Source organism: Mustela erminea, chromosome 4 (genome assembly GCF_009829155.1).
Source record: "Mustela erminea isolate mMusErm1 chromosome 4, mMusErm1.Pri, whole genome shotgun sequence".
NCBI lineage: Eukaryota > Metazoa > Chordata > Mammalia > Carnivora > Mustelidae > Mustela > Mustela erminea.
Window position 1 is genome coordinate 64,893,287 of NC_045617.1, and position 514,651 is coordinate 65,407,937.

Genomic DNA, 514,651 nt, shown 5'->3' on the forward strand with positions numbered 1-514,651 from the left:
ATATTGGTTTCTGGAATAGAATTCATTGCTTATGTACAACACCCAGTGCTCATCAGAACAAACCCCCTCCTTAATACCCATCACCCATCTAGCCCACCCCCCACCCACCTCCTTCCATCAACACTTAATTCTCTATCATTGAGAGTCTGTTTTCTTTCTTAAATGCCACATATGAGTGAGATCATATGGTATTTGTCTTTCTCTGACTGACTTACTTCACTTGGTATAATATACTCTAGCTCTATCTGTGTCATTGCAAATGGCAAGATTTCACTCCTTTTGAAGGCTGAATAATATTCCTTTGTTTTATATATATTATATATGTAAGAATAATATTCTTAATATTAATATTATTAATATATGTAAGAATAATATATATATAATTATATATAAATAAATATATATATATATTTATAAACACACACACACACACACACACACACACACACCCCACATCTTCTTTATCCATTCATTGGTTGATGGACATGTGGGCTCTCTCCATGGCTTGGCTATTGTTGATAATGCTGCTATGAACATCCGAGTATAATGACATTGTCTTTCTCATGGGATTATGATGCTTGAGTACTTACAAAGCATTCTTAGTGTCACAGAGCTAAGAATGGGGGAAGAACTGATAGGAATAGTGCTATGGAATTCCTGCAAAAGCAGTTGAGGTAATTCCTTTCAGTCTTCAAATGAGAACTTTAAAGCCCTGCAATCACTGATTCTGTCTGTCCAACATTCCTTCCTCCCTTCCTCATATTCAACTTCTGATCTCTCTTCCTCTCGCTTGGCAGTCATGGGTTTAAGAGCAAGGCTGAGCCTCCCACAGTCCCCCTATCTAGATGTAGTGTGGTTCCAGAACTACACAAATGGCTATAAAGCAATTATCTCCCCTCTTCTTGGGTAGAAGAATGATTTATAAATTTCTAGGTTCTTAACATTCCAAATTTGGGTATTTTGTATTAAAAATACTTTAAATATCTAAAAGGACAGGAGTGCCTGGGTGACTCAGTTGGTTAAGCATCTGCCTTTCGCTCTGGTCATGTTCTCAGCATCCTGGGATCATGCCCTGCATCATGCTTCCTGCTCGGTGGGGAGCGTGCTTCTCCCTCTTTTTCTACCTCTCTCCCCTGCTTGTGCTCTCTCTCTCCCTCCCTCTGAAAAAAAAATAAATAAAACTTTAAATATCGAAAAGGAGGGATGCCTGGGTGGTTTAGTCAGTTAAGTGTCTGCCTTCGGCTCAGGTCATGATCCCAAGGTGCTGGAATCAAGTCCCACATTGGGCTCCTTGCTCCTCCCACTGCCTGCTGCTCCTCCAGCTTGTGCTCCCTTGCTCTCTCTCTTTGACAAATAAATAAATAAAGTCTTTAAAAAATAAAAATCTAAAAGGTTAAATATTCTACAATGACTCTGGGAGATTTAATTTCTTGCCTTAATTTTTAAAGAATATAGCTTTATTGGTTTTCTCAATAGTGATAAGTACAGTTACTAAATACCAAATTGGGAACTGGGATACGGCATGTTTGGTTGCATGCACAAATGTACAAATTTAGAATTGTTTTCCAACATTAAATAGTTATATTTATGTAAATTTAATGTAAGTATAGGGTTTCAAATGTATTTTTATACATTTATACAGTTTGCAGGGTTTCAAATGTATAGAGCAGAAATGTATGATGCCTGGAATGTGTAAACATTTGTACATTTTGTGAGTTACTTCTAGCATGAATTAGGAAAATTGAAAAATTCCAGAACCTATAGAGAAGTTTCTGCTATGAAATTCTAGGTAAAGTTTAAATGTTCTGCATTTGACACTTTTTTTTTTATTAGTCATTATATCAGTCAGGTATGTGTGTATGTGTGTGTATGGCAGGGGCAGAGAAAGAGACAAAGAGACACAGAAAGAGCAAGAGTCAGGGAGATATTTTAAAGAACTGGTTCATGGGATTATAGGGGCTGGCAAATCCAAAGTACATAGGCAGGATAGTGACTCAGAGAGGATTTCTCTATTACAGTCTTGAGGCAGAATTCCTTTTCTAGGAAACCTCAACATCTTTGCTCTTAAAGCCTTCAGCTGATTGGATGAGGCCCACACATACTATGGAGGGTAATCAACTTTCCTTAAAGACAGTTGTAGTAAATGTTACTCATTCTACAAAATACCTTCATAGCAACATCTGGACTAGGGTTTGTACAAACTGGAAAATCTAACCAAGTTGACAGACAAAATTAACCATCACATGGCCAATGTACACATGAAAAGATGCTCAATATCACTAATCATCAGGGAAATGCAAATTAGAAACACAGTGAGAGGGCGCCTGGGTGGCTCAGTGGGTTAAGCCGCTACCTTCGGCTCAGGTCATGATCTCAGGGTCCTGGGATCGAGTCCCGCATCGGGCTCTCTGCTCAGCAGGGAGCCTGCTTCCTCCTCTCTCTCTCTCTGCCTGCCTCTCTGCCTACTTGTGATGTCTCTCTGTCAAATAAATAAATAAATAATCTTTAAAAAAAAAAAAGAAACACAGTGAGAGACCACCTCATACCTGTCAGAATTGCTAAAATCAAAAACATAGGAAATAACAAGTGCTGGTAAGGATGTGGAGAAAAAGGAACCCTCATGCACTGTTGGTGGGAATGAAAAGTGGTGTAGCTACTGTGGAAGACAGTATGACGGTCCCTCAAAAAATTAAAAATAGAACTACCATGTAACCCTGTAATTCCTATTGCTGAGTGTTTACCCAACAAAAATAACAACACTAATCTGAAAAGATATATGCACCCCTATGTTTATTGTAGCATTATTTACAATAGTGAAACTATCAAAACAGCCCTAGTGTCCATCAATAGATGAATAGATAAATATGTGGTATATATACACAATGGAATATTACTCAGCCATAAAAAAGAATGAAATCTTTCTATTTGCAACAACATGGAAGGCTCTAGAGTATTGTGTCAGTCAGAGAAAGACAAATACCATTTGATTTAACTCCTATGTGGAATTTGAGACACAAAACAAAGAAAAAAGAGACAAAGCAAAAAATAAACTCTTACCTATAGAGAACAAACTGATGGCTATCAGAATGAAGGTGGGTGGGGGGGGATGGGTGAAATAGGTAAGGATTAAGAGTACACTTGTGATGAGGACTGAGTAATGTGTGGAACTATTGAATCATTATATTGTACACGTGAAACTAATATAACATTGTATGGTAACTACACTGGAGTTAAAATATTAAAAAATTAACCAGTAATCAATTTAATTAATTGATATTATCCAGATAAAATATGATTTTTAAACATTTTCTTTGTTGGCTTTTGGAGATTTTAGTTCCCAAACTAGTTCTCAAACTAGTAAGATAACAAATATTTCTATTTGACCAAATGTCTCTTCTAAACTGGAATTGTATATTAGAGATAAGAGATATTTGTAATTAAAATAAAGGAGAAATAAATGTGACATTTTGGCCCATACATCAAAAGAGGATATCACACAATCTCAAGAGTAGCCTATATTTATATGTATCAATCTTAGCTATTCTTATGGAATTCTAAGATGTCAAGATTATCTTTGATCATCCCGCTGGAAAATGAAAGACTGTAACTGATACTGGGCCAAGATATTTATTAACTGGAAGAATCATTTGAGTTCATACAAACATCCCCTTTTAATATAATAATGATACATAACATGATATAAAGTTGGTGGGGGAGAGGTTTATCTTCTTAAAGAAGAAAAACTTCGGCCCCGGCAGAGAAGCTGAGGTCATCACTGAATTTTGAAGTATTTTAAGTGGATACAAAACTGTTTCAGCAATGCAGACAATTAAGTGTGTTGTTGTGGGCGATGGTGCCGTTGGTAAAACATGTCTCCTGATATTCTACACAACAAACAAATTTCCATCTGAGTATGTACCGACTGTTTTTGACAACTATGCAGTCACAGTTATGATTGGTGGAGAGCCATATACTCTTGGACTTTTTGATACTGCAGGGCAAGAGGATTATGACAGATTACGACCGCTGAGTTATCCACAAACAGATGTATTTCTAGTCTGTTTTTCAGTCGTCTCTCCATCCTCATTTGAAAATGTGAAGGAAAAGTGTGTTCCTGAGATAACTCACCATTGTCCAAAGACTCCTTTCTTGCTTGTTGGGACCCAAATTGATCTCCGAGATGACCCCTCTACGATTGAGAAACTTGCCAAGAACAAACAGAAGCCTATCACTCCAGAGACTGCTGAAAAGCTGGCCTGTGACCTGAAGGCGGTCAAGTATGTGGAGTGTTCTGCACTCACACAGAAAGGCCTAAAGAATGTATTTGACGAAGCAATATTGGCTGCCCTGGAGCCTCCCGAACCGAAGAAGAGCCGCAGGTGTGTGCTGCTATGAACATGTCTCCAGAGCCCTTTCCGCACAGCTGGTGTCAGCATCATACTAAAAGCAATGTTAAATCAAACTAAAGATTAAAGATTAAAATTCATTTTTGCAAAAAAAAAAAAAAAAAAAAAAAAGAAGAAAAACTTCCAGCTGAGGAAAGGGAGCAATGTAAATTTAAAAGTTTCACCTGAAGAATCTCCTTTAACTTAGAATTCTGAGACTCGAATTACATGTATTTTAGATCACTTGATATTATCCCACAGATCACTAGGCTCTCTCATTTTTTCATCAGTGGTTTTTTTTTTTTTTTTCTGTGTGTTTTTATTATATCAGGTTCCTTGGTCATTTCTTCCATGGTGTCTAATTTGTTATTAACCCCATCCAAGTAAACTTTAAACTACTGTTTAAAGTAGTTGGCTGGATGGCTCTTCAGTTAAGCATCCAACTCTTGATTTCAGTTCAGGTCATGATCTCAGGGTCATGAGATTGAGCCCTACGTGGGGCTCTGCTCTAGGCATGGAACCCACTTGAGATTCTCTCTCTCTCTCCCTCTGACTCTCCTACTCACGTGCTCTCACCCTCTCTCTCTCTCCCCTCTTAAATAAACTACTATATTTTTCATATCTAGAAATGCCTTTTGGTTCTTTGCTACATCTTCCATTTCTTTTCTCATTATGGCCTTGTGTGATTTTGCATTCTTGAGAAGTCGTGAATAGGTATAATATCTGTTATAATGTTCCCAATCTACTAATTGCATCATCCCTGTCATTTCTGAGACTGTTTCTACAACTGATTTCTGTCCTTGTTAAAAGTCCCATTTTTCTCTCTTCTTTGTTGTCTGGTAAGTTTTGCTAGGATGGGAGGTGTTCTGTGTTTTACTTTATTAAATGTTATATTTATGTTATTTTTCTTTAAAGGGTATCTGATTTCTTCTGGCAAGCAATTACTTATTTATGAGTGAACTTGCTTGTTCCTAAGTTCATTCACGGCAGGGCTAAATCACCTTTATGCAAGAGGTAATCTAGCTCACTTCTCCGGTGTGGATCTTCTGGAATCTCTTATAAATGTTCCATTACTAGGTGAGTTCTCTCCACTCTGTCGGGAGAAGATCCAAATTATTCTCAGCTCTGTGTGATGCTAGAGTTCTCTGATACTCTACTCTTTCCTCAGAGGGTGTTGTTTTCTGGCCCTATGAGGTTTTATCCTGTGCACATGAAGTCTGGTATCAAAGACTTGAAGGTCTTGTGTGCAGATTTCTGGAATTCTCTCTCTTCATAGCTTCCTCCTCTTGGACACTCTGTACTTCACATTCTAATGGCTTAGCCTCCCCCATTCCAAATTTTTATCTTCAACCAAAGATATCTGGCTTCTGTTACAGTTTTCTTTCCCTGCACAACTATCCAGAAATTCCCTCCTGATAGAACAATCACCTCAATTGTATATCTTTTTTCAAGGTTCACAGCCATGTACTGCCTGTTGTCTGGTATCTGAAAATATAAGAAGTAGAAAGTTGTAGATAATGTGCTATCATTTTATTAAGAAAGTGACACATACTGTGTGTGTGTGTGTGTGTGTGTGTGTGTGCTTTTGTATTACAAAATTTAGTGAAAATATAACATTTTACTTTTTAAAAAGTTATCTGGATCTCTGATTCCAGCCATAAAAGAGAAATAGGACCTAGAATTATCCTCTCAGTATAAATCACTAGAAAACTAGAATAAAAAATGGTCACGTAGAATAGTCTACTGTCCTTTTTATGGCTGCATGGTAGGTACTCTATTTAGTGGATATATCAGAGTTTATTAAACCAGTTCCTGATAGATGAATGCTTGAGTGGTTTTTAATTTTTTTTTTGCTATTGTAAATATTACCAAAATGAACAACCTTGTAAAGATGTCTTTCACAATTTTACCAGTGTATATTTGAAATATGGTTTTAGAAGTGGGATTGCTGGCTTGAAGGCTACGTGCATATATAATTTTGCTAGTTATTGACAACTTTTCCTCTGCAGGTATTTTATCATTTTTTTATTCCCACCAGAAATGAACAAATGTCCATTTTCTTATAGTGTGTTGTCAGACTTCTGGCTTTTTGCCAACATCTTAGGTGAAAAGTGGACTATTAGTGTAATTTTAATTTGTATTTCTCATTATGAATTATTTCTCACTGAACATCTTTTTATATGAGTTAAGGACACCTGTACTTCCATCTTTATGAATCACCTATGACTTCCCATAGCTCATTTTTTATAGGTTTATCTCTTCTTTATTTTTAGAAATTCATTTTATGAGATCTGAATCAGCTGTAGATATTTTTCTCAGTTTGTTATTTGTCTGTCTAGTTTGCTTGTGATATCTTTTCCCATGTAAATATTTTTTATTTCTATATTATCAAGTTTATCTATTTTTTCCTTTCTTGCTTTTGGATTTTGAGTCATGGTCCTGAGAGTTTTTCTTGCTCCTAGGTTGAAAAGAATGTACCCACAAATTTACTGAGTACTCATATAGCTTCGTTTTTTATAATTAAATCTCATCGCCATTTGGAATTTTTCTTGGTGTATGGTGTGGAGAATGAATCCAATTTTATCTTTTCCATATGGCTTTGCAGTTATTCCAACATGACTTTTTAAAGTCCTTCTTTTGCAATCGTCTAAAAGGCTGTTTTTATCTTATGTTAAATTTTCATATGTAATTGAATCTATTTCAGATTTTCTATTCTGTCTCATTGATTTATTTATTCATGAACCAGCACTATTAATTTTAGAGATCTTACATCTTTAATGATTACAGTGTTCAAAAAAAAAAAAGTTGTGACAAAGTCACAGGTACCGTTGCAGTGGAGTGACTTAGACTGTAACTCCTGGCCTTTGAGGCCTATTGGTTTCTGTATTTTTGAGCCTGGGCCCCAGCCTTGCTATGATGCCTTTGAGCCCTAATATCTTTGCAAAAAAATTTATTTTTAGTTTTGGTAGTCAAAACTGGTTTCTGTTGCTGATACAAAAACTCTTACTGTGGCCCTGTATATCTATTTTTCATGAGTTATTTATCTAAATTAAAGGGATGCCTTTAAGAGTAAGAATTTTAGTCAAAGTTGGGAGTGGGGAGAAGAAGGTAAGATTCTGACACTCTGGAGATGGGTGGATCAGGGCAGCATGGGGCAATTTTAAATAGAGGAGGCTTTGGTGTTCCTTTCACAAAATGTAGCAAGAACCATTTCTTTATATTAAAATCACCTTAACTTCCTAGGGCATAAAGAGAAATGAAAATGTTGGGAAGGATGCTTTTAGAAGAAGTGTATCAAAGAAAAAAATCATTCCCACTAGAGGAGACGTGAGAAGCATCAAGATCACTGCTCCTTCTCTAGTCAAGGGCTGGACTATTGTAGAAGTGTCTCCACTTCCTTTTGTGGTTAGCTGCAGGCCCAGATGTCGACATCAGAGAGTTTTCTTTTTAAAATATAGATTGGATCCTATTACTCCTCTGCTCTAAATCCTTGAATGTCTCTTTTTCTTAGAGGATGAAGTTAAATTTATCTTTCATCAAGATGCTTCAAAATCTGGCCTCAGCCTTGGTTTCCAAACTTGTTTTTTAACAACCACCGCATCAAACATGCACTATAGTAGTAGTAATAAGAGTAATTTTAGGGGCGCCTGGGTGGCTCAGTGGGTTAAAGCCTCTGCCTACGGCTCAGGTCATGGTCCCAGAGTTCGAGCCCCTCAACGGGCTCTCTGCTCAGCAGGGAGCCTGCTTCCTCCCCTCTCTCTGCCTGCCTCTCTGCCTATTTGTATTCTCTGTCTGTGAAATTAATGAATAAAATCTTAAAAAGAAAAAAGAGTAATTTTAAAGTAACAAGAGGTAGTAATGTTGGTGATTGTCTAGCTATCAACACAAGCAGCATTCACCCCTGTTGGCTTTAGCCTCAGATCATTCCCCAGGATTTCACTCTCCCTGGCTTCTGGTGAAAGAGCTTGAACACATAACTACTATGCACAACTTCCAGAATAACAAGTAAAAATGGTCTTTTGACATGATATTTTAACTTCAAATTAGACAAATAGACTGCTTCAACTTCTCATTGCCCTTCCTCTAAACTTTTTGCAGCTATGAAATGAAATGGTTGCATGTCTTCACACCAGAGCCAAAAAAAAAAAAAAAAAAAGGCAAGCTGTTTGGTATTTTCTGAAGTGATGATCTTATGCCTTCATTAATAAGGAGCTGTGGGTAATAGCATAGGCTCTGGATTGAAACCCTGGTTTGTTACTCACTCCTTGTTTGACATTCAGTAACCTTTTCCCTCTGGGCTTCTGCTGCATGGGAGACTGGAGATATGCATATAAAGCAGTCAGTGTGGTGTTGGGCACTTACTTTTTCAACTAGAAAAGTCCCTAAGACACATTTGACCATGTTATGACTAGACAATGAACTTAGCATCTGTTACAGTGGTAGTAACTGACTTGTGTAAGAAAATGAGCCAATCAATTTACAGAGTTTGCCACAGTTTCAATTCTATAAGTTGCATCTCCAAAATGTTTTAACCTGTTTTGATCCTTCATATTTCTGGGAATTACTTGTCGAATCTCAGCCTTGGAGTCTGGGGCTTCAGTTGAGATTCATACCCACTATTTTTAGTATGATTACCTTATAATTGGTGGTGTGTTTTTCCTGGTTCTCTCTTTTTTTGTGATGTTAGTGCCACCATCACTGATGATCCATACCTGGATCCAAACTCGTTAAAAGTTACAAAATGGGGGGCACCTGGGTGGCTCAGTGACTTAAGCCTCCGCCTTCAGCCCGGGTCATGATCTCAGGGTCCTGGGATCGAGCTCCCGCCATCTGGTTCTCTGCTCAGCCGGGAGCCTGCTTCTGCCTCTCTCTCTGCCTGCCTCTCTGCCTACTTGTGATCTCTCTCTTTCTGTGTCAAATAAATAAACAAAATCTTTAAAAAAGAAAAAAAGAGAAAAGTTGCAAAATGGTGATATTGTAACTACCTCAGACTTTTCTTATGTATGTTTGCTAGAATATTTCTATAAAGAGAAAGTTCCCCCATGTACTATTTTGTTACCCGGTGGTATTTTTGTTCTTTACACATTTCAATTTAGTATAGGAACTGGTATTTTGACTGAATACTTAAAAACAACACATTAGAGCTTCAAAGGATTTTCAGTTTAATCTAATTCAACACTTGATTTTATGGGTGAGGAAACAGACCCAAAGAGGTTAAATTAGTTTTCCAATTTCTAAAAGCTCATTAGTAGTTATCAGAGTCAATAGGAAACAAGATAATTTGAGGTGGATTTATTTGCAAAAAGACTAATGACAAAGGTGTGGAAGAGGTATAAAGGAAGTTTCAAAGGATTGTGCTGAAATTTGGGGCTGAAGTCTTCAGAGTTATCATCATTTCTACGTACCAGAGGACAAGGTGAGGGACAGTTTTAAGGCCCTGTAGGAAAGTGGATCCTGTAGGATCTGCCCCTTGAGAAGAGCAGTGACTTCCTGTTGAGGAACAAAGTTAGCCTGAGATGACTCATAAAGTCCCAATCCCCTTCCTCCCTCACATCCCCTACCTGGCCATTGATCAACCCTGAGTGATAAAAAGAAAGCAAGGAAGCCCATTGATTTAATTCATACAGATTAGCCTCCCAAAGCAGAGACTAGGGGGATATGAATGGAGAGAGATCTGGAAGAGAGACTCAGGAACAGATGGCAAAGTCAGGATTCGGTTCATATTCTTTTCCTCCTCTACCATTATACCATGCATTCAAATATTTGACTACATGCACACGTCTTATATTTGTAGAAATAATCCATGGTCCAGGATCATGTTATCTTCCTGTAGAATAACTTTTGTTGGTTGAAGGTCTGGAATTACCTTAAGCCTATTTCAGGGTTTGAGAATTTTTTTCTGGGTTACTCAGATACCTGGAGAAAGGGCGCTATCCATGTAAGGGTCATTTCACTTTTATTTCGCTCCTACTTTTTGATTATATCTTCCTCACTTTTGTCCTTCCAGGTGTTATCAAAAATGTAGCTTAGCCTTTCAGCTGTGTAATTCAGACTCTCAGAAACTGCCAGGCCCAAAGCAGCTCCAACTGTGAAAACACCCTCCAGATCCCTGGCCTCTCTTCCAAAATCTGGTCAGCTAGTTCCTCATTATCTCATTAGTGCCTCAATGCCTTTTTTTTTTTTTTTTTAAGATTTTATTCATTTGACAGAGATTTTTTTAAAAAATATATATCTTTTTTTTTTTTTAAGATTTTATTCATTAGACAGTAGGCAGAGAGGCAGGCAGAGAGAGAGAGCGAGCTGAGTGAAGAGCCCGATGCGGGGCTTGATCCCAAGATCCTAAGATCATGACCTGAGCCAAAGGCAGAGGCTTTAATCCACTGAGCCACCCAGGCACCCCTCAATGCCTTTATTTTAAATTTCAAATTTTGTCTAGCATTCTTAGGCTTATTCAGGGAGAAGGAAAGACCTAATCTGTCATAATCAGAAGCAGAAATCTCTCCCTTGTATTTCTCTAGCTCTTTATTAGGAAAATTCTTTACTCTATCTGTAGGTGTTCTCAAAGGTGTCCCAAGACCTGTCTCTGAGTGGAAGAGGACTAGACTCTGAGTGAGAATATGATTCTGACCAGTACACTTCAGTTTTGCTGCCATGCCTTTTAAAAGTGGAAAGAGGTCATAGTCTTCATGATATTATGCTGCTATTATTCAGTGACTGTGATTTAATTCTTGTCAAAGGCTTCTAGGGAAGCCTGCTGTTTATGATAGGATCTAAGCAGTATGTTACCTATTTCCTTGGGTTCCTTCTTTCCTCCATGCAGAATACTAAGTTATGAGCTTACAGTGAATTACATAATACCCTCAATTCCCTGCATTATTAAGGTAATATAACCAGAATGTATTGCATCTGATTTATATTATTTTAGATTCCTCTGAAATGCTTTCATTGAACTAATATTCAATATTATGTTCTTAGTGTCTAAAAATTTTAAATATAAACTTGAAAAACATAATATTTTACAAATCCACATTCAATTCTAATGTATTGCTTAATGTATTCTATATCAGATTCTATAATAAAGTCTTTATAGAATTCCATGCCAGGACAAGACTTGACTCTTTGTATGAATATATGTACTCTTATGTATTTTCTTTTTATTTTGGCAGCCAAAATACATGGAACTAAATTTAGCAATAATTAAACTATTAATTCATCCCAGGCACTTGATACTTCTTTACTGGTTTCCTTATTGATTTCTGATAATTTGAATGATATTTACATTACTACATATAAAACATTATGTTGTTTTGTCTGTAGCCTTAAATACTTTTTGGAATTAAGAATATATTGTATTCCCATTTATCTTATCTGAGGAGACAGAGAAAGGCAGACTTGTCACCTAAAGCAAAAGCAGGAGATCCTTGTCCATTTCAGGCTTAAAATTCACCATTTTACCTTTTCAAGAACAAACAATGCCCCAAGATAGGCAATGATTTTTCCCTGTTGACCACTACCATATTAGATGTCCTTTTGGATTAGAAAAATTGCTCCTTCTTTACAGACAAATTGCAAAGGCATAACTTCTAAGCAGGTCAATTAGAAAAAGGCTTTCATTCCTCTAGGACACACTAAGCCAGGTTTGGCAAGCTAAGACAGGCTGGGTCTCAGCTCTCCACCTGTCCTCTGCCTCCACAGAGGCCCCACATCTGAGCTGAGCCATCTGAATTTAGGTGTATGTGAGTGTTGATCAGCTGTAAAAATGGAAATTTCACATGGCTCAATCTAATACATGGCATTTAAGTTTCATTAGCTAAACCAGCCATTCAGGTAGTAAGAAAGCCTTAGCACCATCTAGAATCCATCATATTGCACTGGGGGTTTGGGTGATCTTTAAAGTTACTACCCCAATTCAAAGTGAAACAAAGCAAACAAAATAAAACAAAAATAAAAATTGTGTGTATGAAAAAATGGCTCTGAAAAGATCTGGAAGGGGTCAAAGTTGAAATGATCTAAAAAGTTATAGGTTTTAGAAAATAGTTTTATATATAATCTCATATCTTATTTGTGTAGCAAAATGCAATTTGAGAGTTTAGGCATTTTAGTTTTCCACACCTGGTCCTAATGAATTTCCAGAATGTATTGTTTGGGGCCAGGATGGGGCAGAGGCTTATGGACTGCCACAAGAGTTTGGAGGTTTGACAAGTTGTTGGAAATAATAGTGTGTATCTATTAGGAGCCTGTCAATATTTCACTCCAGTATGATAGCTGATTCACTAAATATCTACTTTCCTAACGAGATCAAGTCCTAAAGCAGACAGAGAGCATATAGATCCCAGCTGACATAATTTCCTTACGATAAATTTACTTCTATCATTTTACACGCCTTTAGAAAAAGCTAATGTCACTTGCTTCGTTGAGGATATGGTTGTGTAGCTACTAGGTGTTTTTCTCACTATTATTTCCTTCCTTCTTTTAACTCTACTATTCAACTGCTTTATCCTTCCTCTTCTTCCAAACTTGAATTTGCATTAATAATTTGCATTATTCTGCTTTATTTACAGAATTCATTAATCTCGGTTCCCATCTCTGAGATAGGAAGTCCAAAGCCGTTACCTTACTTCGCTGCAATTTTCACCGGTTTTCCCAATTAGAGCATGTTGAAGAAGTTCTGCGAGAACTTACACATGTTTTTGCTCCCCAAAGAAGTAGATCTCTTCCTTTTCATCGCTCTTAAGCAATCCAGGTATTCCCCCCTCCCCCAACGTAGTGCATTTTGAAAGAATCCAATGTCTCTTAATTTCCTCCTTTCATCCGGTGGATGATGCTTTGCGGAGTGGGGTATAGACCCCTTATTCTGTGTCCAGAAAGCATATTGAGCGTGGGGAGGGGTACTTTATAAGAACCTAAGTGAGAATGCGAAGTCATTCAGAAGTTGCAACCAATCAATTACTCATTAATGTTAACATAGCCACTGGAATTTTCTAAATGGAAAGTAGCAGAGGCCGCCCTGATAAATGACGCCAGCCACTTCCCGAGCGCCGCGGTCGGGAATCGATCGTGGTTCAGTTCGGTCCCCAGCTGCGGCGCGCTAGTGGAAGTCCTTTGGCTTTGCGCAATGCTTGCGTCCCCGCTCAGCCGCAGCGCCTCCGCGCTGCTCCGTACCAGACTGCGCGCAAGGCTAGCCCGGCAGGCGACGGAGGGGGGCGCCCTGGCCACGGGTACCGCAGCAAAAGCTCCCAAAGCCCAGAGCGTTCTCAGAAGAGACTTTTTCTCTTTCATTCTTTTTTTTTTTTTTTTTTTTTGCGCCAAGCCGCCCTCGTTTGCGCTCCGGGCTTTGGCTGACTCCGAGTCGTCTTAGGTGGAGCCCGGTGGGTGACGGCGGAGAACCCCGGCCCGGCGCCGCGCTCTGGGCCCAGCCGACGTCCCGGAGCCGCGGCGCCGTCGGTTTCGTCCCGGCTGGAGCTTCCCAGCAGGCCCTCCTCCGGGGCGGGCCCTGACTCTCGTGGCCGCGACGAGTGGGCGGCCGAAGCCAGTGGCCCACCGAGCGAGCGGCTGCGGGGAGCGGCGAGACTGCAGCGGCGAGGCCGGCGCTGGGACTAAGCCGCCGCGGCGCGCTCTGGCGAGAAACGAGGCCAGGGGAGGAGGAGGAGGAGGAAATAGAGCAGATGAAGGGGAGCTGCCGCCGAGGAGGGAGGCGGGTCCTTTCGGCTGCTGCTGTTCCGGGACGCAGCCCGGGGAGCCTGCCCGCCCGAGAGGTGCTGGCCAGGTAGCTGCCAACCCAGCGGGCACCCTCCCCGTCCCCTCCCAGCGCCCGGCACGGAAGACTCCGGGGCCGTGCTCCGGTGGTCAGGGCGCACCGCACCCCGAGCGCGGCGCCCTTGAGCTGCACGGCGGCGCACGTTTGCGAGGCGACTTGTCTGCGGGCCAAGAGAAGGAAGCGCTGTCCCTTCCCGCGCAACCTGGCGTCCCCACCCCTTGTACTCTACACCCTGCCTCGGACAAGCGGCGCGGCCACGGAGACGCAGAGGAGGGGTGAGCCGCCGCCGGGCAGCGGCGTCCCTTCGGGGGAGAGGGCGCCTGACAGGAGGCGGCGGCGCGGCGCAGAGGGCGCGACGCGCGATGGCAGCTGCTTAGCCCGGCGCGCGCGGAGCAGCCCGGAGCTGTGGCTGGCCAGACGGTGCGGCTGGGCGGGGGACGTCGCCGCAGCCCGGCCGGGAGAGATGAGCGCCGAAGCGGGCGAGGGCATCACTTTCTCGGTGCCACCCTTCGCCGAGGGTGGAAGCTGCCGGAGGGGAGGAGCGGCGGTGGCAGCCGAGGACGAAGAGAGCCAGCTACCGCCGCCGGGCAGCTTCTGGAACGTAGAGACTGCCGCCGCCCCTGGCACCGGTTGTCCCGCCGCCACCTCTGGGAGCAGCGCCACCCGGTGCCGGGGCAACTCTAGTAGCGGAGGCGGCCGACGGACCACGGTGGCATATGTTATCAACGAAGCGAGCCAGGGGCAGCTGGTGGTGGCCGAGAGCGAGGCCCTGCAGAGCCTGCGGGAGGCGTGTGAGACGGTGGGCGCCACCCTGGAGACCCTGCATTTTGGTAAACTGGACTTTGGAGAAACCACCGTGCTGGACCGTTTTTACAATGCAGGTGCGTGTGCAACCCCTTCCCCATCCTCCACGGTCAGGGGCCACGTTTTCCCTGGACGCCGCAGGGGGGGCAGATGTTTTTCTAGGCAGCAAGCGTGCTTCCTACTTCTTTACTTCTTGCCCCCACCTTAGGGGCAGCGAGCGGCGCTGCGTGACTGCTCCTGGCGCTCGCTGCTCCTGGGAAAGAGTGGGTGCTGGTGCAAGATCCTATGTGTATTTGTGCTAGACCGACTGACTCACCCACACCCACCGGCCGCGCTGGAGCCATGGGTCTGTGTGGTCCTCATAAAGAACTTTTCAGATGAGCAGTGCGAGATAGTGCCCCAATCAGCCTTTGTCCATTTGGTGTCTTGGTTTCTCTTCTGTTAGGTTTGGCGCATGTTTTCCTTCTATATATACCTGTGACTGTGTTAGATGACGCTTTCATTTTTTTCTCCGTGTAGTTTTGGGAGTACCAGAACCACGCAGCCGGTCCCTCGCGGAGTAGATCTATATGAATTTGCATGCTATGTCGTGATCTTACTTGAACATGTTTAGTGGCTTGGATGTCCCAGTCTTACCGTTTTGAACTTCCACCTAATTACTTCTGAAAGCAATAACCTTGTCGCTTGCACTAGACTTAGGTGGTATCTTTGTAAGGATTTTGGTGGGAGAACCAGGGTCTGTTTTTTATTGCCCTGTATACCATCATGGGCTGGAAAGTACATAATTTAGCATTGTTTAAAATGCTACTGGCTATTTTAATAACTAAGATTGGTTTGGCTATTTAAAGTGATTGCTAGCATAATCCATAAAAAATGTATCTTTTCATCCTATCACAGATTCCAGAAAGTGTCATTGCAGTTCCAGTGACTGATGCAATTAGCTCTCTGTGCCAATGTCAGGAATAGTAACATGCTATTGAAATTAACATTTGGTATCCTGTACAACCAAATATGAGAATATATACATATTTTTGTAAGTGTGGGTGAAAATTTTGATTTAATGGTGGTTTTAGACAATTAGGTTCTTGCATTTGTGATCACATAAAAGGTTTTATATTCCAGTCTTGCTCTCAGTTCTGATTTTCTTCATTCTCTTCAAAACACCTGAAGTAGGCTTATGTCAGCTTTGGAATTCAGCCAAAGCTGAATATTTTAAGACCAAGAAGAACTTCATGTTAAGGAAGCCAGACTAAATAAACTAGGGCTTTCTGGTCCTGGTATTTTTTACAGTCTCGGTCTTCATAACTGAACATGAGTATGATGTAGCCTAGTTTTTTGTGTGGCTTGCTATAAAAATTGCATAAACGTAACTTTTCTAAAAATTATAGTGCTCTTATTTTTGGATTGTGATTTGGAAGAAACTTCAGAGGACTGAAAGATATGTAAGGAAAACACCCAAGCAAATACTGAGCCTATTTTTATTGCTCTGATAGATTCCATATCTTTTATAGGACTCTGTAAAAAACGTCTTAAACTCTAAGCTAATTTGAAAGAAAGTTTCCTAACAAGGCTCACTTACTGTTTATTCTCCAAATAACTATCTCTGGGAAAGGGAGAGAGGAAGAAGACAGGCAACTGACATTTGAACGGTATCTTTAACCCCCAAAACAAGCCCGTGGAGGAAGTGCTTAACTATTCTTAGATGAGAAAACCAAGGGCTCCATAACTGACCTGGACTTATAGGTAGTAACTGGTCAGTACAGGGTTTATCTTCAGGTGGCTGACCCTAAAAGGTCATCTTTGCCCCTGCCGCCTGCATTCAGCTGGGTTGATTTATTCTGAGTTGAGGGAAGCTCTCTATCTTGGAGTCATGTGATGGAGAACTGGCAGGGACCTCGGGAGCCATGGAGGTGCAATGTGGAAGAGTGGGGAGGACACTCTGGGAAGACCTGCGTTTCTCAGCCAGCTCTGTCCTATCTGCTGCCTCATTCAACTCGGGGAAGGCCCCAGTTTAACCGCTGCTTGTGCGTGTGATGTGAACTTGGAGCCTTGTCATTCAACATGAAGGTGTGACTGAGTGAAGAGGGTATCAGTTTTGTCGAAATCCTCTGTTTTTCCCCACCAAGGGTTGCTGAGTTTGATGGTAGTATAACTTTTTTTTCTGATTTCTGAGAGAGCGCTTGCTCCTCCTCCACCAGGGATGGATTTTTCTGGGAAAGGCCAGATGGTAAATATTTTAGACTTTGCAGGAGATCCCTCTCACAGCTCATCAGCTCTGTGGTTGTTGCGACAGCAGTCACAACAGTCCCTAAACAAGCGACTGTGGCTGTATTCCAGTAAAACTTTATTAATGGGCACTGAAATTTGCATTTCAAATTCTTTCGAATATTTTTCTACCATTTAAAAATGTACGAGACTATTTGCAAGGGACATAAAACTGGCCCTGTGAGATTTTTGGCCCCTGGGCCATGCTATCTTTTGTTCTACTTTCACTCCCTCCACGGGAAAGTTGAAATCACTGTGATATACTGGGAAGAACATTGTCCTGCAAGTTAGATCTGAGTTTCCATCCAGGCTCTGCTCTGAACCACGTCATTGTGAGCAAAATCCTTCATCTCCTCCAAAGGCCTATAAACTTGACCAGGAGCCGAAGTGGAGGGGGAAATGGAGTTAATTTCTAAGCCTCCCTCATTTAATTCTGTGCATTTGCAAAGGGAGGGCAGCATGGTATCCTGGGACAGAGCATCAGAACAAGAGTGTCATGGTCTGCATTCTGGTTTTTGGTTCTTGTCTAATTTGGAGCAAGTCATTTTAAAAAATCTCAGGAAAGAAGGAAAGCTTGGAATAATTGGTTTGTGAAATTTTCTCCAGCTCACAAATTCTGTACTTTGAAATTACATGAATACAAAATGAATTATTTCCATCCCCAGAGGTGAATGAGGTGCTTTTTTATTTCATGTTCTTGGCCCCTCAAGCAGTTCAGGGTTAGTGGGTAGGGCACGTACAAAGCCTGGTTGTGTGGTGCAGCCTCTGTGAAGGTCCACACAGAACGTCTGCATTCCCAGGAAACAGATTCTAGAATCAGACTGGGGGTAGGGCAGGTTCAGAGGTGACAGCTGAACCGGGGTGGACAGGTGAGCAAGGACTACTTGAAATAGCTCGGTTTATGGAGTGGACAAGGACTTGTTCATTGGTTCCATTTTTAAAAGCTTCCCCTATATTTCCTGGAGCCTTTCTAAAGAACAGACTGCAGTTCAAGGTTTCCCTATTTGATTATTGTTTAACTGTAATCTAGTTTGTTCTTCGACTACACTTGTCATTCTCTCTTTCATTTCTGTTCTGAGGGGAAACTAATGTTCTATCAAAGCTTTTGTGAAAATTCATCGTGTTTACGTGTGTAAGACTGTCACTCTGAGATGGCAAATGGCAAGCTAACAATGTGCCTTCCCAGCCCCCTGCATGGTAGGCAGGAGATTTCTATAAAAGCAGAGATATCAGTGATAATAGATGTTAGTGATACAGAGCTATTCTATTCAGGCAGACAGATCCAACTGTAGCATCTTAAAAAAAAAAAAAACACAGATCTTTTTTAATGAATATCAGTTCTGTGATGTCTAGCTAGAGTAGAATTTATTGCCCCCCCCCCACTTTGCTTATAAGGAAACTGAACCATAAAGTGATTATATTCATTCATTCAGGTGAAATGACTTAAGGTAGTAGCCTTGGGTCCATGTGGTCCTTTTCTTTTCTTTTGTTTTCTTTTCTTCAAAAGCATACTTTTCTTCAGAAGCAGTATTATAGATGATGATGCGAATCTGAGACTAGCCTGTGAGAAGCCTTGTTAACTCTGGGTACTTGAAGTACGGAGCCCACTCACCACTTTTAAACATTCAGGAAAGTTGTGTTTCCAAGACCAAAAACTGGGGCTTTGTACACAGCTCTCCTTATGTTCGAATCTATAACTTCTGCTTTCATCCAGTTTCTGATAATATTGGGCCAGATGTTACCTCAGCATCACTTTGGGGGGATGGGGATGACAGGAGGTGACGTGGTAAGGTAAGGGACACAGGAAGGATAGGAAAGGCTGCATGGGGAGGAGGGAGGCTGGGCAGGGGAGAAGAAGGATGCTTGGTGATGCTCAGTGCTGGTACATGGTGATGCCCAGTGCTCAGTACTTGATGATGTTCAGTGCTCGGTGCTTGGTGACTGGACCTGGAGGAAGTGGTGCCAGCTGGGGATCCATTCATGCTTTCACCTCTTTCAGCTTCTTCCCCTCTTGACTTTCTATTTATGGCCCTCCACTTCCTGTTGATGTAAGAGCCAGGGATATCGCTCTGCTCAAGGCCACTCTTCGTCCTCAGTGGGCATAAGATTAGATGGGCTGTCTGCTCCCCCCCCACCCCCCACCCAGCCATTACATGCACCAGGGTCTTTCTCCTCACCAGGCTCCCTGCAGATTGCAGCCTAGTCCTCAGCCTTTTCCTCTGTAGCAACAGTGGGTAATAGGAAGGAAACACACGCTGGTTGAAATGGTAAGAATTTAGCTTTTATCCTCTTATCTCTATTATCTTCCTGCTTGATTTGGGCTTGGAATGAAAGTCACCCATGTAGGCCTTGTCACTGGAGAGTTTTCTGAACTTTCTGATGGCATCTAAACTTTCTTTTGTTCCACTGGCTCCCAGCATAGCTCCTTGGGACTTCCAATCTTAATTGATAAAAAGCAAAACAAACGCAACCTTTGTCTCCTGTCTATCTCAGACTGACATGTTCTTGAAAGTCTTCAGCCCATTTCTTCATTTTTCTACCTTTAAATCCAGGGAGGCTATATATATATATATATATATTCTCATATACTTTGAGGGAGAGGGTGAAGTCTGTATTTCTTAAATAGTGGTTCCTATGAACAAGTTAAAAAACAATTGGAAGATTGACATATGTTTGTCAACCTTTCATTTTTCCAAGTAAGCCTACTGAATAGAAGAAAGAGAGAACTCAACAACCAGCCATCTACTGCCATGAGCTCTTAAAAAGAAAAGCCATTTCGGGTGCCTAGGTAGCTCAGTCAATTGAGCGTCTGCCTTCAGCTTGGGTCATGATTTCAGGGTCCTGGGATCAAGCCCCACGTTGGACTCCCTGCTCGCGGGGATCCTGCTTCTCCCTTTCCTCCCCGCTTATGCTTTTTCTTGCTATCTCCCTCTGTCTCTCTCAAATAAAGAAAAGAATAGAAAAGAAAAGAAAAGAAAAGCCATTTTTACATTCAGTTAGGGAAGACATAAGCTTAAAGAGTCGCTCTTCACATGCAGTAAATGTACAAGAAGACTCGGTATTACTCTTTTATCCCCCATTTTACTAAAGGTTGAGTGAAACCTTATGTCACCAATCAACAGAGCAGTGAAGCAGTGTGTTGAGAACCTCTGATGTAAACCATCTTGTAGTCCCATCATATCTTTCATCGCTGCTTCCTTAACAAAATTATCCAAAGAGTAAACAGAGACAAACTTACACAGAAAACTCTGGTAAGGATGGTATTTAAAAACATCCCAGTGGTGTCCCACACATGGTTGTTCTCCCGGGTTTTAACTTTTTGCTGGCAAACCGTTGGGGGCAATTGCCACTTACCCCCTGTGAACACAGAGCACTGGGCTTGGCTTCCTCTTGGGTTTTGTTTTTTGTTTTTGTTGTTGTTGTTGTTTTTGGATAACTGGCCAATCGAAGCAAAATTATAATGTTCCAAAAAGAGCTTTATTAGAAACTTGGAAAATAGTAAAACTAAAAAGAAAATTCCAAAGCATACAAATGCGTTTGTTCTTAGAGCACCCACTTCTTACCCCAAATCGTCAACTACAGATCGTCATGACTGCCCCTGCTTTCCAGATTCTCGGGATCCTGATTTCTTTCCTCAACTTGGTCACCTCTGGTCAGCTTGAGACATCCATCAGTTGGTAGTTGGAGTGGGTTCCACCTCCTGGTGAAGCCTAATTATAAGTGCACTGTTGTGGCCTTGGCTCACCCATGGCCTTGGTTGGTGCCAGCCTTCTGGGAGTTTTCTGCTACAGCTCAGTTCCCCTCTGGTGGCTACAGGGACTGTCCCCTGCTTCCTGTTTCAGAGGCCTTGTTAGAGGCCTGTTCAGTTCCTCTTTCTGATTGCAGGATAAAATTGGTTCACAGCTTCTTTGTGGAGCAATGGGGGATTGACAAGTGCAAAGCCCAATGAATACACAGATCTCCACCAATAGGCACCAACTGTTTCTGCCTTCCACGTCATTGCCCCTAGTGGTCTTCTAAAATACCACCCTCCTCTGTGTGGGGCAAGATGAAAGTTGAGAATGTGGTAAATAAATGAGCGGTGTGGGCAGTGTTGTAGGAACCCACCACTCTGGATTGCAGGGAGAAACCCAGAACCCACAGCCTTGAGAAGGTCTTAAAAACAGCCTCACCCTCCCATAGTTTGAATATAGGTAAATGGGGACACTGACTATAGTTAAGAAAGATACCATTATTTTCAGGGAGCCAAATTAAATTAGCCAACTTTATGGTGGCATATAAAACAAAAAAAGGAAAGCAAAACAAAATTATAAAAATTTTTAAAAATCCACTGGTGATGAATACATTGGTTTCCTTAGCTGCTTTAATATATTAGCTTTTCTCTCTGGCTGGAGATATTGGTTAAAGAAACTAATCCAAATCTGTGCCAGATCATTGGAAAAGGAGGAAGGGTATGAGAGAAGGCTGATTTTTAAGGTCTTACCTAATCCAAAAATTTTAAAAAGTGAGTACTTATATCTTGTTTTATTTTATAGTGTTCCCCCCGAAAAGAAAACAAAAACTCAGAGACTCATAAACCAGGCTATGTCTTGGTAATTTTCTTAGGGGAGATAGAAAGGAGGAGAGAACATTTAAATGTTAACAGCATCTCCTACTGAAAATCCCAGCCGAGGAGATCTGTGTAACTTAAATGCCACAGGTTGCAAAAGGAACAGTAAACATTCCATTACAAGCAAATATTTTCTATTACAGTAGGTAATCAACAATGGGGAGAGCAGTTGCCTTTGGTAAATGATTCAAACAGGAAGGAAGTTATATTCCTTTGTATAGCAAGTCTCTTAAAATGGTTGTGACCAATTACATCAGTATTCTCTACCACTTTTAGTGGCTTCTAAGAACTCTTAAGAAACATGGGGAAGGACTACCCTAGGGAATGTCCGTGAACTTCAAGCCATGTGTTCATTGACTCTAAGTCATGTCAAACCAATTATTTGCCTAAGCCAAAGAATTCATTCTCCTTAAAAAAATCTTGGTTACCCCTATTTCTTATGAAAAAAATCATCCCAGGAGAAGGAGTCAACGGAGACTATTGGGTGTCAAGTACCTCTTCATGTCACATTTAATTTTTCTAATATGTTGATTGTGACAGCTATCAACTTGTAACCCAGGCAGCCAGCACAAGCACTGTGATTCCTAACACACAGGGCCCATGCGTTCATAACTTCATAATTTCCACTTCATAGTTTGGCTATGTTGGGGTGCAGGTGATTTTATTTGGCTAGATCAGAATGATAATATAAACATATGTTGTCCTGTGCAATGTCATCCTCTTTTGATCATCTTATCAGCTCTATAGAATAAATCAATGTGTCCAAGTAAGTACCTGGATTTTGCAGTTGAGGAAATGCCTCCTTGGAGAAGGTGTGTCATTTGGTTAGAACAAATCACATGGTGGAGTAGGAGTCAAAGTCGGGTCTTCTGACTTCCAAATCGGGGCGGTTCCTGCAGTGAAGGGCATTTCCAAGCACATTTGCTCTTGGAAAGGATCTGTGCTAACCTCTTGGTCCATGGTGGTAGGATTATTATGAAGAAGAGGCATGGGAGTAAGACGTAACTCCTGGACTCTTCTTGCTCACAAATTTCAGTGACTTCTTTTTTTTTTTTAATATTTTATTTATTTACTTGTCAGAGAGAAGGAGAGAGAGAGAGAGAGAGCACACAAGCAGGAAGGGAGGCAGGCAGAGGCAGAGAGAGAAGCAGGCTTTCTGCCGAGCAAGGAGCCCATGCGGGACTCGATCCCAGGACCCTGGGATCATGACCTGAGCCAAAGGCAGTGGCTTAACCCACTAAGCCACCCAGGCGTCCCAAGTTTCAGTGACTTCTTATTAATAATCTGGTAAAAATAACCCATCAGAAGGCTGGGACCATCCACTGGGCTTCCTCCAGGTAAATGTTAGGCTATTTTCTGGACATGGTTCATCAGAGGGACTTGCCAAGTGTAAACCAAAACAAGCCTTTCTCTAGAAGGAACACAAGAGCTGCATTTACAACGTATTCCTGGGGACTGTTTCTTTCCTTAGGTCCCTGAGAAATTCGCCTTCCTGTGCCTGAGTCACTTTCCTCTAATGTTAGAGTAGATATTCTCAGTAATTCAATTCCATGAGCATTTATTATTTGCCCTTAATGTGCCTCTTACTCTGATGGATGCGCTGAAGAATCAGAACGGAAGTAGGTGTGCACCTGCAGGGGAATGGAATTATTACATGTGTTTGTTTTCATGGGAAAAAGTGATGCTGAGGAAGAAGTAGGAGGAGCTACCTGTACTCCCTTTTCTTCCCGCCCAGCTAGTTCTTTCTAAAAATCCTCTGTACCTTGTTATCTGGCTTTTCATTTGTATCTTTTACAATAAATGTGTAATAGTAAAAAAAAGTTACTTCTAAAAATGAAGCAATGAAACAGTTCAGTCATGAAGAAAGTATATATTTTATGACACTCATTCATTCACTACCTAGATACAGTAGCTGTTGAACATTTTGACATTTGTTTCACTTCTCCATCCCTTTTAGAGAAATTAATTGGTCTGGACAAAACTAAAAGTCCCTTTGTGCCACCTCAGTTTCCCTTTCTGGGAAAAATGCTTCCTTTACCAGAAGTGCTAAATTATAATTTTCCAAAAATCCAAAATCATCGCTTTCTGCAAATATATGTCCAAAATTTAATTAACTCATTATTTAATAAGAAAACCAGTAAGATACTAGAATCAGTTAAAGGAAAATTTGAAGAGCAGATATTATCTACACATACAGGCAGGAATGCAGAAATGAATTTGCTGGTAGATATGAAACTGACTAATGTTCCTTAAGGCAAATCTGTGAGTGTAAATGTTGGAGTGATCTTCATTATGGAATGGAAATGAGTTGTATCTCTACCAAACAATAATCACTTGTGTTGCTGGAGACAAGAATTATTTGCATTACTGTCGGTTCTTCACAACTTAATGTTTATCCCAATAGCCTTGTGAAATGGACTCATGCCTAGCAGGACAAATCAGGGGCACATCCTTTAAAAAACTCAGGTAGTTCCCAGAGGAATGCACTGCCCAAAGCCAACCCTCCACTGAAATGATACCCAGTGTTCTCTTTTACCCATTTCCAAGTCTTCGACAACTTCTCTTCACAGAAGGCTGGTTGTTCTCAGCAGGCTGTATGCCCATGGTTTCCTCAGGTACTCTGACCCAACCTGATTTAGAGGGGCCCACTGTTTTCTTTCCTGAGCTGCTCTGCTCTCTGAAGCAGTGCGTGCCCTGAGAAGGTCCCAGAATCCCCCTGTTTAAGCCAGGGCTCCTGATCATAGTTGTTTCAAGTCAGGAAACACGTAAAAATTGGATATTAAGGTATCAGTCACCTAAGTTTGGGATGTGATAAGCAGTCCAAACCCTGTGGCCAGAACCGTCAGAAATATACCTGCATGATGCCTGCAGTGTCTACAAATCTGGTTTCCTTCTTCTATTAGGAAATCATCATCATTACTCATGGGAACTTCAGTAATCCAGGCTGCTCCAAGTAGGTTTAGTTTTTGGAGGACAGAAAGTCCTTGCAATATTTTAGAGGACTGGCAAATGGCTGTAAAATTCCACATGCCAAATATCTTACTCTGTTCTGTAATTTAAGGTGTCATACCCAAATGGGCCTCATGCCTTACCATGCCCTGAGTGCTGTGCCAGTCGCTACATTCCTGATCATTTCCAATCTCTATACCCGCCTAACGAGGCAAATAGCATATGGGGATCAGTTTTATATATGGAGAAGTTGAGACCCTGCAAGGATTATCAACTTTCCCCGTGTCACATACCACTGAGGGGCAGAGCCAAGTTTTGAACCCAAGACTGATTCCAGAGTCTGTTCATTTATAACTATGCTCTCCTGTCCCTCCGAAACAATTTGAAGACATTTAAATTATTATTAATCCCATAATTACAGTCTTCTCATCAGTAATCATTTGTTGACTACTTAAAATCTACAAGATTTCTTTCTAAGGTCTACACAAAATTAGGTTAAAAAAGTGCAATCTCTGCCTTCTATGATCTTACAGCTTACCCACTGAGTTCAACAATGTAATAAATAATTATTGGGAGGCCACCAGATGCACAGCGGTGCTCTAAGTAGCAAATAAGTGAAAAATCCAAGGGGACCTTTTTGAAGACTTTATAATATGAGTGATTTAATTGAACACTACACAGGAGAACAATGTTTATTACTACTATAATATGTGTGGGAATGCATTGAAAATAAAAATCTTACACAGTTGTAAACTGAATTAGACTCCCTACCTTATTTTTATATGAAATTAGTATCATACTGAAAATTATTTAAGTAAATTCCCAGATTTTATTAAACAACTTTAAGATCTTTTGTAGCTATTGATAAAATCTCATTAATTTGAATTACAAGGGAATATTAGAATTCTTTAAGTAGAAGAATTTTTTTACACTGACTTTTATGGAAGCAAGTAGACTTATCGCCTGAGACTCAGAGCCTTTTTTCTTACATGCTGTTTTTCTAGTCATAGAATTTGATCTGTATTTTAATTTTCCTTGTAATTGTCTCTTCATTTTGCAAAAAAAAAATAGGCTGTTCTACATAACTGAAATACCCCCAAAACATAATTCTAATATACATACGAATGACTAAGTTTGAAATCTGGGCTACCTTTAGAAGTTCTAAACAATATTTTTGAATGAATACTTTATATAACATCTCTAATTATTTGCGAGTCACATTCATACAGTTGATATATGTTAGTTCTACCAAGACAAGAGTTCTTAGATTTTTAAGAATTGGGTCTTGGGAATCTAGCTTTCGTTGATTGAGTGAAAATTTAGCTATTCAGGACTGGACAGTAGGATTTTAGTTCTTCAAAGGGAACTTCTGGACAGTTTCCCAGATAAACTGGCCAAGTGCTTACTGTTTATATACAATCAGAATTAAGAAAAGTTTGTAGACAATCAGTAGAGGTAGGGAGTCTAGCTTTAATTCTTTATGTATATGTATGCACTTATTATTAATTGGAAAGCATGATTGGGGTACAAGTTGCTTGGCCTGACCCAGTGAAATCAGAGAACAATGTGGTAGCTTACACAGGAGTTATAAGAATAGTTGGCTTGGCCTTCCTTGCCAAGCAACTTAGTGCTGCCAGTATTTTATGTGCTTAAAGTATACTTGGCAGTTTGTTAAATCTGAAATAAAATTGGAAAGGAAATGTTAGCTTAGACTTTTAACAAAATGTTAGGCTCTTCTTCTCCTTTATAAAATCAGTAGTGTAGAAAATTCATTTAATCGTTGAATATGACATATGAGTGGGTTACCTGAGGACTGATACTGCTGTGTTTATTAGAATGTCAACCAGGAAATCTGCATTGTTCCTAAAGTCTGAAATTAAGGGTTGTCAGCATTGCAAAATCTTTGCATTCATTTATGCTTTTAACTTAACATTTAATTTTCAGGAATATTTTGTTAGTGTTTACTAGTCCACTTAACATGTATTCAAATGAGTGGCACAGTGCTAAGTGTTAATTTTGATTAGTTTGTGTCACACTAAAGTGACAAAAACTCATACTTACCATAAACATAGTATATTGACAATGTTCACTTTTTAGGATTCTGTGTAAGAAATGAGTTAGATGCAAAGATACTTAGTTAAGAAGACAAATTGCAGGAGCATTTAAAAACTGATAACATATAAATATTCATCAGGGTTTATTAAGGACAGGGCTAGGGAATGGGTTTATGGGAAGTTTTAAAGTTCAGGCAGGATCCTTCTGTTCTTGACTCTTTTGTTGAAGGCAACATTAAGGGAAGAAAAATGCAGACAACTCCCAACAAGAATTTGTAGGTGACTGAGCTTAAGTAACCTTCGTGGGTTTTATGACTACATTTATAATGATCATCATTACCTCTGGCTCATTGTGCCATTTATGAAATCTTTGAAAAGGTAAAACCTTGTGTCCTAAGAGTGGCACTTTTCTACTTCAGCCAAATCTCTTACACACTTAGAACTAAGATAAAGATATTGCTCTATGTACCTGGTTTGCCTCCAGCATTGACCCATGTTTTCACTGTTTGGTGAGATGTAAGCAAGCAGTGGGAAAGCACAGCCTCACACTTTCCAAAGCTGCATGGAACTCAGGACTCTGCATTTAGTCAGATATTAGTAAAGAAGCAGGTTTCCTCTCGTTGACTGTGTAGTGAAAATTCTTTTTGATAGGGATGCCTGGGTGGCTCAGTTGGTTGGACTACTGCCTTTGGCCCAGGTCATGATCCCAGAGTCCCAGGATCGAGTCCCACGTCAGGCTCCCTGCTCCATGAGGAGTCTGCTTCTCCCTCTGACCTTCTCCTCGCTCGTGCTCTCTCTCACTGTCTCTCTCTCAAATAAATAAATAAAAATCTTAAAAAAAAATTCTTTTTGATGGATAATCTTTTGATTATCCAGTCTTATAACTCATGTGCATGACATATTTCCATGCATTTTTGGAGAAGGCCAAGAAGGGCCAGAGGCCATTCTCAAGTGGTACCAGAAGCAAGAGAGTGGTTGCCTCTGTGTTGTGACACTGGGAATTTTGAAGCAAAATTGTGCTGTGATACTTATGTTGTCATGCCTTGATTTTTCCCAAGATCACTGCTATGTAATAGATGTGGGCTTTCCTCTAAAAAATATAATTAGGTATATTGGAATAGCTTTGCAGAGGAAGATATATGAGGCAGACATATGAGGCGACCATTATTTTTCTATCTTCAAATTTCACTTTTTTTTGTTTGTTTGTTCTCCTTAGTTTATTTCTCAGGGGAATAAGAACATGTTACCCAAACAGACGGCTATGCCAGAGGATAAGCCACACTTAATTTGAGAAGATTTTCTGAGCGCATTAAAGGAGAAAAAGGCTATGATTGGAGAATCCAAGGCTCTAATCTGCTTTCAGTTTTCAGTTACCTGATCTAAATGCTGGAAGCTCAATTTAAAATCTGGACTGGCTTAGAAGCTTCTGATGACTTTATGGCGAGTCTATGAGATTTACCTTTTCAAGACTTTAGCCTTGAGCAATAGAAGGAAGTATTGCTCAAATTTAAGGCCAAAATGTATACCTGATTCCCAGTTACCAGGGAAATTCCTTCATCCAGTATATTGCGTGGTTATTGATGAGTTTAATAAGCTTAACATTCTTACTCATTTAAGCTAAGAATAACCATGGAACTATTACCCTTTTATTTGTTATTCTTCCTTTAAGATCTGCATAATTTTTTATTGCATATGTGTCAATAGCACCTATTCTCTCCTAAAATAATCTCTTAAAAGGTATTAAATAAACCTCAATTTGCTTTCAGATGCAGTATTCAATGCATACTTGGTTCTTTGGGGGATATTAAAAAAAGGGTATTTCTCCATAAATCTTGCATCATATGTGAAATAACTAAGATGGAACAACTGAAAAAGTCAAGTCCAGTGTTGTAGGATAATAAGAAATCCTTCATTTGAAAGGTCTGATGTCGTAGAAGCAGTTCCAGGATATTTCGGGGATTGTTAAAATGTAATTCCACATCTCTTTTCCTTGTCTGTCTTGTTTATCCTGTATCTCTAGTACCTAATACCGTACTTGGCACGTAATAGGCACTTAATACATATTGATGGGTTGAACTAAGGAATATTGCACTTTCCCCTCCAGTGTTTACTAATTGGTTTTGCTGTCTGTCTTTCCTACTTAAGTGTGAGTTAAGCTCCTAAATGGCAGGGATCACCTTTTATAGCTCTTGACATCCCCTAGGTCTTGTGTGTCTGTGCTTGACCTGTAGATGTGTTCTTGATCACACTGAATGCTGCTATAGAATAGAATTCAATGATATCAACCCTTCCCTTGGGGAGCTCACAGTCTAGTGCAGGAGACCCGCCTATAACCATAGAGTAGGTTGTGCTGATTGTGATACTGGAGGTTTATACGATGTGCTTGGAGAGCACAGATGACAGATTCTTCTCTGGGAGGAAGGGAGTGTGGAAGAGGTTGGCTAAAGCTTTGGACAAGAGGTGACATTTGAATCAGGTCTGAAGGGTAACAGTGAAACCACTTATTATGTGCCAGGCATTTTAAATTACAGGACTAAGTGAGTCTTCCCTTAAGAAAGAGGTAGAATAAAAAAGAGCCTATTATGGAACAAAAAAACCCCACCAGCATTAAAGATGGACAGAAGCATCGACTAGTGAAAAAGAGAAATGGTCAGGAGGTTGAGCAACAGATTGGGTAGAGTTCTGAGAGAGAGAGAGAGAAAAGGAGAGTGAGCTCCCTGAAGGTGGCCTAAAGAGGCCTTCAGGTCAGTAAAGCAAACTGTTTCAGAGAAATAACTGAGGTGGTTAGAAGGCCCCTGATGACTTTTGGCAGAGTAGTTTCAAGAAAGCAGGAGCTAGCAGCTGTCAGGATAGCGTCTGCTGTTATGTGCAGGAGGCACATAATGAAGAGTACTATTTGAAGAAATGCATTGGTCAGAAAAGTGGAAAGAGAAGGCAGTCCTGCTCCCGGAAGTCACCTGGCCCGGTCCTGCTGTACATATCTGTGCCTCAGGGATAGGCTGCCATGAGGAAGCCTTTGTGTTCTCAGGTATTATCGCTTCTGTGGGAACATGGAATACAAATTCCAAACCCCTTTGTTCCAGAAAGAACTTTCGGAGCATTGCCTTTTTGTAAAGGTCCTTGTTTTCTTCCTAGTTGGAATTAGCTTTTCCTTATTCTGTGACTTAGACCAGTTTGAAATCACAGCGATAGCACTTGCATGAGGGGTTCTTCACTGGTTGAACTCCGTTTACAGAAGTGTAGGACTTGTTCAGGAAGTGCAGGTGTTCCCTAAGCCAGTGGCTAGGTCAGGCTAGGGAAGTGTCTCATTCGTCTGTCTCCAGGGGCCGGATTGCTTGGGCTTTTGAAACTAAAGAATAAGAACTGGGACCAACAATGCTTTTATAGTTTTGTCAGCCACTTGAAACACTTCATTGCTTGTAACACTGGCCACTTAGGAGTTCAAATGATTCCTTTTTTTTTTTTTTAAAGATTTTATTTATTTATTTAAGATTTTATTTATTTATTTGACAGACAGAGATCACAAGTAGGCAGAGAGGCAAGGCAGAGAGAGAGGAGGAAGCAGGCTCCCCATGGAGCAGAGAGCCCGATGCGGGGCTCGATCCCAGGACCCCGGGATCAGGACCCAAGCTGAAGGCAGAGGCCTTAACCCACTGAGCCACCCAGGTGCCCCTCAAATGATTCCTTTTTTAAAGGAGACGTTTTTGCTGAGTGCCATCTCACTTTGTAAACTTCCAGTGAAAACACTTGTAAAAACAAACAAACAAACAAAGAAAAAAACCTCTTGGTTCCTTTTTAGGCTTTCCTCACCTTGGGTTCCAAACCTCTCCCTAGAGGAGGACTGCTCTGAGTAGGTCACTAGAACAAATCTTGTGTTCTGAAGTTACTCTCACTACCGTATGTGTGCTTCCATTTGTACTCATTGTCTGTCCAAAGAAGCTCCCTCCTCCTCCTCAAAAAAATCAGATTATCTGAGTAGTTACTGTTGTTTTACTGGCTTCGTTTGGAACCACCTCCCTTGGTCCTTATCTTTTATATGTCCTGCACACAGAGGAGCTGATATTCCTGATGACACCCCCCCCCCTTTCAGAGGGAGTCTGAAGTGCCACACTTAACCAAAATGGGAGAGGGAAGGGACATATTGGCCTAGAAGACTTTTGTATATTCAAGGATGACTTTGAGAACTGAGGTCTCCCCACCCCCTTTTTTATAATAGGAGACTATTACTTAGCCAAACCTCCAATAACATATCTTGAAAATCAGTTCTTGGAGTGAAACTTGAATTTTCTAAAAGAGCATTTCCAGAGAAAACCTATTTTTAAATATTGAGATGTTGAGATAGTACAGAATCTTTTTTGATCATAGTAATAATAAGGGTAAATATATTAATAAAAAGATTAGGGTACATGGGTTAATTGTATGGTTTTCTAGCAACCAGCCAACTAGGTTTCTTTCCTTTGTTCATGTGGAATGAACAGAAATACCCTCTTCTGGTGTCAGATGTCTTCTGAGTTTGTGTTTTTAGCCCAGGCCCTACTCCCTACTCCCTGCAAAGCTGTAGGCTTAGCCATCTGATTACACACCTGCCATCACACAGGTACCTCCAACTCGTTTCCCTAGAGAAACTGGTCTCCTCGCCTTGAACATCTCATTACATGGCTCTCAGTTTTCAAAACCCCAAACCTGCTCTAGATTCCTTTCAAAGAATCAGAAATTGTGTATATATTAGGAATTAGGGTTGTGTGGTGACAGATGGTAGCAACATTTGTGGGGAGCATAGCATAACTTGGAGAAAAGTCGATTCACCATGTTCTGCATCTGAAACTAATGTAACAATGTGTGTCAACTATATTCAAATAAAAAAATTAACGAAAAATTTTCCAAATGTATGACCTAATTTCCTTAATTTGAGGCTTATTATAGCATTTTAATTCTTTACCCAAATCTTTTTATTAGTTAAAACTGATCATTTACAAATTGAGATCTTGCTTTTAAATGCAGATTCTCGCTCCATACATAGATCTGAGAATTATTCTTTTGGATTTAGAAAGTTTAATAGATTTTTCTTCTTCTACATTTGATTCTTTCATCCGTCTTGAATTTATTTTGTTTTATGATGTAGGAGAAGTAATGTATCTGTATTCCAGTGTACTGTGATTGGTGAAAGGAAATAACATGTAAGCTACGTGAAATTGACAACTGTAACATTTCTTTAAATATCATTTAATATTTGTTCATGGCATGTTCCGAACTACATCAGGTTTTTTTTTTTTTTTTTTTTTTTTTTTTTTTTTTTTTTAAGATTTCTTTACTGGAGAGAGAGAGATAGCATGCAGGGTTTGGGAGCAGACAGAGAGGGAGAGGAGAATCTCAAGCAGACTTGTGCTGAGCTTGGAGCATGGGGCACCTGTCTTGTCGGAACTCCATCTCTGGACCCTGAGACCATGACGGGAGCCGATATCAAGAGTTGGACCTTTGACAGACTGAGCCACCCAGGTGCCCCTACCTCAGTTATTTTTATAAATGATCTTCTCCCTCGCTCTTAAGAATTCTACCAAAGATAATTTAACCCTTTACACTTTGCTCAGAGTTGCTGTTACAAACATCAGTTGTTGTACTGAACTGCTAAGTTGTAATAAAATTCTGTGAGAGGGGCTGAGCTTTTTTTTTTTTTTTTTCTTTTTAAAAAGATTTATTTATTTATTTGCCAGAGAGCAAGAGGAAGAGAGAGCATGAGCAGGGGGTACTGTAGGCAGAGGGAGAAGCAGGCTCTGGGTGGAGCAAGGAGCCCCAATGTGGGACTCAGTCCCAGGACTCTGGGATCAAGGCAGATGCTTAACCAACTGAGCACCCAGGTCCCCCTGAGCTGCTGCTTTTACTAATGTGGCAAGCCCATTTCTTGTCGGGGGTGGGGGGAGGTGCAGAGGTAGCCCCACATGGCCTCCCTTTCCCTTGAAGAAAGAGGCGAGCTTAGTAACAGCCATTTGGTTACTTTTGTTAGTGCAGAGCAACTATATGCTTGGGAGCTCCATATGTGTGTAGTAGCTCCATACACCAAACCTTCCTTCCCCCTCCTTCTCTCCCATCCCGGTCCCTCCCTCCCTTCCTCCCTTCTTCCTTCAGTGAACGTTGGTTGGATCTACATCCTGAGCCACACATTGGGAATAGAAAGGCTGTGACATGAGCTGAGCCCACAGAATAGTCAGGTGTTTATCTTCCTCTTGCATCTCCTCACTATTTGTTTTTCTCTTTACTCTTACCCCATCCCACTTCTGGGTACTTTTTTCTTTTTTTTTTTTTTACATCACTTCTTCAGATTGAGAGATAACTCACATATCGTAAAATTTACCCTCTTAAGGTGTATTAATTCAGTGTTTTTAGTAGATTTACCAACTAAGCAACCATCACCAATATTTAATTCCAGAACATTTTCAACAACCTCACATATAAACTCTCTACCCATTAGTAGTCACTCCCCACATTCTCTGTCATAGCAATTACTGTTCTGCTTTCTCTCTCTGAGTTTGCCTATGCTAGATATTTCATAGAAGAAGAATCATACAATACGTGGTATTTTGTGACTGGCTTCTTTCACTTGGCATAATGTTTTCAAATGACATTCATGTTGTAACAAGTGTCAGTCCTTCCTTTTTTCTGGCTGAATACTATCTCATTCTATAGGTATATGACACATTTGGTTTACCCATTTATCAATTGACAGACATTTGGATTATTTCTGCTTTGGGGCTATTCTGAATAAAGTTATAATATACATGTTTTGGGGTAGATACATATTTTCTATTCTCTTGATTTTATATCTAGGAGTGAAGTTGCTGATTCACATGGTATCTCTGCTTACCTTTTGAAGAACCATTAATCCATTTTCTGAAGTGTGTGTGCCATGTTCTGGTACCACCAATAATGTACGAGGGCTCCATTTATCCACATCCTTACTAATGTTTGTTATTGTCTTTTTGATTCTAGATATCCTAGTGGGAATTAAGTGGTATGTCATTGTGGTTTTCGTTTTCCTTTCCCCAATGACTAATGATATCGAGCGTCTTTTCATGGACTTACCAGCCATTTGTATGACTTCTTTGGAGAGCTATATATTAAGATCTTTTGCCCATTAAAAAATTTTCTTTTATTGTTGAGTTGTAATCATTTTTTACATATTGTACATATTCCACATGTAAGTCCCATATTAGACATGTGATTTGTAAATATTCCTTCTATTTGGTGGTTTTTTTTTTTTCATTTTCCTTGCTAGTTTGCTAGTGTCCTTTGAAATGCAAACAGTTTTAATTCTGATGAAATTCACCTTATGTTTTCTTTGGTTGCTTATACTTTTGATGTCTTATATAAGAAACCACTACCCAATGGTGAGGTCATGAAGATTTTCACCCATGCTCTCTTCTAAGAATTTTATAGTTTTCACTCTTGAATATAGGACATGGATCCATGTCGAGTTTATTTTTATGTATCAGGTGAGGCAGGGGTCCATCTTCAGTTCTTTTGCATGTGGATGTGCAGTTGTCTCAGCACCATTTGTTGAAAAGACTGTTTCTTCTTTCACTCCTGAATTCTCTTCGGCACCCTTGTCAAAAATCAATTGACTACAAGTGTATGAGTTTATTTCTCAATTCTGTTCCATTGATCTACATATATTTATCCTTATGCCAGAACCACATAGTCTTGATTACTTCAACTTTGTATTAAGTTTTGGAAAGGAAGTAAAGGAAACATGAGACCTCCAACTTTGTTCTTTTTAAAGACTGCTTTGGCTGTTTTGTTTACCTTGTATTTCCGTATGAATTGTAGGCTTATAATTTCTGCAAAAAAGATGGTTGGGTCTTCTTCTTATTTTTAACTGTCCCTCATACTCTTTCCTTTCTCATTAATTTTTTGCTTCTATTTCTTTTGCATTTCTTGGCTTTCATGACAACTGGCCTCGACTTTTGCTTCTTATTTTTTTGGCTGTTGAACTGCTCAGTGAACCATGACTACAGAGTTTCCAGGTTTGGGACATTTATTGTCATTTATCACACTTAGGAATGGGTAGGTTTCACTTCCTCCTTCCATCCTGCCTGTCTCCCCTCCCTTCCTTCCTTCCTTTCTTTCTCTCTTTCCACTTTTCCTTCCTCCCTTTCTTCCTTCCTTCCAGTGGGTTTGATGCTTACCAGAATTATCAATGCTAGCAGAGTCTGACTTAAGAATTAATAAGAATCACTGCTTTGTCTGCTTATTACCTATAATTTAAGTGTTTAAATATGAAAAGTCAAAATGTTTCTTGAAGGGTTATTATGGTGATAAACTTGTCCCTTGTGATTTGGTTTCTTATACAAAGCATAGAAAATCTGGGGCGCCTGGGTGGCTCAGTGGGTTAAGCTTCTGCCTTCAGCTCTGTTCATGATCTCAGGGTCCTGGGATTCCCCGCATCGGGCTCTCTGCTCGGCAGGAGGCCTGCTTCCCCCTCTCTCTCTGCCTGCCTCTCTGCCTACTTGTGATCTCTTTCTCTCTCTCTCTCTGGCAAATAAATAAATAAATAAATAAATAAAATCTTTTTAAAAAATAGAAAATCTGATTTTTATAAGAAAAAAAATTTACTAGAAAGTTAATTTGCCTGTGGCATACTTAGCTATTGAAGCTCTTTCTGAAAGTAGGCCCAGTCTGTAAATATTTCCAGGCAAGAGTAGTTTAGCATTCTGTATTTTGCAGGTTCAGCATCTCAGTGTTAAGATAGTAGATGAGGAAATGGAGTTTATTATAGATTTAAATTTTCTGGCATGGTCTTGATTTGCTTTGAAACCTCAGAAATGTTACCTTTACTTGGGTCATCCCATTGACTTGCTCTTTCTTTTATAGATATTTCAATGACTCTGTCCCCAAGCACAAAGTCTGACCTGTCCAGTTTTGTTGAATCAGATATCCTAAAACCTCCTGCCCTAAAACCCAGTTGTTGGCTGCCATGTCTGGTAATGAAGGAAACCAATCCAAACCCCCCAGATAACTCACCAGTCTGTCCCTTACCACAGGTGAGTTGAAGGAAAGCACGTTTGAAAGGGCACAGCAGTGACCCACTTGGCGATGAGATCCGCAGTGCTCAGCTATTTTTGCTTTTAAATTGTGAAGTGATCCCAGAGGTCCTCCTTATGGGCTGCTTTTTGCCAAGTGATGACTTGGCCTTGTTCTGAAAGGTAAACCAGCACTTTGACTCAGAAACCTATCTCGCACAACAGTGGGTATGGATTTGCAGTGAGGTGATCCTGCGGCCAGTCTCCGACGGCCCTCACTCCCCAGTGTGGGGAGCTGGGGTAGGAGCTGCCTTGGGTCCTGGCCTCACCTGCAGCTTCCATGGTTTGTTTGCCGCTGGCCCAGACAGATTCTTGTCCACCTCATGACTGGGGGTACAACCAGGATAGCTCTGCGGGGAAGGGACTATTCTTGGCATATGGAGAATCTGACTGTGTTCACCTTGGGGATTTATATCTCCACTGATCAGAGAACCAGAAAAAACAAAATCATGTCTTCTTAGGGAAGGGAGGGAAGCCATGTGATGCGATGATCAAAACACGGACGGTGGCTCCGACAGACCTCTCTGTTTGAGTCTTGGCCCTTGCCACTTCCTGAATCTGTGCTCTTCTTTGGCCATCATTTTCCCAAGTCAAAAACAGCAAAGCAGCCTCTGCTTTCTGGGCCTATCGAGGGGGTTAAATGGCGTGGTGCACCTAAGGAGCTTTGCACGGTGCCTGGCAGGTCAGAGACTGTTGGAATACAAAGGACTGTGGAGGCTCTTTAATCCAGCACTTTATCTGATGCATCAGTCTATCAGGAGGCACTTATGTGCTTTTGTTATGTTGCCAAATGGCAACATACATTTGATTTTTGAAGGGGGGAATCAAATGATGAATTCTGGGGAAAAAAAAAAAAAAGAAGAAGCTTGACTTTTTCGTTAAGAGACCATTTCAGAACCTCCCCACTGCCTGGCTATTTGGTGGCAGGATGATAGAACCCCTCGAGCCTAGAAGCAGGTGCATGGCGAGAGTGGGCCCCACCGAGACAGATTTGCAGAGAGCTGACCCCAAAGAGTGCACACGGCTCTGCTCCTGAGCTGAGCTGTGGAGGGAAGCTCATGTGCTTCAGAGTTGGGAGGCTCCTTTGTGTTTCAGTCCTGTCTCACCCAGCCTCTCTGCAGCGGGAAAGCCTGTATTTTACCACAGGTGGGGTTTTTTTTTTTCTTTTTTTAAGATTTTTATTTATTTATTTGACAGACATCACAAGTGGGCAGAGAGGCAGGTAGAGAGAGAGGGGGCAGCAGGCTCCCTACTGAGCAGAGAGCCCAATGCAGGGCTTGATCCCAGAACCCTGAGACCATGAACTGAGCTGAAGGCAGAGGCTTAACCCACTGAGCCACCCCAGGTGCCCCATATTTTACCACAGTTTTGAGGATTCGAGGAGAAAAAGAAATCTGAAAGGAGCAGGCACACAGTCAGTGCTCAGCCTACATACATTTATTCATCGTATTGACTTCCTATTTTGAGAGGTCCGTGTTTCATTTCCCTGCTGCTGCTTAACTAACTCTATAAAACCCAGGAGCTTGAAACAACAACCTGTTACTATCTCTTGCAGCTCAGGGGTATGACTAGATCCAGCTGGGGGGTTCTTTCATTTCATAAGTAGTTGGTAGGGTCTGCAGTCATCCAGGCTCTGGACCTGTTTGGAATGTCCCGGAAGGTTCATTCCCATCAGCAGATGCTGGTGTGGGCGATGTGTGGGAGCCTCAGTTCTCCTCCTGTGGCCTCTTCACATGGCCAGGTTGGATTTCTCAGTTTGCATTCTGAGAGAAAATTTCTATGCGTAAGTGTTCCAGGAAGACTGAAGGGAAAGCTCTCAGTTCTCATGGGTTTGCTTTCAAAATCCTCAGAATAATATGTTTGCACCATTCAACTGGTCAAAGCAGTCCCAGTGCCAACTTAAGACTCCAGGGGAGGTGGAGAATTCAGTGGGGGAAGAAGTAGGCAAGTGCCTCCAGAGGGGTAGGAATACAAGTCAGAAGCTCTGTGCCTGCTTCACTCCCATGTCGTAGCTAAGTCATGGAGAGAAACTGAGGCCTGGACCCTGAAGAGAGTCCTTTGATTTTGAGAAAGAAAGATTTAAAACTCAAACCTGCAAGTATGTGAATAGATTCAGCGAGAGTACACTTTACATGGAAAAAAGTTTTTCCTCTCTAAATTTTCCATTTCCACAGATAAGGTGGTAGAAATTTACTGTCAAAATACTGTCCTGACACTTTCTGCTGTCTATCAGAAGAACATCAGCTTGAAAGCTGACCTGCTTCCCCACACATTGGGACCCATTGGGATTAGATGGTTAAACAGAGACAGGACAGCTAAATGTTTGCTTGAAGTGGAGAAGAAAATGAACAATTTTGTGAAAATTTTGTTTAGACTTCTAAGACTTCATCTTCACTGGCTAGTTATACAAGGAAGTGAAGATTGTGACCTTTTTAAAAGCTATACAAATTAGCATGCATCTAAGACTCACTACTCCATCTCAGCCTTGGGAATGGACAAGATTTTTGACATTTTTTACCCTCTCCAGCTATGTAGAGAGTGAAACAGTACAGGAATAGGTCTGCAGAGAAGCCCAGACAGGAGCAATGGCATTTAGCCACGAGACCTCAGGAGGTTGGGAGGGGGAGGGGGCAGTGGCCTCTCCCAAGGCCAAGTGAAAATAGGAGCATGTGGTTCATGGGTTGGTTTAATCTGCAGGCAACCTGCCTATCCCTAGAGGGGTTTGCAGCCAGTGTTCAAATTTCCAGAAAGATAAAGATAGAATACAGGATGTACTTTCTCTTGTACAATTCCCTTGTCCCACCCCCCCCACCCCGCTTTAATTCTACTTGACTTTAGAAACTCTAATGGGAAGTTTACTCTTCTTTTTGTATTTTTCCTAATCTAAGCCCTCCTTGCACCTTACCCACATATACTCTGTGTCTTATTTCTGGTACTGTCTGTGGACGGCTGAACCCATGAGGAATGTGAGCCAGCCTCTCTCCCGAAACTTTGCCCAGAGAACACCTGAGAGTCATGTGCAAACATCGGCAGACAGTTCTTGGCTGGGCATCCCATCAAATGTACTGTTTATCTTTGGAAAAAGTATTGGTTCTTCTACTTGGCAAACAAAAAGTTTCCAGCTTTAAATGCATAAAGTCAGGAGCTCTGTTGATCTGTTTGCTTATGCCCATACCCATTCCCTTCTCCATCGACTGCTCTGTTTCTTTCTTCTAACTCCCTGGTTGCACTGTCAGGATAGATTTTTCTTTCCTATTTTTGTCCCTTGCTGCAAACTGACACATTGTTGTCTACTAACATTGGAAACAAAAAGTATTTGTGTGACTATCTTTAAGCCTCATGGATTTTAAATTTAAAGAGCCATAAGTTAATTTTCAAATTCTTTTGTTTCCTTTTCTAACATTTTATTGGGCAATGAAGACATCCTATTAATCTTTTGGTTTGGGCTGGATTGATGTGGACTGAGTCAGTCTTTCTGCAAAGCATGCATTGTATCTGCCTTTGCTCTCCAGAGGGCCATTTGGTGCCTCACCTCTCTCACCTCCTTTTCCATTTCTTTGTGCTGAATAGTTGCTACAAAATGACTCTCTAATCAGTATAGTTTTCCAGGATTTCTGACCAACTCAAGGAGGAAACTCAACTTGTTAGCACAGCATGCGAAGTCACTCTCCACAAGCCCTATGTTTGGACCCAGATCCCTTTTTCCCCAATAAACTCAGCCCAGGGATCTCACCATTCTTGCGTGTAGATATCATTCTACTTTTATTTTCCCATTTTCCCCTTGTAAGTTCTATAGTTTTACTGTGATGAGAGTTGTAGGACCCAAGGATTTGGGAAAATGAATTGATAGAATGTTCTGAGCTCCTTCCCCCTTCCTGCCTGGAATTCTCTTCTCACATTTCCTAGGGAATTCCTTTGCATCTTCTAGGTCAGCTCTGTGTACCTTCTCTTCTCAAAGAGTCCCCACGCAGGCATCTAGTTGTTCCCTGTTCTGTCTCCCCACAGTGCCAGCTGCTCGCTTCTGCATTTTTATGTTTGACTCCCTGTAAGGTGGTGAGTATTTTTAGTTTGATTAAGGTCTGGTTTTCTTTCATTTTTGTGTCCCTAGGGCTCACATATAATAAATGTTCAGTAAGTGTTTCTTGAACAAATAAATTAATAAATAATGCCGTTCTTTAAATTCATTGAACATGTGGTTATTGACGATTTGATCATTTTCATAAGCAAAACTTCATGCCAGAGCTTCATGCAGAAAATCTTTTGCCTTTTATTCTAGTCGTTGCTCCTGGTTAAAAAGGAAAGCTAATCCATATGTAAAGTGACACGTGCCATGAAATTTGGTGTAAGATTTACTAATCTTGGGTGCCTGGGTGGCTCAGTGGGTTAAGGCCTCTGCTTTTGGCTCAGGTCATGATCTCAGAGCCTGGGATGGAGCCCCACATCAGGAGGCTCTCTGCTCAGCGGGAAGCCTGCTTCCCACTCTCTCTTCCTGCCTCTCTGCTACTTGTTATCTCTCTCTCTGTCAAATAAATAAATAAAATCTTAAAAAAAAAAAAAGATTTACTAGCCTTAACTACCTTTAAGTCTTTTATTATTTTGGGGGGGAAAATAGTCTGGTAACAATCATATATATGATTGGCTGCTGACTATGCTTTGCTGTTTCGGTGTAAGTTTGCATGTTTGTGTCATCATATAGCAATTGAAATACCCTGATGGCTGAGCTTTTATTAAAGATACTATCTTGCTTTACCACAAGATGACAGAGGACCATTTGAATAGTCCCATGTGCATTCTATCCTACTTGCCTTGGTGTCTGTCCGTCAGAAGAGGCTCAAAAGATAGGCAGTGACTGGCATCCCCTGTCCTTGCTGATTGCATTTGTTGGGCAGTTTTCAGATAATAAAACATTAGCTGAAGACTGTAAATGTGTTCCCTGCCTCCAAAATTTAAAACATGTAAAAATATTATTTTAGCTTATTTTTACTTCTTCTTCAAAGTTGTGTAGACTTTTCCTATTATAATAGTAGGTGGAACCTGTTCTTTGAAAATAGGGGATAGTTTGTCTAGGAATAGTTTTTTATGTTCCAGACTTCTACTTTAAGTGTAGTTTCAGTTAAAGTTTACTTTAAGAAATTTTTTCTTGAAAGATCTATTCAGGACTATGTTTTCTTAAATTACAGTAGGGACTCTTGTTACTGATTCCTGCTTATTTTCGACAGTGGGAAATATGACACAATCAGGAACCAACTTCTTATTCATCTTTGTCCCTATTGTTCGGCCTAATGCCTGCTGCATAATACCTATTCAATAAATATTTATTGAGTGAACGAGTAAATAAGGTTGTGTAGAGAACAATTTATTTTCAAAAGGCTGTACTTCATAGAAACATAGGTAAGAACAGGATTCCACTGTGAATGTAAGATATGCAGAAACAAAACGTTTACATTTTTTTCCTCAAAAGGATGAACAGTTTTAATCAAGACAGAAGAATGTACTTAAGCCTATTGATTGATTCTTTATACATTATTAAACTATAAACAAATCCTTAATTTATGAATTTGCCGATTGCTTCCTGCTAGTCTGTCTTTATTTTATTGACTTTTCTAAAGCTTGGGTAAGGGAGGGGTAAAAAGTGGTGCTTCTAAAATCTGAGGATCTGGACTGTGAAAATTATGTGCTATGCCAATTGAAACTAATTGGGAGGATGGGCAGAGCCCATGGATTTTTAAATGAAAAGCAAATAGGTACTCTTGTTTATAGGAGCTTAGAGTCCTAAACGCATGTATCAGAGAGCTATAAATGCAGAATAAAATCAAAGAATTTCCATTTTGGTTCAGTTTTCATGAAATGTAAAGTTATACCTTTTTAAAAAACACAATGGGAATAGCATGAATGATAAAAATTAAAATAATAAAAATGAAAAATTACAAGTCTTCATTATGTAATGATTTTCTTAGTAGGGCTTTCAAATGTTATGTAAGAATAAACTTTTCGGGGCAAAGAAGCTTACTTTTAAAATGCAGGGAGATTATTAAATTATTTAAATTTTATTTAATTAAGTTTTATTTTTAAATTAAATTTTAAATTACATTTTATTTTATTAAAACTATATTATGATTTAAAGTTATTAATTATTTAAATTTTAGTGTGATAAAAGGACACTCAGTTATGGAATATGTAAGTGAAAATCAAATCAAAATAGTATTTGCATTATGAGGAAGTGGTGATGCAACATGGGGGTTTAAGTGGGTAGGAGAAGAATCAATGAAACAAGATGGGATTGGGAGGGAGACAAACCATAAGCGACTCTTAGACTCTTAATCTCACAAAACAAACTGAGGGTTGCTGCGGGGAGGGGGTTTGGGAGAAGGGGGTGGGATTATGGACATTGGGGAGGGTATGTGCTTTGGTGAGTGCTGTGAAGTGTGTAAACCTGGTGATTCACAGACCTGTACCCCTGGGGATAAAAATATATGTTTATAAAAAAAAAAAAAACCTTTTTCTACATCCCCCCCCCCAAAAAAAAAAAATAGTATTTGCTCCTAAACTACAAAAGAACCTAATGTATTAAAATTGACTACTTAAAATAGAAATTTTACATTGGCACCCATATTAAAATAGGCTTCAATTATTGGTACAAAGACTATTACTTTACTATTACTTTCATTGTAATACTTTTCTGTAGTACTTATTACTACTTTACCACTTCAGATAGTTTCATTTTTACGTTCTTGATTTTATATCTAAAGTATATTCAGCTATTTCAAGTATAAAAAGGTGATCTATGAAAGGAGTTCTCTAATATGCCTAATGAAGTTTTAATTAATAGGCAAAAGTGAATCTTGTTAATAGTTAATATATGAAAATTACACAGATCTGTGGTGCTGACTAGATGGACAGGTCTTGTATAAATTCTTGCCTCCTAATATTAAAACAGCTCCCTTGGCCTTAATTCTCCATACACCAATCCCTGACACTCTCCTGTAAGTTGTACTGAAACTGAAATTCTGTTATGACTGTATTTGGCTCTGTTCCTAAGGAATACCACAATCCTGCCCTGCAACTTACTTCCTTGAGAGGTCCCAGAGGTAGGTAGTCAGAAAATGAAGTAGGGCAAGGCGTCTCTTGATTATTAGATGGAGCTCTGATACCAGACCCCAGTGGAAAACTCTGGTGAATTAGGCTGGAGCCCTCAACGATCCCCTTCTCTGGGGAAGGGAGCTTTAATGGTCTAGAGCAAGTCTAAGTGCCTTCCTACCAATTTCTGCTGCAGCACTGAGATCTGAGTTTCCTCTAGTTCTAACACTATTTCAAAAGAGGACCATGAAGGTGCTGGAGAAGCTGAAGGGAGCTTTGCTTCAAAGCCTAGAATGGATCTGAAGGGAAAGCCCATGTATATACTTAGGAAAGAGTCTTTTGGAGGACGCTTGGGGTAACTCTTCTGACATAGTGGAATAAGAAAGGGAAATCTTATCCGTGTCCTGGACCTTCAGCTCCCTCTGATAAAATTCTCCAAATGTAGTCTTTGTTCTCTCACTCACGTTCTTCACCTACCTCTTAGCAGTTGGCTTTTTCCCTGTCACTTGATAGAAACGGTGTTCTGATGAATCAGCAGGGACTTCAAGCATCAAATAATATGGCCTTTGGTTTTCATTCCCCTTAACAGGAAAGTGGATAGGACTGACAACTCCCCTTTTCTTGAAATACCATTCTCTCATTATGTAGGTTACCTGGGATAAAAAGGTGGGACCTTAGCCAGTTCTGGCTGTTGTCACAGAGTACCATGAACCCGGTAGCTTAAACACAAACATTTATTACAGTTCTGGAGGCTGGGAAGCCCATGATCAAGGTGCTAGGAGATACGGCATCTGGTAACAGCCTGCTTCCCGGTTCAAGGATGGCTTTTTGCTTGCCATGTCCTCACATGGTGGAAGGGGTGAGGGAGCTTTTTGAGGTCTCTTTTGTAAGAGTTCTAATTCCATTCGTGTGGGCTCCACCCTTGTGACCTAATCACCCCCCAAAGTCCCCATCTCCAAATACTATCTCAATGAGGATTAGGTTTCAACATATGAATTTAGGGGGGATACAGACATTCAGTCTACAGCAGATGGGTACACCATAGGTAGTACCCTTAAGGAGCTCACTGTTTAAGCTCCATTTGTTTCTAGCCCATTCTTCCCTCCTTAGCTTTATTTCTAGGTATCCAACAATCTACTGAATGAATATCTCTTTCAGCCTCAAATTTAATGTCCTCATCTTCCCTGTGACACCCATGTTACTTTGTTTATCATTGGCAGTATTTTCTCCCCAGTCACTAGATGCAAACATCAGTGTCATTTTTGATTCTTTGTTCCTTATTCATCCATTCATCTAAAGATGAATCCTAGCCTCTATGGATACAGTAAACCATGCAGTCTCAGCTTTGGAGTGGGAGTGGGAGATAGGAGGGTTTTTCCAAGAAGACAGTCATTTAAGAAATGTCTTTTCTGCTATTACAAGTGTTCCAAGGAAAGTGTAAAGGACTATGAGAGGAGGCTGCCCTCATCTGAGAAGCCAGGGAACAGGCATTTCTCCTGTGGAGGCTTCGAGAGAGTAAAGAGCAGAGCTGAGCCTGAGGATCTAGAAGGAAGCCGGGGTGGAGAGGAGCTAGATGAGGCCGGTGAAGGAGGCAGGAGCTTATCAGGGGCTAAGAGAATAAAGTGAGGAGTTTCAAGCTTTTCCATTAAACCATTAAATGTTTTTCTGTGCAAGAGAATGCCATTATCAGCCTAGCCTTTTTTTTTTAAAGATCAAGGATCAAGATGACTATCTTGTGGCAAAGGGAGTGCCTAAGAATGCCTTAGGAGGCCAGATAGGCAACATGGATGGAAAGAAGTAAATTGACTCATCAGAAGTATAATTGGCAGGATTTCATGACTGAGTAGATGAGGAAGAAAGGGAGATTATAAGGATAACCCTCAGATTTCGGGCAAGAGGAACTGAATGAATTAAATAATAATTTTCCCAACATCCTGAGAATTCCAGGTCTTGTAAGTGGACCTCAGGAATTGTCCCAACCTAGTTCCCTTCTTCACATCTGCACTGCATTATCCATCTTTCTTTCCTGTGCCATGGAAGACTGTCCTGGAAATTTCCCCACCTGTTAACTTGTTCCCCTCTGGGCTGGTGCCTGGATATTCTTCCTGAAGCGCTCCTCTGGACATAATCCTCTGCTGATGAAATAACTTTAGTGGCTGCCCATTTTCTGCAGATTAAGCATGGGGCAGTGGAGCACTGAGATCAAACTAAACCTTCTAGCATCCTTTCTCTTCCACCAGGTGGATCTCCTTGCAGCTCCTGATAAGCACCATCCCCTTCCCTCTGCCCCTTCAGTCCCAGCTGCCTGAAACGCCCCTCCACCTCCACGGGGCCACATTCTCCCTTGGCTTCAGAGCCTGCTCCAGTATCCCTGCTCTATCTCATCTGCCTGCAAATGCATGGTTGCCTAAAACAAAACCTAGCAGGTTATTTGTGGAAGACTGAAGATGCATTCAGTGGGTACTTTTTCCCGTGACCCAGGAATAACGAATGTTCACGCAATTTACTGTACATCATTATTGAATACAGTGCCTTGCTTCCTATAGTATTTTCCCAAGATGATCAAAATGTTTTTTCTTTCAAAGTGATTTTAAATTCTTCTAGATTCATGGGGGAAAATAAATCTGTAGTGATATTCACTTGTTGCCACAGAATTTTCCTTTCTACAAGTTATAACCTCTGGAGGCCAAGAAGGAGCCTTGCCCCCTGTCCTTACCATCCTTCATGCAGTACACAAGATGTTTCCACGGACAGGATAGTGACCCATGTGCCCAGAGTAAGCTCTGTGGCTGCTTAACACTGGGTTCATATGGTTTCATGGGAAGAGAAGGTGGGGAATTCAGTGTTTACAGGGGGAAAAAAAAGAGCAGTAAAGCCCTCTGTCATTTGTTTTAATGGGTTGATGACTCAGATTTATTTAAATACAGGCCTCCCACAGTCAGCAAAAATACTTAACATGTGGACATTCTTTTGCATAGCATCCGTTGGTCATATGGGGTGTCTTTAAAGAATGTCACTCAATAAACAAACACAAATAAACAAATGTTGACTCCCTATTAGGATAAGCACTATGAATTAAAAACAAAACGTCACAGAGCAGAGGTGGGCTAGAGCCAGGATGCAGAGAATTAGGAGGAGGTGGTGTTGGAACAAAGCCTGAATGATGTGAAGGAACCACTCAGAGCCCTGAGAGGGACATGTTCAAGGCAGAGGAAGCAGAGCCGACTTTCTAGAACCTTACATTGGGACTGGACCCTAGATCCTTGAGCCCTTGAGCCCTGGCTTGACCTCTCCTTTCCTTCCAGCCCACTGTTGCAGCCTCTGTTCTTTTATAGCCTTATTTCTGTGCATGATTTCCTCTGTCTAGAGTGCCCTTCCTCTACTTCCTTGGGTGAAATCATACTTCAGAACACAGCTGAAATGCAGTGTGTAACCCACGTACCCACAAGTCTCCTAGCCTCACACCTTCCTATGCCTCGTCCGAAGAGCTGGTCTCGCTCACCTTTTTTAAAAAATTTATGTATTTGTTTATTTATTTGGTCTCTCATCTTAATGCTTCCTCTGCTCCTCCCCCCTCTCCCCTAGACTATAAACCTTTAAAAACACAGATCATGACTTAACCATCTCAGTAACACCAGTTCCTAGAACCATGCCTGGAATGTGGCAGGTGCTAAATCATTGGGGAATACATGAATGAATCGGGGAGAGAGGGAAGGGGAGAAGAGGGGAGGGGTGGAGTGAGGGAATGCATGTAAAAATCTTTCCTTGAAGGTATTATCTCACTGAAAAAGATGAACTAAAATTAAATGAACATGACTTCAAGATCGGAAAACAGAGGTGTTCTCATGAATTGAGTTAGAGCCCAAGTGTTTGCCATGATCATTGGGATTCCAGTCAAGGCATAACCAAACTAAAGGTTCACGTCTATTTCTAGGGTGGTAACCTTCTGAAAGTAGGAGTGGCTTAGTTTTTTTCTTTTAAGTCAGTGTGTTTTTGAGACTTCACATGTTTGGTGGGTGGGATTACAAGAATACAAGCCAAAATCTACTTTCTGTATAACCACATCCCTTCTTGAGCAGCTTGGGTTGGGAAATAATACTCGGTGCCCGAAAACAAGAAACATCAACATGTTGCCTTCTTCCCAAGCAGCACTCACGGCCTTTTTCGGCTGAGGTCACGTTTTAAACTTCATAGAGCATTGCTGATGGTTGAGCGGAGTGAGGAAGGTGGGTTTAATTCAGCACCTGTGGGCTGTGACTGCCAGCTGATTTCTACATTAGAGGCATTTGGGTATTTTTATGTTCGTTGGATAGAAAGATGAAATAAGCAGGTCTTTATTTATTGGTATGTTCCTTTGTGAAAATCATTACTATATTTGGCCAAAGTCCTCATAACTATATTTAACATTCTGTTAATGTTTGCCCTCATGTTTCTTTAATACTGGTAAACTCCACCTCTCACAAATTCCCATGGGCTATAGTAATGCAATCTGGATTCAGTTCCTCTTACTAATCTGTGATTTAAACTTCAGGAAGATAGTGCTGTAATCCCCAAATAAACACTTAGCATGTGGGAAGATTCAGGATGACAGATCTTTTGGTGACCTAATCCGAAACGCAGGTGATAAAATCATAAGCCAAAAGAGCAGCTGGGGCCCAAGGAGAAGCAAATATGATTAGCAGATTTTTGCACAGCTCTTGACTTAGAGCAAAGAAATGCTGTTCTGGAAGGACTAAAGCAGTGAGGAAGAGGCAGGGGGTGGGGTGGGGGGGCGGGTGGGTAGCAAAAAGAATGAAATGCACTCACCAGGGCTAGAAGTCATGAGAAGATTGGGCTGAACAAAGGTCCCCAAAGAGAGGAACAAATTCTCTGTTCAGTTATTCTGAGAAGCAAAGTTGTAAAGTGACATCAGAAATTCCTGAACTTTTAACATCCCTGAAAGACTCGGTAAGAACATTAGTGGAAAGTTTTACATTTGCTAGTTGCTTCTCAGAAGCAGGAGACAATTGGGTAAACACATTGCAGGAATGGGACTTTGAACTGCCTTCTTTAGAAAGTGGGAAAAAATGAAATGTGTGAGAATGACAGATTTTGACAAGCTCAAGACTTTTTTTTTAATCCATCAATTGAAACCAATGATAAATCGGGGAAAAGAAACCTTTTTTAAAAAACAAACAAAAAAATCTAGACTCTGAAATACGTATTAAGAGCAATGTATTCTAAATCTATCTAAAGATGACACATGTTCTTGTTGAAGAAGTAATTTGACAAGTTGTTTTTAATAACAAAAATACTTAAATGCATCATGGACCTTCATCACTGAGAACTAGTTCTTTGCAGCACCTAACTGGCACGTAATTACTGTGCTGCAGAGGTCCGTAGGGAATGTTTCAGAGCCATTCTGTATTGGCTAATGAAAAACTGGAAGGACAGTGGGCTGCAACTTTCCTGAATCAGTAGGGTTTGGAAAGGGAACCACATTTTGTCTCTACTTCCAGTTTCGATGAGTATGTTGGGGCCCGTGTGTTCATATATTGACTGGTTGTTTGCGTGTTTATAGTTGGAAGAGGATGAATTTGAAAGGAGCATCAGTGCATGGTTCACCAACACAGTTGCTCATCCACAGCATTCTCGGGTACTTCCGTAAACACCAGATGGAGGGGTGCTGCAGAGCACAGCCTGCCCTGGGGCCCTCTGTGAGCCTCCTTCTTCCCTGACCTCTGACTTCTGGCCTTCTTCACCCTGTCACCTGGACAAGATGGACATAAGTGAACAGATTCTAAATTCAATTCATGATAATCGAAACCAGACTTCATGTGGTAGGCAGGTCTTATAGGAGGTCATGTAAAAGCTCAGCCTTTTGGAAGACGAGTGAGCATACTGTAGGTGCTGCAGAGGGTCGTCTGGCTACATGACAATGGTCCTGAGACCCCAAAGTTGAGATTCACATTAGAGAGTACCCCCTGCCAACCTGAAGTCATGGAATGATATTTTTTCTGGTGACCTTAACATATACCTTAGTGGGGCCCCCATAATTAAGTCAATTTTAGTATTTTATAACTTTTTAACTACATTATATGGTTTGCTTTATATTCTATTTTTATTTCCTAAGATCAATAATTTGCCTGTGACTGTATCTGGAAGATATTAAGTAAAACCTCTTCCATGGCTGTAGCTTTCCTCCTTAATTATAAATAAGTATGTATATAGGTGTCCAAGAGCCTTCATTGGTATTGATCTATTTAAAGCTGTTCTACAGTATTCTGTACCTTTTCCTTGGAAGTTCCCTCATTTTTGACCACAGCTTTTTCTTTAAAGAGTTTATTTATTTATTTGAGAGAGAGGGAGAGACAGAAGTGCAAGCTATGGGCAAGAACAGAAGGAGAGGGACAAGCAGATTCCATGCTCAGCAGGGAGCTTGAAGTAGAGGCTCAACCCCACAACCCTGAGATCAGGACCCTGAGATCACAACCTGAGGCGAAATCAAGAGTGGGACGCTTAACTGACTAGCCACCCAGGTGCCCTTGACCATAGTTTCTACAAATACCTACTTCAGTCTTTAACTTCCTTAAATTTGCCTTCAACTTTAAGCTCTTAATATCAAGTATTTTTATTGCTATATGCCAAGTGTTAAATTCTCTAACTTCACTTTCATTTTTGAAAAAAGGCATGTTGATATCAGGTAGTCTTTTATATATTTTCCCAGGTTTTGTTTGCCCTATGCCTTTTCTTTGCATACAGTTTATAAAGAATCCCACCCTACTTTTTTCTTTTTTCCCAAAGAAAATTTTCAACGGCAGCTTTCTCTAAGTAAACATTTGTGTGAACGCACGTAAATTCCCATACTTGGGATTCGTGATGGATAGTCGCAGGGTCTAGGTGTGGATATTTAGCGGTAAATATTAACATTTTTGCAAGTGTCTCCTTTTTTTGGACTACACGTCAGGAAGCTTATCAGCTAAGATCTTCATGCCTAATGCAGAAAGGGGGGCGAAGCTGGGGAGGGCCGTGAAATGGGTAGCAGCATTGCGCGCACAGTACTGACACGTCCGCGCTCGCAACTCTATGCATGCTTCAGGGAATACAGCTTTATTTGGGATTTCTCCGTCGGGACAGAAAATGGAAATGTGTTTCTTTCAGAAACTTGGCATTTTGAAATCTCTTAGATCATGGTGAGAGATGTGATTGCCTGAAAAGATATATTTGATAGATCTGGGTGTTTTGTTTTGGTTTTTTAATGTAACAGTATGTGCCATGCTGGCTAAAGTTTATTTTCATTGTGGGCTTAAAACATTTCTTTTATCCTGTTTATGGGTTTACAGTCTGGCTGTGCTTCAAAATTTGGTCCCTGTGCCAGCAATATGGGTGTCATGGGTGCATGTGGGAAAGGCGGTCTCATCATTCCCTCCTTCCACAACAGCATCAAAATCTGTTGTTTTACACGATTTCCTGGTGATTCGTGTACACAGTAAATTTGAGAACACTGGTCTGCACTCTTCAACAGTGATTATAGGTAGATTTTTTTCTCCCTTTCTTGGGGACTAGAACCCTATATGGTTTTCTGTAGGAATGGGCCACTCCTTTCTATTAGGGTAGTTAGGAGAATGCATACCTCTTTCAATTTTATATGTAGGATTCTTTCAGTGCTTCACTGGACAGTTTGTTCTAAGGAGACCATTGAGCCAATATCTTTAGGGAATAGTGTTTGGGAACTCCTAAATTTCTAACTAGATTGCAATTAAAGTTGTAACTAACAACTCACAGTCAGATGTCTTATTACAGTTTAGATTATCTTCTCCTATGTGTATCATTTTTCATAGACCTGTAAATGAACATATTTGTATTTTTCGGCTTACCCAAAATTTTATGCTTTTACATTTGATTCCCTTATACATGTTTTTTTATAATAAAGACCTAGGCCATAAATGTGCTTGTATTTACCATGGAAGGTACTTGTTCTATTGGGGAAGTCAAGAATTTAAATCTAAATTTTATTGGAGTTTTATTGGGATACTAGCTGAGCCTTAGCAGAGGTGTAGAAAATGCCTACAGATGAGGCTTTATGAAATTGATGACATTTCACTATTCATTTCCTCTTCTAAAAATTTTTATTTTTTTGAGTAGGTAATAATATATTTATAAGATTGAGAGTTTAAAAGTTACAAGAATATACAGTCACCCTCTTACCCTTGTCTTATTACCACCTGATTATTCTCTCTAGACTCAGTCTATGATACTAACTTCTGTATGCTTTAGATAAATTCTTTAATGCATAAGCAGTTCTCTGGAATGCATGTCTTTTTACAGTTGATGATAGCAGACTTTACTTTTCTGCGTGTCTTTTTTTGTTGTTTTTTCACTTACTGTATTTTGGAGAGAGAAAAGGGAATTTAAATACTAAATCATTTTAAGTAGCTGATGATCTTCCAAAGTGTGTCTAGAACCTATTTATACCTTACCATCATTACGTTGTCTCCCAGCTGAAACTTCATCTCACACCTGCACCTCTGCAGTTACCACCCAATCTGTTTCTCTGCTTCTACCCTCCCCTGCATCCAGGCTCTGCTCCCCATGCAGCTGGCATGATTCACAACAAACTCGAGTCCCACCAGCAGACTACCCAGGATCAGCCCAGGTTTAGCAAGAAGAAATGTTAGTGGTCAACCCAATTTTGTTATTAACTTGGAATCTGACTAAGAACTTACTGGACTGTCCTTGAAATTACCTAGATTAAATAACCTCCTATAAAAAAAGGACGGATTATACACGTCTTTATTGAAAATACCATTGCAAAACAGCACACGCAGATTTGACCTCTTTCTCAAGGGCGGGTGTGCTCTTTTTCTCTGCGTGTAGCTGGAAAGCATGGAGCAAAGAAGCCATAGAAACACGGAGAACACCTGCAGGAAAACTGAGACCTTGGCAAGAGCCAAGCTCATGAATAAAGGGATTTTATCTTCAAAGTCCTCCTTGTGTATAGGGTGTTGTGATTTTCACGGACAGGATTGTAGGTATTCTGGGAGTCAGGGCACCTCTATACTCCTAGATCAGAGACCAGGGTTGGGGGAGACATGCAGGAGGAGAATTCCCACCACCCTCCCTTTCTCCCTACATTGCTCACAATCAGAGAGCTGGCTGACCTTTCATTTAACTGTGTGCCTGGATAAAACCTCTTTTTTTAGGCCACATAAGTGTTATTTCATTATTGAAAAGTGTGTTCATGAGTTGCGTGTGGGAAGTCGAAACCACAAGGAAACCAGTTTTCTGCCCCCAACTGTGTGTGTGTTGGTGAAATACACGATTATAACTAACTGTAATGAGTCCTTTTTTAAAAAAAAAATAATTTGACATAAGAAAAAGGAAAAGGAGTCACTATTCAACCAATTTAAAGAAACTTTTCTAACAGATGCAAAAGCTCCAATTAAATTGCTCAAAAAATAAAAATATTTAATAACTGCCAAGTGTATGGCAGCTGCTGCCCCGTCAGCATTCTGAACAGGAAAAATTGGGTTCCAACCAAACACTGCTTACACTGGTCTTCATTATAAGAATCATTTATTTCCACTATTATGCAAATTAGTGTTTCTTGCCAGAATTTGTAAGGAGCACAATAATGGGTCAAAATGCTGAAAGAAGCAGTCTGTGCTTTGTTTCTGGACAAGTTGCAGGGTTGATGAATGAGTGAACATCTTTGAATCAGCTGCCAAATTAGCAATTCTCAGCCCTATTGAAAATTAGAACCACCTGATTCTAAAAATCCTAATGCCCACACCACACCCCCTACCCAGTAAATCAGGATCTCTGCAATGGATTTGCAGGTTCAGTTTGGTTTAGGAGCTCCTAGGTGATTACAACCTGTAGCCAAGGCTGTGAGTCATCCTTTCAATGACTAGACCTGGGAGCTGTACTTCATCCAACCAGGCTCCAGGTGTGGGCTTGGTTAGTGCTGTGCAGGGTGTGGATTGCCAAGCACACTGGGGCCGATGGGATTGAAGGGATCTGTTTTCTGCTCCCAGAGTGGAGCTGCCAAGTTCCAGACGTGGTGGCATGGACCAGCTCCTTCTTCCAGCACAATCTCAGGATGTCCAGGAGAGCACGATGGCTTCTGCCCAAAGACCCTCTTTATAAACTCTGACATCATGAACACAGCCTTTTTGGAGGGAGGGACATCCAGGATTCTTTTTTTTTTTTTTTAATTGACTTTAGTTTTTAGAGCAGTTTTAGGTTCACAGCAAAATAGAGAAGGTACAGAGGTGTCCCATATGCCCCCTGCTTCCACGCAAGCACAGCCTCCCCTATAATCAGAATCCCCTACCAGAGTGGCACGTTTGTTCAATTGATGAACCTACATTGACCCATCATCACTCAAAATCTGTAGTCAATCCATAGTTAACATTAGAGCTCAGATATTGTACATTCTGAGAGTTTTGAGAAAAGTATAATGACACATATCCGCAATTACATTATTGTGCAAAGTATTTTCAGTGCCCCCCCAAATCCTCTGTGCTCTGCCTGTTCCTCCCTCTCCTCCCAAACTCCTGACAACCACTGATCTGTTAACTGTCTCCGTAATTTTGTCATATAGCTGGAATCATACAGTATGCATTTTTTTTCCCAAACTGGCTTCTTTCACTAGTAATATGCATTTAAGGTCCCTGCATGTCTTCTTATGGCCTGCCAGCTCATTTCTTTTTAGTGCCAAATAGTATTCAGTTGTCTGGATGTACCACAATTTATTTATGCATTTACCTGCTGAAAACATCTTGGTTGGTTCCAAGATTTTGACAATTATTAATAAAGTTGCTGCAGACATTTGTGTACAGGTTGTTGTGTAGACACAAGTTTCAGGTTCTTTGGTTAAATACCAGGGAGCATGATTGCTGGATCATAGGGTAAGAGTATCTTTAGTTTCCCTCAGCACAATCTCTTCCAGTCCCGTCCATGTTGCTACAAAAGTTGGGTATTCATCCATTGGAGGACATGGGGACTTAGAGTGGAGAAGGGAGTTGGGGGAAATTGGAAGGGGAGGTGAACCATGAGAGACTATGGACTCTGAAAAACAATCTGAGGGTTTTGAAGGGACGGGGGGTGGGAGGTTGGGGTACCAGGTGGTGGGTATTATAGAGGGCACGGATTGCATGGAGCACGGGGTGTGGTGCAAAAATAATGAATACTGTTATGCTGGAAATAAAAAAAAAAAATTAATAATAAAAAAAAAATTAAAAAAAAAAAAAGAGTATCTTTAGTTTTCTATGAAACTGCCAAAATTCTTCCAAAGTGGCTGTACTTCCAAACCGTGAAAGTTTGCATTTCTGCAGCAGTGAATGAGAGTTACTGTTGCCCTGCATCCTCGCCAGCATTTCGTGTTGTCTGTGTTTTGAATTTTAGCCATTCTAATGGGTAGGTAGTGATATCTCACTGCTGTAGTGTGCAATTCCCTAATGACATATGGTTTTAAGCATCTTTTCATATGCTTACTTGCCATCTGTTCATCTTTTTTGGTGAGGTGCCTATTCGGATTTTTTGCCCATTTTTTAGACTGGCTGTGTATTTCCTCATTTTTGAGCTTGCAGTCTTTGTATATTTGGGGAAACCATCCTTCATCAGGTATGCCTTTTACAAATATTTTCTGTGGGACTGTGGCTTATCTTCTCATTCTCTTAGCAGTGTCTTTCACAGAGCAGAAGTTTTTAATTTTAATGAAGTCCAGCTTATCAATTATTTCTTTCACGTTATATCTAAAAAGTCATTGCTATATCCAAGGTCATCCAGATTTTCCCCTGTGTTACCTTTTAGTAGTTTTATAATGTTGCATTTTACATTTAGGTCTGTGATCCATTTTGAGTTAGTTTTTGTGAAGGACATAAGGTCTATATCTAGATGCCTTTTTTTTTTTTTTTTTTTTTTTTTTTTGCATGTGAACATGCAGTTTGTTCTAGCACTGTTTGGTGAAAAGGCTATCTTTGCATTGTATTGCCTTTGCTCCTTTGTCATAGATCCATGACTGTATTCATGTGGGTCTGTTTCTGGGTCCTCCATCCGTTCCATCAGTCTATTTGTTCTTTCACCAATATCACATTGTCTTGGTTGCTGTTCCTTTACGGTAGGTCTTAAAGTCGGGTATTTTCAGACCTCCAACTTTGCTTTTCTTTAATATTGTTTGGATATCCTTGGTCTTTTTGCCTCTCATGCAAACTTTGGAATCAGTTTTTCTCCATGAAATAACTTTCCAGGATCTTAATTGGGATTCCATTAAGTCTGTAGGTCAAGTTAGAAAGAACTGATACCTTGACAATAGTGAGTCTTCCTATTCATGAACATGGACGATCTCTCTATTTACTTCTTTGACTTTCATCAGTTTTATACTTTTCCTCATATAGATCTTATACACATTTTGTTATATTTATACCTACGTGTTTCATTTTGGGGATCCTAATGTAGGTGGTAATAATGTGTTTTTAATTATACATCCCACTTGTTCACTGCTGGTGTATAGGAAAGCAGTTGATGTTTGTATGTTAACCCTGAATCCTATAACCTTGCTGTCACCCCTTATAAGTTCTAAGGATTGTTTTGTTGATTCTTTCAAGTTTTCTGTGTAGACAATCATGTCATCTGTGAACAAAGACAATTTTATTTCTTCCTTCCCAATCAGTATACCTCTTATTTCCTTTTCTTATTCTGTTAGTTAGGACTTCTAGTATCATTTTGAAAAGAGTGATGAAGATGCCCTGTTTCTGATCTTAGCAGGAAAGATTTTTGTTTGTCACCACTAAGTATGATGCTAGCTATAGGTGTAGGGATTTTGTGAATGTTTGAGCACTGATTTTTAGTATCTTGATTCAACAGCAAATTGTGAACATTGTATTTGAGCTTCACCGCATGCAAAGTTAGAAATTAGAAGTGGATATGATAGGAACATTATATATAAATTGCTGTTTTGCCTGCATATCATATAAGTGTGTGCATGCATGTAGGTTTGTGTATATATGATAATTGTATAGGGAAAAGCTTTGAAGTAAATAAACCAGGTGAGAAATATTAATAAAAGATCATTTAAATTTGTATAACAATTTACTGCACTGATACTGAGGGGTAGATACACTGTTTGTTTTAAGAATTGACAACACTGAAATTTTTATCACTTACCTGGGTGTAGTCTTATAGTCTATAAGTTGAGTAAAGAGGGTGATGTTGCTGGATTTCTGTTGATTGTCCATTTGGCTTTAACCAAGACAGCCTTATTTATAGAAAGGCAAGTGTACATTTTATAATGAGTTGTGATGAAAAATCATGGGATGGGAATTCAACATGATAAAGTAAATAGCAGTTCTAGGAATGAAAAAAAAACACTATTTTATTATTTATGGTAGAGAATAAATACAGAGCAAGAGAGGGAACACAAGCATGGGGAGCTGAAGCGGAAGAAGCAGTTTCCCTGCTGAGCAGGCAGCCCAACATGGGGCTCAATCCCAGGGTGCTGGGATCATGACCTGAGCCGAAGGCAGCTGCCCAACAATTGAGCCACTCAGGCAACCCAAAAACCACATTTTAATTTAACTCTTCCCTTCTTTCCTTTTTTTTTTTTCCCTTCTTTAAAGATTTCATTTATTTGAGAGAGAGAGAATGAGCAGTGGGGAGGGTAAAGGCAGAGAGAGAGAGAGAAGCAGACTCCATGCTGAGCAGGGTTCCCAATGTGGGGCTCAGGCCCAGGACCTGGAGATAATGACCTGAGCCAAAGGCAGACATTTAACCAACTGAGCCACCCAGGCACCCCAATTTAATTCTTATTTCTAAGAAAAGTGCAAAGTGTGGCTCTTTTTCAGAGTGCTAAGAACTAAATAAATGGCAAAAAGTTGTTGCATTCTTCTGCAGCACTCAGGCTCCTTCTCACACGTCTGGGAGGTTTAAGAAAACCCATATTCTAAAATATTCTAACATAAAAATGAATTCAGAAACTGTAGTAAAAATGGCATCTGGGTTCATAGTGGTGAGAGTATGGATGATGGAATTTCAGGTAATTTTTCTATTCTATTGTTTGTTGGGGGGGGTCTCAATCTTGCTCTTTTTTTTTTTTTAAAGATTTTATTTATTTATTAGAGAGTGAGTATGTGTGTGTGTGTGTGTGAGAGAGAGAGAGAGAGAAGGAGTTGGTGGAGAGGGAGAAGCAAACTTCCTGTTATGCTGGGAGACCCAGGACTCTGGATCATGACCTGAGCCGAAGGCAAATGCTTAATCCACTGAGCCAGAGACGCTCCTCAATCTCCTAAAACAAAAAACAAAAAACAAAAAGCACATGGGAGAAGCAGTGGCTGGGGAGAATAATCTTTAGATTTGGCTGCCTGGTTTCAACCAGTTCCCAAAGAGTATTTGGGACTTTCAGTCTAAGACCCAGGAGTCACATGGTCTCCTGCAAAACCAGCTCTGGCTAGTTGATGTCTGAAAGAAACTTGATCCTGGCATGGGTATTTTCAGTCAGAAATGGTGAGTAAACAGCAGAAACACAGAGGACAAACATAAGCCCTTGGAGGAAGATGTAGATTCCAAAAAAGGGAAACCAGGATTGAAGGTAAAGGAGGGGCCAGGTAAAAAGAGGGAAATGCTTACACACACACACATATACACACAGAAAATGACTGTGGAAAAGGTGAAAACTCCCAGCAAAAATGAAATGCATTTTACTGGGAGGGGCAAGGGGTTAGAGTCTACCCCATGCCATTTGTAAAATGTCCCTCATCGCCTTGGCCTGGGATACTTGGAAAAAAGGAGCTCTGTATCAGAAAGCAATCTGGGGAATGCCGAGGGCTGAGGTCTTCATCTGGTGAGAGTCCCAGGGCCGAGCAGCGGAGGGGGATTCTTAGTGAGATTTTTGGCAGCTGCAGTCCCCTTGCTGCCACTGCCCCATGGAAGGTGACAGAAGACTGCCCTTCCTGTTGCTCACGATGACAGGGTGAAGGGGTCTCTATCAGAAATGACAGTGGGACGGTAGGCGGACTCTAGGACTATTGGATGCCATCCAGGGCATATGTTGAGCTGGCTATTCTAGCACCTTCCGAGAGAGGGGCTTGTAGGTATTTACTCTGATCTTTCCCCTGTAGACTCCAAAAGAGTAACTCTAGATATGGGTTGTTTCCATGTCGCCTAAGCCTTCTCTCAAAGATGCTCTTCAGCTAGAGATTTTGTCAAAGCAGCAGGAGGGTCTGTTGAGAAGAGTGAATTGTATGGATTGTATGAATTGTATGGATTTCATTGTCTCCTGGTTACTAAACCAGAAAAGAACAGAAACCTACCTCTAAATTATTGACAGTTCTTTGTGGTGGGAATAAGGTGTGAGGGTAACTTCTAGTCCACAGTCCACTCTCTAATGATGGCTAATATTTATTAAGTGCTCGTTGTTCAATCCTTTATGTGACAGTGTCTATTATTATTGTCATTTGACAGAAATGGGCTTGGGGTGGGGGGTTTCAGGCCCTGGGCCCCCAGGAATGCTTGCTGCACAGCTGAAATGCAGACCTGGGCAGCCTACTTCAAGCAGCCACACCGATATATAACCAGCCGAGGAACACCCGGCTATTTGTAGTGCTGGTCAGTACTGACTACGGATGGGCCACATTTATCTCGATCTCCCTTTATCTGTGTGCCTCCCCCAGAGCCCATCACTTTGCCAGGGAGGCCCCACCAACAATCCGTTCTCACTGTCCCTGTCCAGATGCCCTGGATTTTGTCATCTCTCCTGGAGGTTTGATTTTCCTTTTTGTCTCTCCTGCTTCAGCAACATGAATTAAAAGCTGTCTTCTTACTCTCAAATGCCTCCTCAGCAGGGTCTTCTGTTCAGCTATTAAGCACCTCCTGGCTTCTGGTGAACAGACTGACATATCCTTAGCTGTGGGCTTGGGAGAGGAGCTAGGGAAGGGATGTGTAAAACTCCCCTGGGACCCAGGAGTAGGGGAGATAGTAACGGGGCAGCCCGGTGGTACCTGAGGGAAGGGGGTGTGTTTAGTAATACAATTTAGAATGTGTGAAAGCACAAGCAAAATGAAATATCTCCCTTCCTAGTAAGAAAAATGTTTTTTACTGAAAAGCATTCCAAAGAAATGATTGTGCAATTTATTTCACTACTTGTAAACTTCCTGCAGGAAGCCTGGATAGACAGAGTGATAAGCCTTTCCTTACTCTCAGGGAGACTGTACACATGTCCAATCTTAGGTGGTGGAACAGTTTTTCTGGTGGAGAGAAACTCCTCTATTATGCAGTGTCTGGCAGCCAGAAATGCCCTTCCTTCCCTGTCTGTGACCAGAAAGATAGCCTTTCTCAAGGCTTCCTTTGAAACTGTTGTTCCTGCAGGGCCTTCTCTGAGACCCCCATCGGAATTAATAACTCCTGGTTCTGTGCCCCTGTCAAAGATGTACATATATTTCATTTGACCTTGGACTTCTGCAGCTCACAGGCACTTAGAGATTATAAGCTCATCATGGGGTTGGTGCTGATTTCTTTGACCCATTCACAGTACCCTGTGTGGAACAGATAATAAATGCTTGTTAAACAAATGTGAGAGCCAAGGAAGCATTTCCAGAATGCCTGATGGCTGGGATTGAAGCAAGGTTAAGAAACCCAAGCCTCCAGTGTGGTGTGATGAGAAGCTGTTGAAAGGCTCTAAGGAGGGCATAACTTCGTGGGGAGTATGTGGGGGAGGGGCTCCGCCACGTCCATTCCTCTCTGGTCTGTTGCTGTCTGTGGACCAGAATTGTCCCATTTTCGCCATTGGAGGGCTGCCGAGGGGGGTCTGTTCTTCCCCATCTTCATCTCCATGTGACTGTCCTTTGAGGTGTACTGCCAGCTCCCGTTTTAAGTGATGGTTTTTATAATCACATGAATCTGTCACACTTAAACAAACCTTAACTTCCCTAAAAAAAAAAAAAAAGGGATCCAGACTATTCCATTACAGTCAGTTAAGGTCAGCCACCCAAGTCAGCAATAAAAAGCTCCTTTTACAATGAATTGTTCTAACTCCAGTAGGTCATCCTCAAGAAGGAAGCTTTAAAAACCCCCAAAATGAATTGTTGAACTCCAAGGCCATGTCAACATGTAAGCCGTGTAGGGAAATCATTCCCGGCAGAGAATGATTTACACATCTGGTGTGCGAACAGCATCACAGATCCCCTTCAAAGAAGTTGTAGGAATCTGAACACATTTTGACTAGATGCTGATTGTTTAAGTGTTGAACATAACTTTGAGGGAGTACAAAGGTCGGGAAAGCAGAACATTCTGACTCAGATGCCTGGGCCTGCTGACCCTGAGAACCCAGGAGCACAGCGCAGCTCCCGGGCACTCACCCAAGCTTCTTAGATCCTGTTGGGTTTTTCAGTATTGGGGCTGACAGCCATCAACGCAAGGAAAAAAAAAAACCTTTTCAAACTGGCCTGCTCACTAGGGCGAGTAACTATTTCGGCCTAGCAAGTAGTGTGCAAGCCAGGTTTCTTTCATTTTACTACCTATATCCTTCCTGCAGCAGGAACAAGTTCAGTGTTTATTGCTTGCAAGTAAATTGACTATTAACATGAGGAGTAACACTCTTTGATAAAGAATGAATGTTTTGTGGGGCACCGTATGAAGAATTCACTTGTTAATTTTTATTTATTTTTTAAAAAGATTTTATTTATTTATCTGAGAGATAGAAAACGAGAGATCTTGAACAGGGGGCAGGCAGAAGCAGATGGGCTCAGTCCCAGGACTCTGGGATCATGACCTGAGCCAAAGGCAGACGCTTAACCTACCAAACCACCCAGGCACCCGATGGTTCATTTTTAACTTTCTAAACCATAAGGGTTCCTGCCACAGTCTCTTATCACACACTTCAAGTAATTTCTTTCATATCATCAAAAATCTTGTCAGTTGTCAAATATTCTCATGAATGTTGTGGGTTTTTTTAAGTTTGTTTTAGTCAGAACCCAAATAAGGTATATACATGGTCACTGACAGTGTTCCTAAAGTCTTTACTATCTCTTTTCTCCTTCTTTTTTGCTCTCCCATTCCCAGCGGTTTTGTGAGGAAATCTGATTATCTTTCCTGTAGACTTCTTCGTAATTCGAATTGTGTTGATTGTATCCCTGTGTCACACTATTTTAGTAACTCCTATTGTTTATGTAGATATAACACATACACTGTAACTCTTTCCCTAGAATGCAAAAAATCTCAGAACAACCTCAGACATGAATAAAATTGCCACGGTTTATGGCCATTTTTGCCAGAGAACACGGTCAGATCATGTTTCCAGTGTTCCCTGGCTACTCTCTGCTGTCTCTCTGTGGAAAAGTTGTAAATGTATAAAACAATTAGGAATAATAGGTCACTCAGGAAGCACATCTGTGAAACACAGTCAGATTCTCTTCAAAAATTACCGCAAATCAACTCTTGCAACCATATACAACCTGACACAACTTAACACAAGTGCCAATTAAAAGAGGCAGGTTATTGGGTCCAGTTGGCAAGGGGGACTCTTGTGCAAGATTCTGGTACAAAGGGCTATGCTGTGTGCTTGGGAATTTCACTGAGGCAAGAATGAAGACTGCTTTGCTGATTGAGAGATGCTTCTCCCCTGAAATGGCATTTATCCTTAACCACAGTAAAAGCTATATTAAAGTCTAAAAGAGCCTGTCCCAAATTTCAGGAATAGCTTTCTCAGCATCTGAGAAAATAGATTGATTAGTTAAGAACTGAAATTTGTTACATAAAATGAGCTTATACAGATCTAAATTTATGATTATAGACTCTTCAACCCAGTATACCTTTAGGAAATGTAATAATTTCAGAGAGAAAAATAGTTTTTAGTGGGGATAAAGAAATTTTTACCGTCAAAGCCACTTCGTATCCTATTTTGGCATATAATGGGCAGCGTGGTCCTGTCACATAATAACCTGAGAGTTAAGTTTGACTTACCCTTTTTCTTATATTCCCTACTCTTTACAGATCAGTGACCAGGTCTAGTGTTATTGCCCTTACGTTAAAAAAATAAATTCTTAAGGTAGAATCTGGACCCTATTTTAACTTGGAAAGGGAATAACACTCTTTGATTTAGGGCCTGCTTCTATCTGTTTAATAAGCAAAATGATGTTGAAGACTGGGTTGCCCACAGCCGAGGAAGGATCCCTTTATGAAGCACTTGCTGTGCACCAAAGACCTAAATTGTGATTTATCTGCTTTCCTTGTGTGTTGAAAGGAAGGATTCACTCGAAGACTGCATCTAATTAGAACATTTTTACAGGGCTCTCTTAATAATACTTCGTAAAACAACATCAAAGTGCTGAGTGCTGGGAATTCTTTAAGAATAGGACAGAAGGATCCTTTATTACCCCAGTCTTCCTTGTGGCCAAGAATATTCATTGGTGATACCGAAATCTTAATATCTGGTTAAGACCCATCTATGGCCAGTAAGAAGAAGAAAACCGAAATCTATTCTGTCTTCCCTCTTTTCGTCACATGCTCCTTTATTTTCATCTTAGGCCTATAGAAGTAAGGGGGGGGAAATAGAGTTTTGGTTCTTTTAGGGCTTGGCTCACATCTTGCTTCTGTTGGCTGTAGTAGTTAGCATTCATACTATAGCAAGCAATAGACATGTTGACATTAATTCCTTTAAAAAAAAAAAAAAAGGAATGGTTCATTAGTTGCATATAACACCCAGTGCTCATCACATCACTACATCAAAACTGATGATGTTGGCTAATTGAACATAATAAAGAAAAGAAAAGAAAAAAGAAAAGAAAAGAGAAAAGAAAAGGGACCACAACCTCCCAGAGGAGAGATGGTGCTACCTTCAGGTGTATTTCTGGTGATGTCCACAGGACACAGGACGCGGGCTCATCCCTGCTATTTCCTGGGCTGGGCTTTGCTTTCTGTTGGCAACCTGTACCCCAGCTTTATTGCATGGAGTCACTACCTAAATGAAAGAATCTCATCATTCTTCCTTTTACTTCATTATTTCTTGGCCTTTGCCTTTCATTAGCTCCCTTCTTCTTGCCCTTCAAGGATCCCTTCTTTTTTCCAAGACTGAATTTTCTCCCCAACTTAAATCTTTCTATCTTATCTGAGAATATAGAGATTGTCTCTATTAATCACCTACCCACCCCCCTTTAAAATCTTCTCTTTCTACTAATGTTCAGATCCTCCACCTGGCAACTAAAGTATTAAAGTATTGTCTGACCTCTTGGTTTCCATATTGAATGTAAAAATCTCTACTGTGGATCTTAGTAAATGTTAATCTTCTTCCTTTCTCTTCCTCTTTTGGAGACTTGTCTATGCTACTTAATCTCCATTCCCTCACCTCAAATTCAACCCTTTTAGTTCTGCTGTACTCACCTTCTAAACCCTCGTGGTAGGCTGAGAAATGCTTACCCCTATGCTCCAGTGTCTATGCCAAAACCCTGAGATGGGGGAATGCAACCGTATTTGGAAAAAGAGTCTTTGCAGACATGATTAAATTAAGAGTCTTGATAATTGGGTGATCTTGAATTACTGGAGTGGGCCCTCTCTGCCATCAGAAGGGTCTTTCTAAGAGAGAGGCAGGGGCAGTTGTAGACCACATGTATACACACAAGCCAAGGAATGCCCCAAGAGGTAGCACAGCCCTGGCCCTGCTTACCCTTTGATTTGGAGATGCCATGGAGCCTCTGAAAGTGTGACAGAGGAACTTTGTGTTGTTTCAGGGACCAGGTTTATGGGACTTTGTTATAGTGTCTACAGGAAACTAAATACAGCCCTCTTTTAACACTCTTGGCAAAATTATTAACCAGAGATGCATTGATTTTCACAAAGTGAGCATGCCTGAATCGCCAGCACCCAGATCAAGAGGCAGAACCTTACCAGCTCTCCATAAGAACTCCCCAAGTCCCCTTTCAGCCATTGTGCTCCACCAAAGTGTCTGCTATTTTGACTTTTAATACCAAATTTTTGAACCCCATGTAAACAGAATCATAAGGTATCTACTCTTTTTTATTCGGGTTCTTTTAACAGTCTGTGAGATTCATTCAGATTTTTAATTCTCACTGCTGTATGGCATCCATTATCTCTGTATAACATACTTTATTTCTTCTACTATTGAAGGTTTGCAAACAGTACTGTTATGAACATTTATTACATGTATTTTGATGAACTGTGTTTCTGTTGGGTATATGATGAGGAAGGGATTTCCTGAATCATAGATGTCTTTTCATTTTTCTCTATATTGTCTGCGTTGTCAATCTCATCTACACATGCTACTTCAACTGTTACGTCATCATGACTCTTAACTCTGATTCTGATCTCTGCTGAGATTCAAAATAACAGCTGTCAGTTAGATACACATGCATACACACACACAGGTTTAATGTGTCTCAATCCAATTTCAAGTTCCTACCAAAAAAGATTTTTTTTCTTGTGTCACTTGTGTTAATGGCAAGCCATAAATGTTAACCATTCAAGTTTGAAATCACCTTTAATTTTTTCTTTATCCTGCATCCACCAAATCCCTAAAGCCTCTTGAACTCCTTGCCATATATTCTCTGTATTAGTTTAGGAGCACACTCTCCTTTAAAGGACTCCTCACTGATCTCCCAGCTTCTAGTCTGTTTCATCTGTCAGTCCGTCCACAAAATCTAGATTTATCTTCCATAAATTTGATCCTGCCATACCCCTTCTCAAAACTCATAGATATGGATGGATCACTACTGATTATAGAATCAAGTCAAAATTCTTTATGTGGGCTTTGTGTGTTTTCATAATTGGACTTCAAACTCATTTCTTTTTTTTTTTAAAGATTTTATTTATTTATTTGACAGAGAGAGAGATCACAAGTAGGCAGAGGCAGGTAGAGATGGGGGGGGGAAGCAGGCTCCCTGCTGAGCAGAAAGCCCGATGGGGGCTTGATCCCAGGACCCTGGGATCATGACCTGAGCCGAAGGCAGAGGCTTTAACCCACTGAGCCACCCAGGCGCCCCTTCAAACTCATTTCTATGAGTAATTATTCATATAAGGCTTCACAGGGAATATTATATTTTAACACTGTCTTCAATAACATTTTTATGTTAAATTGTTCAAAGGGCTTCCTATTAACATTTCTTTCTTCATTTATTTGAAAGAGAGAATGTGTGTGTGAACATGAGCAGAGGGAAGGGCCGAGAGATAAGGAGATTTCCCGCTAGCAGGGAGCTTGACATGGGGCTTGATCCCAGGACTCTGGGATCATGACCTGAGCTAAACCCAGATGCTTTATTGTCTGAGACACCCAGGTGCCTCCCCCAATTAATATTTCTTATAATAGCTCCTTATAATAGCCATATATTGAGAGTTTGCTGTGCCTAGTGCACATGTAATCCTAACAACAGCTTTGTACAGTGAATACCTGTTCTTAGTCTCCATTGACAGCTGAGGAAACCATAGTTCAGTGAACTTAAGATCTTGTCCAAGGTCATCCATTCAGAAACTTAATTAGGATTCAAGCACTGGAAATCATGAAACAGCTTGTCTGCAATTTGCATGTTCATCACTCCTCTCAAGGCCCCTGGAGATGTTCTCCTAGCTTTTCACCTCTGTGGTGTGCTTTCCTGAGGCTGCATCTCTTCCTGGCAGAGAGCTCTGGTTCTGGGTCCTGCCACTCTGGGATGGGTGCCTTCTATGGACATGTGCTAATTTGCCCCTCACCTTCTCTAAAGCTGGAGCATCACGAACTGGATTCTTGTGGCTATTGTCTGGACAAGGGGACTTCCATTCTTATAATACCAATCTTGTTTGGTTTTGCTCCTTCCTTCTCTCCTGCCCCCTCTTCCCCCTTTTTCTTTCCCTTTGTCTCTTTCTTTCTTTCTCTGGGCTTCTCCTTCTTCTTCCCCTCTTCCTTTTATAGGAGCCACGGCGCTCAACATTTTTAAAAGCCAACTTCTGGAGGTTGATCACCTCTGATCACCTATCTCCCAGTCCTCACTTTCTAGATTAAAAAAAAAAAAAACAACCAACATCTCTGTGTAATAGAACATTACAAGCAAATTAAACAAGCAAATTAGGCTGGGGTGGGGACATTATGTATACATTTGTTTTAGCAATATAAGAATGAATCATGTTTGAATCATTATGCATACATGTATTTATGGACCAAAATATTTATTGTTGACACAAATATGTATCATTATACATGATAGGGTTAACTAAATAATGTACAGGGAAATAAAATACTGATGAAGCTACAGGAGTAGTAATTCACAGCAGGAATTGCTAAACCATGATTAATTTGAGACAGCAGAGATGGTAGATAATTCTCCTGTCCTTCATGAAAATCACAACAGTTTTACCTCTGTAATAGGAGGTTTGCAATTTCCCAACATTGTATATCTGCCAAATTTTAGTAAACTGACACTGAGTCTCTAGGGAACTCTACCGGGGCACTAGGTCATGAATAACATTTTAGTAATTTGCATACAGTAGATTCATTGTAATTAGCCCTTATTTATTCATAATATAGAAGAATCAATGGAGGGGCACCTGGGTTGCTCAGTCAGTTAAGCATCTGCCCTTGGCTTAGGTCATGATCTGAGGGTCCTGGGATCGAGTGCCGCATCAGGCTCCCTGCCCAGTGGAGAGTCTGCTTCTCCCTCTGCTCTCCCCCCTGCTCATTCTCTCTCTCCTTCTCTAGTAAATAAAGAATCTTAAAGAAAAAAGAAAAATCAATAAAAGTCAAGATACACTTCCCTTAAGAATCTAAGATGGGATAAGCATTTGGGGGTTAGTATCTGTTCTTGAGGGGATCTCTGTTGGTTTACCAGTTCAGAATACCCTGGACACTGACTCAGTTCCCTACTGAGTTTCCTCCATTGCTCTGACCAAGCCCCAGGCATCTTGCCTCTTTCCTTTTCCTATGGTGCCTTTGATATGCAGTGCTTTTTTTTTTTTTTCAGCATAACAGTATTCCTTGTTTTTGCACCACACCCAGTGCTCCATGCAATCCAGTGCCCTCTCCAATACCCACCACCTGGTTCCCCCAGCCTCCCACCCCCTGCTGCTTCAAACTCCTCAGATTGTTTTTCAGAGTCCATACTCTCTCATGGTTCACCTCCCCTTCCAATTTCCCCCAGCTCCAATTTGAGCTTCATAGCCTGATGATGCCTCTTTAATGTTGGCTTCCGTCATCCCTTCCACCAGGCTTGGCCTCCCTGGTCCTTGAGTGTCACCCTCTGTATGTCCCCAGTGTTGGCCACATTCTGCCCTATGTCAGTATCTGCCAACTCGTGATTCTGTCCCACAAGAGATAGCAAAAACCACATCTAGTTAATTTTTTCTTTTAACCTTCATAACAGCAAATAACAAAACTTTTTATATAATAAGTGGCCAAGACATTTGTAGAATTAAATTGGTACTGGTGGGTCATCCTGGGGGATTGACCTATCATGACTGAATGGCTAGTTCTGTGTGATAACTTGGGAAGTACATGTATGTATGTATATGTATATACATACATATATATACACACACATATACCTATGTAAAACTTGGGAAGTTGACAATGGAGTTTGGGAGTGCTTTGTAGACTATAGTACAGTCCAAATCACTACTGGGCTCTTGTTGTCATCAGTGATCTAATGCCTAAGGAAAACATTGAATAGATAAAAAGTAACTGAACATTAATGTTCTGCTTTAACTCTACTTTTTACAAGCAACAGAAGCCCATGTGAGATATTTAACTAACAGATACAGTATTATAAAGGAAAAATGAGATAAAAAAAGAAAAACAGACCATGAACCACTGCCATTTAATGTCCAAAATGTAATTAGGCACAACAGTTTTATGTTATTGCCCTAAAAATTTGTTATGCTTTTATAAACCCTTGGTAAACCTAATTTTGTGCTCCATTTAACATTAACCCATTTGGAAGAAAGGAAAGAAACAATACCTCGGGTAAAAAATGGAAGAGATTTTTGTACCTTTCTGTATATTTTTAAACAGACTTAGTCTTCAGTTTGTTAATTATAGCTGTTTTACTCACAATATTACCATAAAAACTCAATCAGAAAATTATTAAGTTCATTTGGTCACAAAATACATAACAGAAATATATGCTTTGGTCCCCAAATCTTTTTTGTACCTCCAAATTTATGTTGTGATCTTGAGAACCTCTATATCCTGTAAATATAGGGTGTGGCTCAGTGAAGATTTAAGAGTATGGATCTCCAGCTAGATTGCTTGGGGTCAGATCCCTCAAAGGATAGAAGTGGTACCACCACTTCCTAGCTGATTTTGGACCGATTATTTATAAATTCTCTGCCTCTGTGTCCTGAAATAGTAATATTACCTACCACAAAGGAGTATTATGAAGATCGAGTTAATATTTGATAAGCATACAGTTCCTGGCACATGGTAATTATTAAATACATGTTTGTGAAATAAAGTGGATAAATGGTAACCCATATGAATGAGTTTCAAGAATTGTGGAATATCAGGTGTTTATAATTACATCCTTTTTTTTTTTCATTTTAGACATGATTTAATATCGTTTCACAAGGAAGATAATTTTCACCTGTTTGTTTTACTATTTTTGAGAAGATAGTCATCAGAGTCAGGAGGTAAACATGATAAGATGATATTTTTGTTAAATAATGAAGTATTCCTATTTTTAAAATGCTGTGTTACTGGAAGCCCCAGCCATTATATCCAGGTAAAACAAGACACACAACAACAAAAACCCCAAACCATAGAAGACATACAGATTAGAAAGGAAAAAAAATAAAACCATTTCTAGTTTCAAATGACATGATTGTTCATGTAGAAAATTCCAGACATGTGCAAATAAAAAAAATAAGGTCTGGAACAAATAAGTGAGCTTAGCAAAGTCTCAGGACAGAAAATCAATATATAAAAATCAACTGTATTTTTACATACTAACAATGAACAACTGGGATTTGAAATTTGAAAGGATTCCATCTATAATAACATCAAAAACAAATGAAATATTTAGGTGTAAATCTAGCAAAATACATGCAGAAACTGTGTATTGAAAATTATAAAATAGGAAAGAATCAAAGAAGACCTAAATAAATGGAGAGATATACTATTTTCATGGATAGAAAGACGCAATCCATGAAGATGTTAGTTCTCCCCCAAATGATCTATACATTTAATATACAATATCAGTCAAAATCCCTAGAAGATTTTTTTATAGCTATCAACTGATAGCTCTAATCACAATGATTCTAAAATTTACACGGGAAATCAAATAAAACTAAACACTTTTGAAAATAGCAGAATCGAGTTGGAAGACTTGCAGGGCTTAATTTTAATACCTACTATAAATCCACAATTATCAAAACAGTGTAGTGTTGGCAAGAGATAGACACATAGATCAATGGAACAGAATCACCCAACAACAGACCCATATAAATGTAGCTAATTGGTGTTTGTTGAAGAAGCAGAAGCAATCTACAGAGAAAGGTAAGTCTTTACAACAAATATGAACCTTGACCCACACCCCACATCATTTACAAAAATTATTTTAACATGGATCATAGACCAAAATGTAAAATGTAAACTACAAAACTTCTAGAGAAAACTTTCTCTAGAGAGAAAACTTTCGTGACCTGGATTAGGCAAAGATTTTTTTTTAAGATACTGCACCTAAACCACAATCACAAAAGAAAAAAACTGATGCTTTGGACTTAAAGTTAGAAATTTCTGCTCTTCTAAATATCTGTTAGCAGTTTGGAAAGACAGGTCACAAACCCAGAGAAAGTATTTGCAAGTCCCCTTATTTGACCAAGGAAAAATATCTAGATAATGTAAAGGACCCACAAACCTCGACAATAAGAAAATAGATTCAACAATTTAAGAAATGGGGCATAGACTTTGATCACTTCACCAGAGAGATAGAAAAGTACATTTTACTCCATGGATATTAAAAAATACATTTAGAAAAGAATATACATCTATCAGAACCCATCAGTCACCTGAACCTGAAGTAGAAAAAAAGTCAGTCTTTTTCTGAGTTATTGTATCATATTCAGTATTTTAAAATTATACAAACAAGCATTTTTAATGTTCTAGATAGCATCCCGAAATGGACCTGTTCCTGCCCAGTCATTCAGACCTGAGGACTATACCTTATTTTGCCTGTACCATTTATTTTGAATGTCTAGTTTCTCTCTTAATCTGAGTGCATTCTCTAGTGCCTTTATTAATTTTAGCATCAAATCCCAGGAGCCCATTCTCTCGAAATCACCCATTTCCCCTCTTCTTGTGACAACTTCAACTTCACTAGTATTTTCCTTTGTGTGGCTCTCATTTATTTCTTGTCAGCTACTGTTTGGTTTGGTTTCTTTCAGCCCCATTTTACGCTCTCTCTTGATTTTCAAGCGCTGTGACTGACGGCGAGTGGCTGGCATCTGTGGGAAGAGGAAACAGTGGGCGCAGGAGGCAGATGGGGTGTGTAGGTGGAATGGGATGACTCATTTTCTCATGTGTTGGTTTTTGGTGTAGAAATGTTAAGGACCCCAAAAGAAAACCCTTTAGAAAGCCCGTACGTCCTTTTAGCCTTGGAAAAATATCTTTTGAAGCTCCTTTGACTTGGCTGCCTCTTTCGTAACCTCACTAAAGTCTCTGTGTCTTCAGCCTCCATTTGATCTGATCTAGTTCTCTTTCACAGAATGTGAATTCTAATCTCACATTCACTAGACAAGGCCAACTCCCCAAACAGTTTCTCGAGAGTCTGCGTTATTTTTTTTTGTGTGTGCTGCTGTTTGGTTTTATATCCACTTGGGTTTTTAGTGTTGTTTTTCTTTTATTTTGGTGGGTTCCTAAATTACAAAAGTAATCAATGTTCGTAAGAGAAATTGTTAAAAATAATATAGAAGGAATAAAGAAAAAATGCACAATCCCATTACATAGCTATTATCATGGTTTATATTTCGGTGTACAACTTTGAAGAATTTTTAAATTTCTAAATACACAGGGAGCCTGGGTGGCTCTGTGGGTTAAGCCTCTGCTTTCGGCTCAGGTCATGGTCTCAGGGTCCTGGGATCGAGCCCCACACCAGGCTCTCCACTCAGAGGGGAGCCTGCTTCCCCCTCTCGCTCTGCCTGCCTCTCTGCCTACTTGTGATCTCTCTCTGTCAAATAAATGAATAAAATCTTTAAAAAATAAAATTTCTAAATACACATATGTATATTCACATAGAATATATACATTATAATGTATTATATCTTAATTTTTTTACTTAATATACCTTGAGTTTACCTCCATTGCTAAATATTCTTCTACAATATAGTTTTCTTTTTAAAATTATTTTAATTCCAGAGTAGTTAACTTATAGTGTTATGTTAGTTTCAGGTGTACAATATAGTGACTCAACAATTTGGTTCTCAATGATACATAATAAACCACTATTTGGGGGTGCCTGCATGGCTCAGAGGGTTAAGCCTCTGCCTTTGGCTCAGGTTATGATGATCTCAGAGTCATGGGATCAAGCCTTGCATCGGGCTCTCTGCTTGGCAGGGAGATGCTTCCCCCTGTCTCTCTGCCTGCCTGCTTGTGATCTCTCTCTCTCTCTCTGTCAAATAAATAAATGAAATCTAAAAACAAATACAAAACAAAACCACTATTTGAATCTATCTATGTACCTCTGTACCTATCTGGCTACCTACCTATCTAATCATTTTCCTGTTAATGGATATTTAGGTATTTTCCGTTTTTGTTGTAAAAAATATATTTCATTCGACATACTTACAAGTAAACCTGACACATTTATGGGGATTTTCTCAGGGTAAATTCTCGGGAGTTAGAGCTATTGGGCCAAAAAGTGTACATAGCTTTAAGGATTACTGAGGTCTCCTGGGAAGTTTAAAATTCTCCTTGGGTTGTCAGAATGTCATTTCTCTGCATCTCCACTGGGAATTCTTTAATTTTTTTGACTACTTGTTAGACAAGAAAATTGGCACTTTAGAGTTTGCTTAACGTGCATTTGTTCATAGTAAGGTGTAGATTTCTTTGTGTATTTATTTATCATTTTAGTTATTCTCTTGTGAATTTGCCCGCCCGTGCCCATAGCCTAATTTTCTATTGTGATGTCTTTATGGCTGCTTCTTTGCTCTAAACTGACCGATAAGAGGTAATTTATAGTGATATTAACCTTTCATCTCTCACACATTGCAAATATGTTTAACAAATTATCATCTGTTAAATTTGTGGTAAGGTATGTCAACATTTTCATCGTAATTGTGATTTGGAATTGTTTTGCCATCATATTTTCTAGATACTATGATTACAAAGGGAGCTCTTGGTTTTCATAATGATTTTGCATCTCAACACCTTATTAAATTATATTATTGCTTATAATAGTTATTTAGTTGATTCTACTGGGTTTTCTTTGTTGACAACCAAAACATCTGCAAGTAATGATAATTGTGTGTTTTATTTTATAGTATTACATCTCCTTACTTTGTGACATTAGCTGGGATTTTCAGAAAGCCAACTAATAGTAGGAATAATTGACTGTTTTGTCTTTTTCCTGATTCTTACAGAATACTTATAAACACAAAGTTGGTAGTTGCTGTGCATATATAATTTTTTTAGAGAGGGAGACTGAGAGCAGGGTGTGTAGGGGCAGAGGGAGAGAGAGAGAGAGAATCCCAAGCAGGCTCCACACCCAGCCTAGAGCCTGGTGTGGGCCTGGATCTCGTAACCCTGAGATCATGACCTGAACCTGTAATCAGGAGTCAGATGCTCAACTCATGAGCTACCCAGGTGCCCCAGAATATATATATTATTTTTCATGTTAAAAGAGTGTTCTTCTATTTTTGTTTTGCTGTTATTTTTAATAAGAAATGCATTTTGAATCTTAATTAAAGCACTTGGGGCATCTGTGGAGATGCAGATGAATTTTTTTTTTCCCCATTGAGATATTCCTGCATTCCCAAAATAAATTTTAAGCCCATGATCTAGTTTCCTTATCGTATAATGCTTGGTGCGTTTTTTTTTTTTCCCATTTTTCTTTCATATTTTTGTCCCTGTATAAAGTGAGTTTGAGACTAACCTATATTTCATTCTTTTGACATTAGTATCAGATATTGCTATCAGGTTTATACTACCTTGGTATAGTCATCTCTGAGCTTTGGTAGAATTTTTATCTGTGTTTGTATTTTCCTTCTCAGTCATAATTTTCTATACTTTTGCTTTCTTTCTTTCTCGAGTACATTTTCTAGGGACTTGCTATATATTAATAATGATAATTAATTAGTTATAAAGTAACAGCTCTGGGGACGCCTGGGTGGCTCAGTCGGTTAAGCTGCTGCCTTCAGCTCAGGTCATGATCCCAGGGTCCTGGGATGGAGTCCCACATCTGGCTCCTTGCTCAGCAGCGAGCCTGCTTCTCTCTCCACCTCTGCCTGCCACTCTGCCTGCTTGTGCACTTGCTCTCTCTCTCTGACAAATAAATAAAATCTTAAAAATAAAATACAGCTCTGGATTAATTTATAATCTTACCTATTTCCTTTTTAAAAAAATTATTTAATTGGGGGAGGAAGGGCAGAGGCAGAGGGAGAAAATCTTCAGGAGACTCCACACGGAGTGTGGAACAGGCCGTGAGGCTCTGTCACTTGGCCCTGAGATCATGACCTAAGCTGAAACCAAGAATCAGCCATTTAACTGACTGAGCCATCCAGATACTCCCCTGCTTGCTTTCTTAAATCTCATTTTACATTTACTGCTTATTGCAATAAATGGATCTGCTTCTGGAAATTATTTTAATGTTGAAATTCAACAGAGAGCATTAGCCCCAGCATCCCACCATTGTAGATTTTGCTCAGTTTCTGTAATTAGAGGATCACCTTCGTGTTAAAAAAAAAAAAAAATACAATGGGGGTGCCTGGGTGGCTCAGTGGGTTAAATCCTCTGCCTTTGGCTCAGGTCATGATCCCGGGGTCCTGGGATTGAGCACCGCATAGGGCTCTCTGCTCAGCGGGGAGCCTGCTTCCACCACCCCCTCTGCCTACTTGTGATCTCTGTCTGTCAAGTAAATAAATTTAAAAAGAAAAGAAATGTTCAAAAAAAAGATGCAGGTTTGCTGCATTTTCTAAAAACCACTTCCGTCTGGGTAGAGCCACAAATTCAAAATTCAGGGGTAAGCAAGGAGGGAAAATCCCTATCCTTTCCTCATTTCCTCTTTGAATACTCAGTCGTTGAAACCAGAATGTGCTTACTGGGCATTATTCAGGTGTCATCTCCTGGGGGGGGCTTTGTTCTCTGTTTGCAGATATCGCAGTGGTCGAGATGAGTGATGCCTTCAGACAGCCGTCCTTGTTTTACCACCTTGGAGTGAGAGAAAGCTTCAGCATGGCCAACAACATCATCCTCTACTGTGATAACAACTCAGACTCTCTGCAGTCCCTGAAGGTACCTGACCTGTTTGCTAAGTATTCACTCAGAGCACCAGGGTCCTAGCGATACCTCTCTGTCCCTATGATAACCAAGGCAATGGAAGCAGCTTACATATGCGAAAGCTTGTTTTTGCTAGTCCAATAGTTATGCAATTCCTCATGACATTTATCTAGAATTCAATGTAGAAATTTGATGATACACAGGTAGGAGAATCTTGGTGTTGAGTTCTGAGCTGGAGTTTGAGTTGATGTTGAGGAAACTGCATTACTAGAAGTCATCCATTCCCACTGCGTGCTGGAGAAAGACCTGGAAGTTGCATAAGCATGGTCAGGCCCTGAGCTGTATCACCATTGGGGATTTTTCATTGGGCACACCTGTCTTCAACTGGAAATCCGCCTCCTACTAGAAGGACTCTAAAAAGACCTTCTCTCACTGATTATCACCAGAAAACTGCCATCCTCTTGACTGGGAAATGCTTTCAATAACTTAATAACTTAGGGAAAGGGGAGATAAGAACCTACTATATTTGTCTACAAATTCAGCGGACCCCATGTCATTCTCTCCAGGATAGGAACATAATGATATGAAGGCATTTCTTCCGTCCAGAAAGATTGTCTAAAATGCTTTTGCAATACAGTCATTGTGCGATTCTTTGAAAAGCATTTAACAATTCAGTGAAACTCATGCTAAACCTGATATCATCCATTTCCTTTGTGAAACTTCCAGCTAGCTTTATGTGGCTTTTTCTCATCTATATCTTCCAGTTTTCAAATCGAAGCCAACCTTGAGACATGGAGTCCTAAAACCCAGAGCCATATTTCTAGTGGCTTAGTAATTGCTATATGAAGATCTTTAACTCCACAACCGTGAAAAAAAAAAAAAGACAAAAAAAAAAGTAATATTTTGCTTTTATCTGAGTGTCTAAAGCTTATATGGCTTTTTCTGAGAAATCTGCAGTTACTTCTAGCAAATACATTTACTGCATGCCAGGCAATGATAGGCTAACCTTTCCAGAATACTCAGAAATTCAAGTCCCAGGATGTTTGCCCTCTCTGTCTGCATCTGTGTTTTTTTTTTTTTTTTTTAAACCTAGGGCAATTCTTTAAGCTGCCCTACTTTATTTTACCTTAGATTTACCACTTTAAGTAAAGCATCATAAAATTTTGTGTGTTGTATTTTAATTAAATATTTTGATTTGCTACTATTTACATTAACAATGATAAAGGAATGAGATAGCTTTATTTATTCTTTTTATTGTACTATTCTATTTTCTTTACATTAAGTATTCTAAGCAAGCAGTATAGTGTTAGACATTTTTCACTCTACCCTCTTTTTATTCTTGCCCTACTGGTAGCTGGTGATTTCATTTAGTACTACTCTTTCCTGGGGAAATTTTTAAAAGCTGAATTAAAATTACATTAGAGAGAAAGAATTGAAGCTAATATTATCAGAAATTTGTATGGGACAAATACACTGATTTATTTAATTGCTTTTTACCAGCCTTTGTTTAAAAGTGTTATTGGTATGTGAATACAATAGTTCTTTAAAAAGGCTAGTCTAGCTAAAACACACTCATTTATCTTGTACATAATAGCTGCTAGTAACTGAGCATTTACTCTGTGCTTTCCCCACTTATATTTTCACATTTAATTCTAAAAGCATCCCTGTGGGATATATTATATCCTATTATATCACTGTTTTGTAGAACAGCAAACTAAGTCTCAAATAAATTTAGTCATTTGCCCTAGATCAAGTAACTAGTAAAGTAAAGCCTAGGTCTGCCTAACTCCCAAGACCAACCTCCAAACCACTAAACTTTATTGCAATTTCTTCTAGTTAGAAGGATATCCAACTTTCTCTGCTTAGTGTGTTCCTTTAGAAAATCCATCAACTATGTCTGCCCCCACCCCCGCCCCGGAGTTGTTCCATGAGACACCTATCCTTTCTTTTCTGTCCTTCTTTCCATTAACTTAAGCTTTTGCCATTGTTGTTGTTGTTTTTAGTTTATTCCTAGCCCAAATAAGTGTCTGGTTGGAGAGGACAAAGGCCTCTGGGATAGAAAATTTTTTTTTCAATCTAATAATTTCCCGAGCCCTAGAAATTTTTCTGGTCCTCTGCTGTTGAGGAAAGTCTGTGTATGTGTGTGTGTGTGTTTAATTTTATTAATTTCTGTTACAGTTAATTATAGGTGTAATCCCTGCCTTCTACCAATAGAAAAGAAAATTGCTATGAAATAAGGCAGAACAAGAGTTATTATACATAAGCTGTTCTGTATAGATCAGTCTAATAAAATAAAAATGAAGCTTGTCCCTGTTTTTGCAGAACAAATACAGAATGAGAATACTATTCTTGTCACATAGCTAGCTTGCCTTACGTTGATTCTTTGGACATCTAGAAAGTACAGCTACACCAGTTTAATTTTCATTTGCTGTTCTTTGTTGAAGACAGCAGTTTCTCTTTGACAGTAAATTCTCTGGATGAAATCATAGGGAAAAACCTTTAAGGTTCAGCTCCTAAAAAATAATTGATAGGAATCCATAAAAGTACCTGAAAGCTACATCTGAGTTTTCATATGAAAGGATATTGAGAATTTAATCAAATCACATACTTGCAGTAAGCTTTGCATCCGTGGGAAATCACAAGTACTCTTCTAGAAGAATGAAATAGTTAATTTTTTTCCAAAAAAAAAAAAAAAAAAGATCATTGCGCGTTGAGAAAGAGAAGTTGATATTTTTCCCCTTAGCATTTTAACAACACAGTTTTCACAGTTTTCTTTAAATACCGTGACAACTTCTTAGGTGTCTGCCAGTGAGACTCTATGCTAAGACTTCTATTTGCTTGAAAATAAGAAATGGTTGAAATGGTATTTTTCGGATTACCTTCATGCATTACAGAAATGATCCAACACCCCCTTGGGGTCTCTCAGTAAATGGGAGCGTTAGGTCTGGACACTACTGACCAATGAGCTGTGAGGCGGCAATGAACGGCCACTGTGTAGAGTGTGGAAATTATTTTAATGAGCCATTTCTTCTAGCATCAGAAATTCCTGTTTAGGGGCGCCTGGGTGGCTCAGTGGGTTAAGCCGCTGCCTTCGGCTCAGGTCACGATCTCAGGGTCCTGGGATCGAGTCCCTCATCGGGCTCTCTGCTCAGCAGGGAGCCTGCTTCCTCCTCTCTCTCTGCCTGCCTCTCTGCCTACTTGTGATCTCTGTCAAATAAATAAAATCTTTAAAAAAAAAAAAAAGAAAAGAAATTCCTGTTTAATGACAGCTCTCAGCTCCACTCCTTGAGATTCTTCCCCCTTTTCCCTTCTTCAGCTCCCTCTCTTCCTTGTAGGCCACTCCCGGCTCACTTCAGACAATGCTGCTTAGAAAAGCAAAGCAAAACAAAACAAGGAAGTACCACTGCGCACCATCAGATAGTCAACAGTTAAAAGCCCTTATGATGCCCAGGCCGAGGCTGTGGAGAGTGGGAAGCAGGCCCAGCTGATGGGAGGGGATGTTGGCACTACTTCCAAAGAGCAGTTTGGCAACACCTACTATTATCAGATGAGCGTGGCACCAAGACTCAGCAACTCTTGTCTCTCGATTTGCACCGCAGAACGAGTCTGTGGCATGCAGAAGGAGATCTAATCAACAATATTATATTGACATTGTAATAACCCCTCCCCCAAAGGAATTGGTAAATACCTATCAAGGAGAGAATGAACAAACACCTTCTGGTGTAGTCAGTTAGTGGACCATTACAGAGCACTTAATATGAGTTAACTAGAGCTTTCGTGTCACTATCCATACAGCTCAAGAACAGTGTTGGGAGCAAAAACAAATTACAGAAGCATGTGTGTGGTATGATGCCATCCATACCAAATCGAATCCATGCAAGACAGTGCTTTTATACCTACTTGGGTTACAAAGGACTGACGTTTGTGTGGAAATCACAAACAACAAATTCAGAATAGTTATCTCTTTTGGGGGTAGGAGTAGAACAGAACCATGGGGAAAGATAAGCATCTTCAAGCTTACCTATAATATTAGATTTCTAAGTCAAGGTGGTATATACATGGGTGTGTACTAATTTCTGTACCTTTTATATAGTTGAAATATTTCACAATTAATTCTTTTTTTAAGGAAGAAGTCTATGATACTTTGTTATTGTATCTACCAGGATAGTTATTTTGGTCATTTGAATCCCCAAATCACTTATAATTTCTTTTTCCTAATGTTCTAACTGTGATTAAAAAGGCTCAGATGCATTTGGGTCTTTCTGCACCAAGATGGGCTTTATTCCCATTTTATCTACTACAGAGTAAAAATATCTTAGAGACTGATATGCATGTCAGTTAGTGGGGACAGAGCTTGTGTTGAAAAGTAATGATAATGTGAGAGTATTCCCTTTTCAAGAAATTTAGTTGGATTTTTCTCTTTACTCATTGCTGGAAAAGTTGTTTTACAGAAGGGATTCTCTTTAGTAGATTGTTCTCTGCAACAATCTATCTATGTGCTTAATCCTTCACAATCCCACTGAGGAGATCCACACATATGTGATAGCTGAACCTCTTCCTCTGCCTCAGTGCATCTAGTATTTTCTAGATTGGGATCTGACTAGCATGAAATCATGGGTGCACAAACCAGAATTTGTATACCATCACTAAAATAGCCCTTTAAGAATCATCCATTTTTAACCGTATGGCAGAACCTCAAAAAATTAAAATTAGAAATAGAATTACCACATGATCCAGGATTTTCGCCTATGGACATACACCCGAAAGAGTTGAAAGCAGGCTCTCAAAGAGATATCTGTGCACCCGTGTCCCTAGCAGCATTAATTCGCAGTAGCCAGAAGGTAGAAGTGACCTAAATGTCCATCAGTAAATGAATGGATAAAACAAAATGGTATATGCACACAATAAAGTATTATTTAGTCTTAAAAAGGAAGGAACTTCTGACACATGCTACAACAGGGGTGAAACTTGAGAATGGTCACGGTTGCTCGTTCAGACAGTTCTGTGGTACTTATGCTCCTTTCTCTACAGGTACAGGGGTATCCAATCTCTTTTAGAACTTGTTGTGAGAAATTGCATATTAAGTCTGTTTTTCTGATACTTATTCATTTCCACTTAAAGCAAATTGTGATAGTTTGAAAAGAGTTGTGATGTTCTTATCGTCCATTTCAGTGATTATGCCAGTTTCCAATAAATTGATGAAGGCGTGGGGTCATTTTTGGTACAAAGACCTCAAACCTAAATTGAATTACTTGTGTCTGGTGAATCCACTCAGATTCCATAATGTTCTCAAACCCATCAGTTTTTCCCCTCTCATACCCCCAATTCCTCTTCTTAAAGTTTTACCTCCCCTATCGAAGTTAATTATTAAGAGGGATTTAGTTTTTGTTCTAATTGTGTATGAAATCAACATTCGTATTTCTCCAATGGTTTATGACTTTTTTCTTAGTTTAACAGTGAATTTTATTGGATTCTTTTCAACACTTTTTAATAGCACCTAACTTGGCCAGTAGTATAAATTACACACTCAGTAAATGTTAGGGAAAGAGTCATTTGAAAATATGATCCTATAAAGTAGCTTAACAGTTTAATAGTGAACTGGAAGCAATGAACCTGTGCCCTTTTACTAGGAAATGCTGCCTCTTGACATTCCTGCAAGCATCTTGCTTACTTGATAACCGACCCTGATTGGTAAATCATGGCACTCTGTCCTGTCTTTGGTGCAACATAGCCCTCACAGACACTTCATATTATGTCATGGCGAGATCTTTCTTTCTGTTGAGAGAGGAGACCATCTTGTTTCTTTATTTTACTTCTAGGAATGATCTACCTTTTCTCTGAGCTATAGTCATTCCATGTCAAATTAGCGGTGGGGGCAGTAATTTGGGGGAGGGGCGGACGAGCAGTACATGTGAGCACTGCTTTCTCAAGACTTGAATTGACAAACTAGACGCATGGTTTATTTAGCGCAAGTTGATTCCCAGTTGTAGAATCCATCCCTGAGGTTTGGGAAAGGGCTGGAGACTGGAGAATCCAGTTTTCTTTCATGTCAGTTAGCAGTATCACCTCTACTGAGGAATTTTCTGTATACTGGATAGAGTATACATTGCTTTCTTTTTTAGTACCTCCTTTATCCTCCCCACCCCTGCCCACCATTTCTAGTGTCTAATTATCATTTTGTCAGAGAGAAGGAAGTCGGTGCTGCAGTGTGAATGGAAGATGTCATCATATCACTGGCTTGGCCCTAGATATTTTTCATTGGTGGAGACTTTCATCATAGGCCCATGAGTTTGAATACCTTAAAGAGCAAGAAGGAGTGCTTCTGCATGCAGAAGACAGATGTCTGGGGGCGCCTGGGTGGCTCAGTGGGTTAAACCACTGCCTTCGGCTCAGGTCATGATCTCAGGGTCCTGGGATCGAGTCCCGCATCGGGCTATCTGCTCAGAAGGGAGCCTGCTTCCCTCTCTCTCTCTCTCTCTCTGCCTGCCTCTCCGTCTACTTGTGGTTTCTCTCTGTCAAATAAATAAATAAAATCTTAAAAAAAAAAAAAAAAAAGAAGATAGATGTCTGAAAGCCTCCTGACTCCCTCCCAAAGGGGGCAAAGCTTGTCTGAATTCTGTTCCCTTTTGCTCAGTATAAATAAATGACCCTTCTAGGCAGGTTGATCTCTGTGGCACTCCCACCCCTCATCCGATTCTCCAACTCATCATCTGATTTAGGTCTTTTAGAATATATCCTTGACATTTTTACTGAAATTTATGTGAAAAATGTGATTTAGTGTACAGAAATTTGTGATACCTCTAGCTATACAACAATAGGGGTTTTTGTTTTATGCTTTTTGTTTTTTGAGAAGAAATACCTGCATTTGAATAATTTGGTCCAATTAGGTGTTGCTGAAAGAAACAGCTGGTGTCAAAGAAGAGGAAGTTAATTATAATAGCAACACATTATAAGGAGAAGTTTGTGTTAAAAAGCTGTTTCCAATTCTCTATGTGTAAAATGTTACTCGTCAGCATCCCTGCCCCATTTAAAGACCCGTATCTATTTACACCAAGACATTTTTATTTAAATATAAAATAAAATTCAGAGGGAAGGAGAAGAGAGTCTAGAATTTCTTTTAAGATTTCTTTCCAGCTTTGGTATAATTTAACTTGACTTTTGGTACAGGTTGTTTTAATTGACAGTTGCTTATATCAAGAGAAGGTTGTTCTCACTATAGATCACAGAACAATACAGGTATACAGTGTCTCTAGATCTGGTAAAATAGGAACCAATTTGGGGTTGTTTGACCTCATAATAGTAATACTCATACTGTGTATGTCCTTAAAATGCTTAAAGTACTTTCATAAGCTTATTTCAGATGTTCTTCAAAAGCAATCCAAGGAGATAAGACTTGTTAGGTACGTGCTACATAGATTAGGCAGATGAAAGATACTTTCTTTCCAGATAAGAAATAAACCCAGAGAGACATAGTGACTTAGAGACACACACAGTGTCAGATCAGGGGGAGCCCGAGATTGTCTGACTTATCATTGTATATACTTCTAAGTCTGCACACAGATTTTGTATGTCCTGTAAAAATAGGATTTTCTGGATTCTTTTTAGATTATCGAGGTTGGGTTTTTTTTTTTTTCTTTTTTAACTTGAGCTTTTATACAAGCATAATGTGTAAGCACAAGTCTAATGTGTTTCCTAACTTTAGAGATGGGCCAATTCTGTGACACCTGTGTTGGAGTGCTCTTCCTAACCTGGCTCAGCTTTATTTTAGCAGCATGCTTGAGGGGAAGGACGAGACCCACCTCCTCAGTGAGGGCTAGGGTGTTCACAACAGCCCATCTAATATTTCCTAGTCTTGTTTTGAAGTTTTGAAATTAGGTAAGAGGATGGAGCTGGGGAGCATAAGAAATATTCCTCTTTTACCCAACTTTAGTGGAAAACTTGCCCAGTTCCTTTTGGACAGGAAGAGGGATCTGAAGGGAGGACTCAGAAGGTCACCAGCTGGGGACCATGTTCTTTCCTGGCCAGGAACTCCCAGCCTGCTCCTTTTCTTTCAGGAAACTAAGATCCTGCTTGCTAGTTCTGCTTCTCCCACCCTGAGTCAATTTAACTTGGCAACCCCACACCAGCTGTTCCCATTTCCTTCCCCTGGCTGTAATTACCTAAATTCTAGGCACAAACACTTTCCAATTTTGGAGATACTCCATTTATTTCTCCTTAAAATGACCTCTTCGAAGTTAGGTTGTCCCAAATAGCTATCAAAAGTTGTCTTTGTCTTTCCTCGCAAAGAGACGTTTGATTAGATTGTCTCTTTTGTCTTCCTTCCTTCTTTGGTTATCAAAGGGTACCGGAGAATGGGGTAAAAATTTTTTGCGGGGTGGGGGGTGTGTTTCTGGTACAGGCAGGAGTTACAGTGACTAGAAGGCCCCTAAAAACTTCAGACAAGTCTGAAGTTGTAGTGAGGCAATGCACCCTCAAAACATTTCACTGGGAATGTTTATTTTACTGTCCTATTTCTAGGCACTTTAGACGAGAAGCTTCCATGCTGTGATGTGAAATACAGCAATTGTGTCTTAAATTGATTCCCCTTCCTCCTTTTCTTCCTCCTTTGATGGGTTTAGTACACATTAAACGTTCACTAGTCTGCCTAGGTAGGGAGATACCTTGCAAGGTCTTGTTTGCTATTTATTTGTACCAAGTTAAAATGCACAGATTGTCTTTTTTTCTTCATAGTGGATGCGTCATGTAAGGTTACATCATAAACTGTGAGTAAACTCTGTCTCCTTCAAGAGAATAACTTATATTCATTTAGCTTCTACAAAACATAAGCATTAGTTAATAAGAATTTAGTAGATCCTAGGATTTTTTGTTTGTTTGTTTCATGGTGAATTTTTATTGGATTCTTTTCAGTACTTCTAAATAGCAGCTAACTTAGTAGTATAAATTACACAATCAGTAAATGTTAAAGAAACAATCATTTGAAAATAGGACCCTACAAAGTAGTTTAGCAATTTAGTAGTGAACTGGGAAGAATGAACCTGTGCCCTTTTAATAGAAGTGCTGCCTCTGGACATTCCCGCAAGCGTCTTGCTTACTTGATAACTGACCACTGATTTGTAAATCATGCCACTGTGTCCTGTCCTGTCTCTGGTACAACATAGCCCTCACACACACTTCGTATTATTTCTTGGGGAGATTTTTTATGGGAATGATTTTAATATAGTTTCTTAATTTGTTATATTGTAAAATGAAATGAAAACAAAGAAGACTTTTAAGAGGCTTGTTTTTCCAATGAGCCATTCTTCAGGAAGATGTAGCATATTGGTTCTAAGCCAACAGCAGCCTATTTTCTGTGGGGGCAAGCAGAGGGAGCCTTCGTCCTGCTCAGTGTTCCCCACTGCACTGCCACTCCTTTCATTACAACTTCCATTTCTGGGCCCAGTGCACCAAAAGAGAGATGCTGGTAGGCGAGCTCCTGTGCTGGGCATGAGGACTTCTCTCCTTCCTTTGGCACAAAGGACAGTGCTCGCTGTGATAGGCCTTTAGCCAAAAGCAAATGCTAGAACACAGAGTTGGAAGAGATGGGCAATCGCTCAACCCAGCTCTTAGTGTGTTCCGTTAGAGGGAGGGGAAATGACAGATGGCTAGTCAGGAGCAGAGCCAGGACTTACACATTTCTACTGTGATTTCAGAGCCCAGTATTTTGTACTTTCATTGACTTATTCATTTTCTCATGCTTTTATTGAGTACCTACTATATGCCATTCAATTTACTAAGCAACCATTGGGGTATGAAGATGAACAAAACATCCAAGTTGCTAATGACATAGGATGGGAGAATCATACGATGACTCATTTGCAATTGGTACATGTGTTGTTGTCATAGAGGGCTGTACGAGGGGTAATCGGGGCAGAAATAAGGACATCATCTGCTTCTGTTGGGAAAATTGGCATCATTGAAGGCACCTTCACAAAGAACAGACTTCTTATGCAGTCAGTGCATGAGGATATGGTGTGGTAGAGGAAGAAGAGAAGGTGTTCCCTTGTTACTTGGAGGGAGGAGAGGAGCGTGTGATGGTCACAAGAAAGCAGCATCCCAAAGACTGTGGTTTGCTTCTCTGAAGAGATGCTCCCTAAATCAAGTCTGGAAAATTCTGCATACTGTGTTCCTGATTTTGTGATTATCCAGCATTTTTGTATTTATTTTTTTGTGAACAGTTGTGTGTGTAGTGTGTGTGAGAGAGAGAGTGTGTGCACAGGGGGAGGGAATGAAGAAAGAGAGATGGACTATCTATCTATGAAACACCCATAGGAAAAGCCACCTTGAATTTTCCTCCACAATGTCACTCATCCATCTCTTGATTTCTGTCCCCCAGGCACCACTGTCATCCAAGGCCTTTATTTGATGTCCCTGAACTTTTGCAACGTCACCTAAGTGCTCCTTTCCCTCCAATACTAAATACCACCATTGAATTAGTATTTTTTAGACTTTAATAAGGTTTACATTTTACGTATTTGTCTTTCTTGGGTAGCACACTCACCTGATACAAAACTTTAAAAGTGGAAAGGATATATAGTGAAATGTCATTCTCTCATCTTTGTTCTGCACCCAGCCAGCTCCCCCTCCACTGGCAACCACTATGACTAGATTCTTGTCTATTCCTCTAGATAGATGTTCTGAATGTACAAATTAGAATTTTCTTTTTCTCTTTGATACATAAATAGGAGCATGTGTTTGAAAACTGTTCTGTACTTTGCTTTTTTTCACTTATCAGTGTATCTTGGAAATCTTTCCATATTGCTGCATGAGGAACTTCCTCGTTCTTGGTTCAGCTGCGTTGTATTCCACTGAATGGACATACCATGGTTTATTCAACCAGTTTCTAGCTGATAGACATTGATGATGTTCCCAGCCTTTGCTTTTATAGTGTCCCATGTGCTGATTCTTCTTTATGTATAGCTCACCTTAAAAAAACATTTTGACCGCCAGTTGCTCACAAAACAAAATACTTTATTTTGGCATTCAGGGCCTTCTCTAATAAGGTCCCAAATAACTTTCTAATATTATTGGTACATGCCAAAATGAACTTCCTTCTTAGTTTAATGATTCAATTCAAGATCTTTTTCATAGGCCTCTTTTATTTTCTCCTTTTTACTTCCCCAAATGAACTGTCTTCTCTAGTCCCTGGTAATTATGTTATTCTCCAAAGGGACCTTTGGTGTTCCTGGTCCTCTAACTTGTATCTCCACCTTCCTGCTTTGTCTTTGGAAGTTGTCCGTCCTCCTTGGCTCATCTTGAGTTCCACCTTCTCTGCTGATCTTCCCAAACTTCCTTACTGCTTAGTAAAATCCTCCTTCTCTCAGAAACACAAGGCCTTACTGGAGTCTTACTCTTTTGATTTAGCATTTGTGTATATACATGCATGTAGACCTAGGCATGTAATGTTTCTTTTTAAATGTGTACGTGTCTTTTTTTTTTCTTTTCTGTGTGTGAAGTATTGAAGGGCCTCTTGTACTGTTTTATATATATCATTATGACTTTCAAAATTACCCAGCACCATTCCTTCTTCTACAGCTTTTTATTTACTCATCCGTTACCCTTAAACATTCAAAACTCCTACGTACTGCCCTAAGCCAAAGAACTTCTCAGTTCCCCTTTGCCCCCATGTTGATCTTGAATGAAGTGATGGCCAGTTGGCTGAACCTTGAATTGCTCCTCTGCTCATTCCTTACCTCACCAGATCTGGCTCTTCTTCTTAGCCAGATGGCCCTACCCTTGAGGCACCACAAAAGTCTCACAGTCCCTGTTTCCATGACAACATACATGCCATCATTTCCAAAATTCTGTCCTATTTCTCTTTCTAAATCATGATTCCTCAGCCTCGGTGAAGCCTTTATGCCACAGGGTTTTCCAGATTGTCTCTTCCATGCCTCTACTCACTTAAACATCCAGAAATCATGATGATGACAGCAAGCTTTATCACGATTTGTATGCACCTGACACAGTATAGCTACATTATTTTCACAATCTCTCTCCTCACAACCTAGAAGATAGGGAAACTGCTTTCAGTGTATTTCTCACATTTCACTTTTTATTGAACAATATGTAAATTATATTTGTGACTGTTTATTGTCAGATGATCTTACATAGGTGTGGATTTGCCCACTCTGATAAGTAGCCAATACCCTTTATTTCCCAGGAGACAGTATTTGCATGGTCCCATGGTCCACCTCCACGCAGAGTGTGACTGATGTTGTACATTGGAAAACTGAACTCATTTTAGCCTTTTCCTAAAAAGGTTGTGGCTAATAATTCTGTGCTTACATATTCTACAAGAATGGTTTTTAAATTATTCAGCTTTTGGATTTTATATGTTTGTACAATTTCCTTTAAACCATTGAGAATCCTTTTATTTTCTCTCATTTTCATGAGATTGTAAATTTCTCTGATACAGGAACTGATGGTACACTCCCTAAAATTTCAGATTGCTAAGACTTTTTCCCACATCAAATAGTTAAATTAATTATTGAATTAATTTTATATTAGCTTTAACTTAATTTTTTTTCTTTTCTCATTTTTCAGGAAATCATTTGCCAGAAGAATACCGTGAGTATTTTCTTTAACTCTTCCAGAAATTTTTTATCTTTCCTGTTTCATCAACTAATCTCTGGCCTTTTTTTTATCTCCACAGATTATTAATTTCTCTGTTTTCCCTCTTTAGAGTTTCTGATATATCAATATAAATTTGGTTATTTTATCAAAACATTTCTTTAAAAGCAAAACTTTACTGGGAGAGGACACTGATGCCTGTTTATTGCATGTATACTTATATTTTTGAAAAAAAAAGTTTCCATAGTGTATCCAATTTTGTGTAATTCTGAGTGGTACTCAGGCATCATATATATACATACTGCATATATGTATATGTGTGTATATATGTTTATACACATGTATTTATGTTTATATACACACACATATAGATATCTGTACCTATATATATGCTATGTAGCAAATTATAGGTACAAATGTGCCCATATATGCACATACATATATAGGTACATGTATATCTATTATCTAACTATCTATACAGTTTGATCTAAGTTCCAGAGTCTTGTAGTCTGCCTTTGAGACCACATCACAGAATTCTTACCTTACACACAGTATTAAATAAAAGCTAAAAAGTGATAAAAATAAATTTCAAATTTTAAAAATGCATGAAGTAAAATTACACAATTTAATATCTAAGGACATCAGCCTTCTTATGCTAGTGGTTATACTTTTCATTTGGAAAATAAAACCAGTATTTAAAAACCACAGAGTGCATCTTTGCAACTTACAGCGAAAATAATATCCTACCTAAAGATCTGCACCTGATTTGATTTATGATGATAAGATTAAAAATACAATTGTAATTTTTCCTTAGACCAGAAAGATTTAAAACTTATGGTTAAGATTGTAACAAGTCAGAGACTCATGGCAACATAAATAAAGTTGTCATTATTTACTTTTATTCTGCCCATCTCCACAGGAAATGAGCAGTTATTGCTTCAGGCATCTATTTCGTGTAACATTTTTATTAAACATATAGTGACTGAACACGTACCGTGTGCCAGGCTTTGGGCTTGGTGCCATAGGGATTCACTATGGTGGCTGAAAATCGAGGCAGTCAGATTCTTAACTGCTCCGGGAGATGGCCAGTGACTAGGTCCAGAGTCTAGGTCGGGGAGAAGATTGGTAAACAAATCAGCAAAGACACAGATTAGAAAATTAACGCAAGGCAGTGTGCTGAAGAGTGGGTGGCCATATACCAAATGGTCACGGTTCTTTGAGAGGAGGTGGTCTTTACCAGAAACTTGGAGGAAAGAGTTAATCATACCCACTGGCAGGTCAGACCTGTGGAGAAACGGGGTTATAAGGTTTCCAAATACTGCACATGATGAACAGGTCACATCTTGGCTTGAGTAATTTGCTGGGTTTCAGGGGCTGGGTGTTCTTCTCAAAAGTTAAGGATTTTGAGCCAGTATTTCAATATGTTTGAATGCTGAGAGCATTTCTTCCCAGAAACTTAATTCATTTCCCACACATATATACGTATGTTCATCTTTATGTAGCTTTTAAAAATTGAAAAACAGAGCCAGTGTTATTTTTTTAACTAAAGATCATAGAATAGGACTAGATTTTGAATTGCAGGTTTTTATAGCCGTGAACACAGGCGTGGGCCAGAGAGATCGCTGTTGTTATTTTATGAGCACACCTCGGGTGTTTTGAAATTTAAGGAGATGTGGGCTTTCTTTTTCAAGAAGCAAGCTTAAATATTTTAGAATTAGTACCTTATTAATAAAAGGCAGTTGCTATGCCCAAGGTGTCTATTCTTGATCATACAGTGTTTTATTTTTTAATTTGCTTTGAATGATCAGTTATTTCAAACTAGGGATGCAACAGCCATCTGTAAACAGAAATTGCAATAATAAGATTCCTGAGGTAGAGGTGAGCCTACCCGGGGAAAAAAGATTCCCATAGTATTAGTTTTTCATTGTTCTGAAAAATGTGCTTTTCTCGGCAGCAAAAAAAAAAAAAAAAAAAAAAAAAAAAAATAGTGTCACAAGCAACCCTCACACTTTCCCCCACCACACGCTCACAGGGGTCTCAGCCCAGGTCTGCGAGCATCCCTGTGACTCCTGAAGCTTCATCACCACCCCTGTGTTTCCCCAACAATGGTGGATTGGCCAAAAATACATTTATTGCCTTAGAAACATAAGGAAGAGACTCCAGAAAGTATAGTGAGGCCAGGAACTTAGAAATACCTTAGCATGTTCGTTATTTTCTGTGAGGGCTCTGAAGCCTTATTCCATGGGGTTTGAAGGAGACAGTTGCAAGAATCCGTTTTTCTCTGCTGTTTGCATGACTCGTTTTTCTGTCTCTACCCCTCTGCTGCTGCTACGCACCCAGACGTCCGAGAGTCATTCTTTCCCAGAATTAGTTTTACACGGATGCATTATTCCCTGATGCCCAGTATTTGAGTAATGATGTATCTTATTTCATGTCTTAGGCATAACGACATGTGGTATTAAGGCTTCTGAGGATACAGAACTTTATCCGGCAGCAGAATACTATTTTGAAACACTAATAGTGCTTTTCTGGAAGATTCAGAGCATTTTCTTTTTGAATTGTATGTTATAGTACTTATCTAAGGAGTATTTGGTTCTGTTGCTCTTTTGTAACCTGCTCATAGTTAAAGCTCTAGAAGCTTTGGGAGGCAACCTCTTGATACACTTGTCTTTCTTTTCTGCTCAGGCTATGGATCAGGTCAAAGGATTAAATTGGTGGCTATGCTGAGGGATGTCAGAAACATTTTAGAAGCAGGATATGTTTATTTTTCCTCTTCCTGACTAGCCTTCCAAATTATTTGTCCATGGAGGAGAGCTTAAGAAAGGAAGTTTCTGGGGCACCTTGGTGGCTCAGTGGGTTAAAGCCTCTGCCTTCGGCTCAGGTCATGATCTCGGGGTCCTGGGATTGAGCCCCACATCGGGCTTTCTGCTCGGTGGGGAGCCTACTTCCTCCTCTATCTCTGCCTGCCTCTTTGCCTACTTGTGATCTCTGTCTGCCAAATAAATAAATAAATAATCTTTAAAAAAAAAAAAAAGAAAGAAAGAAAGAACAGTTTCATGTGTTTGATTGAAAAATCAAATCTCAACCTCTGGAAGTTCCTCTCATACTTTAAATGGAAGTCAGGTCCAGTTTCTGCTTCGCAACCTGACATACAACAAGTGCCTCAGAGACCATGTTCATAAATAATTCAGTCTGGCCATAAAGGCATTTATCAGTTCTTGTCTGTTTGCTGTGAAGCAGTAGCTTGGCTCATACAGGGTTCCACGAAAGTGACCTGAGGTGAAGTGTTGGCGTGTCAGCCTGTAGAGGCCCTTTGGAAGGGTACTGACCCCTCTAATGGATAATGGGATACCCTCTAGAGAAGAGCCCTGGGCTAGAGTCCCAAACACATCACAGACCAGATGCATGACCTTATCTGAGCCTTGTCTGAATTCTCGCCTATAAAACAGAAAGTAGTCCTCCCTGCTTGGTGGAGAATCTTTCTCCCTCTGCCCCTGCTCCTCCCCCTGTTCCTACTCTCTCTCTCTCTCTCTCAAATAAATAAATAAATAAATAAATACAATCTTTGAAAAAAAAAAACAAAAAACAAAACAGAGTCAATAGTACCTTCTTTGGTGGGGTATTGGGAACTCATGACCGTTCATTCTTGACACATGGCAAGTGTGAGTCAACGTTTGCTCTGATTGGTTTGTTTCTAAGGGGCAGCGAAGTGATGTATTGTTCCCCGTAATGCTGATATGCCTAGGATCTGATTATCTGGGCTCGCTGTGCTCCCCAGAACAGCGATGGGGTTTCCCACATAACTCCTTTTACTTGTCAACCTTCTGCCTTTTTTTTTTTTTTCCTCTCCTCTCTGTGGTTTTTCTCTTAGAGGTCCCTCATGTTTCCTTAGATTCAGCCACACCAAATGCTTCCCAGGTCTGTACTTTTGTTGGAAACTCTTTTATGTTCCAATCACATATTTCTGACTTTCTTCTAGACATTCTGACTCTTGGTGTCCTGCCCTCCTTAAATCTCAGCCTTTTTAATCGTGAACATTTTACGCTTCCTACCCCAGCTCAGGTTTCAACCTCTTGAAGTTCCTGTCATATATTAACGGGCAGTCAGGTTCTGTTTGTGATTTATTACTTGATATATAACAAGTGCCCTCAACTGTAATATGTTCATAAATAATGAAGTCTGCTTCTGCTGAGTTTTTGTTTTGCTAATGATACCACTCATTTTAGGTAGCCCCATTTAAGACTGTGCTCATGTGTTCTTTACTGCTCTGAATTCTTCCATGATTCCCATGCCCAGGACACACAGTTTAAGGTCCTGAGCTTTGCATCCACATCCCTTCCCCGAGCTCTTAGATTGAGGCAGGCTGACTTACTTAGGGATGTCCAGTCCAGTTTCCTTTTTCTTCCTCCCAGCTCACCCTTTGTTTGCACTAATGTTCCCTCACCTGACATCATTGGGAATCTAGAGAAGCTCGGGAGGAGTGAGTGGAGAGTGGTGTGGGCTGAGGGCAGAGAGAGAAGTAGGATTTGGGTGGTCAGTCCCTTGTAGTCCCCCAGGATGTGTCTTATTTTCATCCCAGGGGCAAGGGAGGGGGCCTTAGGCAGCTAAGGGAAGCAATATGATATAGGTTGTTAAGAGGTTGAGGTAAGTGATGAATCACTAAATTCTACACCTGAAACCAAGTTTACCATGTATCTTAACTAACTAGAATTTAAATTAAAACTTGAAATCGGGGGCGCCTGGGTGGCTCAGTGGTTTAAGCCTCTGCCTTCAGCTCAGGTCATGGTCTCAGGGTCCTGGGATCGAGCCCCGCATCGGGCTCTCTGCTCGGCGGGGGACCTGCTTCCCCCCTCTCTCTGCCTGCCTCTCCGCCTACTTGTGATCTCTCTCTGTCTATCAAATAAATAAATAAATAAAAATCTTTAAAACTTGAAATCAGAAGGGAAAAAAAGATCACTTTGACTAGTAGGTAGAGAACACGTTGAGGGGGGAGAATGGAAGCAGGAAGGCCAACTGAAGGCCAGTGATGGTAGCTCAGGCTGGGTATGTTGGCCTTGTCTTCCATGTGGGCAGAGAAGATGGAAGGAAATGATCAAATAGGAAATCGGTTTTGGAGGTAGAATAGACTGGATTTCAATAGGATGTGGGTGGTGAAGGAAATGGGAGCATCAGGGAAAACTCCTGGGTCTCTAGTTTTAGTAGCTAGGAGGCTAATGGAGCCGTGACCATGACAGAGCAGCCTGGAGAGAGCAGCTTTGTTTCCGCATCACTCACAGCATAGCCTGTCAGGTGCGGAGCCCTTAAGTGTTAGCTCTAATTCTTATCATGTATTTATGCTGTGTCTCTGTGATTAAATTTTAAATTCCCCAGAAGGCTAAAGGCTGTGTTTAAACTCCTCTGCTTTTCCTGCAGCATGCATATATCATAATACCTTAGCCATCAGAGATGGTGAATAAATATTTAATTGACTGATGTAAACTGTCCTACTGGGGGTTTTTGTTTTGTTTTGTTTTGTTGCTTTTTTGGTTTTTTTGTTTGTTTGTTTGTTTTTTACATCATCTGTAAGTCCTAATTATTTGCAATCAGCAATTAAAGAAATTGGAGGAAATTTCCACTTTCATAGGTCATAAATAAGAAATGAGGTTTTTCAATTTTGCTTCACATTCAGGATGACTATTTAAAATGACTCAGTGCAGTAGGACTTGGGATTTTGTTAGTGTGGAGTCTCCAGGCTAGCTCACCCACTCCTGGCACCTCTTCTTTATACAGATGTGCACTGGGAACTATACATTCGTCCCTTACATGATCACTCCACACAACAAGGTCTACTGCTGTGATAGCAGCTTCATGAAGGGGTTGACGGAGCTCATGCAACCGAACTTCGAGCTGCTTCTTGGACCCATTTGCTTACCTCTTGTGGATCGTTTCATTCAGCTTCTGAAGGTGGCACAAGCAAGTTCTAGGTAAAGTTGAATAATGCCGTTTGATGCTGATAACAGAGCTATGTCCTACTTCCTTTATTTGTGCATCTTATCGGATATTTCTCAGATATAGCACACAGCCAACAACCAGGAAAATGAAAGTATGATATCTTCTAAGTAGATAAAAGAGATGCCTGATAGTTTACTGTATTCAGAAGAGAACCATTAAGATCAGAAAGGGAAAAAAAAAGACTGCTAAATACATTATGGTAATGGTAGGGATATATATATATATATATATACATATATATATACACATATATATGTGTATATATATATATATATATATATTCTCAAAGTACAGAAACACTGTCAGAATTAATGTCCACAGACTTTTACTAAAAGAACAGGAACTTTCCCAGAATTACTGATGACATTATTATATTTTAGTTAAGAAAAACCAGTTAGGGTAATCTGTGATGAGGCTGAGTCAGAAAGTGAGGGCTATATTGTGTTCAAATCATAGGCACACCTGATTTATTTGGAACAATTTCTACTCAAAACAGTGCAATGAAAAATAAAGTTTTGGTGTTTCAAGTGGCACATGGCAGGTTCTTGGAAAAGTCATTAAGACGCAGTGTATTTACCTAAGTTTTTCTAAAGCAAAGCAAAGTATTAAAAAATACATATAGGACTCCCAAAATTCTTTATAATGCAAAATCCATGAGGTGTTCCATCTATGCATCCTGTGAATTAAAAGTTACAAATGCCGCAGATGTCATTCATTTCCTTATACAATCATTGCTTTTCATTGAAATCCCTTCTAGTATTAACTCTTTGAAATGTGTTCTCCCACCAGCCAGTATTTCCGGGAATCTATTCTCAATGATATCAGGAAAGCTCGAAATTTATACACTGGTAAAGAATTGGCAGCTGAATTGGCAAGAATTCGGCAACGAGTAGATAATATCGAAGTCTTGACAGCAGATATTGTCATAAACCTCTTACTTTCCTACAGAGATATCCAGGTGAGAAGATGCTTACAGGAAATTCTTCGTCATGTAGCATGTTGAAGGAATAAGGGAGAGTTAGCATCACATTTCAGTTAGTTGAGAGGTCATCCAGGTCACTACATGTAATTTTTTATTGCCTTTTCTAAGCTCTCTATCCTGAGAATTTATGATGAATGAAAAAGACTCATATGAGTTAGCCATCCTTGATTACGTAACGAAGCACTTTCATGGTAAAGGTCCGAGTTTTTCCTCCAGAAGAACAAAAAGAAAAATCTGTGTACATTGCTAACCTGTGGACAACCTATACTAATTTGTTAGCCTCAGACACACCTGTCAGACAATAAGTGAAAGTTTTGTTGTGGCAAATAGCAGAAGTGGGAGGGGGAGCTTTCTGGACATAGCTCTTACTCCTGGGAATTCTGTTGCTTGAAACTGATAGTGCTAGATCTGACTAGCCAGGGCCAAGAAATATGCAACTGATTAATTATAAAAATAACTTAAAAAAATTTTCTCATGTAAAACACACCAATGTGCCATTTAATTTTATTGACATGTCTTAAAATTTTTTAAATATGGTAAATAGAAGGCAATCTTCTCTGAGTTGGGAATTTTGTTTTTAGATTTTTATATAGTAAAATCTAAGTGACTTCTAGTTTCTTATTCCCACACAGCCTTTCAGGCCCAAGTAAAGCTTTATGAGAACAACAGAAATTAGCATTCATGTAGAGGTGTGGTATTTCAGATCCCAAAACTAGGGGAACTTGAAATGACATCATCTTGTTACTTATAAGAGAGGTTCAATCATTTGCTCCATGTCCTTGATATTTTGAAAATTCTTTCTTTGAAAATAATTGATAGGACACCATCCCAGGAATCTGGCTCCATGGGAGAGGCAAACCACCCATAGTTAGACAATAGAGTGTTATCATGCTAATGGAGGCCGGTTGTGGTAACTCTATATTTTAAGGTTTTTACCTATATAATCCAAATTTCTTATTTAAGAAGTCAATTTCTTTTTGGTTCTAGATTCTTCAAAGTAGTTCATGGATCCTAGTTCTCTTTTTAACACCCTTCTCGGATTTAGATATATGCTTGTCAAAAGTCCTCTCATTGTCAGAACTTTCTCCTAGGGGTTTAATTCTGTCTTATTCTCCTTTTGTTTGAAAGGACTATGATTCTATAGTGAAGCTGGTAGAGACCTTAGAAAAGCTGCCAACCTTTGATTTGGCTTCCCATCACCATGTGAAGTTTCATTATGCATTTGCACTGAATAGGTAAGAAGAAAAGGTTCTGTTCGTACTATGCTAACATACTATTTTATAACCTGCATTTTCTTCCTAGGATATGTTTTTGCTGTAGCATTGCAGCCACTCCCTATTGGAATGTAATATTACTATTTCTGCTTCAACCATATGAAATGTAAGAAGCATATGCATTCTGTTTTTTTATTTTTTTGACAATAAAAAAAAGTCCCTTCAGTTTATATATTTAAATTCTTTATTTTTTTTGTTTTGTTTAATTTATTTTTTATCATGTTCTGTTAGACACCATACAGTACATCATTAGTTTTTTGATGTGTTCCATGATTCATTTTTTGTGTATAACATGCAGTGTTCATTACAACCTGTGACCTCCTTAATTCCCATTTCCCCGCACCTGGGTGCCTCCCCTCTGAAACCCTCAGTTTGTTTCCCAGAGTCTATAGTCTCTCATGGTTTGTCTCCCTGACTGATCCCTCCTGCTTCAGTTTTCCCCTCCTTCCCCTAATATCCTCCATGCTATTCCTTAAATTCTTAAAATTCTTTTTTCTCAGGGCGCCTGGGTGATTCAGTGGGTTAAAGCCTCTGCCTTCAGCTCAGGTCATGATCCCAGGGTCGTAGGATCAAGCCCCACATCGGGCTCTCTGCTCAGCAGGGAGCCTGCTTCTTCCTCTCTCTCTGCCTGCCTCTCTGCCTACTTGTGATCTCTGTCTGTCAAATAAATATATAAAATCTTTTTAAAAAATTCTTTTTTCTCTGAGTTCGTATTTGCTATTTATACTTGCTTAGAATTTTTTTAATTGCACAAATATAATGTTATTTTTAGGCAAATATGCTCAACCCCAAATGGTTCTTTACCTAAAAATTTACAAAGTAGGGGGGCATCTGGGTCGCTCAGTTCGTTAAGTGTTGGACTCTTGGTTTCGGCTGCAGTTATGATCTCAGGGTCATGGGGTCAATTTCAGCATCAGGCTCTGTGCTGAGTGCAGAGTCTGCTTAAGACTCCCCCTCTCTCCCTCTGCCCCTTCCCCTCTGCCCCAACTCTTTCTCTCTCTCTCCCATAAATAAATAAATCTTTAAAAAAATTTGCTAAGTAGGGTAATGGTAGTTATGTCTAGGTGAACATATTCCTAACCAGAGAATATTTTCATTTTCACTGCCCTGAACATATCTAATTACAATCAGATCTCCGTTGGCCACATTTTAGGGCATGTATCCAGAAATCTGCTAAGACCCACATGAAGGCTGCTACTTCCAGTCCTGCTTGTCGGCCTTCTGTCCACATCATGGCACATACCTCGGTGCCACATCCTACCCGGAGTTACCAAGGAAGCCGGCCATGCTCGGAGAGGCATGGAGAGGCCCAAAGCACTGAGCTGTCCAAAGCTTGTTAGTTGTGCTGCTGTCTTCCCTGGTGGCGAGTTAAATATGTATACAGTTGCTACAACTAAAGAGAAGGAGCGAAAAAGAAAGGGAGGGGCATCATGTCTCTGGGCCACTTGCTGTGTGTCACTTAAGGCTTGATTATTTTACAGAGGAGGAAGCTGAAGCTTGGAGACCTTGAATCGCTTTTCTTCAGAACCCATAGTTAGCAAGTTATAAAACTGAGGCTCAAACCTGGATCTGTCCCATACTGATGTCTTTGCTCTTCATCACTAGGTCCTCCTGCCTCCGTCTGCAATGAAAGAAGTCAGCACACTATTCAACCAGAGATTCTTTCTTTCCTCCTTTATCCTTGCTAATGTTATCAATAAGTGTAGAATGGACGTATATTTCATTTCCCCATTTATTAAACATCTTTTTCTTCAGATTTGACAGAGTGAGATGAGACCTCCAGAGATTACCAGCCCCAGCTGGCTCTCAAATCTTTCTTGAAAGACAGAATGGAATATGTTCTTTTTTTATGAAATGAAAAATCAAAGTCCATAGAGCCTCTTAGATTTTTCTTTGTGTTTTATCCTTACCTTTCCTAAAATACAGTATGATGAATTGATAAACATATTTGTATGAAAGGTTATTATAAGCTCAAGGTATTTAGGACAAAGTGTAAAAGGGTATTTCATAGACCAGATATATTTGAAGTCATAGTGGAGAAGAGAAATAACTCTATGTAACAGTTTTATTGAAATATAATTCATATATCATACCATTCACCCATTTTAGGTATACAATTTAATGTTTTTTCAATATAGTAACAGAATTGTATGACCATCAACACAATATAACATTTTCATCTCTCTAAAAGGAAACCCATTAGTAGTCACTCTCCCCTTGCCCCACAAATCTCCCAGACCTAGGCAACCACTAATCTATTTTTGGTCTCTAGATTTGCCTATTCTGGACATTTCATATAAATGGAATCATATTATATGTAATCTTTTGTGACTGTCTTCTTTTACTTAGCATAATATTCTTAAGGTCCAAGAAATAATTTTTAAGAGATTTTTTTTAAAGATTTTATTTATGGGGCACCAGGGTGGCTCAGTGGGTTAAGCCTCTACCTTCAGCTCAGGTCATGATCCCAGGGTCCTGGGATCAAGCCCCACATCGGGCTCTCTGCTCAGCAGGGAGCCTGCTTCCTCCTCTTGCTCTGCCTGCCTCTCTACCTGCTTGTGATCTCTCTCTGTCAAATAAGCAAAAATTAAAAAAATCTTTAAAAAAAAGATTTTACTTATTTATTCGTCAGAGACTATGCACATGTGCACATGTGAGCAAGCAGAAATAGGGGAGCAGCAGGCAGAGGGAGAAACATGTTCCCTGCTGAGCAAAGCACCTGATGCACGACTTGCACCTGATGCACGACTCAGTCCCAGAACCGTGGCATCATGACCCGAGCTGAAGGCAGACACTTAACCAACTGAGCCACCGAGGCTTCCCTTTAAGAGAATTTTTATCTGATTTTGAGAATGAACTACACATATTTGCTATTTTAAAATGACCTACCTAAAGCATCTTCCTTAGATCATCATCTGATCACACATGGACATTAGGCAACTCTTGGCTTAAAGTTGGTTTGTTGGTATTGTCTGTGAATAAGTTTGTACAGTGTTTTAGAGCAAAAGCCATTGAAACCTAAAGTCAGGGTTTGGTCCTTGTCTGGATTGGTCAGCTTCTCCATGTAAGGCCACAGACGGCATTCCTAATTGTACTTCATGCCCTTGAAACTATGAACCATGAACCTATGGATTGCGAAATTAGAAGGACTATATAGATGGGTAATGCAAACCTATCACTGTCCTCAGGAAAGCAGCTCAAAAGTGATCCTTGTTAAATCCAGTAGACATGCAGTAGGATGAAAAGACAAAAAGGCTTAGGCAGAGCTTTACAGGGAACTCTCAAAATCTATGGTTGTCTTTATCCTGCCAGACTTCACTAGTGTGAATCAAAATATCAAGCAGAGTTCTTAAAAGGCCTACATTGCTTCTGTGATCTATATTGAAACAGTGATATTTTTTCTCCCCCTACCTTAGGAGAAATCTCCCTGGAGATAGAGCCAAAGCTCTTGATGTTATGATCCCGCTGGTGCAAAGTGAAGGGCAGGTTGCCTCCGATATGTATTGCCTAGTTGGTCGAATCTACAAAGATATGTTTTTGGACTCTAATTTCCTGGACACTGAAAGTAGAGACCATGGAGCTTCTTGGTGAGTATATCGGATAAGATACTTGATAAATCCATGACATGAAAAAAATGGTTTACAGATGGGAGTGCTAAATTACTGTTATCCTGTAGATTGTGTATTACAAGTAAATCTTAGAGTTTATAGCTTCAGTAAACAACTTTGATGAAATTCATTTGATATGGTAGAGTGCACTGGGGTAAGTTGGATGAAAAGATACTTTGAGAAAATAACATTTTAAAAAGATATTCTAAAATATAGAGTATAGCAACAAAAATATCATTTTTGGGGAATTTATAGAAGTTGATAGAAAGACATGAAGGAATTCCAGAATGTATGAAAAAATATACCAAATTTGTGGATGAGAAGATTTAATATTTTAAAGATGTTAGTTCTCCCCAACAGGGCTTTCATGTGACATGACAAATTGATTCTAAAATTTATTTGAAAAATACAAAGGGCCAAGAAAAGGCAAAACAATCTTGGAGAACAAAGTGGAAGGACTTGCTCTACCAGATAACAAGACCTACTATAAAGATGTAATAATTAAGATATTGCACTATAAGTGTAGGCGTAGACGAACACTGGAACAGAAGAGAGAGCCTGGAACAGACTGAGATGTTTATGAGACTAGATTTATGACAGTGCACTTCATGGATCAGAGTGGAAAGGGTGGACTCTTCAGGAATGGGACTGGGAAAATTTGTTCATCTGCTCACAAAAATAAAATGAAATTGTATTTCTACTTTAAGCCATGTTTAAGAAGTGAATTAAAGACCAAAATATTTTTTTAAATACTTCAGAAAAAAAATCTTTTAGAATAAAATATACAAGTTGACCTTGGGATAGGAAAGAATTTCTTAAATAAGGCTTAAAAATACCATGAATCATAGAAAGAACAGATTGGGAAATGAGAGTGCATTGAGATTTGCTTCTGTTCATCAAGGTTCTGCCTTTTGGAAATGGCAGAGTGGGTTCTATTGCCTGCTAATCCTACCAATTTTAACAATTATAAACTTTGAAAAAACACTTAAGAAGGAAAATAGTTTGAAAGCACTGGAGAGTGACTATAAGTGCCCAGAAACTGGAGAAATTTTGGTTCTTGGATGAAGGGTACCACATTGGGTAAGATCCACATTTTTATCTTGTGGGCATTCTCCAATCTGCAAGCCCAAGGACAGATAGAACTCGAGAAGAAAATCAGAGTCTTAATAGTCAGAGGGTTTAGTTTGAGGCAGCCAGAGTGCCTAGAGATTGAGGGAGATACCACCTACATGGAGGAGCCACAAATAGCCCCAAAATCTGTGTATAAACTCTTGTTCAATTCTCAGCTGTCCCTGGCATGTGTGAGTTTTACCCTAGGAGCCCAGGTGGAACACAGGAGCTAGAAGTCTTTGAGAGCTGAACAGAAATTTCAGCAGCTGCCCTGTGTAGAGGAGACAGACTTTGGAGTTTGAACCTGACATTAGAAGGGCTTCATGAGCAATCTGAGCTTTCCACTGAAAGTCCCAAAGGGTCACAGCATAGGAATAAAAAATTACATCCCAGGACTAAAGAAGTGCACTCAAAATTAAGAGCAAAATGATACAGAACCACTCTAATAAAACTTAAGACCAAGCCCCCACATGATCAGGGTAAACTACCAACAATTTATTTGCCTGTTAGAATAAGACCAAATACTCTTAAGAGGAGTATAACAGAATCCAAACTCTACAACGTAGCATCCAAAATGTCTAGTACACCATTAGAAACTATTAGATTTATAAAGAAATAGTTAAGTGTGACAATATCAATTGTTGGCAAGGATGTTAGAGGAAAGGTAGTCTCTCCTGGCTGTGGCAGAAATTTTTATGACCACTTAAAGACTTTGATAATATCAAGGCAAGTTGACAGCTAGCCTATCCTAGATCCAGCAGATCTACTTATATACTCTAGAGAAATTCTTAAAGTTCTTCTGTATAAAACTTCTGACATGCAAAAAAAAAAAAAAATCTTTAAAAAAAAGTTGAGCAAGGGGCACCTGGGTGGCTCAGTGGGTTAAAGCCTCTGCCTTTGGTTCAGGTCGTGGTCTCAGGGTCCTGGAATCGAGCCTAGCAACAGGCTCTTTGCTCAGCGGGGAACCTGCTTCCCCCTCTCTCTAGTTCTGCCTATCTGCCTAGTTGTGATCTCTCTCTCTGTCAAATAAATAAATAAATAAAATCTTAAAAAAAAATAGTTGAGCAAAATCAGCAAATGGCAGAAGATCCATGGAGTACAATATCATTTATGGGAACTTTAAAAGCAGTCATACACACCTAGTGAAGGTATATACGCATGAGTGCACATCATAAATTCTCAATTCAGTATACTGGTTACCAGTGAGGATAAAGGAGTAGAAGGGAGGGATTCACATTCAGCTGTAAGAACAGTGGGTATGTGGGAGTGCTGCTTATATTGTTTTTCTGTATTTCTTAATATTCCTAAACTATTCTCTAATTTAAATGTATACATTAAAAGAGGTTGGCTTACCTCAGGAATTCTTCAGTGATAGCCATAAAATCTTTTTAAGTTTTGAAAGGGAAATCTTAATTTTCAAGATCTTGTATCATTTTAGCCACTGAATGAGGGACTGAAATTGGGATAATGGGTTACAACAGGGAGGAGAACTTGGGGACAGTGATTTTCTGGATCCTCATGGAAAATTTTGGTTTAGACTTAAATTTGTATTACACATTTTTAGTATAATCCAGAGAGTTTTATGGTTTCTCTTAACCAAGTTTTTTTTTTTTCCTGCCGTTACAAAAGAGGAATGCAACTATGTAGCCTTTTTATTACCAGATTTATACTTTAAGACAATTCTAAATTGTAGGAGAATTAGAATCTGGTATTTGGAAGCATTGTGTCAGTAGAAGTGCTCTGATATCATTGTGATAATGATATGCATGGGTCATCTTCACAAACCTAAGTTTCATGGTCAGTGAAATCAAATGGAAAACACCTCCTATGAAGTTAGCACATGTCGTGCACAGGAATAAAATAAAGCATTTCCCTATTTGAAAATCAAACAGTTTAGACTACTGTGAGCTTTCAAGGTCACATAAAGTTCAGTTAAGGAGCAGAGTTTTTTCCAGTTGTATATTGTTTTAATTTTCTGTACTTCCAGATTCTGACTCCTTTTTTATGGTTCCCCTTTAGCTGAGGACTATTAACAGTTTCTCAAAAGAGCTTTGTGTCAAGGTCTTTGGGTCAAATTGAAGATGTCAGAATTTTTATGATTTCATTTTAAGCTGTCCATTAATTTTCTAGTAAGAACAAGGAAGGCTGTTAGAGATCAAAGCCTTTTAACGGTAGGGCGCCTAGGAGTTGATCTTGTGTCACTCACAAACTAATTTGGTATTAAAAGAATGTCACTTTTACTGTAGATTAGCTACTGTAGGTAGCTAACCTACCATTACTGTCGTGTATATCCATATATATCCGTTTGTCCCAAGGGTTGCTAAGATATTACCCCCCACCTCCCTTTTTAAATACAGTTGTTGTTTTTTTGTGTTTTTTTTTCCCCCACACCCTCACACTTGTAAAGCTTCTTCGGTATATCTTAATGTTTTGATCCAACTCCCACAGTGCTGCAAACACACTCATTCATATTGGTGTGTTGGCACTGTCCCTAACCTCCCTTCCTGTTCGAGTGGAGCTGTGAAAGCACATTGTCAAGGTGCTGACACAAGAGGGTGTCCCTGAGGTTATGAGACATCCTGCCAGATTTACCCAGGATTATATATGTCCTGAGTCATGGGTCCCACAGGGATGTTTCCACTGACTTTGTCTGAGCCGTCATCTCTCTGAGTTTTCACTTGTCAGATGCCGGTGCGAAGCCAAGGAGAGAGATGTCATGGCAGGTAAGTCAGTCCCTTAAGGCCTCTTCCCATGGACATTTTCCATGGCCTGAATCATTTCTTGCTGGGTTGCAGAGACAGTGATGTACTGACCACGGAAAATTTAAGGACAGGAACTTTCACTCAATAGTATAAGAGCCCCAAGCAATTGTGATTCGAGTGGCTCATCAAGCTCTTTCTTCCGGTTTCCCATTTTAACACCTTTGATGAGTTTAGGGTTCTGCTCCGTACCAGAGGGAGAACATGTTGCCCCCCTCTGAGCATGGAACCAGGAGCTGTGGCGAGGCGCTGTTTTACACCTGGGCACATCTATTTTTCTGAGATCCTTTCCTGGGGGTTCAGAGTACAAAAGAAGGAAATGAGAAAAAAGTTTATGGTTTCAATTTTTTTTTTTAAGTTTGCAGAATTGTGATACGTTGTTCGAATAATTTTTTTCTCTCTCTCTTCTGCTAGAACAAACTTTGGTTGTTGAATCTTATCTGGGACAGAGGCCGAGTGGTTTGAATGAACACATCCTGCTGATTTAAGTATAAAAAAAGACTAGTTCTCTGACATTTGATGTTTTTCATTGTCACTTCCTTTGTTATTTTTGTCCACTGAAGCTCTTGAGGCTGGCTAAAATAATGCTGTTTTTTTCTATACTTAAATTTCTATAACCCAACTTAGGGTAGGAAAAACGCCTTTTTGACCTTTCCATAATTAAACTGAGTTTAGCTCTTAGTCATGAAGAGGTTGTCACTTTTTATCATCGCTGTGCAACATACAGGTAAATCTAAGTTGGAGAAGGCAGTGATTGTGTGGGTCACAGGCTCTGGTAGAGGATGTTTGGGGCTGCGAGAGGTTATCACATAAGTTGAGACAGTGACACCGGGCGGGGGGGATACTCAGCTTTCAAAGTAGGAAATATTGTGACCCCAAAGCCTAGACTCACATCCTAAAAAGATGCCACAGAGTTTCTGAAGTGGCAGACTTAACTAGAATGGCCCCAGGAAATACTGTGTACTGTGACTTGGAGAGCCATGGAAAATTCATTGCAAAGATTATCTCCACCATTCCTTTGTTAACCTAATCTAACAAAGAAGTAACCACGAAACAGTCATGCTGAATTCCCGTGGAGAGTGGCTTACTGAGAACATTTTGTTATGTGCAGTATTTGTTCAGTCGGTGGAAATAATTATCAGTCCCTTCAACTTTGGAGTTGACACAAGGTTTCTGTATATGCTGTTAGCTATTGCAGACTTAGAAGCACCTTATACAGAAAACAATGCTGACATTTTTTCCTCCCACTTTACAACCAACGCCATTGAAACTGGGAGAACTTAAATGAATTTTTTGATGTGCAGTTACTAATAAAATCTCAAATCTAATTTTTTCAGATTCAGTGTTGTTTTTACTACATCCCAGGCTCTCTTTCCTAGAATTTTCAGGAACAAATATTTCCGGGAATGTCTATACTGTTTTGTGGAAGAGGACTTTTGGGAGACTGATGTGAGATAAACACTGAGTCAACACTTAGAAACAGTGTAATCTTAGAAAAGATACCCTTTAGAAAATTCCATTTTATTTAAAAATAAGGATAATATTTACCTGCAGGAATTGGAATGCTCTTAGCATCTTATAAGTAGCAAAAGACCTTACTCCGATGGGCTTCAACAATAAGACAGTGTATTGAATTCCAAAAGTGAGGCTGGGTCTGAGTAGGTTGAGTCAAAAGCTTAAAAGTATCAGCCAAGATCTGTTGCCTCATTATTGCTGTCGGTGGCTCTGCCCTTGGGCTGGCTTTCTTAGGCTTGCAAAGTGGCCATGGTCATTCCAGGCATGAATCTAGTTTAGCTACACCACGGTCTAGAAAGGAAATGGAAGCCATCTTTTTCTTAGAACTGGGAAAGCATGCTCACAAAAACCTACCCCAGACTTTCCTTACTTCTTCTTCATGCTTCTGGTATTCCATCATCAGCCCAATATTGCACAAGTCACTGGGAAGGAGGACAGGATTGTTACAACTGCAACTGGCTTAAACTTACTGTTTTGGGAGGAATAAATGCTCTATTGTGAGAACTAAAAGAAGCAGCATATGTTAAAGTCCTAGAATTTAGTAGGCACCTAGTACTATAGTTTTGGTGTAGAATATGTGAAAATATTTTGTATTTCTTTATATATTGTTACGTTTATCCACATTCAACATGAACACTAACTAGATGAAGTTTCCCTTTTCCTAAAATATTCCCATGTTTTCTTTCTGTTCTTCCTGCATCTAGCTGAACATGTAGTTGATGAGGGAAAAATTAGAGTTTGTGTACTTTTTACATGGGCCTTATTTAAATTTCACGTACCAGAGCTGTCGTGGGGTACCGTGGATAGGCCATGCATGTTTGCAATTGTATTTGGTTTTAGACATGATGGCATTCTCATTCTTAAGGGGAGATACAAAGTCATTTGCAGCAATTTGAAAGGAAATTAGGTGCTTGTACAATATTAATATAATCATGTCTCTCTTGTTGTAATGCCAAAAAAGGTCCATAACCAGGAAATTGAAAGCATTCAGCCTGTTTTTAGCATTAATATGTTCGTTTTTCCATAGTAACTTGTGAGAGGACAGACAGCTTTGCCTTATCAACTAATTTTCTTTGACGTCACTGACAGTGCTATTCAAACAGTAATGTGTGCCTAATAACTACTTAGTTTTTACATTATTAATAGGGTTGGCTTTACTTTGGGAGAGTTATGTAACAGGCCAATCGACCTACAAATAGAGACCAGTGCCTATTTTCCATTTGCCAGATTAGACTTTTTTTTCTTTTTCTTGGCTTCGAGATATCTTTCTCTGTGTTATCTCCATTTCCACTACCCTCTGTGTCCCTCAGAGTTTTATCTCACCATTCCCCTGACATCATTTTTGATCTGTCCTTTATTGTGTCTGTTAGGTGAGTTTCCGAATTTCAGATGATTTTTTAAAAAAATTTTATTTATTTATTTGAGAGAGAGAGAGAGAGAGAGCACAGCAGTGGGAGGAGAAACCAGCTCCCCACTGAGCAAGGAGCCTGATGTAGGGCTCAATCCCAGGAGTCTGGGACCATGACCTGAGCTGAAGGCAGACATTTAATTGACTGAGCCACCCAGACACACCCCCCCACTATTTTTTTTTATTTTTAAGAACTCAAAGCCTGAAAAGTTTGTAGTAACTCAGCATGACCCCTAGCTCATTGATGTTCAGATGTAGAGGGCTCCTAAGGGACCAGCAGCTCCAGGATGACCTGGAGATCCAGGAAGAACATACACTGTACCCACAGCTGCTTTATTTATTTATTTATTTAATTTTTAAAGAAGATTTTATTTATTTATTTGACACAGAGAGAGAGATCACAAGTAGGCAGAGCAGCAGGCAGAGAGAGATGGGGGAAGTAGGCTTCCTCCTGAGCAGAGAGCCCGATGAGGGGCTCAATCCCAGGACCTTAAGATCAAGACCTGAGCTGAAGGCAGAGACTTTAACCCACTGAGCCACCCAGGTGCCCTCACAGTTGCTTTATAAGCTAGCACCCTGGTAAATTGGTTGCATGTCTTGGCCTTGTGACACACCCAGCAAACGATAGATTGGATGAAGCTCTGTTATGGCCTAACCAGTTGAAATCCAGGAATGGTAGTATTCAGGATGTCGCTGTGGAGGTTCCTAATTGCAGCTAACAAGTACTCAGCACCTAAGGAGGGCAACTAAGGCTTGCTTTATGTAACTCAGTTGTCAGAGGGTTGAGTGAGAAAGCTAGATGTTTGCCAAGCATTATGCTGAAAAGGAAGGAGAAAGTGGAAGAATAGGGCTGATTTCACTCAGTGAATTAAAGTGATCATTTCCAAGCCTGGCTGAACATCACAGTCGTTTGTGGAGTTTTTCAGCTATGTGGATGGAGTTCTTTGCCCCTGGAGATTCTGGTTTGGGAGATTCTGAGTCCATGTTATTGAATAGATTAACCACAATTGATAATATGCTGCTTTTTTTTTTAGTAAAGATTAGGTTTTCTCCATATTTTGCTGTCACTCCCTTCCTCCTAAATCTTCACTGTTCTTCACGTCTTTAAAGATTAAGTTTAAAACCCGGGTCCCACTTTTATCTGCCCTTCAGAGCTTTCCTAGGGTATCTCCTCCCATCTTCCCAGTCTTCTTAGAATATGGGGTTTACATTTTAATTTGAGAGAATTGGCAGTTATTGGAAGGGTAAGTTTAGATTGGTCACAAACATGTGAAAACAGTTCATTCTCAAGAGCAGTCGAATAAGTACATGTTAAAATTCCAAGCTAGGCTTTCTTGTTATCAATTGGCAAAGATGAAAAGAGATGAGGGTATTCTATTTCGGCATGAATGCGATGGAACGGTCTCTCTCCTACACTGCTCCTAGGAAAGTGAATTGGTGAGATCTTTGTGGAAAGCAATTTGGCATTATGCATCAAAAACCTTGACATACTTCATGTTCTTTAATCCAGTTATGTCGTTTGGAAACTATCCTGAAGAAACAGCAGATACAGAAACAAAGATGTGTTTGCAGCAGTGTTTATGACACTGAATTTTATGGTAACAAAAAATTGGAAGAAACCTAAATGTCCAACCGTTGGCGAAAATGTTAAACAAAGGGTAGCCTCCCCATCTGATGGACTATCACTCATTCAAAATTGTGGTGCTGGGGTTTGGTGATAAAAATATAGGTACCATAAAACTTACCATTTTAACTGTTTGAAGTCTAGTTCAATAGCATTAAGTACATTTTTTGCAACCATCGCCACTCTCCATCCACAATACTTCTCATCTTACAGAACTCGAACTCTATACCCATTAGACAACTTCCCATTTTCCTCTCTTCCCAGCCCCTGGCAACCAACATTCTACTTTCTGTCTCTATGAATTTGACTAGTCTAGGTATTTCATATAGGTAGAATCATATGGCATTTAAGGCTGATTAATACTCTATTTTATGTATACACTGTATTATATTTATCCATTCATCCATTGATGGACATCTGTCTTGTTGTCACCCTCTGGGCTGTTGTGAATAATGCTGCTATGAACACTGGTGTACAGATATCTGAGTTTCCTCCTTTCAGTTCTTTTGGGTATATACCCAGAAGAAAATGGTGGTTTAAAAAAAAAATTGATAGTAACACACATCATGCCATTCAACCAAAATTTTAAAGCAGATTATAAAAATAACATGATTCTCTTTTATTTTTTTGGAAAAAAAAAGTCTGTGAAGGGGAAAAGGACTGGAAGAAGATAGTTAGAATTTGGGGTTGTTTTATTTTCTTCCAACTTTTCTTTATAATAAGGATCATAAACAAATAAGTAGTTTGAAATGAAGAGAAGGTCTCCCCCCCTATTTAAATTGATGGAGTGATTTGGCACTAGTTTTCTTCTTACGCTGTCCTGCTTTGTCTGTGAGTTATTTTATGAGTGATAATTTAAGAAATATCCCTAGAGATGCAAAGCATCATGAAATTCTAATTTAATTACTTTTATGTCTCCCAGAAAGAATCACAGCTGTTATATCACAAAGCAAGAAAAATGACAGCTAAATAGAGAGAACTTGACTTGAGCTCAGTTTCCTCTTTGATGGAAAGTAGATGCTCTCTAGCTAGAAATAATCAACTCAAGAATATTTCCTTTATTCTTGACTTTGTTGAACATCTCAGTGCAGATGCAAAAAATGAGCTGTCTTTGTTCTAAAGACTTCGTCACTCACTTCATAATCAAGTACTTGCCTCTTTTAGAGCTAGTTTGCAATCAGGTGACAAATACAGTTGCTAATAATAAGGCAGCCTTGAACAAAAATCTCTTGCTTTGGAAGCTCAACTAAGAAGTTTGCATCTTTTCAATGTAATAATGAATTGAAGAGTGCAAAGTACTTACTTTTTCCAGTAAATATTTAGGATTAAAATGGGGAAAAAATCAACAGTAGTGGACATATCTTCATTCAGTTACTCAAATGTAGTCACTAGAATCCTCTTAAGATGTGAATATCTAATTTCATCCTCGAGATTTATTTCATGAAGTCATCTTTAGTTTAGCTTACTCACCTCTGGTGATTTTATTTCTCTATAGATAGGTTTACGCTATTAATCATTGTTGATAGATTTCTTTATGTAAGAACTTACATTCACATTAATTTATCCTCTTGCTAGTTAAATGGTGAAGTTTTCAACAACATAAAACTTCTTTGGGGGAATTTTATGGGCACATTCAGCAGTATTGCTATATTATTCTTTTAAAAATATTAGTCTCTAGGGGCGCCTGGGTGGCTCAGTGGGTTAAAGCCTCTGCCTTCAGCTCAGGTTATGATCCCAAGGTCCTGGGATTGAGCCCCGCATTGGGCTCTCTGCTCAGCAGGGAACCTGCTTCCTCCTCTCTCTCTGCCTGCTTCTCTGCCTACTTGTGATCTCTGTCTGTCAAATAAATAAATAAAATCTTTAAAAAAAATTAGTCTCTAATAAGATCAATCAAATATATTTTGTGACAAAATATATATAAAGAATATATCAATAGCTGTTTCTGTTGTATATGGAATATAAACTTTATCCTTGATGTAAAAGCAGTTCTTCCTGCTTTTATTTGTCATAATTTTTCCCGTTTCACCCAACTCCCTTTAACTAAAACACAAAAACAAAACAAAGCAAAAAAATCCAGAAAGTAATGAAAAAGGACTAAAATTTTTTTGAATATACACCAAAGGATAAAGCAGGGTGATACCAAGAGCTCAGCTTTGGAATTGAGCAGAATTGGGTCAAGTTCCTACTGTACCATTTGTAATGTGCATGACTTAATATGTCCAGTCTTTAGTGTCCTGATCAGTAATCTTGAGAGAATCCTCTCTGCCTTAAAGAACTGTCAGAATTAGAAATACTATGCTTGAAGCGTCTAATGCAATTCTTTGTACCTAGTAGGTGCTCAGTAATGAGAGGCAGCTGTTACTAGTGTGTCTGTTTGGTATTGTTACTATTTGGTATTAATCACAGCTTTCTTGGGTGGAGAACATCATCTGTGCTATGTCATACTATTGTTAGAAATATCCTATCCCTGTTCATAGGTAGGTGATCTGTCCCACCCATGACACCAGGTTTGGGTATATGTCTTGCTTGTTGCTCCTTATCAGCAGAAGCTGTGGTTGTGCCGTGTATATTTTTCCTTGGTCATTTTTCCTGGGGAAAACGACTCCTGCATACTGAGTCCCAGAAGGAAAACAATGTGGAGCAAAGCTGAGCCACCTAATGTAGAAATGTGGCATGAACAGGCATTGCTAGTTCCTAGGATTTGCAGTTGTTTGATACTGTGACACACTTACCCTAAAATGACTGCTACATCACCTTCAGCTAAAATGGATGCTTTTGTTCTTTCAACATCTATATGTTAACATCTATATTTTAACATTATTTTAGCATCTTCATTTTAACAGTAATTTATCAATTTGAGTCTTAAAAAAAAAAGCCAATGAAATGATAAAATATGTTTGGAAAATTAGCATTAAGGAAGTAGAGAATACAAATATGCACATCGTAAGGATCAACATGCTTGGTATAACTGACTTCCAAGTCAATAGGCATTTTAGTAGAGCATGAAAAAACAATCATATGCTACTTCTTCAGAAGAAACTGTGCACTCCCTAGGAATAAATTAAAGGAATGTCTTATAAAAGATACTCAGTAGACAACAGTGCAAGCTATATAAACAGTATCCTCAATATTTTATGAAACAGTGAATTTCAGCAACTTTAAAATGTAATCTGGTGAAGGGGATATGCAATGCATTAATTTAATGTGGTCAAAGGATGTAGCTTTCTGGGTGTATGGTTTTTATCAGTCAGATTTTAGACTACTGAAGAAAGTAAATAGATACTTGAGTCTTCTATGAACCACTGTATTTATCACTTGTCTCAGCTTGGTTCTTGGTAAGAAATGGATGCAGACTTTCTTCATTCAGCAAGTATTTCATATTCACCTGCAACGTGTCAGGCATCCTGATGATTTAGGCATTGGAGATTCAGTGGCCAACGGGACTGACAAGGTCCCTGCTCTCATGGAGTTTGCAGTCTGTTGGGGGAGACAGATGATAGAATAAAAAGTAATTTCAGATTGTTATAAATTCTATAACAGATATAGAATTACACAATTTTCTTTTTTCTCTCTTAAATCATGTTACTATGTGGTTTTCAAGAAAATTTTCCATTTTACCTAAGTTGCCATAGTTATTGGCATTAAGTTATTCTGAATATCATTTTACTTTTAGGGATTTTGTTCTTGGGGCATCTGGGTGGCTCAGTCAGTTAAGAGTCTGCCTTAGGCTCAGATCATGATCCTAGAGTTTTGGGATGGAACCTAGCATCTGGCTTCCTGCTCAGCAGGGAGTCGCCTTCTCCATCTGCCCCTCCCGCCTGCTCATGTTTGCACTCTCTCTCTCTCTCTGAAATAAATCTTTACAAAATAAAATTTAAAAATATTTTAAAACTTTATAAAAATATAATCTATTTTTAAGTAATCTCTGCACCCAGTGTCGGAGCTTGAACTCACAACCCCCAGATCAAGAGTCACATGCTCTCCCAACTAAGCCAGCTGGGCACCCCTCCTTTTCATTTCTTCTTAATACTAACAGTACCTGAACTAATGTCCTCCTTTTTGTTCCCAGTAGTGTAGCATAAGAGTAGCTTATATTCTCTCTCTCTCTCTCCTCTCTCTCTTGTTGTGTGATGAGCGGTTTGCCTTGGAGTTTATCATTTTATTAATCTTCTCATACAGAACGAACTTTTGGCACTGCTGATTTTTTTATTACACTTTTTATTTCATTAATTTCTGCTCTTTCCTTTATTATATCTTTCCTTCTACTTTGGGGATAATATGCTGTAATTTTTCTAGATTGGAGCTTATGGCATTGATTTTTCAACCCTGCTCTTTTTCCAACATATGCATTTAAAGGTATAAATTATTCTACATCCCAGAAATTTTGATATATTGAACTTTCAGTATTGTTCAGCTCAAATATCTTTTCATTGTCAGCATGACTTTTCTGAAGTCATAACCCCTGGGTTATTCAGAAGAAGGTTGCTCAATGTCCAAACATATCTTTTTTCTTATTCTTTAGTTTAATTCTATTGCAATGAGAGAACACACTCTGCATTATTTTAGTTTTTTTGAAATTTGTTGATAAGTGCCTTGTGACCCAAGAGATGGTGCACTGTTGTTGGACGTAGTGTTCCACATAAGTCAGTGAGATTACCTTGGTTAATCTTGTTGTTCTAATCTTCCATATCCTCATTAATATTTTTTGTCTGCTTGTTTGATCATCACTGAGAGAAGTGTTTTAAAATCTCCAGGTATGAATATAATTTTATCTAATTTTTAGTCCTATCAATTTTTGCTTTTATGAATCCATGTTAATTGGTAAGTTTAAGATCATAAATTTTTTCATTTCATTTTATTATTATGAAATGTCCCTCCTATGTCTTGTAATATCTTTTGCCTTAAAGTCTTTTATCTGATATTAATAGATAATCACAACAAACTTCTTTCAGTTAATATTTGAGCAGTATGTCTTCTTGCATCATTTTACCTTCAAATTAACTGTGTCCTTGTATTTAAAGTGTGTCTCTTAAATGTGTATAATTGAAATTGCCCTTTCCTTCCTTCTTCCCTCCCTTCCTTCCTTCCTTTGCTGTTGTTGTTCAGTCTAACTTGACAAAACTCTCTTATTTGTAGTGTTTGGGTCATTTATATTTGTTGTGATAACTGGTATTTGCAGTTATGTTTATCATCTTGCTATTTTTTTCTATTTGTTTCATTGTTCTATTTTCTTTTAGTCTTCCATCCCCCCCATTTTCTATTAATTTAATATTATGTTTTATCTTCTATTAGCCCTTTACTAATACTTTTTATATTATTAGGTAAGTAGTTCCCTAGAGATTGCCATCTGCATCCTTGACTTTTATAGTGTACCTTAAATTTGTACTTTACCAACTCCTGAACAAGGAAAGAAACGTAGGGGAGTTTAAATAATCACGTTTTTGAAGTGTTAATATCTTTTATGTACAGTCACCTATTTACCCTTTCTGATGTTCTTTCTTTCTGCAGTTCAGTGTTTCAACTGGTATTATTTTTCTTTAGTCTGAAGAAGTACTTTTAGGTATTTTGTGTAGTGTGGATCTGTTGGCAATTAATCCTTGCAGGTTTTGCTTGCTTGAAAGCATCTTTCTTATACTTTTTTCTTTTTTCCTTTTTTCACTCTAAAAATGTCATTGCATTATCTTTTGGCTTCCCTAATTTGTATTGCTAAATCTCTTTTATTTTTCCTTTATAGGAATGTATCTTTTTCACTCTGGCTCATTTTAGGATTTTTCTGTGTCTTTGGTTTTGGCATTTAGACTGTGATTATTTCATTTTATCCTAACTTGAAGTTTGCTGAGTTTCTTGAATCTGTGGGTTAATGTTTTCAACAGTTTGGTAGTATTTTTGGCCATTATGTCTTCAGATATTTCTTGTGTTCTGTATTCTCCCTTCTTTCTGGAGTAACAATAATACATATGTTGGATAGCTTAACTGTGTCCCATATGTCTCATGCTTTCTTGTGTTTTCCCCCTCACTTTTTCTGTCTGCTTCCATTTAGGTATGCTATATTGACCTATTCATTTCACCAGCTCTGTCCTTTGCTCTGTCTAGTCTATTAAACCCATCCAAAGATTCCTTTTGATTCTTTTTTCTTAAGATTCCAACCCTCTATTGAAATTGTTTATCTTTTTATTCCTTTGTCCATCTTTTTCTTGATTTTTGTCATATTTGTAATAATTAGTTTAAACTCCTTGTTTATAAACTCCAGCATCTGAATTATCTCTAAGTCAACTACTCTTGTCTGTTTTTGCTCTTTTGTTTATTGGTCACATTTTTCTGGCTCTTTGCATGTCTCATAGTTATTATATCCCATATATTTTCTATTTAAGAATTTTTAAGACTGAAGATGGTTTATTTTCTCTCACAGGAAGTTCTTACTTTCCTTTTTAGCCAGATAGGATAAGAAGATGATTACTTCAAAGAATGCAATTGAGTTGGGGCACCTGGGTAACACAGTTAATTAAGCTAAGACTCTTGGTCTTAAGACTTTGGCTCAGGTCATAATCTCAGGGCCCTTAGATTGAGCCCACACAGGGTTCTGCATTCAGTATGGAGTCTGCTTATGATTCTTTCTCCCTTGGAGCATCTGAGTGGTTCAGATGGTTACACCTCTGCCTTTGGCTCAGGTCATGATCTCAGAGTCCTGGGATGAAGCCTCACATCTGGCTCCCAGCTGCCCCAGTGGGAATTCTGCTTCTCCCTCTCCCTGTGCCTCTCTCCCTGCTTGTGTGCTCTGTCTCTCTCTCAAATGAATAAATAAAATATTTTTTTAAAAAAGGATTCCTTCTCCCTTGCCCTCTGCCCCTCTCACCCCTCCTCAAATAAATAAAGAAGTCTTTATGGAAAAATGCAATTTAATTGAGTTGGTCTGGGTTTCAGTTTTGGTTGACCCAGTCTATCTTGATTTTGTCTCAACTTTTGACTGAGAGCCAAACAGATCTCTATCTCCTTATCCCTGAGTGCTGTGAGTGATTTCATGTCTACCCTTTGAAGTTTTGAGTTTAACTCTTTGTTCTTTCACATCATACAGCTCTAAAATTTGGCAATTTTTTTAGGGAGGAGACTGTCATATCTTTGTTGCCAGCTCCTCTTGCTAGTGGCACTTTACTTCTAAGTCCTGCCAGACTTGAGGAAATTTCACTCTGCCATCCCAGCCCTGCCTCATCTCCCAGCTGCCTGTACAACCCAGCATTCAACAAATGCCCCGTGGAGAGGTTCCTCCAGGTTTCATTCCCTCATGCCAACCCATGCAACTATCAGGAAATCCACTAGTTTCTCTTTTCCCTGGAAGAGTTTCAAATAGGAAGTTCCTCTGCCTATGCCAAGCCCAACCCTCATCTTATGATCAGAATGAGCAAATGCCCCTGTAGAAGACAAAGCAATTCAGCTCATCTTGCAAGGGCACTTTCCCTCTCTGAAGCTTTATTTGAATGATGTTTTTAATTGTTGTTGCCATAGATCTCCAGTGTCTATAAAAATATATTTTTGAGTATGTATCCTTTTCCACATAGTTGTTACAGCAGAAGTGATGGCTTCTAGCTAGACTACTACATCTACTTTGAAGCTTAAGTTTTCCCCCAGGCATTAAATAGTCTTCTATAATTTAAATGGTATATATCTTTCAAACATTTAGAATACATTTTATTCCCTATTAAACTTTATAATATTGGAAATTTAGAGTAGTTTTTCAACTCACAACAAATATCCTTATAACTGAATTTTTTATTACATATTTAATGCTTTTCCTTAGGAAAAATTCATTGATGTATAATTATTGTGTCAATAGGTATGCTTAATTTTTTAAAATTTTACAATTTTGGTATATACTGACAAATTTTAGGCAAGAAATGCTATACTAATTTACTTTGACAGTGTGTGAGAATTTTTAATTTCCTATGGGTGGTATATTAATAATATATGACAGGGTTTTATTTCTCTTGTAACACAGCCTGCATGTTATCTTAATCTCCAGGAGAATCCAGAAAATGTTAAAACTTTCTCCTAAGGACTAAAGTCATTCTTTTTTTTTTTTTTTAAATATTTTATTTATTTAACAGAGAGAGATCACAAGTAGGCAGAGAGGCAGGCAGAGAGAGAGGAAGGGAAGCAGGCTCCCTGCTGAGCAGAGAGTCCGACGCGGGACTCGATCCCAGGACCCTGAGATCATGACCTGAGCCGAAGGCAGCGGCTTAACCCACTGAGCTACCCAGGCGCCCAGGACTAAAGTCATTCTCATGGAATGCAATGAATCCTAGAAAAACAAATTATTAATTTTATTGGCATTCATATTTTGGTTAAAAACATATAAAAAATATATATGTATACTATATATTGTAACATACAAACACATGTAAGCCAAACTTTTCATTTTGGTTGATTTTGGAACATAGGAAGTCCTTAGTCAATTTTTATTGATTGGTTTGGGCATGTCTTGTTTTTTGCATTTAAACTTTAATATCTTTAAGAGAAATTTCATGTTCTTTGGTTTTAGGAAAAAGGAAAGAATTTATTTGTTGGAAAATATTGCATATCTTGATATGAATTGAGAGAAAATAGAATATACAACTTCTTTCTTCTTCTGTGCTCTTTGTAGTGGGATATTCTACTTGTCTCTGAACAAACACAAAAACTTCTGAGACTTAAATGAGTCTAAGATTTAAAAATCATGTCTTTCCTTTATATGACTAGTTTTAAATATCAGCAGTCTGGTTGCATGTTTTTTCCATCTTAAACTGGGAAACACCTGTACTTCTAGACAGGTAAAAATGCTTTTTGATCACCAGCAGTGGTATACTTGGAAATTTTCTGTTCTTCCTCTCATGTTGTAATTATTTAAGCCAACTAGTTAAGATTAATACTTGCTTAACCTTTGTTTCCATTCAGAGATACTTACTCTATTTAAAAAGTAAGACCCGGGATGCCTGGGTGACTCAAGTAGGTTAAGCATCTGACTCTTGGTTTTGACACAGGTCATGAAGTCATGAGTAGTGAGATGAGGCGCTGTGTCAGGCTCTGCGCTACGCATGGAGTCTGCTTGAGGTTCTCTCCCTTGCCCCTCTCCCCACTCACACATATGCACATGCTCTCTCAAATAAATAAATAAATCTTAAAAAAATAAAAACCTATTGTGAATTAAAAGTGACTGTTGTGCATTAAAAAAAGAAAAAGACCCTTAAACAGGTCACATAATCCTTAATATCCAGAAAAATGTACTTTTTCTTTCCTTTTGAAGCTTAACTTGTCATTTTAAGTTATGGAAAATTTCAAGCATGTATAAAAGCCAAGAAGAGTATACTATAATGCGTACAGCTGTGTCTGCCACCACTTTTGCTATTCTTGTCTTTTAACAGTTAATAATTTAAGTGGGAATGTCTTTATCTTGGAATTGTAGTGTTTTTTTTTTCTGTATAACCTTTTTTTTTGTATCATCAAATCATCATTCATTCAGTATGTAGCCCTTAAATTTTGCTTAATTTGATTTTTTAAAGTAAAGATTTCATTTTTCATGTTTGTGTCAAGCAATTTCTAGCAGTCACCAGGGTGTTTATTTTCATTTTTTTCTTCATGCTCCAAAATGTGATAATATTGAATATTGTTGCCTGTTGAGCAATTCGATGTAAGGAAATCCTTGGACAGAATCTAAAGTATCACCTTGAAAATACAGGGATTTGCAAACGCTGAAGTCTTTTCAGATGTCGAAGTGTTTTTCAAAGGTTGATATTTAGTTTCATGCATATTCAGAAAAGTGTTCTTATTCTCTTTGAGCCAGCATTAGCATGCACAGCCACAGTCTCTGTTTTTCTTAATGTCTTAGTGCAATTGACATTCTTTACTTCATTTCTGCATCACTCTTGTGAAACTCACTGTTTCAGTGTTTACCTAGATGGTCTCCTCTTTGCTTTGTATATTTTTCAGGCTTTTAAAAACCACTTTGAAAAATAGGTACAGGGCTTTTATGTTTTTTTTTTAATTTTTTATTTTTTATAAACATGTATTTTTATCCCCAGGGGTACAGGGCTTTTATGTTTTAATTACCACTGCTTACACATGTGAACGAACACAAGCGCACACACACACTCTCTCACATTTCTGGTAGATTGTTGAAAAGAGGGCACAGATTGCATGGAGCACTGGGTGTGGTGAAAAAATAATGAATACTGTTTTTCTGAAAATAAATAAATTGAAAAAATTAAAAAAAAAACCTAATACCACTAACAAAAATTAGGTAGTTATTAGGTGATTATATTGCTATGATAATTGCAGGAAAATGTATCCAGAATTTCAGTACTATTTCTTTGAAAGGACGCAAGATGCGAAATGCACTGTGAAAGATAAAGTCAGAATTCAGTTAAAAAATGAATGAATAAATAAATAAAGAAAGAAAGAAAGAAAAAAGAAAAGAGGATTTTTTTAAAAAGACAAAGGCTACTATGGTAAAGGTAAGCTAAGCAAGGGAATGCAGTGGAGGGAGGGCAAAGAAAGGCAGAGTTACTTAAGCATTAAATCCTAATAACACAGCACGCTACATTCTGGGGTGAAGGCCAGTGGAATATTTTTGCTTGCTCAGGCATCAGGGTTATGCAAACAGAAGCTGTTGCACACCCAGAGTTTCATGATTGAGGAAGTAAACTTGTACATTTGTTTGTTTTTTTGGTTTTTTTTAAATTAGGTTCAAAAAGGCGTTTGAATCTGAGCCATCGTTACAGTCGGGAATTAATTATGCGGTCCTTCTCCTGGCAGCTGGGCATCAGTTTGAATCTTCCTTTGAGCTCCGGAAAGTTGGTAATTGCTGCTTGATATTTTACATGGAAGTCAAGAAACTGGACCCAACTTGGTACAAAAAAAGAGAATCATTGACAGATAGACCCTTTGCTTTTTAGTTCTATAGGTTTTCTGTTACGGTATCTCCTTGTTTAGTGTTTCATATTATTGCGCAGAATCCTGATATTGGGATGTAATTTGGTTTTTCATTTATTTTGCCTGTTTCTAAAAACACCTTGGTTAATATTTATTGTTCCAGCACAAACTAATATTGAAAATATGGGCTCTGCATTCAGCCTCAACTCCCAAATAAGGTAATATTTGGAACATCAGAAACATTTCCTGTTTTAGATTTAGAGGACGAGGAGGAGGAGGAAAAAAAGGAGAAGTAGGAGAAGATGAAGAAAAGACCTCTGATATTTTCTATTTCTGATTCTCTTACATACCTTCAAGCACTGTGATTTCAGTGGTATTGGAGGTGAGACTCCAAAGCCCCCAAAACAGTAGGTCAAGCAGATGGCAGTTTGGCAGTGATGAGTCTTCTGAGAGATCATCTCTGAATTGTAGCCATTGATAGAATGTGCTTTTTTTTTTTTTTTTTATAAACATATATTTTTATCCCCAGGGGTACAGGTCTGTGAATCACCAGGTTTACACACTTCACAGCACTCACCAAAGCACATACCCTCCCCAATGTCCATAATCCCACCCCCTTCTCCCAAACCCCCTCCCCCCAGCAACCCTCAGTTTGTTTTGTGAGATTAAGAGTCACTTATGGTTTGTCTCCCTCCCAATCCCATCTTGTTTCATTTATTCTTCTCCTACCCACTTAAGCCCCCATGTTGCATCACCACTTCCTCATATCAGGGAGATCATATGATAGTTGTCTTTCTCTGCTTGACTTATTTCGCTAAGCATGATACGCTCTAGTTCCATCCATGTTGTCGCAAATGGCAAGATTTCATTTCTTTTGATGGCTGCATAGTATTCCATTGTGTATATATGCCACATCTTCTTGATCCATTCATCTGTTGATGGACATCTAGGTTCTTTCCATAGTTTGGCTATTGTGGACATTGCTGCTATAAACATTCGGGCCTCTGGAAAACAGCATGGAGGTTCCTCAAAATATTGAAAATAGAACTGCCCTATGACCCAGCAATTGCACTATTGGGTATTTACCCTAAAGATACAAACGTAGAATGTGCTTTTATCCCTTTTATCTGTGGACATTATCTGATCTGCTCACCCCTCTTTGGAATTTTAAGATAGACTGCATCTTAGTGAATAAACTTTGTGGCTTTTTGTTTTTTGTTTTTGTTTTTGTGTTTTGCTTTTAGCTTTAATAACATTTTTTAAAGTTTTGCATATTGAAAAACTGTCTATGGTAGTGAGATTTTGCTGTCTTTCAGAGAATCTTTCCAACACTTTTGGAGTCATTACTACAGACCTAGAAATATTATGCCATATTTTTCATAAAGGAAAAAAAGCGGTCTTAGCGAATCTATAAATTGTAGAAGAACCTTTTCCTTCTGTTAAGATTTTTAACTGGAGACTGTTTCTGTTTAATTTTTCTTCCAGAAAAATGAGTCCTGGACTTTTTTTTACATCATTTGGGAAGGGCTTATAAATGTGTAATGTTCTGGGAAATCCTTTACAGCAAAGTTTGAGTATTAAATAATTTTTGAAAGGGCCCCAACTAAAAGAATGATAAAATACTGGTTGCTACTGGATTGCACTGTTATTTAATGCACAGAGATTTATTTGCAATAATTTTTTCAGTTGGTAAATGAAATCAGAGAAAATACGTGGCAACTTATACTCAGGACCAGTGATTATAAAAAAAAAAAAATTGTATCTGAGTTTGATTTTCAAACTCTACATAAGCCAAAATTCTTCAAGTACTAGTGAGCTAAAAATAATTTGTGCTGCTATGTTCTTGAACTTAAGGTCAAATTTTCTTAAGGCCTCCAGATCATTATAGGAATTGACACTGATTTGCATGCGTTGATGGAACAGTAACACAGTGGCTTGAAAATGTACCTCCTCTGAATTGTCATTTTTAAGTTAAGTACAGATTAAAATGATCAGCACTCAGCTAAGAGAGTAGATCTCATTGCAAAAAAGAAATGATAATTATGTGATGTGATGAAAGTATTAGCTAACACCATGGTGGTAACCATTTTACAGTATGTAAGTATATCAAAGAAACACATTTTACACCTTAAACTTTCAAGAGGTTATAATTAAATGTATATTACAATAAAGCTGAGGGAAAAGAATGGTCAGCACTCTGAGATTTGAGGCACTATGAATAATACAACTTTGTAAGAAAATGTACCTTACTTTTTTTTTTCCAAAAAGAACTCATTCATAATATATGTTAAGCAAGCATTTGGAAACACATAAGTTGAATTTTAAATTTTGGAAAATGCAAAAACATACACAGACTGAAAATGTGACTTTTTAGGTTTCTGAAACACTGTGACATGCACTCCAAATTATATGTCCTTTATAACTAAAATGCAATTAAAACTCACTACTTTAGATTCTACTCTATAATAAATTATGCTCATCATCATAGGCTGACCTTAAGTTCATTTTTTATGGCAAAATAGAATTAAAATGATTTACAAGGAAAAACAGATTAAATAAATTAACTAATGTAATATTAGTTAATAGTATATAATAAAAAGATTAATAAATAACACATTTTCCATGTTTTATTTATTTTTTTAAGATTTATTTTATTTATTTATTTGACAGAGAGAGAGATCACAAGTAGGCAGAGAGGCAGGCAGAGAGAGAGGAGGAAGCAGGCTCTCGGCCAAGCAGTGAGCCCGACACAGGGCTCGATCCCAACAACCTGGGATCATGACCCCTGCAGAGGCTTAACCCACTGAGCCACCCAGGCACCCCACATTTTGCATATTTTAAAGATATACTTTTAAAAAGTATTTCAAATTTCAAATTTCTCAGTAATTGTATCTTCTTCTATTCTTTCTCTTGGCCCCCTGCAAATGTACAAATTAGCTTGAACTGCGAGTTCCCTTTAGTAATCAGACTTTTTAAAAAATAAGATCCCTTCTTCTGGTGCATTTTGAAATTTTGATTTATTTATAAAAAGTAAGCAATTAAAAATTAAGATACCAAAAGATAACCACTAAATTGAAGCATCTAAACATACCATCTTAAGTTTAAGACCTCTATGGTAAGACCTGATTCTTAGTTCTCCTTGCCTACGCCCAAAGACTCTCAATTCTAGTTGTGTGAGTGTCTGAGATTAAGACTCTTTCATGATCTATGTTTCACTTTCCCAGCTTTTGGAAAAGCATTAATGTTTAGACTACTTAAAACACAGAACCACATCTTACATGTTCTTCCTCTTTTCAGCTTCACAAGACTTAAAATTAATATTCAGATGTTAGCCTAATAACAGATGATTTTCCCATCTTCTGGGGACTTTTTCAACTATGAGACATTTTATGGGAGAGAGTCAGAATTATAGGTTTGGGTCCCCAACAATAATGATGGTGTAATGAAAGAACATTTTGCTTGGGATTGAGACAAACCACTATTTGAATCTCATTTTCAGGGAGCAATAAAAATGAAATCTGTATTACTGAATATGAAAGTCCATGATTCTATAAAGATAATTTTAAAAAGGAAATCAAAACAAAAACAAAATCCATCACCAACTACAGAACAAATCATTTGTCCTGTATGGAGGTGACCAATTGCTCAGATACTTGGAAATTATAGGGAAGAAATTTGGTACCTTCCCTTCTTTTTCAAGAGCTATTATAGCTTGTCTAGTTAATGAGGTAGACACTCTTCTTAAAGTATGCTTCATACTAAATGTATTATTCCAAAAGAGAACATATCTTCAAGAGAATTCTAGTTAATGAAGTAGAACCATAAGGCTCACAATGATAGTGATGTTGAAATAATGATTCTGGCAAGGGTCATCAATCAGAACTAATATCATTAAGTGAAAATGTTAATTTCTTTAAATTTCATTTTACCATATTTACCTGATACCAAAGCTCCCTCACAGGTTGCTTGTTAGTTGCAAAGGACAAATGTACCTGCACAGTCCATTCTATATATGCCCTCCAGAGATCTGGCCCTCAGTGATCCAGCCAGCATCCCTAACAGTGAGATGGCCCAGTGGTGCCTCTTCCTGCGATGAACAGGGGGTAAAGCAACATCTCCAGTAAAACAGTCTCACCAAAAATGTTTAACCCAAATTGTAAGCTCTAATATCCAGCTGATAGGAATTGCAGTGGATATAAAAATAAGTGAAACAACACAAACATGTGACACATTCACGCCAAGGTCAAAGCTAAATGTCACCCTTTTAATACGAACTTCCGGCATGCAAGAGTAAGTAAACCTGAAATTTTCTTTTAAACTTTTACTGTAATTTTCTGATCATACATTTTCATAGCCCCTATTTAAATGTTTGACGTGATTTGCTACTAGAGCAATCCTTGGTTCATTTCCTGCAAGCATGACACATAAAAATAGCTCATTTTCAGATGAAGTTAGTAGAAATACCCATTTTTACTATCTCATTTTCCCTCTACACTTTCTTCTTTCCCTTGTATTTGTTGGATTTTTTTTTTAATTATTATACTCAGATAGGAGCTCATGGACGTTGTTGTATACCTGGGTATAATTTTTTCATCTTACGAAATTTTTAGGAACAAAGCCATTCTCTTTCTAACTTATCACAAAATGTGAAGGATTCCCAAATGGACTTTTTCTTGAAATACTCAGGGCTTAAATGTATTATATCATAAAAAGTAGCGTTAAGTTTTTAAGGCTTATTTTGTTTTGTTTAAGTATAATTTTCCAAAAATTTTTACAGTTCTCAGGAAATATAAAATATTACACCTGGAAAGATTTTTAGGGGTGCCTGGGTAGCTCAGCTGACTGAGTATCTGACTCTTAATTTTGGCTCAGGTCATATCTCAGGGTTGTGAGATCGAGAGATCGAGCCCCCCATGGGGCTCCACACTTAGATGGGAGTCTGCTTGGTATTCTCTCTCTCCCTCTGCCCCACCCTCTGTGCTCTCTCTCTCTGTGTCTAAAAAATAAATAACATAAATCTTTTTAAAAATTTTTTTATGTAACTCTGTTAATATGGAAAACAGTAAGAGGATATGTGTAGTTCAAAGTGCATTTTAGAAGCTGAGGTATTCATAGACAATTTAACAAACATTTCTGAGTTTGATTGGAAAAAAAGCAGAACTAGTTCAGGCCCAATAGGTCATAAATCTTAGGGATTATCTGTTTTACTAGACAGAAAGTATTTGAATCTCTACTAAACCAAAACATGCAAGTTAATAAGTAAACTTCTCTACATCTGAGATCTTTAATGAATAGTAAACAGTGAAATTAACTTGTTACACTTTCCGCAGACAGTCCTTAAGTGTGGCCTGATGCCCCTGTGAAGTATTGAGATGACATGGCCCATCTATTTTACCTTGGCCTCAAATCTCAGATAATTTTCCTGATTCTTTAATGTTGTAAAAGCTAGAGGCACTTAACAATTCTACAAGGATATATTCTCTTTAAGCAAACAAAGGATTACAAATGCAAAAATAAGACAGGGCAGAGTAGAGACAAAACTTTATAATGAAATGCAGAACACCAGGAAGAATCAAAACCATCTTGAAGAATGAAATTGGGAGGATTTACATTCCCTAACTTTCAAGTCCCGTTATAAAGCAACAGTAATCAAACAGTACTGTCAGTTTCCTTATTTCCTTAACTTTAAAGTGTCTAATTATTCTTGCATATTTGTAGCATTTTACTCTTGCAAAATATATATACTATATACTTTTATACTGCAAATGAGTGATAGATCGTGTTGCATGTTTCCGTTTCAAGCAACTAAAGAATTCATGCTATTATCAGGGAAGCAAGGTGCTTTCATAACAAGATATTACCACCTTTTGATTTATGCATATGAAATGCAAGCATACATCAAAATTCAGGAATGATGGACAGCAAAGTGGCATTTATCTTTGGATCTTCAAAATAAAGGGAATTTTTTTTTCCACAATGAAAGTAAGCCACTGTTATAATTCAAACTTAAAGCTATTTGAATCTAAAAGGAGGAATGAAAACTTAATTTTGTTTTTTAATGAAAAGTCTGCTCTGCCTTGGTGCTGTGTGTTTGTAACGTTATGCTTCCTGATGATCTTCTAGGGGTGAAGCTGAGTAGCCTCCTTGGCAAAAAAGGAAACTTAGAAAAACTTCAGAGCTACTGGGAAGTTGGATTTTTTCTGGGTGCCAGTGTCCTGGCCAATGACCACATGAGAGTCATCCAAGCATCTGAAAAGCTTTTTAAACTGAAGACACCAGCATGGTAATAGTAAACTCTTAGGTGTTTGAGCAAGTACTTTTAATAAACAACACTTACCACTTATTTCCAAATTGTTATATTTGTTGAACTGACAATTAGATGATTTTGTTTGCTTACAGAATGAAATGCAGAATTTAGAGGGAAAACTGTGTTTATAAATGTGTTGCGTCTAGGTTCTGATGACTTTGGATGCAGGTGATGTTCTCTGGCCTTCGGCTTAGCCTTGTCATGACACTGACCCACCACGAGCCCAGGTTGGCCAGTGGTCCCCACAGGAAGCCAAATTTGACAGCTGTGCATTGATTCGGTATTTTGACAATTTTCCATGTCAGCCTCCCACGTTTCTGCCCCAAACACACACCCTTTGTTCTCTTTATGGCCCTGTCTCAGTTCCAGGGTTCTTATTCTTGATTTTCACTTCTCTTGCTTAAGGCTTATTCCCGCCATTGAATGTTTCATCTATGTGTGTTTTTCTAATTTCATCTTGTTCTTGGAGTGCCCCCAAGTCTCATCCTTCTGTCTGTGGTAATTGAAGAGATGAAAGCACTTAGGAGTGCCTTTAGGACTACTTTGGAAAACAATGCTGATTTTATTATGCATCCCAGGTAATGATTACTAGCTGTAAAGGCTTTAAAAGGTTTACCATGGTATCAAGAAAGGCTCAGGTTGGCTCAGAGCCTGTGCTACTGACTTGTTTTCATCAGACAAACTACTTCAGGACATGCTTCCCCAAGTAGGTTCCCATGGCTCCCCATAGAATTTCCTCACATTCAGGTCTTCTCATTGGCAAACCCTCCCCAGTGTCACACCCATAGGGATCCTTCTAAAATTCATGTCTGACCCTTCCCCCTTGCCACAGAAATCCTTATTACATTAAAGGAGTTTAACGGCTCTTCACAGTCTACGGTATAAAGTCCACCTTCTTGGCTTAGGGAACAATGTTTGTCTTTAGTCACTCCAGACTCAGATCATGTCACATGCCCCCAGTTACGTGGCTCTCTAGTCACACAGAACGGGCCAGACTGTGGCTTCGTGCGCACACTGCACGTGCCTCTTCTGGCCTTCTTCCCCACTTGTGGACGCTCCTAGATCACCTCCACACGCAAACCAGACCCTGACCTAAAACCCTTTCCTGCCTGCATCCAGATAGAAGCACGCATGTGATTAGATTAGTTCATCTTATGAAATCTGCTTTTGTGTTTCTCTCATTTTTAAATCATATTTCTCTAGAGAGTGACTAGTCGTATCTCTGCATAGTTGTAGCCCGATTGAGATGTAGGTCGCTTTGCTGTGTACCTTTCACATCTCTATCTCGTCAGCAGTCTGTGCTACATAGGAACAAAGCTGTGCTCCCTGTCGGGTGTCTACAGTCGGTGTTTGACAAGGAATGAAATAAATGAATCAGTCAATGCGTGTGTTGCATGCAGCCTCTTTTGTCATTGCTTTACAATGATCATCATGATGGTATAGAAGGGGATGGAAAGAGCTCTGGTTTGAGGTGTCCCAGCTTCTGTTGACAACAGAGAGAACATTATTTTATGCAATAGTAATAACAACCGCAAAACCTTGCCTTAAGTTCCCATTCACTTACTGTTAATTTCCATGTTTATAGTTTACAACCCAGTATCTCATATAATTATCATGCTTCCTCATTTTTTCTTAGCTTTTTCCTTTGAGGCACCATCTGTCTTGTTAGGTTGGAGGATATTTGTATAACATATAAGCTAAGTTGCTTCACAGCAAAATAATGATCTCTTATGAAGGGTCTATTTAGAAAAGCTTTCTCAAGGAAGCATATTTTAAAACAAGTGTGTTAACCACTCCCTTGAAGAGGATAGGCATTATTTTAAAAGGCATGTTTTCAGTTGATGTACCATCCAGCCCAAGCAATTTGAGCTCTATACCCCTCAACGGACTGATCTTTAAAATGGGGATAAAACAGTTTACTTTATTGGGACACCTGGGTGGCTCAGTCAGTTAAGCAGCCGACTCTGGATTTCAGCTCAAGTTGTGGTCTCAGGGCACTAACTTGGAGCCCGGCATCCAGCTCTGCACTCAGTATAGGGTCTGCTTGCCTCTCCCCCTACCCCTCCCACTCAGGCTCTCTCTCTTTTCTCTCTCAAATAAGCAAAACTTTTTTTTTTAAAGCCCACTTTATTGAATTTCTGTAAGATTTAAATGAGAGAATGTGTATGAAAGTGCATGACATGTCACAAATAGTGAATAATGTTTGGTGAAATCTGGATGCGTAAATACTAAAATCATATTTAGATCTGCCTGTTATGTGTCTTATATCTTTTCATTTTTAGGTACCTCAAGTCGATTGTAGAGACAATTTTGATATATAAGCATTTTGTGAAACTAACTACAGAGCAGCCTGTGGCCAAGCAGGAGCTCGTGGACTTCTGGATGGACTTCTTGGTCGAGGCCACAAAGACCAATGTTACTGTCGTTAGGTTTCCAGTGAGTACTCTTCGTTTAGCTTAACTTTAGCTGCACTTCTTGTTTGCTTCTTTTATTTAAAGAACATTTTTGCACGTGATTCTAACAGTACAAGTGTTACTTTTTTTTTAAATAATTTCTCAAACTCGGGGACGTGAGATACATTTTTATGTTTTTGCCGTGGAATTTGGTGATTTCTTTCAATAAGTTGTGAAGCATGCTTTCCAAGAAGAGATTGTCTCTTGCTTAGCCTCAGTCAGTCAACACATCGCTTCAGACCAGAGCCAAGGTTGCTGTTAATTCCTACGACAGTTGTGTGAACATTGTCATCAGTGTTGACACCATTACTGTGGTGAGAAGTGTTGTTACTCACCTCGGTCATTATTCCCTCTCTACTGCTCATTACCCACATGGGTCAGAGTTAGATGGAGTGTCCTCAGTTCCCAGTCACATTTTACAATCCCTTAGATCGTGAGAAATGATGACTCATAGGTTCCGATTTGCTGCGCACTTTGGCTAGATATAGATACAGATATATGTATAGTAGACACACACACACTTTCAAAAATACATTGCTCATCTTCTCAGCTGGTGCCTTTCCCATCCTGATCATTCTCAGAATACCGCCCAAAGCAGTATACACTTTAGCATCCAATTCAAGAGCCACTGACAAGTCACTGTGTGCCCTCAGCTCTTCCCACGTCCAAGTGATGCCATCAGTCTCTCTGTGTGAGCTCTCGGGTCCAATCCTCCATACTCAGGTGGTGACAACCCTCAGTTCTTTTTCTAAGATCTTGTTCCCTAATTCTTGTTTATAGGATCATCTGTTTCATTTAATTAAATCCATTGCTGGCATTAACAGGCTTTCTTTACTCTCCCTTCCCGATGAAGCCTTCAGCTCAGCAGGATCTTCAGCTGAAAAGCCTTTCAAACTAAAAACACTTTGTTTTCCAGCCTAGAGAATGTGTAGCCTAGGAAAATACTTGTCTCCCAGTGAGCTGGCAGCGTGCCCGCAGCTGGGGCTCTGATGGGAGCAAATGCCGTGAAAGAAGACAGCGCAGAACTGTCTGTATTGAGTTGACTGTTGACTTGATCGACTAGAAAATTGGCAATGAAAGGAAACCACTCCTCTTAGCTATTCTGAGCTCATTTAAATTAGTTTAGTATGAATTTGTCTGTCATACTATGAATGTCAAAAAATAAAACCAGCAGATATTAAGAAGTTAGGAGAATATAGGAATATACTCCAGATAAGAGAGGCTTTCTTAGAAAGGGACCTGTAAGCCCTAAAGGCAAATATTGACCAATTTGAGTCATTAAAAATCCTAATTTTTGTTCAATAAAGAGCATCACGGACATGGCAAATTCTAGAGAGGGAGAAGGTATTTAATACGAATGCAGCAAAGTTATCGATTTGCCTCATAGGCAAAAAGAAAAAAAAACAACTACTAATTGGTAAGGAAAAAAATGGGCAAATCATATGAAAAGATAATTAACCTCATTAGGTAGTCAAAACATGCAAATTAAAATTAGACATCATTGTAACTGTGCCATTTTGCACACATGTGCATAAATCTGTATCGGTTCCCTGAAGTAGAATTGATTGAGATTGCCATGTTGCCCTCCATAGGGATTGTATCAGTTGGCATCCTCACTGGCAACATATGAGACTTAGCACTTTCCTAAAGTCTCTCCCCAAAAAGTATGTTTATCATATTTGTACTTTAGCTAAACTTACAGATGAAAAAATGGTAAATTGGGATCATTTTAATTAGTATTTCTATGATTATGTGTGGGGTTGTGCATATGATTGTGTTTGTGTTTAAAAGACCACTTGGTGCTTAAAAAAATAATAATAATTTGTTGCCTACATTTAAAAAATAAGAGTTAGATCATCAGTGCTGGCTATAAATGGTATTGGTATTGGTACTGGTATAAATAACTATAAAATTTGAATAGATATATATAAAATACTGTTTCTAGACATTAAATAGCGATTAACACAGGGTTGTGATCCGTGGGCAGGGAGGCACTTGAGGTGAGTCCCGCCTCACCTACTTTTTTTTCCCTTAAGGCCTTTTTCTGGCTGCCACACCAGGAAGTAGAGCCCCAGCAGGGTGCGGCTCTCTCTCTGGGCAGAGCAGGCTGGAGGAGTGTTTGGGACTGTAAGACAGGTGGAATATGAGAAGCAGGGTGTTGGAGAAGGGGGAGTCTTAAAGAGTGAATCCCAAAATTCTGCCTGGGAATTTCCCTTGAGCCACAGAGCAACTCCTAGACAGTGTGAGCAAGGGGTAAGCACAGCATGAATAAACACAACCAACTACTGGTTCCAGTATTTGACCAAAATTGGGTTTTAGATGAAACCTATGTGGCTTATGTAAACCTTATCAAGGTAAATCCCCTTGCTAGTTAGAAGATCAGGACCAGAAGTGGTAGAGAGCATTCTCTGGAAGGTCAAGAGCTGCGCAGATATCCCATAACTTAAACAATGCAGGAGGAGTAAGATGTTGGACTTTGGGTCTAGCCAGAATGATGAGATCTTGATGAATACCCCAAGGATTTAGAGGAGACAGAGAAAATCCATGCCCTAGGAGTAAAGGCAAAAATAAAAGACCCATCCTAACAACGCTGTGATACAACTAAGCCTCCATAGAATGAAGTTGATGCATTAAAAATTTGACTGCTAGCTAGGGGGCAGGGGTAGGGAAACCTCTGGAAAGATGCGGTTCAGAGCCTCTGCATTGGGTCAGACACAATCAAAGATTACTGGACATTCTAAGAAGCAGAAAAAAAAAAAAAGTGACCGACAACAAAGAGCTTAAAGAGCCCATAGAGGCGGGCCCAGAAGTGATTCACATATTGAAGTTACCTGATGAGAACTTCAAATAACTGTAATTACCAGGTTAAAGAAGACAGAGGAAAAGATAGACAAAATACATGCAAAGATAGAGTATTTCAACTGAAAATAAAGTTTATTTAAAAAGTCAGATGAAAAATAAGGAGAGTTCACATAAAAATCTAGATTTTCATCTATTGGAAAATTAAAGGGACTGGCAGTTGGACTGCCTTTTTCAGAAGCAACAACCTACTAAGTCATCTATCTGTATGCTGCCATTCTAGACATTGATTACAGTCCCACCCTTCTTGCTTCACTCATCTGCCTTTCTCACTGGGCCCGCTTCCTGCATTTGGGGAGCAATTTGCTCCCCGTGTTCTACTGCATAGAGAAAGGCAGGTGTCTAGTACCTGTGGTGCCATGTCAGTCACTAACCCATTGCATCCTCAGAGTGCATCCTTAGCTCATACTTACAAAGGCCACAGTAGGTCTTGATTGGGGATGATAACATTTTCCTTCTTTTAAAGTAGATCTGGTTAAAACCAAGATTACTTATATTAGAAAATATTTTATTTGATTGCTTCTATTTATTTCACTACCATATCCATTCTCATTCCTCAAAGAAATAACAGTGACACTGGGTAAAAGAAGACAGACCAGAGTTTCTTTGCAAAATGATTTAAATAATCCCCTCACTTATTATTCTTATTTGGGTTTAGTTCCATTGATTCTTTTTTCTCACCTCTCTTCTCTGTGTATTTTCTTTCCTTCCTACATTGAAAAGTTAGGGGACCATCAGCCACTCACCCCAGGTGAGGTGAGAGGAAGTGGAGTGTGATGTTTCTGCGGACTCTTGTAGAAGCTGAGACATGTAACTATTTAATTTCTACCCTGTATAGTTTATAGGTCTTATTGCCCTCCTTCCTACTTCAGATACAAGGTATTAGATGTTCATTTTTTTAAAATTTTTAGCCACCGATTTTAATGTTACCAGTAGAAAAGTTTAGGAACTAAAAGCAAGAACGTTCATACTTTCAGGTGAGTTTTATCTGTTTTTGTCAAATTACCTCCTCTTCCACCCCCTTCTCTCGGTCTTTCTGTGACCTCTGTAATGTATGCGATGAATTCCTCCCATTTTTGTGATTTCAAGGGCAGCTCAAAGGGCTGAACAAAGGTTAATGATAATTACAACCAATCTTGACATAGGAAAACATAGGTCAGATTTTATCTGTGAGAAACATGGAAACAATGCTAAAGACATAAATTTTAGAAGAGGAGATAACCTGGTCCTATGCTTTTCTAGTGTTAAATTCTGTGCCCACATGATTAGGGAACAAGGTATATTCTCATTTGTGGGTACAGTGACTTGGTGCTATTTTGGAAGACCTGCCTTTTATTCCCTATTATTCATCTTGTTTCACCAACCCTGGGATACTCAGATTTGAGAGCACCAGTTCTGCCGAGATTTTTTGAAAATTTGTTTCCATTATTAATCAGCACCACTTCACTGTCTGTTGATTGGAATTTGGGCCTTGATTCTCCTGGTATGTTCCTAAATCAGAATGTGTTCCCCAATGGGCTCTTCTTGTGCTTTATTTGTGGTCTCTTCTATCTTATTTTCATAACTGGAGCCTGACTGAGAATTAAACCCTTATGTTTGTTTGTTTTTTAATAATCAAAAGTGAAGAAAATTTTGTTTTCTTAATCCCCTTTCTGTAGTTCTCTGTACCCTAATTTAAATAAATTTTACTCTTGTGGTAAATATAGCATAAAGTCAGTACACTGTGTTTGCCGCAGATGGCCGAGAGTCGGGTGGCCAGTCCACATACCTTCTCACTCAGATTGTGTGTTAGCTTACTCTGTATTGTGAGTTCATAATCCCTTGCTGATGAAGTCTTCTGAAGAGTTTTCCTCCACTTTTATTTGGTCAACTTGCTTCATGTAAGATTCTTTCTAAAAGCCAATTTTCTTGCGTTTTAAGCAGTAGGGTAGAAAGAACTAGTCTAGGTTCTCTGATAATTTAGTATTGACTTTTCTTTCCTTTTTTAAAGGCTTAAGACTTAAGACTGCGGAGGAAATTTGAGCTAGGTGGGCGCTTTTAAGCATCTGTGTAAAAAGACAATAGTTGCCTCACTTAAGACTGCGGAGGAAATTTGAGCTAGGTGGGCGCTTTTAAGCATCTGTGTAAAAAGACAATAGTTGCCTCACCTTTAAAATCAGTGCATGTGTGGTATCTTAATGTTATTTGCACCTAGTATCAGATATTAGTAATACTGCACTACATCCTTTGAGAGAGATTGTCAACTCAATTGTTATGTACACCTCATACATCTCCAAAACAGGAGTAAGTTTTACTTCCCTTTTTTTCTATCATAAGACTAAATATACCATTATTGAAGAGCCCAGTTTTATCTTGAAAGCAACACAAAAACATTTTTATTGTTTCATAGAGCTGCGTCCATTCCTTTAGCTTGTATATAAAAGTCTTTCAGTAATAACCAAAATCATTTTTCAATCCATTCACGTAGGGAGGAGAACATCCTGCCACATCTTGTCGATAAGGTGTGGCAGGAGAAAACTGAAAATAGTATATGATGCTCTATATGTGGAATCCTTTCTATGTACAGAATTATTTGCTTTACCACATTTCTTCCCGTTTTGGACACATTTAGATTTATAGAAATAGATTTTGCCCTTACAGCAAGATAAAATAAAAGACCTTAAAAATATCTTTAGAGTAAATTCCCTGGGGATAGTCAAACCAATATATGGACTTCAAAAATTTATTTCTAATTTCTTTAGCAGAAAAAGTGACGTGTTACTGGAACTTAGGATAATTGTGTAATACCAAAAGTGCTCAAAGGACTCATAGGGAAGGCAACAGTTAGGAGTTAAAATGGTTTTCCTGCAGTTGTGGACCCAGAGCCTCATCCAATAATCTCCCACATCAGTTCAGTATTGCTCTAACAGCTCTAAATGGCTTAAATCTGTGTGTTTCTTTGCCTTATGTTTTCAAGGTACTAATATTGGAACCAACCAAAATCTATCAACCTTCATATTTGTCTATCAACAATGAAGTTGAGGAAAAGACAATATCTATTTGGCATGTGCTTCCTGATGACAAGGTAAGTTATGTAATTATAAAGACAAGAGCATTAATAGTGAAGGACTTTACTCCCTTCCAGCACTTATGTATTCCAGCAAATATCTGCATTACTCAAGAAGAAATAGCTTCACTCTGTGTTTATCTCGGCATAGATACATCTTGTAGTATAAATTTGTTAAAGTTGGGTTACGAATTTCACTCATTTAGTAAAACATAACTGAACTTATTTGGACTTTTAATAACCATCCAAAGTACGCTTATAATGAGATGGTTTCTCTGTTTTATAAATTCATGCTATAAATTATGTGTGGGAGACCTGAGACTTAAAAGATGCGTATCTTAATAATTGGAAGCCTATCAGAATAAGACCACTCTAGTCTTATCCGAGTATGATTATAGTTATCATTTCATGACACTGTTTGGTTATCTAAGCAGCTGTTCGATTTCAGATTAGCCCCTGGCTCCGTGAGCTGGCACAGCCTCAGGGGGGCTGTGCTGCCCTGGTTTGCAGACGGGTCTGAAATGCTCTCATTTCTCCCTACAGCAGTCATTTTAGTAACTCCTTCCACTTCTGGATTTTATCAGTTTTGATGCATGTGTAAATCTTACTATTTTTTTAAGTTATAAAAATTGCAAGAACTGATTCCAATCCATTGGATCAACCACAGAAATGAGAGAAGTCTTGTGGCAAAGTAGTTTTGTGGGGTTTTTGGTGATTGTTTTCCAAAATACCCTTAAATTTTCCTTAACAGTCATCCTTAACAACTCAACAAATATTTCTGGAGCACTTACTCTGTGATAGGAGATCCCAGGCACTGTGTTAGGAACGAAGGAAACAGATGTATGCGAAATAAGCAAAATTCCTGCTGTCTACTCAGGCAATAAGTAAATACAATATAGAAGTATATTAAAGGGGAAAATATGGCAGAAAGGGGGAGTTAAGGAGTACATTTGGAAGCATGAGGTTGCAATTTTTAAAAATATCCATGTCAGCTTTAAAAATGTCTTTGAGTCAACAGTCTTGTGTTCAAATTCCATCTCTGGCCTTGGCAGCATGGCTTCTCCACATCCCAGTGTCCTCATCTGAAGAATGGGATGATAACAATATCCACCTCAAAAGGTTGTTGTTAAAAGTAAATGAAATATTATTAGTAGGGTATATTGCACAGATCCTAACATGTAATATATGCTTACTGTATTGTAACAACAATAATCCACATATGAACTGAGCCCTAACATTGAAACCCCAGAACTTAACCTGGCTTGGCTCTTTAGCAATCATTTGGGAGGTCATTGGTATTATATTTGGACACTGTGGTATTGTAATTTATAGTAAGAAATAAGGATTTGGTCTTCATCCGCTTCTGGCACAGATTTCCTAAAGCCCTTAGAATTTCCAAAGCGCTCAAAGCCATAAAAGTGTTTTTCTATTATGTTAATAAGATGACTTTTGGACCCACCTAAGGATGAGGCCTGCCTGCCAAAAGAACCAACTATGGGTCCTACCCCTTACGTCTAGGGGAGGGGGGAGGGGATAAATTGAATGGATCTCCCATGGTTGGTGGAGTTAATCAATCATACCTACGTCATGAAGGCCCCCCTCCCCCGGCCAAAACCCAAAAAGGATGGGTTCAAAGAGCTTCCAGGTGGGTGAACAAGTGGAGCTTTGGAGACGATGGCAGCCCTAGAGAGTTCAGGGAAGTTCTTAGCCTTTCTTATCCATCTTGCCCTATGCATCTTATCCATATGGCTATTTCTTGGGTCATATCCTTTCATAATAAACAAGTAATCTAGTAACTAAAATGTGAGTTCTATGAGCCACTGTAGCAAATTAGTCAAACACAAGAAGGGGGTCCTTGGAGCCCCCCATCTATGGCCAGGATGATGGCATAACTCCAGGTGGAATTGTCTAGAGACAAAACCAAGAATAACTAATGTAACTATATACATGTTGTTCACATTGTTTAAAGTACACAGTGTTTTATTTACCTTATTTTAAAGTATATGCCTGTATGTTCTCACAAGCAGAAGTAATCATCCATAGAAAGTACAAAATCTAAGAGGTTAGGAAACAGGAACATTATCTGGGAGAGGCGATTTTCAAAGGCTTGATTGGAAAGAGCAAGGTTATCCAAGGACACTTGGAAACAGAATGGAACTAAAGGAATTAGCAATTAGCAGGGCCAGGAGAATGAGTGGACAGCCAGAAGACAGAAAAAGAACAGAAAGTAAGCCAGAGATTTTTGGAAAATGAATACTATTTCCAGCTAGTTGTCTGGAAGTTCTTTGTTGAATAAAGTTAGCCTTGTATTGACTCTCACGTTTTGTGACAACTGTAGGGACAATTTTTATATTATACTGAGAAATAAATAAATGAAGATGTAAAAGAGTTCATTAAGAAGGGTAATGGAATTGGGCCATGAGTTGTCCAGTTTCCACTTTTACCATCTTTTGATCAAGAAGAATTACATTTGCATTGTCCCCCTGTGCTAAAAATTCTCCTTGTTCAAAAATTTAAGCTTTCTTAAATCAGTTTCCATTTTCAAAGTTATGTCAGTTTCTTCGCAAACCCTGGTTCTATCCATAGCATGTTCATTACCACTATCTTTGTCTGTGCTGTTTGAAATAGAAGTGATACCATTGGAATGAGGACAAGTAATAAAAATAAGATAACTCTGCTAATATTATGTTAGTTTAAAGCAACTGGAATAACTATAACTAATAACAGACAAATAGCAGGGGTATAGATCTGATGTTAAACTAAAAATGGATTCTTTTTGTCATAGGATGGGTTTTTTTTTTTTTTAAGATTTTATTTTTGAGAGAGAGAGAGAGAGAGAGCGCAAGTGCAAGCTGTGGAATGGAAGTTGGGTGGAGAGGTAGAGGGAGAGGGAGAATCCCAAGCAATCTCCCCACAGAGCTCACAATCCTGACCCTCCCCCAACAGACCATGACCTGGGCCAAAATCAAGAGTCAGAGGCCCAATCAACCGAGCCACCCAGGCATCCCTTGTCATAAAAAGTTTTAAATTTTGGGGCGCCTGGGTGGCTCAGTGGGTTAAGCTGCTGCCTTCGGCTCAGGTCATGATCTCAGAGTCCTGGGATCGAGTCCCGCATCGGGCTCTCTGCTCAGCGGAGAGCCTGCTTCCCTCTCTCTCTCTCTCTGCCTGCCTCTCCATCTACTTGTGATTTCTCTCTGTCAAATGGATAAATAAAATCTTTAAAAAAAAAAAAAAAGTTTTAAATTTTTTTCTAAGAATAGAGCAGAGCGTGTTGCTTTTCATTTATCACTTATTTCTTTACTCCTTCTCTCAGGATTTTCATTCTAAAATGTGGAATGAACAGTTAGTATATACTTTATATTGCAGCGGTCAAAACGTTAATATCATTATACCAATTCCTAAGAGTCTCAGGACTCTTATTAGGGAGTTACTCTAAGTCAAGGACAAAATAAATTGAAATCCGGGGTGCCTGGGTGGCTCAGTGGGTTAAAGCCTCTGCCTTCGGCTCGGGTCGTGATCCCAGGGTCCTGGGATCAAGCCCCGCATCGGACTCTCTGCTCAGCGGGGAGCCTGCTTCCTCCTCTCTCTCTGCCTGCCTCTCTCACTTGTGATCTCTGCCTGTCAAATAAATAAATAAAATCTTTTAAAAAATAAAATAAAATAAAAATAAATTGAAATCCTAATCTTTAAACAGTTCTCCCTTTGTTCAATGGTTGGTAGTTGTTTGAAGTCAAGTTAGTACTTGAAAAAATGTCTGCATGTGCACAGGAAAGAAAAACTTAGACTGAGGAAGAGAAACATTTCTAAGATATTTTAAATGGTTGTTATTTAGAATCCCTTCCTTTTGTGGAGTCTGAGTACTCCTGTCCTGTCTGGTGGTCTCTCAGGGAAAGGTAGCAGGCAGCAGGGTCCCAGTGGAATATGAGGTGCTGACGTCACACCGGCTCCAGCCATGGCCCCTCTGCGAAGACCCAGGAAATTTATGAGTGGAATATGATTACCTCAGATTCTAGATTTTGATGATATGATCATCTCATCCATCAAGGATGCTTTTAGATACAAAACTCCCACCTAAAAGTGGCTTCACAGATAAGGAAATGTTACGTCACATTACAGGAACTTCTCAGGGGCAGAGGATCATGCTGGCGGTACGTCAGTGGTTGAACAGTATCAGAATTCTCAGGTGGCTTCTCTATATGCTCTTGATTTTTCTCTCCTTGTCTTAAATAGCAGCTCAAAGCATCAGTTCACACACAGCTTCCCAAGGAAAGGGTCCGGCCCTCCATCTGTATCATAAATTGTGCCATGTGTTCATGCCTAAACCAATCACTAGCAAGGACAATGGACTTACATCGCCGATTTAGACCAATCATTACACCTCAGTGCTAAACATGGCCACCTGAATGCCGACGACATTCAGCTCTCCTTAGCAAAGAAGGAAGAGTGTGTTTGTTGTCTAACAGTATCTGCCAATGGAGAACTCCCGCCATTTTAGCTCAATGTTAACTCCTAGTCCCAACTCTAGGGACGAGGGCATAGGATCTGACACTAACCAGTTACTACAGTATGGTGCTTGTGCTGTCAGTTAGCTTGAGTGTCCATCTGGGGCTTGTTGAAGCTAATTATTCTAGCTCTGCCTCTGGCAATCCCTTTCCCCAGATTCCCAGACAGGCCCCAGGAACTTTTTAACCGCACCTGTTGGCCTTGTAGCTCACTAGCGCCTCCATGTGGTGAGTCCAGTAGCAAAGGCGCTGGGGAACTGGGCCTCCTTATTCCAGATCTCCATCGCAGGCCCTGGGATTCACACCAGTAAGATAGAACATTCACTGGCAGCACTTGCAACCTTTCAGTAACCTAACATTCTGGAAATGCTGTTCTCCTTTCCTACAAACCCAGCCTAATCTATCTGGGAAATCTCTCCTTCCCTGTTCCCAGAACAGGGCTGATATGAGATAGATTTTACCAGCGTTGTCCTGTGGGTGTTTCCCAGTTTCCCTGTTCAGTTGCATGTTTGCCTAAGCGCCCTACTAGCTGTGCCTTCTGCCACCACCTCCTGATCCTGGACGCAGGCTCTGAGGATAAGGCTGAACTGTACACAAGTAGCATGCGGGTAACAGATGCAGCTCCAGGGTCCCATCTATTTAGAAGGTCACCTGAGGCCACCAGGATTTAGAACCAACTTTCCATATTACCAGCTGAAGCTGCAGGGTGCTATTTTAATTTAACTCCCTCTGTACTCTGGTGAAAGAGAGCCACATTCCAAGAGCACCTTTCCATGGTCCCTTCCTTTCCTGGGCGCGAGCACAACATTTGCTCTGTGTTAATTCAGGTCACATACCCGTGACCTGACTGGTGTGCATTGAAACTAGTTTTTTCGTACATCTCCTTTGGGCTTGGGAGGTTCTATTTTTATTTTAAGTTGCATGGTCCTAGCAAAGAACTAGGTGCTATGGATATAAATTGTGGCTTTTTGATTTGCTTCAGCCAAAAGGAGAGTTCTGGTCCACCTCAGAGCCACAGGCTTCCTTACCCATTTCACAAGTCCAGCCAAGACCTCAAGCTCCTGGCAGTATTTTAAGTGGGTGGGTAAGAGCTTGTTTTCCTGGTTGTTTCCCATTTACAAAGTTTAATTGGCCATCTGAATGGACTATTGTAGAGCACTTGCTAAACTTGGACATGTGTATCGACTACTTTATTTCTACTAAAATATTTATGTTGTCAATTCTGTGCTGTTACCAGACATATTTTTATAGGGAATGTGATCCAATTCGTAATTTGTTTAATTTAAAGACATGAATGTAATAATTTAAACTTAGCTTGAGTAATAAACTCAAAAAATAAATTTTCACACTTTTTTCATCTTGGCCCTGCAATCACCCATGTTTATCATATGATAATCAAATTTTTATGTTCAGAATTTATTACTATATTGAATTTTGCATAAATTAGGTCATAATGCTTTGTAGCTATGACAGACACTATCTGCATGCATGTACTACAGACATACTTGGTGTATTATTTTCTGGAGAAATAGAACTACCATTTCAGTTGAAAATTTAACTAAAGATAATTCAGAAATAATCATCTCTAAAGCCTTGCAGAGGCTTTATTCAAATTAATGTTTTTCTTTCTCAGGAAAGAAATATTACTCAGCTATAATAATTGAATTACCTTGATCACTGGGTTTTTATTTAAAAAATTAAGACATGACAGTTATTAGGTTAATTTGCTAAAGATCAAGTTTTTTAGGATTTAGTGAGAGTAATTCCCCTAGATTCTCTTGGAAGTGGTTTTATTGAAGTACAGAAATTATTAAGCAGTGTAAACATCACCCTTGTGGCTTGGAAATGAATTACAATTTCCATCCAGATTATTAAAGAATTATGCACTCGGAAAAATTATTCTGTGTATATTATTTTAAAATAATAAAACAAAATTATGTTATTTTCATTCGGATGACTCAATGTTTGTTGTTCTTGTCGTTCTTCCCCTGTGTTCTAGAAAGGTATACATGAGTGGAATTTCAGTGCTGCTTCTATCAGGGGAGTGAGGTAAGTTTACTTGCTACTTTTTTTTTTTTTTAACTTAGAAGACAATAGAACTTTTAGTCAGGATTTAAAAATGCAGAGAACTGGGCGCCTGGGTGGCTCAGTGGGTTAAGCTGCTGCCTTCGGCTCAGGTCATGATCTCAGGATCCTGGGATCGAGTCCCACATTGGGTTCTCTGCTCAGCAGGGAGCCTGCTTCCCTCTCTCTCTCTCTGCCTGCTTCTCTGCCACCTTGTGATCTCTGCCTGTCAAATAAATAAATAAATAATATTTTTTTAAAAATGCAGAGAACTTGAAGAACCCTTCTCTTGATGAAAATGCTCAGCCTCCTTTTCTGTCTTTGTTATGAAAACATCTATAACAAAGCTTTGTTAGTCGAACTGACTCTGTGCCTGTCACCTGCTTCAGACGTGGAGAATGAGGGGTAAATGTGGACTGTGGACCAGAATCACGGTGTCCATAAAAGTGAGCTATCCGGGTCCTCTCTAGCTGGTTGATCTGTGGGTTTATGTGCTAGGATGGGTTTCTAGTCGTTTGAGATGCCAGGAACTAATCTCTTCTTAGGTGTAACCAAAAAGTCCACATGCCATCGATCACATTGTGTCCTAGAGTTAACATAACCTATTAGTGAGACTATGAGAAATTCATTTTTTAAAAATTTTTCCTCGGCTTACATCTAATGACGTGTTCTTGAGATTATAGTGGCTCGCTTCAGTTTAGTTCTGTTCTGACGTTGCCATCATAAAGCCAGTAGGTCAGGAAATGCCATTTCCTGGGATTTAGAAATGAGATTTTTTCCAGAACCAAGAGCCACTGGTTAAACATTTAAATACTTACTTTATAGAAGCTCAGGCTAAACCAACTCTTGGAAATTTCAAACCAAATTACTTGTGTTTACTACTATTTATCTCCACATAATAAAGAGAAATGAGAAAAAACAGATTTCTGGAGGCTGGTTACACAATACCCTGTTGCTTTTGGCATAATAATAATTGGTTTTGTTGGAGCATGAACTGGTAGAGCCGTCTGAGTCACTGATAATTGGAGTTTGCCTGGTAAAACCACCTGTTACCTCTTGAGGGATCTGCAGAGAAACAAGCAAGATAATGGACTGACTCATTTGCTCTCTTTCTAACCAATGCCTTCTCAAATAAAGTTTTACTCTCTTAATATTTAATTTTTAAAACCAGTCATTAGCAAGGCAATTGTTATTTATTACTGCATTTCTAAACAGTTTAGGAAAGTACAGTAATAGAAATTCCACCTTATCATATCTATTTTCCAATGAAATTTTTTAAATTAAATATGGCAACACTCCATAAACTTCTGTTGTGACTTGCAGCATATACATAGAATCCTTCCAGATGGCTTCCTGCTGGTTTATATGTTGAGAAACTTAAGCTGTAGTGTGTGTCTTCAGAGGGAGCTAACTTTTCTTGGCTTCCTCCTTTATAAAGAGATAACCACAAAAGAAAAACACACCAAAAACCTGAGTCAGCAGTTTGTCTTGCATCATCTCAGAACTTGCTTGCTCAGCTCAGTCAACAGGCATGTATTGAGCACCAGCTGTATGTCAAATGTTGAGTCCTATTCTGCTAATACAACAATGACTAAGACTCGCACTCTCAAAGAGCTCACAACCCATCAGTGGAACATTTAACAAGGAAGGACCGTATAGTCATTATTGAGCTGACAGTGAGCCAAGAAATGACAGATCTATGTTTAAGGAACAGAGGCACAAGAGAAAGTCTTTCTGTTTAAGGTAGAAGTAGGGAAGGGAGAGGGTAGAATCTAAGCTGGGGCTTGAATGAGGAATAGAATTTCTTTAAAAAGTCAAAAATGATGTGCATTCCAAATTGAAGGAACAGCAGATGCAAAGGCATAAAATAGGAATTGACAAAAGAGGGTCCACAGGCCAAATCTGGCCACTGCCTGTTTTTGTAAATAAAGTTTTATTGGAACTCAGCCATGTTCATTCATTTGTGTATTGCCTAAGACTGCTCCAACACCCAAACTTGAAATATTTACTCTCTGGCCCATTACAGAAAATATTTGCTAACCTTTGGCATAAAACAGCATGGCCTGAATGGTAGACTCAAAATTATTTCAGTTGCTATAAAATTGCATGCTGAGTCAAACCAAGTGCCGTTTCACATTTCCTCACACCTCTAAAATCTCTACAATCCATGAGGTGCTTTGACTGCCTCCCCGCATTGCCTTCCTGGCTTTGGAAACATTTCGCTGCTCTGTAGATGCCAAAGAACTAGAATCGCGGAGCTCAGTCAGCCACTCCATACTTCTGCCTTTTCTCCCGTATTGCAGTGTGGTGCTGTAGCAGGCAGGACAATTTCCTGTGCTCAGTTGGAGGGATACATAACGGAGGTGTACTTACAGCCCCCCGGAGCGACCCCACCCACAGATATGAGTAGGAGCACAATTCTTAGACTCTTAAGTAATTTTAGTATTGTGGTATGGGGGGAACGTCACTTTTTCAAGTGCTATTTATTATATCTTTTTGTTATAAACAACATTGATATCATCATAATGGGGATTGGATATAAAAGGTATTTATTTTGCACTGCACATTCATAGAAGTATTGCTGTTTCCCTGAATAATTCTTTTTGTTTCTTTCAGTATTTCTAAATTTGAAGAGCGATGCTGTTTTCTTTACGTGCTTCATAATTCTGACGATTTCCAAATCTATTTCTGTACAGAACTGCATTGTAAAAAGTACGTATTCATCATTGTTTAGGTATAAAAAATACTGTTCGTACCTGATCATTACTTTTAATTAATGAGTGAACATGTAGCTCCTATAAGGAATTTGTGTCTGTGTGGTTGTATAAATATTTCATTTGGCCTAATAGTTTATAATTATGGGATATGTTTAACAATCAGAGAAGGGGGGGAGAGCTCTCTTTAATAAACCATGATTTTTCTTAGTCATAATTTATTTTTCCACAGATAAAACATTAACCAAGACCTGCCAGTTAATGACCAACTGTTAATGTCTCATTTTTAAAGTGCTCACTTATTGCAATAGATGATTACCAAAATTTTCATTCTTGAATTCTTTGAACAGGGACTCTTAACTCTGGTTCAGATTAGAATCAGCTGGTACATTTTAGCAAGTGCCTGGGCCCTACCCTTGACAAATTATGTTGGATTTCCTGGTGGGGGTACAGCTCGAGTTAAGAGCCAGTGATCTGATCTATACCCATAAAAGACAGTCCAAAAATCCATGCATTGCACTGTATGCTTGTGTTAACCTCCCTGGGTGTATTTCTCTTGAGCTGATAATTAAGTACTTCATGCTCCCTTAGGACATAGTGACTGACTATGGATACCCAGGCAAGTGAGTAACAATTTAGAAACCAAAGTGCAGGTAAAAGCCAGCTTAGACTTAAAATTTTCCTGAGTATTGTTCTTATTCGAATAATCACCATCTGAGCCCATGGTAAATGACTAATATACTAGTTACAGTATATAGTTTTTTTTATCTTGGTACCAAAAAAGAAATTTATAAATCCATAATTCTATAGTCAGCTATAGAACTATATGGTTATAGTTTTATCTTTATTATTATAAAATATATAGAAAAAGATTTGGAAATAAGAAATAATTCTTAGCACACATATGGTCTGCTTTTCTACTTAAATTCCCAAGGATACTGATTTGTTTTTATGATAATGATAGCCAAGATTTATGGAGTACATAACCCAGATCTAATATCTGCTTTAATCTTCAAATAAAAACTGTTAGGTAGCTAATATTAACATCTTCATTGAAAAGAGTCTTAAACAGTTCAATGAACTTAAAATCATATATAGTAAAAAATGAGCATCTGGGATTTGTACCAAGTACATGTAACTCTAGAATCCAGGCTCCAAAAAATTACAGTGTTCCCATCCCACTGTATTATATTCTGCTTAGAGATGTTCATAAAAACTTTGTGTGAATAGCTGATGGAAGTCTTTACCCCAGATCTTTAAGTCTGTCTTTAAAGTCAGATTTTTTTTTTAAGGTTTTCACTTTCTTCTTCCTCTTGGTTGAATTTGCCTTTGTCTCTAATTCATCAGGATATTTAACCTTCCCTAGGGCATACTATTACTCTGATTAGACTTGGGAACTTCTTTTTCTTGTCAGTGACCTCCAAGAAATGTATACAGAGAAAGGAAAAGTAGGGAAGTAGATACCACATGCAAACTCCATAGATCGGTTCCAAATTCCCAAATGGGCTTTGTCTATTTTGTTCCTTGTCACAGTTCCAAAGGCCGAATAGTTTTTTTATCCTAGTAGACACTCGATGAGTATTTGTTGGATGGATGAATGGATGGGGGGGATGGCTGGATGGATGGATGGATGGATGAATGGATTAAAAAGAGGTACAGAAAAAAAAAAGAGGTACAGGAAAAAAAAAGAGGTACAGAAATAGAAAAAAAAGTTCTGAGTTATAGAAGGTAGATTTTTCTTATCCCACATAACCTGCTCTTCCCTTGGGCTGGCAAAGCAGTGTGTGACCTACATGTGAGATCATCAGCCTCTAGTCATAGTGCCTCCCATGCTTTAAGTTTGTGAACTGTTAGGAACCCCTCTGCATAGACTAGACACAGCTAGTGTTACAGGGAGCAAATCTGTTTCTTGTTGTGACTATTTTTCTTGGCTCTTAAATGGTCTACAGAAAAAAAAAAGAAGAAGAAGAACAACAACAACAAAATAAAAAACTTCACAAGAAGAGTTCCTGAAGAGAATGTCACCAAAAAAGAGGTGGCTTCTTTCACAAACATACAAGCCAGCTGTTCCTAATTCATATTGGTGTTTTGCAGATTGTGTTTACAGAGCACCATATTTATGATAGTAAAGGCAAAATATTTAATGACTGACGTCAGATGTTGTAGTGGCCCACTCTATATCAAATAATCACCTCAGAATTTAGAGACATTATTCCAGATTATGGGTATTTTTGTTAATTCCCATTTTAAATAATAATATGACTATCAGCAAAACAATAGTAGCTTATTTTAATAAATGCACTCTGTTAATCACTTTACAAGTATTAGGTCAAGTAGTCTTCCTAACAACCTTTAAGTTAGATACTACTATAAACTCTGTTGTGATGAAGGGGTGAGGCTCAGAGTGGTGGAGGAGCTTGCCCCAAGTCACACAAATACTAACAATCCTGGCCTGACATCCGAGTCCCAGAATCTTCACATCTCTATGAATTTGTCTAGCTTAATTGTTCTAAATCTATATTACATTATTGTTATTTGAGGTGAGGCATTAGGTTGGACAATTCTACCAGCCTGTCTTTTTCTTTTTAAAAAATCCTATTTTTTGTGTTGATATTGATAGTTTATTGTCTGATTTTTTTAGAAAGTCTCTTCGTTCCCATTTTTGGCTCTGAAGTCACGTTGGAACATACTTGCTTGTATTTAATATCAGATGTATTCTGAGTGACCACATACCAACTGTCCTTGTAGGTTTTTTGAAATGGTGAACACCATCACTGAGGAGAAGGGGAGAAGCACGGAGGAAGGTGATTGTGAAGGTGACTCCTTGGAGGTAATGACTCTGGTTGCATGTTCATTTTACAAAGTTTCTCTGTGTTTTTTTGGTTTTTGTTTGTTTGTTTGTTTGTTTTAAGATTTTATTTATTGATTTTATTTATTGAGTCATAGGGTGTCTCAGTGGGTTAAGCCGCTGCCTTCGGCTCAGGTCATGGTCTCGGGGTCCCAGGATCAAGTCCTGCATCGGGCTCTCTGCTCAGCAGGGAGCCTGCTTCCTCCTCTCTCTCTCTGCCTGCCTCTCTGCCAACTTGTGATCTCTCTCTCTGTCAAATAAATAAATAAAATCTATAAAAAAAAAAAGATTTTATTTATTGAACACCTGGGTGGCTTGGTTGGTTGAGCGTCTGCCTACAGCTCAGATCATGATCCCAGGGTCCTGGGATAGAATCCCACATTGGGCTCCCTGCTCGGCAAGGAGTCTTAATTTTTTTAAAGATTTTATTTACGTATTTGAGAGAGTGTGAAAGACAGACCACAAGCAGGGGGACAGACAGAGTGAGAAGTAGGTTTCCCGCTGAGCAGGGAGCCTGACACAGGGCTCAATCCCAGCACGCTTGGATCATGATGTGAGCCAGAAGCAGACACTTAACTGACTGAGCCACCAAGGCAAGCCTTCTCTATGGCTTAAAAAAAAAAAAAAAAAGAACATTTAAAGTCTTACTGGAGGACGCATTGGGGGAGGACATGTAAGTGGTGATGATGGGTGAGGAGCTAGAGCCTGTGAGCTTTCCCTTAATGCTGAAAGCAACTTACGGAATTCCTTGTTTTAAAAAAGAGCTGAAAAGGGCACCTGGAAGGCTCAGTAGGTTGAGCGCCCAACTCTTGATTTGGGCTCTGGTCATGGTCTCAGGGTCCTAGGATGGAGCCCCATGTCTGGCTCCCCACTCAGCAGGGAATCTGCTTGTCTCCCTCTCTCTCTGCCCCTCCCCCTGCTCATAGAGGCAGGCTTGTCCACGTGCTCTCTCTCTCTCAAATAAATAAATCTTTAAAAAAAAAAAAAGCTAAAAAGCAAACATTGGACAACTCTTACTTAGGAATACTGAGTTTTTATGTTTTGTTTACCTGATAGTAACTGTGCTTTATCTCTGAGGATGCTGATTTACCCTCCACACACAGGCCACAGTGCCCTCGCGTTTTTTTATGCTCCTCTGAGATATGTGCAATTCAGACAAGCAAAATACAGTGAAAATTCTGAATGGCATGACTGGCCATGGCCTTCCTCTGTGTGCTACACAGAGGACCTGGACCAACAGAAGATTAATTGAATACGGAAAGAAAGTAATAACAGTCACCTGAAATGCTGTTCCCCTCTGACTTCTGCCTCAGGGACACAGGACACTGCAGACACCTATTCCTGCTTTTTTTGTCATGACTCCTCGGTGATAAAGAGCCTTTCATCTCTGTAAAGACCGTGTGGAGTGTCCCAAGAGGGCTGACCCCCGTGCTTGACCCTCCTCCAGGAGTGACAGTAGGCCAGCTTCTTCTCTAAGCCCTGCCCAGTGCTGGACTTGAGAAAAAATTCAGAATCCAAACAATGCTGAAAATGTCATTTCTAATGTTAAAGTGAAACTGAGGAAGCTAGAGCACCAGCCTGTCTGGCATTCTTATTTATTAGGTCACTTGGATAATGTCATCCCACATACTAGAATCTTTATAAAAACACTGAAGTCGTAGGGTAGCAGTTGAAGGAGAATTTAAATATAATAACCAAGTGTTAACTCTGTCCAGAGTTAAGTTCTATAATTATCTAGCAGTTCTCTAGCTTTGATGTTCCTAGGTAAGCCTAAGGCTCTTTCATTAAAGTTATAAAAAAAATGATAGGACCTAATTTGGGGGGGAAATTTTTTTCCCCATGCATTAGCTTGTTGCCTATAGGAGGAATAGATAATATTTACTTGTATATGTTTTGTATTTTACAACTTTAATTTCTTATTCAAGTGATTTTATTAGGAATTAGATCTCTTGGTTCCTACATCAGTGGTCCTTGGTTAGACCTCATTATCTTTGTGTTTATTTGGTTTAAATTTAGTCACTTGATACACAGCAATGACCAAGGTAAAAGGTAGCAAAGACAATGAAAATGAAATACTTTTATTAGTAAATATAAAATGTTGAAGTGGGTGGACTGGAAAGTCCATAAAGTTCTCCTGCAATGTCATAAAATGCTGGCTTTTTTAAACCAGTGAGAGCCATCCTGTGTTTTCTGCCCTTTTTTAAGGAACTAAATCCATCTTACCAAAAATACACAGAGCATAGCCAGGTTGTGGTCACCATATAAGACAACGTGGTCTTCTTAATTGATTAAATTCACAGTTTGGACTCTACTCCAGAAACCACTTTAACCATATTCATAGCATAACACAGGCCTAACAGCCTTAGAATTTGTGATAAATTTTGCCAGCTGATTTTTCTAAGACTTGGTTTCCTATAATGTAAAAAAAAAAAAAAAAAAAAAAAAAAAGTAGGTAGATCACTTTTTTTTTTTAAAGATTTTATTTATTTATTTGAGAGAGAGACAGTGAGAGAGAGCATGAGCGAGGAGAAGGTCAGAGGGAGAAACAGACTCCCCGTGGAGCTGGGAGCCTGATGCGGGACTTGATCCCAGGACTCCGGGATCATGACCTGAACCGAAGGCAGTCGTCCAACCAACTGAGTCACCCAGGCGTCCCAGTAGATCACATTTTTAAAGAGCTTCCACAAAGATACAGAACCAAGATCCTTTGATCTGGATACAGTAATAAATAGGGTGGCTGTGTGGGGCTTTTTCTGGTCAGGCAGTCCATCTGCAGGCACTGAGAACAGTCACCAACCAAATAAGGAAGGGAATGTTCCGGATTCTCCATAGGAAGAGCCAGAGGGTTTTATAGTTGCTGCGCGGACCTCACAGAAACCAGCTTACACAGTATTGCTGATGCATCAAAGTGCTCCTACTCACCCCTCTCAAGGAAGTACAGGGATTCTATTCTTTTAATGTTAGAAAAACACTCTTCCACTCTGTCCTTTGCATGCTCTCAGAATAATTTAAAATCTTGGACACAGAATGGCTTCTACAGTATTCCCAGTGTACTGTATAGCATATATAGTGAATTCCAGCATATTTAAAATAAGTATGTTTAAATAAGTTGTGGGTAGTTTTCCATTAAACCCCAAAAAGTGACCTTGCTGGCATTTATGTGTTGGGTGGAGTATGGGGTGGCAATGTTCTGTGGGCACAATGGTCATGAACAGAGATTGCGGTGATGATCCGGGCTGTGAACATTGGGACGTCTGTCTTCACTCTCCCTCTCACTGAGTGTCCCTTTGTAGCCAGAGCACCTTGGGGAGATGAGTCACTAAATAGTCTGAAGTTACATTTTTGCCTAACTTTTGATAACCACATGATTACATTTCTTATATATCTTCAACATTCTTAATTTAAAACGATCTTATTGGTGTTCTAAATATTTGATGAAAATGAATTCTTTCGGGCGCCTGGGTGGCTCAGTGGGTTAAGCCGCTGCCTTCGGCTCAGGTCATGATCCCAGGGTGCTGGGATCGAGTCCCGCATCGGGCTCTCTGCTCAGCAGGAAGCCTGCTTCCCTCTCTCTCTCTCTGCCTGGCTCTCCATCTACTTGTGATTTCTCTCTGTCAAATAAATAAATAAAATCTTTAAAAAAAAAAAAAAAGAAAAAGAAAATGAATTCTTTAGGGGTGCCTGGGTGGCTCAGTGGGTTAAGCCTCTGCCTTCAGCTCAGTTCAGGATCTCAGAGTCCTGGAATTGAGCCGCGCATCGGGCTCTCTGCTCAGCAGAGAGCCTGCTTCTCCCACTCTCTCTGCCTGCCACTGTGCCTACTTGTGATCTCTCTCTGTCAAATCAATAAATAAAATCTTTAAAAAAAAAAAAAAAAGAAAATTCTTTAATTTCATTACCACAAACTAGACTCAACCATCAGCCCCTAAATGACACACAAAACATAATTCCTCTACTTCCTATTCGTGATAGTGTAAACTTAGAGACCATCTTTACATGGCGATTAAGATTTATATGCAGAATAGTTGCTTTCTTATCATCACCTCAGCTGGGGATAGAACTAAAGTTGTTTCAATGCATGTGTCAATTATTCTGAAGCCTTTGGGAAGCCAGGGCCACAGCAAAATTAAAATGTTGGAAAGGTGAAACATTCTTTAATGTTGACTTCACTTAGGGTGTTGTCAACATTGGCAAACTTCAACTATCAACGTAGTTCTATAAACTACAAATTTGAAGCTAATCCCTAGACTTCTGGATGTTTGACAGACTTCTAATCTGAAGCCCGTATTAAGATCTACTTTTCTTTTTTATTTGACTCATAAGGTTTCTTTGAAGCAGTACAGTTGTGGGAGGAATTCAGCCTCCTTCAGGTCATGGTCTGCCGCCTTCTTCAACTGATCAAGCCTGACTCTACTAAAATTGCTGTGTGGGGGTCAAGAGCCGTGGGCTCTCGTTCTAACTTTGCTAATGGCCAGTTTTATAACTTTGGACAAAATTCATAGTCTTGGCTAGGCTAAAATGATTGGATTCCTCAAGTGCGAGTGGACCAAGAACACCTTAAATATGTTTTCCTAGCTCAAATTCGTGTAGTTTTTCAAGCTTAGTACAAACTATGTGAGGTTATTTCAAATACAGATCAGTCCCACTTTCAAAGGACTTTCCTCTGACATGGAAAGGCAAGGAATCTGTATCTTAAATAATTTAATGGTTCGGTAAAGTTATATTGAAATCATTGAACACTGGATTGCCGTTAACTCTAAGAGTTCGAATACGTATCAGCTGTGGTCCCTATTTTGTTCTCAGCCTTCCATAATTTCGCTAGTACCTTGGGCATCTACCCAGCAGCCTCCTGGGAGAAACTCCTGTTCTACCTCTCATCTTCCTCACACCACAACGTGTCTCCAGCCCAGTTACCTAATCCGTTCTGTCATTCCCCGTCTCAGGTTTTTACCATCTCTCCTGTGGCCTCATCTCTCTCCTGGCCATCAGTATGCATCTCTGTAATCATCAGAAAGATCTCTCACACGATTTTATCCTGCGACTCCCCTCATTAAAAACCTTTGATGCTACTCTCTGTAGAAGTTTTCCTCAGATACAGTGTTCTCAGCCCTCTGGCTGGAACATAGCCTTGTCTTTCCACCTTGTGGGCTGGGATGGCCAGACTCTTCCATTTTGCAGAGGACTAAGCTTTTCTGCCCCTGGGCTTGATCCGCAGATGCCCAACTCCACATGCCTTTTCTTCTTTGTCTCACCTGGTGACTGCATCCTCATTTTTTGAGATGCAAGTCAAGTGTCATTTCTCAACACCGCGTTTCACTTTCCTCTGCTCTCCTAGCATTTCGGACCCCCTCCTCTGCCTCACTTCTTCTCACTGCATTGTAATTTTGTAGCCCACTCCAGACTATGGACATCCCAGGACAGGGCTGTGGCTCTGTTTCCTTTCTAATCATGTAGTCTCACATGGTATGAGGCATCCAAGCAGAAGTAGTTCAGTTAGATCTGAAGGCTTGGAAGGGCTCGAAGGTGGTGTGTGATAAAGCTCAAACTGGGGGAAAGAGCTATGGATTGGAAGGGACAGAGTAGGTGCTGTGACACTGTCCTGGAAGTTGTTCAGTGTTAAGTAAGTGAAAGAATGAACACCATAATCCAGCTGCATATCATAACCAAGGCATTATTGACTCATTCTCTTTTCATCTCTTTCTGTTTTTATCTCCTTGGAGGAAAAAATGCTAGACACAAACTACCAAGGTCCTTCTGGCCCTCAATACAAAATATGGTGTGTCTCCCGCCTCGCTCCTCTCCCAAATACATACATATACTCCACCTCTCCGAACCTCTGCCTCTCTCTCTCTCTTTCCCTCCCTCCTGCCATCCCTTTTCCTCTTTATCTCTCTTTCTCATATATTCATGTGTACCTCACTGTTTCATCAAAATGGGCACATGGCTGACCTGAACCTGAAGCAATCATAGTGCCGGGCCCTGTGCACCCGTGTGCACCATGTACTTTCTAGTGTGCAGAAAGAGAAAGTTGACCCCTTGAGGCGTGGAGACAAGCAAGATAAAAGGAACATTTTGACGTAAACACCTGCAGAATGATGGAATACCTTACCATTTCCTTTTCTGATGATTTGCTTTACAAACATTAACAGTGAATTATGGTTTAGAATTCATTGAAATCAATTTGGAATCATCACGTTGGTTTGTTTGTCTTTAACATCCCATTTCTATTTTTGCACATATCTGAAGCTCAACGCCCACATTTACTGCACTAAGAAAATATATCCCTTACGGTGCTGTATGATATGAGTACCAATTTGTCACTCATTCTTTCCTTCTGTTGGGAAGGAAAAAAAAAACAAAAAAACACAACTTTTTCCTCTATCAACTGTCCAGTGATTGGGGGCCTGCAAGTTAACTGACAAAAGACAGATTAACAAGAGAAAAGGCAAGGTTTATTCAGATACATGCGAGCACTTAAAGTGGCTTCTGATTAGCTTGAGTTACCTTTGCTTATCCTCCTGAGAAAAGTCCTTCATAGGACTTTAAGGAAAAGCATGCAGTGGGAAACTAATGAGGGAAAAGTGGAAGGCACAGAACGTTTTGGCAAGGTTTTGTTTATGTAATATCTCATCTAGGTACGAATGGTCCTAACCTCCCAGAGAGGGGATTTTGGCAGCTGTATTTTCAGGAGGCTTTCTTTAAGCCAGCCAAAAAGGTTTTAGATAAAGGTTTTTAATGCAGCCGCTATTGATTCACATGTTTTCAGCTTAAACTCATCTTTATACCACATTGATAGTTATAAATTCACTTCACTCAATGAATATTTATTCACACCTATTATGTGGTAGTCATTATCCTAGCTGCTGGGGATACAACAGAAAAAAATTTGAGAAAAATCCCTGCCTTCACTGAGCTTACATCCTAGTGAAAGACCAGCAATAAACAACATAAATAAGTAAAATGCATAACATGTTTGATAATGATCAGTGTTAGGAGAAAAATTTAGTAGGAAAGGGGTCAGAAAGTTACAGTATAACAGAGCATGCAAGTTTGGACCAATAAGCAGGGGAAGGCTCATTGAGAAGGTGATATTTGAGTAAACTGGAAGAAGAGATCTATCAAACTGGTTATTTGAACCTAAGCATTTTTAGCATTTTATTAATGTTACTAATCATTATTAATGTTTTTGACATTTACATATTAAGAAGGCAATACAGACTGAAAATTGATGAAGTTATCCTTTGGGTCTTTGAGGTGACCATTCACCTAATGTAATTAAGCCCCAGAGGGAAGTGTATGGCCTTTGGAAGTTGGCTGTGTTACTGTACGTCCCTCGACAGCGCGGGAACTAAGTGAATCACCACTTTGTTGTTTGGCCTTGTCAATATTGTCTTCCTACGCTGATTCCCTTTCCAGTACCAGACTTAGATTGTTCTGGGCAGGCAACAATAGAGGGATGATTCTAGAAGTATTCCCATCATTGCTTCAAAATGCAGTTGTTTCCCTTAGCAACAATCTAATTCACTAACTTATTTCTATGGCAATAGAAATAGAATGCAGAGCATATAAGCAGTGTATTCTTACCTTTTATTTTTTTTTTAAACACTTTCCTCCACCCCGTATGTTTTCCATGTTTCCAATTTAACACACCTTTTCTTTCCAGGGCCAGCTCTGTTCTACTTTTTTTGACTTATAGACCAGGCTAGTCTCCTCAAACCTGCCTTTCCAATTTATATGTCTATATGGTCAGAATAGAAAGAAGAAATTTTTAAAATGAAGTAGAAATTACTCCCTGGAATGGTTGTCAGTCACTTTGGTTTTATGAAAAGCCCTTTCAATTCTTACTGTGACTACTTTGTTCAACAGGAATCATCTGCCATACCTAACAAATAATCTTTTAAAAAGAGAAAAGTCTTTTGATGCTTTGGATTCCAGAGGGGAGCTAAAACTGGGGCAGCCTCATGGAGGTTTATATATTCTTCACCATACTGTATAAATATCCGTGTGGCAAAACTCCTTTCAACTAAGAATAAACTGATGCTGATTTTCAATGTTTTGTTTTGGAACCCGGTTTATTAAAAAAAGAAAGTGATTCTGTTCAAGTTTTCTATATCCTGATTAATCAGTTAAGTAAATAATTACTGAGCATCTGCAAACCAGATACTGCCAAGACTAGAGGTAGAGCAATTAAAGATAAATCATAGCTCTCACAAAGCTCAGAGTCCAGACAGGGATGCAGACTAAGCAAGAGAAGGAAGGGTTACCAAAGTAATGAGTAAGGACAGAAAGCCTTGGAAGCACATCAGACCAGAAAGTAACCCAGCTCTTGAGGGTCAGGGGGGCAGTTGGGGAAAGCCTCTTCCAGCTTGGTTTTGAAAGACGAGGCAGAATTACCTAGGTAGAAAACACAGCCTGTGGAAAGGCACAAAGATCTCAGGAACGTCCCTGAGAGATTTTGAAGGAGGTTGTTGAGAAAGAAGGTTGGGCACAGAGGCAGCACAAAGAAGCCAAAGGGCATTTATCCCGTGCTGAGGAGTTTGGCTTTGATTCTGAAAGTAATGAGAAACCTTTTAGTAAAGCAGAGGCCGTGGTACAGACATGGACAGCTCACTTTGGAAGTTTGGACTTTGGAAAATTCACTGCCATCTTAAAGATCGGGGAACAGCCAACAGGAGAGGAGGGGAAAAGGGAAAGCCAGTTAAGAGTCTGTAGAATTAGTATAGCAGATATGGGGAGTAAGGGAAAGGCAAGAATGGAGTCTCAGACGGGCACCAGCTGTCTCCCAGATATCTGTTTAAATAAGAGAATGAATGTTCCCGTGAATATTCATGACACACTAGAATGCTTTTATCGTAATGGTGTTTGGAAACAAAGTAAAAATATCCCTACAACAATGGTAGTTTTAAGAACACTGAATCAGGAATCATGAGCTGGGTGTAAACGACAGCTCTGATTGATTCACTGGAAAAGATATTTCTGATCATTTGTAAGTTGAAGCTAATCATAGACCTTCCCTACTATGACACAGGTTTATTGTGACCATCAAATGAGATAGGTTATGGACAGTTTTTTTTTTCTTTTAAATTATAAAGCATTATAATAATGTAAGGTATACTAGGTTTCAGTGTGCAGGTTTCTCTACTCTTGGTAAGGCACACTAGCAAAGATAAGCACCTTTGGTGATGGTCCCTGCCCTGCCTTCTGCTGACCTGGGTCCTGTCTGGTAGATTTCCAGCATGTGTGGCACAGCACGGTGGAAGTCTGGGCCACAGGAATTGGGTATGGAGTCTTAGGCTCTTTCTGGTGGAATTTTTTGACAATTTTTGCTGCCACTTTACTGGAGCCCCATGTTATCTTCTAGTCTGAGGAAATGGCTAAATGATTCCTGATCCCTATTCCCTCACCCTGAAAATATGCCTGATGTTCTGCTCTGGACTAGGACAGTCTTCGGCCTTACATGAGACATCCAGAACAGGACTATTCTTTTATGTACATTGGGTACGGTGTTGCCAGTGGAAAGGTAAGATGTGTCCTTTCCAGAGCATGGCGTCTGTCCTTAGCCAGAGAAGGGTCCATGATAAGGAGGCCATTGCTCACCCAGTCCTGGTTGGCTATTGGGCATAGTTTTCCCCAGGGGAATACAACTAATTGCCTTCTGTCAGTGCTTAGAAACCTGTTGGAAACAAATAAACTGAAGCTGGTAATGACAAAACCACATTTTCCTCATCTTCCTTGGCTATGGTCCCTCAAGTCGAGTGTGTGTACCCTGGAGAGTTTACAGAGTGATCTGATTACTACCTTTGTAGGTAATTTGTCCTTTTTAATGTCTGCTTCCTTTTTGATCTTCTGTTTACTTCTCGTTTTTTAATTTCCCTCTACTATGTCTGCTTGTGAATATATTTTTTATTTTTCCTACTTAGGGCTCACTTTCTGGAAGTTAACTTTGGTTCTGTCTCAGATCTGCCTGGCCTTTTTTAGAATGTCTTATCCTTTTTTCCTGCTTTTTGATTTCTTGTTTTATATCTCTATGTTAAGTGTACTTATTTTGAAGTTTTTGTGTCATTTACTTTATGAAGTTTAGGAAGACTGATATTTGTCAAATCTGCTAACTCACGGGCAGTGAATTATTTCCTTATATGTTTTAAAATTTGGGGTTGTGAGCTCAGTTTCAATGATGTATTATGAGTGCAAATCCTTTATAGTCCATCTTAAGGGAATCTCCCTTTAAAATGTTTTTGCTTTGTTTTTGCTAGCACTCCAGGGATGCCAAAGCTCAAGACCAATTATGGTATCCTAATAAGTGTAAATTTTAACTAAACCAGCATGAGAATCAGCCTGTGGTTGAAAATATTCAGAAAGTATTGTTTTTGTCCACCTAGAGCTTAGTTTAAGACAGATGAGCTGTATTTTTGTTTCCCACTGCAGTGGGCAAGTGGGCAAGTGAACAAGTGGGCTGACTTTATTCTAATCTACCCTTTCATCAAGTTACAGTCCTTCAAGAACCCTTGATTTCAAGGGCCCAGCTCTTCACCTGGTATAGGCACAAGGCCCTGTTTCATATCCCTTCATGGGCATTAAGACAAAAGCACTAGAAAAGGGGTTGACAGACTATAGCCCAAAGGTCAAATCCAGCCTGCCACTACCTTTAGTAAATGAAGTTTTACTGGATATAAACATATCCAGTAAACATATAAACATAAAAACATACTGGATATAAACATAAACATATATAAACATGCCCGTCTGTTTATATATGTTTGACTGAGCTCGTGCTGCATGGCAGAGTTGGGAAGTTGCCACAGAGATCATATGGCTCACAAATCTTAAAGTATTCAATATCTGACTCTTTGGAGACAGCATTTGCCAATCCCTGCCCAAGATTAATGAGACTGAAAGCCCAGCCTTCATCCCCACACCTTGGGCTGCAGGAACATCAGTTATGATTCCTCTCAAGTGGTCCACTTTCTCTTTATTTCTAGATCCTGGCAGCCTTTACTTTTTTGTAAGCCCTGCTGGGCATTTAAAAGTGTGTCTGTTTGGGGGTGTCTGGGTGCCTCAGTTGGTCAAGTGTCCAACTCGTGATTTTAACTCAGGTCATGATCTCAGGCTCCTGAGATCAAGCCCTGAATCAGGCTTCACGCTAAGCATGGAGCCTGCTTAAGATTCTCTCTCTCCCACTCCCCGTGCCATTCCCTTGCCACTTGAGTGCTTGCTGTCTCTCTCAGTCCCTCTAAAAAAAAAAGAAAGAAAGAAAGAAAGAAAGAAAGAAAGAAAGGGTGTGTCTGTTTTATTTTACAGAGGGGTTTTTAGCAGGAAGTCTTCTAAATACCAAGTCTGCCATATTGCCAGTACCAGAACCCACTTTCTGTTTTCGTGGATAATATAGATTGCTATGTGCATAAGACGGTATGTATGAACTTAATGGCAACCACAAATCAAAAACCTGCTGTAGATACACAAACAATATAGAGAAAGAAACCCAAGCATATCGCTAAAGAAGGCTATCAAACCACAGGGGAAGAGTACAAACGAAGAAAGGGACACCGAACTACAAAAACAACCATAAAACAAGTAACAAAATGGCAGTAATTACATAGCTCAAAAATTACTTTGAATATAAATGGACTAAATGCTCCAAGCAAAAGACATAGGGTGACTGTATAAAAAAGCAAGACCCGTCTGCGTGCTGCTTACCAGAGATTCACTTCAGACCTAAAGACACCTGCAGATTGAAAATGAGGGGATAGAAAACCACATCCACTATGCAAATTGAACCAAAGAGAAACCTGGGATAGCAATATTTATATTGAACAAAAGAGACTAAAATAAAGACTAAGGAGACAAAAAAAGGATACTACATAATGATAAAGGCAGCAGTCCAACAAGAGGTTGTAAAATTGCATATATTTATGAACCCAATACTGGAGCACCTGAATACATAAAGCAGCTAATAACAGACATAAAGGAAGAACTTGATACAATAATAGTAGGGAACTTTAATCCCCCACTTACTTCAGTGGATAGATCATCAAGACAGAAAATCAACAGGGGCCCAGTGGCTTTGCATGAGACATCGGACCAAATGGACCTAACATATATTTAGAACATCCCATCGCAAAAATGTGGAATTCTTATTTTTTGAAGTGCGTATAGAACATTCTCCAGAATAGATCACATTAAGCCACAAAACAAGTCTCAATCAATTCAAAAAGATTGAAATCATATCATGCATCTTTTCTGACCACAATGTTTTGAAGCTAGAAATTAATCACATGAGAAATTCTGGAAAGAACACAAGTACATGGAAGTTAAATAACATGCCACTGAACAATACGGGCTCAATCAAGAAATTGAAGAGACTGCTGGGGAGTGGTGGGGGAAGGATAGGGTGGCTGGGTTATGGACATTGGGGAGGGTGTGTGCTATGGTGAGTGCTGTGAAGTATGTAAACCCAGGGATTCACAGACCTGTACCTCTGGGGCTAATAATACATGACATATTAATAAAAATTTTTTTAAAAAATTGGAGAGACAATTTAAAAATGCATGGAGACAAATGAAAATGAAAATACAACAGTCCAAAATCTTTGTGATGCAGCAAAAGCTGTTCTGGGAGGGAAGATTGTAGCAATCCAGGCCTACCTCAAGAAGCAAGAATATCTCAAATAAACAACCTACCCTTATACTTAAAAGAACTAGAAAAAAGAAATCAAGCCCAATACCAGTAGAAAGAGGAAATAATAAATATTAGAACAGAAAGAAATTAAATGGACACTAAAAAAAAAAAAGATAGGAAAAATCAGTAAAACCAGGAGCTGATTCTTTGAAAAGATCAAGAAAATTGATAAATTTTTAGCAAGACTCATTAAAGAAAGAAAGAGAAAAGAAAAGGGGAAAAAAAGAACAAAGAAAAAGGAATAGAATAAATCAGAAATTAAGGAGGAGAAATAACTGATACCACAGAACTACGAAAGATTATAAGAGAATATTATGAACAACTATATGCCAACAAATTGGACAACCTCGGAAAAAATGAGTAAGTTCCTAGAAACAGAAAACCTTTCAAAACTGAATCAGGAAGAAATAGGAAATTTAAACAGACCAATTACTAGCAATGAAATTGAGTCAGTAATCAAAAAGTCTCAAAAAAATTTAAAAAGCCCACCACCAAACCATTTCACAGGTGAGTTCTGCCAAGCATTAAAGAGAAGGTATTACCTGTTCTTCTCAAATTATTGTCCAAAAAAGGACGGGTTGGCGAGGGGAAGGAAAGTTTCCAATTCATTCTATGAGGTAAGCATTACCCTGATACCAGAACCAGATAAAGACACTTGAAAGAAAGAGGGAAGAAAGGAAGGAAAGAAGGAAGGGGAGAGGAGAGGTGGAGAGGGAAGGGACGAAGGAAGGGAGGGAGGGAACGGAACTTAAGGCAAATATCTGATGAACATAGATGCAGCAATCCTCAATAAAACATTAGCAAGGAGCAGCTGGGTGGCTCAGTCGGTTAAGCAGCTGCCTTCGGCTCAGGTCATGATCCCAGGTTCCTGGGATAGAGCCATGCATCAGGCTTCCTGCTCAGCTGGAAGCCTGCTGCTCTCTCTCCCACTCCCCCTGTCTCCCACTCTCGCTGTCTCTTTCTGTCAAATAAATAAAATCTTTTTTTAAATTCTTAAAAAAAATTTTTTAATGCAACTCAAACCCTCCTGTGAGTTAAATCCAGCAATGGACTGCCTGCTTTGCGCTACAGAAAAATGTAGGCAGTAGAAAGAGCTCATCTCCTGTTGTGTGTAGTTTTACACTCGGTTTCTGCAGAGACATGGGCTTGACCTGGTAGTTCCAGTCTGACATCAAAAATTGGTCTTTTTGGATTACTCCTGCACATCCCAGGAGGTCTCTGCCAAATACTCTCTAAACCCCTTTTATTTTGATCAGTTTTCCATATTTGACTGAGACGCTTGACAGCTTGGGGTTTAGGTCTGTAGATATTTCCTTTTACATCAAAGATTAAAATTTTCCTCCTATTTTCATTTTTTTTAAATTACATTTTAGTTAACATGTAGAGCAATATTTGTTTCAGGAGTACAATTTAGTGGTTCGTCATTTAAATACAACCCCCATTTGTCCATCACAAGTACCCTCTTTAATACCCATCACCCATATAGCCCATCCCCCACTCACCTCCTTCCATCAACCCTCCATTTGTTCTCCATCATTAAGAGTCTCTTATGGTTTGTTTCCCTCTCTTCCCCCCCCTTTCCCATAAGTTTATATGTTTTCTTTCTTAAATTATACATCTGAGTGAGATCATATGTATTTGTCTTTCACTGGCTGGCTTATTTTACTTAGCATAGTATACTCTAGCTTCATCCGCATCATTGCAAATGGCAAGATTTCATTTATGATGGCTGAGTAATATTCCATTCGCACAAACATGTACCACACCTTCTTTACCCATTAAATAGTCGATGGACATTTTGGCTCTCTCCATAGTTTGGCTATTATTGATAATGCTGCTGTAAACATCAGGGTGCATGTACCCCTTTGAATCTTTTTTGTGTATCCTTTGGGTAAATACCTGTAGTGCAATTGCTGGATCATAGGGAAGTTCTGTTTTTGACTTCTGAGGACCCTCCATACTGTTCTCCGGAGTGGCTACATGAGTTTACATTCCCACCAATAGTGCAAGAGTATTCCCCTTTCTTTGCACCCTTGCCACCTGTTGTTTCTTACATTGTTAATTTTAGCTGTTCTAAGAAGTGTGAAGTGGTGTCTCATTGTGGTTTTGATTTGCATTTCCCTGATGATGAGTGATGTTGAGCATATTTTCACGTGTCTGTTAGCCATCTGGATGTCTTTTTTGGAAAAGTGTCTATTCATGTCTTCTGCCCATTTTTTAACTGAATTATTTGTTTTGGGGGGTTGAGTTGTGTAAGTTCTTTATATATTTTAGATACTAATCCTTTATCAGATATGTCATTTGCAAATATCTTCTCTTATTCTGTAGACTGCCATTTAGTTTTGTTGATTGTTTCCTTCACTATACAGAAGGTTTTTCTCTCTTTTATTATTATTATTTGACAGAGAGAGAGAGAGATCACAAGTAGGCAGAGAGGCAGGCAGAGAGAGAGAGGGGAAGCAGGCTCCCTGCTAAGCAGAGAGCCCAATGTGGGGCTCAATCCCAGGACCCTGAGATCATGACCTGAGCCAAAGGCAGAGGCTTAACCCACTGAGCCACCCAGGCACCCACAGAAGCTTTTTATCATGAGGAAGTCCCAGTAGTTCATTTTTGCTTTTGTTTCCCTTGCCTCCTAGCAATATATCTAGAAAGAAGTTACTCCGGTCTGTCAAAGAGGTTTCTCATATTCTTCTCTACAATTTTAAGTTTCCTGTTTCACGTTTAGGTCTTTCATTTATTTTGAATTTATTTTTGTGTTTGGTGTTAGAAAGTGGTCCAGTTTCATTCTTCTGCATGTGGCTGTCCATTTTTCTTATCACCATTTGTTGAAGAGACTTTTTCCCACTGGACATTCTTTCCTGCTCTGTTGCAGATCAATTGACCATATAGTTGTGGGTCCATTACTGGGTTCTCTATTCTGTTCCACTGACCTATGTGTCTGTTTTTGTTCCAGTACCATTCTGTCTTCATGACTACAGCTTTCTTATATAGCTTAAAACCTGGAATTGTAATGCCTCCGGTATTGTTCTAAGAGAGAAGTGTGTTGCAATACAGGCCTACCTCAAGAATCAAGAAAATCTCAAATATATAACCTAACCTTATACTGAAAGGAGCTTGAAAAGGCACAACAGGGGCAACTGGGTGGCTCAGTGGGTTAAAGCCTCTGCCTTCGGCTCAGGTCATGATCCCAGGGTCCTGGGATCAAGCCCTCCATCAGGCTCTCTGCTCAGCAGGGAGTCTGCTTCCTCTTTCTCTCTCTGCCTACCTCTCTGACTACTTGTGATCTCTTTCTGTCAAATAAATAAATAAAATCTTTAAAAAAAAAAAAAAAAAGAAAGAAAGAAAGAAAGAAAAGGAAAGGCATGGGTGCCTGGGTGGCTCAGTGGGTTAAAGCCTCTGCCTTCAGCTCAGGTCATGATCCCAGGGTCCTGGGATCGAACCCCGCATCGGGCTCTCTGCTCAGCGGGGAGCCTGCTTCCTCCTCTCTCTCTGCCTGCATCTCTGCCTACTTGGGATATCTGCCTGTCAAATAAATAAATAAAATCTTTTAAAAAAAAAAAAGAAAGAAAGAAAGAAAAGGAAAGGCATAGCAAATAAAGCCTAAAGCCACCAGAAAAGGGGAAACAATAAAGATTAGAGAAGAAATAATAATATAGAAACAAAAAACACATGAGTGGATTAATGAAACTGGTATCATTTTCAAAATGTATTTTGGTCTTGGGAATGGAGGGTGAAGGGAAAATAATCCCTATTTTATCATTGTCAAAGAGGAAGACCTCAAAAATTTTCTTCTTACCCAAAGCCTTTTTTTTTCAGTGGCTTTATTCTCTTGGCAGAGTATGAAATACTTGGACAGTATCAAAAGCTGAGAAATAAAAGAAAGATCAGTTAGCTGTTATAGATCTTGATAGACATTATTGCTAATCACACTCATCGCCTAGATCTATGAAAAACAGGAGTTCGTGGATAAAAGAATACAAGTGGGCTTTGGAGGAAGCACTTTTCTGGATTTGATACATAGTCCCTACTGTGTTCGTAGCGACTGTGAGAACGTGAACACACGCTCTGCTCTGTGTTGAGACGGTCCAGTGTTTGGCTCTTGGAGCTGCAGCTCAGAGCTTCATCATGTTTTGCTTGCTAAAGCCATTTGATAAAATAAGGGAAAATGCTCTTGGAAAAGGTTGATGTTGAAAATGTGGAATGCGGCTCATGTTTTAACTTATGTTCCCCCCATTTTTTTCTTTTTTTTTTTTTGAAGTATGACTACGAATATGACGAGAATGGTGACAGAGTTGTTTTAGGGAAAGGCACTTACGGGATTGTCTACGCTGGCCGAGACCTGAGCAACCAAGTCAGGATCGCTATAAAGGAAATTCCAGAGAGAGACAGCAGGTACAGTAACTGTGGCTAATAAATGCAGTTTTCAAAGTACTTTGGATTGTTTATAGAATTTTAGACAATGTTTTGATGATATTTTAATTAATGAAATGAATTTATTTCTGCCTAAAAACTCCAGTGTCTTAATCAGCCCCCTCTGAGGGTTAGCTGCTGCATCAGTCAGTGACTTAAGCACAGCCCTCTGGTATCACCTCTCAGAGGTGACAAGGACAGGACTTCTAAAGAGTAGAAAAGACAATGGCCTGGGCGTGTTGGGCTCAGATGTGTCAAAGAATGGTTGATGTATTAGATGGATAGATGGGGAGTGAGCAGGATCAGAAATGGTTTGAACCACAGGTTCCAGTGTTCAGTTTTGCACCTAAGGAGCTTGGAAGTCATCCCTCCATCTTAACAACGGGGAAACTGACCAAACTAAGACCAAACTAAAAATTTTGGAATCCACTGGAGAAGGGAGGTCACAGGACCCCAAGTCTGGAGAAACAGTCATGGGAGGTGGGGGACACTTTTGTGAGTTTTGCCTCCAGAAGCCCTACCAAACCCTCACAGTGACATTGGAGAAAAATTCCCTTATGCTTCCAGCAGGGGAGAAGGGGGAGAGGAACCATTTTGAAATATGCCACAGCTCTGTTCTTCCTAACGAGGTCTGACCTCAAAGAGGCTATTTTTACCAGGCCCTACCCTATGAGAGTGTTATCAGAGCCTAACCAGCTGGGGAAAAGGAAATACCCAACTCTTGTCCACTGTAGCCGTCCTGTCCTAGCTGAGGGCAGCAGGGGACAGAGGAGAAGGGAGACTGCAAAGCATTTGTGAGGCTCCCAGCCCAGTGGCACAGGCTCCTGAAGAGGCTGAGACCTAAGCATAAGACTATAGAATGCTTCCCCATAAGACTATAGAATGGTTCCTTTTGCCTAATACATCACGTTTGAGTTTCAACAAAAATTACAGAGCATACCAAAAGACAAAAAACACAGTTTGTTTATTTATTTATTTATTTTTTAATGTGACAGAGAGGTAGAAGATCACAAGTAGGCAGAAAGGCAGAAACGCTCTGCTCTCTGCAGGGAGCCCAATTCAGGGCTCGATCTCAGGACCCTGAGATCATGACCTGAGCCAAAGGCAGAGGCTTAACCCACTGAGCATCCCAGGTGCCCCCACAGTTTGAAGAGACAGAGCAAGCATCAGAACCAGACTCAGATATGGCAGGGATGTTGGAACAATCAGACCAGGAATTTTAAAAACAACTTTAATATGCTGCAGGCTCTAATGCGTAAAGTAGACAGTGTACAGAAACAGAGGGAGTATAAGCTGAGATGGAAATCCTAAGTAAGGATCAAAGAAATGCTAGAGATCAAAATCACTAACAAATGAAGAAGGCCTTTGCTGGGCTGGACACAGTTCCCTTTTTGAGCTCAAGGATATGTCCTCAGGAAGTTCCACAACTGGGGTGCCTCAGTGACTCAGTTGGCTAAGCATCTCAGTTTGGGCTCAGGTCATGATCTCAGGGTTGTGAGATCGAGTCCCATGTCAGGCTTCACGCTCAGCAAGGAGTCTGCTTAAGATTCTCTCCCTCTTCCTCTCCTTCTGCTCCTCCCCCACTCTCTGTCAAATAAATAAATCTTTTAAAAAGGAAGGGAGAGAAGAAAGGAAGGAAGGAAGGAAGAAAGGAAGGAGGGGAGGAAAAGAAAGAGAGAGAAAGAGAAAGAAAGAAAGAAAGAAAGAAAGAAAGAAAGAAAGAAAGAAAGAAAGAAAGAAAGAAAGAAAGAAAAAAAAAAAAGAAATTATAAAACTGAAAAATAAGAAGACTGGAAAGAACAGAACAGTATATCCAATGCCTAGGGCAATAGCAGAAGGAAAAGAAAGAGAAAAGAACAGAACTATTAGAAGAAATGGTGTGAACCACACATAGTTTGGCTGTGTAGAAAATGGCAGGGTTTTTAGAACAAGAAGGTTGTTGAGGGCATGGAACCGCTCTGCTCACAGAATTTCCTGTTGCTCCCTGCTCTGGTCCTCTGTTCTGTGGTTTGTTTCTCTAACCAGTAATTCTCTGTTGTCCAGTCTCATGATTCCTGCTGCCCCGTGGCTTCCCTTGTATCTTCTCTCCATAAGATAGAGCTCCTCCAATCAACTACATGAATTCTTTATGGGTTGTGTATTCAAACTCTGAAAGAGTGGGGAGTGGATTGAGTCCATTGTTACTATTGGCCTCTTTGAGCCAGACTTTAATGCTGGGCTACATCCTGGCTTTGAGGATCTTCCAGAACTGGGGCATCTGGGTGACTCAGTTGGTTAAGCATCTGGTTCTCAATTTCAGCCCAGGTCATGATCTCAGGGTCATAAGATCAAGTCCACTCAAGTCCACTTGTCTCTGGCAATGGTGACTGGGTTACATGACCAACTTTCTTCAGAAGCTCTCTGGGTCATCTGTCTACCCAGCCTCACCACTTGTAAGTTTCCAGGGTAACATGGCCAAAACAGAACTGTACATTTTTACCCCTAGATGTACTCACCTGAAATATTCCCTGCCTCAGTGAAGGTTATCCTGTCCATCAGCTGCTCAGGCCAAAATCTAGGATTCCTTTAGATCCCTCTTCTTCTCTCGATGTCTCCTCCATCAGTAAGTCGTACTGTGGTCTCGGCTTCTGTAACATTCTCGGTCTACCCACTCCTACCGGTCGCTACAGCCACAAGTCCAGTCTTCAGGTCTCTCACACAGGATCCTTACTGCAGCCTTCTCGTAAGGAGTCTCTGCCTTCACTCTTCCTTTCCCCCTACTCAGGCCTTCCTCGGAGAAGCCACAGACATCTCTCTGAAGTGAAAAATCACATCATGTCACTGCTGCTTGAAACCCTTCAGTGGATCCTTATTGTAACCAGCATGAAACCCCCAACCCTTAGCATAGACCTTGGCTTCCCTTGGTGGCCCCCACTTCCTCTCTGGCAGCCACGCCGACCCCAGGAACACAGGGGCTCATTCCAAAGGACTCAGCAGCAATGCCTCATTTCCTTCAGTTCTCAATTCAGACTTTAAACCAGCAGACAGGCCTTCCTTACCTCCCCCAAGCTGAAAAACACATCCTCCCAAAGCGGCCAGTGTCCCAGGTCCCAGCTCTTTTTGCCTTTCCATCCTTAGTGCGTGACTTTCCTCCATGGCTGCTTTGCCTCCAGCCTCTATATTAGCATTCGAGGTAGGAAAAAGAAAAAAGACAATTTTCCCAGAAATGTCCAGCATATTTTCACCTCTGTTCCATTCACTGAAAGTGATCACCCTGACCCCCAATAGCATTTTTAGCTGACCCTACAAAAAAAATCCTACAAATGGAAAGACAAATGTGAGGTAGGCAAACAGCTGTTGCTGTGTGCCCCATGTATGGTTTTCATTTTATTTTCTTTGATACTGTTGCAGAGTTTCCTCGGTTAATCCATGAGACATATTTATGAATCCCCTCTTATGAGATGATGATAGAAATTGTTAATGAAATACCTAGGGTAATATATACAAACTTGTCATCTTAAAAATGTTAACTATTCCTATAGGTTCTTTTATTATTATTGTTAATATATAATGTATTATTTGCCCTAGGGGTACAGGTCTGTGAATCATCAGTCTTATACAATTCACAGGACTCACCATAGCACACACCCTCCCCAGTGTCATTAACCCAGCCACCCTATCCCTAACCCCTCTCACCCCCCAGCAACCCTGAGTTTGTTTCCTGAGATTAAGAGTCTCTTATGGTTTGTCCTCCTCCCGATCCCATCTTGTTTCATTTTTCCCTCCCTATCTACCACGACCCCTCTGCCCTGCCTCTCAAATTCCTCATATCAGAGAGATCATATGATAATTGTCTTTCTCTGATTGACTTACTTCGCTCAGCATAATACCCTCTAGTTCCATCCACATCTTTCAGTAACATATATACAGATTTTGAAACAATATAAAATTTAACAGGTTTATCACTATCCAATGACTGCAGCAAACCGACCAACCTTTAGCAACAGCCCTTCCCCTCCCACCAGCAAATGAATTTAAGTAGGTAGTTGGAAGCAAACCACTTTTAGAATCCCCTTTGTAACTTGTTTATTCAGCTGCCATTGAGCATTCACAAAGCACACCGACACCAACAAAGGTCCTGTTTGGTAGCGATGCATTTGGCAGAACATTGGTTGTTTGAAAACCCTCGAATGACGAGTGCTTCTCTTGAACAGCTGGAGCCCGGCATCTCCTTATTACCTGTAGAAGCAAAAGTGATGTCTCTCGTGTTATCGTGAGAGACAACACACAAAGCTGTTTCCATCTATATGCCCTGGAAAAAATAGCAGTTAGAAAGGACAATTGCTAAGGTAATAGGATGCATGTGAATAATGCATGATCCAGCATCTACCACGTGTGGCCATCTGGAATGAACAATCATAACAACAAAGACAGTTGCTTCTTTGTTTCCTTCACACTTTAAAAGCACTTTGTAGAGAATCGGAGGAGTTGTAGGAGAGAAGGGGTGGTGGGTTCCTAATATGTCCCAACTAGTGGTTAACCTCAGGTTGGCTTCCTCTTCCAACATTCTACACACAACTGAACTATTTACTTAGATCAGTTATTCTCTACCCTGCTGCATATTAGAGCCAACTGGGGCACTTTAAGAATTACTGATGCTAAGGCCTTATCCCCCGAAATTCTGGAGTGAGTTTTTCAGGCATTGGTTATTTTTACAAAACCCTTTCAGGAGGTAAGATGTCCAGCCAAGGCTGGGAACCACTGGTGTGGATCGACGTAGTGGGGATTTGACTCAGAACGTGCTCTGGAAATATGTATGGGTTAATAGTTTTTCAAAGCTACATATGTAAGTAACTCTGATTATCTGTACCATTTCTTCTTTCCACTGTCACGGCTAGTAGAGAAGAAATAAGATTTCTTGTAATTTCCATAGATACACATTGCTGATTGACATGAACAAATTAACATTTCATGCTTATTCGGTGCTTGACACTTACCCTTTCACTTAGTGAGACTTTCTGAGTGTTACTAATCAATTTCATATTGGAGAAGAGTTCTTATTCTTAGCTAGGTTGAATCCAGACTATTATTGTAACTTTTAAGCTATCCTTTGGTTACATATTGGGGGAGGAGGGCAGGAGAGTGACATGTTTCCTTTTCCAGGATCTTATATTTAAACATTCATAATTGATTTTCAGTAGAGGCTCAGGAGGTGACAACGCTTTGGCTTATCATAAACTGAACTAATCACTTGCTTTGGATTTTTAGTCATTTTTAATACCCTAAATCTATAGAACAGACCCCGTATTGCTACTAATTTATCTCATGCATATCGAGAGCAATCTTCTGCTGAGTGTTTTCTTATTAACTAGTGTTTTATTTTTTTTTAAGATTTTATTTATTTATTTGACAGAGAGAGATCACAAGTAGGCAGAGAGGCAGGCAGAGAGAGGAGAAAGCAGGCTCCCTGCCGAGCAGAGAGCCTGATGTGGGACTCGATCCCAGGACCCTGAGATCATGACCCGAGCCAAAGGCAGCGGCTTAACCCACTGAGCCACCCAGGCGCCCCTTAACTAGTGTTTTAAACTGTTTTAAACACCATGGAAGAAGGAACTTGCAAATGTCCTGAGAATCACAATCTAAGTATCTTATTGGTAACACTACATATCTGTGTTTCTCAAGTTGTCTAAGTTATCGAATGGAGTTGTCTCTAACTGATATCCTGTTGAGGGGTTCAGGTTAATACCTACTTTATCGTTCCTAGAGCAGTTCTACAGAAAAATAAAATGAGCAAAAGATTTTAAATACAAGTTAATTTTTCTGTGGTTGTTGGAAGCATTCTGAGTAATATTTTACAGATTATAAAAGTTTGCTTAAAGGAATTTGGGTTTTTGTAACTTCCTAATTGCTTTAGCTTTATAGCTTATCCTGAAAAACTCCATGACAATAGAATTGTTCCATACTAGCCAATTCTAGTATATGTTATTTAAAAAAATAAGCCATTCTGTTTATATGGATTTACCATCATAAGATCTAAGCATTTCTTGTATGTAGCAGCAAAGGAAATAATGAGGCATCAGGTTTGTAGTTTATGGGCTGGTGGTTAGTGCCTTTCATACCTGTAACCTTCATTGTACAACAGAAAAAATATTAGAGAATAGCTTTGGGTCTCTAACACGCTACCATATAATAATCATGTTAGTATAAGTATATAATATTAATCTTCAAGATTGATAAGAGTCTAGAAGCTTTAGAGTACTTCAGATAATCATCAAAAGGGTTGTTCTGTCTGTTCCAGAAATATAAAACACTTTCACTGTATAATCTGATAAAGCAACGTATATCAAGTAAGTGATTTTTAAAGCAACCAGATGGTTTAATGCTGGTCTTTCAGTGTGGAGGCCTGCATAGGATGGGGTAAAAAAAAAAAATCATGATGTATTAGAACTGATGGACCCAGTAAGATGAGGATTTGCCATGAGCTCAAAGAGGCTTGGGATATAAATGGTTTTATGTTTCCTACAGAAGAGTTGCTGGGCCTTTCGGTAAGTTCTGGAATGAAAATGAAAGTGATTTATAATTTTTATCTCCCAGGGCAAGAGTCTCCTGGAGTAGTAGAGTTATGTTATGAGGCCAGTGAAATAAAAAGTCATGTTAATGTAGACAGTGAGCTATGTGGGTGCATTCAGTTTTCCTGGACTAATATCTTAGCTCTGTCACTTACTAGCTTTAAGATCTTGGACAGATTAGTTATCATCCTGGTCAATCAATTCCTCATCTATAAAATGGGCACCTTAAAAGTACCTTCTCCTGGGGTTGTCATGCGAAATGAGTTAGTGTATACAAGAGGCTCAGATCAATGCCTGACACATTTCTCTTCAGGCCCTACCTACCACTGCTTCAACTTCACAGAATTTACATTAGAGAAATAAATACTTTAGATAGTCATATTTTATTTTATGTATGGACATATAGCTGACGTTTTCAATTTGTATTGTTAGGGTACGGAGTCGACCACCCCTCAATTAGAGAACACTCTCAATAATGCAAGTCACACAGCGAGGTTTATTTCCAGCTAGCTGGGGTCCAAGTATCTGCCCGGCACAGCGGGTTTCAACAAGGACCCTGAGCACTCAAAGCCAAGGGTTTATATTAGCATTTTCAAGGCACTTTTTCATGGCTACATACATATCTTGCACCCCACTTTGACAGTTTAACTTTGTTTAACCTTTTGCCACCCCGGCATCACCCTGGCGCCATCTTGGCGGTTAAGTGAGATTTAGGTTTAGAAGAAATTTAACTTTATTTACATTTCCTTCTGCCTCAGCCTCCCGCAGTTTTATGGTGGGGAGAGCGACCTTAGGCCTTGAGGAACTGAGCCGTTTGTCTCTTGAAATTGGGCTATTGAAGAGATAGCCTTTTTGTTGTAAATCACCAGGACATTTGCAAACCAAGGGAGACTCCTGTATTGCAGGATTGTGATCTCCGCAAGTTAACTATTTGTTTTCTTTAACATCTGGTCCCTGTGGTGCCATCACCTAACCGCCCTGGTGGTATGTGATTAAGTTGTTTCTTAGGTTTTAGCTACTTTCTCTTATCTCAAGTTGCGTGCGCTTGTCTTGTCCGCTGGTTAGGGACGCTCAGTAAAATGGCTTCCGGGCCTTCAGGATGGCCATTCTTATGCTAAACCCACTCTCACAGTGCAAGGTGCCGGCTTTTGCTTTGCCAAGATGGCTGTGCTTATGTCAGGGCTAGACTCGAGGTGGGTATCGCCTTGTTTTTCTTGGCCTCCACACCTGGAGCTGGTTTCTGGGACTTGTTTTTAAGTCCCCTGGGGGAAGGGGAGCAGGGACAATTTAAGAGTTAAACAACAAACTCATGGTTAACCTCATTGGAAGCCTCTGACTAAAATAAAAATATAAAATAGGTCCTTACAGTATTGCTTTCATCTATACACTAAAATCTGGCTACACGATTAGCTCATCAACACTGGCATGTCTTTTAGATACTCCCAGCCCCTGCATGAAGAAATAGCATTGCATAAGCATCTGAAGCACAAAAATATTGTCCAGTATCTGGGCTCTTTCAGTGAGAATGGCTTTATCAAAATCTTCATGGAGCAGGTCCCAGGAGGTAAGAGAGGTTTTTCTTTCTTTAAAAAGTATAAATTTTTATGGGCTTAAAGAGAAGCACGATTGAATGGGATTTACCAGTTTACAGGTCTTAATTTGTCTAAGCTAAAAGATAAATCAGATTATGTTCATTGCAGCATTATTTACAATAGCCAAGATATGGAAACAAGCTAAGTGTCCATCATTGGATGAATGGATAAAGATGATGTGTTTCATATACACAGTGAAATATTATTCATCCATATAAAAGAGTGACATCTTGCCATTTCGACAACACAGATAACTATGAGGGCATTATGCTAAGTGAAATAAGTTTTACAGCGAAAGACAAATACTCTGTGATCTCACTTACATGTAGAATATTAAAAAAAAAAAAAATACCAAGCAGACAAACCAAAAAAACCAAGCTCCTAAATAACAGAGAAACAAATAGGTGGTTGCCAGAGCAGGGGGGTGGAGGGTAGGGATGGGCAAAATGGGGGGAAAGAGTCAAAAGGTACAAACTTCCAGTTATAGAATAAGTCCCAGGGATGTGATGTTTAGCCTCGTGACTAGAGTTACCACTACTGCATTGTGTATTTGAAAGTTGCTATAGAGTGTAGAACTTAAACTTTCTCATCACAAGAAAAGAATGTTTTTGTAACTGTGCATGGTGACAGGTGTTAACTAGACTTATTGTGGTGATCACAACCCGGTGTATCTAAATATTCCATCATTGTGTAGTACACCTGAAACTACATAAAGTTTGTCAATTATACCTCAATAAAATTTTTTTTCAAATTAGACCTGTGACATCAGCTTGCTGTTTATTAGGAGACAATAAAAGTATGCTGAACCATTTTAGTACCAATCATCGTGACTTGGATTAAAGTTAGGGACGGAGTGGCCTTTTATTTTGACTGTAATAATGAGCATCTTCAGGGCCTATGAGAGCCCAAGCATCTAATACTCACTCTACTTCCTGGGCCCCCAGGAATAAACAATCAATGATAGTTTAAGTTACTGTTCCACTATTAACATGCTTTGAAGAACTGATTTGATAAGATTCTATCCACTGTTTCTCCCTACTTTACAGGAAGTCTTTCGGCTCTCCTTCGTTCCAAATGGGGCCCATTGAAGGACAATGAGCAAACAATCGGCTTTTATACAAAGCAGATACTTGAAGGATTAAAATACCTCCATGACAATCAGATAGTCCACCGGGATATAAAGGTAGGATGCACTAGGATTCACACTTACAAGCTCCTTGGTAGGTCACTGTTTGCTTTGCAAAAGTCATAGCGTGTTACGAGTATTAATTGAGAATTGTGAATAAATCAACCTTAGAAAGAGCAAAAATGTAAGGCACTACCTCTTCTGCTCCAAGTCAGTTATTGATAAACCTTATCTCTTCTCCTCAAGGAATAAATCTCTCAGCCATGTTCATCCAGAAACGATTGACCTTCCACTGCATGCCTGACACTGTTTCAGGTGCTCTGGGGAGGGAGTAACACAGCAGGACAAAACTGGGCATCTTAGGGTCCGGATGCCTGAGGTGCTTACAAGCTGCTTAGTCTTTGTATCCTTGCCCGGACTGGCTACTCAGTAGATATTGACTACATCAATGGATGAATGATTAGGAGGGGAAAGGAAAAAAAAAAAAAAAGATTCCCTCTTCTCACAAGTACGATATAGTTGTTAGAACTAAAATTAAGTAATTATTTGCTTCTCTTTTAAAAGAGAAAATTCAGAGCTAATAAATTTCGACATAGGGGGACTGTGGAAGGGAAGTTACTATTACTATCCCCAGAATCAACCCAGATCTCATTTCTTTGCCATATCCCTAAATATTCCAGGAAAAGAAGCAAAACAACAGAAAAAGTAAAATGACTAGGGAATCATGAATATCTTGGCTGAACACAGATAGCCCCGACAATTTGCAAACTACAGCAGGCCCAAACGAGGCACCTGTTTGACCCTGTGGCCTGAGTAGAAGGTTGTGAATTGATAATATGTAAACAAAAATGGTGTCAGGAATTCACTCTGAAGGTTAACTATTAATGAAGAGCACAGACTGAATCCTTATTTGCTCTGAGGACACCTTTTCTTGTTGGACTTACAAGCCAACAACAAACAGTAATGGAAGAAAGAACATTTTTGACTCAAGTCTTTTGTTCTCCAGGGCGACAATGTGTTGATTAATACTTATAGTGGTGTTCTCAAGATCTCGGACTTCGGGACATCAAAGAGGCTAGCTGGCATAAATCCATGTACCGAAACTTTTACTGGTATGTTTTTGCAGTGATGATACAGATCTTATGTAATTAAAGAAATAATTGCTGCATTAGAGCCTAATGTGAGAGATAAAGTCAGTCTGGGTTCTCACAGACATTCCCGTGTGTATATTTTGGTGCTCACTGAAAAATGTTACGCAGAATTTGATCTGACTCTTTTCTCATCTTGTATTTCTAGGATTTGCTCAGTCTCCTATTTAATGCCACGGAAATGTTTGTTTTTTGCTTTTTGTTCTTTTTTTTTTTTTTAAGTCCATTTGTTATTTGTTTTCCCCTTTATGTCATTACTTCTCTCCTGGTTGGCTAAAGCCACTATAACCCTAACAAGATTTTTTTTTTAACTTTTTTTTAGCCCAACCTCTCTGTGATTCTTACTCATATCTTAATCACTTCCCATTTGAACTATAAGTTCCTAATCTGTTTACTCCCTGTGGCCTATTTCCTACTCACAATATAAATAACCCTTAGCATTTCAATTCAGAAAGAGGAAATGACTCACCAACTCGGAATTGGGGTGGGGAGAGAGCTTGCCTGAGAAATTAGGCAATCCAGCCACTAAGCTACCTCTGAACAAAGTCCTGGGAGAATGGAGAGAAAGTGATTGCCAAAAAGGTACCAAGAGGAAACCAAGGCTCAGAGAGATGAATGCCAGCCACCACCCCCCACCCCCCCACCCCCCCGCCGCGCCCCGCCCCACCACCAGGTACAGGAGGCCATCTGGAACTTAGACTCTGGTCTCCACTTGAAGTTCTTACTGCCCCACTCCGCTGAGTCTCATGAAGCGCTAAGTCCTTGTTATAATCATCAGAGAAAGACTAATTTAACCAAAAACTGTAATGAACAATCTGTGATCTAAGATAAAGCAAAATGGCCAGGTCCCCCCATTTCTGAATTCTGTGTGGTAGGTGATGGTACCTCAGTTTTGCAGGTGAGGAGACTGAGGGAGCAAAGAGAGATCACAGATAGAAGACGCAACAGCTTGTAAATGGTAGAACTTGGGTTTTTCATCTACCCTTTGCTCTTTCCTTTGACCTTCTGGCTCTAGTCCATCTTCCTCTGCACTGTGCTGATGTATCTGTTCCGGTAGCCTGGGAAGGGAAAAGGAGAGAGAGAATTTCTGTATATTTTCTCCTCAGAACATTCCGTCAATAGCACCTTTGACCCAGTTCCTACCCTCACAGCAATGGGTATTTAGGGCACAGCATTAAGCATATTTAAGATGTATTTTTTTTTAACAAAATTAATTCCAGCCTACTAGTAACTTGAGATGTCTTTCCATTTCTTTCTCATACCCTCTCAACTTGGCAAGAGACATTTTAGATGCCGCCAAGACTCAGTAACTCCTGATGGGAGAATCCCTACTTTCAGACTTTTTATTTGAGTAAGATGTTAATGTAATGTCTTCTGCTAATCTTGAAGACATGTTTTTTAATCCCCAAAGGAGTTGTAGTAAAGCAGCCCTTCCGGAATCCTTTGCACTTCTCACACTGGCCTCACATGCGTGACACAGGTCACTAATGTGCCTGGTCTGTCTCCAGGGCTGATCGAGAGGACTTGGAGAGGCATACCTTGATCTGCTCACGGCCATAGCCCTCACAAGTGCTCAGTCAATTTCTGATGAACTGACTGCAAAGACATTGACCTATTTGGTGATTTGGTGAGAGGGAAGGCAGCATCAACCGCCATTTATAGAGTGCTTACTCTCTATCTGACTGTGTTAAGTGCTTTACGTATTTCACTGAAATTCATACATCAGCTCTAATTATTTGGAATCAGTATCCCAATTTATGATGCAAAATTAAGGTTCAAAGAGGTTGAATAACTTGCCTGAAGCCACAGTGCTAGTAATAGAGCTATGATTCAAACTAGATTTAACATGCCAAGTGGAATTAATTATCTTCTCCCCAAACCCATTCCACCCACACGCTTCTCCATCTCAGTTGATGGCCACCCAAAACTTAGAGGGATCCATGGTGCCTCTCTTTTCTCACACCCCAGCCCAATCCGCAAGGAAGCCTACAGGCTCTACCTTCCAGAAGGTGTCCAAAATTGGACCACTCCTCTCTGCCTCCACTGTTGCCACCCTCAGCTCTCAACTGCATTACCTCCAAAGCCTGTTCTCCCTCCTTTGGCTTTTGTCTCCTACTGTCTGCTCTTAACACTGCGACCAGAGTGATCCTTTGAAACATAAATCAAGCCCTGTTACTAAGAGACTTCGGTTGCTTTCTGTTTCTTTCAGAGCAAACAAATGCCGAAGTCCTAATACGGTGGACGAGGCTCTGACCTGATTCGGAGTCCATTACCTTTTAGACTTCATTTTCTACTCTTCCCCTTGCTCCCTCTGTGCCAGAAACCCTGGCCTTCCTGCATTTCCTTCATATACCATGTGGCAAGGCCTTTGCTCCTGCTTTTTGTTCTGCTAGTAACACTTTTCTCCCAGCTATGTATGGCTAAGTCCCTTTCCTTCAAATTTTATCCCAGATACCATCTCAGCGACCTACCATGATTACCCTATTGATGTGGCAGCCCTCCCTGTGCACTCTTGATCCCCCTTCCCTACTTTTTTTGGTCATTGACATATCACTTTCTAACATACTATATAATTTGCTGATTTATTATGCTATACTTTAATGTCTGCCTCCCACTGCAAAAAATACAAGCCCCATGAGCCAAGGATTTCTGCTAACTCCACTGCTATATTCTAAGCGCCTGGCCCACATTTTAGGCCCTTGACCTAAATCTGCTGAAGGAATGAGTGGATTAAGTGGGATGTCAAAGTTCACACTTTGAGCCACTAAGTTGTAGTAGTTTCATGAGTGATTGCAATGTCAAAGAAATACTAAAAGAGATTATTTTAAAGTAATTTTTTAAATCTTTGGAATGAAGCTATATAAGGTATGGATTTTAGAGTCCGTACTCTTAACTAGAGTCAATACATTCCTTAGACTAATGTACAGATTGGCTTGTGTCTTCATTGTCTTGCTCTGTAAATCTCGTTATATAAAATATTATGTGTCATATGATTATGGAATATAGAGAGCAGATATGCATACATAATTAAACCTGGTTTTTGGCACTTGCTCTATGGGGGATAATTAAGCATGACTAGCAGATAGAACCTCTCGAAATATCTGATAAATAAAAACATTGCATACTGTGTTAAGATATTACTTGAATTGTCCAATTTTTAAAGTCCACTGTATTTTAATCAGTTGTGATTTCTACTCAAGATATTAGTACAACTTAAATTCTCTCATCACTTCTGTTTTAGACTCAGATACAGGAAAAACCAACTGGTAGACTTAAACACATAAACTTTTTCTAAAAGACCATTTGATTTTATTTACATCATTAAAAAAAAAAACAATCACCCTTGTTCATCATCTATAAATAGAGAAATCATAGCAGTTTTCTCCTAAGGGTAGGTGATTTGAAGAATGTAGTTACCTTTCCCTTGGCCAGATGAAATGCTTCCCTCCAATAATGTTGCTGATTTAAGCAGACAGCAGACATGTATAGTCATATGTGAACTTGAACATGAGCTATTGCCACATAATAATGAGAGCTGGAAGATAACCTGGCAAAATGACAATACTTGACAAAAATAATATACTTTTATTTGGTTTTATGAACAACAAACAGCCAGTTTCTAGCATATGTTGCTGGATTTCCTAGGAACAATTTAGAGGAATGGTGCATAGCAGTTTCACCTATAAATCATGCATGAGGTGTTCATAAAAGGTGTCTGTATTTATCAAAATGTCTGTCAGTTTGGTTATGAATCAGAAAATACTGAAGTAGCTCTTTTAGCAAATGCCTCAGTATTTGAAATAATTGAATATGGCATCTTGGATGAGTTCCTGTTTGCTGATTATATCATTTGTATCAGTCTATCAGTAGCAGGGGATATGGCAATAATCTGTTCCTGTTCACACTTCTGACTCATTGTTGGATTTGGAGGAATCACTCTAGGGGGTAGTAGAAGCCAATTCAGCCCTCTTGTTCCATCCACTGAGACAACTGCAGTTGAGTGTTTATCTGATAAACCAGACCAGAGCCAGAACCAAGCATAGTTGGCTCTCCGTTTAGTGTTCTATCATACCAAACTCTTCCACTGTCTGATTCCACGTGGCCTTTTAAATCTCCTATGTTTCATTGTATTCTTCTGCACTCTGTGTCTCGTGATTTGTCTGTACTGATGGCTCCTGACCCATCTTTAATCTGTTAAACCTGTTATGCCATGGACCGCAGCACAGCAGAAGCCATATATATTTGACTTACAGAATGAAATACACCAAAAATGATTTACATTACTTTTAACAATGGCTTTCAGAAACTTCATGCTTTTGTGGTTTAGAAATAAGAATCAAAACAAAGAATTAAGCATTCAATTTAGAAATTGAGAAATAGAGATCTAGGAAAAATGGATGATTGACCTAGGCTTTTCTTGGAAAGATTAGACATATACATAATAGGAATCTTCATGTATTTGAAAAACTAATTGCAAAATATGTGTGTTGATATATTCTCTGTTGTTCTCAAATGACTCATTCTTTGAAGTTTCTAAGCGGTCCCAATAAAATCATACCTCACTTATACTCTACCATCTAGGAGATGAGAAAGTATCTCTTCACGACCAGATGATGTTGGTGAGCTATTCTTATATCCCTGATAAAATCCACTATAACAACTGCTATTTCTACTTTTCTTAATGACAGAAAACTGGAACTCAAGAAAGATGAGATATTAAGACCTGAATCATACTTTTAAAATTGTCTTATTTATGTGAAAAATTAAAGCTGTTGGTAGATATTCATCTGTTTTCTCTCCTTTAAAGTAGAAGTGTGTTTGAATTATCCCCAGGTACCCTTCAGTATATGGCACCGGAAATCATAGACAAAGGACCACGAGGCTATGGGAAAGCAGCAGACATCTGGTCTTTGGGCTGCACCATCATCGAAATGGCCACAGGGAAACCACCTTTTTATGAGCTGGGAGAACCACAAGCAGCTATGTTCAAGGTCACATTTCATATATCTTAAATGTCTTAAAAACCATAGGGTAAAGCTCTTGGATGGTCCATTTATATGTATGGTATTTTTTTAGGCAAAAGGAAAAGAGCCTAGGTAGGCACATTAAATGTGCTCTCTGAGCCCAGTAAAGTCAAGAAGATTCACTCCCCTCAAAGTCAGTGCCTGTGCCTCACACTGCGGCTCTTTCCCTGCATTAGATTTCTCAGCTTCAAAGTGAGATTCCGTATAGCTTTGTCTGACCACCTTTCACAATGCAGCATAAATAACATACTACTCCCTGGAAGACGATTTAAGCTCTTTGGGAAATGGTCTGAAATCTTCCATAGAGGGAGATAGGAAGACATTTACTTCATTTGAGTATTAAAGCAATATTTTCCTTCACTATCATAAGAGTTTGGAGGCTCCACTAAGAAAGGGGTGGACAGTAATTGCTATTTTAAGGACGTCAGTTGTATTCTTAGTATAGCTACTCTTCTAGCTCGTTGCCTTGCCCATTCATTCGTAACTCTCCTGGGAGTTACCTCCCAAAACAGGGAGTGCTGAATATGGAAATAGGGCTGACTGAGCCCAGGGGCCACAGCCTGGGAATCCAGGGACTGAGCAAAGCAGTGACCTACTCTAAGCTCCTGCTGTCCCCATCTGTCCTCACTTGCAAAACTGCCAAGCTGGAGGAAGGTTTTTAAACTGAGCACCTGTTTCCCAAGAAGTAAAGTTCACCCATCTGCTATTCTCTAAGGCAGAGCACTTCTGATGAGAATTTGTGATTTCTTTCCTTGCCATTGACTGTGTTTCTAGCACTTATTCCACTGTGAATAGCCTCTCGTGAGGGGCCATGTGTCATATACCTTCTACTTGTGTAGAAGGCTTGGCTTCCTTTCAGCTTGAAGATGATCTGATGGGATACTGCTGATACAGAACCAAAGACTGTACCCAAACCAGAAGGGCGATGAGAGCTGCTAAGAGAGCTGCGATTCTCGACATAAATGATGTCTTTCTTTTCTGGGTCAATGTTTCAACTTTCAACTTTTCACCCATCTCTAGGATTTTGCTCTGAAATGCTGCTCCGTTACCTCCACTACCTCCGTTAGTGCAGGGATTATTATACAGTAGGACTCTCGTACTGATTAACAGTGTTTGAATCTAGGCTCCAACACAGTCAAACTCTTTAATGACTTTGGGAAAATTGCCTAACCCTCTGGTACCACATTTTCCTCATCTATAAAATGAGTATAAAAATAGTACTTATCTAATAAAGGTTTTTTGAGACATATATGAGATAATAAAGTACTTATAAGAGTATCTTACATATAATAAAGTCTATATAATTACCACAAATAACTGTATGTTATTGCTTATATAATAATATGCTTCTGTAAGCTGTGTAATAACAAAAAATATTTCCTTAGAAAAATTTCTCTACTAACTACATGAAAACATTATTAAAAAGAATTTAGAATGGCTAGCAGTGAGAAGAAAATTATAATTGTTACAAAAATTCTATGTTTAATTTTAAGGTATTTTAAAATATCTCTTCATATGGGCAATTTGACAGTGGTAGAGCATTTGACTGCATATGGGCAATTTGAGACAGGAGAAATATTCATGTTTCATGGCATAGAGGAGAGAACACAGGCTAAGCCAAACAAATTAAGGTTTGAATCCCAGACCTGCCTTTCTAGAACGTATCACTCACCCCTCTGAAACTCATTTTTTTCATTGTTGTAACAGGGATAATATTTAATCCAGTGGGTTGTTGGGAGTATTCAATACATTTCATAAATCAAAAAGCCAAGCACAGTTCCTGGCACACAGCTATTATGGTCAACACAACGGTCTGAATTAAAAACCTCTTTCTTGCATGCCAGTGTGCTAACGTGTTCTAAAATGTCAAGGACTAAATTCTTACTTCATAGTGCTGTCTACTGTCTTAACATAATTGCTTGGCCTATGTCACTGACAAAGTTACAAAAACACTCTGGATACTTTCCATAACCTAGAGAAAAAAAAAATACCCTCTGTCACTTCGAGGAAAGGCATGAGTCCGTAGAATACAGTAAAGGATTTTTTTGTGCTAGGGGGCCAAGTTTTCAATCCTGGAGCTCATGTGATGAGATGGTTACTCAGAAGCTACATGTGTTGTGTCTTAGGTGGGAATGTTTAAAGTCCACCCAGAGATCCCAGAGTCCATGTCAGCAGAGGCCAAGGCATTCATACTGAAGTGTTTTGAACCTGACCCTGACAAGAGAGCCTGTGCTAACGACTTGCTTGTTGATGAGTTCTTAAAGGTTTCGAGCAAAAAGAAAAAGACACAACCTAAGCTTTCAGGTATGTGGTTGCATTGAAGAGGATACGGGTCAGAGTCATTATAAACCCTAAGCTTTTAAGGTGGAAGATGTTTCCAGAAGTAATCTGCTTATAGATATCACTGGAATAAACTGGTATAAACATTAGCACAGTGTGCTTAGACATTCAGTTTTGGTTTCAGGAAGCCGCCTTACCATCAATTTCATGAATGCTGGGACCTCATACATAGTAGTGTTTCATCGGCTAGTTAGTAGGTAGGTCATGTATCAGGATCTATAGCAATGTATCAGGATCTATAGCAATCTTGCCTCACTGATACAAGGGATACACAAGGGGTGAAATATAGCCTCTTAGAGCTGAAACTCTAGATCACCAGTGATGGGCTCCAGAGCTCTTATGAAGCTGTTAAAACTTCCAAGCCATCCAGTACTGTGTTCTTTGAATTTTAGGCAAATACCTATTGCCTCTTAGAGGATATCTTTCTGAATCACTAACCCCCTGCAATGTGAAAGAAAGAAAAAAAGAAAAGAAAAGAAAAGAAGATTGCCAGTTACAAATAAAACAGCAAAACTGTCTTTTGCAATAATGCCCAAAACTTAGTTCAGAAAGGAAAAGCAAGTAAATGATCCCTTTGTTGTTGACATTTTTGTGTTTATCGGGGATGAGGGTAGACAGATTGAATGTTTGCAAAGGACATTGATCCCATTTCGAGCATCTGCTTTTTTGTTATCTGTGTTTAGCAACAAACCCAACATGTGCTTATGTTGCTGTTTGCTCTTCTTTCCACAGCCCTTTCAGCTGGATCAAATGGTGAGTTCATTTTTATATTGCCCATTGAGCTGAAGTTTGGTACGTGATCATGTGATAAGCTCTAGATTTCCCATTAAAAAGCCTCTGCGTTTTGCCTCCGTGGGAGGCTCCCAGGTACCAAGTCTGTGTGCAGCTGCAGGCCTGGCTGGGCTCATTCCTTCAGAACCCCCTCTCCTCCTTAGAAAAGCGAAAATCGATGTGCTAACCCAGTTAGCAGCTACAGTCCCATTTATGAGTGTTCTTAGGTGTTACAGTGTGCTTAGACATTCAGTCTAAGCACTTTATGCCTCCTGTTAATTATGACTACAAACTACGGCTTGGCTTTACCTCTCCTCAAAGAATGCAAGCTGCAGGACTCTTCCCTCCCCAGTTCTTTACGGGTCATAAACACTTTCTGTCCCGTAGCAGAGGAGCAGAGGGCACTGCCCTACCTCGAGGGGTGCCCACTTCAACAGGAAGAGTGGGAGGGTGGTGATGAGGAGGACCTCCTTCCACCCTTTGAGAGACATGACTTGTCCAATCTCAGACTGCTCTCCCATTGCCACACAGAGACCCAGAGAATGAAGCAGTTCATTTTAACCTAATAAACACTGTGACTCTGCTGTGTGCGCAAAGAATATGCTAGGCCCTGAGTACATAAGGATGAGAAAAGCATAGTTCCTGTCTTTAAGGAGCCTTTGTTCTTGTAGGGGAGACACACAAGGAAAAAATCTGTGGCTCCATGGTGTAATGTAGTCAGTGCAGAGGGAGTCACGGAGGGTGAGTGGGGAGCCAGGTGAGGTCAGTCCTAGCATGAGCTAATGCTGTAAGCGTAAAACGCCGCTGTATGTGAAGGGGGCAGGAGGTGGCTCAGCATTGCTGGGCTTAAAATACATGGGGAGGAGTTGAACGTGGAGGGGGTAAGCAGGAGCATAACCCAAAAGAGCTCCCTATGAGAATTATCAATCAGGAGGGGAGAGCCAGTGAAAGAGTTTAATCTGGAATTAAAATCACAGGGTCTATAATTCTGTGATAATAGAAACGTCCTCTATCTATACTGTCCAGTCCCTTAGCCACTAAGCATATGTGCTTTGAACAGTTGAAATGGGGCTACATTGACAGAGGCCCTGAATTTTAAATTTAATTTTAATTTCATTGAAATGTTCCTGTAAATAAGCACAGGGGGCTAGCAGCTACCATATTGAACTGTGAAGCTATTGATGGCTCATTCTGAGAGCTGCCTGAAGAATCATTTATTTAATAACATTTACTAGGTAACCTTTTTTTTTTTTTAAATATTTTTATTTATTTATTTGATAGACAGAGAGAAATCACAAGTAGGCAGAGAGGCAGGCAGAGAGAGAGGAGGAAGCAGGCTCCCCGCTGAGCAGAGAGCCCGATGTGGGGCTCGATCCCAGGACCCTGAGATCATGACCCGAGCTGAAGGCAGAGGCTTAAACCACTGAGCCACCCAGGTGCCCCACTAGGCAACCTTTTTAAACCTCTGCTGTGCACTTAGCACTCAGGATCTAGGGCCTAGGGCCTAGGCTCTCAAAATACATAGGCGTGACTCAGGCCCAGATCTGCCTGCATGGGTCACTTGGAATGTTTGTTAAAAATTAAGATTTCTGGCCCTTCCCAGAATCTGTAGCTATAACCTAGAATGCTACACTTTTAAGTAAACAACCTGATGACTTCTTTGCTCACTAAAGTGTGAGAACCTTTGAGATTTGGGCAGTCAGAGACAGGGCAACAATTAGGAATTGGCTCTGACTGAGCTCTGTCCCTAAATTGTCCTGAACTCGGAGAACTTAGAGTCCCTGGTGCTTTTGAATAGCTGTAAGGATCTAAGGCAGCTCTCCCAGTGGTGGGAGGAAGTTAGAACATTCCCCCTTTTCCAGAATGGGCATAGCCAATTTGCTGAAGTTAGAGCCCTCTCTCTCCCCTAGACAGAAAGCTCCCAGCAGTCTGGGGCCCATAGATTGGCCCCATGTGCTCCCTCCCCACGCCAGTCTACCCATAATAAAGCCATCTTTTTAGGGAATTTTTATTGGGATGAGGATAGACATCCTAACGGTTTAGGGAACCCTTACCCACCAGCTCCCACAAAAGAACAACAAGAAATACTCTTCCAGAGGCATACCCTTGACATTTCCCATCCTCAGAGATGTCATCCAGCCTCTTTAAGACTTCCCATGGCCAGCCCTACAGCAAAGGATTTCTTAAGAGTTGACAAAGACATGGGGCGCCTGGGTGCCTCAGTTGGTTAAGCCTCTGCCTTCAGCTCAGGTCATGATCTCAGAGCCATGGGATGGAGCCCAGGGATCGAGCCCTGTGGTGAGCGCCATGTCCTGCTTCTCCTTCTTTCTCTGCCCTTCTCCCGCTGCTCATGCCCATTCTCTCAAATAAGTAAAGAAAATCTTAAAAAAAAAAAAAAATTGAAGAGAGAGTTGCCTACAGGCAAGTGACTTAACTCCTGCCAGACTTCTCTCTGACATCTGGAGGCTCCAGAGCCTCAGTGTATTTGAGCTGATATCAGGGGACTTGTGACCTCCGTGCTCTCCAGAAACTGTGAGCATGCTTCTATGGTAACAGTTATACCTGAGTTTCTCCCCAGAAAGGCACTGTGGTTTCTCATTTACCTGGAAATGTTTTACAACTTGAGAAGCTAGAAATCTCAGGAATGGATTTCATCACGTTTCCGCCAAGAATGTACACACTTGCCTGCCTCGGCATCCCCTTTTCTCCCTCTTCCACCTCACGGAGGACGGAGTATTCATTTTCCTACAGAAGGTGAACCCCCACTTGGCTTCTGCACCCCACACACCCCTAACTTCTTCAGCTTCCCCACTCTCCACATAAATCCCCATCTACCCATGCTCTAGAGTTTTCTGTCCTAAACTAACCTTTCCCCTGACACTACTTACTGCTTCATTGGCTAACACCCCACTTTTCCTGCTCCTCATCCCAGCTTCAGGTCTTGAAGAGCAGTGTCCCCTGATCTTCCCCACCTCTTTCCCACTAATCTAGCGTCTGGCCTACATTGTGTCTGATGTCTGGTGTCATTGACCATTGACCCTGCCTTGTTCAGGGTCACTAATGGGATCCATTTGGCCAAATTCTGAATTTGCTCATCCTCTCAGTGACTTTTGGCCCAGATACGCCTCCTCTTTTCTGTTAGCCCTCTCCTCTGGGGGCTTCCGTGACTCCCCATTCTCCTGATTTCCTCTAGCTTCATGGCTTCTCCAGTCATTCTCCTTTGCTACCTCCTTTTCCTCTAAATAGAGGTGTTCTTAAGGTCCAGGACCTCTGCTTTCTCCTCATCCCTCCCTTAATTATGTCATCCTTTGCTTTAAATACCATCTCTAGGCAGGGGACTGCTAGAATTATGTCCCCAGCTCTGTCTTCTGAGCTCTGGACTCATCCCATGGCCTTAATTTCTTAAACTGAATGCTCAGATCACACCTCTTCCCCACCAAAAATAACTTCCCGTTCAGCCTGGATTCCTTTTCATCTTAGTATATAAGTAGTTCTTTCATTCATTCATTTCTTAAGCCAGACACCTCAGGTCATTTTTGATTCCTCCCTTTCATACCCTCCCTTCAGTCCAGCAGTGAGTCCTGTTGGCTACCCAACAAATATTAGATATCTAGTAGATATATGCTGGATGAATGACTGCATGAGCCCAACAGAGAAGAGTAATCAAATTTAGGATTAAACTTAAATCTGGTAGAAGAGGAATTCAGGGCTGTGTATACAGAACATACAAAATATCTACAAGTCCCTTTTTTTCCTAGATGAGCCATAAAGACCCTGGGCACTGGATTCCATCCTTAAACATAGACAGTGTTACCTCATGAGACTTCCTTTAGGCAGTCGGTATCCATAGCAACCCTAATTCACAAGTACGACACAGGCCTTCTCAGTACTGGGCTATTAAATCACATAATGTGACCAAAAAACCAAAGAGCAAGACAAGTCAAATCCTCACTCCCTCTATTCTTTAGAATGTTTACTTACAGAAACACAGGATAGAAACTCCACGTGGTAGCATTCTAGATAGAATTTAGTCCCAAGGAACAACAATTTTTGTCTTTGGCGTGTAAATGATGCCTGCCTCCATTTCTGCGTGGAACACACGTTGAGAGAGGATCTCCACTCTGTGAGCTGGGAAAGATGCCTTCACCGAGTCCAGGGGGTCCACAGTGAACCCCACTGCAGGGCTCTTGTGCCTTCCTCACAAAGCTGTTGGCCATCCCATCGAGCCAAGAGAAGGGTGAGAGCTTGCTTCAGCTATCTTTTTCTACCAGCCACATTTAGCTTTAAGGACTTGATAGCTAATAGCAATGCAAGCCCTGCTCCTGTTCCTTGAATCCATATTTGGCCAAGCCAGCAGCTGTTTTGTCCATTCAGCAATCTCTCCCCGGAAATGCAGAGTGAAACAAAGTACACTATAGGTCTTGAAAACTCCCAGAAACGCCCTCGCAGAAGCAGTCCTGTTTGGGCCCTCCGACAGACCTGTCTCCTCTTATCCTCCCCCCACCCCACCCCCAACATCTATTCAATGTAGCCGTTTGCACTTAACCTTTAACTAAGGGATAGTGATGTTGACTTGGTAAACCCAGAGCAGCTCTCCTTAGCTTCATCTCAGTTCCTGCCTTCAACTGAGTCAGCAATGCAGCAAATTCAATGACAGAAGGTGGGTCAACCAATTCCTCCTTGGGAGACTTTCTAGTTAACTGATCACTGGGATGATTTCCCCAGAGAGGAACTATCCCAGGAAGCTGTATACATCTCTTCTTCCTCCCCACAGTTGAAACCAAAGCCAAGTATCCCTCTAACACCTGCTTTCTTCATCTGAGCTATAAGTGGGATAGAATAATAGAACAGTAGTACATGACATCTTCGGTACAACCAAGGAGGGTAGGACGTGTCCCACCTGCAAGATTCTGTGATTAAGGAAGCTCCTAGATAGGGCTAGAAAACTTTCTAAGACTCAGCAGCTTCAGAAAGCTTCCCTGATGGGTGTGGTCAGGGCAATCCATTTTCAGTGAAATGTCACTTCCTGCTGTGTAATGGGATTCTTTTTTTTATCTTCTGGATCATCACTAAGTGTGTTATGAAGTAAATCAAGTTCTTGGTAATGTGGTGTGACCACCTATTGAGTATATGCATGTGAAAAATAATTATAGTAACATATATTTTTCTGATTACAAAAATAATACTTGTTTATTGTAGAAGGCTTGGAAATTTTGGAAAAATAAAGTCACAATCACCCCAAATCACATCTTCTAGAAATAACTACCATTCATAATATGGTATATTTTCTTCCAAGTATATATATAGCAGATCATAAGGCATATCTGTATGTGGAATCATAGGGATAGAATCCAGAGATAGTTGGAAGAAAAGGGCAAAGAAAAGAAAGGGAAGTTCTGTTTGGCTTTCATATATTGGTAAATCAGATGAGTGCTTCTCAAACATGTCCATCTGTCTGATCAGTGTGGATGGCCCGCTGCCTCCGCCCCTCGCTGTTAATCATTACTGATTTGCAGTCACCCTGAACAGAGGCAGGAGTTCACAGCTGAATGACCATCCCACATCTTTGAGCTTGGGGCCTCGTTGAAATAGCCCAGCCCAAGAGGGATTAAGTAAAAAAGGATTCTAGGCAACCTTGGATTTCCTTTTTTATAATTTTACGTCTGCCTTCTTTGGTAAGACCTTTTGTAGTATTGGGACACTTGTTTGGTAAGGGATGACTCTGTCAAAAGTTACTTCCTTTAAAATAAGTATTTGATGAAACATTGGTAACTACTGCTGGGCTAACAGAATCTCCATCACAATAAGAGCCCATGTCTGAGGCAGGATCACAGTCTCTGGGAACTGGGAAAGACCTAAGAGATCATGTGGTCTTTTGATTTCCAAAATTTATATTTAGCAAAGGACCCTTTTTTTTTATGACCCCTTAAGCAGAACCCTGATATATAAGACTGACAGATCATATTTCTGTTAGACAAAACAGGGTTGAAACCTATGTTCTAGAATCACAGAATCCTCATTCCCCCTGGCTACGGCAGTCCCAAGATGCTAAGGTGGACCCTTGAGCCTGTGAGGAAGATGGTTTAAAAAAATATGAACCTGATCCTTTATTTTATTTTTAAATTTATTTATTTATTTATTTATTTGAGAGACAGAGAGAGCAAGCACAGCAAGGACAGGGGGAGAGGAAGGAAAAAGACTCTTCACTGAACATGGATCCCAATGCGGGGTTCAATCCCAGGACTCTGAGATCATAACCTGAGCTAAAGGCAGATGCTCAACCAACTGAGCCACCCAGATGCCCCACCTGATCCTTTATTTTATAGATGTGAGAACTGAGACCCATAAATGACCTTCCTAATGTCTGACAGGTGGCCAATAGCAATGGGGGGATTGGAACCCAGGACTACTGGGCCTGGTTCTTCTTCCACAGTTTCATGGCCCTGAGATATTCCTTCCAGGGCCTGGGGGACCCCTACCCTGCCGAACTCCTGCCTGGGTTGTATGTGGAGCACGGGGTCCATGACCAGCCTCTTAGCATAATTTGACTAGTCATTGGAATGAGACACTTGACCACCACTGTTGCTGTCTTTGGGTGCGTGTCTAGTATGTGTATCTTTTTAAAAGCATCCGTGACCATTTCCTCCCCTCTCGTGACAGAGTATCTTCGAAGCATATCCTTGCCTGTGCCTGTCCTGGTCGAGGACACGAGCAGCAGCAGCGAGTACGGCTCAGTTTCTCCTGACACGGAGTTAAAGGTGGACCCCTTCTCTTTCAAAACAAGAGCCAAATCCTGCGGAGAAAGAGATGTAAAAGGAATACGGACGCTCTTTTTGGGGTAAAGACCTGACCAACTTTGGGTGAAAGAACTGTGTTGTGTGTCCTTTTATAAATAACATGGTGATTTATGCTGTCTAAATTCTTCCAGCATTCCGGATGAAAATTTTGAAGATCACAGTGCTCCCCCTTCCCCTGAAGAAAAAGATTCTGGTTTCTTCATGTTGAGGAAGGACAGTGAGAGACGCGCCACCCTTCATAGGATCCTGACGGAAGACCAAGACAAAGTTGTGAGAAACTTAATGGAATCATTGGCTCAGGTAAAACCTCTCATGGATTCTTCGTTTCCCAGAGTTAATGTATCTTAGTATCTATGTATCTAATGTATCTTAGCTGTGTCCTCACTGCTTGGAACTGTCCCAGGCGACGTGGAGCCTTGAGAAAGGTGTAGAGCTCTTGATGATGAATCAGACCTACTCAGGAGAGGTAAAAGGGAAATCCTTGATGTAGAAACTGCATTTTTGAACATAGCTACTTGTAAGTCACTAGCAACTTGCTCATTGCGGCGAAGTTCCAACCAGCCCGCAAGCCCCTGTTACACTCCGTTCATTTGTTTATTGATCGATCCACACGTACGTGTTGAGCCACGTGACTTCCTAATTCCGATGGTAGTACAAGGCTCCCTGCCGGTCTCCTTTGAGCATTTAGGAAATACTGCAGACTCAACAAGGACCCCTGTTCTCATGGGGCTACATCCAGATGGATGGAGGGTAATGGGCCATAATAAGTAAATTATATAGTGTGTTGAAGGCTGTGTGTGCTGTGAAAAAGAAAACTAAGCTGGTCGAACTCTTACTCCCTGATATATTTGTTTGCTGGGGCTGCCGTAACAGAATCTCACCGGCTGAATAGCTGAAACAACAGAAATTTATTTCTCACGGTTCTGGAGGCAGAAGCTCTGAGAGCGAGGTGTCGGCAGGTTTGGTTTCTCATGAGGCCTCTCTCCTTGGCTTGTCTGTGGCACCTTCTTGCCACATCCTTACCCAGCCTTTTATCCCTGTGCACACCGGTGGGTGTCTCTTCCTGTTGGATTAGAGCCCCATTGTTGTGATCTCACTTGACCTTAATTACCTCCTAAGATCCTTTCTCCAACCACAATCACACTGGAGGTTAGGGCTTCTAATTGGGGTTGGGGGACACAGTTCAGTCCATAATACCTGGGAAAATATGTTCCCTAGGATTCTGTTTACAGATAACAAGGAAGAATCCCCTCCCCAGTTTTGTTCCAGTAGAAATGGGGTTTCCCCCAGGCCTCGGGTGCTGCCTCCTGAGTTTGGAGCAGAAGCTCACATCTCTTCAGGATGTCAACCTCCACAGCCATGCTTGGCTTCAGGCTTGATACTTGGTACTTTCTTTCAGTGGCATGGGCATTGGGGACTTGTCTGCCTGCTCGGGCTCCTATGACCACCAGCTGGCTATGGGAAAACCTCTGCAGAAGGTGTGGAGCTAGAGGGGTCGGGTCAAGTTTGTCTCTCAGTCCAACTGTCTCCCTGTTCTCAGCTGTACTGGGATGTAAACAGGGCAAGACTCTCTTCTTGGCTCCTGTCTTTATCTTGAGAATCCCACAAAGTTTCTCTGCTGATTTTTTTCTCCTTAGCAGTTCTCTAATGCCTTTTGATCCCATAGGAAGAGTCAAGGCCACATGTGTGCCAGCAGGGTCTCTGGTATGAGGAGAACTGAGATGAGTACCACCTACACTTTATGGGAAGACCCTGCTTCCTAGAGGAAATCCACCTTGAGCAGTTCCTTGGAGGCCCAGGAAGTGGGGGCTCTGGGCTGAGGGACAGTCGGGGCCCTGAGCTGGAGTAGGGTGAGGGCTGAGGAGGCTGCACAGGAATGTGGGACATGTGGATGAGACAGGAGCCATCTTGAACCTTCAGCTTTCTTCTCTTGACTTCTGCTTACTCTGGTCATTCAAGAATCGGGGATCGGATGGTGTGAAATAAGAAGGGGAATCAAATTTAGATGGAAGGAACAGCTGGGCAGCAGTTGGAGGTCATACACTCATTCAACAAATACTTATTAAACCTCTGCTGAATGCCAGGCACCCGTCTACTTGTTGTGGACATCACAGTGAACAAAACTGGGAAAAAGAAATATCCCATTGAAGCTGGCATTCTAGCAAAGGAAGAAAAACAATAAATATTAGTAAATATTTCATAGTAGTAGTGGCACATCCGGTGACATAGTAATAATAGCAAACCTATATCAATAATAGTGATAACAGGAAACATACTCAACATACACTAATAACAGCAGATGCTTCATAAGGGCCAGTATTATTCTTAGTAGTTCAGGTGTATTTACTAACTGCAGCCTCGTGGCAATAGCACTATAGTAATAGTTTTGTTGTCCTCATCTTGCATACGACTCAGAGACACAGAGGAGCTGAGTAATGGCCATGACCACACAGCCCTAAGCAGCGGAGTCCAGATTTAGACCCACACAGTCTGGCTCCAGGGTCTGTGCTCCTAAGCAACGCCACCTGCCCCCCCCACCCCGGACTTCTCCTCCCTAGGAGACAGCTCCCAGATGCTGACAGGGGCTAGTGAAAATGGGAGGGACTGGTGCTTGGAGTGGGGGAAGGAAAGGAAATCACCCTTCGCTGCTGTAGAGCGAAGCCCTTTCTGAACTGTAGCTGCTCATGTCAGATGCCTGTTTCAGCTCCAAAACATGCAGAACTCAGGGATTGTCTAAATCTCATAATCATCCCTAGGGACGAGCTCTTCCAGTACAGAAAGCATCTGCTTGTTTGGGGTTTTTGAAGGTCCATCGGGCAGGACTGCCTCGGTCGTTGTCATGGTCCCAGCTCTTAGCACAGAGCCTGGCAAGAGACTTCCCTTCATGAGTGTGCTGAAATTCTTAACATTTTGCAGTTTGTTAATCCTATTCAGTCGTCTGTGGCCTCCTGGTTTTTTCAGCATGCCTGAGTGTTCTCTGTAAAAGGAGAAAGAAGAAAAAACTTAGAGGGCATGCCTTGGTGCACCGGCACAAAGGGACCAGTGAGGACCAGAAACTATGGGTCAGAGTCACGTGCTGCATCTCAAATCATCCAGGGATAGCAAGGGTCCTTCTCTAAGGGTGCTCTGAATCCCTTGGTGGTGTGGCAGTAGACAGGTTCTGATTCAGGCTCTCTGCCCGCTCTTCCAGCTAACCGAGGCAAGAGAAGGCAATGATGAGGAGTCTGGGCTCGGCCTCAGCTTTCCTCTGCCAGAGGCCTGGCTTTACTGTTTATTAGCAGGCTGTGCAGTTAGGGCAAGTTATTTAACTTCTCTGAAGCTGATTTTCTAACCTACAAAACAGAGGAAATGCCAGTATCTACCTCATGGAGTTTCTATAAGGAATAGCCAAGATCATGAGCAACTGAGAGACTAAAAGAGTGTTTCACAAATGTTAACTATCATTTTGCTTTTGTGACCATTATCAAGAAGGCTAATCATAGTTGTCTAATCTCTTTACGTTTTTTCTACAACCAGATATAAATAATTCTTTTTGTAGTGTTAAATATCTCTGGATACATCTTTACCTTTAAGCCCACCCTCCATTTTTTAAAATTTTTTTGAACTTTTTTTTTAAATTTTTTAAAATTTATTTATTTTCAGCATAACAGTATCATTATTTTTTCACCACACCCAGTGCTCCATGCAATCTGTGCCCTCTATAATACCCACCACCTGGTACCCCGACTCCCACCCCCCCGCCACTTCAAACCCCTCAGATTGTTTTTCAGAGTCCATAGTCTCTCATGGTTCACCTCCCCTTCCAATTTACCCCAACTCCCTTCTCCTCTGCATCTCCCCTTGTCCTTCATGCTATTTGTTATGCTCCACAAATAAGTGAAACCATATGATAATTGACTCTCTCTGCTTGACTTATTTCACTCAGCATAATCTCTTCCAGTCCCATCCATGTTGCTACCAAAGTTGGGTATTCGTCCTTTCTGATGGAGGCATAATACTTCATAGTGTATATGGACCACATTCCATGCTCTTGGATCGGAAGAATAAACATTGTTAAAATGTCTATACTGCCTAGAGCAATCTATACTTTTAATGCTATTCCGATCAAAATTCCACCGGTATTCTTCAAAGAGCTGGAGCAAATAATCCTAAAATTTGAACTTTTTTTTTTAAAGATTTTATTTATTTATTTGACAGAGAGAGATCACAAGTAGGCAGAGAGGCAGGCAGAGAGAGAGGGGGGAGCAGGCTCCCTGTTGAGCAGAGTGCCTGATGCACAACTCGATTCCAGGACCCTGAGATCATGACCTGAGCCGAAGGCAGAGGCTTTAACCCACTGAGCCACCCAGGCGCCCAAGCCCACCCCTTTTTTAAGGGGGGAGGGGCAAAGAGAGAGGGAGAGAGAGAATCTCGACCAGGCTCCACACCCCTGTTGAGGGACTCGATCTCATGACCCTGAGATCATGCCTGAGCTGAAATCAAGAGTCAGGCACTTAACCGACTGAGCCACCCAGGTGCCCAAGCCTAACCTTTTTTAATAAGACCAAAAGTACTGCTGTCCCAAAGCAGCCCACAAAAGCCCTTTGGACTCATAACATTCTTCTGAAATTCACTCACCATTTTTGAGGAGGTTTAAAGGATAAAGAATAGAGCGCGCCTTCACAGCAGAACCTGGACAGTGCTGTGCTCAGGAAAGGCACACTGTCAAGGGCAACCTTAGGATGCCAAATCTGCATCCTTGATACGGGAGATGCTCGTCTGCGTAAGCACGTTCAGGAGTGCGCGTGAAACACAGGAGTTAGAACAGAAGCCACAATCATGTAAGTGGATGAACCACTCCAGACAGAAAACATTTCCCAGAGCAGACAGTGTTCCTTTGTAGGACAGTGGCACACACATCAGAAAACCAGAAGCAACATGTTCGTCTGTTGTGAAAACAAAGCTAATGTCAAAAAAATGTTTGCTATTTCAACTGCTGGCAAACAGGGAGCTGATTCTTCACTAAGATAAGCTTCCAATTTCTGAATAACTCACATTTTTCTTCTTGAACATATTTTCATGTTATTATGATATTGCCTGTGAGTCTTTACTTTGGGTGTAATTTAGTTGGTGGTAAGAAAAGAAAGTTGATAATTGTTCCCAGTCTCGTTCTAATTCCCTTAATGACAGCTTTCAAGCTTTTCAATATAATCTTGTCTCATGAAAACATAAACATGAGAGGGAGCTCCCAAATGAAACCATACTGAGGGAGAGAACTTGATGGTACATTGATTGTAATAGAATCCTAGAAATTGTAATTATCACAGCCTGATTGAGGAATTTAATTTTAATGACGTGGTAACAAAATTGTATAATAAGAGATAGAAATGAGCATAATAAAAATCTTGTTTCTTAAAGTTAAATGAGGATAAATAATACCCTACCATGTTTCCTTTGAGAAAAGGAACCTGTTTAAATATCATATTATATTTTTAATATATAAACGTGTCCATTGGTTCAGTCTTACAACCAATTACCTCATTGGTGGGTAAGGAATTGTTTTGAGTGAAAGGCATCAACACATTTTAAGGGCAGTTAAAGTTCTGGGGGGCACATTGTAGGCGGCCTCTCATACCTGAAGGAGGTGGGGTCTTAAGGAATTCCAACCCTAGTGCCTAGCTGAGCCCCACAGAGATTGAAACTTGTGTATGATTCTGATTACTTCATGTTCCGAGAGTTTGTACATCTCTTCTCAGCTTTGGCTGCTGTTGGCCTCCTTAGCATGCCATTTCTATTTCTGTCCCTTCCCTTCTCCTGTCCATGTAGACAGTCACTCTCAATCCCATTGATTGTACTCTCCCTTCCTTACAACTAGAGGTACTCTTGCTGCTATCTTTTGACTTGTCTCTCTGGGACAACTTTGAGCTTAAGATCCTATGGCTCATTGCCTGTTCTCTCTTCAGTTCCCCATTAAAATTTCTGAGAGGCCTTACCTCAGCCTGTCCCTATTTGGGGAAAGCTCTGTATATCTAACTAAATCATAGCTGTTGGCTAAGCTGTTGCAGTAGGTACTCTTCCTCCCGAAGTCTGATTATTTCTTGGGTGGTTGGTGGGGCTGGTGGGGCATAGAGTTCCAATATGGCCTCTTCCCTTTAGTGGGGGCGTTTTGAAGCCCAGGTCCCAACAGGGGCTGTGGGAATGGCCGGCTTATGATGACTGTGTCTAGCACAGATCAACTGACAGGTTTTATTCACAGGGGGCTGAAGAACCTAAACTAAAATGGGAACATATCACAACCCTCATCGCAAGCCTCAGAGAATTTGTGAGATCCACGGACCGAAAAATCATCGCCACCACACTGTCCAAGCTGAAGCTGGAACTTGACTTCGACAGCCACGGCATTAGCCAGGTTCAGGTGGTGCTCTTCGGTTTTCAGGATGCTGTAAGTATGATATTTTGCCTATGTCCTTCCACAGATTCCCAACAAAAATTAGAAAAATAGGTTAAAACGTTAAGTTCTGTTACCTTTTCTTTCTTTACTAACTCTGATGACCTCTTCTTTTTCGATGGTGAGTAAGTGTGAGCTGGTTCCTCTCTGTGTGCTTCTAAGGAGCGGATCTGTTGTTATGTGTTTGTATCCCACAAAGTTGGATAACCATGAAATCGAACTCCGTGGGAAAGAGCAAAAACTAACAAACATTTCCCGTGGCTGAACTCTGTTCTTATGAGATCTTGTAGCGGCGGGTCACTGTTTTGGTGAGTTGCCACGGAACTCATTTTCCTCATGGACTTTTAAATTCTGTACGAGAACTGCCACCTAGTGGTCACCGAAGAAAATGCAACCATGCGGATTGGAATAATCGCCCCTGAGTAAATCCAGTGCTTCCCCCCAACCCCGGCCCCGACTTTTTCTCTGGTTTCCATACCCAACACTTTAAACACGTTTGTTTAGTACACATTAATTCCTCACTGAATGAAAATTAATCCACGAGAGATTGCTGAAGGCTCCAGCCTCTCAAGTAGAGTTGCTACGCAACATCAACTAGATGCCAGTCTTTCTAAAGCCTGATTCAGCACCGGAGGTGCTCTTTTTGAGTGAGACCGATCTGTGGAACTCTGTACCAGAGAAGCCTGAAGCCACTCCTAGGCCTTCGAGGCCTTCGCGGCCTTCGCAGAGTGCAGGAGACTGAAATAAGAGAGTTCCTGGCAGCGTCTGCTGTAAATACAAAAGCACTTTTTACGAAGGGATTTAAATTCCCCAAATTAACTCACTGCTAACGTATGTATTTCTCCTGCGTAGATGTCTTGGCAGTTGTATTTGGTGCATCAAATGATCCCTCATTTAAAACCAAAGTAAATCCTTCAACAGCCACTCACGTTCTCTGAAACTCTATGTAAGCCCCTTGGTCTTTGTGCCGTGCTGTGGTCAGGGACAACACTCCTGACTTGACTGAGGTCATGGGTGATGAAAGCAACGGGCGGCGCCTATCACTAATAGTTAAATGCTAAAGGCACACTTCACTGCAACTAGGGAAACCTAACCATCTGCAAATAGAAGGAATTAATTTATTGATTTTGCACTTGCCTGCACATTTGGCTTCCAGCCTAGAGGCTGGAAAACAAATTGACCAGTAGAATTCAGATTGAGTGGTGTAGTTTTAATTGTGGGCCTTGAGCCCAGGTCACTCTCTCTGTCTCTGTCTGTGTCTTGCTCTCTCTCTCTCTCTCTCTCTCTCTCTCACACACACACACACACACACACACACCTGCTATTGCTCACTCACTATCCAGGATGGGAGTGAACCCAAAGAATGTACCCCGTTTAATGAAGAACTATGGGGAGTGGGTCATAGTTATGGAGGATCCCCTTCCATCTAGAGAAATTTCTAGTTTACTAAATGCTATACCTTACATTATTCAAATAAGCAGGCAGATCCTTTAAAAAATGAAGGTCTGAGAACAAACTCATTCTGAAAGGATGTCCTAGAACAAGTGTGAGCCTACCAGTGGTTCACTTCCTTTTGAGAGCAACTACTATGGGGATTTTGATGAAGACAGACCAAGGGCCGGAGTAAGCAACTGGAACTCCAGCTTTTGGCATGGGATCGCAGCTGGGGCATCTTCTCCATCGATTCTTCTCAATTCTCTGATCAGAGCCCAGACTTTTTCATAGAGGGTCGTATCAACCAGCAGTTAGTGCAGTTAACCCCAGTTTTAAATAAGCTTCTCTTATATTTTTATATTAATGGTTATTTTTAAAAAGATAACACATATGGCTTACACATGGAAAGGGATATTATTCATTCTTGAAAAAGAAGAAAATTCTAGCACATTATACTGCGTGAAATAAGCCCATCTCAAAATTACCATATGATTCCACTTACGTGACAGACCTAGAGAAGTCAAATTCATGGAGGTGGGAAGTAGAATGGTGTTCACCAGGGGCTGGGGGGGAAGGCAGTGGGGAGTTATTGTTTAACAGGTGTAGAGTTTCAGTTTTGGGAGGTGCATGCAAGGAATTGTAGAGATGGATGGTGTGATGGTTACACAACAGTGTGAATGTACTTAACGCCACTGAACTATATGCTTAAAAGTGGTTAAGGTGGCAAATTATATGGCATGTGTATTTGATGACAGTTTAAAAAAAGGTAATGCATGTATCTATTTCAGTGTCTATTTAAATATGTGAACTAGTACTCGTCACTAAAAAAAGATACCCTTACACCACAGACATTCAATGTGAACAGCCTTTCTGGAATATTCTAGCAGGTTCCTCCCCTGTTTGCTGAGATATAGACAACTGTGGGAAGGAAGATAAGGCAAGCACTGTGGCAAATCTGTAGGTAGCAACACACATGCTCATTTCCTCCCTTACCTGCTCTTCCAAGTCACCAGACTAGGCTGAAGCATGTGGTTATATTAAGCCTCAGAGTCACAACACTAGAGACCAGTGTTTGTTTTTATTTCAAACCCATTAGATTCTTTTTTCCTCCTTTACCACCTCCACCATCCATTTTGCAGACGCCATGAAAAGCTGAAGTAGCTTGTTCTGAGTTCCAAAGAAGTCACATTTTATTTAACCAGACTGCCTTTGATTTACTCCCCTGGGGATCACCAGACTCTGATTCAAAGTGGCCATTTTTCATTGTTTCCCAGTGACATAAAGAAATTATGCACGATTCAAGGTGAAGAAACCTTTTAGTTGTTGTTGCTAGAATGTCATCCTGATGCTTGTGTCATCTAGGTTATTTGCAGTTAAAAATTAAAGCAGATTAAATGTCACCCTCTTTCTCCAGGTCAATAAAGTTCTTCGGAATCATAATATCAAGCCACACTGGATGTTTGCCTTAGACAGTATCATCCGAAAGGCGGTGCAGACGGCCATCACCATTCTGGTGCCAGGTCAGGAATATTCAGTTACTTGGCAAATATTTAGTGTGTGACATTTTAAATTACTATTGATCTGTCATTTATGGTGTCTTCCTTACTGCCTTTCAGGCCAAGTTAGCCTTTTTGTTTAATCTTTTTAAAACCACCGAATAATGTTTATCTAGTGACTCCAGTCTAAGCCATGAACACCAAGCCGAATGTATACAGTGAGTGAAGAAGATAGCTTCCTTGTCTTTAAAGAGTGTGTCTGGGTATGGCGAGAAAGAGAAGGTTATGTGGGATACCCAAACACATATGCACTTCAATATGCCGATACTTGTGCCCACAAAGCACACCCTTGTGTCATCCTTTACTGGTGGTTCCCAAACCAGCTGGTGCACTGAGGGATGTCAGGAGCTCTTTAAAATTACAGCTCTCCAAGCCCCATCCCAGACTGAGTGAGTAAGAATCGGCTGGGAAAAAAGCCCAGGAATCTGATTTTAATCCAGTTCCCAGGTCATTTTGATACACAGCCAGGTTTGGAAATCACTGGTCTAGACAGATCCCAGCTATGCTTGCAATGAGGTACAAAAGGGGTAGTGTTGATGAAACCGAGTTTTATGGAGTGAGAGGCACATTCATACTCCAAGGCAAACTTCCAAGTACTTTTGATAGTGTATGCACTAGTAAAACATCTTAAGCAGAGCTCTTCCATCCTATATGGGTGTGTGGGAGGGTGTGTGTGTGTGTGTGTGTGTGTGTGTGTACAGATGATAAGTAGATAGATAAACAGATTTAGATACATAAATTAGAAATATGTTGCACTAATTTATGCATGTATTATAAAGCAATCTAAAATAGAAGTTTAAAAGGATTAATTAAAATTTAGGTTATTTATTTACATGGCACCACAAACTTAAGTCATCGCCAATCCTTCTGTGTTGTGGAATTCCCTCTCTTCTCTCAAAATACCTTGTTTGAGAGTGAGGGCACATGTGTCAAAGTTTATATGAAACCTCAGTAAAGATAAATTTATTTCCTTCTTCTGTAAGTAAGAAATATGGGAAGCTCCAATATCCCCAAACACGTTGATCCTCTACTCAGGCCACACCTCCACCCCTCATTGCTCTTGCCGTGTTCCTTCTCATTCTTCAGGTCTCCGTTTAAAAGGTGCCTCCTCAGACAGTCCTGACCCACCACACAGTCTAAAGTAGGCTCCACTGCTATTCTGTCTCCTTGGAAGTGCTTTTCCCCATTTGCGATGCCTTGCCAGTTTGAAACCGCCGTTATTTTCCTGTCTCCTGGCTGTTACCCTCACCGAGGGTAACCGTGTCCTCTTTATTCTGTGCAGAGCATATTGTCCAGCACGGTGCCTATAAATCAGTGGACCCCTGATAAATACGAGTTGAAATAATACATAAGTGAGTTTCACCTGATTATAACAAATGAAGGTAGAAAATTTGCATAACTTAAAAAAATTCTAGAGGCATAGAAACACGTAATTAACAATTGGATGTGAACCTAGGAAAGGTAATGCTAGTGTAGACCTAAAGTAATGCTCTAACCAAGTAAATAGATTCTTGTATTTCGGGAATATGTTGTTGGGATAAACCTAGATGTGAGGAATATACCCTAGAGGGGTCATATATTCAGAATATAGGAGGGGTGAAAGGAACTAGGTGCGTATTAGTGAAAGGGATAGGTGTAGGCATAAGTTAAACACAGTAGCGATCTAAATGAGCAAAGGAGAGAGGAAGTATACCTTGAAATACTTAAATAACATATAAATGATATGTTGATCTAATTTTTTTAAACTTCCCTCTAAAAATGGATTACCTAAATGCAATAGATTATATCCTGGCATAGAAAAAAAAATCAGTGAAAAACTTGTATGATCTGAATAAAGTCTGTAGTTTAGTTAATAGTATTGTACCAGTGTTAATTTCTTGGTTTTGATGAGTATACCAGTTATATAAGATGTATTAGGGGAACTGGAAGGTGTATGGGAATTCTCTGTATGACCTTTGCAATGTTTCTGTAAATGTAATACTCTTCCCCAAATCGGAAGTTTAAAAGGCACAATGATCATCATACAGTAGTTGAAACACTGGTAAGTTTAGGGAGAGTGAAGAGAGGCACATCTTCTGCTCACATGGGTGTCTTGGGGGTACAAGGGTGGGGCACATTGGTGAGCACTGCTTCTACCCAACATGTGTATGGAACAAGCCATGTTCTTTAAGAAGAGGGTTTGCTAAGGAAAGCTATTTGTCCTTCCACTGTGAAATTGTTTGAGGACGTTAGGAGTCTCAGATGAAAACCCAAATTACTGTTCACAAGCATTTTTAAGTAGAAATTTTGGAGAATTACTGGAGGGAGTATTTTTTATATTCTTCCTAGGAAAGGGGAAGATCATATACATTTGTATACCAATATATAAATAATGAAATGTGTGACCAAGAGGAATTGATTTCAAGCACTTGAGAGTTCCATCTAATTTCTGAATGTCCCTGAAGATTTTGTTATGCAATTGAGATTCAAAGACACTTAAACATTCAAACAAATGTTAAAAATGCTTGTTTTCATCTTCCCCTGATAAAAATTCCTTCTAGGTGACAAAACAGTATAATTGGCCTACAAAATTTTGAAACACATACTAAATAAAACCACAGATTTAAAAGTATGTCATCATCAGTGCATGCATGTCCTAGGTCTCTCCTCAGAGAGGACCCAGATCTTAATATCTAAACACCATTCCTCCAATAAAAGCAATCAGTGCTCCCTGGAGTGACAGTTGATTCCAGACCTGGGGCAGGGAAAATATTCATGAGCCTAGAACATCCTGTGATGCCAAAAAGGATGGAGCCTTTTTGAAAGGACACTGGAGACCACACCCATTTGGAGGAGTTCCCGAAAATCTAAGCCAGAACAATTTGAACAATAAAATAAAATAATAATAGTCTTGGGTTATAGTATATAGAATAAACTAAGTATCTGTAAGTCTATACTGAAATAATTGAATAAATAAGTATATGAAGGAGAAGAGCCAGGTCTTTGTTGTAGTATTCCAGTTAATAAATGGAGAAAGTATGAGGAAAATAGACAATCACCATTAGGCAAACAGTACATTAATAATTATTGCAGGCAAGAAGCATCAATGGATGCTAAAATTAGTAGGCAAAAGAGTAATGAGAAACAGGGATTTGAATGGCCACACAGTGTCTGCCCACAAGATATTTACTAACTTCAAAGGGAAAACAGTGATTTTACAGTGGAGGAAACTGACAGACATGTCGTGTACTAAATGATCAAGGTCAGCATCACTAGAAATAAGACATCAGGATCCTGTACGCCCTGACATGACTCATTTAGCAGTGCACAACATCACCTTTGTGCTATTCTTGCCAAAAATGCATAGTATCAACTTCATCATGACAAGACATTGGTGAACCCCAAACAAGGGTCATAGTACCAAAATAACTGACCAGTACTCCTCAGAAGTGTGGAGGAGGTCATAGGAAACAAAGAAATACCTGGGTACTGTCTCAGACTGGAAGAGACTGAGGAGACATGATGACCAGATGCAGTATGGGATTCTGCTTCAGAAGAAGGGCAGTCAGTTAAGCATCTCCCTTCAGCTCAGGTCACGATCCCAGGGTCCTAGATCCAGCCCAGCGTCTGGCTCCCTGCTCATCAGGGAGCCAGCTTCTCTCTGTGCATCCCTCTGCCGCACCCCCTGTTTACATGCTCTCTCTGTCTGTCAAAATAAATAAATAAAATCTTAAAAAAAAAGAAGAAGAGGGCATCATCGGGAAACCTGGTGAAATTCAACAAGGTCTGTAGATGATGTAGTGTATGGTAGCAATGTCAGTTTCCTGGGTTTGGTCCTAGTGCCACAGTTGCATAAGATGTCAAGTTTAGGGCAAGCTGAAGGGTATACAGGAACGCTCTGCACCATTTTTGCAACTTTTTTGTTATTCTGCCATTCTTTCAAAATTGAAAAGTAAAAAAATTTAAAAGTATTCAATCTTTCTCCTAAAAGAGCACACAGAACAGAGAGTACAGTGCAAGCCCCTTAAGAGTTGTTTTTTTGTTTTTTTTTTTTTTACTCAGGCTCTTTTCTCACTTGCCATCAGGAATCAGCCTGGCTGTGGGTGACCAGATGGAGAAATGCTGAGCATAGAGACCATGTTGGCAATGCCAAGAGAGAATTGATAATGGAGGCATACTAACTACATTAATAATAATTCTTAATGCTAAAGTACTTGATACTATTACCAGTTCAGCTAAACTACTCATGTGCCCTGTGTCCACATGAAAGTAAAATGACCAGCATTCTGTACCATCTGAACTTATGGTGGGAGTCATACTCTGCACTGACAAGGACTGTAATCTTCTTCGGTGTCAGATATACCCTGTGTTAAAGAAGCTGGGTCTGGTTATGTTCCTCTGGGAAAAGAACCAATTGGAGTGGTGTCTGGGGGCAGGGAAGTGGGAAGAGTACTGCGATTTGAGTCCATCTTGCTGTATTGGAAACAGGCACCAGCTCTAGATTCCCACACATGAGCTTACATACCACCTCCTCATTAAAGGCCCCCGTTCCAAACCCCAGGTCCCTGCTTTTCTCCTCACACTTCTCTCTCTCTCTCTCTCTCTTTTTTTTTTTTAAAGATTTTATTTATTTATTTGACAGAGAGAGATCAGAAGCAGGCAGAGAGGCAGGCAGAGAGAGAGAGAAGGAAGCAGGCTCCCGGCTGAGCAGAGAGTCCGATGTGGGGCTCGATTCCAGGACCCTGCGATCATGACCCAAGCTGAAGGCAGTGGCTTAACTCACTGAGCCACCCAGGCGCCCCCTTCTCTCTCTCTTGACAGCCCATTCTGCCTTCCATTCTTCTCAGGGGGCTCTGGATCACCATTTGGACTTCCTTCTCTCAAATGCCACTGCCCCTTTCCCCTCCAAGGAAGGCTTTCCCCTCCTCCAGAATCCTGCTTAAGCTCTTCTGCTTCCATGATTCAATCCATGAGCAAACCACCACTGAATTTGGTTATTGCAAATGTTTTTTATTTACCTCTTATAATTCTTAATATATGCACATGTGAATTATATGTGTAGCTAGGTCTATAACTGAGATCATCTAAGAAGTTTTTAGCTGCTTTAATTTGAGCTTATAATTCCATGACATCTTTTGCCTGCTCTTACGGCTCTTCTGTATATTCCTTCTGGCTCTCCTTTAGGTTGTTATTTCTTTGAGGACAAAGACCAGTTGCTCCATCCACTTGCATATTTTACAGTGTGGAATTTGGTGATGTGTAATCAGGGAGCTGCTACAAAAGACCAAAATAACAAAGTATTGCATTTGCTTACAATTTTCTACTTTCTTCAAGTTATTTAAGAGAATTTTTCAATCATTTGTACATACATAAAATAACAAAATGTAGAGTTAGGGCTATATGAGGGGATATTTAAATATAATAATAAATATCAGAACATTTTCCTCCCCAAACGTGAGATAATAGTCAACAGCACAACAAAACTTTTTAATTGTTTTTAAAATTTCAGTTTGGATACCATAAAAGAAATTTAAGAATAATTTTAGAAAATTTTAAAAGGCCTAATCTTATGTTCTAACTTAAGTTAGAATTGCACTTTCTTATTTTTTCTTTTTTTTTAAGATTTTAAAATTTATTTTATAGAGAGAGAGGTGGGGTGGGAAGAGGGAGGGCAGAGGAGAATCTCAAGCAGACTCCTGGCTGAGCACAGAGCCAGATGCAGGCGGTGCCATCTCAGGACCCTGAGATCATGACCTGAGCCAAAATCAAGAGTTGGATGCTTAACTGACTAAGCCATTCAGGTTCCCTAAGTTATTTGTAAAGTGAAATTTTTAAAAATCATTTGGTTCCCTTATAAATACAAATAATCCTAGTATTATAACTCTTCCATTTTGTCAACATTTCTTAGACCAATATGTCCTAATCCCTGTACTGGGTTCTGGGTTTGCAGCACTAAAACCCCTGATTTTGAGCCCTTTCCCCTTCTGTAGATGAGTTAGGAAATGGAATTTTGGAAAGAGATAATGTAGAAAGCAGAGTAGAGGTGGGACTTTGTTAACCTTAAGAGATAAAGGACAAGGATGTAGGGAGATTAGAACCCTTGTACTCTCTTGGTGAAATTATCAAACAGTGCAGCTACCATGGAAAATAGCATAATGGCTCCTCAAAAAATTTAAAACTAGAATTGTCATACGAGGGTGCCTGGGTGGCTCAATCGGTTAGGCATCTGCCTTCAGCTCAGGTCATGATTTGAGGGTGCTAGGATCAAGCCCCGCATCGGGCTTCCTGCTCAACCGGGAGTCTGCTTCTCCCTCTCTCTCCCCTTCTGTGTTCTTTCTTTCTCAAATAAATAAATAAATAAAATCTTTAAAAAAACAAAAACAAGGGCGCCTGGGTGGCTCAGTGGGTTAAGCCGCTGCCTTCGGCTCAGGTCATGATCTCAGGTCCTGGGATCGAGTCCCACATCAGGCTCTCTGCTCGGCAGGGAGCCTGCTTCCTCCTCTCTCTCTGCCTACTTGTGATCTCTCTCTGTCAAATAAATAAATAAATAAATAAATAAATCTTTAAAAATTTAAAAAAAAAAAAAAGAAAAAACAAAAACAAAAGCCAAGAATTGTCATATGATCCAGCAGTTCCTCCTCTGGGTATATATCCAAAGAAAGAATTAAAAGCAGGATCTCAAAGAGATATTTGCATACTCACATTCATAACAGCATTAGTTACAATAAACCAAGAGGTGGAACCAACACAAGTATCCACTGACAAATGAAAGGATAAACAAAATGTGGTCTATACATGCAATGGAATATTATTCAGCCTTAAAAAGGAAGGAAATTCAGATACATGCTACAACATGGATGAATTTTTTTTTTTAAGATTTTATTTATTTATTTGACAGACAGAGATCACAAGCAGGCAGAGAGGCAGGCAGAGAGAGAGGGGAGGAAGCAGGCTCCCTGCGGAGCAGAGAGCCCGATGCAGGGTTCGATCCCAGGACCCTGGGATTATGACCTGAGCCGAAGGCAGAGGCTTTAACCCACTGAGCCACCCAGGCGCCCCAACATGGATGAATCTTAAGGACATTATGCTGAGTGAAGTAATAAGCTTGTCTCAAAAAAGACAAACACTGAATGATTCTCCTTTTATGAGGTATCATAGTAGGCAGACTCACAGAAACAGAAAGTAGAATGGGGCTTGCCAAGGACAGGGGGTAGGGGGAAATCGGGAGTTGGTATTTCATGGGTATAGAGTTTCAGTTTTGCAAGATGAAACTTACAAAAAGTTGGCAACTTTAAAACTAGCTCTAGAAAGTGAGTTACACTACTGAATTGGATACTTAAAAACAGTAACAGTGGTAAATTTTATGTCATGCATTTTTTGCTACAATAAGAAGTGAGAAAACTAATAAAGAGAGATGAAGGAAGTCAGAGCTGCATAAACCTGGCCCCTGAAGAAGGACACCCTGACTTTTGTTATGAGCAAGAGATGAGGGTTTTTTTTTCAGATGGTTGAATCTAAAATGCCTGCCCAGCAAGAATATCTAGGAGGTATTGGATGTAACCAGATCAAGTCTTGAAATATAGTTGGTCATTCACAGGTTATAAGTACTTAACTTGATAGATTTCAATGAGCTTAGCTATAGTAAATAGAAATATAAAAAAGTGAAGGATAGAATTCCAGGTTCCAGCTTTTAAGGGGCAGATGGTAGATTTTAAAAAAAGAAAAAAACGATCTGAAGAGAAGTATTAGCCAGAGATTTAGAGGAAAATAACATACACAGATCTAGTAAGGTGAGGAAAGAAAAGAGAATTTGTTAATTAGTCAGCCTTTGGTTGCCATGCCCTGGTGGCTAGATTGGGGGTGTGATTGGGTCTTCTATCACTACCCCTGGAGCCATCTCCCCACTCAGGGGCTCTTAACCTGTGGGTTCATGGACTCTCTGAACAAGCTTCAGGGAGTCTGTGAGCCCTCAGGATATCAAGGCAAAATGTTGTATGACTGTACCTTTCTTTGACAGAGACTCTCCATGGTTTTCATCGTGTGTCATAGCATCTGGAGTCAAGATCCAGTATTTCTGCTACCCTGACTTCACTTAGTTTATGAGTGTAATTCCTTTTCCTAGTTCATTTTGAGACCATAATCACAATTTATAGTATTGTTTTCTCTGGGAAGATATCATCCAAGTTGTTAAGTGACATGCAGATGAACTCATGCAACATATTTAAGTTGGAGACTTATAACATTTGCACTGTTAATTTCAGTGATTAGTCAACAGGGTAGAGAAGGACTCACACTAAGAATCCAGTAGTCAGGGCGCCTGGGTGGCTCAGTGGGTTAAGCCGCTGCCTTCGGCTCAGGTCATGATCTCAGGGTCCTGGGATCGAGTCCCGCATCGGGTTCTCTGCTCCGCGGGGAGCCTGCTTCCTCCTCTCTCTCTCTGCCTGCCTCTCTGCCTACTTGTGATCTCTCTGTGTCAAATGAATAAATAAAATCTTTAAAAAAAAAAAAAAGCTCTTTAAAAAAAAAAAAAAGAATCCAGTAGTCAAAAACAGTCTTATTAGAGTAAATATAAGCACATGTGGCATTTTCAGGACCTCCTCCATCCCCTTACACTTTGACCATTACAGGCAAAAAGTATTCTGTGAATTTTCTTTTATCTAGGTAATCTCACTATATCTCATTTTCCTCATTCTAAGTGAGTTAATGGCTGCCTGATATTATATAATATTAAAAAATGAATTTTACTTGTATAAACAAATGCTTATATTAAGAGGTTTTTACATAATTGCCTTTCTGATTTTAGCATTTTCCCACATATCTTTTTTTCCCCCCTTAATTTTTCAGAGAGAGAGAGAGAGAGCACAAGCAGCGGGAGCAGCAGGCAAAGGGAAAAGCAGGCTTCCTGCTGATCAAGGAGCCTGATGCAGGGCTTGATCCCAAGCCCCTGAGATCATGACCTAAGCCCAAGGCCATTGCTTAACCCACTGAGCCCCCAGGCATCCCCCCCACATATCTTTTTTATTTTATTTTGTTTACTTGAGAGAGAAAGAGAGAGCGTGCACAAGCAAAGGGAGAGGCAGAGAGAGAAGCAGACTCCCCAGTGAGCAGGGAGACTGACATGGGGCCCAATCCCAGGACTCTGGGATCACAACCTGAGCCAAGTAGACGTTTAATCAACTGAGCACCTGGGCACTCTTTCCCACGTCTTCTGTGTGGTATAGCCATTTTCCTCTTGTTTGAATTAGGTCATTCTGAGTCAAGAGAGCCTGTGAATTTTTAGATTCACTGGAAGAAAAACTGTAAATTAGTGCCCAGAAATCTATGCCTACATTTGGAAAACCAGTTTGGAATACATATCTTACTAATAGCAGGGATGTCAGAAGAAATTAAAGCAGTCAGTCATATTTTATTAACACTGTTGTTGATGTTATGCCTCACAGAACTGAGGCCACACTTTAGCCTCGCATCTGAGAGCGATACCGCTGATCAAGAAGACTTGGAGGCAGAAGATGACCATGAGGAACGGCCTTCGAACCAAACTATCCGAAGACCTCATGCCGTCATTGAAGATGCTGTAGCTACCTCAGGGGTGAGCACGCTCAGTTCTACTGTATCCCACGACTCCCAAAATGCCCACCGGTCCCTCAATGTGCAACTTGGAAGGATGAAAATAGAAACTAATAGGTAAGTCCTATTCTGACATGGGTGGGCTTTCTTTCCCTTACTTTTACATAAGTGCATGTGTTTGGGGTCTCTTTTAAAGTTTGGTCCACAGATGGGGCACCTGGGTGGCCAGTCAGTTAAGCATCCAACTCTTGATTTTGGCTCAGGTCATGATCCCAGGGTGGTGAGGTCCAGCACACTGGACATGGAACCTGCTTAAGATTTTCTCTCTTCCTCTGCCTCTCGCTCTCCCCTGACCTTCAATAATAATAATAAAGTTTGATCCAGAGAATACAAAATGTTTCATCACTTTATCCTATTCACATAAACTTGGTTTGATAAATTTCTTTATCAAACAAGAGAGATTTGTCTTAGTCTCTTTAGTCAAAATCATTTTCTGTTTCTACAAATTCAAGCCTTGTTTGGCAGCATTCTTTGATCCCTGCTTTTTCTCCAAGTACAGTGAGATTTTCGAAGTAGCTGTAACTTCAGAGACTGTCTTGGACACAGACTCAGAGCAGTGTGTACCATCCCAGAAAACAGCTGGGATGAAAGAAAGACAGAAAATCCATGTTCTTAAAAGCCCATGATTTGGAATATCAAGTTCTCTTAGAAGAGGAAGATCTCTGCTCTTGAGAGTAAACTTAGTGATGCTAAAGCTTTACTTTTCTTAAATAAACAAACAAACAAACAAAAACCTTGAAAGGATGATAAGTTGACTGCATTTATGATCCTATTTTATTTTTAATATGTTCTGTCATATCTGGACTTTAATTTTCCTTTGAGAATTTGGTGACATAAAATCCACATGATCAGGTTATTAAGTGAAGAGTAAATATTTCCTGTTCTTTACAGATGTTGGCACATTTCAGGTTCTGAGTCTATGATTTATAGCTTCCTGTGCTGGCTGCAGTTGACATGTGATCAACTGACTTTACAACTCTGGGCTTATAGTGAAAACCTTTTTTTTTTTTTGAGTGAATCAATACCAGTTGTGCAAATATTTACTTAAAAATCTTGCTCATCAGGAAGATAGAACATATTTTACTTCTTGTCATAAGTTTAAGTTTTTAAAGTTAAGCTTGAATACCAAGCTTAGTACAAGTAGTACAAAGTTCATCTTATATTCAGAAACATGAATTTTGTTTGCATGATTGAGTAAATCCATTCATATCATCTTCCTTTTGCATAGAGAAATCTTCCTGAGTAAGGGGAAAATGGCTTTTGGACTTCCAGATCCTAATCTTGTCCTGGTAAAACCAGCTCTTAGTTGGCGTCTCTACTACTTAGTGGAAGACTTTGTGTCTTTCCTCCTCTGAGACTTCCATGGAAATCCTCATTGCCTCCTCTTCTCAAGCAATACACCAACCTTGGTAGTAGGTGTTAACTTTAGTTGTTTTTTAGTTTACTGTCACCCAGCTCTAGATGGAGTTGTTTTTTATACCCCTCTCTGATCTCTGGAGGATGAATGTTCACTCGATTTGGTTTTGTCGCCAACTCCTCCTCCTCCGTGGTCAGATTTATAAAGGCAATAAAGCTACTTTATTTACCAATGAGCTGGTATATTTGTTTCTCTGGCCTTCAAACCTTCTGTCTATAGACCCTGGCTTGTGTCAATAGAACCTGCTTTGCTGCCTGCAGCCTCTCCCTTTTCCCCTTAGACCATTGGAGTTAGCCCCATTTCCATGCTGTCCCGCCCTCTGCCGCGCTTGCGCCCTCTGCAGGCCGGGAGGGCTGCTCTTCTGCGCAGCCGCGGGCGGAGGGCCTGCTTCCCACATCACTGTTGGAAGGGCTTCGACTGGCCGTGTTTCTTTATTGTGTTCCTCTATTTTTCACAACAGCCCATATTCGTGTGTTTTTTCTCTACATATTTACCCTTACATCTGTGACGTCTACGGGATTATGAGCCTCCTTTTTCTGTTTCTAGTAATATCTTCCACAGCTCCTCCCTGTCGCCCCCAGAGAAGGGAGGCGAGGCACAGCACTCACCTCATGGCGAGATGTTAGAAAAGGGCAGCTGCCTTAGTACTGGTACTAAGCAACGGAAATGAGAGGCGAATCATGTCCGTATCACTTTCAGTTATTACTTGATATACAGAAATTCATACATTGCAGGGACCGCCTGCGTAGTTCAGTCAGTTGAGTGTCCCACTCTGGGTTTCAGCTCAGGTCATGATCTCAGGGTCCCGAGATCCAGCTCCCCGTCAGACCCCCTGCTCAGCGGGGAGTCGGCTTGAAGGTTCTCTCCCTGTGCCCCTCTCCCCACTCATATTCTCTCTCTCCCCCTCTTGCTCTCTAAAATAAATAAATAAATCTTTTTTTTTTTAAGTTCATACATTGCAAAATAAACTTAAAGGAAATGTTAGTATGTTTTTCAGAAGGCTGTAGCTCTCCTGTTAGAAATCTTAAGCTTGTGTTTAGGTAATCACTGATGAAGGTCAATCAGGTTTATCCAGCTCTTGATTATTAGATCACCAATAAGAATACCAGATAGAGAAAATAACACGGTGGCTTTAGAATGTATGTTTTACTTTTATTGCGGGGTATGTTTACATAACATGTTCTGGAAATAATTCACCTCACACCAGTGGTTGAGACAGTACTGGAGGATAGTAATAGAGTTAGCTAAAAATCTAACTCTCGCAGAGCTGACTGCTTATCTATCAAACGATTCTGGAATTACCTACCTCCACTCACCTAAGTTAAAAAAAATTAACTTCAGAGCAGATGCTTGCCAAATTTTTCTGGAAAAGAGAGGCAGGCAATTACCTTAATTTTGAAGAACTTCCCTCTTAACTGCAAGACAAAGTAAAAATAAAGCTGAACTTTATTTTTCATTTTGGACTGGGTACATAAATAATTTTTGAGAGCTGGATTTGGGACAAATGAAGTGGCCTGTCAGAGCTCTGCTTCTAAGGATAAGTCTGGCTTTTAAAGATAAAAAGAAAATATGTCGTCTAGATACACATAGGTTAAGTTCTAGAAAAAGTCACTGTGTTCTTTGAAAAAAATAATAAATATTCCATACATGTAAATCATCAAGGAAGACAAAAATACATACTAGACCGAGAAATTGCCAACTTAAAAATTCATGCTGAGCTTGCTGTCCATTTCCTGGAATATCATTCTTGCTGGAGTGATAAACATCTCCTTTGATCTTCTAGTTTCCTCTGGCCCTCAGTTCCTGCAGCTCAATCCACCAGATTGTGTGCTGCTTAACTCTGCTTATCTTTAAATAATCTTTCTCAAACCACCTTCTCTGGCTGCCTCTCAAGAGTCTTCCTTTTTGTCCTGCTTCTACTACCCACTCTACACAGCCCTTTCTCCTAAGGGCTCCCCATCTCTGCCCTGTGGGAAAGGAGCAGCCTCCTGAGCCCTGGGCCCAAATCTGTGGCTGGGGACAGGATGGCCTTCCCTGATGGTCTGGCACTGTCCTTGGCATGTTAGTTATAGCTGTCTCATTGAACATTCACAGTCATTATTTTGGGAAGTTTTACTTTTCCTTTCCATAGATGAGAAAATTGAAGGCTAAAAGTGTTAAGTGATTTGTCGAAGTTAACACAGGAAGTGTGGGGCTGAACTAAGGTTCAAGCCCAGGGCTATCTTTCAGTTGGGCCTGTGCTGCCTTCAAACATGCCAACTGAAACAGAAACAAACTTTTGGAATGGAATCTGGTCCCAAGTTAAATCTATCCACACTGAAAAAATGAAACAAATACAGTTGGCTAAGAACTGCAGAGCATGCAACAATTTTTCCTGATGACCTTATGAATAATTCTGTACCTTAACTTTAAATTCTGAATCCAAGTTACCCAATGATCATTTTCTATAAAAATCAGAGCATTTCCCTTTCTATTTGGAAATATTTTTTCAGAGAGTAGTGTTAGAAATGGTGAGTAGGACATCAATTGGCTCTTAGTTGTATAGTGAATCTTTCATGAATGAGAATTCTGATATAAATGATATGTTAGTTTCTCTTTGTTTCTTTGAAGAATACAGAAGATGCCAACAAAGAACTGAATGTACCAGGAATGCAGCTATCCTTTTACTCACTTCACCAGTCCCCTTAGAAGGGAGAGGAATAATAGTAACATCCTCAACAATCCTAGCAACAACCATTACCATTTACTGAGTACTATAGGGGACCTCACCTATCAAATTTTCAGTTAAAAAAAAGATGATTGCCTTTCTGCTTTGCATTGATTATTATATCATATCATCAACTTTTTTGATGAAGAGTCACACATGTAAAATATAGCTTTCTTAATATCATATATTTTATTTTACTTTATTTATTTGCCATTTACAGTGATAAAAAGAAACAAAATATCTCTGAAGATTTGGGCAGATAATTGAGGTGGTAGTTTTGAATTCTTGTCTGGAAGTACAAGTCTTCAAGTGTTTTGCTACTCAACATGGGGTGGAGGGGGGGTGTCTGTGGACCAGCAACATGAGTATCACCTGGGGGAGCTCATTAGAAATTCAGAATCGTGGGGCGCCTGACTGGCTCAGTTGGAAGAGTGTGTGACTCTTGATCTCTGGGTTGTGAGTCCGAACACCACATTGGGTATAGAGATAACTAAAAAAATAAATAAATAATATACTTCTAAAAAAAAAAAAAAGGAATGTAGAATCTCAAACTTATCAACAAAATTACTGGATGAGAATCTGCATTTCAATAAAATCCCAGGGATGTCTGTGTTCCCTGTAACTTGAGAAGTTCAGATCTAGAAGGTCACTCCAGCTGCTCCAGCTTTATTATCCTGTCAACCAATATAATTTTCTTCTACAGATTACTGGAAGAATTGGTTCGGAAAGAAAAAGAATTACAAGCACTCCTTCATCAAGCTATTGAAGAAAAAGACCAAGAAATTAAACACCTGAAGCTTAAGTCCCAACCAATAGGTGAATAGCAGAAATTTTTTAAGTGATACTATTAAATGAGGCTCCCACAGAAAGGGGAGAAAGCTAACGGAAAGTTTTATTTCATGGCTTAATTGACACCCATCACTTGTACCATGACTACAAGCAGAAATTGCTTTTAAGAAATATCCAATTCTTGGGTGCCTAGGTGGCTCAGTTTGTTGGGCGACTGCCTTTGGCTTAGGTCATGATCCTGGAGTCCTGGGATTGAGTCCTTCATGGGCCACCCTGCTCAGCAGGGAGTCTGCTTCTCAGTCTGATCTTTTCCCTCTCATGTGCTCTCTCAAATAAATAAGTAAAAATAATATCTTTTAAAAAAAGAAATATCCAGTTTTTAGTAGCAGCAAAATATAACTTGATTTCATATAAGATGATTCATGGTCATTTTTTCTTGAGATTATTTGAGGTGAATATGGCTCTAACACTTTTTTGGTCTTTATTTTAATTTTCAAATGAGATTACTACAATAAAAGACTATTTTTGGTCATTTTTGCATTTGTATTCTTTATCTTCTGGGTTTTTTCTATTTTATTGCAAATAGTGAAAAAAGAGATTATTATATGATTATATGGTTTTCTGCTAATTATGCTCATGTTTGTCACATGAAAAACCCACAGTATGATTTTGGTGAAACCATAGAATTGTTTCAAAGAAACTATATTTCTTTGAATTCAGAGCAACTATAGATTTGATATAAAAGTATGAGGTGGGGATATCATTACATTATTACTTCTGCCCCTCCATTTATTAGTAGTCTTTAAGCATTTTGTTTATATTTATACTGCCAATCTCAATTGTTTGTTATTTTCTGATAGAGCAAAATCTTTTAAAATATTAATAAATGTCTGTGGCCTCGGAGGGTCCCAGATGGCCTCTGTGAAGAGAAGCTAAGAATGTCCCTCCCTCCCCAATTCTGTCCCAGATATTCCTGGATTGCCCGCATGCCCCCGGGATTCTCCTGGCACAAATACTGAAGAGTCTGAGCTTACTGAGTGGCTGAGAAATAAGGGAGCTGATGAAGACACTATAAGTCGGGTAAAGAAAACTATCCGTGTCCAGCTTTTCTTTCACTCCATAATGTTGAGTGCCCACGGTGTGTGAGGCACGGGGCTTACACACTGGTGAGCCCTCCTGCGGCCTGCAGACTGGGGCCTGCAGGTGGTCGTCAAATAATTCCACAGATAAAGTGTAATGATACCCTGATAAGCTCTATGAAGGAGAGGTTATCAGGTGTTTGGAGACAGAGAGAGGAAGAGGTTGGTGAATGAGCTGGAGTCTAAAGGCATATGTAGGAATAAACCATGCCATCTGTATGTATATGGGGGAGGGGCAGGTGAGGAGGGAAAAATCATTCGGGGGCTGGGATGCTGTATGTGCAAAACAGTGAAGCAGGCAAAAGTTCTGTGGTCCAGGACTCCTCTAAGGAGTTTTTATATTTTTGAACTGAAAATAAGGAAGAGTGGAAAAACCAAGACAAAACCAAAAATTGTAAAGTTTCTAATTCTCTCTTTTATTTAACTCTTTAGTTCTCTCACAACATTAGACTCTACTGGGCAGTGGCTATTTATTAATATTTAATAAAATAGACCTAGTCAGTCAACTTGTGTCAGGAACACTTTCTAGATCTATAATGACCTGATTCCTCTCTGCTCCTTACCGACTTTGGGAAATTGGCGGGAGGAGTAGCACTTATGTTTGAAGATTACATACATGTATACACACATACACACAAGAAGAGGTTATATTTTTTATTATTTTATAGAAAGGGCCCCAATACAATATTACATTAATTTTAGATTTATGTTTAAATTTTTTAAATAACAAAGAATAAAGGTTTTTTCCTCTTTACTTGATAATTCATTGGGCTACTAAATAGAATTTAGGGTTTCCTTAGAAATCTGCTTTGAACAAGTTACTGCTACCTAAACCACTCTCTTGCTTATGGAGAATGATGTGTCCATTCAAGTTCTCTGAAATATTTATTTCTCAAACTAAGACTCAAGTCACAATTAAAGAGTAGTAATTGATGATCCAATAAAAAAATTGATTTTTTTATTTAAAATTAAAGCTTCAGTTTAAATTCAGGACTCTGATTTTATAGTAATTATTTTAAAAATACCTTTTATCAGCTGTGAAAAACAAATTCAGAAATTAAGTGTAAACAATACCTTTTCAGGAACACTTTTTATCCACGTTTTGTGATGAGCACTAGGTGTTAAATGCAACTGATGAATTACAGAGCTCTACATCTGACACTAATGATAAGTTCTATGTTAACTAACTGAGTTTCAATAAGTTAAAAAAATATACAAACGTTATCTTACAAACAGCAGATGTAATTACAAATGAGTTTTATCTGTTCATTAGAAGGCCATTCAGAAATTGTGTTGCTTGTGATCTTTATGCATTTGGAAGTCATATGGATGTATTCTTTGTTTTGTAATGGGGGGACTTTTTCCTAATCACTCCAGAAGATTGTTTTTAGTAGATTTCCTTTTAGATTCATTTTTAAATTATTGCCATTTATATTGTGAATAGGGTTTACTATTTATCAAAGGTGTATATAAAATGTCTTACTTTTGTGCATGTTTTACTTTCTCCACAGTTTTTGGCTGAGGATTATTCACTAGAGGATGTTCTCTACTATGTTACACGTGATGATTTAAAATGCCTCAGACTAAGGTACCACTCTTTTCTTTATGTCCCTTTTTCTTGGTGGAAAGAGCGCTGGGCTGAGAAGTCTGGGCTCCTGCCCTGGCTGGGCCCCTCCCCAGCCCTTACCATCTCAGCAGTCCTGGGGCCCATTCTGCCTAAACGGAGTTTGTTTCCCCCAGGCTATTACTGGGTACTCTTATAACCAAAATTTCTATATTAGCAAATGCAAATCAACTCAAAGAATTTCTTGATAATAAAGTAGACTGAGGCTATGCAGTTATTTTTAAGCTGCCTTAAGCAACTGCTCTCATTTAGTTCATGATTATACCATAATTATTAGAAATAATAGGACAGGTTCCCATTTGCCATCCTGTAACATGTATCATGTGATACAGTTTCTTATCATAGTTTTCTCTATCAGGCCAATCACATGCATAAGTGACTCACACAGAATTCTGTAAAGACCCATTTCAAATGTGTTAAAAACCTGAAATGATGCTTTGGGAACTGATAGTCTGGGGGAAAGGAAAGGAACGGCAGGGAGGGATAATGACAAAACACAGAAAGAATTACATGAGGCCCGATAAGACTTTGGGATCTCCGTGTTCTGATCAGAGCGGCGCCAGGCGAAGGTCACTTGTATATGTCAAGAGCAATGTTTCAAATGAGGTGTTCTCTTCCCCGTGTTCTTGTGTCTTAAACAGGGGAGGGATGCTCTGCGCGCTGTGGAAGGCCATCACCGACTTTCGAGATACACAGACTTGACTGTGGCTCTGTTTGTGTCCGCCTCCTGTGGAGAGTCTAACAGAACTGGTCTTCGCAGGGGAGGGAGAATCTAAGGGAGAGGAGAAAGAAGCTGCACTTTAAATCCAGTATTTGTTTACTTGTGTTAAAAGAAAAAAAAAAAAAAGACAAAATACACTGAAATTTCCTAACTGCTTCTATTTCTACTGTTCATAAGAACTCTTTGTAATGACTCTCAAAAATAATCCTAAACATCAGGATGCTTGGGATTATTTTCGTCTAAACATTTTTATGGAAATATTTTTAACTTAGCAGCTGTTGCACTTCGGCCATATGTCTCTTTTACACAAAATGGATAGAACATTTCATGTGATTGTGCATCACTGGAACAAAACCAAAATGTGACCATAACTTTTTAGACTTCTGTGTGTATGTAGGATACTCAGAGTAGAAATGCATAATTTCGGTTATTGTGTAAAGGTTATGTTTGTTTGGCTTTTTTTTTTAAAGTGTGCAGAATCTGAGAAGCAGCGGTTTTTACTTACTGATCTGTATTAATTGTAATATTGACTCTATTTTGTAACTTAAGTTTCTGGCCCATAGTACGTTCATTTGAGTCGTGTATGCACTACTGAACTGTACCAGTTGCTCATGTCTGAATCCTAGTAATGTTAGCTTGTTCTAAAGCTATCCATTGTGTCATATTTACTCTAAAAAGTAAAGACTCTTAACATACTCTTCGATAAATTCTGAAGAGTTCTTATTTTGTTTTGGCAAATGAGATAAACCACTGTGTCAAATTTCTAGTTGTTTCTTTTGTTCTTCAATAGAATCTATTCAAGTAATCAAAGAACAATTGATCTGCAGGCTGTCCCTCAGGGCACCTGAGTGGTAAGAGAGAGGGTGAAGAAAAAAAAAAAAGAAGAATTTATGTAAAAGAAAGTCCCTGTGTTTTTTCTCAAGGCCACAAGTTATCTTGAGTGGCTACTGTATATCTCAAAGGGTCTGCAAATAGCATCCCAGTAGAGAACACTGCATTTTCTGTCTCCTTAATTGTTTAGTTCTCATATTTGAGGGAAACGTTTTTATTTGAAGCTGAATATTATAGTTTATAAACCTGTCCGTGTTAATAGGGTGAAGTCTGCAGCTCCTAGATAGATGGATAAGATAAACACAAAATTCTAACACACAGAGGAACTTGCTTGTTATGCAAGACAGATATAACGTATGTATCATAACTTGACCCATACGTAACAGTCTTTGAAAGAATAAGAGTCATCTTTATTTCTATGTGAAAATCAAGGTCTGATATTTCTTGTATTGCATTAGACTGCACCTTATTTTCTCATTTGATACTTGGAACAACATGGCTGCATCTTTTTTTACATCCTTATCTCAAGGACAGATGATTGCTTCTTGTAGCCTATGGGTATATTTCGAACGAGGGGAGGTATAAATTAAATGAGATGTCATTTCACTCATACTGACACAGCGTAATTCTCTTTTTTTAAGGATTTATTTACTTATTTTAGAGAGAGAGAGAGAGAGAGAGCATGTGCAGGAGGAGACCACAACTTGAGCCAAAACCAAGAGTCAGTTGCTTAACTGACTGTACCACCCAGGCACCCCAACACAGGATAGTTCTTAATTAAGCCACAGTTCATCTCCCCAGTTCTAATGGTAGCTGCTTCTTTTAGATTGTGCATAAGGATCAAGCTACCCATCTTCAGCCAATTCTTTAATGATGGGGTTTTCCTTGGGATCTTCCTCCTACCTTATCTTTGTGGGCTTTGTACGTTCCTCTGTCCCTGCATGGTTCATAATATATTCCCAGGCCAGCATCATTAGGTTTTTTTGTCAGAACATTGGGCCTCAGTCACAAAAAGTAGCCGTTCCATTATCATCCAAGTTCCGTTAAAAGTTTCACTTTGAAGGCGTTTGGCGTTAGTCTAGACCAGTGACTCTCAACCCAGCTTCACATTAAAATTACTGGGATACTTTTTAAAATGTACTAATGAGGGCACTTGGGTGGCTCAGTTGGTTAAGCATCTGACTTCAGCTCAGGTCATGATCCCAGTGTCCTGGGATCAAGACTCGCATGGGGCTCCCTGCTTAACAGGGGGTCTGTTTGTCCCCCTGCCCTTCCCCCTGCTCATACTGTCTCTCAAATAAATAAGTAAAATCTTTAAAAAAATAATAAAAATAAAATATACAGATGCCAACACCTTAGAGAAACTGTGTTTATTGGTCTGGGGTAATGCCCATAGGTCCTATTTTAAAAAAGCTCTGCAGATGATTTAACAGTATCAAGTCCCATCTTCTTATTTCAAGAGACACCTGGACAGAGAAATAAAGAGTCCCTTTCCATAGAGCTGGTGGTAAGATGGTTAGTGTTCATTTTCCATTTGGTGTAGCATGAATCTAGACACCTAGGCCTGGAGCAAAACCATCACTTCCCTTTTGACCTTGGGCAGATTAATTAACCTCTCCAGGTCTCAGGTTCCTCATCTGAAATGAGAGAAATCATGTACCTTCCTCATGGGGTTGTTGTCAGATTTAAATAAAACCATGCAGATAAGAAGCTTAGTGCAATGCTCGGCAGATGGTAAGCAATCAGACGCTGCCTGCCACTGTTACCTCTTTCCATTCAGAAGTGTTTATGAAATACTTACTGGGTACTACCTACTGTGGTGCAGGAACAAGACACAGTTCTTGCCCCCTGAAGTTCACTGTCAGAGGAGGAATCAAGGCAAAGCAGAAACAACAGAACAAGCAGTAAGTGCTACAGTTCCATCTGACTGCTAAGGGGTGGGAGGGTCAAGAAAAGCTTTCTGGAGGAGTGAGGTTCCAGAGGAGTGAGGTTCAGAGCTGTGCCTGGAAAGATGATTTGTAACAGAACAGTTATGCATGGGTGGTGGAAGCAGCCTAAGAGAAACAAAACCGGAATTTGCTGGAAAAGGAGAATTCATGTTTCTTTTTAACCCTATTTTTATTTTTCTCCAAATTCTGTCATTGCATATTTTGTTTCATTCATTCCTAAGGCATCACATAGAACAGTTTGGCGATGAGGAATTATTGTGAAGCCTCTGGAATGCCTACGTGTGAAGCAATGTGGCAGCAGAAGAGATAAGCATGATGCCTATCGAGTTCAGAAGGCTCACACATTAGGTCATCAAGAACATCTGCAATTTGTAAACAAGGAAGATAATCAATGGTCAGACTTTATAGATACCCTATAGAGAAGGAGAAAACAAGTAATTGATATCAGATTGAAGAGACAAATTTGCAAAAACAAATAACACCCACTCTATGTTAAAGGCCAGATGAATGCAAACCCAGAAGCCCTGGAGAGCTTCAGAGGACAAGCTGGCTGGGAGCCAGGGCCATGGAACCGGCTGTACTGAGGAGGCAGACCTCAACTGGGGCATCAGAAAGAAGAAATTCAACAACTCAGGACCAGGGAAGTCAATCAGCATATAGAGTTCCAAGAACAAAGGCAGAAAGTGGGGATCTGCAAGATGTTCTGGAGAAAGTGAACAACTTTTATATTAGAGCATACACAAATTTTAGCTTGACTCATATTTGGCTGGAAATAGGAGTTCTAGAAATAAAAAGTGGAAAGTGGGATAGGAGAGAGAGCTCAGGGTGTGATGGGGATGGTGGTTAGGGAAGGAAGTGGTATTGGCATTTCATGTAGAAATGGGGAATCTGCTAAAGGTTTTTGAGCAAGGGAGGGGTGGGTGTGAAGCAGTGTAAGGGAAGATTAATCCAGTGAAGTGGAGAAATTAGAACAGAACTAGGACAGAGTGGTTCAGAGACTGATTCAGATGTGAATGAGAGTCCGGTAGCAGAGCAGTAGGAATTGAGAGGGTGGAATTAAAACCATGAGTTGACAAGACTGAGGAACTATGATTTGGGCAGTGATGACAGGGACAGGAAAGAATAGATGTTGAAGCTATGCAAGTAGGAGAAGAATTTGAGAACACGCAACTTTGAAAGGAAGCTTGTTTGACATGATGATCTAATACAGAGCATTCCGAAAGAAATGTGCATTGGACTGGTGGAAGTTAGGCAGAGGTCAAGGGCATATATTCCTGATCACCTTGTTGGATATGACAATAAATGAGGGCTATGAGAGCTGGAAAGGTCGTGGCCTAAAATTTTGGGAAAAGAAAAGTTTGAGGATGGTTTGGGAGGAAGGAAGAATTTAAATCAGCCAAAGACAAAAGAACTGGTCACAGGGGAATGAGAAAAACCAGGTCAGCGGGTAAGCCAAGAGGAAAATTATCAGATGTGCAGAACAACAGATTAAAAAATAATAACAGGTAAATTTGATTTTGTGACCTAGAAAGTTTATTTATAGACAGGCAACAAAGACTAATAAAGCTGGTTAAACAAAGATTTAAAAAAAAAAAAAGGCACATTTATTATCTTTGGTGAACAATAGGTGTGACAATAGATTTGGGAGGGTGAGATGTCAAGGGAAGATGTTTTCAGAATCAGCCCTGAGTGTCCTTGTTGGAGTAGAGGCCCTGAATGGAGATGGTTTTAGAAGAGAGGGTTGAGTTTTCAAAGAAGGCAGGAACAGACGGGGTAATGGCATCAGGAGGCCCCCTGGAAAAGGGAACCGTGATTATTTGGAGAGATTCTGAGATGGGTGTGGGAACTCCAGACAGATGGCTTCTCTGTGCTAAGTACAGCACAAAGTGCAACATGGTGGTGTGTGACATTTAACAGATGTTGTCCCCCACCACATTTTCATGCAACATCTCACCCTGTTCCAGACACTGCATTAAGTTTGAAACACATAGCCAATTCAGGGCTAAGTGCAGGATTTTGATGTGTTTCTTATAGCACTTATTTTTGTGTAACTTGTGACAGACTAAAACATAAGTTAGCGAAAAAATGCAAGAAGAGATAAGCACATATCCAAACCAAACCACAAAAGACACACACAAACAACAGTAAGTCTTGACTTGGGAGGGGGGGTGCTGGTAATGTATCACAGAAAGAATCCACTGGCTTACTGAAGTAGGTAGTAAATCAATGTTCTTCCAGAGTTCAGCTCTTTAAATTCAAGTAAGAGAATCTTTCTGATGTTCACAGGAGTGTCTCAAACTGATGACTTCATGTAGTAAAAGATGTCTTTGGGATGCCTGGGTGGCTCAGTGGCTCAGTGGATTAAGCCTCTGCCTTCAGCTCAGGTCATGATCTCAGGGTCCTGGGATTAAGCCCTGCATGGAGCCCTGCATGAAGCCCCCCATGGAGCTCAGCAGGGAACCTGCTTCCCCCCACTCTCTCTGCCTGCCTCTCTGCCTGCTTGTGATCTCTCTCTCTGTTGAATAAATAAAATCTTAAAAAAAAAAAAAAGTCTTTGCTGAGACCCAAGCTCAGGTCTACAACCACCTCCACCCACCTGGTACTTTATTTTTATTGATTAGGCACCTGAGATGAGTGATGTGAATGTGATTTAGGAAGATGGAACAGCTAAATGATCAGTTTGCCTACTGTAGAAATGGCACTAAGGGAAAAATCCATTACTATACATCATGGCATCATTGCCCCCCAGTCAAAACCCCTACCAGGTCAGCCAGGGAACAAGTAAACCAAATAAAAACAGTCCACTCCTGAGCTGAGTGGCCCGGTTTATACGCAAGGATGGTGAGAATGAATTGTCACTTTAACAAGAACTCCAACATTGTTCCCAGGCACTCATGGGCCTGCAACAGATTCTGCTGAAGTCCTTGAAAGGGTGTTAAATTGTTGGGAACCTCCTGGTTATGTTCTGCCAACCGAGACTGTGGGAGCGCATTTCTGTGTAACCAGGCGGAACTGGTTGCTGCTCTGTTTTGTTCCTTATGTTTCCATTTATGCAAGCTACTTTTTCCCCCTCGGCGTTTTGTTGCTTTTTGCTTATTTGCGTAAAAGGTCAGAAATTGGTTTCTCCTCAGCTAATAATCTGTTATACATGTATTGTTACTATTGCTTTTTCCCCTTGTCTTCCTGAGCAAGCCAGAAATCGCCAGGTAGTTACTAATCGGAAAGCAAGAATAAGAAGCTACATCACTGGGCAGAAGTTTCACTGACTTGTGTGCCCCGGGGCTCATCAGATACAAAAGCTGCTGAAAAGATAATGGCGCCCTAAAACGCAGATGGAAACCGGAACCCAGCGTGGAATCCAGGCGGTGTACTTCAGCTTCCCACGTGGCATCATGCACTTGGAGCTGTCACCCTGAACTCCAGCCCTGGCGAAGTCGAAAGTGACCCGGCTGCTTCAGAGTTCAGAGGCGAACAGAGCGTCCCGAAGCCCTCGCGTCCTTCGGGCTGATTCTCAGACCGCCCTCTCGCAAGCGGCACTAAGTGTCGTCGCCCCACCTCCAGACCTCGAGGGGCCCACAGCGGTCTCAGGGGCGCGCAGGAGCTCCCGACCAGGTGCCTGACTCCGCCCGCCGCTCTCGCAGCCCACACCCCGCGGCGTCAGTCGGAGCGGCTGCCACGCCGCACCTGCCCGCGAGGGGGCGCGCCCGCACGCCGGTCTCCAGCGACTTCCCGCGGGCCGGCTCGCGCTCCCTCTTCCCTCCGCCCTCCGCCGTCCCTCCCCATACTGCGCTCACCTGTCTGGGCCGCGGGCCCTGGAGGCGGGGGGCCGGCGGGAACGAGGCCCGGGAAGAGGGCGGAGCGGCTCTCCGGGCGCGTCATCGGAGCACCATGGCGGAGCAAGGAGCTGGCGGCGACGGCCACAGGGGCGGCGACGGCGCTGTGCGAAGCGAAACAGGTGACTGCACGGCTGGGGCGGGCGGGGGTCCCGCGGGCGGGGAGGCGGGGGCGGTGAGCCGGAGGGGTGGGCTCGCGCCGGGCACCGGCGGTCCCCTCGTCCGCCGGACCGCGGCCCGGAACGGACGGCCCCGCGCGCCGCGCACCCGGGCTCGGAGCGCGCCTGTCCTCCGCCCTCCGCCGTCCGCTGTGCGTCGGCCGCCCGGGTCGGCCGTGCCCCAGTCCAGCGGGCGGCCGGCCGGCCCCAGTTCCGGTCGCCCCTCTTACGCTCCACCTCGACTTTCCCACAACAGGTGGAAACTCGCCAGCGAGCGCGGGCGGGAGGAGGAACTGGAAAACGCCGGCCGCTCCCCTCTCACCTGCCGACCCGGCTCTAATTCAGTTGAATGGGGAAACCGTATCCCCCAAACCAAACAACCAGCCGGAAAATCCTCGGCCAGGTGCGACCGACAGGATTATCCGTTTCTGGCTCCCTCGCGCCTTCCCCGGTCGAACCCGGTGCCGGGGTCGCAGGCGCCGGTGGCGCAGTGAGTGCCGGCGCGAGGGTTCAGACCCTTTCCCGGGCGGACTGAGATCGCGGAGTGGGGTGGCGGCGGCGGGGGTGGGGTGGTGGTGGTTGCAGGACAGTGGGCCTGAGCGTGCGGGCTCGTCGGACTCGTAGATTCGTTGACTTGAAAGGGTCCTCTGAGTTCATGTTTTTAGTCCTTGCGCCTACCCGAGGTAGGAGGGAGTGTCGGCTCAGGTGGTAACACCGCCCCCCCGATCCCCGCCTTAACATTCGGGGACCGGGGCTCACATCTCCTAGCGAGCACCAAGTCTCTCTTCCCAGCCCCGTTTTGTAGGAGGACGATGTTTCCCCTCGTGATAGTTTTTTTCTTAAGAAACTGTCTTGCAAATCCCCTCCTCTCTCCTAGTTTCTTCAGTTCTTACCGGTAAACTGTTTCTGGTACCTTTCCACACCAGGGATGAGGACGGGGAGGTAGTTTCTTATTTTAAAAAGAATTCAAATTGCAGGTTCCCCAGTTGCGCTGCGTTTTCTGGTTACACACACATAAAATCGGGAACCATTGTTTCCCTAAATGTAAGAACCTCCTGATTCTCCTACCCACCCTCCCCCACCCAAAGACCTTTTGATTTAGATGGTATGCTTATTTTAATGCGGAAGTTCCAGAAAACCTGTAACCGTTTTTGGAAATATATCTGCTCTGCTAGGGAGAGTCTGGACACCTAAGGTCTAATGACTTAATCTCTTCAGCCAAATACCCGAGGTTAAGTCTGACAAGATGCCTTGAACTTGTTTACTTTGAAGTCATGCTACTTCCTGTAGAGTGGTTTATTTTGTCTTAATGTGTTTGGAAGATTAGGCCGTCGTTATTTTGACTAGGGGTGGGGAAGGGGTGGCTTTATCGAACTTGACGGGCTGGGTGTTGGGAGGGGGGTGCGGGGAGGCCCCTCTCCAAGCCGGGGCAGCCGAAGAGCAGCATCCTTACTGTGAATATAAATGGTTTGGTACCTAATCTCCCACTAAGTGACTGGTTCTGAAAAACATCGTTCCAGAAAGTTAATTCACACCAGTTTATGCTCAACAAAACGAAAAAACCGTCTTCTAGAACCTGCACATGGACAACTTGTTCAGATATAAATGAACTACAAACTAGCATTTCAGTGTCTGAGCATGTTAACTAATGAACTGGTCATGTTTCTAACAATTAATACACAAATCATGTGACTATCAGTGAAATCTTTTCTTTTATGAAGGGGGAACTTAATTGGCTGCCATCTCCTTCATAGAAAAAATTCTTTCACACCTTTGCTTAGAAACTCTGATTTCCAAGGGACACATATTATGTATGGTCTTTTGAATGCTTTTACTTATGATTTAAGTAAAACTTATTTCTGGCCCACATCTTTTTCCTATTTTTTGTAGCTCTAAATTAATGTTTTTGGTGTTCAGAAGTGCATATGTGAGCAAGTACCAAAAATAGAAGAAAGGTAAAAATAGATTTTTAAAATCTAGATCGAAATATTTTGAGTGAACAACTAAGGACTCCTTGAATTTTAATAACTTAAATGTTTTCCATATATTTAGAACATGTTATCTATATCTGAATATAGGACTCCAGTGTTAGTGCTTTATTCTTATGGACATATTTCACCTCATACACATCCAAATGCTGCAGTTCATTATTTTTTAACAATCACAAGTTTGTATACAGGTGGGTGTTCAGGGAGGAAGTAGGGACTTACGTCTTTTACCATCAAGAGGTGATTTGTTGAGGGATTAATTTTCTTTCTCTCTTTCTTTCAATTAGATTATTTTAAGGTAATGGACATTCTTAGGTGTCTCTTAGTTTTTTGTTTACCTGTGCAAAAACTGGTGTAATTTTAAGACAAATTTTTTTTTAATTTGTAATCGCTTCACAGTGTTTCATTAGGTTCAGGTGTAGAACAGTGATTCAGCATCTCTATACATTATGCTGTGCTCACCGCAAGTGTAGCTACCATCTGTCACCATGCAGTGCTAGTACAGTATCATTGCTTATACTCCCTGGGCTGTGTCTTTTATTCCTGTGATTTATTCATTCCATAACTGGAGGCTTTTATCTCCCACTCCCTTTCCCCTCCGGCAACAATCAGTTCCTTCTCCATATTTATAGGTTTGATTCTGCTTTTTGTTTATTCATTTGCTTTTTAGATTCCACATATGAGCAAAATTGTATGGTATTTTTCTTTCTTGGTCTGACATTTCACTTAGCATAATATCCTCTAGGTCCTAGGACAATTTAGGTTAGAATTTCAGGTGATTGTAAAAATAAGACCTGTAATTATTCATAATTATACGGTTGTATAATATGTACATATGTACACATATGTATATGTGTACATATCAAAGATGGGTTGAAAATTGGGGGTATACCATCTATAGAACAAAACACTTAAGGATATTGAAAGGTACTATATTAATCCGACATTTAAAAACCATATTTCTGTCAGCACATATTTATCTTCTGTTTCAAAGGTAGTCAAGCTACATTCCTCGTGGTAATATTTTTTATTTTTCTTGAGGATGAACTGTTCTTTCAACATTATTTTTCAAAAACCAAATTGACTTGGAAGCAAGTTTTTGATGTCACCACTAGAGGACATCAAGCCCTTTTTCAGGCTGTTATTTTGAGTCCTCACATAGATGAATATTCACAAACTGCCTCTGTCCAAGCTTTCTGTGTTTAATTTTTTAGTGCTCATGCTTAAGAGCTGTGGAAAGTGAGCATGCACAGCTTATTTCCCAACTTGATGCCTTCTTTTTAAAAAGTCGACTGAGTTAAGACCACATTTAAAGCTGCATCTGACTAATTCATGAGACAACACTTTTCATGCGCAGGAAATAAATTAATACCTATAATCTGAATTCTGTTAATACTCTTTTGGGGGAAATGACTTGGAACCTGGATTTGGGTTTTTCTCTCCTCAGCAGGCTGTCTGGCAGAAGAATATGGGCTTTGTTTGTGATCTTGGTCATAACTTTCACAGCATTAAAGTGATCTTCATGGTTTCACTTGGCTTGAAACTTCTGCAGATACCTGCAAATCAACCCTGTAAGATAGGGGCTCAGGCCACAATTTGATATTAAATCTATCCTTTCTGAAATTCAAGTCCTAAAGTTCATAAGCTTCATTCAGGCAGCTACATAACTTTCTTCCCCATTATATTATAACTAGCTCTTATTTTATATCTTGCTAAAGAGGGAAGTATTATTAGACCAGAGCTGTGCGCAGGAACATGGACTTTTTAATATCATTATTTAGGCACATGTATGAAACACTAATTTACATTGGCATATTCTCTAAAAAAATTTCTAACATCTTTGTTTCCTGGTGCAGGAAAATAATCCTTTGTTGAAAGGGTTTTTTTTTTTTTAAACTCAGGTCTCATTATATTGATGTTAAAACTGAAAATATTGAGGCTTAGGATAATTTGACCAAAAAATATGTACCTTGCATATAGTAAGCAATATGGTAGCTAGAAGGTTGACAAAGACATGCTTCTTGGATTTAGCAAGCGAAACAAAACTCATAAATAATTGTGGGTCATGAAGACTTCAGTGAAGAAAGAGCTGCTTCTGGCCATGGTCATCGGGGAGATTATACACTTTAAAAAGTATGGGTAAATTATACATAAAGTTAGGTGGAGGAAAGAGGGGAAAAGGTGCAAACATGGAAAAGAGCAAAATTTTGGTGCCTCAGAATGAAAGAGTCAAAGAAGATCAATTAGGAATCATAATACATGGAGGCCAAATTGTGGAGTGGTTGCCGGTCAAGCTGAGAGGCTGGTATGTTATTCTGTAAACAGTGGCAAACTGTTGATGATTCTTGAGAATAACGTATCTTGATCAAAACATGCTTATTTAGTAATTCTGCACCCACGAATTTGCAAGCTTGATTGCAAAGTTTGGTAGAAAAGTTCAGCTGTGCCTTCTAACAAATGCATAGTTCCTCCATCTAGGAAAATCATTCTCTTCAGTTGACTTTGGCCAACTTTAAGAATGGTAACAATAATGTATGGGGAACATCGTGGAGCCAGACAGATCAGCCAAACCTCTGAAGATTAGTGAAATCTGGAAATTACCTGTCTGGTTCTCATTTTGAAGTAGGTGTGTAGACTAGAGGATGGATTAAAGAAGGAAGAGTTCAGGAATGTGTAGATCAACTCTGAGGTTCTTGCAGAAATCCAGGCGGGCTGTTGGAAGTGGGGACAGAATGATGAATTCAAGATTCTACAGAGATGTGTGAAAGGATATGGGTACAAAGTTGCATTTAAGATTATACTCCTGGTTGGAGTTTGGTTTATTGGTTTAAGGATGGCATGAAAGTAATCAAGGGGAGGACCTGGTTTTGGTGGGAGAAGTAGAAAATTTTCTGTTTTAAACATGGTGTAAGAGAGATGTGCAGGTAGAAATGTCTAATGGGCAGCAAGAAGTATGGGGATAGGGAGAAAAGTGGAAGCTGGAATTCTGGGATTCATTCCATATGAGAATAATAATTGAAGCCAGGAGAGTAAGGAGAGCCTAGAAGGAAAAACTGAAAAAGGGGCAGGACAATATTCCAAGCATAGGAGGGCGAAGAGCCAGAAAAGAAGACAGACGGAGAAGCCAAAAAGATAGGAAACACATAATCTAGCAGTGCACACCTGCCAAGGGAGAGGGACAAAGAGGTCAAGGATTCAAAGAGTGAAAGAGAAGTCATCACTGTGGTTCCCAGTTGGTCACTGACTGCCCCTAGAAGAATTTCACTTGGCCCAAGAGTAGGGGATGAACCAGATTGTAAGTGATTAATGGATGGGCAGTTGGAAAGACAGCCGACTTTGGAGACTGTAAAATTGACTGGTGAAAGGGAAAACACATCCTTAAGTAGGCAGGGGACTTTTTCTCTTTCTTTAAAATTTACTTTTGCCTACGAGAAATTGACTGATATTTTGGGTGTACAATTCGTTGAATTTTGCCAAATATGCAGTCATGTAACCACCACTGTAATCATAGACTAGAAGAGTTCTCTCGCCCCAGAGAATTCTGTCGTGTTGCCCCTCTAATCAGGCTCTCCTTGTTCCCTTAATCCCTGCCAGACACTGATCTGTTCACCATGTGTCTAGTTTTGCCTTTTCTAGAATGTCAAAAGGGGAAGCATATACCATGTAACCTTTTGAATCTGAATGTTTTCACCTAGCATAATGCATTTGAGATTCTAATATGTTGTATGTCTCACTAGTCACTTATCGATGAGTAGTTTGCTGTTATAAGGAAGTACCATAGATTAGTAATCCATCCACCCATTGAGGAGCATTGGGTTATTTCCAGGTCTTGGCGATTATGAATATTGCTGCTGTAAACACTGACACACAGGCTTTTCTCATTTATCTAAGGGAGCTAGATACCTAGGAGTGGGGTTGTTAACTCCTGTGAAAGCGTATGTTTATAGGAACCTGCTAAACCATTTTCCAGAGACCCTATAATTTTGCATCCCTTCCAGCAATGTCTGAGTTCAAGTTGCTTGGCATCCTTGTCAGCACTTGATATTGTTAGGTTTTGTTTTCAGTTTTTTAGCCAATGCCCAAATTCTTTGAGTAAAAGAATCTAATTGCCTTCAAGTAAAATAGTGCCCTTCTGGATGCTAAATGATGCTCACTGGACTTTGAACAGCTGTGGAGATGGTGTTGCCCAGAGCGGAGGTATAATGAGGAGAATTTTTTTGGCTTTAACATCACCATCTTCTTTATTCTTCCATAGTGTTGATTTCCTGTGGAGTCTTCATTCTGGAGTTGATTATGAACAGAAGTGCCATTAGGCAGCACATCCCATACCAGTCCAAGTTCTCTTCCCACCCTAATGTCTGTCTTCCAATTCCCTGAAAGATGGCTTTCCAGAATTTGGAAAGAATGTTGTTTCAGTTATAAAGCTAGACATATTGGTCATATAACTTGTTTTATGGTCCTGGTTATTGCTTGTTTGCAGAATTTATATTGCCAAATCAACTAAGGGGTCAGCTCTCAATTTCTGAAGTGTACTTACAGTGTTTTGTAAAGGTCTCGATAGTCACTGGACTTTTAATAACTGAGCATGATCTAAGGTTCTATATGCTAAATATGTATGGTATTTTGGCTTATTTCTTTTATATAAAATCCAGCTTTAAATGTTGTAGCTATTCAACAGGTCACTGCCTTTTTCCTTTTTAATTTTAAGTCCAGTATAGTTAACATAATGTTACTAGTTTCAATTATATAATATAGTGATTCAGCATTTCTATACATTACTCAGTGCTCATCATAATAAGTGTACTCTTTAACTCTTTAAACCCCATCACCCACCCACCCACCCATCTCCCCCTCTGGTAACCATCAGTTTTCTGTAGTTAAGAGTCTGTTTTTTGGTTTGTCTTTTTTTTTTTTTTTTTTTTTTTTTTGGTCCATTTGGTTCTTAAATTCCACATATAAGTGAAATCATATGACATTTGTCTTTCTCTGATCAGCTTATTTTGCTTAGCATTATTCTCTCCATATCCATCCATGTTGGGCCTTTTGCCTCTGTAACATCTGTTTTTGCAATGTTCTGAATTATAGTTTACAAATTTAATGGCATCAGGTGGTTTTTCTGTTCATTAAATACTAGTCTCCCTAGTATCTTGGAGAAAGAGCCAGTTAAAGAATCTATAAAATTTTCTAGATGCCACTTTAAATTTTGATTTGAGGATTAATATATTTCGACAACAAGAATTCACTGCACTCAACAATTCCTCATCTTTGAAGCTCCTACAGAAACAGTTGTGAAAGAATTGTGAGAAATGCCTGGGAGAATGAACACTCCTGACCAAACATTGCAGATGAACATAGGAATGCAAAACTGAGCAGAAAGGAAGTTAAGCCATGCATTTGGGATATGTGAACTGGACTTTGTAAGCATCGTTAGTAAAATGATGTATATTTAAATTTTAGAGAATTGAGATCTGATCGCCTCTTGGCCTTTTGGCTAAGATCAAGTGGAGAATTGAGATCTGGAGTTTTAAACTTAGGTAACTTAAAGCTTCCCCTTGGAGTTGGCTTTCCTATAAAAGGAACCATCATTTACTATGGCATAACCTCTCACATATCCCTGACACTATGTTGAAAGTAGAAAATAGCCATATTCTAGAATAACTTTAAACTCCAGGCTGAAATTCCAGAAGAGACCCCTTCTTTCAGTGTCCGCACTCACCGACACAAGGCCTGCTTGAGTAACATGCATAATAATAGGCTACAGCAAAAATGTGGGGCTGCTTATCAAGGTCTTAACCCAGGCTTTTGGTTCTCAGAAGTCTTGACCTAACACATGCAACAGGACCTGGTTCCTTGCTACCCACATTCAGCTGGATTGGTTTCAATTCAGGGCTGATGCTCTGTATGTTGACCCCCTTAACCACAGCACTCGTCAGTTCATTTAAATACAGCTCATTCCTTGGGCATAGGGTTATGTTGTTGAAATGATTATTGATTAATGATTAGCATCGTCAGTTCTCAATCTTGACAGTGACTTAAAATCACATGGGGACCTCTTAAATCTCACTGTGCCCAAGCCCCACCCTAGGCAATTATCGGAGAATCTCTAGGGGTGGAAACCAGGTGGCTGTATGTTCTAAGACTCCCCCAGTGATTCCAGTGTGCATTCAAGACTAGTTTGGATTGATTTCCTACCCACTGCTCTTCAGTGTGACCTTGGTAGGTTTAATTTGGATGTGTCAGGTGTACCCTACTCATGGAAACCGCCTGGAAAATCCTAATAGCCATTTCCCTCAACCTAGTGAATTTATTGTGTTTGTCTCTTATTTGGCTTCAGCAATTTTGTGAAGGAAATATAGATGTGAATATGAGTACACTTGAGTAGCAAAATATGTGCACACTGGTATGTGTATTTATGCCCTTTTATGTATAAATATGTGCAGTTAGACGAGAGGTTAGGTAATGAACTTTCTCTCTGGTTCTGCCACCTTCTTCCTCCCTGCCCTCAAAATCAGAAACTTCAATTTCAGGTAAATAAAGTTTTTCATAGCAAATTTATACTCTTCTCAGAGACTTTCATAGTGACCCATGACCTCTCATCATCACACCCCTGGCTCTGGAGACCACTCTTGTCTTTTCTGTCTGCCAGTAAATATTTGACATAAGAATGACCTCGCCATTCTCGCCTTCCACCCTACTGCACAACCTATGCTAATAGCCTGTGGACTAATCGTTCTTTGCTTTATTTACCTCTCTTCATTCTCCTCATTAGATGTTACTTGACAGAAGGCTCAGTCTGGTGACCTCTGCTCTTTTTGCTTTTTCTTAAAAGTATTATTCACACTCGTGACTTTGAACATCATGACAAATTAATATCTCTAGCTCTACATGTCAGAACCTCTAGAGGCACGTCTGAGGTCTGTGTGTGTGCTTGAGGTTTTATGGTGCTCTCAGTTGTGACATGAAGCTTTTTAAGATTTTCTTTTTTGTTTTTTTCAGATTTTCTTTCTTTTCCTTTTTTTTTTTTTTTTCCTCTTCATTGCTGTTGATGTGTGCATAGCTATACAAACCGGGACCACAGTGAAACGTGGAATAGGGGATACTGGATGGGACTGATCCCTAAGGAAAAGATGGTCTTTGATTTCCTCTCTGCCCCTTCAAGGTTATACTGAAGCCATATGGTTTTGCACTCAATCTATTACTTTGTGCAGGACTCTGAGTCCTGTTCTCACCTCTGTCACTTGCTACTTGAGGGATTCGGGGCAAGTCATTTGACCAGGCTTTTCCTTGATTGATTGATTGATTGATTGATTTTAATAAAGATTTTATTTATTTAGTTGATAAAGATCCCAAGTAGGCAGAGAGAGAGAGGAGGAAGCAGGCTCCCCGCCAAGCAGAGAGCCCAACTCGGGGCTTGATCCCAGGACCCAGGGATCATGACATGAGCCGAAGGCAGAGGCCTTAACCCACTGAGCCACCCAGGCATCCCTCTTCCTTGATTTGCTTGCTTTTTGAAACCAGGATACCAGCCATACCTTCATTAGGCTACGGTGAGGATGAAGTGAGTTGATGCATGTCAAGGATATAAAACCATGCCTGACACAGCACAGAGTGTGGTTATAATTAATGTGCTCATAGTAGTTAAGGACTGGTACTGCATCACTGTGAAAATATGGGCTTCCCCTGGCATTCTGAAGTGTTCCCTCAAACAAATTTTTATTTTTACTTGTGAAGTCTCAGAGAATCAGAGTGTCATGCTGATTCAAACCTGATTGCAGCTGTGTGATCATGTCGCCATGGGCTTGGCACACTGGATGGTGTTTCTCACCTGTCAAAATGTTGCATGGAATGTTCCAGTAGAAGGTTGCTGCACACAAACCTGGGAGATGCTCAGATTGTGTTGTTACTGAGTTAAAGGCCATGCCAGCCTTTCTTGACTTATTTTTCATTTCTATGATATTCAGAAGTATTTTTTTGACTGTGTCATAGTTCTCCATTTTACGTTCTTTCCTAAAATACTGGCCACAGAATTATTGCACTTTAAATCATAAAGATGGATTTGTACCCTTTAAACCACAAAGATGGACTTCCCAGACTTACTTTGACTTGAAACAAGCCACTTCATTGAATATGTTTCTCTAAAAGGAAAATCTGGGAAGTGTGTACAACCTGCCTCCCACAAGGCTTTCAAGAGAAGTCTGTAGTTTGTGTTTCTTGAAACAAGTACTTTTGTAGGGGATGGACGAAGTAGGTGAAGAAAATTAAGAGGCCCAAACTTCCAGTTACAGGTTGTGGAGGTGAAAAGTACAGCATAGGAAATGTAGTTAATAATGTTAATAATAACTTGGTATGGCAACTACACTTGTCATGGTGAGTATTTCATGATATATATAAATGTCCTATTACTAAGTCATATACCTGAAACTAATGTAAAATTGTATGTCAACTATAACTAAGAGGTTTTTAATTCTACATACATTGAAATAGAAAAAAATCAGAAAATTGTTTCTCTTACTAAAAATTTTTGTATGTTAAATTTTAGAAGAGACTTTCTTAAATTGCAGAGGCTTTTTTTTTTTTTTTTTAAGACTTTATTTAGGGGCACCTGGGTGGCTCAGTGGGTTAAGTCTCTGCCTTCAGCTCAGGTCATGGTCCCAGGGCCCTGGGATCAAGCCCTGCATTGTCTGCTTGGCAGGGAGCCTGTTTCTCTCTCTCTCTCTCTGCCTGTCTGCCTCTCTGCCTACATGTGATCTCTCTCTCTGTGTCAAATAAATAAAATCTTTGAAGAGAAAAAACAAAATAAAGACTTTATTATTTGACAGAGAGAGACACAGCGAGAGAGGGAACACAAGCAGAGGGAGAGGGAGAAGCAGGCTTCCTACCAAGCAAGGAGCCCAGTGCAGGGCTTGGTCCCAGGACCCCAGGATCATGACCTGAGCCAAAGGCAGACCCTTAATGACTGAGCCACCCAGGCACCCTACAGAGGCTTATTTGTAAGACCCATAGGATATTGGGGCAGAGATGTATGAGTCAGACCTTTGTCCCTAAGAAAATAACTCATTCAACTTGTAATTTCAATTTTTATCTTTTTAAAAATTTAACTCCTAAATGTTTAAATATCACTTCCTCAGATGGGTCCTAGGTTTAGATGCTCTGAATAATGCCTTCAGATTTTGTATATAATATAGTGGACACTATGGTGATTAAACCAACATAACTTAAACCACCCTTAAAATATTAAGGTTTATATTATTCTTCAGTAAGAAAAATTATTAAAAATAAGAAATATTCAACATGAGAATAAACCCAGAAACTTCTTTTGCAACAATGGCTTCCTACCTCCTACCATCCCTGGGAGGATGTCCTTGTTGTGTATGTAAAAGGGTATATCCCTATGCTTCATTAAAGTGACATCGTGGGGCACCTGAGTGGCTCAGTGGGTTAAAGTCTCTGCCTTCGGCTCAGGTCATGATCCCAGGGTCCTGGGATCGAGTCCCACATTGGGCTCCCTGCTTAGCGGGGAGCCTGCTTCCTCCTCTCTCTCTGCCTGCCTCTCTGCCTACTTGTGATCTCTGTCAAATAAGTAAATAAAATCTTTTTTAAAAAAATGTAAAAACATATATGAACATTTAAAAAAATAAAATAAAGTGACATCGTATAAGTCCCAGGTAGATTATCAGGAACTAAAATACAAGTAGAAGAAATGGCTCCACAGTAGAAAGCATTATAATAGAGAAATGGGGGATGGAGCTATTTTTAGTCTGTAAGACCTATGAGAGGGCAAATGTCTTTGAATAGAAAACCCCCCATAATCTTTTAATCCAGTGAACCTCAAGGAAACACTACTTTGGCATATTAGATTCAGTCTTTGGTAGTCCAGCCATACCCAGAGTGCATCCACAATAGAGTTTAAGGTCTTCAAGGAGGTTTTGGAAGAGAGGAGTACAGAATGGCACACGGAAGGAGAAGAAGGCTTTACTGAATCCAGTGTCTGGGAGCTCAGACCCAGTGGTGAAGTGCACAAAGATGAGGTTTTGCTTTACGGTACACATGCTATCTGTTGTCAGTGTCCCTATCTCGAAACCCGTTTATGGAACAGTTTGCAATATGTTAATTCTTTTTAAAACAAACAGCTTTTGGTTTCATAAACTTCCCTTCTTTTGTTTGTAAACCGCAAGAACCAGGTGTTTTTTCATTGAGTCCACGAAAGCCTGGCTCTGGGCTGCAAAGGGACTTGGGTGTTTCTTATAATAAGGGTTGTGGGGGGGGGTGTCTCCCCCACCATGCCAAGATGGAAACAGGAACCAAGTAGGACCGTCTCGACAAAAAAAATTATGAGAGTAGAAAGAATGTTGTTATAACTGTGATTGCTTCTCTACAACATTGTTTGTCTCTGGAACAAGTCTTTATTTTTGTTTTTTTAAATGTATCAGTGGTTTTAGTGCCTTTAACAATGGGAGTGTGGCCACTTTGCCCAATAATAAAAAGGCAAAACGGTCCATTTGTGGTGTTTTAGGAAGTTTGCCAAAAGGTTCCTTTTATCATTATAATCCTTCCTCAGTTGCCTGTCTAAAATTAAGAGGAGTTTCGGGGCACCCGGGTAGCTCAGTTGGTTGAGCGTCTGACTCAGTTTCAGCTCAGGTCATGATGGAGCCCTATGTTGTGTTGGGCTCCAAGATCATCAGGGAGGCTGGTTGAAGAGTCTCTCCTTCTTGCCCCTCCCCCAAACTTATTCAAATACACACACTCTCTCTCTCAAATAAAATAAATAAATCTTAAAATTCACAGAAGTTTTAAGGCAGGAGCTTGGAAAGGGATATGAAAGGTAAAGGGGTTTTGGAAATGAGGTTTGGGGCACTCCAAGTATGTTTCTCAACCTGTTCATCCTTCAGAGCTATTGTTTCTTTCTGTGTCTTTCTGTGTTGTGCCCACTAAAATCTCAGTGGCTATAGATCAGACAAGACTAAAAGGGGATGATATTTCTCAAAAAATGTACTGGGTCGCTAGTAGTATCTATTTCTTGGAAATTAATGCTTCCTATCTTTTTTAAAGCAATTACTGATGCATTAGGAATCTTTTTTGTTTAGCAGTTCCAAATTTGAAAAGCGTCTGGCTTGCTTTTAATTCTAAATATACTTGTCTCTTATCTGTATAATTTAGCTACAGGCTTTCAGTGTTCTGGTTGGTTGCTGACAATTACACTGGATATGCTTATCTTTTTCAGCATGGACCTTAGCTGAGTGAAAACAACCAAACCTCAAACTTACCCACCATGATTATATAATTTGTGCTTCCTTCCCCTAGGTTGATTTCAGAACTATGCCTCAGAATTGTAATCATTTTTTCCTTTGTCAGAGTTGGTTCTATTTAACGAATAACTGTAAAGTTTAGTACCTCAAACCTTCATACACACTTTATGTTCTCATGAGAAACATGTATTATTCAGTGCCCTCCCTGTCCACGTATTTATATATGTTTCTTCTGATTGAGACAGTGGGGTTACTTTATGACAATAGGGAGTAATTTTTTTAACTTGCATATCTGCACTTTCCAATTCATTTAATGTTGAGGTAACCAGTTGTTATAATGATTAAAAGGATTTATTTGATAATGCTTTGATGCTGACCTGCACTGGATGCTCAAGGAGAGATCATTAGTGAAAGGTAAGAGGATTTAATAGTTCTACTCTGAGATTGCCTGAGCCCGATTGTATGAATACAATACAATTAATAGAGCATTGCAATATTGGAAATGACTTTAGTAAATAGTGTCCAGCCTCTACAGTGAAAATTATGATCCCTGACACATAGACCTTTGACTTTTGAGTGGCATGCTTTCATCTACAGCATGTTGATTTCAATGTGGGAATGGAGTGTCTTAATCTCTGTGATTATGTTGGTGTATTTTAGCTTTACGTCTAATCTCATGATGGCTCATTTTATCTATCAATTTAGCAAGTCTACAGTACCCGGTTATTTGGTCAGACACTAGTCTAAATATTGCTGTGATGATATTTTATAGATGTTATTAACATTTACAGTCACTTGACTTTAAGAAGACTACCCTCGATAATATAGGGGGCTTGATCCACTCCATTGAAGGCCTTCAGAGCAAAAACTGAGGTTTCCCAGAGAAGAGGAAATTCTGTCTTATAGATTTTGGACTTGCCAGCTTCTACGATCACAGCTGCCATTATTCCTTAAAATAAGTCTTTTTTTTTTAAAAAAATTGTCTCTTTGTATGACTTATGTATTTTTCTCCAGAGAACTAGTAGTATGTAGTATCAATAGTAGTCCAGTAGTAGTTTGGGTTCTGAATCTTTGGAGAAGAAGCCTGACCGGATACCCTGACCCTCAGAAAGAAAATCAGAGTTTTCCCCCAGGATTATGTAACACATTTCAATTACTTTTTAAGAGAAACTTTTAAATTAACTTTTAAGGTAAAAACAGGATATTAAACCTCTTAAAATTTCTTAATTGATGTCAGTTTTAATTTCGGTAGGGCATTTTAGGATAAAGAATTGGAAAGAGTAGCAAAGCCACAAAAGATGGGATTGGGACAAGTCTCAAGAAATTCTGTAATGAACGTTGAACCCTTTGCTCTGGGCTGGGTCACTTCTTCATTGACCTGAAGACTTAAGACAATCACTCTCCGTAAAATGCCCATAAAGTAATAAACTGAATTGCTTTACTATTCTTCAATACTGCTCTTCTCTCACAAACGTTTAGATCTCTCTGAAGTTACAGAGCCATGGTGTTCCATTCAAAGTAAATGGTGTCATTGATCTGGTGTCATTTATCTTCTTCATTTTCAGTCCCCATCTTCCCTAGAATTTCTCATCTTCTAGAGTTCCCTGAAGTTGCCCGTCGGGGAGAGTGCGGGAAGTCTGGGAGCTGCAGGTGTAGCAATCCTGAGCACCAGCCTGTGGTAACCGCACCACTGAGGGAAGCGTCCATTGTTGGTGTATTTTAGCTTTACGTCTAAAACCTCTGGGGGGCATCAGCTGAACGAGTAAAACAGTACAACTGTAGAGCTGCCGGCAAAAAACAGAGCTCTGTGAAGTGTAAATACTGGCGGGGGAGGGGTGAGGGGAGGGCCTTCTGAAGCTCTCTCAGGCCTTTTCTTTCTGCCAGAGTGTTTCTCCCTGGGCATCTAACTGCCCTTAGGTTCTCATCCGGTTGTGGAATCAGTTGTGGGATCAGTAGAGACTCTAAAGACCTAAGAATCCAACCTGGACACAACACGTTCATTCAGCACTGTCATCCCAGGTCCGTGTTTCTGCATGGCCATCTTCAGTGACGGAAGGCACAGCTTGTTACCTTCTGGTAGCTTCCAGTCACCCAGCCTCATTCTGCCTTCCAGCACTACACTAAAAGTAGAAATGCCTCCACATGTTAACCTTTAATACAGTTACCTTGTTTCTCCAGATCTTGCCCTGTTTTCTCCAAAGGAAAATGTACCTTCTTTCCAATGATCTCCTGTATTATAGCCTAGAATTTTGGCAGGTCCTAGGCTGCTCTCTTTCGAGTGTGTTCTAATTTATCATCCTAGTGAAATACCTAGTTCAGGCAATGTGATCCGAGGACCCCCAAGCAGAGAAGGCTCTTCCGCTTACTCAGCGAGCTGGACATCTGCTGATACCACCTGTGATACTGTTAGGACTTTCACTGACTCATCACGCTGATCGTATGTCGAGAGCTCGCTGTCCGCGCACCCTCCTTCTGCGCAGCTCCTGAAGCTTGGCTGGGTTGTCTTGTTGTCTTCTCTGCCCGTGCAGCTGGACTTAAAAAGAGGGGTTCGTATTTATCGTTACTAAGTCTTTTTTTAGCGATAGCCCATTATTTTGATCTGTTGATGATTTTGGCCCTGAGTCTAGCCATCTCTCTGTTTTATCTACAGATATACAACCCTCGTTCTCCTCTAAATCTTTAATAAAACACCACCTTTCCTCCCCGTTGCCCACTTGTCCACACTCATCTGGGCTTTGGCAGCAACTCGGTATTCATGCTCATCCCCCTGAAATAAGTCTTCCACGCTGCCAGGGCCTGCCTGTTTGAAAAACAAACACAAGTGAGTGCTCATTTTCCTTTTTTGGCCTTCTATCCCCACAGTCACTGCGTGAGATGCTTTTCTCCACCTGGGCAGAGAACTTAGGGAACTGGTTTTTCATAAGTATCACTCCTCCTTTTCAACCCATCCTCCACCAGACTGGCCGGTCTGGATCAAACATTTCATTATCACCACTCCTGAATGCCCCCTCCCTTGCCTCGGTTACATGGGAGAACCTTGTATGATTTGCCTACTGCCTCCCCTCTGATGTCATTGCCCAAACCACCCCCTGCCCTTGCACCTTTGACATGATTTCTGCCTCCTAAAGCAAGACGGGGGCCACAATTGCTCAGTTTCCTTACCTTTCTAGTGGTGTGGCTCAAAAAATAAAACTTAATCTGTAACTGCTCACAGACCAATGATAGGTCAGGTAACGGAGAAACACAGGCCTGGCTGTCCATCTGATTCTTCTGTTGAACCCAGCAATTGATTTCTTTGCCTCCTTTTGAATCTGTAAAATTGGATTTATAACCTCCCAAGGGTGTCACTATTAGAGGAGATGATGTGTACCCATCTTAACTCGTGTCCAGGAATTCAGAAGTTCATGCAGTGTATATTAGGTATCATCAGTGGGAATAATGAACATTAGAACAGCCCGAGGACATTCTAACCTAGGTTCCTGGGTTCCAAGTTTAATGTGGCATTTTATAATATTAGCAACTTAGCTAGCGATCCCTAATGTTTAGGAAAGAGTTTTAAAGCTTGGTTATCCATACCTTATGTTCAGATAAGTGAATCCTCAGGGTTTAAAATTTCTTTACAGAGGGGCAGACATGGGAAAGTGGGCTCTGCTGGCACCACAAAGTGCTCACCACACAGCAGAGATTTATGGAAATGTTATAAAAGGCACGGCAGGGACCTTGGACTTCTTGGTTCCTGGCACGCCACTGCTAGAGTAGTATTTACTGTTTTTCTTAGTGCCTGTTAACAAAAGGTGGTAAAATAAAGATCAAAGCAAACCTGCCTTTTTATTTTCCTTTCAAAGGGTCAGTCTTTCTTTGTGCTGTACTTCTTTGTCCAGCAGCTTATTGGAAGCTCTGTATAAGGCTGCAAGATGGCGGGACATTATGCCTTTATTGCCAAAGATGCCGTGAGGAAGTGTCCTCATTCTAGGAAACTGTAAGGGAGCCCTCTAACTTCAAGAAGGCCATGGCAGAGAACCAGCTGGGACCCTTTGTTCTCAGGGGCTGTTTGATTCCACAGTCAACCTGTGCTGGCTTTGTGTTTTCAAACCTATGAAGGTTTTCTTTTCTTTTAAATACTGCATTAAAATGTAGATTTCCAAAACTGCTACTAGAAGTAAATTGCAGCTTACCTTGGTGGGGGCAGCGGGGGTTAATGCATTAAATATTTAAAAGATTACTGAAGTCCAGTAGTTTTGAGGAATTAATCAGCTCCTGTGTGTTAATCATAATGTAGAAATAAGAAAAGTCTTTTTAGCACTTCTGGGCCCTGCTGAAAAGTAACTAACTTATATGTGTATAGAACTGTAATTTACCAGTGACTGTCCATTCAATTCCAGCAGTAGTGATTTCTGTTCTCAGCTACAGTCCTTAATGAGTGCCAGTCAGGCTCTTTTCCATTTCAGGGCTGTTTTCGTAAAGCTCCCTAGGCTTTTAGAAGGGAGGGTCTAGGTATGCTTCTCACTGCTTAAACAGATTGCTCTTTGCAGGAGGATAGTCTTAGATTCATTCATGGACTGTATGCTATTTTCTAGTCTTACAGTCATAAAGACAGACATAAAATAAAGGAGGGATACGTGTGAGCAGAAGCCAGCCTGAAGCGTATGTGTGTATACATGCGCCTGCCTGTGTGTAGTCTCCTAGAACATTGTGACAGGTAGGTCCAAATCACGAGATGATTTGGTAGGGGACTTGGTAGGGGACTACCAAGCAGTTAGTTTGACTGTTACATATTCACTTGCCTCATGCCTGGAGGCAGGCCAGAGGGACCCAGCAGCCAGGATAAGAAGGACAGATACAAATTAATTGTGTACTAAGGGAGTGGGGCTGGGGGTGGGAATTGGTGAGGACAGCAGTTGCTCAACAGCCTAGTGGCCTGTTTCATTAATAATGGACGAGTGGTATCATTTCCACTTACAGTTGTCACTATATTTAATGATTATATTGGGAACATTTTTCTCTCTATAAAGTGAGTTTAGTTTAAAAATCTACCTTTTCTCACTAGGTAGTATCTCATTTCTTCCAATTTTGTACCAAGTCCATTAAAAATCATTAAAATAATAATTATTATTTTATTATTAAAAATAATTATAACAATTGAAACCATTGCAAAACCTCATTGACTCTTGGAAGTCTACATACCCCGGTTCCCATGGGGACTGTACCCGAAAGTGATGCTCAAGGCCACATCCAATTGAAAGCACTTACTAGTTCTGAGGAAGAGCTTAGGAATTCGGAATAGGATTCCTTTTACTTTAAGGCTTTGCCATCCCCTTTCCACATCAGCTTTTGTTTGGGGTCTGAGTATAAAAGGGAAAAGACTGAAAGCCCATGCTTCTGCAGGGGTTCAGCCCCAGTATTCCTGAAATTAAATAAGAGTTAAACACCTATATCCATTTAAAGACAGGGTTTGAGCATTTAAGAAACTAATCTAAAATGTATTTATGTCTTAAATGTGTACTTCATGGATAGGGAAAAAAAAAGCCTCCTTTATTATGATTATTTGATCTTGGGGCTGTTTGCTTCTCTGTGACTGGTCACAGCTGTGACTGGGACACAGCTAGTCACTGTTGCAGTCAGGATTTACAAGGCAGCTAGACAAAAGCATCTTAGCCTCAGAGCAGATGGGCCATGGTTTAATCCTGACTCAGTGACTTAACTAGCTGGGGGACTTTAACCTCTGTGAGCCTCTGTTTCCTGACCTGTCAGGTGAGGACTCCTCTCCCCCATGCTGTTATGACTAACACAGGTAACCTATTTAACACACCTCGCACAGCATCTGACAAAGTTGGAGATGTTCCTAGATAATGGAATTCTTGACCCCATACCTGCCCATGGGCTGTAGGATGGTGGTGACTTTTGGCCTCCTTTGATTAGGCTTTCATTTCCCTGTAGATGGTTTAAGCATACTTCTCAAAACAGCCATTTTAGTGACTTCCACATTTTGATACGAATCAAAATTCTCCGTGAGACTTCTTATGCGTGAAGAATGCCATCTTTGCCATTTGAAGGGATAGTCTACTGCGGTTAACAGGAGAACTCGTGATTGCCTAGTGATTTGGTAGTGTTTTGGTCCTGTGTGTCCCAGAGGGCTGTCCTGTGATCTCCGGTTCCACAGACCTCAATGGGGGGCTCCTTTTTGATATCTTACCCAGACAAGGTAAAGGCTATGAAGACTTTGCTTTGCTGCTGCATTTCTCCTATAAAAGCTTTAAAGCCATCCAGGCCATCCTTGAAAGTAAAGGAATGTACATCTTCTGCAGAAGTCATTTGAATTTCAGCTTTCCCTTTGCTTTGCTCTTAGAAAGATGTTTCATTGTCCTCCTAAGATACTTCATAAAATGTTAATCCTCTCATTGTTTTATGTGGACGATGAAGAAGAGATCCCTTTTTCCTTAGCTTTACTTTTGTTAAACTTCTTGGAGATGGTTAGAAGCTATTAGCTTTATTTGGGTAAGGAACATTTTTGAATGAAATTTGTCATTTGAAACGTAGCTTTTTACTTTTTCTGCCAAAAGGTAGTTTCAGCCGTGTGTGTGTGTATGTTGCCATTGTAAGTACTAACCTGATTCTCTGGAAGGTAGAAGAAACAACTAGATTTGAAAAGATTTCCATAAATATGTGTATGGTAATATTGGACTATGTTTCTTGATCACCTGATTAAAGAAATAAGAAATAATAAATCATCTTCAATTTGGAAATAGAATTACCAAATAAAATTACTAAGTAGGATTATGGAACTATGTGGTATCCACCATTTATTTCTTGAACAATAGGATCTTGCATGTTCTAAGCATGGTTTCTCCTTTCCTTCCTTCACATCTTGCCACCTCTGTAGAGGCTGGAGAAAGGGATCTAGGATTCTAAACTGTATAGGCCAAATGTTCATCATAAGCAGAAGCACTGAACTATGGAGGAGGAGATCTAAATGTTCACTCTTGCTGCCAACTAACATTTGACCTGGGCAAGGAATTTTACCTCTCGGGCTTCGGTTTTCCTTGCATGAAAAATGCTGATGTAGATGCTTTCTCAGACCCGCTCAGTTCTTCAACCCCATTCACTTTTATTTCAAATACCAATCACATAGATGACTATGATTTTAAGTAAACTTAATATCTGAAATTTCCAGCATTTCCCCAATCTACACATCTAATAACTGTTAACCTTAATTAAATCCCCTCAGTCTTTGAGCGAAAGATTTCTATAGTTTTGATGTTTTTGTTTTTATTTCCCCAGAGTACATTTGCTAGTATGTCTCCTGCAGTGGCCTGGGTAATATTAGTAGATAAAAAAATAAAATTGTTCTTTGATAAAGTTGATAGTTAAACTGGAAACACCTTAAATATGAAGCAAAAATGGACTACTTAGAACAGATGTATTATAAAAAGTAAAAGCAGGGAGGTATCTGGCTGGCTCAGTTGGAAGAATATGTGACTCTTGATCCTGGGATTGTGAGTTCGAACCCCATGTTGGGAATAGAGATTACTTTTTTAAAAAAAATGATTCTTATACATATCACCTGCTTTTTTTTGCTCTTTATAAGGACTTATTCCAGCTACCACTATGCTCATTTCATCCTTTCCCCAATCCTGGAAGGTAAATGATCACCTCAATTTTACAGCAAAGACTAAGTCACCAAGAAATGTTAAGTGAATTGTCAACAGTTACTCTTCCATTCAAAGGATTTAGACAGAGTACTGGACATAGAATCCTCAGGGTCCTCTCATGGGTGAGTAGAAGTATTGAGAAGTATTGAGAGGAAAAGTAGAGCGGTCTGGAGTGGGAAGATGGCTTTGGACTTTTTAAGCAGACTTGATTTTGATTAAAAAGCAAAAACAAAAACAACAAAAATTAGTTTAATTTGGCAGTTGGCATTGGTCAGTGTCACTATAAACTGAAATTTTTTCCCCACATACAGCATAGTTTCAGGCAGCCTAGAGGTGGAGAGTCTGGAGAGTCTTAAGTGAGAAAGCTCATTTCAGGAGAAAACAATATCACATGATTGTATGCTTTGGAGAAAACAATCTGAAAAAGAACTAAAAGTGGGTCAAGTGTTGAGGATTGCTCAGCCCGGCTGGGAGTGACCGGCCCAGAGCCCGTGGAATTGCCGGGGGAGTAGCGTGGATGTGGTGGGGCGGATTGTTTTTCCCTTGGTGAACTGTAGTTTCTCTCCTTTCGACTCGCACTCGGGATATTCCAGACTGCCGGCTCTGGGAGAAGAGGCCGGGTTCTCCCCCTGCCTGCCCTCCCGGGAAGGTCTCAGGTGCAGGGCAGTGCCGGTCCTCCTGCCAGGTGAGGCCTCGCCTGTGTTCACAGAGACTCTGGGGTCGCAGGGACGCCTGCAGGGCTGGGCTGTGTGACAGAGTGCGGAGTGTGCGTGCGGGTCCAGCGAGGCCTTCCTTCATTCAGGGACTCGCAAACATTGTCCCGATTGAAAACCCGGCCCCCCCAACAAAGAAGAAGTCTTCTTGCCTTGAGTCCCTGGCTCCGTCGCGGGGGGTGGGGTGCCCTGCCCTGCCGCCGGTGCGGGCAGAGCGGGGCGGGGGTAGAGAGGAGAGGAAGAAGGAGCCTGGCGGCGCGCCGGCCACCTCCCTCCCTGGGCTCCCGCCCACTGCGGTGAGTTCTCGACCAGAGCCCGCGGCCGCGGGGCGCTGGTAGAGCCGCTCGTGCTCCTCCTGGATCCGGACAGGTCGGGGTTGTCAGGGCAACTGTGCACAGCGGCATCTCGCCGCTTCCACTCTGTGCCGTGTGCGGAACAGCTTACCGTGCCGCGGCGGGGGACAAGCCTGGGGACAGGTGCCTGAGGGGGAAGAGCCGGGATCTGACTGCACAGGTTAGGCAGCGGACCGAGGCAGCTGACCCTGCGTGCCTTTCCTGGGGCTTTTCCGGAAGGAGAGTGCGCGTGCGTGTGTGGGGAGCGCGTGTGCAAGCAGCGGGCTCTAGCCAGCCACATGCCCGGGGGGAGTAAGTGGGAGGGGGCGCGGAGGGGAGGTGGGGGGGCTGCTGCTAGGTGCGGAGGAACTGCAGGGCCTCAGTTGCCAAGTGGCTGGTAGTATCTGTCAGCTGTTTGCACACTGTTTACCCATAGGGGATCTATTACAAGTGCTCAAATGAACTGGCCGCTTAGAAACTAGCAGCTTTCTGGGAGCTGCAATTACATAAGCATATATTTTTAATATAATAATAATTAAAAGAACTAGTAGCCTCGGTATGCCTGGATCTGCTACAGCTATCCGACAAGAGAGACTGAAGAAGACCAGTGCAAGGCCAGTTCCCCTTGGTTTATTCACCATTAACGAGGAAGAGGAACAGCAAAAGAATGGAAATTCCAGAAGACCAAAAGGTATGCATTAGCTCTACCCTTTGGTTGGAACCGGCCCCTATTTCCCACATCTTTTGTGGCACATTTACAAACTGTGTGCACGCGGTGTGGAGTGCTTGTGACCCCCTAGCAGTTTGCTGGTGGTATTTACACATTCTTCAGAACTATGGATGCCTGAAATGGGGAACAGATTTTGCAGATTTGGTAGCTTTCAGATCAGCTGCCTTTCTGACCTTCACTGCTTTCTTGGCTTAGAGATCTTTAATTTTCTCATGCTCACTTGAACAGTTACCGATGACACTGTCCTAGCAATAGGAATAGGAGTCGTCCAGGTTTAAATGAACACCTCCCCACCTTGCTTAGGTGCCTTGTTGAGTTCTGTTTAATAAGGACAGTTTCTCCTCCGAAGGGGATGAGTTAAAGTGACCAAAGAGTGCATCCTTTTCCAAGGGTAGAGGGTCAAGACGTTCCTTCCTTCCTTTTCTATTCCGAAATACTGAGAGCTTGAAGGAGGAGATAAATAAACACGGAGTGCACCATAGAGGACAAAGCTAGGGAACAGGGAGGGAGGACCATGAGGCTTTCTAACTGGTGATGGTAACTGCTATTGAACATCTCCGGGAGGCTGGCCTGTGCTGGGTGTGGAAAGGAAAGGTCTGGTTCTTGTGCATTTCTGTCATAATGATGACATGGAGCAGCTTTGACTGGCTTCTCAAATCCCTGGGTACTCCATCTTTTAGCATTGTCTCATAGCCACCCCTCCTCCCCAGGGCTATAATTTTCGGGATGGCAACATCATGCCTTTAGAAGGGCTTTAAGGCTTGCATTTTAAGTTTTTTCTTGCAACTCCCTTCCCCAAAATATATAAGCTATTCATTGCTTAAGCTGATAGAGTACCAGTTTTGCTGTTTCCATGTGGGGATTAAATTTTAGCTTGCATGCAAACTGTTCTGTCACGGAGATATCAAATTTTTCTCTGTGTGGTACAGAGCAGTAGCATGGCAAAGTAGCAGGCAAATATTTAAACACTGATAGAATAAGTGTTTGAATAGAATCCAGTGTCTGAAAATGACTGGCTTTCTTTTTCCTGGTTCTTGAGTGAATCTTCATTTGCTTTTCTCAAATATAATTGCAACTGTCTACTCTAAATCCAGAAGTATATTTTACTTCACTTTTAAAATACCATATACAGAGAATTTCTAACAACTGGGATCTAAGTAGCATAGTTGACTTTAATGTCACTGTCAGACATAGCTTCTGTCTTAGAACCAGATGACTTCAGGAATTTACAGAAGCCACAGATGGAAGCTGATGGAGATGATTGGTTTGTTTCTGTTTTTGTTTTTGTTTTTTTGCCCAGGAGTTAGACAATTGAACCAGGGTGTGCTTTTGATGAAAACCCAATACTTTAAATTGTTAGTAGCAGATCATTTGGCCTCTTAGGAAGTGGTAACGTTCTAAATTAATGTGGATCTGTTGAATTGTGCCCACTGTGTATTTTTTTGAAATGTTCTTCATTTGCAGCACTTTTCCCTTAGGCATCTTAGAGCAGTAATTTAGGATAGCTATCTGTTTTGTTCTGAGTAGTTTTCTTGAATTCCTCTCTTTCTCCTGTGTTTTGTTTGTTTGTTTTCATTTGCCTTTAGTGTTTTATTTAAAGGAGGAAGGGAAGGGGAAGTAGGTGCTTCTAAAAATCTGTTTTTGGCAATTCGTGCAACTTTTTGGATAAGAGAGACTTAAGAAGGTTCTGATCCCCTACCATTTTTCTTTTTCTGCTTTTCCCTATATCAAGGGGAAAGAGAAGGAATAGAGAAGGAGGAAAATCTTTTGTTGATCAGGATGTCCAGACTTTCTGTATATCCCCCAAATGTCTCTAATTTATGGACACATCTAATAAAATAAACAGCCCTGGAAATATCAGTGGTTCTTGATGGATAAGACTATTGGCTTGGTTCTGAATTTCTTATGAGGTCTGTCTGAGCAATAGGAATGTCCACTTACAAATCTAACTTTGTCAGTAGAACAGTGATGGAAATATTCTATGTACCCCCTGTCCGATATGATAACCACTAGCCACATGTAGCTGGGAGCACTTGAAATATGGCTACTATAACTAAGAAACTGACTTTTAAATTTTATTTTATTTTATTTTATTTTAAAGATTTTACTTATTTAGTTGACAGAGAACACAAGTAGGCAGAGAGGCAGGCAGAGAGAGAGAGAGAAGCAGGCTCTGCACTGAGCAGAGAGCCGGATGCGGGGCTCGATCCAGGACCTGGGATCATGACCTGGGCCGAAGGCAGAGGCTTTAACCCGCTGAGCCACCCAGGCGCCCCTGACTTTTAAATTTTAATTGATTTTTTAGTTAAAGAGCCACACATGGCAAGTGGTTACCTTCTTAGACAACATAGTTCTAGTCTTATCTCTGTAGACTATCTCTGTAGAGATATCTCTTAGACTATCTCTGTAGCTCTATCTCTATAGAGCTGTGATCTGAATTTTTGTCCTCTCTGTGTTGTCCAACCTTACGTGCTTCCTGGCGCCAGATATGGTCAGGTCCTGAAATGAATGTGGAGCATAGTAAACTGGCTTTATAGATAATTTCAGTTGTCCTTTTCCACATAAATGTTATTTCCTGCTCTGAATATTATACTTGCTACTCCCTGGTTGCCAACATCCTCCTTTGCAACATATAATGGACTTTTATTTATTAAATTATTTCCAAATCATCATGGCAAGATGACATACAGGTTATCATTTATGTGTTGTTATTAAGATAAGCAATCAGAAATTTTGTTTTCTTTTTTGCCTGCTCTGTGGGCTAATCAGCCAACTGTGTGCAACCTGGTTTTCATGCTTAGTATCTTTATTCTGTCACCACCAGGCATAAAGAAGTTTGTTATCTGAATTCAGGAGGTAAATGCTCCTATTCAGGATTACCCTGGGTTAATGACAGGTCGCATCTTTCCAGATACTCTACTCTTGGGTAGCCATCATAACAAACTTTGTAGGAATGAACATAATGATTACTGTCTGGACTCCCTGTGTGGCTTCAAAATTGCCTTGATGGGGTGAGACAGTAGCTCAGTTAGCTGGTAGACTCAATCAGTTCTTGAAGGTGAAATTTCTCTCCCTTGTAATCAGTAGAGATGCAAATGTTTTACATGCCTTGCTCTTATCGACGAATAACATTTAGACAGTAATTGGGGGTGAGCTGGGCTTCTGCTCTTATACCTCTAGAACCTAGGTCTCAGTGTAATGCTGATTTGTGGACTGGTGCAGGAAAGCTTATTTAGGTACTGCAGTGACTCAGTGTCCTTGCTCAGGTTTCAAGGCAAACCCGCCTTATGGTGAGTTTTACTGAGCACAGTGTAATTAATTTGTAAAAACACCTTTTCTCCCTAAACCAACATTTGCTAAATGCTCAGTCTGTACAGATTCCTTTGCTGGGACATTGTGGAGGTGGTACAAAGGTAACTGACACAGTTTCTGCTCTCAGAGGTGTCTACCTCTCTAGTGAAGGAGACCACTATGTACCAATAATGCAAGAATATAAACTGACATTGGGGGAAGGGCTGAGAGTATTATGAAAGTATCTATACCTATGTGCCCTTCTCTAGACAGTAAGCTTCTCAAGGGCCAAGACTGCTCCTCTGTGTATGAAATTGCAGAGTGGATGGAACATTATTGAATGGAGATAAACTCAACATTTAAAAATAATTTGCACAGGCTCTGAAAGTCTTACTAACATAAGAATACTAAGAAATGTTGATCATATTAGGATTGTCCTTCCTAGGCAACCATTTTAATGTTTGGGTGTATCTGATATTTGGGTGTATCTGATAGGTTAATCCTATGACTGTTTACCACGTTGCCTTTACCTTAGAGTGTATCAGGGATTCTACCCTGTTTTGTTGTGTTCCATTATACTGTTTTTCATTTTCTTTGGTGGAAAAATGAAGGCATATGTTTACAAGGTAGTATTAACTGACCAGTTTGTTAGTACTGAGGTTAATGCCTCCTGCTCATTTTGTTAGCAAATTGCAGATTAGATTGTTAAGAATTTTTCTCCTTGAAATCAGGACACAGTAGTTCTGGGAAGCTGTCTTCTCCTTTTCCCTGTTCCCCTCCCCCTGCCTTTTTGTTAGAATGGGTTTTTCTGGAGCCTGCAGTAATTTCTTCTTCTTCTTCTTCTTCTTTTTTTTTTTTTGGCTTATGCACTCTAAAGGTAGAATTTCTGCCAGTGAAGGTTTCCAAATGAAATATGATCTGCCATTTACCACTTGTATTCCTATTAGAGTAGTGATGATCTAGCAATTATAATGTCCTCTTTATAAGTCCTGAGTCTTTTTTTTTCCCCAAAAAGGAGTGTTAATGTCAAGAAATGTGAATGCCATTCTAGAATCATTCTCTCTCTTTTTCTTGTTTCTTTTCTCTTTTGTTCTGTAAGACTTGGACTTTTGTCTGTTCCCACTGTCTTTATTTGTGCCATTTCAGGACTAGGCAAAAACTTTTAGCAGTAGAATTCTACAGCTAGTGAGGCAAAGGTATAGTTCAGAATAGCAAGAGTATCAAAGATCCCTATTATAAGGAGGAAATCTTAAAGTCAAATTGATAGCCATAAATTTTATTTGCTCAAGAAACCCAAAATGTAATGTTTTATTCAAAGCCTTTATATAAAAATAACAACAGGGGTTGTCGAGAACAAGGACCACAACATCTGATTTATGGCTTACACTCATTGGATTCTCTGTGAACACCTGTTGAGTGAGTGGAACTATTTCCCAGGCATCCCGTGTTACAGTAGAAATTACCGTAGATATCGCTATACAAGGGGAACGTGATTTAATCTCTACATAACCAAAATTTTTTTTATGGTGAGGTACTATATTCATGGGAATTTGCTTGCTCTATAAAACTAAAAGGCTTAAAAATTATGTGTGTGTTTCAAGAGACATAATCAGTAGAGCTAAAATAGCTGACTGCTCTAACCTTAGGAGCCAAACACATGTATTTGGTGAAAATCTCTCAGCTGATAAATCTTACATATTATTTATTAGAAGGTGGGATTGAGTATCGTTTTCCACTAACATCAACATATCTCAAGGGGCAACTTTAAATTCCGTTGTTACTAAAAAATTAGCAGATCATTTGGAGGCACATTAACCATGTTTTGAGCAGGAACTAATACCTTCACATCAACAAAGGAAATTTCATTGAGAGAATTCGTTTTAATTCTCAGTTTTTAGCATTTGGAAGAACCCATTTATGTTGGGCCCTCTATGCATTAAGTTTATGTTCTAGATTTGTTAAATTCCAAAGGCAACTCATACCTCATTATACCTCAGATCTGGATACAAAGACCCAAAGGGTACCACAGGCGGCCATAAGACATTGTGTTTGAAATGTGTACTTCAAAGGGCACTGATGAATATTTTTGCTGACTATAAAATGCAAGTTCCATTTTCTTCTTTTTTTTTTTTTTAAAGATTTTATTTATTTATTTGACAGAGATTACAGGTAGGCAGAGAGGCAGGCAGAGAGAGAGGAAGGGAAGCAGGCTCCCTACTGAGCAGAGAGCCTGATGCGGGGCTCAATCCCAGGACCCTAGGATCACGATCTGAGCCCAAGGCAGAGGCTTAACCCACTGAGCCACACACAAGTTCCATTTTCTTAGGCTTTCTTCCCAATGATGATTATTTGAGAATTTTAATAGATTCTGTCCAGATTCCAGAGAATTTACCATTCTGGGTCCAGTGTGGAGTGTGAAATGAGAATAGAGCTTAGGCATATTGACCGAAGAAAATTATGTTCACAGTTTCAGGCCTAATAAAGTAGTAGCAAGATCATCTGTGGATTCAGATGTGGATTCAGAACCAGTCATCCTAAAACCATCATTGAGAATAACATTATGAAGGTTGGTGTGGTGTGGTGCCTCCTCATAGGGTTACTTACAAGGTCAAGCATCAAGTGTATTTGTTGAGGAGTGATTTGGGAGTCCAGGTGGAAGGTTGGAATCTTGTGGACCCCTTTTGAAACCCCTCTGAAACAATGTAGCACAAAAATCTAAGTACAAATGCAAAGTTAAGATTGTGGTTATTGCCTCTGAGCCCCTGTAGAGAACTATAGACGTTCAGAACCTGCTCCTGTCAGCGCTCTTGGTCTATATGGCAGGAACAGTTTAACCAGATGGACTATTAGTGGCTACATCCAAGTTTGCCAAGATTATTAGAAATTCAGTGTAACTGTGGGGTGAGAGAAGACTGTGTGATGTGATAGAAAAGTTGCCACATGTGAAAGTAAGCAAGTTACAGTTCTTAACCTTTCCAAGCTTCAGGCTCTGAGCTGTAAAATGAAATTAATCATACCATGCTCACAGGTGGAGGTGAGGATTAGAGATATGATAAGCATTTAGTGTACTCTCTGGAAAATATTTGGGGCTCATTAAATGATATTTATAAAAGGTGGGACATTTGACTACAAATGGCAAATTTTCTGATAACTCCGACAAACATACTCTTTGTCTGTTCCAGTACATGTCTGTTACAGAAAGTTTCCCTAGTCTAATCTCCTGCCTATTCCCTTAACTAGCTTGTGAGTGAACATTTCCAGAAGGACTGCCAGTTTTCTGAGGCCTTTTTAGTCTCTTGTCCACAATAGGTATATGTGACTGTCTCCCTGTTCTGTGTTTATTTGTGTGGATCAGATGTTAGATGTCAGGTAGATTACTCGTTGCCGTACCCTGTAATTGTGCCGTGCTAAGGGAAGGAAATAAATTACCATTATGTCAGATCACCTCACTTGTTATTTAAAATACGATTAAGGGAGTGTACCTTTTATTCCTTGGGGTTAATGGAAAACTTCTGGCCTGCCTTAATCAGGGAAAAATAGCCATGATCCTCTGCCTTCTTGGAAACCAATCAAAAGGAATTTTTTCTCAAAATTTCGACTTCTGGAGTTTTTTATTTTGTTTTTACTTCCTCTCGCATGCACGAATGGAAATGTCCTAGGCTTGTGGGCAGGTTTGTGCCAGGGGCTTAGGTTATAGGCACTTACATTTGGGGGCTACTAGCTTTCTATGGGCCGTTTTTCTTCTCACGCTGTTTTCAGCACCAAGATTTCTTCTAAATTTGGTCAGTTTCTGTCTTGTCTCTCAATACTTTTATTTCTCTCTGGTGGTCTTGTTTCTCTCGCCATTCAGTCAGCAGTAAGTGCTGTGAACGTTTGATGTAGGCAGCATATTGGATGTTCCGTACTTTGTTACTAAATGTATGTGTTAGCAGGTCTTTTTATTCTGAGGTGGAGCTCTTCTCGCTATCTCGTGTGCGCTGTGGCTGGTTCTCCTCCCTCTGCTGTGCTATACTTGGTCACCATCTACTTCTTCAGTTTAAATGTCCTTTCCTTAAGAGTGTCCGCAGATCAGGCTGGACCCCATGTTCTAGGCTTTTCAGGGATCATGTACTTGTCCTTTGTTACTCCAGCCAAATTTTAGATTGTGTTTGCTGAGTACTGTTAAAAAATCTCTCCAACTCGACTGAACTCTGACAGGGCAGTGAGTGTGACCTTTAGATTCAGCCTGTGTTGCTACACAGGGCCTCACGTATAGTTGAGGCTTCCTAAATACTTATTACACAATGACTAATGAGAGATGACACCCCGACACCGTCAGCCAGGGAAAACGAGGAAGCACAGCCAGTGAGGCTATCTGTCCAAGCCTTGGAACATTCCAGGGTCCAGGACTACATTCTGAATCCATCAAAGGCCTCGAGATACCAGGTCAGCCATTGCCCTGCCAGGCAATAGGACAGTGACTTTTGTGTTACAGACCTTTGCCCTCCAGCCCTCATGCAGACAGGACTTGTAGTTAGTTTTCTGTTCAGGGTATGCAGACTCCACAGTGACCGACTTGGACCACATTCCAGTGCCAGAGTATGCCAGAAGCAGCTTCTACCGTCATCTTTCCTTGAACTACTGGAGCTCATTATTAAGTGTCCATTTAAGTTTGTGGTATGTTACTCATTACAGCCATGATTGAAGTATTACAAGTATTTAACTCCCTTTGAACAACCGAAATTCACTATTATGACAGTAAGGTAGAAGTTCTAAGTTGGGGCAGATTACATAAGAAACGAATCCTTGATGACTTACTCCCTCACAGTGACAGGTAGCGTCTCCCACTGCCGCCTCCTCCTCTCTGGGTGGGGAAAGACCTGCTGTGAGCAGCCGTCCAGTGCTTTTCTGGCCTTGTTCCCTCTGGACCCCCACCCAGCCCAGCCACGCTCAGAATTTTCCTTTCCTGTCTCTCTTTTATACTACCATCTCTGCATCAGTCTTTTTCTTTTTTTCCCCAAGGCCCAGAAAAACAGGTAGACAGTTCCTGGCACTGACCTTTCCGTCAGCACTATGTAAAGATGCAAAGTGGCAACCTCAGTGTTAGGATTCCAGACCTCAGCACTCTGGGTTTTTACCCTGGGCTGACTTTGGGATGATCATATTTTCTTTTTGCGAGTCTCCTACCTCTGATTCTTCTGCACCACTGCAGTAGTAAATCCTTTCCCTAATCTTTACACAGGGCTCGGTTTGCTCTAGCTCTCCCTTATCCATCTAGTGGTTCAGAGTTTTATTATATTCACATTAGCCTGAGTCCTGAATGGAACTCCAAACTGACCACTTGGGTCAACACTTCAATCATCAATCAGCTTGACATTTTATCACAGCCTAAGTGACTTTGAAATCCTCTCCACTGCCACAAGTTGCAGTGACCTTGACATTTATTCTGATGCTACGTGACCTTCACTTTGACTCCATTTAGGTAGTGTAGACCTGTGTTGGGCCTCACTAGCACTCCATCTGCGATCCCATAAACTTGGAAATTCCCCTGGGCACCCACAGACTTCGGATTCAGCAAACACTGATTTTTTTGTGTGTCTGTACCATGCGACAACATGCTAAATCTCACCAACTATGTGAGTTCAACCTCCTGCCTGCACCGTGGACTCACCTCCTCCAAACCCTTCATCTTCTGCATGACCCTTATGCTCCTGAACCCTCTGTTCTCACAGTTATTATTACCCTTCCAGCTCACTTGTCCTCTTTTCAAGCCTGGAACTCATGGGTAAACCTTCTCAACAGTGCACTTGGATCAACGCCTGGTCCTTTGCAGGCTCAGAGTATCCCCACATAGCCTCTTCTTTCTTCCTTATGGTTGCCGAGTGTTGCTGCAAGCGTGCTTGGGTCTGTTCATTCTTTCTTTCTTTCAGATTTTATTTATTTGACAGAGAACAAGACAAAGTACACAAGCAGGGGGAGCAGCAGAGAGAGAGGGAGAAGCAGGCTCCCCACTGAGCAGAGAGCCTTACATGATGCGGAACTTGATCCCAGGACCCCAGGATCATGACCTGAGCTGAAGGCCGATGCTTAACCAACTAAGCCCCTCAGGTGCCCCATCCCTTTCACTCTCTTGCTCTCTCCCCGGCAGATGAGCCCTTCTGCTGATGGCTGGTTGTGTGAGTCAAACACACGGCAGGCAATATTCACCATGAGTTTCATCCCCTCCACCTCACTCTTGACAGCTGACTTTCCTGCCACTTTGCTGTGAACATGAGGATGTATTAAATTAGCACTATTCTCACTAAAGCACTACAATGCAAGAGAGGAATGAGGAACTTCTGTTTTCATTTGATGTGAAGAAGGAAGAAGGTAACATTTAAAAGGACTATTGGCCACCGACACCGGATTTTAACTAAAGCTCAAGTGTTGGGGGATGACTATGGCTATGTGGCCAGTGACATGCTTTTTGGTGAAACATCGTAGATGAAAGCAAAGCAAATGGAATGCTCCAAGCCCCATCTGCGAATTTGCTGTGGATCATTACCCTACTGATGCTTCTTGAGGGGGGTCTATACAATTACTGATCTGTGTTCAGGAGAACAGGGTTAAAGAGGGAGTCCATGCTACTTCAGGTGATGTGTTAAAAAACCACAACTTCCATTCAGGAGTTTTGGTGTTTGTTGAATTCCTTTTTTCTGGCAGTACTGTCACAGTCATTCGAGTGGAGGGCTACTTCATCATTCCCAGTGTCCTGCATTTGACTCCCCAACCCTGCCCCAAGATTAGTGACTTTTTATTTTTTTATTTATTTTAAGATTAATGACTTTTTAATGACTCTAGGTAACAGCAAATTTTTTGACTAAATATGTAGCTATTTATGTTGTCTTCTAGCCTATTTTATCTTAAAACTTGACTGCAACATTTTAGTGTGAAAGTTAAACAGAGGAAAACAGAAAAAAGAAAACCATCCTGGGTGCGATGGGTGGTTCATCCTGGATGAGCTCAGCATGACCTGCTTCCTCCCCGTGGCCCTGAGATGTCAGGTTCACGCCTCTAAGATGATGACGGAAGGAGAGCAGGCATCGCTGAATGAGTTGTCAGCGGCACACTGAATGGCCCCTAGGTTACTTCAGACAGTTAGGGTGGCAGAATGTGTCGGTACCAAAATTCAGAATATACTGGATCTCTTCATTTACAGACTGAGAAAAATAAGTTTCCTTTTCTGGATGCTGATGAAGACCTCCTTCTCAGAATCACAGGGATGCTTCAGGACCTCTAGTGACATGACAAGTCTTTGACAGTGTGGTCCCTGGGGGAGACCAGATTTTCTGGCTGGTAAAACAAGCAAGGCAGGTTTGAATGTCATAGAAGTATCCCTGAAATTTAAAATTGGGGGCTGTATGTGAAAGTAGATGTTGAATCGAGGTTGTTCCCATCTGCACAGGGCTGTGGTCTCTTGGAGACAATGTGTAGAGGGATGAATAACTTGGAACTAGGAGGTGGCGAAACCGACTCCAACTTTATGCTTCAGGCACAGTGCTTGATACTTCGTTCTGTGCCCACTCGGTTCGTCTCTAACCAGGGATGATAGCATCACCTGTCTCAGAGGGCTAAGGATTAGGTGGGGTGGTACATAAAGCGTGCTTCTAACTGCACCGGGCACTAATGAGCTAGTGTGTAAGTGATCCCAAATGTTATTTGGAAAGGTTTTGCAATTTGATAGCTTAATTGTAATAGTTCTAAGAGCCCAGCATTGCTGCTAAGACTTCTAAATTTTAGGAGACTTAAAACCAGTTGAAAGATGCACTTGCTTTATGAGAATGCAATAATTAAAGACTATTTTTCTTCTATTTCTATTTTTTTTTTCCTTTTAAGATTTTATTTATTTGTTTGAGAGAGAGAGCATGAGCAGGGGGAGGAGCAGAGGGAGAAGAAGGGGAGCATAGGGAGAAGCAGGGAGGAGGGGTAGAGGGAGAAGCAGGGGAAGGGAGAAGGGCAGAGGGAGAAGGGGAGAGGTTAGAGGCAGAGGCAGGCTCCCTGCTCAGTAGGGAGCCGGATCAGGCTGAATCCAAGGACCCCTATATCATGACCTGAGCCAAAGGCAGATGCTTAACTGACTGAGCCACCCAGGTACCCCTTAATTCTAACTTTTTTAACCTGAAAATAATCTCAGATGCCTAGTGATTGTATAACTATAGAAAATATTTCTAATGAACTCCTTTTCCTAGACAATTACTTTCATAACAGTATTGCAAGCCACTTTTATATTGGCCACACAAAAATAAAGACAGTAAAGTGTGTTTGAAATGCGTCATTGTGTTCCTAAGTAATATTCAGGAACCTACTACTTCGTGGCTTGATAACCCAGTTCCTTTTCACCTTGCACATTGTTGTAAGGTTGTATAATTTTCTCAGACCACTATTTTTTTCATCCCTTTTGGCTTTTAACAGAAGACTATAATTTATCATGTTTTGAAAGTTGTGATTTTAAGAAAAAAAGTTTAAAAAACAGCTAACATAATAAATCCCTGTATGTCGGATGCCTGCTCTCTTCCGTTCAGGTCAGGATCCTAGGACCCTGGGATTGAGCATTGGGCTCCTTGCTCAACGGGGAGTCTACTTCTCCTTTTCTTGCTTTTGCTCCCTCTGTGTCTCTCCGACAAATAAATAAAATCTTTAAAAAAATAAAATTTAACTTAAAAAAATACCCATATGTCTGGGACCTAGACCAAAAATTTTATATTGAAATACATAATATTTATGGGGAATATAAATAAAAAATATTATGGCTAATGTTGCAGTTTTTATGTATCCTTCCATGGTCTTTCTCCTTCCAGTCCTTTCTGTCGCCCCACCTTTCCTCTTCCCAGGGAGATAACATGTACTCTTCCTGTCTTTTTCTTTATTTTGACTACTTGGAGATATCTTTAAAAAATCTGTGTGTTTAAATTCATATAAATTATGTATTAATATATCAACCTGCCAGTTTGCACTTTTCCCCTCAAGTTTAGCAATACCAATGCAAAGTGATCACCATAGTTTGTTTTAACTGCTATGTACAATGTTATAATAGGACTTGACCACAGTTTAATTCTTCAGTGCGACTTTCCCAGTTTACTTATTACTATTTTCCAGCAGAGGGACAGAGGTATTGATTAGTTTATTTAGTCCTTTTGAGACTACAGATCTTGCTCCAGTAACCATTTGTACGTCTCTTCTTGGACATGTATGCAGGTTTCTCTGGTATATTCCTAGAAGTAGTGTGTGCATTCTCATGTGTTGAGTTGCTTTTCCAAATCATTTTATCAGCATAGTCCCACCTACCCTGTATGAAGGTCCACATTTCCTTATCCTTAGACTGGATTTAGTAAGACACTTTGACTTTTGCTAGTCGGATTGTTATGAATTGGCATTTTAATTAGGGACATCGGACATTAGCTAATGTAGTGTTTTGTTTTGTGTTAATAATGGGAACCCTAGCATTGTTTGGTGTTTTTTTCTCCCCCTAGAGAAGGGGATGAAAACTGCTGCATCGATAATCAGGTTTAAAGTTCATGGTTCTTGGCAGGTATATGGAATCACTGAAGGAAGAAACAGATGGTGCCACTACCATGCAGAACTGAGGGGAAGGCAGTTACCTTCTCCACTGACACAGTGGCCGGGCGTTAGAGCCAGGTTTCAGATTCCCCTTTTCAAATAGTGCATCTAGTTTCTGGGCCTGAGTCTTTTGTTTTTCTCTTATTAGTACTTCTGGTCATTCACCATCATTCCTATTAGGGGACCAGAGAAAAAGCAAAGTATAAAAGTTAGGTTGATCTTCCTGACCAAACTAACTGTAGTAAGGTTTCTTTTAGGTTGAAGAACGCAAGCAGAGAGGAGGGGCGATGTAGTGTTTGGGGGGAGAGCATGTGTTGAAGACATTGCTTAAAATCAGATTTGGTACTTATTTGTGGTTTTCCATTATTCACATAATCCTTGGACCTGATTAGCATTTGCAAAGTATGAACTCTGCAAATGCAAGGCATTAACATGAATAATTGAAAGGTAGAGCTAGCTATAGTGACTGTGTGTTTTCTTTTATTATGGTGGAGGCTATTTTAGTAACAAGAGGAAGCTTAGACTTGTAGCCTGCTAGTCTGAAGACTTCAGTTATGCTCTCGCTCAGCCACACGGCATGATATATTGTACGGTTGCCTTATTTTCCTGGATAAAGAAAATTACTTTGCAGGGGGCAGGGGATGGAAATCTGTATTCTATGCTCTATATCGATCTCAATTATAAGGGTACAATCTGAATTTCTGGGAGGAGAGCTGTGCATAGTATAATCATACCTTGTTCAAAATTATGTTGGTCTTTGCCACAACTCATGGATTTGGGACCTGTAGTCCCCACAAAGCGTTCCTCCCAAAATTTTGGGCATTTTCCCAAGGAATGTCTGGCCACCTGCACTGGCGCCATCTTCCTTGCTAGTGCTCTGCCGGGCAGTGCTGCACCACCGAAGCAGTGGAGTTATGTTTCCCAAACTGGTGTTCCGCACATCCTTCCTCCTGTGGGGTGATTCTAACTCAGATCAGCTTAGGAAATCTATTTCTATACTATAGGACTTGTAAGGACATTTAATATGCTATTATGAGTTAGACTTATTTGACCTGGGATAATTTTGTATGGGGTGTATGTGTGTCTACTTCACAGAGAGCCCAGTCGAGGAAACTCTGTAGTGTTTGTGTGTTTGCATGCATGCAAAGCATCACATAGGAAAGTCTTCATTTGGCACCATATGGTGCCAGAGCCGTGAGCAGGTCTGTTGTAAATGGATGATTTAGATTTTCAAAGAATGGCTTCTGGTCAATTCTTTGACAAGCCCTGGTGTGTATGAATTTCTCTTAAAGTCAAACTTGGACGCTTGCTACATAACAGAAGTCTATAAACCTAGCTTGGCTGCTGGTGACAAAATGCACAAAAAGGCATCTCAACCTTTTCTGGTTCTTGCTGTAGAAGTGGGAGACAGATACTACTTCAGTGAGTGCCAGACTCTGGTCCATGAAGCCATGGCTGCCTCTGAGTTCATGGGAAGGGTCTGTCTTTATTCTGCTGCCTCAGGCAGAGGCTGTGATCCTCCCTTCCTTCTGATGTTCCAGTGAGTAAGGAAGAGAAAACTCGTGATAGAAACTTAACTGTTTCCTCAAGATCCTTATCTGAGAGCTGCATGTGAGCCAGTCATGATGGATCTGTTTATTTTCTGAACTCTGGAAGCACTAAAGTTAAGTCATGCTCTGACTTAACTGTGATTTGATGGCTCTGTAACTTGCTTGACATGTATCTAACATGTTTGGGCAGAGAATTTGTATAAATAACTGGGATAAAATAAATGATATGTAAGATTAAAGAGAAAGGAATGGAAAGGAAGATCTGAAAATATTGCCACTTCCAGCTTTGTGTAGTATTGGGTTAGTAGTAGAAATGCGAACCAGTGCTGTGAATGGAGCATTTACCACATGAGAGGCCCTGCAGGGGCCTTTTCAATGTGTTCCCATTTAACTCTCAATTCCATGTTACACAAATAGAATGCTGAAGTTCCTGGGTGAAGTGACTGGCCCAAAATAACACAGCTAGTAAGTGGTAGCCCAGCATTCAGACCCCTCTGTCAGGCTCCAAGTCACCTGCTTACTCTACTTGCTGTGATCGAACAGAAGGGAGTCCTTCTGACCCCACCATCCTTCAGAGTTCACAGCGAGGAAACTGAGACTTGGAGGAATGGGTTGAAAGTCACTGTTTTCCTTCGGGCACTGAATTCCTGTGACTTCAAAGAAGTGTCAGGTGCAGTAAACTATTTCAACATGCAAAACAATAAAGAAAAATTTTATTTTATCAGGTCTGCCTTGGCTATTTTCCTTACTCAGTATAAAAGTGTGATGATTTTTTAACACGTTTGCAAAATACAAGATATGTATTAATAAGAGATGAAAAATCAGGGTGCCTGGCAGTCTCTCAGTTGGAAGAGCAGGTAACTCTTGATCTCAGGGTTGTGAGGGGTCATGAGTTTGAGCCCCATGTTGGGTGTACAGATTACCAAAAAAAAGTTTAAAAAAGGCTAAAAATCACAATGATCATTCTGAGAAAAATCATTGACATTTGGATGTATTTTTTCCCCATGTCTTTTTTTTTTTTTTTTTCCCTGTTCTTCTCAGTGGTTGGGAAAGTAGATGTTCCACTTAAAAATCTGTCAGTGGTCACACTACATAAGATCTTTTTTCCCTTAAGCTTATTCTTAAGCTACTAGATAGTGCTGGAAATGTTTCTCTTCTAGTATATAAAAAATGAGCTTGTGTTTTTCTTAAAACAATTTAGGGAAATGTTTAAGATTGGAGTATGTGGTTGCTTATAAATCACAACAGATTTTGGAACACCTGCTTTTAAGAATCTGTTAAAATCGGAAGTTTACTTTTTGCCAATTCAGATCCCTCTGAGGCCAGCTAGAAGTACGACTTTGGTGTATAACCAGGAGCACAACACTTTGCTACTTTAGCATTCCTATTCTTAAGGAATGGTAACATCTTTAACATTACTGAAAAACCCAGAAAGAATTTAATTAGTTAGTTCCAAAGTGACCTGGAGATCAGTGAAAGGACTTTTACTAAACTTGGTGGGGCAACTCTAGGCAACAGCGAGACAGATCCTCCTTACATGTGCAAATGCACTTAAATGCTAGGATTAACAGTAGGTTCCACAAAGAAGGAATGGAGAAAATTTCATTGAAGGAAACAATGTAGAGATTGTGAGCAATGGATTTCTTGGCCTAGTATGCCAATGAATCCTGTGGAATTTGGAACTTTTATCAGAATAATTTGTTAATAATAACTGCCAATAAAGTCCACATTCTTTTTTTTTTTTTCTTAAGATTTTATTTATTTATTTGACAGAGAAAGACACAGCGAAAGAGGGATTACAAGCAGAGGGAGTCAGAGAGGGAGAAGCAGACTCCCCGTTGAGCAAGGAGTCCCATGTAGGACTCCATTCCAGGACCCAGGGATAATGACCTGAGCTTAATGACTGAGCCACCCAGGTGCCCTAGAATCCGCATTCTTAAACATTACTCATGGTATTTTGCAACATTAGCCTATTATATAGGTGTTAGGGGTTTAGGGTTGGTTTTTCTTCCCCTTCCCTTTAGGTCAGACTCATGACGTTCTTTCAGCTGCATCTCATGCGCTTCCTTCTTGTAAGCTCTTGGCAAGATCCCTGTCAGAGTTCTTTGGGTAAGACACTGGCTTATAGTGGTCACTGTATGCTTCTGGACTTGGCAGTTTGGCTGTAGGCTACAATTAAAGAACAACAACAACTGAGCCTGTCTTTGGAGGATTCTTTAATCTTTGAATGTTTTACCTTTTAAGCTTCAACCCAGTTTTAACCACTCGCTAGACTGTAGGCCCTGAAAACAGTTCCGTCGGAGTGAATCAGTCCTTTTCCACCACTGCCCTTTCTCTATAGAGCAAAACAAAATCAGTAACTGCAAAGGTAGATATCTTGTGTTCAGTGCACAGAATGACCTCAAGGTTATCTTCCCTTTTCCTACTCATAACAAAGTAGGTCAAGTCTGTCATACAGTTGTTTTTTTTCCCCCTGAGTAGAAGAGCCAAGTTCTTTTTTTTTCCCCCAAACTGGAGGAACCTGTCAGTTTGGGGTGGCCTCTGCTGCCTTGACCTTGCTCTCCCTCCACTTTTTTTGTTGGTAAATTTGAATGGCAGCCTACTGATCATGTCTCGGAATTTTTTGATAAAGGTGAGAGTGTATTTGCTAAATCAAGGAAACCCGCAGCTGGTACTGAGTTCTTCTAAGAAGTGTATCTCAGGGATGCATCAGAGGTTGGCGGACTACAGAGGACAGCCTGCAGGCCGGTCTGACTCTGGGCTGTTTCTGTACCAAGAGTTAAGAACAGTGATTGACTGATTGATTTTGTGGTAAAATATACATGACATAAAATTTGCAATGTTAACCATCAGCTGTACAGTTCAGTGGCACTGAGCACATTCACAGGTTTTTTTTTTTGTTTTTTGTTTTTTGTTTTTTTTAATATCTTAAATAGTTATACAAACAAAACACAAAGAATATGTGACTCAATTCTGTGGCCTGAAAGCCTACATATTTCCTGCTTGGTCTTTTATAGAGAATGTTTTATGGAGAATGTTTTATAGAGAATGTTTGACCCCTGCTGCTTCAGTCTTTCTCTGTAGGGAAAGTGAACATAAGGAAGATCAGGATCAAGGGAGTCCGCTGTGCAATTGGAGAGCCCTGACTTCACTTCCGGCTCTGCCATGATTGTTGGGAGAGGGTGGGGGGCGATGAGGCAGGTCACATGACTCCGGGCCTCGCTTTTCTCAAGCCCTGCAAAGCGATGATGATAACAGTTGCGACATTCTAGGCCGCTCTCCTAATTAAATGGAATACCTGAGAGGCACATGGTCAGTTAGAATACTCAAACAGTAAACGAGGGATCCTGTCCCTGACACGCCCAGAGTAAGCTCGTGGGCTCTTCCTCCCCGGAGCTGAAGGACTCTCTGAGCCTACGAGCTGCTGGCCGTCTTGTTGCCAGTGGGAGGAAGGGCCAGCGTGAGGGCTAAGCCAGCTCAAAGAGGAGACCAGAACTTTAAAAAAAAAAAAAAGAAGAAGAAGATAGTGAGAAATGGAACTACCACCCTATATCCTGGGATCAGACTGATGCCCTTCCATCCCATTCCGAGGCCTGCCTCTCACATAAATCCACCTTGACTGAGTTTGCTCAAGCTCACAGTGCCGCGTGTTAGGTGTTAGTCTTCTGAGTCTGCCATTACAAAACACCACAGACTGGGTGGCTTAAACAACAAATTTGTTTCCTCTCAGTTCTGGAGGCTATGCGTCTAAGATGCCTTCCAAGGCCTCTCTCCTTGACTTGTAGGCAAACCTGCTCTGACCTCACAGGGCCTTCCCTCTGGGCCTTCATCTTAATCTCTTTATAGGAACACCTACCAGTCAGATTAGGGCCCACCCTCATGACCTCACTTTACCTTAATGACTTCTTTAGAGGCTCTGTCTCCAAATATGGTAATGTCCTAAGGTGCTGGGGCTAGGAACCTCAAATACAAATTTGCCCGGGGGCCGGGGGGTGGGCACTTCAGCCCATAGCATGTTTCAGTTTTTATAGTGTTCTCTGTGTATTAACTACTCTTGAAAATATAATGGTAAGGAGAATGGGAGTAACTTGTTTGGCTCATGAGGTAGTCAGAGCCCAAAAGGGCAGGGCTGGTCCCATACATCCAGGGAGGGTTGAAGTGGCTGTGGGGGATGGGGTGGGGCTAGATGGCCACTGCAACCTTCAGCTGAGGAGGCGTTCTTGTCTGCCAGCTTTTTAGCTGCTGCTACTCTCTAGAAGTATAAGCTGTTTTCAGAAGATAACTTTGGACTCTATCTTCATTTTAAGATTCCTGAGTAATTAGCAATATATTTTGAAGTGGTTTTTTTTTTTTTTTTAATCCACAATCTGCTTTGTCATTTTTTTAGTGAATTTTGCTTAGAATTGCAAGTCCAGGAACACTCTCAGAAGTTCCTCTGTATTTCTGGGCCTCCAGTAGATAAAACATTTACCCCAGCCACCAGGGTAGCTTACCACACCCAGAAGTCTCTGGTACCTTCTAGTATAGCATCATCACCATGCAGTCAAGTTGGCATTTCATGTCCAAGAGGCTGAGGGCTGAAGACTTCAGGCCAGGCCTCAAGGAAATACAGCTTCTCAACAGAACACTGGCATTCAAATTCTGCTAAATATTACTACGTCAGTTAACTACTGCCAGGCAACAGACCACTCCAAAACTTACAGCTTAGAACAGCAGTTTACTATTTCTAATCATTCGTGAGTCGGCTTGGTAGTTCTGCTGCTGATTTTGCCTGGGCTCACTTGGTGGGCTACACTGAACTGGAGGGCCGTTTGCAGGGGGAGGTCCTTGATGGCCTCTCACTTGCCTACCAGTTCATGATGGCTGTCCACCGGGGCACCTGAGTTCCCCTGCATGTGGCCTCTCATCCTCTAGTAGGCTTGGCCTGTGCAGTGATCTCAGGGAAGCATCCCAGGCAAGCAGAAGCTGACGTTGCAGGGCCTCTTGTGGCCTCACCTCGGAAGTCAAACAAAGTACATGGTCAAAGCATGTCACGAGGCCAGCTCAGATTCAGGAAGTAGGGAAAAAGCTACTCCCGGTGTGAGGAGCAGCAAGTCAGACTGCAAAGGAGCCTGGACACAGGCATGGCTCACCAGGGGCTGTTGTTATAACCAGCTGCCACAGCTGCTAATGTTCACTGACCACCCCCCCACCCAGAGACATCTGTCTGTGATTTGTATCGAACATTGGTGGGAAAGTAGTTCAGGCTTGTATGCAAATGTATATTCTGTTTTTCCTCTGAATCTATTTGAGTGTGCTTATGGCTTATGTATACATGACGTTTTAAAACATGTACTGAGTGGCAAGTTTGTATTTCCTATTTTGTACCTAGGAGGATGTAATTCAGAAAATTCCATCCTACGTCACTATGGCCGGCTTAGTGAGGTTTTTCAACTGGGCTGTGCAAATAAAGGGAAAGATTAATAGGCCGTTTGCCAGAAATTGCAAAATCTTAAAGTGATTAGAACATCAAAGAACATCAAAGGTAACATTTTAGTTGATTTCAAGCATCTCTTTTCTTTCTTTGGATGCATTTTCATTAACTCATATAATAAATGAGGTTCTTTGATCAAAGTAGGAGTCAAATTCTAGTACAGTCATATATTCATATATAGTATGCACACATGTATTGTATATAAACAGCTCGGGATTTCAAAAGGTATACATGTACCTTATTTATAAAGTATATTTATATATGTATATATATATATGTGTGTATATATAGTATATTTATATATATGTGCTTATATGTATATAATCGCCTTTTAAGTACAATTACCCAAGCCAAGTCACCAGAAGCCTAATGGGATCCCTCTGCTCACAGGATTTTGCCTCTCCATCATCAGTTCATTTTTTCTTAACTGATGCCTGGACTCTACCTTCGTTCTCCTTTTAACCTCCAGCCATTCTCCTCCCATTTCTTTTGCACAAACAAGCATGCTGATGCAGATACAAATACTTGTGAGCACCCTGTGATGCACAGAGCCTTCTGGGTTTCATTTCATTCTGGAACCAATGTATGTACTACTTTGATCAAAATCAGTGAGGGAAAAAAGTACATAAATCCTGTAACGATTTCTCGTTCCCATCTCCCCATCCCCAGAGCAGGCAGGCCCCGGTGTTCCCAGGTGCATCTGTTCCTCATGTACAGACCCTCTATATTCTCTCTATCCTGCCACCATGCTTAGGATGAACTCCCCAGTTTTAGGGTATTCCTCTAAAAGACAGGTGGATTTAGTTTTAGGGCATCAGAATTTAAATGTATAATTTTTTTCTTTGTAATAGAGTTCTTAAGAGGGATTCCCTAAAACTGCTGGGTCTGCAAGACTCATAAATCTGTGAAACCATACATCCTTATGTCCATTTTTTTTTTCCTTTGAGAAAATCTATAGCTTGTGCAGATTCTGAAAAGGACACATGACCTAAGAAAAGGATAAAATCCCTCACCCTGTGGGATCTTGGTGAATAAAGCAAAGGATGAAAAGATTTAGGAGGAAAAAAATGATAACCTATTTTCACTATATTATCTACTGGATTCCCCCCACTGCTAGTACAGGGTGCAAGGGTAGTATGGAGGCTGAGAAGGGAAGAAGTTTTGTAAAGAAGAAGAGAAACAGTGGTACCAGTAGAGAGTGAATCAAGCCAACCAATGCCCAAGAGAAGGGAACATTTACACATTTTGTGTGCCAGAATTTAGGCCACAGACTCTAATTTTTCATTTAATCATCTCCAGCATTTAGCATTGATGGGACCCTTCTCTGGCAGAGAAAGAGATTGAGATTTGAATTTTGGCTCGTCACTTATCTGTGTGACATGTGGCATGTGCTATAACTTCTGAAACCCAGTTTTCTTTTCTTTTCTTTTTTTTTTTTTTAATTTTTAATTTTTTATAAACATATATTTTTATCCCCAGGGGTACAGGTCTGTGAATCACCAGGTGAAACCCAGTTTTCTTGATCTAGCATGAGGTTAAAAGAACTTACTAAATTTACGTGAAGGTGGGGAATATACCTGGAAATTTTAGGTACTTAGTAAATGGTAGCTATTACCATATTTTGGAGAGGTCAAGGTTGACATTGGGGGTTGGTTGCAAGACCAGAAAGGGCCTGGCCCCAGGATAGGTTTCCAGGGGTACTTAGAAGAAGTTTGCCAGTGGTTCTACAACCCCTTCCTTCCAGAAAACAGGCCCTCCCTTCTTACCCATAGGTTCTGACAGCCATCACTATTAATGTGGAATTAGGGCAAGGTCTGTCCTACAGAAGGGGAGAGGCTGTGTTCCTGGCGGCTCAGGTTGAAACTCTGGCCCATGAAAATTTTGCTTCATACCAGCTCTGAAGGTAGTACTCAGCTTTAGGTTATAGGCTAGGTTGTGGGTCAGTGGACTTTTGTGGGTCAGCCTGGGAGCTGTGTTAACATATGTAATGTTTCTGTCGGGAAGCTATTTTCTACATTCCAGTGAGATGCCCTATTCATTTGTTGGAGATTAGACTAGAAAATTGGTCAGGAAGGTCTTAGGGAATCATTCTCAGGCCAAAAAGAGAGAAAGAGAGAGACAGACAGACAGACAAACAGATGCCGAGAAACAAGAAACAAGACATTGACAAATACTTACACTTTTTCCCATTGTTTATTGAATGTTAACTTCATGTAATTTGGTCATCACACCTGTTCCACCCATTTATTAATTGCTTGACATGATGGGATGAGATATGCATGACAGGATACTTACTGTTTTTCCTTTTGAGACAACCCAGCCTCTCTTTTGACCAGAGTGATCAAAGCTACTGCCATGAATGGGCTTAACAGTGTTGCCCCTGCCAAGGCCTGAGTCACGAAATCCATCGCAGACATCTTTTCTTCCTTTGAGGGAAAAAAGACAGCTTTTTCTTGAGCCATTAATTTCCTTTTGGCCCCACTTCTGGAGTAGAGAGAGATGGATCCAGTAGGTTTATGTGACAAAAGAAGTGTATCCATCAACAATACATGATTTGGGGACGTAAGTTATGCCTGATAGTTTGCAGCAGAAGAAACATTTTTTAAACAGGGCACCTGGTTGGCTCAGTTGTTAAGCATCTGCCTTCAGCTCAGGTCATGATTCCAGGGTCCTGGGATCGAATCCTGCATTGGGCTCCCTGCTCAGTGGGAAGCCTGCTTCTCACTCTCTTACTCCCCCTGCCTGTGTTCCCTCTCTCGCTGTTTCTTTCTCTCAAATAGAAAAATTAAATATTAAAAAAAAGAAACATTAAAACAGTATAACTGGAGTATTTTAGTTATTCTTCTGAATGCAACATTCCTTACAAATTCAGCCTTCTATGAGCCAACACTTTTCAAGCTACTTTTATTTTGAGAGGAATTCTAGAAAATTATTTCAGCTTTCTTAGCAATCTTTTCTTTATCTAGTATTTAATTCCTCTTTGTTTTGATCTGAATAAATAAAATTCAAGGGAAAAATCCAAGACTTGTCATCCTTAAGGACTATCATAGTGTAAACTTGAGAAAGTCATTTTCTTATAGATTTTGTAGATATCTGTAGATTATATCCAAATGCCTATCATTCTTCACACTGTTAACATGTGGATCTATAATAATCCCAGTGGAAAAACCCTTTCTAAGAAAGGTTGATATACCATACGTATCAGGAATATATTTTTTAAAAGTAAACATACACATCTGTGTTTGTATTTCTGTGTATAATTTATACCTATGTACATCAGTGTATGTGTTTGTATCTCACATATGCTTCTCACTGGTGGGTCATGAAAATAAGCTCATGTATTTAAACCTAGGATCTGGAGGATGGGAGCTCCAGAATGGTCTCAGGTGGGCTATGACCACATTGGAACAGTCCCCATACAATTGTTAAGGTATGCGTTTTCCGGGAGGATTCAGAGCTCATCCATTCTTTGTGGAGAAAGCTGTGACACAGTTTACAAGCCACTTTTCTGGAGTAGGTTAAGGAGTGGACCTAAATAATATCTTTCTTCCTCTCCTTGGAAGAATCTTGAATTCTCTAAATGTTCAAATTTCTAGGGTCTTAGAGGTTAAGAGAGGGTGGCAGGATCTGGGTATGTGCAGAGGATGAGTAACAATGATAATGAGTCCATGGACTTTTGAGGGCCAAATAGAGCTTTTGCTAGGCTGGTGGCTTTGATTTTTGATCAGGTTGGTGCTGTTGTACATGAGGGTTCACTGATGGTCTTAGTTTTATAAAGTGAGCTGTCATGGTTTATCTCATTTCTCTTTGCTGAGTGTGTGTGTGTGTGTGTGTGTGTGTGTGTGTGTGTGTGTTGACCTTGCATCATGGCTTCTATGCGCACTAGAGCAATACTGATCTGGAGGTTGAGCTCTGTATTACTGAATCCAGCAGCTGTTAAGTGAATGTGCTGTCTACAGCTTTGGCAGAATGAAGTGGTCAGTCATCCCAAGTTTTGTTTCATGGGCTCCCTGTTAAGGATGGAGCCATCCTGTCTCTCAACCACTTTTTCTCTAATTTGTCTCCTGTCAGTATAACTTGTATCTCATGTAAACATGACTCAGTAATGAGGGGACCCTATGGATTAGCTATAGCCTTCATGTCCATGGAAACTGCCAGAGAGAAGAGAGTAACTCTTTAAGTTTTGGTGGGTTTTGGTCTTTTTTTTTTTTAATTGCAGTAAAATACATAAAGCCTAATGTTTTCCATTTTTACTATTTTGAGTGTATAGTTCATGGGCATGAAGTACAGTCACATTGTTGCGCAACCGTAGCCTTTTTTAACAAGGGGTTTTTCTGCGCAGATATCTCCACTGTGCTTAGTCAGAAATTTCTCCCCAGAAAACCACATCTCTTACCCTGAAGACAATATAAGTAAACTGTGTCTGTGAAAATAACTGAGCATATCAGTTCACTTTTTATAATTAAAAAAGACTCAGTTTTACAACTGCCACCAAATCTGTTACTAAATCTGTCGGGATTCTAATTTAGCCTCTGCATATCACACCTTGTAAAGGCAGCCTTTCTTGTGTTAAATCCTCATGTTTCCCTTTTCTGTCTCCTAAGTAACAATCTATTTCGAGGTAGGCTGCAAGACCGAAGGCACCCACTTCAGTGCGCTTGGTTCTGCCAGTTCGGCCCAGTGGATGTTGATTACCTCCTGTGCTAAGATACGCTGCCTTCGCTTACCTTCAACCTGGTGGACCTCAGTCTCTAAAAAAGAGAAGTTTTGTATCTGACAGATAAAATAGAGGGCAGCCGCTGCTTGGCAGGGAGCCTGCTTCTCTTTCTCCCTCTGCCCCTTCCCCCGTCCCCACCCCAACTTGTGTGTGTGCTCTCTCTCTCTTGCTCTGCTGTCCCTCTCAAATAAATAAATAAAATCTTTAGAGTTTTTAATGCCCTCTGGTTTTTTAAAAGATTTTAATTAGTTATAACCTGAGAGATAGGTATGTTATACCATCCCCATTTTATAAACAAGGAATCTGAAGCTCAGAAATTAAATAATAACCTTAGGATTGTTGGGCTGGGATTCAACTTATGTTGCCATTCTATAGAATGCCGTAGAATGCTAGGTGGAGTCCAGTGCCATTCTTACACTTACGGGGACATAAAACCAGGGTTTTATGCACACTTCTGTAGCAAAGCACTGACCTCATGTCTTAGAGTTTTGAAAAATAATCGAATCACAATGAGAAAGATGTGATACTCTCATTATTGGTTTTGAATATGTTTCAGAGAAATAACTGCAAAACTGTGAGATAATTATTGCAGAATTGTGGTAAAGATGAAGCTTTTACTGAGCAAAAAATCTTAGTCCCCTTATTCAAATGTTTATTTTTAAAAGTTAAAGATAGAGCTTACATTCAGAATGCTTCTTAGCACTGTGAAGGATAATAGTCTTCAGCTTTGCATGATTTTACAAAAGATCTTTTTCCAATCTCTCACAGAATTTTTGGTTCTAGAACATAAGGTGCATGAATTTTACATAACAAAATTATGTAAATGTATATACACTACTTTCTGTCCAGTGGCACTTCTTCCTTCTAAGCAAGCAGACAGGAAGTAGTTTATCTGATAGAGCTCTAACTGGTTTTGGTGTGAGCCACTCCCTTTACTCCTATGCGAGAATATTTGAATGAAAACATCATTTGACATTTCTTATTCATCTCTTTGGTTTCCAGGAAAAATTTTTAGGTTCTTCTAGCAAGATTAAGAAGCATACTTTTTAAAATTACTTTTGCTGTATTTTATACTTAATGTATGGAGATAAGTATGTTATACTTATTGTATGGAGATCACGCCCTTTATCCTAAAATTTTGAAATGAGCTAAATCTGTTTTCCATCTTTTATCTTTTCAACCCTACTGAATACAGATGAGTAATCTAAAAGAATCCTCCATTTTTCTAATGAAAAAAATCAGAGAACTGTAAATACCTTTCTCCAAATTCCCCAGACTTAGTAGAGCAAGGATGATATTTATATGTCCTTTAAAATCCTGTGTATGAATTTGCAACAAACCATGCTTATTTGACAGAAAGTTTTTCTTTCTTCTTCATTCATCAGAAGATTTGGATGTGTATGTTTCCAGGAGTTAAGTGAGTTGAAGATAAGTTTTAAATTCAAGAATGCTTAGTATAGTCTAGGTTAAATACACTAGGTGTAACTCCTGACCTAGAACTACTTACTGTGTTTCATATTACTGGATCCAAAAACTGAATGAAATGATTGCACATGTGTTGTATTTACAATCTCTAGTTCATAAATTCCATGCTGTCTTGCATCAGAGCTACTTGTTTATATGTGCTAGCCATCTCCTATTGGAATGTAAGCTTATACGTAGAGGAACAGGATAGGAAAGCTACCTTACGACCCCCCCCCCCCCCGTGTCGCCCCCAATTTCCCTAGCAACTTTGTTGTCTATTGAGAATATAGATCATTAACAATGTAGAAGCTCCCAGTAGTGATTATTGTGTAGAATGAATACATTTGTAGCATGATTATTCAGCTCTTTCCCATTAAAGCTGTTCTTTCAGATCAGAATGTGAAACCAAACAGCCAGCCAATCAGGACTGTTATTTTAATGTATTTGCTTTTTGGGTTTGTTTCTTTTTTTTATTCCCATATTTAAATCTAGGATTTCCATTCAATATAACCCACTAAAAGGATTCAGTTTCATATTATAAACATGACTTTGGAAAGTAAATAGAATGATACTGAAGCTCTGCTTTTATTCTTCAGCTTTATTCTTGCTTTATTGGCGATGCTGACCTTCCACAAGGATACAGTGTCCTCGCCAGCTTGTTTTCCATCATCCGTGCTATTGTATAATGGCTGGCGGTGGTCTGAGGTAGTTGTCGTGATAAACTTGGCCATGTCATTTAATAGACTGGGCTTGGGCAGTACAGGGTGTGAAATCTAGGTCAGTACTCATAAGCAGCCTTGTCCTAGGAACAAGAGACTTGCTGGTTGTTCTATGTCTTGCCCACATGGCTCATCTTTGCATTTGAAATTACTGGCATAATTCGGGTCAGGGATTAATGTGAACTCTGCCATTTTAAGTTGAACTCTAAAATGATCATTTTTTGTTGTTGTTCAGTTTAACACAAAGTACGATGAATAAAATCTATTTAAGTTTTAGACTTGCACTATAATTTCTAAGCCTTTTCATTAAAAAAATACTACCTGTTAAAAACGTGTTCCATAGTCTATGAGAATTTGTACAGGTGATACCTCTCCCTTAAGCAACATCATTGTCAGTGGCAAAGATGACCTAGGAGGGTAGAGGTGGATTCTAGGACTTAGGAGAGAATGAATATAAAACACATGACAAGGTCCTAACTACAGTAATGCCAGAAGTCTTTGCAGCATAAAATGTGCATCAGAAAGAGGAGTGGTTATGGGGAGAAGGGAGGAGGGATGCTTAGAGATAAGGTGAACACTCCAGAGGTCTAGAGAATGAGAGTCTGCAAGCACAGGCCCGTCAGGCAGAGCTACAGTGGGAGAAAATGGGACCCCAGGCCCTGAAAAGCAGTGATAATAGGAACATGCCCATAGCACCACCGTCAGCTCACCTTCCAAGCAGCAGGGATCTGGGGAGCATAAGGCACATTCGTGGTTTCTGCTTCCCACTTACCCTAAAGGACTACATTCAGACTCACAAAGAGCATGTTGTCTGCTGATGCCTGCAACCATCTATGTGAGGGAGGTATTTTTTTCTTAGCTAATTAGAAAAGTAAAACACAAATATCCCAAAGGAACAATCCACACCAGGCTTGATAACATTGACTTGGTATCAACTCAGTAATCCAAAGTGGAAGGAGAAGCCCTCATCCAATCCTTTGGTGGTCAGATGTGGGGGACATAGAAAGGAGAGTGCCAAAAGCCTGAAATTAGGATGATGAGGTATAAGAGTGTGAGAATCCTATAAAGGGTCTTGCATTTTTCTTGGAATTGCCTGTGTTTACCTTTTAGAATATTCAGAGGTAGTGTTTAATTAATTGAGGTCCTACTATATCTTAATGATATCATTTAACATATTTGTATCATTAAAAGCTATATACATAGGGGCGCCTGAGTGGCTCAGTGGGTTAAGCCTCTACCTTCCGCTGAGATCATGATCTCAGGGTCCTGGGATCGAGCCCCGCATTGGGCTCTCTGCTTAGCCGGGATCCTGCTTCCACCCTCTCTCTGCCTGCCTCTCTGCCTACTCATGATCTCTGTCAAATAAATAAATAAAATCTTTAAAAAAAAAAAAAAAAAGCTGTAAGCATAATCAGAGTAGCTTTTCCCTGGGTCTTTCATTTCCCATACAGTGTGTTACTAGAAGTTTATCTTGCTATGTCAGAAAATCTGCTTGAGGGTGTTTACGTGGAATGTTCTTGAATCTTGGTAGTTATTTCCTATTCTTAGCTATTCAGGTTGTTTGTGTCACTTCCGTTTTTGGAAGCAGAACCTAATAACTATGAGATTAATATTACGGTGTGTGATGGTTGAAGACTTAATGGCTAGTGTCCTTTACTGTTTGTGACTTTACATTTAGATAGAGGAGGATTTTTTTTTTTTTTTTTTAATTCCTCACTAGCTCACAAAGTCTTTTCTGGGCCAGCTTATGAGAACAATCCTGTATGGAAGTGGAACGGTATGCCCTTGTTGCCTGTTTCCAGTTCGCAAGTGTCTTGTGGGTCTCTGCAGAAGAACTGATGCTTCCTCATGTCTGGTGTGCTTGCTGTTCTCATACTTCCAACGGGCTGTGTTGTTGCCTTGGCAACTCTGACTAGATTTTCACAACTATAATATAGAAAATAGATTTACGTCTTCAGATGAGAAAACTCCTGGCAAAGGGAACTACACTTTGCCTAGCTTTGAGTTAAGAGCACACCATTTTAGTTGAGGGTAGCATTTCTGTAACTTTAAATGCTGTTAATCTGAAATCAAGGTGAAATTCCTGAGATTTCATGTATGAGTCAGTATTACCGTGTGTTATAATCACAGACAGCTTCTGTATCTTAGTACACGTCGCTCTTTTATTTTTATATTTTTTAAAATATCTTATTTATTCATTTGACAGAGAAAGATCACAAGTAGGCAGAGAAGCAGGCAGAGAGAGAGGAGAAAGCAGGCTCCCTGCTGATCAGAGAGACCGATGTGGGACTCGATCCCAGGACCCTGAGCTGAAGGCTGAAGGCAGAGGCTTTAACCCACTGAGCCACCCAGGTGCCCCTACATAGCTCTTTTATTAAAAAAAAATGCTTTAAATTCATCAATATATTTGGTTTCGATGTTTTAAATTTTTCATGCCTCTGCAGATGATTCTTCCTTTCCTGTGCCCTCCATACCATTTGCTTAATCATAATCTTCAAACCATAGGATGCTCAAAAAGTTCCTCCAGGTTGCCTTCACCACACCTGGCCTGCCTTTGTATTCCCTGGGTGCTGATAGTTTCTAAGTTGACAACCCTAAAGCATTTAACGTTCATCCCTGGTAGAAAGACAAAATGGTATAGGGATCTGCCTGCATGCAGGACGGACCATCAAGCATCAGGGTCCTCTGGAAGAGTAAGAAATCTGACTTTACAGAGCACTGGGATGACACAGGAGTTCTCCAGCACATACTGTTGCCAAATAAAATGAAGAGCATGAAGAGGTAAAGTGAGGTTATAGGCTTCAGCCAGAATGGAAAGGAAAGGGATGGAATCATTAGTGTTGGGGATAAAAGAGCAGATGTTAATTAGGTATTTTCTGGTTAACAGCAACCTTAAAAAAAAAAATGCACCTTTCTCTACTTGAAGATTTAGAAAATTTTTCAGGACATAAATGAATTCACACAATTTCCTACCTCTCAGTACACCAGGGATTGATGATCCCCATTCCCCAACATGGGAGGATGCATTCTGAAATGTCATGAAAAGATAGTCTACCCTTGAAAGGTAGAGAAATGGCCATCATTGGGAACTTCTTCTGATGTTGATCAGGGAGATTAGCACCTACTGGAGCATCTGTTCTTATTAAAATAAAAATTCTGGAAAAAATTACAGTAAGAGAGGAGTGATGAGGGTAAGCACATTCTCGGCGGGGGGGAGGGGGGGCTACAGGTCATGCCTAAAATTTAAAAATCCCTAACTCTATAATGCATGTGTTTTCGGTAATGTATTTCTCATAGCGTATGAATCCTTAATTAAGACAGGCCTAGCATGACCCACAGCAAGAATCAACAAATATTTGTGGTTTACCTAGAAGGGACACTATTATTTTCTGTTTAATAACAAGTAACATTTCAAGTTATTGATAATCTTTTCTTCGAATACATCTTATCCATGAAATAAATGTAGAATCATTATTTGCTTCTGCTACATTTGATGAGACCAAAAAAAAGAGAAAAAAAATCTAAAATACTGCCAAAATGGTGTCACCACCATCTTCAAACTTGAAAAAGTAACTAAAAATGTGAGAAGTTAATACTCAGCATATGGTTTTCGTCAAAAATGGAAAAGCTTGTATAGGAATATTATCTAGCAGCTACTGAAAACTTTAAAAAGGGATTTGAAAATGAAATTCAGTTATAGAAACTTGCCTTTTGTGAAATATGTTATAATTATCTCAATATGAACATAATGTGAAAGTAAACAAAGTATAAGCTGCCCTTTTCCCATAAGGCTTGTCTTTTTTGAGAGATTTTTTTGGGGGAGGCCTGTTCCCAGGATAAGTATGCCTTTAATCGGACTTCTCAGCAGTCCACGTTAGCCTGTGAAATTAGGGCCCATGTTGGTAGTCCAACTTAAAACATCTTTTCTGCTATCACTGACAGCTGGAACACACAGAAAATTATCAATGAAAATAGTCTCCGGGCATCTCTTACTCATTACTGCCTAAATATTATAAATCTACATTTTTCTGATAAGAAAAGAAATAAATATTGGGAGACCCTTTTGCAGAGAAGGGTCGAAATTGTTTTTAAATCATCTGTAATCTACCATTTGCACATAGCTACATTCACATTCTGATAAATATTACTCTGGCCTTTATAAACTGTGTGTGTATGTGCACACACGCATGCATGTAAACTTGTATCATTGCGTATGTGGTTTTACAACCTGTTTTCTTTCCACAGAATGTTAGAAACATTCTTCTAGAGCAGTTATGATATCCTCTTGTTTGGAATTTCTGTCAACTTTATGGGCAAAGAAATGATGGCTTATTGTTCTGATTTGCATTTGTTTGATTACTGATGATATTACACATTTCTTACCTGCTTGTTAGCATTTTTTTTCCCTGTGAATTACGTGTTTATTGTGGCATTTTCTGTTGGGGTGTTTATCTTCTTTTTTAAACAAAGGATACCTATGTTATTCTGGTTACTTATTATAAATATTTTCTCATTTTAGCATTTTCAGTTTAATATTGTTAGGGATTTTTATTGTTCATTTAAATCTTCGTCTTTTCGAGAAGGCTGATTTCAGAGGTCTGTTCAGAGAGCTGATTTGGGAGTGTCAGTAGGCAGTTCAGAAACACACATGTAAGGCATCCACCGTCCACTCCTCCACTGTGAAGACCTGGTGAGTCCCCAGGCCTGAGCCCCAGCGGGAGGTGGGGGGGTGGTAGGGCACGGGGGGGGGGGGGGGGGGGGGCCCGCGAACAGCAGGATTAAGCCAGCTCAGATGCATTCAGCCTGCTGCATCTAACTAGGTCAGTCTGCAACGGCCCTGACAGTCTGCAGGGCTATTTTTACCAGTGTTTCTTCTGCCTACGAGAAATTAGAATTGAGAAAAGCTACAGATGATGATTGCCATATGGTTGCTATTAGTGAAATTATGTACAGAGAATTTAATTTGAAAAAAGCAAAGTCTTAAGTACACTCAAATTCTTCAGAGACCTAAAGGGCTGTCAGGGAGACTTCCCAGCTATCAAACCCGCAGGGCTTCAGTTCCAGGAAGACAGCTTCGTTTTTGTGGTGCCCTCCATCCTGTTCTTGTCACTGCCAAGGAGGGAATCTCTTTTCTGGCGTTCATGATTTTGTCTGTCTCCCAACACAGTACTTTATGAAGGATTTGAATGTAATTTTTACCCTTTTCTCCCCACCACCCAACAGATTTTTTTTTCTTTCCCAAAGAAACATGTAGCCTTTTGCATACTTTGGGGCATTTCCCATTGATCAGTGAACTGAGCAGATAGATGCCCCAGTTTCTCCTACACCCAGAAAGCAGACAGTTTTCATTTGCGATCAGCTGTCCTTGTTCTTAGAATGGCTTCCACAGAGCAGTGAGCGGGCTGTGACGGTTTATCACTCTAATTGGTCCATTAGATGTACTTGATGTTTCACAAGGTTCTAGGGAGAGGAAAAAACGTTCACCCACAATGGACTTGTGGAGCCTACTAATGGAGTTTAATATCTATTTTTGCCATCTGTAAAAATGCATTATGGATTCACATTTTAAGAATTTAAAAAAACTGTAGTGGTATTGATCATTAAGTCATCAAATTTAGTTACCTTCTATTAAGGCAGTCAGGTGACCTCTGAATTTGATTTCCCCTACATTTCCGATCAGTGCGCTTATCCCAGTACATTTGACCAACACAGAGAATTTACTGCTACATTATTTTCATTTTATGAGAAATATTATGTTGAAAAATGTCATTTGTCTTTTAAAGAGAATTATGCAGTCTTATAACTTATAAACATACCATAATGACATTTGTAAAGTATGTCCCAGATGAATAAATACTGCCCCCCCAAAAAAAGTCCTTTGTCAGGTAGGTTTGGGAGACCATTACTCCCAAACTTTACTTGCTTAGTTTACTACAGAGTTCCTCAAAACATTTGCTGTAATTCCATATGTTATAATTCCTCAGGAGACACAATTCCTACCATTTTCCAAATGTATTTACTGTCTGAATCCTACTTTTGGGGAAGCATCACTCAGAGCCCTCTCTTCCTAAACCCTGGGCAATGGAGTAAGCTTTTAAATAAGCAGTTAAGATTATCATTATGAGGGGCACCTGGGTGGCTCAATGGGTTAAAGCCTCTGCCTTCAGCTCAGGTCATGATCTCAGGGTCCTGGGATTGAGCCCCACTTCAGGCTCTCTGCTAAGCAGGGAGCCTGCTTCCCCCTCCCTCTATGCCTGCCTCTCTGCCTACTTGTGCTCTCCGTCTGTCAGATAAATAAATAAAATCTTAAAAAAAAAAAAAAAGATTATCATTATGACTCATAGTTTAAGAAGCATTTAATGTGGTTAAGTTTCTTTATTTCTCGGTATTTATAGGTATAGAAATATCTCTTCAAGTGCACAAAACATGTTTCTTTGTGCAAGATATTGATAAAGCAGAGGAATTTAATCAAAGATTTGATAATTTAGGTAAGAAAGCATTAAATAAATAAACTTAGAGGATACTGGAAAGACCCATTTGGGGAAGAGAAGGAAATGGGGAGAGAGAAATGAGGTTCTTGTCTTCAAGTACAAATGGCTCAGTCCACAGTAACATCAGGTAAGCCATACTAGGGTCCAACTAAAGAAGCTTTTACTCTATTCAAAATCATGGTATTTCACTCTTTAATTGGGTAATATTTAGAAAGTTTTTATTTTACTTGTGGGGGAAAAGTGTGAACCTATTTCTTTTTGTTTTTGTGTTTAACAATAGTGCCAGTTTCTTAATATGGTTTGAGCTACCAAATAACAAGGTTTGCCCTGGTCCAGGGAGAGAAATGCTGAGCCATTAGGGATGACCCTTTCAAGGTGTAGCTTGACCTGAGAATGAGAATCTGACAGATACCTTTTCCACTTGCCACACAGGGCCAACTACTTTCACTCTCAAATTGTTCTTGCTCAATTTTCATATTGACTTGTGGCCATTTGTATTATTTTACTGAAAATATAATATAATATAATATAATATAATATAATATAATATAATATAATGTGACATGCAATGTCACATTAATTTTGACAACTCTCTATATTACGATATGTTCTCAAGTGTGGCCATCATCTGTCACCATACAATGCTATAGCAATACTTTGACTCTCTTCCCTCTACGGTACCTTTCAGCCCTGTGACTTATTCATTCTCTCACTGGAACACTGTTCTTCCCACTCCCCTTCACCCATCTTGCCCAGCCCCCAGCCCTCCCTTCACCCCAGCAATCACCAGTTTGTTCTCTATTTATGGGTCTATTTTGGAGTTTTGGTTTGTTTTGTTTTTTAAATTCTACATATAAGTGAAATCATGTGCTATTTGTCTATGACTTACCTCACTTATCATAATACCTTTGAGGTCCCTCTGTGTTGTCACAAATGGCAAGCTCTCATTCTTTCTATGGCTGAATAATATTCTATTATATGTATATACCACATCTTCTCTATCCATTCATCTGTCAGTGGACACTTAGGTTGCTTCTATATCTTGGCTATTATAAGTAATGTTGCAATAAACAGGGGTGCATATATCTTTTCAAATTAGTGTTTTTATTTTTTTCGAGTAAATAGTAGTGGAATGTGGGGACCATAGAGTATTACTGGTAAGGAAACCGTCAACAAAACAAAAAGCAACCTATTGAATGGAGGAAGGTATTTGTGAATAATATGTCCAATAAGGGATTAATATAAAAAATAAAGAACTTCTACAACTCAACACCCAAAAATAATCTAATTAAGAAATAGTAGAAGACCTGAATAGACCTTTTTTCAAAGACCTGTAAATGTCCAGCAGACACATGAAAAGCTGCTCAGTATCAGTAATCATCAAGTAAAAGTTAAAAAGTCAAAAGTTGTTTTATTAAATTTCAATCATGAATAGGGATTCAGTGGCCTTGGTTAAATTATTTTTCCATGTAAGTGCCTAACCTACAGAAAAGCTGAAGAGTTACAAGACATTACAAAGAACTCCCATGGGCCCTTCACCCAGATTCCCTGAATCTTAACATTTGGGGAGATTTAATTTTAATTCTTTCCCTCCCAAGAAACAAGCACAGTCTTTTATATAACTATAGCACATTTGTCAAAATTAAGAAATTATCACTTACACCATACTGTTGTCTAATCTGTAGACCTTACTCAGCTTTCACCATTCAGCCCAGAGATGTCCTTTATAGCAAAAGACATTCCAAGATCATGCACTGTATTTAGTTGTCGTTTCACTTTACTCTGTAATACTTCCTTGGAGCCCTTCTTTGTAGTTCATAGTGTTGATGTGGCTGAAGCATTTAGTTACTTTGAAGGATCCCCTTCAATCTGGGTTTACCTGACAGGTTTCCTCATGATTAGATTGAGGTTCTATACATCTGACAGGAATGCCATAGAAGCGATATTTTGTCTTCAGTGTATCATGTCAGAAGGTACATGTTGGTTTGTCCCAGTCCTAGGGATATTATCCTCTGTCACTCCGTGAAGGTGGTACCTTCCAGGTTTCTCCACTGTTGCGTTACTGATTTTTGTTATGTAATTAAGTATCTTATGGGACTGTGTAAATATTCTGTTCTTCCTCTTATATTTACCCATTAGTTTCGGTATCAATAATTCTCATCATTTAATATGTTAGTTGCCAAATGATGATTTTCTAATTCATTGTACCCTCTACATTTCTTAGCTGACTTTCTGTGGGAAGGGGGAGCTTTCCTTTCTCTCTTTGTTTATATCCCTGTGGACTCTGTAATATTTAATTTATTCTATGGATTATAATGCTTTTCACTAATTACTTATTTTGATGGTCAAATTGTCCCAGATTTAGTCAGTGGGATCCCGTTCAAGTTGACACTTGTATCCTTTTTTTTCCCCTTTATTCATTCATTTTGAGAGAATAGGGGGAGGGGCAGAGAGAGAGAATCTCAAGCAGACTCCCTGCTGTGGGTGGAGCTCTACATGGGGCTCAATCCCATGATCCTGAGGTCATGATCTGAGCCAACTCAAGAGTTGGACACTTAACTGACTGAGCCACCCAGATGCCCCAAAGCTTGTGTCCTTTTGATGTGTCTCCTTCACTGCTAGAGCACATCCTCACTTTCCGGAACAAGTTGTTCCAAACTCATCTTGCACTTTCTTTGACCCAGCCTTGGAGACAGCCATTTCTTCAAGGAACTCCAGTTCCTTTCAGTGGAGAAATGATGTTTTGAACCTGGATTTATGTATAGTTGTGTTCATCACTATCACTGCCACAGGCAGAGCTAAGGACTAGGTATGTGAAACAGGTACGCACACACACCCTTCTAAATCTTGTATATACATACTCAGTGACCTTTGTTTTTAATGTGACGGATTCCTTTTTCTCTCTAGACCATGAAAATAACACTGGGGTAGGAGTTTGTAGAACTGTAATCATGGATTCTGGTTTTCTTATTTGCTCACTAGTCCTAAGACCTCGACCTCCTCCTCTTCAGCTTCTTCCTTGTTAAAAATTAGGAAATAAATAAAGGGTGATCTTTAACAAAAATTCTATTTCTGAAATTCTTTGATTTTATGAAATTCAGATTTTGTGATTAGGTTTTCAGGAAACCAGAAGAGTACCTAAAAAAATTTCAAAGTCGCCAAATCTATTAGAATTTAGATGTAGGAAGCTACTTTAAAAAGTACATACTTCGGTGTCCCCATTTTACAGTGAGATATCTGGAACATCTACAATGACAGAGTGATTATATTCTGTGCTATCTAATATATCGAATACAGTAGCTGCCAGCCACCCGAAGCTGTCGAGCACTTACTGAGTCACTAATGTGACTGAGGACTGCATTTTTTATTTAGTTAAGTTTAAATAGCCAGGTGTGGCTGCTGGCTTCTGCACTGGACAGTGCACTGGAGAGGGCAAACAACTCGCTCTGTATCACACAGGTACTAGTGGCAGAAGCTAAGAAGGTCTCTTTTGATAGTGCATACCAGGTTAACCCAGATTTATCCTAAACCTTGCATAGTAGCTAATTATAATTTTTTTGACACTAAAACTTCTAGCATCGGGGCTCCTGGGTGGCTTAGTTGGTTAAACGTCAGACTCTTGGATTTGGCTCAGGTCACGATCTCAGGGCTGTAGGATCAAGCCCCTCGTCGGGCTCTGTGCTCACCAGTGAGTCTGCTTGTCCTTCTCCTTCTGTTCCGACCCCCGCTTCTGTGTGTGCTCTCATTCCCTCTATCTCTAAAATAAATAAATAAAAATATTTTTTAAAAACCTTCTAGCATATTAATTTTGTAGTAGATTATTTAAATTCCCAAAACTTCAAAATGATGGTCTATAGCAATATGTTATTATACTTAAGAGAAAATTTAAAGGCCAATAACACATCGAGAAGGTTGATCTATTCTTAGAAGTTATTGTGACTGAGAGTAATAGCTATAATTTGACTTCTTAGTCTGTGGAACTATTATCAATACAAATGCTTTTATTGAAGAGTGTAAAATGCTACCGGTAACATATTTAAATGGTAATACTTTCTTCAAAACTGCTAATCCCCTTATAGATTCAGTTATACTATTAATGTTTACAACCTTTCCTAATGCAATACCAAGACTTGTGTTTGTTGGTAATGACAATATGCAGTGCAGTTAGCTAGTAATTCTCACTCTGCTGAGTCTGAAAATTGGTAGCCCCTTTAGGAAATTATTTTTGGTGCTTAGTAGCAAAGCCTTAAAACTGTTCTTACCTTTGACCTAATAATTCCTCTTAAAATCTAATTTACAGCTAAAGCTTTAAGTATAAAATAGGGTGAAGAATTAGAATAAATTGGATGCGCAAGGAGATGAAAATAAGCATACTTGAAACATCAGTGAAGAGCTTTTTTTGACCTAGAAATAATTACTAGAATTTTATATTAAAATGCTCTATAGAAAGCAATATACACAGAATGATTTATGTAAAGTACAGAAAAACAGTGTGATCACAGCTCTACTTACCACAGTGACACAAATTTTACCTTCTGTTACCTCTTCCAAGTAGGAAGTCTTGATTCTTTTCCTCATACCCGTTTGGTCGTCTGTCAGCTTTGTCTCAATAAATGTTCAACCCATGCTGAGTGTCCCATTTGATTCTGCCTTTCTGTCTCCCCCACATCTAAGTGAGGACAAGCCCTGTCGACGCCACCTCCAAAGTGTGTCACCTCTGCCTCCTGATGTCCGGCTCCATTCCTGGTCCAAATCCTAGGTGCTCTCACTACATCAGTGACTGCGTTTGCACTGTGTACCACGACCCCCCCAGCCAGGTTCTACACAGCAGCCAGAGCCACCTTTCAAAATTAGGGACCACCTGGCACTCCTCTGCTTAAAACTTTTATGTGGCTGACGGCTTTTCATTGACCTTGGTAGAAAATCTGTATTACTATAGGTGGACATTCCCCTGCTTTTCTTCTTTCTCACCACATTGTCACCCATTGACTTTCTTTTCATTCTCTTAATACTCATTGCTCACTCTGGCCTTAGGGCCTTTGCACCTCTATACCAATCACTCCCTTTTTATCTGAAACAGCCTCTTCTTGGCTTTTGGACTCAATTCAGCCTGCTTTGCTACTTCCTCAGGAAAGCCTTTCAGAACTCCCCACTACCTAACATCTCCTACTGTACCCCAAAGATTGTTTTCATAATGCTGATCTACAAGACCTAGTCTTTCATACGCTATCTACATCCACTGAATGGAAGAGTCTTGAAGGACACCTGGCACACAGCAGGCACTTGGCAAAGGAATGATCTAGTGACTGAAGACCTACCATGTCTGCAGCTGCAGTGAAAGGGGCTCTCTTTGCTTCCAACCAAAGATGTAGAAGGTCCCCTCTAAGAACATATCCTCCACACATTGATGAGATCTATGGAACTCTGTGGGCAGCCTTGTTTACAACACTGAAAAACTGGAAACAACCTAAAGTTTGGGAATCTGCCACATAAACTGTGGTGTTTTCCTACAATTCAGTATTTTGTGTTCATGAAGGATGATTTAGAAACATAGCTGTTGATGCGGAAAGATGTCCAAAACATAAAATGTGTTCCAGAATTTCATATGAAGATCCCATTTTTTGTATTCTAGGTGTTAATATACATATTTTGAAAAAAATCTACAGGATCAGATACTGAAATATGTACAAGGATTATGCCTGAATTTCGAGAATGCAGCTTTTTAAAAGTTTTTGCTTATTTTTCCCATTCTCTGCACTTACTGTTTGTCTATTTTATTATCTTTTGACATTTACACACACACCCCAGTACTGCTAAAAATGACCCCAATACTGGAAGTCAGGTCATTGCCATGTAGTATGCTGCTGGAGCAACAGTTATGCATGGAGCCTTGCACGGGGTAGACGGGGGGTCTACTGACTCCCCTCTTCTTGCGGTAGCGCTGTCCGAGGAGTGTCAGCAGTGTGTTTGTGGCTTGGAAGAAAGACAGGCCCTTCCGTGTGGGAGAACCAGGGTAGATTATGGGGGGATGAAGGCATTTGCGTTGGCCCTTGAAGTACATAGAAGATTTGACAGATGGTTGAAGAGACCAACCCCATGGAGAGAAGAGCGGAAGCAGAAGAAGGGAAGGCTGGAAACAAGGAGAGGGAAGGCAGTCATGAGGCCTGTTAACGGAATAGCAAATGCAGCAATTCTCTAAAAACAGGGGGCTCTCTGGGGGAGTGTTGGGAAGCAGTTCCTGAAGAGTAGGGGAAACACCTTGCAGTGGCCTTCCTTTGGCAAGTAACTGGGAGACACGGTAGATGTTTGAGCAGGGAAATGATGGGCAAGGAGAGCTGGTTTTTCCGGCCCCCGATCTGACAGTTCCCAGGAATTGAAAGGGAAAGACTGGCCTTGACGAGACCTGTCTGGATCCAGGCTGAAGGTGGGAACAAAGCCGTGAGGCTGGTTGAGCCCAGGCTCCTTGCCCAACGTGTCCCACAGGCTGCTAAGCCCAACTCTGTTTAAAAGGGGAAAAGCACACACTACTTAAATGCTCTTATTTCCTAGTGACTTCCTGCGGAGTCCTAAATCTCTCCAGTCTGGCCATGTGTGTAAATTAGGTTGTAAGATAAAAATTTGCACTTTGGACGTCCTCTTGACATCTTTACTTCTCTCCGTTCCCCCACGTCCTTATGGCATTGCTCCACACCGAGGACAGCATAATGTCTGGGGTGAGTGGGCAGAAAAGAATAGCAAGAAAAATAGTCATAGGCTGGGATATCCAAAAAAGGAAGCCTCACGTTGTGGGGTTTTTAAAGTGCAAGATGTAAGGTGTTTAGTACAAGAGTTTCGTACATATATGGACAATATATTTCAGTTCCCTGAAATAACAGAGACATTTCAGCCCCAAATTCAGAAGGTAAATACCTGAAATATTACATTGGTTTTGGGTCAAAGAAATTAGTAAGTGTCCCTTTTGAAACCAGGTCAGTTTCCTTAACTTTATCTTCCCTTCTAACTCAGGACTCCAGCTGTCAGGCTCTCCCATTAATCCTCCATGTCCATGAAATCCCATCTGAAACACATTGTAATCACAGAAATTCACAACAAAAGATGTAGAGCTCAGATATTATTTCATTACAAATCCCTCATGTGGAAGTGGACATGTAAACCTTTGAGAAGTCATGAAAATAAAACAACCACCACCAAAAACAAACAAGCAAACCCCACTTGGAGAGATAGTAGCTACGCAGAAATTCTCCTTGAATGATGCAATTGACCCTTCCTAGCAGCTTCAGCCATAGTGATCCAGACTGGGCAACCTGCCTTTGCAGAAATGTTTAGTGAGGATTGTAGCTTCAAGTTTAAAAAAGAAAAAAAGTTTAAATAACTTCCATGTAGTTATCCCAAATCTACTGTGCCTCACAGCAGGTACCCCCAGAAAAGCTGGTTATAGCTGCTGACATGACTCTAGTGGGGTAGGAAGAAAATTGAGACAGTTTAATCACCAGTGAAATGGAAAGGTATTCGTGCAAAATGAAAGTGTCTCATGAGTTTGGTAAGATGTAGAGTTTTGGACATTACTGTGAAGTGCAGGCAGAAAGGAAACCTGTTGGGGGCAGTTCGAGGTCAGCGCTGAGGATTCCGGGGTTACGTGGATATGGATTTTGAGAAACGAACAAGCGTGTTGTGCTTCTTTAAAGCAAACATTGTTGTATGGAATACATTATTTACAGAACTGAGTGAATTTCTTGAATAATCAGCCTGTGTATCTTTTGTCACTGTCCAAGGTACTTTAAAAAGGAGGCTAAAAAAGCAGCATCTTCCTGGATTTTCCAGCATCTCAAAGATTGCTGCCTCTGGGGACTGTCTAAAGGGAAAAGAGAATGGAGTAAGATAACTTTGGGGAAGGAGAGTAAAACAGAATGCTGAGTGCATTGTAAAGGTTGAACATAAACAAATCGCCTCCCAAAGCTCCACTCCATACATTTTGAACACAACACAGAGGAAATGGAAGAATCAAGAATTAAGAGTAAGATGGGGATCTGGAGAAAAGGTGACAACATGCAATATTGCTTGATTGACATTGGGATTAGAAGCAAGTTGCTATGGTTTTTGAAGCAGTTCACAAGTCTTCGAGTAAGATCCACCATGATCAGAATCAGTGTGTGGCAGGTGGTCTGAATGAACTCTGTCTTTTCATTATGCATACCAAATAATAATTATGCACACCGAATAATAATTATGCATACCAAATAATAATTATGCATACCAAATCTGTATGGCTTTAGCTTTTAAGAAGTTTAGCAGTAAAACGTAAATTCCTTTATAAGACAAATCTCTGCTTTTGCTTTTCCAAAACTATAAAGCATAAACAAAATCTCTTTCTTAGTATTTGCCTCTTAAGATAATAATAGCCATCATCCCAGCATTTTATATTAAACACTAAATTCTGTGCTCGATTCAGCAGCACATATACTAAACACTAAATTCTGCCAAACACCAAGAGATTTTAAACTGTACCATTTTGATAGCTATGATTATCAAATCTAGTATATGTGATTTTTTTATGTAAAATATTTGAAAGTCTGCAGGAAAACATTTTAAATTCTTATAAACAGTGAGAGTACTCTGTAAGTACTGTGTTTTTCTAATCTGAGGGTTTAGCCTGTCCATGTTCTGTTAACTATTGGTAGAACAACTCAATCTTTATCTCTATATCTTTCTATATTCATTTATATATGTGTTATGATGGACAGACACCCACCCTTCTGACTTTTTTTTTTAACTTTTTAATCTTTCCCTTTTACCTTTTTTTTTCTTATTTTTTTTTCCAATTTATTTTCAGAAAAAAGTATTCATTATTTTTTCACCACACCCAGTGCTCCATGCAATCCGTGCCCTCTATAATACCCACCACCTGGTTCCCCCAACCTCCCACACCCCCGCCACTTCAAACCCCTCAGATTGTTTTTCAGAGTCCATAGTCTCTCATGGTTCACCTCCCCTTCCAATTTACCCCAACTCCCTTCTCCTCTCTAACACCCCTTGTCCTCCATGATATTTGTTATGCTCCACAAGTAAGTGAAACCATATGATAATTAACTCTCTCTGCTTGACTTATTTCACTCAGCATAATCTCTTCCAGTCCCGTCCATGTTGCTACAAAAGTTGGGTATTCGTCCTTTCTGATGGAGGCATAATACTCCATAGTGTATATGGACCACATCTTCCTTATCCATTCGTCCGTTGAAGGGCATCTTGGTTCTTTCCATAGTTTGGCGACCGTGGCCATTGCTGCTATAAACATTGGGGCACAGATGGCCCTTCTTTTCACGACATCTGTATCTTTGGGGTAAATACCCAGGAGTACAATTGCAGGGTCATAGGGAAGTTCTATTTTTAGTTTCTAGAGGAATCTCCACACTGTTCTCCAAAGAGGCTGCACCAACTTGCATTCCCACCAACAGTGGAAGGGGGTTCCCCTTTCTCCACATCCTCTCCAACACATGTTGTTTCCTGTTTTGTTAATTTTGGCCATTCTAACTGGTGTAAGGTGATATCTCAATGTGGTTTTAATTTGAATCTCCCTGAGGGTTAATGATGATGAACATTTTTTCATGCGTCTGATAGCCATTTGTATGTCTTGATGGGAGAAGTGTCTGTTCATATCTTCTGCCCATTTTTTGATATGTTTGCCTGTTTCGTGTGTGTTGAGTTTGAGGAGTTCATTATAGATCCTGGATATCAACCTTTTGTCTGTACTGTCGTTTGCAAATATCTTCTCCCATTCCGTGGGTTGCCTTCTGATGTTTTTTAAGGAGGGCAAACAGTGCTGGATCACACAATTGTCTATGGAAAAAAGCTTTGTTTAAAAAAAAAAAAAAAAGAAAAAAAGAATAAAGGCAGAAAAGCTACCAGATATCTCATGCAATCCTTGATGCAGTTTAAAATTCCCATGTTATAAGAACTGTTTTTTTCTGTGAGTAGCCAAAAGTTAAGAAGGAAAGCTAGGAAAGAACAAAGGGGAAGCAGGGTGCCCACTTTGCACATTTGGTGAGGGAGAAAATGCTAATGGGCAGGAGCTTCTTCCACACTTTACCACATCAAGACAAGGTGCTCTGTGGTGTTAAGGGTTATGGAAGGGACTCAGGTTGGACCAAGAACTGGTGAATCATCGTCTCTGCTCCAGAGCAGTTTTGGGGGGCCTCTGAGGGAAGCAGTGGGGGGGCCAGTGAACGGAAAATGAGGAAGTAAACAAAAGGGAAAAGGCTGGATTCCTCAGATTTGTCCTAAACTCTTCTGTGAAATTGATAATTCACCAACCGTGCCATTATAAAATAAAACTGTGCCCTGTTTTATACTAAGTATGCTATATACTAAGTATATATAGTATGTAATATAAACTATACATACTATAATATAAATAACAAATATTAATTTTCCTTTAATGTTTCAGGATGTATTGATTACTTTTTGGAATTTCCTATATTTTAGAAGGGATTTCCCATTCCCTTAAATTTGAATTATGAACTGGCATTTGTGCCTTCCTCCGTTGACCCGTCTCCTGCATTGAGGCAGTTTTGGGGTGTGGGGTGAGGAGCCCTCTTTCTCAGACAGCCACCGGGCAGCTACAGCCTGAGAGGCTGCGTCACCGATGGCGGCCACTGCTCCACACGCTGGGGCATCCAGGGCTCCTCGAGCCACTTGTCATATAAAACCCTTTATTCTCTTTCCTCCCTTGTTAGCATTCAGCTGTTTTTTCTGGATGAATGCATCACCATTTAGTTACAAACTGTTGTTCCCAGGGGAAGAGTGGTGCAGTGTGTCCACACAATGTCACCTCCTGTCTTCGCCGCCTGCCTCCTCTCCTCGTGGTACCGGCCTTTTCCCATCAGCAGGCGACCCTGGCCTCGTGCTTCCTGGGTGCTCGGAAGTGAGAAGCCACCCACATGGGGTGCAGGGATTAGATCCTGCTGCAAGGGTTAGGAATCCGGTTCTACCTGTTCTCCCCTGCGGATAGCACAGGGTTAGGAAAATGGGTGTGACAACAGGGACGGTGTGAGATGAGACCACTTTCTTAGTGTCAAGGCCCTTAGAATAATCTTGGACACATAATAAATGATGAGGAGGAGTTGTTTTTATTTGCTGTGGCCCAGCGGAAGGAATCCATGCTTCAGAAGGCAAATTTTTCTTCTGTTACCCCTTCTCCTTCCCACCTGGCCATCTCAGATTCATGCGCAGCTGACCACAGGGCGGGAGGGTGGATGCGAGGGCAGGGACAGGCTCTCTGGGTCATTGCTCAGGATGTGATGGGAAGCAGAGCCAGAAGAGGCTAAGGGGAGGAGATCAGGGGAGGAGACGGGTTCTTCCAAGGAGTGGGGGCAGCGTGTGCAACACTGATGGTGCAAGGAGAGCCAAGTTCAGGAAAGTGCCACTCACTGCAGCCGTCTGCGGGGCTGGAGCGGAGACGGCCAGGTGGGCCCACAGCGGGTGATGCTGTGGGTCACAGAGAGCAGGACGTCCCTGCCAAGGGGGCTGGAGTTTATCCCAGGAAAACAGAGGCACTCGAAGAATGGTCAAAGTATGAGTGTCAGAGCTATGTCAGTGACCTGTTTTGTGGGTCTAGACTTGGAAGGCCATCCGTAGACCAGTGAGGACACCCTCGTGACAACTTCCTGCCCCCTCAAAACCGCTTATCTTCCATCAGCTGGGAAACAGATAACCGAGCTAGTTAACATTTGATTCTGAAATATGCATTTCTAGATTGAGAGAGGGAATGAAAGGTTTTTTAAGTTTGCTTATAGGAACTGTGTTTTGTTTGTTTGATACATTCCTGGTTTCTGTCTTTGTTCTATTTAAATGAGCTGTCAGGTAATTTAGGATCTCAGTTTTAATATTAATGGAGCCCTACAAAAATATAACTATGGGGTTAGGGAAATAAGTTGGTATTTTAGTAACCTGCCTCAAAAATTCCTAAAAGTCTACATCCTCTTTAGTTAGCACTTATTACTGTTTCATGAATTTGGTTGCTTTGATTGGGCCGAATTAAAGAATTCCTCCACTTCTTTAGGCGTTCAGGCAGTATTTGAATATTAATCGCACTCCAGCCATTGTCCAAACTTGAGCCTGGAGAAGTTTGTAAGGCTTGGTTTATGACTTCCAAGTCCCAGCGTAGCGAACGTGGATCTGCCTTTCCTGTGGCATCCATTCCATACCCCTCTAGCAGCATTAAGGTCTGCTGGAAAACAAAACAAAACACCAGTGCAACAGTTGAAAGACATGGGGGAAATAAACAGACACGCAGCAGGAGAAGATGCCCTATATAGCATATCCCTACTGCACCAGGCCTTGCTTTCCGATTTGAAGCCAGCAGAGCTGTGATTTTTTTTTTTTTTTTTTAACTAAGGGTAATTTTTACCCCCTCTATCCTCTCAGGGACATTTGACCATGTCTGAAGCCATTTTTTGATCATCTTAACTCTGGGTGGGGGTGCTGGTGGTGGTGGTGCCATCAACATAGAGAATGTTCTAGAATCCTGCTAACTACCCTGTAATGTCCTACAGAGCTCCCTCCCTGTCCCCTGCCTAAAATGTCAGTAGTGCCAGGGTTGAGAAGACTTAACACTAGAGATGCTGTCTCTGCGGGCTACTTTTGAAAATGTAAGCAGCTGGTTGGGGAAGAAGATGACAGGCAGCTCTGGGGATGCCGGGTGGGGCCGGACTGCAGCTGGCATTCCGCAAGCTCCTATTAAGTAGTCTTTCATCCTGAGGGCATTAAAAAGGTTGATTGCCAAGTCCGGTGGGTGCTTGACGCACAGGTATCTTAGAAATCCTATGTGTCTGGTTTTCTTAGTAGGTCAAATCCTACTCAGAAAGGCTCTAAGGGTTTTATTTTATTCTAAAAAATCATATTTCTTTCTTCAGATTAGGCTGATTGCTCACCCAAACTCATTAACGTAATTGGTTTTAATGGAAGTATTCTGGCCCCCTTGTGTTTAAATTGTATAGCGGCCCAGCAAGGATGTGACAGGATCCTTTTTCCTCAGTTTCCCCTCTGTGCCCTTAGACAAAGGCCATTCTAAAGATAAAACTAAGGTAAAATTACAATTGAAATGTTGAGTTCAAAGTCTACGGTGTAATTTATCACCAGCTTAAAAAAAAAGATCAGTATAGGTCCCCAGAATTTATCCAGAAATCATTTCTCAGACTTCGGTATTTACGTTCATTGGTTGTTCCTCTCCTCTGGGAAGACCTTCAGAATTTCCAAACCTTGCTGAACCAAGCCAGCCTTTTGGAACCTACTAAAGAGCCGCAAAACTTCATTTCATGCAGTTTTTCAGCAGCTCCATGTCTGTCCTCAGTGACGGGAGAAAAAGAAGAGAGGTCTCTCTGCTTGACTGATCCTAAATGATCGCCTTTTGCAGATGCTTTTGGTATGGGAACAAAATCAGCCATAATCTTCAGGGTTTTCAATGTCATTTTGAATACATCAGGAAACCAAAAGGCAGAAGAGTCTGTGAAGAAAAAAAAAATTTTTTTAGATGGTTTTAGAAAACAATTAAGTTTGTAATGACGTGTTTAATGTACATCCTGGTTGGGGCCCCAGCTGAGTTTGAATCCCTGAGCTTGAACTGATGTTTAGCAAGCATTTCTTATCCGGGGAAGGCCTCCCCTACTCCCAGCCCACACCCATTTGAGCTTCACTGGCTCTTTTGAACTGAAGCTATTCTCACTTTTTACTTGGTTCAGTGAACAAGGTTACTGTTTAAAAACAGTGGCTGGGGAGTTGCAGTTCTCACTGCCCTCATGCCCCCGCCCCCCCCAGCCCCGGGTGTACCTCAAGCTGTGTGAGGCCAAATACTTAGGACGATTAAAAGGGCCCTTCACTGATTATTTGGTGTTTGCCTGGCGCAGAAACTCCAAGCAAGAAGGGGGAGTCATGCAGATATGTTGCAGCCTATTCAAGAAAGAAGGATTTTAGGATGGAACACACTGAGCCGGACTGTAAGTTCTTGGACTCAACATGTGTTTTTACACTCTGAATAAGGAAATTCGGGCATCAGGCAATCTCTAAACCAGTTTTTAATGCTTAAAATGGGCCAAAGTACACACCAGAAAATCTTTTAATTGTTTTGTCTTTGGGGGAAAAACACCTGACTGGTTTTAATGTTCTTAGTAAAAGGAGTGGGGAGTGTAATTAAATGGAATGAGCTCTGTTATGTTCTATAGATGATGGATTTGAGTACTGTCTTCGTTTATCCTGGAGCCTGTGAAAATTATAGGCAGACTATCATTGTTCTCCGTTTTCCGTGTACCTACTTTTTTCTCTTTGGGGAAGAACCAAAATGAAGGTGCTAACAACACCTAGGGTCTCCTTCAAGTGCGGGATGTAGGCTATAGCAAGCTATACATTCATTTGTGCTGCTGTCCAAAGAAAATTTTGGTACATAATTTATTGTTGATTCTTTTAAAATATTTGACATTTTGTTTGTTTTTTAAATAATCTCTACGCCCAATGTGGGGCTCGAACTCACAACCCCAAGATCAAGTCGTACGCTCTACCAGCTGAGCCAACCAGGTGTCCCTGGTGATGTCTTAGTGCTCTTAATATTTGTATCTGGACCGGATCAGGAGAATTTGGGGAAATGATTGCTTTCCTATTTAGAAGGGTATATTCGGGAAGTGTTGTTTTTTTCCCTGCTTAAAAAGTCCTACTTCTCTTGTCTGCATCCTGGTTTCTTAGTTTTTTAATCAAGAAGTGCCTGTATTTTCTTAGATTTCTCCTCACCAGAATGCTTTCATTTTCATGGCATATAAACAGTGAATCACGTGGGCCTTACAGAGAAAAGCACAGGCACTGGAATCTTACATACTGCATTTTGGAGTTATTTTTATCTCCTTATTTTCTTCTCTAGAAATGTCTTTATGTAGCTGTTTTATCCAGTTTAATTCTTAAGAGTAATAAAGATTCCTTATTCAGTAAGTTATTTGTTCTCATAAAATACTATGGATCTTCATTTTCATAGGTAATATTTGCAAATTTTATAATAAAAACACATCTGATCTAGGAAAGAAATGTTACATATAATGTCAGGACCCAGTAACCATTAGGAGATGGATTGCAGTGTGACTAAATGGTTTGCTTTTGTTATTTTAGGATTATAAAATAAGGAATCAGAGTAGCATATTAGATAGGTCTTTGGAACTGGATCTGACTTTTCCTTATAGCTCTGTGATGTCAGACAAGTTATTTATAGTCTATAAGTGTATTGGTATCATTATTCTACAATGGGAGTAATTGCTAATTTGCAGGATTGCATGTACTTGAAAGAAGTAGTAAAAGCCTTAATACCCAGTTTTCCAGAAAAAAAAAATCAGCATTATTAATGCATGTATTAACTCATTTTCAGTTCTCTTAACTCGCTTTCAAATTTATTTTGTGCTTATTGATGCTATTTTACAGTGCCCTACCTTTCTGTGTGGAAAGCATATTTACGTATAGTACTCAAGTCTTGGGATTAGACACAGTTGCATACCTAATAGGCAGTGGTTTTCATAATGAATTATTTAAATGTTAGAATAAGATTGCTTCAGTCAAATGAAGTACAGGTTACTCAGTAAGAAAATTGGATCCATGTCTCTGTACCCTTCAGGTGTCCTCCCCTCTGCCCATTCATAGAAGCCTGTACAGCTGTGGGTGGAGAACCACTGCTGTAATAATGTTTACTGTCTGTTTTCCCACGCTACAATGTATGCTTGTTGACAGCAGGGAATTTTGTCTGTATTGTTCACTGCTGTATCCAAGCACCTACAGACAGTGCCTGCCAAGGGGTAGGCACCCAGTCAGTTTACAAATTAATGCGTCGGTGCCTAGTCTTCAGTAGGGCCATACCTACTCTTTATAAAACACACAAAATAACAAACGAGGATACAGTTTTATATATAAAATAAAGCGTCTCACTGCATGAGAACCTAATGATCATTTCTGCAGTTGATAAAGCACTAGAGGTTGGTTCCAACTTTTGGAAGAAAAGAAGAAGTCAGCAGGAAATGTTACTGTCTTCTGTTACAGATGATTAACTATGTGCCAAGCAGAACAGAAAGCCAAAAAAGTTTACTTCTTTTGTGAAGAATTATTAAAGGAAGGACTCTCATGAAATAATTTCAATAATAAAATGCCAGGCCACAGGCCAGATAAGCTCCTTCTTCCTCCAAACCCTGGGGGAGGTCCCTGGTGTGTTCTGCAGGACAGCCCCTTCCACACACTCAGTGACGATCCACACCGCCTGGTAAACTCAGCCTCCTTCACCAGGAGTTGTCCTATTTTTTAAAAGCTAAAAATTATGTTAAATGGGGCTTTGGAAAAACGCTAGGCATTCTCGAAGTTATGTTGAATCTCTCCTTCTCTCAAGAAGATAAAATGTTGCACTTGAGAGTCAAAAAACCAGATTTCCACGCTAACCTCTAAAACTCCCTGTGCGACCACAAGCAAATCCCATTTAACCTCCCAAGCCTCCCTGTCCCCTACCCTAGCAACAGTCATGCCTGCCCTAGTCAACATGGGCAAGTAAGTTTATACCCAAGAAGTGATTTATAATCCATAAAACAAGTTAAAACAAGTTATACAGTGGTACTTAAAGATATACTAAAAAAACAAAGCAGGCTATTTCCTTAAATGAAAAATTTATTTACTTTATGACTGTGTATATAGTCTGTATTTGTCAAAGTATCATTTTTTTTTAAAGATTTTATTTATTTATTTGACAGAGAGAGATCACAAGTAGACAGAGAGGCAGGCAGAGAGAGAGAGGGAAGCAGGCTCCCCGCTGAGCAGAGAGCCCGACGCGGGACTCGATCCCAGGACCCCAAGATCACGACCCGAGCCGAAGGCAGTGGCTCAACCCACTGAGCCACCCAGGCGCCCCTCAAAGTATCATTAATTAGGGGAGGAAAACCCCATCAAGAGTAAGAAGACCAAAGTATAGTTTTTAATGCCATATATATATATATATATATATATATACATTTTTTGAAATTTAGAAAACACTGTAGCATAGTGGTTAAGATACTAGATTTTAAAGTCAAACTGATGTTGATTTTACCCATGGTTTAGCCATATATGTTGGACAAACTTCTTAACTTTTTTGAGCTTTGACTTTTGTCTCTGTATAGTGGGGAGCGTATTACCTAAATGTAGGCTTACTATGAGGAATAAATTAAATAGGAGACAAAGTTCTTAAAGCATCTAGTACAGTCTAGAACACAATAGAGATTCAGTAAATGGTGACTGTGTTTGTATAGTTATTATTTTTTAATTCTCTGTAAACATGAATATATGACTTGCCTTTTAAATCATATAGTACTAGACTTTTAAAACATATTAGTTAGCCACTATTACTCTGTGTAAAAATCTGGTAGAGTCTCTGATTTTACATGACTTTTACTTTTCTGGGTCTAGGATATTTAGATTAAGTGGTCTTTGAAACAAACATCAATACAATTAAAGTTTCCAAATACTATCATTCACTCACCTGAACCTCCCGAGATCGCAAAGTATGTTAAGTGGGGTTTAACTTATCACTCCATAGCAAAACAAGCGGGTGTTCTAAGGGAAGAGCTTGGGCAGGGGTGTTTCAGGGGCAGAAGTTAAGAATTCTCTTTCTTGAGAAATGCATGTTGCCTGTGAATCTTGTATGCTGTACAGCCAGAGTTTCTTAAGTTTAAACGTAAGAATCTGCTGGATATGTTCTAGAAGTGAAATAGCATCGAAGGCCGGGGAAGACTGTAATCAACAAGAAGGGCATCAAGGTAGTAATGCATATTGTCACACAACCTAAAGATGTTAGAGTTCCAGGATGGACCTCGCATAGTCTAAAATGCACATCACAGGGGCACCTAGGTGTCTCTGTCATTTGAGCATCCAACTCTTGATTTCGACTTAGGTCATGAGCTCAGGGATGTAAGATTGAGCCCAGTGCCAGGCTCCACACTAGGGGGAATCTGCATGAGATCCAGTCTTCCTCCCCCCACCCCGCCTCTTCCCCTACTCTCTCTCTCATTCTCTCCCTAGTAAATAAATAAGTCTTTAAAAAAAAATAAATAAAATGCACGTCATATTAAAAGTCATCAATCCTTTCTTGGAGCATTTCACTGAGTCATTGTCTGGTGAATATTCTTTGAATTGAAGTTTTAGTACCGAATTGCAAGAATTTGTATACTATCTTGACAATATAATTTACTTTTCTTATCAGAACCTCAAGGTAACCTGAAACAGATAAATTTCAATTGAACTATAAACTAATTTCAAAACTTGGGTCAAATTTTTAACATAGGGGACTCCTCCATTAGAGAATTTTTTTTCTACAAGATCTGTTCTATTTTAAAAGATTATGCCATAATCTGTTTCTGGATTATAATGTTAGGTTATGTAAATAAATTTTTAGTATTTTATCGCAGAATAAAATAATGTTGCTTGAGCAGCAAGTAACATGTGATGAAAGACCAAAAAGGTAAAGTTAATATTTAAGCTTTCCATTTACTTAATCTGGTATTAGCAATGCAAAGTTGTCCTGTTTTTCTGTAACACATGAGTTATAAAGTACTGTCAAAGATTTAACATTTTTATAAAACACTTTATTAAAAATTCTTCAAATATTTGAATATTTGAATTTGAATAAAAATTCTTGGAATATTTTCTGGTAATCAAAATACATAATTTAGATATATAAATATTTAAGTTTAATGTCTTTATAATTAAATGCTATCAATACTAGCAAACAGTTAATGGTCAAGGTAAAAAATAAAACAAGTGTCAATCAAGAATTTTAGATAGATTAAAAAACTTATCAAGAACTAAGTGAGAGCTGTTTAACCTACGTGAATTCTATCTGTACATATGTTAGAGTTCTCTTAGTTCTCAAATACATATTTCTTAAGCATTCTTAAGTACATTCTTAAGTATTTGTGTATTTTTTAAAAAGTATTTTTGCAGGTATATGGTGGGTATTAGGAATAAGATGGGGCCCTTGTACTAAAGTAGCTCTCAATTGTGTCCATTTTGGATGGTGTTTTAGATTCCTCATATAAATTATAAGGTCTGTAACCAATTGCAATAGAGTTAACTAAAACCTGCTGTGGGAACCTAAGAAATACGCACACCTGAGAATACATGAAATGGAAATGATGTGATTCATCCAGTCTAGGGAAAGGCTGTGTTTTTCAGGAACTGTTGAAACAATTGTGCTGAAGGCTTAAAGCAGTTTTTTTCCCCCTCAGTTTTGAGATGGATCTTGGATTTTGCTTTATTGACCTGTATGTCACGACACCTAATGAAACAGCAATCCCACAGCTACCTCATAGCAACAGTTGAGTTAAATGGCCCACCACAGTGGGTGAGGCTGGGTTCTCCAAGTCACAGCCCAGGAAACTGAATGTGCTGGTACGGATATGCCTCCTTTTACGGTGCTTTGCAGATAGTTTTTTTTTTTTTTCTTTTTTAACAAATTGAAGATTTCTGGCAAATCCATCAAGTCTATCAATGCCATTTTTCCCAACAGCATTTGCTCAGTTCATGTCTCTGCATTACAGGTTGGAGATTCTTGTAATATTTCAAACTTTTTCATTTTTATATTTGTTATGGTGATCTGTGATCTCTGATGTCACTATCATTAGTTGGGGGCACCACAAACTACATCCGCACAAGACAGTGAACTTAGTAAATGGGGGTATTCTGACTGCTCCTTGACCAGTCATTCCCCTGTCTCCCTCCCGTTTGGCCGCCCTATTCCCTGAGATACAACATATTGAAATTAGGCCAGTTAACAACCCCACAATGACCTCTAAGTGTTCAAGTGGAAGGAAGAATCACCTGTCTCTTACCTCAAATCAAAAGCTAGAAGCCATTAAGCTTAGTGAGGAAGGCACGTTGAAAGCTCAGATGGTCCAACAGCTGGGCCTCTTAAGCCAAACAGTGAGCAAAGTTGTGAATGGAAAGAAGTTTCTCAAAGGAAATTAGAAGTGTTACTCCAGTGAACACACAAATGGTAAGAAAGTGAAACTGCTTTATGCCTATAGGGAGAAAGTCTGAGTGGTCTGGATAGAAGATCAGAGCAGCCACAACATTCCCTTCAGCCAAAGCCTAATCCCGAGCAAGGCACTAACTCTCTTCAATTCTGTGAAGGCTGGAGAGGTGAGGAAGGTGCAGAAGACAGTTGCAAGCTCACAGAGATCAGCTCATGAAGTTTAAGGAAAGAAGCCATCTCTATAACAGAAAAGTGCAAGGTGAATCAGCAAGTTCTCTAGAAGATCTAACTCAGTCATTCATGGAGCTGGCCACATTAGATTTTCAGCGTCGATGAAACAGCTTTCTAATGGAAGAAATTGTCGTCTAGAACTTTCACAGCTAGAGAGAAGTCACTGCCTGGCCTCAAAGCTTCAAAAGATAGGCCGACTCTAGTTAGTGACTTTCAGTTGAAGCCATGCTCACTTATCATTCTGATTATCCTAAGGCTCTGAAGAATTACACTAAATCTACTTGTCTGTGTTTCATAAATAGAACAACAAAGCCTGGATGACAGCCCATCTGTTTACAACAAGGTTTGCTGAATATTTTAAGCCCACTGTTGAGATCTGCTTAGAAAAAAACTTTCGAAATATTCCTGCTAATTGACAATGCACCTGGTCACCCAAGAGCTCTCAGGGGGATGGAAATAATTGTTTTCATGCCTGTTAATACAACAGCCATTCTGCAGCCCATGGATCCAGGAGTCATTTCAACTTTCACATCTTATTATTTAAGATACACATTTCAGGGGCATCTCAGTGGCTCAGTCAGTTAAGCATCTGCCTTCGGCTCAGGTCAAGATCCTAGGATCCTGGGATCAAGTCCTGCACCGTGCTCCTTGCTCAGCGGGGAGCCTGCTTTTCCTTCTGCCTGCTGCTTCCCTGCTTGAGCTCTCTCTCTCTCTCTCTCTCTGACAAACAAATAAAACCTTTAAAAAAAAATAAAAAACATTTCATAAGACTATGGCTGCCATAGATAGTGACTGCTCTGATGGATCTGGGCAAAGTCAGTTGTGAGTCATGGGAAAAGGCCAAAATAGCCACATAAACCGGAGTTTGGAAGAGGCTGATTCCAACCTCATGGATGACGCTGAGGGTTCAGGACTTCAGTGGAGGAAGTAACTGCAGACGTGCTGGGAACAGCAGGAGAACTAGAATTAGAAATGGAGCCTGAATTGCTGCAGTCGCATGATAAAACGTGAACAGATGAGGAGTTGCTGCTTATGGAGGAGCAAAGAAAGTGGTTTCTTGAGATGAAATCTACTCCTGGTGAAGATGCCATGAGGATTGTCGAAGTGACAACTAAGGATTTAGAATGTCATTTAAACTTGGTTGATAAAGTGGCGGCAGGGTTTGAGACGATTGGCTCCAATTTTGAAAGAAGTTCTACTGTGGGTAAAGTGCTGTCAAGCAGCATTGCATGCTACTAAGAAACGGTACCTGAATAGAAGAGTCAGTCGATGTAGCAAACGTTATTGCTGGCTCATTTTAAGAAATTACCGCAACTCCCCCAGCCTTCAGCAACCACCACTGTGATGAGTCAACAACCTTCAGCATCAACGCAGACTCCTCTACCCGCAGAAAGATCAGAATTCACTGAAAACTCAGACGATCTCTAACATTTTTTTAGTAAGAGAGTATTCTTTAAATTATGGTAAATACATTGTTTTTTTAGACATAATGCATTGCACTCTTAGTAGACTATAGTGTATACATAACTTTATATGACTTTATATAGCTGGGATTTTATATGACTTTATATGACTGGAAAAGCAGAACATTCATTTGACTTGCTTTGTTGTGATACTGGCTTTTTGTGGTGGTCTAGAAGGGAACGTGCAAAGTCTCTGACATATGCCTGTGTTGAGAGTTAGGGACACGACTGAGACCCTTCCTACCTTCCTACCTAGACGGTCTTGCAAATGAAAAAACAGTAGGATAGACCCACTTCCTTTTGCTCTCTGTGATATGTAAATAGATTTTTGGTTGGGGCACCTGGGTGGCTCAGTGGTTAAGTCTCCTTTTCCTGATACAGGCTCAGGTCATGATCTCAGGGTCGTGAGATCAAGCCCTACATCAGGCTCTGTGCTGGGCATGGAGACTCTTTGAGATTCTCTCTCTTCCTCTGCCTGCCCCTACCTCTGTATGCATGCTCTCTCTCAAAAAATAAAACAAGATAAAAACAAACTCAGTGGAAGTTCAGAACTTCTCTTTAGAACAACACAGAAAAAAATGGTTTTTGGTGAAGAATTAAGATCAACTGATTTCTAGTGACAGAAGTGTTTATTTTTCAAATCTTTGTGTAAACCTGCTTCCTGGGTGTGAGATATATACATATATATATGTGAACTTATCAAAGTCTGATAAGGCATTACAGAGAGTTTGGCACAAATCGAAGGAAAGATCACTCATAACTCTGTCACCCTGACGTAACTGTATTGATTTTCATGTGTTCCCTTCAGCATCAATGTGCACATGTATCATTTAATTATTCTCAATAACGGTTACATTATGAGCATCGTGGTGCCTTACTTTTAGTAATTCTATTTTTACTGGTTAGATAATAACTCACAGAAGGAACATTCTCCCATTGACTGTTGCTGCTTTTGAGTTTTGACAGTTGTAAGTTTGTTGGGGAAGAAAAACATTTCCTTTACTCTTTTAGGGTTAGTCCCTGAGGGCCTGTGAATTGAACTAACAAAGGGCAGATTAACCAGAGAAAAGGTTCACAGTTCTTATTTTTACCTACACAGGAGTTCACAGAAAGTAAAACTCAAACTAGTGAGTTTGGATTCTGGGACATATTAACAAAGGAAGGGGGTTTGGGCTTCAGGGGCTGATAAATTGTGCAGTGGCAAGGAAGTAGAAGATATACAGAGAAGATGAGGGTTAACATAGTAAGGTTTGTTTTTGCAAACTCATTTTCGCACTGACTGACTGTCTCTGAGGATAAGAGTCACTCTTCTTTTTCTGGTGCAGGAGAGGGGGAGACTGTCACAGGGGAAATTTAAGCCCCTGATTTTAGGCGGATGTGGGTGGGGAACAGGCTGAGAATTCTCCCTCCATCTGTTGAGGCTTAACTCCCTTTGGCTCAAAGTAATATCTGATGCCCCAGAGACAACTTTGGGAGTGGGATCTGTGCTCCCTTTCCTGGTCCTCTGATGGATATCATTACGTGGAAGGTTTTCCATGTTTTAGATTATTTCCTTTAGAGACTCAGAAGTAGGACTATGGAGTTGATAATTTGGGGCTTTTTAAAAGCAGTGAGTAGACATGGCTGGACTCCTTTCCTGGAATCACGCCAACGTGCCCGTGTACCGGGACTCAGTTTTAATACCGCTTCTTTGCTCCTTACAGCCTTTTTGCTCCTCACATCTTCAGTGCTGCGTTTGGAAGCACATGTCTGATACTTCTCTTCCGGGTACATCCCAGATGAAGAATCAGGAATAGTCTGTTCAAGGATCCAGAAAGGGATAATTCTAAATAGGTGAAGCTGGTTGTGATATTCATGTGCTGTGGTTTTAAGGGGTCGCATAACTTGAAGCAGGTGTTTGTCTCCATGTTGACGTGTGGGTGAGGGGTAATTAAAGATGTTTTTTAAATTATAAATCGATAATTTGGGTAGGGGTCAGTCTTCATGTGCTATTCACCTCTAAACCCAAATTAACATTTCATTCCCAATGGGACTGATGGGTCAGATGATAAATAGATTCTGAAGGGTGAGATGTGGCTGAGCATTTGTGGTCGAGGGTTAGAACTGGGTTGGCCCTACTTGGTAATGTTCTTGGAGTTGTGGGCACTTTAGGACAATCCGAGGAGCTCCATGTGCCTGGGTAGACAGGAAGGAGACCAAGAGGCTAACACAAATTTTGGAGATTAAAGATTGAAAAGCAACAATTTTGTTCATATTTTTCATTGTTTCAAAACAAACACAAAACTTAAAAAAAGATCACATGCATGCATATATAGGTAAACAACCAAAACAATTGAAAAAAATAGTTAATGTCTCTCGGTGAACACTTAAAATTAAGTGGTCTGTCTTTGTTCATATAAGCAGCAGTTATAAATTATAAATATTTCGGGGCAAATGCTCTGAAGCTCTTTCTCCACTTTTTTTTAAAAGTTCATGTTATTTTACTATATTCAGTCAAAATTTTTGATCCAGTGCTCCATATGGACATAAGGATAAGAAAACCAAAGAAATGCCCCAGAATTTATCTTACAGGAAAGAGCAGGTGAGACTCCTGATGACTAAAATAATCGTAATCATTAAATTTTTCTCCTGTTCATGGCTAATGGAAGGAAGTCTTTTTATTCCAGCATCCATTCTAATTGTAAGGAAGAGCCTCTCACCAATTACAGCAAGTAATTAGATGTCCAGATCACTTCCAGATTCCTTAAACTCACTCCTTGAACATTGACTGGATTTTCCAGAGGGCATATTATGACACATGTGAATCAGGGAATTTGAGGCTTGTCCCCATCAGCTGGTTACCACCGGGTGGGATCGTAAGCAGTGCATTTGAAAACTCTGAAATGGCTCCGACGTATTATAAATTAATGGCATAGGATGTTCATTAATTATTAAGCTGGGTTGAAATATGCTGAATGTTGTTGTACACAGATTTTACAGTCAATAGATGTCATCAGAATGTTTTGAAATTATACCCATGAGAAAAGTAGAAAGGGTTTTATCACTGTGCATTTGCAGTTGCTTGTTACTTTTGCAGTAACCTTCAAAAACAGGACACTGATTTATGTTGTTCAGCTTCTCCTCTTCCTAGAAAATTTAGCCACTTTGGGGAGAAAAAAAACTTGTATTATCTCAAAACCCCCTTTAAAAAAAAATCAATACTGGGGCGCCTGGGCGGCTCAGTGGGTTAAAGCCTCTGCCTTCGGCTCAGGTCATGATCTCAGGGTCCTGGGATTGAGCCCCGCATCGGGCTCTCTGCTCAGCGGGGAGCCTGCTTCCTTCTCTCTCTCTGCCTGCCTCTCTGCCTGCTTGTGATCTCTCTCTGTCAAATAAATAAATAAAATTTAAAAATAAATCAATACTTAAGTTACTGTTTTTATCCTGAAGTATTAAATTCTTAATATTTTAGTAAGACAGTTAAAAATATTCCTTGATGGGAATTATATTCCATTAAAAATATGCACTTAAAATGGAGTATGGATAAAATCGTTATTTAAAAACAAATTAAATGAAAAAAAATCTCTCTGGAAATAATTTTTGGATTCTAAGTTGTTTTGGTTATAGTATTTCTCTACCTAGAGTTGTGTCCTAAATTCTATTGGTGAGAAGGACAAAAGGCTTAACAGAAGCCACATGGAATTTCAGATAACATCTATTCAGATCCTTTTGTTATATCCTTCTGTAGAACTGTATTCTTCTCTTTGGGAGTCCTTATCCCAGTTTACACCGTAACCTTCGTTAGTGTGATCCTTTTGCTAATGCATATGTCTCTGTTGCCTGTTAAGTTTCATGTCGGCAGGACCTTCCTACTTCTGCCCACCATTTTACTCCCAGTGCCTGGCACACTGGATGTAGGCACTTGGTGAACAGTGGAATGATGGGACAGGGTGATGGAAAGGGGAAGGATTCTTTCAGATATTATTTTAAAAGTCCGTGAAGCTTTTTTAAAGATAGCATGTTAGTTGTGTTGTCCTTACTCAGCAACTGATTGAAAGAATTGCTTTGTTACTTTTTCATTCTGCATCTTGTATCTGTCAGGCGATACTGTAACACCATTTTGTAGAATGGGAATGCTTTATAAGATTTCATTGTCTTTTAACAATTGCAGCTTTTTAAAAGGTTTGACTCCCCCATACAAAGGTTTAAATAATAGTGTCACCAAATAGACCTTACTGCAAACTAAGCTCATATAGAAAGATTTTCTAGCACATACCCCACAGAGCATTGTTATATATTTCCTAGAATCTGCTTATTCTTTCAGAGGTCTTAAAGCAGCTTCCTGTTTCCAATTGCTTGAACTTCCCTTGCTTTTTATTTTAGCACAGCACCATATGAAGATTTTTGCTTAAGTCTTATGTGATAAGTTTCAAGACAAATTAAAAAACAGTGTTTTTGCAATTTTCTTAAAGCCCCATGTAGTTAAGTATGCTTTTCAAATAATGGTGCTTTTTAAAACCAATATTTGAGGCTTTATTTTGCCTTGTAACAGTTTAAAGACTTATTACAAACTGTTATTTCTTAATTGAAATAATATTAAAACATCTCTTTACTTTCTGCTCTTACCGCATTGAAAAAAAAAAAAAAAGGAAAGAGAAGCTCTGGGGGGAAAAAAAGCCAGAAATCGTTACTTTTAACTTTTTAAAAAATTTGTGTTTTGGGAGGGTATTTGTGAGAGAGAGTACGTTTTACTTTACATTACCCTGGTTATGGTACAAGTAGTTAAGGGTTTTGTTTTGCTGGGGATCTTTTGTTTGTTTTTTTGTTTGTTTTAGCTTTGGCTGTTGTTCATTGTAGAAATGAATATTAAAACATTAAAAAGATTGAGCGTGTAATGTATACAATACAAATTAATTTTCTAAAGTGCTGAATTTTTGAATACTCTAAAGTCGGGGACTAGCCTCAAGAGCAGGTTCAATGATGACAGTATGGTTTACTGCAGAGCTGTTAGTCTGACTTACTGTAAGATTTTAGAATATAAGCATTAGTCCACCTATAAATATAGCTTCTTGAGACTGAGCTTGTGCTATCTCTTGAGTAACAATGAGTATAAGACCTCGTGGTCTTTGGCAGGTTCCTGGAGTGCATTCTAGGTTGTCATTTATTAGTAGAATCACATGAAGTTGACTTTGGGGTAGAGCAGATCTGATCACATGGAACCTGAGAGACCTAACAGAGATATAGACATCAAAAGTTAGCCAACAGGGGGGAGGGGGGTTGGGAAAAGGGGGGTGGGGTTATGGACATTGGGGAGGGTATGTGCTTTGGTGAGTGCTGTGAAGTGTGTAAACCTGGCGATTCACAGACCTGTACCCCTGGGGATAAAAATATATGTTTATAAAAAATAAAAAGTTTAAAAAAAAAGTTAGCCAACACATCTTGCCTCTAGAGAGTACCAGTGGGCGGGGCTAAGCTTTAAGAATAATTTTAAGCTGGGTCATTTGCTGAATTTGTATTCATTTTAATTGAAGCCCAACATCGAAGCTCCACGTAGTATAATTAATGTAATTGCAGCCTAGGAAACTTTTTAAAAATCTTAAGAATGCATGCATGGAATGCCAAATGCCTAAAGCTTTAACCTATCTTTCTGGCAGTAATTAAACAATAGGACCACTGTGTAAATCTATTATTAGATCCTGTGGTAGGGTGATATTTGCATAAAAGAGCATATTTGACTTTCTGTTCTGCAGTGGGCTAGTTTACAGCTTATTGAAAAATGGTACCGAATTTCTGAGAAACACAGTAGAGAATACATCACTATGCTATACCACATCACTATTCTATACCACACCACTATTTTATACCACGGGAAGATTGCATAGAGAGATGGCTTCCATTGCCCTTGACTCCAACATACAAATTCTGAGTAGCTATCAGTAGCCTCTGTTGAGTTTGTATAATTTAGCTTATAACAATTGCCTTTCCAGAGAGTCAGAGGACAAATGAGTCCCCCCAAATGACTCAGACTTTATTGTTTCTGGAAGATTTCACCACAAAGCAATACAAAGTATAAAGTATCAGTTCAAGTGTCAGTATGAACAGTCAGCTGTGTCATACTTAGTGATTTTCTAACCAAAAAGTCTAACCTCATTTTTTTTTTTTTTTTTTAAGATTTTATTTATTCATTTGACACAGAGAGATCACAAGTAGGCAGAGAGGCAGGCAGAGAGAGAGAGAGGAGGAAGCAGGCTCCCCGCGGAGCAGAGAACCCGATGCGGGACTCGATCCCAGGACCCTGAGATCATGACCTGAGCCGAAGGCAGCGGCTTAACCCACTGAGCCACCCAGGCGCCCTAACCTCATTTTTTAATGCAAATAAGTGTTAATTTATGCTTTATGACAATGGCATCAACATAGTAGACAAGCAAAACCTTTCTTTTGTGTAAGGGGTAGAAAAACATTTTCTCTACCCTCTTAGGTATGTTTCCTGAGGCCTGCAAATTAAACCGCCAAGAGACAGATTAACAGGAGAAAAACATATGATTTTTACCGATGTTAGTATTTTTACGTGCATGGGGGCTTCATACTACTGAAGTAAAAACCCAAAGAGACTTTTAAACCCAGAGACTTGTATTCCATCTTAATAAGCGTGATAAGTAGTAGAGAAGTGACTAGACAAAGGAAAGCAGGTTTGGGCATGTAGGGGGAGGCCCATTGTGAGAAAGAAACTATGTGGGAGAAACTAATGGTAGATAAAGGTTATTTAGTAAGATTTGTTAGGTAGACTCAAGTTGTCTCTGGTGAAGTCATTCTCTTCCGGAAAAAGAGAGCACCTTTGCAAATGGAAATTTGTCACTTTCACAATGTGAAATTTATGCCTTGCCTTTAGGCAGAAAGGAGGTGGGCAGAGAGTTCCTCCTGTATCCATTTCTCAGTTGCCTTCAGCTCAAAATAATCCGTATGCCAAAGTGGCATCTTTGGGGTTGGTATATCCTGATCTCCTTCTTTTACATAAAGTAGGGCCCTGCTCTCCTAGTTTCTCTTGCCTTGTGCTCAGTGGATTCCTTTTCTGGAGCACTGCATTTTCCCCTTGTTCCTTGTTCCTTCAGTGACACTTCTAGGTTTAACCCTCGATATGAACCACGTATCACTCAGGATGCGTAAGTGGTGTCCCTTTCTCACTGTAGTAGGAGAAAGGAAATGTGAAAAGAAAGGTGAAAGGAATTTTAGGGAACACTGGAGATTTTTTCTTATCTTAGTAAGAATAAGAAGATTTTATCTTACTACTGGGCTTTTTTTTTTTTTACGTTTGACAGTTTTGTTATCTTTGGACTTGAGCCCTCTGTTCATCATTTTAATAATTCCTGGGTCTTAATTCTTATTTTACATAAAGCTTAAAGCTTTCTTTTCACATTCTAAAATTGTGAAGCAACAAATATCATATAGGAAATGTATAGTGTCCTCTTGCAACAAGTGAGGAAAAGTTCTATATTTTAAGAAAGCGGTTTTAAGGACATAAAGGTACAATCTTCATAAAAGAAATTGACAGCTTTTTAGTTGCTGTGATTGTAGGTTGATGTATGCATCTCTGCCGTTTTTTCTGTGATCGATAAATGCCTTCCTGCTTTGGGTTATCGTGCTTTCTCCTTGACCAGAAATGCCCCCCACCCACATGTGTACTCTTTAGAGTCAGCTCAGGTGCCCCCTACTCCAGGAAGCCTCCCTTGCCTTTCTCTCTGCTTCCGTAGAACCTTTCATGCCCCTCTGTCATGGTACTTATCCACATTATATTTTAATTATCTGTTTCTTTGTCTGTATCACTTGGGGACCTTTAGCTTCCGTACCATTATTTTTGTTTTACCATGGCTGGCACTATGCCTGCTCATTAAATATTTTGCTGAGTAATTACCTGTGTAGCCCCTAGCTCACAGACATCACCCATTAGTCATCGTACTTGGCTTTGAGTGTGCCCTCACCTGGCCGCACGGGGATCATGCCTTTGGCCTTCAAGCTTCTGCCCTCACCAGCCATGCTAACCCACCCGGCCCGACTGGCAGCTCACTGTCATAAACTGAGTCCAGAGAAGATCAAATAGCACGAGACTGGCCATCAGCCCAAGATTACCCTGCAGAGCCCAAGCGAGACCAGGCATGAAGCCGAGCGCTGAGCTCGCCACTCCCTCTGTACTTCAGCTCCAGACTCTCAAACTTGCCATTTTATTACTGTCTTACCAACACTTCCTTTTTTCCAGGCCTACACTGTTTTTTTGCGGGGAGGGGGGGGGCTGTTTAAGTCACTTATGTCTGCTCAGTTTTTAATTTAATCCGAGCTTAGTTCTGAACTTGAAAACTGCAGTTTTTTAGTGACAGCCCAGTGACTTTAGTGGGAAGCAAAATACAGAGGGTCTGAGAGCAGTTGCGTTGCATTTTGAAAAGTGAAAAAAAGGAGTGGCCATAAAAACAGCAGGGGGCCTGGGGCCTCTTGGTGCTTCCCGCACACAGGTATTAACGCTGATCCAGGGTCCAGTTGAACATAAAATTAGTTATGTCTCCCTTTGACGAAATACAAATCAGTAGGATTTAAGACAGAGCTACATATATCTGCTGTACTCTATAGCCGGAATTTTGGCAGAGAGCGTGGTTGAAATATTTGTATCTACTATCAGATTGCTACTATTTATTTTATGCCTGTCAATTAAGCTAAGGAAGGGAGGGGTAAGAAAGAGAGAGAACCATGATTTCATGCCATGTGGATTATTTTCTGTCTTTTCACTGAAGGTCTTGGCTTCTATTTCTCTTGTGTTGGAGACCTCCCAATTTTTCTTTAAAAATAGCAGGCATTATCAAGAATTCATTAGTATTGTGAAGTCTTGTGAAATTGTAGAACTCCTGTGATTTTGTGTCTTTACAAGTACGTGGATGAACTTTCACAAAGCAGAGAGGAACATTTTCCTTAGTGCCAGGACAGAGCATCGGAAGCACAAAGTCACCTGTTTCTTTCCCTCATCAGAAAAATAATAATAATTAAAAAGCCTCTGGCCTCTTAGGCCTCAGGACCGGGTTGTTCCCCAGGTAGTTGAGCAGGTGAGCTTTCCAACCCTGCTCTCAACCGTCAGCATTCTGGAGGTAAACCAAGCCAGCTTCATATTCCATTCCAACCATTCATTATCCTCTGCCCCTGTGTACTCAGTATAACACGGGGACACTAATTGCCTGCCTTGCAGGGTGACCCAAGGAGTGAGACCTGCTGTATGCAAAGCCTCTGGCCCAGGGCTTCTTAAGTGGGTGAGGCTGAATGAATGGCTCCCCCAGTTCTCGTCCTTTCTATTGTTGGTAATATTAAATTTTTTCCCCTCTATGGTGGTTCTATCTCACTTGCTTTTTTAAAGCTCGGATTTTACAACAAGCAGTCTGTGTTTCTCCTGCTTTACAGGGTCAATTATGAGTGTTTTCAGTGGTATTTGGCATTGCCAATTTATTTGGTGTGTTAGCCTCAGGCCGCTTTTCCTTCCTCCTGGAGTTAATTGATACCAGCTGAGAGAGCAAATCCCAAGTCTGCTGGGCAGGAGTTGAATGAGTAGAAGTACCGTAGACTAAATTGGACATTTTGAATTAGAATTTGAAGTGTGGTTTTAAGTAATATAAAAAGGTTTATAATAATCTGATGCCAAAATATAAAGATTTAGAATCAACATTTGGAACACTGCACAGTATTAGGATAGTTTTTCTAGCTTTTATTTTCAACCTATACTTTTTAAGTAAAGTTGAGTTTTATAAAAGGGCTAAGATTTTTTTTTCTCCCTAGTGAAATGAGAGTCAACAGGTTTTTCAAGCTGGGTTAGAATAATTTCCAGATCAGTGGAAACTGAAATGTGTTGCTAGCAGGTGTTTTATTGTAGATGGCTATGAAATGACTGCATTCTGTCTGCATTTCTAAAAATTTAGATGAAATGAGCTTTCTCACGTGCAGACTTAGCTAAAAGACCATGGATCAGTACGAGGTAGATCAGTATTGGTACCTATATAACCCCAGCATGGACAGGACCTGTACTGACAGCTGCAGGTGGCCGTGAGTTTGAGGGACCTGCTCACAGAGATGGTGCTCACTCTACTCCAGGGGAAGAACTATGCACCATGTCACTATGTCAGCTAACTAAGCTCATGGGAACCAAACCACCTGGCTTCTGGGCATCTCTGTGGAGTGGGCCAGGGACCCTGGGGATGGAGGTAGAGAAGCCCCCACTCTGTCCATAGTGAGTGAGGTACTGAGAAGTTGTCGCTGGGACAGGCGTTTCATGAGTGGGCGCCAGACCTTATCCAGATTAATTTGGAAGGAATTTGAGGTAGGCTCTTGGATTCTCATTATAAGAAGTCTCATTCTGATGGAAGCAGCAACATCTCCACAGAAACTGCACAGTGTGGCAGGGGGTCATGGAAGGAGAAAGGAATGGGGCGAGGGAGCAGTTCTTCGATGAAAATTAGATAAAAGAATGTACCTTCTGCATTATTTTTGCTGTAGGCAGTAATGTTTCTGACAAAGTGTATGTCATTGCAAAAACTTTTTGCTATAGAGAGATTATTCTCTTGATATACAAGTAAAATGTCAGTTACCCCCAGAGCTCTCAGAAGTTCACCTCTTTTTTTTTTTTTAAAGATTTTATTTATTTATTTGACAGACAGAGATCACAAGTAGGCAGAGAGGCAGGCAGAGAGAGAGGAGGAAGCAGGCTCCCTGCCAAGCAGAGAGCCCGATGTGGGGCTCGATCCCAGGTCCCCAGGATCATGACCTGAGCCGAAAGCAGAGGCTTTAACCCACTGAGCCACCCAGGCGCCCCAGAAGTTCACCTCTTGAACCCACCTGGTCTTGCCCAGCACAGTGCAAGTTTAGGTGGAGGATTTAAAAATCAGCCTTAACTATGGGGCGCCTGGGTGGCTCAGTGAGTTAAAGCCTCTCTCTGCCTTTGGCTCAGGTCATGATCTCAGGGTCCTGGAATCAAGCCCCATGTCAGGCTCTCTGCTCAGCAGGGAGCCTCCTTCCTCCTCTCTTTCTGCCTGCCTCTCCGCCTACTTGTGATCTCTGTCAAATTAAAAAATAAAAATAAAAATAAATTAAAAAGTTTGGGAAAAAAAATCAGCCTTGATGATGAGGCTAGAACACAGTGATGTCATTCATATTTATTTCTGTCTATATAGAGTGGAGTTACATCTTTGGGTCCCTAATGCTCATACAGCTGGGGCGGATGTCTTGTTATAGAGGGTAGCCATTAAGGCAGCAAAAATTGCATATAACCAGTTATTCAATGCAGAGACCTAGGTCATCATTTTTAATGTGGTCCATGTACCACTTTAATGTGATTTTTTTTTTTTTTATGATTAAGATGTTCTAAATTCAACCGGTGAGTTTTAGACAGAGAAGGCAAATGTTTCCTTGTGTGAAACACATCCCTCAGTAATGAGACAGCATGAGCTATTCTTTCATCCTTCCTACTGCTGCTGGAGGAAAGTGAATGCTTGTCGACACTGTCTTCAGGGATGAAAAACGTTGTCCTTCAGACAAATGTAAAATGGGGTTTGGGGGCATCTGGGTGGGACAGTTGGTTGAGCCTCGGACTCCGTTTTGGCTCGAATCATGATCTCTGGGTCTCGGGATCAGGCTCTGGGCTCCACGTAAAGTCTGCTTGGGAGTCTCTCTCCCTCCGTCCTTCCTCCTCTCTTCTCTCTCTCTCGAATGGATTAACCTTTTTTAAAAATCAGTTTTTCTCCAATATCAATAGTTACAACATTTTTTGCTACTGAATATCTGTTTACAAAGTCAAGTTCAGCCTGCCTGCTAGAAAAATCTTGTCTCACAAAAATTGAAGAGCATATCCAGAGGAGCTAAACTGAGAAACATGTGAATGACTGTTTCTAAGACAACATATTTAAAAAATCTAAATGACTAGTTATACTTGTTTATTAAGTGAACTTCCTTTCTCAACTAGCTCTAAAACATGATCACCTGTGACCCTTATCTTATACATATTTGCTAGACTATTGTAATGTTTTAAACAAGAGCAATTCCTGATGTCGTATGGGTTCATTTGTAAATTGGCTGGTCGAGAACTGGGACACACATTCACATTATGATAATACTGCATGTAGAACTGATATCCCCAAAAGCCTCTTTCATCTATTATGTAGTAATACTGTCATACAATCTTCATGAAACAAATAGGCCCAGAGTTATTCAGCGCTTTCTAAACATCCGTACTGATGGTAAAAGGATCCTCCCTCAGGTTGCTGATATTCTGTTTTGAAAGCTGATGTTCTCCCTCTCTCTTTCTCTCAATCCTTGCCCTCCCCCCCATCCTCATTGTTTTTCTCGTTAGTCTACGCGGAGATGAAACTCCATATTACAACTCCTCTCTCCTTCACTCTTTCTAAAAAGCATGCGCCCTTTTGGACATTTCCTAAGGATCTTCATTGCCATAAAACAGTAGGTAAAATAACAAGGTTTGAAGAAGTCTTGGGCTTATACTTCGTCTGTAAACTAAAAAGAAACCATATTGCTGTATCGCTCACGGGCTGTTCGTGGTACATCCAGGGAAGTGTCTGCTGTGAGGGAACGCTCAGAGGCTGCCCTGAGAGTCCTTCACGCTTCATTAGAAATCGGAGACAGTTGGGGGCGCCCAGGTGGCTCAGTCAGTTAAGGGGCCTACTCTTGGTTATGGCTCAGGTTCTGATCTCAGGGTCCTGGGATTGATCCCCATGTCTGCTCCAGACTCAGTGTGGAGTCTGCTGGAGATTCTCTCTTTCCCTCTCCCTCTGCTCTTCCTGCTTATGCACTATAAATAAATAAATAAATGAATAAATAAATAAATAACATTTTAAAGAAAGAAAGAAAGCTCAGACAGCTCTCTAAGTATTTTCCTTTCTCACAGGGACTCTGCTGGAATTTTGAAGACAGAACAAGTTGTCTAGGAACAGGTTCTTGGATAAAGAGCAAGGCGGGGAGGCAGGCCAGGCCCTGCGACCAATATGGCCCTCCCTGGGATGGAAGGAAGACACCTTGGCTGACAGTAGTTCCTTCCTCCCCACCTCCACTTAGGGTTTGTTGATTCTTTTTCCCTTCCTCCAGGAGGAGCTAGCTGTGCGGATTGACCCTCTCAGTCTCTCTCACCCTCCTTCTGGCTTCTCCCACTGCTCTAGATACCAACTCTCCCATGGAGATTGTCAGCTGAGACATGGTCCCAGAAAATTTCCAAGGCACTTAGAAGATAGGAGTCCGTTTATCAACTTACTTTTGGCTTAGCTTTTGAGGACCGCGAAGGCCCTATAGCTTGGGCAGATTTAGAATTTGTAATTGGATTCTCTTCTTTGAAATGGGTGTAGCATACTTGAAATGAATGTACGGTTTGGAAAATAAGTATAAACTGCTTGGTCACGAGTGCTCCGCCCTGCAGAGAGCCTTTCCATCTGGCCCAGTAGTGCACCGGGCTATGCCGCCTGCCGCACGGTTGTCGTCGTGCTTTGGAGAGTTGCACAACCCCGTGAAACCGCTCCTGGCCTTGCAGACGGGCCTCCTTCCCTTTCGTTGGCTTTGTTTTCATTAGTTACTACATTTAGGTATTTGATAGGTTCCAAAAATCAGAGATCCTCGGTTTGGGGACATTTTGAGTGGGGCAAATTAAAGAAATCCAACAAATAAGTTGCCATGTCCAGTGAAGAGAAAATAAAAAGGCGAGCAGAAAAACATGCTTTAAATCTCGCCTCTTATTTCCTGCAGAGGATAGAAGAAATGCTTTGTCATCTGAGTCCCTTTTCTGGGCCTGAGTCTCTGGTTACTCGAAGCCAACTGAAGTCCTGGCTTAATTGCATTTCTTTGCACTCCAAGAGGATTGTCTTAATTATTTAATAGATTCGAACGTATGTTCAAACTACAGCCACACATTGCAGAATGTCAGTGGTGGAGTGAGTCCCCATGCAGCATGTGCGTGGAGCGCGGGGCGGGAGTCAGGGCTGTCCTCCGCGGTCTGTCCCTGATGGTCAGAGGGAGGAGCAGCCGCAGCACTCTGCTCTTCTCCACTCTTCCTCGCCTCAGAGTCTGTGATTCTGGCATTGAAGGGGGCCCTGGCTGGCCAGGCCGTGTTCGACCCTTTTGCTGCACTGCTCCATTTCCTGTGCAGAGAAACAGCTGGGTCCCAGCCCAGCCCACAGCATCTCCCATCAGAGCTGGCAGAAGCCCCCACTTGAACTGATATGGGTCTGGTTTGCAAAACTGAGCGGGGAAGGAGTCATAAATGCAGCCACCTAGAACAAAACCTAATTTGTTTTTTTAAACCTAATTTTTAGGCGTCTAATTAGCCCTAATGCTGTGGCTCCTTGCAGACCCCATTCCTGCTTTTCCCAGATGAGTAAAGCTACCTGGGATGTGGGGTTTGCTTTGCTTTGTTGTTTGGTTTGGTTTTTGGTCGTCCTCTTCCTTGGAAGTGGTTGCCTTCTTGGCGGTGGCCAGACTAGCAGAAACAAAGAGGCTTAAACTGGAGGAGATTAATATACCAACCCCAGGGACGAAGGAGCAGTGCTGGTGATAATATGAGGAAGTTAATAGCATTTGGGGCCACGGTTTCACACATTGACGGAGATGCAGAGAATTTCAGGCTACAGAGAAGGTGAGATAGGGGTAGCTGATGACTGAGGGCGCGTACTGGAGATGGTGGCATCCCTCGCAGTGAACAAAAGAACTGGAAAAGGCAGGAAAATTATCAAATGAGAGAAGAAAGGGACCGGAGAGTAAGTAGCATGATATTTCAAATAAATAGAAAGCAAATACATGTCAACACAGAAACTTTGTTTTCCAGAAATAAAAGAGGGAGGGAAGAGGCATTTTATTTTTATTTTACAGCTTTATGGACTATTTGAATTTCTAACCACTTGATAGACATTTCTTTTTTAAGATTAAAAAAAAAAAATAGGGGGGCCCTGGGTGGTTCAGGCATTAAGCATCTGCCTTCAGCTCAGGTCATGATCCCAGGGTCCTGGACTCGAGTCCTGCATTGGGCTCCTTGTTCAGTGGGAGCCTGCTTCTACCTTTCCAGCCTGCTTCTCCCCCCTGTTTGCTCTCTCTCTCTCTCTGAGTCAAATAAATAAATAAAATATCTAATTAATTTTAAAAAATGAGTTATCCAGGTGATGGGATTATAGGCCTTGCATTTTTGTCTTCATAGTCTTCCTATAGTATAGAAAAGCTAATAGATTGTTTTTAAAGTTTTTTATTTTTATTTACTTGAGAGAGAGAGAGAGCAAGCAGGGGGAGGAGCAGAGGGGAGAGGGAGAAGCAGATTCCATGCTGAGAACAGGGTCTGACGCGGGGTCCAGTCACAGGACCCTGAGATCGTGACCTGAGCTAAACTCAGGAGTCTGCTGCTTAACCGACTGAGCCACCGAGGCACCCCAATAGAAGTGTTTTGTTTTGTTTTTTTAATAAAATTAAGCCAAATCAGGGGCACCTGGGTGGCTCAGTGGGTTAAAACCTCTGCCTTCAGCTCAGGTCATGATCCCAGGGTCCTGGGATTGAGCCCCACATTGGGCTCTTTGCTCAGTGGGGAGCCTGCTTCCTCCTCTCTCTCTGCCTGCCTCTCTGCCTGCTTGTGATCTCTATCTGTCAAATACAGAAATAAAATCTTAAAAAAAAAATAAAAAAAAATTAAGCCAAATCAGTTGAAATTTTTATAGGCAAGTGTGGAATTAATATCTGTTGTGATGCCGCATTTATAGACTAGCTGACAGAGAAGGTAATACAGTCTTACCGTAACCAATGCGTGAGTCCATTGCAATGACGAAGCAGTTGGCTTCAGGCCCTTTCAGTGCTGGCAAGAGCTCTTCTAGATGACCAGCTTAGCTGGGGGGAACCCTGCATGTTCTTTTCAGAAATCCACTGGCTTCTAAATTGTTTGGAGCTGATTTCTATCACAAATTATGTTATTAAAACCCTGATCTGGCATCCTTTACTTTTTTTTTCCTCCTGACTTTGCTCTTCTACTGCTTTCAAAGCTAAATGCTGACCAGCGTTAATATGATGAGCCAACATGTGTTGTGCCCTCTGACATCTGCAAGAAATGAGAATACATAAGATTCCTGATGCACCCAACAGGAAGTCAATAGGAAGTATGCACAGAGCCCCTCAATGTGTCCAGCCTGCTTTTGAATGCCTTGAATGGAGAGCCATTCTCTAAGACACAACATAGGAGATGTTCTTACTATCTGATCACCACTTAGTTTTGTAAGCATTGTTTTTTCCCTAGGTAGTTCACACGTTGTCCTTGGTAGCCTTTTATTGTCCCCGTCCCCACTAAACATCAAATCTTCTGCCTTCTCTGAGTCTCCCCACCTTCAGAGCCCACCTGGGATCTCACCACCGGCCCTCAGTGCCATCTCCCTGAGACAGAGGTGTTGCGTGTTGCAGGCTAGAGGAAGCGGAAGCTGGAAGGGTAGGCAGGGGCCATATTTTGGAAGGTATCTGGTGGCAGAGGTGCGTGCTTGGACCTCATTCTGTAGTTAGTGGAAACTCTGTCAGATTAGAGATTACTTTTAATTGTGAATACTGGAAAAAAAAAAACCAATAACAGTGATTTAAACGAATTTGGAGTTTTCTTTTTTCTTACCTATAGGAAATACGGAAATAAACGATAACAGCAGTTCAACGATGTCAGGGCTGGGTGTCTGTTACTGCCTTAGCTTTTCCCTCATGATAGCTTCCTGGTTACAAGGCAGATGCTCTACCTTGAACATCATACCCATCTTCAAGACAAGAGAAAAAGGCAGAGTGAGGAGCCCTGCCTCCTGAGTACACCTCCCCTTTAAGGAGCATTCCTACAAACCTGGCAGTGTTCAGCTTCTTGGCCAGAACTGTGCCTTGTGGCCAGTCAGGGTTCTGTTAGGGAAGAAGCCTTATATAGGCCTTTATTAGGTAGCAAGCATGGAGCAACACAATTTGCTATGCAAATTGGCAGTATGAATTTCCAAGAGGGAAAGGCTACAGCAAGCATTTCCCCAATTGTTTTTGTTTTTGTTTTTATTTTTGTTTTTTTACAAAAAAGTACCTTTTTTTTTTTTTTTTTTTTTGGCCTTGCTTCTGTGAGATGAGCAGTATTTGGAACTTGTGGAAACATACATTCTAAAAACGACATAAGACGTAATGAAATCAAGTGCCAGCCAGTGTGGGGCAGACTGGGGTGTGTAGGAGAATTCAGAGAAGGAAAAGTGTTGGGATAGCTGGAAAAGATTACACGAGAAAGAGAACTGAGTGGGGCCATGAGAAGTGGATTGGACTCTTTTACCACGCTGTAATGGCGGATGCATGACCTTCTGCATTTGTCAAATACCAGAACAACAGAATGAACTCTGTGAACTGTGGACTTTGGGTGATAATAATACGTTGTGAACTGTGCACTGGGGGCGATAATGGTATGTCTCTGAAGGTTCATTGATTGAAATAAACGTATGGCTCCAGTGCAGGCTACTGATAGTGGGAGAGTGCGCGCTCTGTGAAGGTAGGGGCCCATGGGAACGCCTCTGAACTCTCCACTCAGCTTGGTGTGAACCTGAAACTTCCTTAAAACAATAAAAGCTATTAAAAGAAGGAAGGAAGGAAGGAAGGTAGGAAGGAAGGAAGGAAGAAAAAATAGGCAGATAGATTGGATTTAAACATTTGAAGAAATGGTGAGGCTGGTGTTCCAGAGAGAGGGGAAAATGAGCAAGGACAGAGATGTACAAGTGACGGCAGCGTAGGACAGCATGGTGAGATGGGGCTGCCCCTGATTTTAAACAACCTTGAGGATAAACATTCACTTGTGACTCAGAAGGAATTGGAATAATCTTAACCTTCCCTTATTTACCACTCATTCCTATGGCATTTTTCTGAGTTTGCATAAGAAAACTTAAAGTTGAGCATTTTACTATTATGTTCTACAGAGGAGGAAGAGTGAAATACTGATATTCTGCAGCCTTGTATGTCTGGGTTTTTTTCACAGGTTAAACTCAGTTGATTAATATTCAAAGGATTAAAATAATACTCATTTCTTTGCAAAACTGGTATTAAAACTGACTGTGTTGTTTATTTGGGATTTTAAGAACTATACATCTTTTACCTTGATCATTGTTTTGGCATTTAAGTATGAAAGCTTTTCTGTTTTGTGGCCTATAGTAATCATTTTATAAAATATTGGTATTAACAATTTTAGTTTTCTTTTTAAAGTAAATCATTATTGTGGTAAAAGTAAAAGCACCTTCTTTCAGTTGGTTACTTTAATTAAACAGAGTAATGAAGTTGAGTTCTAATTATTTTTCCCCAAGTTATTTAAATAGTTGCTTTTAATTACACACTGAATTTAATTGAATTCGGTCTAATTTGATAAACTCCCTATCCAGCTGTTGAAACTTGGAAAATTAGCTACAGTCTCCATAATTTACCATTTCCTAGTGTAAATGGAAAACTTTTAATATGGTTAGGCTTTCCCCCTCATTTCTGTCCTTTGCTCTAATCTTTGCTTAGTCATAAACATTACTCATATTATGAAGCAGAGCTCATTTGTATAATAGCTAGCCTTGTGACTGGTGATAAATCGTGGAGAAGGGAGAAGGTCCGTCACCCATAGGGATGAAGAGGCTTGCCTTTTAATCTGGTTTATGTTAATGCAGGTGGAAGATACAGCCTTTCCGGTTCTATTTATAATGTTGCCATCTGGCTGAAGGAAGGTTTTTGCTTGTTCTATTTATTTGTTTTTAGATAAAAATGTTTTGGGTTGGATTTAAAGTATGTAATGTTTGCTCCTGTCTGCTAACTACATCAGAAGGACTTTGTACCATGAATCAGCTAGCTGCTTTTATTGGTAAACAAAACAGCTTGAGAAATGATTCCCAATCACTTATACACAAAAAATATATGGGGCACATGGTTTTTTGAAATACAGTTTTCTTCATTTCAGCTAAAACAGATGTTTGTCTTTTTAACAGATTACCAAAAGGAATCTATTAAATTGCTTTGGGGGAAATGTTGGGGTTTACAAATCTCTCAAAGCTGAAATGCTTGTTTTGTAGCCTTTCTGGTATTTGCAGCCAAGGCTGTCATGTCTTCATGCTTCTCCCCATGTCGTATAGACAATATTCTGTTGTATTTGGAGTCTCTCTCTAGTTCTGTGATATTCACTATAAGTGGCACTGAGCATACCTTCCTGTTATGTGGCTGCAGATGCAATGATTTGATTTTGGGGCTTGCCTGATGTCACGTCAAAACCATCCTAAAGGGCGCCTGGGTGGCTCAGTGGATTAAGCTGCTGTCTTCGGCTCGGGTCATGATCTCAGGGTCCTGGGATCGAGTCCCGCATCGGGCTCTCTGCTCGGCAGGGAGCCTGCTTCCCTCTCTCTCTGCCTGCCTCTCCATCTACTTGTGATTTCTCTCTGTCAAATAAATAAATAAAATCTTTAAAAAAAAAAAAAAACCATCCTAAAATTACAATATTTTCTGGGTTTTTTTTCCCCACCTGGAGTGGACACAACAGGAATCTGACAATTCTTTTGGTCATGTTTTCTCTGCAGTCTTAGCAGCCTTCCAAAAATGAGCAAATGCACCCTTTTTCTTTCTACTTGTCATGAAAACTTTATCTTTCTGGGCCTTGGCTACCATTTGCTCAGAGTACACCACCCACCTTCCAGCCGTCCCTCAGCGTCTTCTTCAGCCATTTATTCAGCGTCACAGAAGTGCCAGATAGTGAACTAAAGATGGAGATCCTGAGGATGAAAACCACGGGCCCTGTCTTCAGGTTGCTCTGGTCTCTTAGAGCCTTATCTCAGAACTGCGCCTGTCTGAGCACTAGAGACGAATGCCTCAAGCTCCATTCCGTTGGAGAGCATCTCTGGTTCTTGAAGCTCCAAACAATGATGACTGTGATTACAGCTCTTTGGAGGCAAACATGTAGCCCACTCCTTATCCCTTAAATGTATCCTGATAACTTGTTTTGACAGAATTCTCTTTTGCTATTATTTAAGTCCTATTTATGCTATCCCTGTCATGTGTAATTTAACAAGCAAAAATGGAATTTTTGGTAAAAAGTTACGGATATGTCGATATTTTTGCCGTGGACATTTCGGCACAACTGCCTCAACTTTGCTTTGGAAGTTGACAGACTATTATAAATCATTAATAAATGGCTCTGTGTGCCTGTCTCCTTCTTCGTGCCTTCACATTATAGTTCAGGATGAGGAGTGATGTTTCTGGTGCGTTCTGTTCCCATGGATCACATGACTGTACACAATGCTGGCTTGTATTTATAAAATCAGTGTCTGTGTGTTGGGTTTGTATTATCTCAGTATTGGACAGATTTCTTTGTCTTTCGGTTGACTATCTCTTTCTATCACGGTCATAAATTTTTCATTTTTTTCATTATGCAGAAATGAAGTAATCAGAAAGTGACTTTCAGTCCCTCTTCATTCTGGCCGAATGAGCGCCTCCTAAACTTAAAAATCTCCACGTGGCTTATAAGCCTCTGGTGTAGTCTATTGTAGCCACCAAGTCATAACTTCTTGTTGTATCTGGAGAGCACGAAATACAAGGAAAAAGTAAATTGAATTGTTTCTTGTCAGAATGAATAAGGACGAAATGGGAGACTGATAGACATTATCAAATGTTCTTAATTGCATTTGTCTTTGCAACAAGAAATGAGCAATAGATTCTTGAGTAAAGCAGTTCCTTGTTCTTATTGCTGTGTCACGTTAAACATGGCTGGGTTTGTTGTTTTTTTTTTTTTTTTAAGATTTTATTTATTTTACTCAGAGAGAGAGAGCACAAGCAGAGGGGAGCAGCAGGTGAAGGACCCCAGGTCACAGAGGGAGAGGGAGAAGCAGATGCCCCACTCAGCAGGGAGCCCGATGGGGGGCTCGATCCCAGGACCCCGGGATCATGACCTGAGCAGAAGGCAGCTGCTTAACAACTGAGCCATCCAGGCACCCTCATGGCTGGATTTTAGACCATAGCACATGGTGGATTTATTCTGGTGTAGAAGGGCAAATTACATTCTGCACTCTTTCTCAGCATCTGTAGTTACACACGTCTCCAGGGCACAGTGCCTGTAAATCTGCATGGTGACGTGGCTGCTTCCCCATCCTGCGGCGATCTGTGAAAGATTAAAGACACCAGTGAGCCTCTGTCCACATTTTATTTCCTTGACTGTCCTGCAGAATGACCTTCAGAGCATGCCACTTGTTCCCTAGCCAGGCACATTCCCTCCATTCTGTGTTTCCTCATTCTACCCACCGCCCTTGCTCCATGGAGTGGGTGGCTGGGGTCCCATTTCCTGCAGGATCTGAAGCAGAGGAGAGGCTGAGAGCTCAGGGAGTTTCCCTGCGTGGAGCAACCTCGCAGGCTCCGTCCTGGATGGCCACAGTGACGACTCTTCTGGTTCTGTGATGCTACAGTAGCAGGCACGGTTTTCCCCCAGGTCACTGGAGTCTCTGTTTTCCTTCGAGGTCAGATATTTATCTCTTGGTACCTGTTACGGGCAAATGTGAAGATCTGAAAAATTATTAAATTAAATAGAAAGCAGAATTCTTAAGATGTCTGCTTTTAGCCTAGTTTCCTTGTATTGTTTTTGTTAAGAAGATAAGCACATTTGTATATATACTTCCAGCAGGCTTGTTATAGGCTTCGCTCTGTTTACCCAGAGTCCCCGCCCGAAGTCCCACGTGATTTATCCCAGTGACTTGCATTGCCTTCAGGGTAAAGTCCAAACTCTTGGAATTCAAGGAGTCCTTGACCTCAGCCGTGTTTTCAACTGCCTACCTTCCTAAACCCACTGTTCCAACTGCATAGTGCCTTGCTTATCTTTTCTTTTTTTTTAATTGCCCAGGTAGTTTTGCTTATGGCCTCCTCCAGCTCTCTCTGCTTCACTCTTTGCTTTTACTGATTCTCTCCATTCTTCAAAATCTTTATGCAATGAAGTCTTATATCACTACTACCCCCTTAGCACCTCCTCCCACCTCTGAATCTCTGTAATACTATCTGCATCATTTATCTGGTATCTATCTTTTATGGTATATTGATTTTTAAAAAACTGATTCATTGCTACGATTGCACGTGTTTTCCTATTGTCCCCTCCTACATTCACAGGCATCTTGCAAGTTGACGTTGTGTCCTTTGATCTTGGTGCTTGTAGTGTATGGTTCAGTGGCTGGCCCATGAGAGTATCTGTAAATGTGTATTGATAAAATTATTTAGGGGCACCTGGGTGTTGCAGTTAGGCGGCCGATTCTTGGTTTTGACTCAGGTCATGATCCGAGTGTCATGAGCTCGAGCCCCACATCGGGCTGTGTGCTCAGTGCACAGTCTGCTTGAGATTTTTTTCTCCTTCTCCTTCTGCTCCTCCCTCTTACGCTTGCTCTCTCTCTCTCTCAAATAAATCTTTTAAAAATTTTTTTGAAAGAAAATATTATTTGGTGTTTCTGAGCTTGGGAATGTAGTGGTTCTGATGATACTGTAACAAAGAGACTAACATCAGGTTTGGCTGGCTTTTTGAGGACAGTTCACCTTTTGACATAGTTTCCAATGATTACAGAGAAAGAGGAGCATAGATTCCCAAGAGGTGGGAGACAAACTGTATTTGAGAGAACATATTTATAAATGCACTTGAAAATGATGGACGTAGAGCATGTGCTTTGGGCCATAAGAGGAAGCAACTTTTCTGAGGAGAAAAGAAATTACTGGGGGAATCAGAAGTTCCAAAACACAATTTGAAGAAGTAACCTAGAAGTAAGGGTTCTGGAAGGGAAAGGTGGTAGAGGGAGACACATTAATATTTCTTCCCAGTACTAAGCACAAGGTGTCCCCGAGTCAGATACTATCTGGGCAATGCCAGTAGGAAGAAAGCTGAAGGAAAGCAGGAAATTGAACCCAGGTTTGTCTAGGGTGAACTCCCATGAGCTCTATCATTTCTTTAATTTCAGGAACAATTATGAGGCATTTAAACTGAGAAGCTCTCTATCCTGTGAACTAATCAGAAAGGTCATTAGAGAAGTTTGCATTATGGCCTTATTCTAAGGCAAATTTCATAAATAATGTTGGATAAAACCTTAAAGATCTGTGTTACAATACTCCAGGCAACTCTATTAGAATCAAATGTAATTGTCAAGTAAATAAGCAAAAGGTGATAAAGTAGAAAACTTTAGGAGAAACACTGAATTGCCTGGAAACTCTTCTGTAATCACTCTCTGTTAAGTTTTTGAACCAAAAACATTCTTTAATTGCATAACAGTGTTATACAGCCAAATTTTTCAACTAAGTGATTTGTTTAGTGTGCTGGGGGTCTGGCAAGACCACCCCAGGCTCTGTGATTTACAAGGAAGACTCAGGACTCAGCATGGAGTCAGACTCCTGCTAAGATTTATTGGAGCAAAACCAGGCCTTCCCAAGGAGAGCTCTCTAACGCCTGCTGTGTGAAGTCTTTTCTGCACAGATAAATTGAAACTATTAGGTTGAGACCTATGAAGTTGCAATATTCAACCATTTTTCACTACAAAAACATCAATTGCTGGGACCCCTGGGTGGCTCAGTCAGGTAAGCGTCTGCCTTCGCCTTAGGCTGTGATCCCAGGGACCTAGGATCAAGTCCTACATTGTGCTTCCCTCTCTGCCGGGAGCCTGCTTTTCTCCCTCTGCCCCTCCCCATGCTCGCGCTCACGCGTGTTCTCTCTCTCTCTCTCTCTGAAATAAATAAAATCCTCAAAAAAAAAAAAATGGCATGTTCCTATGGTTCAACCTCTAGTTCTGTCTTCTAGTTTACTCTCCCCCAAAGCTATTTGTATACCCTGAGCTGCATGTCCACCAAGTCCAACTGAACAATATAGCAAAGATCTCATACAGAGCTGGGCCGAATGGCTAAACTCTGTTAAAAATAGTGACAGAAAGGGGCACCTGGGTATATCAGTCGGTTTAGTGCCCACCTCTTAATTTTGGCTTAAGTCATGACCTCAGGGTTGGGAGACCGAGCCCCATCTTGCACTCAGCACAGAGTCTGCTTGAGATTCTCTCTCCCACTCTTCCTTTGCCCCTCCTCCCGCTCATGTGCACAAGCATTCTCTCTCTAAAATAAATAAATCTTTTTTAAAAAATGGTAAAGAAATATATTATCCTTGTGGATGTCAAGGCCACATACCATTCAGTGAGATTTAAACTCAGGGTGATTCCTAAGATTGTAATCCTAAATGTCTTATTAGAGTAAGCTTTTTTTACTACATTAAGCATTTGTTGAACCAGTTATTCTGATCAGTTGAGAGAGACTCTTCAGCCAGACCATACAGCCCAAAATAGAAACAAAGCAGCAAGAACCCGTGCCCTTTATGGGAAGACATGGCAAGGAATGCGGTGATCGTAGAGGACATGGATTTCACAAGCTCATTTATGGCACTTAGTGGCTGCAGGATTTTTACTAGGTGAAAGCTCCAAATGTCTGCCATCTCTCTATTTTGTTTCAGAGCGGTTTGGAGAGAGACAGAGCCCCAGACCACAAGGATGCTTCTCTGCATCCTTCCTCTTGCCTTTAACACTCTCACATGGGATACTAATGGAATAAAGCTTTCAAGCTAGCAGGAAGATCAATAGAGACTTTATAAGGCTAGCAAAGACTTATTGAGCATTGTGCTATATGACTCAGTTTTCTTTATAAAAAATGAAAGAGATTCAAATTAATACTGGAAAGTCACCTGAGTCTTTTAAAAAATGGTATTTTTTAATGGTGGGGGGGGAGGTATATTCAATCCTGTCTGCGAGTTACCTAGGATTTCCAGTTTTTTAAATGTTGGAAATCTTAAGTAAATTACTTTCATCATGTTCTCAAGTAGTGAAATTCCCTGTACTTTGTTTAAAAAAATAAGAAAAAGATTTTATTTCTCATTATTACAATGGAGTGTTTGGGTTTTGGGTTTTGGGTTTTTTGTGTTTTTTTTTTTAAAGCTCATATTTACTTAATGCAGTGGTAACTTGAAGGGCATTCTGTCTCTTCAAGCTGTCATCTAAGTCCCAGAAACACTGAGGATTACCTCTTCCAAAGCCAGGTTGTACCCTAAAAATCATACCATTAAGCCCCGCCTACTACCCTGAGGGTCCCCAGGAGGTGTGCTTGTAGCTGAGTTGGAAACCTCTGAAACCAGCAGCTGAGCCAGACTTTGCTCCCCAAGACCCTGTCACCAAGTTGACATAGGTTACTTTCCCCATTAGTGCTGCATGAGCAAAGCCCTGGGGAAATGGAAACCCAGGTTCCCACATTTGTGTAGGGAATAAGGAGAGAGCCAAAAAAAAAAAAAAATGCTTTCTACCAGTTATTGACCCTTGTAGTGAGCCCAGTGCTCTCATTAATTTACACAACCCTGAAACTAAGTGTTGTCCCTCTTTACAGAGGGGAGAATTAAGGCTGAGAGGTTAAGTGGATATGCCGAGAATTGATAGCCGGTTAAGGGCACAGCCAGCTCAGCTGACTCCAGAGCACACACCACCTCCTGGAAACTTCCAAACACACTGCTACACCATGCCAAGTGCGGCAAGTACTGTGGTTGAGGAAGGCCCAGGATCTCATCGGAAGAGAGAAAGAGAGAAAAGGAGTGTGTTAAACACCTGTTGTGCACTAAGCTCGATGGCAGATTCTTCCCACACATCTTCTCCGTTAATCCTCCCATCTTCCCAGCAGCCCTATGAGGGAGGCTATATCCCCCCACACATACCTACTCAGAGAGGTCGAGAAACTTTCTGAAGGTCACCTGAGTCCAGATCTGTTTGAGTTTATATCTTCTGCCTTATCACAATAGAGTGTTAACCAGAGAGGTTGTTGGAGAAGTAAAGATTATTACAGAGGCGGAAGGAAAAGTGGACCGATAGAAAAGTAGAAAGATAACCTGAAAACTTTAGATGAATGTCCAACCGAAAGGGTAGACATTAGCAATCATTTGTAATTTATAATTGTTAGAGTTGTCATAATATTTAATGAAGAGACCGTTTGTAAAATTACTTTTGCTTTACTAAGTTAAACTGTCATTTTTACATGAGCATTAAAAATTCTAAGATTTTTTTTTTAAAGATTTTTATTTATTTATTAGAGAGGGAGAGGGAGAGAGCCTAAGAGGGGAGAAGGTCAGAGGGAGAAGCAGATTCCCCTCGGAGCTGGGAGCCCCATGCGGGACATGATCCCTGGACTCCAGGATCATGACCTGAGCCACAGGCAGTCGATTAACCAACTGAGCCACCCAGGCGCCACTAAAAATTCTAAAATTTTCCATGCATCTTGTTGTGAGTAGGATGCAGAAGGTCTTCTGGGATAGCAATGAATTCCTGAGATCCGGATGGTAGGAGGGCAGGCGAGTGGAAGGAGGTGGAAGGAGTGGCAGGAGGAGCAGCTCCAGTGGAAGTCAGGGGTAGATCAACTGGCATTCAAGTAACCAGACCTCCAGTTAAGTTCAAGTATATTTTTTTACATTTGACTTTCAAGATTATGAGACAATTATAGCTCCCCACCCCCCAGAAAAAGCTTTTATCAGGGATTATTTGGAAAAGTCAACGGGACTGAACATGTGTTACAGTCTTTTTAATCTCCTTCATGGTGGACGGTTACATAATATCCAGTTAGGATTGATGTTTGTTGTCAGGATCTAGGGTGCCCTGCGGATATGCAGTCACCAGAGATTAAATTATGTCAAATATAGGCAAGAAAGAAAGGAATACATTTGAAATATGTTCTAGACAAATGGTTCTAATTCTTTTTCAGTTAAGTAAAAATAATATATAGCAGATCCATAAATAGCTTCCTAATTAAGGCTTTACTTACTGTGTGCCGGAGGTAGCTGTATAACAAAAAGAAAATTATAATCCTAGTACTCCAAATATGTGATACATTCTGCTTCTTTCTGTTATGTTTCTTAATAGTTAACTTCTTTATGAGTAATTTTAATAAGATTGACTTGCAGAATAAGGAGAAAGTTTCTTCTTTTAAAAGATGTACTTATTTTATTTATTTTTTTAATTTTATCTTATTTATTTATTTTATTATGATTGGGGTTTTTTTGTTTTAAATTTTTTATTTTTTTATTAACATATAATATATTTTTATCCCCAGGGGTACAGGTCTGTGAATCACCGGGTTTACACACTTCACAGCACTCTCCATAGCACATACCCTCCCCAATGTCCATAACCCCACCCCTCTTCTCCCCACCCCCCTCCCCCCAGCAACCCCCAGTTTGTTTTGTGAGATTAAGAGTCACTTATGGTCTGTCTCCCTCCCAATCCCATCTTGTTTCATTTATTTTTAAAGATTTTACGTATTTCTTTGACAGACAGACATCACAAGTAGGCAGAGAGGCAGATGGGGGTGGGGTGGAAAGCAGGCTCCTCGCTGAGCAGACAGCTCAATGCAGGGCTTGATCCCAGGACCCTGAGATCATGACCTGAGCCAAAGGCAAAGGCTTAAACCACTGAGCCACCCAGGCACCCCACAATGTATTTATTTTAGAGAGAGCATGAGCAAGAGGGCCAGATAGAAAGGAAAAGAGAATCTCAAGCAGACTCTGTGCAGAACCCAACACAGGGCTTGATCTCACGACCGTGAGATCATGACCTGAGTGGAAATCAAGAGTCAGGTGTTTAACTGCGCTTAACCAGTTGCTCCACCCTGGAGCCCTGTGAAAGGCTGTTCTATACATACTGAGTTAGAAACTTTCCGAGTTTTGAGTTTCATCGACTTTTTTGTATCTTTAGGGATCTCTCTAAAGTTGTGAGCCTAGAGCCAAGAGCCGTTAGCCTGGGTTTCACCTGCCACATGGTGACAACTGGCAACTCCTTTTTGGTAGGTGGGATGAGAGGTTACATGACAGCATTAAAGAACCAAGCATACTTGCTGATTTCCCTTCTAGATCAGTATCAGAATCAGAGCCTATCCTGGTTCCACTCATACTCCTTTCAGTTTCCCTCCCAGCCACCATCCTCCAGTGTAAGCACATACACACACCATGTAGCCCTTTTCCAGTGGTAGCTTGCCTGGTAAAATTTCAAGTGATAAGGTCCCATCAGAAGACACTGAATGAGGCCTTTTATTTGCTTTCTGCTCATTTTTTACTGTATGTTTACAGAACTTTCCTTGAAAATAAAGCCAAAAAAGCCCAATAGATAAAACTTAAACCAGTCAATGTCTGTGTTTGAAGCTATTATTTAAAGCAAACAAATCCAAAGTAAGCAATATTAAAAGATTTGTATAAGATACTTTTACTGTTTAGTCTATGATTTTATCTATATTAGTTATTATATATTAATTATAATATATAGTTAATAATAAATATAATAAAATAATATAGTGGTTAATATCTACTGATTTATTTATTTGAGAGTGTGTGTGCATGTATGCATGGTTGGGGGGAGGGAGAAAGAGAGAATCTCAACTAGACTCCCTGCTGAGCACGGAGCCCATTGAAGGGCTCGAGCTCAAGACCCTGAGATCATGACCTGAGAAATCAAGAATCAGACACTTAACTGCCTGAGCCACCCAGGCACCCCATTATCCACAGTTTTCCATGCTAATACCACAAAAATTTGGCGTATTGCTCTCTAGAGGTTGAAAGTAAATTTAGGGAATATTTTTTAGTAATTTTTCTCAGTATGTCTTAGGAACAGTTTTCAAATTTACTCTTCTTAAAGCATAATTATCATCCCATCTTTTCTGGTTCAAAAACATTGAGCAAGTAATTCCTATTGTCTCGATAATGTCCAATTTCCTTAGCCTAATGAAGAGATAATGTGTCATATGTCAGGGGCAAGGGCTCCAAACAAAGCAGGGAAGGAGTGTGAAGTGCTGAGTGGTGGGGTTGCTCTGTTAAACAATTCAAGAGGATTTTCTTATCTGTCTTATTGAGCAGAGTCCCAGAGGATGTGAAATCCATGTGGGTATCAGAGACAAGAATGTTTCGAGTCCTTGCAAAGTTCTGGGATGGACTAAGTCAGGATGACTAGAACAGAGTAATTCAGAAGGAAAGGGGTACCTTGTGGGCCATGATGGAGACCTTAGGTTTTACTCCAAGCAACATGGGAGCTATTGGAGAGTTCTGAGCAGAGGAGTGACGCCACTTGTATTTTAAGGGGATCACCCTGGCTACTACGATGAAAACAGACTAAAGGTAGTCAGTGGGAAGATCAGGTAGACTGGGTAAGAGTATATTGTAGTCACACAGGGAGGAGATGATTAGAGAGGCAGCTGGAGAGGTGGTAAAATGTTTTATAAGGTAGAGGGGAAAGAACTTACTAACAGATTGAACATGAGGATCAAGGGTGAGTCCAGGGTTTGGGGCATAATCAGATGGAAGGGCAGAATTCTCAGCTGGCGAGGAAGACCGCAGAGCAGGTTATAAGGCAGAGAGTAGGAGGCAGAAACTCATGGGCTCGGTTTTTGACATGACTTGTATCTGAGACAGTAGCAGACATCTTTTAAATATTCTTTGAAGTACACTGAAGTAATATGGGTAAAGGGTTGCCTGGGGGGCTCGGTGTGTTAAGTATCCGCTTTCAGCTCAGATCGTGACCCCTCGGTCCTATGATCGAGTTCTGTATCAGGCTCCTTGCTCCGTGGAGAGCCTGCTTCTCCCTCTGCCTCCAGCTCCCCCTGGTTGTGCTCTCCCTCTCTGAAAAATAAATAAAATCTTTAAAAAATACATATGGGTAAAGAAAGTAATGTGTTTAAAGTATGGGATCCTGCACTTGACATAACCAGAGAACTACCGGGTATGTCTGCCCCTTTATTCCTTTCCTAGAATACATTTCCCATAGTCTCTTTAATAATCTGTGTTACGGAACTTTTTCCAGTACCTGTTTCAAAATCCTAGTAAATTTTATGTCCTGGCTCCCTTCTAGTGACCCACTTGGGTATGTTCTTGGAATGTTGGGTCCCTAATGCATGAGCTTTCTAAGAACTAAGATCAGAGACTTTGGATACCAGTCATGCTTCCACGTGCTTGCTTTATGTTTAAACTGGGACCAACCTTGAACATGCTACTGCTGGAGGATCGGTTGAGCCACAGCCCTTGAGTTTGGGGTGTGTCCTTCCCACTGAGCCAGCAAGAGTTGTAACAGCCTCATCTTTTTATTTCCTAAATCTAGCCTTGTACCTGATACAAAGGTTCACAGTAAACATTGAATAGGTGAATGTTTCTAAATCAATTTTAAGAAACTAAATACGGTCTTTTCTCTTTGTCTCATTTGTATAGCGCCTGAAAGCTACAAAGTGCAAGAAAAGAAAACTGCTGCCTCCAGCCGTCCCTCTGCTATTTCAGGACAGAATAGCAACTTCTCAGGAAGTAAACCAGGTACGATTCATGTCTTTTGCTGTAGAAAAAAAGTTATCCCTAAAGCCTTAAGGCATGCTGGAATTTAGGAGAACTTAGTTTCTATCCTGCTACCAAAACACAACTCCTACTGGCTTATATGAATTTAAGTCCGAGAACCTCTTACAGCCTTGATTTTCTCTTTCTAAAATGGAGATTCAAACACATGCCCTGCTAATTTCTCAGAATCATTCTGGCAATCAGCGAGATAATGCGTGTGTGTGCATTGTTTACTGTCCAGCGATGTATAAGAGGTAATCATTTTCCTATTCTTTTTTGTAATGGTGCGTGAGCCACAACTTTTTGTGCCTGTGTGCCCAGCATTACTGTATATCTTTTCTTGTGACATTTTCAAAAGCCATTTAAGGAAATCTTCATACATAGCAAAGCTGCTACAGAATTATGTTTTTGTTCTCTATTGTCTGCAATGATTGTACACCTACATGGTAATTTCATTTAATAGCCTGTGATTCATGGTCTGTTCCACTCAGTGATACAAAGAAGCAAACAGCCTGTAAACATAAACAGTTGAAGACAATGAAGTTGCTTCCAGGTGTCCAACAGCCATTGTGTGGTCCTTGACAGAGCCCACTGTCCAGTATGATGGTAGACAAGCAAAGAGACGCAACGGCAATTTGACCCCCTCATGAGGGCCTTGGAAGCCTACTTTATGCAGCATCCGAGACCAAAATCACTCAAGAGCAGTGAATCAGTGAGAATTAAGATGGAAATCACTCTTTCTAGCTTCAAACAAAACATTCCCCCATTATTCGTAGTTTAGCGGGGGTGGGTTGGTGGGGTTTCCATGTGGGAAAGATCTTAACAGAGCAGATAAATCTGGCTTCTTGCTTAAACGAAGGACAGCTAACAACAAGTACTATTGCCAGACTGTATGACCAGCCATTAGTGGAAGATGATGTGTAATTTCAGTGCAATTTTAATTAGCAGGCTGAGACTCCCCACTTAGTCAGTTTGCCTTTCCATCTGTTCATGGACCCACCTACCTTTCAGCCACCATCTACTACTTAATGAGTAATTGTCCTGTGCCTGGGACCATGACAGGGACTGGAGGAGCAAAGCAGGGCCCCTGTGCTCCCAGGCCTTATTCTAGGGGACTTAGGTTCCTTACACTGAAGTGAGGATCCTTTAGCATGGAAACCTCATTTGTCTTACCATGAGAACTGAACATTCACTAAATGCTATATACTGTTTTCCCCTTGTTTTGACTATATTCCCTGTGCTGTACGTTTTATCCTTGTGACTTACTCATTCCATAACTGGACGTCTATACCTTGCACTCCCCTCACCCATTCTACCCGTTCCCCTCCACCCCTCACCTCTCTGGCAGTCATTCATATTGTGTCTTTTGAGCATCATGTGTCTCCTTGCTTATATAAATATATATAGATGAGCTGATGTACATATGAAGGTCTTGCTTTTAAAACCACCATGTTGTTTTCCTTAGTATCTCCAAAGGATGATAGAAGAATTTTCATGTTGGATGGCTAGGCTTGAGTAAAACCTGTTACTTCTATGAGATACAAGTCATGGGAATGTCTGACTAGAGCAGTCTATTAATTTTCATTCTCTGGAACTTGGGGCAGGGGTGGTGAAAAGTAAAGTATATACTAAATTTTGGAATATTTTGAATATTGTCCTCAACCCAAAATGGGCAGTCTGACCAAATGATTTCTTGGGGTCTTTTTTAACCCAGTAAATTTTATTTTATTTATTTATTTATTTATTTATTTATTTATTTATTTATTTAAGATTTTATTTATTTGTCAGAGAGAGTGAGAGAGTGAGCACAGGCAGACAGAATGGCAGGCAGAGGCAGAGGGAGAAGCAGGCTCGCTGCTGAGCAAGGAGCCCGATGTGGGACTCGATCCCAGGACGCTGGGATCATGACCTGAGCTGAAGGCAGCCGCTTAACCAACTGAGCCACCCAGGCGTCCCTAACCCAGTAAATTTTAGTTAAATGTTTTCCCATCTTTTACTTTCTGATAAAGACTCTAGAACATCTCTTTGATGTTAATAACATTCAAGTTGTTAATATTTTATCTTGGAAACAGACATAGGAGGCCCTTGTGGTTTATAAGTGTGGGCATAGTATGTCTCATGTTATCTAGGAAAGACAAGTGCTCTCAGCTGGGAATACTTGGACCCAGACAGAAAGAGACCATTTGTACAGTCACGGATCTGTCCATGTCTACAGAGTGGGTGAGGGCTCTTGAGGATGCCATCAGCTGCCTCCAGATGATTCAGAGTGTAACCTAATTAGATGAGAACATTGGCATTCTTTTCATGATCAGTACATACCTAAAAAAAAAAAAAAAAAGCAGAAACTTAAATTCATTTTTAAAAATCCCTCTTAATTTCTATCCCTTTATCACGCTCCACCAACAAGTCTTAAAAGAGCCACAAAAAACTTCACTAGCATTTATAAGTCATTTCCATCACAGAGGAATGCAGGCCTTGGAATCTTCCAGGCCTTCTCTGACTGCTCCATCTTGCCGCTGTCATGGAGTGCCCTGGTGTGCAGAAGGGCCCGGGATTGAGCTAGAGATCTGGTTTTAGGAACTAGCTGTGACACTTCACTGTGCCACCTTCCTTGGTCACAGCCATTTCCCTCAGCTTTCTCCTTTGGAAAACAGGCATGAGAACTGGTCCTTGAAGGAGTAAGTACTTGGCCAGCTTGTAGAGCTGTTGTGAAGAACAAAGTGATAATGTTTGTGAAAGTGCTTTGCAAAATGCAAAAGCCCCAGTGAAGTTATTTATTGTGTCAACTCTAGTTGTTCGGATCGAAGTCAAAGCCTGGTGAGCTCTTGAGAAAACCTTGTCCGTGTCAGTTGATTTTCTTTCTTCGAGAGCCCCTGAGTTCCCCCTTTGTGGTCTAGGCTCATGCACGTCACTGAAGACAGGATATCAGGAGCACTTCCCGTCACTCTTGAAAGTGCCCCAGTTTGGGTGGCCAGCCCCCTGCTTCAAGTCGTCCCAGCCAGAGGTTGAATGCAGAGGGCAGCTGCAGGTGAACTCACAGCAACGTTCTGTTGCTCTGAAAACTTTTCCTTCTGACAGTGTTAGATCTGTCAGGGAACGATGTGAAATGTTCAGGACGTTCATTTACTTCCTGCACCTTGGTTTTGTTGCAGGGAAGAGGGACGTGAGGGTTGGGGATGAGAGGCAGACAAAGAATCCTAGAAAATTCACTCTTTACTTGGAACTATTCAATTTTTTTTCTTTTTGGAAACCTCTCTTTAAAGATAATTTTTATCAGCTTTTGGTTATTAAAACTGTGACTGTTTAACATTTATTTTTTTAAAGTCTGTTATCAAATACGAGGTTGCTATTTGTTTGCCCCATTGGTGTATGTTGAGGGGGGGTTTAAAGGCTCTGAAAGTTAGTGAAGGTTGTTTGCTCATTCGTTCAACAGACGCTTCTAAATATTCTCCTTCCTGCCAGATGTGGTCCTGAACACTGGGAATACGCAGTGCACAAAACCAATAAGGCTTTGTTCCTCCCCCACCCCATCTCTAGTCCACCAGCAGTATTATTGACATTCTGGCACCCAAGTGACGGATGTAATCAGAAGGATGGAAACAGAATTTAAACTGAATGCCTTGGGGCACCTGGGTGGTCCAGTCAGTTGAGTCTCTGACTCTTGGTTTCAGCTCAGGTCACCATCTCAGGGTCATGATCTCGGGCTCCGGAGATGGAGCCCCACCGTTGGGCTCAGGGTGCTCAGTACAGCGTCTGCTTGAGATTCTCTCTCCCTCTCCCCTCCACTCTCTCTAAAATAAATAAATAAAATCTTTTAAAAAAAAAAAAAAAAAAAAAGACCTGAATGACTTTTTCCCTCTACAATTCAGCGATTTCTAATGCCAGGTTCCTAATCCAACCAAAATCATCTAGGATATCGCAATCACCGTGCCCTAATTCTTTACTTCCTCAAAATCTGATTCCAAATGAATAGTGATTATCATTCCAGCACTCAAAACAAGGTCAGCGGGAATCGTGATACTTGTAAGCATTGGCCTTATTTTTAGCGATTGATTGATTTGTTTGTGCAGCAATCTATATGTCCTTGTTTCTTATATATTATACGATCAGTTAGGGTGGTGTTCGTCACATGCGATTAGCATAATCTTCATATGAAATGATATTATGGAAATCATCCCATGTAGTGCTGTTTTCCTACTGTGTATCCAAACAGCAACCATTATAGTGTGTAACTGGGTTATTGATATTGTGATTGACTTGGAGCTCTCAGGCTTGGTTTGGGTAGAAGAGGATAGGTGAGGGGGTGTGTGTCCCATACGTTGTTATTAAAATCTTCCCTTCGAAAATTTTTTTTCAAAATTTTGCCTGAAATTTGGCAAGTACTCGAAAGTAAGCTAGAAATGTCACACCTTCTTATTGATAGTCTGTGACAGAAATTATAAATGTAATTCAAAGGAATTAAACTATTTTTTAAGATATTTATTAATTGAGTGAGAAGGAAAGTATGGGAGCGGGGAAGGGGAAGAGGCAGAGGGAGAGAGAGAATGTCAAGCAGGCTCCATGCCGTACATAGAGCCAGATGTGGGGCTCGATCTCACCACCTGGAGATTGTGACCTGAACTGAAATCAAGAGCAGACGTTTAACTAACTGAGCCACCTAGGCACCCCTAAACTATTTTGTGGGCTTTCTGTAAAGTGCTTATGTCTTTTTTATATAAAGTCTTTTTTAATAAAGTTGATTTGGGGGTTATATATAGTTAAATAAGTGTTTATGAACGGGTAAACCTCATTGTTTAAGGCATATTACTTAAGTCGTAAGTAATCATTGAAGGTCTCTTCTAACTGCATTTTGACTTGTTCTCAGATAGTTCTTTCTTGCAAATGCCACTTGCCATGCTGTCATTTCTTTTCACCAGAAACAAATGACAGTAAAACACCCCTGTGTATGGCCCATAACCAGGTGCCTGAGCAGGAGGCCACATGCCCATTTTCAGATTCCAGAAGTAGATCTTTTGGGACCAGGAGCCATATTTTCTTACACAAACAATATTTGAAATCTCATAAATAATCAGTAAGTCTGAAAAGTAAGTATCCTAATAAATGTGAGCTACTGAGGGGTCCTTTGACCAGATTCTAAAACTCATATCTTAAAAGAAAATAAAAGAGGGGTGCCTGGGTGGCTCAGTGGGTTAAGCCTCTGCCTTTGACTCAGGTCGTGATCTCAGGGTCCTGGGATCAAGCCCCATGTCGGGCTCTCTGCTCCGTGGAGAGCCTGCTTCCCTCCCCTCCTCTGTGCCTGCCTCTCTGCCTGCTTGTGATCTCTGTCAAATAAATAAAATTTTAAAAAATAAAAAAATAGAAAGAAAGAAAGAAAAAGAAAGGAAAAGCATAAAATACTATCACTTAGTCTTGCACGTGATTCTCACTGCCAGGTTTTTGCAGGCTCCTGATGGGCCTTTTCTACGGTTTCTGTTCCCCCTCAATGTACAAATCCCGTGGCATTCAAGAGGCCTTTGGGATGGAGGGCCTTTCAATTTGTTGATGAACCACCACCATGCTATCTAAAATATTGTCCCACTAGCTTTCTATTTTTTAACATGAGATCTTAAAAATATGTCAATTTAAAAGAAGAGAAAATAAACCTGATTTTGAGGTAATTATCATCATCATCATCATTTTGCTTGTTTATATAGTAGCAGAGTGAACGCATTAGTATAGCTCTCTGCTGGGAAACCCGCAGCAGTGTTTTGCTTGGAGTGCCATCCAGAGTCCTCCCTGTGACCAGCAAGCCCCGTGCCATGGCCCTTGCAGGTCTGGCCCCATTGATTGCGATCTCTCTCCGTTCCAGGCTCATAGATCTACCCATTTCTTGAGCACATTATGTGCTCTTAATCTCAGGGCCTTTGTGCTTGCTTCCCATCTCCTGGAATATCTGCACATCCATGTGTCCTTTCCATCAGGGTTTTACATGTAAAAGTTACATCAGTTAGGCCTCCCTTGGCCCTTGTCTAAAATGTTAAACAGTTCCTTCCTGCCATGTCACAATCCCCTTTGTTGCTTTGTTGTCCTCTTAGCATTTATTTCAAACTAACGTTCAGTATATTTTCCCCTTTTTCATTTTTTTAAAGATTTTTTCTATTTATTAGAGAACACATGCAATGAGGGGGAGGGGCAGAAGCAGGCTCCCTGCTGAGTGCAGAGCAGCCACATGGGGCTCTGTGCCAGAACCCCAAGATCATGATCTGAGCCAAAGTCAGACGCTTAACCAGCTGAGCCACCCAGACGCCCCAGCCCCTTTTTTTCATTCCGTTATCTCTTATTTATCCTGTTCGTAAAATTCTCCCTGAATAGAACACAGCCCCCACAAGGGCAGAGATTTTTTTTTCCTCGATTGCTTTCTTTTCAGCACCTAGAACAATGCCTGGTGCAGAGTTGATGTTCACAATGTGGTCAGTGAATGAATGAGTGAACTGAGCCTTATGTGTGAGGCATGTAACTAACACTGTTTCAAGCATTTCATTTAGTTCTTACAGTGATGTGAGATTGGTTCTATTTATTCTCGTTTTGTAGATAATAAATCAAAACCCAGGGGGCACCTGGGTGCCTCCATCAGTTAAGCATCTGCATTGGGCTCAGGTCGTGATCCCAGGGTCCTGGGATGGAGTCCCACGTTGGGCTCCCTGCTCAGCGGGAAACCTGATTCTCCCTCTCCCTCTGCTTGCCGGTCCCCCTGCTTATGCTTGTTCTTTCTCACTCCATCTCTCTCTGTCTAAAATAAATACATAAAATCTTAAGAAAAAAGAATCCATGAAACCCATGCCCTAATTAACTTGAGACTAAGAGAGTTGGTGAGTAACTCAGCCAAATTTACCTAGCAAGTGAGAGACAGGACAGAAAGTGGACTCTTGCCTGTGTGACTCCAAAGCTGGGCTTTTTGCATCTGGCTGGTGAACCCCTATTCAGTAGAACTTACTTAGGATTCTGTTTGCTGTTGAGGAACAGACTTTTTAAAGCATAAAAATGATAGAAGTTCACTAGCTTAGGAACCCAAAGCATCATATCTGTTGCTGGATAGAAACAGTCAAAAGGCTACAGATATGTTTTTACATCATGGGAGGAGGGGGGGTGGGCAGGCTGTGTGTCTTTTTATTTTTTTTTCTAGAACTTGTTTCCCATTTTCGATGAGCTGACATAGAGCATGCTGTAAGTTTAAGGCATGTAGCATAGTGACTTGACTTAGCTGTGCTGTGAAATGATCACCACAGTCAGGTTAACATCCCTCATCTCCTGTGGATATGAGAGAGAAAAAAGGGGGGATGGTTTTCTCCTTGTGATGAGAACTCTTAGGATCTACTCTCACATAATGTTTTTAAACAGGAGAAAAATGCTTGAAAATTCTCAGAAAAAATCGTAATAATAAGGCATATCACCAAAACTATAGTCCTATATACCAGTGGTTGTAAGACATAGTAATATTTCATTCATCGCACTTACTAGCTAAAAAGGTATTTATCAAAGTATATTGTTATGAGAAAATCCACTTTTCTGCTTATATGTTTTATCTCCTTTGCAGACCCTCCTCTCGTGCTACGGGTCGATGACCGGCAGCGGATGGCCAGGGAGCGCCGCGAGGAGCGCGAGAAGCAGCTAGGTATCCATCCCCAGCCCTCATCCCCTCCTTCAGGGACACTGTCGTTGAGTTGTTACCTTTCACCTCAAGACTAAAGGCCACTTAACCATTGAGCACACGGACATCACTCTAATGACTATGCTCGCTGACGTGCCTTTGTGAGTCGTACAGATGGATGTGAAACAGAATTTAGTATGTGATAGAAACAGGGGACCAAATTCTAAGTAACAGGAAAGCCCAGCCCAGGATTAAGGTCCTTTTCCCTTGTTTTATTGTAATCACAGTTTAATGTGGTGCAGGAGAGAATGTATGTACGACAGGCTCGATGGCTCAGCTTACATTTTACAGCTTAAAAAAAAAAAAAAAAAAGCACACAAGGATAGTGAGCTTATGGTTCTCTTTTATGTGAAGAAGAGTCATGAGAGTTTAGACTACTGGGACACTTCCTGCTTCCTATAATAAAATAACCCTGCTGCTGAATTTATAGACGGATGTGACCAGCCTTGCTGCCAGAAGAGTGCAGAACCTAGTGCTGAGCTGTCTGATTTTTCTTTTGCTACCTAAGGTCTTTGTGAAAGGTTAGCAACTGTGGTATTGTCCGTACCATCACCTGGAGAGCTGTGTCCCAGGGATGACCTTACCAGGAAGCCAAGATCAAAGCACCAGTGTCCTCTAGAACACTGAGCAAGGATGCTCATGCTAACTCCTCCTTTACTTTGATGTCCATTTATGCCAAACTGCTAAAACAGGATGCTCTCAAGTGCCTTGGAAAGACAAAATGTCCGGTTAGCTTGTCTCAGTGTTGCAGAATGTCTCTGTCTTTAAAAATTGGACTGACCGAGGTTATTAGCATGTTCCAAGTGGATGACCCCTAACTTTTCTAGAGTTCCACTGCATTTTGTAAGAACTCATGTTTCCGTGGGAGAACCCAGCATGTGTACCCCATCTTTTCTATTGTTCTAATCCACAAACCCAAATCTGTGAAATTGATGGGATGCTGGTTTTCAGAAGTCTACTGACATTACTTAATTCTTCCAACAAGGGCCTTGTTCTCTCCTTTGCCATAATGGGCATGCCAGGTCAGTTCTTTTGCTGCCAAAGTCTTTTTGACACAGATTTCAACAACTTGGTGGAAGGGATTGAGCTCTGCTGCTTTTGTGTGCCTAGCTTTCTGCCCAGGCTTGAAGTTCCCTGTGGCTGATAGGCTTGCTGCAGGCGGGTGGGTTCCTGGTGGAGGGCTTTCTGTGGCCCTCAGGCTGATGCTTTCCCCCACATATTCTGCAGCCTGGGTCTCTTGCTCCTGGGAGGTATGCCCACTGTTCCCTTATTCAGGTTGGTTTGACAAGTAGATCAGAACAGAGGAAAGGCAGAGCATCCCAAGCAGAAAGAGACTCCAGATAAGCACAAAAAAGCAACTGCCCACCTGCTCTGGGATGGCTGGTATTTGCACTGTCTTTGGATGGGTCCAAGGATTAGCTGTTGAGTTCTCTTCCTTCTCTGTCCCATCCAGCGGGGTCAGGTCTTAACCGTTTTATCTCTTCCTTAGAGTTGCAGCATGAATTCCCACCTGCTAGAGTAGAAGTAGCTCCAGAGGATCAGGAGACCACCCCTTTATGATTTAAATCCCATTGTGAGTCAGCTTTTACACAGTAACTCAGACCTTTCTGTTTGGGTTTGTCTTTCAAAGCCAAGCACTGTTTGGTTTTTTTCTTTTCCTTTTTTTTTAGTTTTGTGGAATGTATTAATTAACACGCTGGTCAAACAAAAATGATCTCACTTCTTATGCTATGAAGTTACAAGACCTATAGCTTTGAGCCTACACAGTCTCCTGCAAGTTGCCTAGTTCTGTATGTTGAGTGGCTCGATGTTTGTCTTAAGAGGAAATCCCACATTTTAATTCCTATCCACAGGGCAGCACACGACTTTTGACTAATTTATAAAGTCAAAAACCTTGTTTTCTGGGTATTGTGTTCAAAAGATAGAGATTGAGACCCACCCTTCAAAGGCTAGCTGCAGGGTATGTGGGGAGGGAGATAAACCCACAGCAATTGTAATTGGAGGTGGTATTGAAAGGGTGTGCACACGGGTTGGTGAGAACCCACAGAAGCACGCGAACAGCCTGTGGGTGTCACGTGCTGGCAGAGTTTCCCACCAGAGGATGTGGAAGTGCTGTCCAGGAGGGTGGAAGAGACAGAGATCATAGAACAGTGACACAGGGATATGTGGGAAAAGGCATTTGCTAAAGGAAGCCATCATGCTTCACAGATTATATTACATGGGTGGAAGTAGTTTTCAGGTGATTGTATTATCCTGTTATTACACCTGGACTGTTTTAGTGAGCCGTCATATAATAGACATGGTTTTTCTTCTTTTCCCTGCCATGTTAAATATCATGGCTTCCTTAATTCTGATCTCTTTTTGTTGTTAAAAATCACAATTTTCATGAAATACATCAGTCTTAATTTTTATTTTTTGTTTGCATTAATTGCATTTTTTTTAAATTTTAAAGCAATGTCTTTTTGCCTGATTTTTTCCATGTAATCGGTCATAGCAGCAATTAAATCTTGAGAGGCTCTCTTCAATCTTCATAAATACATGAATAAACATACATGTGAGCACACATACATATATTTTTGTAAAAGTGTTATCTAAAACCTAGCACCTAACTTAAATTGTGCCTTGCAGTCTATAAAGTTGATTTCTTTAAAAAAATCTTTTAGTACTAAAAATGGAAGGGCACACCTGAGCAACTACCCTTAAACTGTGCTTTGCAAAAACTATAATGACAGTGGAATATTTTTAAAAAGAAGGGGTGAGGGAATGTCAATATCAGATCTCTGGACTGTGCTTTTTTAAAAACAAAAACAGTTGGTAATACCAGCTGTTACCAGGCTTTCAAACTGTAACGCTTTTCAAGTTTAAGGGGGAAAAAAAATTGGGAGTACACTCCATAAATTCCAGCAAAGCAAAGTTTTAAATGATTGGACATTGAGATTGATTACTCAGTGTTGGATATAGATTGCAACTGACATTGAAATTATTAAAATTTTTTGTTTTAATCCAAAGTTTCAAAAAAGCAAAGTGGAGAGGGAGAATAAAGTTCCTTTTGTTTTGGGTGGCATGTCATGTTTGTACTATTCTGTAAATAGAGAGGACCTCCTCATAACTTTCTGTAGGTTAAATCTCTGACTCATGCTTTAATGCTTTTATGGTGGGATTGGGTCATGTGGCTTAGTCTTTCTACATTGTCCTTCCATTTATCACATAAAACCAGGCATAATTCTTCATGTTTGGGGTTGTTCTGTCCATTTGGTTGAGCACAAATACTCTAAAAGCTGTATTTTTCGGTCTTGAAAGCTTTCTCCGTGAAGGAATCCCCCTAACCACTCCCTTCTATCTGAGTCTCTTCAGGCCATTCCTTCAAACTCCCCTCTCTTGACCTCTGTATCTTTTTTTCACCAACTCTCTTCCAAGCTTTAATTTTGTTTTTTTTCCGTAAGGGAAAAAAATTTCATTTGTGCACATGGGTTCTAGCTCTCCTTTTTTGATGACATGGGTTCTACACATTCATTTGCTCCTAAGGCGGTTGATGCTTCCCCATTATCTAAAAGTCAGCTTCTGTACAACTGACTCATCAACTCTCATTCCAAAACCAATTCCTCTGGGTGATTTTTGTGGCCCGGTCAGTTGTACCAGTATTTTTCTGGCCCCGAGCAATAATGTCTTTTAGCTGTGCTTGGTAATTGTCCTATTGCTGGAGGCACTGGCATCTTCCTGACCACTAGTCTTAGCTGTTGGCTCTTTTGCATTATAAAACATTTTTTTTCTCTTCCTTGGGGTCCCAGTGCTGGGCCCTCACTAGTCTCCACTCTGGCCTGTTGGGCCACTTGAAGTTACCAGTGGCGAGTTGGACTGAGCCTAGTCCTCCAGCTGGAGCTTCAGCTTCTGGAGCCTAGTAGGTGGGTGGAAGTTGCCACATTCTCTCTGTCCTTCAGTCCACTTAGTCATATGAATAGCTGATGCTATCTTCAAGATAAATGTCAAGTCCCTGCCTTCAGATCTGCTGCCTGTGCTATCAGACCCATCCAGGCCTTCATAAATTCAGGTCCTGCTCAGTAGAACCATCTCGCAGATGTACTGCATCTCTCCAGCTGTGTTGCAGTTAGGGCCACTCCCTCTTTTTGAAGCCCTTTCTACTCCTCATGGCCTTTCCCCCTTTCAGAAATTGATCATTTTCTCACTCTGCGGTCTGTTTTGCACAACCTCATATTTTAGCTCACATTCTAATGCTCTTGTTTGCCCTTATGAACTTTTCCTAGTTGGATTTATATAACCTCCTGGTTGCATGTATGTTAAACTTTTAAAGGGTGTGATTGACTATAATTTGCTAGTTCTTTGTATCCCAGTACATGGCATGGTACTAATTATTCAACAGACATGTAGTAAATATTTGCAGACTTTCCTTACTCTGCAGTCTTTCATGCAATATTAATAATAATAATGGGCCAAACAACATTATACATTGCATTATCACATTTAGCAGCAAATTAACACCATCGTTGTCCTTTTTATTGTGTGGGCCTGCCATAATTGTTAATGTAATTTATTTTATAGAAGGGCGTGTGTTTTATTTTTACATTGTGATAAGTAGATGGATTTTCTTTCTGCCAGAGCATATTTAAGCATGTCTTTAATATGTCTTTGATATTACTCTCAACATCCAAGCATGTGTGTATTTTTACTCACTTGTTTATTATCTGTCTGCCCCCACTGGGGTATAAGCTCTACGAGAGAAAGTACTTGTGTCATTTTGTCATTTCTGGAGCCCAATACCTATTAATAGTGCCCGGCCCATAGTCAATGTCTAACCATTGTCATCAAATGGTAAATGAGTAGTAAGTCTATGCATGTTAACATGAGCACAGACGAATGCGGCAGGTGTACTGCAGATTTGCTAAGACATTACCAAATTATCAGATAATACCTGCCATTGTAATAGGTCAGTCCAGCAGGTCTTGGATTCTTATTCTTAAACATTGTCTCAGAGGGACAAGGCTACAAAGGTCATCTATACACTAGTTGTGCCTTAAAACTGTTGAATTTTCATGTATGTTATAAAACTGACAGCCCTACAATATGTTGACAAATTCAAGAGAATATTTAAGAACTCTTTCACAGGTGAAAAATTTTCTGCACCCAAGGAGATATGGTTCAACCCCTTTTCTTAAAATGATACGGATTAAGCTTGAAGATTTGGCATGAATGGAGTGACATTGCCAACTGGGGCTTTCTGGGGTTCTGTGACATCATGAAAGATTATCAGACTTGTGTGATTGATTCGCATATCTCACGAAGAAAAATTTGTTTATAAAATCTATCCTTCAATGTATTCAACATAGGGGTTTTATAGCTAAGTTCAAACTTGTATAAGAGATCTCTCATACTGTGTTAGAAATCACCGAAATAGGGGCGCCTGAGTGGCTCAGTGGGTTAAAGCCTCTGCCTTCGACTCGGGTCATGATCCCAGGTCCTGGGATTGAGCCCCACGTCCGGCTCTCTGCTCAGCAGGGAGCCTGCTTCCTCCTCTCTCTCTCTGCCTGCCTCTCTGCCTACTTGTGATCTCTGTCTGTCAAATAAATAAATAAATAAAATCTTTAAAAAAAAAAAAGAAAGGAAAAGAAATCACCAAGATAATATAAAAAAGATTTTGAACTTCGAACAAACATTAATCAACTTTTATTTGAGTTTCTTTCTGTGGATAATTTTTACCAGACTTTTTTGCCCTTCCAGTCACAGCTTTTTTACTTTGTCTTTTTTTTTTCTTTTTTAAATCTCCTTAATAACAGTGTGTTTTCAACACAGGGACAGCACTGTTAATCCAAGTGTGGCCAAGAGATAAATGATCATTTCTGCCTGGCTTGAGCATTCATCTCAAAAATATTGATGGGGGATTAGGACTAATTAGTAAACCACCAATAATGCTGTACCGATTAAAGTCATAAGTAAAGCTGCCTCTGATTTCACATTTCACATTATTCGATTAGCCCAGTTTTTGGTTTTGACCAGACTCTCCACAAAACAGGGTGAGTTTTGGGAAAGCAGTCTTTCTAAACCAAATCGCTACTGGGTAGAAGTTTGACCGATCTGTGGTTAGTCTTGGCATCTGGTCTCCCGAAGTCACTTAATGAACATAAAGTACAAAAGCCCTCCAGGCCATCAGGCAGGCCGTGAACAGCTGAGGGCTCTGACTGCACGGCAGTGGGAGGGATACGGACATGAGTGCACACATACCTCAGCGGCTGTATCATGAGTCAAGCTCGGGACTGGCAAGAATAAATGCTTGTTGCAGGTTGGATTTGGTAACTTAGAGGCTGAAGATTTACCATAAATGAATGAATCATTCTGACTAAGCAGCCATTATTTCTTCTTCTGAAACAGACTTTGCCTTTGAGGCTGAAGATGAAAAGATCTTAAAATCTGAAAAGTAAGGGATCTTATAAACAGAAGAGGATAAGGGCTAAGAGTGACATTAGGAGACAAGGGTCTTCACATTGCATGACCAGCTTGTCCCAATCTAGAGCAACAGGTTAGTTTCTGGGAGGCATTGCAAAGCATGTCCTTCAACATAATGGCTCAGTGTTTGCTTCCAGAAGCAGACAGTCCAGAGTTTGGTTCCAGATCCACCACTGATTTACTGTGAGGCATCAGGCAGGTTACACCACTTCTCCAGGTCCCAGACTGCTCATGATAAAGTGAGTTTAATAGCAGCGTCTGCCTCATTGAGAGGCTATGAAGATAATGTCTGCAGATCACTTGGCATGAGCGCAAAGGGAGAACTGAAGACATCTCACCATGGCGGTGATGGTGAGAAGATGAGGATGGCCGGCCACGTGATGCCACAGACACAGACTCCGATGCCTGGGACTAAAGAAGCCTAATGTTTCTGAGCTGGGGGAGACAAGGGGAGAGGGATATTGTGCTTCCTGGTCCAGCAGGGCAGGGCAAGGCAGGGCTCAGTAAAGCAGCCAGGTGAGGAAGATAGCAATGCTTAAGAAGTGAAAGTGGGTTGGGGTTGAGGTAATAACTAAAAAATTTCAAGGACCATCATTGATTTCTATGCTTTAGCAAAATTCCGTATACTTTAGCAGAGGCTGAACCCTCCTTTAAGCCTGGCTCTAGAGACAGGAGTCCTGGATAGTATTGCTTTCTTATATCAAAAGTCCTTCAGGGGCGCCTGGGTGGCTCAGTGGGTTAAGCCACTGCCTTCGGCTCAGGTCATGATCTCAGGGTCCTGGGATCGAGTCCCACATCGGGCTCTCTGCTTAGCAGGGAGCCTGCTTCCTCCTCCTCTCTCTCTCTCTGCCTGCCTCTCTGCCTACTTGTGATCTCTCTCTGTCAAATAAATAAAATCTTTAAAAAAAAAAAAAGATTAAAAAAAAAAATCACTAAAAAAAAAAAAAAAAAAGTCCTTCAGCCTGTGTATGGGGAAGGCTCTTGGTCTTCCAAGGTATAAACTGCTACCCCAGCCCCTCGATCCCACTGGGCCCACTGCTGTGTGCTGGGAAGCAGGCAGAGTGGGAAGACTGCTCGGGAGCAGGAGACAGTGTGAGCATCCTGCAAGGTCACAGTTGCTACCAGGCAGACCTCTGGTATATCAGTGCAACAAGACGGGAGTGGAAGAAGAGTTTAGAAAGCTTGGAATTAACACTAAGGCCTAATACAAGTCACTTGGCTTGGAAGTCACCCAATCCTTTAATTCTTTAGCTCATCCATCAGATCTACTTTTAAACTGGAAATGCAGGTAATCTCAATAATTGTTGAGATAAAGCATAACGATGAAAATGTTAACAGTCAAAATCAAAACAAAAGGAGACCTAATAGTAATTCCACACACGTCCTCCAAAGGAAAAACAAACACTGAGTTCTGGACATTGATCGGAAAAGATCTGGGACATCATTTTGTACACACACTCTAATTTAGAGGTCAACTAGGTTGGCTCATTATCCCAAGGTCACACAAAATTACTAGCAGAACCAAATCCTGAACTCAGAAATTTAGCACTGGTCATTTTCCGATTCTTCAAGATATTACTGGCATTGCTAGTGCCCAGCGTTACCAGTAACCAATTCGTATCCTTTCATGTCTTCCTGTGAAACGGAGACAGCCCATCTGCATGTTTCAGAGGTGAGGTGATAACATTGCTCTGTTCTCTGAATGCCACTTTTTTTTTTCTTTCCGTCACGTAGTAGTGACACATGCGCTCACGCAGATGGAAGCCTGTTCAGAAGGACCAGGCTGGGCACTAGACTGGTGATGGTGACCGGCAAGGGGAGTCACCCAACCCACGGGTACGCTTCCTGTCGCTTCCTGTCTTTGTTCTTCCCATTCGCTGCATCCTCTCTGTGGCATAGGGCAGGAATTGGTTTGATTGTCCTAGAGATTCACTCCTGATAATTATCTACATTTACTGAGCTCCTGCTGTGTACATGGGACTGTGCTAAGCGCTCCACTTGTTAACGTGAGCCCACCAAGACCCTGTCAGAAAGATGGCGCCATTGCCATGTGAGGATGTGAGACCACAGAAATCGCTTGCTCTGTGGCATCTAAACAGTGAGTGGCAGGCTTAAGGGCGGACCCACATTGCTGTGAAGCCCGAGACATGCTTTATCCGTGACAATACTTGCCCTTCATTTTAAATTTCTTTTAGTACTAGAGTCGCTGTATGTTTCTAAGTGGAGACCAGACTGATAGTGGATTTCTGCTTTGTGTGGCACTCATACTGTCGCAGTGTCCCCTTTGCATGGCACTGACATACTGTTAGTGTCATTGAAGTATACTCCTGGCAACAGCAGCTCAGGGACGGGACTGATTTATTAACACCTAGTATTTCAGGGACTGCCGTGGGCTTTCATCTCATTTTATATCATGATCCCAGAGTCCAGGGAAACATTAAAACTTCACAAGAGTCAAGGTTAATAATATTCATTATGATTCCTTTTCTGGACATGCTATCTTTTTATAGAGCTGCATCTGTGAAACGAGTGATCGTTAATGATTTAAGTAGGAACCAAGTGTTGTGTTAGTCTGCTTGGGTTGCCATAACAAATACCATAGATTAGGGGTTTTAAACAACAGATTTATTTTCCCATCATTGTAGATGCTTTAAAGTCCAAGATCAAGGTTCTAGCAGAGCTCACTTTCTGATGAGACCTCTTTTCTGGCTTGCAGACATGTACCTTATTCTCACCTGGTCTTTCCTGTAAGAACAAAGAAAGGGAGAGTGAGCTCTGTGGTGTCTCTTTTTATAAGAACACCAAGTCTATTGGATTAAGGCCCCACTTATGACCTCATTTAGACCTCATTAGGGCCCCTTATGACCTCATTTAAACATGATTACCTCCAAAAGGCCCTGTCTCCCAATACAGTCACATTGAACATTAAGCCTTCAACATTTGAATTTAGGGGCTGAGGGGGGAGGGACACAGTTCAGTCCATAGCATTTCGTTGATTATTTTCTTATGTTCAGAACTCTTATTTCTGAATGAGAAAATATAAGACTTTGACATTACCTATTATCCATAGGGAATATTTTAAATAACTAAACCTCTTAGAATAAACTAACTTGCAGTTATTAAATAATTGAAATATTTTGTGTATTATCCTGTGATTGAAAAGAGCACATGATCCAGGATCTGCACTTGGTAATAAACTTGGCAATCGCCAGCACACTCTGCAGTCATATGAGAAAGCTTATTTGCTATTTCACCATTGTTTGCCTGTTCTCTGTAGAAGTGTTTAAGGGCACTGCAATAGGATCTCCACTTCCTGGAAGAAAATTGAAGGAGAAATCAATTAGAGTTTGATGGCTAAAGAAATATTATTTCTTTAAAAAGATTATTTGAGGTAAAACTATTATTATTATTATTATTAAAACATCTAACCCTGTTGTGATTTATAGCACAACCTTAAGAACTACATTAAATTTTCTGAACTGAAACCACAATGATGATGGTGATGACAATTTGACAATAACAATTTTTGCCAAACAATTTTACTGAGTGTTTAATAAGTGCTGAGAACTATTCTAAAACTATGTTAACTGTAATTATTCTTTTACTCCTTACAGTGATTCCGTGAGGAAGGTCCTATATTTATCCATGATTTACCCTGACAAAGTGGGGCATTGGGAGGTTAAGTAACTTGACCAAGACCACACAGTTATAGGTGAATGAATCAGGAAGTAGTTCCCAGTGAATCAGGAAGTAACTATGAAGACCATTCATAGGTTCTGGTTATGAGAATCACTGTGGTGAGTGGGGGGGAAGGAAGGAGAACAATGAAAACCTTTGCTACCTAGAAATTAAAATAGAAGAAATGCTGAAGTTTGTGGTAGATGTCATAACATTACCCCTCCACACACCCCGAGAAGATTCAAAACTCCTGAAGACCTTGAAGGCAGTGTGCCTCCAGATCCCATCAGTAGACCACTTGGGACCACCCAGAATCACCTGGGAGGTTTGCTCAAAATTCAGATTCCCAGGCCCTGTCCTAGAATTGCTAACTCTGAAATAGGAGGGTTAGAGCCCAGGAATTTGCATTTTAACTAATACTCTCCCCGCTCCACACACACACCCCAATATGATTCTGAAATATAAGACCACTGCCTTAAAGGATGGGTCAGTTTGGATAAACAATGATGGCAACTTTCTCAACAGGGCAACAACTGGAACGAAGAGATGGAAGAAGGATGGGTTGTTTGGGAGGGGCAGCAAGGAAATAGGTCTAATTAGAATTAAGAGGCCATTTTGGAGAGCAATGCAGAATAGGCCACAGAAGCATATTAAGGCCAAGTTTAGGGAGGACTTCAGAAATTGCGGAGCTTCAGTTTAATGAGAAAATAATCACAAATATTCATGAGCAAGAAAGTAACCTGATGAAAAACATTATTTAAGGAATATTAATCTGTGAACTGATGAACTCTAATTTTACAAATTTACCTTTGAAAAAATATTTACTAAAATTCCATAAACTTTTTTTTTTTTTTAATTTTGCCTTTTGGCTTCTGGGATATCTTACAGGAAAAGACAGTATTACATTCAGAAATGTCCCCAAAGAATCTGAAGTTTTCCTCAACGTGGGTATAAAAGTCAAAGACTATGTAGTTAGAAAGCTAAGAGTTAAGGAATAGATCTATCATACTTGTATCATACTGCCTGTCTCAGGTTGCAGGGTGCAAATCCATTTCTTTTTTCTGTCTGGGATCTTCATCCATTTTCAGTGCAAGTGTAAATTGGTGTGACCTCTGCAGAGGATAGTATGACACTAGCTATCAAAATTTGAAGTGTATATTCCCTTTCATTCAGCAATTCTACTTCTACATGGATATGTTCATGTGTCTACAGAGGTGGTGATAGTACAATGTCATCCCAGGTCTGCATTGGTAAAATACTGGAAACTTAGATAATCTATCAATAAGTATCTGATTATATAAAATAAGATATGTAGATGGTAGAATATTATATAGCCATTAAAAAGGTTGTTGGATTCATGTTTTATGTGTTGCTATGCAAAGATCTCTAAGATATACTTTCAGTGAATAAAGCAAGACACAGAGCAGACGGTGTACTATGCTACAGTATATATGGATTTTTTTTTTTTTACATTTATACGAAAGGTAAAAGTGGAATAGAAGAGGGTGTGGGGTTAAAGGAAGACTTTCATTTTGCCTTTAAATATTTTGTACTCTTTAAGCTTTGACAGAAGTCGATCACTGTAAATCCATCTTTTTAAATGAACTAAAATGTGTAATTTTACACATTTTACACAAAAATGTATCATTGAAAGCCTATTGGTAAGGTATGCCCACATATGAAACCAAAAGATATTACATGCACAAGTGTGTGTGATCACAGTAAAATCACCCTTAAAACACGTTAGAATTATGTTTCCCACCTGTTACTTTCAATGTTTTTTCTCATAGTCTTTTTATTTATTCACTCACTCGGCAAATATTTATTGAGCACATGCTATGTGCTTCTACTTAAAGTAAATTTTCAGCTTGGGCTTAAGAATTTCTTTAGCACCATGGACTTTTAAACTTGGAAGAAACCTTGAAAATCAATTCCCACGTCTTTTAGGCAAGAGAAAACTGAAATTCAAATGAGTGTGTCTTAAGATCTCACCACCCATTAGTGACAAAAGCTGCTGGGAGAACCCCGTTCTCTCTGCCACCACCATGAGTGCTGTCACAAGATAAACTCATCTTGGATTGTTCTTGACTTTTCACACAAGTGAAGTCAATTCAAATGGCTTTCAGTAGATTTGTCTCCTTGAATGAATATCTTTGGAAATGCTTATTGGTAGCAGAAATGCAGGATCTTTAGTAATAAACATTTAGAGGAAATTGAAATGTTCTGAATTTTGATTTTTTTCTCTTAAAAAATAACATTTTAACTTATATGCCATCTATTATCCTCAAGGCTTGTGCTCTAAATTTGTATGGACACTTTTTCAAACAGTGTTAATACCTCATATTAAAGATCTGTCTAGTTATCACGGGTCAAGGAAGCATTGTACCCCCCAAAAAAAAGAAAAGAAAAAGAAAAAAGTTTTGTTGGGTATGTATTCCCCTAAGATGAGGAAGAACCATGGACATGTAAAGGGGAAAAGAGGCACTCCATCCCTGAACAATACTTTCTGAATTGTGTATTTTCATTCAGCCTATGATATTAATAGTCTGATTTGTCTAACCAGAGTCAAACTGCTTCTTTACTCTCTCACACCACTTAGCTGACTCAGTGTGATAAATCTGTAAGGCGTTTAATATATCTTTTATCAGCTATCTATTCTGGGGATTTTCTCCCAAATTCTGTTAATACTTTCAGAGAACCAGTGCTCTGTGTAAACAACTGTAGTCATAGCTTATGATATGGAGGATATCACATTTTTTAAAAGAGAGACGAATGGTACTATTGGTTTTGAGGGCATCGTATCAGGGTAACACACCAAACAAGAGGACATTAGTGATTTGTGAAGGGTAAAATTCAGTGCATCTTCTTAGACCTCATTGCTAGCATATCAAATTATGCTATAAATTAACAGTGGCCTTTTTGCCCTCAAAATTGCAGAAAAGCAAAGGCCAGGCTTGGCAAATACAAAACCAAAGAACCCATATTTGTTCATTGTGGCCCATTTATACAGTACTACCTATGTACACTTTCTTGTTTTTCTGTTGGGAGTGCAGGCAAGCAGGGGGAGGGGTGGGAGGCGCGGGCAGAGGGACAGGGAGAAACTTAAGCAGGCTCCACGCCCAGCGTAGAACCCCAGGGACGGGCTTGATCTCACCACCCCGAGATCATCCCTGAGCCTAAATCGGGAGTCCACCATTTAACCGACTGAGCCACCCCAGTATCTGTCCTAGTTCTGAGCCAGCCTGTGCATGATTTCCCTTGTTTTCCCTCCTGAAGCTGCAAGAGAAATCATCTGGTTAGAACGGGAAGAGCGAGCCCGGCTGCACTATGAAAAGCACCTGGAAGAGCGGAAGAAGAAGCTAGAAGAACAGAGGCTGAAGGAGGAGCGGAGGAGGGCTGCTGTGGAGGAGAAGAGGAGGCAGAGGCTGGAGGAGGACAAAGTAAGAGGCCGCCCCGGGCAGTGAAGGGGAGGTCTCTCTGCTCCAGAAATGCTACACGTTTACCATGAAACCTTCCATTGCGGCACTAGGATGCCTAGGAGCATTAAGTCATCAGTTTTATAGATAACCCTAGATTCTGGAGAGGTCGGGGTACAGAGGGCAGGTAGCGAATGGTATGATTGCTACAGTTACTTCCCTAAAAACTTCAAAAGCCCAAGTCCGTGGACGAGAGCGGTAACTTACTTGTGTTCTGTTCATTTGTGTGAAACTATCAGGCTTTCCCACGTGCAAAAGTTTTCACATAGATTGGCTCATTTAATCTTTACTCAACCCTTGAGTATTTATATGTCAGTTTCTGCAAAAATGAACTTGTAGACTCAGAATGAGTAAGTCACAGCTTAGTATGTCAAGGAGTCGGCCTTACCCACCTGCTCAGATTCTCAGTGCCATTGTTTTTTAAGATACGGTACCACATTTGTTCAGCATCTGCTCAAGCTAAGACCTGCGCCACCGTGCCTATGTGAATGTACTATGCTCCGCGTAGTAATAACAAGGGTTGCTGATTTAAGTACCCATCCTTCCCCGGGGGCTCTGGCAGCTGGAACCTGATGCTTTCCATAACCCTCCCAGGCTGATGTTATTCCTGTTCGGAGATAAGGTGTAAAGGTTAGGAGGTAGGAGTCCTCCAGTTAAAATCTCAGTAGTGCCTTCACTCCATTCTGCCTTCAGTTGAAGAAGCCTCCAATAACCAGGTTGAATCTGATCACTGCTCCTCTGTTCCATTTAAGGAACGCCATGAAGCTGTTGTACGACGGACGATGGAAAGGAGCCAGAAGCCCAAACAGAAGCCTAACCGGTGGTCATGGGGAGGCCCACTCCATGGGAGCCCCAACATCCACAGTGCAGGTACACAAATCTTGATTGCTTTGGAAAATCACTCCTTTCTTCCTGGGCATCAAAAGGGCAGTTGCTTTTCTCTAAGCCTGTGTTTCCAAAACAAAAATCGTGCTGAAATAATTAAACTATAAATTCTGCTTCTACTTGTTTGAGGATAAGAGGGTGATGGAGGTAAGAAGATAAGGTTCATCTCCTTTAACACAGGCTGCTTTTCTCTTCTGTTACACAATTCCTTGAAGAGATAGAAATCTCTGCAGTGTTTCTAAGAAAACATGCAGTTTGCACACTTTATTATTTTAAGTAATCATTTGCATTAGGATTCCAGGATGATGGAATAAGTTAGCCGATTTTATCATCTTCTCTGGAAGAATCATAGTAGTATTGACTGATCAGAATTGATACTCTGAGCTTGCGTATTCGGACCATAAAGCATGTGCGGGAGAAAGCGCAGGTTCTGAAACTAGAGCCAGGAATGTCTCAGCCATTCCCTTGTTCTCGAACAGACGTAAAATCACACTGAAATTTGGACCAGTGAGAGGCTTTATTTTTGTACTGTAAATTCAATACACCTTGAATTTTATATAGCGTGTGAGTTCTTTTTCATCTGTGTGAGTCTAATAACTTTTTTTTAAATTATGATTTACTTTGAAAAATCATTGTCTTACATTCTGTCCCCAGGTGGTTTTGTTGAATCATCATTCACCTTTCTCGATTTAGCAGGCCTGGACCACCACTTCCCAACTCTTGGTGGTACTAGAAAAGCTGGTACAGACATCCCCATGGTTGCTGATTGCCTGACCTGTAGCTAGCACCTCCCACCTAGGGCCGGTCTGTCAGTAGCTGAATCATCACTTAGTCATAATGCATGCTTAATATCCCGTCACATAGACCTAGATCTGGGATATGGCACAGTGTTTCTGAAGTGCGATGATAGAAATCCGGTGACTTGAAGGTGTTGAAATAATGTAATGACGTGATGTGCTTACTTTCTCTCTAAGTGATCATTTTGGAGAAAACCTTCAAAAAGTGTTTTTATAGTTAATAAATTACCCGGGATCAAAGTACATCCAGTTTGCACTCCCAACCCCATCCCAGCCCCACCCCTGTCAGTACTGCTGTTCTCTGCTCTTAGTTTTAATCTAAATACTGTGGATTTTTGTTTGCTCTATTCTTGCATTCCTAACACTCGGTGCATCCAATAGAATCCCTTTATTTTAAAAATTCTAAAACCAGTTTACCACAGCTTACTTTCCTCTGATGTTGAACCATATTCAAAAGCACTTTTTTGTTTTTCCCTTGGCTCTTGGGGACCCAGTGGTAGTTGGTGGAGCAGGTGTCAAATCTATAATCATAAGGCTCATTTATGTGTGCTGTTTTATTCTAGGGGCAGTTTTGCATATATATTCCATGCATGGTGTATATCTTTATAACCTTACTTTTTCTTGCTTCCACATTCAGAGTTCAGTATATGGCCTTTAACTCTGCCACTCAGAGCAAGAGGAGCTAGTGCTGTATTTGTTAGCTCTTGGGTAATATCCATTTCTATATGGGCTGTGAATTAGAGAAAATTGCTGCTATACCAGAACAGAGAAGGTTGGAAGTAACTGGAATTTGCCTTCTCCAAGGTCGCAATGATCTGCTGTGATCTGAAGAGCAATAACCTGGTCTTACTCCTTTATGACAATGCCTCACTCAGGTTGGGCACTCAGTCAGTGTTTGCTGACCAAAAAATAGATCCTAGAAATTAAATTTAATCCAGGTTAAATCAGTGTGTTGCCTTACTGTCCACACATCCACTAGCACTGCTTTGTAAATTTTTTTAAACTCATTCTTCCTTTTCGTGAATTTGTATTTTGTTCAGCGAGCAAATATCAAAGAAATACATGTTATACCTCCATCATTTTCACCAGGCAGAGCAGGCCTGCATGGAAACACAATGTCCCCCAACTACAGCTGAACATGTAAACATAGTATCAGGAAATGTGTCACTGTCAGTCACCCAGAAATGGCTTTTGTTATCCTTCCTTGTGTCCCTGGACTTTACACTTCATCATTAAAATGTTCCTTTTGATATTTTATCCTAAATCTTCAGGATTGCCCCAAGAGCCTATCAGTTAAGGGTTAATTGACGTCACAGACTTGATGTCTGGGTTTGTTTGTTTTATAATTCGAGTGGCTTCAACCGTACAAATGCATCCCAGTAGAGATTGGAATGTCTGATGTTGCTAGAAGACTTGTTTATCCGCCATACGCTGTCAGTAGTGGTCACAAATGGTTATTCTGTGAAGGGACGTTTACTGAAAAATTTTTGACTACCACTGTTTCTTAGACCAATGGGAACTGGGTTTTAAAGTCATCTACCACGAGGATTATTTTTTGTTTTTAGTTTTAGAAGAAGCTAGCAATAGAAAGCAAAATACAGCAAAACCCTTTTAACTTTGGTCATAGGTCAGAACATCTACTTGCCCTCATAAATAGATATAATGAGACTTTTTGACTTTATTAGATGCAGTTTTATTCACAGAACATGATCTCTTCTAATGAACCTGGTGACAGACAGCTTGGTTCCACCATACAGACAGCAGACTAACAGCTGATTTTTGCCTTGTATCTTCTCTCTGAACTTTAAGAATTACTCGGAAATTACTCACCTACAGGATCAACAATATTGCTAATAAACTTAAAGAATTCTGATTTTCTTGATATTGCCATCAGTTTCGTTGGGCAGGTTTGTGGGCCGGTTCTACATTTGTAAACACCTGAAACTGTGTGTGATAGGCCCAGAGGTGTGGTTACTTGTAGAGTTCTCAAAAAGAAATTCTACAGTGGCCTTCAGTTCCACACCTAGAGTCTTTCTTCTTTCTTTTTAATTTGTTTTTCTGTAATGAACTTTAGTGCCCTGGGTAAAGTAACTGTGCAAGAAAAAGCAGCAGCAAAGCATAGAACCTGGAGTTCTTTTTTTTTTTCTTTTTCTTTTTTCCTAGTGTTTGCATTCTATTTCACCAGCCCCATTACTGCCCCCTTGTTCCTGGCTGGGGAAATTCTAAGGGCATCCACTTTGACAATTCCTTCCTTGCTGTATGGTCTGCCCCATTATTTTAGCTGTCCTCCACTGGCCTACCTGTGGTCGTCATCTGTCTGTTGTATTATAACAATATGCTTGAATTTCCCTGGCTGACAAACTGGTGTGCTACATATTTATTTTATCCTATGAGAAAAATGAACTGTATTTCTAACCTTTAAGTTACCTTTAAGATGTCCACTTAGAAAACTGTGCTATTATGTAAGATCTAGTAATAGAGCTGAAAGCATCCAATCCTAGTTTCTCCTCCCGTCAGTAAAGTAGGAAATTGCAATCCTGCATGCATGCTGGCTGTCAATTAGCATTATCTCCATTTGTTTTAGATCCAGACAGGCGGTCAGTTTCCACCATGAATCTTTCGAAACATGTTGATCCCGTCATTAGCAAGCGGCTCTCCTCTTCATCTGCAACTTTACTAAATTCTCCAGATAGAGGTACAGTCAAAAGGAAAAAAAAAAAAGTGTTCTGTTATTTACTTAATGCTTTTTTTTTTTCTGGATGTTTACAGCTAACAATAAGCATCTGAAGTTGCTTTCCCTACGTTTCTTAAATAGGAAGAACAAAACTTCAGAGTAAAAAAGCAATAAACGGCTGAACAGCATTTCCCTTGCGACAAGAACTTGCTCATTTTAGAACTTGGCTGAATGGTTGCATTTAGCAGTGATGAAAGCGGTGCTTCTCAACTTTTTAGTAAATGAGTTTACAGCTCCAGAAATCACCCACTTATCCACCAACATGCCAATAACCTTTGTTACGAACATTTATTTCACTTCAATCATGTTGTCTTTGACTTTTCATCTGTACTTTGGGAATTTCAAGCTTTGACTTTCTAAAAAATCTTAAATGATTCATGTTGGTAGATTTCATTTTGCTATTTGATTTCTCATTTAACCAAACCTTGCTTACTGCATTTCTTGTGTGTGCGTGTGATTGATTTTTGGTGTCCATTCATTTTGCTCTTCAGGGATTTGGCCTAACCTCAAGAATATCATCATTGAAACTTCCTACAACTTTTAATAATCATAGTCCTCCAGTTAATGTTTTATTTGAATTCTGAGTTTTATTCATCCCATGGATTTACAGTACATGAATGTTGAGTTATTGATAAAATTTAAGTTTTATTTTACATATTTATATCTCATAGAAGCAAAAATCAAGTTTTTAAGATAAGCTATGGTTTTACAGAACTTAAATTCATTTTAAATTAGAAAGCCAAAGAATTACTGTGCAGTATAAAAACACATACTCTCTAAAAGTAACAAATTGTGATATTTTCAATGCTTTATAAGAAACTGGGAAACGTTCAGTGTTTATAGTCTTTAAAAAAAATTCAGTGTGTGCATGTTCTGTATGTGTGTATGTGTATTGATGTATTTTGTATTGTATAAAAGTTGTGTCATTGTAATGTATAATATTATATGTGTTGATGTTATTTTATAACTAATAACTAATCTCTTAAAGCACTACATGTTACACAATTTCCTATTCTTGCCTTTTAACCTAAACCATTACTCTTTTTTATTTTTTAACTAATTTACCTAAATCATGGATACTAGACTTAGGAGCCTTCTATATGTATTATGAATTATATATTCTTTATATATATAATTATTATATAATTGAATTATATATTCATTATATATAATTATTATATATTTCTATAAGTATTATTATATAATTCTATAAGTATTATGAATTAACATTCCTTTCATAAATAGCCTTTATTTTCAAACCCATTCCCTTAGTATAAAATATAATGTACGAATGCTGTTCTTATAGTTGTCCACTCATCTTTTCTTTGGATTTGATCACTTACTCAGCACTTCAATTTCATACTTTTGTGAACCTGTGTCTAAGACAAACTACAATCGGGATTTTACAGCACTTTAAAGTCAAACCTTACCTACTGCCTCCTGCAGTTCCACAGCTGCATTTGGGGTAGATGGGCAATAAACCGAACAATATCCTACCACCCTTCTATGGGACAACAGTGATTTGTCAACTAGCAGCAGGATCGTTTAATAGATTCTGCCTGATCGTGTCTGATTGGATATTCTTAATAGGATCTTAGAACTGGGAGAGTTTTATTGGATGGCTCATCTGCTCCAGTTGGGGTAACAGTTCCAGAGATGATGGGCAGAGGGGAAAGACCTGATTTAATATCCTACAGACTAACTGTTGGAGAAAAGGGTCTAGCACAGAGATCACCAGCTCCTAACCCATGTTTTTGCTACACTGAATCTTCAGTTCTTGCCTTCATGGTGGTCCTTCCTTACATCAACCCCGACTATACGCATTCTTCCTTTGAGTGAGGTTAAGGATCAAGGGACGTTCAATAGCCAGGTCCAGGAAACTGCCCCTTGAATCATGGGGTCTATCAGTAGAATCCTAAGCTGGACTAATAGGATCAGAGGGAGAGCACTAAATTTGGGAGTTCTGCTTCTCTGCCCCCTTGTCGAAAGAACCATGTACCACCAGTTCTGGGTCCAATAGGCAAGGTCAAGTTTGGCCAGGAAGGAAGATTTAGTTCATCAGGAGTTCCCACATGGCCCAGGAAGCTTTTTTTTTTTTTTTTTTTTAAGTTAACCAAAACCTTCAGTGGGACAGTGAGGGGTCTAGGCCTTTTAATGAAAACAGATATTCTTCTGAATTTGAACTTCTCTAATTGATAAATTTAAGTAATTTAGTTGATTTTATTTTCTGCTCTCTTTTTTTTCTGCTATTTTTAAAAGTTGGTTATGCTTTATTAAATTAGGAAGCATTCTTATCAAATTATTAAATTAGACACTTTTACAGACTCATCTATAAAGGGTGTACAACATTTACTAGCTTGTCTGAGCTTTCTCAGCCCTACAGCACAGGCCTTCAAGCTGAGGCTAAATTGAGGCTCTGGTGCTATCAAGGTTGACATTCAGCTGGAATACTCTCCTGGTTATTAAAAATACTGAAATATTCCCATACTATTTGGTAAATATCCACTTCCCCAAGCCATGCTTCCCTAAGTCCTCCAGACCTAATGCATGGCATCCATTAGCTCTGTGCCTGTGCCCTACTTGTTTTTAAATATTTGGGTTGTCACACTTGAATATAGTGTTACATAGACTGAGAAAATGACCTAGGTTAAAGGAAACCTCTGATTAACAAAGATTTTTGTAAGTGCTGCAATAGAGAAAATTTTGCCACTGGAAATTTTTGCGTTAAAAATGTGTTTCTTAATATTCTTAAGCTACCTACTTAACCAGATTTTTCTCAAGGAAGGATAAGGAGTTTCCAAAAAAGCAAGAAATGAAATTACTAAAATTACTCCATACATTTTCCCCTAGAATCTAGATCACAGGACCTGGTGGTAGAGCTGCATTCTGTCCACAGGCAGGTTCTGGTGGACCCGAGCAGGGTTTTTTTGTTCTCGTTTTGATTTGAATTCACTGCCATCATACTAAAAATGGAATATCTCCTATAACATTTGGGTTTCCTGCTTTTCACGAACTATCAGGATCTGGCAACACTTGCCTGATTTTTGCACGGCACCCATCTGAAACTGAACAGTGATTTCCTGCATTTGGAAGAACACCATAATACAAATATCTGTGTTTGTGTGCCTCCCCTGGTCCAGATGGTCTGTTATAGGAGTTGTCAATATCTCATTGTGCTTAAGTAGGATCAGTACTAAAAATTATTTCATGAAAATTAATATCCCTTTCTTCAGAAGCTTGTCATCTTAAAATCAGGCACCTCTCAGGTGGTGGTGGGTGGGAGGGAGGGCATAAACTAACTCTCCTGTCCTCACCTTTACTGAAAGTTATCTTACGAAAGAGATATCTCTCTCTCTCTCTCTCTCATTCAGGGCATAGTAATGAATGCAGAAGCGGAAACATGTTCCCTCTGGCAAAATCTTTCATTCAGGCTGTCAGATCTATGAAACAAATCTCTTTGGATTTGCTTTAAACACAAGTCAAAAAGGGTTTTGAATCTTTATTTGAGGCAGATTCTTTGGTTGATGCTTTAAAGACTCACAGAAATAAAGTTAATGAACTTGTTAATCCAGGGGGCAAGAAAAGACATGTCTTCCCAATAGTAAACCATCTCTGCAGTTGTGAACCAGTTGTCCTGCAGAGTTTATCAAGGAAAAGAAGCATTCCTCTCTTCTTCCCCTTCTCGTCTACTTGAAAAAATATAGTTCTGTTGAATATTTTCATTTCATCCTCCTCACTCTTCCCTGTTGGCTTTCTTGTGTGACTGTATAGTACTTTTAGTTGACATTCAATGCCATTGTTGGTGCTCACATACACACACGGCCATATTACAGCAGCCCTTGTTCCATTGTTGTTCTACCATGTAACTGTTACTCCGTTACATATATTATTGTATATATAAGATATGTATGTATTGATACAATCCTTTTATTTATGTCTGTCAGGTAAGATTTAATTTAACTGTGAAGACTCTCCTAATAACAAAAATCTAATAAATAATTCACTAATTCTTAGATTCACTGCAGCCTTGATCAAAATAACCACTTTTTAAAAAATAAAGTCAGGTAATTAATGTACTTACTGAAGGTTGGTAGTTCCTTTCATATGGGAGCAGATATTTATACCAACATTTCACATCAGGTAACTTCTGTTAACTAAAACTAGTTTTTTTTAGAATTTAAATGTCGTTTCTTTAAAATACAACATACAAAAGATTATTAAAAGAACAATCGCTCCAGAGACAAAAGGATTTGCACCTGCTGTTTATGGTATAGATGAGAACTAGCTTTGTCAGGTTTAGACAGTTTTAAAGACTTTTATCAGTGACTAGGGAGTGTGCCCTTAAATAAAGATGTATGGTTACCTTACTTTAGTGGTACTTGTAGGATTCTGCAAACTTCTTCCCTGATATTTGCAGAAAGTAGCTTCTATATTTTCATGAGCCACCACTGAAAGCTAACAATATCAGCAAAGTCATTAATTTATAATTATCATGCATTTCCCAACAGTGGTCTTACCACCAAGCCCCAGTATAGTTTGGGACTATATTCACTGCATTGTTCTAAATTTATTTTCTGGAATGTTCACACACCCACTAGTAATTTCTCACATTAGGTTTATATTGGATTTTGGTTTTTCTATTTAATTTCATCTTGCTTCCATTTTACCCTTGTCCTCCACCAAAATGTTTACGTTGTTGTCAAACAGGGACCTGAAAGAACCTGGCTTGCTAAATGGAAAGGAAATCCCAGACAGAACTTTGCCTGAGCCCTCTATCCTTTTATTAGATCTAATTTCCCCCCAATTGACGAAGTAGCAGCTCATGGACATCTAGAAAATGTGACGGAGACCCTTTCCATCTGTATTTGTATAGAAGTGCAGTCTTGCATTAAGCTGCCAAAGCCTGTGTTGGAGTTGATGATTCAGGATACTTAGGAAGCCCTTTGGCTGAGGTGTGTGCCCTTAGTCCTCTGCCTATCCTGATGAGGTTATAGATCGGTATGACTGCATGCCAAACCCGACGGTGACATGATATTTAGGTTTTGTTACCTGTTCACTCCTAAAGGAGGGTGGTTAGCAAAGTCTGCATCCATGAAACTAACATAGAGCCCATCACAAACTTAACATCTTGAAGATGTTGAAGTAAGGCAACATTTTGGAATAGCTCCTCCTTTGGGCAGAGTTCCCATCTCCCAGACCCTATCCCGGCGGTCCTCCCTGGAGAGCCTCGTCTCTTGAAGGCCTGGCATATACAAGCAATAAGTATGATGCTCTTGCCCCCTCCTGCCCCCCGGAAAGAATTCGTCTAACAATTCGCTTATGTGGTGACATCTAGCTCGCCGCCTGCAGCTCAGCCCCTGGGAGAGCAGCGTTGTTAACAGACTGCTGACGCCCACACATTCGTTCCTGGCGAGAAGCAAAAGCACAGCGGCCTTGTCTGGAGATACAGGTAAAACTATCAAGGTACCACTTTCTTGGTGAGGTAAAGTCTTCCTTTTAAAGCACACCTGAGCCACCCCGGTCCATCCAATCACATCTCGGTCTTCCTCAGTGTGTTCGCCCTCTCTCTGCCTGGGTGCAGCAGCTTTGGAAATGTCTGTTGGTGTTGGTTTCATGCTCCTGGTACCGTTTCCCCTTCGCATCTTATCTGGACACCAGATGCTAGGCAGACAAAGGATGCCCCTCCTTGGGATCCAATGGCTTTGGATGCTTCTGCGTGTTTGTAGTGTCACCAGAAAAACCTACCCCTTCCCTGCCTTTCTCTCTGCCCCTGCATCTGAGCAAACCATTGGAGGTAGACACAATTTAATATTTAATACTAATAGATGGGCTGGAGACTAAAATCAAAGCCCAGGTCGATTTAAGCAAGAGCTTCACGATGTGGCTGTGGGCTAGCTACTTCTGCCTGGGCTGGGCTTTTGTAGGTAATCTAGGAATTAGTACCCTTTCAAATCTCTGAGAGCTGTGGAGAAGGCTAATTACAGTCTTCTTCTTTGTTACATACTTTGAAAATATGGAGAATGTGCCAAGTACTGGTTATTATAATTAGTTATAACTCCTCTGCGTTTTTGAAATGCAAAGCATGCCTGAATGAGCCAATTAGTTTAATGAGAAGTTAGTGTAGAGCCTATATCTAGCTGGAAAGAAAGATACATACGCAGCTTTTCTCAATGGCTCTTTCATGGTGATTTGGTTTTTCCCTAATATCTCTGGGCACAATTGGTATATCTCTGTAAGCAGCCGAGCCACCCTTGTCTTTGGCGCTTGGAAAATTACACAGCCTCTTCATAAAGTTCCCTTTCAAAATGCTTGGCCTCTGCAAGTCTCTTCATGTTCATTAGCCCTCTTTGCGAAGAATTCTTGGTGGTTTTATGATTTTTTTTTCCCATCTCTGGTGCCCAGTGAGGTAATAACAATCCTAATTCTCACAGTACCCCCAGGAGGCAGTCATAGAAGCAAGTGCAGACATTCATACCACCTGCTTGTGGAAACCAAGTGCAGTGACAATAAGTGACTTATGGAAGAGCCCCTTAGAATTCAAATTGGTGCATTGGATCTTATACATGCTTCCCCCCCTCCGTCCTCAGCGCCTGGAGTGATGCTCTGCGTACGGTTGTGCATTCAATTAGCTGGACCACAGTGTTCTGTGTTTTCTTTGAAGGAACTCTCCTGTCAGCTGTCACATCACATCTGAGATTTTTCTGGAGGAGAAAATACAGCTAACTTTAAGATAGTTTATTTTCTGAGAATGTCATACTCTTACACAAGTCATGAAGTTTTTCCATATGTCCAGCTAATTGAAGAAACTGTAACATTGCTTTCAGTCCTGTTTCGTAGGCTTTAAATAGTTGAGGGCTCTGATGCTTTGGAATCTCCACCCCATATGTGGTTTCATGCTGAATGACTGCCTTGCAGCTGAGAAAGCGTCTGTCTTTGCTGTTTCTGTCACCACTAACTTGTGTCAATTCTTTTCGTCCTCCTCCAGTCCTTTTCGACATCATTGGCTCATTCTCCACCCACTCTGCCCGCCCATCTTCCCACATTCCCTCTTCACTGTTCTACTCTATCAGGGTGCTTTTTGCCTGCTGGCTGCCTGTTCTTTGCTTTGCAACTTTTCCATTCTCCTTCTCACAAATGGATACATTTCTGTAATTTATGTTACTGTGAAGCAATGCTCAAGTAAATGCCTTTACTTGAGTTGCCGCTCTTACTAATACAGTCCTTAGGTGATTGTTACTTTATTATTGCCTTGATACACCTTATATTTAACCAACCAGAACTGTTGTTTTTCTTTATTTTCCATTTGAAATTATATATGTAATTACGTTTATCTTGTCAAAAACACTGTATTCATCACTTTTCCTTTTTCCATCTGCTCTCCACAATTATTCTTCCTTGTCTTTCCATTTTACTGTTGTCTCCTGAGTTCATCTTAAATCTGGTTGCCACTGGCAAGAGGATGACCTATGTCCAAATCCAGGGTTACAAGAGCAGATCACAACAGCCATCCTTACCCATAGGGTGTTTGGTGATGGCAAACTCCCAGAAGAAGCAGTAAGAGCATTTGAAATTTGCAGGACCCCTACCTCTCATTTGTGGCCACTGCTTTGGGTTGACTTCTCCGTGCCCATTTTTAAAAATACATTTAAAATACATGTGATTGTTAGAGCTCAGGGTTAAATGAGTTGATACATGTAAAATATTTAGAGTAGTACCCGCATATAGTAGACACTCAATAAATGTTATTAATATTATTTTATTTTATAAGTTTTCTATTCTCTGTGCTATACTCTGCCTACTTGTACTGCATTTTCTTTTCTCTGCACCTTTTCATATAGTTCATTTATAAGATTTTGAGTAAGTTAAATTAATGCACCCTTGCTACCGAGAGTAGAAGGAAATAGAGATATTATAGAAGATTGTCTACTGGACACTCCCTAGAAGAATGTTCATGTTTAATAAAACTACTTTGGGATACGAAGAGCACTCTGGGAAAATCAAAATACTGTATATTATTGCTCTTACTCTCTTCTTCGGAAGGGCAAGATAATTCCAATAAATGATTGAAAGGTTTCAGGTTTTTTACTAGTTGCAGTTCTGAACAACCAATTCCATGAAACGTAATGTCTTTAGAAAGAATTTACAGTATTTGTTTTGGCCAGACAATATTCCTTAAACAATTAAATTTGAGGATTCTTGTACAAACTTCACTAGATGGATTGAAGAATATTTTTCTTCCTGTGCTTAATATGACCTTGGTGCTACAATACAGAATGAACCAAAGGCGTGATGAGATTGGCTTACAGCCATCGATGATCATCTCAGGAAGTGCTCCCTAGATACCCCTGAAATTATTTTCTGCTGGAGGAAAATGAACTCCTATTTCTGTGTTTCCTTTTTTTCTGTTAGATTCTGGCCTCAGAGCAGGGCTGTGGTCTAAGGTCTCTTGATTCTGGAGCAAGGTGAACGGCCTCTAGTTGTGCCCTGGACAGTCTGTGCCTCTCCTGGTCATTAATCCCCTGGAAGTGCCTTGTGCCAGGATGTTATTCTTCAAATGCATTTGACCGGCTTGCAAGAATTTTACATCATTGAACTCTTCCGAGTCTGGGAAATGCAAATGCTTTGTTGTGGTACTTGAAAAGAGTTATTTTCTAGTAGTTTCCCCTGTGATCACAAGAAGACAATTGAGACTAGGTTCTTTCTCCTTTCTCACAATGAAAGGAAACTTCCTTCACCATTAAGGTCTAAAACAAAGTTTTAGGTCAACTCCCAAGTTAAGATACACATATTCTTTTAAGGAGGGCTGAGAGGGAATGCCAAGTGTTTTAGTTTATCTTGAAGCAACAGAGTTCTGTTTTGAGAGGATTGGAAAAGAGAATGCAATTTCTAGTCCATTCCCTGCCTTGACCATTTAGCGATAACCAAAAAATAATATGAATTGTTTAATAAGAGAGCACGTGAATAGATAAGCAATCGGATCAACTTTCTGTCTGTAAATGAAACCAAAATAACAGTTTCAACTCTATAATTCCAAAATTCCTAATTTGCCTTGTGAACTTCTGAGTTTTTAATTTACTAATAAATACCATTATACTTAGCTGAAATAATGGTCTTTTTAAAAGTTTGCTACAATCGCTTTAGGTAGGTAAAGTCATTTCATAACATTATCCAAGCACATAGTATTCTTTGCAAGGAGTAATGTTTAATTGTCTCATCTTTTGCTGGAGAAAAAGATTTCTGAATGAGATCTGAAAAATGAACCTTGGAACCTTAGAATCCACACTTTTGATACCCATGTCATGTTATATGAACTTCCTTAAACCTTTTTTTTTGCCCAGAATGACTTGATTAATGATTGTGTTTCTGTGAAGGTTAATAATCAGAAAATGTGATTTAAAAACAAAAACAAAACAAAACAACAACAAAAAAAAAAACCTGAGTAAAACAGTAAAAGCTATCCACAATTCAACTTTATTTTTGGCTGTTCTAACATGTATATGTTCTGTTCACCATTTGAAATGATTACATTCCGTATCCCCATATCTTCTACTGCTTGTTATAAACCATCAAATGCTTTGACTTTTGGGAAAACCCAGAAGTCAAGCATCTGATCTGGCTTTAAAGAGACAAAACATTTACAGAATTTGTTTCTGGAAATTATCAGTTATCCTTGTAACAAGCCTGAACATCTAGTACGACTTGGTTATTTAACATTGTAAAAATTCCGTTGTGCTTTCCACTGGCTTTTGAACTTTACTCCTGAAATGGCTGGAGTCCACCTTGCTTGCCTGCTTGCTTACTTCCTGTCTCCACCTTTCGTTCCATCTTAAAGCTAATTAGGAAAAATCTGTTTATAAACAGTCCTTATATAAAATGATCTGTCACTAATGTCATGTTTTACCAGAACCATCAGTTCATAGGAATATAAGCCCATTGCTTTCCTTAATATTAGACTACATCTGTATCTTTACTCAATATTTCAATAGCCCAATAACTTATGTAGTCTAGATTTTTCGCTTGGACATGGCTTCTCTTTGGACACACTGTAAACCAATAGGACTGTGAGAGGAGAGTTGGCTGTGATGGTTCTGGACACCTTTAGGTAATAACTTCTTCTCCCTACTTTTCTCTCTGTCTCTGCTTTGCTCCTTTTCCTGAACCCGCTTTTGGCTTTCCTTCAACTGCTCCTCTGGTGCTCTTGTGTGTAAAACAATCACCTACACCCTAGTTATCCCCATTTGTCCTCGTTCAGCATCTTGCAGCCCCATCAACATCATGCCCTACAGAGCTGCACACTCTAGAAATCTGACAGAGCGACCCAAATTCTCAGTAACGCCACCGGAGGGCTCCGCGAGAAGGAGGACGGTTCCCGGCACCGCGGTGAGTAGCCGGTGGGAGTAGCCGGGCGAGTCTGTGCTATTTCTGTGCAGAATGGACACCAGCCCCAGGTGCCCTGTGGGTGTCAGAGCGGGAGGTGCCCGCACCTGGGCGGTGGCGTTCCCAACGCTCCCTCTAGAAATGTGAGTTGGGCTCCCCCTAGAAATATGAATTTGAGAATGAAAACTGTTCTCTGTTCAAGTGTGTGCATGCACAGGGGGCCTGTGTACGAATAAAGGTCACGCCAGCACACTTCTTCATGTTTGCCAGTCAGAAAGCCCTGGAAGGGCATGTGGGCCTGGACGGCTGCCTCTGCCTTTTCTTACAGCATATCCAGGAGCTTGCTGAACTCTGAATGTGATTCACCAAAAAGAGCAAAACAAAGCATTTTTGTCTGTCTAGCTTCTTTCTGCCAAGGCCCAAATCTTACAATATAGTAAGCAAATATTTTGAAAACACTAGTGATTTGCTAGGTAACAAATTCTTGAAAGGCAGTTGGGCTGTGTCAGAGACTCGGATTTTGCAAGTGAAGAATATAACTTGTACTTGTGAGACCTGGCAAGGTGGCTGAGCCAACGCAAGTTTTCACTGATAATGAATTTCATGCCATAAATACAGTGAGGTAACTTTTGTGTCTCTAAGCACCTTTCTTCTTCACACTGTGTGTATTTGGTATCTGCTGAAAGAAGTAGATACTGTTGTGTGGTCTTCAGTCATTGTACTTACTCCTAAAGGACCAGAAGATCTCATTCCCATGGGAATACTGTGACCTGTTTAATAAAAGGCTGAACAATTTTTTTTTTTAATCTTAACTTCGCAGAGCAGTTCAGATTTATAAAGCTGATGGATACTTAGAAGGATGCTGCTTAGATGTTTGAGAATAGTTTGAGGGTTGTGAGAGCTTGATGGCTTTTCCTATAGGCAGTTTTCTTCCAAGCCCCAGGTTTTCAGGAATCTGCATTTAATTCCTGATTGAATCAGACCTCCAGACCTCCAGCACTGCAAGGAGGTCTTGCGAATGAAGCTTGAAGTGAAACTTGGATGTCTGGGTAGTTGTTCATCATTAGCATGTTAGCCTCAGAAAGCCTAGCTGTGGATAAAAAGCCATAGTTAGAACAGCTTTGCCCCCAGAGGTTGGGGACTTCCTGGAGGGGGAGAAGCCTTTAGCAAAGGAAAAGCATGTTGTTATGGATAAAAACACAACCTAACATGCCAGGAGGGAAGGAGCAGAGCAGACCCTTGGCCAACAGATTAAAGGAGAGGGATTTGTCATCACATGATTCAGAAGCTCTGCTTTCTCACCCATTTTAATTTTTTTTTTTTATGCCTTCCTCTTCTGTATTTGATTTATTGGTCATCGTTTCACCTCCTTACCAAATATTAAGGCAAATACCTGTTTCCGGAAACGACTCACAATTCCTTTATACCCCAGAGCTGCCCCTTGGAGTTCAGCTGAACCACCAGCCACCAGTGGTTATGGAACACTTGAGAAGTGGCTAGTGGGGGGAAAAAAAAAGAAAAAGTCACTAGTGAGAATACCAAAAAGAACTTTAAATTCCATTTCCTTTTTAAAAAAATGTTTAACATGCCATATAAATAGTTAAAATAGTTAAAAATAATAAAATAGTTAAAAAAAAAAAAGGTAACAAAATTTACCATCTTAACTATTTTTAAGCGTCCATTTCAGTAATGTTATGTCTGTTCACATTGTTGTGCAGCCTATCCCCGGAACTACTTAAATCTTACAAAACTGAAACTATCCGCACTGAACAACAGCTCCCCATGTCCTCCTCTCCCAACCCCTGGCAACCTACCATTTTACTTTCTCTTTCTTTGAATTTGACTACATTTAGACATGCCATATAAATAGAATCGTTTGTCCTTTCGTGACTGGCTCGTGTCACTTTGTATAATGTCCTTAAGGTCTGTCCACCCATGTTGTAGCATGTCACAGGATCTCTGTCCTTTTTAAGGCCAATAATATCCCATTGTGTGTATGCATGCATGCGTATACACATGAACACACGCGTACACATCTACCAGATTTTGTTAATCCATTCATCTGCTGGTGGACATTTGAACTGCTTCTGCCTCTTGAATCTGAATAACCCTACGATTAGCCCTGCTGTATTGTGTGAGTAGCAAATTATCTCTTCAAGATCTTGCCTTCAGTCTTTTGGGATATATACCCAGAAGTGGGATTGCTGGGGTTTGTGCTAATTCTATTTCTAGTATTTTGGTGAACTGCCAGGCCATACTGTTTTCCATAATAAATGAACCATATCACTCATATTCCCACCAACAGTATAGAGGGGTTCCACTTCTTCCACATCCTCACCGACACTTGTTATTTTCTGGGGTTTTGTTTATTCTATAGTGGCCATCCTAATAGTGTGAGGCTCTGTCTGATTGTGATTTTGATTTGCGTTTCTCTAATGATCAGTGATGTTGAACATCTTTTTATGTTTGTGGGCCATTCCCATATCTCTTTTGGAGGAAAATCTATTCAAGTCCTTTGCTCGTTTTTTAATCTTGTTTTTTAATTTGTTTCATCTTAATTTTAATTTTTGAGTTGTAGCATATGTACATATTCTGGGTACTAATCTCTTATCAGATGTATGATTTGCAAGTATTTCTCTTATTCTGTAGTTTATTTCCTTACTCTTTTGATTGTATCCTTTGATGCACAGGAGTGTTTAAGTGTGATGCAGTTCCATTTGTCTATTTCTCCTTTTGTTGCCTGTGCTTTTGGTGTCATATCCAAGAAATCCTTCATTATCAAATCTAGTGTCATGAAGCTTCCTGTTTTTTGGCATGAATTTTATAGTTTTAAGCACTACATTTAGGTCTCTAATCCATTTAGAGTTAGTTTCTGTCTACAGTGTAAGGTAAGGGTCCAGCTATGTTCTTTGGTGTGTGGATATCCAGTTTTCCCAGCACCATCTGTTGAAGAGACTGTCTTTTTCCCATCGAGTGCTCTTGGCACCCTTATTGAGGATCCTTTGACTGTGAACGTAAGGATTTATTTCTGGGCTCTTGACTCCATTGGTCTCCATGTCTCTCTTAATGTCAGTACCACACTGTTTTGATTACTGTAGCTTTGTAGTATGTTTTGAAATCAGGACGCGACTTTGTTCTGACTTTGTTCTTTCTTTTCAAGATTGTTTTGTCTATTCAGGGTCCCTTGAAGTTCCGTATGAATTTAGAATAGATACTTCTATTTATGCAAAAAACGACATTGGATTCTGATAGGGCTTGCTTAGAATCTGTAGGTCCTTGTGGGTAGTATTGACATTTTAACAATAAGTCTTCTAGTCTGTGAACACAGAATGTCTTCCCATTTGTGTTCTTTTCATTTCTTTTAGCAATGTCTTTTAGTTTTCAGTGTACATGTCTTCTGCCTTCTTGGTAAAGTTTATTCCTAAGGAATAAACTTTTTTTTTCTTTCTGATGCTATTATACATAGAAATGTTTCCATAGCTTTTTTCAGTTTTATCTGATTTTAATTCATTTAGATCTAAACTCAAATGACCAAATATGGGTAGTGGTTAGCTTATTGGACAACACAGATGTAGGACATTTCTGTTATCACAGAATGTTCTATTGGACAAGCAGGGTCTTGGAGTATTGGTCTATATTGTCTCTTTTGAGTGTTATTTGTATTCTAACCCTAACTCTAATTGTAAAATCAAAGTCTTTGTCCTGCTGGTCCAGTGTCCACTGACGTGTGCACATTGCTGTGTGTGTTCCACATTAACCTTGTGGAAAATGTTAATAGGAAAGATTATTGTACAGACCACTGGCTATTAACTCAGATCAGGGGGAAGATGAGAAATGCCTTTACATGTGTGGTACCCAGACAGGTGATTGGGTGACAAGACCAGTGAAAAGACATCTAAAAGATCTAAGAGGGTAAAACCATCTACCTGCCTGAGGATGTCACCTCAAGTATTCAACATTTTTCTCAACCTCTCTTTGCCTGTTTCCCTGCCTCTTTAAGGTGAATAAAAGGAGGGCAGTTTTAGAAAGAATTGGTTCAATGGCACTCTAACATTTTTTTTTAACCCCAAAAGAAGAATTACACAGTTCTTGTAGGTTCTTTCCCTCGATGCCTGTCTTACCAAGACACAGATGATGAAATTCATCCCTGTTTCCTCTGCATCACAAATTACCCTGAATTATTTTCCCATTCAGATCGCTCCTTAATTTGACTTCAGCCAAAGTAAAATGTTTTGAGAAAAAGGAAAAGAAAAGTTACTTGAGGTGCTTAATGCCAGCTTCCCTCGGGAAGAGCCCCAGGCCTTCCACTCTGGCACTGATACGCTACAGACATGATTGCCACCCAGTATAGCAGCTGGAAGGTTCCTCTGTGCTGACTGCCACATCTGCCACCCAAGGACAACAACTGACTTCTGAGGCCTCACCTCCCACCTTCTGGGACCAGAAATCAGGGCAAAGGCTGGTCAGGCAGCCACAAGTGATCTAGAACGGACACGCATCTTGTAAAGTTCTTCCCTGCCCCGGCGTTCGTTCATTAGTTTTATTTAGAAATTCTGGGAAGACACTGAGTATTATTTGATACTCATGTTTTCCCCCCACCTCTAGCCCAGTCCATCAACTCGGATGCTACTAAGGAAAGTGGAGAGAAGCAATGAGAAGGAACGCTGAAGGGGAGTAAGAAGGGGGAAACAAAGAAAGGAAGAAGGGAGTTAATGCTTGCCCCAGGCAGGAAGGAGAGAAAAGGGGGACACTACCAGCTTCTTGGCCCCACAGCTAGATAAAATAAAAGAAATTCTGTCCCTTGCCTTCGACTTCCACTGCCTGCTTTCCTGCCAGGGTCGCATGGAGTCGGGTCCTGACAGGTGCTCACACACATGCCTCTGGCGAGCATCTGGTCCCGTCCCAGGACCTCGTTGGCGTGTTTCAGATACTTAGAATGAGTCTTTCTCGCTCTCTGCGGCTTGTTGTTGTTGTTGTTTTTGTCGCAGTTGGCTATAGATTACCAAACAGTTCTGGGTTTCCTTTTGTTCATTTTGACTTAGAAAAGGTATCAGCTCCCTGGCTGAATTTCTAGTGCACCATTAGAAGAGGAATGATGTTTTGACCCACTCTCCCTTTTCCACTTTATCCTCAAAGAAGATTAAAAATAGCTAAAATTCTTCACCTTGAACCTGACTTTTCCTTCAAAGGCCGTTAGATGAGAAAGGGATTACTTATATAGTATCAGTATAAAAGAAAAAAAGGAATTAACCTCTGATGTAGCAGACACACAAATTTTTTAAAAAAGTAAGTCTTGAATATGTTATGTTCCAACATAGGAAAAAAAAATGCTGAAGAATTAAAATGGGGGGTGGGCAGGGAGAAATGGAAGTCACTTTTATTTCGATACTTGTCTGGGTTAAAAAAGGTAATGAGAGAATTTACCCCAGGTTATTGTAGGCACAAAGTAAGTATAGGTGCTTTCTAAGAGTATTAGTGTATTTTTTTTTAACAAATGTAACTCCACCTCAGACATCAACAATTTTATTATCAGTGTCAGATGGTGTTAATTCAGTTATATGGTTCAGATTTGAGGTAACAAGGGCTTTTTGTGGCCGTGTAATGGATATAAATGACAAAGGCTGGAAATTTTCCAAAAAGTTACTCAGTGGGTTGCAGCTCCACTATTGATACTGTGAATGGGACTGTTCCACTCATAGCCAAATCTGATTATTGTGTTTCTCCACACTTAGGGCTATAAAAGAGAGAAGGAGAGAGAAAACCTACCATTCCACTCCACACCTGGCATTCGGAGGGCACTGTCTCCATCTCATTCCAAAGCAAGATCACCAGCTCCCTCCCGACTTTGGTAAGTGAAATTTAAGAGGTTGTCTGGGTTGCCGCATGTTGAAGCATCTGTAGCTTCTGTTCTCTGAAAGCAAACTATTTATTCTCTCCCCACTGTTTGCCATTGACTTAGGGAATAACATTTTTCCTTGTAGGAAGGGAAAAAGGAAATAGGAGTGAGTCTCTAAAGTGAATATTTCTCTGTTTGCTACATAAAAAAACAAACACACCAGCTTGGTATCTTCATTTCTTTTCCTTCCTGGTGCTGGCATGCTAGGACTATCACATGGTAGAGGAGTGGGGAAAGGAAGGGTCTGGCAGGCTGGCTCTGATGGCTCCCATTCTCTTTCCCCGATGTGTTGCCCAGGTTGCCATCCAAATCCTTCCCTCATCTGCCTGGCACACCCAGACCAGCCTCGTCCTTGCCTCCCGGATCAGTCAAAGCAGCCTCTGCTCAGGCCCGGCCCCCATCCCCTGGCAACATCCGCCCTGTCAAGAGAGAAGTCAGAGTGGAACCCGAGAGGAAAGACCCTGAGAAGGAATCCCAGAATGCTGCCAAAGAGCCATCACTTAAGGGCAGAACACCTTTAGTGAAGGTGGAAGAAGCCACAGTTGAAGAGGGGACCCCTGCTGAGCCGGAAGCTGCTCCCGGTAAGGTTCAGCTGCCTTGTGATGCAGCGTGGGTTGCTTGCTCTTCCTGGGAGACTTAGACATTTCCTCGAAGGTTCATTTCAGGAGCTTTTCCCATGTGCAATTTTCTTATGTATAAAGAAAGGCACATCTGATCAAAAGCCTGTCATTGGAGGCACAGCATATTAGTTCAGGTATGATTTATGAGACCTTCTATTGACTGAGTCCAGATTTTCACAAAACATGGTGTTCAGAGCCCCCACATCAGGATTGCTTATATTAGTTATCTCTACTGCTGTGTAACAAATCAGCCTAAAACTTTCAAGCTCATAAAAACAGATATCACACAGATTCTTGGGTCGGGAGTTTGGAAGCAGGTTAGCTGGGTAGTTGGACGATGGCGCACACATATGGCGGAGCTCCATTTCCTGGCACACGAACCTCTCTGTGGGGCTGCTTTATGTCCTCAGAGTCTCTCTGCTGGACTCGCTTACTGGCTTTCCCCAGAAAGCGTGATCTGTGAGAGAGCCTCATGAGCATTCCACACCTTTTATGCCTGGTCTCAGAAGTCATACACTCAGAAGTCACAATTTCTTCATAGTCAATTCATCAGAAGCAAGTGACTACATTCAACTCATACTCAAATGAAGGGGATTAGTCTCGCCCTTTTTTTTTTTTTTTTAAAGATTTTATTTATTTATTTGACAGAGAGAGATCACAAGTAGGCATAGAGGCAGGCAGAGAGAGAGAGAGGAGGAAGCAGGCTCCCCGCTGAGCAGAGAGCCCGATGCGGGACTCGATCCCAGGATCCTGGGATCATGACCTGAGCCGAAGGCAGCGGCTTAACCCACTGAGCCACCCAGGCGCCCTAGTCTCGCCCTTTTACAGTGAAGATCTTCAAAGGGTTTATGGAAATAGTTTTAATTCACCATTTTTGTAATGTTTCAAAGGACAGAGCCCTGGCTCTGTCTTAGATCTACTGAATCCAAGTATGTGGTAGACCTAGGGACCCTGAAAGACACTAAGCTCATCAGTCAAGTCCTGTGCAGGAATGTCAAATAAAATATAGAATGGCCAGTTACCCTGTATGTAGTGGAGCCCAAAGGACCACTGACTAGCCTCTGGTACTTGACGGAGGTCAGAACTCATTTCAAAAGACCCAGTGGATCTCATCTCTGCCAGACTAAACCAGATGTTTAGCCAGAAGCTTAGAATCACCTGGAACCAGGAATTCAATATTTTTTATTGAAAGTTGTCTTCATTCAAAAGTTTTCTCCTTAAGGCTTAATTTGAAGATGGAGGTAGGGACAAAGATAGAATAGATAACTCAGACAAGTGACAATGTTGTTTGACAGTGGAAGGGTCCAATATTTGTTTGCATGGAAATAGAAGAGAAAGGCTGAAAAGTGTTCCGGGGGCAGAGAAGAATGCATTACTCTTGAATGGAGAGTCTAGAATACCAGAGATCACACCTTCCAGTGGAGCATCTCTGTGAGACTCCTGGCCTTCTAGAGTGGCTCTCTGGGCCTTTTCCTCAGTGTGGATCAGGTCAGAGGACTTGTACTGCCATCTTGCATCTTGGCATCAAGATGGACAGGGGAGGCGCAAAAGGGTAAAGAATACGAGTGCTGGCTCCTGAAGAGGCCCTAGGCTCATCCCATCTCAGACCTGGAGACAGCTCTGGGTAGACAAAAGGGACTTCTTCATCTTCATCGGTGTCATCTTCCCAGCCTGAATCTGGGCTCATGGCCGGAACCCTGAGGATGGTCGTAGAAAGGCTTTGGTCTGCTAGTAACAAATAGTCACTAAAGAGAAGGAATTTTTTAAATGTAATGAAAGGCAAATGGAAGATCTCATCTTCTTTTTGTTCAGAGTATAACTTCCCACAGAACCTAACGTGAGGCTCCGTACTGAGTACACATTTGATATATGTTGTTAACTGATTAACTTGTATAAAAATAGGAGCCGGTGACAGAGTGTCAGCTTTGTTGGATGTCTCCCTTACACATGCACCTTTTTGTTATCTGTTGCCTGGTTACAAGCAGAATACAGTGAAACCGTGAGAACACCCAGTAATAAACATTCCCTTTTCTCTTATAATGATGAATTCTAGGCCTGGGGTGTGGGGAATGCTAGTTTTTGTTTTATTCTTTGGGTTTTGTTTCCAACTGGTTTTCTCCTTGTACCTGTTTGTACAGCTGCTTCAGCCCCAGCCTTGGCTCCGGCATCGGCCCCCACTCCAGCGCCGACCCCAGGCCCAGCCCCAGCCTCGCCATCCACTGTGACTGCCGCCGCTTCCCCCAAGACCTCCGCAGGCACCACCGACCCAGAAGAGGCCACGAGGCTGCTAGCTGAGAAGAGACGGCTGGCCCGAGAGCAGAGAGAGAAGGAGGAAAGGGAGAAGAGGGAGAGGGAAGAGCTGGAAAGGTAAAGCAGTGACATTGTTCAATGAGAAGGGACATCCTAGGGATACCTTGGATTAAGTCTTCAGTCTGAGAGACAGGAGCTGGTAGTAGTGATGAAGGTGAATGGACTAGTTGCTTCAGAGTCATGCCTCTGATCACTAAGTGATTTTTTTTTAAATCACGTTTTCTTGCTCTGATGACAGTATAACAACATTGATGGAGAAAGGTTTATAGAAAGAAAAAAATCTATCCATAGTCTTACCAGTTTTCAGTCATTGGCAAAGTGGATTTTGGGTCATCCTTTCTAGTCTCTGAGCACAGTAGGGGTTTATAGACATACATAAAATGTACACACACACACACACCTATTTACCTAATTATAGCCACAGTATAACGACAGTAGACGTACAATTGTACAGTCTGATTTTTTTTTACTGAAAATATTTCTAATCTCCATATTTCCTCATTATCTTTCTAATAATCCTTTAAAGCCGCATACTAGAAGCTTGTATTTTCTTCCTAAGAGAACTCTCAGGGAGTAGCTGGGTGAGATAGTTCAGTGCCCCATGATTTAGTTGGCCTCCTCCTCTAGCTAATACAACCGATGCCAAGGACATTGTTCTCCAGACAAGCAGAGCTCCATCTTGGGGGAGGACCGCAGCCCCAGTGCTGGGCAGCAACTTTGGACACACTTGATCACAGCAGGGAGCTTACGTGGTCTGTCTTGTCCGGCCCTGTTAACAGAACATTGTAACCTTTATTAATTTACAAAGATTTCCAGGGGTGGGAGGGAAACGAATGTTCAAACTCATTACTAAACTGTCCCATTATTGGATAAAACTAGTCTGAGCCTTTAACGATAGTTCGGTTGCACATCCTTTCCCAAGACAGGCTCTCCTTAAAGCATCAGTGTTGCACGTTCCTTCTGTTTACCACGAGGCAGCGGGAGGCTGGGGACCTGGGGGAGGAAGAACAGAGGGTCCCTCCTCCTCTTGGACCCCAAGCCATGCAGTGAACGCATCGGGGAGGTTTGCCCTCCAGCCCTCAGGCCTCAACCACCATCTCCAGCCTTTCTTCAGGGAGCGCCCCCCCGGTCTATCTCTGCTTTGTGTGTGTCTTTTTCCAGACAAAAGAGAGAGGAACTGGCGCAGAAGGTGGCGGAGGAGCGGGCGCGGCGCGAGGAGGAGTCCCGCCGGCTGGAGGCCGAGCAGGCCCGGGAGAGGGAAGAGCAGCGGGAAGAGCAGCTGCGGCGGCAGGCGGAGGAGCGCGAGCGGCGCGAGCGCGAGGACCTGGAGCGCGCCCAGAAGCAGGTAGGGGAGCCCCCTCCCCCCGCCCGGCGTGCGGGGGAGTCTCCTCAGCGGGGTGTGTGTGTGTGTGTGTTTGTGTGTCCCGCACCTGCTCTGGCCCCCCCACCCCCCCACCCCACCCCCCGTGCCTCCACCTCCCGGCAGCCCTTCCGGCCTGAAGCACAGGCCCACTTCTTGTTTCCAGAAGGAAGAAGAAGCTCGCCTTCGTGAGGAAGCCGAGAGGGTTCGGCAGGAGCGGGAGAAGCACTTCCAGAGAGAAGAGCAGGAGCGCCTGGAAAGAAAAAAGGTGATTGTGTCTAGACCAGAAGCCTGGGGTGCTCATTGTCCCCATTCTTCCCCAGCCTTGAAGCCCCAAGACCAGGAGACTAGCTCACCGCTCTCAGAAAACATTCCGGAGAAACCGAAGTCGCTCCGAGTATTCATCACCATCTCCAAAGACATCTGTCCGCACAGTGCGGACCGCACCCAAAACAGTTCCTTCCGGTTCATGTGGCTTGAGTCAGCTCCAGCCTTGGTGTGAATAATGCCCGTTAAAAGGGAGCAGTGGGCATTATAATGTCCAAAGTCACAGAGGTGTTCGGATGACCCATCTGCTTAGTGAAATGTGCCAGGCTTGCCTTCTTTGCCTATTTGACCCCTTTGCTCAGTTCTCTTTCTGGGGTGTCTGGGTGGCTCAGCCTTTGGGTGTGTCTGCTCAGGTCATGATCCCAGGGTCCTGGGATCCAACCCCCCCCCCACCCATTGAGCTCTCAGCAGGAAGCCTGCTTCTCCATCTCCTACTCTCCCTGCTTGTGTTCCCTCTCTCGCTGTATCTCTCTCTGCCAAATAGATAAATAAAATCTTTAAAAAAAATTCTCCCTTTCTTGTAGCGACTTGAGGAGATTATGAAAAGAACAAGGCGAACAGAAGCTACAGATAAGGTACTGAGGAGGCCATTTTTAAACTATTAATGTTTTGTTGTTGTTTTTTTTTTCTTTACTTTCACTTGCAACTTTAACATTAAGAATCTTTTTTTCCTTTCTTTTTTTTTTTTTTTTTTTTTTTTTGGTAGAAAACTGTTGATCCGAGAAATGGAGATATAACCAAGGGAGTTCTCACTGGAGGAACAGGTATTTACTTCAGTGAATTCAAACAAATTCAATTGTAGAATTTTTGGATTGACTGTCTAGAGATGAAGATGTTCGTTGATTGGGGGAAAAAAGTACTAATTGACTTACAGAAGTTTAGGTGGTTGTCTGTAGATTTTCCCCTTATGTAAAACTCTCACACTTCTCGAAGATGTTTTTTCACATTTGTTTATACTCTAATAGTGTGCTTAATATTTAAATCATGTTATATTACAAATATCCACATGTGTGGATATATGTTTGTATATATCTCTGTGTATATAGATGCATGCCTATACAGAGAGATAATAGACACATATAAATATTTATACACACATGATTAGAAGAATTTTTCTGTGTAATAAAATTAAATTTCATTTATCATTTATTGTCTGCTAAAGTAGCATGTATTTATATGTGCTCTTAAGGACTCTAAACTTGCACATTTGACAACTCGTATTTATGGCAATTCTCACAAAAGAATTTATACTTTTTAACTTTTGACTTCAGAGTAGAGTTAAAATTAGAAATTAGTTGAAATTTCGTTGGAAAGTTGTTGATACCTCTAGGCTTTGGACAGAGAAATTTGGTGATTTTAAACCAAATTTGCCTGAAATAAAATTTACCTTCGTGCATTAGTACCCAAATTCAATTAGTGTTCATTAAATGGTCTCTCTGTGTCAGGTACCACCTGCATACATTTTCTTCTTTAATTTCTACTGCAGCCTGTGAGGTAGAAGTGGTTTATCTTGAAGTCAGCAAGTATTTTCAGAGACCTGCCAGTGCGAGGCCTTGTTGCGGGCGCTAGGATTCAGTGTGAACAGGCCAGGCCAGGTCCCTTCCCCCCAAGGAATAATTCATTCGAGTGGCAGGCCCAGCTCATACAGCTGGAATCCAAGCTTATGATTGTTCTACGATCCCCCATGGTCTTCACGATTGTATGTACAGGTGGTTGGTACGCAGCTCATCACACACTCTTCCTCTTTCCTCACTTACAGTATCAATGTGACAAGAAAGAACCAGAGATACCTCACTTCCCTTGGCTGTTTTTTCTTGTAAGACTAAGGATCAAATGAAATGATCTATGTGAAAAAAAATAATTTTCTGTAAACTCTAGAGGCTTTCAAAAGTTAATATGTTGGTGTCTTGGGATTTGGTTTTATTTCAGCAGAGGCTATCCAAGTTTCTCAATGTCGTGATCCCTTCTTAGTGAGCTTTCCATGCTTTTTTCAAGATGCCCTAATTATATTTGCTCAGAGAATAACCCTAATGGTTGCCTGTTAACCCCATTGCATTTTTAATAGGTTGTCTCCACAAATATCATAATTCATGGAGACTTTACGCAGGCACGACCCTCCATGAGTCATCAGAATGAGCATTTTAGGGTGTAAATTGCACCAGTACGGGGGTTTTTTGAGTGTAGTTAGCGCATGGCTGGGTTCCTTGTTTATTTGTTTGTTTTTCCATCTTTCCCGCATCAATTCTTCCAGTATTCTTTCTACCTCAGCCTGAGAACCAACAAAACCAAAAGGGAAGGTGCAACTTTTCAGTCATCATATCTGTATTTATCAACATTCATAATAAATCTAGTTTGAGTTAATACTGCTAAAAGGAGGCCTGAGGGATTATCTAACAAATATTCTCTTTTCCCCGTCGCATGTGTGGTTGAGGGCTAAATGGTTTTACTAGTGCTTCAAAGAGAATTCTAGGGCAGGCAGACAGCCGAGCTCACAGACCTATCAGAAATCTCCAAGGCTGCCTTTTACCAAATTTGTGTAATCACAAAATTGTGAATTTTGGCTCCTTTAATAAAGTTATTAATCACTTCAGTTATCAGACTCTCTGGACCTCTGGCAGCTTTAGTGAATTGTGCCAGGCTATGAAATAACACTTCCTTGGAATTATGTTTCAGCTATTTCTTCATGTCGAGCTGAAACTGTAAACTGCCACAGATTTCCCTGAAACACTCTAATCACTATGAAGGTTTACAGGACTTTAAGTAACCCTGGCTTAGATTTTGGAGTCTGTCGTCAATATTGTTGGTGTAAGCTGGACTACATCACTGAGCATTGAACGACAAGGTGGCTTGGTAAAGTACAATTCACTGGCCTTCCATTCATGAAATCCCTTTCATTCTAAGTGTGACTAGAAGTAAACTGAATTTAAAAATTATTTTTTATCACTTAAGGTGGGTCATGGTGATTTGCTCTAAATTCTTCAGAAGATATTCACCATCAGCCTAATCAGGTCAGCTTACTGCTGTCTTCATCAGTTGCTTTGGTTTCAACATTACATACTTCTTGTCCACAGTCAATTTAGCACAAACAAAAATAGTAACAACACTGATTTCCAGCCTTACACGGTTCTAAGTACTTTGCATATGTCAATACATTTAATTCTTCCCATGGCTTGTGAGGTAGGTATTCTTATTCATGAGGAAACTGAGGCGCAGAGTTTGTGGCCTGCCCAAAGTCACACAGCCGGTAAGCAGCAGAGCCAGGTCATAAATCTAGGCATTCTGGGTCCTGAGGTTTAGGGTTGATACTAGAGTCGTAGTAACCATTTGTCCCATCTTTGCTGTGTCCAGTGGTATCTGCACTTCCGTGTATGACAAACTCTCCAGGAAATGAAGAACCAGTGGCCAGCCCACATGCGGTTACCTCACACCAATCGACAGTGACTGTGGAGAGGTGAGTTAAAACTGGGCCCTTTTTCCTGATATACATGAGAGCAAAGCGCTAACTCCATCAGAACTTCCTAAGCCTGACAGAATTTCAAAGTTTTAACATCAAGATTTATTTTCCTTTGTGTCCATTAATGTTTGGTAGAGCTAGTAATTCTGTAGTCAAAGAAAGGGAAAATGGTTTTTTTTCTTGAGTCTTTAAATATTATAATTAGGTTTTTGTATGCCTATTAAAGAAAATTACAAGGAAGCATTTTATATGTATATATTTAACATGATCTAGACTATATTCACATCCTTTAATAGCATATTTTCACCATACATAATATTCTCGTGTGTCACAAATTTGCTCTACAGTAAAATAATTTGGATGCCAGTATTTCTTATATTGGTAGTAAGGCTTCTTATTGAAGAAACAAACAGTTGCTGACAACAGTCAAGAAAGAAGTGTGGGCTAAAAAAAGATGGCCTTTCTCTTCTTTGGTGTTTATATTGACAACATCCTAAGAACACTCTCAAAAATAAAAAAAAATCAGGTTAATCCTAGCCTGTGCCTAAAAATCCAGGCATAAAGATCTTTAAGAAATATTTGTAATACTGTTAAAAAAAAATTCAGCTATGACTTTTTTTTCAATTTACTTAATTCTTTTATGTTTTCCTGTTTCTAATGCCAGGTGTTTGCTAACATCAGAGAATTAAAGGTCCTCAAATTAACTTTTTTCTTAGTCTAAAAACACACATTGCACAGCGTTTTACAATACTGGCTGCAATGCAAAGATAAGTCCTTCTAAGACGTCCATAAGTCATAAGACATCCATTGATATCTTTCTAGGACAGTAAAATCTTTTATTTTTCCCACTATAATACCAAAGAAAAGAATTTTCCTGAGAGAGAGCTTATTAATAAGCTTTCAACCATGCTGAATAAATGTATTATCTTCATTAACTAAGATATATATTAAGTGATATTTTATGCTTTTAGTTAGTTTAATTTTCAAATAAAATATTGATCCCCAACTGCTATAATTTATGATCTTAAATTCACTGACTTCAAAAAAAAGAGACTTTTGTGAAAGAATAAAAAGTATCACAGAGAGAACCCCATTACTATAAAGACCAGGTTTATTAAACTGCTGGTAATTTTATCTAATCAATAACATTAGTTTACATTAGCTGACTTTTTTCAGTGGTAAAATCATCAAGTAGTTAATCATTGCCTGAAACATAATTTTACTCTGTGAAATCAGATGGTAAAGTTCTATTTCTGATCATTGATTTCACCCATTGCTTTTCTCTATTTAACCTGCCTTCAGACCTCAAATCTCTTTTCATAAAGTGTACCGTGAGATCACTTGGCTTTTATTTGGCACTGACACAGTATTTGTGTACCCAGTTCAACCTAGTTCATTTGTCATCAGCCCTTGCCACGTAAGCTCTGAAATACAAATGTAAAATGAAGCACTAAATCATGTGGCGAAACTCAGCTTTATGGTAAACTGCTGTGTAGGTGATGAGACTGTTCTATTGGAGTTTGGGTTTTTTTGTTTTTGTTTTTGTTTTGTTTTGTTTTTTCAATTTTTATCAGAATAAAAACATAAATTTGTGAAGTTCATTTAGAGAATTGGATCCCATTTTGAGAAACACAATGCATTTCTGAATGATCCTGGCCTCTAGGGATTGTTTAATGCGGTGTTCTGTTTGTTCCCCATAGCACGATACATGGTTTGTGATTATGTAGCCCAAGAACCCCTGCTTCCCTCAATTATTTCTAAATTTATCTTCCTTGAATTTATCCACACCAATCTTAAAACAACGTATACCTCCACTTAGCATCATCTTTTTAGTAACAAAAAGAAGTGTTTTTTATTTTTCTTATGCCTGCCTATTTGCAATTTCAAAGTTAAAACCCATGGTTGTCAGAAACTAGGTTTTAGGGGATAAGTCCTTTCTCACAATTTCCATACCTTTTGTAACTTTATAGATTTTATTTCTTTTCTCTTTGTGCTTTCATCTGATAAAGCAAGTAGTCCTCCTATGCTTAGTCAGTCAGGGTCCAGTCAGGAGAGAGAAACCAGGCAAATTAATTTGAACAGGAAAGTTTAACTTCAAGAATAATTAACTATTACTTGAGATGAAAGTAACAACAGATTGCTAGTAAGAAGTAAGGAGAACTCCAGAATATGGTCTAAGGCGTGGCCACATCCCTGAGCCATACCCAAGCAAGAGTGCCTTCCCCAGGCTTCCACCAGACCCTGTTGGCGAGGGTATGGCTGTGACCCACTGGATGGTGGACAAGTTCTTTTATGAAAGAAACTTGGTGGTGCAACTTGCCAGATATCTACCCTCTAGAATGCTTAGGAGAACTGTTCATGAGGAGGTGTCTCAGTTCTGCCACAGGTTGGCCCTGGCAAAGTGCTGGGCAGCTGCTTCTGCTGCAGGGGCTGGCGCTGCGGCAGCCTTGCGCGCACCAAGAGTCGGACACTGGGAATGCCACGAGGGTGTGCTGCAGGGGCCCGCTGAGCAAGCACAGCCACCACACCAGTAAGCAGAATTTTCCTCGTGCCATGTCTCTCCAGCAGCCTTAAAGGACAAACCTCAAAGATTGTGCCAGCTGGCAAAGGACGATTATTTAATTTATTCCAGTTCAGAGCAAGACTGAAGGATGAATTTGGAGCTGAGAGGCCAAAAAAAAAAAAAAAAAAAAGGAAAGAAAAGTAAAGAAAAACCCAAACCTGACAGGCTCACCTTACCTTTAAAAAGGCTCCTTCTCCAGCTCTTTGTCATTTTAGTTGTATTTTCTGAAGATTCTTCAGCATGAGCATGAGGTTGAGGAAGAAGAGCTTTAGAACCAAAAGTCCCAGGCTGGATTCCTAGTATTACTTCGAGAACTTCAGTGACTCTGGGATTAACCTACTTAAGTAAGATTTAGTTTTGTTGTCTGGACCTGAAGAGGTCTTTTCCCAGGGTACCAAATGGTCCAGTGAGATATTGTCTGTGAAGGAGCTCTGAAAACTGTGTTGTACTCACCAAATGTTAGATGCTATTCCTCTTTGTCCTTCTAAGGTACAGTGTCCAGAAGACATAGCATGCTGGTGTAGCTGCAGTGTGGTATTATAGGAAAGTGCTTTTACGTTGTATCTGATGTCCTGTCTTCTCCTGCCCTGCATTTAATGGCTGCGGCTTTAACCATAAAAACATGAGGAATCGCTGTTACCTGGATCCGTTTTCTGGTAACTGGCAGATCTCTCACGTCCGTTTTCCCTGAGAGCTCTTCATCTTCTGAGGATGGTTCCGCTTCCAGTGGTTCTCTAAACCCACTGCCCTTTCCATCCCTGACATTTTGACGAGTTTTGCCTGTTATCCTCAAGGACTTGCGTTTCTCAGAATAATCATTATCTGGATACTTAAATTTTTCCTCCTGCTTGTCTTCCAGATTATTATAACCTGCTGTTAGCCCGGACCCTTGAGGCTATCTGCCACTCGTACTCTTTCCACCGGGAGAAGGACCACTACTAACCTTTCATACCCTTCCCTAAGATGGTTTCCTGTTCACATTCCCTTTGCTTCAGCGGGGACTTACAGTTTTACCTCTGGAAGCCTGTGAAAGATTTTTCAAGTAACAAATGGCATCCACGGATGTTCCCTTTACCCCCCATTTCAAGTCGACCTTGGTACCACTTACCAAGTCGGTTTTTACCTCAGTGTGTTATGGCTAGTGAAACATTCCATAATCCTTGTCATCAGTTCACATGTTTATTAAATACCCTACCACGCCCCCAAAGTAGAGGCATAGATCCCTCCAGCCTGCTCACTGGGAGTTGAGTCATGGATTGGAGATCCCCAGGGTCCCTTCTGAAGACCGTGAGATGGGTGGTCCCCTGTGGGAATCCACCACAGCGAATGCTGTCTGCACGTGGCAGGGTGTTATCACTAGAAAACACCACTCCAAAGAACGAATACTTGTAGTTCAGAATTGGAGAAGTGAACTTTCCCTAATGCCTCAGCTACCTAATATATTGGTTTGCCTTGTCTTCAGCAAAAATAAATAAGTGCCGTGAACTTGGTGACACTCTGCCCCCACCCACCCCTGAGGCGATGTCAGAGCATCCTCCTAGTATTTTCTAGCATCGAGGAGGAGCAGCAGTTCCTGGTGCAGAGAAACCCTACACCAGTACCACTCTGAACCTGACTTCAGCCCTGAGGGGCCTGAGTGACGTGGCTGGCCCCTGTGGTTTCTAGTGTTCTCAGCCTTCTGTGTGCAATGCCTTTTAAAGCCTGAAAGCAAGTCTTCTTGCCCCGCTGACAATAGATAGACTGAAGAGGGTTGGAGTTACCAAAAGTCTGGCCAGCTTTTATAGGTGCAAAGAAATATATGAGCTTGGCCAAGATGATTTCTTACTTCAGAACCATTTTGGGTTCTTGAGAATGAGTATTTGTAGAGAGAAGAGCCCACAGAATGGAGGAGAGTGTTTATTTGTGGATAAGAAACTCGCTTTGAAACAAGAAACAGAGAACACAGACGAATGTGTGAGTACAAGTGTATGTGGGGTGTGGAGGAAGGAAGATATTAAGTTTCTCAGGTCATTCTGATACAGTCTCCCACCCCCAACAGAAAATCTGTTCTAGAAACTGAAAACTTCTCATGGGCTACTGTCCTACCCTGCTAATACCCAGAAGACATTTCATGCCTGTTCTTTGCCCCAGGCTAAGATCCTTCACTCTTAAGAGAATAATCCTTCATGTTTTTTTTAATATTTTATTTATTTAATTGACACACAGAGAGAGAGATCATAAGTAAGCAGAGAGACAGGCAGAGAGAGGGGGGGAAGCAGGCTCTCTGCTCAGCAGGGGCTTGATCCCAAGATCATGAGATCATTACCTGAGCTGAAGGCAGAGGCCTAACCCACTGAGCCACCTAGGCACCCCGTAATTTTGGTTTTTGACCTTCTGGTTTTCCTTCAAACTGTAGGAGTTTATCATTGTTTTTAGTTTGTCCTATAGGAAAATAACATTCCCAAACCCCTGCCATTCAAACAGAAAGAGAGGTATCGCTTTTAATTTTAAAGTTTCTTGTAAAATAAATAATTTTTAAAAATTTTAAATAACAATAAAGGTACTTGCTACCATGATAATAAATATCAAGAAAGAATTAGGTCCTGGCTATAGTAAGACATACGGACTGTCAGATTCCCACCATGATCCCAGATCCTTCCCCAGGTAGATTTTATTTTTCATTTTGTTTTTTAAGTAATCTCTATAGCCAGTGTGGGTCTTGAACTCATGATCCTGAGTTCAAGAGTTGCATGCTCCTCCCACTGACTCAGCCAGGTGCAACCCTAGGTAGATTTTAGCAAGAAAAGGGCACAGTTTTGAAGATGCTTGCATCCAGCTTCAGCTGCCAGAGTATAGCCAAAGAAAAGGACTTCAAAAACTGGTGATCTTACCCTAAGAGGACACACAGATGATACTCCCTAATCCCGGTGACTTCAGTTTCAGTTTTATAGTTTCTGCCAGTCACAGTGTCTTCTGAACATCTAATAACTGGCCATCCACAATTACTCGTCTAATTGCTAACAAGAAAGCATGGGTGGAGAGGTCAGGTAGGAGTGGGAGGGGAAAATGAAGTCAGCTGTTGACTCAAGTCTGGGTTGACGTAGCCATTAAAACTTGTTAGCACACGCAAGCCTGGAAGGTGAGGGCAGTTGAGGTGGCCAAAAAACGGGACTTGGAAATGCATTCCTCTTCTTTACCTTTTGCTGAAACTTCTTCTGAAAAACACTTAAGGATGAGAACCAAAACCATTTCCCTGGTTATAGAAAGCCCATCAATGTTGGGAAAGAACCAGGAGGGTGGGGGGCGCCTGGGTGGCTCAGTCGGTTAAGCATTTGCCTTCGGCTCAGGTCATGATCCCAGGATTTGGGGATCCAGCCCCTCATTGGGCTCCCTGCTCAGCAGGAAGTCTGCTGCTGCCTCTACCCCTGCCCCCTGCTCATGATCTCTCTCTCTCATGCTCTCTCTCTTGCTCAAATAAATAAATCTTTAAGGGGGAAAAAAGAAAAAGATCCAAGAGGATGGGTCTGGTGACTGGTCCAAGCACCTAGAGCAGCGGGTGTTGGGCGAGCAGTGGGTGTCAGCGTGCACACGCATGCCTTCTGAATCACTACTGTAATGCCAAGCCTTCTTGGTGAAATAGCAGAAAACTGCCATCATGCTCTGAGTTTGTATACTGTTTTTATGTTATTTTTCACAGACTTTTATGAATAATACTTTCAATGTACCCTGCAGTACCTTGTGAGGCACTTCGGACAGATATTTTTTGTCTCTAGAAGAGAAGGTCTATAATTTATGCATTTATTTGACAGAGAATGAGAGGGGGAGAGAGAGCACAAGCAGGCAGAGCAGCAGGCAGAGGGAGAGGAGAAGCAGGTTCCCCACTGAGCAAAGAGCCCGAAGCAGGATTTGATCGCAGGACCCTGGGATCATGAAGGCAGACGCTAAGCTGAAGGCAGACGCTTAACCAACCGAGCCACCCAGCCACCCAAGAAAAGTTTTTGGCTTTTGTTGTTGTTGTTGTTGTTTATTGTTTTTAAGATTTTATTTGACAGAGAGATCACAAGTAGGCAGAGAGGCAGGCAGAAAGAAAGAGGGAAGCAGGTTCCCCACTGAGCAGAGAGCCTGATGCTTAGTCCCAGGACTCTGGGATCATGACCTGAGCCGAAGGCAGAGGCTTAATCCACTGAGCCACCCAGGTACCCCAAAAAGTTTTAATTAACAAAAATATACCAAAATATCTAAATCAGAAGTGCTTTAGAATGTGTTCCAAAAGTCATTATTTCTTGCGAATTAGGTAAACTATTTCCTCAACAGGGTAAAAAAGCAGATTCCTCAAAATAAACAAAAAGCAATGGAAAAACTGGATGCATATTAGCTTTATGTTACCATTTGGGAAGGAGACAGAAAAAGATGAATTGAGTTGCTAAAGTTCAAGCAGTTGGCTTTGTACTACAGATCTGATTTTCTGATCTCTAGCCTCTTTCCATAGACCTTCCTATAGTTAAACATTCCTAAATATTTCATAAACAACTTTTGTTTCATGTGGTTAGTCTTTTCCATTTGGAAAATTTAACTCTAGAATTTTGTTAAATAGGGTGTTTTGTGCTTTTTTGATACGTGAGCTGAGCACTGAACAAAATACGAAGCTTGTAAATATATGCTTATCACAGCATTCAGATAAAGTGAACAATCTAGCATTCATTTGTACAGGCATTGTTTCTGCTGCCTTGTAAAGCAGAATAATGAACATATATAAGGCTTTCAGTTTGCTTATGGAGCTTCTAAAGAGAGGAAAAAACCTAAGAGGAACTGTGGTAGAAAATTAAGGATTTGGTGGCCAATTAAATGTACCTCAAAAATAAATCCAAGATATTGAGCGTGAATTAATGAAGAAGTAAGGTGGGGTCAGAGGCAGATTTAAGCGTTAAAGATAAAGTTGGTCTTAAACAACATACCTGTAAAAAATTTGCACGTAATTTAAGAAGCCAGAAGAACCCAGGAAGGGCTAGCATCTGAATAGCTAGGTATGTACAAAATGGCATAATGAGCAGAACACAGGACCAGAGCTCGGAAGATCATACATTCAGTTTGAACTATGTCTCAGTCACTCTATGACTCTACAGATTATCCCCCATTCCCCTGAATTTCAATCCCTCATCTTTGAAGTAAAGGACCTGATATGGGCTACTGGTTATCAAACAAAAGGTGTGTGAAAATGCCTCTGGTACAAATTGTTATGTGTGTGTTGACGATGATCTATTCTAACCGATAAATGGTTCCATCTTGTAAATTTTTTACAACAAAAACAGATTTTTAAAAATAAGAGAGTAAAATTGCAAATATGTCAAAATTTACCATTTTTGTGAGTGATGTGGTCCATCAGTGTTAACATTTGATTCTAAAATTCTAAAATGATTTATTACAAAACAGTTTCCAGTTGTTTTAAAAATGTTTTTTTCCAGCTTTAATGCTAACTCCTTTCATTTTTGACTTTTCAATTTCCCTAGTACTCCCAATTTGGAAAAACAGCCAAGTGAAAATGGAGTATCTGTTCAGAATGAAAATTTTGAGGAAATTATAAACTTACCCATTGGATCTAAACCATCCAGATTAGATGTCACCAACAGTGAGAGCCCAGAAATTCCTTTGAATCCAATTCTGGCCTTTGATGATGAAGGGACACTTGGGCCCCTGCCTCAGGTAGACGGTGTTCAAACACAACAGACAGCAGGTAAGCTTGCCTCGAGCTCCCTTCAGTAGCCTTCACAAATATGTGACACCACCTGAGGGAACAAACCTTGTTTGTTTAGTGTGATTAGGGCAGCTTTGTTCTTCTAGGGAACCACATGGAAAAGATTGTGTAAGGAGCATAGAATTTGAATTTTGAATTGCCTTAGGCAAATTCTGAGGCCCGTCCTGTTCCCCCAACTGGGTGTACAAATCCAGTCGGCATCACCCACTGGGTGTCCATCACGTTCTCCTCACAGAGCAGTCCTCACTGCTCAGAAACACTCACTGTCAGAACAGACTTCCTATAAAGACAAGCACTTAATGCCTCACCATAATGCAGGGACCTCGGGCCCAGTTCTGCCCCCTGGTGTTTGTTCCATCTTTCCAGCTCTTCAGATGTATGAAGACTGCCTTCACATTCTCCCGTTTTTCTCCTGTCCTGGTTTAGCAGCTTAGATGATACGCCATTGTCCTTTTTAAACGTAATAAGTTGGAATTAGATCATGGGACCCATATTCAGAACTACGAGCATATGAACCCAGTGGTGGTCTGTCCTCCGTGGAGTGACTGTTGCTGTTGTTGAAACAACCAGTGACTCTCATACCATCTCTGGGACTCATCCTTGACCAGAAGTCTTTGTGCAAAAAGAACAATGGCTTTGTGTGACCCAGAGAAATAAGGAGCACATCAAAAGTTACCAACTCAAGGGTCACTAGCAGCTCAACAGCATGATCTCATCAGTGTCTGACACAAGTGGAATCATGTCAGCTCTGGCTCTTCTCAAACCTCTTTGAGTTCTGTCAAGTTTCTCTTCTCAGCAGATCACTTTCATGTATCAAGCAGCATCCCTTTATAGTATTAAGGACAGAGCTGGCCAAATTTAGCATGTTTAATGGAGTCAGTGCAGAATTATCAGTGGTCAAGTTGTTTTGTGTTTCAGATTTCCATCTGTGAACTTATAAGTCCTCTTTCCCACTTTAACTGGCTGGAAAAACCAGTGTTGGAGCACCTGTCCAAAGGAGCATCTGTCCTTTTTTCCTTCTCTAATAGACTGACCTTGGGAGTCTAACGTCACTTTATGATCCCCTTCTCTAGATTGTAAAAGGAAGTTATACATCCCAGCCCAGGTCTGCCATCCTCATTGTTAAGACTCCAGGGATAATCTGCTGGCATGTATGTTAGTGGAAACACTCCCTCCTTGTCATGTCGCAGATTTACAGAGAGGAGAGCAACACCCACATGACCTTTGGCGTCACATACTAGGCCTTACCTCACCTTTTGATTTATCTGTCATCCCATTCTCACTGTTTCTGCACTTCTGTAACTTCTGTAGGAACAGAATCAAGTGTCGTGATTTTCAGTGCTGTAAGGGTTCTTTTGGGATCATGATTGTTTTTCGATAAATGTTGATTTAGCCATATGTTTGGAGCCTGAAGCATCAGGTGCTGAGGGTAAAAGACCAATGAACATGAGTCTCTAACATCAAAGGAGAGTACAAGTGATGTATGTCCTTTAGAAAAGTGAATGATACAGCCTAAGCTGAAGGTTAAGAAAAGAACACGTATTTTCCTGCCTGTGTTTTAGTGGTAGAATTCACTAAAATACAAGATTGTGATGAGATCTTATATAAGATTCTGATGAGTTCTTATATAAGACAATGTATAAAAAAGCATGGTAAAGTTTTAGAAATGTAAGATATTACCATAGTATTCTTGACATAAAATTTTAGATAAATGGTAATCTGTTCTTTTTTGTGTCTCCTAATATAGAAGTTATATGAGCATCTCTTCAGAAGAACCAAAGCAGAAATTTAAAAAGAATTTCTACAATTAATGGAATTCCTTCCATGCTATAAAGGAGCAACCCCCTCCTCCAGTTTTCTAAAGATTTCTTGACCATCATTTTGAAAAGACTTTATTAAACCAGCTAAAGACAACAGACTGGATGGCTTTTCTAATAATTTTCGCCAATAGAGGAAAAAAATGTTCCTTATTCTTCAGTACTTTAAAACGGCTTTTTCCAGTGTGCTCCTTCTTAGCAAATCAATATTTTTCTGCATTCTCTAAAAGATGAGAGCATTTGGCTATTAAAAAAAAATCGGGCTGAACAGGCATGATTTTTCACATAAATATTTTGGTCTTTAAAAGCTAACATAAAATTGGCACAAAAAATTTACCTTTTACAATATAATACTTGAAAAGTAAGTACCTCTTTTGCTCTACAAGTAGAGTGAACAGGAGAGGTGTTTAAATTAAGCCTGTTTAAATATTACTGCAGAGAGTTCTATTTGTAGAAGCAAACTATAGGCAGGTTACCAGGTTCTTGTAAATGCAATTTGTACATGGACATTCTGCAAACCCAGCTGTCACATTCTTGCATCTCTTTTTGCAAAAGCATACTAAACAGTTTTAAAATGTGAAAAAGAAACATTATTTTTTCAGAGCAAGAATATAGACTGTCCTCTTAAATAATGTATTTATAAAGTTTTTCCAGATAAACTAATCAAATAAATTAGAACAACGTGACAACATTGCAAACTTTGATTTATTAGATGCATTCCTTATGTTACCATGAGAGAATGTTCGTGATGATTCAGGGCTATTTCTGATGTCTGTACATTGCTGCTGTCCCCAGTGATGGTGGGACTTACCTTTGCCTTACCTGATCACAAATTATGTGGGGGTGGGGGGGTGGTTGGAAGGGGAGTAAAGATTTACTATTTCTTTAAATAAAAAAAGAATTTGGTTTTGCTCGTTTAAGAGCAAAGAAAACCTGATGAGATGTTGACTGTTTGGCACACGGAGCACTGTGCAGGTCACCTTCCCAAACGTCCTCCTCCTGTGTGGCTCCCATCAGCTGTGACTTTTCACTCTTCACTTTTGCTGCTGAGCTTAGCCGTGCAAGCTTGCACTTTCATCTACTAGCATAATTCAGTTTTATTTTACCATTTTAGAAGCTACTACTAACTAAACGTTGAAGGAGAGGGGACTCGGAAGGAACGCTGTGTGTGTGTGTGTGTGTGTGTGTGTGTGTGTGTGTGTGGAGTGTTTGGAAAGGTAAATGTCTAGCAGTGTAATATGTTGGCTTTATTAAAAGAGGGATTGGGTAATCTATATTGAATGAGAAACTATTCATTTATTAAAATCCAGGCTATAGTAACAGCTGTAATTTGTGAAAATATTAATTTGGGGGTTTTCCCTATTCTCAGTTGTCCATGTACGTGTAGTCATATTAAAAAAAAAAAAAAATCTGTTCAGCAAAGTTGTTTTATTTGTTTAAGTTGACCTAGCACGAAACACCAAATAAAATGTGTTTGACATAGTTTTACTTTTAGGTTTCTCATATGTTACAACTTTACTAGGATTGAGTCTTGAGTTTTCAAATTGCCCTTCATTCAATCACAGTGCCATTTCCCCAGCTTCCTTTGAATGGGAATATAGAAAGGTTTATTTTAAAGATTTTATTTATTTGAGAGAGAGCAAGAGAGAACATGAGCAGGAAGAGGGGCAGAAGGAGAGGGAGAAGCAGGCTCCCCAGGACCCTGGGATCATGACCTGAGCCAAAGACAGATGCTTAACCAACTGAGCCACACAGGTGCCTGTAAAATCAACTATATTTTAAAAACAACAGTACCAGAGGATGACCTGGACCTTTACAATGTCTTGATTGCTTTTTCTCCAGCCCTTAAATGTCGATACCCACTAGTCATAAAGAAATCTTTACTAGGTACTATATCAAGGGCAGTGCTCAGGGATCAGATAATGATCCTCAGCATGAAATGAGGGTGGATGACTTTGTTTCTTTTTCACACCATTGTAGACTGTCTAGGCCAAAGTCGTCACCAATCACAAGTTCCTTTGGTAGAGAGTGGCCCACCTCTCCTGGAAGGGGTAAGGCCATATGTCTCCTCTTGCCTAACCTCATTCCCTGGTGGAACATTACCATAAAAGCAAATGTAAAACAGAGTTCTCGCACGTGAACAAATGTTTATTATCAAGCAGTGCCTTTGCCAAACTTGGATAAGTTCCTTCTCTGTGCGTAATCCCACAAACGCCTCAATCAAAAGATTTCATAGTAACACCAAAGCAGTGATACTCTTTCTTTTTTTTTTTTTTTAAGATCTTATTTGTTTGATAGACAGTGAGAGAGGGAACACAAGCAGGGGGAGTGGGAGAGAGAGAAGCAGGCTTCCCACTGAGCAGGGAGCCTGATGTGGGGCTCGATCCCAGGACTCTGGGATCATGACCTGAGCCGAAGGCAGATGCTTAATGGCTGAGCCACCGAGGCACCCCCAAAGCAGTGATATTCTGAAGGCAGAAGTAACCTAACTGAAACAGCCAATGCAGTCTTAAATGTGTGGGGTCAGGGGAAAGATGGCACAAGAGCAAAGAGCTCTAGGTCTGAAGCACTAATCAAAAGTCTTGAACTTGCATGGTCTGCCATATTCTTACACCTCGTTTTGTGTGTTTTGCCTCAATATCTTTCTAGGCAACCACTTACCTTTCAAGTTCCATTTGCTAATGAAAAATTACTAACCTCCCTTATGCTAACACTGGTATAGATCTAGATGACAATAGCGCCCAGCCACCAGGTTGGAGTCCTTCAAATGCTATCTGACCTAGCCATCAGGGTAAGACTAAAGTGACACGGACATCACAAAGTTGATACTAAAGCATTTTGTAGTAAATTATTGCATATTAAAATATAATAGGCACCAATAAATTCTCCCATCTTTCACATTTTTGGAAAGGTTTTATTTATTTGAGAACAAGAGTGCATACAAGCTGGGGGGAGGGGCAGAAGGACAAGCAGACTCCCTGCTAAGCTCTGAGTCAGACATGGGGCAGGATTTTAGGCCCCTGAGATCATGACCTGAGCCAAAGTACGCCACTTCGTGGACTGAGCCACCCAGATGCCTTTTGCATTTTCTAGATGGTTGGAAATTATTTTACTATCGGCCTACATCTGATGGTGCGTAGAACATGAAAAGGCATGATGGAACGGCTATTGGATCAAGTTACAAAAAGCAACTAAAACATTTTTTTAAAGGATTTTATTTATTTGTCGGAGAGAGAGAGAGACAGAGACAGCACAAGCAGGCAGAGTGGCAGGTAAGGCAGAGAGAGAAGCAGGCTCCCTACTGAGCAAGGAGCCTGATGTGGGACTCGATCCCAGGACCCTGGGATCATGACCTGAGCCGAAGGCAGTGGCCTAACCAACTGAGCCACCCAGGTGTCCGCAACAAAAACATTTTTAAAGATGCCCTTCGAAGGAATTTCAATTCCCCGCCCACCCCTTTTTTTTACTCAGCAGACACCTAAACCCGCTCAGAAGGACCCAAGATTGTCACTTTTTCACATCCTTCAGCACCTCTTTAGTTTGGGGGAGAAGCTCCAAAGACTTTGCAAGAAGACAGAGGAAAGGACAGCATGTGAACTGAAGATACAATTTCCAATTGTTACAAATAAAACAATAAATTAGTAACTTTTTCCTTGTTGACTATCACTTGGATTTTTATGTTGTTTGAGTACAATTCTAGAAGTCAAAATTACTTTTAGCAGTTAGTGCCAAGATTGGTGACATTCAAAAGAGAAAAACATTTTGATTCCTGTTTAAAAATATACATGAAAAAAGTAGTACTGACAACCACCTTTGAATTATTGGCTCTTTAACACCTTAGACCTAAAGGAGAAGGTTAGGAGATGGGACAAGGGGGAAGAGCCAGCGCCTAGTGTTACAATACATCTGATTTCCAGGTCTGCACTGATGGGCTTCATGAGGCTTGGTAAGTTCTCCATGTGCTCCGGGTCTAGATTTCTTCATCCGGATGTGGGAGACAATGCCCATCTCATTGGGTTGTCTTAGTAGTTATCAAGATTGGATTGAGAGTAGATGTAGGTTTCTGACACTTAGTAATTATCCAATAGATGTTAAGTGATTTTTTTAGTCTTTAGTCTGAGATCCCTGTGCTAGGTAGGACCCTGTCCTGGAAGGTAGGAAACTTCACTCTTTCCAACAGTAGCCTTGAGGGCAACTATATATATATTTTTTTAAATAAGTTGCCTGTTCTAAGTATTATACCACACAAGCTAAACAGATAAGGATTCATTTGTCTAGAACAGTATAACAACTTTGGAGTTTCTGATCATTTTTGAGTTGTTACAAATTACTATTTAATTTCATAATTTCCCCTTTCTCCACTCCTCCCACAATGGTTTATTTTCAACAAGAATTATATTATTACTTCATAGTCTTATACGCATGGAGGCACTCCTTGACATCCTCGGACACAATTAGACTGGTCTTGTTGGCTACAAAGCCGGGGTTGATTAAATGTTCCTCTGGAAGCTGCCGTCAAGAGCGGACAACCTTCGGGAGGTGCTTGCAGGAACTGGAGCAGCGGGAAGTTTGCAGAGCTGTGTGGGGAACTAGAGAGCAAAGCAAGTCATCCTCAGACCTTAGCTAACGACTCCTTTTCCTCCCCAAGTAGAGCTGCCTGACCAAAAGATGTCAGAGAAGAGATGGATTAGGAAGGTAAGAATTTGGAGGCCCATGTCAGATTTGAAGGTCATGAATCTTAGTGTGTTCTATTGATTGTTCTGGAATCATCCTTCCTTCTCTGGTCGGAGGGGGTTGTGGGGAGGTGGCAGGAATTTGCCTCTTCACACAGAGCTTCTCCTGCCCTGTGCTGTGACTGATGTTGCCAACTGACAGGCTCTCCAGCTGGAAGGTCAGTGTCCCAGGCTTTCAGATGTTTGGATTTAATTGGGAGAGTGTTAGGAAAGGTAAGAGGGGAACTAACATCGGTGACTAGCGTCATCAATTTTGCTAGGGTAAGAAGAGTAAAAATAAAACCACTCTGAAGGCCACTCTCAGTGGCTCATGCCGTCAGGGCACACATCTGAGGAAACTCTGGGAAAAGGTATGTACCTTTTCCTCACTGGATTAGGCTGTTACCATGGTAGCTCTCTTGATAACACTCCATTTTTTGGTTGTCTGTCCTTCCTTGTCTCCTTCCTCCATTTCCTTGGAGGAGTTCCCTTTGCCAACCAGATAAACAACTACTGCTCCATCCGTGCCATAGGGTGTGCTTTCCAGGAAACCAAAACTAAGATTATGCTGAGGTCTATTAGCATGAGGTTATAAAACAGCATTTTATTTCCCAGAAAATTAAAAAAAAAAAAAAAACCAAAACCAGTTTCGTTCATAAATAAATGCATAAACATAACTTTGTCACACCAGTCAGTGAAACATATTAGGGTTAGGGTTAGGCATAATTCAGTTCTAACCATATGTAAATGAGCAGTAAATGTGCTTCAGTTTTTGGGTGGATCCTGGCCTGTGATCATCCGTGATCACCCAAACACTCCATCATTGTCCCAACTGTTTATGTTCAGACAGGTGGTTCCCAGCTGTTGGATTCTTATTCCTCACCTTCTCACTTATGTCCCAGATTCTTTTCAGTGAGGTCTCAACATGTTTCGAACTCCCTGCTGTCCTCCACAGCCCTCGAACCCGCTCCTCACCCTCACAGCACGATCTGTGCTATGACGACCAAGTTCCAGAGGAGTCGGAAGTACTGAATGGCTAGCATTTGCTGAAAGAATCTTTTAAAAAATCTAATAGCTTTTTTATTTTTTATTTTTTATTATTTTTTTTAACAATGTGCTAAACTCAATATTACAAGTACTTTTAAAAATTAAATTGCTGCTACTACTTACACAAATTGCTCGTCAGGGAGGGATTTTCTTTCAGAGACTTTTATAGGAAACCAAGTGGAACCCTAAAAGGCCTCATGGTCGCTATGTAACTTCTAGGTTTCCTACAACTCATGAATGATATCACCCTCTTACCGTTTGAATCAGTCCAGAAAAAGTTCATATTTCCTTCAGATCTCTCTTCTAGGCTAGAAGCACACCCAGCTACGTTTGCGCTTCACTCAACCTAGAAAGCCCATTTCACATAGCCAAGCTACTTGTTCTAGACTCAGCCCCAACTATAGAAGAAAGCCAGCTGTCCAGTAAGGGGTTGTCCTGAATGTTCCTGCTGTCTGTCTATGTTGCTGCTGCCTGTGGATCTCTGCACTTTGGTGGCTTCTGCTCTGTGGTGACACCATCTGCCAGGTGACAACTGGACGCTTGGATATTTGGTGCAAGTTCTCAACAATAATGGGACTCAAAATCCCAACCCTTACAGAAACTACAAAAGTCACCCTGAGACAAAGAGGCCACTCCATCCAGAGGTGTCTGCAAGAAAGTATGTCAAAGATAAAGCCAGACACTAAAGTAGTAAGGACTGATTTTACTCAATAGTATACTGTTGTAATGAGGAGGATAGGAATCCAGGTAAAATACACCCAAATTTGTGCAGAGGTGACTGGGCATTTTAAAAGGAGAATAAGGGGGCAATCTCGTTATGATGCCTGTCACCCCATCGATCTCCGATCTCTGGCATTGATTTGACCAAACTGGCTGGCTAGAGATGGGTGTTCTTTTGCTCCTTCACCTCTCCATGTGTGTCCCTCCCAAAGCTGTGTACTGGGTGCAAGAAGACAACCTTCCCCATAAAGGAGGACTGTTCTCTGGTCAAGGGTATACAAGGAGCTTCACTCCCCTGCTGGAACCTCCAAACAAGCTCTCAAGGTCCATTTGTAGGACAACATGGGGTAGTCAAGCTTCCAAGACTCCAGACAAATGCAAACAAAATTCTGCATGTAGCAGAATAGTAGTGTGGCTTTCTCAGAAAGAAAGAAAGAGAAAGAGAATGGAAGGAAGAAAGGAAGGAAGGAAAGAAAAGGAAGGAAGGAGGGAAGGAAGAAAAGAAGGAGAATGAGGGAATGGGGAAGAAGCTAAGTGGGCGCTCAGAGTTAGGGAAGTGAAAAATAAAAAGCTGAAGGGCCGATGTTGTTCCATGTGAAACCCATCTGGGTTTATTAACTGGCTTTTACTGAAGTTGGATTCCTACCCTGCCACAGGAGCTGGGGGATGGACCCTACTTTCAGGTGTTGGCTAGAACCAACCGTGTGTTTCTCACCTGTTCCCTCTGCATGGAATGACCTGAAGAATTACCCTTCAGATAACCTGGAGTCCGATCTTAACTTCAGTGTCCTCGTTTGTAAAATGCTGATAATACCTTGTACTTCCTATAAATGTTTGGAGGATTACACACAATCTAGAATGTAAAGATCTTAACACTATGCTCAACCCACAATAAACATTCGGTATTTATTGGCTAAATAACAGGCTCATCCTTCAATATTCCACTTGTGGAATATTCCACTTCCTTCAAGAAGCCTACTTTCTGGACGAATACCTACCATTTACATCCACGGGGATAGAACAGGAGGGGATTATGCTAAGTGAAATAAGTCAAAGAAAGACAATTATCATATGGTTTCAATCACGTGTGAAATATAAGAAGTAGCGCAGAGGACAACCAGAGAAGGGAGGGAAAACTGGATGGGAAGAAATCAGAGAGGGAGACAAACCATGTGAGAATCTTGACTCTGGGAAACACACTGAGGGTTACAGAAGGGAGGGGGGTTGGGGGGTGGGATAACCAGGTGATGGTTATTAAGGAGGGCATGTGTAGTGATGAACACTGGGTGTTATATGCAACTAATGCACCGTTTAACACTACATCAAAAACTAATGGTGTACTATATGCTGACTAATTGAATTTAAATAAAAATGCCCATTTTGCAACCTTAAAAAAAAAGTCTACTTTCTTTCCAGAGTCTCATTCCAAGTTCAGTACCCTTTCTTCTTTCTCATGCTGGCTCACTGAATCTCTCCGTCAGTGTGCTTGCCACAATTTATTCCATTGATGTTCATGATTTGAGTCTCCCCTTCTAGACCGAACACTTGAAAGACTGTTTTATTCATCTTTTCACAGTATTCCCAAATGGCCAGCATGGTACCTGGTACACATTGTGGACTCAGTGGTAACTAATGAATCGAAATGGATGGATGGATAGATGGATGAATGAAATCTTCATAACTTTTTGGCAGCTTTTGATTAGCCCTCTATTCTTTAAAAAAAAAAAAAAAACTTTAATTCCAGTATAACAAGCATAGAGTGTTATATTAGCTTCAGGTGTACAGTATAGTGATTCCGACTTGCCCCTTCTTCTGGAATATTCTTTATCCATTGGATTTTGTGTCAATCAGAGTTCAGTTTCCGAAAAGAGGAAGCACCGCAGTATTTTCAGCTGAGGGGGATTTACATACTTTTTAAATGGATGGAAGGACTGGAAGAGCATGCTGCAGACTGGACCTCCAGGAATGACTCTCAGGTCACAGCAGATATCACCCACTGGGGGAGATGCTGCCTTTCCCACATCAGAGACATGAGAAATCGGGAAGCTGTCCCTGGAACCGCTGACGTCAGGGACACCCTTTTTTCTTTTTTCTTTTTCTTTTTTCTTTTTCTTTTTTTTTTTTGATGGAGAGAGACACAGCAAGAGAGGGATCACAAGCAGGGAGAGTTCGAGAGGGAGAAGCAGGCTTCCTGCAGAGCTGGGAGCCCAATGTGGGGTTTGATCCCCAGACCCTGGGACCATGATCTGAGCCAAAGGCACATGCTTAACCAGCTGAGCCTCCCAGGTGCCCGGCATCCTTGATTTACATGCAGGGACCACACATCATCCCGTGTGTGCCTGCTGTACTGGGGTATGTCCTGCCATCACCCCCTTTTGCTATTCCAAGGTGCTCAGGACACGGATTCTTTCATCAGTTGCTAGAGCCCTCCCTCCTGACTCTGGCTGTCAGGGCCTCTCCTGGGCCATCTGTCCACGAGGCCGCCCCCACTTCATCCCCATCTAGCCAGCAGATCTCCGACCAGACCATGTCCTGTTCAATCCCCAAGACTTAAAGTCACTTAGAGTCTCACGAAACACCCATACAGGTCGGCCGGTGAACTGAAGGAGCTTCGTGCACTCTCTCTTAAAATCACAGACACAGGGATTTTGCTCCTAATATCAAATTTTCAAAACGCAATTCTTTCCTTGTCAAAGAGGGCGTATGTTTGTTTACCTAAAGCCCAAGCGCCTTGCGCCGATGGCTTCTCTCCGTGTCATGATCTGTTGACTCTGAAACCTAATTCTCTAATCCTGCAGCTCAGGCGGGGTTCCAGCCTGCTTCCCAGTCCCCTCTCCAGAATGACATCATCACTCTCCAGCTGGAGGTGACAAGTGTTGCCATGACAAAACAAATAGGCTTTGCTGGCAGAGGCTTTTGTATGTGAGTGTGTCTTTTCTGTGTCTTTGGCTGGGGGGTGGGGGGGTGGGGGGTGGGGGGTGGGGGGGTGGGGTGCGGAGGGTGCAGTGGGGGGGTGGGGTGGCTGATGAAATCGACCCGTCTGACAGCCTGGATAGAACAGTAAAATAGAGAAACACAGGCAACATAAGATGTTTTTATACCGAACATGGAGGCAGTAATCCCTGGAAAACAGGACCATTTACTTATGCTTCTTAGGCACGAAGAATCCAGATGTTTTGTTATAAAACATTTTCTTCTGATTCAAGATACAGGCTCTGCTGATAACATCGAGCTCCGCTGCAGAGTGTACTTTTTCCTTCTGTTCCTTATCCCTACTTTCTCTGTTAATCAGAATGTGACAAGAACCATTTATGTGAGCAGAAGGGCAGCCATAATATAAATAACAGTGACGGTTCGTGAAGGGCTGCCTCATTTTCAATCACCCCAACAGCTGGTAGAAGTACCATTATTCCCATTTTAGAGATGAAGAAATTGAGGTCGTTGCCAGGGCCAGGATTTGAATCCTTGTCCCCTTGGCTCTGAAGCCTGTGTTCCATCCACCCAACACAGCCCAGGGAGGGTTGTACAAATAAACTCTACAGCTAATAACTCTACTATTTGTGTTGACACCTTAGGGATGGGTTGGGAAGGGAAAGGAGAGAAAGGATTGGGAACTAAAGTAGCCGCGGAACACAAACTCCAATACTCACTGCAGCCCTGAGATAACTTAATGAATAAAGCCAGCACATACAATCAACGGCTCTGAGCTATAAATATGAATTTTATTCCCCATTTTGTTCTCTTCAAGCTGTTCCCATGGAGACACAACCCCTCGATTGATCTGGAATCCCACGTGCTCAGGGCATATGACCAAGGGGGCTTGGAGGGACCGATGAGAAGCCAGTCCTGCCTGCAGACTCACTCCACTTCCTTCCCATTCTCTCACCCTTTCTCGTTTTTCAGTAGGAACTCACGGCGGGATGGATTTTGTAAGGAGATGCAGACTCAGTAAAATACTCCGTTGGCAAACATTCTCAGGAAGAAAAAGAAACGTCTATGATGACCAATGGTTTGTGGGCGAGCAGCAGGCACCACTGGTCCCAGCAAAGCTTATCTCTCAGGGCTGGGAACCATCCCTCGAATGGTAGACATCACTGATACCCAGGGGGTCTAATTAGACATCCCACGCCCAGTCTGGGCGCTTGCTTAATTAAAACACTTATCCTGCCATTTTAGCACTGAGATATATCCCATTCCCCGCAAACAACAGGGATTCTTGAAAACAGAAATTACCTTCAGATAAAATGTTGTGATTGAATATGCCGCCAAATGCTGTCTTATGTTTTCTTTCAAATGGGGCTCCTCGTTTGACCGTCCTGGCACTAGTTTTTCCCTTGTTTCTTAAGACAGGTGTTGGGGTGGGGGGAGAAATTTAGGTCAAAAAATAAATTGTAGAAATTTACCAAGTTCCCTGGCCAGTTTCCTATAAAACACAGACCATAAAAGCCCTCAGTGGCAACCCATTTGGGACCCCTCTCACTCTAGAGAGCATTTTATTTCCTTTGTGTTCTCACCCTCACTTAATAAACATTCACTTCACTTTAAAAATAAATCGTTGTCCTTCAAAGGATTAATATTCAACGTACGGAAAATTATTGAGTGAGAAAACAGCTAAGAACGTTAGTATTCAAAGGCAAAACCTAATGAAAATGTTAAATAAAAGTTATATGGAATTATCTTGAAAAAAAGAAAAAGAAGAAAAAATTAAGGAGAACTCATGTTTGTCTTCATTTTGTTTGTCGGTTCCTCTCTTTTCTTTTCTTTTCTTCTTTTTTTTTTCCCCCCACTCGTCCTTCCAGGTCAACAAAGAAGACTTTTTTTGAGACAGAGAGAGAGCAGGCACATGTGCATGCACACGCATGAGCAAGGGTGGGCAGTGGTGGGCGTGGAGCAGAGGGAAGGAGAGAGAAAAAGAACCTCAAGCAGGCTCCACACTCAGCACTGAGCACTGAGCCCAAGCCAGGACTCAAACTCACAACCCTGAGATCATGACCTGAACCGAAATCAAGAGTTGGCTGCCCAACCGACTGAGCCACCTACATGCCGCCAAAGAAGACTGGAAGGAACCTTTGGTTGAAGTTCCTACCTTCCCTCCTTTGCCTTGCTAATGAGATAAATTACCTTAACACTGGAAAGGAAGTAAGAATCAAAGGTTAGTCCTCACGTCCTATATAAATATATTAAACAGGAAAACGAAAAATACTCACAGCTTCTACATGTTAAATGCTGTGACCATAAGCCAGACTCTTGAGCTGTGCATTTGCCGTTCTCCCTGGATCCTCACACCACTCCTGCAAGATGAGCAACAGCAGAGCCATTTACCGTCTCACAGGCGCAGAAGCCGGACTCTGCAAAATGGAAGAACCTATTGCGGCACCTGGGTGGCTCAGTCAGTTAAGGGTCCAGCTCTTGATTTCAGTTTGGGTCACAGTCTTGGCGGGGGATAGGGGGAGGTGTCCATGCACAGCAGGGAGTCTGCTTGAGGATTTTCTCTCTCCCTCCCCCAACTTGCGTGCACTCTCTCTCTCTCTCTCTCTCTCAAATAAATAAAAATAAATCTTGAAAAAAAATTAAGGAACATATCGAAGTCTCACATTTGGCAAACCCAGAGGCAAGGCTGGAACCTAGGTGTGTCTCCTTTGAAACATTATTGTTTCTGTACCACTCCATGATGTCACTCAACTGTTCACCTTAGGCATTCAGAGTATAAGAAACATGGTGAGTAAGGAGTGAAATGTTTCTTCTAAACCCTAAAATCAGGTATGTTTAAAGGGAATAGAGTGAAAAGACTTTCTTCTAATATAGTAAAGTGCCTGACACACAATAGGACTGAAGCGAAACTTCACACCCCTTCTCTCAGGAGGAGGAACCTAACTTGTACTAGAAAGTTCCATGACTTAATGATATTTTAACATTGTGGCTCCACAAGCTTGAAAGTCTCCTCATGGCAGGCTGACAGAACAATTCTGGAAAATACAGTACTCACCAGTTCACTGCCCCGCATTCCCCTATAGCCAATACCTCCTTCTATGCCTTGCTCCAAGCCCAGGGATTACCTATTCAAGGCCACAGAAAATGGGATTAAAGAAAGTGCAACCAGCAAAGAAATCCTTTCTAACCTTCCCTTCAACACTGGACATTTTCTGAACACGACCTATAGTCTTAATTAAGTACCCTACGCCCTTGTCATCTTGGCAGTTTCTACACTGGGATTTATCCTCTCAGGAATGTGTAACAAAGGGCAGAATAAGAAAGAAAGAATAGGAATTGACTAAATGTGTTATTCAAGCTTTAATGAATGAAATTTGAATGAATGAAACAGCTTCCACAATGACATCAGGTAAATACCTCTGGTTTGCAATTATGTGCTATGTAAATGCGTGTTTTCAAAGACCAGGTCTGTGCCACTCAGGGGACTCATAAGACTTTTAAATAAGCACAGTTTCATTCTAGTCATTAATAGGATTCCACAGTACCAAAGGCCAGGCCAGTATTTCTCAGCAATTCTGTGAGCGGGCTTGTCCCTTGAAATACATGCTGCTTTCTCAGGCTTATTTCAAATGAGAAATCTGTATTCTTCCTTTATCCCTCCAAGCAGATCATCTTTTTTTTCTCCTCCTCTCCCTGCTCCTTGCTCCTCCTTCTTTCCCTCATTCATCTTCCTCTTCTGCCTCAAATTTTATTAAACTTCTCTATACCATGTAGTATTTATCGATTTTAAGTTTGCAGCATTGTCCCATTGACCTACTATTTACCCTTCCACTTAAATACCTTCTCATAAAGTCAGATAGTAACCAGAAATCCAGATAGCCAGTCATATAAATGACTATCTGGTTAGGCCTTTCTAACTAAAAACAGCATTTTTAATGAATGCAAACGTTAAATCTTATTTCAAAGAGAGAGAACGGCATGCCATCTAGCCCAACTGTAAACACCTGCAGAATTCATGAAAAAGCAATTTTTAAAAATCCACAAAGAGAGTGAGCCTCATTATGGAGTGATAAGAATACAGTACATTTCACCTCAAAAGAAAAAGCCAAGGTTTTGTTTACTAAGGACTTAAATGTAAGGCTTACAAACTCTAAATGGTTTGTTCAGGTGCCGGCCACGGAACATTATTACGACCGGAAAAGATCTCTTGCTTTTCAGTCTCACTAGTGGATATCACTCCATCTGGACCAGCAACTCAGATCCAAATGGGGCCAAAGCCACTCAGCAGCATGACCTCAGAGCCATCCCTGTTCTTCATGTTGTCAAGCTAAAAGATCTCCACACCTAGCATCACACTAGCAAGGATAAGCATCCCGTAGGATGTTGGGGCGACAGAAGGGCTGATTCTATCGTCGTAATTAGCAGTGCAGCATCTGGAGGTCTGGTCTTTGCATTTGGATTCTGACTGTGTCCCTCATAAGCTGCCTGCTAACTTCTCTGTTCCTGTATTCTCATCCGCAAAACGGGCACGATAGGGGCACCTGCCTCCGATGGTGAATAAGGTCTAAGTGATGTAAGACTTAGAGAGCAAACAGTAAATATCGGCTGGCATAAATATTAGCTGCTGTGATTATTGCCCCCAGTATTACTGTATCAGGGCAACAAGTGGAAGACCGAAGCTGTTGTGCCAAGTCGGAAAATATGGTGTCTAAATTTGGGGGAGTGTTTTGCAAAGATCATTAGCGTGAGCGAAGTGTACATGTCTGGTGGTCTTGACTAGGATTTTTGTATTGTGACATAAAATGCACATGCAGAAACACAGGTAAAATATTAATTACAGCAAAAAAAATTATTTGAAATCTAACACCCATGTATATCTCCCAGGTCAGAGAAAAACTTAAGAGAACCCCCCAAAACCTCTGCATGCCTTTTCCAAAACACGAATTCCTTCCTGCTCAAAAGTAACTACTATTCTTATTTGAATATAATCATTTGTTTTGCTCTCTTTCTGCTTTGAACCTAAGTATACCTAAACACACTATGGTTTTGCAGTCTTTTCACAGCAAATATAAATGGAATAATACAGTGTGTATTCTTTTATATCTGGTTTCCTTTGATCAACATTATATTTTTAAAGATTCCTCATTTTATTTCTTTTGACATTCTGCCACATGAAGATGCCACAATCTGTAAATATAGTTTCTGCTCTCGAGGAATATTAGTGTTGCTTCTAGTTTGGATTTTTAAAAATATTGCTATTACACACACACCTGAACACGTGTTTTGGGCTGCTCGTTTTGTATATCTGGAATGGCATGGCTTGGTGACAGGAATGCAAATATTCAAATTTAGTTGATGCCAAGTTGTTTTCTGAGATAAACGTACCAGTTGGCACTCTAACCAACGGTGATGAGAGTTTGGGTTACTCCACATTCCCACTCCAAACTGGTCTTGTTAGACTTTCCAACACTATCCATTCCAGTGGTAGCCCATTGCATTTCATGGATGACTAATGAGACTGAGCACTTCTTCAATCTTTATTGGCCCTTTAGAGATGCATGTCTCTTGCTCATTTTTCTTCTGGGTTTCATCTTTTTCTTATTGATTAGTAGGAGTTCTAAATACAGTCTGCATGTAATTTGTTACTTGTGCAAATGGCTTCTCCCAATTTAGACTTACATTTTCACCCTCTTAATGGGCTCTTTTGGTGAATAAAAGTTCTTAATTTCAATTAAGAGTTACCAATTTGTGGGAATGCAAGCTGGTGCAACCATTCTGGAAAACAGCATGGAGGTTCCTCAAAAAGTTGAAAATAGAGCTACCCTACTACCCAGCAATTGCACTACTGAGTATTTACCCTAAAGATACGAATGTAGTGATCCAAAGGGGCACGTGCACCCGAATGTTCATAGCAGCAATGTCCACAATAGCCAAACTATGGGAAGAACCTAGATATCTGGCAACAGATGAATGGATAAAGAAGATGTGGTATATATATACAATGGAATACTATGCAGTCATCAAAAGAAATGAAATCTTGCTATTTGCGACGACGTGGATGGAATTAGAGGGTATTATGCTGAGCGAAATAAGTCAATCGGAGAAAGATAATTGTCATATGATCTCCCTGATATGAGGAAGTGGATATGCAAGGTGGGGGGTTTGGGGGGTAGGAAAAGAATAAATGAAACAAGATGGGATCGGGAGGGAGACAAACCATAAGAGACTCTGAATCTCACAAAAACAAACTGAGGGTTGGTGGGGGGAGGGGGGAGGGAGAGGGTGGTGGAGTTATGGACATTGGGGACGGTGTGTGCTATGGTGAGTGCTGTGAAGTGTGTAAACCTGGCGATTCACACACCTGTACTCCTGGGGCTAATACATTATATGTTTATAAAAAAATAAAAAATTATAAAAAAAGAGTTACAAATCTGTTTTTTTATGGTTTTCCTGTTGTGTGTCCTATTTGAAAACTTCCCCAATACTGATGTCCAACACTGATGAAGATATCCAACACTGACTTTAAAAATCTTTGTTTTAATCTTTCTCAAGAAGTTCTTCATCTTAGTCAGCTCAGGCTGTTGTAACAAGATACCTAGACTGGGGTGGCTTAAACAACAGATATTGATTTCTTACAATTCCAAGGGCTGGGAAGTCCAAGATCAAGGTGCTGGCACTCGACTCCTGGTGGGAGCCCTCTTCCTGGCTTGCAAATGGCCATCTTTTTGCCGTGTTCTCACGTGGCAGAGAGAGTGAAAGAGCTCTGGACACACTAATCCCATCATGGGGACCCTACTCTCATGACTTCATCTATACCTAATTACTTCCCCCAAACCCCACCTCCAAACACCATCACATTGGGGATTAAGGGCTTCAACACAGGGTTTTGGAGCGGGACACACACATTCAGTCCATAACAGTCTTACACTGGGAATTCGTTTTTGCTAGCCAACTATTTTAACATTTTTGCTTCTAGATAACCAACTGCCCCAGCACTATTTGTGGATAAGCTGCCCTCTAGCAGCTAGCTCCCCTACAATACCCAATTTTGTCATAAACCAAATGTCCATTTTATCTCTTGATATGTCTGTTTCTCTATTGTATCCCATAGTTGGTATGTCTATCCTTAAGCCAAAACCACCTGATATAACAATATGCAGGTGAAGTGAGTCCTCCTTTAACCTTCATCAAGTGGGTCTCTGACCTTCGCATTTCCATAGAAACTTCAGAATGAATTTCATTTCTTTTTTATTTTTTTAAGATTTTATTTATGGGTAACTCAGTCAGTTAAGCATCTGCGTTCAGCTCAGGTCATGATCCCAGGATCCTGGGATGGAGCCTCGCATCTGGCTTCTTGCTCAGCAGGAAGCCTGCTTCCCCCTCTGCCTCTGTGCTCTCACTCTCACTCAGGTAAATTAAAATAAAAAAAAAAATCTTTAAAAAAAGATTTTATTTATTTCAGAGAGAGAACACAAGAGCTGGGTGAGAGTCAGAGAGAGAAGCAGACTCCCTGCTGAACAGGGAGCATAACTTGGGGGGCTCCTGGGACCCCAGGATCATGATCTGAGCTGAAGGCAGACACTTAATGGCTGAGCCACCGAGGTGCCCTGCAGAACCAATTTCATTTCAAACATCTGTAGGATTTTTGTTTGAGTTTGCATTGAATCTGGAGATAAATTTGGAGAGAACCGGCCCATTTATACTATCTCATCTTCTGATAGTACTATAAATGGTTTCTTTTTAAGATTTTATTTTCCAACCACTAGTTGCTGGTAAATAGACATACAACTGATTTTTTAAAATTTATCTCCTATTAGCACCCTCGGTAAAGTCTCTTACTAGTGTAATAATTTATCTGCAACTTAATTTTTTTCTTATGTGTACAATCAGATAATCTGTTAAGAACACCTTTTATTTATTCCTTCCCAATACATATGACTTTTTGTCATTTGTATTTGTCAATATGCATTGACGAAGACCTCCAGTACAAGGTAGAGTATGATTGGTGGTAGGAGACAGTCTCTACTTGGTCCTGGACTCAAAGCAAAAACTTTCAACATGTCACATTTAAGCATGGTGTTTGCTGTAGGGTTTTTATAAACTTTATCACATAGAGGTAGTTCTCTCCTATTGTCTTCTAAAAGTTTTATCATGATTGGATAGTACATTATTCTTAAAATATCTGGAAATATCTGGAAGATATTTTAAAATACCTTATTTTAAAATAAATTATTTAAAAATAATTTTTAAAAGTTAAAATAAATTAAAAAATATTTTAAAATAAATTATTTTAAAATATTAGAATTATTTTGAAATGAAAATATTTTAAAATATCTGGAAGAGAAAATATCATAAAGATCTATGATGGCAGAAGCCCTGTGTAAGTGTGGGAAAGAAGGCACTTTTTGACTTGATCTTTAGCTAAAAATGGAATGGACTATTGATTATAAAATCTCACTTAATTAAAAAAAAAAATTCTAAACCGGACAAGCTGTGTGAGCAGAAGAGACTATATAGCCGACTATCTGTTTTCTTAGATATTAAAAAAAAAAATGACTTAAAAAGAATGTGGCCTTTTTTTTAAGTCTTCAAGCAACAGGATCTTGACGTGGTAAGGTTTTGGTTGTTTTTATCCCAATATTAATTTTCAGTGTAAGAGAGGTGATAAGGAATTATTGAAAAAAATGCCTAACCAACAGCCCTGTTATGTCTCCAAATTTCCAGAAGGTGGAGGCAGCGAGCCACTAAGAAGATTTCAGCCTCGTCTGTTTTCTGCCTTTAAACACCTATTAGTAATTTGAATTGTAGAGAAGTTGGCCTATCTGTAGCTATTTTATCCTTATTTACTCATTTAATTTGTAGCACTCCCAGGCAGAAATAATCCTTATTAAAGCAGCATCATGTAAGGAGAGCTGCTTCCCTGGTTTGACCTCACTGGGCTAGAATACTCAGGGGTCACTCAATCCAGGAGGCGTCTTTAGTTTTGGACTGATGACAATAAAATTCATTTGCAATGACTGAGCCCATGTTCTGGAATGAGTAAACAGAGGTAAGTGTATTGCTACAGGCTGTCTCAGTCTGCTCGGGCTGTGGTAACAAAATGCCCTTAGGGTGGCTGGCATAAACCACTGCAAATTTATCTTCCCATTGCTTTGGAGGCTGAGAAGTCCAAGGTTTTGATTCCTGGGGAGCACTCTCTTCCTAACTAATTGCATCATAGGCCTTATTCTCATGACCTCATCTAACCCGAATTATCTCCCAAAGGCACCTCCAAACACCATCAGACTGAGGGTTTGAGCTTCAGCATGTGAATCTGGTGGGAGAGGGAAGACACAAATGTTTAGTCCCTAATGAATAAGTGCAAAGGGTGAACAGTGGGTCTCAGAAGAAGGAGCTGCTGAAAGCTCTGAGCCCTAAAGAAGACAATCGACACATTCCTGATGGTCTGGATCTTTTCTTCTCTGATCTCCACTGTGTATCTCAGCTATTTCTGTCCGGAGCCTGGAGGGTTCCTTTATTAGGGTCCTTATTACCCAGAACAAAGAGATTTTATCTCCCTCCTACCTACTCTCAGACATCCCTTTAAAATAGACTTGTAATCACACTATGGTTAACTGGGGTTTATTTAGTTCACTAAACTCTGCAAAATACAAGCCACCTACTTTTGTTAGTGCTCTGCAACAGTAGCTTTAACAGTTTTTGTTACAGTTTATTTTCTCTGAAAGTTTTTCGTTGGACCTTAAAATTCCCGTAATTATAAGCATGGGTCATGACTCAGTCTTAGCCTTGGCTCAAGAAAAAGAAGCAGTTTCTGGAAAAGAGCTGTTCTTTCGGGCGCTCTCTTTTCTCTTCCCCTTCCCTATTATTTCTCTTGTATTTATTTCTCTTGTATTTATTTCTCCCTCCTTTTTCCTCTTTCCCTGAAAAGCAAATGCTTTTTTTTTTTTTTTAAGATTTTATTTATTTATTTATTTGACAGAGATCACAAGTAGGCAGAGAAGCAGGCAGAGGGAGAGGGGGAAGCAGGCTCCCTGCTGAGCAGAGAGCCAGATGCCTGCTGTTCCATGGGCAGCTCCATCCCAGGACCCTGAGATCATGACCTGAGCTGAAGGCAGAGGCTTAACCCACTGAGCCACCCAGGTGCCCCCAGAAAATGCTTTTTTCCATGGTAACAATCTTTTCCTGACTGTGCTGTAATAGGGAACCAGCCACCTCTTCTTATCCCTTTAAATTCTCTTAAAGGAGCAGAACAAAATATAATAAATAACGTAACGTAACGTAACATAACATAACATAACATAACATAACACAAAAATGAGCAGTGCTGGGAGACTCTTCAGTGGGGAGGTGGAGGGGTGTTTCCTCAGGGGCACTTGGCATCGTTTCTCGCACCAGTGCCACTGCCCTGGGGATGCCAGAGAAACTGGACTCACTTGCAGACATGGAACCACTCCTTCGAAACTCTACTGTTGTTATTAGTTATTTCAATGACTTCTTTTTGTGTTGAATCCCCTTTTCAGCTACTCCTACCATTCATAACAGCAATACCAGTAACGGTGGTGGTGAGGCTTGTAGCAGTAACAGCAGCAGGAGGAGGGAGAGGAGGAGGGAACAGACATTGAGAACTTACTCTGGGCCAAACCAGATGGTAAGAGCTTTGTAAGTGTTATCTCATTCTAGGTATGTATGAATTCAGAACATTTTGGATTTGGGTAAAGTAATGTATTGTATGTCCTGTATAGTATGGCACACAATCAGCAGGGGCTGGGTAAACTTGTAATCAAATAAATTTACACACCTGCAGCTTAGTCTATGAATATGGCAAATTACATGGAGGCTACACAGGAAGCCTCAAATCACTTCAGATTAGGTTTGTAGCCACTTAAATTAGTTTGGTTGGATTTTGACACCAAAAGTTTTGGAAAGAAACGTGTGGTTTTCAATTTTGGATTTTGGAACCACAGATAAAGGAGTTGTGGACTGACAGCTTGATTTTTTTTTTTTTTCTCAGATGATAAAACTAAGACTACCAAAGTTCAGTAAAGGTCAGGAAGTAAACATGATCAAGGTTAAGTTTTTCCCTAAATGTGTGTCCACTTGTTTATCAGTATTTATTCAAAAAGACTTTCTTTTCTTCATTTAGTTATATTGGTAACTTTGTTGAAAATCAATTGACCATTATGTGTTTGGGTCCATTTTTAGGCAGTCTATTTTGTTTCATCTCTTTGTCTACCCTTATACTGAGGCCACAATATCATAATTACTGTGGTTTGCAGTGACACCTGCAATCATGTAGTACAAGCCCACCACATTTGTTTCCCTTTTGGGTCTGGCTTTTCTAAGTCTAGTACATTTTCACATAAATTTTGTAATTAACCTGACAATTTCCACAAGAATGTTTGTTAGTTACTTGTGGCTGATACAATGATATATCTGGAAAATCCTAGAGATAAATAATAAAATTAACTCAAACAAAATTAAGTAGAGTAGTATATAAAGTTAACATGTGGAAATCAATAGCATTCATATATACAAACAGTAACCAACCAGGAATATAATGACAGAGAAAAATCCTAATTACAATAACAAAGCTAACATAATAGGCATACAGTGAATCATTGATATAAAAATCTATATGAGAAAAACTTTAAAACTCTCCTAAAAGAGACAAAACTAATTTTGATTAAAGGACATTTCTCATATTTGGATAGGATAACTCACCATTATAAAGACGTCAGTTCTCCCTAAACTTATTTATAAATTTAACTCAGTCCTCCTGCCAACAAGTTCTAGCATTTTCATGAAGCTAGGCAAGCTGATACTTAACTTCATATTGAAAACCATTCAAGAACCATCAGAGAAACACTAAAATAAATATATATATGAGAGGGCAGTAGTCCCCTTGCCTGCCATATTAAAAACATATTATAAAGACACTAGAATTAAAACTGTAGTACTGGTATATGAATATGCAGGTATACTTATATATAGAATAGAATAGAAATAGTAGAAGTCGAAAATGTCTAGAAATAGATCCAAGTTCATATGAAACCTTAAAATGTAATACAGGTGGCATTTCAAGTTACTGGGACCAAGATGGAATTTTAATAAATGGTGCTAGGACAACTGGTTGGCCATTTGGAAAAAAATAAAATTAGATTTTTACTTCATGCCATATATAGGAATAAACTCCAAATGGATCAGTGACCTAAATGTGAAAAATGAAAGCATACAAGTACTGGAGGAAAACTTGAGTGAAATGATCTTTGTCTTGGGTGAGAAGAAAGACTTTCTAACTATGACTGAAACTCCAGATTGCAGCAAAAGAAAAATGGACACATTTGATAATATAAAAATCAAAACCATTTTCATGACAAAAACGCCATAATCAAAGTCAAAGTCAGGCTGGTAACTGGGACAAAATATTTGCAATACATATCATAATTAAATGTCCAGTATGCTTAATATAAAAATTTTTTAAGTGAGGAGGAAAAGACTTGGATGAAAGATATTAGGATAAAAAAAATCCATACGAAGAGATAAAATAGTGATCCTTAATTAGGCCAAGGAGCAAGAAAAATCTCTAATAAACAACCTAATCTTACACTAGAGGAGCTAGAAAGAGAAGAACAAACAAGACCCCAAATCAGTAGAAGGAAGGCAATAATAAAGATTATAACAGAAATAAATGAAATAGAAACTATAAAAACAATAGAACAGTTCAATAAAAATAGGCGCTGTTTCCTTGAAAAGATCAACAAAATTGATAAACCTTAGCCAGACTTATAAAAAAATAAAATAAAATAAAATAAAAAGGGAGGGAGTACTTCCTGGCTAGCTCAGTCAGTAGAGCATGTGACTCTTGATCTCAGGGTTGCAAGTTTGAATCCCATGTTGGGTGTAGAGATTACTTAAAAAATAAAATCTTTAGAGATGCCTGGGTGGCTTAAGTGTCTGCTGTCGGCTCAGGTCATGATCCCAGGGTCCTAGGATAAAGACCTGCATCAGGCTCCTTGCTCAGCAGGGAGCCTGCTTTTCCCTCTGCCACTCCCCCAGATGGTGTTGTCTCTCTCTCTCTCTCTCTCTCTCTCTCTCAAACAAACAAATAAATAAATAATCTTTAAAAATAAAATAAAAATAAAATCTTTTTTAAAAAAAAGAAAAGAAAAAGAAAATGAACAAAATCAGAAATCAAAGAGGAAAAATAAAACCAACTCCATAAAATATGAAGGATGATGAGAGAATATTATATAAAATTATATTTCAACAAATTGGACAACCTAGAGGAAATGGAAAGATCCTTAGGAACATATAATCTCCCAAAAATGAATCAGGAATAAATAGAAAATTTGAACAGACCAGCATATATAAAAATAAATCCCACAGCTAACATCATATTCAATGGTGGAAAAACTGCAAGTTTTCCCTTAAGATTAGGAACAAAGATTCCATCCTTACCATTTTTATTCAACATAGTACTGAAAGTCCTAGATATAACAATCAGATAAGAAAAAGGAATAGAAGGCATCCAGATTGGTAAGGAAGAAGTAAAACCTTCACTATTTGTAGATAATGTGATACTATACATATAAAACCCTAAAGACTCCACCAGAAAACTACTAGAACTGATAAATGAATTCAGTAAAGTTATAAGATACAAAGATAAATATATAGAAAGCTGTTGCCTTTTTTTTTTTTTTTAAGATTTTATTTATTTGACAGAGAGACACCTAGAGAGGGAACAGAAGCAGGGGGAGTGGAAGAGGGAGAAGCAGGCTTCCTGCTCAGCAAGGAGCCCCATGTGGGGCTCGATCCCAGGACCCTGGGATCATGACCTGGGCAGAAGGCAAACGCTTAAGGACTGAGCCACCCAGGTGCCCCGAAAGCTGTTACATTTTTATGTACTAATAATGAAGTAGCAGAAAGAGAAGTTAAGAAAACAACCCCATGTACAATTGCACCAAAAATAATAAAACACCTAGAAATAAACTTAACCAGGAGGTGAAAGACCTATAATCTTAAAACTAGAAAACACTGATGAAAGAATTGAAATGACACAAACAAATGGAGATATTCTATGCTCAGTGATTGGAAGAACAAATATTTTTAAAATGTCCATACTATCCAAAATCTACAGGTTTAATGCAATCCCTATCAAAATACCAACAGTATTTTTCTGAGAACTAGGACAAGTAATCCTAAAATTTGCATGGAACACAAAAGACCCTGAATAGCCAAAGTAATGTTGAAAAACAAAACTGGAGATGTCAAAATCCCCAAGATATACTACAAAGCTGTAATAATCAAAACAGTATGTTACCGACACAAAAATAGACACATAGCTCAATAGAACAGAACAGAAAGCCCAGAAATAAACCCATGCTTTTATGCTCAATGAATCTTTGACAAAGAAGGTCATATGCAATGAGAAAAAGACAGTCTCTTCACTAAATTATGTTGGGAACACTGGACAACTACATGCAAAACAATAAAACAGGACTACTTTCTTACACCGCACACAAAAATAAACTCAAAATGGATTAAGAATCTAAATGCAAGGGGTGCCTGGGTAGCTCAGTGGGTTAAGCCTCTGCCTTTGGCTCAGCTCATGATCTCAGGGTCCTGGGATCGAGCCCCTCATTGGGCTCTCTGCTCAGCAGGGAAGCCTGCTTCCCCCTCTCCCTCTGCCTGATGCCTGACTCTCTGCCTACTTGTGATCTCTTTCTCTGTCGAATAAATAAATAAAATCTTAAAAAAAAAAAAAAAGAATCTAAATGTGAGAACTGAAAACACAAAAAATCCTAGAAAAGAGCACAGGCAGTAATTTCTCTGAATTGGCTGAAGCAACATCTTTCTAGATATGTCTCCTGAGGCAAGAAACACAAAAGCAAAAGCAAACTATTGGTACTACATCAAAACAAAAAGCTTCTACACAGCAAAGGAAACAATCAACAAAACTAAAAGACAACCTACTAAATAGGAGAAGATACTTGCAAATGACATATCCAATAAAGCATTTGAATCCAAAGTCTATACAGGACTTATACAGCTTAATAGCAAAAGAACAAAAAGTCCAATTAAAAATTGGTAGAGGACATGAACAGATATTTCTACAAAAAGGAATGGCCAACAGACATATGAAAAGATGTTCAATATCACTCATCATCAGGGAAATGCAAATTAAAACCTCAGTGAGATACCACCTCACATCTGTCAGAATGGCGAAAATCAAAAACCCAAGAAACAACAAGTGTTGACAAAGATGCAGAGAAAAAGGAACATTTGCAACTTGCACACCATTGATGGAAACACAAACTGGTGAAGCTGCTGTAGAAAACAGTATGGGGGTTCCTTAAAAAAATTAAAAATGGTGCTCTATTCTTTTTCTGGCTCTTTCTTTTGTGTGTGTGTGTTTTATTGTAATTTCTATCAGCTTGTCTTCAATCTTACTGACTCCTTCCTCAGCTGTGTTCAGTCTGCTGATAAGCCCACCAGAGTATTCTTCATTTCTATCCTATATTTTTCATTTTAGTATTTTCCTTTGACTCTTTGTTATGTGTCTATGTGTTGCTAAAATGTTCCACCTGTTTAGTCATATTGTCCACCTGGATCACTAGATCCACTAACATGTGAGCCACAGTTCTTTTAAAGTCCGTATCTGATAATTCCAACATCTTGGTGGTATCTTTCATGTATGGCCATACCCTGCATCTTGGCCATCCCTTGGTCATTCTGCTTTCTTGCACGTCTCATAATTTTTTATTAAATGCAGGATGGAGCATATATAAAGATTGAAGAGACCAAAATAAATAAACTTTATATTCAGAAGAGGGCACATCTCCTTCTCTGTCAGAATGTTAGTATAGGAGGATGAGTCAATCTGGTCTGTAGTTGAGTGGGGCCTGGGCTTTGTTGTTATTTTAGATAGAGTCAATTCACCACAAGCTTCAAATTTTCAAGCGTTGAATTAAAACATTTTCTTTTTTTTTTTTTTAAGGTTTTATCTATTTATTTGAGAGAGAAAGAGAGAGAGAGAGAACACAAGCAGAGGGAGTGGAGGAAGGAGAGGGAGAAGCAAGCTCCCCATTGAGCCCAGAGTCTGACATGGGGCTCGATCCAAGGACCTTGAGATCAGGACCTGAGCCAAAGGCAGATGTTTAACTGACCGAGCCACCCAGGTGCCCCAAAACATTTTCTTTAGTATATTTGGGATCTGTTTGCCACAGGAGTTCATCTCTGCTCTTCAACAGACCCCACATTTGTACCTCAAGGGGAGAAGGTCTCTCTCATAGCTCCTACTCTTCCCCTAGCTGTCAACGATGCCTGATGTGCAGTGTAAGGGCCAGAGTTCCTATGATTCACATTATTCTCTCATCTTGCCATCAGATTTCAGCAGACCCCATCCAAGGACCTTTGCCCCAGCACGAGTATCTCTCAGCTCTCCTATTTGGGCCTCAGTCTTTTTCATGAGCACTGTGTGAAAGCCCAGGGACAATCCTATGGATTTTAAATGACCAAGTCAGCCTATAGGCAGTCTTCAAATTCTCATTGTAAGTTCAGCTGTTTTCTGTTTTCTCCTTACCTGCCTCTGTGGAAGCTTCCTCCTCCCCTGAGCTGTCCTGCTCACCACTGCCCTGTCCCTCTTCTCCGAGGGGATTCTACTTTTGGGGTTTGAATTCATTGGGTTTTCTTATGACCTTCTCGTTCTGGTGGGCTTTAAGAACACTAATTCTGTAGTTTATATGGTGGGAGCAATAGATGTGTTTCCTGTTCTCAAATTTCCATTTCTTACAATTGATTCCAATTCTCTGCCAAAACTTTTGATTTTGCCTTTTATCACCTTGACAAGTTAAATATAAAATATGTGCACAATATTTTCAGTATCCAGAACACTTAGAGCTTGCTCTCTTTTTCTCTGTCTCTTTCTCTTTTTGCTGGCTTTCTTATGTTGTTTTGTTTCTCATGTGCCTAACTATTTGAAATTGAATGTCAGACACTGTATTTATAAAATTGTTGCCAAAACCAGTTTGAGACTTAGGAGGCCATCTTCCTTGCCAGAAGATTTATGTTTGCTTCTATCAAAAGTCTTGGAGGACCAGATCCTGGAATACTTGGACAGCTAGCTTTGTTCCTTTATTCAATAAAGGAACAGGATGTCTTAGCTGAGCTGCAGTCCCAGGGCCAACCTACTTCTGATTCATGCTTAGTCCTTGGTGAAGCCCTCTGGGTACTCAATCCCAAGTAAGGCCCGTCCTTCCAGGAGAACTCTTGACTCTAATCACTTTCCCTGAGAGGCTGTCAAAAGCACTTCTCAGCATCTTAGCCACCTCCTTCAGAATCCACAAATGCCCCCAACTTAAAATTACTCAGGTAACAATGCCTTTCTAATTTTCTTGCCCATCATCTTCTCCAGATCTTGGCCTACTAGTCCTTCTCTATCTTTTTACTTCTTCAGTGCCTTTAAGCAAAAAAGGGGAAAAAAACTATTTGTCCAATATTTTAGTTGTCATTAGTGGGATGGTTAATCTGAACTTGTTGGCCCACAATTGACTGATAAAAGTAGAACCTCCTTCTTAGTATTTTTCTCTCAGTTGTTGGCAGTGTTTTAGAGAACAGGAGTCTGGCTTTTGTCTCCCCAGCATCCTTTCCCATCACCACTCTTAATTTGGTAGACTTCCTCTCTCCCTCTACACGAACCTGGCTGAGGTGTCATTCAAGATGTCCTAAGGTCCCCTTCCCAGGGAGTAGGCATGTCACCATAGCTAGGCAGTCAGAATGTCCCTAGCAATGACATTAGTTTGAATTGGCTACTCAAATTCTCTCTTCTTTTTCTTCATTGTGTTAATTGATGAGTTCATGTACTTCTAGCTCTTTAGAGCAGTATTATGTTCTCCATTTAACAGATGAGGACACTGAAGCTTCAAAAGTTTAAGTCACTTGCTCAAGATCATGCTGTTATTAAGGGACTTGGAACCTCAGTACCCTGGCTGTAGAATTAACACCACATACTATTATGCTATATTTTTTCTTTGCTGGGACAAACACCATTAAGCTGAGGACACAGTAATGGGGAAAATATGGAGGCATGTTCCTGAAAGAGATCCCAGGAGCTACTGAAGATAGCTCTGTGAGCAACTCAGTTTCAGTTTAGCTAAATATACTATTTCCCTTACCTAGAAACCCTGAGCATAGAGGTGGACGTGTGACTTCAGCCTGGTCAATCAGAGATGCCACATTAATTTGTGCATGGAGTAAGCATATGACTTCATTTGGGCCATTCAGAATCTTTCCCTGGGATTTATATATAAACTTGGGAAGAATCAGCAGCTGCTTTGCCAAGCTGCCAATTTATGAATCTGGGGTTGTCAATAGTCATTTTCCCCACATCTCAGAGGATACACCTATCTGCAGAGTGACAACATAGAGAAATCGGAAGGAAATACACAGACAGATAAAAAATCAGTTCCTGTGGTAGGAGTATGTATTCCTGGAGATTTCTCTTCAGTCCTAGGACATAATTATATTACTTTTCTCTTGAGGCTAGTTTTGTTTTTCTGTTACCTGCAGTTAAAGGTGTCCTGATAAATAAATAAAGTCTGAATGAAACCTTTTGCAGGTGCATAGGACTTGAGGTGCTTAAGAATTACCTTATAATTTGGACCAGAAAGAAAAGAAGTGCTTCTAAAACTCTATTTGTAAAATAGCCCATACAATTTACTTTCAAACTTCTTGATTTAATGTATTTGTTTTGTTTTGGGGGCGAAATCCATCATTTGTACAGTGGATATAGTTTTGTATTTTATTTTTTTTAAGTTTTCTAATAAGTCCTAAGTAACACTAAAGTTAAAAGGCTAGTAGAAAGGACTTTTGGATCTTCCAGATTCAACAACTCTTAACATTTTACAACTGTTACATTGAGTTGATCATTTTCTCTCTTTCTTGTTTTGTGCTAGCTGCTTCAGACTACTGAGCACTTAAAATATGGCTAGTGTCACAGAGGAACTGAATTTTTAATTTGATTTAATTTAAATGTAAATGTTAAGAGTGCTAATTGATTCAGTTATTGGAGAAAATTTTAAGTATGTTAGGAACAACTTGGTTATGAGAATCTACTTTTTTGAGATGTTAATTTTATGACATCTAAATACAGACTGAGTATTTCCAGGAAAAATTTAGCTCCCAAATTGAGATGTGCTGTAAGTGTAAAATATATAATGGATTTCAAAGACCTAGTGTGAAAAAAAGAATATAAACTCTTTCATTGATAATTTTAAAATATTAGTTACATGATGAAATTATATTTCTTTGGACAGTGCTGCTATTCTATCCATATGAGAGCGCATAACAGATGTCCTACTTTCTTATCCCTGAATCTTTTAGAATGCATTTCCTAAGCAGAAGGACATTTTCATATATCACCAATATGATACAGGTTTTCTTTTGTACTACAGATCTTGATTGAAAAAGGATGAATGAATCTGCCATTTCATAATGACTTGACTTAGCAAGAATTTGACTAGAGGCAAAAATGGCTTCTGAAGAATCTCTATTACACTACATTTTAGCGAAGTATAAAATATTTTCACATATTTGGTGGAGAGCTAGAAGCCTATGGCATAAGCCAAAGATAGTATAGAAATAGTTCTCCTGGATCGGAAATCCTCTAGGAAAGCAATGATCTGGAATTTTCTACAACATCATCATACTATGTTGCGAAGGGTCATTCTAAAAAGACGTGCACTCTTTTTTTTTTTTTTTTTTTAAAGATTTTATTTATTTATTTGACAGAGAGAAATCACAAGTAGTCGGAGAGGCAGGCAGAGAGAGAGAGAGAGGGAAGCAGGCTCCCTGCTGAGCAGAGAGCCCGATGCGGGACTCGATCCCAGGACGCTGAGATCATGACCTGAGCCGAAGGCAGCGGCTTAACCCACTGAGCCACCCAGGCGCCCCAAAGACATGCACTCTTAAAAATTATTTGTATTTTGTATTTCAATTTTCTGTGTTTTATATTTCAATTATCTGTATTCTGTATTTAAAAATAATCAAATATTTTGGATATCTGATATACAGTTTGAACATCAAAAGGGTACATGAAAAACACATAGGAGGTATGAAGCAAGTTATTTACTTACCCTACCAGTTTGCATGTCCATAATAGAGGAAATAAATGGTTATGATACTGTATTTTCAGAACAAGTTTTTAGAGCTTCTAGCATTTTCCAACTAGGAGCAACTTAAGTCCTAAAATATGTGGAGTGATACGGCAGACTTTCTATTGACCGGAAAAGCTTGGCCTCAAAGAGAAATAAAGCAGACCACATGTAAATGTGTCTTTGGCACACATGTTTGCAGTCATGCTCGTGGGCATGTCAGGTAGGCTGATCCACAGTCTTGATTTCAGAGTCAAGAACTAGAGGACATCCAGATCTGAATTGTGGTTAGTTGGTGCCATAGGCTGCTGCTTTTAAAAATATTTTGATTGTCTGGGGCGCCTGGGTGGCTCAGTGGGTTAGGCCTCTGCCTTCGGCTCGGGTCATGATCCCAGGGTCCTGGGATCGAGCCCCACATCGGGCTCTCTGCTCAGCAGGGAGCCTGCTTCCTCCTCTCTCTCTGCCTGTCTCTCTGCCTACTTGTGATCTCTGTCTGTCAAATAAACAAACAAATAATCTTAAAAAAATATATTTTGATTGTCAGTGGCTGGGGATGAGGAAAATGAGTAAGTTACCCAGCGATGATCCCCACGACGAGTCCTTAGTATGACTAGTAAGAGACCATCAATTGATGGGGAAAAAGCTGCCAAACAGAGGGCAAAGCCACTGTTGGAAAGAGGCAAAGAAGGAGAACAAACCATTCTTTTGGCAAGTGAACATCAGATGGAAGTTTGAAGAGAAGCAAAGAAAAGAGCAAAATAGGTAAGAGAAGAGCAAAATAGGTAAGAGAAGCTATTTATTTTGGTAAAAATGTAGGGATCAACTAGCAGATAACAGCAGTAAATACAAAAAGGTTTCTTGCATTGACCAAGTGGCCCTGAGACTGAAGAGCTTTGGTGACTTCCAAGACTCAAGAGTCATAGTTGAGTCTAAGGCAGAACCAGCAATTTCTTTCTGGAAAGGGCTAGAGAGTAAATTGTTTAAGCCTAATGTGGGCCATACGTTCTTTATTGCAACTACTCAACTTTGCTGTTGTAGGATGAGGGCTTGATTTCACCCATGAGCCTCAGCTTGTCCACCCCTGGTTTAAGGCAACATCTAGCCTAGAATTAGCCTTCCGTGTGAATATTCTCTTTTCTGGAATTGCAGTTATCTTTCACTTTATTCTAGTCCTAAGTAAGCTTGATCTGACAAGAATAACATACCCCCTTTCCAGGGTACCCAGGCCCATGCTGGGCTGTCACTGGCTTCTAGAACACGCTGCTGTCTATGGAGGGAGAGGCCGAACCCCGAGAGAGCAGGACGAGTGAGTATTCAGCTGGACAAGGTCAGTTGGGGTAGTGCCATTTATTCCATTTTCTTCACAGAAAACAACGAGACATTGCTAGTCACAATGGTCAGTCAGGGGCTACAGGGACTACTGGCCCTTTGAGTTATGAGCTTCTGAATTTTCAGCGTGGGGTGTGAGAGTGAAAAAGCCCTTCCTATGATCAGAGAGCAGAGCTGTCTTCCCAGATGGGGTCCCATCTCACCTGTCTTCTCACAGTGAACTATAATGGTGCTCTAAGCAGTTTGTTTCTACTCTAAAATCATTCCTAAAGCGATTGAATTAGAAGAACTTTAACTCTACAGATAAAAATCCTCAGCTGTTCAAGGGATTCCTGATTTGCTTCAGAAACCTTTCACTGCCAACTCCTGTTTCCACTCTTGCCCCACCCTTGCTCTAACTCCTTCTCAAGCTCTGCTCTCTGGTGTACTCACACCCACCCTCTGCCTGTCCTTACTGGAGAACTTTCTAGAATAGATTTCTTCTTAAGCCATTGACCATACCCTTCATGGATGCTGAGAGTGGCTTCCTTCTTTCAATGTTTCTCTGGCTCTGAAGGAAAGAGGGGGAGAGCTGTGGTCCCATGCAGCTGTTGCAGGAGGCAGATGTTGCTGGCATGTGCTCAGATTTCAGTTCCATCTTTACACCAGTGAGGGCTGCAGGCAATCCTCCCTCCCCGCCTCAAGTTATTTAGGGGTGCATACAACAGCCTCTGCCTCCGCCATTGTTCAGACTCATTCTATTCCTCCTATTAACATGACTTTTATTCTATTCTGTGAAAGAATAATGCAGCCTAGTGTGTTCAGGAGCATTTTGATTCTTTCCCGAGCTGATTCACAAGACAAGGGCCATTTGATCAAGTGGGCTTGGGCCTACCACAGTGGTTCTCAAAGTCAAGTGTACATTACAATCCCCTGGAGAGCTTGTTGAGCTGTGGCTTGCTGGGCCTCATCCCAGAGTTTCTGATTCAGTAATTCTGGGGTGGAAACTTGAGAATTTGCATTTCTAAGATACAGGGAGGCTGCTGCTTGTGGTCCAATGACCATTTACTCTATTAGAATCACCTGGGAATCAGGTGACTCACATCCTTCTTTGGTAGAGGAGGAGGAGGGAGTATCTCAGTTCCTATCATGACCTTGGTAATTTTTAAAAAGTTGCATTCGAGAACTGAATGCACCTCACCAGTGTATTGACATCAGGCTTGAGAACCACGGCTTTAAACTGAGGGTATGGATTACCCATCACAGAGGCAAAATCTTCCTAAGCGTCAGTCAGATCCTTTTGAGGAAGAGTTCTTAAAAATTAAATGTTTCTTTAAATAGAACTGCGATAACCACTCACTCCCTTATTTTTTCTGATACATACAATAACGAAGAGTGATGTTTTAATTAAATATAGATTTTAGAAGTTTCTGGATGTGAGGTTACTTGTGTTCAATGAGACCATTCATTTCCTATCATATATTTATTGTAAGTGTATACTTCATTATTTCAGCCAAGGAACAACTATCAATAAATATCTGTTGACTGATGAATGAATATTCAACGTTATGAAGCTGAATATAATTCCTACATAATCCTGTTGGCTCACTAGGGAGAATAGATGTGGTGCTAGGAACCCCAGGTTGCTGAGGGGGAAGAAGAAAGTGACAGGTGTTCAGAAGGGGAGGGTAGCAGGGAGAGAGGTGCTGTTCTGCGAAGAAACTTCCAGCAGGCCTCTGCTTGTGACTGATGGTCGTATGGATTATTGTCTGCATTGGAATGTGCAGCCTCAGGTTCAAACGGGACTGAGAGCCAGCCCACACTCTGTTTCCTGCTCATCAAGCTATGTAACTGAGCACGGGGCTAACACAGTCCAACGGAAAAATTAATTGCCTAATCTTCCTAAATAAGACACCTGGTGAGCTACTGGCAGCCCAGGTTTCCTTTGTCCTGATTTTTCTCCAGGAGTCATTCGTCACCGACTGGCTTGTCAGTGTTGGAGAGAACACAGGATAACTCATTTTTCACATGATACTATGTGTATAGGACCTTATGGTGGACTTTTAAGAATTCTTTCTTGCCATTCCCCCATCAGCAGAAGACTGGAATCCTTTTTTAAAGCTTTCTGTGAACATCGAGGGATAGCTTTACTTTGTGAATTCAGAGATCCTGGGAGTGGCCCCATAAATGATCCCAAAGAATTACTCTGTTTAACAACTGGAACCTGACATTCCGATTTAATATCATGTTTTTAGCCCAAGGCATATTGAAATTAAAAAAAGTAATTGTGAATTATTCTGCTATTAGCACCCTGTGGTTATGTAAGCCACTGTACACAGCAGAGAACACTGTATAGATTGAGTTGGCTAAGCCATTTCCTTCATCATAAGCTCTAGAAGGGGAAGTCTTATTTTTGGTAATCTCATTTTCCCCAGTACTTACGTTAGTCTCTGTTACATAGTAGACTCTCAGCAAATGTTTACTGAATGAATGAATGCACACCATGATTGTATTCCATTCCTTACTTCAGAAAAATTAAGACTATATTCACAACCTGACAAAACTCATTCTTAAGGACAACTAAAGAAAAATTCCACTTCTGACTTTCTGATCCAGATGCTGGACTCAAATTAGTCCTCTACATCTTCAGATCTATAGATGTCTTATCACTTGGAATAAAAATCAATTCACAGAATATGGTTTATGTCATTACCATCTGCGTCTTTCATTTGACTGTATTTATTTTCAAATTAGCTTTAAGATTTTATTCTAGCAGATGTCATTTTCCTTGCTTTTCTTCATATTTGGGCATTTGCTCTGGCACAATCTATTAAAATATATCCCTCCCCTAATATAGAACAATGGCTAGCAAACGTTGTTCACCAAGGGCTACGTTTCCCAGCCACCACTGCATCAAGAATGTTTTAAGAATACGTAAAATAAAATACTAGAATCATAAAGGAAATAAATTACATTGAATCCAACTATCAAAATATTTATAAAATTAGTGATATGATAATATACAGGTATATTAGTGATATATTTCTATGGAACAAATTACCCCAACACTTAACTCCTAAAACATACATTTTCTCCAGGTTTCAGGAGCCGCTTAGCTGGGTGGGTCTGGCTCAGAGTCTTTCAGAAGACTGCATTCAAGTTGAAAACCAGGGGATTCAGTCTTCTGGAAGCTTGACAACAAAAAAAATCTGTGATTTCTATTTGCCACAAAGTCACAAGCATTGCTAAGACTTCTATGAGTTTTACCTACATTCATAGCCAAAGGAAATGATAAGTTCTGGTTCAGAGTTCAAAGGGATGTAATTGTCCCCATACAAGTATACTGATAGCTTGGAATTCTACTCATGGATCCTTTGGAAGTTTATGGACCTTTGAGTTCAGCCCATGGGTCCTATGAAATGAAGGAGTCGCAACATTGCTTAGGGCCCCAATCACTGCTCAAGGAAATATCTACCAACCTGTCCTTAAGATGTTGAGAGATGAAAAGCCTTTACTACACATGTGCCACTATGCATTTTAGAGTCATTTGTACTGGCAGCCCAGTCTGTACTCCCTAGTACCTTTGTCAATTAATTATGATATTGTTACTTTTTTCATTTTGTCCTTCATCATCTACTTTTGGGTAAAATTTCAACTTACCTTTGTGTTAAATTCCATATATGTTTCTGCTATACTAGAGCACCCATCCTATTCCATTAACAACTAACCCACTAACTTAATATGTATTAAAGATGTATGGAGACTATATTTTCCAGTGATTTTTATTTTATTTTTTCCCTTTAGTTTTCAGTTTTATACCCCAGATGGTTGCCAGCTGGATCTCTATGAATAAATTGCAAATGACCAATAATGATAAATATTTGTAAGGCTGCTGTTCCTGAACGATTTTTAAGCATGTTAATGGACTTGTTTTCAAACAACAACCATCTCATTGTGGGGGCAACAGATCATCTAATATGCCATTGCCAGAAATATCTCCCTCAAATCTCCCTGAAACATCTCCCTAGACATTCTGTGTCTAGGCAAAGCTACCAGATGGATTTGTGTTGGCAGAAATTAACCTAGCTACAGTACAGTATTAAACTCTCTCTCTATATATTTTTTTGGTCATGGACATAAAAATAAATAATGGCACAAATGCTAGAAAAACAAAGTCTGGTTCATGATTTTACAATCTTTTTTAAAACTTAATTTAAAAATGAGCCAGTGGTGTTAACTTTTAACCCAACTAGCCAGATTCCACTATGACAAAATGAATTTTGAAGACAACTGTCTTGCAAAAAGATCATGCCATTTTTAGGCCTATCTATCATGGCTGGTTGGAATTCAGTATATAAGTTCCTTTTAAAAGATTTATTTATTTATTTTTAGGGATGGGGGAGGGGCAAAAGGAGAGGGAGAAATAGAATCTTGAGCAGGCTCCCCGCTGAGCATGAAGCCCAGTGCAGGGCTCCATGCAGGGCTCAATCTCACCACCCTGAGATCATGACCTGATCTGAAATCAAGAGTCCATTCCTTAACTGACTGAGTCACCTAGGCACCCTTTTAAGTTGCTTTTAAATGGAAGCAATTTAACATAACATTTTCTCACTGAACTACAGTATTTCCCTTAATTGCTCAAGAGAAGGTTCATGAAGCAAAACAGAGCACTGTAGGGCAACCAGCAAAAAAGAAAAAAGAAAGAAACTCAAAATTCTTTCTGAAAGCAAATATCCCCCTTGAAAGTCATTTAGAATTGGGTTTATCAAAGAACGTGATTTAGTAATAGATATTTTATTCTTTGTTGGACTTTTGACATCTGATTTATAAGAACCACATATTAAAAACATCTTTTCTTAGATCTTGAGTTCTTAACTCAAGATCTTCCACAATTCAAATAAAATTCAGTAATATAAATTTTAAAGTTTATTATAAAAGTAAAGCTTATTGTACAAATTTTATTAAATGCAGAAAAGCAAAGGGAAAAAATTGTTTAAAAATAACCTATAACATGGTCATCCAAGTGGAAATACTGTATCATTTTGAGGTTTATTCTTGTCTATTTTTATATAAATACAAATAATTTTTAAATTTTTTTTTTTTTTTTTTTTAGCAATTCTTACTAGGATTAACAGATAAGAGACACCCTTGTCTTCTTAAAGTTTTCCAAAGTAGCTTTGTTTTTATTGTATTTTCTTTCTTTGGAATCTTCACAGGGACAAAGCCTATATTATTTCTGCCCTGAAGTTTAGTGATTGTTTTCCTGAAAAGCTAGAGCTGAGCAGTCATAAAACCTTTGTCATTTTGGAGCCAGACTCCTATCATTGCCCTAGTTTATTAGTCAGGATGTTGTTATTGTAGAGGAGAGGCCTAAGCAAACATGAGGAAGGCCTCTATCTAAAAACTCACCAATACTGGCCTTGTTTTCGGTTTGTGAATATTGAACAAAATTACTATCACAGTATGTGCTGCACAGTAGATACTTAATAAATATCATTTCCATTTACTCCGTTCACACCAACTCTGTCCCCAATCCTTAATGCCAAGAATTATTCTATTTGCTATTCAAATTGACCCTTTTTCACTTTTCTAGAGGAGCAAAGAAAGCTAGTTACCTAGCCAGATTTCTTCAAATATTTTTTTAAAGATTTTATTTATTTACTTGAGAGAGAATGAGAGAGAGAGAGAGAGCGAGAGAGAGAGCGCATGAGATGGGGGAGGGTCAGAAGGTGAAGCAGACTCCCCACCAAGCAGGGAACCCAATGCGGGACTCAATCCCAGGACTCCAGGATCATTACCTGAGTCAAAGGCAGTTGCTTAACCAACTGAGCCACCCAGGTTCCCTCTTCAAATATTTTTAAGTAATTTCCCCAATTGTATCTTGAAGTTAAGACCCCCCCCCCCCACTTTTTACTCATTTCAATAGGATCAATTTTCTTAATTTTGTAGCTTTTTAATTTATTTTTATTTATTTATTTTTAACTTCTTAACCGTTGCCAGGGTATAAAATGAGTTGATATCTGGTTGCTCTATCTTAAGATAGACTTATTCACTTGTGGCTTTGTTTCCACAGTTCAAGCAGTTTTTCTTTGGCTCCTTTCGTGTGTTTTCTTCTTTAAATAGCATTTAGTAAGGAATTATGACTTCATTAAAAGGTTCTTTATATTTTAACTTACATGGAAAACTTATTCTAAATCAAATATATCAAATATATAGTACTATAAGTGAAGTAAACTCATGACGAATTTCTTATGAGCATGTTTTATCTGTAATGGCTATAGTTCTATGAACATTAAAAATCTAACTTTATGATATAATCAAATACCATATTACATTACTTTTATGATGTATATTTTTATATATTTTAACAACTCTGAAACTGACATGTATATAATAATTGATGAACACTATTAATGTGCAGGATTTTTTTTCTTTCTTATTGGTACTAAAATAATAGAGCATCTTAAAACTGGCTTTTAAGATTTGATGGAAATGCTATAAACAATTTTTTTATAGAATGAAGGATAATATTTGTTTCTAGGGTAAGCAAGATTTGTTAAATATGAGACATAATATTGGAAATAAGGTAGTTAAGGGAAGCCTCATCCATGAAAAAAAGAAAAAGTAAAAAGTCCATGCTGCATCGAAATCAGTTACAAAGTGATTATAAATGCATATTCTCATTATAAGATTTTTCACTAGTTCATTGTAAAAGAAAATTCAAAAGCAGTTTTCTTTATAAATGGTTAAATGGTGGAGAGTAAAACTGTTGGGTGTCTAATAATGCTTGTAGAACATTCAAGGTAAATGGATTCAAGGTAAAATGAGTATGACCCTGTATAAGATCATATAACTTATGCTGGAAGGCACAGCCATTTGCAAAGATGGCTAGAATTTTGCTTATGACCTGGATTTATCTCAAGACTCCCAGGAACCTTAAAGCTTAGACTAAGATTTATTCCCCTCCCATACATTTGTTCTTGAAATCGTGTCAGTTTCATGAAGCAAGAGTCAGGAATTTCTATCAACAGAGCATGACCAAATGTTTGGAGATGCACAGAAAGTTCAGTTGTGACACTGATCGTTTATTACCTATCTTGATAAAAAAAATGTGCTGATTAACATATATGGCATCACAGTTCATCCAGCTGACTTTATCTACTTTTCAAAATTCAATCATTTTTTTTTGACATTAGCACAACTGTTTATCTCTGGAAAGCTGAAAGGCATACTTTCCATGCAGGTAATTCATATGTTTACAACTGAACCAGGCTCTCAGAGAGATTATTTAATTCTGCTTTCTGTCTCACACTTCTCCTGCTATTGTACATACCCTTAGTGCCTTACTTTTCTAACCCTTTAAACATTCAGCTTTCAGTTAATGTGCACCTAAATCCATCCTTGAGCATGAATGAGGATGTCATGCCAAATGGTCCCCTTGGACTAGGGAGTCAACCATTTTTGGCCATTTTGTTACCTGTCCCACAATGTCTTTTCTTTTCTTACAGCACTAATACATATACTGACCTGAAGCCCTCCCACAGATGTTCATTTATCCCTGTGTAGCACACCATTTGTGGCCCAGATCTTGAAACTACTTAGATTTCCTTAATTTAAGTAGTCTTGTGGTATACGCAATGAGTGGCTCAGGTAAGATCTAGCCTGATAATCCCCAACACTTAGAAAGCCCTGTAGGCAGGGAGAAGTGGTAATATTATTACTTATCTAGTGCCTTAATCAAATATCTGAAAAAGGAAATTTGAAATGAAAGAAAACATTAATGCTTAATATATACCAAGTAAAATTATATCATGCGTCATTCATCTAGTAAGACCATTTAATCATGGCTTGGAGACTATGAAGTTTCTAAATTTGTTTCTGTATTTATGGGTAATAGAAAGCTATTCAGATAAACAAATAGACATGTAGATGTACATATGTTAGAATATATATTCTATTACCTAGAATAGGACACATGGGAACTATCAAGCAAGTTGAATAAAATAGAAACAACACTTGAGGTGAGGCTGATCTAATATTATCTGTATTTTATTTATTTTTAAAAAATTCTTTAAATTCCATTTATTTAACATATACTGTTATTAGTTTCAGGGATGGAATTTAGGGATTCATCAGTTGCATTTAATACACAGTGCTCATTACATCAAATGTCCTCCTTAATGCCCATCATCCAATTATCCCTTTTCCCCACCCACCTCCCCTCCAGCAACCCTGTTTGTTCAGCGTCTCTTATGCTTTGCCTCCCTCTTTATTTTCATTTTATTTTATTTTTCCTTTCCTGCCCTTATTTTAGCTGTTCATGTGTGTAAATATGGCTGTGGAAACAAGGTGGTTTTTGAAGCCGGATGGATCTTTGATAAAATCTGAATTATTTTAATATTATTTATATTTAATAATATTTAATAATATTATTTATTTTAATATTATTTAAAATTACTTACATTTGATACTATTTAATATTATTTAAATTTTAATATTATGTAAATCTCATATAAAATATGATTTATTTATTTTGGCAAAATACTCTACCTCTCCAAACTTCAATTTCCTTACTGTTAAAATTAGGACTATATACTAAACGTTATACAGTTTTGTTCTAATGCATGGATGTGCTCATAAAAATCACCATGCTATGCAAAATCACACAATAAAGACCACAGGTTTTATGGAAAAATAGGATTGCAGTATGATACTCAAAAACTTAATCAGTTACACATGAAAAAAAAAAAAAAAGGAACCAACCTAACAAAACGGTAGCAGAGATGGCTAAGAAATACATAAACACTATAATTAATACAGTATTTTATCTTAAAAATACCTAAAGTATACTTTAGGAAGTAGATGTCAGGAGACTTGTGAGTTGTTAGTTATTGTGACGTTGGTAGAAGGACAGCTTCTAAGATTAAATGGACACTTGTAAGATGAGAAGTAGATGGGTGTGAACTGAAGTAGCTGGCAGGTGTTTGAGGTGCTTGTATGTGTCAGTATTTTTACCTGGCTCAGTTCAGGCAGGTGTAGTTACTGCATTCTCTTAGTGTGTCCTGCGGGCAAAATTGCACATAAGCATATTTTGTCCTTTGTCTTTTTTGACCTCACACACTTGAAACACTTGTCTCTCTTGGTGTGGTAGTCAGCCTCCAGGATGGTCCCCAATGATCTCCACCTCCTGGTATTCACACCCTTGTGTAGTCTCCTTCCACACTGTACCTGGGGTTGGTCCGAATGAAGTATGGCAGAGCGATGGTGTGTCACTTCTGAGATTAGGTTATAATAGACTGTAGCTTCTGTCTTGGGCTCACCTTGGATCATTACTCTGGTGGTGGGTGGGTGGTGAGGAGCCAGCTACTATGCAAAGGGACACTCGGGCATCCTATGGAAAAGTCCAGGCAATGAGGAACTGAGGTCTCCTGCCAACAACCCTGACTGATCTTGGAGTGAATCCACAGATTTCAGATGACTGCAGTCTTAGCTGGCAGATCAAGACCTTAAGCTAGAACCATCCAGATGACCGCTCACAGACTCCTGACCCATAGACACTGTGAAAAAATAAGTGTTTTAAGTTACTAGATGTTGGGGTCATTTGTTATGCAGCAATAGATAACTAATAACTTGATTTCACTATTCCCTACTTTACCAGCTTTTTTTTTTTTTAGATTTATTTATTTTTTGAGAGAGAGAGAGAACATGAGTGAGAGAGGCAGAAAGAACCCCAAACTCAGTGCAGTCTTATTCTATGACCCTGAGATCATGACTTGAGCTGAAACCAAGAGTCAGTCACTCAACTGACTGCACTATCCAGGTGCCCCATTATAGGCTGGTTTTTTTGAGTCTCCTTTACTGGCTCCTCCTCCTCTTTTAACAAATCTCTGAATGTTGGGATTCTTAAGGGTTCAGTCCCAGGTCATCTCTTATCTCTATCTTTTATCCTGTGATTTTAAGTATCATCTTTATACTTTATCTCTCAAGCCAGAACACTCCTTTGAATTGCAAATGCACATGTTCAAATTCTCACCTTGCCTCTCTACTTGGATGTTTCACACACATCTCAAACCTAACATTAAAAATGGAGTGCTTGTGTTGCTCAGTCAGTTAAGGGTCTGACTTCTTGGTTTCACTCAGATTATGATCTCAGGGTCGTGAGATCCAGTCCTGCATCTAGCTCTGCATGGAGTTTGTTTGAGGTGCTCCCCTCTCCTTCTCCCACTGCCCCTCACCCTGCTCTCATGAGCTATTCCTCTCTAAAACAAATACATAAAATTTAAAAAAAATGGAATTAGTGATTTCCTTCCCATTTCACAACATGTTCATTCCTCCCTATCCTATCATTTTCTCCAATTATTGTAACAGTACCAAAATGCACCCAGTTAATCAGGGCCACGATCTAGTTAGCAACACTATTTCCCCCCTTTCTCTAAACTCCTAATCCATTCCATGAGGAAGACCTGTCAATGCCATTTCTAAAATATATTTACAATTTTTCCTTTTCTCAGCATGATCATTACCTCACTTAAATTACTAAACAACATCCTAACTGATCTCTTGCCCAGTGTCAACCATTTCTCACATAGCAACTTAAAGATCTTTCTTAAATAGATGTCATACCTCTGATTAAAACCTTTCAACAACTTTCCACTCCCCCTCCCCCCATGAAGAATAGTAGAGTTATATTGAGCTATCAAAGTTTAGGTTTTTTTCTTTTAATATAGTTCACCCATTCAACAAATACTGAGCACCTACAAAATGCTTGGGACTTGTCGGTGCACCACATAGGCCAAAGATTACTTTTTCCACATTGGGATGGTGGTGGTGGTGGTAGGGTTAGGGGCAGGCTGTACAGCGAGAGAAAAATGAGAATTTATTCCATGAAAATGAGGTTATTTTTTTTTAGTTGAGCTGGCAAATCGGATTGTGAGAGAATGCCCTAAGCACAGTGTTAAATTCACAACTAGGGCCCAACACTGGATTTAATTGACACAAGATGCTTTGCTAATTATAACTTTGAAATCCTTTAAGGTAGTTTAAGTCCCTAAACATCAAAGTAATAACGGTTTCAGGGCCTAAGGAAGAAAGTGCAGCCCAGACAAGTATTAATAGAAAATGCACGATGGCTTTTATTTGAAATTCTGTCCCAATCAAACGCGGCTTGCCTATTTATAATCTGACTTATATTTCTGGCAGACCAAGCTATATTGGGCTGTTTCTCGGCCGGCACAAATGATCGTTATGCTTCGTGCTCTGTATTATTTTTATGCCTACGCCAACATTCCAGGGTGCCTAAGTGGTAATGCTTTAGCAGCGTCGGGAGGAAAGGAGCACCGGCTTCTGATGCAAAGCAGGACAGCCCAAGCTGCTCGGAGCTCTGTGGTTCGAACTCTGTTACGGGTAACAGAGTTGGTCTGACGCTACTCTGGAAGGGGACTTAGCTCGTGGCCATTTTTCAACAATCGAAGGGCGTTTGGCACATTTTACATCAAAGCAAAATTGACACTTCCAAGTTTCCAGTTAAGGCGTCCGAGAAGAAACTCGGCGCTTGCTGGCGAAGGGAGACTCGGTGTGCCAACAGCCCTCTAGCCTCCTTGTCTTTCCTCGGCGTCAGACTGGCTTTCTGCTTTTGGTCCGCGTCGGCGCCACAGTATGAATAGACCAAACAAGCAACAAGCGGGGCCGACAGAGAGGTCCACGGAGCACCTTCAAAGCTAGGTAGAGACTCCCGCGAATTCCACCTTGTGGCCAGGAGACCTCAAGGCCTAACAAAACACCCCGCCCACCATCTACTGTCACCACCTCAGAGGCGGCAGCTCTAGGCCGGAGGGCGGAGCCACCAGATCATCGCGCGAGACCTACCACGAGACTTCCCAGAAAGCCTCCGGCAACATCTTAATAGCTGAGGAGCCAGTTTAGGGCGGAAGGGTGGGCGGGGCTAGTCCAGATATTTAGCGGCACTGGCGGCCACGCCCCAAATCGGAAGTGACGGAGGCGGGCTAGCGCGTCGAAGATACCTCTATGGTTTTCTCCCGTTCTCGAGTCGGGAAATGGCCGCTGTGTAGTTACAACGGAGATAAGTCCCGGGAACGGTGCTTTCGGCGTTTCAGGTAGGCCTCATGCTGCATTCAAATCACTCGAAGGGCAGCAAATCCCGAGGATGAGTGAATATTGTTGAATCTTTTGTGGGTAGTGACGGGTTGGCGGCTACAGGAGGACCCAGGAGACCCTTTCGCCGTTATTTATGCGTTTCTCCCATCAGATTCCCTCAGGTTTTCGGGGCACTACAGGTCGGAAAGGTGGGGGGTGGGGTGAGCAGCGAGAACGGTGCGCGCGCGCGCGGTTACGAACCTGGCTCGAAACCCAGAGACCGCGCGGCCTTCCCGTGCGCGTGCGCATACCTCCCTCTTCCACCCTTCCCCCATTTCCTCGGCCCGGACTCTTGCGCGCGCCCGACTGAAAGCTCTCCCGGCGCACGCGCGCTTCCTCCGTTCTCCGCCTACGGCTGCTGAGGCCGGTGGAGGTGCAGCTTGTGTTCGCTTCTCATTGGCTGGGAGCGCCACCTTTCTTCCAGGCTTTGGGGCTTCCACAAAACAACTATGACCTGAAGCAAAGTGCGTTGGGTAGGTTGACCCGTTTTCACGTGGTCTTTAAATTCCTTTTTTCCGGCTTCACGCTGCTCGTCGGTTTAGGCCCCGGTTTTTTTGTTTTTTGTTTTTTGATTTTTGTTTTTTTTTGTTACTAAGAACGTGTTCTGTTGTCCCTCGTCTCTGACGCGGGCATCCGCCTCCGGCGTCGCGGGATGGTTTTCTCCGAGGTTAATCTCGGATCCCCCTGGCAACCCACTTTGTTTTGAAGCGAACGTGTGCGCTCGACTCTCAGAGTTGTGCCTGGTTACCGGTTCCTAGCCTAGAGAGCAGGCCTTAGCTGATGGATCGAAGAGTAGCCTTGTTGTTTCTCCCCCGCCCCCTTACCCGGGTCCAAAAGGCAGTCTTTGAGTAGTACCCGCGAGACCACATCCTTTTGGCAAGTGATTCAGGTCTTTATTTCGAGTCAGATATTGAAACCATGATATGACAGTGGGGGTAATGGGGGGGGAGTGGCGAGTTAAGGTTAGGGACTTGGCTCTCACTTTAAGTCCGTAAGTTGGCTTTCTTCACATTAAGATTTATCTTATCAGAATCAAGCAGTAGTAGTAGCAACCACTTTCCTATGTCAGTTTTTTTTTTTAACGTTTTAGGCTGAAAAAAGGCTAAAGTTGAAAGTAGATGTGACCAAAACTAACGTAAAGAGATTAGTTACTTAAGACACATGTTATTGGAGCAGTGCCTTTTCATTTATTGTGGATATTAAAAAGGAAACCAGAATTCCTTAATCCTCGTGTAAATTCTCGTTCCAGTTAGACTCTAGTTGGAATGGTTGGGCTACTGTTTCGACAGTAGAGATTCATTACATAGGAAAAACCGCTACAAGTTTATCAGCATTTTTATGTGATTCTAGCCAATTTAGGGTAAATAATTCTATAAGAAGTATTATGTGTCTAAAATAACTCATGGTGAACAACCCAAAGTTTATGTACTGATGGCTCATAGCCATTTTGTTTTAAGGATACTGTGTTTTCACTAACGTTGTGGTAATAAACATTGGAATCCCCCTTCATTCAGATAATTGGTAGCCTAGGAGATTTTTCTTTTTTTGTAAGAACAGTAATATTTTAGGACTCAAGAGACAGATCTCTAAAAACCACCTGAAAGACTTAGGTCTACGTGAGTTTATTGAATTCATCTACCTCTATTAGATTTAACTGTGTGATGAGAAGACTTGTAGAAATAGAGAAAGTCTTTTCAGTTCTGTATAGAACTTTGGATTGGGAGTTTCCAGAAACTACATTCAAAATCCTTAGTTGAACACTAGCTGAATTCTTTGTAATTTACACTGATTTATTAATGAACAAAGATGTAGATAAGGGAATCAGGAAGCCCAGTATATCTCTGGATAGTAAGTATAAATGTTTACGTTACACTTTTAGGTTATGAATTTGTTCCTTCTTCACATCCAGATTCTTAGACAGTGGTCATTTAGTGTTATCTCAGAATCTTTTTTTTTTTTTTTTAAGATTTTATTTATTTATTTGACAAACAGAGATCACAAGCAGGCAGAGAGGCAGGCAGAGAGAGAGGAGGAAGCAGGCTCCCCGCTGAGCAGAAAGCCCGATCCGGGGCTCGATCCCAGGACTCTGAGATCATGACCGGAGCGGAAGGCAGTGGCTTAACCCACTGAGCCACCCAGGCGCCCCTGTTATCTCAGAATCTTAAACATTAATATTTTATTTGACTCCAGGACAGAAAAAAAGTAATCTAGAAACGTTAAGGTAGTAATAATTCTTGTGTATTATTTTGTGGAGTTCTCAAACTTGATCCAGTATTTCTACACTTAGGTAGACACCAAAAAGGTAGAGCATTTTAAGGCCACATGAGCCAAGGAGTGGCTCAGTCTGGTCTAGAATGCAGGCATTTTTCTCAGTCCCTTGCTGGTTTGGTTTTGTTTTGTTTTAAAGCTGGATGACAGGCTGGACAAAACTTGTGACTAAACCTGTCATTTTTCAAAAGTTTTTAATTATGGAAATTTTCAAGGACAAAAGTAGAAACAATAGTGAGCTCCTGTGCTTTCATCATACAGGTTTAGTAATTGTCAGCGTTTACCAATTTTAATTATTTACTTTTTTGGGGAGTATTGTATTTTTATTTTAAAGATTTTATTTATTTGAGAGGGTGAATGAAAGAGCGAGCCTGAGGGGCAGAGGGAGAGGGCGAAGCAGACTCCCTGCTGAAGGCTCAGTTCCCAGGATCTTGGGATAATGCCATGAGTGAAAGATGCTCAACTGATTGAGTCACCCAGGTGTTTCTTTTCGGAGTATTAAAAAGCAAAATTCCAGTCATTTTATTATGCATTTATAATGCTGATTAATTTTCTATTGGAATTACTTATTCTTAAAAGAATCATTTGAAGCAAGATTAGATGACCTGCAGGAAAAACGGTCACAAACCAGTTACCAATAATGATAGCTGATGTTTGAATGTACCGTGTGCAAAATGCTGTTTACATTCATTAGTTCATGTAACCTTAAACCTGTAAGTACCATTACTGATAGCCTTATTTTATACCTGTGGAAATTGAAGCTGAAAGAGATTAAGGTAGTAACTTTTCCAGTGGTGAGCACCTAGTTAATGGTCAAGTCAGGATTTTTGAACCTAGTCTGTTGTAATAATAGTATTAGGATATTATTTTTAGGATTATTAAAGATGTGAATAGCAGTGATTGTTTACAGAAATCTGGAAGCCAAACTCCCAGAAACTGCTAAAATGAAAACTTGGCTCAAATATGCTTGATAGGGTAATCTAAAGAAACCATTTTGGGGGGCTTGAGCTTGAGTATTTTGTTGAACTCTGTTCTTTTCATCACTTGTGTTCTAGCTGATCATAATGTATTCTTGCATAAAAGACTTTCTTAACAAGAAGTAATAAATATGGCCTGATTTATTCTCTTAATATTTCTCACTGGTTGGTGAATCAATTGGATAAAAACATATAAAGCAATTTATTCCCTCTCTTTTTACACTTTTTTTTTAACAGTCTCTTAGCAGTCTTGGTTGTAATAAAGGGAAGATTGATTTGGCATTTTGAATTCTATATATAGGTTATGGCCACATCAAGCACCTGTCAGGGCACTGGAGAGAGTGCAGGAACTGGAATCAAGAGATCTGGGTCAAATTCTGGATTAACCATTTGTATTCTAACCATGGGCAACCTGAAAGGGCAAAGAAATCTCTTCTTTACTGTCCCAAACTTGCACATCTCCCAGAAGCTTGAGCCCAAAACTGAGACTTCAGGGACACTGTCGAAGTGCCCCGCTCTCTTCCCTCCCGCCTTCTCTCTGCTCCCCACCAACAACCTATGAACAAGTGCTATTGACTGCACTTCTACATCTGATTCTCACTTTGCCTCTTTTTTCCAACTTCATTGCTACTACTTTTCCAGGTAACCATTATATTGAACCTCAACCTTCTAATTTATCTCCTTGTTGTCCTCTCCATATTGTCCATGCTATGCACAGCCCCATTTTAAAATGTAAATCTGGTGGTGACTTCCATGATTGTTGCAGAGCCTTCCCATTGCCGTTATAATAAAATCTACTCTTTTTTTCTATTCTGGCCTGCTTTCTAGATGTAATTTGATCTGGTCCATTCCTGCCTGTTCACCTTAACTCCTATACTCTCCATGATCAGAGTGCCTCAACTTTATTACTGGTCTTTCTGTCCTGAATTTGCCAAGTTTGTGTCTTCGGTCTAGAATGCTCTTCTTTCTGTGTAACTTTGCAGTGTACCTTGTCTTTAGCTTTAATGTTTAATGTTAACCTTTTAAGGCCCAGAGACCCACCTTTGTAGTCTTCTCTCCACCTCTTAACATACCATCTTGTAGGGTATTTCCCTTCTCTCTTTCCTTCCCTTTAACATAAGCTCCAAGAGAGTAGGCAACTTAATGTCTCACTTGAAGTACAGTATTTCCAGTGCTAGGATAATAGTGCCTGGCATGTTATAGGCATTTTGTAAATTCAGAAGAATTCTGAAACCTTACAGTTTTCTTCATTTGAGAGATGGGTTAACATGTAGCTTATGAGGTTGAGGATTAAGTGAGATGATTTTATTTAAAGTCGCCTAGTAGTTCTTAGCACTTGGTTGGTATTCAGGTGTTTTTGGCTATGATTTGTTGATTTTTATTCCTGTTTAGTTGGCTTTGGAGAGCAAGCACCTCTTTCATAGTCCCCTTTCCCATAAAACCTAGCATAGTGCTTTTTACATAGACTTACCTTTAAAAAATATTAGTTGATGATGGTCTTTGTACTAACTATATTAAATATCATTAATGTTATTAAATGTTAAATATATTTTGCGTTAAATATATATTATTAAATATTGTTAAATATGTTATGCATCATACTTCACATATGTTTTAGGAGTTTTTTTTATAGATACTTAACCATATTTATAGATCGTGAACAAGAAAGTGTATCTACTAGTATAACCTACAGCGCCTCCTCTCTTTGTTATTTCTAGTGTCTATTTTTTTGGAATTTCAGAAGTCATGATTTGAAGTAAAGAGGGACTTGGCAGTTGGTTTTTCTTTGGATATGTGGAAATTAAAATTAGCTTTTAAGAATTGGTTAGGGGAAGTGTTGGATAAAATGAGCCTTGTATCATTTCCAGCAGTGGATTGGTAGTGTTGAAATTCTAGGTCCAGAATAAAGTTTTAGAACAGTGAATCAGTATAGATGATTAATTTTTTTCTGCTCCCTTGGGGGGATTTGATATTTTTTAAAAACTAAACATGCATGCACTTTAGGAATTCTTTTGTTTCTGTATGTATGGTCTTTTTGTTTTTATTTTTTATCTTAGTATGTTTCCCTTAATTAGTAGTTCCTATTCTTCCTAGTTTGAACCTCACATCTCTTAATCTCCCCAACTGTAGGATCATGGGTATATAGGGACAACGTTCTTGATTCACCAGTTTAATCTTAACATTTCTTTTCCTTTGTATTTCCAATTTTATTGCAATTTTTATTGGATCTTCATTAAGAGTCACAGGTTTTCACATTTATGTGTATTTTTTTTCCATTTATAATGGTCTATGAATTCCTCAAGGTTAGGCATGTATTAATCTTCTGTTCATTAGTTTCTGCTCCCCCAGTGGTTTTTGACTATCCTTTGCATGTAATTGGTGATCAATCACTGAATGTTACTTATAAGGCTAACCTGTTGGGTGTTGATAACTGGTTAAAATTTGGGAAAAATTTTAATTTATTTGCATAATAATGGTAAATTGGGAAGAGTATTGGCTTTCATTAAATATTCGTTTCATTTATGGCCTGTTTTTTTATTGGAATGTCTGAACATGTATCAGAATGCTTTCAGGCACTGAACTTAGAGTTATTGTGATATCTGTTAATAAGAATTTTAAAAACCAGTTTCAGGGGTGCCTGGGTGGCTCAGTGGGTTAAGCCGCTGCCTTCGGCTCAGGTCATGATCTCAGGGTCCTGGGATCGAGTCCCGCATCGGGCTCTCTGCTCAGCAGGGAACCTGTTTCCTCCTCTCTCTCTCTGCCTGCCTCTCTGCCTACTTGTGATCTCTCTCTGTCAAATAAATAAATAAAATCTTTAAAAAAAAAACAAAAACTAAAACAAAAAAAACCAGTTTCAGATGAAACTAAACTGTAGAAAGAAAGTAACGCAGAGAGAATAAAGAAAAGTAGCAGAGCATTAAAAATAAACTCATACTTAGGTAAGTTACAGGTATAGGATTATGAATACTAACTACTGATAGATCACACATTTAGATATTCCAAGAATACCGTATTTGGCATTATATTAGCCATTTTGAAATTTTTTCTTCCTTTTTTAAAGATTTTATTTATTTGACAGAGAGGGGGAACACAAGCAGGGGGAGAGGGAGAGAGAGAAGCAGGCTCCCCACTGAGTGGGGAGCCTGATGTGGGGCTCCATCCCAGGACCCTGGGATCATGACCTGAACCCAAGGCAGACAGATGCTTAACGACTGAGCGCCTGAATAGATCCAGGCGCCCCACTTTGAAATTTTCTGGTAGGATAGCAGCACAATTTCTGTTTTCTAAAGCCCATGTTACTAAAATGAGAATTCAGGTATTTAAATTAAAAAGTAAAATGCTGTCAGTTTCATGGTGTACATCTGCATTCTGATTAAAACAAAAACTATTTCTTAAGCTTTTATGGTTAAAAGTTTATTTCCTAAATGAGTTTCCCTTTCCCTGAAATCATTAGTGCTTTTATTAAGAGTTGATTTCAGGGGCATCTGGGTGGCTCAGTGGGTTAAGCCACTGCCTTCGGCTCGGGTCATGATCTCAGGGTCCTGGGATCAAGTCCCGCATCGGGCTCTCTGCTCAGCAGGGAGCCTGCTTCCCTCTCTCTCACTCTCTGCCTGCCTCTCTGCCTACTTGTGATCTCTCTCTGTCAAATAAATAAATGAAATCTTTAAAAAAAAAAAAAAAAGTTGATTTCAGTGCCAGTATAATTCATTGTTTAATTTACCAAAAATCAATTCGTATTTTTTTTCCTTTGCTAGGAATTTGAATTGAGTTTAATTTCTCAGACCATTTTCTTCAGGAAGAACTTTACAGTATCTCAGAGACTTCATTTGATTGTTTAATCCTGCATAAAACTCAAGGTAAATAGCATTTGTTTTTCTAGTTTTCTAGTTTAGGTTTATTTGAGAAAATGCAATTACTTTAATTCATGAATCTGAGTGATTAAAAGTGATTTAGTGGGAAGCTTTTTTTGTTTGAGTTTGTTTTGGGGGTTTTTGTTTTTTTTGTTTCGTTTCTTTTTGGTGGCTTACATGAAGTAAACCAGATTTTAAAAGCTTGAGGAAGAAGATTCTCTTCATCTCTTTTGCTTCTCTGTTGTGTGTCTCCTTCCGCTTTTATAAACACGTCAACTTAGACTCAGGCTAATAACTCTTTTTTCCTTATGCATATAAGAGGAATTCCATAAATTAACTTTTTAACACCCTTGCATTAGTGTATTAAGGTAATTAAAGTTGATTTTACATGTATTATTAGCTCATTTAGTCTTCACTACAACTCCAAGGAAGATACTGTTTTTATATGTTTCTTATTTAGAGAAGGTAGGGTTAATATTTGTCTTTAGGATAGTTATGTTTTATTTTGAAATATCTGAAACCTTGAATTTGTCATTTATGGTTTTCAATGAATTATGTGCAAACATTATGTTGCTTCTTCTGTAATTCAACTCAGTCTTAGTACTTTAAAATACTATTTTCATAATACTGACAGTTCTTAGGTAGGAGAAATTGGTCATATGGCAATTGTAGGCTATTAGAAGTTTAGTGAGTCCATTTTTATGGAAACAGTTATTTTGGTAATAAGTGGAAGTTTGGAAGTACTTACAGCAGAAATAAACTTGGGAGGCGTGTGTGTGTGGGGTGTGTGTGGGGTGTGTGTGTGTGTGTGTGTGTGTGTGGTTTTGAGAAGAGTAGATCTTCTAAATTATTTAGTCCTGTTATTTCTGTACCCAGTGACGTTTAATTACTGCACTAGATATTAAATAGTGTTTAGAAAAGTTTGAGTACTGGTGCCCAACTTTTCTTTTTTCTTGTACTTCCAGTATCTTTCTTCTAGCAGTCTTTCCAGTGTATCTTTTATCCTTTTTTATCTACTTACCAGAAAGCTACAGGGTGAATTAGCGATGTCACATAAGTCCATTTTCATGTGTAATCATGTAGTGTTATATACACGGAGTGGTTAATTTAGTCCCATTTTAAGGCCATAAAGCATTTAGGATGATAGTCTGCTAGGTTTTTTCTTTTTCTTTTCTTTTCTTTCTTTTTTTTTTTTAGTATTATATCACTTGTATTTTCTTTGTTTCAGTTTCCTTATCTGATCTTATTACTCTGATCTGTTTATCTTTGTTATAAGACAGGTAGGCATTTGATTTGGGCAGGGAATAACATCTAACATGCTGCTATAGTCTTGTATTGCTCTTTCTGGCTTCTGTAATTGCTGACTTTTTGAATTGAGGCACATAGGTGGTGCAGTCCATAGAAATCTGTCTACAATATACAGTACCTGTCATGCAGGTGAAGATAGATAGGGATAATTGTCTTATTATTCATTTGAAAATGTTGATGAGAAATATCCTTTAAGAAACTTACATCTTGTAAAATTTAGTTCTTTCAAAATAAATAAGAATGTGAAACTTCTTTAATTGTGATTTTTGACTTTTTTGCTCTCTCATTGACTAGGAGAAAAGAAATGGGTCGCTCCAATTCTAGATCACATTCTTCAAGATCAAAGTCTAGATCACAGTCTAGTTCTCGATCAAGATCAAGATCACATTCTAGAAAGAAGAGATACAGGTGAATTACTGTGTTTTTAATTCTTTTAATAATGATGATCAGCTAATATTCATGGAGTGCTTACTGTGTTCAGACACAATGCTAAACTCACTAATATATTTTACCTCTTAACTCTGAAGTGGACCTATTCTTACCTTCATTTTAGAGTTGGAGAGATTGAGAATTGTTCAAGATACAATGTGGCAGGGCTTAGGTTTGATTTAAGTTAGTGCGACTTCAGAACTCAGATTCTTACATTGCATGTATGGTTAATTTCTTTGAATTTAAAATGTTAAGAGATAATTGGGTAACACGAAAATTATTTGACAGTAAGCCATCTTTCTATATTAGTTCATAGTTTCTCATTATTTCCGATTCTAATGTCTCAGTATTGTGTAGGCATTTAGGCAGTAGTTTTTGACGAATATTCTTCTATGTCTTTAAGTATTCTTTTACTCTGTTACTTTAAGTGCTTGTATAACTTTACTATAATTTGTTATTATGTCCTGTTGTTGGATATTTTCCTGTTTTCTTTGCCTTTGTTCCTCAGGCCTTTATTCTCTCAATGTATATCTTAGAAGTGAGGCTTTTTTCATTAAAAACAATAAACTTTACTTTTGTATAAATGAAAGGTTTTGTCTTTCAAATGTACATTTTTGTATGCTCAACCATAAGTATTTAGAATGGTAGAGTGGAATAGTTTATTTTTCTTGCATTGATATTTATTTCATTTTTAGTTCTAGGTCTCGTTCCAGGACATATTCAAGATCTCGTAGTAGAGATCGTATTTATTCTAGAGATTATCGCCGAGATTACAGAAATAATAGAGGAATGAGACGACCTTATGGGTACAGAGGAAGGGGCAGAGGGTATTATCAAGGAGGAGGAGGGAGATATCATCGAGGTGGTTATAGACCTGTCTGGAATAGAAGACACTCTAGGAGTCCTAGACGAGGTCGTTCACGTTCCAGGAGTCCAAAAAGAAGATCCGTTTCTTCTCAAAGATCCCGAAGCAGATCTCGCCGGTCATATAGATCTTCTAGGTCTCCAAGATCATCCTCTTCTCGTTCTTCATCCCCATATAGCAAATCTCCTGTCTCTAAAAGACGAGGGTCTCAGGAAAAACAAACCAAAAAAGCTGAAGGGGAGCCCCAAGAAGAGAGTCCTTTGAAAAGTAAATCGCAAGAGGAGCCGAAAGATACATTTGAACATGACCCATCTGAATCTATTGATGAGTTTAACAAATCATCAGCCACATCGGGTGATATTTGGCCTGGCCTTTCAGCTTATGATAATAGTCCCAGATCACCTCATAGTCCTTCACCGATTGCTACACCACCTAGTCAGAGTTCATCTTGCTCTGATGCGCCCATGCTTAGTACAGTCCACTCTGCAAAAAACACCCCCTCTCAGCATTCACATTCCATTCAGCATAGTCCTGAAAGGTCTGGGTCTGGTTCTGTTGGAAATGGATCTAGTCGATACAGTCCTTCTCAGAATAGTCCAATTCATCATATCCCTTCACGGAGAAGCCCTGCAAAGACAATCACACCACAGAATGCTCCAAGAGATGAGACTAGGGGACGTTCTTCATTTTATCCTGATGGTGGAGATCAGGAAACTGCAAAGACAGGAAAATTCTTAAAAAGGTAAGCATTAATGTATTTAGATTATAATATTAATATGTTTGTATTTCAAATTATGTTTGGATTTACAAGTCTTAAAATTGCACCATGATGTATAGTTAGCTGTTTTCACTCAAAATTCTTTATAATTCCAAGTTGTTTATACTTAATCTGGTTAACTTTGGAAATTAAGTGTTTTAATAGAAACTAATTTATATTTCTCTTTTTAATTTTACTCATTTTTAGTCAGTCCAGAATTAAGAATGTAAATAAGAAATTGAGTAGCATAAAGCACAACTGGGTTAACATGTAAGATCTTACAGAGATGAATTTTGTGTTAGAGCATTGAAAGCTTATTTTGTTTTCTTCATTATAAGGTAACATATAAATAATGTAGTTATAGTACATATTCTTATATGTGTGGTATTAATACATGCAGCTGCCACTTAATAAAACTATCCGATTATAGAAAAGATAGTGGTATTTCTTATTCTAGTAACGTTTGAAGCATACTTTGTTTAAATTCTGATTTCAAGCATTGCTAAAGAGTTGCTAAAAAACTGAAAATTGGTTGCTAATGTAGTTTGATTGACTCTAAGAAAATAGAACAGGCATGCTTTTTATGGAATAGGGCTGTACAAACTACAATTAAATTGCTTGTTGCACTGATACAGTTTCTACTTAGTATTGCCAGGAATCATTTTCTGCAGCAAAGTATATATGAAATATTTTGTGATTCAGTTAGAGTATTTAAAGATTTTATTTATTTATTTGACAGACAGAGATCACAAGTAGGCAGAGAGGCAGTCAGAGAGAGAGAGAGGAGGAAGCAGGCTCCCCGCCGAGCAGAGAGCCCGATGCGGGGCTCGATCCTAGGACCCTGAGATCATGACCTGAGCTAAAGGCAGAGGCTTTAACCCACTGAGCCACCCAGGTGCCCCCAGTTAGAGTATTTAAATAATACTAAGTTCACTTTTGTGAACTCCCTTCTTTCAGTAGATTGTGTTACAGTCTGAAATTTTGGGTATAATTAATAGAATTCTGATAGATGAGTATACTCTTTATTACTGGTTTTTAGTCTCAAAAATTTAAGTGTTGCATGTTATGGAAATTCTGGATAATTGGATTTGTTAGTGTAGAATTGTGGTGTATGACTAGAACAGGTTTTTGGGAAAGGCTTTACTCTCTAAACTTAAGGTCTAATATGTAAATTTATTTAAAAACTCAGTACATAAGTGCTGTATGGATGCTTTTAATGTTTTTTAGAAGTGGAATCTGAAGAAAGCACTTTTTCAGTAAGGTTTTTTTTTTTTCTTTATTAGTGGTCCTGTGGTATTGGGAAACACATATAAGTTTGCAAGTGATCCACAATGAATGCAATCCAGAGTTACCATCCTCTTCTCTGCTTATTCACAGGTTCACAGATGAAGAGTCTAGAGTATTCCTGCTTGATAGGGGTAATACCAGGGATAAAGAGGCTCCAAAGGAGAAAGGATCAGAGAAAGGGAGGGCAGAGGGAGAATGGGAAGATCAGGAAGCGCTGGATTACTTTAGTGATAAAGAGTCTGGAAAACAAAAGTTTAATGATTCAGAAGGGGATGATACAGAGGAGACAGAGGATTATAGACAGTTCAGGAAGTCAGTTCTTGCAGATCAGGGTAAAAATTTTGCTACTACATCTCACCGGAATACTGAGGAGGAAGGACCCAAGTACAAGTCCAAAGTTTCACTGAAAGGCAACAGAGAAAGTGATGGATTTAGAGAAGAAAAAAATTACAAACTTAAAGAGACTGGCTACGTAGTGGAAAGGCCTAGCACTGCAAAAGATAAGCACAAGGAAGACGACAAAAGTTCTGAGAGAATAACAGTAAAGAAAGAAACTCAGTCACCTGAGCAGGTAAAGTCTGAAAAGCTCAAAGACCTCTTTGATTACAGTCCCCCTCTACACAAGAATCTGGATGCACGAGAAAAGTCTACTTTCAGAGAGGAGAGCCCACTTAGGATCAAAATGATAGCCAGCGATTCTCATCGTCCTGAAGTCAAACTCAAAATGGCACCTGTTCCTCTTGATGATTCTAACAGGTAATTCCACATTGATACCCAGAAAATAATCTGTGATGATTTAGTTAATATTCTAATTATCTTATTTTGTGAACATACTACCATTTCGTATTCAAACCAATGGTATATTTTGTTTGTTATGTGTGTGTGTGTGTTACCAATTTGCTCCAGACCTGCTTCCTTGACTAAAGACAGGCTACTTGCTAGTACACTTGTCCATTCTGTCAAGAAAGAACAAGAATTCCGATCCATCTTTGACCACATTAAGTTGCCACAGGCCAGCAAAAGCACTTCAGAGTCTTTTATTCAACACATTGTGTCCTTGGTTCATCATGTTAAAGGTATGTTTACTATTGTGAATTAAATATTTCTTGCAAGTTAAAATGAAGAGTTAGGCTTTAATTAATGTACTCTAGGGCTAGCAGTTTTACGTAGATAGCATTAGAAATTGGGAAAAATAGTTTCATGAAAGAGTGATCAGTCTTTCTAGCATCGGGACCCTTGGAAATGTTTAATACAAAGTGACCGAGATACCAGATAGAGTTGAAACACACTCTAAAAATCTGTATCATGATAAAACTGATAAATATTTAAGGGGAAGTCTTTGAAACATATCATTGTACTTGAAGGGCAGAATGCTTACAGATGATTTTTCATTGCATGCATAGGATTTATAATGTGCACTTGCATAGATTTTATAATAAAGATGAGGCCATATTGTTACTGCATATTATTAAGAATTTTTTTTCAATTTTTAAAGAACCCTGAAACCAGCAGAAAAGCAGTATTGATTTTCTACCTATATTTTTGTTACTTAATTTGTTGTAATACTTAGCTTTTTTAAACGGTAAACTGGAAAAGTATTTATTGGAATTTTTTAAGGGAAAAAAGTTTAAGAAATTTAAAAATGCGTTAGGAGAGTAGTGATTTTACAAATAGTTACTAACTAGGATGATAGTTATATTTCTTTAAGTCCTGAGGATGATAAGGGTGTTTACATTTCAGTTAAAATAATGATGCTCAATTTTCACCAGTATGTAATTAACTCAAAGGTACTAATAATTTTCAAAGGTTTAGGGTATGACTTTTTGGGCAATTAGGTTGTTTTGTTTTTGTTATTTTCTTTCTGTTGTTTAAAAGGCAACTTACTATGAAATAGGTTCTTACCCAGGAAGCTACATGGTTGTTGGTCTAAAGCCATTTTTTTAAAAAAGTTTGTCTTTTCATATGAGAACAACTCATTGTAATAGCTGAAACTTGTTGCTAGCGAATTCTTTACACAGTTGATGTTTCAAAACGGTGAATAGTAAATGAATTTCTTTTTGACTGTTATTTAAACATGGTAACAAGAGTTTTGTTATTTGGCTATAACTAGGTTTGTGAGCCACTTTATGACCATATTATTGTGGTACATAAAATATGAAACATTTACATTTTTTCTTTTTTTACCTTTTTTTGACCTGTCTCCACATTTTACAATTTATTGCTGAATTTTGAGATCAGGTTTTGATAAAATTTTTTCTTTTTCATTTTCTTTTTGTTTTTTTTTGTTTTTTTGTTTTTTGTGTTTTTTTAAAGAACTGTAGTTATGTTTCATATTGGTATTGTGCAACCGATCTGAACAGCTCTTTCTTAATTCAGAGCTGAAAATGCCCAGTGATGTTTTCTTTTTCATTGTAACTAGGTCCTGGAATATGTTTTGAAATGGCAAAATCCATGTTTCAAAGTAAAATAGCGTTGAAAGATACAGGCAAAGTTGAATCTTCTGTCTTCCTGGCAAAAATGGCATAAAAACTGAGTTGCTAGCTCAAATTCCTGGGTTTCATGGAATTATGATTGAGGCACTACCCTTGTAGTGGCCGTTTCAAGTTTTAATGATTGGTTATGAGACATGTGCTGGATATTGGGCGGTAAGTTGACACAGATGTATGTTGACCTGTTAAGCAGATAGCTTGCTTCGTAATGTGACATTTCATGACTTTATACGTCTTTCTATTTTACATTTAGAGCGTATCTTGAATGGTTTAAAAGCTAGTATTGATGTTACTAATTTTAAAATTTAAAAGGACAAGGGAACAATAGCACATATGCTGTCAGGGGTGCCAAGATGCCAGATTTTTGGAGTAATAAGTGTTAATTGATTTGAAGAATATTTTTTGAATTGCAATGGTACTATTCAGTTTTTTCTTAAATCCGTTTTTTTGTTGTCAACATAGTTCTTGATGCAATAATTTTATTCGTATACTAAAATCAACTGTGTAGTTATTTCAGTATTTTTGTTTTCTGCAAATGATTACTTGAAGTAATTTCATTGGTGTTTGTATTGGCAAGGTGTAAGGACATTCACTTACTGTTCCTTTCTTTTCTGTTTGAGGAAGTAGTAGTGCATTACTCAAATTGAGTTAGAGATTCTCAGTTTAATCTGTTTATTGTTCTTGGATTATATGTAGTACTGACAGTGCCCTCTGAGGGGCGTTGTATCGGTGACCAGTTGAGGTACAAAAAGTTAAAAGGGACAGAGTAGGAGCTCTTTGTAACACTTGATTCTCTTCTGTTAGGTTTCTTGAGTATTTTTATTTTCTTTTCACCTGCCAAATGCCCTTCTGTCACAAATGAAAATCTCTTTTGAAGTAAAGATAACTAATTGGGCAGTATTTCTCCTAAATCAACAGAGCAATACTTCAAATCAGCTGCAGTGACCCTAAACGAGAGGTTCACCTCGTATCAGAAAGCCACCGAAGAACATAGTACCAGGCAAAAGAGCCCTGAGATACACAGGTATGTGCACTGATGAAGGGGCATATAAAAATGTTTTGATAGAAAGATAGTGTTTAAACAGTATTGTAATGGAACTGTACTGTCATCATGATATAAAATGAAGTTTATTTTTATTTCTGATTCATACCTTGAATAAGTGTATTTCCAGCCTTGAAAAGTTTGTAATTTATTGTTTCTATTTAATTTTCAGTTCACTTGGTTTAAACAGGTTCTTAGAACTTAAAATACTAAGTATTTAGTATTAAGCACTCCCCAGTAAGGAATTCAGTAGATACCACATTTTTGGGGGGAGGAAGTTGGATACCTAGAGTAGCCCTTTAATTTACTACCAGTAAGTTTGTAAAATAAAAATGCTTGGTAACAGGTAGAACTGTTTTTCATAAGAGCATGAATGTTAAAAGTCAGGCAGTTATGCTGACAACATGGTTCATAACTGCATTGTGATGAACAGGTTAGTTAATCTCTGAACATTTGTTTTTTTCCATCTACCAAATAAGGACAGCAGTGCCTCTTTTGCAGAGTGGTGGTGACAATTAGTATTGGTTATAAAATACCTAGTGCTTAGTCATAGTAGGTAGGGTTTTGGTGGTGAGTGCTAAAGAAGCTCTGAGAAGTTGAAACGGACACTAGTTTAAAAAAGGCAAGGAAATGCACAACATAAAACTAAAGATCCACTGATAAAAAATTAATAATTAATAATTAAGTAAAAATATGGGAGATATTTAGGAACAAATAACCCTGTGTGTGTGTTCATTGAGGATCTGGAGGTATAATTGTATGATGGTTGACACTTAGGATGGTAACAGTCAACTTATTTAAAACACGAGTTTTTTATGATTAAGTTTGTTTTAAAAGGTTAGATTTATTTATATGTAAAAATATCTGAAGTATTTTTATTTTTAATGGATATAGTTTTTATTTCTTAATTGTTCATTTGGAATTAGATTAATAACCTTACAATGTGAAAGTTCACTTGGGAGAGGAATAACTGTCTAGTTATTTCCTTTATTAAAATGGACAGTTGTGAGGAATTTTTTGAATCATAAAGTTAATGTGATTACAAACAGACTTTATTTTACATTAAGGAGAATTGACATCTCTCCAAGTGCCCTGAGGAAGCACACTCGTTTAGCAGGGGAAGAGAGAGTTTTTAAAGAAGAAAATCAAAAGGTATGTTTGGAGTGGACATTTTTTTTAATGTTAATGTTTTCAACTTAGTTAATGATACTATATATTAAGTGTAGTTTGTGTAGATAAAATTTGTTTGCAGAGGTCATCTATTTTTAACTTGTAAGTAAATGCATTTATGGTAGTGTATGTAGTGTTTTTCCTAAAAGAAATTAAGCTGACACTATACTGTATATCTAAGTAAAACCAAAACTAATTTTTAAAAATGATAATATTTGAAAGGAGAAATTCGTTCTAAGCAAAGGGTAAAGAATCAAGCAGTAGAAAAATTATAAAAGCAAAGATAGAAATTATAGTAGGGTTTTTCTATAAAGTTTTGGGGTTAAATGAGCCAGAATAAATATTCCTTGATTTATATATGCCTAAATTAATATTTCTAGGTTTTTCACAGCAAGAACAAGAAGTAATCCCCATGCTTCTGGGCATTTTTGATCTGGACTAAGAAATGAGCTTTCCACACTGATTGATTTACAAATGAACATTTGGAATGAAAACTCACTATTGGAATTTTTGTGGGTTGGGGAAGAATGTTTTTAAACTTGAGAGAAGGACCTGTGAATGTTGGGGGAGGGAGGTCTTTGGAATAGAATGACTTTTTTTAAGGGGATTCTGATACATTCTGTTGATATGAAATTGGTGTTTTCTAGGTAGGCTAGTCCATATGGCAGGCAGATTAGGGGACTTGGAAATGCTGCTTGGTTTCAGTTTTGGCTGTAGCCAAGTATTATTTTTATGATACTTGGAAGATAATTAGCCCTTGGACCACATGTTTTGCAGACCTAAATAGTTGCGCTAATATGAAAACATTGGCACTTTGATTTTCAGAAGCTGTTATTAATAGTTGTATAATACAAATATTTCAATAGGGTATCCTGTTGACTTACTAGATACGAAATTTAGAGCTTAAAAGAAAGTGGTCTCTGTATGGGGCATACTGATTTTGGAAAAACAGATTCTGACAGGTGAATACTAATCTTGGCTTTTACTTTCAATATCTTGGGTTCAGTGTTGGTTTTGTTTTGCCAACAATTTAGTCTATCCTGGTGCTCTTGACAGAGTGAGTATCTTGTTTTCTTTCCTCATTATTCACCAGATTTTCATGTGGAGGAGAGAATATAGTGATGACTTATGGATGGACAAGGATAGGACATTGCTTTTATCCTTCATTTTCTGATCTGAATGGATAATTAATATGTGTTAATTAATGTATATAGTTTTGGAGTTTATAAAGTAGTTTTACTTAACTTATCTTGTTACTTGTGGACTTGGTAATATAATACCTAAGTGAAAAAGGAAGGTTTTTGCTCTTGATTAGACTTTTTTTGTTACCCAGGGAGCAAATGGGTGAGTAGTTGATACCATTTAGAGATATACGTTCAGTCCTATGAATGCTTATGAATATCGTAGCTAGATTTCCCAGAGTAAGTACTTCATATTGTTGAATACTAGCAAGGATGTCCACATTGCTTAGCATCTTACTGATGTATAATTTTTCTTCATTCCTAGATGCCTCTTTCCATCTTCCTAAATTATATAGTATTTGAAAAAGCAATGGAACAAGAAGGAGGTGAATTGTGACCCAGTTAAACTAATGTCCGTTGCAATACCTGAATTGAGAAAGGGCAGTATATTGGCCCAAGATACTGAGTACAGGATTGGGAATATTCTCTTTCTGGCTTTGTTTCTACCCTTATTGAAGCTTACTTGGTTTTATTACTCATACTCCACTTGCATGTTATGGAAATTACACAATTCTTCCTTTTGAAGTGGTTTTTATTGGGTTGGTCAACTTATTGGGAAGAGCTTGGTGACAATGAGGCTTAAATAATGAGAACCATTACTTTAGGATCCCTTAACTTTCTAGGTAGAAAGCTATACCACAATTACAGATCGAGTATAACTTCTGTCATTGTTCAGCTTTTTTAAAAAACAAAAACCCTTTGAAAAGGATGAGTGATGACAATGAGGATGTGCTGAGTGGAAAAATAATTATGTCATTCTACTGTTTACAGAGTTTATTATGGATTGCTTTGAACAAAAACCTACTACACTGTCAAGATAATTAGCTTTTCATAACTTCCCTAGTCCTGTTTCACTGTGTATACAAATGTCTGATCAAAATAACCTAGCATATTTTTTAACAAAAACTAAAACTAAGTGTGGAAGTAGTATTTCATGGTCCACTCTTCTCTGATACTAAAATACCAGTTTAGAAGCTGGCATAAAATTTGGCTATTATATATATATTTTTTCTTATATCTTTTCTGAAATTTGTATTTTATATTTGTCTTTTATAGGGAGATAAAAAATTAAGGTGTGATTCTGCTGATCTTCGGCATGACATTGATCGTCGGAGAAAAGAAAGAAGTAAAGAACGGGGGGATTCCAAGGGCTCCAGGGAATCCAGTGGATCAAGAAAGCAGGAAAAAACTCCAAAAGATTACAAGGAATACAAATCTTACAAAGATGACAGGTAATTGTTAAAACTGTGTGAGTTAGGTTTTAGCTTCTAATTAGCCTTTAATAATTGTCAGCTTAATTGCTTTCAATTTTGACTGTGTAATCGAATGTTTAAATTTAAACAATTAAAATTATTTGTTTTACAGCAAAAATGTATTTGTCTTTTACACGGCTTATGGTGGATGAGGACAAAAACTTTGGAATAGCAAGCTAACACTGAAAAAAAAAATGACAAATTAATGTGTCCTATTATCCAGGCTACATCAGGAGGTTGGACTTCAATGCAGTGCATTTCTAGAAACAGTTTGTGTAAGAACTTTGGTTCGTTATGCTTGATTCCGCACTTTTTCAACTCATAACACCCAGAGTACAAGAATTTTAAACTGATAATCTAGTGGTTTAACATGGGAGAGATGGGGGGAGGAAGGACTAGTTTTTATGAAATAGCAATGTGTATTTATCTTTCAAAGTAATGTTTCCATGGATACTGTTAGCAGTGGTAAGAGTTACCGCAGGTATGACCTTTTCGGGTGTTGCATTAGAACCATACAAAATTGATCATCATAGAGTCAAATAGTAGGAATACTCAGTATCATAGATAATCGTTTTCTTGCTATTCATTAGGTAAATGGTGGATTTTACTCGTGTTTTTTTTAATTTATGACTGGTATTTGTATGTCATATGCTTTTTATTTCTATAATGGAGTTACGGCCCAAACCATACCAACTGTTCTCACCCAGAGTGTACAAACTGCAGTCATTTTGAAACTTGGCCTTAAGAACATTCTTAACTTTTTCCTACTCTTCTTTTCTTTTCCTTAAAATAACAACAACAAAAAAGTTAAAAATATTGAAGAACTGAACCTTATTCTTGAAGTTTCCAGACTGCTAGTTTTTAACTGGCAGGCTATAGCATGTTTTTCAGTAGTTATGTAAAAAAATAACTGAAGGAGAATGGAAACAGACTGTGTCAAAGTTTAACACCCAATCATTTTAGTTATGTAATAATTTTAATAGGGGATAGTTTTTTGTTTTTTTTTTTTGACTTGAAAAATATCCCTTTTATATAAGATTCAGCAGGGTCTTCATCTTTTTTAAAGTAGCACATATTTTTTTGTTTTCTTTGTTTATTTTGCAGTAAACATAAAAGTAGAGAGCAAGATCATTCTCGATCTTCATCATCCTCAGCATCACCTTCTTCTCCCAGTTCTCGAGAAGAAAAGGAGAGTAAGAAGGAAAGAGAAGAAGAATTTAAAACTCACCATGAACTGAAAGAATACTCTGGCTTTGGAGGAGTTAGCCGACCACGAGGAACCTTTGTAAGTAGTAGAAATACCTTTGATTCTTGGTAGGACTTTACTTATTACTCACTATGCATAAGGAAAGTTAAAAATACGTGATTTAGATGTTGTTGTGAGTCATTACTCTTACAGTCAGAACTAGTCTTGGAAAGTGAAGTGGTATTTGATTTATCTTCAAGATATGCCATATAGTGGTTGGAAGGAGGGGCTGGAGCTGGGATGATGCTTTCTTTGTATGCAGAGTAAAAAATAAGTGTTTTTGTCTAATTCTAAAAAAATTTATGTACATAAACTAGATTTTTAAACTTTGGGGTCAGTATCTTTGCATAGTGCATAAAGACCCAAGAGTCAAGTAAAGTTATTGATTGAGATCCAGTTCTTTAATTACTTAGTTTTTGAAAAGATACCTTAAAACATTAAAAAAAAAAACACTCCTAGTCTCTGTATTTACAACTACTTTTATTTTGCCTGTTTTGCCTTCTAGTCCTTGCTTATATGTGTATAATCATAGAAATCATATAATTTTTCTTTTTATTCTACATAGCATACACATTTCCCCCATATTTGCATAAATTTGTTGTAATTATTTAATGACTTCGTAGTAGTGCATCTTCTTGACTCTTCAATTTCTATATTCAGATTCCTACTGTAAGCAAGTATCCAGTCAATTATTAGTAGGGTTCATTAATTAGATCATTTAGGAAAGAGAAGAGCTTTGCTTATATGGTGATAGGTGTAGTTGAACACTTGGGACTCCTATGATTGAAATTCAAAGAAATAGACAACTCTTTCAGCTAGTAAAGGTGAAAAGAACCAACTTTATTATTTAAAAATATTAGTTCAGGCCATGAAACTGCAGTCAGTATGCTAATACTTAGATTGACTGCATTTCTTTTTAACCTTTTCAACTTTCAGTAGGCAGAATTTTTTGCCTATAATATCAAATACCAAATAGCCACCCTTTTTATCCTCAGTGGCTATAAGATTGAAATTTAGGAAGGAAATTAGGGAATTTGTTTTTTGTTACTGCAGTAAAATTAGAGTTTGCATGTAACTAAATACCTTTTGATTGCATTACTAAACAATTTTGTTAATGTTAATCAGTTTCGAATTAGAGGCAGAGGAAGAGCCAGAGGAGTTTTTGCTGGGACAAATACTGGTCCAAACAACTCAAATACTACTTTTCAAAAGAGACCGAAGGAAGAGGAATGGGATCCAGAATATACCCCAAAGAGCAAGAAGTACTTCTTGGTGGGTGTTAGAAATCTGTGTTTATTTGGTTTGCATTAATTTTCAAAGCATACTGGGTGAATACATTTGAGTACAGGTATCCACTGCTGTGAGAAGTTTTCACCATAATGCAGGAAACCTTTTAAAAATTCATTACCCAGATGATTTGAAGTTTTGAAAATGTGGGTCCCTTTGGTCCTGTTTATACCTCATTGATAGCACCTATAGGCTGATCAGGGTAAAATTTAAAATGTACCTGATTTGATAGCCACATTCAGAGAAGAACACTAACATATGTTTCATGTCTGTCTATAAGACAATGACAGTTATAGAAACTTCTCATTAAGATTTACCTTTCACCATCACAGCTGCCTGTTTAAATGAAAAAGAATTCTTTCACAGTACACATAAATAAGGATCTCAGGGAGGTTGTTTACTTCCATTGGAAGACAAGAAAGATGGAAAATTACATTGGAAAAGTTGCTAGCTACACTAATGTGGTGCTTCTTTGTGATATAATACCTTCTGAGGCAGTTTTCTAAGAGATGGAACTAGAGGATGTGGATCCTGAGAGAGTTTCTAGGTAATGATGGCCATTTTCTGCAGTTTGATGTGGGAGAAAACGGCCCATGATTATAGACACTTTAGAAAATACCAAAACTGTTATCAGAAATACTTACTTTTTATTACAGCTTTTCAGAGAAGTCATGTTTCAGAGACTGGTTCTGAAGATTAGTTGTTTTGCAGAAGCAAGGAGTAAAATAATAGATGTATTGAATCATGTCTTTTATTGGCTTTTTATGAATACACCTGAATACCCATAATTTATCTGCTAAGTGAGAGGAGAGAGCTATATGCTGAACTAGATCTATATTGTTTGAAGAATGGCAATCAAATTAATTGCTATTTGACTGTCCTGGGTACTTTAATGACCAAGGTCTGAAAAAAATTTTAAAGTGTATTACGCATAAAGTTTACTCTATACGCACTCCTCTAAGGGGAAATTTAAGCTTGTTTGAATTGGGTGAGTTGACCATGTGGACAGGGAAGGACATGTTATTCAGTTATAGGAAAGTTTAAAAGATTGATCTCCTTTTTGATTTAAGACTTTATATATTCACAGACTGCTGTTTATGCTGGATACTATGAATGCAAAAACAAATCATGATTTCAGTTCTTGGCTGGAACAGATTTTAGAAACAAATGTTCTGAATACATGTGGTTTTCCTCCAAAGCAGGAAATGGAGGATTATTTCAAAGGAGAGAGTGATTTGGAGAGCCTTCTTAGAGGAACTGGGCTTGAATCTTGAGCCTGAAAGATAGGCAGGTATACTGCAGATTGCAGGAGTGAAACATCTTGAGAAAGAACTCTATAGCTAGATGGTTGGTTTAAGTTTGGTAAAATTAAGAAAAAGCAGGAGCCAAATTCTGGAAGGCCAGAATAGCTTTATAAATTTGGGTTTTAACCAGAGTTCAGAAAAACCATGGTTGTACGGATAGATCTGAGAGTTATTGTCGGAGCTAAGGGGTTAGATATTAGAAAAGTTACGTAACATTTAGGAGGACTTAGGGACCCTGTATGTAGTAGGGTGTTTATAGTGAGATGAAGGAATCTCTGAGATCGGGGATACAGAGGAAAGAACACAATTTGAGGAGATAATTAAGTTCTGTTCTTGAAGTGCCAGGGAGAAATTAAGCGCACTTGTGCAGTGGGTTGTTGATAAGGTGATCTATGGAGTGAAAAAAATCTAGAAGGACACAAAGCCAGATCACCCATTTGAAAGAGATTAATAGGCCACCTTGTCAAAAAGTGGGGGTGAGGAGTGTTCATTTAAAAAAAAAAAAAAAAAAGCCAGAGGAGACCAAATGTTAAGGGTCAGAAAGTTAAAAGGGAAGCTAGAGGAGAACAAGTAGATGGTAATTAATACTTCTGAATGTGTTACAAATACTTAATTTAGGCCAGACCTTCATTTTTCTATGGCATTCTTTCAGAATCTGGTGTTGTAATTTTTATCTTAAATTGGGACATATTTTAGTTTGGCATTTAGGTGGCAATTTTACTGATTTTTTAAGAATTTAGCAGCTTACAAGTAGCAGTACCATTTTTATATGTTGCTATTCTGGGCTGTATTTAAAAACCTTCATTTCTATATAAAACATGCAGTTTTTGATGTTCACAAGCAGTAAAATTAAAATGTTAATACGTTTTTTCTTATAAATCTATTCCCATAGTTAATTATTTTGGTTCTTAATTAATGAACCATTGAAATGACAGCTCTAGTTTTTTACATGGATATTTAAATTTAAAAGATTTTGCTTTTGCAGAGATACAGATTGCTACTACTAAAAGTAGAAATATAAACAAAAATATTCAGAAGAGATGACATTGAAAATCTACAGATGTTCCCTTAGGTTCTTTCAGAATAATTGACATAATGAAGCTTTTGGTGTCATGTTAATAGTTAGTAGTAATAATAGTATAACATTTATTGAGCATATGTACTATGCTAGAAAGGTGCCTAAGTGTCTTACATATATAAACTTATTTCATGCTTATAAAAAATCATTTTGAGGTGTGTCCTTTATTCCACTTTTAGAAGATGAAAAACAGTGTGGTACAGAGATTGACCAAAGTCACTTGACCAAAGTTACATGCTTAGTAGAACAGGGGTCTGGATTTAAACCCATGCCTTGGGCCCAAGAACCAGATTCTGAAAGCACCTGATTACTCATTCTCCAGTACTGAGTAATAGTAACATTTGTTGCGTTATTTTCTTGAACTTTTCATCTCTGATTTTGGATTTATGCAAAGATATGGTAATGTTTGTAATAATAAGTACTCCAGGAAAATATATGTGAAGAGTTGGAGCAAGTGGGAAAGTACTGAAGTGGACAGGTTCTCAGTGTTGATGTTGTCTTTTGAGGAAGAGAAAAATCCCTGGTAGGGAAGAGGATTCAGAAGGTCTTGTTCTTTTTAAGATTATTTACTTGAGAGAGGGTGGGTATGTGGAGCAGGCAAGGGCAGAGGGAGTGGGAGAGAGAATCTTGACTAGATTTGCTGAGTGCAGAGCCAGATGGAGAGCTCCATCTTAGGACCCTCACATCATAACCTGAGCCAAAATCAAGAGTCAGATCCTTGGGGGATGGAGCCACCCAGGTGCCCCAGAAGGTCTTGTTCTAATATGGCCTCCTTTATGTGTTTTGTGTATTGTAAGTATCTCACTTCTCCGACCCTTATCGTGTGAAGTAATTTTTAAAAATTGTAGGACTAAAATCTTGCAAGTTAGAATATGAGGATTAAGAGTTCGTATACTTAGCATGAAAATCACTTAGCTGTCAGGATACCCTCTGAAAAAGTAGTGTGATTTAGCTGCTGTTTTCTTTCTGTGGTGTCAGATCATTGGTTATTTAAAGGTAATGGCTAGTTTAACTCTAGTGTTCGGTTATGCCTCTGCTTTTTCTATTTCTGTAACTATTAATAGCCTTATGGTAATCATTTACTGCCACCAGGATATCTGGGAAATGTATTCTGTGGGTGATGGACCTAAGGAGTAGTGGAAGGAGCCAGTTTTGTGGCCTTGGACAAGTAACTCAGTTTTTCTGCCTTGGTTTCTTTATATCTAAAGCAGGATTAGTAACAGTATTTTGTAGGGTTCTTTGAGGATTAGATGAGTAAATACAGGGAAAGTGCTCCTTATTATCACCACTGTTTGAGTGCTTGCTTGTCACATACTGGGCTGGGCACTCTATAGATTAATACTGTGTTCCTTTATAGCTGTCTCCCATTTTTAAAATGAGGAAGTCACACAGCCTCTGTTTAGAAACATTTAAACCCATGCCTCTGACTCCAGAACCCGTTTGCTTCTTCCCACAAATGCATAGAATACTGTGTAAACACCAGAAACAAACATAAACTTTAGAGTTTGTGCTAATATCAGAAGGGAGCCTGAAATTATGTAGTTGTGTGGGTATGATTTTGAGTGGCAGAGTATTTTAAAATACTTTATTTCAGGTTTCTCTTAAACTTTCTGATACTCTGAAATCTACACTTTCCTATAGTCCTAAATTGATTTTTTATGGAGTCCCACACACCTCTTGCTAATCACTTTTCATCAGTTTGGTAAAGATAGGTTATTGGAAATTGGTAACTGTTCTTTTGTATGGTGTGTTACTTGTGTAACTGAGCTTTGCAGTTCATGCAGGAGGGTGATTGGTTTTACATGAATACGCACAAAAGCATATTGTGTTTTGGAGAAGGTGCTCATATCACATAATACTTAATAAGAAGTTTTAGTGACTTGACAGCTGGTCAGGTATTCCATTGATTATGCAACATTGTTTGCATTATACCCGTTGTGTCATTTAGGGGCATTATTTTGCTTTATTTTCCATTTTTTTCTATAGGTGATAAACTTGAGAGTTTGAGATGGACAGCAGTTTAATTACATTATAGGAGAACCTTGGTTTTTTGTTTTGTATTTTGGGATGTAATACTCATCTATTGATCCAGAAAGTAAAGTGCTTTTCAAGTTTGCAGATTGTTTTAATTAATGGAACAGTTTGTAATTTGAGGAATATCTGTATTTGGATATAGTTAATGAAAAATTAAGGTTATGATAATAACTAACTAAAAGTAATAAAAACCTATAGTACCTCATGTTGGTTAAGAAGAAATAAGTTGAGCTATTACACTAGGGACCATCCGGTCATGATCAGGCATGTGAAATTCTCTAGCTTAGAAGGTAGATATGTAAGATTCATTGAGTTTTAAACCTCAGTAGGATTTTAAGATCTGTTCCTATAGGTAAGGTATAATTTATACCACTTACTTAACAAATTTTATAGTTTTGTAATGATATTTTTATGACTTTTTAATGTCTTTATGACTGGTAATTTTTGGGAAAACGATTGGTTATTTTAACTGAATTACATGCAGTATATTAGTCAGTGGAGTTAGTTATATTGAAATAATGGAGAACAAAAAAATCTCGGAACTTTGGAAATTGGCAATAATCTAGCAGTTGAAATCCTCCAAAAAGTTGGACAGCTCTCAAAGCTTGGGTTACAAAGAAGTAAGATGTAATTATTTGTTTTCACAATGGAAAATATTTTTGCCGAAAACTTCAGTGTTACTGGATTTGTTTTAATGTGTTTTAGAACATTACCAATCTTACATACCCTAGTCTTCAGAATATTTATACCATGAGTATGATTGTGGGCATATGATCATTTTCCCTTTAAGAAAGAGATTTTAGTGATGATTTTTTTTTTAACCTCTCTGTAGCATGATGACAGAGATGATGGTGTGGATTATTGGGCCAAAAGAGGAAGAGGTCGTGGTACTTTTCAACGTGGCAGAGGGCGCTTTAACTTCAAAAAATCAGGTAGCAGTCCAAAATGGACTCATGACAAATACCAAGGGGATGGAATTGTTGAAGATGAAGAAGAGACCATGGAAAATAACGAAGAAAAGAAGGACAGACGCAAAGAAGAAAAGGTAGAAAATGTCAGCTTGTGATTCTGACACATTTTCTTCAGTGTGGGTTTGGTGGGCCAGTTTGTTAACTATTTATTTCATTTTTAGGGACAATGCTTATTATGGTTCATTTTCACTCCATATTTTTGGTAATCTTTTTTCTCTCTTTCTCTCTCTGTTTTTTAGGAGTAATAAATATGAAGTGAGATTGCAACAGAGAGCAGAACTTGCACCCACCATTTTTTTACCTGATTTTTGTTTTCAAATAAGAATGTAAGCATTTTACTTAAATTTTACTGTTTGCAAGTAGTCAATAGAGATTTTGTTTTAAGTCTTCAAATATCTTGAAAAATAGTAGACTGTATGTTGAAAATTGTACTGAAATAAAGTAGAAAATTGTTAACGTACCATATTTGTAACTATCAACTTTTAAAAAATACTTTTACTGTTTTTGTTACATGCATTGTAATTCGCTTTGTCTATAAGATATGGTCAAGTACAGCTCTGTGAAAGTTCTGATTCTCTTCCTTCCCTGTTTGTTAATGTTTATTCTGAAGTAAACGTTAGCTCTACATACAAATTCCTGAACAGAAGTTTATAGAGACCACACTAATTATTTTAACTGTATACATCTGTTTAACATTCTCCTTAATTCAAACGCACTACATTGTAGGGTGGCTAATTTTTGAGGTGTACCACAGAAAAGGTTTTTACTTTGGTAAACTAAGGTAGTTTAACATGTCAGCAGATGTTTAAGAGGAATAAAAAGCTTTACCAATCGCTAAAAAGTACAAGCTATTAACAGATACACAAGTATGAGGGGTTTTGTTTTCTGTTTTTTGTTTTTTTAACTGAAAGCAAGCAATGGCCTATAAAAACTGATCCTTCACTTTTTGGGCTCAAAATTCAATGTTCTCTTTCTATTCTTATTTGAAAGTTTGAGTCATGGTCTTAGATATCAGCTAATCCTGTTGAGAGAGGAACTGGTCTATAATAATACAAATAAAAAAATCCATTCCTACCAAATGTATTACTTTAAAGAAAACAGAACATAACCTGTAATCCTGGTCTTGGTATGGAAGAGGATTATCCTGCAGAATAACTTGATACATTAGAAAGGTGTACCTGATTTCATATCTTTCATATTTATTTGAGCTTCTGGACAGCTGAAACATTAGTTTGTAGTCTAACCGTAAGGAAAAATAGATAAAACATTGTTCATTAGTAGTATTTTAAGTAACTTGTTTTTCAATAAAAAATTTTGGCAGGAAGTTTGTTGCAGTATTGGTCTAACTTGGTTTTACTTTTCCCCCTATTTCAGTTGCAACTTATAAAATGGCTTTTTCTTCTTCTTCCCAAGGGTTCTATTCTTCAGGTAGATATTCTTTCAGATGTAAATTACCTTTGTTTAGGCTGATAGTTCTTAAGATGAAAATCCGAAATAGTAAATTTCAGTATTAAGTTTGTCTTGCTCTATGAGCATATATAAAATTAGTCAAATCTCATTTGTTAATTCAGCAACCAAATGAGTTGCATACGTTTGCATTAAAAGAAGGTAATGCTTATTCTGTTAGTGTGAACTTTCAAAGATCTTAAGTACATGAATCTTTCATCTTCACTTGATTTGCAGTGCTCCAAGCACCTAGATTGTGGCCAGGGGCATTTGCTAAGAGGGAAAAATAAGAAATCAAAACTCAATATATGTGATGTATATGGCCCTGGGATCTTTAGTATTGCATGATTTCTCCTATTTTTGTCTTTTCTGAAATTGTTACAGAGCAGAGGAAATACTTTCAGAGCAAGTTTGTATTGTATTAATCAGGACACAGCTAATTTCTCCTAGTCAGAATACTACTTAATTACATGCTAAAGCAACATGGATTTAATCTTCAACACAGGAGAATTTTCACAACCATTTTATTTTATACAAATAAGTTTAGCTTTTATTTTAACAGTTATTATTTGGTTAGATACTGAATCTCTGTGCATGAATCTAAATGTGCAGTTTTGTTTTTCCACTTAAGACAATAGGAGAATGGGAATTTGCTGAGAAACTATTTAATAGGGAGTGGGAATAAAGCTCCTTAAATCCTAACAGCAGGTTATATCTTAAATGCAAATGCATTGCTTTAACCCAGAAAGAAACATGATTTGGTTACTTTTATTCTATGAAACAAAATTGAGGAAAGGATTATACTAGAATTTAGTAGGAAGGGTGATAGAACTCTGCAATAGGATGCCATTGTGGATGTTACATCTTTTTCAGAGCCAAGCATATGAGAAAGCCTGTGTTGTGTTTTTTAAGCCACAATTTAACTCCACACTTCACAACATATTATAAAGCTGAATGGTTCCTCTTAGTAAGGAATTTTGTTAAAAATGGCAGAAAATAATAACTTTGATACCTGCATTAACAGACTTCCTTTTGCCTAGAGAAGGAAAATAAAAGTGAACCAAAGGATATTTCCAGAAAGGATTAAGAAAGCTGTTTAAGAAGGCCATGACTCAGTCCTTACTTAGGTGTGTATACCTTTCAACATCCTAGGAATTTTAATATAATATAGCAAAAAATGTTTTTCTAATTGCATCCAACTTTAAGGAATTATTTGTTCCCTTTTGTCACAGTTAAAATCAAGTGTTGGGAATTAAATTATAATTTGAGTAAAAATATTACCCAATACAAATGAATGTAGATGGCTAAACGATTCTTACTCAGTGTGATGTATAATGCAACAGGGACCCTTGTAAATTGTCATATGCCAATAAAATGTCATAAGTGGTAATAGCTGTTGTTTGTTTACCTGATTTTGAGACTGTTTCTGTGTCTGTTCTATACAACTGATTTCTATGGCCTATTTATAGAGTTTAGAATACCAGCTCCTCTGTTGGTAAAATTACTGGTATGTTGTGGCTTTTGGGGGGCTGATAAATATTTTATAAAACTCCTGAAACCCCATTTACTGTGTTTTTTTAAATTTTATAGTGGATAATTCTGTTATTATTAGAGAATACAGGAATTCCAGATTTCTAGTCTAGTCCTCCAGTTCTTGTGTTAATACAGGAACTTGGTAGCCATAATATTACAAAGAATCAGCATTACTTCTCTTTTTAAAAACTGTAATGGGCATTAACTAAAGAGGATGGATTTTCTTTTGTCAGACTCATTCATTTTGAGTAACATCTGGTATAATTCTTACCATGCCACTCTTAGAAATTATTTGAAATATAAAGTGGACCATTCTGTCAACTTTAAACAGAAGTATTTTCACAGAAATTTATGTGCTAAGGCAAATACATTTTGCTTAATAAAATGACAAATTATCCCCTTAAAACTTTGTTAGACAAGTAAGAGCTTTCGGTGGATACTTAATGAATTGTACTGGTTAATTTTAATGTTCTATAGCAGTTTCCTTCCTTAAATAAAGTATGCTTATTTGTTAGGGACCTTTAACTTTTTTTTGCTCTAAGGTTTACGTAGTTTTTTTTTTTGTTTTTTTTTTTAAATTTTTTCAGTGTTCCAAGATTTCATTGTTCATGCATTATACCCAGTGCTCAATGTATTACATTCCCTTCTTAATACCCACCGCCAGGCTCACTCATCCCCCGACCCCGACTCCCTTCCAAAACCCTCAGTTTGTTTCTCAATAGTCCATAGTCTCTCTTCTTCCATTCCCCCTCCGATTTACCCCAATTCACTTTGCCTTTTCTTCTAATGTCCTCCGTGGTGTTCTTTATGCTCCACAACTAAGTTAAACCCTATGATAATTGACTCTCCCTTCTTGACTGACTTCACTCAGAATAATCTTCAGTCCCATCCATGTTGATACAAAAGTTGGGTATTCATCCTTTCTGATGGAGGCATAATAATCCATTGCATATGTGAACCATATCCTCTTTATCCATTCGTCTGTTGAAGGGCATCTTGGCTCTTTCCACAGTTTGGTGATTGTGGCATTGCTGCTATGAACATTGGGGTACATATGGCCATTCTTTTCACTGCATCTGTGTCTTTGGGGTAAATACCCAGTAGTGCAATTGCAGGGTCATAGGGAAGCTCTATTTTTAATTTCTTAAGGAATCTCTACATTGTTTTCCAAAGTGGCTGCTCCAGCTTGCATTCCCACCAACAGTGTAAGAGGGTTCCTCTTTCTCCACATCTTCTCCAATGCTTGTTGTTTCCTGTCTTGTTAGTTTTTGCCATTCTAACTGGGGTAAGGTTGGTATCTCAATGTGGTTTTGATTTGAATTTCCCTGGTGGCTAATGATGATGAACACTTTTTCCTTTTTTGGGTTTCAGTTGGAATCCCTTTGGAAGTATTTGTTTCCATATGGAACAGTATTACTTTTGCATTCAGAGAAGTGCAGAGACCTGTTTCAATTTATGTAGTTGCTAAATAGGGAAGGCAGTTGGAGAAATAAAATGTATTGTCATGGGATTGTATCTGACTAGACTTACTCTCTGAATAGTAGACCAAGATACATCCTTTAACAAAATTTTAGAATACTATGTTAAAGTGCATTTAGGGTTATCAAATATTATTGAAACCATTGTTAAATCTGAATGTCCAGAGTCTAATTTCTAATTGTTCAGTTCATTGAGGTAGATATTAAAAATTAGGAGCCCATGTTAATGAGTTTTAAATTAACAAGATTTCTTAGTACTCAGTTTCTTAGAATCCAGGAATACGTGGAAATTTGCTGTATTCCATTGTCTTCCTTAAGAGCCTTAGAGGTTGTATAGATTTGTTAGCTGTTCTTATGTTTCTCAAAAATTCAGTAATGATTAGTGTGTGTTGACTATGCAGATAAAGCTAAAGTTGTATATTTAAGTTTTCCAGTTCTCTTTATATTATCATGTTACCTCTTTAACCTTTAAAAATGGATCCCACTGGTTAAAAAAAGAACACAGGCACTAGGATGGTACTTCACTACTAGGAAAAGAATCTCAAATAATGTGCCTTATTTATAATGATCTCTGCATAAGAGGAGTATTTTTCTTACAGATATTTTAGATGGTTTACCACAGTGAACTGATTTACTGTACTCTCTTAAGTACAGAAGATGATCTTGATTCTTGCAAGTAGAAGAGGGTTGGACAAGTGGGTTTTAATGCTTTTCTCCTAAGAATCAGAATCAGATTTTTCTTAGTAATGTCTTGGGGTTGCCTGGCTTCCCAGTGAGCATGCCTTTTAGTAAAACTAGATGATAAGTAAGTACACCTCAAAATTAGGTGACTTGGAAGGACTTCTGTTCACAGTATGACCTGTGTATTTGGCAATGGTAACTTCTTGGTACTGGCACAGTAATTGGCGAATTTCATGGAATGTGTAAAGCCACAGAAAAAGAATACCATTCTCATCTTCCTGAGTAATTGTTTGCTACCTTAGCTGGCCCTTGACTGTGGAGGGTCATACAATAATGTACCAAGAAGGGAAAACTCAACTTTTTATTAGGGTACTTCTGAAGCTGCCTTGAGGGGAATGTTAAGTACACTTTGAATTTTTTGAAAGAAATTGAATATCATCACCAAATATAAGCATAAAAAGAAAGTTACAATAAAACACCAAATTTATTTAACACTGGTTACTGTCAGTATATGCTTATAGTCTATGCATACATTTGTTGGCAATACTCAGATTTCAAAATCAGCATTACCCGCTTTTAACCCCTGTAATACTGTAGTAAAGATACCTCAGCTGCTGCAGTAGAATCCTAATTGTACTCTTTGACCCTTAAATTTCATCCATTAGTTGCCATCTAAAGGGATGTTTTTCAGTTTTAAAATTAATGTCATTTTTAAGTTAAAAACCTTCATGTTTTCCCATTGCCTAAACTTAGTTAAGGTGAACAACTTGAGCTGGTTTTTTGCCTTTGTGCCCTACCCACTCCTTGTTCACTTACCTATCTTAAAATCTTGCATGCTAGCAAATATCCAAGTTCTTTTTTTGTGCTCATTGAATGTAGCACATTCTTTTAGGCTAGCAACTCATTCCATTTAAATGTCTTCCTTTCCCAGAATAAATGTTTAGTTTTGAGCATTGTGCATTGTGTATGCCAGACATACTACATGCCATACATACATGAAGTAAACGCTCTTTGAATGTATAGTGAAAGCATGATACACTAGTATAAGAGAGGTTTGATTGGTATCAGCCAATTTATTTTATGGCTGTCGCTAAAACCTAGTGCCGTCTAAGTTGCTTTAAAATATGCTGAATGGAAGAGATTTCAGATTGCCGTGAACAGAAGTTAGATCATTAATCTTTTTATACATGCCTCATGTCACTTTTGTGCATTGTTTTGGATTACCATGTTTTTAAGAGTAAATAATATGTTTAAAGGAAGGGGAACTAGGAGCTTGAGGTCTAACAGTGTCCTGTGAATAAGTTGGAAAAGGAATGTTTACTGTAGAGAAATGGTAACTGAAATGGGTTCTTGATGGAGAAGGTATGTTTACTGTAGTATAGAGCAGTGATGACTGGGATGGGTCCTTGATAGCAGTCCTCAAGTATTTAAAGGGCTTTCCCTTAAAAGAGGAAATAGAGTCAAATTCAAATTCTATAGGAACAGGAAGCACATTTTATATTACTTTGTCCTGCCTCATCATTTTAACATGTTCCATCTTTAGAGGAGACAGAACCTCGAACCATAGGTACACAGACTGTTACTGACTCGATGAGCTGATATTTGACAACTAGGTTTTTTTTCTTAAAGATTATTTATTTGAGAGAGCACGCATGCGTGCATGTGCAGGAGTTGGAGGGCAGGGCAGAGGGGGAGAGAATCTCACGCAGACTCCCCACTGAGCACTGGGTGAGATCCGCTTGAGTGGAAATCAAGATTCAGATGCTTAACCTTAACCTACTGAGCCACCCAGGTCCCCTGGCAAGTAGAGTAGCTAGCTTGTGAAAAGCAAGTTTTCTACTTATAGAAGTATTGAGAATCTGGATCTCTTTGTCAGGAGGTCTGTGCTGCCTGAAGCTAAAACTTTTTTCCTAGTTCTCTGGATTACTTAATTCAAGATTAAGAGTTACCTTTTACTCTCAGATGCTTCCTTTGTTAAATTGTATGTTATCAACTGAATTACCAGTGGTAATTAAAAAGAAGTACTGCATATTGCTACATTTCTTTCAGTGTTGTGATAGGAATAAATTTAAATTTAGATTGTTTTTTAAGACTTAGGGTATACTCTTTATTTATGTCAAATTTTTGGATGGCAAATAACTTGTTATTAGCTGTAAGGCAATCCAAATCAGTTACTTGGAATTTTTATAATGTAGAATGTTTTTATTCCTATTAGGGCCATTGACAGTATTGAAAATTATGAGTTAATTATTGCTAAAAATGAGAAGGGCTAAATGCAAACAGCACTGATGTATAGCTGACTGTGTGGGTGATCCAGAAATGGAGTAAGACTGGAAGGGCATCCTTTAACTATTTTTTCTGTGTTCTAGGTTTTAACCAACTCTTTTTAAGTGATTGACAAGAGTCAAGGCATACCTACTTGTGAACATATGATTGTATCAGGAAACATTACAAAATCTGAAGTCCTATGAATCTTCTAAAAAAAATGGAACCAAAAAACTCAAGCAGCAGTTCGCTTTTATGCTTTTAGATAGGTCTAGCTGTAGTAGACTATTTTTGTTCAAAAATAGAATGAGTAGTTGTAGACACACAAGACCTTTGAGCATAACCTAGATTTTCTTTTAAATTATTTAAAGGTTCAAATAAAAAGAAATCCTGCTTTTAGACTATAAACATTTAACTTAGATTTTATAATTTTAATATGTCACTACAAGTAAGTAGCAATTTATCGTGAAGATATTATTATAGATATATAGTGGACATTGAAATACAGTTGGGTCTTAACTGTTTTATCTGTTGTCAGAAAGATAAGATGACATTTTCAGGAGAGTTAATTTGAAGTATTTTAATATCAAGGAAAATCTTGGTCTTAATTGCTCTTAATATTTAAGATTTTTGAATAAATAATTATAAAGGTTTAATCAATTTTAAAAGGTGTGTAATTTTTAAAATAGCACTGGTTTGGTTTAAGTTTACTGCTTTGGTACTACCCCTGAGAGGCTTCAAGCATAGGCAGAAGTAGAAGGAAAAAGGGCCAAAGTATTTTTCTTCTTGAAATGTAATATTTAGAGGCGCCTGGGTGGCTCAGTCGTTAAGTGTCTGCCTTCAGCTCAGGTCATGATCCCAGAGTCCTGGGATGGAGCCTCGCATCGGGCTCCCTGCTCAGTGGGAAACCTGCTTCTCCCTCTCCCACTACCCCTGCTTGTCTTGGCTCTCTTGCTCTGTCTCTATCAAATAAATAAAATCTTAAAAAAAAAAAAAAAGAAATGTAGTATTTAAATGAACTTTCTGGGTGGGTACAACCCAATCTAGAGATCACATGAACTCTATGGTTAACGTTGGAGAGGATATTTCCTACTTTGATAGAATGTTGACTTGTATTCTGTCCCACTACTTAAGATAATTACAGTAATTTGAATTCACCTATCACCAGAAACTTAGACTTGTGGCACACGCTAATGGGGTTCTGCTGGGCAGTGGGCAAGATTGAGTATACACATCTTTCTAGCCTTTGTCCAAACCGGCCCTCAGCCTCTCTCCTTTCATTTATTCAGTGAAAAAGTATGGCTGGCATTGGGTGTTAAGATGAATAAAACATTCTTGGTGTTGGGGATCCATAACATAGCATGATGCTTAACTATGTTGTATTAGTAGTACAGGAAAATGGAAAAACACATTGGGATCGCAAGACCAAATACCTCTGAACAGCATTTGCAATTAAGCTAGGTGAAGAATCTCCAAATAGCAGATGGGGAAAACCACCCATCTGCCTGGTGCTGATTTCTGTGTGAATAGAAGGAAGACTTGAGGTAGCTTCTGAAAGACTTGAGAAAAGCAGAATCTCAAATTAGTCAACTGAAACTTGGACTTTTGTCCTCTCCCTTGTGAATGCAAGGTATCCACAGTAAGGACTGGAGAGACTTGAGCACTTTTACCCTAGTGAACTCTCAAAACAGACCTGTCAAGACAAAACTCCCCTTTACCGGACCCCCATACTGAGAAGAAAGTATCGAAAGTGGAATCATTGAGTAGGATAGAGACAAGAGGAGAGGGTCTAGGTCAAACTGGGGGAGGGGAACACAACCAGGAAAATCCTACAAAGCAAGCCACCATATTTCTGAACACTACTCAAAAGCAATAGAAAATGTAAAGTTAAGCTTTCCTGAGTCTTGCATCATTCTAAATGGCCGAGGAAATAATTTCATGTAGATGTGAGCAAGTGGGAAATATTAATGTCAAATCTCACTAAAGGGTATCAAGAAGGAGTATGTATGAATGCTTAGTAAACATAAAATGAAGGAAAGATCTCTGAAATGTTAGGATTAAGTTGTCAGCAAAGCATTCATGGAGAGTGTAGCATTTGACCCGGGCCCAGCTTGCTACCTGAATCAGTTGAATGTGAAGCTCTCTTAATAGTGAAGGGTGAAGGCAGTTTTGCGGCTGGTAACGTTATCTGGACCTATTGGGTGCTGTGGAAAGAGAGGTTACAAGATCCACAAAAGGAAGACAAGGAACTTGAGAAAATTGTGACTTGCTGATTCCGTGTAGGGTTGCTGATCTGTTTGCCTTCTACTTTTACGTTGTCCAACAGCCTTCCTCTGCCCCTACTTTCATGATTTCTAGTTTGGACTGTTGGGATAGTCTGCCAATTACTTAATTATAAGTCATTTCTGTTGTCAGTTCCCTCTGATCCCATATCCAGTTATTCAACAAGTATTGATTGCCCATTGTATATACTAGGCATGCTAAATATTTTTTATTTTTTTAAGTTAGCTCTACGCCCAAGGAGGAGCCCGAATTTATAATTCCTCATGAGATGAAGAGTTGCATATGCCAGACAACCAGACCCGCGCCCCCCCAATATACTAGGCACTCTTCTAAAGCACTACAGAAACGGTGTGGGTCAAAACGAAGAACCTGTTCTTGTGTTTACATTCTAGTTTGGCGATAGGAGGAGCAAGAATACATGTGGGTGATAAATAAAAGAGTGGAGAGAGATGCTATTTAAAAAAAAAAAAATCTTCACTAGAATGTAATCTCCAGCAGGGCAAGAAACGTAACCGGTATTGCTCGTTATTATGTTCCCCATGCTTGGAATAGTGCCCGGCAACATTAACAGACTTTCAGTATTGAATAAATGTGGGTCATAGAGAAATTCGTTTAAAAATACCCTCTCCCCCAGCTTTTTAAAATAGAAGTCGGTAAGCAGTTCATCTTTACCTGAAATAGGGAAAAAAGGAAGTCAGTAATCCCCGATCAGAAATTTTTAAAAAACTGGGTATCATCTGATAAGACTTGGTCCTCACTTAAGTATTATCGGCTAGGCCAGGTTAACGTCCAGCCGGTATCTGGTAGCCTAGATAACCAGCGGCGTTTATTTAGTGAACGTTCTAAGTACAGCAAAGCTACATACCCCTGGAGCACTGTGTTTAGCTTCTGCGAGTCCCAAAAACGTAATGTTCGCTGAATGAAATGGTCAAACAATAAATAGCGACTCCACGGCAAAAGTACTTGGGAGAGCGGCCCCGTTTAGGGTCTCGGTGAAAGGGACAAAACACTTTCTCTACGAACTGGCACTAACTCTGGCTTGTGGGCCTGGCCCAAAACCCATAATGGCTCCAAAACGCCCGGCTGTAGACACCAGTAGTTTAACCGGGAGGAACCCGAAGACACGTTTTGCACGTGCGTCACCATCTCTGCGCGCCCCCGCCCACCAGTTGTCTATAGGCTTCTATTGGTTGACTCGCGGAAGGTCCGCCCCCTAGAAGAAGCGGCTGGAAAAAATCCCGGCGGCCGGGTCAAATAACCGTAACTGACCTGACGTCATTCCGCAGCCAATCCCAAGCAGCGGTCTTTAGCCTTGTCCAATGAGATCCGGCACGAGTTTGGCCCGCGGAGTTTGATTTTCGTCCAGGAAGGCGGAAGTGGCGCCGGTCCTGGGAGGGAGTCGCAGGGTGGGTGGGGAACGCAGGAGGGATAAGGCTGAGCGAGGGGATTCCAGTGCCCAGTCCCGGGTCGGTGGGGGGCGGTCGTTACTGTCTGTGGCCTGCAAACTGTGCCGCGCGGGCCGACTTGAGTCGTCGTCCGAGCTCTCCTGTACCGGGACGGGTGCACCACGAGCTTCGCAGACTGCGGATTCGCGGCAGCTTGATGTTCCGGTGGTTGCTCGGAGGTTCGACTTGGGAGGAGGGTGAGCAAGGCGACCAAGCTGGGTTGGAGAGCCTCTGCGGAGGCTTGCGGCCAAAGCGAGTGACGCGACGGCCTGTTTCTGGGTGAATAAGTCGTATATCTGGGGTTCATATTCCTTAGCTTAAAATGAGGAGCATGGATGGTACCCCGATTCGTTTGTGAGACAGAGCCGCGGTTCATTTAGGAAAGCTTGGAGTCGGCCCTCTGCCTGCTTTCTTTCAAGGGTCGCCTGAGCTCAGCTCAGCTTCCCGGACAGCGCAGACTTCGCTGTCGCAGCTCTCCTAAAGCCTTTCCTGCCAGGTGTCCAATCCATTGTTGGTTGATATTTATTAATGAAGGCTTAAACATCTTATGAACTTTCAGTGGAAATTTAACTGATAGATTGAAGTTTCCTTTACGAGCTCATCCCCACTTCTCCATTCCTCTCTTTCTCTTTAACTTTCTCCTTCAAAATACTGCAGGCCAAAAGAATTAGCTGATGGTGTAATGTGAAACGAAAGGATTCCTCCAGGTTACTTAATACAGTTTTGTGGCATTCTTTTTTTGTTTCTTGGTTCTTTTTGTCGAGAGTAATATTTTCTAAATTATTTTTCCTGAAGGTATCAAGAAACGATAATGTTTCCTTGAATTCGCTTATCTATTTGTCTCCTCAATGTCACTCATATTGAATATCTTAAGAGAAATGCTGGAATATTTTGGTGTTCCCATAGACCAGGTAAATATCTTTTAATTGATTTGAATGACACTGTTGTATTTGTTGTTGGGTCTTATTTTGAAAATGATCTATATGTAAACATTTAAGGCAAAATTGTTGCTTCTTTTCAGGTATAACAAAGGTGAGTTTGCAATAATATACCTTTGGTAGTTTGAGTTAAAAGGGGTATAAGATTAGGGGTACCGGCTGGCTCAGTTGGTAGAGTATGTGGCTCTTGGTCTCCGGGTTGTGAGTCTGAGCCCCACATTGGAGGTAGAGTTTACTTAAAAAAGGATAAGAATATTAGGAGCTTATTTACTGGATAGGTCAAATGCCAGCAAAAGGTGCAAATGCAGCAAAATATATTTTTGCTTTCATAGATAAAATATATTTTTAACTAGCTAGTGGTTTTATTTAAGGTAATTTAATTTTGGTATTTGGATATATAAGGCAAGTTATAGTTCAACAAATTCAGCATAAATCTTGACAGAGGATGACTTAGATCTGAGAATTATAAGCAAATTCAATTTTCTCTACTTAGGGAGCATTACTACATCTAAGATAATATGCTTGGTTCTGCAGGTGATAACAGAGTAGCAATACATGGTTCTGGTATTCATGATGTTTAAAATAAAATATGAGGAATAAGAAACATATACAGACTATAGTACAAGATTGAATATAAGAAAGAATAGTTGGGTTTACAGAATGGGCAAAGTGTTGCTATTTGTTGTGAATTAGAAGAGAGTAATAGTCCAGGATACTTTAAAGATTTTAAACAAAAGTTGAAGACTGGTTATAAATTACAAATAGGCAATTATTATATTATAAATATTATAAATAGGCAATTCAGTATGAGGAACTAGTTTGAGTAGGGAGATAAGGTGAGCCAGATGTGCTGTTGGATTATATAAATAAAATATCCTGCAGATAGATAATTGGTTCTAGAATGTAGGAAAAAGAGATTCAGATTTAAGGTTATCTGCATTCTTATGATATTTGAATTCATGGACTTTGACAGAATGGAAGATGTTGTTGGATGTTATTGATGCATTTTGAATTTCAGAAATAGTGGGATCAAAGATAATGGCAGCTTGAGTAAAAGATTTGCTCATCATTAGATTACTGATGCCTTTAAGGGTTTCTGTAGGTGGAGAGTGGTAGCTGCCTTGTATTTTGAAGAATGACTGAAGAAGGAAGGTGGCATCAGCAACTTCTTTTGAAAAGTTTGTGAAAAGAGATCAAGAGCGACCATCAAATTGATGTTAGAGATAACTTAATGTTTGCAAGCATTGAGGAAGAACCTCACAGCCAGGAAAAATTTTAAGATTCAAATGAAATAGTGAGTGATTGAGCAGTGCCCTTGAGAAGGTAGTTGGATAAGGAATATAAATATAGGGGTGCGTGGGTGGCTCAGTGGGTTAAAGCCTCTGCCTTTGGCTCAGGTCATGATCTCAGGGTCCTGGAATCGAGTCTCGCATCAGGCTCTCTGCTCAGCAGGGAGCCTGCTTCCCTCTCTCTCTCTCTGCCTGCCTCTCCATCTACTTGTGATTTCTCTCTGTCAAATAAATAAATAAAATCTTTAAAAAAAAAACCAAAAATTCTTTAAAAAAAAAAAAAAGGAATATAAATATATAAGCCTTGGAAAAAAGACGGGCAGTCGAGTAGGAAAAAATTGAGAGATGGTGGAGAGTTTTTCAATGTAGAGAAATGAAAATTGAGGTTTGTCACCTTGGAGTTCTCAGTTTTCTCAGTTAAGAGCAAAGTCAAGGCTACTGACAGAAATGGTGACATTGTAGATTGCAGAGACTAGGGATTGCTTTGGGCAACACGGTAGAGAACAAGACATGTTCTGAAGGGGTTGCAGAATACCTGTGCAGAATACTCTGCTGAAGTCAGCTTGGATTTGTAGTCTTTCTGAATATTGCTGTTCTGTGATTTCTTTTCTCCGGCTTAGAGTTGTTGGGGTAGTTCATGATTGGTAGTAAGCATATCACTGAAACAATTAAAATTCTCTGGTTGGTAGGAAAGTCACACCAGTAAAGTCAACATGAGGGTGCTGGATCAGGAGTAGTAAAAGGAGAAGAAAGCATCAGAATGGTGAGGATGGCAATGAAGGGATGAGAGAGAAGAACAGGAATTTGTCAGGATGGAACTTGCAGAGTGAGACATGAAGGTACCATCTGAGTTAACCAAGAGTTGGGTGGCAATTTATGTACAGTGAGTAGCCCTCACTGTAGCAAAACCTCCAGACCTGTGGTTCTTGGAAACAGTGCGTGTGAGTGGCCTATAGAACACTTTAAATATAATTGCTCAGGCTGGCAGGGATTCTAGTGTTACTAGGTCCAGGATCAGTATACTCCAGGCTGTGTTAGTCAATATGGTAGCCACTGGCCAGATGTCATCTTCAAGCACTTGAAATATCTGAATTGAGATCTCTGATAGGTGTGAAATATGCAATGGATTTGGAAGACTTGGTATGAAAAGAAGAATATAAAATAATGCCATTATTTAAAAAATATTGATTACATGTTGAAATGATAATATATGCATATTGAGTTAAATAAAATATACTAAGAAAATTAATCTCACCTCTTTCTACCTTTTCAGATATAGCTACTGGAAAATTTATTTTACAAATGTGGTTTGTGTTTTATTTCTCTTGGAACCCACCTTCCAAGGTGATTCTAGTATACCTATGGTTAAGAACTACCACCCTGTAGGATTGAAAACCAACACAAACATGTCTTTGCCTGCCAAGACTTTACAATCTAATGAAGCAAAGAGAAAACTGCAAATGAAATGAAGTTATATGTAGTTAGGTGTCCTATTGTATGGTACTCCTTGGAACTAGTTTCGGAATTCAGAGCCTAGGAAGCTCCTGAGAGCAGAGAGAATCAAATGTGAATGAGGAGTATGAATCTGGCATTAGAAGAGATGTACAAAAAGCTGGTTCCAGGGCTTGAGATAGAGCTGGGCCCTCTGGGCACATGGGTGAGTGCTTGGCAGTTAGGATAATATTGGCTTGTCTTTGAGACAATGAGGAACATGGCTTAACTCAAAAGAGCTTGTGTCCTTGTTAATGAAAAGTGAGTAGGTAATTCAGTTAGATAAACAGGGCCAAGTGGCAGAGGACCTTTACGGTTGAGTGGAGAATGAATACAGAATTCATGGAGGACTTTATGTAGACTGAGCTGGCGGAATTGGTGGCATCAGTATTTAATCTTAGACTCAAGTGTTTGGATATGATCGGATACATTCAGAACCCTTACTACTTCAAAGCGGAGGGATGGCAATCCAGTGTGCCAATGGCTTCCGGGTCTTCCTCTCTAGCCCTAGTTCTTTTCAACTAGTCAAATGGCTTCAATTTTTACCTATCATGTATTCTGTCTGCTGATGATTCCCAAATCCGTCTAAATCCCAGATGTTTTTTCCCAAGTTCCAAAACTCTATATCCATCTGCTTATTGGATATTTCCAAGAAGATGCTGTTAGGATGCTACCTTTATCTGTTGCTTGTAATAAACTTTGTCCTTGTTATAGGATCTGAGGAAAAACGAAAAGTCCAAGTTTTATTGGTTTTTAAAAAGAGAAAGTGCTTTCTTTGTGTTGAAATCTGCTAAATGTTATGTCCTGTTTTGGGGGCGCTTCCTGTGGGAGTAGTTTATACAGTCTGGAAAACCCAAAGCAACAGATAGGTGGTATTTGAATTACAGTAGATGAATTATAGTAAATGAATTACATTTCATTTCTGTCATCATTTTAAGAACTGACTTCTAGCTGATATATTGCATTGTAAGTAAAGAATTTTTAAAGTTACCTACATTTGTTCCGCTAAAGAGGATTTATTTATACCTCTAAAAAGGATCTCACCTTTAAAGGGAATTACATGAGTTTACTCTGTCTGTACTGGCTGATGCTCGAGAAACTCAAAATTGTCGATTTTTGATTGGGCCAGAAGATACGTTTAGCTGGGAAGAGGGGAGGCAGTTTTTCTGAATAAAGTTCCCAAAGGTATTTTGCCATTATCAGAAAGACCGTTCTTCCTGGAATATTATATAGGTTAACTCCCATCCTTTTTTTTTTTTTTTTAAGACAAATATGAATAAAGTTTAATTCTTTGAAGAAAATACTTTGAGTATACCATTATGTATCTTTTTTTAAACAAGTGTTAGTGCATTTACATCTGCTTTTCTTCAAAGATAAAAACATGCTTTAACAGAGTACTTTTCAAACACTGTATAAATAGGTTTTGCAGATTAGAGAAAATAAAGACTATGGATCAGCTCGGAGTATTGTTCGTATTATTGGGAAAATTCTTCCTCTAGAACCTTGTCCCAGGCCTAATTTTGAGGTAAGTCTGTCAATAGGCATTGTTTAAGTACTATGTCTAAAATAACCTCGGTACCAGAGTCAGAGTAGAACAAAAGAAGAAAGGTTTCTTGTAAGCCAAAACCCTTTAGTTTATTCGTAGAAACAAGTCATTTGTTGTATGTTTTTGTTTTTACTTCTTTGAGTAATTACATTCAGACTTGGAAAGGTACAAAGCAACACCCGAATAGCTTATTTTATTCTTCTAGTTTGTGTTTCATGATAGATGATATTAACCAGGGTAGAGATATATTGCTACATGTGTAGACTTCAGAATAACATTTTCCTCAGTATTGTTTCTTGCTAACAGATGCATGTTTGGTATTGAATATTCTTTTTCCTTTTCACTCTTGTATTTTTAATTTATGTAATTTCCATGGGCATGCATGTGTCCTCCCTTCCACCCCCGCCCCAGACCCCTGCAGAGCTCTGACTTTTTTTTTCTCACTTTTTTTTCCTTTAGTTGATCCCACTGTTGAACTCTGTAGACTCTGGTAACTCTGGATCTGTAGTTCCATCTTTTGCTGATACTCTGTGTGTGGCAAATGATGAAGAAGCCAGTTATCTCAGATTTCGGTAATTTGATATACTTTGGAAAATGGGTAGTGGGCTGTAATCTGAGTTCTTGGCATGTGTTGAAGTTTGATCATTCTAATTGAGCCTTTTGTCTGTCTTTACTGCCCTGTGTCTTCCTAATAAGGATTTATTTCATTTTTCCCATTTCTCTTAATGCAGGATTAGGAAAGAATAATATTAAAAGAATGTCAGAATCAGTATGTCCATTTTTAGGAGAAAGCTGTTTCCTACACTACATACTATATATATTTATTTATTTTATATATTTAACCAAAAGGTATTTAGTATTTACTGTGTACCAGGCAATGATGTTAAAAATATTTAAAAATTTAGGATGTGTTACTGTTGTGTTAACATTTGTTGATATGTTCAGATATAGGCTGTCAGCACAATAAGGGTCAATTATTCAAATATTCTGGCTAAATTTATTATGTATCAAACTGATTTATCTATTTTAAAACAGAATACCACAAACTTACCCCTAACATAATGCTGAATATTAAATTAGGCCCTTCAGTACCTTATATTCAGAATATGTAGAATTTCTAAGTAAATCAACATTATTTCTAAATAAATCAATCTGTACTGTATTTAAATCTAATAGGTAGAACAGTTATAGGGTAATTATTTTTGTTTTACAGTCCAAGAGCAAGATTTGTTCCTTCATTCACTTACCACTTTCGGTTACCTATAACTGTTGTGTTCCAGATACTGAGAATACAGAGTTACATAAGAAGTTGTCCTTGTCCTCAGCCAGTCTAGAGACAATCACGGGATAAAGAGAACTTCCCTATTTTTTTTGTGTCTTTATTCCTCTTTGACTCAAAGAATTTATTGCTCCAGGAAAGTTTCCCTCCATTTCTCTCTCTCTCTCCCTCCCTCTATTATGTCATTGTGTACTTTTTCCTTCCATGCACAGAAATAGTATATGGAAACATGAAGAAGAGGAGAAAATGGAATTTTCCCATTCTTTTCAACCAGTTTGAAATCCATTTTCACCTGTTCTCAGACAGAGTAAACGAATGAAAAGTGACGGGACTGTAGGTGAAGCTGCATTTAAAAAGATAACTGCCCTTGAAGAGGAGCTGACTTTTCTTCGCACCCAGATCGCTGCCATCGTGGGAAGGCAGGAACTGAAAGCCAGTAGGCATGTGGGTGAGTCACATGGGGTTTGTTTCAGTCCGATGGGGCGGGGCTAGCAATTCCTGTCCACGGGCTGCTGGGGATGTGCAATTACTAGGCGTGGAGTTTATTTAAAGTAAGTTAAGGCACGTTTGTAGTGAGGGGGCTGGTATCGGCTCCAGCTATACTGCTGAAGATTGAAGGAGACTTTTCTACCTCTTCAGAAAAGCATTGAAATTTATGAGGAAGGACATATTAATTTGAAAGAAGAGCATGTATTTGTAGCTTGAAGTTATTGCTGCTATCCTTCCACTAAATTCACGTTGAATAGTGTATTTCAGATGATCCTTTTCTCCATGTTTAGAGATGTGACTTGCTTTAAACAACATGTATGTAATATATACACACGTGTATAATTCATATACAACATGAAATGTTCATATAGTGTTGTATATTTATAATATATAAATACTATATAATAGCAATTAAAGTGAGATGCACACATACATTTTTTAAACCAGTCATGTTAAGAACACAGTCTTTAGGGAGCAAGTCTGTTGTGAAAGTATAGTACTCTGTACCCATCCTAGGCTCTTGCCTAGAAAATGGTTTGTTTCTACAGTGTCATCATAATGTACCAGTCTGAGTGTTTCTAACTACAAATTGTTAATTATATTTTAGCTTTTTTAAAAATAGATGATGAAATTCAGATTGTATGTTAATTACTGAGAAAGAACTTTATATTTTTCTTTTTAAAATGCATTCTCACCCTTCCTCCCTTTATAGGCCTACACAGACAATCCTAATTGGTTTAAAAATAAATTTATTTTTTGATTTGACTCTTATCAAAATTACTAAGCAGATGGGATTCCTTCTCTTTCCTGGCCACCCTATCATTATTTCAGTAACATTACAGAAATTGTTCCTGCTTTGGTTCTAATTAGTTATGTGGTATGTTAGAATTTTGCATGATTTTTCAAAAGACTACTTTGTTTTTAGGCTTCTTTGACTTGAATGATGAGCCTCGTGGTTTGGGACAAAGACCATCACCAGGGACTACTGAACTGAGTGCCCAGCCAGATCCATTTTCAAGTTCAATGCTTTTTCCTCCTCCTCCTCCTCCTCTTCCTCCTCCACTGCCCCCTCAGCATTTTTCTCCACAGCCGACCTGTTCTCCTCTCACACAGTCAGGATCTAATAATATGTGTGACTCAGATAATTCCGCAAATGAAATGAAAAAACAGCACCCGGCTGACAGTAAGACCAATTACAGTCATTCAAAAAACCAGAAAAATAAAGATGTTCCAAACATGTTGGATGTACTAAAGGACATGAATAAGGTTAAACTTCGTGCTATTGAACGGTATGTTACCATAACTTGAGAAATGCACCAAGTTCTGTTCATGTTTTAGTGACTTATTGTATTTATTAAAGTACTACAGACAAGTCTTCTCTCTTATTCCTCTTTACTCCAAACACCTCTCCCAGAAAGAATTCTTTTCCAGTTTTTTTACTCTTCCTTCTAGTGTCTTATCTGTATTTTTTAAACAACATACTTCCTTTGCTATTTCTTGATACTTTAACTGTATTTCCCTTTGTTAAAACTCAAGAGTATGTTCTCCCAGCCATCCTGTCCTCTAACACGAACACAAATACTCCTCTTGTTCCATCTTCCCAATGTAATTAAATCCGTAGGCTTTACTTAAATCAGTATTCAGAATTTACATCTTTATAACAGTAAACAGTCACAGGTAAGCCATTTCCTTTGTTATAGTTACGTTTTGTTTGTTGAATAATTTTATTTTCTATTGCAGTTAATGTCTCTCTGAATTTCTTTCTCTTTTTCTTTTTAAAATAAATTCCCTGGTAGGAGCCCTCTGTCCTGCTCCAATCTCTGGTTCCTGCAAGCCTGCTGTGTTTTTGCCATGTTGAGAATTTCCTTGGCCATCATCATGGGCATTCTATACCCTTTCACTTGTGTTGCCTTACCCATTACTGGGGTGTCCTATCTTCCCATACCTTCCTGAGAAAGGATCTGTAAAAAGGGAGACTATTTTAAGACTGCATTCTGAAAATGTTACTATTTTATTTTCACAGTTCATTGCTAGTTTGGCTGGGTATACAGTGGCAGAAAATCATTTTTCTGCAGAATTTTGAAGATGTCGTTCCATCGATTTCTAGCTTCCAGTGTTCCTACTGAGAAGCTGATGTCATTCTCATTCCTGGTACCCTGTATGCAGCCTGTTTCTTTATTCTTGAAACATTTAAGATCTTCTCTTTAGTCCTGGTGTTTGGGAATTTCATGATGCCATGCCCTGAAGAGTTCCTTTTTGAATTTCTTATGCTGGGCACTTGTGGACTCAGTCTTGAGTTTACCTTTCATTCAGTGTGTAGACTTCTCCTCAGTCCTTGTTTTCAGGAAGGCAGCTCAACCCCCATTATCTTTGCTTTCATCAGCTTTCCAGCTTTCAGTGTTTTGTTGTGGTTCTTACGCACTCTCTCATAATTTCTTTGTCTTTGTGGGTATTGTGTCCTTTTCATTTCTTTACTGTCATTTTAGTAGGATTTCACAGAGATCTGCCATGTTCATTTGGAAATCCCTCATTGAGGTTTTTTGTGAGAAAATAAATACATTTTCTATATAATAGTGTTAGGAAAGCTACATCATTTCATTATTAATGAGGTTATGATTTGATCATTTGTGAAGCACCTGGTACAGAGAAAAATATTGTGGCTAGATGGGCACACTTGTTTCAGCAAGATGGCCTACTGGGCCCAGTCAGTGTCAGACTGTGCTCTGACTACTACCATCAGTGGAGACACAGCAAGGAGGCCAATAGACTCTACCCTCCACCCCCAGTATCTCATTTTTCTACAGCTAACCTTGCATTATACATTACTCCATAATCAGATGAGACTTCCCCCTTCTTTACATTTACAAAGTCATTATTCATGTTCTCTGCCTTCTATCTTGTTACTGTGAATAAAGTATCATTGTTCATGTCCGGGCTCTCCCTTGGGTTACTGGTTCCCCTTCTCTCTCCTCCTCTCAAGGATTTTACTTAAAATTATCCCTTCTGTCTTCTTTATCATCAAAGTTTTCTTCTTTACTTTATTCTTGACTGTTTCCCATCTTCAAAACACGTATATCCTTGGAATTATTTATTTCTGTGCTCCTCTTTATGGTATAAATTCTTGTTGTCAATAGTTTGTTTGCTTTTCTCACTGCCGCCTTTTACCTTCTGTAATATGGTCTCTGTCCCCACCACTCCACTGACAACTGCTGTTTATCAAGGTCACCAGTGACTCCCTTGCTAAATACAATGGTTAGTTCTTAGTGTTCCTCTTACTTGAAAGCTTGGCAGTATTTATACAGTCTGTGGTTCCCTCCTCCTTGGAACACTGTCTTCCTTTGGCTTCAGGGAAATCACACTTGGTTTTCCTCTTACTTCACTGGCCATGCCTTATTCCTTTGCTTAATCTTGCTTCTTGGCCTGGTGTCTATGTTGGCATGTGCAAGGCTCAGACCTCAGTCCCCTTCTCTCTATATCCACATTGTTTCCTTTGGTGATCTCACGGAGTCCTGTGGCTGTGTATACCATTGATATGCTAATGACATTCACATTTATTTTTCTATCCCTGATTTTCTCCTCTATATTCCATGCCTGCTTGATGAAATGCCTGCCTGACATCATTTGCTTGTCTCGCAGATGTCTCAGGTTTCATGTGTTCAAAACAGAACTCTTCCTTCCTACCTGTCCACTTCCTCCACCTTGAAAACCCGTTCTGTCCCAAGTTTTTGCATCTCAGTAAATGGCAACACCATCACCCAGTTGTTCATCACCCAGGTGTCTGTCCAGTCCAGACATCTAGCATCATCCTTTTCCTTTCCTTCCCATTTCCTTTCTATCAGCATACAGTTCAAATGTGTGTACCCTCATGATCTAACTGCCACCCCCAATCTAAGCCACCATCTCTAACTTGGACTTCTGCAATAGCCTCCTAATTGGCCTCTCTGCGTTCTTGCCTCCTTACCTTTTCTCCATAGAGTAATCAGGGTGATCCTTTAAAAATTGAAGTCCAGGGCCATTTGGCTGGCTTAGTTGGAGCATGCGACTCTTAATCTTGGGGTTGTAAGTTCAATCCCCATGCTGAGTGTAGAGATTACTTCAAAATAAAACAAACAAAAAAATAAAACCTTAAAAACAAACAAAAAAAATAAAACTTGAAGTTCAGTCTGGCCATTCCCTGCTTAAAACCCTTTGATGGTTTTCTATCATGCTTAGAATATAATCCAGACACCTTGCTGTGGCCTCTCAGTACCCCCAGGGTCCAGCCCTTGCTTCTGTCTCTGACCTCATGACCTATTTCTCGTGTCACTCTCTGCGCTCCAGCTGTAACTGTTTTTCTTTTTTCTCACATATGCCTCCACTGCATGTTTACACTAACGCTGACTTGGGGTCATTTATAGGGAGGACGCCATCTCCTTAAAGAAGCTTTTCCTGGTCATCTCATCTAAGGTGCTATTGTCCCAGTCACTGTCACATTACCTACTTAATTTTATTTATAGCATGCATTGCTGTCTGCAGTGATCTCACTTGTTTGTTGATGATTTCCTGTCACCAGAATATTCCATGGGAGTAGGATATGGCTGTACTCTCAAAGCATAAAATGGAATCTGGTGTAGTAGTAGGCATTGAGAGAAGACTGAATGAATGATTGGCCCAATAGCTTTCTCTTCATGAATTCAGTTAGTCCCCTTCGAAAGTTCTTAAATATGTTTTTAAATTTTCCACTGGAAAATGAGAAAATTAAAAATAAAGATCTTTAGCACAGTGAGATATTTGATAATCTCAGGTCCCAGCAAGATTGTGGTGGAGTCCCACCCACCAGAAGAAACCATAGTTTCTTGGATTTCTGATTCCTAATTCATTGTGCCTTCCAGATTCCTTGTTCTTTGGCGAAAATTTTCAATCTTGAAGAATCATTAGGTTGTAATGTATTATGCTTATATTTCTGGTGTATTTGTCATTAAGGAGCTACATTACACAAGGCTTTAATTAAAAAACTTTTTTTTTTTTTTTTAAATAGGTCACCTGGAGGTAGACCCATTCAGAAGAGGAAAAGACAAGATTCACATTGGGATCCAGTGTCTTTAATATCCCATGCACTTAAGCAGAAGTTTGCATTCCAAGAAGATGATTCCTTTGAGAAAGAAAATAGGTCTTGGGAACCTTCTCCGTTTTCTAGTCCAGAAACTTCAAGAGTGAGCTATAATAATGTAAAGCTAGTGTTTTAATTTTTCTTAAGTATGTCATTCATGATACATCTTCGCCTTCACGTTCTCTTGAAGTACTTGCACAGAATGGGCCGTGTGGTTGTTGGCTGGTACCGTGTCTGTTTCTGTGGTTTCTGTTCCCTTTCACACATTCCTTTTAGCTTTTTGGCTTACTATGAAGTTTTTTTAAATAAAACACTTGATTTGAAAAATACTTGTGCATGAGTCTGTCAAGGTTTCTCCTGACAGGTGCTAACTTGATGTCGCTGTCTGCAGTTGGGACAAGGTGTCTGAAACTTGAAGAGACCAGAGAATGGTGACAGATTCCCTCAGTGAGTTACATGGATACTCCCAGTATTTTTCTCAACTATAAAGACTAGGTTATTTAGTTAAATAGAATGTTAACAGTGCTTTTTAAAAAGTAGCTAGGATCGTAATTCTCTTCAGTGACAACGTTTCTTGGCTCCCGGCATGGATCGGAGCAGGAGAAATGGCCCCACTCACGTCTCTGAGTTACTTGGTGTGCGTGTGCCATCTCTGACATTAATCATGTCATCTCTGGAAATTCTTAACTCTAAGAAGGCAAAAAAGTATTGTGTACTTTAGAATTATTACAATCATAAAGCACAAATGTTCCTAAAAATTAATGTTTAGCATTTGTGTAGAAATGTCTAACTTGGGAGTACTTTTTTGCTCACCTCATTTGATCCTCACAGCACCATCCTAAAAATAAATAGAACTAAAACTAAGTTAGTATTACCTGTCTCTCCCTGAGGAAATAATCCTCAGAGTGCCAAAGTAATCTAAGTGTAACCCTTCATCTAACTGGCACAGCAGAGACTGGAGCTTGGTTTATTAACATGTAGGGTGTCTGAAAACCTTCAGTCACATATGCGAGTCACTTGTGTGGGACACACTTCCAGTGACGGTGGGTGATTGAGGGATTGATTACGGGGTTGTCTCACTGCTCACTCTTCAGCATTTTATTGCCAACCACCACCTCAGAGAAAGAATCACCTCTTTTTGTATATTTTATGGCACCAAGCTTAGGGCAGGACACACGGGGACTCAAGCTGTAGTTGGGGGGGAACCCAGTCTCGCTCTGTGTCCTCGGCTAGGGGCACAGTGCCTGACTCACAGCCCAGTCCCAGATCCCTGTCGATTGTTGGTTGAATTAAACCTCAAGCAGTCGTTTGGTTGTTAACATTCTTCTATGTGACAATACTTTCTGGGTGAACCTTTTGCTTTTCTTCCGTTTGGGTGCCACATCTCACAGTCAGGAGAGTGAACTAAAGGAAGAATGGACCAACTCAAGAGATGGTGACCAAGGCGTGAACACTATGAGCTGAGTCTACACCGGCAAGGAAAGATTGCAGAAGTATGCCCGCCAGTCTTTCCCTCAGGGGCGAGGATCTCATCTGTCAATGAAGTTGAATGAAATGTGTGCACTGGGATATAGTCAAGCAAGGCTCTGAAGAGGGTCGACTCTTAAGAACACCTGTCTGTTCTTGGAAGATCCAGCAGTTAACTGGCCACTGGCAATAGGTGTATGGATTTCTCTTTGCGTGTACATTCGTGTTCTACACGGATACATAAGATCGTCCTAAAAGCCAAGTAGTAAATGATTTAAGGTGTCTCATTGGAGAGCAGCAGGGTCTCACTAGAGGGTAACAGAAATCATGCTCATGGATTAAGAAACAATATATTGTAGTACTCAGCCAATGATAACATATTTGGATGTTTTAAAACTATTTTTTTAAAAAAGATTTTATTTATTTGACAGAACAAATAGGCAGAGCAGCAGGCAGAGGGAGAGGGAGAAGCCGGATCCCAACTGAGTCATCCAAGTGCTCCTTAAAAATAATTTCTTAAAACAATTATGACTTCCTAATTTAAGAGTTTTTGAGTCTTTTTAAAAATTGGTAGTGATCTGGTTTACTTGGTCTGGAGGGACTTAGAGATTTTCAAAGAATACAAAGTATTTTTTCATTAGAATTGTTAAAGTTTGGGGATGCCTGGGTGGCTCAGTCAGTCAAGCATCTGCCTTCGGCTCGGATCATGGTCCCAGGGACTGGAACTGAGTCTTGCATCGGGCTCCTTGCTTGGTGGGGAGCCTGCTTCTCCCTCTGCCTGCCACTCCTCCTGCTTGTGCTCACTCTCTGTAAGTAAATAAAAGGTTCAAGTTTGCATCATACAGATTGAGTCTTCTAAAAATCCTTCCCAAGGTGATCAAAAATTATTCTTAGAAATTGATTTTGATTGTTGGAAGTAGAAATACTTAAAGAATCTTTTTGATAAGTTTTGCCTACTTCTACACAAATATGAATGGCTATGGTTTTATTTTCTTTTCTGTTTTTTCCATTTATACTCTGTACTTTTGTAAATGTGTTTTTTGAACTTGGTTATTTTTTGTAGCAAATCAAATTCATGTTTTCTCCTTTCTGCTTCGTAAATTTGAATTTTTTTTTTTGGCGGGGGGTACAGTTCTGTAGGGAGAGTACCTTGGGTAATACAGATGAAACACACACATAGGGTTGGAATATATATTTTGTCCCTCTTGGTCCATATACAAATGTGTGGAAATTTACATGTTCCCTAGATTCTTCAGCCTCTAGGACTGCCAGTGAATTTAGGTTCTGTTTGAATGGACTCGGCACCCACCCAGTTTGCAAGACTCTATCCCTCTCGTAACAGCCCATGGTTTTCTTGCTCTGCTAGAGAACTGATTGCTTGGCTCGCCTTCTTTTCCAATCCTTTTCTCCCCAGTCACCTTCCAGTTAGGAGTGGCCATCCGGCAGTTATCTTGTGACCATGAGGAACAGGCTTTGGATCACAGAGATGTGAACCCCGATGTCAAAGAGCTGTGGAGAAGTGCAGAACTATCTGTGGACTTTTTTTTTTTTTTTTTAAGATTTTATTTAATTTACACACACAGAAATCACATGTAGGCAGAGAGGCAGACAGAGAGAGAGAGAGGGGGAAGCAGGCTCCCCACTGAGCAGAGAGCCCGATGTGGGACTTGATCCCAGGACCCTGAGATCATGACCTGAGCTGAAGGCAGAGGCTTAACCCACTGAGCCACTCAGGCGCCCCTTCTCCTCCACTACTTTTTAACCCACAAAGGAATATTGCATTTTCAATTCCATAGTTTCCTTATTTGAAGGTGTATAATGAACAATCCCTCCTTAACAACCAGGTTAGAAAGCTTTGGAAGGTGCCATCCTCTGCCAGGTAAAGCATTTCTTGATAGACTTCAGGTTGATTTTATGGGGGCCTGTGGGCTTTCCTGTTCTATATTAGAATTTCCTGCCTGCCCAGAGCTCATTTCAGCACTGGGACACATGGGGATTGAAGTGGCCTTGGACTCCCCTCCCTTTTGAAACATGATTTCTGGTGCTCTGGGAGATGTGATCACATTCCTCCAAGTTCTTCAGGAAGGTTCCCGAGGGGCCCACGCTCGGGCCCCTGGCGCCTGTGCAGCCCCTGAGGCTTGGGGATTCCGTGTGGGCCTTCATGATCCTGTACACGCACAATCTAACACCAAATGTTATTTATAAAATCATATTTGGTTGTATCTTAAACTTGCTTAAACGTGCTCTGAATGCCGAAACTTTCCGAGAAGCTCTAGAAATGATAGCTTAATTTCCCGACTCTGAAACACGTCTTCTCCCGATTGCCCTAGAAGAGTCCCTCTCTCCGCTTCCTCAGATGCCTTTAACCTAACGCGCTGCTAGTTAATCGCTATAAACTAAGGTGTTTGAGCAAGGATACAAATATGAAAACTGAAAAACGAGCATTGGTTTTATAATGGAGACCACAGGAAATTAAAGGTCAGAATCTTGACTAGCTGAGTCACGCCTACAAGGACAATGGGGGTTGTCGAGGCAGTGAGGGGAGGGGGTTCCCAGGGATGTGCCCCAACATGGGGGCAAGTCAAAAGGAGTGGCATGGGACCATTTATGGGGAGAGGGTATCCAAGGGCCTGACTTTTGCAAAGAGAATATATCTGTGCTTTCATTATGAAACTTACATAGGAATTAGGTTGGGGGAGATGCAGCCATTTATATGATAGCAATGGGGTAAGAGGATTTTTAAGCAGGTTTGGCTGGATATTAAATGCAGACCGGCCTTAGATCGGAGAGGTTGAGTATGCAGTTGGATTTGATTCGAACTGAAAACAAAAACGACACCGGGCAGGGGAATGAAGGAGAAGATTTTTGTATCAGAAAAAGGCAGTTACAAGGGGCTTCTCCGGGATGCGGACTCCTTAGGAGATCCATGTGGGGAAGTCGGTCTGGGTGTTAGGCCCCCACAACGGAGAAGGCAGGAGCAGGTGCTGGAAAAGCCTAGGAGCGCCGCGTCTCCACGAGGGCCCGGCAGATCCCACCCGGAGCGCCGAACCTGGGGAAGCCAGTCGGAGCGGTCTCCCGGGGATCCGAGGGTGCTGCGTCTTTCTACTTTGACACCGACCACACGCTGGGCGAGGGGGCAGGGCCTCGACAAAGCGGCCTTCTTCTGCCTAGGGCAATTGCCACAGAGGGTTGTCATTCTGAGACAGATCCCAGGGGCGCCCCCAGTCCGTTACAGGACACGTGTGCTCCGAGAATGGAGCAGAACCCTCCCCCCCTCCCGCCCATTGCAGTCGGCTCAGGGGGGTTCTGCTTGCCAAGAATTCCCCGTGCTTTTTGCCTCTTCATCTTTCTGCCAGCTTAGCCCTTACACCCCTCTTCAAGGAAATACTTGCATTTTAAAAAGAACTATTGCCCTCTTGTCCTTCAGGTTTCCGTGGGTTACCTGTGGCTGCTCAGCCATAGCTTCGGCTTTTTCATGGAAATTGCTCTGTTTATAGGGACGCAGAAGCATTAAGCAGTTATCCCATCTTGTGGATTGGGGGACTCATGGGAGGAGGGCTGGACACGTGCCAGTAGAACCGCCTTCTCACTTATCTGGGCCCCAGGCTCCTCTACTGGAAAACGAGGAAGCTAAATGGGAGTGTGCCCGAGGTCCAAGACGCACATTAACATTCTGTGACTTACCTGCTGCAGCGGAAAGATACATGATCGTAACTCAACTTGGCTGCCATATCCGTTTCTGCGCTCTGTGCTAATATTCATCCCTGGGAGATGTGGTCTTGGGTTGGACCCAGTGGGGAGGTGACCTGTGGGGTTCTGAGATTTCTGTTACCCTGTACCGGGGAGTGGGCTGTGATGTACCTTCTCAGTGACGGCAGTGGCTCTCATTTTTAGAGGCATCACCACAGATCAGCTCCTGTTCTTAGTGTTTTCCATGTATTAACTCATTTAACCCCGAGGAGTTAGGTGTAGAGCCTAAGTAACCACCCCACCTCCCGCCCCAAGTTTTCACAGCCTCTAAGCGGCAGAGCTGGTGTTTGAACCGAAGCAGATGGTCTTCACGTTTTTAACCCCTAGGCAACGCTACCCGTAGTATACATTTGTTTACTTATTTATTTAGATTTTGCCTTATTCCAGGAAGTATTTAAGGCATCTCGTACAAGGATGGGTAAAGTCAGGCAGGATAATATAGCCAGAAACGCCGAGGAAAAAACCCTTCAGGCTGCAGTTTTCCATACTCACCACAAGAGAGCAGCATAACATCGGCGAGCACGCAGGCCGACGCGAAAACTGCCATCCGTTTGGAAATCGAATTTTTATTAAGTTACAGACAACAAGAAGTTAGATTAGTATTACTTGCACAAGCAGATTTCTTTAAAGGATGTGCCTGAATTCTAAATGGCCATGTCTTTGATAGATTTGAGATTACTTATGTCATCAGGCTAATTCAACTTTTTCCAACAAATAATAAATATTCTATAAAATTCATTGATAAAAGCAAGAGATAGTATTGCTTAATTGCAAAACTTAAAGATTGTAGTGAGATTGGTGTCATTTCTTCCGTCTGAGTTCAGTTATTTGTTTTAATGCTAGAGGAAAGCACAAGGCTTATTATAAATAATGGGATTATAGTTTTGGCTTTTTTTCCAGTAAAGATTGGTGCTATGGATGGGGTGGAATTTTTATTAGGTATACCATAACTAACCCATGCAAATATTGTAATTCTTTCAAAGATGATCTTGCCTTCATTTTTCCTCCCTCCTCCTCCTGTGTCGGTCCTACATGGTCTTGCAGTTGAGATAAACTGTGTCAAAAGCTAATCCAGAGAGGGTCATCAGTGATTTCAGATCCAGCTGTTGGGGTGAGGAGTTACTGGTTCTGTGGCTCAGGAGGATTCCCTGCTGGGTGGGATGGCACTGTCTGTCCCAGGTGATTTCTCCAGCTTTTGACTGGTTCCTGCCTTCAGCTCCCCACACTCCCCCCGCCTCCCCACACTCCCCCCGCCTCCCCACCCCCACCCCGCCCCACCCAGTTAAGAACCCTTGAGTTCACCTTTCCTGGGCAGGTTTTCAGCCTGGCCCTACCAGCTGCAGGCTGTGTCTGCTCCTGCCAACGCTTCTTCCCAGGAAGCCAGACCAGGTTTTCTGCCTTCTGTAATCTTGCTCTGGTCAATAATGATGGTAATCACGGTAAGCTAAACTCGCTGAAAACTTAATTTGTGCTGGTCAATGCACTAGGCATCTTACATGTACTAATCTAAGTCATATTCCGTTTTTACAGATAGGGAAACTGAGGAAGAGGGAGGTAGAGTACCTTACCCAAAGTCATACTGCTGGCAAGCTCCTCAGCCAGGATTCAAACTCAGGGGTCCAGAGTCTCAGTTCTTGACTGGTAAGCCAGCCCCTCCCAACAGATACGGCTACCAGCTCATCCGAGTTCCAGAAGCAACAAGCGACTACTGGTCCCCAGAGCGCTAGGCTGACATCATTCTGTGCCTTGGCATCTGCTCTTTCCACCACATGGGAGTTCCTACTCATCCTCAAGACACAGTTTATTTTTTAATTTATTTTTAAGAATTTTATTTATTTACTTGGCAGAGAGCAAGAGAGAGAGAGAGAGAGAGAACGAACACAAGCAGGGGGAACGGCAGGCAGAGGGAGAAACAGGCTCCCCACTGATGACAGAGCCCAATGCGGGACTCCATACCAGGAATCATGACCTGAGCCAAAGGCAGAAGATTAACCAACTGAGCCACTCAGGTGTCCCTCAAGACACAGTTTAAACAGCATTTTCCTCAGAAGCCTCTTTTGAGTCTCCTTCCCCCTACGCACCCAGTCCCTTCAGTATTTCCCACTTTGGTTCCCACAGAACCAAGCCCCTGTCTTTGCTGATGGATTTATTGTAGTGATAGTTGCTTCCCATTGGTCTCTCCCAAACTGCACTGGGCTTTTTTGAACAGCCTGAGGGTAGAGCCTGGGTGTTATCTATTTCCTCCTACATACAAACAATGATAATAGTGCTTTGTTATGTTATTATGTTATTGTGCGACGTTAACTAGTGGACACTTTGATGTTTAAGCATGATGCCTGTCGGGGCACCTGGGTGGCTCAGTGGGTTAAAGCCTCTGCCTTCGGTTCAGGTTGTGATTCCAGGGTTCTGGGATCGAGCCCCACATTAGGCTCTCTGCTCTGCAGGGAGCCTGCTTCCTCCTCTCTCTCTCTCTCTCTCTCTGCCTGCCTCTCTGCCTACTTATGATCTGTCTGTCAAATTAAAAAAAAAAAAAGAATGATGCTCGTCTATAGGCTACCTTATTTAGTAACACCATTCAAGAGAGAACTTTTTATCTCCATTTTATGGATGAAGAGAACAGAGCTGATGGAACTCCAGTAGCTTGTCCAAGGTCAGCCGCTGCTGAGTGCAAGGGCTGGGATCGAAACCAGGTCTGTCTGACTTCAGAGCAAGCGTGTGTAACTCTTAGACTCTGTGTCCTCCATTGACAAATGTGATGAAAGATACACTTGATGTCAACTTATTTAAATCTAGACTTGATGTCAATTTTGTTAAGACTGTGCATATTATTTAGTAACAGACTCTATCCAAAAGTATGAAAAATAATTCAAGCTAATGGCTCAAATTCACATAGCTGGGAGATTTCTGAGCTGGGATTTACACCAGGGCTGCAGAAGCCAAAGGCTGTTGCTCTCAGTGTGTGTGGCCCATGTTTGGAGGGAAAGATTTTTGTAAGGCCAGGCCTCCTTGGCCAGAGGGGTCAGATGAAACCACTGACGGCCCAAACCATTAGCAGGATGGGGTTGGGGGAGTGCTCGGCTCTCCCAGGACCACCCATCTTGGGGGCCTGCTGAACACTGCCGTCCGACCACACGGGGCCCTGGTGAGCTGATCTCTCTGCCCAGCCAGAACTTCCTCCCTTCCTGCGCATTCTGTCCCAGCATGTTTCACACATAAGCCTGCCCAAGACTTGGCTCAGAGTCTTTGGAAACCACCTCGGCAAGAGTAACATTTTCTCCTTTAAGGTTGAATTTGATTTCTGGAAATAGTCCCACAAGCACCAAATCTGATGAATGAGTGGGTGACCGAGCTGGGTGATATCATGATTGGTCACAACTGAGGTGCGACTTTCAAGCAATTCAAGCCATTCTCTTGCCAAGATTATGAGCTGGCTGGGAAGGCATTTCCCAAAGACTGCTTCCAAACATATTTTGAGCAATGGCTGCCCTGGGTGTGTTACCCAGGACGACATTTGGAAGGACAATCCTCATTTTTTTTTTTTAAAGCATTTTTTTTTTTAAAGATTTTCATTTATTATTTATTTGACAGGCAGAGATCACAAGTAGGCAGAGAGAGAGAGAGAGAGAGGTGGAAGCAGGCTCCCCGCTGAGCAGAGAGCCCGATGTGGGGCTGGAACCCAGGACCGCGGGATCATGACTTGAGCCGAAGGCAGAGGCTTTAACCCACTGAGCCACCCAGGGTCCCCCACCCCCCCCTTTTTTTTTAAAGATTTTATTTATTTGACAGAGAGAGAGACACACACATAGTGAGAGAGAGAGCACAAGCAGGGGGCGTGAGAGAGGAAGAAGCAGGCCTCCCACTGAGTAGGGAGCCCGATGCAAGACTCGATCCCAGGATGCTGGGGTCAAGGCTGAGGCTTAACGACTGACACGCCCAGGCACCCAAAACACAGAACTTCTGGTAGAAGTGCCAGTAAATCAGTCATAGGACTTTAACATCATTAGTATGTTTTGTGATTGATAGTGTCTGGTCAGGGGTCCGGATCCAAGATTTTACAAGTTAGTTTTAACAGATGATAGAGTAAAATTTTGGGTGAAGATGAAAATAGTCTTGTCTATTTAGGTCAAAGGCAAGTTAGTTTTGACAAAAACTACTGAAGTATTTGCCTCATAAATACACTGGCTTTTCTCTATTTCTTTATGATACCCATGGGACCTTTAGACCCATGAGCAGTTTTCTGTTTGAGCTGAGTATTCTGGCCAAATTTAGTCATTAAAAAAGTGGACGGCTGGGATGCTTGGGTGGCTCAGTTGGTTAAGTGTCTGGCTTCGGCTCAGGTCATGATCCCGGGGTCCTGGGATCGAGTCCCGCATTGGGCTCCCTGTTTCTCCCTCTCTGTCTGCCTGCTGCTCCCCCTGCTTGTGCTCTCTCTCTGACAAATAAATAAATAAAATCTTTAATTAAAAAAAAATAAGTAGAGGGGCACCTGGGTGGCTCAATGGGTTAAGCCTCTGCCTTTAGCTTAGCTCTTGATCTCGGGGTCCTGAGATTGATCCCCCCATAGGGCTTTCTGCTAGGCAGGGAGCCTGCTTCCCCCCTCTCTCTGCCTGCCTCTGTGCCTACTTGTGATCTCTCTCTCTCTCTGTGTCAAATGAATAAATAAATCTTAAAAAAAAAAAAAGGAGATGGAAGGCAAAAATCACACATACTAATTTCTTTGCCTTTAAGGGCATGTGCCTGCTGCCAGGAATCTCTAACCTTATAAATTGTTGACACTGGTGACCGGCAGCTTGAAGTGAATGAAAATAGCATTATTTTCAGTTCTGTCATAGTGTTTCACCTATGACATGCTGTGTGGAGCACAAGTTTCATGGTTTTTAGTGCAAGCTTTATTTTGTAAGAATTCCAGCTTTTGCCACTTTCAAGCTGACTTCGGGTCTGGAGTGTTAGGAAAGCGTATGACAACAGGCTCCTGCACATTCCATCCGAACCATTCATCTCCCTTCCCTCAGTCTAGACGTGACCCGGAGAAGCTGTGACTAGAAAGAGTCTGGCTCTGGGACCTGGAGAGCTCGAGTCAGCACTGTGATCCTAATTTATTGCATTGCATTGGCCAAGTCATTTAGCATCTTTTGACCTCAATTTCCTTCTCTTTAAAATGAAGACTTTGGAGAAAATCCTATGACTAAATATTTAGAGACGACAACATGTGTATTTTAAAAGGCTGCATCACTTACCTGTCATCATAGCAGAAATAATGGCCAAGTATTCTGACCCTATTTCGTTAAGTAGACAAGTCCATGATGAGATCTCCATTCTCCTATTTATTTTATTGGAACACCTGAAATATTTTCTTTTCCCAATTAAATCATAGTGTATCCTTGATCCCTTAAGGACAATGAGCCATGAAACATACTTATTTCATGATCACAACTCAAATATCATAATCACACAGTTTTGTTCTTTTGAATGGCATGAGGGAAAGACCATGAATTTCTGTATTTTTAGAAAATTTATTGATACCTCTTGCCACCATATATGTCCTTACCAGTGGGTGTGCAGAAGTAAGCTGCACAAAGAGGGAATTTTGTCCTGCTTTATTCAAAAGTATACACCTGGCATCTGGAACCCAGTTTCTGATCCCCAGATGCCTGCCAGGTTCCAGGTACCATGACCATGCCAGGTCCTAGAGATATAATAAATCACTTGAAAGCCCACCCCAACTGCAACTCTTGCTTGGCTTAATTCATAGTTGTCAGTTTAGCTGAAATAGTTTCCTTATTTAAGCTCTATCCATCCCAGTTGATTTATTGCCAAGACATTTAACTAATACTTTTAGAAGATCAAAAATCATTCTAGCTTTGACTGCACAGAATTTTTCAGAAATTCTGCTCTTTGTAGAGATTTGTGATTTAGTTTTTTTAAAGTAGGTTCCATACCCAACTTGGGGCTTGAACTCACAGCCCCAAGATCAAGAGTCACATGTTCTACTCACTGAGCCAACCAGGTGCCCCTACTTTTGAAAATACTTCATAGTTCGATGCATGTAGTTCTTATCTCTTTGACCTGAAGAAGGTTAAGGGTGTTAAATTAAAATGAACATAGTATGATGCTTTCTGTAAAATTTAAAATGAAATTTATTCATTGAATCATAAAAATTCCAACTATAAGAGAATAAGGTTAATGGATGCCTGGAATGAAATTAAGTTTTTTTGAAACTTTTCCACTCAAAACACATAAACAAACAATAAAATGTGTGTAAATTAAGTTATAAACAATGGAAGTAATATTTGCTTATAAGGGAAGTTCCATTGAACACTTAGAGGAGGCCTGGAATGGCGTATCCATGAGGGATTATTGTTCCCACTGAGTCCGTCCGGAGATGTCGGACCAGGATGGTGAGGGAGTCAGGAAGGCTTATGTTAGAAGGAGTTGTTCACAGGAGCAGATGTTTCTAGTTGGAAGAGGAGCTTGACGGAGTGTATGGTAGGTCTCTTCATGTGAGGAGGCACTGATCTTCCTCCCTGCTCCAGAGGGAAGCCCCCAGCCCGCAGGCGGAAGTTAAAGCAGAGGACAAGGAGTCCGGAAGAGCTGCTCTGCCTGGAGTCCCCTGCACTCTGAGGTCTGGAGCTTCCGGTCGGACCTCCCTGACAGGCTGCCCCTGACAGCTCTGTGACCTGGTTTTGATATTAAGGTGCATTTCATTCAGAATATTCACTTTCAGTTGACTGCCATGTTTATTTCCAGTAACGACATTAATGATAAGGACCCAGAAGCTTATCATCCCATACTGTGCATGCACAGGAAGTCAATATAATGCAAAAGAAAGCTGAACTTAGAACATTTTTACCTGGAAAAATCAGTGGAAGAACCTGGGGAAATACTCTGATTCAGCTATGTGGACTTTTCAGGCAGCTATCACTGACTTTTTTTTTTTTTTTTAAATGAAAATCTGGCAGCAACTGGCAGCCCTGCTGCATTTGGAAAGGTGACTTTGAGAAACAGACTTTATCCTCCTCTTTCACAGTCCTTCTTACAAAGGACTTTGTTTTATTTATTTATTTATTTATTTATTTTTTAAGGGGCCTTAAGGTAAGAGAGAAGTCAAATGAGTCCCTTTTCCTTTGCACTAGATTCTATTTATAAGTATGCATGGAAATAAAAGGAAAACGTAAAGGCAATATATGGTTGTTAAGTTTATTAACAGCATTTAATTAGAGTACTATAAAATTACGTGATATCCCCAAATCATGTCCTTTATTCATTTATATTACTTGGGGGAAATTATTTGGTATTTTCCAAGACAGTATGAACTTTGTTCACTTTGGGTAATATTCTAGCATGTTTTAAGTTGATAAAGGGTCTTTTCTCATCCGTTATCTCCCTTAAAGTTCAGAGTAACTTTGAAGGGCAAGGATTGCTGACATTCCTATCTTATGGCTGGAGATTCTTAGGGTGAGAGTCTGTGTAACGTGGATAGTCATGGTAGGCTCCAGGGCAGGCTCCCGGCTCTCTGTCTCCTGCAAACCCCATGATCTGCTGTGGGCTGAGGGATGAAGGGTAAGGAAGCCTTGGCAGGAAGACCAGACCAAAGTCCTCATATCAATGAGATCACATGGTAATTGTCTTTCTGGTTGACTTATTTCCCATAGCATAATACCCTCTAGTTCCTTCCAAGTCCTTTCAAATGGCAATATTTTTATTATTATTATTATTTTTGATGGCAAGACAGAAGATCATAGGGTAAGGGAGGGAAAAAGGAAACAAGATGAAACCAGAGAGGGAGACAAACCATAACACACGCTTAATCTCAGGAAACAAACTGAGGGTTGCTGGAGGGGAGGGGAGGGGAGTGAGAGAGATAGGGTGGCTGGGTGAGGGACATGGGGGAGGGTATGTGCTATGGTGACTATGTGAATTGTGTAAGACTGACGATTCACAGACCTGTACCCCTGGAGCAAATAATACATTATACGTTAATTAAAAAAAGAATACCAGAGGCAAGAGGATTAAAAACGTGATTTCCAAACGATTATCCATTCTTAGTTATCCACCTACTTAGATGTCCAGTGGGACCAGACACTGTGCCCTCCAGATCCTCTCCTTATACACTCTGTGGCACAGATATCATCAGGAAATCCTGTCATCCCTGTAACGAACCTTATTTTGTCTAAGGGCATTCTACGAGTTATCAACCTGAGACGCATTCCTAGGGTAAGGTGTTTCCAAAAACAAGAGAAAGATAGCAGTTATTGCTTCTAAAGTGTTCCCTCCTGTTCCCCCATTTCCTTCTCCCCGCAGCTCAGACTCCCTTCTGACCGGGAGGGCAGCAAGAACCTAAAACCCCCAGGATCCGAGAAAGATGGCCGTTTCATTACTGAAGCTGCCAGTTAATCTCTTCTGCACTTTGGCAGCTGGAATGAAGTTGCTTCTTGTTGCTTCTTTCTACAGACATCTAAACACTATTATTTTTTTTAAGATTTTATTTATTTATTTGACAGACAGAGATCACAAGTAGGCAGAGAGGCAGGCAGAGAGAAAGGGAGGAAGCAGGCTCCCTGCCGAGCAGAGAGCCAGATGCGGGGCTCGAACCCAGGACCCTGGGATCATGACCTGAGCTGAAGGCAGAGGCTTTAACCCACTGAGCCACCCAGGCGCCCCTAAACACTATTATTTTTACATATAGGGGTAATAAAATCATACTACTCCAAATTGGGAAATAAAGAGAATGTTGGGAACCCTTTGCTACTATGACTACTCAACAATTTCCCGTAGTCTATTTTAGCCCCCTCCTGTTGTATTTTGTAGGATCTTTAGGGTTGGCTGGGTATGTGGTCTTTGTGGGAAGAATCCATTCATTCTGAAATGTCATTGGGGCACAAAGTAGAAATTACTGACATTTTCCCTGGGGATCTGGAGAAGCTCTAAGGGCTCACCTGCTGCCCCTAAGGACATATTGAACTATTTTCCCAACAAAGATGTGTCCCCCCTTGCCACCCTTAGGAGAAATACCCCTTCCAGCTGCTAAGAGAAGACAATTCTCTTCATATTATTGTGATTGCAGTCACACCGCACAGCTGATGGGGTACAGTGCTCTTTCACTAATGTGATCATCTACATAATTTTCCTTTTCTCAATGTGGCTGCTACCTCCCCAGCTTTTCATGACTCTATAATAACTTATGGAAGAGGTAGCCACCCACGTACTTACCCATTCCCCAACTGTTGGACTCTTAGAGTCTTTTCTTTAAAAGTATTTTGTGATTGGTCAGTAATGAATAGGCTATTTCCATTAGTTTGTTTATTTTATTTAATTCTTTAAAGATATTATTTATTTATTCCAGGGAGAGAGAGAGGGCGAGCACATGAATGAGGGTGGGGGGAGAGGCAGAGGGAGAAGGAGAAGCATATTCCCAGCTGAGCAGGGAGCCCCATGTGGGGCTGGATCCCAGAACCCCGAGATCATGACCTGCACTGAAGGCAGCTGCTTAACCCACTGAGCCACCCAGGAGTCCCATCACGAGCTTGCTTATTTTAAATTTTAGTTTTTTTAAGGTATGCTTGGTTCGCACACACGTAGAAAACGGACATATGACCAGAAGACTTAAGAGTAAGAAGAATATCAACCCAAGCAGGGTGGGGTTGTCTCCTCTCTGGCGGTGAGAACAGTTATCGGGTTCTGTGTGTCTTTCCAGAGATGGTCTGGGCATGGTTCATGTGTGGATGGAGGCGTGCCTCTCTCTTTCTCTCTCCTTTTTTTTTTTGCTGTTGGGTGGGCTGTAGGGGCTGCACCTGTGGTGTGGCCTGTGCACTTGGGGAGCTTCCACCTGGGGGAAGGGGCAAGGTCTACTTCCCACCAAGGTCCTACAGGCTCGCTAAGCAACCTGCCTGCAGGGCTGCAGGGGGACGGAGCAGAGGAGGGAGCTTTATAGCCTAGTGCCCTGGGTGGCTCTGTCACAATGTATTTAACTAGTTATCTCTTGATGGAAATTTGTGTTCTTTCTTGTATAAACCTCAACCACACACCAATAAATAAATAATCATCTGCATGAACATTTGTGTATTAAATTCCCGGAAATGCAATTGCTGATAAAGAGGGTGTGTGCACCAGTGCGCATTCGTTCACACGGATGAGGGTGGGCTGGTGATGGGAAGAGTTGTCTGCTTTGGAGGTATTCAAAGAGAGGGGACATTTCAAGGAGGGTTTGAAAGATGATCCAACACTGGCAGGCTCCCCAGCCAGCCGGCCTGGTTTCATCGACTCTGGACAACGATCGAACTCCTTGGTTTTCTAACAGACACTGGAAGAAATCCTAGGACTCACTTCATAGGGTTGATGTGTTTGTAGCTCATGTGAAGCTCTTAAAACAATGCCTTCATAAGCCCTTAATAAACGTTAGCTGCTATCATTGTCGCCGTCATCACGTTACTGGACTTCTGAGACCCTAAGGGATGCCTGAGAAACTTTAGATCCTTCGGTTTTAGGTAGCCCTCGGGTCTCTGGATTCCAGTGAGGACCCACATCCACGATGACTTCTCAATCTGCTTCTTGTTCTAACTTGCCGCTGATTAGCTTCCAGAATCGGAGACGCCCCGGGCTTGAACTGCTGCCTCGCTCCGGGAGCGACTCCTCCTCTGCCTCTTCAGACAACCCCCAGTGGTGTCTGGTTCACCATCGCAGTGTGGCTCGGCGCGTGTGTGCATGCGGCGGGGCGTGGGGCGACCGCCGGCGTCTGCTTCCTTCCTGGGTCGGTCCTCGCCCGGGGCCAGCGGCGGAGACTTTCCCAGGGCACCGCCACTGGCAAACGAAGGGCGGGAAAGAGGAGCAGGTGTCTCCACTCACTGACTAATTGGCCTGGCTCTAGACCTCATTTTCCATGTTCGAAAAGGGTTTTGGCAGCCGTGTTAACTCCCAAAGTTAGTTAAATGTTGCATGTCTATAAAACAGTTTGCGCTCCATCAGAGCTTAGAAAAATTTCTTTTCCTGAAGGTGATGACAATTTCCAATGTTACGAAGGGAACAAAGACATTATTTGCGAATTAACACATCAGTACCGAGTCAAATGAATCTAATTCAAAGAGCAGACGCGAGCCACGCGAGCATGGTCAGTTCTCCCACACGGAGACCTTGGGGACGCCGGCCGCCTTGTCCTCACAGTGTGGCTGGCAACCTGACTCGCTGGGGACCTTGGGCTTCTGTGTGTAGTTACTGTTGATGTCATTTTTGCACAATCAGTGCGGGTGTTTGAAGCAGTCAGATTTTCTGGAAGCTGTGTACTTGTTACAGACAGCCTGTGAGTGTTCTGTGAATTCAGAGAAGGTTCACAGAGCTGTTTTTGGCCAAAGGGGCCTATTTCAATCGCTCTAAATCACTCTCCCTCCCTGAGCTCATGTGTGGCCCAGAAGATAGACTGTGCCCTTTCTGTGAAACTTTGATTTCTTGCTCTTTGCTTTTTCTCTTAAGGGAGAGAGCTCTGTCTCTGATTCTGCACATCGTGGAGGTGTGTACGGCACTGAAGCCATACTGTGACATTTCCCCCTCAATTAATTACACGGATATTTCTGGGTGGCCTAAGGTGATTATGGTCTCCAGTAAGCAGGGGTCTCCTTCCCACTTCTCCAAAACATTCCCTGGTGACCCAAGTAGCATCAGCTCTGCAATTTACTTCTGGTTTCTGTCTTTACATGAGAGTATTTATTTATTTATTTATTTATTTCCATGGTGATACAGATCTAAAATGCAATTTCAGAAATGCGTTCTTGTTTTAAGGGGAAACCAGATGTCAAAAATATTTGGCTTTGTTGGCTTGCTCTCTGATTACCTGGTAGACGGCAGAATGACCGTTGATCTTAGGCAGGAAAATTTTTTACATGAAAAAATTTGAAAGAGTGTTAATTTTCTTGGAAGTTTAAGAAAATATTATAAAACAAGAGGGGCTCCTCATTGAGGAAGGTCTTTGGTCACTCCAGGCCTGTGTCCATTTAGCTATTGAACAAGAAGGGTCATTTTATTATAATAATAATAATAATAATAGTTTGTATTTATAAGCTCTCCACTGTTTACCAAGTATTTTCATAGACACACTCTCCTCTGTCCTACTAACTGTAGTTTGAAGAGGTAGACACAAGGTGATGACATGTGGTCCTTTTGGACCAAAAACAAAAACAAAACTGATTACAAAATGCTTCACTAAACAGAGAAGCCAGGTACTAATGACCAACTTCATTTCCCTATAGCAACTCAGAGAGTCAAATGACATACCCAAGGTCACCCAGGGTGACAGAGTGCAGTCTGGACCCCAGGCCTTCTTGATGCTATAGCTTCTGTTCTATCAGGGGCTACCAACCATCCGAGTCTGCCTGAGAAAGAGGAGAGGGCTTCCTTAGGATGCAAGATTTTCCATTTTAAAATGGGGACAGACTTGGGCAAACCAGAGTGGTTAACCACCTGACCACTCTGTTACCCCAAAGGATGCCTGACAGAGGTTGCTGGTCTTCTTTGGGGGTTTTCCCTCCATCACACTGTGCTGACTACCCCTGTCTCCCTGCATGGGACCCTGAGCTCCAGCCCCATGGGCCTTCCTCCCTAGGCCTCATCAGCTCTTTGTTTCTGTTTTTCCTAGGGCAAGACTTGAATCAGAGAGGTCACCCTAACAGGAGAAAGAGAACTGAACTCCCAGGTCAGGAGTCTAGAGCTAGCTCTGTATTTTACCCTCTGTGGGACCTTGGGGAAATAATTTATTAATGTTGAGTCCTAGCTGCCTTGGTCATAAAATGGGGGTAATAATTCCCACCCAATCTACATGACAGAGTCGCTTCGGACTCTAGTGAAATAATACATGTGAAAGCAAACACAGATAATATGAACTTGCTCATTTTGCACTTTGAAATGCACTCACTGCATGATGAAGCTTAGGGCAGGGGACTAAGCTTTCTTGTCTGGTCTTTGTGGATTTGCCCTTTGTCGTCTCAAGTGTTGCTGATTTGCCAGATGCCTGGGGGTGAGGGGGTGAGGGGTGGAGAGTTCTGCCCCAGAGACAAGTCGTCTGTAGTTCCTGAGCCCACTCATTCTATTTGGAAGCTCAGCTCTATGTGCATCCTGGTATGGTATCAGAGTCCCCTTTGTTACTACCTTGTAAGTCCTACAGTGTTTATGACCTCATGATTACTAACTGAGTCTAGTTTTCTTGATTGTATGACACCACATTATCTCTTTTACAAAAATGTGTTCCATAATTAGGGACCCTCCTCACAGAGATTTTGGATTTCCTCTGCTTGGATATTTCCTCTGCTCAGACACCCCACCCTCTTTTACCCACTGCTGAGCCATCCCCATTAAGGAGGGCTCTTAAGTAGACGAGGCATTCCAATTGCCCCTGCCAGTTTTTACAGTACTATGGAAAAAAGAAATATCTTGATTTGTATGTTTCCTTTATCATTTAGTAGTTTGGAGGGCTGGTTACACCCTTTCTGTTTTGTCCCAATAAACCAGCAGGAACTGACTGTAGGTGACATTCAAGGAGCAGGGCAGTAGGGTCTTTCATGGCCTTTTGGTGGCTAGCTGGCCAGTCCTCCTCATTCTTACTTTTAGCTTCATCTGGCTGACACACTCCTCAGCAGGTGGGTGTGGTGCCAAATTGTGGCCCTTCCTTGAGGTGAGGCTGTTTTCTACATATTGCAGTATGTTCCTTCTTCCTCACGGTTAAGCTCATTTAGATTTCCTCTCAAAGTCAGCTGAAGGACCTCATCCACTGTGAAGTCTTTTCTGATCCAGACCAAAGCAACAAGTCTCTCTCTTTGGTGAAGTCCTTATCTTATGCTAGCAGCATACTATAATTTGTATGCCTTGTCTCCTGACCAGACAGTGAGCTCCAGGAAGGCAAAGATTATGTCTTACTCTTCCTTGACTACAGAACATTTCCTGGTGTGTGCTCACTTCCTTAGTTGACATAGGGTCAAAAAGAGTCAGTCATACAATGATGGCTGTATCGACTTATGAATTCACAGATACTTTTAATCAGGTTCCTTCACATACTTTTTCTCATCAGTGGGAAAATTGCTTCATTTTTACTACTCTGGAAACTTCTTTAGCTTCTACTATTTGGGGGAAATATGGAAATACCAACTTTAAGGAATAAAACTCATAAAACCATTTATAACAAGTTTATAATGTTTCCAGGTATGAAATCATTTGCCCATGGGTTATTCTTTCACTCCTTCATTGGACTAATTTTAATTAGCACTGCTGTTTTAGGTATCGGGTTTACAACAGCACGAAACACATAGATTATTTCCTCAAGTTGCTCAAAGTCAGTCAGAGAAACATACGCATAAGCAAGGATAATATCTGCTCCGAGTAATACATGCTCTGATAAGGGTACTTTGGTGGTGTGAAGGAGGTCAGCCAAATCTGACAGAAGGTACCATTATTTGAATTGGAAATGTCCAGGAGGAGGGAATGCAGGGCAAGGCTCACAGGTGGGAACTAGCTTGTAAGCTTCAGTGATCTGTTGGTGTTTGTAATGACTAGATCCAAAACTCGGGTTGCAAATGATTGCAAAAAGTTAGTTAGGTTAGCATTTTAGAAAGTTTATTGGGTTCACAGAGTAGATTGTAATATTTCAGGTAGAGAATTATGAAGCCTGAACAAAAGCTGTATGTGAAGAATAGAGACAAGAGGATGAATATCTAGAGGGTAGAATCAATAGGGGTGAGGGAGAAAGGAATTAAGGACAACTTCTGTTTTGTTTTGGTTTGGTTGACTAGCTGGACAGATGTCTCAGTCACTTATCAAGATAGGAAGTAAGAAGCAAGCTTTGCCAATAGATGTTAGTGAGGATGAGGAGAGAGAGGAACCCTCCTACACCGTTGGTGGGAATGCAAGCTGGCAGCCACTCTGGAAAACAGTATGGAGGTTCCTCAAAAAGTTGCAAGTAGTGCTACCCTGCAACACAGCAACTGCCCTACTGGGTATTTACACCAAAAATACAAATGTAGTGACTCGAAGGGGCACGTGCACCAAGTGTTTATAGCAGCAATGTCCACAATAGCAAAACTATGGAAAGAACCAAGATGTCCACCAACAGATGAATGGATAAGAAGATGTGGTATATATACACAATGGAATACTACTCAGCCTTTAGAAAAATAAAATCTTGTCATTTGCAATGACATGGATGGAACTGGGAATTATGCTAAGTGAAATAAGTCAATCACAGAATTATCATATGATCTCACTCATATATGGAATTTAAGAAACAAAACAGAGGATCATAGGAGAAGAGAGGAAAAAATAGGCAAGAGAAAATCAGAGAGGGAGATTTTGATGCATTAAGCTATCTGGGCATTTGAGAAAATATAGATTGGACAACCATCTCACAAACAGATCAATGGTGTTTGAAGCCTTGAGTTGGATAATGCCACCAAGGAGAATTTAAAGGGTGAAAAAGAAAGCCAGTGATGAAGCCCTTGGGACGTTGACATTTTAGTTATGAGTGGAAGACATGAAGTGTTCAAAGGAGATTGAAGAGTAGGGTGACCACCCATCCCAGTTTGTTCTGGAGTGAGCCATTTTTCGAGTCTGGTTTAGGAAATAGCTCTTTCTCATTCTCCCCTCTACAAATTGTGCAAGCCTCTGATGGTTATCCCTCCTCTGCATGTTTTCTGCATAATTGGACATGAATGACTGCAAGATTGAGATGTCAGAGTTCTAGAGATTGAAAAAGTAGGCATTTAAACATCCTAGGAAACAGAGGGAAAAAATCAAAGAAGAGCACGAGGTGGGAGTTTGCTTAGAACTTTATGAAGTGAAGACAGAAAGGGCTCTATTTTCCTTTGCAGTTGCTGTGTGTGTCTTGTTTGGGACTCTTCCAAATGTGCTTTTGCCCACATGTAACCAAGACGTTGGAAGTCTGCCTTCATTATTCTGGTAAATTCCATGGCTCTGTTCTAAGAAACTTAGTTCTTGGCATGCTCTCCCAGCATGGACAAATGATGATGGAGAGAGTGTGGTCAACTAGCAGACACTGCTAGGAGGAGCTGGAGTTGGGCTTCTACTCCTGGCTGTTGGTTCACAGGCTACTCTGTCCCAACGTTGGTTCACCACTCTTGGATTTTCCCATTCTTTGCACTTCATCTCCTTTTAATATCCTTAAATTAAGGCTTCTCTAACTATTGTGTCTGAGATTTAATGTAGTTGAAAAATCATTTGTGGAGGACCTGTGATCTGCTAGACATTGTGATCTATGCTGGTCTTGAAGAGATGGGTTAGGCAGTTCCAGAGAAGACTGTGTCTGGGAACGTCAACTCCACAATTATGATGCTAATCTGGCAACACCTACCATAGGAGCAAACACACTCCTAAGTACCCCTGGGCACTTACTGAATTACATATTAAAAGTACATTCTGAAAATATTGCATACAGTGACCCTCCTTTCTTGAGTTCTAAGCAACGAGAGAAGGTCAGGAGAGCATGTTTCCATATTTCCTGTTCACCTGACCATTTAAAAATTGTGAAAACTTACCAAGCCCTCAGTATGTGACCTACACTATTCTAACTCATTTGTTTCTTGTAACACCCCTTTGAGAGGTGGTATTATTGTCCCATTCATGTCATAGAGGCATACAGAAATTAGAAACCAGCCAAGGGGCACCTGGGTGGCTCAGTCGGTTAAGTGTCAGACTCTTAGTTTCGGCTCAGGTCACGACCTTGGGTCCTTGGCTTGAGGCTCGCATCAGGCTCCATACTCCATGGAATCTGCTTGGGATTCTTCCCTTTTCCTCTCCCCACTCTCATGCATGGTCCCCCTCTCTCAAACAAACAAACAAACAAATAAATAAAATCTTAAAAGAGAGAGAGAGAGAAATTAGTCAAGTGATTAACAGCTAGTAAGTGACTGAGCCAGAATTCAGTTTGAGGCAATCTGTAACCATCCCTCCATGCTGTTGCTAGAAATTACTGGCTTGGTGGACAACTGCTGGCTAATTGTATTAGAATGGTGGTTGGGGGTGGTGGGGGGAGATACTAACATCCTAAATGTTGAAATGTTGAATTCTTTTAATGACTAGTCTTCCAGAAATTTTAGTAACCATCCAAACCAAGCCGTTCTCTATTTTTCTTGAAAATCTTTCTTGGACTAACCCAATGTGCTCGTATAACTTCAGAACATTGTATGTTTTAGCACAATGACTGCTGACTTGGGTCTTGATTTGGAAATTAAACTCTGCTTGAAACTGGTGCTTGCTGTTGTTCATAGTAGAATTATCATATTTAGCTTTTATTTCTAGAGAATGTTGGATTATAAACCCTGTGATTTTGGGAGGAAGAAGTCCCCCTCCTGCCCACGTCCCTGCATATAATGTTAGTAGAAGATGTGGTTGCATTTGAAAAATCTTTATGGAAGTCTCTGGAATTCTAAATAAAAATTCCAGGAAGGTTTGGAGGTTTCTGGACAGCAAGGCCACTTTCAGGGACAAAGAGATATTTTATTTTCTAGCAAGTTCTCAAATTCTAAGAATGGTCTATTTCTTAAATTAAAGGTTAATAAGAAACCATTGTGCCATAGGGATGCTGTCAAGTTATCTCTTTTTTCTTTATGCTCTCCATTGGTTTTTGGGAGCCAACTCTGGTCTGATGGAAAAGGTCTTGAGGCGGGCCCTTTTTCTAGCTGTTTACTGGGCCTCTCTTTTTTCCCCTGAACATGGGCCCTGAACTTAGATATATTTTTATGGATATTCTTGATTTATACTTTATAGGAGGACTGCCTGCATTTCCAGGGTGTAATTGGAAGTCTTTATTAAAAAATCATTTACCTTTCAGTACCTGTGTTTGGTCTTTCCTCCTCCATGGTGTTCTCCATCATTTAAGAGTGGCCCATTTAATTGGTAAGGGATAGATTTCTTTCTATTTTTCCTTATTGTGGGTCTCCATTTCATCCAGAAAACTGGCAGGCCTGATGGCCCTCCCTGTCACAGCAAGATGCCTAGGCTCTCAGTTGACCTCTGGGGACACAGTACAAAGGAAGCTTGAAAAATGTCAGTTATAGACCCTGTTACTATCTCCAGAGAGCACACAGAATCTGTAGCAGTGGACTGTAGGATTGCTGGGCTTGGAGCCCCAGAGGGAAGAGTGGAGCTGGTTATATGCCAAGATCTCCCAGTCATTATTGCTCCCTTAGGGATCCTGTTCCTACCACCCTCTTCTCTTCCAGGTTCTCTGGTTTGGGTTCTCCCAACCATTCTCTCTTTATTCATGTGTGGACTGCCTCATGCCCAGAGCCTCCCTGTGACCATCACAGTCAATCCAGACCAAATGTTATGTCTTTTAAGAACTCAAAGTCTCCTCATTTCCCTAAGGCTTAAAAAATATATCTAAGAAGACTCTGTAAATCCCCAAGTCCATCCAAGCCACAGGGTGGGGGATGTTGGGACTAATTTTCTGGGAGGTCTAATGGCTACTTCAGTCCACCCTCCCACCTAGTTTATTACCTATGAATGATGTTTCCTCTGGTCTTTTATGTCCTCCTGCATCCTCATACCCCATGTTACTCTAATCCAACCTTCTCTTGCTGCAGTTCTCCTTCCTGACCCTTCGATTAGGTTCTCTAAGGCTCCCAGATTTGTTCCAAGACAAACACACACTTACATTCTCTGTCTTTGCACCAGCCATTGCTTTAGTCACAAACCATACCCTGAGGACACTGTTTTCTGGAGTGAATTTTCTCTAGTTGTTTACTTTAACTGTCAACATGGCGAAGGTGGTCATCATTGTATCCCCAGTGCCTAACACAAGCTTGGTGCTTTGTGTATATTTGTCAAACGAATGAATGAATGAATGGATTGAAGGACCTGATCATTGATGATAATGAGAGAGAGGAGAAGCTGAAATACGGAACAAGACTCACTTCGTCATTTCAAGATGGTTGATGCCAGTGGGATTTTGGAAACTTTTTTTTTAAGGGGTGTAGGGGCAGAGGGAGAGCGAGAGAGAGAATCTTAAGCAGGTTCCCCACGAGGATCCATCTCATGACTCTGAGATCATGACCTGAACCGAAATCAAGAGTCAGACGCTTAACTGACTGAGTCACCCCAGTGCCCTGGAAATTCTTTTTTCCCCTCAGGCAGATTTGAATTAGTAAGAAAAGAATATAGAAGAAAGAAAAGAAGATGTGCTTTCAATCCTCCTTTCTGTGAGACTTCTCTAGACTACCTCCAAATATGTAGAAACAACCCTACCTCAAACCTGAAGAAGAAATCTGTCCCCATGGCATCACTCAGGAGAAATCTGGAAGATGTGCAGGTTGTGTGTATGGGCTGGGTGTGAGGGAGATGGGAGGTGAAGCAGGGAGTGGATGAGTGTGGGATGTCACGGTGTACTGGTCTGAAAATCCACCCCCACTCCCAACACTCATGTCTAGGCAGAGGGTCAGAACGGGACCTTATTTGGAAATAAGGTCTTCATAGATGTAATTAGTTATGATGAGGTTGAACTGGATGAGAGTGGACCCTAATCCCAAGACTGGGGTCTTCATAAGATGAGAAGACAGACACAGAGACACAAGGAAGATGGCCCTGTGAAAATGTAGATAAAAATCAGAGTTATGTGGCGACAAGTTCAAAAGCACAACGATGGCTGTCAACCCCCAGATGCTGGAAGAGGTGACAAAGGATTCTTCCTTAGAGACTTCAGGCACTGCTGACACCTTGGTTTCAGATTTCTCCCCTCTAGAGCTGTGAGAGAATAACCTTGTACTGTGTTAAGCCCCCGGTTTATGGTAGTTCAGCAGAAGCTCTAAGACACACACACAAGGGGAGGAGTCATTTTGTTTCATCTTGCTTATTCTTTCTTTTCTTTTTTTCCCCCTTATGCTTATTTCCCTCATGTATTGAAGAAAAATCATTATCATTTCACTCCCCTAGTCACGTCTTCTCCTTGCATCCTATACCTGTTGACAGTTTCATTTGAGTTCGAAGAATTAAATAATCTCTTGCAGCAAATGGAGCAGAGGGAGCACCATGGATTTTGCTCGGGAATTCCTGTTCTTCACTAAGAGACAGTAGGTAATGCAAGACACCGCCTAAGGTGCTCCACGTACAGTAGCCAAAATCCTCACGACAAATCTGCGAAATGGGCTGTATTATTCTTGTTTCAGAAATGAAATGAAGTCTCAGAGATCACTTCTGACAAGGCTGTGATCTCTATGGACGAAGCACAATGGCATACTTGACATGTGATCAGAGCCTTTACCAACCATGTATAAAAAAACACTGAAGTGTCCCTAAAACACTTAACTCTGAATATGATAAAGAGGAAACAATCATGTTCAGTCATTGTTTGCTCTCTGGTTTGTTTGCTGGTTCGGCAGAACTTGAACATGTAGGAAATGGGGCACCTGGGTGGCTCAGTTGGTGAGGTCTCTGCCTTCGGCTCGGGTCACGATCCCAGGGTCCTGGCATTGAGTCCCGCATCGGGCTCCCTGCTTAGCAGGGAGTCTGCTTCTCCGTCTTCCTCTGCCTGTCACTCGCCCCCAACCTCACCTTGTGCTCTCCTTCTGTCTAATAAATAAATAAAATCTTAAAAAAGAAAAAAAGCATGCAGTAAACACTTTAGATGTTCAACTCAGGTGTTCTCCCCTTTGCCCACAACCCCAAGGCAATCTGACACGAAACTCATACATACCCAAGCCGGCAGCAGATGGAGGCTGTGTGGACCTCTGGCCGCATTGAAGTTTCTCTCCTCTCATGCTGCTTGCGGGCTGGTGTTAGTGCCCCAGCTTCCCGGTCTGGGCCACGAGTGCCTGACGATCAGTGTGGGGGTGATGGGCTGCCTTCCCGCCAAGTCTGCAGGCTGTTGTTGGGACTGGACATCCCTGCAATTGTGCCTAAAGACTGGAAAGCTGCTGTTCAAAAAAGAAGTTGATGAGCATGAAGAAAATCTGAACCTTCCTGGTGGAGTTGAAGGTAAAGAAAATGTCATTGCAAAAGGTATTTTTTGAAAAGCTTTCCGTGGGATGATGAATACATTTTTAAGAGCTAAAGTCAGTGGAAGCTTGAAGGAAGGATCTCGTAGCATGTTACATAACCGAAGAATTGAAAGATCTATGGGAACTTGTTGCTCCCCCATCTCCGTCAGGTTCACACTTGCAAATCTGTCTGTAATTACAGAATGTACTTCTCCCTTATGCTACTGTCACATAATCGGTATCTGTTTTGACTTATAAGTTTTTTTGTATGTGTTTGTGTGGCTGAAAGTCCACTGAAGTGTAAAGTCTGACTCTCCTGTTAGACAAAGCCAAATGAAATAACGCAGTGAGAAATAGGAAAAAAAAAATTAAAAAAACAAACAAAAAACAAACAAAAAACAAACCCTGACCCTTTACTTTGGTCCATTAGCTTACTTTGCTGACAACTTTTAAAATGCAAGTGTAATGCTTCCTGGGAAAAAGAGCAGGGTTAGGTCATGTGTAATCACAGGGATAAAATAGGAGAATCACCTGCTACTCCCATGCTCCTTGTCAAAGATGAGGCCTGGAATTGTCTCTCTTGGATTGTATGATACGGTAGGGGACTTTTGTTTTCCCTGCAAAGGAAGCCAGTTAGTAGTTCTTCTAACTGTTCTTCCTTTAGTCCTTCTAGTCTCTTTTTCCAGTTGGATGGGAAAAACTTGGAGGTCTTTGGACCTCAAGTCTCTCAGGGCCTTGATCTTTGTCCTCATCGCTCAGAAGAGTAGACTTACAAATCAGGAGGAGAAAACCTTCTTTTTTCTTGAACCAGATTGTTAGAAAGAATAAAAGTCCAGCAGGTAGCAATCTGTGTTCCTGAAAAACAACCTTTCTATTCAAATTATTGGGGGCATTTATGGTTGCAACTGGTACTCATTTGCTTGGGTTTAAATGTTAACCTATTATTCTGATATGATTTTCAATTTATCAATCCAAATATATTCTTTCATTTAAGAAGTATTTATTCAGGAATTTCTGTGCTGTACTATAGGAGAATATATTTAAAAAGGTAATGATCCTGTCACCAAGGAACTTAACAAATCTGGTTTGAGAGGTGATGCAGACGCAAGGGAGCAGATGTTGGTTTTTGCCAACACTTACTGAGTACTTTCTATGAGCCACGCCCTGTCCAGAGTTTTTGCATTTATGAATTCTATGAGTCTTCAGAAACTCTATGAAATAGGTCCTATTTTTATTAGCATGTTACCAATGCAGAAGCTGAGACAAAAATTTAGGAAACCTGCCTGAGGTCAGAAATCTAGTAAGTGGTAAAATCATGCCACAAACTCAGGCAAGCTAACCACAGTGTTGCCGTAAGTTTCAAGTTGGGCAGAACACACACACATACATCACAGATAAGAACAGATAACTGATAGTCACTAACAATACTAGGGCAGTAAAATAAATGGGGGAGATCATCCTGGGTTGGTGTGATATAGGAAGACTTCATGATATGAAACCAATATTAGATCTAAACAAGAAATACCAGCCATATCATCTTGTTGGGGTTGTCCATTAGCCCATGGGAGGCTCTGAGAAGCGCGCAGAAGAGAAACTTGTGTGTTTAAGCTATTGATCCTCAAACTTCATGGGCTATGAAGATTTCTTTTCTCCAGGTAATGCTTAAACAACTTTTGGCACACACAGTTTTTAAAAAAAGGATTTATTTATTAGAGAGAGAGAGAGAGAGAATTAAAGAGAAAGAGAATGAGCAGGGGGAGGAGCAAAAGGAGAGGGAGAAGCAGACTGTGGAACCTTACCTGGGGCTTGATCTCTCCGAATTCATGACCTAAGCCTAAGTCAAGAGTCAGACGGTTATCTGACTGAGCCACTCAGGCACCCTGGCGGACACATCCCCCCCTCCCCCACCTCCGCCACCCGCCCAGTCATTTATTTAGTATTATTATTATTTTAACATATAATGTATTATTTGTTTCAGGGGTACAGGTCTGTGTGATTCATCGTCTTTCACAATTCCCAGCACTCACGATAGCGCACAGGCTCCCCAGTGTCCCCCCAGCCGCCCCATCCCTCCCATCCCACTGCACTCCAGCGACCCTCAGTTTGTTTCCTAAGACCAATAGTCTCTTAAGTTTTGTCTCCCTCTCTGGTTTCAACTTCATTTTTCCCTCCTCTCCCCTATAATCCTGTCTTGTTTCTCAAATTCCTCAAATCAGTGAGATCATATAATTGTCCCTCTCTGCTTGACTTATTTCGCCTAGCATAATACCCTCTAGTTCCACCCATGTTGTTACAAATGGCAAGATTTCAGGTTTTTGATGGCTGTGTAATATTCTTGTGTGTGTGTGTGTGTGTGTGTGCGCGCGCGCGCGTGCGCATACCATATCCATTCATCTGTTGATGGACATTTAAGCTCTTTCCATAGTTTGGCTATTGTGGACACTGCTGCTATAAACATTGGGGTGCACGTGCCCCTTCCATCACTATATTTTTATCTCTGGGGTAAATACCCAGTAGTGCCATTGCTGGGTCTGGCAGACACATTTTAAAGCAATTTTGAAAATGTTAGTTTAGAGGAACAGAATCTATTTTAGGGTCTTTTATTTATAGAGGCTGTACTTGACTTCTCTGCCTCTGATGAAGTTGCAAAAGGAATGGCCACTGGAAACTTCTATAGATAGGATTTGTAGGATATGAATGGAATTCATGAAAACGTGACAAGTTATAAAATTTTGTTTGCTAACTAATCCTTTCTAACCAGGATTGTATTGTCATCAGTTCTAGGAAGGGCTTAGATTAAACAGATGATCGTCTCTGACTGGGCTGAGTATTTACTTTATAATCAGAAAAGTTCCTTATATTCCCTGGTCTTATCAGTGTATCCTTAGTGCCTGAAGAACACTGTCTTCTTTTACAATCATTTTTACAATATTTTGTAAAAATATTGTATCCTATATTTTATAAGGATTATTTCATGATCAAGCTGGTCACCTACAGATATAATCATACCCAATGTCTATTAAGCGTTCTTGTGTTTTCTTTTGCACAAAAACTGTACAACCTAGAGAAAGTAAAAGGTATATCCCAACCCTCAATTTGTATATTTGTTTTAAATGATATAGGAACTTACATTTGTTGAGGACACTCTATTAGAAAATATGCTGTATGTTTTATATATGTTTTCTAATTTTGACGTCACAACCACCCTGGAAGGTAGGTGTTACTCTCATTTTACACGTGAGGAAACGGAGGCTCAGAGAGATCAAACAAATTATCTGCCTGGAGTTAAGCAGCAAGTAATAACAAGGGATTTGAATTCTGGTCTGTTGACCTCAGTGCCCACACTTTTAAAACTCTAGGCATTGCCTCCTTAAAAGAGGAAAAAAATTACTAAAGATTAAATCTTGCCATACTAGAACTTAAAACATTCCAGGCAATTGAATCCAAGACACATTGTTGCTTAGACAGCTGAGACAAGGCAATAATCCTATCAGCTAAAACTTAAAATTTTTCTAATAATCTCTCCGGAAAGAAGAAAAAAGAGAGAAGAAAGAAAGTTTGGAAAAAAAAATAAAAATCCCATCATGGACTGTTCTGTAGCTAAAAACTCCCTGGGTAGTCATTGCTTAAATGTCCATTGCATTCTCACGGATGCAAAAATGTGTCTTCTCCTTTCTCTGACGGCATGTAACTTGAGGAGTGCCTCTGCTTTTGGTCCTGCTGCGGGACAGATGGTGAGCACTGGCTGAGAACGCGTCTGGAAATGTGAGTGGTGTATGTCTGGGAGGCACCAACTTCCGCCCACAGTGGAGCCTACAAAAAAGCAATGAAGCTTTCAGGGCTGGACTCAGAAGAACAGAGCCATCACCAGTCAGAAGTAGAGCATACGCAAAGGAGGTAAATGATTCTTCTTTTGTTTTTAGGACCTCTTTCCTTCACAGAAATTTCGGACAGAACAGCAAACAGAAGATCCACTATCTTCCACTCTAGAGTATAGAAAGCTAAGCTAAGGTCATGGGAAGCTGAGACAGAGCTTTCATTTGAGGAATGGATTGAAGGGATAATCATTTTATCCCACTTTGCAAATAAATAAATACATAAGTTAATCAACTGTTTTGAAAAAATATGAAAATGAGTTTGACTTCCTAACATAAAATTACCAGCTTTTCTTCACTGCATTTCCCCCCCATATATTCTTCACATACTTACTCATTTGTGAATGGCTATTTGCCAAACTTCTTGTCATTGATGAGGAGAGAACTTGCATCTCTTGAAAAGCCTACCACATACAGACAGAATATTTGGTTGGTGCTTTTTGTATTTGGTCTTTTTTAATTGCCACAACAATACCATGAAAGATATTACTATCTGAAAATACATTTTTTTTTTAAAGTAGGCTCCACACCCAGTGTGGGACCCAACATGGGTCTTGAACTCATGATCTTAGGGCTTGAGATCAAGACCTAAACTGAGATTAAGAGTTGGACACCCAACCAGCTCAGCCACCCAGGTGCCCCTGTCTGGAAATAATTTTATAGATGTTCAGTAACTTCCCTGAAGTCTCAGAATAATTTAGTGACTGAATCAAGATTGGGACCCACTATTGTCTTGAAGGAGAGGAAGAAATATTCCTCAGTCCAAGATTTTTCTAGTTGAACTAAGAATTACATATACGTGAGACAGATTAACAGGAGAAAAACCCAAAGTTTGATAATGTGCCCATGGAGGCCCAATAATGAAACTGAGACCTAAAGAAATGACCAAGGCTGGCAGTTTTACACTCTTTACACAAAAACAATAGGTTGGGAGGAATTGACAAGATGAAGAAAACTCAATTTTGGAAGCTTCAATTAGTAAAGAATGCTAAACAGAATTTGGGCTGGGGTAGCAAATTAGTAGAGTGTGAAAAGTTGTTTACACAGCCTTCTTGGCTCTAAATTTCCCATCTCTGGTGACAAGGATGTCTTTACCTCTTGGTACAGGAGGCTACCTTTACACATGGGAGATTTAGTGCCTGCTTTCAGGGGGACAGAGGATGGTCTGAGTATCCTTCTTACGTAGGCTGTCACGTAAGTAACTTTTATTTAAAATATTCAATATGCTGACATGGCACATTTTGGAGCAGCCTGCCTTGGCCCCTACAGTCTCCAAGCTTATCTATGTTCTGCTATGTTGTACTCGGGGAGAGAGCTTTATCGGTGGCTGAGGCCTTACAGGTGTTCTCACGGATTCTCTAAGAAGCATTCACTGGCCATGCTGGTCTCTGACACAGTCTGATTTCTCCTGGAGAAATGGAGTCTTTTTATATCTCAAGTCTCTAGTGCAACCTCTGGCACAGAGTAGATCCTCAATCAATATTTGTGGAATTGAAATTCAATTGCTCACATAGGCTTGACTTAGTGCACAATGTCTCAGCTAGGTTCTTGGGGCCATTTGAAGATCATGTCTGACTGTTATTTGGAAAACCACTGGGTTCTCAATTTTGATTTTGATCTTATGATATCAAATATCCACAAATGAAAAAGTGGCTTTGTTTTCAGACACAGGGAAGCCCAAAGGGGGTGAGATTCTGTATCTAATCTTAATAAAAAGGGACATGATGAGACCATGCAGATACAAGGTTGTTTCTGGGAAACAAGGGTGGTG

General features: G+C 40.1%; 5 protein-coding genes and 1 long non-coding RNA gene across 25 annotated transcripts; all 6 read left to right on the top strand.

The window, feature by feature from the left end:
• Positions 1–3,749: 3,749 nt before the first annotated feature.
• On the top strand, positions 3,750–4,485 carry LOC116588415 (cell division control protein 42 homolog). The gene has a single exon (XM_032339408.1). The coding sequence runs from the start codon at positions 3,820–3,822 to the stop codon at positions 4,393–4,395; it is 576 nt and encodes a 191-aa protein (XP_032195299.1). The 5' UTR covers positions 3,750–3,819; the 3' UTR covers positions 4,396–4,485.
• Positions 4,486–14,268: 9,783 nt separating this feature from the next.
• Positions 14,269–215,469, top strand: MAP3K5 (mitogen-activated protein kinase kinase kinase 5). 3 transcript variants are annotated; one of them, XM_032339409.1, is made up of 30 exons: positions 14,269–15,023; positions 74,228–74,367; positions 86,932–86,955; positions 92,728–92,921; positions 93,739–93,907; positions 95,060–95,166; positions 98,622–98,792; positions 117,941–118,053; positions 124,252–124,411; positions 126,718–126,871; positions 132,704–132,811; positions 139,295–139,344; positions 141,976–142,071; positions 144,822–144,903; positions 161,852–161,985; positions 169,988–170,115; positions 171,190–171,326; positions 172,276–172,381; positions 177,251–177,408; positions 179,568–179,745; positions 180,514–180,534; positions 187,213–187,390; positions 187,481–187,649; positions 193,585–193,770; positions 196,625–196,730; positions 206,186–206,429; positions 211,200–211,312; positions 212,253–212,365; positions 213,936–214,012; positions 214,690–215,469. In XM_032339409.1, the coding sequence occupies exons 1-30, from the start codon at positions 14,606–14,608 to the stop codon at positions 214,748–214,750; spliced, it is 4,095 nt and encodes a 1,364-aa protein (XP_032195300.1). In that variant the 5' UTR covers positions 14,269–14,605; the 3' UTR covers positions 214,751–215,469. The 3 variants fall into 3 exon arrangements, 2 of the variants coding, with proteins under 2 accessions (XP_032195300.1, XP_032195302.1); XR_004284933.1 differs by lacking the exon at positions 212,253–212,365 and having other exon boundaries at positions 14,491–15,023; positions 214,690–214,736; XM_032339411.1 differs by lacking the exons at positions 206,186–206,429; positions 211,200–211,312; positions 212,253–212,365; positions 213,936–214,012; positions 214,690–215,469 and adding an exon at positions 201,930–202,225 and having other exon boundaries at positions 14,491–15,023.
• A 5,783-nt stretch (positions 215,470–221,252) lies between these two features.
• MAP7 (microtubule associated protein 7) lies at positions 221,253–391,180 on the top strand. Of its 11 annotated transcripts, none has more exons than XM_032339414.1 (19): positions 221,254–221,504; positions 221,797–221,943; positions 329,414–329,512; positions 337,104–337,181; positions 350,628–350,791; positions 351,580–351,697; positions 355,094–355,204; positions 360,579–360,692; positions 365,472–365,623; positions 371,353–371,468; positions 371,814–372,097; positions 374,275–374,503; positions 375,608–375,791; positions 375,973–376,074; positions 376,658–376,708; positions 376,840–376,897; positions 379,482–379,584; positions 387,637–387,860; positions 389,629–391,180. In XM_032339414.1, exons 1-19 carry the CDS (start codon positions 221,438–221,440, stop codon positions 389,637–389,639), a joined length of 2,412 nt encoding a protein of 803 aa, XP_032195305.1. In that variant the 5' UTR covers positions 221,254–221,437; the 3' UTR covers positions 389,640–391,180. The 11 variants fall into 11 exon arrangements, with proteins under 11 accessions (XP_032195314.1, XP_032195305.1, XP_032195307.1 ...); XM_032339416.1 differs by lacking the exon at positions 221,797–221,943 and adding an exon at positions 291,378–291,467; XM_032339413.1 differs by lacking the exons at positions 221,254–221,504; positions 221,797–221,943 and adding exons at positions 243,148–244,159; positions 291,378–291,467.
• On the top strand, positions 262,373–284,764 carry LOC116588418. The gene is made up of 3 exons (XR_004284934.1): positions 262,373–263,627; positions 271,047–271,050; positions 284,754–284,764. It is a non-coding gene; the product is annotated as an uncharacterized LOC116588418 (long non-coding RNA).
• Positions 391,181–432,543: 41,363 nt separating the features above from the next.
• On the top strand, positions 432,544–462,414 carry BCLAF1 (BCL2 associated transcription factor 1). Of its 6 annotated transcripts, XR_004284935.1 has the most exons (14): positions 432,544–432,679; positions 439,720–439,821; positions 441,418–441,531; positions 442,248–443,159; positions 444,552–445,217; positions 445,368–445,537; positions 447,869–447,974; positions 449,060–449,144; positions 451,460–451,635; positions 452,761–452,941; positions 454,028–454,174; positions 459,438–459,650; positions 459,816–459,902; positions 462,063–462,414. XR_004284935.1 is itself a non-coding variant. In XM_032339424.1 (13 exons), the coding sequence occupies exons 3-13, from the start codon at positions 441,428–441,430 to the stop codon at positions 459,819–459,821; spliced, it is 2,766 nt and encodes a 921-aa protein (XP_032195315.1). In that variant the 5' UTR covers positions 432,544–432,679; positions 439,720–439,821; positions 441,418–441,427; the 3' UTR covers positions 459,822–462,412. The 6 variants fall into 6 exon arrangements, 5 of the variants coding, with proteins under 5 accessions (XP_032195315.1, XP_032195316.1, XP_032195317.1 ...); XM_032339424.1 differs by having other exon boundaries at positions 459,816–462,412; XM_032339425.1 differs by having other exon boundaries at positions 442,254–443,159; positions 459,816–462,412.
• Positions 462,415–469,589: 7,175 nt separating this feature from the next.
• On the top strand, positions 469,590–483,157 carry MTFR2 (mitochondrial fission regulator 2). 3 transcript variants are annotated; one of them, XM_032339431.1, is made up of 7 exons: positions 469,590–470,986; positions 471,503–471,618; positions 475,846–475,950; positions 476,431–476,543; positions 477,553–477,698; positions 478,665–479,028; positions 482,757–483,157. In XM_032339431.1, the coding sequence occupies exons 2-7, from the start codon at positions 471,556–471,558 to the stop codon at positions 482,962–482,964; spliced, it is 999 nt and encodes a 332-aa protein (XP_032195322.1). In that variant the 5' UTR covers positions 469,590–470,986; positions 471,503–471,555; the 3' UTR covers positions 482,965–483,157. The 3 variants fall into 3 exon arrangements, with proteins under 3 accessions (XP_032195322.1, XP_032195323.1, XP_032195324.1); XM_032339432.1 differs by having other exon boundaries at positions 469,590–470,886; XM_032339433.1 differs by having other exon boundaries at positions 469,590–470,668.
• Positions 483,158–514,651: the final 31,494 nt, after the last annotated feature.

What these genes read in the sequence shown, in the direction of transcription:
- LOC116588415 (XM_032339408.1), top strand. Translation starts at nt 3,820, where the DNA reads ATGCAGACAATTAAGTGTGTTGTTGTGGGCGATGGTGCCGTTGGTAAA.
- MAP3K5 (XM_032339409.1), top strand. Translation starts at nt 14,606, where the DNA reads ATGAGCGCCGAAGCGGGCGAGGGCATCACTTTCTCGGTGCCACCCTTC. An exon ending in TCATTTGCCAGAAGAATACC is followed by an intron (nt 86,956 to 92,727) that starts GTGAGTATTTTC and finishes TTCTTTATACAG; the next exon opens with ATGTGCACTGGGAACTATAC. An exon ending in TATGCATTTGCACTGAATAG is followed by an intron (nt 95,167 to 98,621) that starts GTAAGAAGAAAA and finishes CCCCTACCTTAG; the next exon opens with GAGAAATCTCCCTGGAGATA.
- MAP7 (XM_032339413.1), top strand. Translation starts at nt 244,027, where the DNA reads ATGCCTGGATCTGCTACAGCTATCCGACAAGAGAGACTGAAGAAGACC. An exon ending in TGAGCCGGAAGCTGCTCCCG is followed by an intron (nt 372,098 to 374,274) that starts GTAAGGTTCAGC and finishes CTGTTTGTACAG; the next exon opens with CTGCTTCAGCCCCAGCCTTG. An exon ending in GAGAGGGAAGAGCTGGAAAG is followed by an intron (nt 374,504 to 375,607) that starts GTAAAGCAGTGA and finishes GTCTTTTTCCAG; the next exon opens with ACAAAAGAGAGAGGAACTGG.
- BCLAF1 (XM_032339424.1), top strand. Translation starts at nt 441,428, where the DNA reads ATGGGTCGCTCCAATTCTAGATCACATTCTTCAAGATCAAAGTCTAGA. An exon ending in TCTAGAAAGAAGAGATACAG is followed by an intron (nt 441,532 to 442,247) that starts GTGAATTACTGT and finishes TTTCATTTTTAG; the next exon opens with TTCTAGGTCTCGTTCCAGGA. An exon ending in CCTCTTGATGATTCTAACAG is followed by an intron (nt 445,218 to 445,367) that starts GTAATTCCACAT and finishes AATTTGCTCCAG; the next exon opens with ACCTGCTTCCTTGACTAAAG.
- MTFR2 (XM_032339431.1), top strand. Translation starts at nt 471,556, where the DNA reads ATGTCACTCATATTGAATATCTTAAGAGAAATGCTGGAATATTTTGGT. An exon ending in TTGGTGTTCCCATAGACCAG is followed by an intron (nt 471,619 to 475,845) that starts GTAAATATCTTT and finishes CTGTATAAATAG; the next exon opens with GTTTTGCAGATTAGAGAAAA. An exon ending in AAACTTCGTGCTATTGAACG is followed by an intron (nt 479,029 to 482,756) that starts GTATGTTACCAT and finishes TTTTTTAAATAG; the next exon opens with GTCACCTGGAGGTAGACCCA.